Source organism: Hemiscyllium ocellatum, chromosome 5, assembly GCF_020745735.1.
Source record: "Hemiscyllium ocellatum isolate sHemOce1 chromosome 5, sHemOce1.pat.X.cur, whole genome shotgun sequence".
Classification (NCBI taxonomy): Eukaryota; Metazoa; Chordata; class Chondrichthyes; order Orectolobiformes; family Hemiscylliidae; genus Hemiscyllium; species Hemiscyllium ocellatum.
The window spans coordinates 127,307,312-127,836,298 of NC_083405.1; the positions used below are offsets into that span (position 1 = coordinate 127,307,312).

Sequence of the window (528,987 nt, forward strand, 5' to 3'; positions counted from 1 at the left end):
GATGGAATTCAACATGAGCAAATGCGAGGTCTTGCACCTTGGAAAGAAAAATAAAAGCATAGACTACTTTCTAAACGGTGAGAAAATTCGTAAAGCCAAAGTACAAAGGGATCTGGGAGTGCTAGTCGAGGATTCTCTAAAGGGAAACATGCAGGTTGAGTCCGTGATTAAGAAAGCGAATGCAATATTGTCAATTATCTCAAAAGGGTTGGAATATAAAAGCACCGTTGTGCATCTGAGACTTTATAAAGTGCTGGTTAGGCCTCATTTGGAGTACTGTGTCCAGTTTTGGTCCCCACACCTCAGGAAGGACATACTGGCACTGGAGTGTGTCCAACGGAGATTCACACGGATGATCCCTGGAATGGTTGGTCTAACATACGAGGAACGGCTGAGGATCCTGGGATTGGATTCATTAGAGTTTAGAAGATTAAGGGGAGACTTAATAGAAACTTACAAGATAATACATGGCTTGGAAAGGGTGGACTGTAGAAAATTTTTTCCGTTAGGCGAGGAGACTAGGACCCGTGGACACAGCCTTAAAATTAGAGGGGATCAATTCAGAACAGAAATGCGGAGACATTTCTTCAGCCAGAGAGTGGTGGGCCTGTGGAATTCATTGCCGCAGAGTGCAATGGAGGCCGGGATGCTAAATGTCTTCAAGGCAGAGATTGATATATTCTTGATGTCTTGAGGAATTAAGGGCTACGGGGTGAGTGGAGTTGAAATGCTCATCAGCCATAATTGAATGGCGGAGTGGACTCAATGGGCCGAATGGCCTTACTTCCACTCCTGTGTCTTATGGTCTTATGGTCTTATACCAAATGCCTTCTTCACTATCCTAGCTACCTGTGACTCCACTTTCAAGGAGCTATGAACCTGCACTCCAAGGTCTCTTTGTTCAGCAACAATCAGTTCAGCAACACTCCCTAGGACCTTACCATTAAGTGTATAAGTCCTGCTAAGATTTGCTTTCCCAAAATCCAGCACCTCGCATTTATCTGAATTGAACTCCATCTGCCACTTCTCAGCCCATTGGCCCATCTGATCAAGATCCCGTTGTAATCTGAGGTAACCCTCTTCACTGTCCATTACACCTATAATTTTGGTTTCCTCTGCAAACTTACTAACTGTACCTCTTATGCTTGCATCCAAATCATTTATGTAAATGACAAAACGTAGAGGACCCAGCACTGATCGTTGTGGCACTCCACTGGTCACAGGCCTCCAGTCTGAAAAACAACCCTCCACCACCACTCTCTGTCTTCTACCTTTGAGCCAGTTCTGTACCAAATGGCTAGTCCTCCCTGTATTCCATGAGATCTAACCTTACTAACCAGTCTCCCATGGGGAACCTTGTCGAACGCCTTACTGAAGTCCATAGAGATCGCATCTACTGCTCTGCCATCATCAATCCTCTTTGTTACTTCTTCAAAAAACTCAATCAAGTTTGTGAGACATGATTTCCTACACACAAATCCATGTTGACTATCCCTAATCAGTCCTTGCCTTTCCAAATACATGTACATCCTGTCCCTCAGGATTTCCTCCAACAACTTGCTCACAACCCAGGTCAGGCTCACCTGTCTATAGTTCCCTGGCTTGTCCTTACCACGCTTCTTAAACAATGATTAGATTAGATTCCCTACAGTGTGGAAACAGGCCCTTTGGCCCAATGAGTCAAAGAGCATCCCACCCAGACACATTCCCCTACAATTTACCCGTGACTAATGCACCTACCACTACGGGCAATTTAGCATGGCCAATTCACCTAACCTGCACATCTTTGGACTGTGGGAGGATACCGGAGCACCTGGAGGAAACCCACACAGACACGGGGAGAATGTGCAAACACCACACAGGCAGTTGCCCAAGGTGGGAATTGAACCCGTGTCCCTCATACTGTGAGGCAGCAGTGCTGACCACTAAGCCACTGTGCTGCCCCGTGTTAGTGGCACCAACCTACAATCTTCTGGCAACTTACCAGTGACAATTGATGATACAAATATCGCAGCAAGAGGCACAGCAATCACTTCTCTAGCTACTTAAGTCATTCATGGGATTTGGGCATCATTGACTGGGCCAGCATTTATTGTCCATTCCTAATTGCGTGACTTGCTCTGTCAACATATGCAGGCCAGGCCAGCTAATCACAGCAGATTTCCTTCTCAAAAGAGCAGCCGTGAACCAGATTCCTTTTTCACCCAGCAATTGACAATAACATCCTGATTGGTGTTAAATGAACTTCCTTTGCTGCAGATTTTCATTGAACTGAAACTACACCATCCAGCATGGCAGAGATTTGAAACCATGGCCCTAGGACATCAGCCTAAGATCCTTAATCACTAGCCGAGTGATATTATCAATGCACCACACCCTAGGGTTGGGTGTGATTGAGTTTTGGTGGGTGGGGTTAGGTTGGGTGGGGTTGGTTTAGGTTTAGGTTGGGTTTGTGTTGTGTCGGGTTGTGGTTTGATTTGGATTAGGTTGAGTTGAGTTGAGTTGGGTTGCATTGGGTGGGTTGTGTCGTGTTTGAGTTGATTTGGGGAGGGTTTTGTTGGGTTTGGGTTGGGTTGGATTGGATTGGATTTGGGTTAGGTTGGGTTGGGATTGAGTTGGGTTTAGGTTGGGATGGGTTGGATCTAGTTGGATTTGGTTGGATTGGATTGGATTTGGGTTGTGTTGGGTTGTGTTGAGTTTGGGTTGGGCCAGATTGGGTTGAGTTGGATCGGGTTGGGTTGGGTTGGATAGGGTTGTGTCGAGTTTGGGTTGGGGTTGAGTTGGGTTTGGGTTGGGTTTTGGTTGGGTTTGGTTGGGTTGGATTGGGATTGGTTGGATTGGATTTGATTGGGGTTGGGTTGGATTCGGGTAGGTTGGGTTGGGTTGGGTTTAGTTGGGTTGGGTTTGGTTGGATTGGATTGGATTTGGGTTGGATTGGATTGAGTTGGGTTGTTTCGGGCTTGGGTTGGGGTTGGGTTGGGTTGAGTTGGGGTTTTGGTTTGGTTGGGTTTTGACTTACTCAGGTGAGCATTGCTGCGCTCCATCTCAGTGACGTAATCTACCGCAGGAGGAAGAGAGTTTTGCAAGAGTTATTTATTTTAGTGGACTCTTACACAAAATAAATAGGCTGGGGGTGGGGGGGGGGAAAGAGAGATGCATAGTTAATCAGTAAGCATCTGTTATCCCTGGTTATACATGTCTGTTGCTGTAGGAACAGGAAATGTTTAAGATTCATTGCAGAGACAGATTTTGCTAAGAAAGAAAAGCAACCCTCCCACATGAAAAGTTGCAAGCTGTTAATCAGGCAGACTATTTATTCGAAAATGAGATGGAATAATTTGAAGTCTGCAACTTCATTGTGTATGAGATGTGAAAGCGCAGATTTAGAGCAGAAACGAAAAAGAGAAATGATAGATAAGACCATTCAGGGTTAAGAGGGTCAAATGATGAGGACAGGTGATAGAAACTAGGCATATCATCCCATGAACGTGAAAACAGCAACTTATATTTATTTAGTAACATGTTCCATTCAGGAGCATGCCCTGAGGTACTGGAACAGGTGTATTAGGAGCTTGACCATTATTAGCAGGTGTATTAGCAGGTAACCATGACAGCAGGTGGCCAAAGGCTTGGCCAAAGCTGTAGTGTTCGAGGAGCATCCAAACTTCAGGAGAAAGCAGACATCTGATAGAAGTTTCCAAAAGCATGACGGGTCTGGACGGAGTAGATAAGGAGCTACTAATCCCACTCCTTAGGGGATCGAGAGTTAGCAGGGTATAAAGTTAAAGTCTTTTTGCAAAAGAAGCAAATGCTAGTTTGAACTGGAAGGTTTCTGTTATAAGGAGAGGTTGGATAGGCTGGGATGTGTTTCCCTGGAACGTGGAAGATTGGGGGATGACCTTGTACAGGTTTATAAAATCATGTCAGGTATAGATAAGGTAGATAGCCAACAGCTTTTTCCCATGGTGGGGGAGTCTAAAACTAGAGGGCATCGTTTTAAATTGAGAGGGGAGCAATACGAAAGGGTCCAGAGGGCAATTGTTTGACACAAAGGGCTGGTGAGTGACTGGAACTGGTTGCCAGAGATAGGAGTGGAGGCAAGTATAATTTTGTCATTTAACAATCATTTGGACAGGTGCATGGTGGGATAGGTATGGAGGGATACCGACCAAACACTGGCAAATGGGATTAGTTTAATTGTGAAAACTAGGTGGCATGGGCAGGTTAGGCTTCCCTTCTCTATGATTCTATGAGAACAAACTTTTACACACAGCAAGCAGTTTAGGTTTGGAATGCACTGCCTGGATATGTGACAGAGACGGGTTTAATATGCTCTCAGGAGGCCATTGAGTAATTCTTTAATTAGAAATGATGTATAGAGTTATGAGGAAAAGGCTCGAGTGCCAGCACAGACATGATGGACTGAATGGCCTACGTTTGCTCTATAACAATTCTATGATTCCACTTCGAAGGAGTATGGAGAGAGACGGAGAAGAGGACAAAGTGTGTTAAGGAGGAGGATTCCAGAAACTAGGGCCTAGGCAGATGAAGGCACAGATGCCAATATTAAATACTCATCAGGCTCATTTTGGAGCCGTTTTGAGATCACAAAGGCTCATGGAGATGGAGGAGATTGCAGGGACAGGGATAGGGGGAAGCCATGGACAGGTTTGGAAACACCAACCAAGATTCTGAAATCAGAGCAGAGCGAGACTGTGAAGGGTCACATCAGGAAGCAATGAAAGGCAGTGGAAATCCGAAACTCTCCACCCACTGCACCCCTTCCCACTGTGACCAGTGATGTCCTGCAGGGATCCGTGCTGGGACCACTGTTGTTTGTGACATACATAAATGATCTGGAGGAAGGTATAGGTGGTCTGATTAGCAAGTTTGCAGATTACACTAAGATTGGTGGAGTAGCCAGCAGTGAGAGGGACTGTCAGACAGTGCAGCAGAATATAGATAGATTGGAGAATTGGGTGGAGAAATGGTAGATGGAGTTCAATCCAGGCAAATGTGAGGTGAGAGCAAACTATACAGTTAATGGAAAAGCCCTGGGGAACATTGATGTACAGAGAGATCTGGATGTTCAGGTCTTTCGTACTCTGAAGGTGGCAACACAGGTTGATAGAGCAGTCAAGAGGCAGACAGCATGTTTTCCTTCATCAGACAGGGTATTGAGTACAAGAGTTAGCAGATCATGTTACAGTTTTATAGGACATTGGGTTGGCCACATTTGGAATACTGTGTACATTTCTGGTCCCCATATTTCCAAAAGGATGTGGATGCGTTGGAGAGGGTGTAGAGGAGGTTCACCAGGATGTTGCCTGGTATAGAGGGTGCTAGCTATGAAGAGAGGTTGAGTAGATTAGGATTATTTTCATTAGAAACACAGAGGTTGAGGGGAGACCTGATTGAGGTCTACAAAATCATGAAAAGGCGTTGACAGGGTGGATAGCAAGAAACTTTTTCCCAGAGTGGGGGACTCAATTACTAGGGGTCACGAATTCATGGTGAGAAGGGAAAAGTTTATGGGAGAAATGCGTGGACCGTTCTTTATGCAGAGGGTAGTGGGTGCCTGGAACGCATTGCCAGTGGAGGTGGTAGAAGTGGGCATGCTAATATGTCATTTAAGATGTATCTAGGCAGATACATGAATGGGCAGGGAACAGAGCGTTACAGATCCTTAGAAAATTGGCAACAGGTTTAGACAGAGGATCTGGATCGACGCAGGCTTGGAGGGCCGAAGGGCCTGTTCCTGTGCTTTAATGCTCTTTGTGCTTTGCCCTTACACCAGCTTCTTTAGAAACACCTGGTGAGGTTCAAGTGGACATTTCAAAACTGAAAATGTGTTGCTGGTTAAAGCACAGCAGGTTAGGCAGCTGACGAGGGAGTCACGAAGGGAGTGGTCTTTGCGGAATGCTGATAGGGGAGGGGAGGGAAATATATCTTCTCTTTCCAATCCTCCCACTTCCTCCAAACTAAAGGAGTTGCCATGGGCAACCACATGGGCCCCAGCTATGCCTGTCTCTTCGTAGGATATGTGGAACAGTCCATCTTCCGCAACTACACTGGCACCACTCCCCACCTTTTCCTCCACTACATCGATGACTGTATCGGCGCTGCCTCGTGCTCCCACGAGGAGGTTGAACAGTTCACCAACTTTACTAACACCTTCCATCCCGACCTGAAATTCACCTGGACTGTCTCGGACTCCTCCCTCCCCTTCCTAGACCTTTCCATTTCTATCTCGGGCGACCGACTCAACACAGACATCTACTATAAACCGACTGACTCCCACAGCTACCTGGACTACACCTCCTCCCACCCTGCCCCCTGTAAAAACTCCATCCCATATTCCCAATTCCTTCGTCTCCGCCGCATCTGCTCCCAGGAGGACCAGTTCCAATACCGTACAGCCCAGATGGCCTCCTTCTTCAAGGACCGCAGATTCCCCCCAGACATGATCGACGATGCCCTCCACCGCATCTCCTCCACTTCCCGCTCCTCCGCCCTTGAGCGCCGCTCCTCCAACCGCCACCAAGACAGAACCCCACTGATTCTCACCTACCACCCCACCAATCTCCGTATACAACGTATCATCCACCGTCATTTCCGCCACCTCCAAACGGACCCCACCCCCAGGGATATATTTCCCTCCCCTCCCCTATCAGCATTCCGCAAAGACCACTCCCTTCGTGACTCCCTCGTCAGGTCCACACCCCCCACCAACCCAACCTCCACTCCCGGCACCTTCCCCTGCAACCGCAGGAAATGTAAAACTTGCGCCCACACTTCCTCCCTCACTTCCCTCCAAGGCCCCAAGGGATCCTTCCATATCCGCCACAAGTTCACCTGCACCTCCACACACATCACCTATTGCATCCGCTGCACCCGATGTGGCCTCCTCTATATTGGGGAGATGGGTCGCCTACTTGCGGAATGCTTCAGAGAACACCTCTGGGACGCCCGGACCAACCAACCCAACCACCCCGTGGCTCAACACTTTAACTCTCCCTCCCACTCCACCGAGGACATGCAGGTCCTTGGACTCCTCCACCGGCAGAACATAAAAACACGACGGCTGGAGGAGGAGCGCCTCATCTTCCGCCTGGGAACCCTCCAACCACAAGGGATGAACTCAGATTTCTCCAGTTTCCTCATTTCCCCTCCCCCCACCTTGTCTCAGTCGGTTCCCTCAACTCAGCACCGCCCTCCTAACCTGCAATCCTCTTCCTGACCTCTCCGCCCCCACCCCACTCCGGCCTATCACCCTCACCTTGACCTCCTTCCACCTATCACATCTCCATCGCCCCTCCCCCAAGTCCCTCCTCCCTACCTTTTATCTTAGCCTGCTTGGCACCCTCTCCTCATTCCTGATGAGGGGCTTATGCCCGAAACGTCGAATTTCCTGTTCCTTGGATGCTGCCTAACCTGCTGTGCTTTAACCAGCAACACATTTTCAGCTCTGATCTCCAGCATCTGCAGACCTCATTTTTTACCTGAACATTTCAAAAGTAAGGAACTATTGTTAGACAAGGATATTCAGGGTCCCAGAAACAGGTAGATAAATGGAATTATCACACAGGACTTATTGATTACCAAAACAAGCAAATTTTTTTCATTCACGGAACGTGGGCATCATTGGCTGGGTAAACATTTGATACCCATTCCCAATTGCCCTCAAGAAGGTGGTAGCAATCTGCCTTCTTGAACAGTTCTCTCAGGCTGTGAGTAGAGCTGAGGTGCTGTTCGAGAGGGAATTCCATGATTTTGATGCAACAATCTTAAGGGAACAGCAAAATAGCTCCAAGTCAGGATGAGGAATGTTGTTGGAGATGCACACATCCAGGCAAGTGTGGATTATTCTGTCACACTCCTGACTTGTGCCCTGCAGATGGTGGACAGGCTTTGCGGAGTGCCCATGTCTGTATGCCCCATGTCTGTGAGCCCCATGCCTGTGAGCCCCATGCCTGTGTGCCCCATGTCTGTGTGTCCCATGCCTGTGAGCCCCATGCCTGTGTGCCCCATGTCTGTGTGTCCCATGCCTGTGTGCCCCACGTCTGTATGCTCCATGCCTGTGAGCCTCATGCATGTGTGCCCCATGCCTGTGTGCCCCATGCCTGTGTGCCCCATGTCTGTGTGCCCCATGTCTGTGAGCCCCATGTCTGTGTGCCCCATGTCTGTGAGCCCCATGTCTGTGTGTCCCATGCCTGTGTGCCCCATGCCTGTATGCCCCATGTCTGTGTGCCCCATGTCTGTGAGCCCCATGCCTGTGAGCCCCATGCCTGTGTGCCCCATGCCTGTGTGCCCCATGCCTGTATGCCTCATGTCTGTGTGCCCCATGCCTGTGTGCCCCATGTCTGTGTGCCCCATGCCTGTGTGCCCCATGTCTGTGTGCACCATGCCTGTGTGCCCCATGACTCTGTGCCCCATGTCTGTGTGCCCCATGCCTGTATGCCCCATGTCTGTGTGCCCCATGCCTGTATGCCCCATGCCTGTATGCCCCATGTGTGTGCCCCATGCCTGTATGCCCCATGTCTGTGTTCCCCATGCCTGTGTGCCCCATGTCTGTGTGCCTCATGCCTGTGTGCCCCATGCCTGTGTGCCCCATGTCTGTATGCCCCATGCCTGTGTGCCCCATGTCTGTGAGCCCCATGTCTGTGTGCCCCATGTCTGTGAGCCCCATGCCTGTGTGCCCCATGTCTGTGAGCCCCATGTCTGTGTGTCCCATGCCTGTGTGCCCCATGTCTGTGTGCCCCATGTCTGTGTGTCCCATGCCTGTGTGCCCCATGCCTGTATGCCCCATGTCTGTATGCCCCATGTCTGTGTGCCCCATGTCTGTGAGCCCCATGCCTGTGAGCCCCATGCCTGTGTGCCCCATGCCTGTGTGCCCCATGTCGGTGTGCCCCATGCCTGTGTGCCCCATGTCTGTGTGCACCATGCCTGTGTGCCCCATGACTCTGTGCCCCATGTCTGTGTGCCCCATGCCTGTATGCCCCATGCCTGTATGCCCCATGTCTGTGAGCCCCATGCCTGTGTGCCCCATGCCTGTATGCCCCATGTCTGTATGCCCCATGTCTGTGTGCCACATGCCTGTGTGCCCCATGTCTGTGTGCCCCATGTCTGTATGCCCCATGTCTGTGTGCCCCATGCCTGTGTGCCCCATGTCTGTGTGCACCATGCCTTTGTGCCCCATGACTCTGTGCCCCATATCTGTGTGCCCCATGCCTGTATGCCCCATGTCTGTGAGCCCCATGTCTGTGTGCCCCATGCCTGTATGCCCCATGTCTGCATGCCCCATGTCTGTGTGCCACATGCCTGTATGCCCCATGTCTGTGTTCCCCATGCCTGTGTGCCCCATGTCTGTGTGCCTCATGCCTGTGTGCCCCATGCCTGTGTGCCCCATGTCTGTATGCCCCATGCCTGTGTGCCCCATGTCTGTGAGCCCCACGTCTGTGTGCCCCATGTCTGTGTGCCCCATGTCTGTGTGTCCCATGCCTGTGTGCCCCATTCCTGTATGCCCCATGTCTGTATGCCCCATGTCTGTGTGCCCCATGTCTGTGAGCCCCATGCCTGTGAGCCCCATGCCTGTGTGCCCCATGTCTGTGTGCCCCATGCCTGTGTGCCCCATGTCTGTGTGCACCATGCCTGTGTGCCCCATGACTCTGTGCCCCATGTCTGTGTGCCCCATGCCTGTATGCCCCATGCCTGTATGCCCCATGCCTGTGTGCCCCATGTCTGTGTGCCACATGCCTGTGTGCCCCATGTCTGTGTGCCCCATGTCTGTGTGCCCCATGCCTGTGTGCCCCATGTCTGTATGCCCCATGTCTGTGTGCCCCATGCCTGTGTGCCCCATGTCTGTGTGCCCCATGACTCTGTGCCCCATGTCTGTGTGCCCCATGCCTGTATGCCCCATGTCTGTGAGCCCCATGTCTGTGTGCCCCATGCCTGTATGCCCCATGTCTGTATGCCCCATGTCTGTGTGCCACATGCCTGTGTGCCCCATGTCTGTGTGCCCCATGTCTGTGTGCCCCATGCCTGTGTGCCTCATGCCTGTATGCCCCATGTCTGTGTGCCCCATGCCTGTATGCCCCATGTCTGTGTGCCCCATGTCTGTGTGCCCCATGCCTGTGTGCCTTATGCCTGTGTGCCCCATGCCTGTGTGCCCCATGTCTGTATGCCCCATGCCTGTGTGCCCCATGCCTGTGTGCCCCATGTCTGTGTGCCCCATGTCTGTGAGCCCCATGCCTGTGTGCCCCATGTCTGTGAGCCCCATGTCTGTGTGTCCCATGCCTGTGTGCCCCATGCCTGTATGCCCCATGTCTGTGTGCCCCATGTCTGTGAGCCCCATGCCTGTGTGCCCCATGTCTGTGTGCCCCATGTCTGTGAGCCCCATGCCTGTGTGCCCCATGTCTGTGTGCCCCATGCCTGTGTGCCCCATGTCTGTGTGCACCATGCCTGTGTGCCCCATGACTCTGTGCCCCATGTCTGTGTGCCCCATGCCTGTATGCCCCATGCCTGTATGCCCCATGTCTGTGAGCCCCATGCCTGTGTGCCCCATGCCTGTATGCCCCATGTCTGTATGCCCCATGTCTGTGTGCCACATGCCTGTGTGCCCCATGCCTGTGTGCCCCATGTCTGTGAGCCCCATGTCTGTGTGCCCCATGCCTGTATGCCCCATGTCTGTGTGCCCCATGTCTGTGTGCCTCATGCCTGTGTGCCCCCTGTCTGTATGCCCCATGTCTGTGTGCCTCATGCCTGTGTGCCCCATATCTGTGTGCCTCATGCCTGTGTGCCCCATGTCTGTGTGCCTCATGCCTGTGTGCCCCATATCTGTGTGCCCCATGCCTGTGTGCCCCATGTCTGTGTGCCTCATGCATGTGTGCCTCATGCCTGTGTGCCTCATGTCTGTGAGCCCCATGTCTGTGTGCCCCATGCCTGTATGCCCCATGTCTGTATTCCCCATGCCTGTGTGCCCCATGTCTGTCTGCCTCATGCCTGTGTGCCCCATGGCTGTGTGCCCCATGCCTGTGTGCCCCATGTCTGTGTGCCTCATGCCTGTGTGCCCCATGTCTGTGTGCCCCATGCCTGTGTGCCCCATGCCTGTATGCCCCATGTCTGTATGCCCCATGTCTGTGTGCCCCATGCCTGTATGCCCCATGTCTGTATGCCCCATGCCTATGTGCCCCATGCCTGTATGCCCCATGTCTGTATGCCCCATGTCTGTGTGCCCCATGCCTGTATGCCCCATGTCTGTATGCCCCATGCCTATGTGCCCCATGCCTGTATGCCCCATGCCTGTATGCCCCATGTCTGTATGCCCCATGTCTGTGTGCCTCATGCCTGTATGCCCCATGTCTGTGTGCCCCATGTCTGTGAGCCCCATGGCTGTGTGCCCCATGTCTGTATGCCCCATGTCTGTGTGCCCCATGTCTGTGAGCCCCATGGCTGTGTGCCCCATGTCTGTGTGCCACCATGCCTGTGTGCCCCATGCCTGTGTGCCCCATGCCTGTGTGCCCCATGTCTGTGTGCCCCCATGCCTGTGTGCCCCATGCCTGTGTGCCCCATGTCTGTGTGCCCCATGTCTGTGTGCCCCATGCCTGTATGCCCCATGCCTGTTTGCTTAGCCACAGTCTGTCAGCATTTAGGGTTAGCACTGCTGCCTCACAACACCAGGGTCCCAGGTTCAATTCCAGCCTCGGGAGACTGTCTGTGTGGAGTAAGCATTCTCCCCGTGTCTGCGTGGGTTTCCTCTGGGTGCTCCGGTTTCCTCCCACAGTCCAAAGATGTACATGTTAGGTGAATTGGCCATGCTAAATTGCCTGTAGTGTTAGGTGCATTAGTCAAAGAGAAATGGGTCTGGGTGGGTTACTCTTCGGAGGGTCGGTTGGGCCGAAGGGCCTGTTTCCACACTGTAGGGAATCTAATCGAATCATCATTTGGACTGTCCGCAGTTTAGGATCTGCCAGTCTTACCTGTAGCCCCCAGCTTACCTCACTGTATCGTATATGCAGCTTCAGTTGTGGAGGTGAGCAGTGTGCGGTCTCCTGCTCGTTAATGACGTTATTAATCAATGATCTCGTCTCTATAATTGGGAGATTCCCATAATCCTACTCGCTGAGATTAAGTTCGACATTGAAATTTCTCAACATGAAAGTCAGAGAGGGTATCGGGGCAACTTCCGCTCCCGGCTGGTCACAGTGACCCTGCGTGTTGGTCAGCACCAATCAGCCTCTCAGGGACATCGGGCACATTTAGCTCACTGGCATTGGCGTCCGGTCATTGCCAATCTCTCAAACTTTTCATGGCACTTGTCTGATCGACATACAGAGTGCTCAGGAAACACAGAGCTGCAGAGGCGTGAGGGGGAAAGTTTAAAGGAGATGTGCGAGTCAAGTTTTCATGCAGAGGGTGGTCGGTGCCTGAAATAGCACACAGAGACAGGCAGCCAGCTCACAGATTGGGTTAGAGAGTCATACGGCAGGGAAACAGGCCTTTCAGCCCAGCATCTCTATGTTAACCAATAAACATCAAACCACACTCATCCCACTTAATTACCTGAAAGTGTCAGACTGCATCTCAGGGGCAACTCATTGGCTCGCTTACAGCCAGATAACTGAACACCTAGCTGCTTGCTCTCTGTATCCACGGTGTGCTGTACCAGGCCTGTTAATATGTTGGTCCTTTTACCACAGCCAAATACTGTCATACTGACATCCTCCTTCACACAGACGGACAGACAGGCTGATTGTCAGTCGCAATCTTACTCATGAGGGCTGTACAGGACACTGCAATGTGAATCTAACACGTGCAGCTTGTCAAAAGTGAGGACTGCAGATGCTGGAGGTCAGACTCTAGATTCGAGTGGTGCTGGAAAAGCGCAGCAGGTCAGGCAGCATCCCAGGAGCAGGAAAATCGACATTTCGGGCAAAAGCCCTTCATCAGGAAGGGCTACAGCTTGTGCCAGCTGCCTACGCTGCAAACACATTGCACATTTATTCAACCAAGCGGCCATATCGGAAAGTATGTGGGTGGTAGTCCTTGGTGCAGACAATTCAGGGATGGGCGAGCCAGTGTTGATCAGGGGATCTTGTTACCATGGTCACGGGCACATTCTGCACACGGTCCAGGGGTATGGCCATGGTCCTTTGCTCTCAAGCCAGTTATAGTCAGAGATAGATCTATGGGTGAAGCGATGGCCCAGCGTTATCTAGTGTTATCACTAGACTGTTAATCCATAGAGGAGAAAGTGAGGACTGCAGAAGCTGGGGATCAGAGCTGAAAATGTGTTGCTGGAAAAGCGCAGCAGGTCAGGCAGCATCCAAGGAACAGGAGAATCGACGTTTCGGGCATGAGCCTGAAGAAGGGCACATGCCCGAACCGTCAATTCTCCTGCTCCTTGGATGCTGCCTGACCTGCTGTGCTTTTCCAGCAACACATTTTCAGCTGTCAATCCACAGACCCTGGTAATGTCTTGATGACCTGGGTCAAAATCCCACCACAGCAGATAGTGGAATATGAATTCAATAACAATCTGGAATTAAGAATCTAATGATGACCATGAATCCATTGCTAACTATTGGAAAGACCCACCTGGTTCACTAGGGAAGGAAACTGCCATCCTTACCTGGTCCGGTCTATAAAAAGACTCCAGGTCCACAGTAATGTAGTTGATTCCTAGCTGCCCTCTTGGTAATTAGGGATGGGCAATAAATTCTGCCAGTGATGTCCATGTTATAGAGTCATAAAGACTGGCTCTTTGACCCAAAGGTCCATGCCGACCAAAATGTCCAAACACTCTAACCCCATTTCCCTGTACATGGCCCATATCCTTCCAATCCTTTCCTATCCATGTATTTGTCCAAATGCCTTTTAAATGTTGTTAATGTATCCATCTCAACCACTTCTGCTGGCAACTCATTCCACCCTCTGCGTAAAAACGTTGCCCCTCAGGTTGTCTTTTATTCTTTCCCCTCTCACCTTAAACTGATGCCCTTTAGCCTTCGATTCCCCAACCCTGGGTAAAAGACTGAGTGTATTCACCCTATCCATGCCTCTCGTGATCTTAGACACTTCTATAAGACACCCCTCACTCTCTGTTGCTCTAAAGAAAAAAGTCCTTGCTTGTCCAACCTCTTCCTATAACTCAGACCCTTGAGTCCTGTCAACATCCTTGTAAATTTCTTCTGCACTTTTTCCAGTTAGTGAATTTTGACTCACAGATGGATGAGGAAGGACACCACTTCGACTGGGACAACACATTCATACCAGGACAAGCCAAACAAGAGACATGCACGAGAATTCCTAGAAGTGTGGCATTCCAACCGGAACTCTATCAACAAACACATTAACTTGGATCCCATTTACCACCCCCTGAGAAAAGGAACAGGAAATGGCATCACCACAGGAAATGGCATCACCAACCCAAGGAAACCTAAACACATAAATATAAAAATGGACCATGTCATCAGTTCCGGAGTCTCACTGATGATGTTACCTAGTATGGTGACAAAAGGTCTGAAAACAAACCTTCCAGCTCAGTGAGCAAACCTACATCCAGAACTCTTTCCAGTTTAATAAGATCATTCCTATAGCAAGGTGACCAAAACTGAACACAATACTCCACGTGTGTTCTCACCAAAGCCCTGTACAACTGCAACATAACTTCCCAACTTCTATATGCAGTGCCCTGACTAATGAGGACTGCAGATGCTGGAGATCAGAGCTTAAAAATGTGTTGCTGGAAAAGCACAGCAGGTCAGGCAGCATCCAAGGAACAGGAGAATCGACGTTTCGGGCATGAGCCTGAAGAAGGGCACATGCCCGAACCGTCGATTCTCCTGCTCCTTGGATGCTGCCTGACCTGCTGTGCTTTTCCAGCAACACATTTTCAGCTGTCAATCCACAGACCCTGGTAATGTCTTGATGACCTGGGTCAAAATCCCACCACAGCAGATAGTGGAATATGAATTCAATAACAATCTGGAATTAAGAATCTAATGATGACCATGAATCCATTGCTAACTATTGGAAAGACCCACCTGGTTCACTAGGGAAGGAAACTGCCATCCTTACCTGGTCCGGTCTATAAAAAGACTCCAGGTCCACAGTAATGTAGTTGATTCCTAGCTGCCCTCTTGGTAATTAGGGATGGGCAATAAATTCTGCCAGTGATGTCCATGTTATAGAGTCATAAAGACTGGCTCTTTGACCCAAAGGTCCATGCCGACCAAAATGTCCAAACACTCTAACCCCATTTCCCTGTACATGGCCCATATCCTTCCAATCCTTTCCTATCCATGTATTTGTCCAAATGCCTTTTAAATGTTGTTAATGTATCCATCTCAACCACTTCTGCTGGCAACTCATTCCACCCTCTGCGTAAAAACGTTGCCCCTCAGGTTGTCTTTTATTCTTTCCCCTCTCACCTTAAACTGATGCCCTTTAGCCTTCGATTCCCCAACCCTGGGTAAAAGACTGAGTGTATTCACCCTATCCATGCCTCTCGTGATCTTAGACACTTCTATAAGACACCCCTCACTCTCTGTTGCTCTAAAGAAAAAAGTCCTTGCTTGTCCAACCTCTTCCTATAACTCAGACCCTTGAGTCCTGTCAACATCCTTGTAAATTTCTTCTGCACTTTTTCCAGTTAGTGAATTTTGACTCACAGATGGATGAGGAAGGACATCACTTCGACTGGGACAACACATTCATACCAGGACAAGCCAAACAAGAGACATGCACGAGAATTCCTAGAAGTGTGGCATTCCAACCGGAGCTCTATCAACAAACACATTAACTTGGATCCCATTTACCACCCCCTGAGAAAAGAAACAGGAAATGGCATCACCACAGGAAATGGCATCACCAACCCAAGGAAACCTAAACACATAAATATAAAAATGGACCATGTCATCAGTTCCGGAGTCTCACTGATGATGTTACCTAGTATGGTGACAAAAGGTCTGAAAACAAACCTTCCAGCTCAGTGAGCAAACCTACATCCAGAACTCTTTCCAGTTTAATAAGATCATTCCTATAGCAAGGTGACCAAAACTGAACACAATACTCCACGTGTGTTCTCACCAAAGCCCTGTACAACTGCAACATAACTTCCCAACTTCTATATGCAGTGCCCTGACTAATGAGGACTGCAGATGCTGGAGATCAGAGCTTAAAAATGTGTTGCTGGAAAAACACAGCAGGTCAGGCAGCATCAAAGGAACAGGAGAATTGATGTTTCGGGCATAAGCCCTTCAACACATTTTCAGCTCTGATCTCCAGCATCTGCAGTCCTCACTTTCTCCCAGTATGCCATAAGCCTTCTTCACTGCCCTGTCTATCTGTGACCCACTTTCAGAAAAGAGTGCATCTGAACTCCAAGGTCTCTCTGTTCCACCACATTCCTTAAGGCCCTGCCATAAACCATGAAACTCCTATCTTGATTGGACTTTCCAAAATGTAACAAGTTACACTTATCTATATTAACATCCATTTGCCCCTTAAGAACCAAAGTGTAGAACCGCAGGAGATGGGCGAGACCCTGAATGAATATTTCTCCTCTGTGTTTACTGTGGAGAAAGACATGAAGACTTGGGAACTTGGGAAAGTTATATCTTGACGACAGTCCAAATCACAGTCGTGGAGGTGTTGGAAGTATTAGAATGTATGAAGGTGGATAAATCTCCTGGTCCTGACCAGGTATATCCAAGAACACTGCAAGAGGCTAGAGAAGAAATTGCGGGGGCCCTGGCTGATATTTTTGCATCATTGTCAGCCATGGGTGAGGTCCCTAAAAACTGCGGGTAGCGAATGTTGTGCCCTTATTCAAGAAGGGCTGCAAAGAAAATTATAGACCACTAAGCTTAACATCTGTGGTGGGTTATTCTTTTTCCTTTAATATACTTTAATATACCTCTTTGGATTCAAGAGATCCTAATCTTCCCAGCCAAGGCTATCTCATGCCCTCTTTAGCCCTCCTGATTCCCTTCTTTAGTAAGCTCCTGTATCCACTATTTACCTCCAGGTATCCATTAATCCCAGCTGCCTGAGCCACATCTCCTTCTTTTTTCAGGTTAAAGCCTCAATATCTCTTGTCACCCAGGGGTCCCTATTCCTGTTAACCTTGCCCTTCACCCTCACAGGAACATATAGACCTCGAACTCTATCTATCTCACTATCTCTAATTCCACCAAAATCCACCCTGCCCCAATTTAGAAGCTGAACCTGTAAACCAGTTTTGTCCCTCTCCATAACTATTTTAAAATTAATAGAACTATGGTCACTGATCTCAAAGTGCTCCTCCATTGTCACCTCCATCATCTGTCCTGCCCTATTTCTAAAGAGTAGGTTGAGTTTTGCCCTTTCCTAAGTAGGACCCTCTACATACTACTTGAGGAAGTTTTCCTGAACACACTTAACAAATTCCACTCTATCTAAGCCTTTAGTGCTCTGGCAATCCCAGTCTATGTTAGGAAAATTAAAATCCCTCACTACAACATCCCTATTACTCCTGCATGTCTCTCCAATCTCCCTGTATATTTGTTCTTCTATTTCCCATTGACTACTTGTTGGCCTATAGTTTAACCCCAATAACATTGTCATCCCTTTCTTATTTATAAGCTTCACCCACAGAGTCTCACTGGATGATCCTTCAGTTATTTCATCTCTGAATTCTGCTGTGATATTCCCCTTATCAAAAATGCAACTCCTCCTCCCCTCCTTCCACCATGTCTGGCCCACCTAAAACACAGCAGGTCAGGCAGCATCCAAGGAGCAGGAGAATCGACGTTTCGGGCATGAGCCCTTCTTCAGGAACACATTTTCAGCTCTGATCTCCAGCATCTGCAGTCCTCACTCTCTCCACCTAAAACACTTCTACTTTGGCACATTAAGCTGCCAGTCCTGTCCCTCCCTTAGCCATGTTTTTGTAATGGCTACAATATCCCAGTCCCACGTACCTATTCACAGCCCGAGATCATCAGCCTGACCTGTCAGCTCTCTTGCATTGAAATAAATGCATTCCTTGCTCCCTGTTGTGTACCAACCTGACCTGTCTCTTCAACTTACTATTTCTAGTTAGCATATCTCTGTCAAGCCTCGCACTTGCCTCATTGCTGTTGAGGATCCCAACCCCTTGCCAACGTTACTGTGGCCTAATTTAAAAAGACACTACAGTTTAGGAGTAGTCAGCAGTCAGTAGTGTAAGCCTATCAGTACCAGTCAGGGAAATGGTCCATGGTCATTTAGGGGGTTCAGAGATAACGGGCGGGGCTCCAGTCAGTCATGTCTAGAGGCTGCTTGTCAAAGTCGGCCAGAGATTTCAGGTGAATTAAAGTATAGAGTCAGAGAGATCTACAGCACAAAGGCCCTTCAGCCCATCATGTCTCTACCAATCAGAAACAATCACCTAACTATTCTAATCCTGGTCTTCAAACCAGTTCTGAGGAAGGGTCACTGGACCTGAAACATTAACTCTGATTTCTCTGCACAGATGCTGCAGGATCTGTTGAGCTTTTTCAGCAATTTCTGTTTTTGTTCCTGATTCCCAGCATCCGCAGTTCTTTCAGTTGTTTTTTTCATTTGAAGCTGGAGTTTCCAAATGACTGCCTCAGAACAAAGGCAGCATTTCACTGTCTTCGTTAGTTTAGCTGAATTCCTGAGGAATAGGCCTCAAACCAACACACGACATAATTAAAACATCAGGGCCGCTGACACTAAGCGAGATAGCAGAGTGGAAACGCAGGCAGAACCATTGTCTCCTGGTGTGCTCTGTCTGCCGTTGTCCCCCCAACAGGCTCCTTTCATCTTTACAATCTTCACATTCAGGCCTGAGTACAATCACCTCCTCTTCATGAGACTGTGCCGTATCCTCAGCAACGGTTTTCCCAGCAAAGAATCCAGAGGGACACAGTTGGGATGGCGGACCGCTTGTCTGAAAGCCAGGCGTGGAATTGAAACACTTCTTTTGAGGATGCCCCTTTTACTGGGACCCAAGAAAGGGCCCTTAAACAATGGAGCAAGCTGCAGCCATCGAGTCTAATTTGCACTTTGAAAATGTAACAGATTCGGCTCGTAATAAATATCCTTACTGATGCAGGAAAACAAGTGCAGAAATTTCAACCAAATTCACATTCAACTGAATTCCCTCAGACTCAAACTGGGCACTTAAATCTCTGAGCTCTTTGTTCTGATAAACGTTTGTCCAGCTCTCTGTTCCCTGTGTTTTCTTTTCATCCATTATGTGCATGGGCAGCACGGTGGCTCAATGATTAGCACTGCTACCCCACACCGCCAGGGACTTGGGTTCAATCCCACCCTTGGGTAACCGTTCGTGTGGAGTTTGCATATTCTCCCCTTGTCTGCGTGGGTTCCCTCTGGGTGCTCTAGTTTCTTCCCACAATCCAAAGATGGGAGAAAGTGAGGACTGCAGATGCTGGAGATCAGAGCTGAAAAATGTGTTGTTGGAAAAGCGCAGCAGGTCAGGCAACATCCAAGGAGCAGGAGAATTGATGTTTCGGGCATAAGCCCTTCTTCAGGAAACTGAAGGGCTTATGCCCGAAACATCGATCCTCCTGCTCCTTGGATGCTGCCTGACCTGCTGCGTTTTTCCAAAAGTCCAAAGATGTGCAGGTTAGTTGGATTGTCCATGCTTAAATTGCCCATGGTGTCCAGGAATGTGCAGGCCAGGTGGGTTAGCCATGGGAAATGCAGGGTCACAGGGATAGGTGGTTCTGGGTGCAATGCTGTTTGGATGGGCAGTATGGGCTGAATGGCCTGCTTCCACACTATATGGATTCTATGTGAAGACCTTCGAGGTGTGTACACTGTAGCACTTCCAAAACTGGAAGGCAATATCTGTGACATCCCAAATCGTCCTGTCATAACAAATTTCCAAAAAATGACTGTCCTCAAAAAATCTGTAGAGGTGCATTACAAAGCATTTCAGCTTTATGAGCCAAGGCTTACAATACCAGGACAGGGAGATTACGCTGGAGTCGTTGTCATCATTGCTAATGAGTATGATTGTCCACTGAGGAAACTCCGTGTCATTGGTCATGGGTTCTGTGGTCCTCGTGTAGCTGATGAGCCTGATCCTAGAGCCACATCTCCGACTACGTTTGGCAGCTGTTTCGAGAAGGTGGAAGTGGCCCTTGGCCTTGAGATCGCTGGCATTCCTTTCTCCGGCTCCTTTCCTGTATTTCCTCCTCCTGCCAATGAGTGTGCTCAAAGAATTGTCCCCCTTCATTCCTGAGTCTCCTCCAAGTCGGTTGCTTCAGAATGAGGGTCTCCCATGCATTGGTATCCATTTTGCATTTCTTGAGTGAAACCTACAGAGAGTCTTTGAAAGGTTTCCATTGTCCTTCACTCGTTCCTTGAGCTGAGTGAGGAAGATTCGCTTTGGTAGCCAGAACTCAGGAATCCAAAGTGCAGTGGAGTTGGTTTTGATGGCCTCAATGTTGGTTCTATTAGAGGCTGATGTTTGAGTCCTTGTCCTCCCAGCTGATGCAGAGAATCAGTGCTGGAACTATATAAAACATTGCAGTACTGTGTGTCTCACCACATTATCCAAAGGATATGATTGCTCCAGAGAGGGACACTGCAGGGGAACATCACCAGGATGCTACCCGGACTGGAGCGTCTCAGCTATGAGGAAGGATTGGAGAATTTGGGCTTGTTTTTCATGTGTGATGCTCTACTGAGACCACGTTTGGAAGGTTGAGAGGGGTTTTGGGCCCCCTACCTAAGGAAGGATGTTCTGGCATTGGAGGGGGTTCAGGGGAGATGTACAAGAAATATCCCGGGTATGACAGGCTTGTCATATGAGGAGTGGTTGTGTTCTCTGGGCCTGTACGCAATGGAGTTTAAAAGTTTGTGGGGGAATCTAATTGAAACTTACAGAATACTGGGAGGACGTGGATAGAGTGGATGTGGAGATGATGTTTCCGCTGGTAGGAGAGACTAAGAACTGAGGGCACGGCCTCAGGGTGAAGGGACGACTCTTTAGAACTGAGATGAGGAGGAATTTCTTCAGCCAGAGGGTGGTGACTCTGTGGAACCCGTTGCTGCAGACCTTGAAGTGCAGGTTCATTGGGAGAGACTGAATGGGCAGGGGCTGTTTTCCCTGGAGAGGGGAGGCTGAGGGGTGACCTTAGAGAGGTTTGCAAAATCATGAGGGGCATGGATAGGATTAACAGACAAGGTCTCTTCCCTGGGGTGGGGCACTGCAGAATTAGAGGGCATAGGTTTAAGGTGAGAGGGGAAAGATTTAAGAGGGATCTAAGAGGCAATTTTTTTCACGCAAAGCATGATGCCTGTATGGAATGAGCTGCCAGAGGAAGCGGTGGAGGCTGGTACAATTACAACATTTAAAAGGCAGCTAGATGGGTGTATGAATAGGAAGGGTTGAGCGGGATTTGGGTCAAATACTGGCAGGTGGGACTAGATTAATTTCGGATATCTGGTCGGCATGGACAAGTTAGACCGAAGGGTCTGCTTCTGTGCTGTATATCTCTATGACTCTATGGCTGCGGAGGCCAAGTCATTGAATGTATTTAAGTCAGAAATAGATAGGTTCTTGATTAATAAAGGGGTCAAAGGTTACAGGAGAAGGTAGGAGAATGGGGTGGAGAAATCTATCAGCCATGATTGAATAGTGGAGCAGATTCGATGAACTGAATGGCCTAATTCTGATCCTATTATATATGGTGTTATGACCTTAGAATAGTGAAAGTTGAGGGGGGACCTGATAGATAGGATGGACAGAATGGCATTTATTTCCATTCGTAGTGGGGTTGATAACTAGGAGACATAGATTTAAGGTAAAAGAAGAGTTGAGGAAATTTTTTCTCACCCAGGAGGTAGTTGGAGTCTGGAACTGACTGCCTGGTTAAGACAGACACTCTTGTAGCATGTAAGCAATATTTAGACATTTAGTTGCATTTCCAAAGTTTCCAGAGCTGTGGGCCAAGAGTTAGAAAATAGGATTAGTCCTCTCAGATCTTTATTGACTGCTGCAGAACAGGATGGGCCAAATGGCCTCCTTCTATAGTATAAATGTCCATGAGCCAATGAATCAGTACACCAGCTGAGATTTAACTACTATGCCATATATGTTCAACATAACCTCCTTGCTCCTGTGTTACATACCCCTAATAATAAAGCCTAGGATATTAGATTAGATTAGATTACTTACAGTGTGGAAACAGGCCCTTCGGCCCAACAAGTCCACACTGACCCGCCGAAGCACAACCCACCCATACCCCTACATTTACCCCTTACCTAACACTATGGGCAATTTAGCATGGCCAATTCACCTGACCCGCACATCTTTGGACTGTGGGAGGAAACCGGAGCACCTGGAGGAAACCCACACAGACATGGGGAGAACATGCAAACTCCACACAGTCAGTCGCCTGAGTCGGGAATTGAACCCGGGTCTCAGGCGCTGTGAGGCAGCAGTGCTAACCACTGTGCCACCGTGCCACCCTACTGGCTGTGCTCTCCATTTGGCCTGCTACTTTGAATGACTAATACAGTTACAAGCCCATGGGGGAGCTGCCAACCTCACCTCTCTCGGACATTCAGATATTGTAATCACGAGTTGAGTGTTTCCAACAAAATTCAGATAGGCTCTGAATTAAATGACTCCTTCGTATTTGAATTTCCCACTGCACTCTTTAAAGGGTAACTATCAGTCTCTAGCCACTAACCTTCCATTATTTAGCCCTTCTCCAAAGCTGTTAAGCCCTTGAAACAGATTATGCTTTCTCCTGTGAAGAAACTCGAATTATTTTCACCTTTCTTCATACAGGTGGCCTCCCGTTGATGATATCAGGAGGAGATTCTGGAGCTCAGAGCCAAGAGTGTGGTGCTGGATAAGCACAGCAGGTCAGGCAGCATCCGAGGGGCAGGAAAATCGACTTTTTGGGCATTGATGATATCAGTCAAGCAAATCCAACCCTCTACTTTTTGACTTTCTATAATGAAGCTTTCAGAACTACATTCAAACACTAAATGTGACTAAACTAATGCAACTTACAAAAGAAGTTTCATATTTCAAGGTAAACAAAGAACTGCAGGTGTCTGAAATCCAACACAGAAAAATGAATTGCTGGAGAAACTCAGCAGGTCTGGCATCACATGTGGAGAGAAAGCAGACTTAATATTTCGAGTTCAGTGACTCTTCTTCCAAATTGGGTCTCTGGACTGGAACAGTAACTGTGCCCTCTCTCCACAGATGCTGCCAGACCTGCTGAGTTTCTCCATCAATTTCTCTTTTGGTTTCATACTTCAATGTTTGACATACACTGGCAACCGCGTCACTGAACTGTAGCTGCCCCCACCACCCCATCCGCCACCACCACCTCCATTCCCCGCTTCAGGTTTGCCTCTGACCTGGATCTGAATTGGATTAGTCATATCAAGACTGTGAAGGCAACAGCGGATCAAATTCTAGGAATCCTGCAGAGAGTAACTCGGCCTAACTGGCCACCATCTACAAGGCACAAGTCAGGAGTGTGACGGAATACTCCCCACTTGCCTGGATGGGTGCAGCTCCAACAACACTCAAGAAGCTTGACATCGTCTGAGACAAAGCAGCTCACTTGATTGGCATCACATGCACAAGCATCTATTCCCTCCACCAGTGATGCTCAGTATCAGCAGTGTGTACCATCTACTAGATGCACTGCAGGAATTCACTGAGGCTCATTAGAAAGCACCATCCAAACCCACCCATCTAGAAGGACAAGGGCAGCAGATACATGGGAACACCACCCTCTGCAGATTCCCCTCCAAACCACTCACCATTGATAGGACTGCAAATGCTGGAGATCAGAGCTGAAAATGTGTTGCTGGAAAAGTGCAGCAGGTCAGGCAGCATCCAAGGAACAGGAGATTCGACGTTTCGGAAGAAGGGCTTATGCCCGAAACATCGAATCTCCTGTTCCTTGGATGCTGCCTGACCTGTTGCGCTTTTCCAGAAACACGTTTTCAGCACTCACCATTGTGACTTGGATATATAACCGACATTCCTTCACTGTCACTGGGTCAAAATCCTGGTCAAATTCTCTCCCTAATGGCATTGTATGTCTATCTATAGCATGTGGACTACAGCGGTTCAAACTGGCAGGTCTATTTTCTCAAGGGTAGCCAGACACACCCAGTAACTGTTGGCCCAGCCAGTGAAGTCCAAGCTCGTGAATTAATTAGAAAACATCATTGTTGTTAATAGCACGTCTCAAGGTACGGCCTAGTGGTGTTATTGCTAGATTATTAATCAGAGACCCAGATAATGTTCTGAGGATCTGGGGTCAAATCCTGTTATGGTGGATTTGAATCCAATAAAAATCTGGAATTAAGAGTCTGATGGTGATAATGACACCATTGTTGGGAAAAATCTATCCAACTCATTTCCCTTCAGGGAAGAAATCTGCCATCCTTACCTGGTCCGGCCCACATGTGACTTCAGACCCACAGCAATGTGGTTGACTCTTAATTGCCATCTGGGATGGTCAATAAATGCCGGCCTAGCCAGAGTCCTCATCCTGTGAGAGCATAATCAAGAAAATATTCATAGCACATTGGCTATGTCAAACTTATCAAATACCTTCCACATTGACAACAACATTGCATTTACTTAACACATGCTGTAATTTTCTCACACAGATTATAGAAGGTATTTAAGCATAAAGGACTTTTTATTAATCCATGTTGACTGTGCCTGCTTGCCTTGTGCCTTTCTAAGTGTTATCCAATCTCCTTCTCTAATGTGTGCTCCAGCTGTGGAGCCTCTCTCCACTGGGAACCATCTCCACGATTTTCAATGCATTAAAATTAATGACTCAAAATTATGAGATGCACACCAGTAATTTTCCACTGTGTGCCCTGGCAAGGTACGGATCCTCATACGATATTGAGCAACGGTTCTTAGGTTGTTTCATATTACCAAGCGAAAATTAAACTGCGATTAAGTCTGGAATTAACTGCTTTTTTCATTTTGTTAGGGCAGAGTATTATTTGCCACATTTCAGACAACATGCCTTTGCCAACACTTTTTTTTTCCTGCAAAACTAGGTTTAATTCCTTCCCTATCCTTCCTTCATCTCTCAAACTATCCTATTCTACCATTGTGATTTGGCCAGGGTGGAGATTTTTTTGATCATTGTCAGTCGCTATTGTTTCTTTAAGAAAGTTTATTTTGAGAATTTATATTGAGTAGTCTTTCCCTTAGGTGCTTAAACTGCTTGGACTTCTGTAATAACTGAAGCAAAATACTTATAACACAATCTACAGCATTCCCTCAAATTTAAATCTTAGCAAGCCTCCATGTTTTTGAAATAAGTTAAAGTTTCTTAACACTCCTCTTAACCCTCAACAGCAATAACAGTGTCACTACAGGTACATGCTCTCAAAGATAGAGTCGAAGCCATTGAGAAGGGTATAAACAGGGGAGATGATAAACAGACCACAATAGGAAGGGATTGACCAAGCGAAGAGGAAACCAACAGTTCAGATTCTAATATTTGGGGCCATGCATTTAAAGTGAGAGGGGGAGAATTCAAAGGAGATGTGAGGGGCAAGTTTTTTTACACAGAGAGTGTAGGAGTGTGGACCACACTGCCAGGGTTGGTGGTGGAGGCAGGTATGATAAGGGGTGTTTGTGGGGCTTTTAGATAAATACATGAATATGCCCATAGTGTTCAGGGATATCTAGGTTAGGTGCATTAGTTAGGGGTAAATGTAGAGTAAGGGTGGGTTACTCTCTGGAGGACCGGTGTGGACTTGTTGAGTCAAATGGCCTGTTTCCACACTGTAGGGGATTCTATGATGATTCGATAAATGGAGGGATATGGACCAAAAGGCAACCAGAAGGAATTGGCTTAATTTGGCATCATGATTGGCATAATATCATGGGTAAAAACAATGACTGCAGATGCTGGGAAACCAGAGTCTAGATTAGAGTGGTGCTGGAAAAGCACAGCAGTTCATCAGGGCTTTTGCCTGAAACGTTGATTTTACTGCTCCTTGGATGCTGCCTGAACAATATCATGGGCCAAAGGGCCCATTCCTGTTCTGCTGTACTGTTCTGTGTAGATTCAAATTTACAAAAAGACTAAAAGGACAACTGAAGGCTGGATATTTGATCGCGCAGATAAACTGTGGAAGGAATAAATATAATCCAGTAGCCAATACAATGTCAAAGCATGACATGATTGGAATCTGAATATTGAAGCTTTCGAAAGCACTGTAATTAAGGAAATCCTGGTCTGTTAATTAATGGCCTCAGTTCAATAGTGAGGGATGACCTAAGTGCAGAAAACTAGGAGGTGGAAATAGTTTGGGTAGAAATGAGAAATGATAAAGGCAAGACATCATTTGTGGGAATGGTTTAGATGCTCCATTGTAGAACCACACAACAGAGAGGAGAATAAGGGAAGAAATATTGAGAACTTGCCAGAAAGGCACAGCAATAAACTTGAGAGATTTTAATTATTTTTCAACAGGAAAGATCAGTTGAACAAATGAAGCATAGATGACGTGTTCACTAAATGTTGGGAGGGTGGTTTCTTAAAATAGAAAAGTGTGTTGCTGGAAAAGCACAGCAGGTCAGGCAGCATCCGAGGGGCAGGAAAGTCGACGTTTCAGGCCTTCATCAGGATTGTGGGGGGCAGGGAGGGGGGTGATTGAGGAAGGTGGCTGAGAGATAAATTGAAGGGGCTGGAGCTAGGGGTAAGGTCATTTGGAAGGTAACAGGTAGAAGCAGGTGGCGAGGGGGGGTGTGATGATGGCGATAGGTCAGAGCAGAGGGTGGAGCAGATAGATGGAAAAGAAGATGGACAGGTAGGACAGTTCAAGAAGGCGGTGCTAAGTTGAAGGGTTGTATCTGGGATGAGGTTGGGAGAGGGGAGATGAGGAAGCTGGTGAAATCGGTGTTGATGCCGAGTGGTTGGAAGAAGATAAGGTGTTCTTCATCCTTGTTGCAATTGGAGGGGTGGGATTCAAGAGCAGAAATGCGGAAAGTGGAGATGATGTACTGGAGCTCCCCTGTCCAACTGCAGCAAGGATAGAACCCCCGATCCTCACCTTCCACCCCACCAATCTCCAGATACAACACATCATCCTCTGCCATTTCCACCACTGACAGTCAAACCCCACCACCACAGATATATTTCCCTCCCCACCCCTTTCAGCATTCTGCAGAAACTATTCCCTCTGCCATTCCCTCGTTAGGTCTGTGCACCCCCCCACCAACACACCCTCTACTCCTGGCACCTTCTCCTGCCACCACAAGAGCTGTAAAATCTGTGCTCACATCTTTGCCCCTCACCTCCATCCAAGGCCCCAAAGGATCTTTCCACATCTGGCAGAGATTTACCTACACATCCAAAAACCTCATCTACTGTGTCCGTTGCTCTCGATGTGGTCTCCTCTACATTTGGTAGACGGGATGCCAACTTGTGGAAGATTTCAGGGAACATCTCTGGATCACATGCACTCTGGATCACTTCAACCCCCCCCTCCCCAACTCCGCCAAGGACATGCAAGTGCTGGGCCTCCTCCACCGCCAAATCCAAGCCACCTGACAACTGGGGGAAGTACACCTCATTTTCTGCCTTGGGACCCTCCAACCACACGGCATCAATGTCGATTTCATCAGTTTCCTCATTGCCCCTCCCCCCACCTCATCCCAGATCCAACCCTCCAACTTGCCACCGCCCTCTTGAACTGTCCTACCTGTCCATCTTCCTTTCCACCTATCTGCTCCAACCTCCGCTCTGACCTATCACCATCACCCCCACGTGCTTCTACATATCGTCTTCCAAGGTACCTTTCTCCCAGCCCCACCCACACCCTTATTTATCTCTCAGCCCCCTTCCACCCCGATGAAGGGTTTATGCCTGGAACGTCTCCTGCTCCTCGGATGCTGCATGACCGGCTGTGCTTTTCAGGCACCACACTTTTCAACTCTGATCTCCAACATCTGCAGTCCTCACTTTCACTTTCCCGAACATCACCAAGTCAGAGAACAGGACCAATCAGTCTGTTCCTCGTGAGGGGTGGCATGGTAGCTTAGTGGTTAGCCAGTAGTGCCTCACAGCAGTGGAGATCCGGGTTCCAACCCAGCCTTCACTGGAGGGGAGTGTGTAGAGTCTTGAACAGTGAGGAGAGGGAAAGTGAAAGGCCAGTGAGAAAATAACAAAGTGGTAATTGATCTTCTTCGTGTTTCTTAATCCAGGCAAACCTGTTCTCCGAACAATCAAAATGTCCCTTTCCAAGACTCTAGTCACAGCTTAATTAACAAGGCAATTCCTCCTCTCCTTCTCTGCTTAACATTTTATAAACAGAAGTACTTCAATCCCAGCTCACAGGGATCGTACTGCAGAAACATCTTGTTTCTCCACACTAATTAGTGGCTTCGTTTCTGATATATTATAGACTCCTGCACAAACCCTGATGCATTCAAATTCCTGAATGCCTTTTTGCTTCTATTTTTATTGCTATTCTTTCAGTCTCCTCTTTAATCCTCCTGCTAGCTGTCCTCAAGTTTGCACTGCTCTGTGCTCATTTTGCGATCACTTGTCTCCTCACTTATTATTAATGCTTCCTCCATGTGCTCTGTACTTTGCACCTAACATCCCACACATCTGAGCTTATTAGTTGAAGCTCATAGACCCCTTGCCTTATGAGAGGCCAGGCTTTGCAAACCGACTCATGGCGTGCTCAATCTCACGCAAATCCTACGCGCCATGGTTCTTGCGGTGCAGTGAGAGCTGGGAATGAGTGCGTTGAGAGGCTGTTTGACCACGGGAGCTGTCACTTCCTGCAGTGAACACCCTCACCCTCCAAGCCCACACACCGGCTCACCCTACCCTCTCCCACTCAATGCCCAGAAACATGCAGTTCCAGCAGAGGTCTTCGAACGAGCCACTAGTTGCAGAAGGGTCATCCCGCTGCCTAATGCAGGGACACTGATGCTGATAGCATTCCAACCATTATCTGAGTTGAGAAAGGGAATCAGAATCCTACAGTGTGGAAACAGGCCCTTCGGCCCAACGAGTCCCCACCAACTCTCTGAAAAGTATCCCACCCAAACCCATTTCTCCATTACTCTCCACTTATCTGTGACTAATAAAGCTAACTTACACATCCGTGAACACAATGAGCAATTTAGCACAACCAATTCACCTAACCTGCACATCCTTGGAGCACCCAGATACAGGGAGAATGTGCAAACTCCACTCTGACAGCTGCCAGAGGCTGGCATCGAACCCAGGTCCCTGGTACTGTGAAGCAGCAGTGCTAACTACTGACCAACCGTGCCAGTAGGTTTGACATTGGATTTTCATGGTCTCAGCTGCTCGGAGACTCAAGCGGTATTTTGACAGCACAAGTCTACCTTTGGTTTCCTCCTGTTCCTCACCCAAACCCATTGTTCCATGTTGAAAATAGAGCAGTGCTTTTTACATGATGCTATCCCCACCTCTACCTCACCATCTTCTCTCTGGACACCTGTGTTGTCTCAAAGATCGTCAGATGGATTTTCCGCGTCTGTGACTGGATAAACAGTGATGTTTTCCAGCTAAATAATTGGGAGACTGAAGCCATTATCTTCACTCAACAGTTTGCAGACCTTTGGAATTCCCTACTGCTGAGGGCTGAAGACTCTCAGCCATTTGCGTAGATTCAAGATTGACAGCAAATAGGTTTCATTTTGCACCAAGTGAATTAAGAAATGTCCAGGGGTTTGTCTAGGAAGGTGAAACTGGGGTAGAAGGTAAGTATGAACCTGGTGATTTGATTTTGATTTGATTTAATTATTGTCACATGCACTGAGATACAGTGAAAAGTATTGTTGTGCATGCTAACCAGCCAAATCATCCCTTACGTAAATACATTGGGGTAACAGAACAGAACACTGAATATAGTGTTACAGCTACAGAGAAGGTAAGACAGATCCATTTGAATATGAACCCTGTCAGTGTGGAAACAGGCCATTCAGCCCAACAAGTCCACACTGACCCTCTAAAGAGTACCCCACCCAAACCCATTCCCTTATTACTCTAACTTTACTCATGACTAATGAACCTAACCTACACATCCCTGAACATTATGGGCAATCTAGTATGGCCAATTCACCTGAATATATAAAAACGAACTCAATGGAAGGAGAAGTAGAGTTAACATTTTGAGTCTGGTATGACTGCCTCAGAACTACGGACTGAGATAAAAGAATGAAACTAAATTTGTAAGTGACAGCATGAGAGGTAGGAATGTATGTCGCGAGGAAGACATGAGGGAGTTGCAGATGAAGATCGAAAGTTTGAGTTAGTGTGTAAAAAGCTGGCAGATGGAATATAATGTGGGAAAATGTGAAGTTTCTCACTTTGGCAGGAAGAATACAAAAGCAAAGTGTTATTTTAGTGGAGAATGACTGCAGAATTCCAAAGCACAGCTCATGAGTCACAAAAAGATAGTAACCAGGTACGGAATCAAAAATGGATGTTGTCCTTTATGAAAAGAGAAATCAACCATAAACGTAAGGATGCTACTAAGAACACAACCTGAGTACATTGTGCAGCTTTGGTCTCTGTTTAAGGAAGGCTATAAAGACATTGGCAGGGGTTTAGAGGAGGTTTGCTAGATTGATACCTGGAACGAGTGAGTCGTCCTCATGAGGAAAGATTGGACAGGCTGGGCGTCTTTCCACTGGACCGTAGAGAAGTGAAAGGGAGACTTGATTGAAGGGTATAAGATCCTGCACGGTGGCTGTGGGAAATAATGGGGTGGCACGGTGGCTTAGTGGTGAGCACTGCTGTCTCACAGCACCTGGGACCCAGATTCGATTCCACCTTCAGGGGACATCTGTATGGACTTTGAGTATTTTCCCTGCTTCTGCATGAGTTTCCTCTGGATGCTTCCATTTCATCACAAACCAAAGATGTGTAGGTTAAGTATTGGCCATGTTCAATTGCCCATAGTATCCAGGGATTGGACCGTATTAGGTGGGTTAGCCCTGAGAAATGCAGGGATTGGGGGGTGGGGGAGAGTTTGGCTGGGATGCATTTTGGAGGGTTAGTGTGGACTTAATGGGCCAATGGCCTGCTTCCACACTGTGAGGATTCTGTAATTTGTATGGGTGACTCCACAAACTAGGATTCAAAACCGCTATTTTATTCTTCAGGATAGGGGATTGCGCTTTTCGGACAGACATGAAAAAGATGCTTCTCTCTCTTTGTGTGACAGTGGAACTCTCTGGCTCAGAAGGTAGTGGAAGAGGGGTCACTGAGTATTCTAAGACAGAGGTGGATAGGTTCTTGTGAGGAGGGGAAATTGAGGATGATCAGGGACGAGGCAGATTGAATTCGACACACAAGTAGTTCAACCACCACCCTTTTGACTGGCAAAGCAGGCTCGAGGGGCTGAATGGTCTACTCCTGCTGCTGTTCTGTACCGTGTAATGAAATGGAGCTGGGGGCAAGGCCACTTTGAGATAGTATGAGGTGGTGTTGACGGAGAGAAAGGTCGAGAGTGTGCGTGTGGCTGCTCATGGCACTGAGTGGATCCCAGGATGTGGTGAGAACAACTGTCCAGGGAACTTTGTACATCTCAGAGCCACCTCGTCACCCCGGGAGGATTCGAATCATGAAGGGTGAAATTTCAGCGGGAATCCACACGGGCCTTTCAGAGCTGGATCTCATCAAGGAGATGTGGCTGTGATCAACACTCTACCAAACACAGGGAGGGAATTGGAAAGCAATGAAGGTGAACAAGCTGAAAAGTTTCAAATGAAATCCTGTCAGAGAGAAAAGCAGACCTTCTTCGGGTTGGAAGACAAGCAGGAGTGAATTAAACACTCAAAGAAAAAGAAAATACTGCTGCTGGTGGAAATCTGATAGTTAAAAAAAAACAGTATGTGCAGGAGAAATTCCGCAGGTCTGGCAGCAACTTGTGGAAAGTGAAACAGAGTTAACGTTTTGAGCCTGGTATGACCCTTTTTTGGAACTGAAATCAGAGGTCATGCTCTTATTGAGGTATCTCGGAGCTTGCTGCACACAAATTGGTTGTCACACTTCCCATATATCCCCAGATTAATAAGGAGAGGTATTAGATGTTTTTAGCCTGCTTAAAGGTATATTGGACCCCACGTCATGATGAGATGTATCCCAGGTTGCTATGGGAGGCAAAGGAGGAGATTACTGGTGACCTAGCAGAGATAGCTAATAGGAGACAGTGAGGACTGCAGATGCTGGAGATTAGAGTTGAGAGTGTGTCCCTAGAAAAGCACAGCAGGTCAGGCAGCATCCGAGGAGCAGGAAAATTGATGTTTTGGGCGGAACCCTTCATCAGGAATGATGCGCTCTGGTCCGGAACATGGATTTTCCTGCTCCTCAGGTGCTGCCTGACCTGCTGTGCTTTTCCAGCAACACACTCTCAACAGAGATAGCTAATACCACACTAGGCACAGGATAAGGTGTCATGGTGCTGGAGGATAGCTAATATGGTTCCTTTGTTCAAGAAAGGTGGCTAGGATAGGCCAAGTAATTATAGACGAGTTAGTTTGACGTCAGTGGTATTGAAAATAAATTCTGAGGAACAGGATTAAGCAACATTTGAAAAGGTAGGGATTGATCAGGGATAATCAGCACAGATTTGTTAGAGGGGGATCCTGTCTAATTTAATACAGTGGTTTGAAGATGTGACTAAATATATTGATGAGGGTAGATGTGGTTGACCTGGTTTACATAGACTTTAGTAAAGCTTCTGACACGGTCCCATATGGAAGGTTGGTCCAGAACATAACAGCCCATGGGATCCAAGGCAAGTTGGCAAACTGGTTCCAAAACTGGTTTGCAAATGCAAGGCAGAGGGTGATGATGGAGGATTGTTCTTTGTGATTGGAAACCTGTGGCCAGTGGTGTACCACAACGTTCAGCGCTGGGCCCCTTGTTGTTTGTTATGTACACTAATGATATGGAGAAGGTGTAATTAATTAGTTTGCAAATTGTCATAAAAATTGTTGGTGTTGCTGAAAGTGAAGAGGATAGCCTTAGGCTACAGTCTGATATTGAGCAGCTGGTAAATTGGGCAGAATACTGGCAAATGGAATTTAATCTTGATAAGTGTGAGGTGATTTATTTTGTGAGGTCTAATTAGGGAAGGACCTTGGTCACAAGCCCAGAGATCCCTGAAGGTATCAGCACAGGTAGACAGGGTGGTGAAGAAGGTCACAGATGGAATACTGTGTACACCGTGGGCGCTACACTATTGGAAGGATGTGATTGCACTGGAGAGGATGTAGAGGAGATTCACCTGAATGCTGATTGGGGTGACAAGTCTCAGTTATGAGGAGAGACTGCGTACACTGGGTTTGTTTTCCTTGGAGCAGAGCAGGCTGAGGGGGGAATCTGATTGAGGTAAACAAAATTAAAATCTGATTGAAAACAAAATTATGAGAGGCTTGGATGGAGTAAATTGTGAGAATCTCCCCCATGGCAGATGTGTAGAAGACCAGAGAGCATAGGTTTAAGGTGAGGGGCAAGTGATTTAGAGGAGATCTTTGGAAAGATATTTTTCACCCAGAGGGTGGTAGGTATATGGAAACATGCTGAGGAAGACAGTTGTGGTGGCAGATACTTTGACAAGATAGAAGAAGCATCTGGACGTGCACTTCAAGTGCCAGGACATAGTAGGCTAAGGACTAAGTACGGGTAAATAGGATTGGTGTAGTTTGGCAATTTTTGGTCAGTATGAATACAATGTTGGATGAGGGGAGTGTTTCTATGCTGGAGGACTCTCTATGACTCTTTCCCAATGTGACTCCATCAAGAAATATCCATTGGCTACAGACCACATTGAAAGGTATGATGATGCTGTGGCTTTAAAAGGTATTTGGTTGTGGATTTTTTGTTGAAGAGAGGTTGTAAGGCAGAGGTTGTGAGCAGTTTGTGGTGATGTAAACAGCTTGGGAGGCCTCGGGAGGTTTTGTTTAACAGCCTGAATGGGTGTGGCCAGCCCTCACAGATCAGGATTTAAGGGATTTGGTTTTGTCGTAATATTGGGGTCTCAACAGAGTTGGAAGCTTCAGTGAATATCTTCTAGCTGGTACTCTTCCTGAATTTTCTCTTGATGTTTTGTTTTCACCTGGACTGGAGAACTGCATGTGAGAACCTGGGTCTATGTTTGCCTTTTTGTCAAGCAGTGTGTTTATGGGATGTGACTACATTAGAACAGTTAATTAGTAAGAGTTACTTTATCTATTATTCAGTTAAGTTTTTCAACAGAGTTAAGTTATTCTAAATTCCTCTTTGCTTGTATTTTAACTATAATGTTTAAATAAATTGTGTTTTGCTTAACGTTGAGTAGTTTAGCTTCCTATGGGGCCTCTTTTCCTGATGCTGGGACCCTTGATCTGACACCAAATGATTCCACCAATCGCAACTCCTCTGACACTGAAGCAGTCTGTATTCAAATGCAAAAAGATCTGGACAATATACAGGTTTGGGCTGACAAGTCACAAGGAACATTTATGCCATACAAATTCCAGGCAAAGACCATCTCTAATAAGAGACAAATTAACCTCCTGTTGAAGGGTTTCAACCCGAAACATTGACCTTCCTGCTCCTTGAGTGCTGTCTGACCTGCTGTGTTTTCCAGCTTCCCATCTATTGACTCTGGCTTCCAGCATCTGCAGTCCTTACTATCTCCTAACCACCATCCCTTGGCATTCAATGGTGTTAACCATCATTGAATCTCCACTAACAACATCCTTGGGGTTATCATTGACCAGATGGACTCACCACATAAACACAGTGGCTACAAGAGCAGGTCAGAGGCTGGGAATACTGCGGGGAGTAACTCACTTCCTGTTTCCTCAAAGCCTGTTGGCCATCTGCAAGGCACAAGTCAGGAATGTGATGGAATACTCCCCACTTGCCTGGATGGGGGCAGCTCCAACAACACTCAGGAAGCTTGACACCATCCAGGGCAAAGCTTGATTGGCACCACGTCCACAAACATCCACTTCTCTATCATAGATGCTCAGCAGAAGCAGCGTGTACTATCTACAAAATGCACTGCAGAAATTCACCAAAGATCCTTAGACAGCACCTTCCAAACCCACAACCACATCCATCTAGAAGGACAAGGGCAGCAGATACATGGGAACACCACCACCTGCAAGTTCCTCTCCAAGCCAATCATTATCCTGACTTGGAAATATACCACTGTTCCTTCACTGTCACTGGGTCAAAGTCCTGGCATTCCCTCCCTAAGGGCAGTGTAGGTCTACTGATAGCAGGTGGACTGAAGCAATTCCCGAAAGCAGCTCACCACCACCTTCTTGAGGGTAACTGGAGATGGGCAATAAATACAGGCACAGCCAGCGATGCCCACATCCCATGAGTGAAGAAAAAGAAAGAAAGCCTGTCTATGAGTGTCCCCAAATCTGCAGTGGGCCATTGGTAAACCCAGTAGGGTTTACTAGGTGACTGCCTTGGGTGGAGAGTTACCTAGCTGCTGCTGTTGAATATTACTGACAGCAGAGGTTGGCCTGTAACTGACAAGTGAAGGGCTGAGTTGTGGCAGATAAAGCTCAATACAGAGAAGTGTAAGGTAATGCAATTTGGTTGGAACAACCCTGAAAATCAATACAAAATATGGGGTACAAACTTAAAGGGGATGCAGGAGCAGAGGGACTTGGGTGTTTGAGTGCAGGGATCATTGAAGGTGACAGGATAGAGAGTGAGCTGGTGATAAAGCATACAGCTTTATTAATAGGGACATAGAGTACTAGAGCAAGGAGGCGATGTTGACCTTGTACAAGACACTTATTAGGCTCCAGCGGGTGTATTGTGACAGTTGTGAGTGTTACATTCTAGGTAGAATGTGAATATATCAGAGAGCATGCAGAAGCCATTCATAAGAAGGGATCCAGTGATGAGAAGCTTCAGTGATGAGGATAGATCGAAGACATTGGCACTGTTCTTTCTTGGAAACAAGAAAGTTGAGATTTGATAAAGAGAAGATTTGACAGGGCTTTTCAAAACCATGAGTGAGCTGGACAGAGTAGGTAGGGAGACGTTCCCACTCATAAGAAAATATGTGAGGTCATGGATTTAAAGTGATGCGCAAACAAAGGAAGGGTAACGTGAGGAAAACATTTTTCACCCAGTGAGTGGTGAGGGTAAGGAACACACTGCCTGGAAATGTGATAAGGGCAGGTTCAATTGAGGCACTGAAGATGGTATTGGATGATAATTTGGATAGACCTGGGGTGCAGAGATATGGGAGAAAGGCAGGAGATTGGCACTAGGTGATAGAATAAGTGTAGATACAAATGACCTCCTCCTGTGCCATAACAACTCTGTGGCGCCAGTAGTAGACTCACCAACTTTAAGAGCATTTAAATGGTCATTGGGTGAACATATGGATGAAAATGTAATAGCATAGGATAGATATGCTTCAGATTGGTTCCACAGGTCAGCGCAATGTCAAGTGCCGATGAGGCTGTACTGCTGTAATGTTCTACGTTCTAATTATCCTCTGTCTGATAAGGTCTACCCAGAACGTGATGGTGGGGAGAATTGGGAAGGGCAGCACTCAGTACTCTCCCAGTAGATAAGACAGTCTACCTACCACAAAACATACCCTTCACAGGTTGGGGGGTTATCTCCCTCCTTTAGGCCCACATGTAACTTCTCTCTCCAGTTTCACTGCCCTTTGCTCATCAACTCCATTCATGGGATTTGTAGCAATGGAGGCATAAATCCTCACAGTGTTGGTGCAAAATACCTCCCGCAAGTGGCCCATGAACGAAGGTGGAGAAGGTTAAGAGGCTGATTTTCACTTTCACTTTCACTGTTGTTCCATTATCTTTTTCGACAGAATTGATAAGTCTATGCAAGGAGTTAACTGAGATCGGGAGGAAATTGGACTTTAACAGAGGGTTATCCATACTCTCTCTGTTTCACTCCAAATGTTGGAATATGAATTTATAGAGCTCTGTGTTTTGCTTTCAAACTGCAGCAAATAATAACGAAATTGATGGACTCACTGCTAAACAGAGAATCACTGGGGCTTCATTAGAAGGGAATGGAAAGATAAATAGCCTGTGATAATGGACGAGAAACCAGAAGAGTATGCCAGCTTTCAAATGCAGGGTCAACATATGTCAGAAATAAGGGGTGGATTTATTGAATAAAGCAGAACAACAAAGAGCTCACTTGGGGATTTGGAGGAGTATTCTCCCCTCTTACAGCAGCTATATGTTATAATAAACCATCAAATTGGCTCACTTCCGATTTGAAATTCCACTTTGTCATTTCTCTCTGGAAAGTGCAGTGGTAAATTAAAGCAGGGTAACAAACAATGACTGGTATTTATGTAGCACCTTTAATGTAATACAACGTCCCAAGGCACAACAAGGAACACTAACAAACAAAGTATGGCACCGGGCCACATAGGAGATAACAGGTAGGATGGTCAAACCTTTCAAGACAGTTAGGCAGAGGGGCTGAGCGATCCGTGGAGGGTATGGGAGGGCGTGGGGCCCAGGCAGCTGCAGGCATGACGACCAATGATATAGCGATTAAAATCAGGAACGTACAGAGGCCAGAATTAGTCAGAAACTCCCTGTTGAACTCGTCTTGTTGTGCACTTTCGGCAGTCTCTAATAAAGAAACAAACACCATCTGGCACCACTCCGGTGCCAAATGCAGAAAGAGTGATGCCCAGTGGAGGTGTTGGCAATCAATGAGTTAACAATGTCATCAGCGTAATGGGGTAAATAAAGGGTGACAGAGTCATCCTGTGCCCAAATGACCTGCACTAAATGAACAGCAGTGTAACAATCGTCTTTATTCATCCCAACTTGGGTTGTACCTCAAGAGAACATCTTGAGAGACGGAACACCAGAAGGAAATGCTGGTTTGTTATTAATGACAGGAGCACCACTTTAGGCTGACAAAATAGGGAGTATCGCACAGGGACTTTTGCAAAAAATAAGCATGCTGTCGAATATTGATGTGACTTAGTTTAAATATGATTTATTGTGTCTCCTCTGGTGTGCTTTCTGCGCTGAGATCTGAATATACACAGAACAACGTCTGGCATTCACAATCGCCTTAATAATAAACAGGCAATTAAGTACATTTGAAGTGTCGTGAGGCAGAAAACATAACAGCCACTTTGTGTACAGCAAGATCCCATGAACACTAAACTGCATTTATTTCATTGCAAGGGGCCTAACAGGGAAGGCAGATGAACTCAGGGCATGGTTAGGAACATGGGACTGGGATATCATAGCAATCACAGAAACATGGCTCAGGGATGCGCAGGACTGGCAGTTTAATGTTCCAGGATACAAATGCCACAGGAAGGATAGAAAGGGAGGCAAGAGAGGAGGGGAGGGGTGGCATTTTTGATAAGGGATAGCATTACATCTGTGCTAAGGGAGGATATTCCCAGAAATACATCCAGGGAGGTTATTTGGGTGGAACTGAGAAGTAAGAAAAGAATATTCACCTTTTTGGGATTTTATTATAGACCTCCTAATAGTCAGAGGGAAATTGAGAAACAAACTTGTAAGGAGATCTCGGCTATCTGTAAGAATAATAGGGTAGTTATGGTAGGGGATTTTAACTTTCCAAACATAGACTGGGACTGCCATAGTGTTAAGGGGTTAGATGGAAAGGAATTTGTTAAGTTTGGACAAGAACATTTTCTGACTCTATGACTCTATTTGGATGTACCTACTAGAGAAGGTGCAAAACGTGACCTACTCTTGGGAGATAAGGCAGGGCAGATGACTGAGGTGTCAGTGGGGGAGCACTTTAGGGCCAGCGACCATAATTCTATTCGATTTAAAATAGTCATGGAAAAGGATAGACCAGATCTAAAAGTTGAAGTTCTAAACTGGAGAAAGGCCAATTTTGATGGTATCGGGCAAGAACTTTGAAAAGCTGATTGGAGGCAGATGTTTGCAGATAAAGGGACGGCTGGAAAATGGGAAGCCTTCAGAAATGAGATAACAAGAATCCAGAGAAAGTATATTCCTGTCAGGGTGGAAGGGAAGGCTGGTAGGTATAGGGAATGCTGAATGACTAAATAAATTGAGGGTTTGGTTAAGAAAAGGAAGGAAGCATATGTCATAGATGAGATACTAAATGAATATTTTGCAACAATTGCTGGTACAATTGCAACATTTAAAGGCATCAGTATTTACTGTGGAAAAGGATATGGAAGATATAGACTCTAGGGAAATAGATGGTGACATCTTGCAAAATGTCCAGATTACAGAGGAGGAAGTGCTGGATGTCTTGAAATGCATAAAGGTGGATAAATCCCTGGGACCTGATCAGGTGTACCCTACAACTCTGTGGGAAGCTAGAGAAGTGATTGCTGGGCCTCTTGCTGAGATATTTGCGTCATCAATAGTCACAGGTGAGGTGCCGGAAGACTAGAGGTTGGCAAACATGGTGCTACTGTTTAAAAAGGGCAGTAAAGACAAGCCAGGGAACTATAGACCAGTGAACTTGACCTCATTGGTGGGCAAGCTGTTGGAGGGGATCCTGAGGGACAGGATGTACATGTATTTGGAAAGGCAAGGACTGATTAGGGATAGCCAACATGGCTTTGTGCATGGGAAATCATGTCTCACAAACTTGATTGAGTTTTTTGAAGACGTGACAAAGAAGATTGATGAGGGTAGAGCAGTAAATGTGATTTATATGGACTTCAGTAAGGCATTCGAAAAGGTTCCCCATGGGAGACTGATTAGCAAGGTTAGATCTCATGGAATACAGGGAGAACTAGCCATTTGGATACAGAACTGGCTCAAAGGTAGAAGACAGAGGGTGGTGGTGGTGGGTTGTTTTTCAGACTGGAGGCCTGTGACCAGTGGAGTGCCACAAGGTTCGGAGTTGGGTCCTCTCTGCGTGTTGGATGCGAGCATAAGAGGTACAGTTAGTAAGTTTTCAGATGACACCAAAATTGGAGGTGTAGTGGACAGCGAAGAGGGTTACCTCAGATTACAACAGGATCTGGACCAGATGGGACAATGGGCTGAGAAGTGGCTGATGGAGTTTAATTCAGATAAATGTGAGGTGCTGTATTTTGGGAAAGCAAATCTTAGCAGGATTTATACACTTAATGGGACGGTCCTAGAGAGTGTTGCTGAACAAAGAGACCTTGCAGTGCAAGTTCATAGCTCATTGATAGTGGAATCACAGGTAGATAGGATAGTGAAGAGGGTGTTTGGTATGCTTTCCTTTATTGGTCAGAGTATTGAGTACAACAGTTGGGAGGTCATATTGCGGCTGTACAGGACATTGGTTAGGCCACTGTTGGAATATTGCATGCAATTCTGGTCTCCTTCCTATCGCAAAATGTTGTGAAACTTGAAAGGGTTCAAAAAAGATTTACAAGGGATGTTGTCAGGGTTGGAGGATTTGAGCTATAGGGAGAGGCTGAACAGGCTGGGGCTGTTTTCCCTGGAGCGTCGGAGGGTGAGAGGTGACCTTATAGAGGTTTACAAAATTATGAGGGGCATGGATAGGACAAATAGACAAAGTCTTTCCCCTGGGATCGGGGAGTCCAGAACTAGAGGGCATAGGTTTAGAGTGAGGGGGCAAAATATAAGAGAGACCTAAGGGGCAATTTTTTCACGCAGTGGGGGTACGTGTATGGAATGAGCTGCCAGAGGATGGGGTGGAGGCTGGTACAATTGCAACATTTAAAGGCATTTGGATGGGTATATGAATAGGAAGGTTTGGAGGGATATGGGCCGGATGCTGGCACGTGGGACTAGATTGGGTTGTGATATCTGGTCGGCATGGACGGGTTAGATCGAAGGGTTGGTTTCCATGCTGTACATCTCTATGACTCTATAACACCAACATGACAATGACAGCATAATCTGCAAGAGAGAAGGTGCTGCATTAAATATACATCTTTCCACATCGCAACTCAAAAACATCTCTGGCATTCAACAGAAATTAGATGGTGAAGGAGTAAGATAAATGGAACTATTTTCTTCAAAATCAGACATATGAAACCCCTTTAAACCACTAATTGTTGTAATTTATTTCTCTTTTATGTTGCTTGATATTCCCTTATCAGACTTCACTAAAAAACCTCCAGGATTTACAAGCAGAACTGGAAAGTCTTGCTAAAGGTCAGGCAATGTAGCTGAGAATTTTTTTTCATGATAATTCAGAAAATGACAGATGATTAACTGACAATCTTTCCCCACCGCCCACCCACGTCCTTTCTCTTGCTTGAACTTGTGTTGCCTATCGTCCAATTTTCCTTTTCCCATTTCATTCACATTTAATCCACAAATTAACTGCTGTTCCTGCTGGGGGCTTTCTGATAAACTGTCCCCAATACCAAGGGACTAATCACAAGGAGACACAAGAGATCAACTTGACCCATGACCTCTCCATCTCAAACGCTGGAGAGTGTTCAGGTTCGTTAGGTCACAGATACACAGCAGGAAGTGGGTTGCTTGCATCAATAATTCCAAAGATTTCTTTCATTAATTCCGTCTTATTGCTGTGATGAAGAAGAAAAGGGCGACTTTTAAACACTGCTCAAGACTTTTATGTTCCCCTGCAAGATGGAAATAATTCCTATTGGACATTGTCAAATCCCAGAGAATTGATTGCTCATTCCATATGGTTCAATGGTTTGTTATAGTCATAGTGTCATACAGCATGGAAACAGATCCTTTGTTCCAACCCGTCCATGCTGACCAAGTTTCCCAAGCCAAACTAGCACCATTTGCCTGAATTTGGCCCATATCTCTCTGAACATCCTGTATTCATGTACCTATCGAAATGTCATAGATATACAGCACGGAAACAGACCCTTTGGGCCAACCCGTCCATGCCGACCAGATATCCTAAATTAATCTCGCCCCATTTGCCAGCATTTGGCCCATATCCCTCTAAACCCTTCCTATTCATGTACCCATTTAGATGTCTTTTAAATGTTGTAACTGTACCAGCCTCCATCACTTCCTCTGGCAGCTCATTACATACACCACACTCTGCGTGAAAAGGTTCCTTCATAGATTCCTTTGAAATCTTTCCCCTCTCACCCTAAACCTATGCCCTCTAGTTTTGGATTCTGCTACCCCTGGAAAAGACTTTGGCAGTTCATCCTATCCATGCCCCTCATGATTTTATAAACCTTTATAAGGTCATCCCTCAGCATCCGACACTCCAGGGAAAACAGCCCCAGCCTATTCAGCCTCTCCCTATAGCTCCCACCTTCCAATCCTGGTAACATCCTTGTAAATCTTTTCTGAACTCTTTCAAGTTTCACAACATCCTTCCTACAGCAGGGAGACCAGAACTGAATTCAGTATTCCAAAAGTGGCCTAACCAATACCTTTTAAATGTTGTGACTGTACTGGTATCTAATACTTTCTCTAGCAGCTAATTCCATACACACTCCACTCTCTGTGGGAAAAGGTTGCCCCTCAGGTCCCTTTTAAATCGTTGGCCTCTCATCTTAAACCTATGCCCTCTAGTTTTGAACTCCAATACCCTAGGGAAGAGACCTTTGCTGTTCACCTTCTCCATGTCCCTCATGGTTTTATAAACCTTCTAAATGGACGCCCTTCAGCCTCCGATGCCCCAGCTTTTCGATTTGAATACTCTTTGAGAATCCAAACCGCATCTCCACACCGTAAGCGTGGGAAACGTTTGCTGACCTTTTTGACAGAGGCTCAAGGAAGGTTGAATGACTCTTAGTTCAGCTTCACAATGGAGCGGAACATCGTCAACAGCTGGAGGTGCAAAGAACATGCCAGAAGGAGCGAGCCCACGTTTCTATAGTGCCTTTCACCTCCTCAGGGTGTCCCAAGGTACTTTATGGTCAATTTTCCTAGTTTCATTCATTGGCTGTGGGCATGACTGACTGGGCCAGCATTTAGTGCCTATCCATAGATACCCTTCTCCAGAAGATGGTATTTATAGTGATTATAATGAGGCCAGGCAGCTGGGTGCCGTAGAATATGAGTTCCCTGATTGGGGCTGTTACTCAGGGAGCCCTGGCTGACATAAAAGGGTGAATGTCAGTGATATCGGGCCCAGTGAAGACCCGACTCAAGTGACAGGCAGTGCTATTATCAAACACTAAAAAACAGTGATTGACCAATGGGATGCCAGCATCTGTGGAGTTATTTCAGTATAGCTGCCTTTTTGAATCACTGCAGTTAGAATCATCATAGTTAGAACCATAATCCCCTTAGGGAGGGAGTTCCAGGATTTTGACCCAGCAACACTTAAGGAAGGATATATATTTCCAAGTCACGATGGCCAGCAGCTATGTGAGGAATTGAGGTGCACTCACTGTTGTAATGAAGGAAACATGGCAGCCAATATGTGCGATGTAAAGTTGTAGTGATCAGATATCATTGATACGCAGTTCAGCTGGAGAGATGCCCCCTGCGGAAGATCCCACATGTTCCCCCATGGACACCTTACAGGAAGCAGGCGTCCTGTGTGTAGAGGCGACCATTCTCAGCCACTAACTATACTGGACAGGCCACCCCATCAGAATTATCTTCCCAAAGCGTGCTCTCTACCCCTAGCGCAGGGCTGGTCAAAGGTCACAGGTCACAGGCAATAAAAACATTCCAATGATTCCCTGAGAACTGACCAGAAGAGGATCGGGTTTGACCTGAGCAGTGGGGAAGAGAGTTTGCAGAATCGCAGGATGGGTACAGCACTGAAGGAGGCCATTCAGCCCATCATGCCTGCACCAGGGAATGGCCACGATGGTGAGCTCTGTTTCCCCGAGGGGCTGCTGCTTTTGAAGTCAGGAGCCTGGTTCAAAATCAGCAAGAAGCTAGTAGTTTCAACTTCTGTCGTCCCTTTATTTCGATGAGAACAGTGCATAGTAGGGAAATCTTGCTAAAAATGTATCAGTCATTAGTTAGATCATATCTGGAATGCTGTGAACACTTCATGGTCATCTAAGGAAAGCTATTCTGGCTTTGGAAAAAATCCACAAAGGATTCTCTTGTCTGATACTGGGTATTGAGAAATTGGCTTATGAGAAGAGGGTGAGGGTGAGGACAGGATGGGTCTGTTGGTGATTAGAAAAATGAGAGGTTGAAACAAACAAGCTTCTGAGGGGTCATGACCAGGGTAGGTGTGGAGACATTACTGTCCAGGACCAGAGGTACTAGCTCAGTTAGGATGAAGAAGAGAAAGAATTTCTTCCTTCAGAGAGGCGTGACTCCATTGAATGTGCTTTTGCCATGTTGCTCAGTGTTTGTTGACCAACAATTACACAGGGCAGGCTCTGAAAGAGACTATGACAAATTAACTCAAAGTGGGGCATGTAACTGCAATGTGAAAGCTATACATATATTCCACACGCCAGGTACAGAACCACAGAGACCTGTCTGTACATACAATAAAACAGTAGCGAGTCTGTGCTGTAATACATAACAGTATCAGTCGTTTTAAAAAGTGTTTTGATTAAATATGCCACTAAGTTGTTGGTTTGTAGTTTCTCTGTGTTTAACAGTGCTCTCTATGGGTATATCTTGAGTAATACAAACTGGAAAACTTTTTAAATGTTCACTGGCCAGTGGTCTAGATTGTTTCGGACAAATCAGAGGTTTCCCACCCACTAAAAGGTAGCATCTTCAGGTTGGAAGTTCCTGACCAGGTAAAGTGTGTGGGTTAGTGCCAGGAGTAATGATCAGCTGTTGTTATTACGTACAGAGAGCCAAACAGCCTGGATTCTGGGAACAAAAGTGACTCTGGGAATTATGACATATATTGGTGATGTCAGCAGGAGTCAGGGTAGCTCCAAATTTAACCCTCTGTCTCCCAACATACTGACACATCAGTGAGGAAGGAGTGATGGGGCTCAACAGGTAAAGTAACCGTTCAACAAGGAGCACAGACATATGGGGCAAGTCCAGATGATTAATCTTTGAATTCTGTGGCAGATTTAATGCTTGGGAGTTTGGTGAATGAAAATGGTTTGAAAAAGAGGCCAAAATACTGACTTAAAATGGTCAAGGGGATCACGTGACCCACACAGGTTGGCCAGGTTTCATGAAACTGACAAGAGGAGAAAGTGAGGTCTGCAGATGCTGGAAATCAGAGCTGAAAATGTATTGCTGGAAAAGCGCAGCAGGTCAGGCAGCATCCAAGGAACAGGAGAAGAAGGGCTCAAACCCGAAACGTCGACTCTCCTGCTCCTTGAATGCTGCCTGACCTGCTGCGCTTTTCCAGCAACACATTTTCAGCATGGATTAGACAAGAGGCAGCCTGAGCTGAAATTAACATGTTCCTCAAGACATGTAATGGAATGTGCAAAAAGATCTTCATCTGTTATTCAATTTAAACCATTATGAGAACCTCTACATGTTGGAGATGAAACCTTGCTTACAATAATCAACCCTGCAAAACATAAGCATAGCAGACAGGGAATGTATGATCATGATAATATTTTAAAGAGTTCTTCCTTTTCAGAGATGCAATTAAAAATTCAAACCTGAGGCAAAAAAAGGCAAAGCAACCCCAGTGTGACAATACTGCTGGAAAGAAGCAACAGAATAAGTTTTTATCAAAAATTACAATATACTTAGAGTCCAAGAAATCAACTAATCAACTGCAGTGCAACACACTGCACTGTACTATACCGTACTCTACACTCTGCACTGTACAATACTGCACTATAAAACTAAGCACTGTACCACACTGCAAACTACCATACCGCACTGCAACACACCACGCTGTACAACAGTGAATGGTCACACATTGCACTTTACAACACCTCACTGTCACACACCGCATTGCATCACACCGCACTCTACAACAGTGAACTGTTACACATTGCACTGTACAACACCTCACTGTCACACTGCACTGTATCACACTGCACTGTACAACACCGCACCGTACCACACTGAACTGTACCACACCTCATGGTACAACATCGCACTGTGCAACATTGCAACATACTGCAATATCACACATTGCACTGTACCTCACTGCACTTTAACACACTGCACTGTAACACATTGCACTGTGACACACTGCACTGTGACACATTGCACTGTGACACATTGCACTGTGACACATTGCACTGTGACACACTGCACTGTAACACATTGCACTGTAACACATTGCACTGTGACACATTGCACTGTACCTCACTGCACTTTAACACACTGCACTGTAACACATTGCACTGTGACACATTGCACTGTGACACATTGCACTGTACCACACTGCACTGTAACACACTGCACTGTAACACATTGCACTGTAACACATTGCACTGTGACACATTGCACTGTGACACATTGCACTGTACCTCACTGCACTTTAACACACTGCACTGTAACACATTGCACTGTGTCACATTGCACTGTGACACATTGCACTGTACCTCACTGCACTTTAACACACTGCACTGTAACACATTGCACTGTGACACATTGCACTGTGACACACTGCACTGTAACACATTGCACTGTGACACACTGCACTTTAACACACTGCACTTTAACACACTGCACTGTAACACATTGCACTGTGACACATTGCACTGTAACACACTGCACTGTACCACACCACAATGTTCCACACTGCACTGTACCATACTGCACCACACCACCCCCCACTGTATCACACTGTTACACAGCACACTGTACCACACCACACTATACCACACTGCACTGTATCACATCACACTGGATCACACCGCACTGTATCACACTGTACTAAACGACCCTGAACTGTATCACACTGTACCACACCACACTGTACCACATCACACTGTATCACACTGCACTGTATCACACTGCACTAAACCACCCTGCACTGTATCACACTGTACCACACCACACTTTATCACACTGCACTAAACCACCCTGCACTGTATCACACTGTACCACACCACACTGTATCACACCACACTGTATCACACTGTACTAAACCACCCTGCACTGTATCACACTACACTGTATCACACTGTACTAAACCACCCTGCACTGTATCACACTGTACGATACCACATGGTATCACACCACACTGTACCACACCACACTGTATCACACTGTACCACACCACACTGTATCACACTGTACTAAACCACCCTGCACTGTATCACACTGTACCACATAACACTGTACCCACCACACTGTACCACACCACAGAGTATCACACTGCACTAAACCACCCTGCACTGTATCACACAGTACCACACCGTACTATACCACACTGTACTAAACCACCCATGCCATGTATCACAATCTACCACACCGCACTGTATCACACCACACTGTATCACACTGTACCACACCACACTGTAACACACCACACTGTATCAAACTATACCACGTCACACCGCACCACATCACACCGTACTGTATCACACTGTACTACACCACTGTACCATACCGCATTGGATCATACTTTACCACACCATACTGCACTGTATCACACTGTACCACACCACACCACACTGTACCACACCACACTGTATCACACCACACTGTACCACATCACACTGTATCATACTTCACTGTACCACACCACACTACGCTATATCACACTGTACCACACCACACCACACTGTATGACACTGCACTGCATCACACTGTACCACACTACACTGTGCTGTATCACACTGCACTATATCATACGGAACCACACCACACCACACATCATCACACTGTACCACACCACATCGCACTGTATCACACCGTACCACATCACACCACACTGTATCACACTGCACTGTATTGCAATGTACCACACCACACTGTATCACACTATACCACACCACACTGCATTGTATCACATCTCACTGTACCACAGTGTACCACACCACACTTTACCACCCCACACTGCATCATTGTACCACACCACACTGCACCATATCACACCGGACTGCATCACACTGTACCATGGCACACCACACTGTACCTCACCACACTGTATCACACTGTATCACACCACACTTTACCACCCCACACTGCATCATTGTACCACACCACACCGCACCATATCACACCGCACTGCATCACACTGTACCATGGCACACCACATTGTACCTCACCATACTGTATCACACTGTATCATACCACACTGTACCTCACCACACCACATCACACTGTATCACACCACATTTTATCACACTGTACCACATCAAACCACACTGTATCACACCGCACTGTATCACACTGTTTCACACCACACCACACCACACTGTACCACATCACACTGTATCACACTGTATCACATCATACTATACCACATCACGCAGCACACTGCGCTAAAGCACATTACAGTGCACTGTATCACACTGCACCACACCACACAGTGCTGTATCACACTGCACCATACTACACCGTGCTGTATCACACTGCACTGCATCACACTGTACCTCACCACACCACACTGTATCACACCACACTGTACCACACCGTGCTGTATCACACTGTACCACACCACACCACTCTGTATCACACCGCACTGTATCACACTGTACCACACCACACTGTATCACACCACACTGTACCACACTGTATCACACCATACTGTACCACATCACACTGCGCTAAAGCACATCACAGCGCACTGTATCACACTGCACCACACCACATCGTGCTGTACCACACTGCACTGCATCACACTGTATCACACCACACTGTATCACACTGTACCACACCACACCAAACTGCATCACACTGTACCACACCGCACCACACTGTATCACACTACACTGTATCACAACTGTACCACACCACACTGTATCACACCACACTGTATAACACTACACTGTGTCACACTGCACTGTATCATACTGTACCACACCACACTGTACCACACCGCACTGCATCACATTGTATCACACCACACTGTATCACACTGCACTGCAACATACTGTACCATGCCACACCACACTGTACCTCACGACACCATGCAGTATCACACTGTACCACACCACACTTTATCACACTGCACTGTACCACACCACACCATCCTGTACCATACCGTGCTGTATCACACTGCACTGCATCACACCGTATCAGTACAGTATCACACCACACTGTACCACACCGTGCTGTATCACGCTGTACCACACCACACCACTCTGTATCACACCACACTGTATCATACTGTACCACACTACACTGTATCACACTGCACTGTATCATACTATACCACACCACACTGTACCACACCGCACTGTATCACATTGTACCACACCACACTGTATCACACTGCACTGCATCATACTGTACCACGCCACACCACACTGTACCTCACTACACCATGCAGTATCACACCACACTGTATCACACTGTACCACACCACACTTTATCACACTGCACTGTACCACACCGCACTGTACCACACTGCATTGTACCATACTGTACCACACCACCTCCCACTGTGGCACACTATTACACACAACACTGTACCACACCACACTGTACCACACCACACTGTACCACACCACACTGTAGCACACTGTATTAAATGACCCTGAACTATATCACACTGTACCACACCACACTGTATCACACTGCACTAAACCACCCTGCACTGTATCACACTGTACCACACCGCACTGTATCACACTGTACTAAACACCCTGCACTATATCATACTGTATCACACCGCACTGTATCACACTGTACTAAACACCCTGCACTATATCATACTGTATCACACCGCACTGTATCACACTGTACTAAACCACCCTGCACTGTATCACACTGTACCACACCGCACTGTATCACACTGTACTAAACACCCTGCACTATATCACACTGTACCACACCACACTGTATCACACTGTACTAAACCACCCTGCACTGTATCACATTATACCACACCACACTGTATCACACCACATTGTATCACACCGCACTGTATCACACTGTATGAAATGACCCTGAACTGTATCACACTGTACCACACCACACTGTATCACACTGTGCTAAACCACCATGCACTGTCTCACACTGTATCACACCGCACTGTATCACACTGTACTAAACCACCCTGCACTGTCTCACACTGTATCACACCGCACTGTATCACACTGTACTAAACCACCCTGCACTGTCTCACACTGTATCACACCGCACTGTATCACACTGTACCACACAATTTCACACTGCACTGTATCGCACTGTACCACACTGTATCACACTGTACCATGCCATACTGTATTACAGGGAAAAAAAATGAGGTCTGCAGATGCTGGAGATCACAGCTGAAAATGTGTTGCTAGTTAAAGCACAGCAGGTTAGGCAGCATTCAAGGAACAGGAAATTCGACGTTTCGGGCATAAGCCCTTCATCATTTCCTGATGAAGGGCTTATGCCCGAAACGTCGAATTTCCTGTTCCTTGGATGCTGCCTAACCTGCTGTGCTTTAACCAGCAACACATTTTCAGCATACTGTATTACAGCTCACTGTCTCACACTGTACCACACCACACTGTATTACACTGTACTACACCACACTGTATTACACCACATTGCATCATATTGTACCACACCACACTGTACCACATCACACTGTATCACACTGTCCCACACCACCCCGCACTGTAACACACTGTACCACACCTCACTGTATCACAATGCACTGTATTGCACTGTACCACAACACACCACACTGTATCACACTGTACCACACCACATTGTAACACACCACACTGTATCACATCACACCGCACCACATCACATTGTACTGTATCACACTGTACCACACCATACCACACTGTATCACACCAGACTGTACCACACTACACCACACTGTACCACACTGCACTGTATCACACCACACTGTACCACACCGCATTGTATCATACCACACTGTACCACACCACACCGCACTGTATCACACTGTACCACACCACACCACACTGTATCACACCACACTGTACCACACTACACCACACTGTACCACACTGCACTGTATCACACCACACTGTACCACACCGCATTGTATCATACTGTACCACACCACACCGCACTGTATCACACTGTACCACACCACACCACACTGTACCACACTACACCACACTGTACCACACTGCATTGTATCACACCACACTGTACCACATCACACTGTATCATACTTCACTGTACCACACCACACTACACTATATCACACTGTACCACATCACGCCACACTGTATGACACTGCACGGCATCACACTGTACCACACTACACTGTGCTGTATCACACTGCACTATATCATACGGAACCACACCACACCACACATCATCACACTGCACTGTATCGCAATGCACCACACCACACTTCATCACACTGTACCACACCACACCGCACTGTATCACACTGCACTGTATCACACTGTACGACACCACACCACACTGTATCACACTGCACTGTATCACACTATACCACACCACATTGCACTGTATCACATCGCACTGTATCACACCGCACTGTATCACACTGTACCCCACCACACTTTACCACCCCATACTGCATCATTGTACCACACCACACCGCACCATATCACACCGCACTGCATCACACTATACCATGGCACACCACACTGTACCTCATCACACTGTATCACACCTCACTGTACCTCACCACACCATGCAGTATCATACCACACTGTACCACACTGCACCGCACCACATCACACTGTATCACACCACATTTTATCACACTGTACCACATCAAACCACACTGTACCATACCACACTGTATCACACCATACTGTACCACATCACACTGTATCACACCATAATGTACCACATCACACTGCGCTAAAGCACATCGCAGCGCACTGTATCACACTGCACCATACCACATCATGATGTACCACACCGCACTGTATCACACTGTACCATACCACACTGTATCACACTGTACCACACCACACTGTATCACACTGCACTGTATTATACTGTACCATGCCACACTACACTGTACTTCACTACACCATGCAGTATCACACCACACTGTATCACACTGCACTGTGTCACACTGTACCACACCACACTTTGTCACACTGCACTGTACGACACCACACCACGCTGTATCATACTGCACTGTATCGCAATGTATCACACCACATCACACTGTACCACACTGTACCACACCACACCGCACTGTATCACACTGCACTGTACCACACCACACTGTACGACACCATACTGCGCTGTATCACACTGCACTCTATCACACTGTACCACACCACACCGCACTGTATCACACTGCCCTGTACCACACCACCGTGTACGACACCACACCGCGCTGTATCACACTGCACTGTATCACACTGTACCACACCACACCGCACTGTATCACACTGCACTGTATCACACTGTACCACACCACACCGCGCTGTATCACACTGCACTGTATCACACTGTACCACACCACAGCGCACTGTATCACACTGCACTGTATCACACTGTACCACACCACACCGCACTGTATCACACTGCACTGTATCACACTGTACCACACAATGCTGTATTACATTGCACAACACCACAGCACACTGTATCACACTGTATCACACCACACTGTATCACACTGCACAACACCACAGCACTCTGTATGACACTGTATTACACCATGCTGTATCACACTGCACAACACCACACTGTATCACACTGTACCACACCACGCTGTATCACACTGCACAACACCACAGCACACTGTATCACACTGTATCACACCACACTGTATCACACTGCACAACACCACAGCACTCTGTATGACACTGTACCACACCACGCTGTATCACACTGCACAACACCACAGCACACTGTATCACACTGTATCACACTGCACAACACCACAGCACTCTGTATGACACTGTACCACACCACGCTGTATCACACTGCACAACACCACAGCACACTGTATCACACTGTATCACACTGTACCATGCCATACCACACTGTATCACACCAAATCACACTATATCACACTGCACTGTATCGCACTGTACCACACCGCACTGTATCGCACTGTACCACACCACACCATACTGTACCACACTGCACTGTATCACACTGTACCACACCACGCTGTATCACACTGCACTGTATCACACCACACCATATCACACCGCACCATATCACACCGCACTATATCACACCGTACTGTACCACACTGCACTGTATCACACCACACTGTACCACACCACACTGTATCACACTGCACTTTATCAAACTGCACTGTATCACACCGCACTGCATCGCACTATACCACACCACACTGTATCACACTGTATCACACTGCACTGTATCACACTGTACCACACCACACTGTACCACACCACACTGTACCACACCGCACTGTATCACACTGTACCACACCACACTGTACCACACCACACTGTATCACACTGTACCACAATGCACTGTACCACAGAGTATAAAAGCAAGGCCTAAAATGTTACCACCTCAGATTGCTGGCTGTGGGAATTGAAACACCAGGAGTTGAGGTGAGTGTGGGAGTTTGGGGAAGACAGTGAGGGAGTCAATGCTGTGCCTTGTTTCCCTTATTACTTACACAGACCCAGTGGGGGCGGGAGGAGATCAGACATTACCATTCAGAAAGTGAATGAGACTAACAGAAGCAGCTGATCGGTGAATAAGTGATGTTGGATATTGCCAAACTATTATTTTGAAATCTTTGTTTAAGCAAGTGTATGGATTAATTGGCTTTTTTAAAAAAGAAAGCCCAAAAGTTTTCAACTTTAAAGAGGTTAATGTAAAAAGTTGTTAAGAGGTCCGGGATGGCAGCCAGGACTGTTATGTCCCTCCTGTCAGAGATCAGGGAGCAGTTGACTGTCCCTGATGGCTATGTCTGCAGGAAGCGTGTCCAGCTGCAGCTCCTGTCAGGTCATCTTGATCAGTTGAAGTGGCAATGGAACACACTGAGTATATAGGAGGCAGAGAGTGGGATACATGGGAGCTTCAGTGACACCAACTTGCAGAGCATTTCAGGGAACATCGCTGGCACACATGCACCAAACAATCCCACCGTTCGGTGGTTGACCACTTCAACTCCCCCTCCCACACCCCCAAGGACATACAAGCTCTGGGCCTCCTCCACCACCAAATCAAGCCACCCGACGCCTGGAGGAAGAATGCGTCATCTTCCGCCTTGTGGCCCTCCAACCACACGGCATCAACATCACTTTCACTAGTTTCCTCATCTCACCTCCCCCACCTCATTCCAGATCCAACCCTCCAACTTGGCACCACCCCTCTTGACCTGTCCCACCTGCCCATCTACCTTCCCACCTATCTGCTCGCCTCCGACCTATCACCATCACCTCCCACCTGCATCTGCCTTACCACCTACAATCCCCCCAGCCCCTAACTATCACTCAGCCCCTTCCCCCCTCCATATTCCTGATGAAGGGCTGCTGCCAGAAACATTGATTCTCCTGCTCCTCGGGTGCTGCCTGACTGACTGTGCTTTTCCAGCGCCACTCTTTTTGATACCACAGGTACAGTCAGGTAGACTGATGACCTCCAGGAGAGACAGTGAGGGAGTGTCCTGTGACTCTCCATATCTCCAATATGTAAACCGCTTTGGAGACAGTTGGTGGGGTTTGCCTGTCAGGGGAAAATAGAAACAGCAGCCAGGTCTGCGACACCACGAGTCTCTCTGCTGAAAAGTAGGGTATGGCAAAACCCAAGCAATCAATTATAATAAGGGAGTCTCTAGTTAGGGGCACAGGCGGGCAATTCTGTGGCCATGAAAGAGATTTCAGGAAGGCATGTTGCCTCTGGTGCCAGGGTCAAGGAGCGTTGCAGCAAAGAGGAGGACGTAAAGTTGGAGGTCAATGTACACATTGGTACCAACGACATAGGGAGGAAAAAGGGATGCGGTCCTGCGGAGTGAATGTAGGAAGTTAGGCAGGAGGTTAAAAAGCAGGACCTCAAGAGGAGAAATCTTTGGATTACTCCCAGTGCCATGTGTTAGTGAGAATAGGGCAAATGAATGTGTGGCTGAGGAGCTGGTGCAGGGGGCGGGGATTCAGATGTTTGGATCTTTGGGATCTCTTCTGGGGCAGAAATAACCTATACAGGAGGGATAGGTCACTGAACTGGAGGGAGACCACTATCCCTACTCCAGAGGGTTTAAACTGATCTGGCGGAAGGGTGGGACCCTGAGCTGTAGTGAAACAAGAGAGAGGGTTAAGGCTAGTAATAAATGAGGCTAGCAAGAGCACAACATGGAATGAAGGGAGACTGAGGAATTAAACTGCAGTTATTTCAATGCAAGAGACCTGACGATAAAGTAGATGATCACAGGGCATGAATGGGAACATGGGACTGAGATAGCATAGCTGTGATAGAAACGTAGCTGAGGGAGGGACAGGACTGGCAGATCAATGTTATGGCTATAGGAAGGATAGAAGGGGAGGCACAAGAGGAGGGGGAGTGGTGTTTTTGATTAGGGATAACATTACGGCAGTAGTTAGAGAAGATATTCCCGAGGGATTGTCTCGGGAAACTATACGGGTGGAACTGAGAAATAAGAAGAGAGTGATCACTTTGATGGGATTTTACTATAGCTCGAGAAGAAAGTGAGGTCTGCAGATGCTGGAGATCAGGGCTGAAAATGTGTTGCTGGAAAAGCGCAGCAGGTCAGGCAGCATCCATTAAGAAGGGCATTTCCTGAAGAAGGGCTTATGCCCGAAACGTCAAATCTCCTGTTCCTTGGATGCTGCCTGTCCTGCTGCGCTTTTCCAGCAACACATTTTCAGCTTTTACTATAACTCCCCAATAGTCAGCAGGAAATCGAAGAATAAATATGAAGGCAGATAGCTGTAAAAACAATAGGGTTGCAAATATAGGGGATTTAAACTTTCTAAACAGAGACTGGGACTGCCATAGTGTTTAGAGGCAGGAAAGATTTCTCAATCAATATGTAGATGCCCCAACTAGAGAAGGGGCAAAATTCAACCTCCTCTTGGGAAATAAAGCAGGGCAAGTGACTGAGGTGTCAGCGGGGGAGCACTTTGGGACCAGAGACCATAATTCTATTAGTTTAAAAATAGTTATGGGAAAAGATGGGCCTGGTCTACAAGTTAAAATTCTAAATTGAGGGCAAGGTTAATTTTGATGGTCTTAAACAGAAACTTTCAAAAGTTGATTGGGCGAGGCTATTACAGGTAAAAAGATGTCTAGCAAATGGGAGGCTTTCAAAAGTGAGATACCAAATGTTCAGAGTCAGCACATTCCTGTTAGTGTGCAGGGCAAGGCTGGCAGGTGTAGGGAATACAGAATAACTAGAGATATGGAGGCTCTGGTCAAGAAAAGGAGCCAATGTCAGGTATTGATAGCCAGAATCAAGTGAATCCCTTGAGGCTTGTAAAGAGTGCAGGAGTACATTTAAGAGGGAAATGGGGAGAGCAAAAATGGGACATCAGATAGCTTTAGCAGATAGGGTAAAGGAAAATTGAAGAGATTCCACAAATATATTAAGGGCAAAACAGTAACTAGGGAAAGAATAGGTCCCTTGAAAAATCAACCAGGTCATCTATCCATTGGAGCTGGATGAGATCCTAAATTAATATTTCTCATCAGTACTTACTGCGGAGAAAGACATGGAAACTAGGGAACTCAGAGCAAATAGTGATGTCTTATCAAGAGTCCGCATCACAGAAGAGGTGCCGAAGGTCTGAGATCACATCAAGGTAGATAAATCCAGGAGCTGATCAAATGTATCCCAAGCCATTGTGGGATGCTAGGGAAGAAATTGTGGTACCCTTAGCAGAGATATTTGTACCATCGATAGCCATGAGTTGGTGCCGGAATACTGGAGGGTGGCCAATATTATACCATTATTTAAGAAAGGCTGCAAGGAAAAATTTGAGAATGATAGACCAGCGAGCCTGACCTTAGTTCTGAGTGAGTTGATGGATGAGAGACAGGATCTCCATGCAAGACAAGGACTGATTCGGGATAGTCAGCCTGGTTCAGAGTGTGGAAAATCACAAGTCACAAACTTGATTGAGCTTTTTGAAGACATGACCACAAGGATAGATGAAGGCAGAGTGGTGGATGATGTCTACATCTACTTTAGCAAGGCTTTCAACAACAACGCTCCATATGATAGACTGCTTAGTAAGGTTGGATCACATGACATCCAGAGAGAGTTAACCAATTGAATGCAAAATTGGTTTGATGATAGGGGACAGAGGGTGGTGGTGGAAAGTTGTTTCTCGGACTGGAGGCATGTGACCAGCAGTGTTTCATAGGGATCGCTGCTGGATCCACTGTCGTTCATCGTTTATACAAATGAATTGGAGCAGAATATAAGCGGCATGGTTAGTAAGTTTGCTGATGACCCCAACATTGGTGGCATAGTGGACCGTGAAGGAGGTTATCTACTTGTCATATAGGATCTTGATCAATTGGTCCAATGGGCTGAGGAATGACAGACGGAGTTAAATTCAGATAAATGCAAGGTGTTGCATTTTGGCAAGGTAAACTAGAGCAGGACTTATACACCTAATGGTAGGGCCCTGGGGAGTGTTGTTGAACAGACAGACTGAGGGGCGCATGTTCAAAGTTCCTCGAAAGTGGCACCACAGGTAGACAGGGTGTTGATGAAGGTGTTTGGCATGTTTGTCTTCATTGGTCAAAGCACTGGGTGCTGCAGTTGGGACATCATGTTACAGCTGTACGGGACATTGGTGAGGCCACATTTGGAATACTGCATACAATTCTAATTGCCCTGCTAGAGGCAGAAATTATTAATCTGGAAAGGATGCAAGAAAGATTTACAAAGATATTACTGAGACTGGAAGCCTGAGTTATAAGGAGAGGCTGGATAGACTGGGATTTTTTTCCCTGGAGTATAGGAGACTGAGGGATGACCTTATACAGGTTTGTCAAATCATCAGGGGTTTGGATAGGGAGAATAGCGATGGTCTTTTCCCCAGGATAGGGGAGTGCAAAACTAGAGGGCATAGTTGAAGGTGAGAGAGGAAAGATTTAAAAGGGACCTGAGGGGTGACGTTTTCACATAGAGGGTGGTCCGTGTATGGAATGAGCTGCCAGAGGAAGTGGAAACATTTGCAGCATTTAAAAGACATTTGGACAGGTACCAGGATATGAATGGTTTTGAGAGATATGGACCAAATGCTGTTAAATGGGTCTGGTTGAGTTTAGGAGATCTGGTCGGCATGGACAAGCTGGGCTGAAGGGCCTGTTTCCATGCTGTATGACTCTTTGACTCTGCACTGTAAAGCACCACAATGTACCACACTGTACTGCATCACACTTTACCACGTCACACTGTACTATATTACACTGTACTATATCATACTGTACCACATCACACTGTACTATATCACACTGTACTATATCACATTGTATTATATCACACTGTACCATATCAGACTTTGCCACGTCACACTATATTATATCACACTGTACTATATTACACAATTATATCACACTTTACTACATCACACTGTACTATATTACACTGTACTATACTACTCTGTACTACATCACATGTACTATAATCACACTGTATTATATCACACTGTATTACATCACACTTTAACCACATCACACTGTACTATATGACACTACCACATCACATTTTACCACATCACACTGTACTATATCACACTGTACCACATCACACTGTATTACATCACACTTTACCACATCACACTGTACTATATCACACTGCACCACATCACACTGTACTATATTACACAGAACTATATCACACTTTACCAAGTCATACTGTACTGTATCACACTGTACTATATCACACTACCACATCACACTGTACCACATTACACTGAACTACATCACACTGAAATACATCACACTGTACCATATCACACTGTACCATATCACACTGTACCATATCACAACGTACTATATTACACCATACTATATCACACTGTACTACATCACACTGTATCACATTACACTGTACTATATTACACTGTACCACATCACACTTTACCACGTCACACTGTACCATATCATACCGTACTAAATCACACCTTACCACATCATACTGTACTATATCACACTGTACTATATGACACAACCACATCACACTGTACCACATCACACTGTACTATATTACACTGCACTACATCACACTGTACCACCTCACACTGTACCACATTACACTGTACATTACACTGTACCACATCACACTGTACCATATCACATCGTACCATATCACACCGTACCATATCACACTGTATCACATTACACTGTACTATATTACACTGTACCACATCACACTGTACCATATCACACCATACCATATCACACTGTACCACATCACACTGTATCACATTACACTGTACTATATTACACTGTACCACATCACACTTTACCACGTCACACTGTACCATATCACACTTTACAACATCACACTGTACTATATTACATTGTACTATATCGCATTTTACCACATCACACTGTATTATATCACACTGTACATCACACTGTACTATATCACACTTTACCACATTACAGTGTACTATATCACATTGTACTATATCACACTTTACCACACCACACTGTACTATATTACACTGAACTATATCACACTTTACCGCATCATACTGTACTATATCACACTGTACTATATGACACTACTATATCACACTGTACTACATCACACTGTACTATATTACACTGTACTATATTACACTGTACCATATCACACTGTACCACATCACACTGTACTATATTACACACTATATTACACTATACCACATCACACTTTACCACGTCACACTGTACCACATCACACTGTACTACATCACACTGTACTATATCACACTGTACTACATCACACTGTACTATATTACACTGTACTATATTACACTGCACTACATCACACTGTTCTATATTACACTGTACCATATCACACTGTACCACATCACACCATACTATATCACACTGTACCACATCACACCGTACTATATTACATACTACATCACACTGTACTATATCACACGGTATCACATCATACTGTACTATATTACACTATACCACATCACACTGTACCACATCACATTGTACGACATCACATTGTACGACATCACATTGTGCAGCTCCAGTGGCCTAATGGATAAGGCACTGGCTTCCTAAGCCAGGGGTTGTGGGTTCAAGTCCCATCTGGGGTGTCTGACTCTTCCTTGTCTGTCCTTAATCTGCTTCGCCAACAACTGCTTTAGTGGGCGGCACAGTGGTTAGCACTGCTGCCTCACAGCGCCTGTAGACCCGGGTTCAATTCCCGACTCAGGCGACTGACTGTGTGGAGTTTGCACGTTCTCCCCGTGTCTGCGTGGGTTTCCTCCGGGTGCTCCGGTTTCCTCCCACAGTCACAAAGATGTGCGGGTCAGGTGAATTGGCCAAGCTAAATTGCCCATAGTGTTAGGTAAGGGGTAAATGTAGGGGTCTGGGTGGGTTGCGCTTCGGCGGGTCGGTGTGGACTTGTTGGGCCGAAGGGCCTGTTTCCACACTGTAAGTCTAGTCTAATCTAATCACATTGTACTATATCACACTTTACCACATCATACTGTATTATATCATACTGTACCACCTCAGTGTACTATATTACACTGCACTACATCACACTGTACTATATTACACTGCACCACATTACACTGTACTAAATTACACTGTACCACATCACACTGTACTATATTACACTGCACTACATCACACTGTACCACATCACACTGCACTACATCACACTGTACCACATCACACTGTACTATATTGCACTGCACTACATCGCACTGCACTACATCACACTGTATTATATCACACTGTACCACATCATACTGTACTACATCATACTTTACCACATCACACTGTACCACATCACACTGTATTATATCGCACGTTACCACATCACACTTTAGCACATCACACTGTACTATATTACACTGTATTATCTCACACTGTATTATATCACATGTTACCACATCATACTGTACCACGTCACACTGTACTATATCACATTTTACCACATCACACTTTACCACATTACATTGGATTATATCACACTGTACTATATCACACTACGATATGTCCCCACTAAGAAATCCAAACCAAGCCCTAGTTTCTGGAGCTGACAGCTGTCTGAAACACCAGCTGTTATGTTCAACCAGTCACATACACAGACATTTCTATGCTGCCCTGACAATACAATCCTCTGAATTCTCAAAATCAAAGATAAATAAAAGATTGTGACAACATCTAAGAAGACAAGAGAGAGCAAAGTGGAGTCATGAACCATAAATTACTTTTAAATAATTTGAAAGTGTGTTCCATTTGAAGGCCTGGCGGGCTCCCTGGTGGGAGATTACCAGAGTACATGTTGGGTAAGTGCATCAAATAGTGTAGGACATCAATTGCATCAAACAATTCTGTCATGTCTATGAACTGAAGACACCCAATATAGACTGCAAAAGATGAATTACACTGCAGGATTGGGAACAAGGCTGTTTCAATGAACACTGGACACCATGAAACATAGCAATCTGATCCTGTTGGCAACACCCAATGGGCTTTGTCACTTGTCTAAAACAAGTGGGAGTGAGTCCTGGCCCATACAGCCCTACCCACACCATAAAGATGACGTACAATCCCTCCCCTCCCTCCATCCAAATGGCTCCTGTACTCTCGACTACTGTAATCTCTGGGAGAAGGTCATAGCAAAAGCACAGGGAGAAGAAGGACAAATCATGTTCTGTCGAAAATTGTTCTCCAACTATCCCAGGTACTGCAGAAGCTCAGACTCAGAGACAAATGTTATCTGTTATCGATAACAAACAGTCATGGGCCGAAGTCAAGAGTCTAGCTAGCTCATCCCTGATGCTATAAAAAACCTTAACCTGTACTCGCACAAACCATAGGAGATACCACCAGATGTAGATTGTGGCCCAGCTACAGGAGGGTATTGAAACCAGATTCTGGATTGGTGGTGCTGGAAGAGCACAGCAGTTCAGGCAGCATCCAACGAGCAGCGAAATCGACGTTTCGGGCAAAAGCCCTTCATCAGGAATAAAGGCAGTGAGCCTGAAGCGTGGAGAGATTAGCTTGGGGAGGGCGGGGGTGGGGAGAGAGTAGCATAGAGTACAATGGGTGAGTGGGGGAGGGGATGAAGGTGGTAGGTCAGGGAGGAGAGGGTGGAGTGGATAGGTGGAAAAGGAGCTAGGCAGGTCGGACAAGTCCGGGCAAGTCATGGGGACAGTGCTGAGCTGGAAGTTTGGAACTAGGGAGAGGTAGGGGAAGGGGGAATGAGGAAACTGTTGAAGTCCACATTGATGCCCTGGGGTTGAAGTGTTCCGAGGCGGAAGATGAGGCGTTCTTCCTCCAGGTGTCTGGTGGTGAGGGAGCGGTGGTGAAGGAGGTCCAGGACCTCCATGTCCTCGGCAGATGGGAGGGGGAGTTGAAATGTTGGAGTCAATTCTTCCAGCCTGCCCCACTTTCCGAGTTAGATCATGCATCTGAACTGCACTTGGCTGCTGCTGCTCCATATTCTTTGCTATTCAGGCCCACAGAAGCCTTTCAGTCTCAGCCTTGAGGACTGTAATCACACCAGCATGTGGCATTAGCCAGAGGCTACCAAGTGTGTTTAGCTGCTTCCTTTTGTAACTGAATGAACATACAAGCTGATGAATTGAGAGTAGGCGTAGGCCACTCCCATCTTTCAATAAGGTGACTGTAATGGGGTCAGCCAGGTGGACCTCATAGGACATGAGTTCCCTGACTGGAGCTGTTAACCTGGTCCAATCAGGGAGCCCTAGCTGACAGATATAAACAGGAATGCCCAGTATTGCCCTTTCTCGAGAAGGGCACTGCTTGTCACTGGCCACTCAGGTGTTGCCTTTCTTCCTGGTGGTGGAATATAAATAAACAGGAGTGTCAGGGCTTCTGTTCATTCTGGCTCTGAGGGAACTGGATCAGTGTCAAGGACTCTCCATGAATTTTTAAGGGTGACTTGGTGACAGGATTCTGGGTTCTGTGAATTTATTTCACCAGTAACACACATACACGGAGCATCATATAGTCCAGTAATAATCACTGGACCAAACACGCTCCTAATAATGTCCTGCAAGACAATAATGACACTGTGTTTTTGAAGTGATCAGAGAGTTTCATGAAGCCCCAAATGACATATTTAATATAGCATCACAAATGATGGTTCACAATGGATTGCATTTTAAAGCTATTTCACCAGGTGTTTTTAAGGAGCTGGTAACATTATCAGATCCATAGCCCAGTCTTTCCAAATCATTACTTACATTTATTCCCAGTGCAAAAAAAAAGGCATTTTAAAAACATTAAATGGATTCAAAAATGAAATTAGCAAAGTCCAGAAAAAGTTCTAGATAATTAAAACCATCTATTGTGCATTAGATTAGATTAGATTAGATTTACAGTGTGGAAACAGGCCCTTCGGCCCAACAAGTCCACACCGACCCGCCGAAGCGAAACCCACCCATACCCCTACATTTACCCCTTATCTAACACTACGGGCAATTTAGCATGGCCAATTCACCTGACCCGCACATCTTTGGACTGTGGGAGGAAACCGGAGCACCCGGAGGAAACCCACGCTGACACGGGGAGAACGTGCAAACTCCATACAGTCAGTCGCCTGAGTCGGGAATTGAACCCAGGTCTCAGGCGCTGTGAGGCAGCAGTGCTAACCACTGTGCCACCGTGCTCATTAGTAGAGCAAGAAAAAGCAGGAGTGATCGGCAGTGCCCTTTGATGTGAAGGGCACTGCTTGTCACTGGCCACTTGGGTGTTTCCTTTCTTCCTGGTGGTGGAATATCAATAAAGATTTACACACTTGTGGTTTTTCACTGTGTCTCACACCTACACACACATACGGCATGGCTGCTGGAGAGAAATAAGCACTACCACAGTCAGGTAGTCAGTCTTAAATTGGTGCCCCGTTATTCTGAGACTGTGCCCTCTAGACTCTCCCATGAGGGGAACCATCCTCTCAACACTGACCCTGTCAAGCCCCTGAAGAATCCGATATATTTCAATGAAATCACCTCTCATTCTTTTAAACCCCAGTGAATAAACTCCAAACCTGTTTAACTTTTGCTCATAAAACAATTTGTCCACCGGGCATCAGCCTAGTGAACTTTGTTTTTGACCCTAAGTAGGAATGTATGTTATGAGCAAGAACAAATAACAAAGAATAGTACAGCGCAGGACTAGGCCCTTCAGTCCACAGAGACTGTGGCGACATATCATACATTTCTAAACTAAAAATCTTTTACCTCTCCGCTGTCTGTATCCCTCTATGCCCTGTCAATTTATGTGCCTGCCAAGATACCTTTTAAATGTTGCTATTGAATCTGCCTCCACCACCTCCTCTGGCAGTACATTTCAGGCACTTACCACCCTCTGTGTAAAAAAATTTTGCCTCTCACATCTCCTTTAAACTTACCCCCTTTTCATAGAATCCCTACAGTGTGGAAACAGGCCCTTTGGCCCAACAAGTCCACATCGACCCTCCAAAGAGTGACCCACCTAGACCCATTCCCCTCCCTTATTATCCTACATTTACCCCTGACTAATACACCGAACCTACACATCCCTGAACACGATGGGCAATTTAGCATGGCCAATTCACCTAACCTGCACATCTTTGGATTGTGGGAGGAAACTGGTGCACCCAGAGGAAAACCACAAAGACAGGCATCTGAGGATAGAATTGAACCCGGGTCCATAGTGCTGTTATGTAGCAGCGTGAACCACTGAGCCACTTTTACCTCAACATTACGGTCCCTAATAATTGACATTTCTACCTTCGGAAGAAAACTCTGACTATCCATTCCATCTGGGTCGTTCATAGTTTTGCAACCCTCTATCAGGCCATCCCTCATCCTTTGACATTTAAGAATAAACAAACTAAATTTGTCCAATCTCTCTTCATTAATTATTGCCTCCAAACCAGGCAACATCCTGTAAACCTTTCTGTACCCTCTCCAAAACATCCCCATCCTCTTACAGTGTGGCAACCAGAACTGTACACAATAATCCAAAAGTGGCCTTGTTAAAGTTCTGTACAGCTGCAACCTGACTTGCCAATCTTTAAACTCTATGCCCCGAATGATGAAGGCAGGTATGCCATATGCCTTCTTGACCACCTTATCACTTGTGTCGTCACTTTCAGCAACTATGGATCTGTATGCTTTAGTTGTTGTGTGTGTTGATGCTGCTAACAGTTCTTCCATTTACTGTGTACTTCCTTCCTGCATTAAATTTCCAAAATGCATCTCCTCACATTTATCCAGACTAAATCGCAATTGCCATTTCTCTGCCCAAGTCTCCAGCCTGTCTATATCTTGCTGATCCTCTGGCAGTCCTCCTCACTATCTGCAGTTCTCCCAGTTTTTGCGTCATCAGATAACTTATATTCTTCTCCAAATCATTTATAAATATTACAAACAACAGGGTCCCAGCACTGATCTCAGTGGAACACCCCTGGTCACAGATCTCCAGACTGAAAAACACCCTTCCATCGTTACTCTCTGTCTTGTATGACTAAGCCGGTTCTGTATCCATCTTACCAGCTCACCACGAATCCCATGTGACTTCATCTTTTGTATCAACCTGCCATGAGGGACCTTGCTAAAGTCCATGTCAACAAATTCTACCACCCTACCCTCATCAATCATCTTTGTCAATCAAGTTGGAAAATCTTCAATCAAATTTGTAAGCCATGACCCTCGCTGCATAACCTTATGCTGCCTAACCCTATTAAGACCATATTTGTACAAATGTGAGTAATTCTTCTCCAATAAATTCCCTACCACTTATGTAAGATTCACCAGCCTGTCATTTCCTGGATTATCCCTGTTGTCCTTCTTAAACAAAGGAACAATGGTGGCTATTCTCCAGTCCTCTGGGACCTCTCCTGTAACTAAAGAGGATACATAGATTCAGTACAAGACTCAAACAAGTTCCTTACCTGTCTCCCTCAGCGTTTTGGGATAGGTCCTGGAGACTTATCTACCTTAACGTTTTTCAAAACACACCCAAACACCCTCCTTATTTATATTGACATGGCATAGAATCCTCTCACCAGACTCACCATCCAACATGTCCTTCTCCTTTGTGAATACCAATGTAAAGCATTTGTCAATGACCTCACCCGCTTCCTCCGGCTCCACTCATAAATTCCCTGCTTTGTTATTGAGTAGACCTACCATTTTCCAGTTACCCTTTTGCATCACCTTGAATCACTTAGTTGGACTCACTCTTGTATGTCCCCTTCCCTAGTTGGAATATTTACATATTGTTTCAAAAAATTATCCTGGATACACCTAACAAATTATCTTTTCAAGCCCCTGGCACTTGAAATATCTCAACAGAGGCTGATATCCCATCATCAAGTCATCATACGTGGAGAGTCCTTGACATTAATCCAGCTCCCTTAGAGCCAGCTCTCAGAGTGAACAAAACCTCTGACACTCCTCTTTATATCTGTCAGCCAGGACTCCCTGATTGTGCTGTTAATCTGGTCCAATTAGGGAACTCAGATTCTATGAGGTCTGCCTAGCTGACGTCATTACGATCACTAAAGCACCAAGCAAGTCTCAGTCAATATAAGGGAAGCTAAATTCACCCACAACAACAATTCTGTTATTTTTACATTTTTCCATAAACCTTCCACATATCTGCTCCTTTATCACCTCCTTGCTGTTGGAAGGCCCGTAGTAGAATCATATTAAAGTGATTGCACCCTTCCTATTCCTGACCTCTACCCATGAGGTCTCACTGGATGAGCCCTACGAGGTGTCTCTCCCTGAGTACAGTTGTAATATTCTCCCTAATTTGTAACTCAATTCCTCCACCTATTTTACTTCTTTCTCTATCACACCTGAAGCACCTCAGTCCTGGAATGCTAAGGTTCCAGCCTTGTCCCCCTCTCAGCCGTCTCTCTGTAGTTGCGAATCAGCTTTAGGAAGACTTGATCAGGTTTAGTGATTGAGCAAGAATCCTCAAATGGAATATAAGATGGGAAAATGTGAGATTATCCATTTTGATAGGAGTTACAGATGTCCAGTGTGTTTCTCAAATGGGAAGAAGTTGGAAAGTGTAGATGCATAAATCCTATTCCAAGATTGGAAGATTGCATTGATTCAGTATTAAACACATATGCTTTGTCACAAAAATTAACATGCTATAGGGATAATTGCAAGTTCCATTAACTAATACAGTGAAAAAATTGTCAGCTTTTGTAACTAATATGGCTCTTATTGATGCAAAGTCATGCTATTTGGAATGGACATGCACCACCAAAATTCCAATGATCCAACAGCTAAGTCAAAGGACTAAGAAATGATTTGGGTGTGAATATGGGAGGTATGGCTAGTAATTTTGCAGATGACACCAAAATTGATGGTATGGTGGACAGTGAAGGAGGTTATCTCAGAGTACCATGAAACATTGATCAGATGGGCTGATGAGTTGAGGAGTAGAAAATGGAGTTCAATTTAGATAAATGTGAGGTGTTCCATTTTGATAAGACAGATCAGGGCAGGACATATACACTTAATGGTGGGGCTCTGGGGAGTGTTGCTGAACAAAGAGACCTGGGGGTGAAGGTTCATTGTTCCTTGAGGTGAAGTCGCAGGTTGATAGGAAAGTGAAGAAAGCGTTTGGTAAGCTTGCCTTTATTGGTCAGTGCATTGAATACAGTGCATGTTGTGGCTGGACAAGGCATTAGTTAGGCCACTTTTGGAATACCGCATTCAATTTTGATCTACCTACTATAGAAAAGATGTGAACATTGAAAAGGTGCAGAAAAGATTTACAAGGATGTGACTGGGACTGGAAGGTTTGAATTATGGGGAGAGGCTGGACAGACTGTGACTCTTCTCCCTGGAGCGTCAAAAGCTGAACATAGAACATAGAACATAGAAGGATACAGCGCAGTACAGGCCCTTCGGCCCTCGATGTTGCGCCGACCGAGTCCTACCTAACCTATACTAGCCCAATAACTTCCAAATGCCTATCCAATGCCCGCTTAAATGAACATAAAGAAGGAGAGTTCACCACTGATACGGGCAGGGCATTCCATGAACTCACAACCCGCTGTGTGAAGAATCTACCCCTAACATCTGTCCTATACCTACCACCCCTTAATTTAAAGCTATGTCCCCTAGTAACACCTGACTCCATTAGCGGTAAAAGGTTCTTAGTATCTACCCTATCTAAACCCCTAATCATCTTATACACTTCTATCAGATCTCCCCTAAACCTTCTCTTCTCCAATGAGAACAGCCCCAAGTGCCTCAGCCTTTCCTCATAAGATTTTCCTACCATTCCAGGCAACATCCTGGTAAACCTCCTCTGCACTCGTTCTAAAGCTTCCACATCCTTCCTATAGTATGGCGACCAAAACTGCACACAATACTCCAGATGAGGCCTCACCAGAGTCTTATACAACTGCAACATGACCTCAGGACTCCGGAACTCAATTCCTCTGCCAATAAAGCCCAGTACACCATATGCCTTCCTCACAGCACTATTTACCTGGGTGGCAACTTTCAGAGATCTGTGTACATAGACACCAAGATCCCTCTGCTCATCCACACTACCAAGTAGCCTACCATTAGCCCAGTAATCCATCATCTTGTTATTCCTACCAAAGTGAACGACTTCGCACTTAGCTACATTGAATTCCATTTGCCACATTTCCGCCCAGCTCTGCAACTTATCTATATCCCGCTGTAACCTACCACTTCCTTCCTCACTATCCACAACTCCACCGACTTTCGTGTCATCCGCAAACTTGCTTACCCAGCTTTCAAGTCCTTCCTCTAGATCATTTATAAAGATAACAAAAAGCAATGGTCCCAAAACAGATCCTTGTGGTACACCGCTAGTAACTGCGCTCCAAGATGAACATAATCCATCAACTACTACCCTCTGTCTCCTTCCAGCCAGCCAATTCCTAATCCAAACCTCTAATGTATCCTCAATGCCATACCTCCGAAGTTTTAGCATTAGCCTACCATGGGGAACCTTATCGAACGCCTTACTAAAATCCATATACACAACATCTACTGCTTTACCCTCGTCCACTTCCTTAGTCACCTTCTCAAAGAACTCAATAAGGTTTGTGAGGCACGACCTGCCCTTCACAAAACCATGCTGGCTATCCCTGATCACGTTATTCCTACCCAGATGTTCATAAATCTTATCCCTTACCATTCTCTCTAAGACTTTGCCCACCACTGAAGTCAGACTCACTGGCCTATAGTTACTAGGGCTATCCCTACTCCCTTTCTTGAACAATGGGACCACATTCGCTATCCTCCAGTCCTCTGGTACTATTCCCGTTGACAATGACGACATAAAAATCCAGGCCAATGGCTCTGCTATCTCCTCCCTAGCTTCCCATAGGATCCTGGGGTAAATGCCATCAGGCCCAGGAGACTTATCTATATTCATCCTTTCCAACATTCCCAAAACCTCTTCCCTGCATATTTCCAGGGCATCCATTCTAATTATTTGTGATTCCATATTCACATCAGCAACAGTGTCCTGTTCCTGAGTGAATACTGATGAAAAGTACTGATTTAATGTCTCTCCAATCTCCTCCGCCTCCACACACAACTTCCCACTACTATCCTTGACTGGACCGATACCTACCCTAGTCATCCTTTTATTCTTGACATACCTATAGAAAGCCTTTGGGTTTTCCCTAATCCTACCAGCTAAAGACTTTTCATGTCCCCTTCTCGCTTTTCTTAGCTCCCTCTTTAGCTCCTTCCTGGCTACCTTATAACTCTCAATCGCCCCTACTGAACCTTCACGCCTCATCTTTACATATGCTGCCTTCTTCCCTTTCACAAGGGACTCCAATTCCTTACTAAACCACGGCTGCCTCACAAGGCCCTTTACACCATGCCTGACTGGTACATACCTATCGAGGACACGCAGTAGCTGCTCCTTGAACAATCCCCACATCTCATTAGTGTTCTTCTCTTGAAGCCTGTTTTTCCAATCCACACAACCTAAGTCATGCCTCACTGCATCATAATTTCCCTGCCCCCAGCTATAGCTCTTGCCCTGCGGCGCACGATTATCCCTCTCCATCACTAAAGTAAAAGTCACCGAGTTGTGGTCACTGTCCCCGAAGTGCTCACCTACCTCCAAGTCTAACACCTGGCCTGGTTCATTACCTAGAACCAAATCCAATATAGCCTCCCCTCTTGTTGGCCTGTCGACATATTGTGTCAGGAAACCCTCCTGCACACATTGTACAAACACCGACCCATCTAATGAACTCGAGCTATAGCTCTCCCAGTCAATATCTGGGAAGTTAAAGTCCCCCATAACAACCACCCTGCTACCTTCACTCTTTTCCTGAATCATCCTCGCAATATTATCCTCTACTTCTCTAGGACTATTAGGAGGCCTGTAGAAAACACCTAACAGGGTGACCTCACCTTTCCTATTTCTAACCTCAGCCCAAACTACCTCAGATGGCAAGTCCTCTTCCATCGTCCATTCCACTGCTGTGATACTGTCTTTGACAAGTAATGCCATGCCTCCCCCTTTTTTACCCCCATGTCTGATCCTACTAAAACATTTGAACCCTGGAACGTGCAACAGCCATTCTTGTCCCTGTTCTACCCACGTCTCTGTAATGGCCACAACATCGAAGTCCCAGGTACCAACCCACGCTGCAAGTTCACCTACCTTATTCCTTATACTTCTGGCATTGAAGTATACACACTTCAATCCACCTTTCTGGTTACAGGCACCCACCTTAGAGATCGCTGCATTATTCCTAACCTCCCTACACTCAAGGTCCTGTACCCTAAAGCTACAGTCCTGGTTCCCATGCCCCCGCGGAGTTAGTTTAAACCCTCCCAAAGAGCACTAGCAAACCTCCCCCCAAGGACACTGGTGCCCCTCAGGTTCAGGTGTAGCCCATCCTTTTTATAGAGGTCCCACCTTCCCCAGAAAGGACCCCAGTTGTCCAGAAACCGGAATCCCTCCCTCCTGCACCATCCCTGTAGCCACGCATTTAACTGCTCTCTCTCCCTATTCCTCGACTCTCTATCACGTGGCACGGGTAACAAACCAGAGACTACAACTCTGTTTGTTCTAACTCTGAGCTTCCAACCTAGCTCCCTGTAAGCCTGTCTGACATCCTCACCCTTCTTCCTACCTATATCGTTGGTGCCAACGTGGACCACGACCTGGGGCTGCTCCCCCTCCCCCTTAAGGACCCGGAAAACACGATCAGCGACATCACGTACCCTTGCACCTGGGAGGCAACATACCAAACGTGAGTCCCTGTCGCCCCCACAAAACCGTCTGTCTGTACCCCTCACTATTGAGTCCCCAAGAACTATTGCTCTACCTTTCTCCACCCTACCCTTCTGAGCAATGGGGCCAGGCTCCGTGCCAGAGGCCTGAACCTCGTTGCTTGCCTCTGGTAAGTCATCCCCCCCACAAGTATCCAAAACGGGGTCACTGAAGGTCACTGAAGGGTGACCATACAGAAGTTTATAATTGTGAATTGTGGTGAATACCTAAGGTCCTTTACCCCTGGGTACAGGAGTCCAAAACTAGATGGCACAGGCTTAAGGTGAGAGGGGAAAAATTTAAAAGAGACTTAAGGAGCTTTTTTTCCACACAGAGAATGGTTTGTGTATGGAATGAGCTGCCAGAGGAAGTGGTGGAGACTGATAAAGTTACAGCATTTAAAAGGCATCTGGATGGTTACATGATTAGGAAGGGTTTGAAGGGATATGGGCCAAGTGCTGGTGAATGGGACTCAGTTAATTTAGGATATCTGGTTGACATGGACGAGTTGGATGGAAAGGTCTGTTTCTGTGCTGCACATCTCTAGATGATATTGCTTACATTGGTGATTCAGCCAAACCTATGTAGAACATTGACATTGTTTCACTTGACTGTTTGACTGGATACTGAAAAAAAAACAATTTGATTATAAAACTATATATAAAACAGTGAATTGGACAAGTCAAAGGTCCCTTATGTGGACCATACCATGGAAGGTATGGCTAGGTTCGAGTAGATGCCTAGAAAAGTGAAAGTACGGCTATTTTGGATTCCCCTGAATTCTAGGACAAATTGTGAAATGTTGTGCTATATTGACACAGTGGATTTTATCACAGGTTTTTCCTGAATTACAACTTTATTGTTGCACCTTTAGCAAATCTTTCTGAGGAAAGGTGGAAAATTTGAATGGACACAGGAATGTCGAAGTGCCCTTGAGAGCTGTGCTGACACAGTTCTGGCTGCACCAATTTATTAAAAGCTATTCAAATTACCTGTTGATGCTAGCAACGTCAGTGTGGGGATTGCGATTGATGGTCTGTCAGTTACTTTTCAAAGAAAAGGTATTCTCAAACATTTGAGAAGGAACTGTTGAGCCTTGTGTTGACTCTAAATATACACAACCAACCATGCAGAAGAAATGTTTTCTTCATATATATTTTTAAAATATGTACGTGTGTTTGTGTGCATGTTTTATATTATAATGTATATATTTCTACATGTTTTACATATATTATATATTTAAAATTCTTTGGGTATTTTTAAGAAGCTTCAGGAACAAGAACTAAAGATTATTTTGGTGGAGTTTAATTCTCCAGCCTTATAATATGAAAATCATTATATTTTTTCTAGCTATGAAGAGAGGTTGAGTAGGTTAGGTTTATTTTCACCAGAAAAAAGGAGATTGAGGGCGGACCTGATTGAGGTATACAAAGTCATGAAGGGTATAGACAGGGTGGATAGAGACAAGCTTTTTCCCAGGGTGAAGGATTCAATAACGAGAGGTCATGCTTTCAAGGTGAGAGGTGGAAAGTTTAAGGAGGATACATACGGCAAGTACTTCACACAGAGGGTGATGGGCATTTGGAACATGTTGCCAGCAGAGGTGGTAGAGGCAGGCACGGTAGACTCATTTAAGATCCGTCTGGACAGATGCATGAGTAGGTGGGGAGCAGAGGGATACAGATGCTTAGGAATTGACCAACATGTTTAGACAGTACAGCTGGATTGGCTAAGGCTTGGAGGGCCAAAGGGCCTGTTCCTAGGTTGTAAAGTTTCTTTGTTCTTTTATACCTGGAAAAGAAAATGTTGGAGTGGATGAAACATAGAAATATAGAGAAATGGCGCAGGAGAAGGATGCTTGATCAAGAACACATTTGAAGGACATGGAGTGAGTATTGCCCTTAGGTTTCTATCAAATATGATGGCTGTGTAAACCATTGTAGTTATCTTGTAACCAACTTATTCAGGGATGTGGCAGCACACCTGCAGAGTACTTGAGACTTGAACCCAGGTCTCCTAGATAGAATACAGATTCTACCACTGCACCACATAAGGGTCCTGCAATCCATCACATGTTTAATATCAGTATGTTGTGACTGTTAATGTGACATAGAACTAGTATTTGCATAATTTTTAATGGTTAATGAAAACACCTCTCACAGATACATTTTCAATCTTTGTGGGTGGAGATCTGAGGTGAGGTGTTTGGGTTAATATCACTTATTTAAGAGTTTGATTTTGAACTAGTGGAATGCAAAGTATTGATGATCCCTCTCCCTATATATCAAAATATGACATGTACCTGCCTTCACACACTCAATAAAATAGTTTGCTGATGGCACCACTGTGGTGGTTCAGATCTTAAACGACAAAGATGCAGAATACAGGAAAGAGATAGAGAACTGACTGGCATGGTGCAAAGACAACAATCTCTCCCTCAATGTCAGCAAAATGAAGGAGCTGGTCATTGGCTTCAGGAAACAGAGTGGAGGACATGCCTCTGTCTGTATCAATGGTGCTGAGGTGGAGGTGGTGGAGATCCTCAAGTTCCTAGGAGTAAATTTCACCAGCAATCTGTCCTGGCTGAAAATGTGTTGCTGGTTAAAGCACAGCAGGTTAGGCAGCATCCAAGGAATAGGAAATTCGACGTTTCGGGCAGCTTATGCCCGAAACGTCGAATTTCCTATTCCTTGGATGCTGCCTAACCTGCTGTGCTTTAACCAGCAACACATTTTCAGCTGTGATCTCCAGCATCTGCAGACCTCATTTTTTACCCGAGCAATCTGTCCTGGTCAAACCACATTAACAGTCAAGAAAGCACACCAATGCCTCAACTTCCTCAGAAGGTTAAGGAAATTTGGCATGTCCAAACAGTGACTTTACTCATTTTTATACGTGCACCAATGAAGGCATCCCATCCGGACACATCACACCTCAGTATGGCAACTGCTCTGCCCAAGACTTCAAGAAACTACAGAGAGTTGTGAACACAGCCCAGTCCATCACACAATCCAGCCTTCCATCCACTGACTCCATCTACACTTCCTACTGACTCGGGAAAGCAGGAACATCATCCAAGACCCCGACCACCCCGGTTAGACTCTCTCCCATCCTCTTCCATCAGATAGAATGTATCAAATTTTGAAAACACATACCAACAGTTTCAAGATTAGCTTCTTCCCCCGTTATCAAACTTATGAACGGCCCTTTCATATATTCCTCTGCACCTTCTCTACAGCTGGAACACTCTATTCTACATTCTGTTCCATTACCCTGATGTTCTTATCTAGGGTATGATTTGCCTGTATAGCAACAAAACACTACTTTTCCTTGTATCTCAGTGCATATGACAATAATAAATTAAATTAAATCAAATCAAAGAAAATAACAATACTTCCTGTAGTCGTGAAATTGAATGGAAGATAGTTGAAGAAATTTGGGTTTCAGATTTCAGAAAGGACGGACACTCCTGCACGTGTATCCTGTTTAAAATGTATACTTCTGCATTAACGATGGTCGGTGCATATCAGAAAGCATCTTGTGGGTCTTCTGTTTCCCAGAAAAAGACAACCTCTTGTTTTTTTTATGCCATCTATCTCTTGGGCACTTTATGAAGATAAAGTGGTCTCATTTTAAACTTTATCTCACAGAGTGTAGTCTTCTGTAAGTACAACAAATCAACCTTGAATAGTTCTTCCATTGATATGTGTGGCACACAGCATTACTTCCTCGATGGTTTGAGAGACACTGCGAAACAAAGACCAGAAAACGCTGGAGAAACTCAGCAGATCTAGCAACAATTGTGGAGACAGACAAATAGAGTTAATGTTTCGAGTCCGCTATGACTCTTTTTCAGAATCTATTTTCCTGCCATAATGGAGCCTTTGCTTCACGGTAGGTACATTATCTCGACAATTAATTGTGCTCGTTAAAGAAAATTACCTAAAGAATAACAATCTGCTGCAGAACTCAGGGAGTCTGTACAAGTCAATGAGAGACTGCCTTTGAAACCTGAATTATGAATCAAACAACCTCTCCGTATTTAGTGGTTTCAACGTCAAGAACTATGCTTCTTAAAATATTGTGGATGTAACGGTTGAATTTTGTATAGGAACACACTAAACACTAACTAGATTTCAATCAAATCCAGATGCAGTCCAGTATTGACTGAACTAGCAAAGCCAGTTTCTCCAGTGCACTGTTTGGTAAAGTCCTCAATCAGTTCCAGGGCTTGGGAAAGGGATACGGTTTACTCTATTACCCTGTTCATGTTTTAACAGCAATCATGGGACTCTCATAAGGATCATTAGCTTCAATTATTGCTGTGGGCAGCTTTTGGAGTGTGTTCTGCCAAGCCACTGCTTTTACACACTCCCACAGGCTTTGATGAAGATCCTCAATAAGGAGTTCCTAAACCATTGCAGCCATAAATACATTTCACAGCCTGGATAGGATGTTTATGACAGGTGAGACCTGGAAACCATACTAATACAAAACCAATGAACATTTGATGGCACAGACTTGACTTCTGCTCTGTCTGACTCTCTGATTTACTAGATTAAAGTGGTGCTGGCAAAAGATAGCAGGTTGGACAAAGGGGGTGCAGTGGTAATCCGGCGCACTGACCTCTACACCGCTGAAGCCAGATGCCAAATCGAAGACACCTCCTCCTACCACCCCCTCGACCATGACCCCACCCCCCCATCACCAAACCATCATCTCCTAGACCATACAGAATCTCATCACCTCAGGAGATCTCCCACCCACAACTTTAAACCTTGTAGTCTGGGAACCCCGCACTGCCCGATTCTACTTCCTTCTCAAGAACCACAAGCCTGACCACCCTAGCCGACCCATTGTCTCAGCATGTACCTGCCCCACTGAACTCAGCTCTACCTACCTCGACACTGTCCTATCCCCCCTAGTCCAGGAACTCCCCACATACATTCGAGACATCACCCACGCCCTCCACCTCCTCCAAGACTTCCATTTCCCCAGCCCCCAATGCCTCATCTTCACCATGGATATCCACTCCCTCCACACCTCCATCCACCATGACCAGGGCCTCCAAGCCCTCCATTTCTTCCTCTCCCAACGTCCCAAACAGTATCCTTCCACCGACACTCTCATCCGTCTGGCCGAACTGGTCCTCACCCTTAACAATTTCTCCTTTGAATCCTCCCACTTCCTCCAGACTAAACGGGTAGCCATGGGCACACCTACGGGCCACAGCTATGTCTGTCTCTTTGTTGGCTACGTAGAAAAGTCCATCTTCCGTAGTTACACTGGCACCACTCCCACCTCTTCTTCCGCTACATTGATGACTGCATCGGTGCCACCTTGTGCTCCTGCGAGGAGGTTGAGCAGTTCATCAGCTTCACCATCACATTCCACCCCGACTTTAAATTCACCTGGACCATCTCTGACACCTCCCTCCCCTTCCTGGACCTCTCCATCTCCATTAATGATGACCGACTTGACACTGACATGTTTTACAAACCCACAGCTACCTGGATTACACCTCTTCCCATCCTACCACCTGCAAAAATGCCATCCTGTATTCCCAATTCCTCTGCCTCTGCCGTATCTACTCCCAGGAGGACCAGATCCACCACAGAACACACCAGATGGCCTCCTTGTTTAGAGACCGCAATTTCTCTTCCCACATGGTTGAAGATGCCCTCCAACGCACTTCATCCACATCCCGCACCTCTGCCCTCAGACCCCACCCCTCCAACTGTCACAAGGACAGAATGCCCCTGGTCCTCACCTTCCACCCTCCCAACCTTTGCATAAAATGCATCATCCACCGACATTTGCGCCACCTCTAAATGGACCCCACCACCAGGGATATATTTCCCTCTCCACCACTTCCCGCAAAGACCGTTCCCTCTGTGACTACCTGGTCAGGTCCTTGCCCCCCAACAACGCACCCTCCCATCCTGGCACCTTCCCCTGCTACCGAAGGAATTGCAAAACCTGCACCCACACCTCTTGCCTCACCTCCATCCAAGGCCCTAAAGGAGCCTTCCACATCCATCAAAGTTTTACCTGCACATCCACCAATGTCATTTATTGTAGCCGTTGCTCCCGATACGGTTTCATCTACATGGGGGAGACTAGTTGCCTTCTCGCAGAGCCTTCAGGGAACACCTCTGGGACACCTGCACCAACCAACCCCACTGCTGTGGCTCAACATTTCAACTCCCTCTCTCACTCTGCCGAGGACATGCAGGTCCTGGGCCTCCTCCACTGCCGCTCCCTCACTACCCTGGAGGAAGAATGCCTCATCTTCCACCACAGAACCCTTCAACCCCAGGGCATCAATGTGGACTTCACAAGTTTCCTCATTTCCCCTCACCCCACCTTACCCCAGTTCCATCATTCCAGCTCAACACCATCCCCATGACCTCTCCTACCTGCCTATCTTCTTTTCCACCTATCCGCTCCACCCTCCTCTCTGACCTATCACCTTTATCCCAACCCCCATTCACTTATTGTACTCTTTGCTATCTTCTCCCCACCCCCACCCCCCTCCCATTTATCTCTCCAACCTGAAGGCTCCCTGCCTTCAGTCCTGATGAAAGGCTTTTGCCGGAAATGTCGATTTTCCTGGTTTTCGGATGCTGCCTGACCTGCTGTACCTTTCCAGCACCACTCTGATCTAGACTCTGGTTTCCAACATCTGCAGTTCTCACTTTTGCCTCTCTGATTTACTAACCCTTTATGCTATTTGCAGAAACAGGATCAGCAGGACTCCATTAGAACCTTCTTACCTCATGTCCTAGTTCCATGTGATCTGACATCACTGAAGATAGTCGGTGGCTCCAAAACAATAAAGATTAACCCTTTATGCGACGGGCTCTCCCCTCTCCTAACAACCCTGTAACATACCTTCTTTCCCTGTCTCCCTCTATGTCTCTATCAGTTCAGTCCCAGGTGCCTTTTGTCAGCTGCCACACCATCTCCATCATGGCCTGTAACTGATGAATGCTCCTAAAGAGGACATCGCAGTCATGACTCAATCCAACTCGAGCAAGTACAGTCCCTGGTCTGTTGTACACCACTTATTGACAGTTGAGAGTCTGAAGGGTGTAATTCCCATTTGCAGAGAGCTTAGATTGAAAGGTTCCCTTACTTCTTGGTAAGATTGCCTTTTAATGTAGATGGCAGTGAGCTGGTTGTACTGGAACTAGGAGCATGCCTCCTGCTGGTGCATGAGAATACAATTGCTGGCATGTTGGAGTTTGGAGCATCCAGTGCTTTTAGTATTTCTGATTCCATGTGGCGTGAAACCAATTGGCTCAAAGCTTATTTATAATTGTCTACTGGTCCTGATTCCTGAGGTCTAATCATTTCCATAAATAGTGAATAATAATCTTTCAGATTTTCACTTCCCCAGCAATCTAAGTGATGTTAACTAATTCTAGCTCAGCTCCCCACCAGCTCGTTATCTTGTTTGGAAACAACACTGGGCAGCTCACGAATGATGTTGAGTGTATCGATGCCATTAGAGACAGTTAGGTAGAGTCCGCTCATGAGATACTCTTGATGTGACATCATTGATAAACACATTCCTCTTGCCTGCCTCATGCTGGCTGCTAACTATTCAAAGTGCGGCAAATGAAGCAGATGTGGCCTGGCATAATGACACCATTTTAAATATTGACTGGTATACAGAGTCTGCTCTGGAAATGCCTTAATGAAATTTCTTTCAACTACTTGCTGCTCACACTGAAATCTCGCTCTCCCTTGTGTAGATAATAAGATGCGACTGTTTGTATTTTCCAGGGGTTTTGCAGTTTGATCGTTTTTCATCAATCTCCCAAAAATGTCAAGCAAAGGGCACTGTGTGAAACTCAGGAGAGATTCCCCTGATCCGTGTGACAGTAAGCAGCAGGACTGCTCCCTACAAAGTGGTGATAAGTGAAATGACCTTTTCTAATGTCACAGCATCCTATAATATGGTAATGTCTTGTGGCAGATATATTCAAATAATGTAACGGTTTTCTCTTTAATTTTCAGTTCAAATACAGCAAAGCTCAGCTGACTGAAAAATAAAATTATGCGCATTGGTGTCTTTGCCAAAGCTCCGTAATCATTTCATTATTTCCCTCTTTTGGTCAGCGTTTCCTACAGGTCAGTTTTAGTGTTTCAGGCAAGAGTGTGGGCCCTGTGTCTGATGCAAAAAGGGCAGAGCTTCTGTAAGATTGAAATGATGGAAACCAGTGCTGCCCAGTGATATCAGCTTCTTTCTAGAATTGAGAGAGACGTAGAGAGCTCAGTATGGAGTACTCGTGTTGGGTGAAGGTTGGGGCTACTCTGGAGCTGTGAGCACACTACCCAGAATGGCATCACATAGGATTTATACCACAGCAACAGGCCATTCAGCCCAACCATTTCAACTGGTGTTTAGGCTGTACACGAGTCTTCTCTCATCTAAATCCAACATTACAGCCCATATTCCCTGTCCCTTGTGTGTTTTTGTTTACCTTCCTCTGAAATGCACCAATTCCATTCACTTCAACCACTGCCTGTGGGACTGAGTTCCACATTCTCACTGTCCTCAAAGGAATGACGTTTCTCCTGAGTTTCCCACTGGATTTCTTGGTGACTATCCTATATCACTATTGGGAATAGTGCCAGAAGACTGGAGGATAGCGAATGTGGTCCCCTTGTTCAAGAAGGGGAGTAGGGATAGCCCGAGTAACTATAGGCCAGTGAGTCTCACTTCTGTTGTGGGCAAAGTCTTAGAGAGAATTGTAAGGGATAGGATTTATGAACATCTGGATAGGAATAATGTGATCAAGGATAGTCAGCATGGTTTTGTGAAGGGCAGGTCATGCCTCACAAACCTTATTGAGTTCTTTGAGAAGGTGACTAAGGAGGTGGACGAGGATAAAGCAGTAGATGTGGTGTATATGGATTTTAGCAAGGCGTTCGATAAAGTACCCCATGGTAGGCTAATGCAAAAACTACGAAGGTATGGCATTGAGGGTGCATTAGAGGTTTGGATTAGGAACTGGCTGGCTGGAAGGAGACAGAGGGTAGTAGTTGATGGAATAGGTTCATCTTGGAGTGCAGTTACTAGCGGTGTTCCACAAGGATCTGTTTTGGGACCATTGCTGTTTGTCATCTTTATAAATGATCTAGAGGAGGGGCTTGAAAGCTGGGTGAGCAAGTTTGCGGATGACACGAAAGTCGGTGGAGTTGTGGACAGCGAAGAAGGATGTGGCAGGTTACAGCGGGATATAGATAAGTTGCAGAGCTGGGCAGAAAGGTGGCAAATGGAGTTCAATGTAGCTAAGTGTGAAGTCATTCACTTTGGTAGGAGTAACAAGAAGATGGATTACTGGGCTAATGGTAGGCTACTTGGTAGTGTGGATGAGCAGAGGGATCTTGGTGTCCATGTATACAGATCTCTGAAAGTTGCCACCCAGGTAAATAGAGCTGTGAAGAAGGCATATGGTGTACTGGGCTTTATTGTTAGAGGAATTGAGTTCCGGAGTCCTGAGGTCATGTTGCAGTTGTATAAGACTCTGGTGCGGCCTCATCTGGAGTATTGTGTGCAGTTTTGGTCGCCATACTATAGGAAGGATGTGGAGGCATTGGAACGAGTGAAGAGGAGGTTTACCAGGATGTTGCCTGGCATGGTAGGAAGATCGTATGAGGAAAGGCTGAGGCACTTGGGGCTGTTCTCATTGGAGAAAAAAAGGTTTAGGGGAGATTTGATAGAGGTGTACAAGATGATTAGGGGTTTAGATAGGGTAGACACTGAGAACCTTTTTCTGTTAATGGAGTCAGCTGTTACTAGGGGACACAGTTTTAAATTAAGGGGTGGTAGGTATAGGACAGATGTTAGGGGTAGATTCTTTACTCAGCGGGTTGTGAGTTCATGGAATGCCCTGCCAGTAGCAGTGGTGAACTCTCCCTCTTTATGGTCATTTAAGCGGGCATTGGATAAGCATATGGAGGTTATTGGGCTAGTGTAGGTTAGGTAGGCTTTGGTTGGCGCAACATCGAGGGCCGAAGGGCCTGTACTGCGCTGTATTTTTCTTCTATGTTCTATCAATGGCCTTTGGTTATTCTCTTCCCCACTAGAGAAAACATTCTCTCTGCACCCACTCCGTCAAGTTAAGGGTTACGGTGAGAAGGCAGGTAAGTGGAGCTGAGTCCTTGAAAAGATCAGCCATGATCTTATTGAATGGTGGAGCAGGCTATAAGGGCCTCCTCCTGCTGCTATTCCTTATTTTTTAATGTTAAAGCCTTTCACAAGTTTAAAAATTCAATGGGATCAACTTTTCAGACTTCTATATTCGGGAGAGAAGATATTAATATGTCATTTCCAATGTGCAGTACTGAGAGAGTGCTACACTCTCAAAAAGGGATGCTGTCTTTGGATGAGATGTGATGTTGAGGACTCACCTGCACAGCATCCTTTCAAAGAAGAACTATCTCTGACTTCCTGGCCAATGCTTATTCTGCAATGAACGCCACAGAGAAGCCGATTACCTGGATATATGATTCTGTTTGGAGGGACTTAACTGAGCACAAATGGGCCATTTCATTTGCTATCTTGCAACAATCACTGCACTCAAAAAGGCACATCAAATGCTGTAACAAACTGTGGTTGTGAAAACTATTATACAACACATCTTCCTTTATCCTAACATGGTGCTGTTCAGCTGCAAGATTTATTTTTAAAAATTCATTAGCGTTTTAATAATGGCAAATAGTTGACAGTACAAAGGGAGGGGTCAGGGCAGGTGTTTAGCCTAGAGGAAGCCCTCCTGCACATTCTAAAATCCACTGCTTGGCATGATTTATTGCCTAGACATTTAATTTCTTAGAAACACTTCTGGTTGGCAAGACTAGTTAGAGGAATTAGCCTTTGAAATGTTTAGCAAATATTCAGAGTCCAGGTGAACAGAGATGGATTCCTTACCAGCGAACAATGGGGTATAACTCAGACAGCAAGTTCCCATAGTCTGTGATCATTCTGTTTATTTGTCACACTGGTTTGCAGGATATAAATATTGTCCAGCCATAACACAGCTGCACCTCTTCAAAGGCATGGGGTCTTCCACTTCCACCTGAGAGGACAACACTCTCTCATATAAACACAGCACTAGGAGCTGGCCATTCGGTCATGAAGCCTGCTCCATGATGATAGGATCATGGCCAATGTTTTACTTCAACCCCTCTTTCACCCATTATCCTTTCTAATTCCTTTAGTACTCAATCCTGAACATATTGCTGTGGACTAGACCACACCCCCTCAAAATATTTTATGAAGGTAGCCCAGACTCTCAGTTTTTCTGAAAGGTAAATGTGAAGTTCCATGTTCCAGATGTGATTATACTGGTCAGGTAAAATACAAACAAAAGAAAGAAGAACTTTTAATAACTTAACTCGATAAAAAACTTAACATAATAACGGACATAGTAAGTATTACTAATTAACTGTTCTGATATAGTCATGATTTGGAGATGCCTGTGTTGGACTGGGGTGTACAAAGTTAAAAATCACACAACACCAAGTTATAGTCCAACAGGTTTAATTGGAAGCACCAGTTTTTAGAGTGCTGCTCCTTCATCAGGTGGGTGTTGAGTATAAGATTATAAGACATGGAATTTATAGCAAAAGTTTACAGTGTGACATAACCAAAATTATATATTGAAAAAGAACTGGATTGTTTGTTAAGTCTCTCATCTTTTAGAATGACCATACTGGCTTCAGTTCTTTCATATGTAAATGACAAAACTTTTTTACAAGTTATATTCTCAAGTGAACTTTAACAATTGGTGTCATGTCCGACCAAAATATATTAAAACAGCCATTCCCTATGGGCAAGCCCTACGCAGACACAGGATCTGTTCACACGAGGAGGAACGTGACGGGCACCTGGAAGTACTCAAGTATGCCCTTACAAGAACAGGGCACGATGCTCAACTCATCGACCGCCAGTTCTGACGTGCCACAGTGAGGAACCGTAATGACCTCCTCAGGAGACAGACACAAGTTGCAACTGACAGGGTACCCTTTGTTATCCAGTACTTCCCAGGAGCCAAAGAACCACGCCATGTCCTTTGCAGCCTGCAACACATTATCAATGAGGATGAGCACCTCGCCAAGACCTTCCCCACACCTCCGCTTCTCGCTTTTAAACAACCGCCAAACCTCAAACAGATCATTGTTTGGAGCAAACTGCCTGGTTTTCAGGACACCAGACAACCTTTCACAGTAGATGCTGCAAGACGTGTCAGAGTGTGGACATGGATACCACCATTACGCGTGGGGACACCTCCCACCATGTACGTGGCAGGTACTCATGTGACTCAGCCAACATGTTTTATCTCATACGCTGCAGGCAAGGATGCCCTGAGGCATGGTACATTGGCACCGCACAACAATCAACAGACAGGAGTGTTCCCTCCCAGTCAGAGATCACTTCAGCAGTCCAGGACATTTGACCTCAGACCTTCACGTGACCATCCTCCAAGGCGGACTTCGGGACAGGCAGCAACGAAAAGTGGCCAAACAGAGGTTGATAGCCAAGTTCGGTACCCATGGGGATGGCCTCAAATGGGACCTTAGGTTCATGTACAGATTACCCCATTGCAGTGTATACACACACAAACACACACACACACACAGACTCTCTCATACGCTCACACACACTCCCACACATACCCTCTCACAGACTTATACCCCTTTACACTCACACTCACACACATACACACACTCTCTCACAGACAGTCATAACACCGCCCCCCCCCCACCCCCACCCCCAACACACACACACATCCACACATATAAGTTTGTGGGGGATGAACTTGTAATTGCAGAGTTACATTTTACTTTGCTCAAAAACTGCATGAATCCATGTAAAAGTCTGTAAATCCGTTTTTTAGATTAGAATCAGTCTGAACACTGGGGCACAGACAGCCTCACACAGGGCAGCTCGCACCTTCAATGCATTATCTGGGCCGACATGACACCAATTTTTAACGTTCACTTGAGAATGTAACTTTTAAAAAAGATTTGAGATTTGCATATTAAAGAACTGAAACCAACATGGTCATTCTAACAGATGAAAGACTTAACAAACAATCCAGGTCTTTTTCAATATATAATTTCAGTTGCATCACACTGTAAACGTTTGCTATAAATTCTGTGTCTTACAATCTTATTCTCCATAACCATGTGATGAAGATGCAGCACTCCGAAAACTAGTGCTTCCAAATAAACTGTTGGGCTATAATCTGGTGTTGTGTGATTTTTTTAACCTAATATAATCACATCCCCTAAACACAGCTACTGGCATAATGGCAAATTCAGACACAGAGTCTCACATGCAGCTCTCCCATTCAGGAGGGAAAAAAAAGCAAGAGAAATTTCAGAGAGAGTAGCAGCCAAGGAGACATTTATTGAAGCTTCCAACTCTTATGAGACCCCAACAGCCTCTGATGTTACTGAAAAACCAAACCCCATAAATCCTGATCTGTGAGGGCTGACCACACCCATTCAGGCTGTTAAACAAAACCCCAGAGCCTCCCAAGCTGTTTACTCTAGTGGTCTGTAGTAGCTTCTCTTCACCTCTTGTTCAATCGCTCTCTTAAAAGAAACCAAGACCAAATAGCCTCTTAAAGCCACAGCACAGTCGCAATATCCAATGGCTGAGTTTCCTACGGCAGAGAATACCAAAAGCTCACAATCCTTTAAGGGCAGAAAATTCTCTTGATTTCAGATCTTGATGGCCAACCCGACATTCTGAGATTTTAAACCCATCTTCTGGATTCCCTGAGTGGGTAAACGTTTGCGCGGCGGCTAGCCTGTTAAGCCACCATACTAGAGCATCAGTCTCTACAGGGACACACAAACAAGAAGCAAGAGTAGGCCATTCGACCCTGCGACCCTACTCTATCATTTAATATGATCAGGGCTGATCTGATTTCAATCTCAACTCTGCATTCTTACATATTCCCTGATAATCTTTTACACCCGTGATAATCAAGAGCCTCTCTACCTCTGCTTTAAAAACATTTAAGGGTTCTGCATTCACTGCCTTTTGAGGAAGGGAATTCCAAAGATTCACGACCCTCTGAGGGATAGAAATGCTTCCTCTCTGTGTCTTAAATGCTCCCCCCACCTCCCCGCAAATTTTAAACCATAACCTTTCGTTCTAGATTCTCCCAGAAAAGGAAACACCATTTCCAAATCTACTTGCTCACGTTCCCTTGACATCTCATTCAGATTCAGTGCCTGATACCTTGTGCATTGTGTGCGGTTTTGCGGTTCCTAGACTGAGGAAGGACATTTTTGCTACTGAGGGGGTCCAGCGAAGCTTCACCAGACTGATTCCCGAGAATCCTGGGCTTGTACTTGCTGGAATTTAGAAGAAAGAAGGGAGGATCTCATAGAAGTATATAAAATCCTGATGAGACTGGGGCTAGACGTGGGAACAATGTTCCTGATGTTGGCGATCCAGAAATAGGGGTCCCAGTCTAAGAATAAGGGGCAAGCCATTCAGGACTGAGATGAGGAGGAATTTCTCCACTCAGAGAGTTGTGAACCTGTGGAATTCCCAACCACAGGAAGCTGTTGGGGCCAGTTCAAGAGGGGGCTGGAGGTGGCCTTTGTAGCAAAAGGGATTAAGGGGTATGGAGAGAAAACAGGAATAGGATATCGAGATTTAATGATCAGCCACAATCATTTGAATGCTGGTGTAGGCTGGTGAATGGCCTTCTCCTGTTTTCTGTGTTGCTATGAATCCACCACTTTCTGAAGTTGTACACATGAAAGTGGGTGTGATTAAACTGGGATGGGCTGGTCAACTTTGCTCCCAAGATGTGAGCATCACTGGCTAGGCCAGCCTTTAATACCTCTCCCTGACTGCCCAGAGGGGGTTAGCTCTGCAATCGATGCAGAGTCACAGATATGGACAGCAAATCTCCTTCCTAAAGGGCAGATGGATTCTCTCCTTCTTTTGAGAATCAATAGTGGTCACAATTGAGTCAGCTTTTTATAGGATTTAAACTTTACTATCTACCATGGTGGGATTTGAACCCATGCCCTAGAACATGAACTAGGGTTTGTAGATTATTAGCCCTGTGACATTACAACTACACCATTACCTCCCCATAACCACAAGGCTGAAAATAGGGTAGGTGGAAGGGGAAATAGCCATGACAGGACGGGATAGAAAATGATTCTTTACAACATTGAAACAATTGAAAATAATTTACATTGTAAGTGTATTTGCGAGTATATCTGTTTCTACCTTTGCGAGCGATTCTATGTGATTGTGGACGTGTTTCTAAGCTCGTGTTTGTGTTTATGTGTTGGAGTGGGAGTGTGCCCTCAGGAGCTGTCAGACTGCAGTGCTACGGTTAAAGCTATCAGTAACATGTCAGAATTAAATGGAATGTGTCAGGTCAGCAGCACTCTACTCTGCAATTCATACAGATAATTTCTATCTTGGGATTGTAATTTCATGCACCCTTGTGTATTATTCGGTGAATTAAGCATGAGCAAAAACGGATACAACCATGTACGAATTTACTTGTTGTTGGAATTTATGCTAATCTGGAACGCCATTCAGGGTATTGATTCATAGAGTTGTTGAGTCACACAACATTGAGACAGGCCCTTCGGCCCATCATGTCTATGCTGACCAACAGAACAAGCTACACAATTTACCTTCACTTGGCCCATAGTCTACTACGCCCCAGCATTGCAAGTGCTCATCCAGATGCTTCTTAAATGTTGTACGAATACTAGTCTCCATCACCCTCTCAGGCAGCGTGTTCCCTACACCTGCCAGCCACTGGGTGAAAATACTTTTCCTCAAATCTTCTCTAAACCACTTGCTCCTCACCTTAGATTTGTGTGCAGAAACAGGCTATTTGGTCTCCGGTGGTGCCTGTGCTCCACACCCAAGCCTTCTTCCTGCCATTTTATCCCACATCACAATGTAACCTTCTAATCAGCATTGTCATGTGTTTATCTAGGCTCTCCTTAAAAGCATCTGCACTAATCAGCTTCACTCCTCCCCACAGTTGGCAAGTTCCCTATTCTCGGCTGTTTCTCCCAAATTCTCAGTTGGATTTGTTTGTGACTACCATATTTGTGGCTATCCCAACAACTGGAAGTATAATTTCTACGTTACCAGTTCAAACCCTTTCATGTACTTTTAAAGACTTTTACGAGGCTGCACCTTCTGGTTTCTAGAGGAGTTCATGCAATAAAGCCAATGTCAACAAATTATTAATTCAGTCTAGTCACTCTTCTACCTACCTCCACTAGAGTCATACTGCACGGAAACAGGTCCATCATCCCAACTTGTCCATGCCGTCCAAGTTTCCTAAATTGAACTAATTCCATTTGCCTGTGTTTGGTCTATATCCCACTAAGCCCTACCTGCCCATGTACCCATTCAAATGGCTTTAAAATGTTATAATTGTACTGGCTTCTGTTCCTTCCTCTGGCAGCTCATTCCATATATGCACCAGCCTGTGTGTGAAAAAGTTGCCCCTCAAGTCTTTTAAATCTTTCCCCTCTCACCTTAAACCTATACCGTCTTGTTTTGGATTACCCTACCTTTGGAAAAAGACCTTGGCTATTCACCTTATCTATGCCCCTCATGATTTTATAAACCTCAAAAAGGTCACCTCTCAACCTCTGACACTCCAGAAAAAAGTGTCCCAGCTTCTCCTCATAACTCAAACCTTCTAGTCTTGGTATCATCCTTACAAATCATTTTTTTCACACATTTTGCATCCCTTAATAAAATCCTTCCAATATAAGGGTAAGCAGAATTGTATGCAGTACTTCAGGTGTGGCTTTTCCAATGTCCTGTACAGCTGTAACATGACGTTCCAACTCCTGTACTCAATGCTTTGAACGATGAAGCCATGCATGTCAAACACTTTCTTCACCACCCTGTCTACCCACGGTGCCACTTTCCAGGAACTATGTACCTGCAACCATAGGTCTTTCTGTGTGACAACACTCCCCAGGGCCCTACCATTAACTGTGTAAGTCCTGCCCTGGTTTGTCTTACCAAAATTCAACACCTCACATTTGTCTGAATTAAACTCCATCTGCCATTCCTCAGCCCACTGGCTCAGTTGATCAAGATCCTGAACAACAACCCTCTCCCACTATCTTTGGTCTCCTACGGTCAAGCCAATTTTGTATCCAAATGGCTAGCTGTAGATCCCATGTGATCTAACCTTACTAACCAGTCTATGATGCAGAACCTTATCAAAGGCCTAGCTAAAGTCCGTGTAGACAATGCCTGCAGCTCTGTCTTCAACTATCTTTTTGGTCACCTCTTCAAAAGACGCAGTCAAGTTTATGAGTCACGATTCCGAAAAACACAAAGCCATGCTGACTATCTCTAAATAGAAGGCAACTCACCACCTCCTGCCCAAAGCCAGTTAGGGATAAATAATAATGGCTGGATTTGCCAGTAACACCCTCACATCACACGAATGTATCAACTGGCACAAAATCTCTCAGCGACAAAACCCACTGAAGAAGCCATGACTTGTAATCAATGTGTTTAGTAATCTTTTCAGAATAACAGCTTTGACAGCAGTTTTAGGAGTTGCTGGAATCGTAGACTATGCTTCTTCTTCTGCTGACAGAATGCCTGTGCCATGCAGGACCAACATGCTGTAAACGCAGACACTGAATAGTTGACTAGTTTAAATTCAGTGAATTTTAGAATCCCTATCGTGTGGAAGCAGGCCATTCGGCCCGGAGCTTATTTTCACTGTCTCTGCTCTTTAAAGCTTTAATTGTTTCATTGCTGTAATTAAAGGAGATGTGAGGGGCAAGTTTTTTTACACAGAGTGTGATAAAAGTGAGGAACACGTTGCCAGAGGTGGTGGTGGAGGCAGACACAATAGGAGCATTTAAGAAACATTTAGATAGAAATATGAATAGGCAAAAAATGAAGGGATGCGGACCAAGGGCAGGCAGAACGGATTAGGTTAATTTGGCGTCATGTTCGGCCCAACATCATGGGCTGTACAGTTCCATGTTCTGTGTTTTACTAAATGTGTTGTTGCTGTTCTCAGTGCAGGTTTGAAATGCTCCACATTTGCAGGAGGGTCTGTCTGATCATCAGAAATGATTCGATCATTTTTGCTGATGGCTCCAGCTGCCCAATCGCTAAATAACACTGGCCACTGCAAGGCAGAACTGGGCAGCAATCAAATGCACAGACCTTATCATAAACACTGCTGGGAAAGAGATGGTACAAAGTGTGATTCATTGGTCAATCAAGCCTTTCTCTGATCCAATAATGGGGGAGAAGGATATTCAACTTTTAAGAACAACATCTCCCAAAGTCTAGATGAATATATAGAAGTTGTGATTGAGAGTATTTTGGTCTCCCACAGAATCACATTGTGAGATAAGCAGCATGGGTGGGAAAGTGGAGTTGAAGCCCAAGGTCAGTTGTGTTCTAGCAGACGGCATGGCAGTGGATGAATGCTAGTTTTCATATAAATATAAATAATTAATATTTTCAAGGAAATAATTTGGATGAGAATATAGAAAGCATTGTTAGTAAGTTCGCAGGTGACACCAATATTGGTGGTATACCTCACAGCACAGTGGCATTTTGACCAGTTGGGCCAATGGGCTGAGGAGTGGCAGATGGAGTTTAATTTAGATAAATGTGAGGCTGCATTTTGGAAAGACAAATTTGAGCGGGACTTATACACTTGATGATAGGACCGTGGGGAGTGATGTTACAATGAAGTCACAGGTAAACGGTGGGGGGGGGGGGGGGGGCGGTGGTGAAGGAGATGAAAACTCCATGCTTGCCTTTATTGGTCAGAGCACTGAATATGGGAGTTGGGACATCATATTGCAATTGTACGGGACATTAGTGAGGCCACTTTTGGAGTACTGTGTACAATTCTGGTCTCCCTGCTATAGGAAGGATATTTTTAAATTGGAAAGTGTGCAATAAAGATTGAGAAGGATGTTTGGGGATTTAGAAGGATGGAGGGTTTGAGTTATAAGGGAAGGCTAGCTAGGCTGGGACTTATATCACCGCATGAAGGAGGCTGAGGGATGACCTTATAAAGGTTTATAAAATCATGAGGGATATGGATAGATTGAATAGCCAAGGTCCTTTCCTCAGGGTAGGGAAGTGCAAAGCTAGACAGCATAGATTTAAGGTAAGGAGGGAACTATTTGAAAGGGACCTGAGCAGTAACTTCTTCACACAAGAGGGTGGTGTGTGTATGAAATGAGCTGACAGAGGAAGTGGTAGATGCAAGTACAGTTAACAACATTTAAAAAACATTTGGACAGGCACATGAAAGAGGAATAAAAAGTATGGGCCACATACAGACAAATGGGACGAGTTCAGTTTGGAAAACCTGGTTGGCATGGATGAGTTGGAGCTAAGGGTCTGGACCTAATGACTCCACAATTCTACTCAATGACTTTATAAATCTAAATTTTAAAGCATTCTTCGACAGTCCTCCAACAAAACAAACCTCCCCTGATCATCAGCCCCTGTGATCACTCACCCCTCATCATCTCCAGGCATGACCAGCCCTGCTTAAATAGCCCCTCCCCCACCAACCTGGTCACCCATTGATAAACCACCCGTTCTCTATTCTCAATTGCTCTATCTCCCACCTCCCACCGCTCACCTGTGAATGCTCCATCACTGAATGTATAGAAGGTTGTGATTGATAGCATTTCAGTCTCCAACAGAATCACCTTGTGGGATGAGGAGCATGAGTGGGAAAGTGGAGTTAAAGCCCTAAGGTCAGTTGTGTTGACATCAAATGATGGGATAGCCTGAGGGACCATATGATCAACTCCTGCTCCTATTTATTTATTTATATTTTCTTCAAAGTGACTGATTAAGTCCGATTAAGTTTAAGAATGTTCAAACAGTCTGCAGGTACCTTGGATGAGTACGTCACCACCATCACAGACTTTATCAGTGAGTGTGTGGAGGGACTGCATACCGAGGAAGTCAATCTGGATGTTCCCCAACAGGAAACCCTGGATGAATCAGGACATACAGAACCTGCTAAAAACCAGGCGTGAGACTTCAGATCAGGAGACCCACTCAAATATAAGGAATCCAAGTATGACCTTCTCAGAGCCATTAAGACAGCCAAGGACCAATAACGATCCAAACTAGAGACCCAGACAGACACCAGGCAACTATTCGTAAGGACTGAGTGACATCACAGTTTCTAAAAAGAAACAGTGCAAGGTAGCAGACGATGACATATCCCTCCCAGAACATCTCATCGTCTTCTATGCTCGCTTTGAGCAGAATTTCGGTGGAGAGGTAACATCTATTCCGACAAGTCCTGACGAACCTATCCCAACAGTCACTGCATCAGAGGTCAGATCGGTTTTCCTTCATGTAAATCCAAGGAAAGCAATGGGACCAGACGGAGTACCAGGCCGTGCACTCAGAACATGCATAGATCAAGGGGCAGAGGTCTTCTCGGACATCCTCAACCTCCCCCTGCAGCTGGCCACTGTCCCTGCCTGTTTCAAGAGGGCCAACATCATCCCTGTGCCTAAGAAGGCTCATGCAGCATACGTCAATGACTACTGCCCAGTGGCCCTAACTTTAGTGGTCATGAAGTGCTTTGAAAGGTTGGTCATGGCATTAATCAACTCCAGACTCCCCACTACTCTTGACCCACTCCAATTTGCCTATCAGACCAACAGATCCACATCAGATACTATATCACTTGCCCGTCACTCTTCCCTAGAAGATCTTGGCACTAAGAACAGCTACATAAGAATCCTACTCATTGACTACAGTTCAGCCTTCAATACTATTATCCCCTTGAGACTGATTGCTAAAAACTTAGTGATCTCGGGCTAAGCCCCACTCTCTGAAACTGGATCCTCAGTTTCCTGACCCACAGGCCACAATCAGTGAAGACTAAGGACAATATTTCATCCTCATTAATACTCAACACTGGAGCCCCCCAGGGCTGCGTACTCAGCCCCCTACTGTATACCCATGACTGTGTCGCCAAATACCAGACTAATCCCATTTACAAGTTCATTGATGGCACCACCATAGTCAGTCAAGTCTCAGATGGCGACGAAACGGACTACAGATGGGAGGTGGAAGACCTGGAAACATGGTGCACTGAGAACAGCCTAGCTCTCAATGCCGGCAAAACCAAGGAACTCATTGACTTTCGGCAGGATGTTACTCATGCCCTCCTACACATAAACAGCACAGAGGTGGAACGAGTGGAGAGTGTCAAGCTCCTGAGGAATGGTCATTTAGGACAAGCTTTCTTGGATTTTTCATAGTAATGCACTGGTTACAAAGGTGAAAATGTGTTGCTGGAAAAGCGCAGCAGGTCAGGCAGGATCCAAGGAGCAGGAGAATCGACGTTTTGGGCATGAGCCCTTCTTCAGAATTCCTGAAGAAGGGCTCATGCCCGAAAGGTCGATTCTCCTGCCCTTGGATGCTGCCTGACCTGCTGCGCTTTTCTAGCAACATATTTTCAGCTCTGATCTCCAGAATCTGCAGTCCTCACTTTCTCTTGGTTACAAAGGCCCAACCATGTCTCTTCTCCCTCAGGCAGCTGAGCAAATTTGGCATGACGGTGAATACCCTCGCCAACTTTTATAAGTGTGCCATTGAGAGCATTTTGTCTGGATGTATCACTACCTGGTATGGCAACTGTACCATTCAAGATCGGAGACTGTTACAGAGAGTGGTGAACTCAGCCCGGACAATCACAAAGGCCAACCTCCCATCTCCAGAATCCATCAACCAGGCCCACTGTCAAGGAAAGGCCGCCAGCATTCTCAAAGATCCATCCCACCCTGGCAATGTTTTTCTACAACCTCTACCATCGGGGAGAAGGTACAGAAGCCTGAACACACACTCCAGTTGGTTTTAAAACAGTTTCTACCCTACTGTTTTTGGAATACTGAATGGACTCACAAACTTTTAACATTCGTCTGGACCTGTGTTCTTGTTCTTGCCACTGTTTACTTATTATTTACATAGCTATGCTACTTAACTATGTGATTTGCCTGTATTGCTCACAAAACAAAGCTTTTCACTGTTGAATTGATTTAATTGAAGTTAATTGATTGAATTGATTTCCAAAGGATTTCAATCACTTTTGGGTGTGATTCATAAAACATAAGGACACTTATTTGCCAGCTCCATCAGTTAACTTCTGCTCCACTCCTGACTCATTTATAAACTGTTGGTAAATATACTAGTCATCAAAGTATAAGAGCATTTACAAACCAATATTATCTGTCTACAATGTATTTGATGTGCGAACTCATTGCAGTCTTCTGTTCAGGAGTTCCAGCTACACAATTAACACCAAGGATAAAAAAAACAAGTTGATCAATTGAGAATGCATTAATTACCTCTTCACTAAAACACAGGAGCACCACTTCATCAGTCCAGCTCAACTCCCTGATGCAAATGATCTTCCAAACCACAACATGCCTCCCAGTAATAATTAGCTCCAAAGATCTGTCATTAACTCCTTCACTGAAAGATGGAACCTATTGTTTAGGTTTGGTCTCAAGCATCCATTCAGGACATACAACTGTTGGCAAGGTAATATATAAGCTAGCCTTCAAAGCTAGTTCAATATCGAATTCTTCACCTATTTCTTTTCCTTTATCCATTCGATAGATGTGGTTGTCGTTGGCTTAATTGCTCTTGGTAAGGCGATGGTGAGCTGTCTTCTTGAATTGCTACAGTTATTAGGGTCTAGGTACTGTTAGGGAGGGACTTCCAGGATTTTTCTCCAGTGATGCTGAAGGAGTGTATGCTCGTGTATCAGCTGTACATGATAAAGCATGTTAAAACTAAATGTCAGAATGTTTTAACTATTAAAGGTGTAATGGAATGGAGAGGAACTCGATCATGTTATCAGGAGGTGCCAATAAATTAATGATTTCAGCACAACTGCCTGCTAAGTGCAATGACTGGTCACACACAGATAAATTTTCTGAAGGACTCATAGAGTCATCGAGTCATACAGCATGGAAACAGACCCTTCGGTCCAACTCGCCAAGCAGACCAGGTATATTAAATTCATCTAGTCCCATTTACCAGCATTTGGCCCATATCCCTCCAAACCCTTCCTATTCAGATACCTTCAATCCCTTTTACATCTTTCCCTTCTCATCTTAAACTAATGCCCTCTCGTTTTGGACTTCCCTACTTGGGAAGTAATCTGGAAGTGAACCAGAAAACACTGGAAATGCAATTAAATAAGACCTTGCATTTATATGACATCTTTCCTGTCATCAGCATATCCAAACTGGCAGCCAATGAGCAATCAACACTTTGGCTTTGTAGGATGCCTGTATGCATTAAAATCCTGCAAACAACTATAACATAAATAATTTGTTAGCTTCTTCTTTAGTGATATTAGATGAAGGATAAATACTGCCCAGGAGACTGTTTAAACTGTGCCATGAAATCCATAAGTTTTAGCTGCCCAACTGGACTACAGCTTCCCACCTGATTCACATTGTCTGCAGTTTTGCTAATACTCCTTGATGCCAGATTTGTTCGAATGTTTCTTTAATGTCAAGGGTGCTGTGCAAGGTAATGGATCTGATATGGTTTATCTGAAACACCAACGTTCCAACAAGGTACCAATCCCTCTGCTTGGAAGTTTTCCTGGAGATGTCATCACAATACCTCTCACTCCTAACTTCCTGCTCCTCCACACTGCCTCCATTTACAATCCAGAACATTCATCCTCATAATTCAATGACTTCTTCACATCATTCAGAAATCCGAGACTCTTTGTCACCTGATGAAACGATTATTGATTGCCATTAATGCAATCTTTTCCTGCCTTGTCTGATATTTTCATAACGAGCAAACAAAAATGTTCAAAGATGTTTTTCTCCTAGCCACATGCTACAGTTTGCTGGAGACTACCAGCTGATTTTCACATCCTTGACCGAGGGAAACCATTCCCTCCATATTTTTCTTGATCTAAAACTTTTGACACGGTCTCCACATCACCCTTCTCCAGAATGCTCTCATTCTTATCTACCTAATCATATCCAGAGTATAACACACAACGATTTCTGGTCATGGATCAGACCAGAGCCCCCCCAAAGTAGATTATGCAGATAGCTTGGACCCTAAATTTTATGTTTTTCAAAGGGCAAGTGTAAGGCACTGTGTTCCAGATATGACTTGATTGGTCTGTCAAAACACACTTTATTCTTACAACACAATTAAAATATACCAAAAGAAGAATAGGCATAACTTTATTGAAATACTTAACAAGATAATGTATTACTTAACTACCAATTATCAATTGTTCCATCATAGGCAGCATCCTAGGCAGAAGGAGCATGGGGCAGACCGAGAGCCGAAAGGGGTGGGCTGCCTTTTGGCGGGAAGGTGGGAGGGTGGGTGATTTGCTGGGTTGCCAGGGGTGTCTGGGTTCTATGCACTGTTTTATTGTTCATTTGCTTGGACTGCCTTGTATGAGTTTGTGTTACAGTTTCCTTTTTGATAACTTAAGGTGGGATTTGAGGTTTATCTTCATTTCCCTGCTAACTGGTTGCACGGTGGGGTTTGGGGGCGTGGCTTTGCTGCTCCTTTCCCCTGTAAATTGCTCTTTCTTGTAAACTGCTGCTTATTGTTTATTGTTAACTGTTTGTTTGTATTTTGTCCCATTTCATAAAATAAAAAACAGGCAGCATCCCATAAACACACCTGGGCAAAGGCAATTCAAAGACACGGTTATAGTTCCCACTCCAGTCCAGTAGAAAGAAACAACTTGCCCCTTTCTCATCCTTTAGCCCTTGTGTCATCAATCCCCCTTCCCACAATTAACTTTGGAAAATGAATATTGTGTATTAATATGAATGAAAATTCTGCATTTGCAGATACAAGCTTACTTTGTATGGGAAAAGGAATATTATCATGCACATTGTAAATTCTTGCTCACCACTTTTTACAGAATATACACTGGGAGTACAGCACTTTATAATGTGGAATATGGCTGATACCACGTGACACCCCGCAACATGAATTTTTTTAACAATTTATAAAATTATTAATTATGATAAAGTGGGCTGGATTAAATGACATTCTTTAATATTATTTACTAATTCGCAGTTTTGGGACAGTCATGTATCTGTATAAATCTGTCACATAGTCAGAATGCCCACTTTCATCAAGGGCAGCAGATAAATGGGTAAACCACCACTTTCAAGTTCCCCTCCAAGCCACACGCCATCCTGACTTGGAGATATATCAGCGTTCCGTCACTGTCACTGGGCCAATACTGTGGAATTCCCTCCCTAATGGCATTGTACAGCTGGTGGACTGCAGCAGTTCAAGAAGGCAGCTCAACACCATCTTCTCAGAGGCAACAAGGGATGGGCAATAAATGCTGGCCCAGCCAGCGATGCCCACATCCCACAAATGAATTTTTAAAAATTAGAGTAATATATTTTTGGTAAGTCTATAATATAAATAGCTGGAAGTCCATACATACATTAGTATACGTGGATGAGTCTTGGTAGATCTAACCCTTTGATTCCCGTTGCGGAAGCTCATTTGTTTACTGAAGTAGCTTCATGAATAGTTCAATCAGTTTTTTTACTGCACCTCAGCACCAAAACCACTCAGTCCTTTCCAGTTTTGGCACTCTGGGCGACTGCTCAGCTTGTCTTGTGGGTTGCACCAGCTCCTTTAAAACATTCCTTAAAACTTAGATGTTTGGCATTTTACCCTAACATCTCTGCAGGGTGCTCAGCATCAAAATTTGCTTTATAGTACCCTGACAAAATGTCTTTTTTTTACATCAAAAATGCTACATAAATACAAACAGTAGTTTGTGTAGTGGTTGGCACCCTCAATCACGTGCTGAAATATAAGGTGGATTATGACTTCAGACCGTGGGAGTGGGACTTGAGTCCATAACTGCTGATTCTGCCACAATAGTCCTTTCCATTGAGCATTCAGAAGGCAGTGACCATTCTGCTCAAGCCTCTTCATCAGAATTTGGATGAATTTTGATGAAAGGCAAACAGTTAACTCATCTTTCATCTTTCTTGAGCTGCTCAACCTGCAAGCTTTTTCTGGTTTTTTTATCCCTCAAAAGCATTAAGTTAGAGAGAAAAAAGGAGTTTACAAAGAAAATGCTTTCTTTTAGCTTCTTTTTAACAATGAAGGCAGTGTAAGGCTAAGGGCATGTGTCTTTCTGTGAGTTAAGATCCTGTTAACTCAGACTGTATGGGATGTGAAAAGAGCGCATAATTTCTTTTTGCACAGAGTGTTTGTGTCTTTGAAGATGGACAATACACATTAAGCTCCTTTCTGGAGATGGGTCTTAGGACATACCAAAGCACTGTCCGAGTTAATTTTGTTCAACGTGATCCTTTTTGATGACGGCCTTAAATCTTGTGGAGAAAAAACATGAGCGCTTTTCAATTTGATACTTCAAATAAAAACAGTTTCAACAGCTCTTCATTTAACAGTAAGGGAACATGTCAGACTGGGAATCACAGGGATAGGAGAGGCAGGCTCGTAAGGAATCAGCATTCTGTTTAATTCTCTTATGAAGAAGGGCAAAGAATGGACATAATAAGAGAAGTAAAATATCCTGAGGAAGGTATTCAGAAATTGCAATGAGATCTTGACGAGCAGGGAAGTGGGCCAAGGAACAGCAAATGGAATTTAATATAGATAAGTGTGAGGTCTTGCATTTTGGAAAGTCAAATCAAGGTAGGGGTTTCATGGTGAATGGTAGGGCCTTAAGGAGTGTAGTGTGCACCTTGGAATTTAGGTGCACAGTTCTCTGAAAGTGGAGTCTCAGGTAGACAGGGTACACTGGCCTTCATTAGTCAGAGCACTGAGTATAGTAGTTATGTTGCAGTTGCACAGGACATTGGTGAGGCCGCACTTTGAGTATTGTGTTCAATTTTGGTCATCTTGCTTTGGAAGGATGTTATTACTGGAAAGAGTTCTGAAGAAATTTTCAAAGTTGTAGCACAAACTCAAGGGACTGAATTATAGGGAGAGGTTGGACAAGCTAGGAATTTTTTTCTTTAGGGCACAGGACACTGAAGGAGGAGCTTATAGAAGTGTATCGGATCATGAGAGGCATTCAGTTTTTTTCCCCAGGATTGGGGAATCAAGGACTAGAGAACATCAGTTTAAGGCAAGAGGGGAAAGAATGAAAGAGAACCGCAGGGGTAACTTTTTTACGCAGAGGGTGGTACACATATGGAATGAGTTGTCAGGGGAAGTGGTTGAGGCGGATACATTAACAACATTTTAAAAGGCATTTGGACAAATACATGGATAGGAAAGGATTGCAAGGATATGAGGAGAAAGTGAGGACTGCAGATGCTGGAGATCAGAGCTCAAAATGTGTTGCTTGAAATGCGCAGCAGGTCAGGCAGCATCCAAGGAGCAGGAGAATCGACGTTTTGGGCATTCTCATCTATCCTGTAGAAGGGCTCATGCACGAAACGTCGATTCTCCTGCTCCTTGGATGCTGCCTGACCTGCTGCGCTTTTCCAGCAAAACATTTTCAGCTTGCAAGGATATGATCCAAGTACAGGGAAATGGGGTTAACGTGGATGGACGTGGACCAGTTTGGGCCAAAGGGCCTGTCTTCGTACTGTAGTATTCTATGACTGTAGGTAGTCCACTCAGTCGCCTGTTCCATAATTCACTAAGATCATGGCTGATCTGTTCCGAATTCCATATTCCTATCTATCCTGATAATCTTTGATTCCCATAAATGACAATGATCTCTATCTGAAAAATAGTCAATGATCGTAGGTTTGCCACTTTCTCAGGCAGAGTTCCAAAAGTCACGGAATCCTCTGAGAGAAATAAGAATCCCTCCACGTCTGACCTAAGCTAGCAACCCCTGAATTTAAAACAATGTTCTCTAGCTCTGGACTCACCCACAAAAGTTTAGATCAGAGTGGTGCTGTAAAAGCACAGCAGGTCAAGCAGCATCTAAGGTAGCATCTGCAGTCCTCACTTTCACTCACAAAAGTTCACATCCTTTCTAAGTCAAAAGCAAACCAAAGAACTGAGTGCTGGACATCAGAAACGATCCTCCCATTCCAAAGAAGGGTCACTGCACCTGAAACATTAACTCTGTTTCTCATTCTCCAAAGATGTTGCCAGACCTGCTGTGTTTCCCCAGCAATTTCTGTTTTCATTCCTTTCTAACTCCATCTTGTCAGGAAATTATAAACTTCAGTCAAATTACCTCCCACTCTTATAAATTAAAATGAAAATCTGTCCAATCTTTCCTCAATAAACAACTGGCTCATGCCAGGTATCAATCTAGTAAACCTCCTCTGAACTGCTCTAACACATTTCCATCCTTTATTAATTAAGGAGATAAAAACTGAGAACAGATTTCGAGATGAGGTCTCACCAATGTCCTGCATAACTGAAGCATAGATCATAGCATCCCTACAGAGGCCATTCAGCCCATCAAATCTGCACTGGCCCTTCAAAGATAACTCACTCAGACTCACCCCTATAGCCCCATATACCATGGCTAACCCGACTCGCCAGTACATCACTGGACAATTTAGCATGGCCAATCCACCTAACCTGCACATCCTTGGACTATGGGAGGAAACTGGAGCAAACCCACTCAGACATGTGGAGAACATACAAACTTCACCCAGACTGTTACCCAGGGCTGGGATCGAACCCAGGTCCCTGGCACTATGAGCCAGTAGTGCTAAGCACTGAGCTACAGTGCCACCAAAACACTTTTATATTCTTACTTTTATATTCGATTCCTCTCACAATAAAACCAAGCTTTATTCCATTAGCTTTCCTTAATAATTTCATGATCCACTCAAAACCTTTCGGGATCCATGCACTAAAACACCTAGATTCTTCTGCTATCTGGGGATTCTGCAATGGGTCACCATTTAAATAATAATTCTGTTTTTCTCACTCTTCCTGCCAAAGTGAACTTCACATTTTCCCAAATTATGCTCCAGTTGACAGAGGTTTTGCCCATAGAAAAATCTCCCAGTTATTTTGTGCCTTGATTGACTAAAGGTATTGTGGAGCACTTTATAGCCAATGGAATATGTTTGTAGTGTAACCACCGTTCTAATTTAGGTAAACAATGCTGCTAATTTGAATGTAGCAAGCAGCATAATGGCAATGACAAGGTAATGTCTTTTAATGATGTTGGTTAAGGAATAAATATTGGCAACAACATGAGATGAGAGGGAACTGTTTCCGTTTTAAAATAGTGCCATGGGTTTTTATTTTAACCCTCAAAATGGGGCTTCCGTTTTGTGTCATACTGAAAAGATCGGAACACCAACATTTTTGGTACTCCCATCAATTCAGATAAAATGCAGCAAAAACTACCCTGAGCATTAACTGTATCTTATACAGCATCCACAGGTTCACCTCCCTGTAGATTTGTGCTATTAGAGTTCTGGTTGTAGCAATCATAAACATTCACATTATGTTTTTGTTAATATATAATGTAATGGTTTTGTTTACTCATGGGTTCCTGGCTTATCTCTTTGTTCCACCTTTTTCCTTCCTTCCTTTCATTTTGTCCCTTTTGTTGCAAATTGCTTTCAGATCAGAGGTCAAAAATGGGGATTGACCTAGAACCATAGTTTTTTTGTTAATTCGAGCGACATCACAATCTCTAATGTACATAAACTGATTCAATAGATTCCCATGACCTGTGCATTCTCACATGCAGAAAAACAAAGCACAGACACAAAGCTAATGTCCCACCAAACAAAAATCTTTTGCTCCTTGACATCTGTTGTTGGGAATTGGTAGTCACAAAGGTAATTATTTTTAATTGCTGTTTTTTTACCCCCGGATTTACTTTCAATACCTGCTAATGTTGTTTGTGCTGTTCAAATGTTGGGAGGCCTTCTGATTTTGAAGAGTTTCAGAGGAGATTGGCTTGCATTTAATCCATCTGGCAGTATCCACTCAATTCTAATAGCCTGGGCTGAGCTAATAAAAGCTTTGAAAATTTTGAGGGCCCTTGATAGATGGATGTGAACAAGTTGTTTTCATTTGCACCAGAAGTAAAACTGAGAAACACAAATGAAAGATAGTTATCCAAAAGTCCAGTAGGGAATTTGGTAGGACAAGGAGAGGATTTAATCACATTTGGAAAAATATGGATGAATTAGCAATAGATAACATGGCTTTGTGCGGGGAAGGTCGTGTCTCCCAAACTTGATTTGAGTTTTTTTTTTCAGGAAGTGACAAAGTTGTCACTCTGCTTCACAGAGCCAGGGACCTGGGTTTGATTCTGCCCTCGGGTGACTGTGTGGAGTTTGCACATTCTCTCCATTTCTGCCGGGTGCTCTGGTTTCCTCCCACAGTCAAAAATGTGCAAATTAGGTGGATTGGCCATGCTAAATTGCTCAATAGCGTCCAGGGATATGTAGGTTATATGTGTAAGTATAGGAAATGCAGGACTCGGTCTGGGTGGGATGCTCTTTGGAGGGTCGGTGTAGACTCATTGGGTTGCATGGCCTGTTTCCACACTGTAAAGATTCTATGGAACTATGGTTGATGTTTGATTTACATTGATGTAAATGTTGTTAATTATGGACTTTGGCAAGGCTAATACAAAAGGTGCAGAAACATAGGCTCTGCAATGAGTTAGAAAGAAGGATACGGAATTGGCTTGGTCAAAGAAGACAGAGAGTAGCAGTAGAAGGGTGGCATTCTGACAGGAGATCTATGATCAGTGGTGTTCCACAGTGATCAGTTCTGGCACTCCTGTTGTTTGCAATCTCTAAAAATTATTTTGAAGAGAAGGTAAGTGGCCTGCTTTGTAAGTTTGCGAACATTACAAAGATTGGAGGAGCTCAGATAGTGGGGACAATTACAATTACCGTAGGATACAGCAGGATATAGATAGCATAGAGGCTCAGGTAGAAAAATGGTAGATATAATTTAATCCAGACAAATACAAGGTGATGCATTTGGAAAGTCTAATGCAGGAGAGAAGTATACAGTAAATGGCAGAACCCAAGCATCAACATACAGAGGGATCTAAGCATACAGGTCCACAGATCCCGGAAAGTGGCAACACAAATGGATAAGGTAATCAAGAAGGCATATGGCACACTTGACTTCATCAGTTGAGGTATGGAGTATAAAAATTATCATTTAAAAAAAAATTTATGAAAAAAAAGTATTTAAAAAGTACTGTTTCAGCTTTTTAGACCTTTTTTATGGGCATATTTGGAATATTGCATTCAGTTCTGGTCACCACATTACCAGAAGGATGTGGAGGTTTTGGAGAGGGTACAGAAAAGGTTTACCAGGATGTTGCCTGGTCTGGATCGTGTTAACTATGAAGAAAAATTGAGAAAATCTTTGGACTGAACTCTGTGGGAAGTTAGGGAAGAGATTGCTGGACCCCTTGCTGAAAAATTTGTATCATTGACAGCCATGAGTGAGGTGCTGAAAGACTGGAGGATGGCTAATGTGGGGCCATTATTTAAGAAAGGCTGTAAGGAAAAACCAGGAAACTATGGACCAAGGAACCTGACTTCAATGGTGGGTAAGGTATTGTAGGGGATTCTGAGGGACAGAATTTACATACATTTGGAGAGGAAAGGACTGATTGGAGATAGTCAACATGTCTGGGAAATCAAGTCTCATTAACTTGATTGAGATTTTTGAAGTGGTGACAAAGAAGATTGATGAAGGCAGAGCAGTTGACATTGTCAATATGGACTTCAGCATGGCCTTCGACAAGGTTCCGAATGGTAAACTGATTAATATGGTTAGGTCACATGGGATATGGGCGAGTTAGCGAATTGGATGCAAAATTGGCCTGAAGGTAGGAGGGCGAGGGTGGTGGTTGTTGTTCGGACTGGAGGTCTTTGACCAGTGGTGTGCGAGAAGGGCTGGGGCTGGTTTCACTGCTCTTCATCAATTATACAAATGAAATGGATGTGAATATAGGAGGTATGGTTATTAAGTTTGCAGATGACATCAAATTAGTGGTGTAACAGACATTGAAGAAGATTATCTCAGATGAAAATGGGATCTTGACCATATGGGCCGGTGGGCTGAGGAGTAGCAGATGAAGTTTAATTTAGCTTAGTGTGAGGTGTTGCATTTTGGTAAGGCAAACCAGGGCAGGACTTAAACAACTAATGGTAGACCCTGATAGATGTTGCCAAAGAGACCTTGGGGTACAAATTCTTGGTTCCTTGAAAGTAGAGTGCAGGCAGACAGGGTAGTGAAGAAAGCATTTGGTATGCTTGCCTTCATTGATCAACACACTGAGTATAGGGGTTGGGATGTCATGTTGCAGCTGTACAGGACATTGGTGAAACCATGTTTTGAATACTGCGTATAAGTCTGGTCACCCCTCTATATGTAGGATGTTGTTAAATTTGAGACTGTGCAGAATAGATGTTACCAGGACTGGAAGGTTTGAGTAAACCGGGGCTGTTTTCCCTGGAGCATCGGAAGCTGAGGAGTGATCTTGTAGAGGTTTATAAAATCATAAGGGGCACGGAGAAAGTGAATAGCCAAGGTCTTTTTCTGAGGGTCAGGGAGTCCAAACCTAGAGGGCATAGGTTTAAAGTGAGAGGGTAAAGATTTAAAAGGGACTTAAGGGGTACCTTTATCGTGTAAAGGTTGGTGTGTGTATGAAATAAGCTGCCAGAGGAAGTGGTGGAGGCTGGTACAATTACAAAATGTAAAAGGCATCTGGATGGGTACATGAATAGGAAAGGTTTAGAGGGATGTGGGCCAAATGCTGGCAAATGGGACTAGATCAGGTTTGGATTTCTGATCGGCACAGACAACTGGACCAAAGGATCTGTTTCCGTGCTGTATGACTCTAAATGTGGTTTGTTTTCATTTGAACATCAGAGACTGAGAGGTGACCTGGTAGAAGTTTGCAAAATTATGAGAGACATGGATAGTCTGAGTCTTTTTCCCAGTAAATGACAATTACTGGAGTTAAAGTAAAAAGGGGAATATTTCAAGGAGATGTGAGAGGTGAGTGTCTTTACACAGAGGTTAGTAAATGCCTGGAATACAATGCCAGAGGAGATGATAAAAGCAGATACAAAAGCAACATTTAAGTGGTATCTTGACAGATGCTTGAGTAAGCAGGGAATTCAAGGATACGGAATAAATAGAGGCAAAAGGGTTTTAGTTTATAAATGTGTCCTATTTGGCGCAGTGTTGGTAGGCGGGAAGACCTGTTCCTGTGTAGTCCTGTTCTTTGCTCTCTAGTAAACAGCTTTCCCTAGAGTAACAGAATGTGAGCTTCACCATTATAAGGGGTAGTTGAGGTGTGCGACATGAATGCATTCAAGGGGAAGCATGATGGTGAAAGGAACACATTGTGCTGATAAAGTTAGACAAAAAGGGATGGGATATGGCTTGGAAAGTGGTTTGAGCCAATTGCACTGATGGTCCTTTCTTATTGCTGTAAATTCTACTGTCTAACAGGGGCCATTTGATCTCTATTTGTATCTCTTAAACATTCACAAACATAGTGACTGGAATCACGATTTTGTGTGGAAGACACAAAGGAGATTTCCAGTTCTCCTGTACCTGATTGTTATCTGAATAATTGAGAGTTAATAATATGTTGTGTCCATCCTTCTTGAAAGATGATAACATGCTCCTCAAAATGGGCCATTGTCTTACATGAATGATTTCAGCTTTTCAAACATACTTGACTAGTACAGCTCACTGACCTGTAAAAGTGCTTGACTTTTTATATTATCCACAGTGATGGGGTAGGGGGTGAACATTTTAGCATATTATTTAGCCTCTGTTATTATCTGGTGGTCACCTCAGTGATTAGATTAGATTAGATTACTTAAAGTGTGGAAACAGGCCCTTCAGCCCAACAAGTCCACACCGACCCGCCGAAGCGCAACCCACCCATGCCCCTACATTTACCTCTTTACCTAACACTACGGGCAATTTATCCTGGTCAATTCACCTAACCTGCACATCTTTGGTCTGTGGGAGAAAACCGGAGCACCCGGAGGAAACCCACGCAGACACGGGGAGAACGTGCAAACTCCACACAGTCAGTCGCCTGAGTCGGGAATTGAACCCGGGTCTCCAGCGCTGTGAGGCAGCAGTGCTAACCACTGTGCCACCGTGCCGCCCACTATCCCTATTCCCTGGAGATCTACCACAATGAGAACAAATTCAGTTCTACATTTTGGAGTTGGATGTTACATTTGGAAGTGGAAACTCATGGAATATACCAAAGGTTGAAGGATATTGATTCCGTCAGATTTTATTCTGAGCCGCTGCAGTTTCTGTGTTAACATTTGTCAATTTGCTTTAGTTATCCCTACATAGCCTCTTGCTGGAGACTGTACAATAATCATATTTTGCCAACCTGAAATGGATATTTATGACTGACAATGGGAAGCTGGAATTTATAGCAAGCTCCATTGTAGATAAGTATTAATCAAAATGAGCATCATTGTAAAGTTTAAGGGTAAGTCCACTCTGCCCATGACTGTAGATAAGCTGAAAGGTCACATACATTTATAGGTCAGTGTGATGTGCCACACAAGCATTTGAAAGGATAAAGTCATTCAAGAGCTACAGTAGCTTTAAGTTATTTTGACAAATATCCTAAGCTTTAAGGAGAAATGTAGCCTCACTATTTTAAAATTAATATAAATATACAGTACCACCTGTGGCGATGAGGCTGGGAGTTCTGAAGCAAGCAGTTCACCTCCTGACTCCCTAAAGCCTCTCCACATCAACAAGGCACAAATCAGGAATACTGTCAGCCTAATGAACTTTCCCCAATACCAGTCTACCTTTGTTTACATAAGGTGCCAGAACTGTTCACAATATTCCAGCTATGGTCTGACAAGTGCCCAGCATATCTTTAGCAAAACACTCCCTACTCTTATGCTCTACCTTTGAAATGAAAGCCAATATTCCATTTGTCTTCGCTATTACCTGCTGAACTTAGATGCTAGCTCCTTGTGATTCACAGACAAGGATTTCCAAATCCTTTGGCTTTCTGAGGTCTTTCTCCATTTAAATAATATTCTGCTCCTCTTGTTTTTCTTCTGCCAAAGTGTGTAACCTCACATTTTCCCACTTTATATTCCATTTGTCAAGTTTTTATTTTGCCCACTCATGTAATCTGACTGTATCGCACTGCAAACTTTTTATGTCATTCTCACCACTTGCCTTCCCACCTAACTGCAAATTGTTAGTCGTGCCCTCACTTTTCTCATCCAAGTCAGTCATACATTTTGTAAACAATTGTGGTCCCAGTACCAAGCCTTGGATTACTTGTTCCAGTTCGCCATCCTAAAAATACCTCTCTTATCCTAACTCTCTGACTTTTATCAGCTAGCTAATTCTCTATTCATTCTAACATACTCTCTTCAGCACCATGGATTCTCATTAAGTAGCCTAGTGTGTGGTACTTATTTTGAGAATCCAAATATGTTACATTCCCCTTTTATTAATCCTCCTTGTTAGCTCCTCAAAGAGCTGTACTATTTTGTCAGGCGTGATTTCCCCTTCCTGAAGACACACTGACTCTGCTTGATCATATAATGATATGAAACATTACCCCGTCTCACCTTAGATGCCTCCAGACCTGCTGAGTGTTTCCAATTTATTTTTTGTTTTATTTCACTTCTCCAGCATCCACAGTTTTTCAAAATAAAAGAGCAATGCTGTATTGTTCGGTGCATTTCCACAAGAATAAAATGGAGATAGTGAGGACTGCAGATGCTGGAGAGTCCGACTGGACTCCAGACAACATTTAGATCATCTCAAGAAAACTTGAAGAAGTTTTCCTCCTCCCTCTGTGAAGATGTTAGTGGGTCTTTCTCTCACTGCAACCTCCTGATCATCTCCTCTGCCCTGAAGCTCTTTGACTACATCCTGAAATGATCCCCCCCACATTTCTTTTCAAGGACCTACCGACGCACCCCACTTATCCCCCATGGACTCCAGGCAACAATTAGACTGTCTCAATTTGGACCAGTGCTGATATAGGGTTCTGACCTGAAACGTTGACTCCCCTTCTCCTCTGATGCTGTTCGGCCTGTTGTGCCTTTTCCAGCTCCATTCTTTATCCACACAAGAATAAAATGTCCAGGTTTATGATTGTGCGTATTAATCTTATCATAAACTTCTTCTTAAAACGTAAAGCACTCCGACTGTGATCAAAGCAGAGACTATGCCTCCTAATTTCAGACTTCAATCTCTTTTTTCCTAAATAAAATATGGAATAATCAGATTCATATTTACAGTTATAATTCACTTTATTGTTAAATTAGTAGAAAACAGAATAATTATAGTGTAATGCATAACAGATTAAGAAATTATTTTGTTCATGTGGTATAATGTTTCATATTCCAGTGATGAATTATTATAGTTATTTCCACAACCTGCAAAATATATCATCTAAATCACTTTCTTTGTGAAGACAGTGGATGCCAAATTGAGCTTAACAGTGCCTGTTATTTGATTGCTGTAAATGCCAAAGACCAAAATTACATCCAATGCTGTGCAGAGGTTTCTGTTACATATCTCACTGAATGATATACTCTGGAGATGAACAGAGCAGGTTGCTTGTGAGGACAATCACTGTTGTGATTTCCCATGTGTTCGGGGGGGGATAAAGATTATACTTTATGTGGGTAGTGGTCCCTTTAAGACTAAGTGTCTGCCATTTTGCATTAAAAAAAACTGTGATGCAGCAAATTAGGATGTGATCAGATTGCCTAGTAGATGAACTATTGAAAAGGCACAACACTTTAATAGTAGGGATTAGTAGATTCCTAGTGGTGTTTCACTGCTCAAAGAGTTTAGTTTGACAGTTTGGAATAATCTGGCATGCATCAGAATTCACTTGAAATTCTGGGTGTTGGCTAAACAAAACTCTTCATAACGAAAATCTCTACTAAGTTAAGTTGGTATGGCCAAGCTGAGGAAATACAGAGAGATTTAGACACAAAATACCATGTCAAAAAAATTAGAATCAGGAGACTTCTGATCTAAAGTGGCTACACTTGCTTGAAACGCCAGAGACCTGGGGAGTTTGCAATCTGAAGATGGTAGAGGAGATTGAAGAGAATGATGAAAGACCCAAAACATCTCAGTCTGTAAGTGAGTCATTGACACAGTCCCCAAACTGGGAATGATTAATCTTTCTGAGGTAAGTATTTAATCTGAGGATGTTAGGGTGTAAATCTAATAGGAGTAGAGGAAGATTGAAATTAGGACATTTGTAATTGTACTCATTGTATTTTAGTGCCTTTGTTTAAGCTTTGTGGCTCCATTCTTTTAGTAGATACCTGACTTTTGGCTTCAGTAGAAATACTAAAAGGTTAGTTCTAAAATCTGTACTTGTATTCACTGAGATCAGTAGTCATCAATGTCCCAGAGGACCACAGGGCTGCTCTCTGATTAGATAGAGACTACTTGTGGTGAGTTTAACCTGAGGTCAGCATGCGTCAGGTCGAGAAAGTAAAACTTTTATAGTAACCTCAGCTGGAACAGGAATGGCATCACAAACCAACCATCCAGTCAAATGAGCTAACACACTTCCTTCTACTGAGGTCATAACAGCTTGCAACCCTAATTCATCTTGGATTTCAACATGCCAGCCAATACGCACTCTTAAACTCCTATTGTTAAATATGCATGATGGATTAGTAAGGATTCCCCAACAACCAGTACACAAGGGGATCATAACTACTTACAGGTCGATAATGGCTTGACCCTCTCTTGGCCAATACAATGATTTTGCAAGTACTTTGTGCATTCTTCACTTCTTTCAACACGTAAATGTCTACCGAGATGCGCTGGCTGGTGATGTAGGGCATTCTGCTGAGTTTGTGGACTCTGCACAAACCACTTGCTCCTAGGTATGGCTCCACCAATAGGCATTCCCCTTAGGATATACCATGACAAGAAGAATGAACAGGGATCACACAGCATAAGGAACGTTGTTAGGGAGAGGAAGGAGGGAGAAGAGAAAGAAATCAAAGAGGTAGAGAGGAGGAATTGAAAAAGAGCCAGCTCACTTTTACCCAGTCAGTCCCTGAAGATTTCTAATTTGAATGTGATAGCAATAATAGCAAACTACCTTCTTCATTTACCAGCAGTGTCTCAACTGAAGCATTGGAGGCAGAAGGGTGACATTGTAGAGGTTTATAAAATCATGAGAGGCATGGCTACAGTAAGCAGACAAGATATTTTCCCCAGGGTAGGGGATTCCAAAATAGAGGGCATAGGTTTAGGGTGAGAGGGTCAAGATTTAAAAGGGACATAAGGAGGAATGTTTTCACACAGAGCGTGGTGGTGTATGGGATGAACTGCCAGAGGAAGTGATGGAGGGTGTCCAATTACAGCATTTAAAAGGCATCTGGATGGGTATATGAATAGGGAGGATTTAGAGGGATATGGGCCAAGTGCTGGCAAATGGGACAAGATTCGATTAGGGTATCTGGCATGGACAAATTGGTCTGAAGGGTCTGTTTCTGTGCTGTATATCTCTATGGCTCTATGACTCTAAGCCTCCCCCAGCTATTGACCAACAAACTTCCTTTCAAGTACGATGCAAAAATAAATCCAACCACAAATGTACGTTCCAAATCAATATGTATCGGGAAGACCTGCTTCCCCTCAATGGATGCAGGACATCTCTCAATTTCTTCCACCAAGACCTCCAGGGGAGCATCTCAAAACCTCCTGTTTCCTAAGTCAGATTCACTTCCTGCATGAGTTCCAGCATTGGCTCCAGCTCATATGCAAGCTTTCTGTTGATGTACATGGACAATGAACAGTTGGCATTCTCTGCTCCCAGAAATCATTATAATGAACAAGACAGAACCAAGTTGGCATGTTGCCTGCATTTCTATCAATAGGTACAGGTTAATTCTACATCGCAATTCAGCAGCTATCCAAACTGGCCTCTTGCTTCCTCCTATCAAATCAACAGATATTGGAATTAAATGTGAATTTTTATATCTGATATTTTTAAAATGTATGGATTATAAATTACTGGCATAGTTTTTAAAATGTGACACATAAATCACAAATAGCAACTTTTTTCCATTTATAGCTGGCCATATTGTAGCAAAAGTAAATCTATTACCTCTACGATCTGATAATTTGTCTCTTTTATTTAAAAAAGCCTATTCCGCTTCTGTACCAAATAACATTCCTCTTAATAGCTCTTCAATATTTCTATAAAACCTTCTTCCACTGGAGTTAAACTACCTCCCAAGTTTAACAAGATTCTCTAAACACCTCTCAATTTCCTGCAGGGAACATTTACCAGATGACAAGCTTCCCCAAGACAGAAGTTAGAGCATTTAGCATTCATTCTCTCACTTGCTACTTTTTGACATTCCTCTTCCTCCTTTTTGCATCATCATTGTGCTAATCAATGCCATCAATTCACATCAAAGTCTTTCATATTTGTTCCCCAGGATCTCAAGACTGGAATCCTGATCTTTTTCAAACAATCCTACATGGCCTATTCCCAATCCTGCTCTTATATTAGAGTCATAGAAATGTACAGCACGGAAACAGACCCATTGATCCAACTCGTAATGACAGGCACGTGGCTGGTTTCTCCTTTTCAGGATTTTAATATTCTGCCATTTGGCTCACATCTGCGAGTAAAAAATGAGGTCTGCAGATGCTGGAGATCACAGCTGCAAATGTGTTGCTGGTCAAAGCACAGCAGGCCAGGCAGCATCTCAGGAATAGAGAATTCGACGTTTCGAGCATAAGCCCTTCATCAGGAATCTATGAAGGGCTTATGCTCGAAACGTCGAATTCTCTATTCCTGAGATGCTGCCTGGCCTGCTGTGCTTTGACCAGCAACACATTTGCAGCTGGCTCACATCTGCCCCTTATAACACAACTACTACCTTTTGCAGGGATGAGGGGTTGGTTGGGAGGTGTCTGAAGCCAGACTTGGTGATACCTTATATCTGGATTCCTTGTCAGCCTAGTTCATTTGGAAACCTGTGCATTTCTTTTTGTTTTGTGGCCGACAACCCCATCAAGGGGTCCATAACAGGGACTTTCCCTGAACCTCCAAAACAGATTACAGGTAGTTCTCCTATAATGCAATAATTGTGTCCCCATTATAGAAAATAGCACAATGGGGCCTATGGGAAAAACAGGGTTAGAGCTCCAGCTTAGCGAACCTACCCATTTCTGGTCAGTTACAGAAATGCTAAGTTTTTACAAGCAAACTTTCCCAATGTATTGTTGTATTCCCAGCTCCTAGTGGAATGGAGTTTATCCAGAACCTGACTTTCGGCCAGGTGAAACTTTGTGAAACTTCTGGAAGGCTTTTTTTGGCACAAGTAAAATCTCCTTTTGTTCTCAGGGCTAAAGGGCTGGGGTACTCTGAACAACTGGAGGTTCTGATGGGTCTCAGGTTTCAGAGAGAATGAGGGGCCAAGACTCTCAGCTCCCTCCCCCACCCCCAACCTCCTTTTCAAACTGAGACTGGGTGAACTTGAATCAGGCAAAACTTGAGTGACTTGGGTGGGGTGGGGAGAGATGAAGGTCGCCAGTGGTCCACCTTTAGTTTCACACCTTCCCCCTTCCGCACACATATGCCTTTTCTTGTAAAGTCACTGTGTCTTGAAGCTTCAGATAGCCAGCAACTGAGCCTCTGCTTAACAAAAGGCCCTGCTTACTCTCCAACACCAGTGGACATTGCTGTATCTGCACCTTCATTTGCTCCCTATCTCTCTCTCTCTCTCTCTCTCTCTCCCTTCCATCTCCTCAGCCCCTACCCCCTTCCTAACTCCATGCATGATCCCAGTAAGTGCTCAAGCAAAATATTCCAATGTTCGCTTCTCCTAACTTAGTTGCAGATACAAGCAAAAATAATGCACACACAGAGGAGCCTGTTGCAATAGATGCACCAGCAGAATAAGTCACAGTTGGCTGGTAAAAAGGCGATGGAATCGAGTACAAAACAGTTAGCATTTTAAAAATTGCATTACAGCCAAATCACATTTACAAACTGTGCTTTATAGGAGAATAATCTGTATATTTAAAAAATGTTTCTGATTGCTCTTAATTTCTAAGGGGCCAGGATCAGGGAGAATTTGAGCAACCAATCCCTCGTGGTGGATAGGCTCCCCTGAATGTTCATGCAACACGGTATTGGAGACTTGGAAATTGAGATTTATGTTAATATTGAACCATCCTATGCATGGGGCAGCAATTCTGGCATGCTATTGCTGTGCCTCTGGAGTCACCCCAGTTTAAATGGAAATCACCTGCACTCTGGTCCAACGTGTAGCGGAACCATCTGAAAATTCCTCTGTCACAAACTAACCACTTCAAGAGTAGAGGAAGAGGTGAGCGGGTCCCTGCTACTACCTGAACACCAAGTTGAGCAAGCCATGAAAATATGACATAACACGAGACAATACAAGGAAAAATATACCATTTGCAGAAATTGACTTTATGGTCTGAAAATGTTTGAGTTGGATTCTTTATGAATGATTAAAGTGTTCTGTGAATCAATTTGTTATAGCAAAACGATCTAAATCTGTGTATAAGAAACCTGATTTCAAAGTTTGCAGATGATACAAAACTTGACAATATGGTACATCGTGTGCCATGTAGCAACAGATTTCAGGAGGGGGTAGACGAACTGTCTATTAAGTACCAAGCACTGCATAAGAAACAGGAAATGATGTATAATCTTAATGGTACTATTTTGAAGAAGGTGTGGAAACGGAGGGATCTAGGGATGCATAAATCAGATCTAAAGGTGTTGATACCTGTGGTTAAAAAGTGTCTGGGATTCTAGACTTTGTCAAAAGGAGCACTGATTATAAAAATAAGTGAGTCATTCCAATCTTTACCAATTTCTGTCTCAGGCTTCAGTTGGAGAATCGTGTACAATTCTGCCCACCACAACTGAGGTAGAATTTATAAGCCCTGTAGATGAGGACGTTCAGCTGGAAGATACCAGACAGGAGTGAGGGTTCCATCGAGAGACAGGACAAACTACTATAATTCCCCTTTGAGCAGAAAATGTTAAGGGAGACCTAATTGTTAAAATCAGAAATGCAGGAATTTTGGTAGAGAAAGAAATATAGAATCTGTAATCTCAGACAACAATTAAAGCAGCAACTAAAGGTCCTGGAATTAAGGTAAATACATTGAAGGGAAAATCTAGGAGACATACCTTCCCACAGAAGACTATTAAGATCGAGAACACAGTACCTAAAAGGATGGTGAATCAAATGTCATTGCAACCTTTAAAAGGCAAATGGATTTTGACAAAGAATAATTTCACGATTAAGCTGTGGTATGGTCCTAAATTAAACAGCTATTTCAAAGAGCCAGCTCAGGTATCACAGGCTGAATAGCCTCCCTTGATGGCACAAAATTCTAGGGTTCATATCAATGTTTTCCATTGATCAGCAGTCACTCCGCACCAACTTTTCCAGTTCCAAATATCGCGCTAGCATTGGTCCATATACCTAGAACAGAAACAACCAAAGACATTAAAAGGGAAAAAAAAACTCTGTATGCGTGAAGCTGTACATGTTTCACATTGCTATCCCCGTAACATAAAAATGAGAGCAGCATTATTTGAAATAAAAACTGGGGAAGCTCAGCAGGTCTGGCCATATCTGTGAAGAGGGAAGCAGAGTTCATGTTTGAAGTCCAGTATGATTCTTTTTTGAAATCTTCCAGCATATGCAGAATTTTGACTTTAGTTTAGTGGCACTATTCGTTTGGTACCAGATATCAAAAGCTTCACACAATGAAGCCGAAGTTCATATGAGATTGGAATACAATCAGTACTCCACACAGAGTGTGGGATGCAGAGTGATGACCAGCTGAGGTCACCATGAAGGTCCCTCACCTGAGGCATGGTGACTCTCAGGTTAAACTCAGCACCAGTCATCTCTCTCTGATGGAGCAAGTGCCATGGTTCTCTGAGACTATGATGGTTTTACTGCTAATATCAAAGCAATCTAAAGACTATTACAAAATAGGAATACATTGTTTGTGGACATTCCAGTATATTTAAGCTTTACGTGGGTTTAGACCACAATACACAGGAACAGAGTCAGGCCATTTGGCCCATCGCGTCTGCTCCACCATTCAATTATGGGTGATACCTGTCTTCTCCACATAAGCACTGATCCCCTCACTAATCAAGAACCTATTTAGATAAATAAGAGGTGCTGTAGTTTGGAAAGGCAAATTAGGACAGGATTTACACACTGGGGAGTGTTGCTGAACAAAGAGACCTTGGAGTGCAGGTTCATTGTTCCTTGAAAGTAGAGTTGCAGGTAGGTAGGATAGTGAAGAAGGTGTTTGGTATGCTTTCCTTTATTGATCAGAGCATCAAGTATAGGAGTTGGGAGGTCATGTTGCAACTGTACAGAACATTGGTTAAGCCACTTTTGCAATATTGTGTGCAGTTCTAGTCTCCCTCCTGTCAGAAGGACATTCTGAAACTCGAAAGGGTTCAGAAAGGATTTACAAGGATATTGCCATGGTTGGACAGTTTGAGCTATAGAGAGAAGTTGATTAAGTAGCAGCAGGAGTGGTGACAGCGAGGACCGGGGGGGCTGCCAGGAAGGTAAATTAATCCTTTAATAACTTATCTCGTGAATAGGCAGAGCACACGCTGAGCAGGAGCGGACACAGGACTGCTGAGGAAGTGAGGTAACGTATTCGGGCGGGTTACTTTACCCGGATCACTACTTTGGTAGTGTCTCCCACTCATCCTCTGTGTGCTGGATTGGTAAGGTCTCATTGGGAACTCAGAACTGTGGGAATGGATGTTAGGACAGTTGCATGGTCCTCCTGTAGAATGTGAGAGGTAAGGGGTCACCACTAGTGTCCCCACTCTTCATCTGTAGGAAGTGCACCCAATTCCAGCTCCTCGAAAACTACGTTAGGAACTGGAGCTAGATGAACTTCGGATCATTCGGGAGGCTGAGGGGATAATAGAGAGGAGTTACAGGGAGGTAGTCTCACCTCAGGTACAGGAAAAAGGTAGATGGATTACAGTCAGAAGACAGAAAGGGAACAGGCAAACAGTGCAGGGCTCCCCTGTGGCTGCTCCCCTCAATAATAAGTATACCGTTTTGGATAATGTTGGGGGAATGATCTACCAGGGGAAAGCCAGAGTGGCCAGCTCTCTGGCACTGAGCCTGGCTCTGTGGCTCAGAAGGGAAAGGGGGAGAATTGGTAGGAGACTCAATTGATAGAGGAACGGACAGGAGATTCTGTGGTTGCGAATGGGTCTCCTGGAAGGTATGTTGTTTCTCAGGTGCCAGGGTCCGGTTTGTCTCTGAGCGAGTCCACAAGATTCTGAAGGGAGAGGTTAGGCAGTCAGAAGTTGTGATGCACATTGGCACCTATGACATAGCCAGGAAAAGGGATAAGGATCTAAAAAGTGATTTCAGAGAGTTAGGTTGCAGGCTAAAAAGCAGGATGAGCAGAGTAATAATCTCAGGATTAGTACCCGTGCCGTGTGCTAATGAGGTGAGGAACAGGGAGCGAGTGCAGCTAAACCCGTGGCTAAAGGGTAGGTGCAAGAGGGAGGGCTTCAGATACGTAGATCATTGGTGTCCCTTCATGTACAGGTTCCACTTTCCCCAGAAGGTACCCCAATGTCCTGGGCGGGAGATTTACTAAAGCACTTCAGGAGGGTTTCAACTCGTTTAGCAAGGGATGGGAACCAGAGCTACAGATCAGTGGAGAGGATAGTTGTTGAAGGGGCAGATATAGAATATAGAGAGTCTGTCAGGAAGATACACAGTGGATAGGGCAAAGGTTTGGCTTAAAGTGTGTCTGTTTCAATGCAAGGAGTGTCAGGAATAAGAGTGAGCATGGATCAGTACCTGGAACTACAATGCTGTAGCCATAACAGAGACATGGCTTTCACAAGGGCAGGAATGGTTGCTGGATGTTCCAAGGGTTAGATCTTGTAAAACGAACAGGGAGGGGGGTAAAAGAGAAGGGGGAGTAGCATTGTTAATTACAGAGTGGATCACAGCTGCAGAAAAGGGGGTTGTTGACAAGGGTTTGTCTACTGAATCAGTACGGTGGAAATCAGTAACAGGAAAGGAGTAGTCACTTTATTGGGTGTTTTCTATAGATCCCCCAATAGCAGTAGAGAGATGGAAGAACGAATTGGACAGCAGATCTTGGAAAGGAGCAGATGTAACAGAGTTGTTGTTATGAGTGACTTCAACTTCCTCAATATTGACTGGAACCTCCTCAGTGCAGATAACTTTGTGTCTCTGAGACAGGCAAGGAATGGTAAGGTGAAGGAGCCTTGGATGAAAAGAGCAGAGGAGGTTCTTGTCAAAAGGAAGTATGAAGCTTACCTAAGGTTGAGGAAGCAAAGATCTGGCACAGCTTTAGAGGATTACAGGGTAGCTAGGAAAGATTGAGGTGTACAAGGTAATGAGAGGCATAGATAGAGTAGTTAGCCAAAGACTTTTCTCCAGGGCAGAAATGGCTGTCATGAGGGGTCATAATTTTAAGATGATTGGAGGGAGGTATTGGGGAGATGTCAGAGCTAGGTTCATTATGCAGAGAGTGGTGGGTGCGTGGAATGCACTGCCAGTGGTGGTACTAGAGGCAGAGAAACTACGGACATTTAAACGACTGTTGACAAACAAATGGATGGCAATAGGTTAGGAGAAAGTGAGGACTACATATACTGGATTTCAGAGTCGAGAGTGTAGTGCAGGAAAAGCACAGCAGGTCAGGCAGAGGTATAGGATGTGTAGGTTAAGTTGATCTTAGATTAAGATAAATGCTCAGCACAACATTGTGGGCCGAAGGGCCTGCACTGTGCTATACTGTTTTATGTTTATGTCTAAGCTGGAGCTGTTTTCCCTGGAGTGTCGTAGGCTGAGGGTGACCTTACAGAAATTTACAAAATCATGAGGGCCATGGATAGGCTAAATGGACAAGATCTTTTCCCTGGGGTGGGGAAGACCAGAATTAGAGGACATAGGTTTAGGGTGAGGGGGGAAGAGTTTAGAAAGCATGTGTGGGGCAATTTTTTCATGTAGAGTGTGGTGTGTGGATGGATGAGCTGCCAGAGGAAGTGGTGGAGGTCGGTACATTTACAACAATTAAAAGGCATCTGGATGGGCACCTGAATAAAAAGGATTTAGAGGGATATGGGCCAAGTGCTGGCAAATGGGACTAGATTATTTTAGGATATCTGGTCAGCATGGACAGGTTGGACTGAAGCATCTTGTTTTTGTCCAATGTGTGCAGGAGGATTCCTGACACAGTATGTTGATAGGCCAACAACAGGCAAAGCCATATTGGATTTGGTAATGAACCCGGCCAGGTGTTAGAGTTGGAGGTAGGTGAGCACTTTGGTAATAGTGACCATAATTCGAGGTGACATAGCTTTAAATTGAGGGGTGTCAGACATAGGACAGATGTCAGAGGTGGTTTCTTTAATCAGAGAGTAGTAAAAGTGTGGAAAGCCCTACCTGCAACAGTAGTAGACTCACTAACTTTAAGGCATTTAAATGGTCATTGGATGAAAATGGAATTGTGTAGGATAGATATGCTTCAGGTTAGTTCCACAGGCCCGTGCAACATTGAGGGCCGAAGGGCCTGTACTGCACTGTAATGTTCTATGTTCTATCTGTTTCTATGCTGTACATCTCTATGACTCTATAACTCTATCTCTGTCTTAAGTAACGCTTAATGATTTGGCCTCCACAGCTCTCTGCGGCAATGAGTTCCACAGAGTCAACGCCCTCTGGCTGAAGAAATTCCTCCTCATCTCAGTTCTAAAGAATCATCCCTTCACTCTGAGGCGTTGCCTTCCACTGTGTACGGACCCAGAGTCCTCAACCGCCCCTCATATGATTTATGGTTTATAGACAGTTAGCATAATTTCAGCTATGTACAGATGTATTTGAGTAATTGTGCATGAGGATCACAGAAGGTGCCTGCTTTGGTGAGCATGTTCTATGGGTGTGAACTTTATTTTGATTATGGAATAACAACGGCAGAACCGCCTCAATAAATTCCCTGGAGGACTATGCATCATCACTGCCAACTCACACTTGAAATCCACTAACAGTTTATTATGTAAATTGTCACATGTGCAGGTAGAAGTATAAGCTACAGCTTTAGCAAGGGAAGTCAATTAAAAGCTGCTACCAGCTGGATTTTGATTCAGTGACTGAATTCACAGTGATTAAAATATACTAATAAGTTCATTTAAGAAAAGGTGTGACAATAGCTTTTTGCTGTTGACAATTATATCTAGAATTATGTGACAGAGCTACATTGCTTTCCTATTGCTTTCGTGCAATGTTACACCAAATATGTGGATCTTTTTTTTTTGTTGCCAGCAGCAGTGGGACCACCTTGCAGAGGACAGACATAGAATCCAGCATTTGCATGGGATTAAAGGCAATATAAAGCAGTTTTCTTAACTTGAGAGACACTGTCCTCTAACCCATGTTAATCAAAGGTACTAAGTCACTGAATCTGATTCTCCCATTCATTCGAACAAGAGGAGACTGTTCAGCACCTCAAGCTTGTTCCAGCATTTAATATGATCCTGGCTGAGCTGAACACTTACCTACATTTGCTCCATACTCTTTAATAACTTTAAACACAAAAAATTCAGCCTTATTCCTGATACTTTCAATTGATCCAGAATTTACAGCCTTCTAGAAAGAAGAATTTCGGATTCTGACTTACAGTTATGCATCTTTTCTGGATTTTTCAGTGAAAGAAATTTTGATGTTAAAACAGTTTTTTTTTCTCAACAGCAGTTTATTGTCAGGTACAGAGGGTGTAAAAGATATCTGTTTTTAAAAAAAATCATAGCAGATAGAGGATTCAAATCCATTTATTGCCCCTGGGATTATTCCAGTCAAATCTCCTTTCACAAAAAATTTATAATTGCATACAGTACATTTACAGGAGCTAGGGGCTGTGATGGATGGCAGTTATAGGAAGGGAGAAAAAACATAGATATCACCAGAAAAGGTAGGAGAGAGAGGCAAGTAGTGCAGGACTCTCCTGTGCTATCCCCATTTCAAACAAGTATGCTGTTTTGGCAAAGGTAGGGGGTGATGGACTCTCAGGGGAATGCAGCACGAACAACCAAGTTTCTGGTACCAAAACTGGCTCTAATGTAACAAAGGGTACATCAGGATCCAAGCCATTGACTGTGTTAGGGGATTTTCAAGTCAGAGGCACAGACAGACGTTTCTGCAGCCAACAGCGAGAAATCAGAATGGAGTGTTGCCTCTCTGGTGCCAGGATCAAGGATATCTCGGACAGAGTGCAGAATATCAAAGTGGAGTGGACTCAGCAGGAGGCCATTATACACACTGAAACTAATGACATAGGACAGGAAAAGGATGAGATTCTGAAGGGAAAACATAGAAAGTTAGGCAGGAATTTAAAAAGGCGATCCTTGAGGGTAGTAATATCTGGATTACTCCTGGTGCTACAAGCTAGTGAGGGTAGGAATAGGAGGATAGAGGAGATTAATACATGGCTGAGGAGCTGGTGCAGGGGAGAAGGATTCCCTTTGTTGGATCATTGGAATCTCTTCTGGGGTAGAAGTGACTAGTATAGAACATAGAACATAGAAAAGTACAGCACAGAACAAGCCCTTTGACCCATGATGTTGGGCCAAGGTTTAATCCTAATGTAAAATATAGTAACAACCTACGCACCCCTCAAATCGCTGCTATCCATGTGCATGTCCAGCAGTCACTTAAATGTCCCTAATGACTCTGCTTCCACCACCACACTGGCAACGCATTCCATGCATTCACAACTCTCTGCGTAAAGAACCTACCTCTGACGTCTCCTTTATACCTTCCTCCTAATATTTTCAAACTATGACTCCTCATACCAGTCAATCCTGGGGGAAAGTCTCTGGCTATGGGCTCTATCTGTTCCACTCATTATTTTGTACACTTCGATCAGTCTCCTCGCGTCCTCCTTCTCTCCAGAGAGAAAAGTCTGAGCTTATTCAACCTTTCTTCATAACGCAAGCCCCCCACCACCGCACCTCCCCCCCTCCCCGCCCCTTCCGTCCAGGCAGCATCCTGGTAAACCTTCTTTGCAAACCTTCTCTCCAAAGCCTCTATCTTTCCTATAGCAGGGCGACCAGAACCGGACACATTATTCTAAGTGTGGTCTCACCAGGGACTTGTAGAGCTGCAGCAAAACCTTGCAGCTCTTAAACTCGATCTTCCTGTTAATGAAAGCCAAAACACCACATGCTTTCTTAAGAACCCTATCCACTTGGGTGGCAACTTTGAGGGATCTATGTACTTCCACACCCAGATCCCTTTGTTCCTCCACATTGCCAAAATTCCTGTCTTTAATACTATATTCAGCATTCGAGTTCAACCTTCCAAAATGCATCACTTCACATTTATCCAGGTTGAACTCCATCTGCCATTTCTCAGCCCAGCTCTGCATCCTGTCTATGTCGCGCCGCAGCCTGCAGTAGCACCCTATACTATCGACAACACCTCCAACCTTTTGGTCATCTGCACTAACCCACCCTTCAACCTCCTCATCCAAGTCATTTATAAAAACTACAAAGAGCAGAGGCCCAAGAACAGAGCCCTGCGGGACCCCACTCAACACTGACCTCCAGGAAGAATACATTCCATCTATAACCACTTTCTGACTTCTGCCAGCCAGCCAATCCTGAATCCAAATGGCCAAATCTCCCTGTATCCCACATTTCCTGACTTTATGAATGAGACTACCGTGGGGAACCTTATCAAATGCCTTGCTGAAGTCCACATACACCACATCCACTGCTTGACCGTTGTTGACCTGTCTTAACACCTCCTCAAAGAACTCAATAAGATTTGTGAGGCATGACCTGCCCCTCACAAAACCATGTTGACTGCCTTTAATCACATTATGCTTTGCCAAATAGTTATAAATCCTATCCCTCATAATTCTTTCCAAAACTTTGCTGACCACAGATGTGAGAATGACTGGTCTGTAATTGCCAGGGATTTCCCTCTTACCATTCTTGAAAAGAGGAACAACATTCGCCTCCTTCCAATCCTCCGGTACGACTCCCATTGAGAGTATGGAGGCAAATATCCTCGCCAGCAGCTTAGCAACCTCCTTTCTCGCTTTCCGGAGCAAACTAGGATAAATCCAGTCTGGCCCTGGGGACATATCAATCTTAATGTTTCCCAAAATTTCTAGCACATCAGCTTCATCAATCTTGATCTGGTCAAGACTGTATCCCAGCTCCTCTAAGTTTTGATTCACAACAAGGTCCCTTTCCTTGGTGAAAGCCGAAGCAAAAAACTCATTTAGGGCTTCCCCTAACTGCTCAGACTCCACGCACAAGTTCCCTCTGTTATCCGTGATCGGCCCTACCTTCTCCCTGATCATTCTCTTGTTCCTCACGTATGAGTAAAATGCCTTTGGGTTCTCCCTAATCCTTCTTGCCAAGCCTTTCTCGTGCCCCTTCTTGGCTCTCCTCAGTCCATTTCTGAGCTCCTTTCTAGCAAGCCTGTAATCCTCTAAATCTGTGCTAGATCCTTGCTTCCTCCACGTTACGTAAGCTGCCTTCTTCCTTTTGACTAGAAGTTACCCCTTCTTACCTGTCTCAGAGGAACAAATTCATGCATCACTTGGAACAACTGCTTATTAAATAGTCTCCACATGTCTGCTGTGCCCTTTCTGTGGAACAATTGTTCCCAGTCTGTACTTCCCAACTCCTGTCTGATAGCGTCATAATTTCCTATTCCCCAATTAAATATCTTCCCTCAGTAACTGCTCCTTTCACTCTCCAAGGCTATGCTTAATGTGAGGCAGTTGTGATCACTTTCACCAAAGTGCTCTCCCACCGCGAGATCTGACACCTGTCCTGGTTCGTTGTAAAGCACCAAATCCAAAATGGCCTCTCCCCTCATCGGTCTGTCAACATACTGAGTAAGGAAACCCTCCTGAACACACCTGACAAAAACAGCTCCATCCCAACCATCTGCACTCAGGAGGTTCCACTCGATATTGGGTAAGTTGAAATCACCCATAACAACAACCCTGTTACTTGTGCATTTTTCCAGAATCTGCCCGCCCATAAGATCTTCACTCTCTCTACTGCTATTAGATGGTCAGTAGGAAACCCCCAATGCGGTGGCTGTTCCCTTGCTGTTCTTAACTTCCACCCATACTGACTCTGTAGACAAACCTTCTTCAACAACCTTCGTTTCTGTAGCAATGCTACACCCTTCCTCTTTTTCCACCCTCCTTGTTCTTTTTAAACATTCTAAACCCTGGAACATCAAGCAACCATTTCTGCCCCTGTGAAACTCACATCTCCGTTATGACCACAACATTGTTGTGGGTGGCACAGTGGTTAGCACTGCTGCCTCACAGCGCCAGGGACCCGGGTTCATTTCCCACCTCAGGTGACTCTATGTGGAGTTTGCACATTCTCCCAGTCTCTGTGTGGGTTTCCTCTGGGTGCTCTGGTTTCCTCCCACAGTCCAAAAATGTGCAGGTTAGGTGAATTGGCCATGCTAAATTGCCTGTAGTGTTAGGTGAAGGGGTAAATGTAGGGGAATGGGTCTGGGTGGATTGCGCTTCGGTGGGTCGGTGTGGACCTGTTGGGCCGAAGGACTTGTTTCCACACTGTAAGTAATCTAATCTAATCTAATCGTAGCCCCGAGTACTGATCCATGCTCTCAGTTTGTCATTCTTATTTCAGACACTCCATGCATTGAACCACCTGATGAAGGAGCAACGCTCTGAAAGCTAGTGCTTCCAATTAAACCTGTTGGACTATAACCTGGTGTTGTGATTTTTAGCTTTGCATTAAAGCAGATATACTTTAACCCATCCCTTTGTTTCATCGCATGATAAACCTTCCCGATAGATTCAATACATCCTGTCACTGCTCCATCTGCAACTGACCTCCTCTCAGACATGTGGCTCTGATTCTCACCCCCTGCCAGTTTAAACTCACATGTCACATCACATGAGCAAATCTCCCACCCAGGACATTTGAGCCCCTCCAGTTCAGGTGCAACCCATCCTTCATGTATAAGTCCCACTTCCCCAGAACGTATCCCAGTGGTCTAGGTATCTGAAGCCCTCCCTCCTGCACCAGCCTCGCAGCCATGTGTTAAGCTGCATTTGCTGACTGTTCCTCATCTTACTATCCCGTGGCACCAGTAGCAAACCTGAGATCACTACTCTACTCGTCCTGCTCTTCAGCTTCCAACCTAACTTTCTGTAGTCACTTTTCAGATCCTCTATCCCTTTCCTGCTATATCATTGGTGCCAATATGTACCACGATTACTGGCTGCTCACCCTCCCCCTTCAGAATATTGTAAACCCGATCGACGACATCCCGGACCCTGGCACTGGGGAAGCAACATACCTTCCGGGTGTCCCGTTCCTGACCACAAAATCTCCTGTCAATCCGTCTAACTATTGAGTCCCCTACCACTAGCGCTTTTCTATTTGCCCCTCTTCTCTTCTGAGCCACAGTGCCAGGTTCAGTGCCAGAGACCTGACAACTATGGCTTTCCCCTGGTAGGCAGTTCCCACCAGCAGTATCCAAAACGGTATGCTTATTGCTGAGGGGAACGGCCACAGGGGATCCCTGCTCTGACCGTCAGTTCCCTTTCCTCCCCCTGACAGTAACCCAGCTGTCCTTATCCTGTGTCTGGGGAGTGACCACCTCCCTGGACATCCTCCCAATTTCCCACTCAGCCTCCCGGATGATCTGTAGTTCATCCAGCTCCAGCTCAGTTCCCTAACTCGAGGAGCTGGAATTGGGTGCACTTCCCACAGGTGTTGTCGACAGAGACACATGAAGTGTCTCTCACCTGACACATTCTGCAGGAGGAACATGCAACTGCCCTAACATCCATATCCCGCTACTCTGAAAGCCCGCACAGAACTAAATGAAGGAAGAGAAGAATAAAAAAGAGAAACCTGAAAACTTACCGAGTTTACAGACTCTTTAGTAAGGTTAGAGGAGGTGGTTGGGAGTATAAGGATGGATTGCACCTAAATTGGAAGGGGACTAAAATACTGGCAGGGAGATTTGTTGGAGCTGCTTGGGAGGATTTAAACTAGTAAGTGGGGAGAGGGGGGTGCCCAGGGAGATACTGAGGAAAGTTATCAATCTGCGACTGGTACAGCTGGGAAAAGCATCAAGTCAAACAGTCTGGGCAGGCAGGACAAAGCAGAGAATGTGGTAAATTAAACTGCATTTACTTCAATGCAAGAGACCTAACAGGGAAGGCAGATGAACTCAGGGCATGGTTAGGAACATTGGACTGGGATATCATAGCAATTTTAGACACGTGGCTCAGGAATGGACAGGACTGGCAGCTTGATGTTTCAGGATATAAATGGTTTAGGAAGGATAGAAAGGGGAGCAAGTGAGGAGGGGAAGTAGCATTTTAGATAAGGGACAACATTATGACTGTACTTAGGGAGGATATTCCTGGGAATAAGTCCAGGTAAGTTATTTGGAAAGAGCTGTGAAATAAGAAATCTTATTTGGGTTGTATTATAGACGCCCCCCCCCCCCCAAATAGTTAGCCGGAAATTGAGAAACAAATTTTTAAGGATATCTCAGTTATGTGTCAGAACAATAGGGTAGTAATTGTAGGGGATTTTAATTTTCCAAACATAGACTGGGACTGCCATTGCGTTAAGGGTTTAGATGGAGAGGAATTTGTTAAGTGTGTACAAGAAAATTTTCTGCTTCAGTATGTGGATGTACCTACTAGAGAAGGTGCAAAACTTGACCTGCTCTTGAGAAATAAGGCAGGGCAAGTGACTGAAGTGTCAGTGAGGGAGCACTTTGGGGCCAGCGACCATAATTCTATCACTTTTAAAATAATGATGGAAAAGGTTAAAGTTCTAAATTGGAGGAAGGCCAATTTTGACAATAATAGGCAAGAACTTTCAAAAGTTGATTGGAGGCGGATGTTTGAAGGTAATAGGACAGATGAAAAATGTGAACCCTTCAAAAATAAGATAAAGAGAGTCCAGAGACAGTATGTTCCTGTTAGGGTGAAAGGCAAGACAGGTAGGTATAGGTATGCTGGATGATGAGAGAAGTTAAGGTTTTGGTCGAGAAAAAGAAGGAAGCATGTATCAGGTATGGACAGCAGAAATCGAGCAGAAGAGTATAAAGGCAGTCAGAATATACTTAAGATGGAAATCAGGAGGGCAAAAAGGGGACATGAGATAGCTTTGGCAAATCGGGGTAAGGAGAATCCAAAGGGATTTTATAAATACACTAAGGACAAAAGGTTAACTAGGGACAAAATAGAATCTTTCAAAGATCAGTAAGGTAGACTGTGTGGAACCGCAGGAGATGGGGGAGATGCTATACTTTGCTTCGACTTTTACAGAGAAGCTTTGATTATTCGAAGGACACGGGCGGGGAGTATTTTATTTGGTTAAACGAATTCTGGATAATCAAATGACAGATAACATAATTTAGCTGAGCACTGGGACCTTGCGATCTTGCCGGATAATCTGATATTCAGATAATCAAATGCCAGATAATCGAGGTTCCTCATACTGTGAAGAAGGACATGGAAGATATAGAACATAGGGAAATAGTTGGTGACATCTTGAAAAATGTCCATATTACAGAAGAGGAGGTGCTGGATGTCTTGAAACGCATAAAGGTGGATAAATCCCCATGACCTGATCAGGTGTACCCTAGAATTCTTGTGGGAAGCTAAGGAAGTGATTGCTGTGCCCCTTGCTGAATACTTGGATCATTGATAGTTACAGGTGAGGTGCCAGAAGACTGGACGTTGGCTAATGTGGTGCCACTATTTAAGAAGAGTGGTAAGGATAAGCCAGGGAACTATAGACCAGTGAGCCTGACATCGGTGGTGGGCAAGTTGATGGAGGGAATCCTGATGGACAGGATGTATATATATTTGGAAAGGCAAGGACTGATTAGGGATAGTCAACATGGTTTTATGCAAGGGAAATCATGTCTCATAAACTTGATTGAGTTTTTAGAAGAAGTAACAGAGAGGATTGATGAGCCCAGAGTGGTGGACGTGGCCTATATAGACTTCAGTAAGGCATTTGACAAGGTTCCCCATGGGAGACTGAGTGGCAAGGTTAGATCATATGGAATACAAGGAGAACTAGCCATTTGGATCAGAACTGGCTCAAGAGTAGAAGACAGAGGGTGGTGGTGGACTGAGGTGGTGGTGGACAATTTTTCAGACTGGAGGCCTGTGACCAGCAATGGGCCACAAGAATCGTTGCTGGGTCCACTGCTTTTCACCATTTGTATGAACGATTTGGTTGTGAACATAGGAGGTATAGTTATTAAGTATAGTTGCAGATGACACCAAAATTGGAGGTTTAGTGGACAGCAAAAAAGGTTACCTCAGAGTTCAGCAGGATCTTGATCAGATGGGCCAATGGACCAAGGGTTGGCAGATGGAGTTTAATTTAGATAAATTTGGAAAGGCAAATCAGGGCACGGCTTATACATTTAATGGTAAGTGTTGCTGAACAAAGAGACCTTGCAGTTCAGCTTCATAGTTCCTTGAAAGTGGAATCTCAAGTAGATAGGATAGTGAAGGCGGCATTTGGTATGCTTCCCTTTATTGGTCAGGTATTGAGTACAGGAGTTGGGAGGTTACGTTGCGGCTGTACAGGACATTGATTCGGCCACTTTTGAAATATTGTGTGCAATTCTGCTCTTCCTCCTATAGGAAGGATGTTGTGAAATTTGAAAAGGTTCAGAAAAGATTTACAAGGATGTTGCCAGTATAGGAGGGTTTGACCGATAGGGAGAAGTTAAATAGGCTGGGGTTGTTTTCCCTGGAGCATTGGAGACTGAGGGAAGACCTTTATAGAGGTTTATAAAATTATGAGGGGCATGGATAGGGTAAATAGACCAGGTCTTTTCCCTGGGGTGGGGGAATCCAGATCTAGAGGGCACAGGTTTAGGGAGAGGGTAAAGATGTAAAAAGGAGCTAAGGGGCAAAGGGTGGTGTGTGTAAGGAATGAGCTGCCAGAGAAGTGGTGGAGACTGATACAAATAAAATATTTAAAAGGCATCTGGATGGACTCATGAATAGGAAGGGTTTCAAGGGATATGGCCCAAATGCTGGCAAATGGGACTAACTTAATTTAGGATATCTGGTTGGCATGGATGACTTAGACCAAATGATCTGTTTCTGTGCTGTACATCTTTATGACTCTATGACTTTCAGACACTGCTCCCTCCCTTCCAGCTCAGTGTATGTCAGGAAGACAGGGGGAATCTGACACTGCGCTCACTCAGAAAATTTGCATTTTTAACTTTTAAAAATAGTTGCGATTGCTTTGAATGTTGTTAACAAGATTTTCATTCTTTGTGTTTGACAAATTTTTAATCTAAAAGAGAAAATCAAAGTAACATTTGAATTGTCAACAGACCAACCAGTTTTCTTAAATAAATGACTGTATCCCCATGTGTACAACCAAAATATTTATTGAACCTAAAGTCTTTAGCCATTCTTACAGCCTTTATTCCTTAAGGGGTAGATTACTATGTGGCACCTCGTTAACAGCCTTTGGAAAATCCAGCTACATGCTATTAAAAAAAAGTTGCCTTCTTCTACCAGCCTATTCATTGCCTCAAAAGATTCTCAATTTTCTTGAGTGCCCTTGGACAAATTCTGCGAGGATGAGCAGAATGCTATGTTTTAAAGGCCTGTGGGCTATCAAGAGATAAATCTGTAGCTTTGATGACAGTTAATTCTGAGCCAACTATGCACTACAATGTTTGTACCAGTATTGACTACTAAGAGTCATAGAGTCATACAGTACAGAAACAGACCTTTGAAGGAGGCCAGAGGTTGGGAATCTGTGGAATTCTATTCAGCAGAGGGCTATTTGAGGCTGGTTCATTTAGTATATTCATAACTGATGTGGATAGATTTTTGATCAGTAAGGGTATCGGGGTTATGGGGAAAGAGGCAGGGAAGTGGAGTTGATCAAATCAGGTATGATCTCATTGAATGGTGGAGCAGATTTGATGGGCTGAATGGGCTACTTCTGCTCTTACATCCTATTGAAGCAGATTCAATTGTAATGCTTAAAACAGAATTTGTTAAGTGCTTGTAAAAGACTGCATGCAGTAATGGGATTAAATGGATACTTATCAAAGTTTGAACAAGCCCAATAGAGAAAATGGCCTCTTTCTGTGCTGTATCATTCAATGAATAATAGTAGTCATCAGCTATGACTCCTTCATTGTTTAACAGTCTTCTCATTATTTAAAGAAGAAACGACAAATGTCCAGTCTTGATTCAGGAGGCTTGTCAGATACATGGAAAATTATTTATCAGCTTGTAAGACTGTCAGGTGTTCTATCTTGAGCAAATTTGCATTTATAACTGATTCCATTGACAAGCCTCACACATGTAGCGCAAAGTGCTCCACATGAATTTGGATGTTTAGTTCTCAACCTACACCTTTTAAGATAATCGGGTCAAACTGGCTCAGGGAAAAGATTGATTTATTGTTATCACATATATTGAGATACAGTGTTGTTTTGTTTGCGTTATATGGTACTTGCCAATTTAAGTCTGTGAGATTGTTGCAGGATCTAAAAATGGAGGATGGACACATTCATCCTTTGACTGATAGAAACATACTTCACTTGCAGCCAGGCTCACAATAGCTGAATGAATTGGTTTGGTTGATGACTAACTTCCCTCCATGCTCCAGTGATGACTATCAAGGCCATGTTTCAAGCTCAAGCAGAATTCTGCTCTTTCAAAGTACCTCCCGCAACAAGGCATTCAACTCTTCAGCATCAAAGCATTGACCATGTGTCTCTACGATGTTGTGCAAACAATCAGGCAGCCTTTTTGATACAACACAACTTTGCTTTGTGTGACAAACTGCTGTCCCTCATGAGCATTGTGCTCTTATTGGATTTTGCAATCCCTAGGCAACTGCAAGAACAATCAATTAGCCTCAGCTTCTCAAAGAGCAAGATTTGGCTTGCAAAACGCAGCACTATGCAACGATGGGAGTGCATATACACAATATTTTGAATATCACAAATCTATGGCTCATATCTCAAGTAGATCCAACCAAAATATAACTCTACCACCAATTCCTAAGGAGTTTACTTCAGATATGTTTACGTCATGACAAAAATTGCTGAGCTGGGGTATGGGTTTCTATAAGGAGTTTGTAGATGATGGGCTGAATTTTAATTCAGTTTTATTTTCTCAATCAACCACAAGCTGAGGTCACCAGCATTTAGTGGGAAGAACTAGCTGGTAAGCTACAATGATTGACATAGTAATGGCATGATGATGCAACATTAGTTAGAAAAGCAATTTTTAAAATAAAAAATAACTCATTCGCCCCTATATAAATCACACAGCTTGTCTACTTCAACCCTGTCTAATCGAGAAGTAGACTAATTGATGAAACATCACATCAAGAATCAGCCAAGGTTTGCAAGAAAGAAAGTTTCATTCGTCAGCAAAAGTCACAAGTCAAATTAGCAAGAAAAAGTCATGGTGCATTTATCAGTGTCTGATCTCAGTGACACATATTCTCACTCTACAACCTGGAGGAAAATGGATGATTAGTGTGTGAGGCTGTCAGACTCTGATAAGTGATTTATTCCCTCGCTGGTAAATCTTGCTAGCAAGAAGGTCTAAGATTAATCTGTAGAAATATATGATACATAGACTCCTTTTTTTTCATCATGTCCAATAAACTGGAATAGGTATTAATGAAAGATTTAACAAAACCTATGGGAAATATGAAATTATCCTGAAACTATTGCCTGGAAGGTACTGCCAGTATTACAGTAAGCTGTTCTAGCCAGCAGTCATTTCAGGAATGAGGAGCAGTATGTCTTAACCCGTTGTTATCACAGACCTACCTGTAAAATTACTGGTAAAAAGTAGAAGTTTGTTACTGCTGGATGGTGGCTTAATGCACTAGCCAGATTATTAGTATTGGCAGAAGAAATCCTTTACAATGTTTTGTTTTCTTTCTGTTTCAATGTTTTACTTGTTGTGAGGAGGTGAACAATGCAGCCAAGAGCTGACATTAGAATGTGGGTGGGGTGTCCTTTATCACCAGAAGCTGCTGGTCAATCAGAAGACAACTGGGTGAGACCTAATCCTTAGCATACCCAGCAGCAAGAAGGTACGTGATCTGTATCTTCTTTTCCTGGGGTGGCAATTGTAGGGAGAGTACTGAGGGTCGGAGTGAAGGGCATTGGTTGACTTTCAGAGGCTACTGCCTTGTGATTCTCTCCACCATATTCCATATTTTTACTGTATCCAGTTTGGGCAATTCGAGGCTCCCTTACCCTCAACTCAACAAGTAGCTCACTCTGGTTTCCCAGTCAGAAAGCTTCCCACCAGGAAGGCAGATGACCAAGGAGTTGGTGAGTTGAGGTTCTTAGATGGTCAATAATTGACACTTATGAGCCTTAATTTGTACCAGGTCAAGAAAGTCCCTAAAATGTTGATCTCTTCGTACAGAACTTGATTGGCGAAGCGGTGAGAAGTAGGTGAATACCTCTCCAGGATCCGTCTGTCCAATTATTTACTCGCCTTGCCATTTCTATGTAGTGGACAATTACATCCTGAGTCAGCCACATTGTGTGGGACTTCAACTAGTGTGTACCAGACAGAGAGGCGATGGCTGGTTCCCTTCTGTGAAGGATACTCATGAACTAGATAGATTTTAACATTCACTGGTAAATTGTACAGGCAATTTTAGTTTCTACAAATTGCACACCAGAAGCCCAAAACTTAGTCCAGTGAACTAGCAGCCATACTAACAACCAATTCAAGATGATCAGTTGGCTCATTTATGCTTAAAAGCAGTGAGATATTCACACAAAGAGACCCATTCTTTATAAGTAAAAGCAATGCGTTCAAGCCTTGTCTTTCTTGAAAGCCTCTATCCTCTGTTGCTTTTTCCATGGCAATGCTTTGGCCAATTTCCCCCTGTAGTATAAATTATCGTGATCATTTAAATTGTGAAATTCTTGCCTTTATCCTGATGAATGCAAGTCAAATGTTTTCAACATTTCATCTCTTTTCAGCAATATTCAAATTATATGCCACCAAGCAACTGAAAGTGGCTTTTGCATAAAGGATCCCAAATCCTTGGCAAGCCAGGAGGGCGGAACTGAAAACAATGAATTAGCTATTACAATACAACAAGAAAAGCTAGTAAAAAAGTATTCAATCCAAAAACCTTCCAATAAACAAGCATTAGAAGTGACCATTCAATATATTGCATTGCAGGTACCTAATGTAATCTTTCCAAATCACCATAAGACCATCAGAAATAGGCATAGGAGTAGCTACTCAGCCCCTTGAGCCTGCTCTGTCATTCAATAGGATCATGGCTGATCCTCTCAGCATTTACTCTGTCAAATCCCTTAGGATCAGATATGGCAAATTTAATGTTAATATTCATTTAAACAGGGCTAGAAAACAAGAGCGGAAATACATTGCTGAGTCTATGGTCAGAGCATATTTGGAATAAAGTGAGCAGTTCTGGTCCCACTATCTAAGGAAGGAGGTGCTGGTGGTTACATGAGGTTTACAAGAATGATCCCATGGATGAAGGGCTTGTCATATGAAGAGCAGTTAAGATTTTGGATCTGTACTCGGGAGTTTAGAAGGATGGGGGAATCTCATTGAAACTTATAGAAAACTGAGAGGCCGGGATAGAATGGATATGGAGAAAATGCTTTCACTGGTAGGGCAGACTAGGACCTAAGGGCACAGCCTCAGAGTGAATGGACTATCCTTTCAAACTGAGTTGAGCAGAAATCTCTTCAGCCAGAGGGCGGTGAATCATTGGAACACATTGGCACAGAGGCCTGTGGAGGCCAAGTCATTGACAAAGTACTTAAGATAGAGATTGGTGGATTCTTGATTGGAAGGGAATCAAGGGTTATAGAGAGAAGGCAGAGAATGGGGTGAGGAACTTAACATGGAATGGTGGAGCAGACTCAATGGGCTAAATGGCCTAATTCTACTCCTATATCTTATGGTCTTAGCATCATAGTGAATCTTTCCTGAACTGGTTCTCATGAAATGATATCTTTCCTTAAATTAGGGGACCAACACTGCTCACAGTGCTCTAGATGTGGTCTCACCAATACCTTGTACGGCTGCAGTAAGACTTCGCTATTCTTCACACTCCAACTCCCTTAAAATAAGGGCCAAAAGTCCATTAGCCTTCCTGATTATCTGCTGCAGCTTGTGCTAGCTTTCTGTCTTTTATATACAGATACCTCAAGTCTGTTTGTATTGCAGCTATCTGCAATTTTTCTCCATTTAAATAACACTCAGCTCTTTTGTTCTCCCTTTCAACAATTTCACATTTTCCCACATTATATTTCATTTGTCAACTTTTTGTCTACCTACTTCAGCTATCAATATATTTCATAAACTGTTGGTAACCCTGTCTCAACCTACCTTTCCACCTATTTTTGTGTCATCTGCAAATTTGGCTCCAATATATTCACTTCATTCCAAGCCATTAATATGTACTGTATTGCAAACAGTTGTGGTTTCAACACTGATCCCTGTGGAACCCCACTGGTCGCAAGTCGCCAACCTGAAAAAGAAACCCTTATGCCAACTTGCTATTTTTTGCACATGTGCCAATTTTCTATTCATGCCATTATGCTTCATCTAACACCATGGGCTATTTTCTTATGACTTAACCTATTCTGAGGCACCTTGTCGGACATCTTCTGGAAGCCCAAATACAATGTATCTACTGGTTCCCTTCTATCCACTCTTGTTGAGGCTTCCTTGGTCAGACACAAATTTCTGTTCACAAAGTCACACTGACTCTTGATTAGATTAGGATTTTCCAAATGTTATGAAATTATTTCCTTCATAACTGATCACAATACTTTTCCAATAATAGATGTTAGGCTAATCGGTCTGTAGTTACCGGCTTTTTGCCTCCCTCCCTTTTTGAATAGGGGTGTCACATTAGCAATTTTCTAATCCTCTAGAACTTCTCCAGTAACAAAGATTTTTGGAAAATTACAATCAATACATGCACTAGCTCTATAGCTACTTCTTTTAGTTTCCTAGAATGCAAGGAGACTTACCTGCCTTTAGCCCTGTTAGTTTGTCTCATCCTACTTCCCTGTGATGATTATGGTATTTAATTCCTCCCCATATTCTTTAGTATTAATGAGATGTTTGAAGTACTCTTCCACTGTAAAGACTGATGAAAAATATCTATTTTTCTGCTACTACCTTGTCCCCAAAACCACCTCCCTAAATACATTTTCTAAGGAACCTATGTTATGATCACTTTGACCTCTCTCTTCTTTTTCATATATTTAAAGAAGCTCTTATTGTCAGTTTTTAGATTCCTTGCTAATTTGCTCTTGAAGACTATTTTCTCTGTCTTCCTTTGCTGGATTCTGAATTTATCCTAGTCTTTGGGGCTATCACTGACTTTGGCCTCCTTAACTGATTTTTCTTTTTCTTTTTACTTAATACTCTCCTAACTTCCTTTGTTAGTCAATGTTGGTTTATCCCTCTCTTACAGTCATGAATCTCCTTAAATGTCTGCCACTGCTTGTTTACTGTCATTCCTGATCATTTAGCCACCCACTTCACTCTAGCTAATTTTATCCTCAATTCATTGTAATTCCCTTTAAGTTAAACACAGTTGTTTCTGACTCACGTTTCTATTCTTGAAATGAGTAATACATTTTATCATGTTATGATCACTACTTCCTAGGGGACTTTTTACTCTGAGGTCATTTATTAAACCTGCCTCATTACCCATTACCAGATCCAAGACAGTCTGTTTTCCCTGTTTGGCTTCATGACATATTCATTCATGACATATTGCTCTTGGAAACCATCTCTAATGCATTTCTTGACTGTTGCATCTACGTGGGTGTTCCAGGACAGATTGTTGGTTATTGTCCCTCCTAGAAACTTGATGTTCTTGATCCTCTCCACCTCAGCACCATTGATGTAGATTGTCCAAAGTTTGGACAAACTTTGGCCACACAGTCATGAGTGTACAGTAGGGGGCTGAGTACACATCCTTGCAGGGCACCAATGTTGAGGATTGTCATGGAGGAGGTGCTGTTGTGTATCTTTCCTGATTGTGGGCTGTGGGTCAGAGTTGAGAATTCAGTTGCAGACGGCGGAGGAGAGACCTAGATCACGGAGTTTGGAGTTTAGTTTGGAAACGATTGGTCAAATATTGCAGCAGCCATCTGAATCACGGCTTTATCAACATGCTTCTGGCTACTCCCATCATCAATTACATTTGCGCTGTCAAAAGATCAAAACTGGAGTGGTTTCCCAACAATCATGCAGCATATAATTCCATTCACAATTCTTCAAGGAATGAAGTCATCTACAGGATAATATCTCACTTTAGGCTAAGTGGCAAGTAATAACCACACCATATCTGCTTTAGACAATAACCATATCCCAATAGGACAGAGCCTAACCACCTGCCCTTGATGTTCAGGCTTGTGCCAACAAGTGGCAAGTAACATTCATGCCACACAAATGCCAGACAATGACCATCACTAATAAGAGTCTAACGATCGCCCCTTGCCTTTCAACGGTATTACCATCACTGAGTCCCCCACTATCAACATCCTTGGAGTTGCCATTGACCAGAAACATAACTGGACTCACTACATAAACAGAGTGGCTACAAGAGCAGGTCAGAGACTAGGGATACTGCGGCGAATAATTCACCTACTGACACCCCAAAGTCGATCCACCATTTACAAAGCACAAGTCAGGAGTATGATGGAATACTGCCCACTTGCCTGGATAGGTGCAGCTCCAACAACACTCAAGAAGCTTGACACCATCCAGGACAAAGCAACCCGCTTGATTGGCACCACATCTACAAACAGTGAACCCCTCCCACCACCGGTGCTCAGTAGCGGCAGTGTGTACTAACTACAAGATGCTCTGCAGAAATTCACCAAAGATCCTTTGACAGCACCTTCCAAATCCACAACCATTTCCATTTAGAAAGACTACGGCAGCAGGTACTTAGGAACACCACTGCCTGCAAGTTCCCCTCCAAGCTACTCACTACCCTAACTTGGAAATATACCTCTGTTCCTTCGGTCATTGGGTTAAAATCCTGGTATTCCCTCCCTACCGACATTGTGGGCCAACCCACAGGAAGTGGACTGCAGTGATTCAAGACCCCGATGATGGAGCAGCGCTCTGAAAGCTGGTGCTTCCAATTAAACCTGTTGGACTATAACCTGGTATTGTATGATTTTTGGGTAAAAAATGAGGTCTGCAGATGCTGGAGATCACAGTTGAAAATGTGTTGCTGGTTAAAGCACAGCAGGTCAGGCAGCATCCAAGGAATAGGAAATTCGACGTTTCGGGCATAAGCCCTTCATCATGAAGGGCTTATGCCCGAAACGTCGAATTTCCTATTCCTTGGATGCTGCCTGACCTGCTGTGCTTTAACCAGCAACACATTTTCAATTGTATGATTTTTAACTTTGTACACTCCAGTCCAACACCGGCATCTCCAAATCATAAAAGACCAGTTTCTCCACCATTGGCAAACCAAAACTGTATCATGTTCCTTCTGCAGGATCTATTATAGCAGGTCACCAAAGATTCTCTGGCAGAGGTTTTCAAATCTATGATATCTACCACCGAGAAGAACAAAGGTAGCTAACAGAATTAACCGCCTTCAGATCTATCTTCTCCACTATGTCAGGCACCATTCCACCTTCAACATATTTTGCTATTCCTTTATCATTATCAGGTCAAAATCCTGAAATTCTTCACTCAATGGAATTGAGAGATGATATTCACTACCTGGACAATAGCCAATTGCAAAGAACACCCTTTTTCACCTCCTTAAGGGGAACAAAACAAAAGCAGTAAAATGCTGGCCTTGCCAGCATACCTGTACTCTAAGAATGAATAGATAAAACAAAGTGGTCTGTCTGAGAGCAGAATTTTAGGCAGCAAGAGGAACAAGGGGAACAGTATTGTGTAGAAGCTGCTGGCTGTCTGCAGAGAGATAAATATACCAAATGGAGCAGCAGGAAAGAGAGGGCTCCTGAGATTTCCCGTACAGTGCCAGAAGCATTAGTACAGAAGATCCAAAGGAGAGAGAAGCAATCTTTCCCAGGGCCAATAAAGTCAATTGCCTCAGATTGTCTTCAATGAGCTGGCACCAGTGTTGCAAGAAGTTCAATGGTGTCACATTGGTGGTTAAGGTCAGTGGATGCATCTTTAGAGGACATCTGCTACACACCACAACATTAATCTCTTACCATGCTTATTCGTCATTCACCCACCAGCAACTGCACTCGCACATGTACCAGTCTGAAATCCACCTTTCGTTGCTCCAATACACCTCCAGTATCTGATTAAAGCAGGCACACCACCCAAAACACAATGCATTACAATCACTAAAATTCTCTTGCAGGACAAGTAACAGGAGCGGGCAAGGCAGAATCTAAAAGGGGGCCTGCATAATCTGAGCTGTTTGGAAGAGACAGTGCTGCAGATTATGGGGATAGCTGTGACAGAGCTGACTGCATCTATCATCACCAAGAACATTCGGGCTGAAAGAACTTTCTTGCTATGTTTCTTTTCTACCTCAAACTCTCATCCTGCTCTCTCACATGAAGTGAATGCTGCAGAAGATGTGGCCATAACCCTCTTGCTTTCCACTGCTACCTTCCCCTTTTGACATTTATGCTTTCAAATACCAATATATTCTGATGTAAGTTCAGTGAGCGGAAGTGCTAATTCTCTTTCTCCCTCCAAGGATGCTGCTAGCCATATGCTATTATCTTATTTTCTAATTTTATTAACCAAGAGCTGCCTTGTAAAATGACTGCCTGGCCAGCTACCTCAGTCTCATCAGGAAGAGTGAGACATGCTGCAAACCTCTGAGAAGGAAGAAGAGCAAAGGGCTGCAGCCAAATAGGGTAGCACAGAGAGTCACTGGGAATTACAGGAATGCAGAGGTAAGGGGCATTTCATGTGCCTGTTCCATGGAGGACGAGATATCAGACTAAGTGGCTACAGGGGACTTAAACTGGGGCTCAAGTGGGGGAACATACAAACAATAGAGAGGGACATACACATTGAGATGTTCGGCACATTGCAAGGCCTGACAGCCAGCATACTGTCACTGCCAAGGAGTACTGAGCAGTCAGACTCCAGCCTGGCCACAAAGTTTGGAGCATATCCTGTTCAGTGTGGAAGTGGTGGCCAACTCCCATTTGCACACTCACTTGTTATACAGTCTGAGTGCAATGTAGGTAGAATTCCACCACATTCCTGTGTTGCAGTGGATGCTTTGTCTGAGATCAATCTACTTGTTACCACGCAGTTTTGTATTCTGCAGGCTCAGACTGCTGCCATTTTAGTTGTGGATCCCTCTGTTCAAAGAAGCTTGCAGGTTCTTTCAGCAGCAATCTGCCCAACAGATGATAAGGATTACTGAGGTATTGCATGTGGGAATTGACAGTAGCAAAATGGAACATGGATGAGCTGTCCCCTCTTATGATAACAATATTAATGCTCCAGTTACTGACATCCTGTGCTGCCTGTCAGTGAGCTGACCCAGACTGCTGCCATGAATGCTAAAGCAATCTGAGTTCAGGCACTCAAGACCCTGAGCTTCTCAAGGTGAAGACATCTGCTGTGTTCTGCAAAGAATGTCAGCAGGTTTCCATCAGCAGCCTTCCATCAGCCATTCTGCAGTCACTGGTATAGCACCATGTAGGCCTCACACAGGGATTCACTGTCCAGGCACAAAGGGCATGTCTAAGAGGGAATAGTTCATTATTATTGGATGTGGAGTTAAAGAAAAAAAAAATTGGTGATTTCTATTTCAACTATTAGTAAGGTTAATAAGGTTAGATTACTTGGGGTCTGGGGGGGAGCTAGCCAACTGGATACAAAATTAGCCTGAAGGTTAAGAGACAGAGGGTGATGGTAAAGGGTTGCTTTTCTGACTGGAGGCCTGTGATCAGCACTGTGCAGAACGTGCTGAGTCCACTGCTTTTCATCATTTATATAAATGATTTGGATATGAACACAGGAGGTTTGGTTTGTAAGTTTGCAGATGACAACAAAATAGGTGGTATAGAAGACTGTGAAGAAGATTGTCTTAGAGTACAACAGGTCATTTGATCAATGGGCCAATAGGCTGAGGAGTGGCAGATAGAGTTTAATTTAGGTAAATGTTGCATTTTGGTAAGGCAAACCAGGGCAGGACTTATACAGATAATGGTAAGGCCCTGGGTGATGTTCCTAAATAAAGAGACCTTGAGGTTCAGTACATAGCTCCTTGAAATGGAGTCGCAGGTAGACAGGATGGTGAAGGCGGCATTTAGCACACTAGCCTTCATTGATCAGAACACTGAGTATAGGAGTAGGGATGTCATGTTGTGGCTGTTCAATTATTGAATTAGGTTTACAGTCACATATACTCATATGAGTTAAATGAAAAGTTTACAAATCACCACTTACGGCACCACCTTTGGTACAAAGATACCTAGGTACAGAATCTTAGTTACAAAGCAGAAAAATAAGGAAAACAAAGTTAAGTTAAACATTACAGTCCTTTTTACTAAAATGTGGAAAAACAAAGAAACACAGTTAACATTACAACACCACGGTCCATAAGCCATGCTGGACTCACACTCCTCACAAGGGCTTAACATGTCTATAATGATATTTGGACTTTAGGTATTAAGTAATCAAGAGAGATTACACAAATTAGGCCTGTTTTCTTTTGAATCTCAAAGGTTAAGGGGTGATCTGATCAAAGTCATCAAGATATTAACAGAAAAATGCAAGGTAAATAAAGATAAACTATTTTTACTGCTAGGGCACATAGGGAGAATTAGGGCCAGACCGTTCAGGAGAGATGTGAGGAAGCACTTCTACACACAAAGGATGGCAGAGGATTGGAACTCTCTTCCACAAAAGGCAATGGATACTAAACCAGTTGTAATCTTAAATGAGATAGATACATTTTTGTTAAGCACAGGAATTAAGTGATATAGGCCAAAGGCAGGTATACAGGCCACAGATTAGCCATTGAATGGTGGAATAGGCTCAAGGGGCTATATGGCCTACTCCTGTTCCTATTTATCTTGCTATCCTTCCAAGCTTTGCATTATTTTGCTTCAAGGGTTCTGAAGCACCTATCAGGGTCAAGGAGCTCCATTTCATGACTGATGCATGCTTCTGGCATTTTCTGTTTGGTGTTAATAAAGTTTACCTTATTGGTTACTGCTAAATTGCAATTATCTCTTAGTAGTTCCATGGTAAATGGTATTCATTGAAAGTTGGCTGGTTACTGATCAAGGGCAATTATGTGGTAATTTTTTTTAAGAAACATAATCAGCTTTGATATTATGCCAGCAAATGTCATCCAAAAGGTTCTTGTCACTTCAAATTAAGTCAGACTTGTACTCCTGCAGCTGTAGCCCTGTCACTGCTCATACACGTCACGCAGTCCTGTCTTTCATGTAAATGCCCCAAGCTCAAACTGCACACTCTGGCAGAGATCGTGCCCTCAAACAAACTCAAATTATGCCTCCTCTTTAAGTTATCTATTAACCCTTCACCACAGGAGTCCAGCAACAAGCTGTAAGTGTGAGGAACAACTGCTCTTAAACTGAAGGGCCACTGGACCATTGCAATTCTGTCAGCAGTAAACTCCTCCACAGTCAACAGAAAATGCATTTTAACAGAAGCAAGCTAATAAAATTGCTGCCTGTTACTTTGAAAGAGCGAACTATCACTTAGAATACTTAGTCTTGCTTTAAGCTCAAAAATTGATTAATTATAGAGAAATGGCCAAGATGCTACGTAACTAACAGTTATCATCTCACAAATTACATTGAGCTTGTTTTTAATCAATGTCATCTGCCTGCACAAACTAGGTGTAATTGGCAAGTCACTAAATTACGTTCAATAACATGGTGACAAAGGTAAACTATTCTCCTTCACATGGTTGACTGCAACCATTCTCAACAGCCTCTTTCCAGTCACCCAGCCAAGTGGGACGTCAATCATCTGGTTTCATTCTCTTCTGTGTGATCATACTCAGGATGTGGACATGCTAGTGTTGGACTGAGGTGGACAAAGTCAGAAAGCACATGACATCAGGTTACAATTGAAGAGTGTGGCCCTAGAAAAGCACAGCCAGTCAGGCAGCATCCGAGGAGCAGGAGAGTTGATGTTTTGGACATAAGCTCTTCATCAGAATTCCTGATGGGCTGTGCTTTTCCAGCACCACACTCTTCGACTCTGAACACCAACGTGTGATGTCCTCACTTTCTCCTAGTTGACAGCAGGTTATAGTCCAACAGATTGATTTGAAATCACAAGCTTTCAGAGCTCTGCTCTTTTGTCAAGTGAAATGACTTCTGATGTTGATCATACCGAGAGTATTGCTGCAATGGCCTCTCTGCTCCTACACAGTTACCTCTGGTGTGTCTCACAGCTTTATTCTTGGTCACTTCCTATTTCTCAACCAAGAAGCATCAGTTTTCAAACATGTACATGTTTTAATGTGCACAAGGTTAATAGGTGGGTATAGTGAGTATTTAAGAAGGCTGATGAAATGCTGCCCTGCATTATGAGAGGTATTGAACATAAAAGTAAGGATATTATGTTTCAACAATACAGGGCATTGGTGAAACAACATCTTGAATACTGTGCTTTGGTCTCCTTATTTAGGGAAGGATGTTAGCGTATTGAAGGCACTTCAGAGGACTTTACTACATTGATACTTGGAATGAGAAGGTTGTGTTACGAGGATTCATTGGATAGACTGGGCTTGTTTTCACTGGAGAATCCAGAAGAGCAAGTGGTAACATGAATGAAGTTTGCAAGATCTCGAATAATCTTGACAAGTTGAACATGAAAAGGACATTTCTTCATGTGAGTGAGTCCAGAACCAAGGGACACTGTTTAAAAATTAGGGTCTGCCCTTTACGACCAAAGATAAGGAGAATTGTTTTCTCTGAGAGAACTATGCAACTTTAAAACTCTCTGGCTCAGAAAGCAGGATCAATGAACATTTTTTAGACAGTGGTGGATAGAACTTTAAAGGAAGGACATACCAGACCTGAAATACTAACTGTTTCACTCCCCCTAAATACTGCCAGACCTGCTGAGGTTTTTCAGTATTGTTTGTATTTTGGAGAGATTCCTTTTAGGCAAGGGAATCAAAGGTTATTGGAGGTTGATGCGAATGTGGAATTCACATCGTAACCCAGGTGAGCCACAATTTTATTGAATGATGGAGTAAGCTCAAGAGGCTGAATCTACTTTAGCACCTGGATCCTATGTTTGTGTACTGACAATACCCTGCTGTACTGCAAAACCACCTCTCCTAACTTCAATGTCAATGAATTATCAGACTGCTTGTTCAACATCCAATACTGGATATGCAGAAATCTCATCTAACAGAATACGGAGAAGATCATAAGAAGCAGGAGTGGCTATAGGCAACTTAGCCCAATGAGTCATGCCTTCATGCAGGTTGTGGCCCTAACTCCACTTTCCTGGTCAGCCTGTCATAATCCTTGACTCCCATATAGACCAAAAATAGACCCAACTCAATCTCAAATATATTCAATGGCAGCAAGCATCCATTGCTCGCTGGGAAGGGAGCTCAACCACAGGGATTAAATTCCTCATTTGCCCCATTTTAAATGGCACAGCTCTTGTTTTCAAATGGTACTTCCTACTTCTAGTTTCCCAAAAAAGATAAGCATCTTATGAGTGGCACAGTGGCTCAGTGGTTAGTACTGCTACCTCACAGCACCAGGTTCGATTTCAGCTTCGGGCGACTCTGTGTGGAGTTTGTACATTCTCCCCGTGTCTGCGTGGGTTTCCCCCGGGTGCTCCAGTTTCCTCCCACAGTCCAAAGATGTGCAGGTCAGGTGAATTGGCCATGCTAAGTTGCCCATAGTGTTAGGTGCATTAGCCAGAGGGAAATGGGTGGGGGTAGGTTACTCTTTGGAGGATCAGTGTGGACTTATTGGGCCAAATGGGCTATTTGCACACTGTAGGGAATCTATTCTAATCTTCTCAGCATCATTTTGTACAGTCCTTCCTCAGAATTTTATCTGATCACCTGGGTTTGAAGAGTCTGGAATGCTTTTCGTCCTGTAATTTTATTTCTCAAACTTCCAGCATGTCATCTCTGCAAACCGTACCAACAGTATGCTCGTAAGGTTACCCTGGGGACAAGGAGTTCAGGTCAGAATTTATTTAAATGTATGGGGAGTCTTAAGAAATGAATGGGAGTTGTCAGCCACTGGCCAGAGAGCTGCCTCTTCATGGAAGTCTCACTAATGTTATACATCAATATGGCAGTTGATAGGTCACGAGTGAGGTATCCACAAGATCAGGAAGGAAGTCCCACCATCACGAACCATGAGCCAATTGAGGCCAGCAGCTCTATTGAACATTGAGGTGTTGGTGGATGCTGTTGGAATGACACCCATTGTAAACCCAATGAATTAAGTGATGGCAGGAAATGCTAAGGACTGGTGAGGAAAGGTGAGCAGTTTCTGGCAGCAAGGGTAAGGGTCACTTTCAAGGGGACCCCATACCCATTGCCATATATCTCAGTCAGGCACTAGGTGCCTTTGAAAAAGAGAGACAACTAGCAACTCATACAGGTTTGCCTGTCCTGTTCTTTGCAAGATTTCCGAGGGAGTCATAACAACATATTTAATTGAAGTTGAATTTGCTCCCCCAATATCAGACAGTCACTCAGGTCATTTCCACCTTTGTCACTTGCCTGATTCTACCCTTGCCTCAGTTCATTTGCTACAGAAACCTCCAAGTATACTTTATCTGTAGATTTGACAATTCAAATGCCCTGAAAGTAGGAATTCCACATTCTGTCCTGTATAAACTTAAGGTCATCCAAAACTCTGCTGCATTTCTTCTATTTCACACCAACCCCCTATTACTTCACTGCTTGCCTGCCTGGGCTGGCTGATAAAGGGCTTACGCCTGAAACGTCGACTCTCCTGCTCCTCGGATGCTGCCTGACCTGATGTGCTTTTCCAGCGCCATACTTTTCAACTCTGACTCTCCAACATCTGCAGTCCTCACTTTCTCCTAGCCTACATTTGCTCCTAATTAAGCAAAGTCCTGCTGTTAAAATTCCCACCCTTCTTTACAAATTCTTTCACAGCCTCCTGAGTTCTCTGAGTTTAACTGCTCCACCACTGCTGATTATGCCATCTACTGCCTGGCTCCCTAAACTCTGGAATTTCATCCCTTTTTTCTCAAACTCTCTTTCCTTCTTTGAGACACTCCTTAAACCCAGCTACTTGAATAAATGTTTGGCTATTGGATTTCCTATTGTGTTATGTGGCTTAGTGTCAAATTTTATTATTCAATGCTCCTGAAACCCCTTAGGGATTTTATTGAATTAAAGATGCTACATAAATAGGAGCTGTTGTTGTTTTGTTGATACAGAAAGGAAAAAGCTGCAGGAAATGAAAATATCAAATAATATTGGAGATGCATAGATCATAAGATTGTAAGAAGTAGGAACAGGAGTAGTCCATGTCAAAGCAGAAAAAAAGTTAATGATCAATGAAAGCAAAATACTGCAGGTTGTGGAAATCTGAAACCAACATCGAAATTGCTGGAGAAGCTCAGCAGTTCTGGCAACCTCTGTGCAGAGAGAAACAGAGTTAACATTTTAAGTCTGGTATGACGTTTTTAGAACTAGACAAGTTAATGATCAACCGTGGTTCAGTAAGATAGCCCTCTTAATTCTAAGCAAGAAGGCTATACATTTAAACCGTACTCTAGAGATGTAAGCATGTAATCTAGGTTGGCATTCCACTGCTGTACTGAAAACATGTCATATTGGTGAAACTTCCATCATTCACTTTCACTTTCAGGTGGTTTTGATATAGGGTGGAAGGGTGTTGTATATTTTCTACGTTGCCACAGTAACTACAGCCATAACACTTTTTTGGTTGTAATGCACTTTGGGGCAATGTGACATTCTGAAAGGCATTACATAAATCCACATCACTTTTTTTAAAAAGAGGTAGAACTCACACCAAAATGAATGATAAACAGAGGATCCTTAACAGAACAAAACAAAAGGAAATGGCCCCAAATGCACAATCGTAATGGCCCAATTGATCAAATAAGCTGCATAAAAGCAAAAAAGGAAATGGATAGATAACTTTTAACAATGTACTTTCCATAAAGAAATTACTAAATATCAAAAGAAACAAAAAGGTATGAAAATAGATGTAGGGAGAAGATAACAAAAACTGAAGATTGAAAACTTAAATTAAAAAAAATGAAAGATGAAGTCAAGGATTCATAGATTTACAGCACAGAAAAAAGGCCCTTTGGCCCATCAAATCTGGGTCAAAAGCAGCCACCTAACTATACCAATCCCACTTCCTGCACTTGACCCACATCCTTGCATATCTTGGCATCTCAAGTGTACTTCTAATATTTCTTCAATGTTGTAATGGTTTCTACTTCTACCTCCCACTGAAATCTGGGTCAAATGTTTCTCCTCACATCCCCTTGACTTAAATGTATGTCCCTGGCCATTCATCCCTCCACCATGAGCAAATACTTCTTCCTGTCTACCTTATCGATGCCTCTCATAATCTTATACATCTCAGACATGTAACCCTCTCAGTCTGCTCCAAGGAAAACAACTCCAATACCTAAAACTCTCCAATCAAGGCAGCATCCAGGGAAATCTCCTTGCATTCACTCCACTGCTATCACATCCCTCATGTATGTGGATTCCAGAACTGTACACAAAACACTAGCTGTGGCCTAACTAACTTTTTCGGCAGTTCCAGCATAACCTTCTTTGTTCTTAAGCTCTAATAATAAAGACCAATAAAGGCAAGTATCCCACAAGCCTTCTTAAGCACTTTATATACCTAACAGAATAGATAGATAAAGCACTGGTATACATGCACACCAAGGTCCCCCTGGCAGCTCATTCGACACACGTACCACCCTCTGTGTGAAAAAGTTGCTCCCTAGGTCTCTTTTATATCTTTCCCCTTTCATCCAAAATCTATGCCCTCTAGTTCTGCACTCCCCCACCCAATGTCGATTTTACTGCTCAGATACTGCCTGAATTGCCGTGCTTTTCCAGCACCACTCTAATCTACACTCCAGGAAAAATACTTTGTCTATTTATCCTATTCATGCCCCTCATGATTTTATAAACCTGTATAAGATCAATCCCTCAGCTTCCGCATTCCAGGGAAAACAACCCCAGCCTGTTCAACCTCTCCCAATAGCTCAAATTCTCTCCAATCCTGTCAACATCCTTTTCATCCAGACTGAATTTCATTTGGATTGATCAGCCAATCTGATCAGCCCGTTTAATATTGTCCTAATCTAAGATCATCCACCTCAATATTTACCACCCCACCATTTTTGTGTCATCAACACACCTACTGGTCAGCCCTCATACATTCAAATCTAATATGAAGTAGTCATATTGGACTCAAAATGTTAATTTTATTTCTCACTCTACAGATGCTGCCAGAAGTGTTGGGTTTCTCCAGCATTTTCTGTTTATTTCAAATCTCCAGAGTTTGTTCTGCCATAACATGTGTTTTGTTAATGTGAATTTGCTGTATTGCAATTGATGAATGGGCAGTCTGTTTTTTTTTAAGTGCAATTGTGGCTATTTTACATCTGGCCAAATTTATCTGAAATTGATATAATTCTTTTGCTGTTTACAACTGCAAATCTATTTTCCCAGTGTACAATTGAATGCTTTCTGCAAAGGATGACATCCTGGTTTGTCTAAGCCCAGACTTTTCAAGGATGTAATGTCACAGTATATTAATTCACTAACTGGTCAGGTGGCCACTGAAAATACTGATATACAGCATTTTAACTTATCATTGATGGAACGATCTCTTATCAGAAATTAGTTGGAATTATTCAAATCTATCAACTCAACAGGTGAGAATGAAGCACATTCCCTATGCTAATATATGGAAATTAATTTGCCCAAAGCAGCCTTGATGCTTTGACTGCATTTACCACATGGTAATAAGTCAGTATAAAAATGACCAATGATTGAGATATCTCTCCCAAGGGATTAATTTCACCTGGTAAAACACATTGATTAATGTGCTTGTGTAAAATGTGTTTGCGTGTTATTTTAGCAAAGTCGTTAAGCCAATTAAAATAAACAGGGCAGCTTAAACATTGCATTAAAGGAACAAAGGAATTTTATGCAAATGATTTAACTGTTGCACTGGCAGAGGAAATTAAACCCCAGAGTGTTTAGTTACAGAAGTCGAGCTTCTAATTAATTAATTTGCATGTGTTAATTAGGCATAATTGCCATACTTCACTAATATGTTGTCTACTGTGCAATAACTATACCCTTAAAGCTTCAGAAAGAAAGGAGTGGTTGATGCAAATACAGATAGATCAGGTTAGATACACATTATTTGGAGCTCTATGCATGCAAGACTGGGGTTCAAAAATCTATCTTTCGCCCTGTTCTCAATCTGTTGCAATGTGCAGGAATGGAATCTGCTAACAAAAGTGAAAACACAGCTTCAGGTATTTCAGGTATCAGTACCAAATAAAGACCAAAGAGACAGAGACAGACTTTGAAAACAGATTGCATGAAGACCTCCTCAGAGGCACAAGTGTAGGAATTAACAGTAACCGAGCATAAGAGAATAGAATGAAAATAAAATAGAAAGGGTTCTGAAGAAGAGGTACAGGACCTAGACATTAACAATCTCAATCTGCAGCATTGTGTGCTGTTCAAGTCACCCAATTAGGAAAGGCAGGCAAGCTTTGGAGAGGGTATGATGAAGGGCAATTAAATCAATAACTGTGGCTTTGTTTGAGTCTTTAGGAGAGGTTGCAGAAGCTAGAATGTTTATGGTAGAAAAAAGGATCAAAGCAAAGGGTCAAAGCATAGTCTTGCAGAAACATTAAAGACCCTAAAGTGATGGATGGAAAAACATTAGGGTGTTTAACCTAGTCACAGATACTGCAAGAGGGCATAGCCTCAAATTTAGAAAAGGGTGGGTAAAGACATTTTAGATTTAGTAGGCAGAGATTACCTACTACATGAAATGGACAGCTAAGGGAGGCAGTGAAGGCTTACTGTCAACAAGTCCAAGTACTTGGGGAAAAAAACGTGACTGAGGGATATGAGAGATGTCATTACAAATGTACACGGTGCTTGTAGTGATTGGAACTGGGTGGATCTCTTGACTATGAGATCCTTGGTTGGATTTGTTAGCCTGGGTCCATCAGGGAGCCCTGGCTGACAGATATAAACAGGGGATTCAGAGAATCTCCTAACTTCAGGGACTGACTCCACACTGGCTGGTTACAGCTGGTGTACTATGCACATGTAAATAAAGAGTGACTTAGTGACGGGATACTGGCCTCTATAGAGTTATTTCAATGTTATTTCAACTCATTGGATATAATGATAGAGGTGATGAGAAGGGAAATAAAGGGGCCTTGAGACAAAAGCACCCTCTTTTTACAAACTCAGTAATTAAGTCCTGGCTGAGACTAGAACCCATAATTATTTAATTAAAATCTATTTCCTCCTTAATTTACTTAGTGTCACAGCATCCACCACACTCTAGGATAGTGAATTCCACAGATTTCCAACCTTTGAGACAAGTCATTTTTCTTCAAGTTTTAAATCTGCTACCCCTTACCCTAAAATGATGACCCCCTGATCTAGAAAGCCCCAAAAGAAAAACCATCTTAGAACACAGAACTTGGAACAGTACAGCGCAGTACAGGCCCTTCAACCCAATATGTTGTGCCAAGCATTTATCTTATCTAAGATCAACCTAACCTATACACCCCTTGATTTACTGCTGTCCATGTGCTTGTCCAGCAGTCACATAAATGTCCCTAATGCCTCTGACTCTACTACCACCATTGACAGTGCATTCCACACACCCATCACCCTCTGTGTAAAGAACTTACCTCTGATATCTCCCCTATACCTTCCTCCAATCACCTTAAAATTATGACCCCACATGACAGCAATTTCTGCCCTGGGGAAAAGCCTCTGGCTATGTACTTTATCTATGCCTCTCATTACCTTGTACACCTCTATCAAGTCACCTCTCTTCCTTCTTCTCTCTCGTGTGAAAAGTCCTAGTTCACTCAACCTCTCTTCATAGGACATGCCCTCCAGTTCAGGCAGCAACCTGGTAAATCTCCTTTGAACCTTCTCTGAAGCATCTCCATCCTTTCTGTAATGAGGCAATCAGAACTGGACACAATGTTCCAAGTGTAGTCTAACTAGGGTTTTAGAGAGCTGCCGCAAAACCTCGTGGTTCTTAAACTCAATCTCCTTGTTAATGAACACCTTATACCTTCTTAACCACCCTATCAACTTGGGTGGCAACTTTGAGGGATCTATGTACGTGGACCCCAAGATCCCACTGTTCCTCCACACTGCCAAGAATCCTGTCTTTAACTCTGTATTCAGCATTCAAATTTGACCTTCCAAAATGAATCACTTCACATTTATCCAGGTGGAACTCCATCTGTCACTTCTCAGCTCAGCTCTGTCTTGTTGTAGCCTGCAACAGCCATTGACACTATCTACAACACCACCAACCTTTGTGTCTTCGGCAAACTTGTTAACCCATCTTTCCACTTCTTCATCCAAGTCATTTATAAAAAAAACTACAAAGAGCAGAGGCCCAAGAACAGAACCACTGGTCACTGACCTTCAGGCGGAATGCTTTCCATCCACTACCATTTGCTGTCGTCTTTTGGCTAGCCAATTCTGTATTCAGACAGCCAGATTTCCTGTATCCCATGCCTCCTAATTTTCTGAATGAGTCTACCATGGGGAACTTTATAAAATGCCTTACTGAAAGCCATGTACACCACATCCACAGCTCGACCTTCATCAATTTGTCTGGTCACATCCTCATAAAACTCAATAAGGCTTGTGAGGCATGACCTGCCCCTCACAAAACCATGCTGACTATCTTTAATCAAACTAAGATTTCCAAATAGTCATAAATCCTATCTCTCAGAACCCTTTCCAGTACTTTGCTTACCACAAACGTAAGACTGGCTGGTCTGTAATTCCCTAGTCCCTTTCTTGAACAAAGGAACAGCATTCGCCTCCCTCCAATCAGCCGGTACGAGTCCCATCTTCTCTACGTCTATCTTCTCAATCTCTTTTAGCACCTTACCTACCTCAATTAGATCTCGGCTCATTCATCTAAACTTTTAATGAATTTAGTAAAGCCTTTGACAAGGTTGCATATGATAATCTAATTAGTGAAGTGAGAGAACATGTCAATTGGATACAAAATTGGCTTGACAGTAGGAGAGGATGGTAGTGAAGGGTAGTTCATACTGGAGGCCAGTAACCAATGATGTTCTTCAAGGATCGGTGCTGGGTCCACTTTTGTTTATCATTCATATAAACAATTTGGATTAAAATTTAGGAGATACAGTTAGTAAGTTTGACACCATGCAATGACACCAGAATTGGTGGTATAGTGGAAGCAAGTTATCGAAGTTTACAAAGAGATCTTAATCAATTGGGCCAATGGACTGAGGAGTGGAAGATGGAGTTTCATTTGGATAAGCGCAAGGTATTGCATTTTGGTAAAACAAACAAGGGCAGAACTTATAGAATTTAATAGTAGGGCCCTGGGTAGTGTTGTAGGGGTTTTATTTGTTTATAACCTAGGGGTTCAGGTATATAATTCTTTGAAATTTGTGTCACATGTAGACAGCGTAGTTAAGAAGGCATTTAGCAGGTTTGCCTTCATTGCTCACACCTTTCAAGAATAGGAATTTGGATGTCATGTTGAGGTTGTACAGGACATTGGTGAGGCCTTTGTATAGTATTGTGTATAGTTCTGGTCACCCTGCTATAGGAAGACACTATTAAATTGGAAAGGGTTCAGAATAGATTAACCAGGATGTTTCTGGGGATGGAAACCTTGAGTCATAAAGATAGGCTGGATAAACTGGGTCATTTTTCCACTGGAGAGTAGAAGGTTGTAGGTTGACCTTATTGAGATTTTTAAATCATGAGGGCCATAGATAAGGTGAATAGCAAGGGTCTTTTCCTTAGGTTCAGGGAGTTCAAAAATAGGAGATATTTTTAAGGTGTGCGCAGAAAGATTTAAAAAGGACATGAGAGGCAACATTTTTACACAGAGAATGGTTTGTACGTGGAATGAATTGCCAGAGAAAGTGGTAGGTGCAGGTACAGTTACAATATTTAAAAGACATTTGGCAAGTACATAAATAAGATAGATTTATAAGGATATGGGCCAAGTAAAAGCAAGTGGGACTAATTTGGTTTGAGAGCATGGTTGGCATGGACCAGTTGGACCGAAGGGTCTATTTGCCTCTATATGATTATAGCTGACTGGCAGGTGAGTTTTCTTTCTGGTCAGAGCAATGTGTTAGTCGCCACTTAACAGATGACGCCACATTAAGAAATAAAATAGACTGGTGCCCATAATCTTTTTTTTAAAATGGAATGGTTTCTCATCTTGTGAATTTCTATGTTCTTAGCTTTCCTTGCTCCTAATGTAAACAGCCCATCTCACATCTCTCCTGATAACTGTAGTTTCCCATCCCCGATAACAATCCAGTGAATCTATGCATTTTCTGTCCATGACTTTAATATCCTTTCTACAATGGGGTGCCTGAAAACCGCAGAATATTAAACCTGAGGCAATTTCTGGATGGCCTGCAACCCATGTAAAAAATACATCTAGAAGTCTGTAAATATTTGTTTATAACACTAATTTCACAAAGGGTATGTTTTTACAACTCTAAATGTTAACTTAGCTATGAGGAGACATTTAGCCATGAGGAGAGACTGGATAAACTTGGTTTGTTTTCACTTGAATGTCTATGGATGAGGGGTGACCTGATAGAATGGAATGTGCTGCCAGAGGAGATGGTGGAGGCAGATACAATACAAATGTTTAAGAGGCATCTTGACAGATCCATGAATAGGCAGGGAATAGAGGGATATGGACCACGTCGAAGTAAAAGGTTTTTAGCTTAGAAAGGCATTATGTGTCAGTGTGGTGTTGGGCCAAAGGGTCTGTTCCTGTATTACTGTTTTTTTTTACAAAGTACTTCAAGAAGGTGAGCGGAAGACGTGTAACAAGAAACTGTAGATTGTACATGAGAAGACAGAAATAACTGAAACCCAGAAAGACGTTAGATGGTTGAGTATGATAGGGAGGTCTTGTCATGTTCGTGGTCATGATAAAGAACTGACAAAATAAGAACCAAAAGAACTGTGAATGCTGTAAATCAGAAACAAACTCTGAAGTTGCTGGAAAAGCTCAGCAAGTCTGGCAGTATCTGCAAGGAGAAATCAAAATTAATGTTTCGGGTCCGGTGACCCTTCCAAAAGGAAGTTAATGAAATGTTAACTTTGATTTCTCTTCACAGAAGCTGCAAGATCTGCTGAGCTTTTCCAGCAACTTCTGTTTTTGTTTATGAAGAATTGACAGTTTCCTAAGTACTCTCTATGTTTGTTGTCTATCAGGAACTGGCATATTTTGCAAAGCAGCTATAAATTTCATACACTTGTTACTCATTTCATTCAAAGAGTTGTAGAAATATTACGACATAGCCAGGCATACTGGGCTGAATTTTGCCAAATGCTGCCAAGTCCGATCACTGTGACTGAGAGTGGGAGGCAACCCAATTTCAGAGGATAAGGAAGCCAAGAAGGTGACCTATCTCTGGCAGTCGCCAATGCACAGGTTGTTGTTTGAGTCAATGCCTTTTTCAGTGCTAACTTCGTGGTGGCTATAGCTGAGGCTCCTGTAGTAAGGAGAGAGAGCCTCAACTGGTGGGTGTCCTCGAAAACTATTGAGATAAGCTGGGAGAAGTTGGGCGTGACTGAAGGCACGGTCCTGCCGAACTGGCCACATCATTGCACAGAAGTAGCCAGTGCCATAATTGCCCATAAAGAAAAGCATGAACACCCCATCTCGAATGTCCACTATAAAGTTGGTAGGTTTCACAGAACTGTTTACCACAATACACTGGACCCTCCCACCTGGAACAAAATGCCTATGGGAGGTATTAATTTTTTATTTTTCATTCATGGCTTGTGGGTGTCACTGGATAGGTCATCATTTATTTCCCATCAATCAGTTTATCTTGAGAAGGTATTGATGAGCTGCTAACATGAACTGCTGTAGTATCGAGTGGTATAGGTGCATCCACTGTGTTTCTTTTCCTGATTGTTTCAGGGGATGTGGTGTCACTAGCTTGGCTAGTCTTTAAACCTCATCCATAGCAGCCCTTGAGAATGTGGTGGTGAGCTGCCTTTTTGTACTGTACTGCTTCAATCCATTTGATGTATGTGCGACCACAACATTGAGGAGTTCCAGGAATTTGATTCAGTAACACTGAAAAAACAGTGATACATTCTGAAATCTGGATAGAGAATGACTTGGAGGGGAACTTGCAGGTGGTGGTGTACCTGTTGGCATGTCCTTTTTGGTGGTAGTGGCCATGGGCCTGCTGTCTATGAAACCTTGGTGAATTTCTGCAGTGAATCTTGTAGATGGTGAACACTGCTGAGTGAAGTAAATGTTTGTGCATGTGATGCCAATCAAGTTTGTGGATGTGATGCCCTGGATTTTGTCAAGCTTTTTTAGCGTTTTTGGGGTTACAACCATCCAATTAAGTAGGGAGCATTCTACCACATTCCTGAAAAGTGCCTTGTAGATGGTTGGCAGGTTGTGGGGAATCAGGAGGTAATGGCTTAGTGGTTTTATCATGAGACTGTGAATCTAAGGACTTAAGTAATGCTTTGGGGATCTGAGTCTGAATCCTGCCATGGCAGACGGTGAAATTTGAATTCAATTAAAATCTGGAATTAAGAATTTAATGTCGGAATGAATCTCATCTGGTTCACTAATGTCCTCGAGGGAAGGACCTTACTACATCTACATGTGACCCCAGACCCACTGTAACTGGGATGGGTGATGGCCTAGCAAGTGACTCCTGCATCACATGAGCAAATAAAGAAAGGTGAGTTTTGCTTGCGATAGGGTTAGGATTAGGGTTAGGGATTCCTTGCTGCTGACCTTCTCTTGTAGCCACAGAATATATATTGTTAGTCCATTCAGTTTCTGGTCAATGATAACTCCCAGGATGTTGTTCGGGATAGAAAGATGATAATGCTGTTGAACATCAAGGGAGGCAGTTAGCTTCTCTCTTGTTGGAAATGATCATTGTTTGGAACTTGTGTGGCGCTAATATTATTTGCCACTTGTCAGCCCAAACCTGGATGTTGTTGCAGTTGGATTTGCACTGCTTTAGTATCGTGCGAATGGTGGTGAATATTTTGCAATCATCAACAAACATTCCCACATCTGACCTAATGATGGAAGGAAGGTCAATGATGAAGCAGCTGAAGATAGTTGGGTCCAGGACACTACCCTGAGGAACCTCTGTGGAGACTTCCTGGAGCTGAAATGGCTGATTTGCAACAACCACAATCATCTTCCTGTGTGACAGGCATGACTCCAACCAGCATGGCTTTCCCCTGACTCTAATTTTACCAGAGAGGTTGCAAGATTTTGCTGAACTAGCACTTAAGTGGCTTAGTTGACTCCTCTGTGGGTGTCCAAGTTACATCTTTCCTGCTGCTAGCAATATGGCATTGTATCAGTGAGAAACTGGCTCCCCTCTTTTCCCTTGCCATTTTGCCAAATCTTCACCCTCCGAGACTGTTGCTAAAATGCTGAGAAAAATCAGCCCTGTCTTTCACTAATTCAGACAAACTGGAGAGATTATTGACTGAAAAAGATGAAGAGAACAGCACAAACAGAAAATAAGAAATAATGGACCCCATGTGTACACTTGTCTTGTCAAAGAAAGGCTCATGTGGACGACTCTGGAACAAGACTGAAGGTCAGTTCTATTGATTGGCCAATCTGCTCACAGTCTGAAAGAACAGAACACTGACAGGTTCATCATTGTACTTTAATCACTCTTTAAAGATTTTTACCTTCTAAGATCTGCATTTAAAGTATTTTCTTAACCCGATTACCAAACTCTGCACTGTGCTATTCACAGTATCAGCTCAAAGCAGGAGTACATTTGATAGGCTAGCTCTGTGGATAGATCAGTTCAGTTGAGGACAAAGCAATGGATAATTGCTGTTTCTGCCATCAGCTGAAATTTACAATGTAAGTGTTCGGCTTCAGCTGTGAAGATTTAATGGGAGGGTGTCAGATAAGGGTCCCACTCCTGAATATTATCTACTGACCCGGCCACAAAGTGTCAAATAGAGACCGTTGAAAATAGAGGAACTTCCTGTAATGCCCTGAATAGTCTAACAGTACTGTTACATTCCTGAACCAGACTTGGAGGGGAACTTGCAGGTGATGGTGTATCTGCTGCCCTGTCCTTTTAGGTGGTAGTGGCCATGGGCTTGCTATCTAAGAGACCTTGGTGAATTTCTGCAGTGAATCTTGTAGATGGTAAACATTGCTGAGTGAAGTGAATGTTTGTGAATGTGATGCCAATCAAGTGGGCTGCTTTGCCCTGGATTGACAAAGTGTAAGATAAGGGGACCCATTAGGAGAATTAAGCTATAAGATTCCACAGTACTGTCTCACAGACCCAACTCCAGCTTTTAATCAATAGCTAGCCTCACTGGGCCTGTATTACCATAACTAGATTTTCAGAATCCTAATCTTGCTCAGCTGCATCTGCAAACATTGCTTCTGGGCTTTTCAAAGTCTATTCTTGGCTGTATTGAGCTATCACTGGCATGAGATTTCTACTGTCTGCATAGAGTTTGCACCTTCTCCCTGTGTCTGGGTGAGTTTCCACCAGGTGCTCCAGTTTCCTCCTACAGTTCAAAGATGTGCAGGTCTGGTGTATGTGCAGGTCTGGTGTATTGGCTATGCTATATTGTCCTGTATTATCCAGGGATATACAGATTAGGTGGATTAGCCATGGGAAATGCAGGTTTACAGGGATAGGGTGGTTTTACTGGATCTGGGTGGGATGCTCTTTGGAGCATCGGTGCAGACTTGATGGGCCAAATGATCTCTTTTTTCACCTTAGGGATTCTGTACTGAGTATCTACAGGTCTCAGGACTTCCTGAGCCCTCACTGAACAGAATTATTCATCTCCTGTAGGGCTTCCCTGCATTCTCACTGCATAAGAACTTCATAGTTCAGCAGCACAGTTAACAGCAGTACTCCCTATCTTGGAATTTCAGTCTGCTTTCCCAACTCCATCTGCTTCTCCAACTCCAAGTCTTTTTCAATGGCCTGTGACTCTCAAACTGTCCTGAGTGATCTGCTGAAAACCATGCAATAAGCCCTTTCCCTCTTGATGGGCACAAATGGATGTTACCTCTTGCAACTGAATGTGACTTGAAGGTAATCCTCACAAAATGTTGGAAATGGATTTTAAGTTCAGCGACCATTTGGGTGAGACAATAGAAGCACTGTGCATGCATGTCAAAACATTCAATCAAGTTTAGAAAATACATTGTAGGAAATTACTATAATCAGCAAAATAAATTTTTTGCTTATATACATGTGTGTATATACACACACACACAAACACACACTTCTCACCTTATCTATTTCACAGGTGGGATTGGCTGCCAGCTTTGGAGCTGCTGCAATTTTCACAGTGTCTGCAAAGGACTGTCCTGATGCTGCATGCAGTCCTGACACAAATAAAAGAACATAGAAAGAGATGTTTTAAATCTTATAAGTTTTTTTTAACAAAGCAAACATTAGAACTATGAAGTAAAAGCTGCAAATGCTGAAAAAGCAAATATATAATCAAGATTTGAAATAAAAAAGAAAATTCAGTAGTCCTGATGTAGGGTCTCTACTTCTAATATATTTTGTTCTATTTCTAACTCCAAGTCTTGAACATTCAGCCATCGCCTTTGTCCTTGTTGATTTATGCTAATCCAACACCTCAAATACAAAATTCTCTTTCTTCTGCTGCGATCACCTTTGGTGCATTAGCAGGAACATGTGACAGAGTTTGACATAGAATGGTAAGAAAGTTAACATGTGGAAGGTGTGTGATGCACTGATAGGAAGAGAAACTGAAATCAGTCAGACAAAAGAGCAGAAAGCAAACAGACAAAAAGAAAGTAGTGTACCATACAGAGAAATTTCTCCAGGTGGAATCTTGCTTATGTAGAAGCTGCTGCCCACAGAGAATGGTTAAACTCTTGAAGGTTGCAACTGTGGCCTGACAAGAGGAAGGGACTATTAGTAACACCTTCAGATAGACTTTGGTGTTTCTGCTGTTCCATGTGTAACTAATATCTCATGGCAACTCTAATTTGCCTGTTTATTTACATTGATTCTGATTTTCTTCTTGTCTGGTAATATCTTCATTTGTAGCTCGATTGGAATATTTAGTTATGTTGGTTTACTGATTGTTACAATCCTGGTCTCAATGTTCAATTCCCTCCCAGCCATGCTCTCTTCATCTCTATAACCTCCTACGCTCCATCAAGATTGCTGCACATCTCAAATTCTGCTCTCTCTCCACCATTGGTGACTGTGCCTTCAGCTATCTAGGCTCCTCTTCTGAGAAAAACAAATGGTGTGGGGGAAAATAAATCCTCTGACTAGTTTTGTACATTTTTTACACCTTACACAACAAAGGAAAACTCAGCTCTTCTATATAAATGATTTAGAATCATTAGAAATCATTTAGAAATTAGTAGATGCTGCATCAGGTAATAAAAGAGCAGCACTCCAAAAGCTTTGTGATTTTAAATAAACCTGATTTTTAAAATCCATTTTTGGGATGTGGGTATTGCTGGCTGGTCAGCATTTATTGCTCATCCCCAGTTGCCCTTGAAGGTGGTGGTGAGCTGCCTCCTGAACTGCTGCAGGCCACCTGTTGTGGGTTGACCCACAATGCCATGAGGGAGGGAATTCCAGGATTTTGACCCAGAGAAGTGAAGAAATGGTGATATATTTCCAAGTCAGGATGGTGAGTTGGTTGGAGGGGAACTTGAAGGTCATGGCATTCCCATATATCTGCTGCCCTTGTCCTTTTAGATGGAACTGGTCATGGGTTTGGAAGGTGCTGTCTGAGGATCTTTGGTGAATTTCTGCAGTGCGTCATGTAGATAGTACCAGTCAAGTGGGCTGCTTTGTCCTGGATGGTGTCAAGCTTCTTGAGTGTTGTTGGGGCCACACTCATCCAGGCTAGGGGGTAGTATTCCAACACACTCCTGACTTGGGTCTTGTAGATGGTAGACAGTCTTTGGGGAGTCAGGAGGTGCATTACTCGCTGCAATATTCCGAACTTCTGATCTGCTCTTATAACAACTGTATTTAGGTGGTGAGTCCAGGTGAATTTCTTGTCAATGATAACTCCCAGGATGCTAATATTGGGAAATTCAGTGATAATAACACTGGTGAATGCCAACGGGCGGTGGTTAGACTGTCTTTTATTGGTGAAGGTCATAGTCTGGCATTTGTGTGACACAAATATGACTTGCTACTTGTCAGCCTAAGCCTGTATATGGTCCAGATCTTGTTGCATTTGAACACGGACTGCTTCGGTGTCTGAGGAGTTATGGATGGTGCTCAACATTGGGTAATCATCGGTGAACATCCCCACGTCTGACCTTATGATGGAAGGAAAGTCATTGATGAAGCAGCTGAACATGGTTGGGCTGAGGACACTACCATGAGGAAATCCTGCAGAGATGTTCTGGAGCCGAGGTATCTGACCTCCAACAACCATGGCCATTTTCCTGTGTATCAGGTATGATTCCAACTACCGAAGAGTTTTTTCCCCCAATACTGATTAATTCCAGTTTTGCTAGGGCTCCTTGATGCCACACTCGGTCAAATGCAGCCTCGATGTCTAGGGCTGTCTCTCTCACTTCACCTCTGGAATTCAGCTCTTTTGTTCATGTTGGACTAGAACCTGATGTGTGTGATTTCTGACTTTGTCCACCCCAGTTCAACACTGGCATCTCCACATCCTGGAACATACTTCTTTTTGTATACTAATTCCATAGTTCCCATTTAACATCAGCCTGATTGATCTCTGTTTCAAAATGAACACTGTACAAGGTGCAGTCTAGGAAAGAGCTCTGTGCAAAAGTCCCAGATCAGTCACATCTCCAGGCCCTGGCTTTAACCCAAGTTCATCTGTCTTTCTCTAGGGAGTCTAAGAGCCCCCAGCTGCCATCTTGTAGCTTGGTTTCCATGTTTGCTTGATGTAGAGGAGGGCACATGGTGGATATCAAACATGCTGTATGAAGTCTGGCTATCTCACCCTGAAGATGATTTGGGGCTTTGGATAATATTGTGAGAGTAAGTCATTGAGCAGGTGTTGCATTTCCTGTTGTTTGCATGGGTACGTGCCAATGAAAGGACAGCATAGAATCGGGATGATGGAAGAGTAAACCATGGTGTAAGCAAGGAATGACAACTTGAAAAACTTGGAGTGGTGGGTACATAATGCTTACTGGTGAGGTTGTATTGGAAGAGTAGAAAGAATCTGTTTTTCTGCACGTACCATAAATTCAGAAGGGGACTCCAACAAAGGATTGAGACTGGAAAGTTAAATATACAGGAAATAGAATGGGTGTGGATGAGGATTCATGGATAATCCAGGTGGTAAGAAAGAACTCTACAGCATATTACTTTTAGTGCCATCCTAAATATATGTATTCATGAGATTTCCTCTGGTCAGTGTAACTGGAAAATCATTGCATTCTTTAACAGATATTCTCCTCTCGTAATCCAAATACAATAATAGTTAGTAGTGAAGTCCACTGAACTCTGTTGTAAGAAGCACATTGATATGTTTGCAGTTCAATAGATTGCTCTGTTATATAAACAGCAAAGCTCTTGGTCTTATCCATGATCTGTTCAGATCTCAGCTAGACAGCAGCATAATTTGGATTAAGAATGTGCTCATTCCATGAATCAGTATTATTTGAAGATGAGACAAGAGCATCAGAAGGATTTTTTTTTACTTTTCCTTCATTATTAATAATGAACCAGCATTGGTAGAAAATTACTTTATCAATTAATTAACACAACTTGGAGATTCAGTAGAAACCCCAAAAGCAGTGATAAGAATGTGGACTATTGAGACTAAGTACATTGATGCAATTAAGGAGAAGCAAGATGAATGTGAGGGAGAAATAAAGGTGAATAATATAGTGATTGGATGAGAGGAAGAGGGCAGGAGGGTCATATTAAACATAACCACCAAAAGGCCTAATATACTGAGTTCTACATGTAACATTCCCATATATAACATTTATAATCAATAATCACTGACACTAAACAGTCAGGTAAAAACATGCACATATAGCAGTTACGAAATATAATTCAGCTGAAAGAAAATGTTAAACATTCCATCCTTTCAAAAGGCTTGAGCCATTACTCGGGCTGGTCACTCAGAGGATTCTAATTTCTACATACCGTGTTTTGCTCTGTAAGCACATCCCAGGCAGGCTGAATTAGCTGTGTCAATTGTGTACACTGGGGCATTGAAAACATCTGCCAAGACCTGCAAAATCAACAAACAGGTGGTGGCTGGGTATTCCTTGTTATTGTAGTTTAATGGAGCAATCCCACAGCAGGTACTGGCGCCATACACAGTACCACGAGGGACCACGGCTGTATAGGGCAAGAGGTGTCATATCATGTGGAAGTGAATCAGGCAGCCCTAGGAGAAATGAATCACGGGACTTAAGGGAGAAAAGAAATAAACACACACACACATACACACACGTTTCATATCACACAACTGGTTAATTATAACAGAAAATAATTATTTTTAATGATATAAACCTCAGTGAAAATAGCACACTGCTCACAGTGCCAAAACTGAAATCAGTGAATAAGAGAGAAGGCAAATCATAAACTAATGGTTGGATGATAGTAAGGTTAAGTAGTACGAGAGGGGAAGAGAAATTGTAGGGATATATTTAGGGTTGTATTGGGACCATGGTAAATAAAGGATTCAGAATAAGTGGCAGTGCCCTGAATCTTAATTTTAATGATAAGGATAAAAGAAGGAGGAAGTGTTTAAAATTTGGGTTGGGTACAAGCGAGCAGAGCTCTGGCTTGTAGGCTTCTAGAGTCAAGTGGGAAAAATGTCAGCTTCAATTTTCCATCATGCTAATAGCTTGATCCAGAATGTTCTTAACGAATCACAAAGAGACCAACTTGCCAATACAATCTGATGATTGTAGGTTTGCATTCTCACTGGACATTCAACACTGCTCCCTGCCTTGCTAACTGCTGTGATCATAGCACCAAATAATTTATTTCCAAGAGCCCCTCTGAAGATTTTCTAGTGGGTTAATTTTTGATTTTTTGGGGCTATTTTTTGATTTCATTCTCACTAAATCCTTTATTAGGTGGTACAGTCGTATAGCAACATGACTGTGTCTGAATTTGTGCTAAAGTATGGATATTTGATCTCATTAGAGTAAGAATATTAGAGTAAGAATTCCCAATAATTATCAATTCTCCATAAAATTTAAAGGCATAACACACAAGAAAAGCATTGATTTCCTCAACACCATAGTATTTAACCTTAAAAATATAAGCACTAAGTTGACAAGAAACGTTTTTTGTTAAAGTAGTGGGCACACACTTCTGCACACATAAGGTTATCACCCTAAACATTCCTTCCAGCCTGACAAGGTCACAGTTAATGAGTCTCCATGCCATATTTGCAAAGGGGGAATATGCTAACATTAGAACTAGGAACAGAGTAGGCAATTTAGCCCCTTGAACCTGCTCTGCCATTGGATAGAATCATGGCTGATAAGTTAATGAGGCAGTTTTAACTGTTTCTTTTAATTGTTTATGGAATGGGGGCATTGCTGGCTAGGCCCAGCATTAAACCCCTACCTCTAACTGGCCTGAAGGCAATTAAAAGTTAACCACATTGTTGTGAGTGGGTCACATGTAAACTAGGTCACATGTAAACCAGACTAGGTAAGGATGGTAGATTATCCTCCCCAAAAGACATTAGTGAATCAGGTGGATTTTTTTGTAACAATCAACAATGTGTTACATGTTCACTGTTAGGTCAGCTGTCCATTTCAATTTTTTTAAAAAATTGAATTCAAATTTCACCATTCGAAACTATTGTTCCAGAACATTGGCCTGAGATTTTAGTTTTCTAGTCCAATTGTATTATCATCGAGGAGAAAGTGAGGTCTGCAGATGCTGGAGATCAGAGCTGAAAATGTGTTGCTGGAAAAGCGCAGCAGGTCAGGCAGCATTCAAGGAATAGAAAATTCGGCGTTTCGGGCATAAGCCTGATGAAGGGCTTATGCCCGAAACGTCGATTCTCCTGCTCCTTGGATGCTGCCTGACCTGCTGCGCTTTTCCAGCAACACATTTTCAGCAATTGTATTATCAACACAACACCACCTTCCCTTGTACAGCAACTCAATCTCATAGTTAAATGTAAAAATTGACACAAGGTTCATTACAATAGCATTCGCTGCATCCCACAGATAGTAGAATGTGAATACATGCAGGCCGGAAAAGGGGATTCCACATTCATTTGGAAGTAACTCATTACCTCAATGATTTAAGATTTTTCCTGGTTACTCTTTGGCTAAGTATTCCTTTGCTGACAGGTCTACTCTAGACTCCTGGTAACTGCCCTGTATCCTACCAAAAGCTTTCTGGCCTTCCTGTCTCCTCAGTTTGATTAGATTAGATGCCCAACAGTGTGAAAACGGGCCCTTCGGCCAAACAGGTCCACAATGACCCCCTGAAAAGTCTGACTGATTCTCATTTCCCTCTGACTAATGCACCTAACATTATGGGCAATTTAGCACAGCCAATTCACCTGACCTGCACTTTGGGAGAAAATCAGAGCACCCAGAGGCAATCACGCAGACCCGGGGAGAATGTGCAAACTCCATACAGACAGTCGTCCAAGGCTGAAATCGAACCTCAGGCGCTGGCGCTGGGAGGCAGCAATGCTAACCACTGAGCCACCGTGCTGTCCTTAGTTCTTTACATTCACGGTTCTTTATGGTCCATCTGCCTTTGCCAAGACCCCATGCAGAACCCCTAAATCTTCTCAGCCAGACTTGCAGCCTCCCTGTCTCTCCAAACTGCATGAAGACTCACCATTTCCCCTAGCTCCCTTGTGGCATCCTTACAAAGAACAATACAGCATAGGAACAGGCCATTCATCCCTCCAAGGCTGCACCAATACATTTTGCCCTTCCATACTAAAACTGTCTTCACTTACAGGATCCGTATTCCACTATTCTTTGCCTATTCATGTGTCTGTCTCGGTGCTTCTTGAATGCTGCTATTGTGTCTGGTTCCACTACCTCCTCTGGCAGTGCATTCCAGGCACTCACCACCCTTTTTATAAAAGATTTGCTTTGCACATCTATTTTAAACACTGCCACCCCTCCCTGCCCCATGTCCCCTGCTAATTAATCCCTCCACCCTAGGAAAAAGCCACATACTTTCCATTCTATCCATGCCATTCACAATTGCATAAACTACTATCAAGTCGCCCCTTCAACCTCTTGCGTTCCAGTGAAAATAAACCCAATTCAGCCAACTTTTCTTCATAGCTAAAATCCCCCATACCAAGTAACATCCTGGTAAACCCTTTCTGTACTCTCTCCAAAGCATCCACATCCTTCTGGTAGTGTGGTAACCAGAACTGTATGCAATATTCCAAGTGTGACCTAATTCACTTCTAGAAAACTGCAGCATATTTTATCTATCCTTATACCCCATGCCCCTTCTAATGAAAGCAAGTATGTCATAGGCCTTTTTTACTATTTTATCTGCCTGCACTGCCACCTTCAGTGATCTGTGGACCTGCACACCCAGATCTGTCTGCACATTAATACTCTTAAGGGTTCTATCATTCACTGTATAATTTCCACCTGTACTTGACCTTCCAAAATGCATCACCTCACATTTGTCCTGATTAAAAGCCATCTGCCATTTATCTGCCTAAGCCCCCAACTGATCTATACCCTGCTGTATCCTCTGTCAATCCTCCTCAATATCTGCAACTCCACCAGTCCTTGTATTATCTACAAACTTACTAATTAGACCAGCTATGTTTTATTTCAAACCCCTTACGTAGACCATGAGCAGTTGAGATCCCAGCACAGTACCAGTGGAACATCACTAGTCACAAACCTCCATTCCAAAAACATCCTTCCATTGCTACACTCCTACTCCTATAACTAAACCAGTTCTGTCTCCCTCTTGCCAGCTCATTCCTGATTCCATGTGACTTCACCTTTTGTACCAGTCTGCTATGAGGGAACTTGTTAAAGGCTTTACTGAAGCCCACGTAGACAACATCAACTACTTTTCCCTCATCAATCATCTTCTTCACCTCCTCAAAAAACTCAATCAAATTAATGAGGCACGGTCTCCCCCGCACAAAACCATCCTGTCTATTGCTAGTAAGTACATTTACTTCAAAATGCATGTGCATTTTGTTCCTGAGAATATTTTCCACTAACTGAAGTGAGGCTCACAGACCTATAATTTCCTGGATTATCCCTGCTACCCTTTTTGAACAATGGGATAACATTGGCTATCCTCCAGTCCTCTGAGACCTCACCTATGGCCAAACATGTCAAAGGTGTCTGTCAATGCTCCAGCAATTTGTTCTCTTGCCTCTCTCAATATTATGGGATAGAGCTGATAAGGACCTGAGACTTTTCTGACTTAGTACATTTCAAGATGCACAACATCGCTTCCTTTTTAATCACAACTTGGCTTAGAAATTCCTTCCTCCTGTTTAATTTCATCTGTCTTGCAGCCTTTCTGTCTTCTCCTGTCCCACCTGAAGGCCACCAAATTTTCCAGTCAACTTTCAGGCTCCATACCTCCCCCAACTCTCATTCTATTTCTTTTTGCTTCCAAGCCCCTCGGTCTGATGGGGAAAATGGCTCGTTTGGTAAAAAGGTGGCTCAGCAAAATAGTTCGCCCCAACAGCCTTGACAAAAAGGTGACAGGTACCTCCATGCCCTGACTCTTGGCTCTCGTTGCTGGATTTCTGCTCCTGGTGCCCAACCCTGGACAGATGCTCCCTAAGCACTCACCTGATTGCTGCTCTTCCAATCACAGGTTGCTACTCACTGGCATTTTTAAATAAGCAGTAAGCTCATCAACAACGAGCAAGGGAGGTGCTGTAGGCACAGTACTCCTGAACCAAAGACTTGAGTCCAAGGTTCCTTGGAAAGGCCATGTAGTGGTAATGGCAGTGAACTAGTGTCATGCCTCACTGGAATAGTGCGCTCCAGAGTTGAGACTAATGTTAAAGATTTTAAAGAACTGCACAAAATTTCTATTTACTAGTCCTTTTAGACAGGTTGACAGAAAGCACAGAGCAGGTTTCTGTATTTAACAAGCATTACTATTATAAATAAATAGCTACAGGCAAGCAATTATGAACTGTCAATATATAACTGTACAAGTAGTGGCGATGCTGTGGCTTTAAGTGGTGTATTTTTGTCCTGATTTATTTTAGAGTGAGATTGTGAGATAGGTAACTGGTAGGCTATGAGAAGATAAAACAACTTGAGGGCTTGGGATTTTTTAAGTCTCGGAACAATAGAAGCAGACTGAAGGGGTGGGGTCAAGTTCCCATCCACAGAAACAGGATCTTTAGTTTGAGCTTACAGCAATTGTTGCTGGGGACTCGGCTGGTTTGCAGGTTTCGAAGGCAGTGAATCTCTCCTGGCTGCTACACTCTCTCTGGGATTTCTCTGGATCTCTTTAGGCTGCTACACTCTCGCTGGGATTTCTCCGGATCTCTCCTGGTTGCTACACTCTCTCTGGGATTTCTCTGGAACTCACCTGGTTGCTAAACTCTCGCTGGGATTTCTCTGGATCTCTCCTGGTTGCTACACTCTTTCTGGGATTTCTCTGGATCTCTCCTGGCTGCTACACGCTCTCTGGGATTTCTCTGGATCTCTCCCGGTTGCTACACTTTCCCTGGGATTTCTCTGGATCTCTTTAATCTGCTGCACTCTCTCTGGGATTTCTCTGGATATCTCCTGGTTGCTACACTCTTGCTGCGATTTCTGTGGATGACTTTCCTCCTGGGCTGCTGGAGTTGCATGCTTTCTGAATTTGCCTTTTGCCAAGGCTGTGTTTATGGGATGTTACTATATTGGAACAGTTACTCTTTAGTAGTAAAATAATCTATTATTCGGTTGAGTTTTCCAATTGAGTTATTATTCCCAGTTTCTCTTTCTTTTGTTATATTTTAACTTTTGTATTTGAATAAACTGTATTTTTCTTAATATGAAGTAGTTTGAGGAATCGAATTGCATCTGGAACATAGCATCTCAGATTTACCTTTTAAATGTGAAAAACATAGGGTCTAGGCTATCTTCTTAATATATTTTGAGGGGTCTGGTCTGGTCCATAACAAAGTTGAATCTCTAACTACTTTATAAACCAATCCCTGCATACACAGAGGCAGACAGACTAGCAAATGGACTATTGTCTTAATTTCAAAGGGAATAGAATATAAAAGTATGTCTTGTTAAAACTATAGAAGGCACTAGTCAGCCCATATCATAACACCATGAAAAAAAGGAATAGATGTAGGTTTTATGACACATCGAGGCTGCTCCACCATTCAACAGGATCGTGGCTGATTCAACACCCCTCATGTCCACTTTCTTGCCTTTGCTCTGTAACCCTTGATTCCCCAACTGATCAAGAATCTCTCCATCCTTAACCTTAAACATACAAGGGCTCTGCCCCTCCAGCTCTCTGTGGCAAGGAGTTCTACAGACTTGCAACCCCCTGAGACAAGATATTCCTCCTCACCTCAGTCTTAAATTGGTGCTCTTTTATTCTGGAATTATGCCCTCTGGTCCCAAACTCTCCAAACATCCTCTCAGCACCTACTTTGTCAAGCCCCTTAAGATTCTTACATATTTCAATGAAATCACCTCTCCTTCTTCAAAGCTCAAGGGAGTAGAGTTCCATCCTGTTCAGCTTTTGCTCAGAAGACAATCCCTTCATATCATTCGACAAAGTTCCCCATGGGAGACTGATTAGCAAGGTTACATTTCATGGAATACAGGGAGAACTAGCCATTTGGATACAGAACTGGCTCAAAAATAGAAGGTGGTGGTGGAAGGTTGTTTTTCAGACTGGAGGCCTGTGACCAGTGGAGTGCCACAAGGATCGGTGCTGGGCCCTCTACTTTTTGTCACTTACATAAATGATTCGGATGCGAGCATAAGAGGTACAGTTAGTAAGTTTGCAGATGACACCAAAATTGGAGGTGTAGTGGACAGCGAAGGTTACCTAAGATTACAACAGGATCTTGACCAGATGGGACAATGGGCTGAGAAGTGGCAGATGGAGTTTAATTCAGATAAATGCGAGGTGCTGCATTTTGGGAAAACAAATCTTAGCAGGACTTATATGTTTAATGGTAAGGTCCTCGGGTGTGTTGCTGAACAAAGAGAACTTGGAGTGCAGGTTCATAGCTTCTTGAAAGTGGAGTCGCAGGTAGATAGGAGAGTGAAGAAGGTGTTTGGTATGCTTTCCTTTATTGGTCAGAGTATTGAGTATAGGAGTTGGAAGGTCATGTTGCGGCTGTACAGGACATTGGTCAGGCCTCTGTTGGAATATTGCGTGCAATTCTGTCTCCTTCCTATCGGAAAGATGTTGTGAAACTTGAAAGGATGTTGCCAGGGTTGGAGGATCTGAGCTACAGGGAGAGGCTGAACAGGCTGGGGCTGTTTTCCCTGGAGCGTGGGAGGCTGAGGAGTGACCTTATAGAGGTTTACAAAATTATGACGGGCATGGATAGGATAAATAGACAAAGTCTTTTCCTTGGGATCGGGGAGCCCAGAACTAGAGGGCATAGGTTTAGGGTGAGAGGGGTAAGATATAAAAAAGGGGCAACTTTTTCATGCAGAGGGTAGTACGTGTATGGAATGAGCTGCCAGAGGATGTGGTGGAGGCTGGTACAATTGCAACACTTAAGAGGCATTTGGATGGGTATATGAATAGGAAGGGTTTGGAGGGATATGGGCTGGGTGCTGGCAGGTGGGACTAGATTGGGTTGGGATATCTGGTCGGCATGGACCGGTTGGACCAAAGAGTCTGTTTCCATGCTGTACATCTCTATGACTCTATCTGTGATAATCTTAATTAAAACTGCTCGCAATGTGCTAGATGTGGTCTCACCAGCACCTTGTACAGTTGCAGTTAGACTTCCCTGGTCTTATAGACCAACCCTCTTGAAATAAGGGCCAACATTCCATTAGCCTTCCTGATTACCAGCTACACCTGGGTACTCGCTTTCTGTCTTTCATGTACAAATATCCCAAATTCCTTTGTCTTGCAGATTTCTGCAGTTTTTCTTCATTTAAATAACATTCTGTTCTTTTGTTTTCCCTTCCAAAATGAACAATATCCCATTTTCCCACATTATATTTCATTTGCCAACTTATTGTCCACTTACTTAACCGCAGCTACGCTGGCACCACTCCCAACCTTTTCCTCCGCTACATCGATGACCTTATCGGTGCTGCCTCGTGCTCCCATGAGGAGGTTGAACAGTTCATCCACTTTATCAACACCTTCCACCCCTGCCTCAAATTTACCTGGACCGTCTCAGACTCCTCCCTCCCCTTCCTAGACCTCTCCATTTCTATCCAATCAACACGGACATTTACTATAAAGCGACCGACTCCCACAGCTACCTAGACTACACGTCCTCCCACCCTACCCCCTGTAAAAACGCCATCCCATATTCCCAATTCCTTCACCTCCACCACATCTGCTGCCAGGAGTCCCAGTTCCAATACCGAACAACCCAGATGGCCTCCTTCTTCAAAGACTGCAATTTCCCCCCAGACGTGATCGACGATGCCCTCCACCGCGTCTCCTCCACTTGCCGCTCCTCCGCTCTTGAGCACCGCCCCTCCAATCGCCACCAGGACAGAACCCCACTGGTCCTCACCTATCACCCCACCAACCTCCACATACATCACATCATCCGTCGTCATTTCTGCCACCTCCAAAAGGACCCCACCACCAGGGATATATTTCTCTCCCCTCCCCTATCAGCGTTCCGAAAAGACCACTCACTCCGTGACTCCCTTGTCAGGTCCACATCCCCCACCAACCCAACCTCCACTCCCGGCACCTTCCCCTGCAACCGCAAGAAATGCAAAACTTGCGGCCACACTTCCCCCTTACTTCCCTCCAAGGCCCCAAGGGATCCTTCCATATCCACCATAAATTCACCTGCACCTCCACACACATCATTTACTGCATCCGCTGCACCTGATGTGGCCTCCTCTATATTGGGGAGACAGGCCGCCTACTTGCGGAACTTTTCAGAGAACACCTCTGGGACACCCGGACCATCCAACCCAACCACCCCGTGGCTCAACACTTCAACTCCCCCTCCCACTCCACCAAGGACATGCAGGTCCTTGGACTCCTCCATCGCCAGACCATAGCAACATGATGGCTGGAGGAAGAGCGCCTCATCTTCCGCCTAGGAACCCTCCAACCACAAGGGATGAACTCAGATTTCTCCAGTTTCATTTCCTCTCCCCCCACCTTGTCTCAGTCCCAACCCTCAAACTCAGCACCGCCCTCCTAACCTGCAATCTTCTTCCTGAACTCTCCGCCCCCTCCCCCACTCCCACTCCGGCCTATCACCCTCACCTTAACCTCCTTCCACCTATCGCATTTCCAATGCCCCTCCCCCAAGTCCCTCCTCCCTACCTTTTATCTTCACCTGCTTGACACACTCTCCTCATTCCTGAAGAAGGACTCATGCCTGAAACGTCGATTCTCCTGCTCCTTGGATGCCGCCTGACCTGCTGCGCTTTTCCAGCAACACATTTTCAGCTCTGATCTCCAGCATCTGCAGTCCTCACTTTTTCACTTTCTTAACCACTCAATATTAATCTGTAAACTGCTTGTACCCCACCCCCAACCTGTCTTTCCATCTATTTTTGTGTCAGATGAAAATTTGGCCACAATACATTCACTTCCTTCCTCCAAGTCATTAATATATGTAGTAAACAGTTAGAACATAGAACAATACAGCTCAGAACAGGCCCTTCGGCCCACGATATTGTGCCGAACATTTGTCCTAGCTTAAGCACCTATCCATGTACCTATCCAATTGCCGCTTAAAAATCAAGTTGTGGTCCCAGCACTGATCCCCACTGCTCACAGGTCCTTACCCCATTTCCTGTTGAACAGGAATAGTTGAGTCAGCCCACATCTGAAATACTGTGAACAGTTTTGGTCTCCTTATCTAAGGAAAGTTGTAATGGCATTGGAGCAGTCCAGAGAAGGTTCAGGTGAGATTACTTACAGTGCGGAAACAGGCCCTTCAGCCCAACAAGTCCACACTGACCCCCCGAAGAGCAACTCACCCAGACCCATTCCTCTACATTTACCCCTTCACCTAACATTAGCATGGCCAATTCATCTAACCTGCACATCTTTGTGAGTGTAGGAGGAAACCGGAGCATTCAAAGGAAACCCACGCAGACACGGGGAGAATGTGCAAACTCCGCACAGGACAGTTGCCTGAGGCTAGAATTGAACCCATTTCTCTGGCGCTGTGAGGCAGCAGTGCTAACCACAGAGCCACCATGCTGCCCCACCATTCCTGAGGGTAATTCTGTGTATGGTGGGAATGTCTCATGAGAAAAGATTGATTAAGTTGCAGTAGTATCTACTGGAACTTAGAAAAGTGAAAGGAGACCTTATGGAATTCTGTAAGATTCTTAGATTGCTTGACAGCGTAGATATGGAAAGGTTGTTTCCCTTTGTGGGAGATTCCAGGATCAGAGGTCACAATATCAGAGTTAGAGATGAGAAGGGATTTCTTCTTTCAGAGAATAGTGATTCTGTGGAATTCTGCCAGACAGTTGTTGATGCTTATTCAAGACTGAGATAGCCAGATTGTAAGGTAATGAAGGGGTACGAGGAAAAGTCAGAAAAGTTGAGTTGAGGATAAGCCATGATCTCTTTGAGCCAACTTGATTGGCTGAAGGACCTACTTCTGCTCTTTCATCTTATAGTCTTATGGTTTAATATGATTCCATTAGGAAGGCTTCTGAGTCTTAAAGAAATGGAGAGTTGCTATAAACTATACAGCAATTATTTGAAGACAATCCATGTCCAATCATGCATTTAAAAACAGTCTAATCCACCTCAGCAATCTGCAGTTTAGATATTCAAGCAGAGTGACCTTAACTTGGTCATTATGACACTGCTTTGCATTCTGAGTTTAGCTGGTACTCATCTTCTGTTCTCCTGCTTCTAACTTCACTTATCACTTCAATACTTCGTGCCATCAGCTTTACAGCTTCTCAGTCTCTAAGCTATCAAATCTCTTCAGGGTTTTATGGGCACAATCATCCCAGCCCCGAATAACAATGCGTTGGTTGGGAAAGTATAGTAAGATCGGTAAAATAAGATTTGTGATGTTAGCAAAACAAAAGTCTGATTCAGCAACTAGGTTTTGAATGATAAGATGGGAACCTCTCTTGTGAATGGCGAAAGGCCCATAAACATCCATTTGCATGAACTAGTATGTTATTAATACCTAATCTTCCCTCATTGATGTGCAGTTTCTTAGTCTCTCACGTGCCACATAGAAACTAGACAGCAACAATTTCTGGCACGAAAGTCAGAAGGGGAAACCTGGCAACTCTGGCTTTCCACTTGTGTCTCGGGACAGCAGTCCACAACATCTCAGGTCAGCTTCATAAACATCAACCACCTGCAAAGCCTGTCCAATGAGGTTAGCTTTGGACAGGTAACAGCCTCACTTTGTCATTATTTCCAATCCACGTACAATACAGTTCTCCACTTTAATGCTGCACTTTGGAGTGTAATGGCCCCTTGCATTGTAATTCTGTTGTCAGAACATTTGTGCACTGGGACAGGCACTCATTTTATGGATTCACTCAGAATGCATCTTAGAGCTCCTCACTTGCTCTCTTAGTGAATACAGAATTCTGCCTTCTTAGACGCGCACAGCATCTCTGCCTTGCCTTACCTTTTTGTGTTTTGTCTTCTCAGCCAGTGCTTAAAGGCTGAATCCTTCTGCCTTATTGTTTAAAACAAAATAAAGCAGGCAGCTTGTCATGGTTGTCAGCGGAGATCAGTCACAGGGTGGACATGTTGTTGTACTTCATGGTGCTATGTTAATCTCACACCTGCACCACGTGCCAATGTCAAGCAGCAAACACACGTATTTGCTTCAGCAAACTGGCCATGCCTTAAAGTCTTGGGACAGTAGTCCTCAGTCAGGCTAAAGGAGACAGCCTTCAATCAGGGGATCTTGGCACAGTAAGTCAAGGGAGTCTCCAAAATCAATCCAGGGGCTTGACCATAATATGCTGACCACTTGGTATGTTTAGGGAACAGAAGGTCCATGTTACTACATTTGAGATTGGACCAAGGTCAGTCCAGAAGGTCCAGTGGAATCATCTAGAGAGCCACAGGAGGTCAATCAGGAAGTTGCATGAAGATCAGTGAGGACTCCGGTCTTCCATCAAGCGAGCAGTTAGCCCAAGTTAGTCAGGAGATGGATCATGGTCAGTCCTGGTGGTCAGCTCCATGAAAGTTAAGCAGTGTTGTGGGGCCAGTGCTGCTGTGGTAGGGAAATTGGGGAAGTCAGTTCTGGGGAATGGAGACAGCATGCTGGGATGCAGAGGGGACAATAATTGTAAAGGAGAAAACTCTGCCTATAAGGGGTGAGGTGATAGTGCATTGGAGACTTGGATAACTGAGGGTGAGGTTGCTATTGACAGTGACAATTGCCTGATGGTGGGAGTTGGGGTTTTGAGGGGTCAGTGAACATGTGGTTGGCAAGATGAAACTGGAGGGCCAGGACTCAAGAGGTTATATTAATTAAGTCCTAATTCAAAGAGGTGTGCTGGAACATAGAATCATACAGCATGGCAATAGACCCTTCAGTTCAACTAGTCCATGCTGAAAACAATCCCAAACTAAACTAGTTCCACTTGCCTGCCCCTGGCTCAAATCCCTCCAAACCCTTCCAATTCATGTGCTTATGCAAGTGTCTTTTCAACATTGCAATTGTACTCACATTCACCACTTCCTCAGGGAGTTCATTCCACATGTGAACCGCCCTCTGTGTAAAATATTTGCCCCCATTTCTTTTTTTAAATCTCCCTCCTCTCACCTTAAAAATTGCCTCAATCTTGAAATCCCCTAATCTAGAGAAAAGACAACTACCATCTATATGCCTCATTATTTTATAAAGTTCTATCAGGTCGCTTCCCAACCTCCTATGCTCCAGTGAAAAAAGTCCCAGCGATATTATAATTGAGTAAAGGTAACTCCAAAGACATGAGGAAAAATCAGAGTTGATTGGAAGGGGAACCTAGCAGAGAAGATAGTGGAGCAACATTGGCAGGAGTTTCTGGGGTAATTCAGGAGGCACAGCAAAAATTCATACCAAGGAAGAAGAAACATTCTGAGGGGAGGACAAGGCAACCATGGCTGACAAGGGAATTCAGGGACAGCATACAGGCAAAGAAAAAGCATACAATATGGTGAAGATACATGGGAAGCCCAGAAGATTGGGAAGCCTTTCAAAAACCAGCAGAGGATAAATAAAAAAGCAAGAAGAGGGGAGATGAAATATAAGAAAAATCTAGCTATTAATATGAAGGAAGATTGCAATTATTTTTAGATATCTAACGATAAGACAGAGGTGTGAATGGACATTGAACCACTAGGAAGTGAGGCTGGAGAAGTAGTAATGGTGAACAACGAAATGGCGGAGGAATGGAATAGGTGCTTTGCATCAGTTTTCACTGTGGAAGACACTAGCAGCACATCAGAACTTCAAGAGAATCAGGAGCAAAGGTGAGTGTAGTGGCATCACTAAGCAGAAGGAGCTGGGGAAGCTGAAAGGTCTGAAGGTGGCTAAATCACTCAGACCAGATGGACTACAGCCCAGAGTTGTGAAGAGATAGCTGAGGAGATTGTGGAGTCATTGGTGGTGATCTCTTAGGAACAACGGACATTGGCTAATGTAACTCCCCTGCTTAAGAAGGAAGGGAAGCAGAAGACAGGAAACCATTGGCCGGTTAATGGACCTCAGTTGTTGGTAAGATTTTAGAGTCCATATTTAAAGATGACATTGCAGAGTACTTGGAAGGAGTGCATGGTAAAATAGGGTTTAGCCAGTCCAGCTTCGTCAAGGGGAGGCCATGCCTGACAAATCTGTTAGACTTCTTTGAGGAGCTAGCGAGCAAGTTAGACAAAGGAGAGCCAGTGAGCATGATCTATTTGGAGTTCTAGAAGGCGTTTGACTTAGTGCTGCACAGTAGGCTAACAAACACAATACGAGCCCATGGTGTTAGGGGCAAGGATAGAGGATAGAGGATTGGCTGATTGGCAGAAGGCAGAGAATAGGGATAAAGGGGTCTTTTTCAGAATGGCAGCCGGTGAATAGTGGAGTTCTGCAGGGGTCAGTGTTGGGACCACAATTATTCATGTTATACATTAATGACCTAGATAAAGGAACTGAAGGCATTGTTACTCAGTCTGCGAACGACACAAAGTTAGGTGAAAGGACAACTAGTGTGAAGGAAATGGTGAGGCTGCAGAAGAGCTTGGACAGGCTAGGAGAGTAGGCACAGAAGTGATAGATGGAATACAATTTGGGAAAGTGTAAAGTTATGTACTTTGGTAGGTAAAATAGAGGAGTAGACTATTTTCTAAATGAGGAAAGGCTTCGAAAATCTGAAGCAGAAAAGGACTTGGGAGTCCTAGTTCAGGATTCTCTTAAGATTAACGTGCAGGTTCAGTTGGCAGTTAGAAAAGCAAATGAAATATTAGCATTCATTTCAAGATGGCTAGAATACAAGAACAGAGATGTACTGCTAAGGCTGTAAAAGGCTCTGGTCAGACTGCATTTGGAATATTGTGAGCAGTGTTGGGCTCCATATCTAAGGAAAGATGTCCTGGCCTTGGAGGGGATTTCAGACAACATTTACAAGAATGATCCCAGGGATGAAGGGCTTGTCATATGAGGAGCAGTTGAGGTCTCTGAGTTTGTATTCAATGGAGTTTAGAAGGATGAGGGGGGACCTGACTGAAATGTACAGAATACTGAGAGGCCAGGATAGAGTGGATGTGGAGATAATGTTTCTGCCTGCAGGAGAGACTAGAACTCGAGGGCACACCCTCAAGTGCAGGGACAACCCTTTAGAACTGTGATGAGGAGGAACTTCTTCAGCCAGAGGGTGGTTAATCTGTGGAACTCATTGCTGCAAAGGGCTTGGAGGCCAAGTCATTGAGTGCATTTAAGACAGAGATAGATAGATTCTTGATTAGTGGGGGGATCAAGAGTTACAGGGAGAAGGCAGGAGAATGGGGTTGAGAAACATATCAGCCATGATCAAATGACAGAGCTGTTCCTATATTTTATGGTTTTATAGCCAAGAGGCATGCAGCTCCTGTCTGTTCCCCAGAAACACAAGTAGCTTTTGTTTTCTTTTTTGCTTTTGCTCTTGCTGAACAAAAGTGAATGTTTTCAACTGTTTGAAGACACTCCAGTAAGCAATGGTCTCATATTGAACAATGAAGAAAGAACACATTGGGGCAGTGAGGAAAGAGTAGTACTCCCTGACATAGGGTTCTAAGAATGGGTGACACTAACAATGAGTAATTGCAGCTTTGTTCTTAACTAGCATTGCAGTGATGAATGTGCACTTACAAAAACAATTAAATGTCAATTGTGTCACCCATGTGATCTCAGAAGCTTTTTCTTCGGTGCCAGTCCTACTACGAGCACTGTGAAGAGCAACCCCGTCTCTCAAGGCATGACCTGACGCATGGCTGAGCTTTAGAAATAGCTCCAGTGCTGGGAATCCCGGCAGAGTCACGTACTTCTGCCATTGGCAAGAGGGAAGATAGCAGAAACAGGATACTGCAGTGGTATGGTGAAAGCTGCAGAGAATAGTATGAGAAAACTCATGCAAACTCATGAAGAAAAACCTTCATGAAACCAGCCAAAACTTATACTTAAAATGATTTTTGATAAAATTCAGATCGCCTGTCATGCTTCTGACCTCCAATGGATAAAGAACCCAACCTGATCCATCTTTCTTCAAAAGATAGGGCCATCATAGGCAATGGACCAAGTATAGGTAAATGGGATTAGTGTAATTTGGTGTTTGTTGATCAGCATAGAGATCATGGACCTAAGGATCTGTTTCTACATAGTATGACTCTCTTTCTATTACTTCTTTCCAAGACTCAGTTGGATAAATCTTTTCTGAACTGCTTCTAATGAAATGGTATGCTTTCTTCAGTAAGGAGAGCAAACACGTACACAGATGTGATCTACCTAAGGCAATGTACAGCTGTAGCAACTTCCTCATAAATATAACTCTCATGACAATCAACACCAATATCACAATTGCTTTCCTAATCACTTGCTGTACTTGCATACATTCTGTGATTCATGTACTACGAGACCCAGTCTCTTTCCATTCAAATAAAACACTACTGCCAAAGGGAACAAGTTCACATTTTTCTACATAATACACTGTCTGCCATAGCACATCCTCCAGGTTTCTGGTTCAGCTAACATAACCATGACACGACCATACGCCTCTACACGGTTTCCGACTGTCCTGTGCCTTTTTAGCATTTGTTTTAAATTCCCAGTACGTACAACTTTTTGCTTTTAAATTGTTACACTTTCCAATGAGATTCACTTCTTACGGACCTGAAATGAGAGCTCAGGTCCTTGCTGGCTACAAGACCTAAATCTGAAGGCTTACTAACACCGGAACAGAGACCAGCTAGCAGCAGGGAGGAGGAGGTATAGGGGCCCGGATGTTGAATCTTAGATTTACCTGCAAAGGATTAAAGTTGTTTATGTTTTTGAAGTTCATGAGGAAATTAGAAGTTAGTAAAATAATCACAATGGATTGCTTTTAAATTTCACTTTTCTATCTGGCCAGCACACACACAGCCACAGCTGATATTACGTCTTCATATGTTAATTACATTGTGCACTAGAATTGACAGCCTTAATTGGGTTTGATCTAGTTGCGCTGAAGGATAATTATTAGATATTAAGCAGGGAGCAGATTAACTCAGGAGGTGGAAATAGCGACTCATTTATCCTCCTCTGCCATCAACTGATTATTGTACTAAGATTATCTCAAAGCAGAGAGATATGTGATAATGGTAGATCTCCCCCTACCTTCAGTATATCTGGGTTTGAAGAAGCCCCTCCAGTTGCCAGTACTCTGGTTCCCTTCACTGAAATGAATAATGAAGAATTAGAGAGGCTGACAAGGAATCAAAGCTGATAACTTTACATCAAGTTTTACTGATGTTACAATCTAAATGCTACATTATGATACTTAAGGGTAAGCTCAAATGTCTGTGAGCATTTGTAGTTTCATAGAAACCCATCCATTTTTGACCTAGTCATATCTTTTGACTACGACAGCTCTAGATTTCAAGTGTAGAGAGCTTGGTTTTAATAGCTTCACTTTTCCCATTTACTGTTGTGAAATTTATTACTTTTTGACACTTGTAAAATGTCAAAGTATTAGAATGAAATTCCTGAGATGATCTCACGACAGCCTGGTAAGTGGGTGGCCATGATGGAGAAAGAACCTCACAACATGCATAGTACTTAACAGCCAATGTAGTAGGACTCAAATATGAGGGGACACTGACCACGTTTGACCCCTAAAAGGCCTGGAAAAGTCAATCGCGTGGGTGGCCATGGGAGACAAGTTAGTGGAATGGAGTAAATCAGTGAGGGGCTGTCCTTCCAGTCACAGACTGGTTCTCTTTCATGTTTGCTGCTGATATGTTCTCCAGTAAGCCTCACAACAGCACATGTGGGAAAAAATCTCTGACTGGAGGAGCAGTGAGCAATTAATAAGCAAGTGATGGTGATGAAGAAATTGCTAAGGAAGCCAGACCCCAGAGGGGTCTGGGACATGCCTTTTGCCAGGGCTTTTACTAGGGGCAATGCCTTTTGACTGAGCTTTTACAGAGCTTTAGCTTTTGCTGAACACTCGGGCTATGTTTTTAGCATGATAGATGGGAAGAAGAATGCTACAAAAGGTTGGTTAGAAAGAGGATACAGGAGAGGTGAGGAGGAGAAGGAATCTACAAGAGAGGTGTGGGAAAGCAGGATACAAAGGGATATTGGAGAAGGAAGGTGGAGGGGAGGAGAGGGAACTGTGTGTTAAGGCAAAAGGGAGGTTTCACGTGAAAAATCTGCAAAGGCGGAAGATTGAGACAGCAAAGGTGAGGGAACAGATTCAAACTGTCAATAAAGGAATATCCAACTAACTAGAGGCCAGGAACGATTGAAATCACTGAAGTAATTAATTCATTGCAAATAATTGTAGAATCACTTGTTTAATACTACATAATTTCAGGAGCTGCTGTATGGGGAAAATGTAGTGAATACTATTGTAATGAATACTGTCAACCATTAAATATAGTCTGAGATTGCAATATGAGATGCAGTAAAAAGGATAGTAACTGCCTAGGTAAAATGTTCCAGCATTCTGTATGGGTGACTGAAACACTTTAGCAGTGACCTGCCAGTCTATGGAAGGCTTGTAGTGATGATATTTTGTGTAGAGAAGCATGTTGTAGTTATTTTAAAAAAAACCTGTGTTAATATTCGCCTGTTGTTCTATGCCAATTTAAATACTTTGGTGTTGAGGAAATTTATGCCTTCCCTGTATAATGTTGTATTAAGTTTGATGGAGGTTTGATTACAATTAAGGATATTAATGAGTTCTTCCAATTCTGCTTCTGTGCAACTCACACAAATACTGAAGGTATTGTTTGTTACAACTTCAAGATGAATACGTCACTTAATCCAGGGCTATGTGCACATGAGAAAGGAATCTGGAAAACCAAACAGCCTTCAAGAAATTTCAATAAGAGGCATCAAAACAATTGTGCCCTATGATAAAGTATTTCTGAATTATTATGATTTTCAAGTCAGCAATATAGACAATTACAGACCATAAGCAGAAATGACTAAATACTCTGGTTATTTGAGGGATATGTATTAGCTAGGATACTGCTTTTCTTTGAAGATTGTTATGGGATCTTTTATCTCATGTTAAGAATACAGACAGTTTTATATCTGGTCTCTAAGTTGACTCCTCTTTCAGAGAGGTATTCTCTCAATACTTCACTGAAGTGTCACCCCATGTCTCCAGATATTCTGACTAAGACAAGACAATGCCATGACTGTACCAAAATGACTCTGATATTTCATTGTCACCATTCCTATATAGGCAGGTAGAAATGCAGGCGAAAAAATGAGAACTGCAGATACTGAAGATCAGAATCAAGATTAGAGTGGTGCTAGAAAAGCACAGCATGTCAAGCAGCTTCCGAGGAGCCCGAAAATCGACGTTTCGACCAAAAGCCCTTCATCTGGATTCCTCGGATGCTGCCTGATCTGCTGTGTTTTTCCAGCACCACTCTAATCTTGACTCTGAGGTAGAAATGCAGGGCAAGTGAATTGTTCATTAATGTCTAATGCATTAATCACTTCTTTACACCTATTGCCCTTTTTATTTATGATTGCAGCTTCTCACATTTTGCAATTGGCCAGAAAGTCTCTTTAAAAAGATGTCTTTTGCCACATACCCAGACATTCATTTCCTAGTCAATCCCAACAGTACTAGGTAAAGAATACACTACATTTTATTGGTAGAGGGATTGAGTTTTGGAACTATGAAGTCAAGCTGCAGCTGTACAAAACCCTGGTGTGGCCGCACTTGGGAATATTGCATATAGTTCTGGTCATTGCATTGTAGGAAGGATGTGGAAGCTGGTATGGAAGAAAGGTCTTACAAGGAATGACTGAGGGTCCTGAGACTGTTTTCGTTAGAGAGAAGGTTGAGTGGTGACTTAATTGAGATATATAAGATAATCAGAGGGTTAGAGAAGTTGTACATTGACAGCCTTTTTCCTCGGATGGTGATGGCTAGCATGAGGGGACATAGCTTTAAATTGTGTGATGATAGATATAGGACAGATGTCAAAGGTAGTTTCTTTACTCAGAGAGTAGTAGGGGTGTGGAATGCATGCCTGCAACAGTAGTAGACTCACCAACTTTGAGGGCATTTAAGTGGTCATTGGATAGGCATATGGACGAGAACGGAATAGTGTAGGTTAGGCTTCAGATTGTGGAACCACCGAGGGCCAAGGGCCTGTATTACGCTGTAACGTTCTATTTTCTATAAGTCATCTTCCAGAGTATGAGCCACTCGTATGGTGAAAGAAGTGAGTTTTAATGCCATGATAAACACCACATTTATAGTTCAAGTAGATCTATAAACTTGTTAATAAATGTAAAATGTAATTATTGCTGGAAAAGCCTTTTTTCTGAAGATAATATTTGTGAGATTATCTGTGATATCACTTAAATATTGTAAAAGGCTTTACTGTGACACATCTTTTATTCTGCCAAATCACTGGCAGCTCTCATCCAGAATCCTTTGACTTACTAAAGCAAGCACTGTGTAACAGATTTAAAGGAAAATGTGTTTGCGAAACTATCTTTGGTTTATAATAGATGTAAAAATGTAATTATAAATTAATGTCAGTTTATTCAGTCCTGTGTCTGCAGACACCATAATCCAACACATCAGCTTCTCCGCACCATCATGGTACCTCTCTAATTCATTTCTGCACTTGAATGCTGTACTTTGGAGCACACTGAAATTATCATTGGGATGCTCCAGCAAGGGCACTTCACGTACAGAACAGTTACATGCAAGGAAAGGTACCCAACCCACTGTTCGGGCCAGTTGCATCTGAGAGTTAGTAATGCTTTCTTGCCTTCTTAGTTCTCAGTCACTTAGCACCTACCTGGTCCCCTTGGTCAGAGCTCACAGTACACCTGTCTTAACTCACCTTTATAGCACAGATCCAAAGCCAGGAAGCTTGACACAGTTGTCAGCAGTCATAAGTCAAGGAGGTTGACATATTGCTGTCAGGTCTCTTGCTATGTCAATCTCACAGCTGTACCATGTACCAGCAGCCTGTGAGACAAACACATTGCAAGTGCTTCAAGCAAAAGACTGTGCATCAAAGTCTAAGGAAAGAAGTCTTCAGTCAAGTCAATGGAGACACCTTAAGTCCGAGGGACCAGCACAGTAAGTCAAGGGCAGCCTCCAATATCAGTTCAGGGGCTCAGGCACATTCATTTGGTTGCTTGGGATGGTCAAGGTCAGGATCCTGGCCTCATAGTGGTAGGGGAGCTAAATGTCAGGTATCCCGCCATTCATCTTGGCTCTTCCTGCCCTATTGTGGGGTAGCTTCTTCGGAAATGAGAGAAATGGCCAGAGTGGGTGAGATAAAAGTGGGTGGTGCAGCAGTTAGCTTTAGTGTAGTTGGTGAGGTGCCCACAATGCGTGAGTAGGCAGCACAGCAGCCATGCCAGATTAGTGATGTAGGGGAATTGACAGGGGTAAGGAGAGCAAGGGAATGTTGTATGCAATAGTGAAAGTGGAAGAGTGTGACCTTTGGGAGGTGTATGGAGTAGCAGAGATAGAGTGAGTGTGAGTTAACAGAAAGAAAATGATGCCAGTTACATTGGTAGGGCAGCGAAAGTCACTGATTTTCTTTCTATAATTCTGGGCACTGCTCCAGATGGCTGAAATCCTTATTGGGGACTCTTCTATTGGTCTTGTGGATGTCGCTCTCTGCATCATACCAGGACCTCCAAGTTCCAGTCTGTAAATTAAGGTGTCAATTTCCCTTTATCTGCCATGCCCAGGACAAATATCACAAACCCTGAAGGGCAGGTGTGGATTGAACTTGTTTGACCAGGTGCAAAAGCGCCTGTTAAACATGGCGCTGGCACCGGGGATCCCAGTAGGGATGAATACTTCTGGATGTTCTATTCCTGATAAAGGGCTTTGGCCCAAAACGTCGATATTCCTGGTCCTCGGATGCTGCCTGACCTGCTATGCTTTTCCAGCACCACTCTAATCTAGACTAGTTTCCAGCATCTGCAGTCCTTGTTTTTACCTATGAGTACTCCTGGGCATGGTGAGTGGGAGAATCAGCTATCTCCAGACAAGAGAGGCACTATAGACACGACATGTCATCAATGAGGTAAGTTTGAGACGATGGCGTAAGAAAACCCATTAGGCCTCGCAGACAGAAAACTTCCATGAAACTTGACCACGCCACTTTGCCAAAATGTGGTATGACTCAGGCCATTATCTTACATCTCAAAACAACTGACCTCTCAAGATGGTTAAACTTGAAGTGTTATTCCCTTGCAAAAGTGAAAAGTCATGAATACCAGTGGACACTAAATTCAATTCAATCTTCCACTTTTGCAAACACTAACCAAGCAAACCACCGTCAAATACAAGCTGGGGCAGTGGAAACAGATCTGTGTCTGTTCATACTTTAATACATAAAGCAGATTGTTTTGTCTCAAGGCACTGGGGCTATTTTTTAGGTCCATAGGAGGTTGATATAACCCTTAAGGCTTTCCTCTAATGAGATTCCTATCATATGTTGTAGGTTTAAATGCTTCCAGCTACTTGTATTACAACAGTGACTAAGTCTCATTTACTGTGAGGCACTTTTGGGACATCCCAAAGTATTAAAACCATCTATATCAATGCAGGCTTTTCTTTTTTTTTGTCTACTCCGGCATGTAACAAAGATTAGGATACATCGTGCATTTTGACTGGATTACTGGAGGTCATTTGTTTAATGCAGCTTTCAACTTCTGTAATTAATACGTAGATGAATATATTAGATAGTTTGAAATTAATGCATTCAGAAAAGCAAGATATTGACCTTAATCAAAATCTTTGTTCATCAATCAACTGTGACCAAGTTCAGGGCAAGAAAAGGCTTTGGTGCCCGAGGTAATGTCTTAAAAAAAATCTAACAAATGAACCCATCTCTGATTGCTTTTCAGCAAGCTGAATGTTTGTGTGGATGATGGAATAAGGTAAGGCAGGAATTGGTTGTGGTGCTACCTTTGCAAAATAGACCTAAAGCTCACACATTAAGAATTGCCCTTTGGGTAACACGGCGGGTGCTTATCACCAATAGAACATGCCTCAACATGAATCAACACTTTCTAAAAAAGGAGTAAAGGAAAGGCAATTTAGCATGCAAACATAGTGCCTGACTTACTGAAAGTTAAAGTATATGATGTCATGGTCTCAGTTAAAAGTCAATGTAAATGTTTTCAAAGGAACCAAAGTGTGCTGTTTAGCCCCTTGAGCCTGCTCCTCCACTCAATTAGATCATGCTTGACCCATACCTAAACTCCATTTAGCCATCTTAGTTCCAGATCCCATGATAGTCTTACTGAAAGCTGTAACATTCCCAATTCATCTGGGCCTCTGCCGATCCAGTAACCTCAAGATAGCTGCTGTCATTGGAGCATACCTTGGGAATTAGGATGAAGATAAAGTTCAGTAGCACATTTTTGTATAACAGCCCATAACTATCTCCAGGCTTGGGTTTTGGAAATACTTACTGTCTGCGATGCCCATACAATTCTACAAAGGGTTAGAGGCAGCTACTGTGCCAGATCAACTAATGATGATGTACATTCAAGAAAGACGCATCGCTAGGGAAAGTTCCGAATCCAAGTCAGGCCAGACTGCAGCATTTACCTTTCACGCCTCCCCAGATTTCTGACTCATTGTTGCTTCTCACAAGTTGTCATCTCAAGTTGACAACTGATGTTCATTTTTTTGTTGTACAGAGTTTACTCTTAGAATCCTCCATCTCACCAAGTTACGTTCAATGCCTCCAGTAAAAGAAATCTATACTAGTCAATGACAGAGAATAAATACTATAAGTTTTTTTCAAATGTATTTATTAATATTTTGTTATTAAATCTCTGCCTGGCACTTTAATGTCTACATTGATATTGATTTCCTTTGTTGCTTGTTTGCTTGTGTAAGCATCTACCTCATTCATCCTAAATCCCTCAAAATGTTGGGTCTCGTCAATTTTCCTGTCTTCCTATAACTGGGAGATTTTAATTTGAATCGCAGTCCTCGATTTCCCAGCTCTGATTATTTTAATTCTTGATGGCTTCCACTCATTGACGTCTCTGAATTCAGAACAAATATAAATAATGGCCCAGATCTTTGGTTCGACAGAAATGTTGCTTGTCCTGGCTACAACAGCGATAGGATACAACGCAAGACCAGCAAGTGCACGGCAAAGAGAAGCTGTGCAGAAAGTGCTTTTTTTATGATATTAGCTGCTGATCTCAGCTAGGATTTTAAAGTCTCAAATCTTTCATAGAGTCATACATCACAGAACCAGACCCTTTGGTCTAACTCGTCCATGCCAACCAGATTTCCTGAACTGAATTAGCCCCATTTGGCTGCATTTGGCCCATATGCCTCTAAACCTTTCCTATTCATGGACCTGTCCAAATGTCTTTTAAATGTTTTAACTGTACCCAACTCTCCCATTTCCTCTGGCAACTTGTTTCATATACGCACCACCCTCAGTGTGAAAAAGTTGCCCCTTAGGTCCCTTCTAAATCTTTCCCCTCTCAACTTAAACCTATGCCCTCTAGTTTTGGACTTCCCTACTCTGGGAACTTCCCTATTCACCTTATCTATGCCCCTCATGATTTTTTAAACTGATGCAAAGTCACCTTTCAGCCTCCAGGGGAAAAAGTCTCAGCATATCCAGACTCTCCTTAGAATTCAAACCTTCCATTCGAGGTAGTATTCTTAAGTCTTTTTTTGCACCCTTTCCAGTTTAAGAACATAGAACAGTACAGCACAGTACAAGCCCTTCTGTCCTCAATGTTGTGCCAGCCTTCTATCCTACTCTAAGATCAGACTAACCTACATAGTCTTCATTGTACTGTCTTCCATGTACCTATCCAAGAGTCACTTAAATATCCCTAATGTATCTGATTTTATACGACTGCTGGCAATGTATTCCACACACGCACCACACTCTGTGTGAAGAACCCACCCCTGACATCTCCCCTAAACCTTCCTCCAATCACCTTAAAATTATGTCCCCTTATGATAAACATTTCCACCCTGGGCAAAGGTCTCTGGCTATCCACTCCATCCATGCCTTGCAACATCTTGTACACCTCAATCAAGTCACCTCTCATCCTTCTTCACTCATATGAGAAAAGCCCTAGCTCCCTCAACCTTTCTTCATAAGACATGCCCTACAGTCCAGCATCCTGGTAATTCTCCTCTGCACTCTCTCTAAAGCTACCACATCTTTCCTGTAATGAGGTGACAAGAACTGAACACAATATTCCAAGTGTGGTCTAACCAGGGCTCTATAGAGCTGTAACATAACCCCGTGGCTCTTAAACTCAATTCCCCTGCTAATAAAAGCCAACACACCATACACCTTTTTAACAACCCTAACAACTTGGGTGGGAACTTTGAAGGATCTATGGGCATGAACCGCAAGATCCTTCTGTTCCTCCACAATGCCAATAATCCTGCCTTTAACCCTGTAATCTGTATTCAAATTCAACCTTCAGACTTCACACTTTTCCAGGTTGAATTCCATCTGCCACTTATCAGCCCAGATCTGCATCCTGTCAATGTCCCATTGCAACCTTCAGCAGCCCTCTAAACTATCCACAACTTCGTGTAATAACAAACATACTAACCCAGCCTTCCTCTTTCTCATCCAAGTCATTTATAAAAATCAAAAAGAGCAGAGGTCCCAGAGCCAACCCCTGAAGAACACCAACTGGTCACCAAGCTCCAGGCTGAATACTTTTCATCTACAACCCCCCTCTGTCTTCTATGGACCAACCAATTCTGTATCCAGACAGCCAGATTTCATTGTATCCCATGCCTCCTTACTTTCTGAATGAGCCTACCATGGGCAACATTATCAAACGCCTTGCTAAAAACCATGTACACTACATCCGCTGCTCTACCTTCATCAATGTGCTTTGTCACATTCTCAAATAATTCAATAAGGCTTGTGTGGTATGATCTGCCCCTCACAAAGCCATGCCGACTATCTCTAACCAAACTATGATTTTCCAAGTAATCATAAATCCTGTCTCTCAGAATCCTCTCCGATACTTTGCCCACCACTGGCGTAAGACTGACTGGTCTGTAATTTCCAGGATTATCCCTATTCCCTTTCTTGAACAAGAGAATAACATTTGCCACAGTCCATTACTCCAGTGGACAGTGACGGTGCAAAGATCATCACCAAAGGTGCAGCAATCTCTTCCCTCGCTTCCTGGAGTAACCTAGGATATATTCCGTCTGGCCCAGAGGATTCATCCATCCTTATGCTTTTCAAAATTTTCAGCACATCCTTCTTCCTAACATCTACCTGTTCTAGTAAATCAGCCTGTTTCATAAATAACTAGGTCTCTCTCAGTAGTGACTACTGAAGCAAAGTATTCACTAAGGACCTCCTCTCCCTCTCCAACTCCAGGCCCAAGTTCCCTACACTTTCCCTGATTGGCCCTACCTTCACTCTGGCCATCCTCTTGTTCCTCATGGAAGTGTAGAATACCTTAGGGTTTTCGTTAATCCTACCTGCTAAAGCTTTTTCATGCCCCCTTCTAGCTCTCCTAAGTCCATTCTTCCATTCCTTCCTGGCTACCTTATAACCCTCTAAAGCCCTGTCTAATCCTCATCACCTCAACCTTAAGTAGGCTCCCTTCTTCCTCTTGACTACATGTTCCACATTTCTTGTCACCCAAGGTTCTTTCACCCTACCATCCCTTTCTTGCCTCAGTGGAACAAACCTGTCCAGCACTATCATCAAGTGCTTCCTCAACAACCTCCACATTTCTGTCATGATTTTCCCTGAGGACATTTGTTCCCAATTTAGATGCCCCAGTTCCTGCCTAATAGCATTGTAATTCCCCCTCCCCCAATTAAATACTTTCCCATACCATCTTCTCCAATCCCTCTCCATGTAGTTAGTAAAGGTCAGGGAGTTGTGATCACTGTCACCAAAACGATCTGACACCTGGCATGATTCATTGCCAAGTACCAAATCCAATATGGCCACCCTTCTAGTTGGCCTATTGACATTTTATATCAGGGCCTCTTCCTGGACACACCTGACAAAAATTGCCCCATCCAAACAATTTGAACTAAGGAGGTTGCAATCAATATTAGGGAAGTTAAAGTCATAACAACAACCCTGTTACATCTGCACCTTTCCAAAATCTGTCTCTCAATCAGCTCCTCCATGTCTCTGTTGCTATTGGGGGGGACTGTAAAAATCTCCCAATAAAGTAACTACTCCTTTTCTGTTTCTGACTTCCACTCATACTGACTCTGTAGGCAAACCCCCTCATCAATCTTCCTTTCTACAGCTGTGATACTACCCTGATTAGTAATGCCACTCCTCCACCTCTTTTACCTACCCCCCTATTCATTTGGGAACATCTAAACCCTGGAACATCCAACAAACATTCCTGCCCCCGTGACAATAACATCCTTCCCTACAGCAGGCTGACCAGAATTGTATAAAGTACATCATGTTACAGCTGTACAGTAATTGCATACAGTTGTAACATGACATTCCAACTCCTGTCCTCAATGCTGTGATTGATGAAGGCAAGCCTGCCAAACGCCTTCTTCACCAGTCTGTCTCTGTGTGATGACACTTTCAAGGAACTATGTATCTGAATCCCTAGGTCTCTCTGTTCAACAAGACTCCCCAGCAATCCCAACATTAACTGAGCAAGTCCTCACATTTATCTGAATTAAACTCCATTTGCCACTCTTCAGCCCACTGGCCCAGTTGATCAAGATCCCATTGTATTCTTAGATAACCTTGTTCACTGTCCACTATACCAGCAATTAAATAAATGTATGGTTGGGTGAGGGTCAATGCATGCATGATTGGGTCAAGGGTTATTCAGTTGGGAAAGTAAGCAATTAAGGTTGGATTGATAATTTGCTTGGGAAATCAGGGGGATAGTCTGGTCAGCTCAGTGGAGTTGGCCAGGGTTGGTTGTCAGGTCGTGTTGGCTAGGGGTTGTGTAGAGGGAGTCTTGTTCATTCAAAAGGAGTCAGGTTGGATTGGGTGGGAGAAGTTATTGGAGGTATAAGGTTTGTGTGTGGGGCACCGTGGATTGAGCTATCCTGTTATTTACTGTATTATACCAGAGATCAAACGTATAGCCTACCTTGGGTAAGTAACCACTTATACAGCATTATCTAGCTGAAGTCTTGAGTACTGAAACTTCCCCAGCATCCTGAGAAATGCAGCTCATCAGAGGTTTAAACTTCTCAGGCAACTTTGCATCACAACCTTAAAATCAGGTTTTACAGCTCTGGATTTTAAAGATTCAGACCAATAACTTGAATCAGTAAATACAATGAAATAAGGGCTGCAATATCTGTACTCCTGTTGTAACTAGATGTCGCTTAGAATCACAGAACAGTTTACAGCACAGAAAACGGCCACTTGGACCATCACATTCATCTTAAATCTGCGACAGCAACTTGCTGAGTCCCATCCTTTCCCTGCAACATTTCAATTCTTATCCTCGGCTGAATTGGCCTCCAGCACGTTTTCAGGCAGTACACTCCAAACTCTACCCACCAAATGTGTAACAACAAAATCCTCATGTACCTTTGCTAGGTTTATGAAATTAAACAGACGTCCCTGGCTCAGGATCCTCCTCAAATGAGCACATTTTCTCCCAACCCATTATGTCCAAAGACCTCAGGGTTTTGAACATCGCAATCAAATCTCCTCTTAAACATGTTCTTATTCACTAATAAGAACAGTCCCTGTTTCTCAAATCTATCCATGTAAGTGAAATTCACTCCGTTCTGATATAACACGATAGCTCAGTTCTCATGCAATCTTGCATTATAAAACAATCACGCAATAGCTATGCCATTTAAGCTACAGGGACCAGAATTGCATTATAGCCAATACAGGTAAGGAAAGTTCACGTTCAACAAATAACGGTCTAACTTTTTCAATTGTGTTAAAACCAATTTGCATTGAAGAAAAATGCATCATAGTAGAACCGACTGTACTTTACTGGTACCGTTATTGTGAATCTTTTCTGCAGCTACTTTAGTCCCTTCACATTGTTCCTAACGTGTGGGTAAACTTATGTTAGAAGGGGCATCATAACTGTAAAACTCTAATTCTGCATGTTTTATTAACAACATTCTCAAAATGTTCTGCGATCTTCAACAACTAGTGCATATTTATATTCAGGTCCCCTCTGTTCTTGCATCGCGGTTAACTGTTCCCCTATATTTATAATACATCTTCTCATTAGGAGTCACCATACCTCTGCCCATTCCATCAGTCTGTCCATGTCCTGTTAAAGTCTATTACTATCTACCTCACAGTTCAAGATAGGTAAACCTTGCAATCAAGGTAATGGCATTATGAGATTGAATCTAAGGTGGCTAAATAAGATTATGAGATTATGATATAGATGAGATTGAATGGTGGAATAGGCTTGAGGTTCTTGGACCAGAGAAGTTGATTAAAAGTCATTCTAATGTAAGCGAGCCAATAAATACCCAATTACTCTGACTGAAGGCTTTTATAAGGATTTACAGAGAAGGTAGTGAGTTTAAAATCACGCCATCAAACTAACAATTTCTGTGTTGATTCCCCTTGTAAGTGTACGCCACTGAGAAACCAATTTGGTCAAAATTTCTCAAAATGCATGTTTAACTGTACATGTGCTGCACCTGAGGTTACAGTCAGTTTCATCCATCAATGGTCATAGATTCCCTATGGTGTGTAAGCATTCACTCCATTGAGTCCACACCGACCCTCCGAAGAGCATCCCTCCCTGACCCCCCCAACCTACCTTATCCTTGTAACCTGCATTTCCCATGGCTAACCCAAATAGCCTGCATATTGCTGGCTACTATAGGGCAATTTAATATGGCCAGTCCACCTAACCTGCACATCTTTGGACTGTGGGAAGAAATCGGAGCACCCGGAGGAGACCCAAGCAGACAGGGGGGAGAATGTATAAACATCACAGACAGTTGCCCAATGGTGGAATCTAATCCAGATCGCCATGCTGCCCACGTGAGCACTTATGATTCCAGTGGATATTGTTCCAGTTCCAGTAATATGGTTATTACCTCATTGCTTTCTGGGGGATTTTACTGCGTGCAAATTGAGCGGAAATTGTATGTCCTCTCTCATGGTATTTTTGCAGGCAAGGACAGTATTCAATCAGGTTGGGGAGTGGGTTGCACGCAAACATCCCACTGCTTTCCCAACTCTGAGAAAATTAAGTTCATGGTACAAAGGCGTGTGGTTGGAATTCTCACCTATGTGCCTATTGAGCTCCTGTTGTTGGCAAATAATGATTTCACTCTGTCATCACTGGTACTCACCTAATGTTGTCTGGACCTTGGGCTACCAGAGAGCTCAACAAGAAAACCCGTGAGGACTTGATTTTGATTTTGCAGAAGGAGTTAGGGATAATTCATTCAAAGGTACAGAGCACATGATCAAAGGACCCAGCATTGAGAAGTGGACAGCCAGCTGGCACATAATGCCTGTCTTTGCTGCTGATCCCTTTTCCTGCAAAACTGCACACTATTAAACTCTTCCCACCACGCTTTATCTCTTCCTTAGGCCTTCAGCAGCGGTATTGTTCCTGCTGCAACTACCACCTCCGTAGTGACATTGCTGAGCAAAAGAGTTACTGGCCCCTGATTTGATACCCACTCTGTATTGGGATGTCTGCCTTAAGGTCCTAGATGCCAGGAAAAGCCACTTAATTGCCTGCCTGAAAGGCAATTAATATTAGTAGTCCTTTACAGAGGATGCAAACATGTAGTCTCTTCCAAAATCCTAAAGCCTCCATAAAGGTCCCCTCTCTTTGTTCTGTGTTGCCTTACATTACAATAGTGTCTACACTTCAAATCTACTTTATTGAATGTAAAGCAGTTTTGGCACCACGATTGCAAAGATTCTATAAATATATGTTATTTTCGTTGAAGTCATGAGAAAAATTCTGAGAATACAGGTGAAAGAATAAAGGCAGGCTACAAGAGGGACTGTGACAGCAAGACTTACACATGTGGTTAGAGGAAGTATGACAAACAATACAGACTACAATGAAGGCAGTATTATAAATATGAAGTGAAAAAAGGGAGACATAGAAGACAAACACAGACAAAGTGAAAGCATAAGAAAAGTTTCAGGAAGACTTGATTCTATTTTTCTCCATAAAATCAAGTGCATGAGGTAAGAATATATTTTGGATTGGACAATGCACCATGTCTACATTATAAAGAATAATACCGTGGGATATCTGCTAATATCTATATTTATTCACATTCTGTTTCCCTGCCACTCTTTCAGTATTAAGGATCAGACAAAGGTCAGACTTAACCACATTTGTCACAGGTGTTTTAGAAAGAAGGTTAGAGGGGAAAGCTGATTGCATTCACCCTTTCCCATGGGATGGCTTTACATCTCAGTGCTCCAGCTGAGAAGCAATTGTAGCTCTCTCTCAGAGACAAATTGAGTTTACTCAAACTTATGGAAAATCAGTTTCACATGTAAGACAAGTAAAGTATTTTTCAATACACATTTCAAAGCTCATTCAGCAGGCTACTACAGCAGCTATCCAACCATTCTTTATAAGGGGTAGGTTTCACATCAGGGAATGAAGGTAATTGCCAACAAATGGACATCTCACTAGGTTTATAACTGAAGTTGAGACAATGGTAATATTAACTCTCCCATTTCTCTGTTAACCTGTGCAAAATAAATCAGATCCTCATACTAACCACCTCTATCACAATCTCAAAATCACTACGCTTATGACAGGGTCTCCTTACTCCTGTCCTTGAGCATGACCTACCCCCAACTTCATAATGGTACTAGGTCAGATGGGGACATCTAGTCAGTGCAGATGAGTTGCACCGAAGGATCTGTTTGTGCTTTGTGACTCAATGGGTGGCACATTGGCTCAGTGGTTCGCACTGCTGCCTCACAGCAGCAGGGACCCAGGTTTGATTCCACCTTTGGGTAACTGTGTGGAGTTTTCATGTTCTCTCTATGTCGCATGGGTTTCCTCTGAGTCCTCTGGTATCCTCCCACAGTCCAAAGATGTGCTCCTGGTATATACAGGCAAGGTTAATTAGCCATGGGAAATGCAGGGTTACAGAGGTACAGCAGGGGGTTAGGCGTGGATGCGAAGCTGTTCAGAGGGTCAGTGTGGATTTGATGGGCCAAATGGCCTGCTTCCACACTGTAGGGATTCTATGACTCTATGTGCCCTTTCCCTTATCCTGATTGTTGGGACCACATATAACACCAGGTGGGAAACAGAAAGGAAATGTTACTGAGGTTCTGCTCTCAAGATCAGGAGTACCTTCATTTTCCTGGGATCTTTGACCCATTGTTTATTTCTTGCCTTTCAGTTGAAATTGGAAACTTTATTTCCACAATTTGGCATTTAATCCCTTCCAAGGTAGGCTATATCTTCCAGTTCTGTGTTCTGAACAATAACGGTGGTTATTGTTAGCACTGCTGCCTCACAGGGTTCAATTCCCGACTCAGGCGACTGACTGTGTAGAGTTTGCACGTTCTCCCCGTGTCTGCGCGGGTTTCCTCCAGGTGCTCCGGTTTCCTCCCACAATCCAAAGATGTGCGGGTCAGGTGAATTGGCCATGCTAAATTGCCCGTAGTGTTAGGTAAGGGGTAAATGTATGGGTGGGTTGCGCTTCGGCGGGTCGGTGTGGACTTGTTGGGCCGAAGGGCCTGTTTCCACACTGTAAGTAATCTAATCTAAACTACATACACTTACACGCTACATTTTTAGCAACTCTAGAATCTTTAGAAGCAATGTTTTCTCCTCTCAACCACCTTTCAGTGAAAACTTGCTCAATTTGCGCAAGCATGCCTCATAAACCAACTCTTCACACCTTCAAATCATTTTGCTTACATAGAACATTGAGCTGGGCTTCCCCAGCCCTGTCTTGCTGAACTGGTTGGGGGTTGTGAAAATAAGGGGAGCCACATCAAGACGGCATCTCACTGCATAGGAACGTCCCCAGGAAAAAGCTGAGAGGGTTGGCAGCCAGCTGTACAAATGCAGTTAGCCCTTTAAGATAGTCAATCAGGGCACTTTTCCACAAGAAAAGGAGCATCTTACTGTGTGCAAAGGTCACCAGTAGCAGAGGCAGCCACCTGTAGCATTGCATTGGAAGTAGTCAAAAGGTTTTATGTGCTTGCAGTTTCAGCTATTGATACTGGATGGGTGACACTTCTCTTCGCTGTGGTGAAAAATAGCTTATTTTTGCAAGAAATGAAATGAATGACTACTTTCAAAGCTTGTTTTATTTAGGCATGGAGGTGTCATAGCCTGGAACTGAGGCATTACGAGGAGCCCTTTTTTCTTACATTTCAAAATATTCATTCCCACAGACTATGGTTTGGAGATGCCATAAATGATGACTCTTTAAAAAAATTTTTTAAAAATTGACCCGACCCCATAAAAATATAGCAGAAGGATGTGCCTATCTCTTTAGTAGAGCCAGTCAAGACAGAAGTTCTGAGTGTGGCCTCATGCCACGTACTAGCATGCATCCTTAAAGAGCATCCCAAAAGTCCGAAGTCCTGGGAATATGGACAGCTTCCTGCGACTGTAGCATGCCTGCCTGCCTGTCAATTTTACAGGGTTCACTAATTATCTTGGCTCTTGCAAATTCAGGTCTATAATTGAATATTTTGACTAGCCCATGATCCTGTAGCACAGCAAAACATTCTCTTCCCATTAAAACCAGCTGGGCCATGGACACAAATCCATGTGGGATTTTCAGTAATTTTCAGCCTTCTGAAAATTGAAGTAAATTACATCCATTGGTTAGCTTGCTTCCATTAATATCTTCTTAGATTATTCCAATAAATTAGTCAATCATAAACTATTATTTTAAAACATGTGCAGACTATCCTTTATATCATGTGTTCTTTACATTAGAATTGATTACATGCCCATAATGTTCTTGACTTGCTTCCCACTACAGATAGCACTGAGCTACTGTTAATGTATGTCTTGGAACTATTATGGGTTATTTTCTCCCACAGTTCATTAAGAATTCTGAGGTTTATTCCAGCTAACCTCAGTACCCTTTTCACCTTTCCAAGACAAACAAGTTGTACTGACATCAATTTAAAAGTTCTATTCCAAATCTTACATGATTGAATTTGGAATGTAACCAGAGTCTTTGTGGAAGCTGAAATTAAAGGATGTATTTAACAGTGCAAAAGATCCAGTTCTCTTCATTTGGCATCAGCTATGAACATAGCTCAAGGTTTTAGACCTTTCTGTTTTCTGCAATTGATCCATCTCAACAGACATTTGAAAATCATGCAGGCCCTCACCATGTTTTGTATCTTTGCATTTTTCTGCCCAATTTGTCCCAAAATTGTCTGAAGTGATCATGTAAACATTTGGCCACAAAATCATTTTTGTCTTTGTCAACGGGATCATAGAAGGAGGCTATTCAGCCCATTGCACTATATTTGCTCATTGAACAGGCCATCATATTGGGCCCACTCCCCTATTTCTATTTCACATAGCCCTGCAAATGTTTTGTTTCTAAATATATATACCATACAATTCTCTTTTGAAAGTTATTATTGATTCTGCTCCCACTGCCCTTTCAAGCAGCTCATTTCAGACCATAACAGCTCACTGTGTTAAAAAAAACTCCTCATCTCCCCTCTGGCTCTTTTGCCAGATTGTTTCACAGTTTCATTGATGGGACTGTCAACCAAAAAACGCTATTCAGCGTTTTACACACAAACTGCATTTGCCATCTACAGTTGCAGTATAAATTGACTATAGCGCTGAAGCCAGCAGTAGGAAAGGGACGGGGACCAACTGGGAAATCTTGGGAAAAAAAAGGTAGCTTCCCACAACATATTTCGAGGAAATCCCAGGGTTTGAAAGTTACTGTGCCACAAAAATACATACAAACATTCCTAAAAACAGCAATATCATTAACTCAACAGGTTTATATTATTCAGGAATTATAAGTTCAATGCTAAAATGATGCACTTAAAAGAACACAACTTTTCTTTTGAAAATTTGGGCCAATGTCTACATTTTTGTGAGTTATATTTTTAAACCAAATTGAACAAAAATGTCAGATATCTGTACAGTACAATGAAGATTCAAAAGACATAACAAAGCATACACTACTAGCTATGCTTTTATTTCACCAATAGATCTCCAGGATCATTACTCATGGTGAGTCAGAGACTACATGTTTCATTCCACGTAACATACATTATACCTTGAAGTTCATTGATTATTGTGACCAAATATATAAAATTGTATTTTTATTACAAAATGGGAGTATGTAATTTTTCGCTTGACTTTCACAATACTGTGTAGATGTGTACATAGGATTATATAGCATAGAGCTTAATAGACAATTATATAGTATATATATTTTAGACGTTGGTTTAAAATTGTACAATGAATATAAAATGGTAAAGAAATTATGCAGAGAAATTCAAATGAAATTAATTGAAAAATTAGAAATTTTATTTGGCAGGATTTTGATACATTTCACTTAAGGGTTTTTAAAATGTTGTACAGGGCTATTAATCAAAGAAACAAAAGCTAGAATATATTAGCACATAATGTATGAAACTGAATATTACATGTGCACAAATACTGATTTTCCAAGTTCATGCTGTCACTAACTATCGTGTGTGTGCTGCACCCCGAGTCCCTAGATGCATAGCTGGGGGATAGAGTGGGGTCATGGAAATAGTTTCTCACTAGAACCAAAATAATTTTCAAACTTATTCCCACAGTGTATTTGTAATTTGCACAGATTATTTTCAATAGATCTTGCATGTAGCATTTTGTTTACATAATTTATGCTATAGAGTTTCTAAGGCTCAACATTTCCAAACTCAGTTTAAGACACAAGTTTCCATTCAAATCGTTACTATAATCACAAACGCAAAACCTTCCACAATCCAGCAACTTCTCTGTGGGACTAAAACAAAATCCCCATGTTCTAATTAAGAATGGTAGTCTGCTATGATGCTATCTGTCATCAGTGGCTGACCTTCGATTTGAGAATGATGTCTACTCAGGCTTGCACTTGGACTCAGTAACTCAACAGATTATCATGTGCCTGAACAAGCTGATTCTCAACCAACAGGTCACATGGGGCAGGGTGTGTCATGAGGTAGCAGCACCCTGAGTACAGGATTTATGTCCTTTTCTTCCTTGCTGTCACTCGGTCATATTTTTAAACTGCTTGGACTCAAAGAGCAAAACAGGTTGATGGAAATGCTGCCACCATTTTGAATGATCCATTTTTGAATTAATGCCAATGCTGCCAAACTTCATTGAAAACTTCCAATTGTTTCCTTTGTCCCCAAATTATGCTGGATCTTGGAATATTTTATATTTGTGATTATAGTAACGATTTGAATGGAAACTTGAACCTTAAAATGAGTTCGGAAATTTTGAGCCTTGGAAACCCTATAGCATAAATTGTGTAAACAAAATGCTACATACAAGAAAATAATCTGTGCAAATTACAAATACACTGTGGGAATAAGTTTGAAAATTATTTTGGTTCTAGTGAGAAACTATTTCCATGACCCCACTCTATCCCCCAGCTATGCATCTAGGGACTCGGGGTGCATCACACACACAATAGTTAATGACAGCATGAACTTTGCAAATCAGTATTTGTGCACATACAATCTTCAATTTCATACATTATGTGCTAATATATTCTAGCTTTTGTTTCTTTGATTAATAGCCCTGTACAACATTTTAAAAACCCTTGAGTGAAATGTATAAAAATCCTGCTCAATAAAATTTCTAATTTTTCAATTAATTTCATTTGAATTTCTCTGCATAAAATCTTTATATTCACTGTACATTTTTAAACCAACATCTAAAATATACTGATGCAACATTAAGCTCTATGCTATATTACCCTATGTACAAATCGACACAGTATTATGAAAGTCAAGCCAAAGATTACACACTCCCATTTTGTAATAAAAATACAATTTTATATATTTGGTCACAATAATCAATGAGCTTCAAGGTATAATGTATGTATTGTGATTTGGTGAGGAAGATGTCTTCCAGCCATTCAGACAAGATGCTCAGTCTTTTATTGCTGGTTTTGCAGGCGTTTTGCCTGAATTCCAGTAGAACTGACTTCAAAATGTCACTAAAGTACAGTCTGTTTTGCTAAAGCACGGTAGAAGTTTTCTTGTGCAACCTCGTATTATAGAAAATCACGCAACAGAAATAACGGGGCCTATGGGAAAAACATGGTTGGGGTGAACCACCAAAAATATCAGTAAAAATCAAAACTAAAATAGTAGCTAGCCTCACGCAAATAGCACAGTCTAAGTAAAGGTTAAAATCACATATTTTAATGAAAATTAACAATAAATTAATGCTTTAAGGGCTTTCCGAGTTTGCTGAGTTACAGTACAGTATTAAGACAGCATCATCATTACTCTCTGGTGCAGTTCAGGGTGTAGGGTCATGATGAAAGAAAATATTTAGTCCAGAAGTTGCTGGTTATGGTTCATTGTCCTCAGACTATTTTTTGGGGTTGGCTTAAAAAAGGCATCTAGTTTTTGCTGTTTTGCCATCTTTCTTCTTTCATGAAGAAGCTGTTCATAGGGTACGACTTTTTGCCACAAACTGCTATCCTGCTGCATTCTGCATTGTAATCATTGTCTTCTAATAGGCTGCAATAGAAGACAAGAGAGAAATGGAAAGTTCTCATGATGCTGCATCCTAGATGTCTTCATCTCCAACTCGAGCTTCAATTTCTCAGGCAGCAACAAGTTGTTGTTAGATGATTCTCCACTTCTTCAAATCTAACTTGCTTTGCAAGAGCGTCACAATGTTCATTGATTGCTGGAAGCTCTCTGATGGTTCACTCCTTTAAAATCATGAAGAAAATCTGGGAGAAGCTTCCGCCAAACTGCATGCAAGCAGTCTGTACTGACATCAGCCCAGGCCTCCACAATGATGTCAATAGCATTCTTAATGTTAAAGCTCTTCCAACATTGAAGAACGCTGTCCTCATTATCCCCCTAAGTAGCTGGAATTGGCTTCTTGAATGTGCGCCTTAAATAATAAGCTTTACAAACTGCTATTGCACACTGGTCCATGGGTTGAATGAGAGAGGTTGTGTTCGGGGATCGATTGAGCACTTTCATGTTTTCAGAAAGCTCACCAGTGGTGGGAGGATGACTTGGTGCATTGTCCAGAATGTGGAGAATCTTGAAATCCAAATACTTTCTCCTGCAATAATTTCTAAAAAACATCCTCGCAAAACATCAACAATAAGATCAGAAAAAATTTGCCCAGTCATTCAACCTCTTTTGCTTGACATGAAGTAACCAGCATGAGTGGACGTAAGGTAACCAGGGATGGAATCACGTAATAGCCAATGGAAGTTCACGATTTAAAAAATCATTCCCCAATTCACCAATCATGTTACAGCCACATCGCATTGACGCAATGTGCGTTATAGGTGAATTACCAGTGTGCTTGATCCTTTAAATGCAGTGGAGCAAAGGTATTGAGGGATTTGGACCAAAGGCAGATATACAGAGTTAGGCCCAATCTCATTGAATGGTGGAACAGGCTCATGGGGCTGAACGGTCTACTTTTGTTCCAAAGTTCACGTTCTGATTCCCAAACACTGAACTATTGCCGTTATTACATCTGCTTTTAGCTCTATCTTCAATATATCCGTAAATGTTATTAACCTTTGTTAATTATTGCTAGTAGAATGTTTCTAGCACTTTTATTTGTCACTGATACACAGTTTATAATTACATTTGACAATAGACTTATCACAAAAAGGACAAACTTTCCTATTGAAATTCTAGTCCGAACAGCCGTGAGTAACCTCATTTTAAAAACTGAAAATTACTTTTAAAAAACTATATGCAACTATTTGCCAATTTCACTGCAATAGGTTAAAATATTTCTTCGTAAATTTGATAGTTTCTTTAATATTTAAAAATATTTAAAGGTGCCCATAATTGTTTTGCACTTCAAAATAAAGTTCAATATTCTCAAAGACTTGCAAATGGATACTACGGGAAACTCACCACCTCCTTCATTACCTCTTTATTTGATTGTTAACTTCTCTTTTGCATGTTCAGGTTCTAGTTTAAGCTGCTTCACTTGCAGCTGAGTTCTAGCTAATGCAAGCCATGATGTACTTGGGTTAGATTCTTCAAGTTAAAAAGAATGAAACGTGGACTTCAGGTATAGGATATAAGGAGGGATGATAAAAATTAGGTGTCTTCCCTAAAAGTTAGATGGTTGGGGTGATCTGATTGAAGTCTTCAAGATATTAACACAAAAAGAAAGTGTAGATAAACTATTTCCACTGGTTGGGAATTCTAAAAATTGGGGGCATAGTCTGAGAGTTAGAGCCAGAACATTTAGGATAGATGGTAGGAAGCACTTCTACACACAAAAGATGGTAGATGTTTGGAACTCTCTTTCAGGAACAGCAATTAGTTATTAATTTTAAATCTGTGAAAGCTAACTTTTTGTCAAGCAAAGGTATTGAGGGATTTGGGCCAGAGGCTGATACACAGAGTCAGGCCATCAACAAAGACCTCATTGAATGGTGGAACAGGCTCGTGGGGCTGAATGGTCAACTCCTGTTCCTTTGTTCACCTTCTGATCCCAAACACTGAACTATTGCCATTAATATATCTGCTTTTAACTCTATCTTCAACATTTCTGTAAATGCTATTAACCTAACCTTGGTTAATTACTAAAAATCACTTAGGGGTAAATGTGACCTCCACAGAAAAGAGAAACTGCAATTAACAAAGCTTTTCAATTAGTAGAGTAAAATTCACCACGGGATTCTATTCACCTTAACTTCAGCAAGTCCAAGTATCAATTCTGAACTTGAACCGATTTTGTGATGACCAATAACTTTTGTTTTGTAACTTCTGCGACTGTGTTCCACTGAATTGGCCAGGCTGTATTCCAATGTCCATTCATAGGCAAGGTCACAGTTTCATAACTGCACTGAGCCAACAACCACTGCTTACTGGATACTTCCCAAGTCCCAATTCTCAGCTGAACTCAGTCAATAATTACTGCTCACACCAAACTCCTCACATGGACTAACTTTCAAGTGGTGATGCTTTATGCTGTTACTATCCAGGCGCATTGCTGACCTGCATTGCTTCACAATCTTCAAACAGGGCTCAATCCCAGCTGCAATTCAGTCTTAATGCCAATGGTATTCAATTTGAAAAAAAAACAGATTCCCTTGCACTGTTTATGGGCGAACTGAGGAAGATGAGAAATGTATACAACTGGTCAATGTGATGCATTTAGTGAGTAGGTGAAAAGAGTTTGCGAGTTGTCAATTTGTTTCTCATTTTCAGCCTCCACCATTTGGTACCAATGGGTTCTGGTGAAAGGGATGGACCTTGAAAATGTTAATTTCATGTCGGTCTCCATAAATTCTATCTGATCTATTGAATTTTTTTTCCACTTTCTGTGGTTAATTCAAATTCCCAGCAACCCCAATCACAGAAAGTAGATCTATTATAGCAGAACCGGACAGTGAATCCACAGTGAAAGAGATTAGGACAGTTATTGATTCGCTTGCCATGCGACAAGCTCCAGTGCTAATGCCAAATGTCTGAACCTATTTGGCATGGGAAACTGGCATTTCTGTGGCATCTGTGACAAGTTTTCTGTCTCTGCTGGAGGGAGAGGGCAGGATATGTGTATGCAAAGTTTGTGACCCAGCAAGGAAACTGAGCAATAAAAACAGCTCTTGGGGTATCACCCCGGATAAGCACTGTGATAAGTATTTGCTCATGTTGCCCTTAGCAGACTGTGGAGTTTAGCTAAACCTGGATCTCCATGTGGTTTCAGAAATGGAAGACATACTGTAATTGACACAATCTTTTGTCAGAGAGCTACAAGAGAAATGCTGGGAACAAAGGGCACCACTATATATTGCCTTCATCAATTTCACCAAGTCATTAAACCAAGGGAGCATATAAAGCTACTAGACAAAGCAGACCACTTGCCGCAGCTATTCAATGTCATTTATTTTCATTGATATGGTGGACAAGGTCAACTACAAAGAAGTGATATTGGAACTCTTCTTTAGGTAGTCATGTTTGGGCACTGATGCTTTTTGGCACATTCTTTTCTTTGTTGTTGTGATATGCCTTCAAGTCATCTGCACAGGATGCCTACTAGTGTACTAAAACTGACGGATAACTGTTCAGCCTTGCACACCTGAAATCCAAGACAAAGTTACACTAAGTCCTCATCAGGTACCCACGTTGGTGTTGCACTAGTGTTTTACATTGGGGAACACTTACAACAGCAAGTGGGTCACCACCTGTAAAAAGTTTGGTTTGATCATCAGCATCAGGAAGGCAACAGTTAGGGTTTAGGATGTTGATCCGGTGCCATCTATCAGCATTAATAATGTTGCACTGAAGATCGTTGATAGGTTCACATATCTGTTTCACAATTGCCTCAATTTGTCAGTTTGTTCTGAAATTATTGCTTGCAAGGCAAAAGATGCAGCTGGCATGTCCTGTGCCCTCAGCACACTCCTCAAGTGATACCTGGTCAACATATGCTTGACAGGATAAAAATCAGAACAATTTCCACTCCCACTGACTAAGAAACATCTTCTCTTGACAGGACAAGGTCACCAACTCAAAGGTCCTAGAATGTGCTAATTCAATCAGCATACCAACATTGCTAAACCAATGACAGTTTGCTGTCCAACTTGGCTTTGTTTATTGGATGGATAATGGCTATATTCCAAATACATTCTAAATAGTAAAAGGTGACTGCTAAGAAAAATGGAAATGTTTGTCTGATTCAGCAAGGTATGCTCATCTATGATTGGTTTGAACAGAGCAAAGGGACTCACACACACACACACTCTCACAGACTTAAACCCCATCACACTCGCACACATACTTGGCCAAGTTTACACACACATATGCACACTCTTTCACATGCACTCACACCCACATGCACACATTGAGGTACAACCGTGCTGTCTCTCCTGCACGTGCACACATATATATTTATGGGTGGACTTGTCGTTGCAGAATTACATTTTATTTTGCTCAAAAACTGCATAAATCCAAGTAGGATTCTGAAAGTCCCACTTTAGAAATAAAACCGACTCAACATTGGGACAGACTTTAAGTTCACACCTTTAATACATTGTCTGAACTAAGATAACACCTATTGTTAGATAAACTGAAGCCACCTTGAGAATGTAACTTTAAAAGAGTTTTTGAATTTACATTTTAAAGAGCCTAAACCAGCATATCCCATCCTAAAAGATACAAGAGTTAATCTAAATTTGTTTAATATACCACTACATATCCATAATACTGTAACCCTTTTGTTATAAATTCTGTGTCTTCTGGTCCTGCTTCAGAACCACCTGATGAAGGAGCAGCGCTTCGAAAGGTAATGCTTTGAAATAAACCTGTTGGATTATTACCTGGTGTTGTATGATTTTTAACTTTGCCCACTTTCAAGGAACTATGACCTGCACTCCAATGTCTCTTTATTCAGCAACACTCCCCAGGACGTTATCATTAAGTGTATAGGTCTTGCTCTGATTTACCTTTCCAAAATGCAGCACCTCACACTCATCATGTGAGTAACCTTCTTCACTGTCCACTACACCTCCAAGTTTAGTATCATCTGCAAACTTACTAACAATACCTTCTATGTTCACATCCAAATCATTTACATAAATGACGAAAAGCAGTGGACCCAGCACCGATCCTTGTGGCACACCGCTGGTCACAGGCCTCCAGTCTGAAAATCAACCCTTAACATCACCCTCTGTCTTCTACATTCAAGCCAGTTCTGTATCAGATTGGCTAGCTCTCCCTGTATTCCATGAGATCTAAGTTAAAAATCACACAACACCAGTTTATAGTCCAACAGGTTTAATTGGAAGCACTAGCTTTCAGAGCGCGACTCCTTCATCAGGTACTTTTGCCATAAATTCTGTGTCTTACAATTGTGTAATCCACATTCACCTGATGAAGGAGCAGCGCTCCAAAAGCTTGTGCTTCCAATTAAACCTGTTGGACTATAACCTGGTGTTGTGTGATTTTTAACTTTGTCTAGCCCAGTCCAACACCGGCATCTCCATTCCATGAATCTAACCTTGCTAACCAGTCTACCGTGAGGAGTCTTATTAAAATGCATATCTATCACATCCACCGCTCTGCCCTCATTAATCCCCTTCATTACTTCTTCAAAAAACTTAAATTCGTGAGACATGATTTCCCACACACAAAACCATGCTGACTATCCCTAATCAGTCCTTACCTTTCAAATGCATGTAAATCCTTTTCCTCAGGAGCGGCAGCACAGTGGCTCAGTAGTTAGCACTGCTGCCTCACAGCGCCAGGGACCCAGGTTCGCTTGCCTTGGGTGACTGTCTGTGTTGACTTTGAACATTCTCCCCGTATCTGCGTGGGTTTCCTCCGGGTGCTCCAGTTTCCTCCCACAATGCTAAGATGTACAGGTCAGGTGAATTGGCCAGGCGAAATTGCCCATTGCGTTAGGTGCATTAGTCAGGGGTAAATATAGGGAGGGAAATGGGTCTGGGTGGGTTACTCTATGGAAGGTTGGTGTAGACTTGCTGGGCTGAAGGGTCTGTTTCCATACTGTAGGGAATCTAATCTAATCTCAGGATTCCTTCCAACAATTTGCCCACCACTGATGTCAAGCTCACCGGTCTATAGTCCCCTGGCTTTTCCTTACCACATTTCTTAAATAGTGGCACCACGTTAGCCAACCTCCAGTCTTTCAGCACCTCACCCCTTAAAATCACCCAGCCTAGGGAAAGGTCAACTACCAATAACTCTATCTATACTCTCATTATTTTCAACAACTTTACTCAAAGAACTGAGCAACGAAGGCAAGAGTTCTAAACACCTTTTGAACTATCCTGCCTTTTTGTGATGCAAACTTCAAAGAATTATGTACCTGCACCCTAGATCCCTGTGTTCCACAACACTACCCTACCATTAATTTTGTATCAGCCCTACCCTTGTTTGTTGTACCAAAATGCAATACCTCACACTTATCCAGATTGAAATCCATCTTCTATTTCTTGTCCATTTAACCATTTGACCAAGATCTCTTTGTAATCTTAGGAGACCGTCTTCACTGTCTATTTTGCCACCAATTTTGGTGTCATCTGCAAATATACTAACCATGTCTCCTATATTCTCATCCAAATAATTTATACAAATGACAAACAAAACGATCCATTCTCTCATAACTAAAATTCTCCAGCCAAGCAAGCAGCTTGGTAAATCTCCTTGGCACTCTCTCCAGTACAATCACATCCCCTTTATAATGTGGATTCCAAAACTGCACACAATACTCTCATGGTGGCCTAAGCACTGTTTTATACAGTTCCACCATAACCTTCCTGCTCTTAAATTCTATGCCTCAGCTAATAAAGACAAGTATCTCTTATGCTTTAACCACTTTAGTCTTGCTTCATTTTCAGCCTAGCAAAGCATCTACTGAAGATGTAAGAAGAAGATATAAAAGTTTTTACAACCATCAGATTGGCAAATTGCTTTTTAACCAATAAAACACTTTTATAGTACAGTCACTTTTGTAAGATAGGAACACCACTACCTTCACGCTCTCCTCCAAGCCACTCACCATCCTGACTTGGAAGTATTTCACTGTTCCTTCACCGTCGTTGATTCAAAATCCTGAAATTCCCTCCCTAAGGGCATTGTGGGTCAGCCCACAGCAGGTGGAAGGCAGCAGTTCAAGAATGCCGCTCACCACCGCTTTCTCAGTGGCAACTAGGGACAAAGGCTGGCCCAGCCAGCAATGCCCACACCTCATAAATGAATTTAAAAATGGCAGCCAATATGCACATAGCAATCTCCTACAAGGAGGAATGCCTTCATTACCAGATCATCCGTTTAGGGACATTGTTGACTGATAAATATTAGTTAGCAGTTAGCTTTCTTGCCGTTTCTTGAAATAATGTTGCATTTTTTTTACATCCGCCTAAGAAATTTAACAAGATCTCCATTTCATTTGAAAAATGGCAACTTCAATAGTGTCATACTCTTTCAATCCTGTACTGGAGTTCTAGCATCTCAGCTTTGTACAGTATTAGCTACCAGCAGAGACTGCACAAACTTGGTTTGTTTCTACTTGAAGGTCAAAGGATGAGAGACGATCTGATAGAAGTTTACAAAATTGTGAGAGCCATGGTTTGAATGGATAGTCAGAGTCATTTTCCCTGGGTAGAAATGTCAATTATTAGGAGACATAGGTTGAAGGTAAAGGGGGGTAAGTTTTAAGGAGATGTGACAGGCAAGGTTTTGACACAGACGGCGGTAAGAATCAGTCAGGTAGAAAGTCAAACTTATTCAAGGAATGTGACTGTTACCCAGGGCTTCCATTACTTTGTCACTCTCTCTGGACATAGGGAGGTCAAAGCATATTTGAGCTAACAATTCCCTATAAGGACCTTTCTTGCCTGGAGCACATAGCTACTGAATGAAGTCCTAAGAAATGACATCTGCACATTCTTTCCATACAAAACAATGCAATATCTGACTAACAACTCACATTTTAGCAAATCAAAAGCAAATGTTATTCATCAAACCCAAAATAAAGAAATTTTGCACTCCTTCACTGTAAATATTTCTGCTCAAGTTTTAAAGAAAATTGCTCTCAAGATGTTACTGAGAACGGCAAGGTCCTTTTTACTTCTCCTGTCTAATAATAATAATCTAATGATTACAAGATTTAAAGTTATTAGTTTGATAACTTCTACTATTAGCTGTGAGAGTTTCACATTACTGTTACACTTTGCATGAAGAAACATTAAAACACTTTTCTCTTAACTGGTTTCACTGATTTTAATATGTTTCACGTTAACAGTTATCTCCTTCCTCTGGTCGATGTCTCCAATGGTCAGCCCTCTCCATGGTCAGCTCTCTCCACTGATCATCACTCTGAGCACATTCTGTCAGTTAACACATTCAGCTTTGGAACATTACATTCAATTCTGGTCCTCACAAGGCAAGAGGATAAGATGGCTTTAGAGACAATACAGAAACAATTTATCAGGATGTTGCCTGTTTTGGAGAGTATTAACTATCAGCAGAGATTGGATAAACTTGGTTTGTTTACAGAGACGAAAAGTGTGGTGCTGCAAAAGCATAGCAGGTCAGGCAGCATCTGAGGAGCAGGAGTCATAGAGTCATAGAGATGTACAGCATGGAAACAGAGCCTTCGGTCCGACCGGTCCATGCCGACCAGATATCTCAACCCAATCTAGTCCCACCTGCCAGCACCCGGCCTATATCCCTCCAAACCCTTCCTATTCATATACCCATCCAAATGCCTCTTAAATGTTGCAATTGTACCAGCCTCCACCACATCCTCTGGCAGCTCATTCCATACCCGTACCACCCTCTGTATGAAAAAGTTGCCCCTAGGGTCCCTTTTATATCTTTCCCCTCCCTAAACCTATGCCCTCTAGTTCTGGACTCCCCGACCCCAGGGAAAAGACTTTGTCTATTTATCCTATCCATGCCTCTCATAATTTTGTAAACTTCTATAAGGTCACCCCTCAGCCTCTGATGTTCCAGGGAAAACAGCCCGAGCTGTTCAGCCTCTCCTCATAGCTCAAATCCTCCAACCCTAGCAACATCCTTGTAAATATTTTCTGAACCCTTTCAAGTTTCACAACACCTTTCCGTTAGGAAGAAGACCAGAACTGCACGCAATATTCCAAAAGTAGTCCCAGCAATATTCTGTACAGCTGCAACATGACCCCCCCCCCCCCCCAACTCCTGTATTCAATATGTTGACCAATAAAGGAAAGCAGCTGCTGAAAATGTGTTGCTAGAAAAGCGCAGCAGGTCAGACAGCATCCAAGGAGAAGGAGAATCGACGTTTCAGACATGACCCTTCTTCAGGAATCATTCCTGAAGAAGGGCTCATGCCTGAAACATCAATTCTCCTTCTCCTTGGATGCTGCCTGACCTGCTGCACTTTTCCAGCAACACATTTTCAGCTCTGATCTCCAGTATCTGCAGTCCTCACTTTCTCCAATAAAGGAAAGCAACCAAGCGCCTTCTTCACTATCTTATCTCCCTGCAACTCCACTTTCAAGGAGCTATGAACCTGCACTTCAAGGTCTCTTTGTTCAGCAACACTCCCTAGGACCTTACCATTAAGTGTATAAGTCCTGCTAAGATTTGCTTTCCCAAAATGCAGCACCTCGCATTTATCTGAATTAAACTCCATCTGCCACTTCTCGGCCCATTGTCCCATCTGGTCAAGATCCAATTTTGGTGTCATCTATAAACTTAATAACTGTACCTCTTATGTTTGCAGCCAAATAATTTATGTAAATGACAAAAAGTAGACGACCCAGCATCGATCCTTGTGGCACTCCACTGGTCACTAGCCTCCAGTCTGAAAAACAACCCTCCACCACCATCCTCTGTCTTCTATCTTCGAGCCAGTTCTGTATTTCATGAGATCTAACCTTGCCAACCAGTCTCCCATGGGGAACCTTGTCGAACGCCTTACTGAAGTCCATATAGATGACATCTACCGCTTTGCCCTCATCAATCCTCTTTGTTACTTCTCCAAAAAACTCAATCAAGTTTGTGAGACATGATTTCCCACGCACAAAGCCGTGTTGACTATCCCTAATCAGTCGTTGCCTTTCCAAATACATGTACATCTTGTCCCTCAGGATTCCCTCCAACAACTTACCCACCACTGATATAAAGCTCACTGGACTATAGTCCCCTGCTTTGTCCTTAACACCCTTCTTAAACAGCGGCACCACATGAGCCAACCTCCAGTCTTCGGGCACCTCACCTGTGACTATCGATGAAACAAATATCTCAGCAACACGCCCAGCAATCACTTCTCTAGCTTCCCACAGAGTTCTCGGCGACACCTGATCAAGTCCTGGGGATTTATCCATCTTTAACCATTTCAAGACATCCAGCACTTCCTCCTCTGTAATATGGACATTTTGCAAGATGTTACCATCTATTTCCCTCTAGTCTATATCTTCCATATCCTTTTCCACAGTAAATACTGATGCAAATTACTCGTTTAGTTTCTTCCCCATTTTCTGCGTTTCCACACAAAGGTCGCCTTGCTGATCTTTGAGGGGCCCTATTCTCTCCTTAGTTAACCTTTTGTCCTTAATGTGTTTGTAAAAATCCTTTGGATTCTCCTTAACCCTATTTGCCAAAACTATCTCATGTCCCCTTTCTGTCCTCCTGATTTCCCTCTTAAACATACTCCTACTTCGTTTTTACTCTTCTATGGATTCACTCGATCTATCCTGTCTATACCTTACATATGCTTCCTTCTTTTTCTTAACCAGACCCTCAATTTCTTTAGTCATCCAGCATTCCCTATACCTACCAGCCTTCCCTTTCACCCTGACAGGAATATACTTTCTCTGGATTCTCGTTATCTCATTTCTGAAGGCCTTCCATTTTCCAGCCGTCCCTTTACCTGCAAACATCTGCCCCCAATCAGCTTTCGAAAGTTCTTGCCTAATACCGTCAAAATTGGCCTTTCTCCAATTTAGAACTTCAACTTTTAGATCTGGTTTATCCTTTTTCATCACTATTTTAAATCTAATAGAATTATGGTCACTGGCCCCAAAGTGCTCCCCCACTGACACCTCAGTCACCTGCCCTGCCTTATTTCCCAAGAATAGGTCAAGTTTTGCACCTTCTCTAGTAGGTACATCCAAATAGAGTCATAGAGTCAGAAAATGTTCTTGTCCACACTTAACAAATTCCTTTCCATCTAACCCCTTAACACTAACACAGTCCCAGTTGATATTTGGAAAGTTAAAATCCCCTACCATAACCACTCTATTATTCTTACAGGAAGCTGAGATCTTCTTACAAGCTTGTTTCTCAATTTCCTTCTGACTATTAGGGGGTCTATAATACAATCTCAGTAAGGTGATCACCCCTTTCTTATTTCTCAGTTCCACCCAAATAACTTCCCTGGATGTATTTCCGGGAATATCCTCCCTCAGCACAGCCGTAAGGCTATCCCTTATCAAAAATGCCACTCACCCACCCCCCCCCCCCCCCCCCCCCCCCCCCACCCCCTCTCTTGCCTCCCTTTCTATAGCATTTGTATCCTGGAACAGAGTCGATATTTCAGGCATAAGCCCTTCATCAGGAATGTGGGGAGGGATGGAGACTGAGAGATAAATAGAAGGGTGGAGGTGGGGCTGGGAGAAGGTAGCTGGGAAGATAATAGGTACATGTAGGTGGGTATGATGGTGATAGGTCAGAGGGGAGCTTGGAGCGTATGGGTGGGAAGGAAGATGCACAGGTAGGACAGTTTAAGAGGGTGATGCCAAGTTGGAGGGTTGGACTTGGGATGAGGTGGGGGGAGGGAAGATGAGAAAACTGGTGAAATCGACATTGATGTCTTGTGGTTGGAGGGTGCCAGGGCGGAAGATGAGGTGTTCCTCCTCCAGGCATCGGGTAGCTTGGATTTGGCATGTCCTTCGTAGAGCGGGAGGGGGTGTTGAAGTGGTCAGCCACAGGACGGTGGGGTTGTTTAGTGCGTGTCCCAGAGATGTTCCCTGAAACATTCCGCAAGTTAGCGTCCTGTCTCACCACTAGAGAGGAGACCACATTGAGAGCAACAGACAAAGTAGATGAGATGTTTGGATGTGCAGGAAAATCACTGCCGGATGGGGAAGGATCCTTTGGGGCCTTAGATGGAGGTGAGGGAGGAGATGTGGGTGCATGTTTTACACCTATTGTGGTGGCAAGGGAAGATGACGGAAGTGGAGGTTGGGTTGGTGGGGGGTGGACCTAACGAGGATAAGCTAGAGAAAAAGTATCTGGATCCTTCTCAGGATGAAGAAGGGCAGAGGTCCTTTACAGATCTGTGAGAGTGTGGCCCTGATAAGCTGGAGAAAAAGCTTTGTTGATTGTGTGGATCCTTGCTTTCACCTATCTGTTGAAGGATGAGGGGACAACCTGATAAAAGTTTACAAAATTGTGAAAGGCACGGATAGAGTCCTTTTCCCTGGGTAGAAATGTCAATCACGAAGGAACATAGGTTTAAGGTAAAAGGGGGTAAGTTTAAGGGAGATGTGAAAGGCAAGGTTTTACATGGAGAGAGCGGTAAGTGTCTGGAATGTTCTGCAAGAGTAAATGGTGTTTAAGAAGCATCATGACAGATAAATGAATAAAGTCAGAAGTCACATGATACCAGGTTATAGTCCAACAGGTTTATTTGAAATCACAAGCTTTTGGAGCGCTGCTCCTTCATCAGATGATTTCAAGTATAACCTGATGTCGTGTGACTTCTGACTTTGCACACCCGAATTCAACATCGGCACCTCCACATGAGAAATGAATTGGTAGGGAATTGAGGGATACAGATGGTGTCGAGGCAAAAGGATTTTAGTTTAGAAAGGCATCAAAAGACCTTGGGTGCAGGTGCGTAGTTTCTTGAAAGGCGAGTTGAAGGTAGACAGGGTAGGAAAGAAGGCATTTGGTACGCTTGCCTTTATTGGAAAGTGCACTGAGTATAGGAGTTGGGAGATCATGTTGCAGCAGTACAGGACATTGGTTAGACCACCTTTGGAATACTGCATTGAATTATGGTCTCCCTACCATAGGAAAGATATTGCGAAACTTGAAAAGGTTCAGAAAAGATTTACAAGAATGTTACTGGGATTGAGAGGCTGAATAGACTGGGGCTACTTTCCCTGCAGCGTCGGAGGCTGAGTGGGAGCTGAGAGAGGTTTTTAAAATTATGAGAGGCATGGTAAGGTGGATAGCCAAGGTCTTTTCCTCAGGTTAGGGAATCCAAAACTAGAGGACATAAGTTTAAGGTGAAAGCGGAAAGGGACTTAAGGAGCAGCCTGTTCATGCAGGGGGTGGTGGTGAGTGTACAGAACAAGTTGCCAGCGAAGTGGTGGAGGCTGGTACAATTATAACATTTAAAAGGCATCTGAATGGGTACATGAATAGGAAGGGTTTAGAGGGATATGGATCAAATGCTGGCAAATGGGAACAAGATTGATTCAGAATATCCAGTCAGCATGGCTGAGTTGCAACAAAGGGTCTGTTTCCATGTTGTATGTCTCTATGACTCCACATGTCATTGCTGTCTTGGTGAGCTGAAAGGCCTGTTACTGTGCTCTATACTGTTCTTGATTCATCAGTTAATGCATCCATTAGTCATTGTACCCACCAGTCAACACCTCTCCCTAGTTAGCCTGCTCTGAAGGTCAATATTCTCTGCACACTTTCCCAGTAAACATTTTTTATCATTCAGCACACTCACTACTGGTCAATGTCAGCCATCAAAGAGCCGGCACCAATTGCAACTGTGACTTAAAGTAAAAGGATCAGCAGAGAACAAGTCTCACAATAAGAAAGCTGACAGCCATGAAGAGAGTCTCTTGGGCTGACTGTTACATCCTATCAAACAAAAGCAGAAAGAAACACACCAAAACAGAAATAACTAGGGAAGTGAAAGCTGAAAAGCGGAGGAAAGGAATAATGGGAAATACTTTGTCTACATTGATATGAAATTTTTCACATAAACAGAGGCACAGAAAGGTAATAACCATCCAAAATGTTATTGGCAACAAGCAGAGATGTTAAGCCTTTGGAAAGAAGCACCAGATAACAGTGTATATGAATTTATCTAATCTACTTACATTTAAGCTTAAGGGTACAATGATAAATTATAGCATTCAGGTAATGATTTATTTAATTGATTTGTTGGTTTGCTTTTTTTTTGCGAGTGATTACAGTTTGTGTACAGAGGAAGAGAACAAAATCAATAGGATGACTGGGAGACAGGATTTGACACTGCACTGATGAGACACATTGTGGCACTCCAGTGAGCTGAGGAAACATTAGCGCCACAGGCAAAGTTGAAGTGACTGGCCAATGCAGCTTTCAAAACAGAAAGCCTACACGTACATTAATATAAAAACATCACCAATAATTTTTTATTTCAAGACAAAGCTGACACCAATAATAAACAAATCTGCATTGTGACAACCAACTTTATAAAAGTCGGCAGGTGTATGTGTGTGTTTAGCAATCCTCATTCCCATGTAAGACATTCGGCCTAATTAAATCATCCTAATAGCTACAGCCCCAATACTGCACTGATTTATGGAATTAAAATGTGTCTTGCAGCAAAGTCAATGGCTAATTACTGCTGCTATCAAACGGCGGGAGGGAGAATCTGAACTGATTTTATACAAATGGTAATTGTATTTGACAGCTTAATTGCTTGCCTATTATTTTTACTATGACTGCTCCACAACCAGCTTTCTTTACTTCACTGAAATGTAATCAATTTCCTTTCCACAGATGCTTTCCAGCCAGGACGTGGACAACAGTTTACTGTATAAATCTTTGCCTGGCATTCTCTCCAAAACAGCTGCAAACTGAAAACTCATTTTTACACCACTTTCAGCTCCTGATAAATTGCATTCCATCAGCCACTGTGCAGTGGCTGATCAATTCATTCCAGAGCCTCTGGCAGCCTGGAAACTGGTAGGCTCTTTCATTCTCTAATATCCCTCATGGTGAACCCTTGAGATTTGTTTTAATTTTGGATGTTCGCCCCTCCTTTCCTGGGGGTGCAAACTCAATACTGGGATGTATCTTCAGAGGCACATCACCATACATATAGTGAGCCTCCAACTGAGGGTCTTAACTCTCCAGGTTTGCCCTTAGGAATATCCCACAATTACTAGGAATGTCCTGCTGCTTTCAGGGAAATAAAAATTAATAGCCAGAAGAAACCCAAGAGGAAAATCAGACAGACATGAAAAGCAATGCTTCTTTCATCATGTAGGGTACTTTTAAAAACTAAATTTATTCATGGGATGTGGGCATTGCTGGCTAAGCTAGCATTTATGGCACATCCCTAATCGTCTAGAGAGCAGTTAAGAGTCAGTTGCATTGCTGGAATCACATGTCGTCTAAACAAAGTAAGGATGGTAAATTCCCTTCCCTCAAGAGAATTTAACGATAATTAATAGTGGTCACATAGTTGTTGTTTGATTAGGTTTTATTAAGTTTTGTCATCTAAATTTCACAATCTTGGGATTTGAACACGTAACTCCAAAGCATAAGTCTTATATTCTGGACTGCTAGTGACATTACCACTATGCTAGGGCCTTCCACTATTTATAACAATTAATGGGACACATGTCTAAGAAACAAAAGGCTATTTGACTAGTTCAGGAGGGTCGGTGTGGATTAGGTCAGTCACAGCTGGCAACACTAGACCTTTCCATATTGGGTTAAACCAACCAAACTTCTCAATCTATCCTCAGTTGACACCCACATTTTCAGCAGGAATTACATATGGATCTGATAAGAATGTATGCCTGATTCTCATAGGAACAGATTTCACAATAGGGAATTAATGAAACAGAACTGGTGAGAATTCTGTCAGGTGCCTTGGATATACCTGTGTCAAAGAGAGTAGAGAAGTTCAAGAACTGGACAGCAATTCGACAAGCGGTGACCTAGCCAGCAACACCTACACCCCTTTTTCTTACTTCCATGAAATAATAAAAACAGTTGCTCTTTTGGAAACATCTATCAGTAAAGGATGGTTCTTGGCAAACAGAAAACAGGTTGGAAGTTTGACATTATTAAGTACCATCCAGAATCCCAATCCAGGATGAACAGTTTTCTTTTAAAAATTCAGTCACGAGATGTGGGCATTGCTAGGTAGGCCAGCTTTTATTGCCCAGCTCTAATTGCCCGAAGGCCAGTTAAAAGCCAATAACATTGCTGTGGGTCTGAAGTTACATGTAGGCCAAACCAGGTAAGGATGGCAGATTTAAGAACATTAATGCACCAGATAAATTTTTACAATAATTGATAGTAGTTACAGTCAGTAAGCAAGATATTTGTTTTGTTTTTAATTCCAGGTTTTTTTTATTGAATTCAAATTTTGCTATCCACATTTCACATTACCCCCGGTTTCTAGATTACTAGTTCAGTGACATTGTCACTACATCACCACTACCCCAGATAACACGCTGGGTACATTCCCAGATCCCTCCATTGTAAAACAGACAGAAAGTGTTTTAAATCCTGCCTTTCCCCTTGACAGATGCTGGCATTTTACCATTTTCTATTCAATTCCAGCACAACAGATTGCTAAATGATTTTCCTTTCTATTTAAGAGTTATTTATTGTCATAGATATCTAGAAAGATATAGTGAAAAGTGTGTTGTTGCCATAATCCAGCACCATTTTGAGTTACAGAAGAATAGAAAGAAATTATATAAATATATCATCTTCTGTACAAGGGGTATCCAAACACAGGGCTCCAGGGCTTCAAGCAAGGTCTCTGCTCAAGGAGACCCTGTGCTTCAGGCCTACACTCCTGTCACCACTGCCATGACTGCAACCTGAGATTAGATGGTTAGATTCCCTACAATGTGGTAACAGGCCCTTCAGCCCAACAAGTCCATGCCAACCCTCAGAAGAGTAACCCACCCAGACCCATTTCCCTCTGACTAATGCACCTAACACTATGGGCAATTTAGAATGGCCAATTCACCCTGACCTGCACGTCGTTGGATATGGGAGAAAACCCACACAGACACAGAGAGGCTGTGCAAACTCCACACTGACTAGTCTCCAAGTCCAGATTCCTGGCCTATCTTAGCCAGGAGTCCCCACTCCAGGTACTGCCTCCATCACAGCAAGGCGTTGCCATTGCCGAGAGTCCCTGCTCAGGGCACTGCGATCACCTTCAGCTGATGACCCACTGAGTCCATGCTTCAGGCATACTGTAACCAGGAGCCCTTACTCTGGGCACCACCACCACTGCAGCCGACAACTCACCGGGCACAAGTCCAGCTTCCCCACAGTGTCAAAAGATGAAAACAAAAAAGAGAAAGAAAAGGATGAGAAAATAGAGAAAGAAAAGGATGTGACCTTTGTTCACCCTTTTGTGACTTACATTTCTTTTTGTCCCTTGCTTGCTTTTTATTCTGCTTATTTTATGTTTGTTTATCTCACTCAACCCCAAGATTGTGAAACACACAATACAAATGCAAGTCTTTTTCTTTTCCAGACATTCCTATTTCAGTCAACAAACATTCAAATGAAATTTAGAACTGCTGAAGTTTATACAGCTAGATTGAGGAAATTAAACTATAAGACTAACCTCTCCACTGGCACTCAATATAAAAATTAATCTCCATAGGGAAGCACATATTTTCTATGAACTTGCTCAAAATTATCAGGGCAGTAAGACTTTGTAATAACAAAGAACTGTATACCACACAAAAGATGATCAACCTAAAAAATGACTTGTTTCTCTCTCCGCAGATGCTGTTTGACTGACTGAGTAATTTCCAAATTTTTCTTATGTTTAAAGAGCATTTTCAACCATTATGCTCTGCACTGGGAGTAGTACTCTGTACATGTATCTGAAAATTAGAACACTTCACTGACAGACCCTTCACTCACATTATAGACACACATTTCAGTTTAAGTGAGACTGAACAGGAGCAAGAGATCAGCAGCTGATCCTTACAGATTAGCAGCATTTTATTTGTTTAGAACCATTGAATGGTTGGTTGATTTTCCTGCTCCTCGGATGCTGCCTGAACTGCCGTGCTTTTCCAGCACCACTCTATCCAGAATTTGGTTTCCAGCATCTGCAGTCATTGTTTTTATCTAGAAAATAAAGGAGGCCATTCAACCATTTTGCTGTGAGTCCCACCTCTCTGCAATTTCCTTAAAACCCAGCAATTCTTTTTACCTTCAGACACTAATCCTTTTGAAATCCACAACTGAGTCACCACAATCTTAGGCGAAGTATTCCAGATTATAACCACAAGCTGAAGAAAATAAATGTTTTCTCATGTTGCCTTTGGTCCTACAATTTTTGTTTTCGAAAAGAATGACTGTTGAGATTTAATAGAAAAGCTTGTTGCCCTTTATAAACATTCAGCCTTTGATTTGCATTGTCAAACATTTTACAATATTATTTACTCCATTATAAACAATTTCAGCAACAAATCAATAGCTTCTATATACAATGCTGAGCGCATAAATTTCACAAACTAAATCTAGTCAGCACGTCTTAGTAACAGGAATGTACATCTTTAAAAAACAATAAACTTGGAAAACTATGATGCAGCTAACAAGCTACTTAAACACCAAATATTAAAAATAACACAATTGTCACAAAAAGAAAAAAGCTATACGATAAGCAAGTGATGAAAAGAAGAACTTCATTCCAATGACCACAAATAAAATTATATCACAGAGTTGTTACGGCACAGAAAGAGGCCATTCAGCCCATTGTGCCTATACCAGCTCTTCAAATGAGCATGTTTACCTAGTGCCAAGCTCCTGCCTTTTCCTGCACCTTATTTCTATCCAAATAATCTTGAATGCCTCAATCAAACCTGCCAACACCACATTTCCCGTAATGCATTCCATACCCTATCTACTCGCTGTACAAAAACATTTTTTCTCACATCACCCTTGCTTCTTTTGCACATCACTTGTTTAACAGCTCCTCTCAATATATCAAGCCTGCACGTAGTTTCAGAAACCTTGATCAAATCTCTCCTCAGTCTTCCTCTCTTCATTACCGAAGTTGTTCATTCCTGGAACCATTCTTGTAAATCACATCTGCACTCTCTCCAATGCATTCATATCTTGAGGTTGTTGATGTGCTCGCTGAGCTCGTAAGTTTGTTTGCAGATGTTTCACCACCACACTAGGCAACATCATCACTGCACTTCTAGTGTCGTTGTTCTCTCCTGCTTGCTACGTATGTGTCCTGGTTTGCTGAGGTAGGTAGTATCATTTCCGGTTTTGTTTCTTAGTGATTGGTATATGGGGTCAACAGTTTTGTGAATGATGTTTTGCGTTGAATGCCAGGCGTCCAGGATTTCCTGTGCATGGCTTTGTTTGGCTTGTCCTAGGATGGACATATTGTCCCAATCAAATTGGTGTCCTTCTTTGTCCATGTGTATGGATACAAGTGATAGTTGATCATGTCTCTTGGTGTATAGTTGGTATTCATGTTCCCTGATGGCTAGTTTTCTTCCAGTTTGCCTTATGTAATGTCTGTGGTAGTCTTTACTTGGCATTTTGTATTTAATGTTGGTTCTGTTAGTATTGGGTATGGGATCCTTTATAATCATCGGTACCTGTCGTAGTGTAATTGTTGGTTTGTGGGCCACCATGATACTAGAGGTCAGAGTAGTCTGGTGGTCATTTCCAATATGTCCTTGATGTTTGGCAGGATGGCCAGTGTATCCAGACATGTTGTGTCTTCCTGTTGTGGACTGTTGTGTTCAGACCTTTCCTATGTGATGTCTACAACTGTATACAATACTTCTGCTGGGGTCTAACAAGTATCTTGTACAAATTCAACCTCCTTGCTCTTGCACTCTGTAGCTTAATTAATAAAGCCATGATACTGTATGCTTTATTAACTGTTCTGACCACCTGTCCTGCCACCTTCAATGATCAGTGCACATCTATACCCAGGTCACAGAGTCATAGAGATGTACAGAATGGAAACTGACCTTTCGGTCCAACTCGTCCACATCGACCAGATATTCTAAATTAATCTAGTCCCATTTGCCAGCATTTGGCTCATATCCCTCTAAACTCTTCCTATTCAGGTACCCATCCAGGTGCCTTTAAAGTTGTAATTGTATCAGCCTCCACCACTTCCTCTCACAGCTCATACTATACACACACCACCCTTTGTGTGAAAATGTTGCCTATTAAGTCCCTTTTAAATCTTTCCCTTCTCACCTTAGCCTATGCCCCCTAGTTTTTGACTACCCCAACCCTGAGCAAAAGGCCCTGTCTATTTACCCTATCCGCACTCTCCAAAACTTTATAAACTTCTATAAGATCATCCTTCAACCTTAGACAGTCCAGGGAAAAGAGCCCCAGCTTACTCAGCCTCTCCCTATAGCTCAAGCTCTCCAGCCCTGGCAAGATCCTTCTAACCTTTTCTGAACCTTTTCAAGTTTCACAAAATCCTTCCTGTAGCAGGGAGACCAGAAGTACACACAACATTCCAAAATGTGGCCTAACCAATGTCCTGTACAGCTGCAACATGACCTCCCAACTCCTATGCTCAATGCACTGACCAATAAAGGAAAGCATACCAAACGCCTTCTATACTTTCAAGGAACTATAAATCTACACTTTCAAGGAACTATGAATCTGAACTCCAAGGTATCTTTCTTCAGCAACACTCCCTAGGATCTTACCATTAATTGTATAAGTCCTGTCTGATTTGCCTTTCCAAATGCAGCACCTCACATTTATCTAAATTAAACTCCATTTGCCACTCCTCGGCCCAGTCACCCATCTGATCAAATCCCCGTTGTATGCTCAGGCAACCTTCTTTGCTGTCCATTACACCTCCAATTTTGGTATCATCTGCAAACTTACAAACCATGTTCACATCCAAATCATTTACATAAATGACGAAAAGCAGTGGGCCCAGCATCGATCCTTGCGGCACACCGCTGGTCACAGGCCTCCAGTCTGAAAAGCAACCCTCCACCAACACCTCTGTCTCCACCTTTAAGCCAGTTCTGTATACAAATGGCTAGTTCTCCCTGTATTCCATGTGACCTAATCTTGCTAACTAGTCTACCATGAGGAACCTTATCGAATGCCTTACTGAAGTCCATTTAGATCACTTCCACCATTCTGCCCTCATCAATCTCCTTCGCTGTTTCTGCAAAAAACTCAATTAAGTTAGACATGATTTCCCACACACAAAGCCATGCTGACCACCCTTAATCAGTCGTTGCCTTTCCAAATACATGTAAATTCTGTCCCTCAGGATTCCCTCCGAGTTACCCAACAGTGATGTCAGGCTCACTGGTTTATAGTTCCTGGCTTTTCCTTACCACCTTTCTTAAATAGTGGGACCATGTTAGCCAACCTCCATTCTTCCGTCACCTTACCTTTGGCGATTGATTATAATAACATCTCGGCGAGGGACCCAGCAATCACTACTCTATCTTCTCACAAGTCCCTCTGCTCATGCACCTACTTTAAAATTGTATGCCCTATTTTGTATTGTCTTTCAATGCTCTTTTTACCGAAGTGCATCACCTCACACTTCTCCGCCACCTATCTGACTACTTTGCAATATCCTTTTGGAGTTCGACACTATCCTTTTCCCAGTTCACAATTCTTGCAAGTTTCATGTCATCTACAGACTTTGAACTTGTCCCCTAGATCATTAATACATTTCAGGAAAAGCAAGAGTCTAAGACTGATTCCTGGAGAGGTCCATTGCAAACTTTCTTCCAGCCCAAAAAATATAGACTGACCATTATTCTGTTTCCTAACACTCAGCCAATTTTGTATCCATATTGCTACTGTCTCTTTTGTATCATGAGCTATAACTTACCGCACAAGCCTGTTATGTGCACTGTATCAATTTTCTGAAAATCTATATTTACCCACATCCACAACATTACCCTCACTGAGTCTTCCTTTTACTTTCTCAAAAAGAAATCATGATAATTAAAATGCTAGAAAAGCAAACTATAAATCATACTTTTTCTACCAGCAACAAATAATCAGGACTGAAATCAACAATGTACACTAGACTTCTGTGCCAAAGTGGTAACATTTCATTGAGAAAATAACAAAAGGTATAATTATCAATGGTTCAGCTGTGTGAAACATATTCCTGAGCTACAAAGAGTTTTTGAATATTAATTTAATCTTATAGAAATCTGAATGGAAGTGGAATTTCATGTATTTTGTGGGGAAAATAATTATTTTAATCTCCAATTTTGCTTTGAGGTTTAGTAATTTTATGTATGTATTAACATTACAACATAAATGAACTAATATTCACATATTTAAATAATCAATGCCTCTCATCATCCAGATCTATAGGTAATGATCCAGTTCAATCTTTTCTTCAATGAAACCAAGCTCAGTTCCCTGAATCAGACTTTGGGAATGCTTTTCAACTTGAGGTGCAGCATGTGAATATCAGTATTGTGTCTGAAGGGGTTTACACTTAGTTTAATGAAGGGCTAATGCCTGAAACGTCGACTCTACTGCTCCTCAGATGCTGCCTGACCTGCTGTGCTTTTCCTGTGCCACACGTTTTGACCCTGATATTCAACATTTGCAGTCCTCACGTTCTCCTTTAATACTTATCCTATCAATATTTGTGGAACCATGTTGTTTTTCAGTACAGTAGAGAGAAATAGTTCCTGGAGTGTAATGGGGATTTATTTGCATTGAGAGAGATCTTATGAGCAAACAGAGTAGACAGCAAAGTGCATTAAGCTTACCGTTAGAAAGATCTAGAATTGATTTTTTTTTACTTAGGAAAAATCCTTAGCTTGGAAGGCCTTTTGTTTTCAGTTCTTTGGTGAAAGTTAGACATGTAAACTAGTTTCTCCTGAGAAAGGGGATAGTTTAGAACAGATAAGAAATAGGTGGCCTCAAACTGGATTTAGTTTGAAAGTTCCAGACCAGAATTATTTATCTAGATCTATGAAAGTGTTACCTGAAACTGAGAAAGTCGAACATCAATTGTGCAAATACACAAGGAAGAGTATATGTTTCAAGACCAGGAAGTGAAAGCCATAATTAAGTTAAACTTATTAATGTGATTGAGAAAAGATTATCTCTGGTGTTTGAGTATTGTAAAGAGATGCTCTTGGGATACAGGGAATATTGTATTTCATCATGCACTTAAAAAATCATCCAAGTTATGCTGTATGTAAATAGTTTATTTTATTCTATTTTATTAATATACCCTTTGCTTAAGAAGCTTTCATTTTATTGCTAAAGCCCAATCTGCAGTATCGCATGCAGCCTTTCAGTGAAAGACCTCATTAAGTAAAGCAAAATGTGATTTATTAAGCCAGATTTCAGTATGGGGTCCAGTAATAACATCAGCTAGGTTCAAAACTGGGGTAATACTCATTTTGATCGGGCTTTTATAATAGCCCAACAGCATAATAAAGAATAATTTTTAAAAACCTTTAAAAATTGAGACATAGTGACTGTGAGGTGGAGAGTGTCCACAGAACGATGAGTTTCAACCCTATGCATACATGGAGAGATTGCAACTGGTGTATCTTGCTCCAACTATGTAAAGCCCTGGTGAGAATGCACACCGATTATTGTGTATAATTTTGCTCTTCTTACCTAAGAAAGGATATGCTTATCGTGGACAGAATGCAACAGAATCTCACTCGAGTAATTCCTGGGAAGGTGGGATAGTTTTAACAAGAGAGATTGAGGAAACTGGGTTATATGTTCTCACAAGTTTCAAATAACCAATGATCTCATTGAAATTTAGAAGATTCTTACAAAGTGGATGTAATTAGGACTTTTTCCCTGGTGAGGCCATATTCGGGGATGTGGTCTCATAATATGGGGTAAACCACATAAGACTGAGATGAAGAGGAATTCTTTGATTCACAGGGTGGCAAATCTTTGGAATTCTCTTCTCCAAAGGGCTGTGGAAGCTTAGTCATTGAGTACATTCAAAACTCAATGGATTTCTGCAAATCAATGACATAAAGGAATATGGAGAGAGTATAAGAAAGTGAAATTGAAGTAGATTGTCAGCCATAATCTATGTTAATGGTGGAGCATTCTATATGGGCTTTATGGCCTTCTCCTGTTCCTATGTTCATGAGTTTAACATAATCCATGATTCAATTATGTTGAAGACTTGGACAAGTTTTATAGCTTCTTTTTTTTTAATTGACAAACAATGCCCTTAACACTTCTTTTTTATCCTTATTTTATCTTTCGTTTTAGTGCTTATATTTCCCCAGCACCCAGGTAAAATGCTAGCTTCAACCAAATGAAACAAATGGATGGCAGGACGATGTCTATCAATATTTCAGTCGAAAATAAATGGAACAACTTTGAAAGATGAGTGTGAGGCATGCAGAATAATTAAGCACTCACAATCAGCAAATTCACATTAAAGGGTTGAAGAGGTTGAGCTATTGGAAGAGGCTGAACAGGTTGAGGCTATTTTCCCTGGAGCGTCAGAGGCTGTGAGGTGATCTTGTAAAGGTTTATAAAATCATGAGGGTCAATAGTCAAGGTCTTTTTCCCAGGGTAGGGGAGTCCAAAACTAGAGGACATAGGTTTAAGGTGAGAGGGAAAAGATTTAAAAGGGACTTAAAGGGCAACTTTTTCTCACAGCTGGTAGTCTGTATATCTATGGAATCGGCTGCCAGAGGTGGTGGAGGCTGGTACAATTACAACATTTAAAAGGCATCTAGATGATATATAGGAATGAATAGGAAAGGTTTAGACAGATATGGGCCAAATGCTGGCAAATGGGACTAGATTACTTTAGGATATCTGGTCAGCATGGAAGATTTGGACTAAAGGGTCTGTATCTGTGCTGTACATCTCAATGACTCTAGGACTCTAATCCAAATGGATTTAAAAATTACAATTAAAGAGGGTAGATATAAATTTTGCAGGGATAAATGGGAAAGTAAGCATTGGAACAAAGAGAAACATGCTGATTTATATTTACTAGTTGACCAAATAGGGCTAAGACAATCAATGAATAAAAGCATATTACCAAAAAAAAAATTCAGAATGTTAAAAATGAGGACCATCATAAGAAAAAGAACAAAATATTCTCAATTATTATTTTATCCTCGGTGTGTTATACTACGGGTCAGTAATCCAAAGGTCTAGACGAATAATATGATGTTTTCCAATATCACCATGGCAATTTGAAAATTTAATTCAATGATTTGTTGATTCTGGAAACATCAAGCAAGTATCAGTAAAACTAAAGCCACTGAATTGCCTTAAAACCCACAACTGATTTACTAATACAGTAGCGCCTCGACAAATGAACGACCCCATTCACGAACAAATCGGTTTACGAACAGGATTGTACATAAAATTTTGCTTCAATGTACACACGAAATTCAAGGTACGAACAAAGGTACAAACACAAAAAGCCCGTGTGCGACCACGTGGTTTCATTGTTCTGCTTTGCTACGCGCTTGTTGAACGCAAAAGCTCCAGGGCCCCACGTAATCTCATTCAGTTCGTCTTCAGCGTGTGCGCTGTGAACAGCGTTCGTTGCTACGTCCAAGCATTCTCACGCTATCTGAACAATAGGAAAAATTGATTCAGTTCGCAAACTTTTCGGTTCGCGAACCGGGTCCCGGCACGGATTAAGTTTGTAAATCGAGGCGCTACTGTATCTTTTAGGAGAAAATCTTGTCATGTTTACCTGGTTTGCTTATCCCATGCAAACATTGGCAATTCTTTACTGCCTTCTGAAGTGGATGGGCAATCCATTCAATTGTATTAAACTACAATGAATTTCAGTTCAACAAGAGGTAGTATCTCCATTTTATGACAACAAGGGAAAAGCAATACATTTCTACTGGCAACGCTTACATCCCAAGGGGAAAAAACAAAATGTCTTAAACAAGCTGAAAGGGCTCAAAATAAACAACATTTCAAGGATAGGTAATGTTTACCCTGGAGTGTTGAGCAAAACTAGCATGATTTTCAAAACATTGACATTCATGGATTCCAGGAAGGTACCAATGGTTTAGAAGCAGCCGAATGTGATACCCTGATTCAAAAAGGTGACAAAACCAGCACTTGGTCATGTGTTATGTTTTAAGCGCTTAGATAAGAAGGATGTCCATAAGAACTGAACTGTAATGAAGGGCTTCAATCAGCCTAATATAAACTTATAAAACCTCAGAATAAATAGCACCACTGCCACTAATTCAAGATGTAAAATTGAGCCAGTGTTCATTTAGTCCCGGTATTTATAAAGGATCCATGTTATACATAAAATGGAAATCAAAGCAACAGTAGCCATAAGATGATAAAGTTTAACATGGTCTGTAAGGCCAAAATAGCCAAAACACAGAAACACCCAAGATTAGTTGGGCTTTTATAACAATTTGATGGATTCCTATTCTTTTTGATACAAACTTCCATAGTGGATTTTTTAAAAACTAAAAACAGTCAAATGGTGCATCAAAACCGACCAGGGCTCATTTATGAGAATGGCAATGTGAAAAGGCAACAGGAGGACTGGTGATGCTGAGAGAAATCTACACCAGCATGAATCATTGCTTTTAGGGGAAAATAGGAGAGATGTGCAAAAGAAAATAACCAAGGTGACTGTGCAGAAGTAGTATAGGTTATAATTGAGAACATACAATATTGTTGAATGACAAGATCACAAGTCACACCTTGAATTCAAGCTCAATTACAACCTACTATAAAACCACAACTGATTACTGATATTCAATCATACTTTAATTATTTTGGAATCAGGAATTAGGTTTTATTGTCACCTGTACTCAAGAACAGGGATCCAGGAGTACAGTGGAAAATGTACAAAGTCACCACTCCTGGTGCTATCTTAGATACAAAGCACGTATGTACACAATCTTAGGTACAAGTGGAAAAATTAACAAATAAGTACAACATTACAGTTCTTCTCAGTATAAAGTGGTAAATAAAGGAATAACATTACATTCAAAATTACAGTCCTTCTTCAGGCTGTGGTCACTCCTTGCTGGGTTTTCCCACAAGGGCCTGGATTCCCAAAGGGGGCTTGATCTCTCTCCCAAGCTCGTAGATACCTGCGCTGACCATCATCCGGGCTCACAATCTGTCTCACCACCATCCAGGTTCACCAGCCATCTCATCACCATCCGGGCTCACCATCTATCTCACCACCATTCAGGCCCACCAGCCATCTCATCACCATCTGTCTAACCACCGGCCAGGCTCACCAGCCATCTCACCACCATCCAGGCTCACCAGCCGTCTCACCGTCATTCGGGCTCACCAGCCATCTCACAGCAATCCAGGCTAACGATCCATCTCACCACCATCTGGGCTCACCAGCCATCTCACTGCAATCCGAGCTCACCATCCGACTCACCGCCATCCGGGCTCACCAGCCATCACACCACCATCCGGGCTCACTGTGCATCTCACCATCATCTGGGCTCACCAGCTATCTCACCGCCAACCAGGCTTACCAGCCATCACACCACCATCCGGGCTCAGCATCCGTCTCAGCACCGTTTGCACCATCTGGGCTCACTGCCATCTAACTGTTGTCTCATTGCCAAATGGGCTCACCATCAGTCTCATGGCCAACTAGGAGCCTTCCTCTGTAACCATCTTCCATTGGGTGAAGGACATACACAGCCTTTTCCTCTTCCTGTCATTTTAAGACATTGTATTATTGGGTACATGGCCGAGGCACTGAATTTTGTCTAAAATAATCATCCATGTGTACATTTTTGTTGTCCAGGTGACTAAAACTAAGTGTGATTTTGTACACATCCACTTACAGAAGAGATGCAGTCGGCAAATGAGAATGGAAAGTGGAAAAGTGAAATGAAAAGGAGGAAGGCGTCCCTGTGCCCCATCCTGTCACTACAATTTGTAACCACTCGAGACTTGAGTACTTAATCTAGACTGGCAATGCCAGTACTCTACTGAGGGAAAGAGCAAAGCTGAATTTATTTAGCCCTTTTCACAACCACCAGGTGTCTCAAAGTGAATTACAGTCAATCAAGTACATTCGATGTGCAGTCACTATTGTAATGTAGGGAGCTCGGTATCGTAAGAGATGCTGGTTTTCAGATGAGATGTTAAATCGAGGTCCATGTATCTTCCAACTGGTGATGATGCCTGACACTAGTCAAGCAACAAGAAATAAGGTTTATCTGGAGTCCTGGGTAACATGTATCCCTCCATCATCACTTCAAAACACCTAATCTATTTATTAAGGGATTTTGTTCTGTGTCTGAGGCAACAATAACCTCAAAATACTTCATTGGCTGTGAAAAACTTTTGACCATTCTAAAATCATGAAATTTGATAAATAAGTAAGTCTTTTATTTAAGCTCTTTAGTAACTCATTTTAGAAGACCTGTAGAGTTTGTGTTTTGCTACCTTCAATACCACTTGAAGGTTTTTTGTATACTCCTCAAAACTCACACCTCCACCTCGCCTTACTGATTAAAAACAAAACTATGTCAATGGCATGGGAGGTCATAATGAAGAGAAAGAATTCAATGGAGACCATATGGGTGGAACTGAGGAACCATAAACAAACTAAAACTGTAATCAGTGTTATGTACAGACACCCTAGTAGCAGCTCCAAGTGCTAGATGCGGGGATTAGAAGCATTGGCCCACTGTAGCCCAAAATTAGGGATGTTGTCAATGATAATGGGGAAATGACAGGACATGCTGAATAATTACTTTGTCTCAGTATTTACTTTAGAAAAGGAGGATAGTTTTCTGGATGACCCAAGAAAATTAATAGTGGATCAGGAACAGGGACTGAATAAAATTAAGTGACACGTTGGTAAAGAGGAAATTAATGGAACTAAAAAGTGATAAGTTGCTGGGACCTGACGGTTTCAATCAGAGGGTGTTAAAGGATGTTGGGGAGTACATTGAAACATAATAATGAGGCAACTATGCAGTTTCCTCGATACAGAAGGGTTGAAAAATTGCATATGTCATTCCATCTTTTAAGAAGGGTAAAGACGAAAGCCAGGAAATTACAGCCCAGTTAGCCTAACACCTGCCCCGTGAATATCTAATCAGCGGTGCAATGGTATCAGGTGGTCTGCCTGTACCCCAGTCAATTGAAGCCCTTGGATGACCAAATCAGTTTAAAGGCCCCTTCCTCCTGCCAATGGGACTTTACTTGCTGTGGGAGAGACTGGCATCACCAGGTAAAATCTGGCAGCATTGTAGCCAGCCAGAAAAGAATGTTCTTCAAAGCCCCATCCTCTCCACTAGCCTCCCCACCCAATCAAACTCAATTTCCCTAAATAAAAAAAAAGTCCAAAGCTGTAGATGCTGGAAATCAGAAACAAAAAAGGAAATTGCTGGAAAGACTCAACAGGTCTGGCTGCTTGACTGCTGTTCAATTGTGAAGAAGTGTCACTGGATCTGAGACATTATCCCCGTTTTCTCTCCCCGATGCTGCCAGACCTGCTGAGTTTCTCCAGCAATTTCTGTTCTTCTTACTAAATTTCCCCTCCTCCTTGCCCTATTACCTCCAGGGCCAGGAATCCCACTGACCTCAAGCCTATTAATAGCCACACGAGGCAAGATGGCCACAGGAACAGCCAGGCAAGCATGATTAAGTCTGCATCTCCATTTTTACCTCAGGAACTGGTAAACTGCTCATACATAAATTTCAGTTCTATGGAAAGCACTGAACAGAGTGGATAGAAACTGGCTGTTTCCAGTAATTGAGAGCATGGAACATGAGGACATGGGCAGAAGATTAAATACAAGTTCTAGAACACACAACAGTATGACACCATATAATATGCACATGTTAGTGAACCAGTGTCCATTTGAATATTTAAAAAACACTTAGGTAGGTGGCTGAAAGAAAGACACCTAAAAGAACATTGATATAGGTTGGCCAGACGGGAAGCAATGGCCTTGAGATATTATCATTGCAATTTTAATCCAGAGACCCAGGAAATGTTCTGGGCAGGTTCAAATCCTACTGTGGCAAATGGTAGGATTTTAATTTAACAAAAATCTTGAATTAGGAGTTTAATAATGACTATGAACCTGCTGTCGATTGTTGGAAAAACCCATCTAATTCACTAATGCCCTTCAGATAGGCGATGATCTTGTGGTATTATCACCAAACTATTAATTCAGAGACCTAGGTGATGTTCTAGGGACCTGGAATTGAATCCTGCCATGGCAGATGGTGGAATTTGGATTCAATAATAATTTGAAATTAAGAGCCTAATGGTGACCATGAAACCATGCCAATTGTAAGGGAAAATCCCATCTGGTTTGCCAATGTCCTTCATGAAAGGAAATCTGCCATCCTTAACTGGTCTGGCCTACATGTGATCCAGACCCATTGCAAAGTGGTTGACTCTTGGTTGCTCTCTGGGCAATTAGGGTTAGATTAGACTGAATTAGATTCCCTACAGTGTGGAAACAGAATGGCCCTTCAACCCAACAAGTCCACACCAACCATACAAAGTGTAACCCACCCAGACCCATTCCCCTACCCTATATTTACACCTGATCATGGGCAATTTAGCATGGCCAATTCACCTAACCTGCACATCTTTGGACTGTGGGAGGAAACCGGAGCACACCCACGCAGAGAATGCGCGAACTCCACACAGTCACCCAACGTGGGAATCGAACCCGGGTCCCTGGCTCTGTGAGGCAGCTGTGCTGCCCCTAGATTAGGGGAACAGGCAACGCCTTCATTCTGTGAATGAATAAAACAAAATGGGATTAGGAATGTTGCTCCAACATTGCAGAAAACAAACACCATCATAACTGGTTGGATTTAAAAGCCTGTTTTTATACTGTCGTTTCTACATAATCTGAAACAAAATTAATTGCAAATTCTTCTGTTGGTATTATCTACAGCATTAGTTCAAGACACTGGATAATTCAATATACTTGGTGCAGGAAGTTCCTTGCAGCTGAGCAACCCCTCCGATCATCAGAAAGTTGGGGAGTGTAGTTGAGAGAGGGGTGTGTGAGAGGGGAATAGAACAATGAAATTAAAATATCTTACCTGAAAGTAATACAAATGAGCCTAAATGGCAGGAGAAGATATACAGCTTTTCCCTGGAGAGGTTTCAGCCCCCTCAGCTTCCATTTCATCTCTTTACTGGTTCATCTAAATTGTTTATGCTGACTTGTAACATACTAACATCTTGTGACTGACCCGTGCCAGCAGAACCGTTTTTGATAGGCCTACATCAATGCACTAGTGATAAGGCAGAGTATTTGTAAACAACTAGCCCATACCAAACAGCTTTTTTTCTCCCCAGTGGAATACTCAAGCAATTGTCCTGTTCCTTCCTCCAGTAAACCGTCTCCATTTCTGATGTGTGAATCAATTGAGCATTAAATTGTATCTGTAAACGCCAAATGATATGACTGTTGGAATTGGACTGAAGAGAGATTTTCCATCTGAAACACCTACCTTTTTGCTCTTCCAATATTGACAGCAATGCTGTATATAACCATAATTTGCAGTTACTTCTCCTTTCAGATTTTCTTTTGATTTTATCAATACAACTGTGACTTTAGGAGAAAATGATTTTTTTCTATTGGAACCTAGTTCATTAGTCTTGCTATCTCATTAGAAGTGGAAGAAAGCTCTCTCATCTTTTTAATGTTCTCAGGCAGAATGGACATCAGACAGTTAATGGATAAAAGGCAGCTTCTTTTTAATGGAGTCAGCTTTCTCATACAGTGATCAAAATTATCCAATCGAACAATTCAAAGCCTCTTTTGCTTGTTAGATGGATTTGTCAGAGCGAATATCAACTGGTACACATACAACTTGAATAATGGTAATCCCCAGGTACAAATTTCAGAATAGCCTTACTCAAATGCTAGGAAAATAAATGCCAGAAAGCTTGGAAGCAGGACTAAAAGACACATAAGTCATCACGTAAATCTTTGTATGTGTATTTTTGGGATTAGTGGGAAAGCAGTAAAATTGTACAATAAAATTCCGCTGATTTGTACAATCCTATGGTCTGACACATAAAAGCAGGGAAATTACATAGATTTCCAGACAGTTAGCAGTAAGATACTGAAAGGATTGCTTTTTGAAACTGGAAGTCTTTAGTTAATCTTCTACACCCCAAACATACAATTATTCAGCATAGAAGGAGGTCACTTGGACCATCATGTGTGAGCCAGCTCTTTCAAAAAGCTATTCATTTAGCCCCACATTACCTATTCTTTCCACACAGTGTTGCAATTATTTACTTTTCTAATATATAATGGCAGGCCAACTTGAGTGACTGGGATCAGAGGCCTACTAGTGTGGTCAACACAATGTTACTTATTTAAAGTAACATCAGATTTTACCTTTGCACTTCAGCATCATCAATGCCACAAAAATGTTTTCACCTTCAAACAAGGTGGCTCGGTGGTTAGCACTGCTGCCTCACAGCGTCAGAGACCAGGGCTTGATTCCATCTTTGGGTGTTTGTCTGTGTGGAGTTTACACATTCTCCCCGTGTCTGTGTGGGTTTCCTCCCACAATCCAAAGTTGTGCAGGCTGGGTGGATTGGCTATGCTAAATTGCCCACAGTGTCCAGAGCTGTGCATACTAAGTGGGTTAAACATGGATTATAGGGATAGAGTATAGGGGTAAGGCTGTGTGTGATGCTGTTCGGAGGGGATGTGTGGGTCAATGGGCTGAATGGCTTGCTTCCACACTGTAGGGATTTTATGATTCAAAGAAGTCCACAATAAGCACTAGTTAAACTCTGTAGCACATGGGATTCAAGACTATGAGCTGAATTGTCCCTCCCAAGTGCATGTAAATAAGTCATGGTTCGGCAGAAAGTGTTCTTGGAAGTTGGAATTTTAATTCTGGAGCTGTGGGAATCAGGCTGGAAGACCCTGAACAAGAGCTATTGGATGTGGAGATAGCCTGAGTTGAAGGGCTGACTGAGTGTGCACTCTGTTTCAGTTTTTTTTTACAAACAACAAAACAAAAATCATTGCTTGAGCTCTCATTCTCACAAACTTCTCCTACACTTAACACATCCCATACATGTCGATCCATGCCAATGAATGCTCTGAATCTATCCCCTTAGTCCTTATACCAGGCATGCAAATCTGTGCCATTCTGCCCATCATCATAGCCTTTATGGTCCCTATGACAACTTATGCACTTGAATCCAACCCCATGGCCCTTCTGCCAAACCCACCATAGTCTTCCCACCACCCTTTGCCTCTCCACCTACCATATTCTCCAGTACCAACCACGGTAGGTATCTCAGAAAATTTGCAATGATGATATAAAATCAAGTGTTTATTGCAGATGTCACCATAATGAGAAAAATATTCATTCATACAAACCATTTACTACGTTTATTTTCCATCAACAATATACAACAGATATTTCATTCAAATGTGTGATCCAATATTATAACAAGCATATGAGTTCATAGTTCCACTTCAAAGTCTCTGATAACACTTGCAGCTGCCAATTAAATTGTGAACGGGTATCAATTATCTCTATTGTGATAATTGATAGCTGTGAAATTCAGGGTCTTCCAGCCTGATTCCCAGGAAACCCCACAGCACCAGTAATAGAAGCACTTATGTGAACAGACTGAGTAAAAATAATAAGCAATCAAAAAAAAGCTCCAGGCCATTGTATTCCAATTATTTAAAGGGCAGGAGTTTTAAATGTTTCAACAGTTCCTTTTGAAAATTTCTCCAAACATTTTGGAATTGTCAATAAGCACCTGTCCAAAGGGCTTTGCAGTTTCAATTAATTAGATCAAAGAACAAAGAAACATGCCCTTTGGCCTCCAAGCCTGAGCCAAGCCAAATCCACTATTGCCCACTTCCTATGGATCTGTATCCCTGTCTGTAATTCGTGCTGCATGTTCACATCTTTTAACAAATCAAAAGGTCCACAACTTCCACTAAAGTTCACCCTGGAATCATCTCCAAAGAATACCTCACCTTTTTAAAAGGGAACCCTGGTTATCCAAACAAACCCATAAAGCACAGGTCTGCTTCTGTCAGATCGAATCTGCACACTTTAGGTTTCACACTCCCGAGCTACCAAAATCGGACTTTGTTTTAATCTCATGGATCGATATGGGATATCGATATCAAAACACAGCGTGCTCCATGAAAATAGTTGTTGTTGCAAAACTCCAGGTGCAAGTTTAGTCCTCAGTGAGTTCAAAGTCATATACTTCATCCTTATTTCTATACAAGGCAGGATTTTATGAATCCAAGCAGGGTATATAGGAAGGTAGGGTGACTTATAAATGAATGTGTAGTGATTACAATGAGGTCAGCTAGGTGGATCTCATAGAATATTAGTTCCTGATTGGGGCTGTTAGCCTGGCTGACAGATATAAACAGGAGTAGCCGAAAGGTGGGAGGGATGGGTGGCTTGCTGGGTCTGTATTGTATGCATTTTTTTTTTCTGAAATTGGACTATCTTATATACAAATGTCATTGGTACTGTTTTGTAATGATTAAAAGTGGGATTTGAGGTTTGTCCTCATTTCCCTGAAAACTAGTTGAATGGTAGGGTTTAGGGCACGGCTTTGCCATTCCTCTCCCTTGTAAAATTGCTGTTTCTCTATATATAGCTGTTAATGTTAATTGTTTTGTAAACTGCGTATTGTTTAATAAAATTTAAAAAAAACAGGAGTAACTCCACCAACACCCTCGGGATTTTCAGGGAAAAGTGGGCACCACAGCGAGTGCTGTGTATTATTTCTCCCTCCAACTCTATTTTGATTTAATCCCTGCCCTCCCCTGTTTGATCACACAGCACTGCCCTTTGATGTGAAGGACACTGCTTGTCACTGGTCACTCAGGTGTTTCCTTTCTTCCTGGTAGTAGAATATAAATAAAGATGTACATACTTGTTGTTCTTCACTGTGTTCGACACTTGCACATACATGACATGAGAAAAAATAAATAAATAAGAGTGAGGTTTGTCCTCCTCTGCCTGAAAGCTGGTTGAATGGTGGGCTTTGGGGTTTGGCTTTGTTGCCCTTTCCCCAGTATGTAGTGCTTTTTTTGTGAACTGCTGCTTTCTGTTTATTGTTAACTGTATTTTGTACTGTTTAATAAAATAAAAAAAAGGAGTGAGGTTTGTCCTCATTTCCCCAAAAAAATGCTTGGACGATGAGTTTGGGGTCTGGCTTTGCTGCCCCTTTCCTCTGTAAATTGCTGTTCATTGTTAACTGTTTGTTTCTAATTTGTACTGGTTAATGAAATAAAATATAAACAGGAGTGTCAGGGGTTGTTCAACCCCGGAGCCAGCTCTGAGCAAGCTGGGTCAGTGTCGGATACCATACACGTGTAAATAAAGGGTGACTTGGTGACAGGATACTAGCCTTTGTGGAGTTATTTCAGAAAGCACATGACTTTTCCATTACTTTTTTTGCCTGCTCTCAACCTGTCTTCCATTATGGTGGACAGGAAAGGCGTCAGGGCAACTCAGGCTTATTGAAGGCCCATGCCAGTGGAGTTACATCTTACCTCCGCCCACCTATAAATCATAATCCTCCTTCAACCTTCCTCCCAGCACTCTTACTCCCTTACCAACATATACCACTACCACCACCACCATTCCCATCCCCAACAATCCCAAAAACTCTGGGTGTGTGGCTGAAGTATCACTCCAATACTCCAAACGTCCTACACCAACCCCTGCTGCTCACTAAAGTCAATGGCACGCGTGATTTTCCTTCCCATTTTCAGAATGCTGTTTCTTGACTTAAATACACGATGCACATAACCTGACAGCCTTTCTCCAAATGCGGTTTTAAAAAATTTTCAAAGAAATATTCCAATTGGCCTGAGTTTGTTTGCTTAGCATCTGAGAACTGCCTGAGAGATTGGTGACAAAAACCAGAAGAACCTGCTGCCAGTGTACAGATCTCACCATCAAAAATTGACCATATATTTTATTTTAAGTCGAATTAAAACACAGCATCTACTCAATACAAGCTATGATACCATACCTTTATAATGAAAGTTTTATTGACTTAAACTTAAGTAACCGCTTCCTGCAGTTTATCACGCACCCAAATGTTCCTCCAACCACCATAATTTGGCTAAATCACACCATCATTATCGTTGGATACTGAAGCCAATCAGTAGCCCTTGCTCACGGCCTTCCAGACCTGTAAACATGCAAACCTGACCTACTTTCACAGTAGCAATTGGATTGATTTGTTTAGAGTTCTTAGCCAGCAGGCATAAAGCTTGCTCAGGAACACAGAAAAAGTGAAGACGATGGAATCTCTAATCACTCTGCTGAGTCATCTCAAAACTGACCACCCATCCCACACCATTGACAATGCTCACTCAGCATTTACTGATTGACAACCCCACTATCCACTGTGTCCACTGACAGTGCTCACCCCACTCCTCCCACAACCACCTTATATGAATCTTTTGCAAAAGCAGAAAACATTGGAGAACCTTAGCAGAACCTTAGCAGATCTGGCAGCATCTATGCAGAAAGAAATGCAAGTTAATATTTCAAGTCCTGTTGGATTGGGCAGCACAGTGGCTCAGTTGTTAGCACTGCCGCCCCACAGCTCAAGGGACTGGGTTTGCTTACACCTTTGGGCGACTATCTGTGTGGAGATTGTACATTCTTTGTGTCTGCATGGGTTTACTCCGGATGCTCCAGTTTCCTCCCACAGTCCAAAGATGTACAGTTTGGGTGGATTAGCCATATTAAACTGCCTACAGTGTCTAGGAATATGCAGGCTTTGTGGGTTAGCCATAGGAAATGTGGAGTTAAAGGGATAAGGAATGGGGTTGGGTCTGGATAGGATGCTCTTCAGAGGGTTGATGTGAACTTTATTAGTCTTACACTGGTTTGATTCTTTTCATTGAGCTAGAGCTGGCAATCTGATTTATTTAAATCTTCCACTATGATAGAATACTGTGAATGTTTTGAATGACTAAACATCACTGAGCAACTCAGCTGGGTTTCCACATGTCAATAAAATCTTCCTTCGAATGTCACATTCAAATGAGTATTGCAACACTAATACTGTAATATAATGTCATTGAGTAATCAGATTGGAGGGAAGGAAATTTATATCTTTATGGGAAGTTCTTTTAAAAGATACAATAATAACCTGCTGTGAGTCTGTTTAACAACAAAATAGTAGTAAATTGTTATTACAGTAACTGTGTTCCAGACAATAGTATATCATTTTGGAAAATAAAGTCTGTAACTTTTGTTTTGAATAGAATTAAATCAATTAACTAAACAGTTCCATAATTAAATTTGAGCTACGCAAAATACTGTTTCAAAATACCACTTGATTCAAAAGAAAATACCTTCCACCTTCCAACACGAACATTTTTCACTTACAAACTGCCAACAGTGGTTAAATGTTTATATTTTATTTGTTAGTGAGATGTGAGCATTTCTGGCTATTATTGCCCATCCCTAACATCACTTCCTGAGAGGAGTTGGGGATGGGCAATAAATACAGCGACAATTGGTGAGTTGCCTTCTTATACCAATGCCATCTCTGAGGTGTCAGGGTATCCGCAAGTGCTATTAGTAAAAGGGCTCCAAGATTTCGACATAGCCACAGCGAAGATTATAATTCCAGGTCAGGGTGGTATGTGCCTTAAGAAAGTGGGGATCCCATGTACTTGCTGCCCTTGTCCTCCTAGGTGGTCACAGGGTTTGGAAGGTGATATCAGAAAAACCTTGATGAGTTACTGTCGTGCACTTTGTTGATGATATTCACTGCAACCACTGTAGTGAAGGAAGTGAATGGTGGAAGTGGTGGATTGGATACCAATCAAGCCGGCTGCATTGTCCTAGATGATGTCAAGCTTCTTGAGTGTGGCTGCAGCCACAATGATTCAGGTATGTGGAAAAGGTTCCATTACTATTGTTTAACTGGAGAAAGCTCAAACACAAGAGGGATCTGTGTGTTCTTGTGCATGAAACCCAAAAGATGCAGGTGCAGCGTCTGATTAAGAAGGCAAATTGAATTTAGTCTTCATTCCTAGGGGGTTTGATTTTAAAAAATAGGGAAATCCTGTTATAACTGTAAGGGTGTTAGCGAGGCTACATATGGAGTACTGTGTACAATTTAAGTCTCTGTACATAAAAACAAAATTTGAAGGCTATTCAAAAGAGATTCACCAGGCTGATTCTTGAGATGTAGGGGTGAACTTACCAAGAATAGATAAATAGGTTATGCCTTTATGCATTAGTATTAACAAGAATAAAGAGTGAACTTATTAAACAAACAAGATTCTGTGGGCATTTGACAGAGTAGATGTTGAGACAATGGTTCCAATCGTGTGGGAACCTCAAAATAGGGAAACAGTTACAGGATGCGGGGACATTTATTTAAAACTGAGATGCTGGGGAACTTCTGCTCCCGGAGGGTAGTGAATGTATGGAATTCTCTATCCCAGAGAGTTGTAGGAGGTTATATCACCGAAAGTATTTAAAGAGCACGTATATAGATTTTTGAAACACCAGAGAGTTGAGGGCTGAGATGCGCTGACATGAGGCTGGCCTCAAGAATATCAGTCATAACCCTAATGAACGGCACGCCAGGCTTGAGGAGCCTCCATACAGGATTTCCAAGGCTGATAAACAGTTTGCAAGTGAGATGCACTTGGGAAATTCCCTCACTACCTGTCCCAGGTCGCCTACTTCTGTGTGCCAGTCACCCAATCCCTTTCTGCCTGCACTTCCTGAAACTACAGGGTGGCCACACCCTGAAACACCGTGCATGAAGCTCCCAGCCTCATGAACCCACTGTGGCGTTCCCACGTGCTGCTCAGGTTCCAAAATCCAGTACCTGAGTTGCTCCAGCTGGAGACACCTCTGGCACACTGCGGTCATCCAGACCACCAAGAGTGTCTAGGGTTTCCAGACATCTCATAATTAAATATAATACGGATCCCTTACTTTTATTTTATCTTTGTTCTTACTTATGTGTAAATTAGAAAAATATTTGTCTTTATGTCCTGAGTTCCACCTCGGGTGCATCGCCAGTCTATGTGCTTCTCTGTAAGGTTCGTCACCTCACTCACGTGATGCTGATTGTCTGTCACAGGGTCCTCACCTTGTCCACTCCTGAATTGTTAAAGGAAAGAGAGGACAGAGTTTACAGGGGCCTGAATGACGTGAGCTATGGTGAGAAATGTGAAAGGCCTACAAGTCATCCAGTGACGCCCATCTCAATACCAGGAACAACTCACTGCATTTTTTAACAAAGTTCCAGTTGTCAAGATGAGATTCTTGCCAGGCAATGGCAAGTTGCCAATTAAGGGGTATTATTGCTTGCTGATGACCTTATAAACTGCACATCTCACCTTAGTGATTTGGAACTTCCAATCCTAGCACCTGCAGCGAGCAAACTAGAAAGCCGAGAATACTCAACGTGTGAGTTGGAGTAGGTATTAGGCAACTTTAGTTGGCTGCTTGTTCCAAAGTATCTCCATGTTGGACACAGCTACAAACATTTCAGGGCATGCTTCATACACCACATATCCATAGGAATTGGCATGTGACATGTGCCAACCCTCACTGCACATCTCCAATCCACTTACAGTATGCGTCTGTACTTCAATGTTGCCCATTGGGGCACAATGGCCACTATCACCGTACTCCTGCAGCAGGGACTTTGTGAATTCAGGGATGAACTGCCAGTTCACAGACCAGACCAGGCTGCATCTCCAGCCCGTTCATTTGTTCTCTTAGCTTTCACTCATTTTGAGCCTACCTGGATGCTCACTGCCTAGCTTTTAAGTTATCTGCTGCTGACTTCTAAAAAAACTCTCTATCCACTGGTTGGTTCTGCCACTTTATATGCCTTTTTTGATTGGATACAATACTTGACTGCTTTTGATAAGGTAGGTCATCCTTCTCAACGAGTTCCTTCTGTTGACTGGAATAAATTTTTGCTGAACATTATGAAATATTTGCTTAAATGTCTTCCACTGCTCATCAACTAACTTTCCCCTTAGTCTATTTTCCAAGCTTGTTTTAGAGGGCTCTTTCTTCATACCTCTGCAATTGCCCCTATTTAATTGGACAACACTAGTTTGAGGACTGATTTGCTCTCCCTCAAACCAACTCTACCATATTGTGATTGCTATTCCCAAATGATCTCTAACTAGAAGATCTTTCATTACTCCTATGTTCTTACAAATTCAATTAATATAATACAATCCATAAACTATAATGTTCCTCACTATTGTTCCACTGTAATCTTAAACTATATAATACAATGATCACCAATCCCTAAGTGCTTGCCCACTGTGGATCCTTGGCCCACCTTGATTTGAAGACCAAACCTAACAATGTCGCCTTTCTTGTCCAATTGGACATATAACGCTGCAGGAAATTTTCCAGAATGGAATCTAAGAGCATTTGTCTGTCTCTGCTTTATCACTATCATTTGTTCCAGATTACATTTGGGCAATTAAAGTCCCCCATTTTAATTACTCGACAATGCTTGTACCTCTCTGTAATTTCCCTGCAGATTTCTTACTCTATCCTTCCCACTAATTGGTGATCTGGAGCTACACCAAGCATTGCACTCTTCTTGTTCCTTAGTTTTAGGCAAATCAATTCTGTCCCTGAATCCTCTGAGACATTCTCTTTCTCCAGTTCTGCAATACATTCACTAATCAACATCACCACCTCTTCTTCTTTTCTTCCTTTCCTATCTTTCCTGAACACCTTGTAACCAGGAATATTTAACACTCAGTGCCTGTGCTTTCTTCAGTCAGGTCTCTGTTATCACCATAACATCATAATTCCACATGGCTAACTGCGCTGGAAACTCACTAATATTGTTTACTATACTCTGTGCATTCACAAAAATGCAGTGTAACCCTGATTTAGAATTTTTAAGTTTCTCCCTTACTCCATGTAATAATTGAATAATTTCTACTCTAGTACTATCTGTCTTTTGTTGCACCCAGTCATTACCTTTTAATGTTCTCTCCTGGTCACCACTCTCAAACAGACTTAGTTTAAATAACAATAGCAAAGTGCCTCATGAGGAACTCAATCCTGGCTCTGTTTGGGTGCCACCCACCTGGCTTGCACAAATACCATCTCCCAAGAGCTGGTTCCAATATCCCAGGAAATTGAAACCCTCTTTCCTGCTCCATTTTTCCAGACATGGATTCATCTGACGTACCTTACTATTTCAGTATTCACTCACATGTGGCACCAGCAGTAATCCAAAGATTACTCCATTTGAAGTCCTGTTTGCTAATTTTCTACCTGGTTCCCTGAATCCTGATGGCAGGAGGAGCAGGATGCTGTCCGACTGTTCTGTGACATCCTTGATCCGGTACCAAGGAGGCCACACACCTAGATTCATATCAACGACCACAGAAACACTGGTCAACTCCCTTAAGAGATAAATTACATATCACTGGTGCCTTTCCACTCTTTATTCTTTGCTCAGTACAGCTGGCCCACCTATGGTTCTTCTCACAGAAGTAAACTATTGTTCCAGAAGACATTAGTGGGGGCCACAGTGTAACTTCTAATCTAGGCAGTAAATGGAATTGAGTAAATCGAACAAAGCCAGGCCGTACTAAATGAAGGTAAGCCAAACCACAAATGGAGTTGGGGGTCAGGGCAGGCATCAAGATAAAAGATAACTTATGCATTACAGCAGCAGATATTGGGCTAGATGGTTATTTCATTTGTAAAAGAAAATCTATAAACAGTAGTCAATTTTCTTTAAATTTCCAAGAGCTTGGCGTAAGTACATAATTACTGCAGGCACCGAAGAACTACAGGTTCATAATGTACAAATGCCATCTGAGGAGCATTGACAACTATCAGTTGCTTGTGTACACTACTTTTAACATAGCAAAAATTTCCAAGGTGCTTCACAGGAATGTCATTAAACAAACACAACACGCAGCCACATAAGGAGGCCAAGGCGGATGGCCAAAAGATTGGTTAAAGAGGGACATTTCAAGGAATGTCTTGAAGGAGGAAAGGAAAGGAAGGGGTAGAGAGGTTAAAGGAGGAAATTCCAGAGCTTAGGACCAAGGCAGTTGAAGAACAATCTCTAATTAGTAGAACAATTAAAACAGGGATATACAAAACCAGAATCAAAGGAGTGCAGAGGTCTTGGAAGATTGAGGAAATTGAGGGAAATGCAGTGGTTGGGATGGATGATGTCGAGGAATTTGAAAGAAAGGACTTTAAAATTGAGGTGCTGATGGACTGGAAATTAACAGAACTCACCAGAACCAAGGGTGAACAGGATTTGGTGCAAGTTAAAATATGGCCAACAGTGCTTTGGATAAAATCAAATTTATTGAATGTGGCCAAGAGCTTAAAAAATGTTGAAACATCTATTACATATTAGAGATACAGAATTGGTCACAATATTTCATCTAGAAGTGCATTGAAAATGTCTATCATTTACCAATTAGAAGTGATAATAAGTAACAAGAAAGTGAGCACCAATAATTAATTAAAATTGAAACAAAATTTAATGCAAATTGAAATATTGTTCTAATTATTGATGAACCAACTTGATTGTGTCAGGATTTGTCAATGGAAAAGGCCTTTACCAAGCATCAGCATGTATCTGCAAAATCTGCTACGTTTGTGGATGACACTCTAAATGGTCAAAGTTCATTTTACAGAAGTCTTGCTAACCTTTGCTAGATAGGCAGCTGCCTGCACTATGATTCACTTCTCTGCATTGTTGTTACAGGACTGGGTTAATGCTCAGATTGTTCAATTAAATTCTGTACTGGGCTTGTTGCCTAATCTCACCCATTAACTAATGAAACAACGTCTTCCTTAACAACAGTCACCCTCCCTACTTAGAAGAAAATCAGACCGTGGTACCACCTGACATCTTCCACCCAATCCCCTTAATCCACCTGCCGTAGTGCTGCAATTATTCCCTTTAAATGGCCTTGTCATCCATTTAATAACTCAATGTTTATATATGCCAGTCTAATATTCTTATTGCAGGTTCAGTCTCAGCCTCCAAACATCAGACTGACCATTCCTCTGGACCATGGATCAATGTGTTTAGCCTAAACAAAGAACAGGTATGTTTAATGTTTAAGTGCAAAAGAATTCCCTAAAAGATTAAAATTTGAAACTAAAACTTATTGGGATGAATAAAAAAAAGGCTTAATCTTGTAGACTTTGTATGACTGTCAAAATGTCCACAGACCAAGCACGCTACCAAGTGGGCTAGATTTGCAATTACAGTTTGCATGAACAAAACATGTTGAGCAGAAGTTTAGAAACAGTGATTACAGAAATAATGTATTAGTTTTAGAGCACATTCTTCTAGAGTGCAAGGGCAAGTAACCAGCTCTTTTTCCACAGATGCTACTAAACCTGAAGTACATGTATTTCACATTTCTTAAATAAGGACAGTTCTTTATATATTTTCCACAGTCAAATGCATACATATCATCATAGGAACTCCAGCTTCGTCCGGAGGCTCACTGAAGATATTGAGATTAGAGTGGTGCTGGAAATGGACAGCAGGTCAGACATCATCTGAGGAGCAGGAAAATTGACGTTTCAGGCCGGAGCCCTTCATCAGGGGTGCACTATGATTCCGATGAAGGTCTCCTGCCTGAAATGTTAATTTTTCTGCTCCTCGGATGCTACCTGACCTGCTGTGCATTTCCAGCACCACTCTAATCTTGACTCTATTCTCCAGCATCTGCAGTCCTCACTTTCGCCTCACTGAAGATGTTACCTAGTGTGGTGTCAAAACATCTGAAAATGAACCTTGCAGCTCAGTGAGTAAACCTACATCCAGAGAGACTTATATTTACTTCATGGTGTCAGCTGTGGCTCAATTTGTAACACTCACATCTAATTCTGAGTTATGTGCTCAAGTTCAATTCTGGGGCCTGAACCTAGAAATCAACATTATAACTTTAGTGCAGCATTGAGGGAAACTGTTCAAAATGCTGTCCTTCAGGTGAGATGTTAAACTAAGGCCAACCTGATGGCTCCATTTGGATGTAATAGATTCCATGGCACTGTGTTGACAACTGTTTGCAGGTAAAAGGACATCTGCCAAGTGGGAGGTGTTCAAGTGTGTGAAGACCAAAGTTCAGATGCATTATGTTCCTGTTAGAGTGAAGGATAAAGATTAAGGAACAATGGATGAATAAAGATTAGAGGTTTTAGTCCAGCATAAAAGAATCTTATTTTAGATGTAGACAGTTTGGATCAATTGAATCTTTTAATCAATATCAAGAGTGTAGGGGCATTCTTAAGAAAAAATTAAGAAGGGATATGAGATAGCATTGGCATATACGGTTAAGGATAATCCAAACAGATTCTACAAACACACTAAGAGCATGAGGGTAACTATAGAGAGGCCAGGGACTCTTAAAGATCAAGGAGGTTGTCTTTGTGTTGAACCCCAGAAGACGAGAGAGATACTAAATGAATATTTTGCATCAACTTTTGCTGTGAAGAAAGAAATGAAGTCTAGAGAATGCAGAGAAATAAACTTTGATGTTTTAAAGACAGTTCACATTACAGAAAAGGAAGTTTGGGAGGTCGTAGAGAATGTACAACTGGATAAATCTCCGGGACCTAATCTAACATACCCCAGAATGTTGTGGGAAGTAAGGGAGGAAATTTATAGACCCCTTGCAGAAATATTTGCATCATTTATAACTCTGGATGAGGTACCTGATGGCTGGAGGGTAGCTGATGGTGTTGTACATTTGTTTGAGAGAGGTTGCAAGGAGAATCCGGGGAACTACAGACCTGTAAGTCTGACTTCACTTGTGGGTAAATTATAAAAGATAGGATTGATGGATATCTAGAGACAAAAATTGGTTAAAGATAGTCAGCATGATTTTGTGTGAGGAAAATTGTGTCTCTCAAACTTGATTGAGTTTTTTGAGGAAGTTATCAAAAAGATTGATGATGGCAGAGCAGTAGACATTGTTTATTTGGACTTTAGTAAAGCGTATGTTAAGGTTCTGCATGGTATACTAATTAGCAAAATGTGGTCACATGGGATTCAGGGTGAACTTTCCAATTGGATACATAATTGGCTTAACAGCAGGAGGCAGAGAGTAATTGTGGATGGTTGCTTTTTGGGCTGGAGGTCTGTGACCAAACGGTGTCCCACAGGAATTGGTTCAGGGTCCTCTTTTGTTTGTCATTTATACAAATGATTTGGATGAGAATATAGAAGGCTTGGTTAGTAGGTTTGTGGATAACACCAAAATTGTGAAGAAGGTTTTCTAAGAATACAAAGGGATCTTGATCAAATTGGTCAATGGGCTGAAAAATGGCAAATGGAGCTCAATCTGGATAAATGTGAGGTACTGCATTTTGAAACAACAAATAAGGGTAAGGCTGAGACAATTAATGGCAGGGCCTTGGATAATGCCGGAGAACAGAGAAAGCTAGGGGTCCGGCATGTAATTCTTTGAAGTTTGCATTATATATAGACTGGGTGGTTAAAAAGGTGATTGGCATGCTTGCCTTCATTGCTCAGTACTTTGAGTATAGGATTGGAAAGTCATGTTGAGGTCGTACAGGACACTGGTAAGGCCTCTTCTGGAATTCCATTTCCAGTTCTGGTCACCCAGTTATAGGAAGGATATTATCAAGCTGGAGAAGGTTCAGAAGAGATTTACCAGGATGTTGTCAGATATGGAAGGTTTGAACTATAAAGAAAGACTGGATTGCTGGGACCTTTTCACTGGAGCGTTGGAAGTTGAGAAGTAACTGATAGAAGTTTATAAAATAATGAGAGGTATAGACAGAGTTAATGGTAGTTGTCTTTTCTCTAGGGTGGGGGATTTCAAGACTTGGGAGCAATTTTTAAGGTGAGAGCAGAGAGATTTAAAGAAGGCATGAGAGGTACACTTTTTACATAGAAGGTGGTTCGGGTGAGGAATAAACTTCCTGAGGAAGTGGTGGATACGGGTATAATTATAACATGTAAAAGACATTTGGATAGATATTTGAACAGGAAAGGTTTGGAGGGATATGGGCCAGAGGCAGGCAGGTGGGACTAGTTTAGTTTGGGATTATGTTCAGCATGGACTGGTCAGACCAAAGGGTGTGTTTCTATGCTGCATGACTCTATGACTCTAATAGGTAAATTATCCCTGATGTCCTATCCAGTCCTTGTCCCTCAATCAATATCATGAAGAAATTACAAAAGCAAAATATTGCAGATACTGGAAATCTGAATTACAAACTGCAGAATTTCACATTTCTGTTTAATTCATACATCATAGAAACAGGCCATTCAGCCCACCATATCTAAGCTGAAACACCAAACAATTCTGGTCGAGAGTTTCAAGTTCCTAGAAGTAATATTACTAACAATCTGTCCTGGTCTATCTATGTCGACACTACAGTGAAAAAAGCACACCAATGTCTCTATCTCCTCAGAAGGCGAAGGAAATTCGGCATGTCCACGATGACTCTTACCAATTTTTACAAATGCACCAAAGAAAGCATCTTATCTGGATGCATCACAGTTGGTATGGCAACTGTTCTGCCCAAGGCCACAATAAATTGCACAGAATTGTGAATGCAGCCCAGTCCATCTGCAATCCAGCCTTCCTTCCATTGACTAGGTTAACTCATCCCACTGCTAACATAGTCAAAGGACACACTCACACACTCACACACTCACACTCTTGATCTTTCTCCGCACCTTCTCTGTGGCTATAACACTGTACTCTGCATTCTGTTCTGTTACTCTTATTTTTAAGTAAGGTATGATTTATCTGGATAGCATGCAAAACAATACTTTTCACTGTATCTCAGTATGTGTCAATAATAAATCAAATCGAATCAAAGTTTCAAAACACAGATTTACATAACAAACTAGAAGTTAGCAAGAAATAGTATCACAAATCAGCAAATTGAGATTCTATTTTGGGTGAGTGAGCAATGCTGGAAAAAAATGTAAGTGGTAGTCCCAGTTGAATCAACAGATCTCTGTAGCTGGTTGGCTTCCCAGCGACAGCTCCACCAGGCTGTGATTAGATTCCTTAGTGTGGAAATAGGCCCTTTGGCCTAACCAGTCCACACTGACCCTCTTAAGAGTAACCCACCCAGAACCATTTCCCTCCTAACATTAACACTAGTGGGCCATTTAGCATGGCCAATTCACTTGACTTGCACATCCTTGGATTGTGGGAGGAAACCAGAGCATACCCACACAGACACCGGGAGAATGTGCAACCACTGAGCCACCGTGCTGCCCTGGTGGAATCTTGCAGCTTTGACAATGTCTTGATGTTAGGACCAAAATCAGGTCCTGCAATCTTATTGGATGCAGTGAAATAAGAGGAGCATTATCAAAATTATGATGGGGAATGCAATTGTCATCCAGCTACAAGAGGAGTCTGGTGCTTTCTGGCTGGTAGCCTAACCGAATAAAGAGGGCATTTGTGAACATAGCTACCAGGTTAGCATTATGGAGGAGATTATACAGTGATACATGCTCCAACAGTTAGCCAAGATTAACCCAGATAATATTCTGGGGACTCAGGTTTGATTCTCACCGTGGCAAATAGTGGAATTTGAATTTAATAAAAAAAATCTGGGATTAAGAGTCTATTGATGATCATGAAACCATTGTAAATTGTCAGAAAAATCCCATATCCTCATCAAAGTCCTTTTGGGAAGGAAATTTACCATCTCTACCTGGTGTGGTCTACGTGTGACTCCAAATCCACAGCAATGTGGTTGACGGTTAACTGTCCTTGAGACAATTAGGAATCATCCATAAATACTGGCCTAGCCAGCAATGCCCTCATCCCATGAATAAATTTTTTAAAAATACATTTTGCCTGCAGTATGGGATCAAACTGCTGCCTAGGAAGATCTTGGCAATATCCCCAATCTAGAGCCTTGTGGCCAGCTGCCAGTAAGGTAATCACATTTATTTCTCAGCTGTCGGTAGCAAGATCTGCTAGAGGTAGGAACACTAGCTATAGAGGAAGCTTGAAGATTTCTCTCTCAGTCTTACCTCCAGCCTCCCTCCCCAGGTCCCATAAGGATGCATCTCTGTAGCTCTTTAACATACACTGAAGCATTATTATCCTGATAATCCCTGGTCAATGAGAGGGACAGACAGAATGATATTTCAATTCTGTGAAAGGAAGGCGTGCTCATTAAAGGGGCTTCATTACAAAGTATCATCTAGATTCCTGAGACTGAAGCAATCTCAGAATAGAGGAAAGCCCTGGGAAGTTTATTAATTGTCTCTTTCAGTCTCACACTTACTTAAAGGTCCTGCAGTGGTGTCTGAGGGAAATGCACTGAGATGACCTTTCCACAAATGGGTGGAAGAGGCCAAGCTTTCCACTCATCAATATCTCAGATGGAAATTACCAAGTAAATCAACAGCAGTGTGTGGTGCCTCTAACCAGGAGACAATGCACCATGGATTTCAGAGAGTACAACAGGTGACTTCCATTACTTTCTGAGGTGCCATTCCCCCACATTGACTTGCCTAGCATTCAGATGCATTATGCTCCTCAGAACGCACTTTGCAGCTCCACAACTTGTAGGCGGTACGGTGGCAAGTGGGCGGTACGGTGGCACAGTGGTTGGCACTGCTGCTTCACAGCGCCAGAGACCTGGGTTCAATTCCCACCTCAGGCAACTCTCTGTGTGGAGTTTGCACATTGTCCCCGTGACTGCGTGGGTTTCTTCTGGGTGCTCCGGTTTCCTCCCACAGTCCAAAAATGTGCAGATTAAGTGAATTGGCCATGCTAAATTGCCCGTAGTGTTAGGTGAAGGGGTAAATGTAGGAGAATGGGTCTGGGTGGGTTACGCTTCGGCGGGTCAGTTGTTGGACTTGTTGGGCCGAAGGGCCTGTTTCCACACTATAGGTAATTTAATCTAAAAACTTCCTTTCTCTCAAGAGACCTCACATTCCCATATGAACAGCTAACATCCACATTCAGCCCAGATTGCTTGCTGTCTCACTCATACCTCACAGTCACCGTCCACAAATGTCCTCCTGTCCTGTCTACACAAGAAATTTTTAACACTCATATCTTTCAGCTTTCTCTCCTTGCAGAAGAGAATATATTACTTCATGCACGGGCAAAATATTAAAGTGGGGCTGTGATGGAGTGTGGTCGCCCTACAGTGTCAGGCAACTTGGCAGCCACTGGCAAAATAAGCCCACCTGGCCCATCTGGAAAGAGAGTTTGTTCCAGAAGGGTATAAATGTTCGCAACAGTTTGCAGTGCAAGCCTGAGCCTCCTGAGACACTGGAAGTTGATCCTAAAATTGTGGGTCTTGATTTTGTGGGAGTCTCATTCCTTCAGGATGGAATTGCATTTTGCACATAGTTTAGGAAAAAGCAGCTACGATGGGTGGAGGTGCTCCGGCTGATGATGCCAATGCCATTGCTTGGCTTCTCTTGCTCTCATCAGAGGCTCGAGGCAGAGCTGTAGAGATCTCTCTCATGCTATGGTGAAAGCTGACAGGACGCAAGTTCAGCTGAAGGTGTGTTGCAGAGGACAAATCAGCTGACCTCACCTGTCAAGCAATCAGGCAGCAATCAAAAAGTAGTACTGCAAAGCATTAGCCTCGCACATGTAATGAAATTCTGCAGTTTCACTGTCCAAGGGTTTCCTAGCTAGTCAATTTCAATGAAGAACTACCCAGTTTGCACTCAGACCAGTTGTTGACATCTTGGGAAATAGGTGTGCTAGCTGTTAAAACTAGAAAGGTTGGCTAAAACAGTTATAACCTATTTGAATATTTTTATTACTTACTTGACGTTTCCAGTGGGGCTCGCACTCACCTGGAAACGGATATGATATGATGTTAGGATTCTGATCCAGCAACACCTTTTACAAATTTTGTGCTTAAGCCCTGGAATCCATAGTGGGGAAGTAGGCCATTCAGCCCACTGAGTTCACATCAACCCTGTGAAGAGCATCCCACCCAGACACATCCCTCTGCCCTATCCCTGTAATCCTGCATTTCCCCACCTAACTCACCCAACCTACACATGCTTGGACATTACGGGTATTTAGCGTGATCAATTGACATGTTTGGACTGTGGGAGGAAATCAGAGAACCCAGCAGAAACTCACAGAGACGGGGAGAAGGTGCAAACTCCACACAGACTGTCTTCCGAGGATGGAATCAAATCCAGGTCACTGGTGCTGTGAGGCAGCAGTACTAACCAATGAGCTAATTACTCCACCTGTGGAATGGGGCTTGAAACTAGAACTTAGTGATTCAAAGACAAATGTGCTACCAACCATGCCACAGCTTTCTTAATTCCCATTCAATACATAAAGGAACTATCCAAATACAATGGAAAATACAACAATAATTTGAATTTACCCTAAAAGTTGTAAAACATACCAAGTTGCTTCACAGGATTGTTACCAAATAATAATTTGACAGTGAACTGCGACAGAAGATATTAGGTCTGATAATTAAATCATCAACAACTGTTAATAATTTCATGGTCATTAATATGGATGAGCTTTCAATTTCAAAATTTTCTAACTGTTGAGTTTATTAGTTCATTGAATCTAAATCAATTGCCTATTTGTCCCCCAAATATTAACATGGACTTCTGGATTACTAGGCGAGTGACGTTACTGCTGCTCTACCATTGTCCCTATGGTGGAAGGGTTGATGGGTTTTTGGAGGAAACACTAGAGTGGCTGCTGAAGGCACAATTCACAACCCATTTGGCCACTGTGAACATTGAAGTGATATTATTACTGATAATATCACTGCATATCACATTGCTGTCATGCAATACTGAGATAGATACCATTTGGAATTATCTTACAATGTTACTCGGAGGTTTAACCTCAGTCTATAAATGTTAATAAAATCATCAATCGATGCTGAGTCCATCAAGTGCTGATATGCCTGCGCGCATTGATTAATCATGTATGTTTCAAGAGTTACACAAAACTCAAGCCACAGCTACAACATTATTTATGTGTGAATGTTGCTGTGGTTGACAGGCTGCAGATCAACCACCGTTAACCTCCAAATGTTATTTGGAATCTGTCTGGAACCTTTGGAGTTTCCAATCCAATCCAATTTTCAAATGTACTGACATTTTGCAACCAGTCAACTGTGGGAAGCAAAAGGAGATACAAGCTCTGCTATTGGTTTTCGATGCTAACGTATGTTACAGAAATGAATTCCATCAAAGGTAAGAGCAAGTCTTCACTTGTCCTAACTATATGTCAGTCTGTATTCTTTGTAAAATTTATTATCAACCCTTTCTATCTACTAAGAGCATTTGCTTTCTCAAGTCAATGTTTATGGATTCTACGAATTCTGTTATTTTAGGTATTCTCTGCATACACAAAGGCACAATATAACAGACACCCTATCTTTTCCACTTCACATTTGGTGCTCATACAATGAAAAAGTGGTGAGCTTGCAAGATCAAAGGTCAGAACTGCATACTGGATCAAAGAAAAATGCTGTGAATGCTGGAAATCTGAAATAAAAATTGACTATATGTGAAATATTCAGCAGTCCATCAGCATGCATCTGTGCAGAGAGAATCAGAGTTAATGTTGCAAATTTTATATGGCTATACTTCAAAACTGAAAAGGACTGTTGAATAGCTCTGCTGTTGGTAGAGGCAGAAGATGACAGTGTTGAATGGATTGTGAGGGCGACTGCAGCAAAAGACAAATGCTGGTAAAGGAGTGATAGAGATGTAAAATGGTTGTAAATTGAAGTGTGAAAATAAGTGCAAGTGGACATAAGAAAGATAAAGGTCAGAGGTCATGCTCTGAAATTGTAGAACTCAATAGGGAGTCCCTCGATGGTCTACTTTCCATCGGTGGAACCAAATGTTGCTTGGATGACTATTTTGTGCAACACCTTCCTTCTGTCCATAGAAAATACTTCCACCTTCCAGTTGCTTGCCATTTCCACCTAAGCTAAAATTTTTATCCTAGGCCTGTTACAGTGTTCCAACAAAGATCAATGCAAGCTGAATTTTCTACTTCAGCACTTTACAAACTTTAGGGCCAGCTATGTGCGAAACCACAGGAGATGGGTGAGATACTAAACGAATATTTCACATCAGTATTTACAGTGGAGAAGGACATAGAAACTAAAGAATTTGGGAAAGTAAGTAGTGGTGTGTTGAAAAGAGTTCATATCACAGAAGAGGAGGTGCTGGAGGTAATAAAACACATAAAGACAGATGAATCACTGGGACGTGCTTGATTAGGTACTTCCCAGAATTTGGTGGGAAGCTAGGCAAGTGATTGCTGGGCCTTTTGCTGAGATATTTGTATCATCGACAGCTACAGGTGAGGTGCTGGAAGACTGAAGGTTGGCTAATATGATGCCATTATTTAAGAAAGGCTGGAAGGAAAAGCCAGGAAACTACAGACCGGTGAGCCCTAATGTCAGAGATGGGTAAGTTATTGGAGGGGATTCTGAGAGACAAGATTTGCATATATTTGAAAAGTCGAGGACTGTTTTGGGATAGTCAACATGGCAATCATGTCTCACTAACTTGATTGAGTTTTTTTTGAAGAGGTGACAAAGAAGACTGATGCTGGCAGAGTGGTAGACATTGGCTACATAAGCTTTAGCAAAGCATTCGACAAGGATCCTGATGGTGGCTTGCTTAGCAAGGTCAGATCACGTGGAATCCAGAAGGAAGTAGCCAGTTGGATGTAAAATTGGCTTGAAGGTAGGGGAAAGAGGGTGGTGGTAGAGGGTTGCTTTTCAGACTGGAGGCCTGTGACCAGCGGTGTGCCATAAGGGTCAGAGCTGAGTCCACTACTTTTCGTCAATTATATAAATTATTTGGATATGAATATAAGAGGTATGGTTAGTAAGTTTGCAGATGACACCAAAATTGGTGGTGTGGTAGATAGTGAAGAAGATTATCTCAGAATAAAACGGGACCTTGATCAAATGGACCAATGGGTGGCGGCGTGGCAGATAGAGTTCAATTTAGATAAACCTGGAGGTGGTGCATTTTGGTAAGACAAATGAGGTCAGGACTTATACAGTTAATGGTAGGGATCAGGGAGTATTGCCAAACAAAGAGTCTAGGATGGAGGTGGTAAAGAAGCAGTTGGCATGCTTGTCTTCATTGGTCAAAACATTGAGTATACAAGTTAGGACATCATGTTTTGGCTGTAAAAGACATTGGTGAGGCCACGTTTAGAATACTATGAACAGTTCTTGTCACCCTGCTGTAGAAAGGATGTTGTTAAACTTGAGAGGGTGCAGAAAATATTTACAAGGATGATGCCAGGGTTGGAGTTATAGGGAGAAGGTGAATTGGCTAGGGCGTTTTTTTTTCATAGAGCGTCGGAGGCTGAGGGGTGACCTTATAGAGATTTATTAATTTATGAGGGGCAAGGATAGGGTGAATAGCACTGGTCTTTTTCCTGGGGTGAGAAAGTCCAAAACTAGAGGGCACAGGTTTAAGGTAAGAGGGGAAAGATTTAAAAAGGACCTGAGGAGTAACTTATTCAAGCAGAAAGCGGTGTGTGAATGGAGTGAGTTGCCAGAGGAAGTGCTGAAGGTTTGTAAAACTACAACATTTAAAAGGCATCTGGATGGGTATATGAATAAGAAGAGTTTAGAGGGATGTGAGCCAAATGCTGGCAAATGGGACTAGGTCAGATTGGGATGTCTGGTCAGCATGGATCAGTTGGACCGAAGGGCCTGTTTCCGTGCTGTATGATTCTATGACTCAATATTGAGTTCCACAACCTCAAAGCATTACATCTGTCAACCATTTTGCTCATATTACATCCACATCTCGTTTGTGCCTTGTTGACTTTGCTCTCAGCACAACAGACTGATTATCTCCTTTTCACATCTTCATTTACACCCATTTTATATTTCGACATCCCCTTTATCATGACTGTTCCCTTTGTCTTTTGCTCTGGCCACCCTCATAATCAGTTCCACTTGTTCCTCCTCTCCTACTCCGTCAACAACATTTAAAAAAACACCATTTCCCAGCTCTTTTCAGTTCTGAAGAAAATATTCCAGATTTAAAATGTTAATTGATTAGTAAGTTTGCAGATGACACTAAAGTAGAAGGTATTATGGACAGTGAGGAAGGTTATCAGAAATTGCAGCAGGACTGGATCAAATGGGCAAGTGGGTTGAAAACATGGCAGTTTTTAATATAAATAAGTGTGAGGTCTTACATTTTGGAAAGTCAAAGTAGGAATTTCATGCTGAATGGTAGGGCCTTAAGGCATGTCGTGGAACAGAGGGACCTTGGAATTCAGGGGCACAGTTGTCTGAAAGTGGAGTCACAGGTAGACAGGGCAGTGAAGGCAGCTTTTGGCACATTGGCTTTAATCAGTCAGGGCACTGAATGTAAACTTTGGGAAGTTATGTTGCAGTTGTACAGGAGGTTGGTGAGGCCACAGTATTGTGTTCAGTTTTAGTCACCTTGCTATAGGAAGGATGTTATTAAATTGGAAAGAGCGCAGAATAAATTTACAAAAATATTGCCAGGACTTAAGAGTCTGAGTTATAAGGAGAGGTTTGACAAACTAGAACATTTTTCTTTACACGTAGGAGACTCAGGGGGGATCGTAAACAAGTGGAAAGGTCATGAGAGGCATGGATAGGGTGAATGCACTCAGTCTTTTTCCCAGGGTTGAGGAATCAAGGACTAGAGGGCATCAGTTTAAGGTTAGAGAGGAAAGAATAAAAGGAAACCTGAGGGGCAACTTTTTTACACAGAGGGTAATACACATAAGGAATGAGCTGCCAGAGGAAGTGGCTGAGGCAGGTACAGTAGCAACATTTAAAAGGCATTTGGACAAATACATGAATAGGAAAGGTTCAGAAGCATTGATGGACAATTTTGTCGGCATGGACCAATTTGGGCCAAAGGGCCAGTCTCCACGCTGTAAGAGTCTATGACTCTATAATTCTGTTTCTCTTTTCATAGTTGCTGTTGGAGTTGCTAATTTCTCTAGTACTTTGTGTTTTGATTGCAAACTGAATATATTTTTAATTCTGACTGTCACACCTGTTATAAATAACTATTTTTCTTCAATCCAACATGTTAATGTCGTTAGGACGCTGTAAATTAGAAACAAAATCAAAAATTGCAGGAAAAGCTGGCAGTTGAATTCTGAGGAAGGGTCACTTGACCTGAAAACATTAACTCTGATTTCTTTCCACAAACTTGGTGAGCTTTTCCAGCAAGTTCTGTTTATGTTAGCATTGTTCATGCAATTTTCCCTGTATGAAGGAAATTGTACAGTTGCTATACACCTTCAGTTTTTCTGTTTCATCCACCAATCAAATGTAATCTTGAATGTTGATATAGTTTTTACCCACTAACCTGGAACTGAATTCCAGAAATTTACAATGCTCTGCATTCAGCATTTTCTCCTGCCATCTATTTTAAATCTATTGCATTTAATTCTACATGTTCACTCCTTAATCTCGAATTCCCAATTGCCATAAATAATCTGCTTTTATTTTTCCCTGATATCTTGTAGAAGTTAATATTTTGCCATCTAATTTTTGTTGTTCAACTGGAAAAAGGTTTAACTTTTCTAATCTTTGCTTCTCAGAACATCTTCTATCGATATTACAGCATCACAATCGACTCTCTTTTCTATAGCATGATGCACAAGTACTCAAACTGAGGCATTATCTAGCTCATCGCTGCCTACTGGTTTGTACATTCTAAACATCGTGTGATAAAACCGAGAACAAGTGAAACTGATTGTGAGAGTGGCAAAAGTGAGGACTGCAGATGCTGGAAACCAGAGTTTAGATTAGAGTGGTGCTAGAAAAGCACAGCAGGTCAGGCAGCATCTGAGGAGCAGGAAAATCGATGTTTCTGGCAAAAACCCTTCATCAGGAATGGAGGCAGGGAGCCTCCAGGGAGGAGAGATAAATGGGATGGGGGGGGGGGGGGGGGGGGGGGGGGGGCTGGGGAGAAGGTAGCATAGAGTACAATAGGTGAATGGGGTGGGGATGAAGGTGATAGATCAGAGGAGTGGGTGGAGTGGAGTGGATAGGTGGAAAGGGAAATTGGCAGGTAGGACAGGTCATGAGGACGGTGCTGAGCAGGAAGTTTGGAACTGGGGTAAGGTGGGGAGAGGGGAAATGTGGAAACTGGTGAAGTCCACATTGATGCCCTGGTGTTCCGAGGTGGAAGATGAGGTGTTCTTCCTCCAGGCATCAGGTGGTGAGAGAGTGGCGGTGGAGGAAGCCCAGGACCTCCATGTCCTCGGCTGAGTGGGAGGGGGAGTTGAAATGTTGGGCCACGGGGCAGTGGGGTTGATTGGTGTGGGTGTCCCAGAGATGTTCCCTAAAGTGCTCTGCGAGGAGGTGTCCAGTCTTCCCAATGTAGAGGAGACCGCATTGGGAGCAACGGATACAATAAATGACATTGGTAGATGTGCAAGTGAAACTTTGATGGATGTGAAAGGCTCCTTTGGGGCCTTGGATGGAGGTGAGGGAGGAGGTGTGGGCGCAGGTTTTGCAATTCCTACGGTGGGAGGGGCAGGTGCCAGGATGGGAGTGTGGGTTGTTGGGGGGCGTGAACCTGACCAGGTAGTCATGGATAGAACGGTTTTTGCAAAAAGTGGAAAGGGGTGGGGAGGGAAATATATCCCTGGTTGGGGGGGGGGGGTCCGTTTGTAGGTAGCAGAAATGTCAGCGGGTGATGCGGTTTATGCAAAGGTTGGTAGGGTGGAAGGTGAGGACCTGGGGCATTCTATCCTTGTTAAGGTTGGAAGGGTGGGGTTTGAGGGCGGAGGTGCAGGATGTGGATGAGATACGTTGGAGGGCATCTTCAACCACATGGGAAGAGAAATTGCGGTCTCTAAAGAAGGAGATCATCTTGTGTGTTCTGTGGTGGAACTGGTCCTCCTGGGAGCAGATACGGTGGAGGCGGAGGAATTGGGAATATGGGATGGCATTTTTGCAGGAGGTAGGGTGGGAAGAGGTGTAATCCAGGTAGCTGTGCGAGTCGGTGGGTTTGTAAAAAATGTCAGTGTCAAGTCGGTCATCATTAATGGAGATGGAGAGGTCCAGGAAGGGGAGGGAGGTGTCCGAGATTGTCCAGGTGAATTTAAGGTTGGTGTTGAATATGTTGGTGAAGTTGATGAACTGTTCAACCTCCTCGCGGGAGCACGAGGTGGCACCGATGGAGTCATCAATGTAGCAATGTAGCTCTCATGAGCTGTCCTACCTGCCAATCTCCCTTCCCACCTATCTGCTCCACCCTCCCCTCTGACCTATCACCTTCATCCCCACCTCCATCCACCCATTGTACTCTTTGCTACCTTCCCCCACCCTCTCTGGCCTATCACCTCCAACCCCACCCCCATTCACCTATCACACCCTTAGCTATCTTCCCCCCAGCCCTAGCCCCCTCCCATTTATCTCTCCACCCTGGAGGCTCCCTGCCTCCATTCCTGATTAAAGGTTTTTGCCCGAAACGTCAATTTTCCTGCTCCTCGGATGCTGCCTGACCTGCTGTGCTTTTCCAGCACCACTCTAATCCTGATTGTGAGGGTAGCCAGAGCAAAAGACAAAGGGAATGCTCATGGTAAAGGGGATGTCAAAATATAAAATGGGTGGAAATGAAGATGTGAAAAGCAGAAAATCAGTCCGCTGTGCTGAGAACAAAGTCAACAAAGCACAAACGAGATATGAATGTAAAATGTGCAAAATGGATGACAGATGTAATGCTTTGAGGTTGTGGAACTCAATATTGAGTCATAGAATCATATAGTATGAAAACAGGCATTTTGGTTCAACTCATCCATGCTGATGATCAGCATTTCATCATTGAACTCCATTTACCACTTTTTCTCCCATTTCCTGTGTTTTTTTTTTGGTTCCTTAAAGAAATTAATTACATACACCTCTTACCATCTGCAAATCTTGATATAACAACTTCCAAGCTAGGACTAAATACAAATCACTGATGCAGATAATAGTAGCCTCAGAAGTGGACGCTATGGGACGCTATCACACACTTCCAACAAATTAACTGATGGTCTCTTTCTTTCTCTCCTCCAATCAATTTTCCAGTCACTTCACCATTTTCTCAATCATTCCATATGCCTTTGCGTTCTTTGATAAATTTTCAATGTGGATTTTATTAAAAGTGTCTTTGAAGTAACTTGTAACATTTTTTTCCCCTCCTTTGTTATTTATTGGCTAGGCCAACATTTATTGCCCATTCCTACTGCTCCCTGAGAAGGTGATGGTGAATTGCCTTCTTCAACTGCTGCAGTCCATTTGGTGTAGACAGATAAACGACAAGACTGTTAGGATGGAAGTTCCAGCATTTTGACCCAGTTACACTGAAGGAAAAGCGATACATTTCCAAGTCAGAATAGTGAGAGATTTGGAGAGGAACTTGTAGGTAGTGCTGTTCCAATGTATCTGCTGCCCTTGTCCTTCTAAGTGATAGTGGTTGTGGGTTTGGAAGATACTGTCAAAGAACCCTTGGTAAATTTTTGCCGTTCATCTTGTGAAAAGTGCACACTGCTGCTCCTGAGTGTCAGTGGTAAAGAGATTGAATAATGAACACGTGGGGTGTTTTATCCATGCTTGTATCAAGCTTCTTAAGTGTTATTCAAGCTGCACTCTTCAAGGCAAGTGGGGAGTATTCCATCACCCTACTGAATTGTATGTAGAAGGGGTCATTGCAGTGAGGGTCAGAAGGCAACTTGATCTTGGAGCCACAGTATTTATATGGCTAAACCTAATCCCCAGGCAACTAATTCAACAATCTAATAAAATATCATTTATTCTGATAGGAATTGAGTACAAAATTAGGGAGATTATACATCAGTTACAGAGCCCATCGGTGAGATTGCATTTGGAGTATTGTGTACAGTATTGGTCTTGGTATTTAAGGAAGGATATAAATGCATTGGAGACAGTTCACAGAAGGTTTACTAGATCAGTACATGGAAGGGGATGGGGGGATTGTAAATTGAGAAAAAGTTGAACAGACTAGGCATGCATCCATTGGCGTTTAAGAAGGTTAAGATGTGGATTGAAACATAGAAGATGCTGACAGAGTAGACATGGTAAGAATATTTCCTAATATAGCAGAATCAAGAATGAACGATTGCTGTTTAAAAATGATGAGTTGCTCATTTAATGCAGAGATGAGGCAAAACATTTTCTCATAGGGTCATGAGCATTTTTCTTGAAAAAGTCGTGGAATCAAAGTCTTTGAATATTTTTAGGGCAGAGGTAAATTGGTTCTTGTCAAAGGCAGCATTGGGGTAAGGTAGGAATGCAGATTTGCAGAAATGATCAGCCATGATCTTATTGGATGGCAGAGAAGCCTCCAGGTGTGGGCCTATGTCTGCTGCTATTTGTATGTTCACGTTTGTATCTATTGTTTGGATTGAAATGAGAAATTTAACACATAAAACAAAGAAGTCTATCAGTTGTCCATTAACCCTTAAAGACCATTGATATCCACACCTAAAAGCTTTACAAGTCTTGCTACATGATCTGCAAATTTCACAGAGTACCAAAAATAATGGATATCAAGTAAACTGAACATCAAAATATATGCATAAGGACCAACAAGTAAAAGCAACTTTTGTAATGGATAAATGTCATTTTTTAATCTGAATTTTTAGAGGCCAGATGCAATTAAAACCTAGTTGGAATATGCATCCATGGGGATTGTCTCAACGTAACCAATTTACAGGAGAGTAAACATGCCTTATAGTAACAACCACAAAAACTGAACTCTTACCACCAACTTTTTTTACAGTGCTTCCAACTCAACTTCTCTAGACATAAATCTATCTTCGCCATAATTTGGTACTTAAACAGTATAAATTCAGTAGATGAATAAAGTTAACAATCCCCTTTAGCGACAAAAAAGTTAAAAATGTTCACCAACACGTCCTTTCTGGAAACTTGTGTGTAAATTGTCTGCTGCAATTCCTATATCACTACAAACATCAAACATGCCTCCTGGGCTGTAATACACTTGAGGCATCCCGAGATTGAGAAAGTTGAATTTGTCAGCTGTTGCCTCAGCTGGTAGCATACTGAACTGAAGCAGAAGATTTCTAGTTCAAGCCTCAAGCTTCAGTATAAAATTCATGACTGATACTCCTAGAGCAGTACTGAGGAAGTGATGCACTGCGAGAAATGTTTTTTTCCCAGTTAAGGCATTCCACCAAAACCCTATCTGCCCTCTCAGCCAAAAGTAAATGGTCCCATGGTACTACTGGAAAGAGAAGGCAGCAATTTCTCCCTGATGTCCTGGCCAATATTTATTCCTCAAACAACATCTCAAAAAGACTGATCATCTGGTCATTATTGCATTATTGATTGTAAGAGTTGCTGAGCACAAATTGGCTGCTACATTTCCTATGTTACAACAGTGACGACACTTCTGAAGTACTTCATTGGCTGTAAAGAGCTTTGTGACATTCACTAGCTATGGAAGACACTGCAAATGAAACTGATTTTCTACTTATCTTCCACTTACCTGCATCTATTCTATTCCTCATGTTCTGAGTTACGATTCCTGGTGGTAAGATAACTCTGAATTTCTAGCAGGATATATTAATGACTACCTTATATTTATTGTTTTTATTTTTGGTCTTCCTCATGAATGCAGACATTTTTCCATGTTTACTCTATCAAACCCTTTTGTTATCTTAAAGATTAGAGGGCGGCACGGTGGCACAGTGGTTAGCACTGCTGCCTCACAGCGCCAGGGACCTGGGTTCAATTCCCGCCTCAGGCAACTGACTGTGTGGAGTTTGCACGTTCTCCCCGTGTCTGCGTGGGTTTCCTCCGGGTGCTCCGGTTTCTTCCCACAGTCCAAAGATGTGCGGGTCAGGTGAATTGGCCATGCTAAATTGCCCGTAGTGTTAGGTAAGGGGTATATGTAGGGGTATGGGTGGGTTGTCGCTTCGGCGGGTCGGTGTGAACTTGTTGGGCCGAAGGGCCTGTTTCCACACTGTAAGTAATCTAATCTAATCTCTCTTAAGGGTGACCTTATAGAGGTTTACAAAATTATGAGGGACATAGGGTAAATAGACAAAGTCTTTTCCCTAGAGTGGGTGTGTCCAGAATTAGAGGGCATACGTTTAGGTTGAGAGGGGAAAGATATAAAAGAGACCTAAGGGGCAACTTTTGGTGGTACGTGTATGGAGTGAGCTGCCAGAGGAAGTGCTGGAGGCTAGTACAATTGCAACATTTAAAAGGCATTTGGATGGGTATATGAATAGGAAGGGTTTGGAGGGATATCGGCCGGGTGCTGGCAGCTGGGACTAAATTGGGTTGGGATATCTAGTCGGCATGGATGGGTTGGACCAAAGGGTCTGTTTCCGTGCTGTACATCTCTATGACTCTAAGTCAACCCTTAGCATTTTCCAGAAAGTTAACTACAGCCTATTCAACCTTTTCTTAAAGATAGAACCTCTCGGTTCTAGTATCATCTGTGTGAATCTTCCTTCTTTTTTTTTAAGATTTCTTACAGTGTGGAAACAGGCCCTTTGGCCCAACAAGTCCACACCGACCCGCCGAAGCGCAACCCACCCATACCTCTACATTTACCCCTTACCTAACTCTACGGGCAATTTAGCATGGCCAATTCACCTGACCCACACATCTTTGGACTGTGGGAGGAAACCGGAGCACCCAGAGGAAACCCACGCAGACACGGGGAGAACATGCAAACTCCACACAGTCGCCTGAGTCGGGAACTACCAAGTCCAGTATCATTTTTTATAAATGGGGCAAGAACCCCATATTCACAGCAAAGAAGGCAATAAAGATTACTCTTGCCAACAGTACTCTCATCATGGGGTGGCACCCAGGGACCCGGTTCAATTCCTGCCTCGGGTGACTATCTATGTGGAGTTTACACATTCTCCCCGTGTCTGCGTGGGTTTCCTCCATGTGTTCTGGTTTCCTCCCACAATTCAAAGATATGCAGGTCAGGTGAATTGGCCATGCTAAATTGCCCACAGTGCTAGGTGCGTTAGTCAGAGGGAAATGGGTCTGGGTGGGTTCTCTTCAGAGGGTCAGTGTGGACTTGTTGTGCCAAATGGCCTGTTTGCATATTGTAGGGAATCTAATCCAACAAATGAAAAACAAATTGTACACAATACACCAATTGTAGTCTAACAAAGTTTAACATGACCACGTTTGCATTATTATCCTTTACAAATGAATCCTGGTGCTTGGTTTTCATTTGTGATGAAAATGTGTTGCTGGAAAAGCGGCTCATGCCCGAAACGTCGACTCTCCTGCTCCTTGGATGCTGCCCGACCTGCTGCGCTTTTCTAGCAACACATTTTCAGCTCTGATCTCCAGCATCTGCAGTCCTCACTTTCTCCTTTCATTTGTGATGGCCCTATTAATGTGCAACACTATTTTCAGAGATTTGTGCAGCTATAACCCTACGTCCCCCAGGTGACTTGTGATTTTCAAACATGCAGCTTCCAAAGTGCATTATCTCACATGTACTACTTACTGAAATTTATTTTCCAATTAAATTCACATTTCACAAGATCATTAATGCTTTGCAGACATTTTACTTCCTGAAAAACATTTAAATAAATTCTGAACTTGAAGAAAATACTGAAGAATCAAAGGAAAATTAATTAATCAGTTCATTGACTGATTGTGATATTGAGTCATGAGCAATGAATTAGACATGGATTGTGTTAATGCTATAAACGTTTTTTTTCTGAGGCAATTTTATAGCATTAATTTACTGCTTGTACTTACATACGTTAATCCAGATCTTTCTCAGAATTGAACTAAACAATTCCAATGTCACAAATAAAAGCATTTGCACTTGCTCTTTAAACATTTACAACCACTTACCTAAATGGGATGATCACAGCTAAATCTAGGTGGCAATGAATCAGATTTTGTAAAGAACAAACTGTGGTAATCTGTAATATTGTACATCATAAATGATTGTGACTGCTGTATTTGTCTATCTTTCTCAAAATACAGATTATTAATGTGGTTGCCAACTTTGGGTGAATGAATTCCTAAAGCTTTCATCACATTCTGCAGCCAAGCACATCGTGCAGTCAAACAGCCTTCTGTTCTCACTCGCCACCTCCAATTGCTTTAGAATAAACACAAGTGCTTGAGGAGAATGAGAAAGAAAACACATTTCTGTTAGTGTGTATAATTAATTTTTTTTCTCCTGGGTAGCTTGCAGCAGTGTCTGGAAAATTAATCTTTTATTCTCCAGAGCAATCCCAAAGCTTTAGATTACAAACAATCACCTTGAAAAATGAATGGGCATTTGCAGATAACAACAATGCAATGTTTTGTTTGCTCTTGAGGTATAGGCAACACTGGAATGACCTTGAGGCCTTAAGAATCAACAACATATGTGACTTGATTCACCTACAGGCCAAACTAAGGCAGGCAGGTTGATGAACCAGTTCGATATTTGTGACAGCAGTTTTCTTACTCATTTTACCTGATGCAACAAACTGAAATTTTACAACTTACCACAATGGGATTTGAATTGATTACTCTTTATACCTGTACAATAGAATTGCCACCCGGTCACTCTGCCTTTATTCTTGGGAGGAACTAATCAAAGATTCTTACATGGAGCAAGACCCTACTCCAGGGTATTTTTTTTCCCCATGTCCAATCATAATTTTTCAAACGACACTTGCTTTTCCATTAACAATAATAAAAGGTGTTCCATGGCCATAAGTGTAAACAGAAATTCCCCTTGCATCCATCATATTCAACCAATACAGTCAGTTCTTCAAGGTTTATGTAAAGATTTGTAGTTTGGGTGCCACTTGTCGTTGTTGTGGGTATGTTCACTGAGCTGGGAAGCTGATTTGTAGTTGTTCCGTCCCCTGTCCAGGTGACATCTTCAGTGCTTTGGAGGTTCCTGTGAAGCGCTGCTACACTGTGTCTTCTGGAACTTATTTGGTTCTGTTCCTGCCGGTTGCCGGTTCCTGTTGATCGTTATGGTGGTTGGTCTATTAGGTCCAGGTCAATGTCCTTGCTGATGGAGTTTGTGGATGACTGCCATGCTTCTAAATATTCTCTGGCTGTCCTCTGTTTAGCTTATCCTATGTTTGTAATGTTGTCCCAGTCGAATTTGTGGTTCTTATCATCTGTGTGTATGGCTACTAGGTACAGCAGGTCATAGCGTTTAGTGGCTAGTTGGTGTTCATGGATGCGGATTGTTAGTTATCTGCCTACAACCGAAACCAACAACTGGGAGCGGCAGGAGCGGAACCAAATAAATTCCAGAAGCCACAGTACAGCAGCGCTTCACAGGAAGATCCAAAGCACTGAATATGTCACCTAAACAGGGGACGAAACATCTGCAAATCAACTTCCCAGCTCAGCTAACATACGCACAACTACAGCAACCGGCACCCAAACTACAAATCTTTATGCAAACCTTGAACTCCTGCGGGCGAAACATGCTAAGGCAAGCAAGGAAATGGGAATCCTGTGCCAACTGCCTAAGCACTACCTATGAACAACTCCGGTTCCTACATAGATGCCAAAGGAATCAAATGCTACCACCCTGTGTCAGATACAGATCACCAATCAACAACCCACAAGCCAGGGAAACAGTCAGAAAAATAGTCTCAGGATGATCTAATTATGATTACACGAACTACACAGGAGCAGACAAGAAATTGTGTGCCAAAATTGTTAATTTCTAAAACAATCAATCAGAAATGGACTGCAACAAACAGGCCATCACCATTGGACATAACACAACCACATACAGGCAGAGAATGGCACTACAAGACAAAATGACTAAGCTAACCAACAGCAGAGAAGACAACGCAACAGACACCTGGGTAAGAAACGTTTCCAACAGATAGCTTACAGCCGCAGAAAAAGCTGTACTAGCCAGGGGACTCAACGACAATCACAGGGACACAATAACAACATGGAGTTGCACTAGAATGTATGCTCAGAATTAACGGACTAACCAAAGAGACATAGCAATCAGTCAGACAAACCACTGTACCCTTACTAACAAAGAAAATACAATTAAACAACCTCAACACCAAAGACAGAAGCCCTAAAAACACTCAAAAATGACAAGAACACAATCATAGTTTCAGTGGATAAAGGCAGAATGACGGTTATTATGAACAATTCCGAATATATTCAGAAAGTAGAGAAACTACTTGCAGATACTGACACCTACCTACAGAGGGAGTGTGACTCCATGCCATAGGTAACCAATAGAATAAACAACACACTACGGAACCGACAAAAAAACAGACTGATAACCAGGATTGACCGACAAAGGATGAAACCAGAAAGCAACAACACCCCAAGATTTTATGGATTTACCAAAGCACACAAACCAGACGTCTCACTTAGTGTGGCACTTCCAGGAACTCCATTACATAAACTGCCAAAAAACTCCAACAAAATCTGAAAGATCTTATCAGCAGATCCAAACATTCCATACAATCATCACTGGAATTCCGAGACAACATCAAAAACATAAACATTGACAAGTGCAAGGCAATGGTCTTATTTGATGTAACAGCACTGTTCACTTCAATTGACAAAACTCTACCCAGAGAGACAATATCCAACGTGCTGGACAAACAGAAGTCAATATGACAGGGAACCTATCAACAAGAACTGCATACTCAAACTACTAGACCTCTGCTTGACGACACACTTCATATTCAACATAGGTGTCCCATTGATCTGTTCATATAAGGGCTCACCCATCTCCAGGCTCATAGTAGATGCAGTGATGCAAAGGCTAGAACCAACAGCCCTCCCACACGTCCAACCTAAACTCTGGTTCAGATACCTGGAAGAACGGAGCCCGAGAACACACACCGGATTAACAACACCATGCTCACAGGGATCAAATTTACAAGAGAGGAGGAAACAAACAATTAACTCCCATTCCTGGATGTGATGGTAGAAAAAACACAGAACAGTGAACGCACCACAGAAGTGTACAGAAAAGCCACACAGATGGACTAGATCCCGAACTACAACTGCAACCACCTGAACACACACAAGAGAAGCTGCATTAGGACCCAGTTCAAAAGGGCTACAACACACTGCAACAGTCGCAACCTGTGAAGAGAAGAACACCTCTACAGAGTCTTCACCAAGAACAAATATTCCTGCAACTTCACAGATGCCTTGCAGACAAAAAACGTGACCCTACACACTAGCCATGCTACCTTATATAAAAAGCATCATGGAACTGATAGTCAGATTTCTCCAACCACTCTGATTCGTGACAGCCCATAATGTGACAGCCACGCTCAGACAACAACTCACCAGAACACTAGACCCTGTACCCATCATGTGCTAGACTAATGTAATTTACAAGAATCTATGCAAAGACTGCTTGAAACACTATATAGGACAAACAGGTTGACAACTAACAATCTGCATCCACGAACACCAAGTAGCCACTAAATGCAAAAACCAGCCGTCACTTATAGCCATACACACAGATGACAAGGACTGGGACAATATAACGATCATAAGACAAGTTAAACAGAGGACAGCCAGACAATTTCTCATCCATGAAGTCCATCAATAAATATATGGACCTAGACCCCATATGGAGAAAGTGAGGACTGCAGATGCTGGAGATCGAGTGTGTTGCTGGAAAAGCACAGCAGGTCAGGCAGCATTCGAGGAGCAGGAGAATCGACGTTTTGGGCAGTAAACAATATACAGGCCACTACAATGAGCAACCAGAACCAGCGACTAGAAGCAGAAACAAAACCAAATAAATTCCAGAAGACACAGTAGAGCAGTGCTTCACAGGAGGCTTCAAAGCACTGAAGATGTCACCTAGACAGGGAACGAAACAACTGCAAATCAACTTCATAGCTCAGCAAACATACCCACAACTACGACAGTCAATAATGGTATGGTTGAGTTTTTGTGCAATGCTGTTATAGAAAAATCACACTTTAGAAACTGCACTTAAAGTGATGGTGTTGTAATTGCTTTACAGCCAATGTTAAAAAATTTCTGCTGTAGAAACAGCATCCCCAAATCATCAATCACTTTACAGCAAATTCGCATTGATGAAACACGCGTTATAATGTACCTCGAAATTAATTTTTAAAATTACAAGCAATTAAATTTTCAAACAATAAAATGTAGTCAGCATTATCGTTACAAACAGCATATAGTTCTGGTCATCAAATTTATAGGAAGGATTTGGAAGGTTTGGAAAGGGCTCAGAGGAGATTTGCTCGGATGTTGCCTGGTATGGAGGAAAGGTCTTATGAGGAAAGACTGAGGGACTTGAGCCTGTTCTCATTAGAGAGAAGAAGGTTGAGAGGTGACTTAATTGAGACATATAAGATAATCAGAGGGTTAAATAGGTTGGACAGTGAGCCTTTTTCCTCGGATGGTAATGAGCTGAAAATGTGTTGCTGGTTAAAGCACAGCAGGTCAGGCAGCATCCAAGGAACAGGAAATTCGACGTTTCGGGCTAGAGCCCTTCATCAGGCTCTGGCCCGAAACGTCGAATTTCCTGTTCCTTGGATGCTGCCTAACCTGCTGTGCTTTAACCAGCAACACATTTTCAGCTCTGATCTCCAGCATCTGCAGACCTCACTTTTTACCCTCGGATGGTAATGGTTAGCACGAGGGTATATGGCTTTAAATTGAGGAGTGAAGGATATAGGACAGATGTCAGAGGTAGTTTCTTTACTCAGAGAGTAGTAGGGGCATGGAATGCACTGCCTACAACTGTTGTAGACTCGCCAACTTTACAGGCATTTAAATGGTCATTGGATAAGCATATGGATGAAAATGGAATAATGCACATTAAATGGGCTTCAGATTGGTATGACCGGTCAGCACAACATTGAGGGCCAAAGGGCCTGTACTGCGCTGTAATGTTCTATGTTCTATTAGCGGGCTAGGCATAAAATTTTGCAGCTGCTGAAGGTCCAAAATAACATCAGAAAATCCTGGAAATAATAGGGCTAATGCACAGCAATAAAACATTAACTCTGTTTCTCTCTCTACAGGTACGAGTATTTCCAGCACATTTTTCATTACAAAAATGGATATTTCACTTAAATGCAGTTAGAATAGAGATTCAGAAATCCTATGTAAATGATAAGGAATGAAGAGGGAGACAAGAGCAAAGCAACTTTCTATGTGTGGGTCCATCAGCTACTCGATTCTGTGAAGTACCTGGAACAAGGTGGCATCTCATTGAATAAGGGAAGAAACTTCAGCTGAACCAATTTCCAGCCATCTATCCACACCATGGAATACAACCTACCGTCTAATTAAAAACAGAAACATTGTGCAGAACCTTCCAGTCTGAGTCTGGAGCTCCAGTGGTAGCAAGACAACTTAATTAGGCAGGGTGGTGGAATCCTGGAAGCTGTGCTGCCCCATTCCCATCTCTGCCTAATTTAAGATCTGGGGAAAGGCCCAAGTTGAACCTTACCAGCAAGCTTGCTATTTCAGGGCCTCAGTGAACATTAAACTATCTATTTCCATCTGGGTTGTAATTATCTCAGCTCCAAGCAGGATGAAAAAAAGATGTTGCCCCACCCAAATGGTAAGGGTGACTGAACTGATTTGTGAAAATTGACAGACATCTATTATAAACCGACTGACTCCCACAGCTACCTGGACTACACCTCCTCCCACCCTGCCCCCTGTAAAAACGCCATCCCATATTCCCAATTCCTTCGTCTCCGCCGCATCTGCTCCAGGAGGACCAGTTCCAACACCGCACAACCCAGATGGCCTCCTTCTTCAAGGACCGCAGATTCCCCCCAGACGTGATCGACGATGCCCTCCACCGCATCTCCTCCACTTCCCGCTCCTCCGCCCTTGAGCCCCGCTCCTCCAACCGCCACCAAGACAGAACCCCACTGGTTCTCACCTACCACCCCACCAACCTGCGCATACAACGTATTATCCGCCGCCATTTCCGCCACCTCCAAACGGACCCCACCACCAAGGATATATTTCCCTCCCCTCCCCTATCAGCGTTCCGCAAGGACCACTCCCTTCGTGACTCCCTTGTCAGATCCACACCCCCCACCAACCCAACCTCCACCCCCGGCACCTCCCCTGCAACCGCAGGAAATGTAAAACTTGCGCCCACACCTCCACACTCACTTCCCTCCAAGGCCCCAAGGGATCCTTCCATATCCGCCACAAGTTCACCTGTACCTCCACACACATCATCTATTGCATCCGCTGCACCCGATGTGGCCTCCTCTATATTGGTGAGACAGGCCGCTTACTTGCGGAACGCTTCAGAGAACACCTCTGGGCCGCCCGAACCAACCAACCCAATCACCCCGTGGCTCAACACTTTAACTCCCCCTCCCACTCCACCGAGGACATGCAGGTCCTTGGACTCCTCCACCGGCAGAACACAACTACACGACGGCTGGAGGAGGAGCGCCTCATCTTCCGCCTGGGAACCCTCCAACCACAAGGTATGAATTCAGATTTCTCCAGCTTCCTCATTTCCCCTCCCCCCACCTTGTCTCAGTCGGTTCCCTCAACTCAGCACCGCCCTCCTAACCTGCAATCCTCTTCCTGACCTCTCCGCCCCCACCCCACTCCGGCCTATCACCCTCACCTTGACCTCCTTCCACCTATCCCACCTCCATCGCCCCTCCCCCTAGTCCCTCCTCCCTACCTTTTATCTCAGCCTGCTTGGCTCTCTCTCTCTTATTCCTGATGAAGGGCTTATGCTCGAAACGTCGAATTCTCTATTCCTGAGATGCTGCCTAACCTGCTGTGCTTTGACCAGCAACACATTTGCAGCTGTGATCTCCAGCATCTGCAGACCTCATTTTTTACTCGAAGACTAGACATAAGACAGGAATTTGGCTGACGAGAGACACCCTAGTGCCATAGATGTGAATGACCTGCCACCCCTCCCACTCAGTGACACCCAACTCCAAATACCTCAATGGCCCCCAAAAAGCATTTATCTGGCAGCTGTTTGTGTTGCCAAATTGTTTCCAGGGCTTATTTTTTAGATAAAGGATTGCGACTACTGATTGACAAAAGACACAGTGGCCCTTGCTGAGAAAAGTCATACAGCAAGTGAATGGGACAGCCAGATCCCAGATAATAGTCTGGGGGCCCTGGAGTCAAAGCCCACTATGGCAATTTAAAAATCTGGAATTAAGAATCTACTGATGACCATGCAGCCACTGGCAATTGTTAAAAAGAAATCTAGTTCACAGATGTCTGTTAGGGAAGGAAATATGTTGGCTGTACCTGGTCTGGCCTACATGCGATTCCAGACCCACAGCAATGTGGTTGTCAGTTAACTGCCCTCTGGGCAATTAGGGATGGGCAATAAATGCTGGCCTAGCCAGAGATGCCCACATCCCAAGAATGAATTTTAAAAATCCAAGCAATTATTTATTACTTGCTCCAGTGAGATTCAGCTGGAAGATATTACAGTAAAGTTAATGGGTACAGTACAGTAAAGCTCCCAATCACTGGGTTTAGTACATTTGTATTGAATTCTAATTACCTTCCAGAAGATGAACTTCTATTTCAACTGGGTTTAAGTTGAAGAATTCTGCATCTCTCAGGATTCCACCAATTGAGTGGAAATTAACAGGAATCAATGTGATAATGACTTTTCATGGAGGCAAGCCTGATCTTGCACTGCCAAACCCCTGAAAAACTGCAATAGATTTATTGGATATATTTCAGGTATTTAATTAACCTTTATTAGGCTTTTAAATGAATGTGGAAGAAACGTCACTCAGGTTTTGAAACACTAATCAATTTTTTAAAAAGACTGCATTTGACCCAATCTTTCACACTTATTGTCCCTGGTTAAATTATCTATAGACATAGAGTCATAGAGATGTACAGCATGGAAAAAGACCCTTTGGTCCAAATTGTCCATGCCCACCAGATATCTCAAATCAATCTAGTCCCACCTGCCAGCACCCGGCCCATATCCCTCCAAACCCTTCTTATTCATATACTCATCCAGATGCCTTTAAATGCTGCAATTGTATCAGCCTCCACCACTTCCCCTGGCAGCTCATTCCATACACACACCACCCTCTGCTTGAAAAAGTTGCCCCTTTGGACCCTTTTAGATATTTTCCCTCTCACCCTAAATCTTTGCCCTCTAGTTCTCAACTGCGCCACCCAGGGAATGGAGCAGAATTTTATAGAACTCCTCCACCGTGCCCCGTCCGCTAACCAAATACGTGGTGCTCTACAACATAATGCTCACCTTTTATTCATGCGCGCCCACCCTTACTCCAATTTTACTAGTATCAGGTAGGCATCAAGCAGCACTCTTGCCCTGGGATGAATCATGTACCTTAAGTGATCAGTTACCAATGATTTAAAGGCCTCCACCACCACTGGAATTTGAAGCTAACCTCTGAAGCTATAAGTATCAGCTTGCTAGGTAAAATTTAGCAGCATAGTCAGGCAAGAAGGAATATCTCTTTTGCACACAAACCAGGAACAACAGGAGGCCCCTTGGTCGTTACAGCCTGCTCCACCAATCAGTTAGATTAGGGCTCATCTGATTTTAACCTCACTCTACATTCCTGCATCAAAATTAGAAATTGCTGGAAAGTTCTGCAGATCTGGCAGCATCTGAGGAGAGAAATCAGAGTTAATACTTCGGATCGAGCAACCTTTCCTCAGAACTGCATATTCCCATCCATTTTTCATCCCAATTAGTAATCAAGAATCTATCCAACTCTGCCTTAAACATAATTAAAGATTCTGCTTTTTGAGCAAGAGAATTTCAAAGACTCTCAATACTCAGGCAAAATAAGTTTTCTCATCTATTTTAAATGGGTGAATCCTTATTTTTAAACTATCAGCTCTTGTTCTATATTCTCCCTTGAGAGGAAACATCCTCTCCATAATCAGTCCAATCAAGTCCCCTCAAGATCTTGTAGATTTCATCATTCCTAATGAAGGGCTTTTGCCCGAAGCGTCGATTTTCCTGCTCCTCGGATGCTGCCTGACCTGCTGTGCTTTTCCAGCATCACTCTGATCTAAAGTCTGGTTTCTAGTATCTGCAGTCCTCACTTTTGCCTCGGTTTCAAGTAAGTCTGAGGAATATATAAGAAAGAGGAAAGAATTTGAAAAGGAATTCAGAAGGCTAAAAGGGGCCCTGGTATGACCTTGGCAAGTTGGATGAAGAAGAATCCCAAGGCATTTTATACGTACATTAGGAGCAAGAGGGTAGCTAGGGAAAGGGTTGATTGTGGAAGAAGGGAATTTATGTGTGGACCCAGAGGAAGTAGGTGAGGTCCTTAGCAAATACTTTGCATCAGTATTCACCAAGGAGAGGAACATAGATGGTAGTAAGATTAGGGAGGGATGTGTTGATATTCTAGGGCATGCCGATATTAAGGATGAGGAGGTGTTAGGTGTCTTGAGAAACATCAAGGTAGATAGGTCCCCATGGTCTGATGAGATCCATCCCAGGATACAGAGGGAGGCAAGGGAGGAGACTGTTAGAGCATTGATGGAGATCTTTGTATCCTCTTTAGCCTAAGGCTAGGCCCCAGAAGACAAGAGAACAGCTAATGTTGTTCCTTGTTTATGAACGGCAACAGAAATAATCCAGGAAATTAAAGGCAGGCAAGCCTTACATCAGTGGTAGTAAAATAATTGGAGAAGTCTCACAGACAGGATTTACATGGATTTACTTGCAGTTGGAAAAGAATGGACTTATTAGGGATTGTTCGTGTGGCTTTATACAGGGGAGGTCTTGTCTCACAAATTTGATGGAATCTTTTTGAGCAAGTGACAAAGATGATTCATGAGGGTAGAGCAGTGGATGTTGTCCACATGGACTTCGCTAAAGCATTTGACAAGGTCCCTCATGGTAGGCAGGTCCAGAAGATTAAGTCACATGGAATCCACTGTGAGTTGATAAGTTCGATACAAAATTGGCTTGGTCATAAAAGGATAGGTGTGTTTTTTTCACTGGAGATCTATGACAGGTGGTAATCAACAAGAATCAGTTCTGAGACAAAAATATAAACTGCTGGAAAAGCTCAGTAGGTCTCACAACATCTGTAAAGAGAAATCAAAGTTAACTGAAGGGTTGACTGGCCCTCCCTCAGAACTGATGGTAGCTCCTCAGTGCTGGGACTTCTGTTTGTAATCTATATACAGGATACATGATTTAGATAAAAATGTAGAAGACCTGATTAGTAAATTTGCAGATGACACAGGATTGGTGGAATTGTGGATAGTGAGTGTGAACAGTTGTCCAATAGATCAATTGGAAAGTTGGACAGAGAAATGGCAGAGAGAATTTAATCTGGATAAATGTGAGGTGATGCATTTTTGGGAAGTCAAATGCAAGAGAAAAATACACAGTAAATTACAGGACCCTTTGGAGCATTATACAGAGGGATCTTGGAGTGCAAATTTAGGTCTTTGGAAGTGGCAACAAAAGTGGATAAGGCAGTAAAGAAGGCATAAGACATGCTTGCCTTCATCAGCCAAGGCATTGAATGTAAAAATTGAGAAGTCATGTTGCAGCTGTATAAAACTTTAGTTCAGCCACATTTGGAATATTGCGTACAGTTCTGGTCACCACACTACAGGGAAGATGTGAAGGTTTTGGGGAACAACACAAAAGAGATTTGCTAGGATGTTGTTTGGAATGTGTTAACTATAACGAGAGGGTGGACAAACTAGAGGACTGGAGGCGGAGGGTCAATTTAATAAAAGGATATAAAGTTATGAGAAGTATGGATAGGGCAGATAAGCGAATCCGCTCATTCTAGGTATTAGACAAGTAAACCTTCTCTGAACTGCTTAGTATCCATCCGTAAGTGTGGTGACTAGTATTGTAAGCAGGACTACAAATGGGTCTGATCAGTGCCCTGTACAATGGAAACATAACCTCCTTACTTTGTATTCAATTTCCCTCACAATAAAGCATACCATTCTTCGCGCCCTTTGGAGGGGTACACCACCCCAAATGTAGACAGCATCTCACTGTTGCTACTGCAAGTTGGAGTGGGGAGCAGGCAGTGCTGGGGCTGGTGGAAGAGGTGGGAAGGTACTGCTAAAATATCAGAATTGAGTATCTAACTCTTGCAAGCGCCATAACGTTTTCATTAGCATTTCAGATCCTGAAGAAGTTTCGCAACGTAGGTAAAGGACAGACTTTATTTGACATAGTGACTCATTTTTACCATGATACTTCTTGCACACAGTTGCCTGGAAGCAGCAACAGTGGTACAGAGGAGTCATCTGGCCAGAGAAACTAGAGAGCAGGAATAGGAGGATAGAGCAGATGAATGCATGGCTCAGGAGTTGGTGTACGGGAGAAGGATTCCCATTTTTGGATCATTGGAATCTCTTTTGGGGTAGAAGTGACCTGTACAAGAAGGATGGATTGCACCTAAATTGGAAGGGGACTAATATACTGGCAGGGAAATTTGCTAGAACTGCTTGGGAGGATTTAAACTAGTAAGGTGGGGGGGTGGGACCCAGGGAGATAGTGAGGAAAGAAATCAGTCTGACATGGGCACAGCTGAGAACGGAAGTTAGTCAAACAGTCAGGGCAGGCAGGGACAAGGTAGGACTAATAAATTAAACTGCATTTATTTCATTGTAAGGGGCCTAACAGGGAAGACAGATGAACTCAGGACATGGTTAGGAACATGGGACTGGGATATCATAGCAATTACAGAAACATGGCTCAGGCATGTGCAGGACTGGCAGCTTAACATTCCAAGATACAAATGCTATAGGAAGGATAGAAAGGGAGGCAAGAAAGGAGGGGGAGTGGCATTTGTGATAAGGGATAGCATTACAGCTGTGCTGAGGGAGGATATTCCTGGAAATACATCCAGGGACGTTATTTGGGTGGAACTGAGAAATAAGAAAGGGATGATCACCTTATTGGGATTGTATTATAGACCCCCCAATAGTCAGAGGGAAATTGAAAAACAAACTTGTAAGGAGATCTCAGCTATCTACAAGAATAATAGGGTAGTTATGGTAGGGGAATGTAACTTTCCAAAAATCGACTGGGACTGCCATAGTGTCAAAGGTTTAGATGGAGAGGAATTTCTTAAGTGTGTACAAGACAATTTTCTGATTCAGTATGTGAATGTACCTACTAGAGAAGGTGCAAAACTTCACCTACTCTTGGGAAATAAGACAGGGCAGGTGACTGAGGTGTCAGTGGGGGAGCACTTAGGGGCCAGCGTCCATAATTCTATTAGATTTAAAATAGGGATGGAAAAGGATAGACCAGATCTAAAAGTTGAATTTCTAAATTGGTGAAAGGCCAATTTTGACGGTATTAGGCAAGAACTTTTGAAAGCTGATTGAAGGCAGATGTTCGCAGGTAAAGGGATGGCTGGAAAATGGTAAGTCTTCAGAATTGAGATAACGAGAATCCAGAGGAAGTATATTCCTGTCAGGGTGAAAGGGAAGGCTGGTAGGTATAGGGAATGCTGGATGACTTAAGAAATTGAGGGTCTGGTTAAGAAAAAGAAGGAAGCATATGTCAAGTATAGACAGGATAGATCGAGTGAATCCTTAGAAGAGTATAAAGGAAGTAGTATACTTAAGAGGGAAATCAGGAAGGCAAAAAGGGGACATGAAATAGCTTTGGCAAATAGAGTTAAGGAGAATCCAAAGGATTTTTATAAACACATTAAGGACAAAAGATTAACCAAGGAGAGAATAGGGCCCCTCAAAGATCAGCAAGGCGGCCTTTGTGGGGAACCGCAGAAAATGGGAGAGATACTAAACGAGTATTTTGCATCAGTATTTACTGTGGATAAGGATATGGAAGATATAGACTGTAGGGATATAGATGGTGACATCTTGCAAAATGTCCAGATTACAGAGGAGGAAGTGCTGGATGTCTTGAAATGGTTAAAGGTGGATAAATCCACAGGACCTGATCAGGTGTACCCTAGAATCTGTGGGAAGCTAGAGAAATGATTGCTGGGCCTCTTGCTGAGATATTTGTATCATCGATAGTCACAGGTGAGGGGCGGAAGACTGAAAGTTGGCAAACGTGGTGCCGCTGTTTAAGAAGGGCAGTAAAGACAAGCCAGGGAACTATAGACCAGTGAGCCTGACCTCGGTAGTGGGCAAGCTGTTGGAGGGAATCCTGAGGGACAGGATGTACATGCATTTGGAAAGGCAAGAACTGATTAGGGATAGTCAACATGGCTTTGTGTGTGGGAAATCATGTCTCACAAGCTTGATTGAGTTTTTTGAAGAAGTAACAAAGAAGATTGATGAAGGCAGTAAGGCGTTCGACGAGGTTCCCCGGGAGACTGGTTTGCAAGGTTAGATCTCATGAAATAGAGGGAGAACTAGCCATTTGGATACAGAACTGGCTCAAAGGTAGAAGACAGAGGGTGGTGGTGGAGGGTTGTTTTTCAGACTGGAGGCCTGTGACCAGTGGAGTGCCACAAGGATCGGTGCTGGGCCCTCTACTTTTTGTCATTTACATAAATGACGTGGATGCGAGAATAAGAGGTACAGTTAATAAGTTTGCAGATGACACCAAAATTGGAGGTGTAGTAGACAGCGAAGAGGGTTACCTCAGATTACAACAGGATCTGGACCAGCCTGAACTGCTGTGCTCTTCCAACACCACTAATCCAGAAAGTAGCAGATGGAGTTTAATTCAGATAAATGCAAGGTGCTGCATTTTGGGAAAGCAAGTCTTAGCAGGACTTATACACTTAATGGTAAGGTCCTAGGGAGTGTTGCTGAACAAAGAGACCTTGGAGTGCAGGCTCACAGCTTTTTGAAAATGGAGTCGCAGGTAGATAGGATAGTGAAGACGGCATTTGATATGCTTTCCTTTATTGGTCAGAGTACTGAATACAGGAGTTGGGAGGTCATGTTGCAGCTGTACAGGACATTGGTTAGGACATTGCTGGAATATTGCGTGTAATTCTGGTCTCCTTCCTATCGGAAAGATGTTGTGAAACTTGAAAGGGTTCAGAAAAGATTTACAAGGATGTTGCCAGGGTTGGAGGATCTGAGCTACAGGGAGAGGCTGAACAGGCTGGGGTTGTTTTCCCTGGAGAGTCGGAGGCTGAGGGGTGACTTTATAGACGTTTACAAATTTGTGAGGGGCATGGATAGGATAAATAGACAAAAGTCTTTTCCATGGGGTCGGAGAGTCCAGAACTAGAGGGCATAGGTTTAGGGTGAGAGAGGAAAGATATAAAAGAGACCTAAGGGGCAACTTTTTCACGCAGAGGGTGGTACGTGTATGGCATGAGCTGCCAGAGGATGTGGTGAGGCTGGTACAATTGCAACATTTAAGAGGCAATTGAATAGGAAGGGTTTGGAGTGATATGGGCCGGGTGCTGGCAGGTGGGACAAGATTGGATTGGGATATGTGGTCGGCATGGACGGTTTGGACCGAAGGGTCTGTATCCATGCTTTACATCTCTATGACTCTGTGACTCTAAGTCATCCAAGTTAGTTTTAAAATTTGCTTGTTTTCAAATTCCCTGTGGACCACAAGGAGTGAGAACTGCTTTGTCATTCTGTTCTAAAAAATGCCAGTATCTGGTACCTGATTCTGCTAAGGTCTTCCAGGCACAGACTTTCTGTCACCTACCCTTCTTGTAATACTAGTCTATTAGGATTAGCCACTTCAAAATTTTCAACATAAACTCTTCATAAATAATAAGTAATTTATGACATAATGACATAAGATAGAAGGTTATCTTAGCTTAAGACTGGTTAACTACATTAACAAAGGGTAAGAGAACTTTGTTATCTCCTAAGATAGCGTAACTAGGTGTTGGTCATGTGGTTGTAGAACTGACCAACAACCAGCAAACTGGAAATGACTAGCTCTTCAGTGACAGCCATTTATACAGCAATGATGAAGCTATTCTGAAGCATCCAAGTTAATGATTTCAAACCAACTACCTTTATACATTTTGCCCAAACTTTGCTTCCCTGCTTAACCTATTACATAGCTGCTTGAACAAGAATATCAAGTTTACCAATATCCCTTCTCCTCTCCATGTCTCTTTCTTTGGAAATTCTTCTAGACTCGGATGAGTAGGTAGTCATTTGCTTGAGGATAATCTCCTCCAAACTTGTTGGTGCATTGCTATCCTGTCTGGAAGATATTTAGTATCCTCAAAGCTTGTAATGTAAAACAACTGAGTTGGCAAATGAAGCAAACTTTATTTGACTTGTGACAAGGTAGATTTAGGTGAAGATTTCTCATGTGATGCATGGTCTTTTAACTGCTGTCAGCATTTGTTGGTTTTGCTGTTTCAGTAGCATCGGCTGTGTATTTTTGGCAATCTTTTCACTGAGTGACTCTGTTCTCTGGACTGACCACATTAAGAGTTCACCAGTGGTTTTAGATAGTGGTTCTATTAGGGTTTTCTGGAGATCAATTTCTCAGGATTTTCCATAAATGTGGAAATGTTAAAGATTTCATTCGGCCCAGTAACATCAGTATGTTGATATTAAACAACTGTTTTATATTAGCAATGTAGCTGACTTCAGTTGATGTGTGCTTCTTTCTGGGTTCAGCCAGCGATCTTTGAGACCAATTAAACTTCTTGTTTGACATACATTAAGATACTCAATGATATCTTCTTGGATGGTGGAATTCTTCCTCAAATTTCAAGGTTTGTAGGGTAAAACATGCCTCTCTGCTTAGAAGTGAAGCAAAGTCTTCTTGTTCTGGACAGCATAAGCGTGTTCTGTGAACTAACAATCTTTATCACACGGAGAAACTTTTAAAATGCCTCTTATCTTGGGGTTGTTCTATCCTGCTGTGTGCAACATCAGATCACTAGGTTATAACTTTATGTCTTTCAACCAAGAAAGCTTCTATGTAAACTGTGATCAGAATACTTTATCATCTCTATTGCTAAATCTGCCTTTATAAAATAAATGGATCACTGACTTCTCAGCTATTACCTCAGCGCTGTCTTTCCATCAACACTGGGAACATATAACTCCAATAATAAATAATTTCAATCAGCAAACTCAATCAAAACCAAAGTTTAGGCCACAGATCTCAGTTATTCAAATATAGCTAATTCAGCCCATGTGGCATAACTAGTTTCAAGGCACAAAAGCAAGACAGAAGAGGCACAGTTAGAATTTCAATGTTTAGAAAATAATTTGTTTTGTAGAAAATGGTTTGAAGTTGGGACTGTGACTATCCTAAACGCAGCTACTATAGAAAATGTGTCATGTCTTCAAAAACCATTTCAGGGACTCAGCAAAATGGCGGCAATTTTGTAGAACTGCTGTGGACAGCTCTGCCTAACAGCTAAGGCATACTGGTGTTTTTTGCCATCTCTGGCCAACTTATGTGGTGGATTTATTAGTTTAAAACCTTACAGAACATGTATTTATTAATATTTGGGAGTGGGAAGGATGCCAAAGGGAAAAGGAGCGAGCAAACAGCAGCAGGGAGGACACTCTACTGCAGCACCTAGCACACAGAGACTACAGCAGCCTTTCCTGAAACCCTGCCCCCCCCCCCCCACACCCACCACCACACCACCCCCCCCCCCCCCCCCCCCCCCCCCCGCCGGGGACCTGACAGTCACAGGAATTGGCTGTGGCGATAGAGAGACTGACCTTGAAAGTTGGAGCTGAGATTGAAGAAATCCATGGGGAGATTCATGCCCAGGTCCAACCTATCGTATCAATGCTGCAGAAGCATGAGCAGGAGATCCAGGGCCTCAGGGAGAGGGTGGAGGAGGTGGAGGATTGAACTAAGGCCTCAGAAGCTGCAGTGGAGTCCTCATCCAGTTGGATCCAGGTGTTGGAGCTAGAGGTGTGGGCCTTGCGAGACCATATCGATGACCTCAAAAATCGAGGTCAGAGGATAAATCTCTGAATTGTCGGGCTCCCTGAAGGTGAACAACCAATGAGCTTCTTTGGAAACTGGCTGCCGAAATGTTTGGGCTTTCACATTGAGTCCAGCAGGCTACAGATTGAAAGGGCTTATCAGGTTACAGTGCACAGGTCAGGCCCAATGCAGCATCCCCACTCAATCCTAGTGCACTTCCATTCATATAAGGACAAGCAAGAAGTCATACAAGCTTCCAGATCCCTGGGAAAAGGTGCTGTACAAGGGGTCAGAAATCATGTTTTTCCAGGATTTCTCTGCAGCTGTAATTCAAAAGAGGAAGTCCTTCGGTGAAGTTAAAAAGAGGCTGAGGAACATGGGCATTCAGTACTGCATGAGATACCCAGCAGGGCTCTGTTTCAGCCATGAGGACTCAGTTTATAAATTTGACTCAGCAAATAAAGCTAAAAACTTTGTAGACACTTTAAAATAGATGGATTGGCCTGAAGAATACGGTTAATGTTTGTTCTCTTTTCTATCTTTCCCCGTGTTTTCCCTTCCTTTTTTTATTCCTTTCTTTCTCCCTCATAAAGACCTTGGAATAAGTTGTTCCTATTTTTCTTTAATAACTAGACTTTCTGATGGGAAATTTTGTGGATGTTCTTTGTTGCCTCTCCCCTTTTTTCTGTTTGTTCTGTTTCTCTTTTAGTCACAATTAGGAGTGACATGAAGCCAGGGATGGGTGGAGTGCTCATCCTGACTTGGTCTTTTTTCTGTTGATTTAAGGATCATCTCCTTGTTTTTTTTTCTGGCCTAAGGCTGGGGCACAGTCCGGGTTTGAAGGAGCTGTGAAGGACGGGATGGGTAGGGTGAGTGCCCCCTATGGGCAGGGGGAAGAGTCTTCCATTCAAGGTTTTATAGTTGGTTTTCTTTGTAGTTTTTTTGGTAGTAATAGTTGTTTATAGTCATGATAGAATAGTTTTTGTATATATAGTTCTTCAACTCTAAGTGTTTTTATTTACTTATGCTCGGCGCTTTGTAAGCAGGGTTCTCCCTCTGAGGGGTTCAAGGGTCTCTGAAAGGGGATATGGCTAAATGACTTATTAAATGGTGCATCTGGAACATTAAGAGAAGTCATTCGTCTGTTAAAAGGAAAAAAAGAGCTTTCTAGACTTAAGAGGGACAGGGTTGATATTGCTTTGTTGCAGGAAACCCATCATGATGATGGGGAACACCTGAAATTACAACATGGGGTTTATGACAGGGTATTCTTTTCATCCTTTACTACTAAAAGTAGGGGAGTGGGGGTACTTATCCAGAAAAATCTTCCGTTCACATTATTCGAGCAGATGAAAGATGAGCAGGGACAGCTTGTGATACTTAACGCCCTGATACATGGGGAGGAATATGGCATTTTAAATGTCTACTGTCCTCCAGCGCATCTCCTCAAATTTTTGATTAGTGCTGGTGGATATTTGGAGATGTCTTCACCCTACCAGCAAGGACTTCACCTTTTTTTCAAATCCACATTAATGGCATACAAGGATTGACCTCCTTCTGGCTCCCTCGGCCCTTCTGGCTTCGATTATGTGTTGTAAAATTGGGAATATAGTTATCTCTGATCATGCGGCAGTATATTTGGAGGTTAAGACCAAGAGTGAAGGGCTAGGTTTGCAGCACTAGTGTTTGGATCCTTTTCTCCTTAAGGATTCCAAATTTGTGGAATAGTTTTTGAAGGAGTTTCAGGAATTCTTGACGATCAACTCAGGCACGGCTAGCAGTCCGTCTATGCTATGGGAGACTGCTAAGGCCTTTGCTAGGGGATTAGCTATTTCCTATTCAGCTAACCGGAAATGACAGAAGGAGGAACTGCAGCATCTACTTGAGACGCGGTTGAAAGCTGCCGAGGCAGCACATTTTGTGCAGCCTTCAGTAACTAAGCTACAGCAGATCAGGGCCCTCCGGGCTGCCTTGAATTCAATACTGACACAAAACGCAAAGAAAGAACTTGCTTTTGCTAGACAAAGGCTGTTCGAATATGGGGATAGGCCAGGAGAGTATTTAGCATACCTGACGAGGAAAAAGCATGCTCGCTAATCCATTACTGCAGTCAGAGACAGCGCCAGGGTCCTTAATGAGGTTTTTTGGACCTTTAACTCTGAATTGTATCGGTCTGAAGATTGCAAGGACAGGAAGGCTAAACTGGAGACCTTTTTTAAGAACCTGGACCTCCCCAGGGGTAACCTTAGAACAGGCCTCCCTCTTTATTGCCCACTTGACAGTTCAGGAAATACAGGAGGCAGCTAGGCAACTTCAGAGCGGGAAAGTGCCTGGTCCTGATGGTCTCCAGGGTGAGTTTTATAAAGAGTTTATAGGGCCGATGTTGGAGATGTACAATCACTTCTATATGCATGAATGCCTATCATCATCTTTGAAATAAGCTAATATTTCTTTAATTCTTGGGAGGAGGAAGATTCCTGAGGAATGTACCTTATTCAGGCCCATCTCTCTATTAAATTCAGACTTTAACATTCTGTCCAAGATCCTGGCGCTGAGATTGGAAAGGGTGTTGCCCCGTATTATTAAAGAGAACAAAACAGGCTTTATAAGGGGCTGTAGGTCCTCTAATAATATCAGAAGATTGCTGAATATGGTCCAAGTTTGTCAGCAACAATCAATTCGGGGTTAATGATTTTCTTATTTTCAGAGAAAGCATTTGACTGGGTGGAATGGCCGTATCTTTTTTAAGTCTTAGAACGTTTTGGGTTGGGTAGAGTCTTTGCTAAGTGGGTGGAGGTTTTATATTGCCATTCTCTGGCCACAGTCATCACCAACGGGATGATCTCTGGGAATTTTAGAGCTCAAAATGTGTTGCTGGGAAAGCGCAGCAGGTCAGGCAGCATCCAAGGAGCAGGAGAATCAACGTTTCGGGCATGAGACCTTCTTCAAGAAAGGCTCCTGAAGAAGGGCTCATGCCCGAAACGTCAATTCTCCTGCTCCTTGGATGCTGCCTGACCTGCTGCGCTTTTCCAGCAACACATTTTCAGCTCTGATCTCCAGCATCTGCAGTCCTCACTTTCTCCTCTGGGAATTTTAGGATTGGTAGGGGTAGTTGGCAAGGCTGCCCCCCTCACCGCTGTTGTTTACGTTGGTGATAGAGCCGCAGGCAGAGGCCATTTGTCAGAACGTCCACATAACCATGGGCGGCACGGTGGCACAGTGGTTAGCACTGCTGCCTCACAGTGCCAGGGACCTGGGTTCAATTCCTGCCCCAGGCGACTGACTGTGTGGAGTTTGCACGTTCTCCCCGTGTCTGCGTGGGTTTCCTCCGGTTTCCTCCCACAGTCCAAAGATGTGCGGGTCAGGTGAATTGGCCATGCTAAATTGCCCGTAGTGTTAGGTGTAGGCGAGTGGGTCTGGGTGGGTTGCGCTTCGGCGGGTCGGTGTGGACTTGTTGGGCCGAAGGGCCTGTTTCCATACTGTAAGTAATCTAATAAAAACTCCGGAAGTGGGATCGAGGGCACACAAGATTACACTGTATCCAGATGACGTCCTTGTGTTTTTATCGAACCCGGTGACCTCCGTACCCCATTTGATACAATGTATCAATTCATTTGGGGCTATTTCAGGGTATAAGATTAACTTTGCAAAATCAGAGGCTATACCTTTGAGGAACGATAAGGATATACCAGAAGTTGAAGGTGGCCCTACGTTCCCTTTTAAGTGGTCATGGGCAGGGTTCCGATACCTAGGCATTTTTAATACCCCAAATTTTGATCTGTTATTTCGGACTAACTTTGCTCACTTGCTCGACAACATTAGGTGAGATCTCCAGAGATGGGAGGCTCTTCCAATTTCATGGCTGGGCCGAATATCTCTCATTAAGATGAATGTTCTTTCTAGTTTGCTTTATCCCATGCGTATGCTCCCTATAATGTTTCCCAGGTCAACACTGCAGAAGCTTATGGGGTGGTTTGGTTCCTTTGTCTGGTATCATGGGCGACCCCTCATCAAACTTACTAAATTGCAGTTGCCTCAAGGAGGGGGAGGAGTTGATTTCCCAGACATCAGGAGGTATCAGTTGAGTTCCCTGCTGTCCTTTGTCTGTGATTGGGTAGGTAATGATCCAAACTCAACATGGCTGTATATCGAGGCCTCCCAGGCAAAGTGCCCTCTTACTAACTCGCTGTTCATGGATAAGATGAGGACAGTTATGGACCACAGCCAGAACCCCGTTGTCATTTGTGCAGTCAAGGCATGGAGGGTGATGCGTCAGAGTGAGGGTTGTTTATCCAAGACTTCGCCACTTACGCCTATAGTTGGCATGCCATCATTCCGACCAGGGATGATGGACTCAGGGTTCAAACTATAGGCAACAAGAGGAGTTTCTAGTTTGGAAGACTTGTTTGAGGGGGAGGTTATGATGTCTTTTGAGCAACTGAGCCGAAAATATGGGTTGCCCAACAGAGATCTTTTCCGTTTTTTTCAGGTTAGGGATTTCATCCAGAAGAAGACTAGGCTTCTCACTAAGCTCTATAAGCCCGATACAGAGAGGTTGTTGCTACATTCCACAAGCACCCTTTCGGTTAGTGCCCTCTATCGCCTGCTGGGTGGCAGGGCCTGGCAGAATATTAACCGGTTATGTGAGGTCTGCGAGTAAGAGCTAGGAGTAGAGATCTCTTTTGAAACATGGGAGAACATATGGGAGAATACTCGAAAGATCTCAGTCTGTAATAGGACATGCACTACGCAATTTAGACTTCTGCACAGGACTCATCTGTCAACAGACCGTCTGGCGAAGTTTAAAAAAGGGGCATCTTCAGTGTGCCCCAAATGTAAAATAAGTTAGGTACTCTTAACCAATGCTCTCAACATGCCATGGGCTCCGTGTTTATTGGAGCGCTGTGGCGGGAGAAATAGGGAGGGTATTGAGGACTGAAGTCAAAGTAGACCCGATATCTCTCCTCTTAGGTCTACTGAATCTACCATCTTTAGACGGGCATGTGAAAAAACTATTTAATATTCTTCCATACTGTGCATGGAAGAATATTCTGATGAATTGGGTGTCTGAGACCCCACTGGGCTTGCTGGGATGGCATAAATTAATTATGGAGCACATTCCCTTGGACTTTGTTTACAAACGTGGTGCATCACTCAACAGACCATGTTCAGAAGACATGGCAGCCCTACTTGAGTTATTTGGATATAGATTTGTCAGTTATCTTAACTAGGGCGTTTGTTTAACCAGGATGGTTAGATTTGTCAAGCCCTGGGCCCTGGAGGGGATCAAGTAAAAAGTGAGGTCTGCAGATGCTGGAGATCAGAGCTGAAAATGTATTGCTGGTTAAAGCGCAGCAGGTCAGGCAGCATCCAAGGAACAGGAAATTCGATGTTTCGGGCATAATCAGCATTCCCGATGAAGGGCTTATGCCCGAAACGTCGAATTTCCTGTTCCTTGGATGCTGCCTGACCTGCTGCGCTTTAACCAGCAACACATTTTCAGCCCTGGAGGGGGTCTCCTAAGTTAATATGGGTATATATACAATGCTCCTGTTCCTTTGTTTGGGAGTTTTGCGCTGAGCATTGCTGTTCTGTATTTTGTGGGGTTTTTTTGGGTTTTTTTCGGTGTTGCTTTGCACAGTGTTAGGGTGTGTTTTGTATTAGAGGGTAGGTTAGTAGTTAGTAGACAGTAGTTGTATTGTAATTTGTGGGGTTTTTTCTGTTTGTTATACTGATATTTGTTATTAATTGTATTTTTCAATAATTGTATACGTTTGTAAAGTTAAAAAATTTGGTAATAAATATATTTACAAAAAAAAATTTCAATGAACATCTCAATGACTGGTAAAAAGGTAAATACATACTAACTTTGTTAATTTAATTCTGAGAGGTAAAAGGTGAATGATTAGGAAGAAGAGATGTGCAAGGCTATAGCACAGACTCTTTTGTGCCAGCTAGAAACACATGTAAGATACTTTGCAAAGTGGAGCTTTGTCCATAAGACCACAACAGGTAGGAGCAGAGATGGCTCATTTGGTCTATTGAGGGTGCTCCGCCATTCAATGAGTTCACGGCTGATCATCTTCAACTTGACTTTCGTAAGACCATAGGACCATAAGAAATAGGAACAGGAGGAGGCTGTTCAGCCCCTCAAACCTGCTTCGTCATTTATTGGGTTGGGCTGATCCTTTATTCCTCATGTCCACTTTCTTGTCCTTTCCCCATGACCCTTGATACTCCAACTGATCAAGACGCTATCTATTTTAGCCGTAAATATACACAAGGACTCTGCACCCCCCACAGTTTTCTGTGGCAAGAAGTTTCAAAAACTCAACTTCCTGAGGGAGGAAATTCCTTATCTCAGTTTTAAAAAGGTACTGTTTTACTTTGAGACTGTGCACTTTGGTCTTACTCTTTCCCATTAGGGGAATCGTCCTCTCAGCACTTATCCTGTCAAAAGTATTCCAGTTCAAATTCTAGGCAAAAGTGAGAACTGTAGATGCTGGAGATTAGGCTCGAGAGTGCGGTACTGGAAAAGCACAGCAGGTCAGGCAGCATCCAAGGAGCCGGACAGTTGACATTTCGGGCAAAAGCCATTCATCAGGAATGAGGCTGTGAGCCGAGGGGGTGGAGAGGTAAACGGAAGGGGGGTTGGGGCAGGGGGAAGGTAGCTGAGAGTGCGACAGGTGTCTGGAGGTTGGGGTAATGGCGATAGTTCAGAGGGAAGGGTAGAGCGAAGAGGTGGGAAACAAGGTGGACAGGTAAGATAGGTCATGAGGGCAGTACCGAGTTGGAAGGTTTGATCTGGGATAAGGTGGGGGAAGGGGAAATAAGGAAACTAGTGAAATCCACATTGATGCCATGAGATTGGAAGGTCCCGAGGTGGAAGATGATGCATTCTTCTTCCAGATGTTGGTTGGTAAGGGAGTGGCAATGGAGGAGGCCCAAATCCTGCATGTCCTTGGTAGAGTGGGAGGGGGAGTTGAAGTGTTCAGCCATGCGGCGGTGGGGTTGATTGGTGCGGGTGTCTAGGAAATGTTCTCTGAAGCGCTCTGCGAGAAGGTGTCCTGTCTCCCCAATATGGAGGAGACCACATTGGGAGCAATGGATACAGTAAATGACATGTGTGGAAACTTTGGATGCGGAAGGCTCCTTTGGGGCCTTGAATGAAGGTAAGGGGCAGGTGTAGGCATAGGTTTTGCAATTTCTGCAGTGGCAGGGGAAGGTGCCAGGAGGGGAGGGTGGGTTGGTGGGGTCTTGGAGCTGACAAGGGAGTCATGGAGGGAACTGTCTTTACGGAGAGCGGATAGGGGTGGGGAGGGAAATATATCTCTAGTGGTGGGGTCCGTTTGTAGGTGGCAGAAATGGTGGAGGATGATGTGATGTATATGGAGGTTAGTGGGGTGGAAGATGAGGACTGGGGGGTGGGGGGGGGGGAGGTTCTGTCCTTGTTCAAGGTCTAGATAACGATAAACCCGAGGATATTGATTGAGGGGATTTAGTGTTGACAATGCCATTGAACGTCAAGGGGCAATGGTAATTGCATGGCACTTGTGTTGCATAAATGTTACTTGCCACTTGACAGCCTAAGCCTAAAATATTTTCCTAGTATTTTCTGTTTATCTCCATAACCCTTGACTCCTTCACTGATTGAAAATCTGTCGATCTCAACCTTCATTATACTTAATGATCCTGTCTTGACAGCTCTCTGCAGTAAAGATTTCCATAGATTCACTATTCCCCAGAGAGAAAAAAAAACTTCATTTTTGTTAAATGTGCAACCCCTTAATCTGAGATTATGCCCTCAAATCCTAGACTCACCCACAAGGGGAAACAACCTTCCAGTATTCACCTTGTCAAGTCGCCTCAGAATCTTTCGAAACATTTGATTCTTATTCTTCTAAAGCCCATTCAGTATAAGCCCAGCTGATTCAACTTCCCTTCCATCCCACCATTTTCAGAATCAGCCCAGCGAAACTTCTCTGGACTGCCTCAAATGCCACTGTATCTTCACTTAGATAAGGAGCCCAAAATTGTTCATAATATTCCAGCTGTCATCTGACTACAGCTTTGTTTGGTTTTAGCAAGACTTCCTTGTTTTTATACTATGTTCCCTTTGAAATAAACGCCAATATTCCATTTGCCTTCCCTACGAACTACAGAACTTAGTTGCTAGTTTTTTGAGGACTCCCATATGTCTCTGTTCTGTAGCTTTCTGCAATCTTTCTCCATTTACATAATATTCTGCCCCTCTATTCTTCCTGCCACAGTGCATAATCTCACATTTTCCCCCATCATCTACCAAATCTTTGCCCACTTGCTTAACTTGTCTATATCGCTCCTCAGGCTCTTTGTGTCATCTGCACCATTTGCCTTCCAACTCTTTTTGTATCATCTGCAAACTTGGCGACAGTACATTCAGGAGAAAGTGAGGGCTGCAGATGCAGGAGATCAGAGTCAAGAGTGTGGTACTGGAAAAGCACAGCCGGTCAGGCAGCATCTGAGGAGCAGGTGAATCAACGTTTTGGGCGTAAGATCTTCATCAGGAATGAGGGCTTATGCCCAAAACATCGATTCTTCTGCTCCTCAGATGCTGCCTGACTGGCTGTGCTTTTCCAGCATCACACTCTTGACCACGGTACATTCACTTCATTCATCCAAGTTTTGAATATATATTGTTATATAAAATTGGCCCCACCACTGATCCCTGAGGCATTCCATTAATTATTGATTGCCATCCAAAAACTGCCCCCTTATCCAACTCTGTCTTCTAGGCTGGATTAGTTTCTTTACAGTATGGAAACAGGCCATTTGGCCCAACAAGTCCACGCCAACCCACTGAAGAGTAACCCACCCAGACCCATTCCCCTCTGACTAATGCACCTGACACGATGGGCAATTTTAGCATAGCCAATCCACCTGACCCACATATCTTTGGACTGCAGGAGGAAACCAGAGCACACCCATGCAGACACAGGGAGAATATGCAAACTTCACACAGACAGTCGCCTGAGGCTAGAATCAAACCTGGGTCTCTGGTGCTGTGAGACTGTAGTGCTAGCCACTGAGCCACTGTGCCACCCAAATGAGCCATAACTACTGGCTTCTTTTTAGATTAGACTTACAGTGTGGAAACAGGCCCTTTGGCCCAACAAGTCCACACCGACCCGCCGAAGCGCAACCCATACCCCTACATTTACCCCTTACCTAACACTACGGGCAATTTAGCATGGCCAATTCACCTGACCCGCACATCTTTGGACTGTGGGAGGAAACCGGAGCACCCGGAGGAAACCCACGCAGACACGGGGAGAACGTGCAAACTCCACACAGTCAGTCGCCTGAGTCGGGAATTGAACCCGGGTCTCAGGCGCTGTGAGGCAGCAGTCTACCTTCCTTTTGAACAAAGGTATTACGTTGGCAGTCTTTCCAAACCTCTTGGAATTTTCAGAACATAAGGATTCCTGAAAAATACAAGTGCATCCAACATCTATGTAGCTACTTCCTTTAAGGTGCGAGGATGTGACCCATCATATCTAGGGGACTTATTGATCTGTAGCCCGATTAGTTTCTCTCATACTTTTTATCTTAGATTAGATTACTTCTAGGTTAGATTAGATTCTTTACAGCATGGAAACAGGCCCCTCAGCCCAACAAGTCCACACCAACCCTCCGAAGCGTAACGCACCCAGACCCATTCCCCTACATTTACCCCTTCAGCTAACACTACGGGCAATTTAGCATGGCCAATTCACCTAACCTGCATATTTTTTTTGGACAGTGGGAGGAAACCGGAGCACCCGGATGAAACCCACGCAGACACGGGGAGAATGTGCAAACTCCACACAGACAGTTGCCTGAGGCGGGAATTGAACCCAGGTCTCTAGCGCTGTGAGGCAGCAGTGCTAACCACTGAGCCACCGTGTTGTGTTTATTTCTCCCGTCCCTTTAAACCCTTGATTTAGTACAGATAGGCAACCCTTTATCCAAAATCTGTAAAGCTCCAAAATCCGAAAGCTTTCTTGTGAAGTTTTTATCTCATTAACAAGTTGTTTTGTATACAAACAGTTAACCGAACTCGATGCATGTCACTCAGATGTGACGAGTATAGAAAGGGATGAGAGTAGGGAGGTCCGAAATCAAGTTTCAGGGACACAAGATGGCACCGGCAAGCAAGAAGTTGGTTTGAAGTGTGTCTACCTCAATGCCAGGAGCATCCAGAATAAGGTGAGTGAACTTGCAGCATGGATTGGTACCTGGGACTTCGATGTTGTGGCCATTTCGGAGAAATGGATAGAGCAGGGACAGGAATGGTTGTTGCAGGTTCCAGGATTTAGCTGTTTCAGTAAGAACAGAGAAGATGGTAAAAGAGGGGGGTGTGTGGCATTGTTGGTCAAGAACAGTATTACAGTTGCAGAAACGGTGTTTGGGGACTCGTCAACTTAAGTAGTATGGGCTGAGTTTAGATACAGGAAAGGAGAGGTCACCCTGTTGGGAGTTTTCTATAGGCCTCCGAAAAGTTCCAGAGATGTAGAGGAAAGGATAGCAAAGATGATTCTCGATAGGAGTGAGCGAGATAGGGTAGTTGTCATAGGGGACCTCAACTTTCCAAATATTGACTCGGAACACTATAGTACGAGTATGGGTCAGTTTTTGTCCAGTGTGTGCAGGAGGGCTTCCTGACACAGTATGTAGACAGGCCAACAAAGGGCGAAGCCACGTTAGTTTTGGTACTGGGTAATGAGCCCGGCCAGGTGTTAGACTTGGAAGTAGGTGAGCACTTTGGTGATAGTGATCACAATTCTGTTATGTTTACTTTAGTGATAGAAAGAGATAGGTGTATACCACTGGGCAAGAGTTACAGCTGGGGGGAAAGCAATCACGATAAAATTAGGCAAGATTTAGGAAGCATAGGATGGGGAAGGAAACTGCAGGGGATGGGCACATTAGAAATGTGGAGCTTATTCAAGGAAAAGCTCCTGTGTGTCCTACATAAGTATGGACCTGTCAGGCAGGGAGGAAGTTGTAGAGCGCGGGAGCCGTGGTTTATGAATGAAGTGGAATCTCTGGTCAAAAGGAAGAAAAAGGCTTATGTTAGAATGAGATGTGAAGGCTCAGTTAGGGCGCTTGAGGGTTACAAGGTAGCCAGGAAAGACCTAAAGAGAGAGCTCAGAAGAGCCAGGAGGAGACATGAGAAATTGTTGGCAGATGGGATCAGGGTAAACCCTAAGGCTTTCTGTAGGTAGTTAAGGAATAAAAGAATGACGAGAATAAGATTAGAGTCAATCAAGGATAATAGTGGGAAGTTGTGTGTGGAGTCAGAGGAGGTAGAGGAGGCACTAATGAATGTTTTTTGACAGTATGCATTCCAGAAAACAACAATGTTGTTGAGGAGAATACTGAGATACAGGCTACTAGACTAAGTGGGATTGAGGTTTGCAAGGAAGAGGTATTAGAAATCATGCAGAGTGTGAAAATAGAAAAGTCCCCGGGCCGGATGGGATTTATCCAAGGATCCTCTAGGAAGTCAGGGAGGAGATTGCTGAGCCTTTGGCATTGATCTGTAAATCGTCATTGTCTACAGGAATAGTGCCAGAAGCCTGGAGGACAGCAAATGTGGTTCCCCCGTTCAAGAAGGGGAGTAGAGACAACTCTGGTAATTATAGACCAGTGAGTCTCACTTCAGTTGTTGGTAAAGTGTTGGAAAAGGTTATTAGAGATAGGATTTATAATCATCGAGAAAAGAATAATTTGATTAGGGATAGTCAGCACGGTTTTGTGAAAGATAGGTGGTGCCTCACAAACCTTATTGAGTTCTTTGAGAAGGTGAACAAACAGGTAGATGAGAGTAAACCAGTTGATGTGGTGTAAATGGATTGTGGGAGATATAGTAGTTTGGATCAGTAATTGGCTTGATGAAAGAAGACAGAGGTCGATGGGAAATGTTCATCCTGGAGTCCAGTTACCAGTGGTGTACCGCAAGGGTCGGTGTTGGGTCCACTGCTGTTCGCCATTTTTATAAACGACCTGGATGAGGGCGTAGAAGGGTGGATTAGTAAATTTGCAGACGACACTAAGATCGGTGGAGTTGTGGATACTGACGAAGGATGTTATAGGTTACAGACAGACATAGATTAGCTGCAGAGCTGGACTGAGATGTGGCAAATGGAGTTTAATGCGGACAAGTGTGAGGTGATTCACTTTGGTCTGAGTAACCGGAATGCAAAGTACTGGGCTAATAGTAAGATTCTTGGTAGTGTAGATGAGCAGAGAGATCTCGGTGTCCAGGTACACAGATCCTTGAAAGTTGCCACCCAGGTTGACAGATTTTGGATTAGTGGTGCTGGAAGAACACAGCAGATCAGGCAGCATCCGAGGAGCAGTAAAATCGACATTTCAGGATTCCTGATGAAGGGCTTTTGCCGAAACATCGATTTTACTGCTCCTCGGATGCTGCCTGAACTGCTGTGCTCTTCCAGCACCACTAATCCAGAATCTGGTTTCCAGCATCTGCAGTCATTGTTTTTACCCAGGTTGACAGGGTTGTTAAGAAGGCATACAGTGTTTTAGTTTTTATTAATAGAGGGAACGAGTTCCGGAACCATGAGGCTATGCTACAGCTGTACAAAATTCTGGTGCGGCCGCACTTGGAATATTGTGTACAGTTCTGGTCATCATATTATAAGAAGGATGTGGAAGCTTTGGAAAGGGTGCAGAGGAGATTTACTAGGATGTTGCCTGGTATGGAGGGAAGGTCTTATGGGGAAAGGCTGAGGGACTTGAGGCTGTTTTCGTTGGAGAGAAGAAGGTTGAGAGGTGACTTAATACAGACATATAAGATAATCAGAGGTTTAGATAGGGTTGACAGGGAGAGCCTTTTACCAAGTATGGTGACGGCGAGCACAAGGGCGCATAGCTTAGGGGTGATAGATATAGGACAAATGTCAGAGGTAGTTTCTTTACTCAGAGAGTAGTAAGGGTATGGAATGCTTTGCCTGCAACGGTTGTAGATTCGCCAACTTTAAGTACATTTAAGTCGTCATTGGACAAGCATATGGACGTACATGGAATAGTGTAGGTTAGATGGGCTTCAGATTGGTATTACAGGTCGGCACAACATCGTGGGCCAAAGGGCCTGTACTGCGCTGTAATGTTCTATGTTCTGTGTGACATGGGTGGGCGTGGCCCACACTGGTAGGCCTCAATTCTGCCTCAGGGCCCACAGTACTCACAGTGAATCTGCTATCCAATACATTTCTTTTTAAATTTCACCATCAGACTGTCACTTACTCTGAAATTTGAAAAATGCTGAATTCCAAAAACCAGCTGGTCCTGAGCATTTTGGATAAAGGATTGTGTACCTGTATTCAACATTTTAGTCCCCATGTTCACTGGTAGCAGTGAAGTTCCATAAACTATTACGTAAACGCACAAATGGTCTGCAGTTACAAAACTGCTCCATTTTACTAAACTACCATTTTATGAAACCTCAATATCTCCTATCATCATTGTTCAAGTTATTATTTGAGATTGTATTGCACAAACTACTTCAGATAGTTCGTGATATTATATAAAGATCTGTACTTCTGCTGTTGAGAAAAAACGTTCAAGCAAAATCAAGGACTCTTTCTTTCATACGTGGAACTGCAGGTTGCTCGTAAATCATTGAAGGTCATCTTTTCAGAAGGAAATGACTATATGGTACTAATCAAAAAGAAAGTGAAAACCAGCAGGCTTCCTGGCCTAAAATGTACTCCTTCTTTTGAATTATCTCAATTTCACTTTTTTTTCAAACTAACAAAAGAGAGCATTTGCTTTCTGTATTTCTCCCAATGGGACTGATCTGAAAGTATTTCTTTCAAGTTGATAATTAATTGCCCTTTTCTCTATTGCAGCAAAGATTTCAAACCTATACAAGACAGAAAGTTCTGCTTAAATTTTCTCTTTTGCTTCATGAATGCAAAGTCAGGAGAATTTCCAAAGCTCGGTGCTGAAAATGTCCATGTGGGATGCAATGACAGTCATGTCTGCTGCTGCTGGAGGGATGTGGAGGCAGACATAGGGACTGAAGTAAGGAGGATGGCTGTGACAGAGGCCTGCCTTGCTGCTCCATTTAGTTAATTAAAAAGATAGCTGGAACAAGGTAAGAAAACAGAAGATAGCCCTCAACTCTTATCCGTCACACCCTCTTAGTCCCATCCATCCATTAGAACCCATGCCACCTCATGTCCCTAACCAACCCCCTACGGCTCTCAACGTTCCCCATGTTAACCTATAGCAACCTAGTCACTCATCCATCTCAAACGTCAAGCCAACCTATATCCCTCCTTCATGGTCCTTAATAGCCCTTATGCCTGCTTTGTGCCAACAATAGAAACCCAGACCCTGCACACCCTTATACTCTCCATTCCAACTCATCCAGTATCTACTATTTGCAATGAAATGCAATCATGTACAAATGTCCCTCTATGTCTACTACTGTTATATGACCACTACTATGAGTCACACACACACAGTACACAGACAACTTAACTTCAATAATGTCCTAACATTTAATACAATTGTACCCTGAAAAAATGATTTCAGAACTGACAACAAACTGACAGCTATGGAACTGTAAGCGAGTGCAGCTACTGACAGGGAGACCAGGTAAATTCAGAACTGAGAGTTGCCACTAAAAAAAAGTGAAAAGAAAAACTAAGATCAATGAAGCAGCCAACAATTAAAACACAGGATAAGAGAAAATAAATTAAGCTTTTCTCCTACCAGCTCCCGTTAAATGACAGGGAATATGAAGCAAAACCAGAATTTCTTCTGTATGTAATGGCAGAATTATGAAGTAGCAACAGGTTTATTGAGCAAACCAAAATAGTTACAAATTGTTGCACTTTTATCCCTGCTGGGAAAGACTGTTTTAAAATATATTCAATCTTCAATCTCTTTGAAGAGCAGAAAAAGAACACATGACAGTTATTTTAAAAACTTTGAACCCCAATTGAATGTTATGTATTTACTTGTGGGGATGACTGGATGGCCAGCATTTACTACCTGTCCTTAGCTGCCTTTGAACTTTCCCACCGCAGGGAAAAGACTTTGTCTATTTATCTTATCCATGTCCCCCATAATTTTGTAAACCTCTATAAAGTCACCTCTCTGTCTCCGACACTCTAGGGAAAACAGCCCCAGCCCTATAGCCCAATCCTAGCAACATCCTTGTAAATCTTTTCTGAACCCTTTCAAGTTTCACAACATCTTTTCAATAGGAAGGAGACCAGAACTGCATGCAATATTCCAACAGTGGCCTAACCAATGTCCTGTACAGCAGCAACATGACCTCCCAACTCCTGTACTCAATACTCTGACCAATAAAGGAAAGCATACCAAACACCGCCTTCACTATCCTATTTACCTCAACTCCACTTTCAAGGAACTATGAACCTGCACTCCAAGGTCTCTTTGTTCAGCAACACTCCTGAGGACCTTACCATTAAGTGTATAAGTCCTGCTAAGATTTGCTTTCCCAAATTGCAGCAACTCGCATTTATCTGAATTAAACTCCAACTGCCACTTTTCAGCCCATTGGCCCATCTGATCAAGATCCTGCTGTAACCTGAGGTAACCTTCCTCAGTGTCCACTACACCTCCAATTTTGGTGTCATTAGCAAACTTACTAACTATACCTCTTATGCTCGCATTCAGATCTTTTATATAAATGACAAAAAGTAGAGGTCCCACCACCGATCCTTGTGGCACTCCACTAGTCACAGGCCTCCAGTCTACCCTTTACCACCACCCTCTGTCTTCTACTTTTGAGCCAGTTCTGTATCCAAATGGCTAGTTCTCCCTGTATTTCATGAGATCTAACTTTGCTAACCAATCTCACATGGGGAGCCTTGTTGAATGACTTACTGAAGTCCATATACATCACATCTACCGCTCTGCCCTCATCAATCCTCATTGTTACTTCTTCAAAAACTCAATCAAGTTGGTGAGACATGATTTCCCACACACAAAACCATCTTGACTATCCCGAATCAGTCCTTGCCTTTCCAAATGCATGTACATCATGTCCCTCTGGATTCCCTCCAACAACCTGCCCACTACTGACGTCAGGCTCACTTGTCTATAGTTCCCTGGCTTGTCCTTACCACCTTTCTTAAACATTGGCAACACGTTTTTGCCAACCTCCAGTTTTCCGGCACCTCATCTGTGACTATCGATGATACAAATATCTCAGCAAGAGGCCCAGCAATCACTTCCCTAGCTTCCCACAGAATTCTTGGGTACACCTGATCAGGTCCTGGGGATTTATCCACCTTTATGCATTTCAAGACATCCAGCACTTCCTCCTCTGTAATCTGGTCATTTTGCAAGATGTCACCATCTATTTCCCTACATTCTATATCTTCCATGTCCTTTTCCACAGTAAATACTGATGCAAAATACTTGTTTAGTAACTCTCCCATTTGCTGTGGCTCCATACAAAGGTTGCCTTGCTGATCTTTGAGGGACCCTATTCTCTCCCTAATTACCTTTTTGTCCTTAATGTATCTGCCTCCAATTAGCTTTTGAAAGTTCTTGCCTAATAGAAGGTGTTTGGTGTGCTTTCTTTTATTGGTCAGAGCATTAAGTACAGGAGTTGGGAGGTCATGTTACGGCTGTATAGGACATTGGTTAGGCCACTGTTGGAATACTGAGTGCAATTGTGTTCTCCTTCCTATCGGAAAGATGTTGTGAAACTTGAAAGGGTTCAGAAAAGATTTACAAGGATGTTGCCAGGGTTGGAGGATCTGAGCTACAGGGAGAGGCTGAACAGGATGGGGCTGTTTTCCCTGCAGTGTCGGAGGCTGAGGGGTGACCTTATAGAGGTTCACAAAATTATGAGGGGCATGGATAGGATAAATAGACAAAGTATTTTCCCTGGGGTGGGGGAATCCAGAACTAGAGGGCATAGGTTTAGGGTGAGAGGGGAAAGATATAAAAGAGACCTAAGGGGCAACTGTTTCACACAGAGAGTGGTACATGTATGGAATGAGCTGACAGAGGATGTGGTGGAGGCTGGTACAATTGCAACATTTAAGAGGCATTTGGATGGGTATATGAATAGAATGGGTTTGGAGGGATATGGGCCGAGTGCTGGCAGGTGGGACTAGATTGGGTTGGGATGTCTGGTCGGCATGGACAGGTTGGACCGAAGGGTCTGTTTCCATGCTGTACATCTCTATGACTCTATGACTCTAATACCGTCAAAATTGGCCTTTCTCCAATTTAGAACTATAACTTTTAGATCTGGTCTATCCTTTTCCATCACTATTTTAAATCTAATAGAATTATGGTCGCTGACCCCACTGACACTTCTTATTTTTACAGATAGCTGAGATCTCCTTACAAATTTGTTTCTCAATTTCCCTCTGACTATTAGGGGGTCTATAATACAATCAAATAAGGTAATTATCCCTTTCTTATTTCTCAATTCACCCAAATAACTTCCTTGGATATATTTCCAGGAATATCCTCCCTCAGTACAACAGTAATGCTATCCCTTATCAAAAACGCCACTCCCCCTCCTCTCTCGCCTCCCTTTCTATCCTTCCTGTGGCATTTATATCCTGGAACATTAAGCTGCCAGTCCTGCCCATTCCTGAGCCTTGTTTCTGTAATTGCTATGATATCCCAGTCCCATGTTCCTGACCATGCCCTGAGTTCATCTGCCTTCTCTGTTAGGCATCTTGCATTGAAATAAATGCAGTTTAGTTTATAAGTCCTACCTAGTCCCTGCCTGCCCTGACTGTTTGACTCACTTCTGTTCTCAACTGTACCAGTCTCAGATTGATCTCTTTTCTCCCTATCTCCCTGGGTCCCACCGCACCTCCCCCCCCCCCCCCCCCAACCGGCCCCCACACCGTACTAGTTTAAATCCTCCAAAGCAGCTCTTGCAAATCTCCCTGCCAGTATATTAGTTCCCTTTTAATTTAAGTGCAATCCATCTTTCTTGTACTGGTCACTTCTACCCAAAAACAGCTTCCAATGATGCAAAAATGCGAATCTTTCTCCCATACACCAGCTCCTCAACCATGCATTCATCTGCTCTATCATCCTATTCCTGCCTTCACTAGCTCGTAGCATCGGGAGTAATCCAGATATTACTACTTTCACAGACCTCCTTTTTAAATTCCTGCCTAACTCTCAACCTTTTTCCTTCCTATGTCATTGGTTCCAATGTGGACAATGACCTCTTGCTGGCCCCTCTCCCCCTTGAGAACATTCTGCACCCTCTCTGAGACATCCTTGATCCTGGCACCAGGGAAGCAACACACCATTCTGATTTTTCACTGCTGGCCACAGAAACATTTGTCTGTACCTTGGACTAGAGAGTTCCCTAACACAATTGATCTCTTGGAACGCAACGTACCATTAGAGCCAGTCTCCATCCCAGAAACTTGGCTGGTCGTGCTACATTCTCTGTGAATCAATCACACCCTACATTTTCCAAAACAGCTGACTTGTTTGAAATGGGGATAGCCACAGAAGACTCCTGCTCTACCTGCCTATCCCTCTTACCTTTCCTGGAGTTAACCCATCTATGTGACTGTATCTGAGATTATCCCCCCTTCCTATAACTGCCATCCGTCACACACTGTTGCTGTTGCAAATTCCTCATTGCCTCTAACTCTCTCCAACTGATCCATTCGATCTGATAGGATTCGCAACCAACAGTATTATTGCAGATATAATCCGCAGTAACCCGTAAGATCTGCCTAAACTCCCATATCTGACAAGAAGCACATGTCACTCTACTAAAGACCATTTTGCTCCTTCACAATCTACAGACCCAGAAAATAACACTGTCTTATTCCTCTACAAAACACTGCCCCAAGTTAAATGTTTTAAATTTAATCAAGAGACATATCTCAAAAAACATATAATCAAGAAAGAACCCACTCTACTCACTGCTGCAGACTTTCTGTAGGCCACACTTAAAACAATTCACTTATCTGTTTCTGTGCTGTGACTTCGCCCAAACAGTTCCTCCAAGATCAGTTGTGAATTTCACTGTTCGTTAAATTTCCCAGACGCACTCCGATGTCCAGCGATACATGAATTCACATAGCAAAGGCAGTAACTGTGCAAGTTCACTATAGTATCAGCTTCTTCCTCTCTCTCTCTCTCTCCTGCACTGACCTCACCATGTGCTTCCTTTGTCTGTTCCTGTTCTTGTCCCTTTTAAAACTGCTGTTGTTTTGATTTTTTTTCCCAAAGTTCCAAAACAATGCAACAGCATATAAAAGAGTAATTGCTGCTCCTGGAATTCGAGGGAAATCACCTCCAACACCTAAAAGACCTTAAAAAAAGGAGCTGCTGTTACAGCCAGAAATTTTTCCTGTCGTCCATCTTGGATTACCCAGAATTTCTTACTTTACCTCCGGTGTCCGATTCAACATGGACATCTATTTCAAACCAGATTTCCACAGCTACCTTGACTATACCCCCTTGAAAAATGTGATCCCATACTCCCAATTCTTCTGCCTCTACTGTATCTGCTGCCAGGGAGAGCACTTCTACTCGAGGACATCCCAGGTGTGGGATTTCAAGGACCACAATTTCCCCTCCCGTATGATCAACAGTGCCGTCCAAGACTTCCCGCACCTCTGCTCTCAAACCAAACCCCCACCCACCAAAGCAACAAGGGTAGAACCCTCCAGTCCTAAGATTTTCAAGGATGTTGCCAGGTTTGGGCTATAGGGCTGGGCTGTTTTCCCTGGAGTGTCGGAGGCAGAGGGGTGACTTTATAGATGTTTGCAAAATTATGAGGGGCATGGATAGGATAAATACACAAGATTTTTTCCCTCTAGTTGGAGAGTCCAGAACTAGAGGGCATAGGTTTAGGGTGAGAGGGGAAAGATATAAAAGGGGCAACTTTTTCACACAAAGGGTTGTACGTGTATGGAATGAGCTGCCAGAGGAAGTGGTGGAGGCTGGTATAATTGCAATATTTGAGAGGCATCTGATTGGGTATATGAATAGGAAGGGCTTGGAGGGATATGGGTCGAGTGCTGGCAGGTGGGACTAGATTGAGTTGGGACATCTGGTCAGTATGGACAGGTTGGACCGAAGGGTCTGTTTCCATGCTGTACATCTCTATGATTCTGAGTCTGGATTCCCACGAGTCTTCACCACATCATACGCTTGATTTTCGCTTTTACGCTGTCCATGACTTCCCCTGTTAGTCATGATTGTCTCATCCTCCTCTGAATTTGTTTCTTTTTCCTTGGGTTGAATTTCTGCTGTGCCTCTCAAATCACCCCCAGAAACTCCTCCTAATGCTGCTCCCCTTAAATCAACTCTGGCCAGTTCTTCCCTCATGTCTTTGTGGTTACCTTTATTCAATTGTAATACCATTCCATCTGAGTCAAATCTTCTCCCTCTCAAACTGAATTCTCACATTTTCTGATCACTGCCCCCAGAGGTTCATTACTTCACTTCAGCTCCCTAATCAAATCTACCTCATTACACATCACTAAATCCAGAATTACCTGCTCCCTGTTTGGAACTGTTTGGAACAGCACTACCACAAGCTGTTCCAAAATCAATCTCACAGATATTCAGTGAACTCTTTTTCATGAGATACACTACCCAGTCCACCTGCATATTGAAGTGTCCAATAAGTGTGATAGTGCCTTTTCTATCTCCTGATTTATTTTCTTCTCCATATCTTGACTACTGCTCGGAGGCCTGCACATAACTCCCATCAGGGTCTTTTTCCCTTTGTACTTCCTCGACTCTACCAATACAGACTGCATACCTCAGACTCTATATCACTTCTTGCTCTTGATTTAATTTCATTTCTTATGAACCAGACAACCCTTGCCATCTCTGTCCATCTGCCTATCTTTCCTGTATCCTTGGATATTTAGTTCACAGTTCTGATCTTCTTGCACCCATGTGTCTGTGATACCCACAAAATCATACCTTCCAATTTCAATCTGTGTTACAAGCTCATTTATTTTGTTTTGTATACTGTATAATATAACACCCTCAGTCCTATGTTGACTGCTCCCTCCTCATAACTGTCCTCTTATCTGTTGTGCCTGAATTTAATTACTGAGACTTTCCATATTCTCTGTCCTATTACTTGTTCTCGAAACTTTAACTTCTGCTGAGCTCACAGGTCAGGTAGTAATCTAGAGATTATTACTCTAACCTAGTCCACAATGTGTGGTATGAAGTGAATTAGTTAAAATACTGTTTAGATCCCATTAATAATAAGGACTGGAATAAGGTTAAGGAACTTAAGAGGTTTTCTAGATTCAGGTTTAGGATGACAACAAGCTGAAATCACCAAAAAGAACAATAGTTCCTTGTAACATAGTTGGGATAAACCATTTTCTCTTGAAATTAAATTTATTCTGATAAATACTCTACTTTTACATAGAAACATAAAAGATACGAATGGGAATAAGTCATTTGATGCTTTGAGTCTGCTCCACCATTCAATATGATTATGGCTGATTATAACTCAATATCCTAATCCCACCCTCACCCGTACCCCTTGATTCTGGTATCTACCTCCTCCTTGAAAACACAATGTATTGGCCTCAACCATTTTCTGTGGTAGTGAATTCCATAGCTTTAGCACTCTCTGGGTGAAGAAATTTCTCTTCATCTCAATCCTAAAAAAATTATTCCTTGTCTTAACCTCCAATGCCTGGTTCTAGACTCCCCCACCATTAGAAACACCCTCCCTAAATCTAATCTGTCTAATGCTATTAGAATTTTATAGATTGTAATCAGTTCCCCCTTTCTTCTAAGCTCAAGGGATTACAATCCTAATCATTTCAATGTCTCCTCATATGCCAGTCCTGCCATCCCAGGAATCATTTTGGTAAACCTTTGCTGTACTCTCTCTATAGCAAAAAGAATTCGTCAGATAAGGAGACCAAAACTGCACATAATCTTCCATATGTGACCTCAGCAATGCTCTATACAATTGCAGCAAGACACCCTTGCTCCTGTACTCAAACCTCTCACTATGCAGGCAGGCCAACATACAATTTGGCTTCTTTACTGTCTGTTGTACCTGCACGCTTACTTTCAGTAACTAACGCACATGGACACCCAGATATCAATCGAAATTCCCTTCTCTCAATTTATTGCCATACAAATAATAATCTGCCTTCCCTTTCTAATTTTGCTATCAAAATGGACAACGCCACATTTATCTGGATTATAATACACCTGCCATGCATTTTAAGATTGGTCACTCAGACTGTCCAAATCACACTGCAACACCTGTGCATCCTCCTCACAGCTTGTCCTCCTTCCCAGCTTTGTGTCATTTACCAATTTTGAGATATTAGATTTAATTCCCTCATCTAAATCAAGTCCCACCTGTTCCAGAGGTGGGTAATAACATCTCTGAACAGGTTGATTAGAAAATAGTTAACATAAATTATGAACAGCTGAGGTCCTAGTGTTGCTCCCTGCGATACCCCACCAGTCATTGCCTGCCATTCAGGAAAAGGCCCATTTGTTCCTACTCTTTGTTTCTTGCCTGCTAACCAAATTTTTATCCATCTCATATACTATCCTTAATTTCACATACTTTAATGTTACTTAACCATTAGATTAGATTACTTACAGTGTGGAAACAGGCACTTCGGCCCAACAAGTCCACATCGACCTGCCGAAGCACAACCCACCCAGACCTATTCCCCTACATTTACCCCTTCACCTAACACTACGGGCAATTTAGCATGGCCAATTCACCTAACCTGCCCATTTTTGGATTGTGAAAGGAAACCGGAGCACCTGGAGGAAACCCACGCAGACACAGGGAGAACGTGCAAACTCCACACAGAGAGTCGCCTGAGGCGGAAACTTTAATGCAGGACTTTGTGAAAGTCCAAATAAATCACATCTACTGGCTTCTCCTGACCAACTCTACTAATTATGACCTCAAAGAACTCTAGTAGATTCATCAAGCATGACTTCCCTATGTAAATCCATACTGACTGTGTCTGGTTCTACCAGTGTTTTCTAAGTGCTCTGCTATAAAATCTTTGACAATGGATTCTATCACCTTCCCCACTACCGATATCAGACTCACTGGTTGAGAAATTACCTCCATCTTAAATACTTTGGTTACACTAGCTACCCTCCAATCTGTAGGAATTCCTTCAAAGTCTAAAGATTTTTGGAATATGACCACTAATTGTGTAGTCCATCTATAAAAATAGGATCAAATAAAAATAGACATAGAACACAACAAGATAATGATTTTGTTGTTCATACAATCTGGACTTACTATATTCTCTTAACAAGACCTAACTTCACAAATCAAAATATTAAGCAGGTTATAGCACCAGGTGATAGCAGATATAGGGAAAAAGAAGCTAATTATCTCAACTACACGAGCAGCTTGCCCAGCCATCGTCTCACATGTTAAAGTCATATTAAAGGATACAGGAGTAAGCCATGATGAAGATACTAAATGTATAGATGGAACAATGATGAGATAAACAAGAAATACAGGAGGTTGCCATCACAGCCTATAGTCAGCAAGAGTCTTAACAAAGTTCTGGAAACAGTTAAGAATGAATGGAGTAAGAGAAAAATACTTCATCTTGCACTTCATTGACATGACAACTACATTAGGTAACAGTGAAAAGAAAGGACAGGGTGATGAAACAATGGATAGGGACCAGACTGGGGACACTGGCTAAACTCCTGATAATGAGGTTGGAAATTTGCCATTGGGTATATGTTAAAAAAGATGAATACTCTGGTAATGAACATAGCAGTGGACAGTCCCTTTCGTTATGGTTCGTGTGGAATATATCACATTGTAATAAATAAGGTGCTTCATAAAATCCTGTCGACTAGCCAAGTTGGAAATTAATATCTGCCCTGGCAATGGGGAATCAATGTAAAGAACTCAATGAAAATGGTTGGATTAAATAAAGTCAATGTCAATTTGTTTTTGAGAGGAATCCAAAAACTCCTTCAGTAATGAACAACCATCTGCTTGAGAAAAGACTATAATTAGCTCTACGCTTTTTCTGAGCGCATGAATGGTCCATATTGGGTGGGGGGGTCGTGGGGGTGGCAGTAGAGCATTCATTGTGGGGGGAGGTTTCAGAGTCAATTCGACAAGACTTAAGGAATCATAAAGGACCATCAGAAATGAACCTTATTCCAGGGACATGGTATATTATGAAAAGGAAAAGCAGAAAGAATGGAAACATCCAGCTAAGGTTAGTGGTAGTGATGTAAAAATAGCAATTTTGCAGAATGACAACCAAATTGTTAAGGTATATTCCTTGACTTTAGTTGGCGTGATTAGACACAGAGACACAGGATGCTGCCATTTTCTCCAGGGGACAACAATCAAAAATTGGCCTCAAAATAACATCTATTCTAGATGGGCAGGGTACAAAGGAAAGCCACTATTGCAGAAAGGACAGGAAAAGCCCCCGGTAAGTACAAACATTGGCAAAATATGCAAGATTAGGGACAGGAGGTAAACTTCAGATGTCCCCAAAATCACAGATTTTGGATCTTTAACTAATCCAATTCACTCCATATGATGACAAAAAAATGGCTGAAGACACTGGATGCTGCAAAGGCTAAGGGCCAGAAAACATGAAGATTCAGCAGCAGATGTAAGCCATCCAACTCAACAAGTTCTTTGAGATCATGGCTATTCTGATAATCTTTAACTCTACTTCTCCACATAGCTCTTGACTCATTTACGGATTAAAAGCCTGGTGGTCCTGATGAAGGAGGAAGGCACGGTGGCACAGTGGTTAGCACTGCTGCCTCACAGCGCCAGAGACCTGGGTTCAATTCCTGACTCAGGCGACTGACTGTGTGGAGTTTGCAAATTCTCCCCGTGTCTGCGTGGGTTTCCTCCGGGTGCTCCGGTTTCCTCCCACAGTCCAAAAATGGGCAGGTTAGGTGAATTGGCCATGCTAAATTGCCCGTAGTGTTAGGTAAGGGGTAAATGTAGTGGTATGGGTGGGTTGCGCTTCGGCGGGTCGGTGTGGACTTGTTGGGCCGAAGGGCCTGTTTCCGCACTGTAAGTAATCTAATCTAATCTAATCACTCCGAAAACGAGTGTTTCCAAATAAACATCTTGGACTATAACCTGGTGTTGTGTGATTTTTAACTTTGAATATACTTAACAACCAAATCTTGACTTCTGCAGTAAAGAATTCTACAGGCTGACTCTGTCAGCCCCTGAAGAATCTGTGTGTTTCAATACAGTTCCCTTTCATTCCTCAAAACTCCATTCAGTATAAGTACAATTTACTCAGCCTCTCCTCGTAAGAAAATCCCTCCATACCCAGGATGAATCTAGTAAGTCTTTTCTGGACTGCCTCAAATTTCAATATCTTTGCTTAAATATGGGGACAAACGCTATTCACAGTATTTCAGCTGCGCTCTGACTACTGCCTTGTATAGTTTTTGCAAGACATCCCTACCTTTGTATGCCAGTCCATCAAAATAATGGCCAACAAACAGTTCGTTCGCCTTCCTACTACCCACTAAACTTTTGACAGTAGCTTTTTTATAATTCATGCACAAGAACTCCCAAACACACCTCTGTCCCGCAAGTTTTTGAAGTCTTTCTCCATTTAAATAATATTCAGCTCTGCTATACTTCTTGCCAAATTGTATAAGCTCACATTTTCTCATAACATTTCCATTTGAGGAATAATGATGTCATCATAGGACTAATGATCCAGAAACTAATGATTCTGAAATCCCACCAACAGATGGTGAAATTTGGATTTAATAAACATTGGGAATTAGAAAGTCACCTCATTAATGATGACCACGCACCAGTGTTAATTGATGTAAAAACTCACCTCGTCCATTCAAGTTCTTTAGGAAAGGAAATAGCTTTCTTCACCTGATCTGGCATACATGCAATTCCAGACCCACAGCGATGTCACTTACTCTGAGCTGTCCTCTGGGTAATTAGAGATAGGCAATAAATGCTGGCCTAGCCAGTGGCACCCATATCCCATGAACAATTTTTTTTAATCTGCTAAGGTTTTACCGACTCACTTTTGCAAACTTGGCAATAGTACATTACCTTTCCTCATCCAATGTATTAAAATGTTGTCAATAGAAGTGGCTCCTGCCCTGACCCTTGCAGCATTCCACTAATTATAGGTTGCCATCTTGAAAATGACCTCTTTATCTAAACTTTCAATTTTCTATTAGTCAACCAATTCTCTCTCCCTGCTAATATATACTCCCAACACCATGACTCTTATCTTAAGTAGGCTATATTCAGGAAGTATAATGAAGCATAACAAAACCTAATTGGCGATCAAAATGAATTGTATCTGGTAGTTCTCCTTTATCTATCTTGCTAGTTGCTTCTGATAAATTTACAGGCATGATTTCCCCTTCATGAAGCTTTGTTGTCTCAGTTGATTTTAATGTGTATTTCTAAATACTCTGTTATTATAAACTTGCCCAGTTTATTTTCTCCCTGTATTTTTTTTGTCTTCATTTGGTGGCTTTTAAAGCTTGCCCAATTCTCTGGTTTACCACTAATTTTTGCCAGATTGTGCATTTGTTTTTTTGAATTTGATACCATGCCTAACTTCCTTGGTTAACCAGGTCAGTTCAATCCCTTCCCAGGGTCTGTCCTCGTCACTGGAATATAGCTTTACTGTCAGTTGTGAACTACTTTATTAAATTTCTGCCAAGTGTTCCTCAACCACCTTTTCTGTTAAACCTGTAAACCAGCCCACTTAAGCCAACACCTGATGATATTATGGCAATAGCATTGAAGACCTATGCCCCAGAAATAGCTGCACTAGCCAAGCAGTTACAGTACGGTTGCAACGCTGGCTTCAATCCAACAATGCACTTAATTATCCAGGTAATTCCTTTCCACAAAAAAACAGGATATATCTAAATTGGACAATTACCACCCATCAGTTCACTCTCAATCATCAGCAAAGTGATGGAAAGTGTCATCAACAGTGCTACCATAGTCACTGTCATGCATAGTTTCGATTCTGCCAGAGTCAGTCAGCCCCTGAACACATTACACCCCTTGCCTAACTAAATCGAGTTAAAACTAGGACGTAATATAAAAACAGACAGCAAGGGGAGGTGTGGGTAAGTGACGGCCTAGTGGTATGAACACTGGATGACTAATCCAGAGATACAGGTAATGACCAGGGGTCAAATCCCACCATGACAGGTGGTGGAACTTGAATACAATGAAATTAAGAATCTAATGGTGGCCATGAATTCATTGTGAATTTCTAGGGGGAAAAAACATCTGGTTTACTGATGTTCCGCTATCCTTATCTGGTCTTGCCTACATGTGACTCCAAACCCACAGCTATGTGGTTGATTTTTAACTGCCCTCTGGATAATTAGGACTGGGCAATAAAAGTTGGTCTTGTTAGCGATGCCCTCGGCCCACGAATGAATGCATCTTTTAAAAAGTCAATTTATGTACATAAAAAGTAAGAGAGATGCATTAGTGAATATAGATCCTTTATAGAACAAGGCTGGGGAGATAATAATCGGGAACCAGAAAATGGCAAAGGAATTGAATAAAAACTTTGCATTAGTCTTCAGGGTAGCGGACATCAAAAGCACTGCAAAACTAATAAGTAACTAAGGGGCTAAGTGAGGCAGGAAACATTAAAGAGTGAATGAATGATTTTATTTTTGCATATTTTACTGTGAGAAAAACAATAAATTATATTGAAAAGTATTTCCACTGTTGCCACAATTTGGTGCCATTTTGGATAGTTTAAGAATCAGAAAAAAATGGAAAGATAGAACTCAGAGAGAGAACATCAGTCCTAAGCCAGATCATCATCAATGATGCCTGCACTGCCATCCCTCATCTCATCCCACTGCCTCGTCACCATCTACACTGGAACCAACCAATATTGAAGGCACCGCCTATTGCCACTGGGCTGATTCTCCTCAGTCACTTACTTGCCACCACCTGCGCCAGACCCACCAACATCACAGTTGCATCATTCACCACTGGGTCTGCCTCAAAGTGGCCATGATAATCTTCCGCCATTGTCAGCACCAGACGCAACTGACAATGAAGTCACGTATTCTGACGCCAGGTCATATGTCACCTCGAAAAGTAAGTCAGGGCTTATTCACCATCATGAGGCCCGAGCTGGACCTACCTGCAGCCCCCACAGGCCCGCGCTGGGCCCACCTGCCACTGCCATGGGGCCCACTAGTCACCGCCGGGGGGCCCCTGCTGGGCCTACACAGAACAACCACGGGGCCTGGGCCCACACACCACCGCTGTGGGGATCCTGCTGGGCCCACACACCACCACCACGGAGCCCCTGCTGGGCCCACACACCACCGCCACAGAGCCCCTGCTGGGCCCACACGCCACTGCCACAAAGCCCCTGCTGGGTCCACACACCACCACCACAGGGCTCCTGCTGGCCCCACGGACCACTGCCACAAAGCCCCTGCTGGGCCCACACACCACCACCACAGGGCTCCTGCTGGGCCCACACACCACTGCCACAAAGCCCCTGCTGGGCCCACACCACTGCTATAGGGCTCCTGCTGGGCCCACACACCACTGCCACAAAGCCCCTGCTGGGCCTACTCACCACCACCACAGGGCTCCTGCTGGGCCCACACACCACCACCACAGGGCTCCTGCTGGGCCCACACACCACTGCCACAAAGCCCCTGCTGGGCCTACTCACCACCACCACAGGGCTCCTGCTGGGCCCACACACCACTGCCACAGAGCCCCTGCTGGGCCTACACACCACCACCACAGGGCTCCTGCTGGGCCCATACACCACCACCACAGGGCTCCTGCTGGGCCCACACACCACTGCCACAAAGCCCCTGCTGGGCCTACTCACCACCACCACAGGGCTCCTGCTGGGCCCACACACCACTGCCACAAAGCCCCTGCTGGGCCTACTCACCACCACCACAGGGCTCCTGCTGGGCCCACACACCACCACCACAGGGCTCCTGCTGGGCCCACACACCACTGCCACAGAGCCCCTGCTGGGCCTACACACCACCACCACAGGGCTCCTGCTGGGCCCACACACCACCACCACAGGGCTCCTGCTGGGCCCACACACCACTGCCACAGAGCACATGCTGGGACTACACACCACTGCCACAGGGCTCCTGCTGGGCCCACACACCACCACCACCACAGGGCCCCTGCTGGGCCCACACACCACTGCCACAGGGACCCTGCTGGGCCTACACACCACCACCACAGGGCTCCTGCTGGGCCCACACACCACCACCACAGGGCTCCTGCTGGGCCCACACACCACTGCCACAGGGACCCTGCTGGGCCTACACACCACCACCACAGGGCTCCTGCTGGGCCCGCACACTACCACCACAGGGCTCCTGCTGGGCCCACACACCACCACCACAGAGCCCCTGCTGGGCCCACACACCACCGCCACAGGGAACCTGCTGGGCCTACACACCACCACCACAGGGCTCCTGCTGGGCCCACACACTACTGCCACAAAGCCCCTGCTGGGCCCACACACCACCACCACAGGGCTCCTGCTGAGCCCACACACCATCACCACAGGGCTCCTGCTGGGCCCACACACCACCACCACAGGGCCCCTGCTGGGCCCACACACCTCCAGGTCCACACTGGAATTTGTGTGTGTGTGTGTGTGTGTGTTGGGGAACACTTCAGTGGTCCAGGACATTCAGTCTCGGACCTTTGGGTGACCACTCTCCAAGGTGGACTTCAGGACAGGCAGCAGAGGAAAGTGGCCGAGCAGAGGCTGATAGCTAAGTTCGGTACCCATAGGGAGGGCCTCAACCGGGACCTTGGGTTCATGTCACATTACAGGTGATCACCACTGCACTACACACACACACAGATATTCCTACACACACATTCTCACATACATACAGACACAGGTACACACAGACGCGCACACAGACACCCACACACACCCTTATAGACACACACACTCCCACACTCACACATGCACCCCTCACAGACTTAAGACACTCTGCACCCACTACACACACACACACTTTCACACACTCACAATCCCCACCCCAGACAGACACACACACAGACAGACAAAGACACATCCACACATATATTTTGTGGGGTGAATTTGTATTTGCAGAGTTACATTGCACTTTGCTCAAAAACTGCATACATTCATGTAGAACTCTGAGCTCAAAAACTGCATGAATTTATGTAAAACTCTGTTATCTCACTTTTTAGATTAGAATCAATCTAAACATCAGGTCATAGACAAAGAACACAGGGGGCCAACACCTTCAACATATTGTCTAGCTATCACCATTGTTAACAGCTAACCCGAGAATGCAACTTTAGAAAAAAGTGATTTGGAGATGCCGGTGTTGGACTGGGGTGTACAAAGTTAAAAATCACACAACACCAGGTTATAGTCCAACAGGTTTAATTGGAAGCACACTTGCTTTCGGAGCGACGCTCCTTCATCAGGTGATTGTAGAGGGCTCGATCGTAACACAGAATTTATAGCAAAAATGTGCAGTGTGTTGTAACTGAAATTATACATTGAAAAACTGATTGTCTGTTAAGCCTTTCATCTGTTAGAATACAGTGATAGTCAATCACCTGATGAAGGAGCGTCGCTCCAAAAGCTAGTGTGCTTCCAATTAAACCTGTTGGACTATAACCTGGTGTTGTGTGATTTTTAACTTTGTACACCCCAATCCAACACCGGCATCTCCAAATCATTGCTGAAAGTATGTTGCAATTAGCTGTAAGTAAATCCAGTGATGTTTTAATAGCATTAAGAAGAGAATACAGCAGACATTTTTATGATGCATATTGATGATTTGTTTAGGAAGTTCTGCAGAACTCAAGTAATGCGTGAAAGGTAAACAAAAAGGAGTTTAAGATTGGTAGTCAAGCTTCAAGAGCCTGCAACTATAGCTTTAAACATCAAGCAGAAATCACAAATGACCTTGTGATGAACAGATCAATTGCAGCCAAATAAATACAGGCAGATCATAGAGATCCTCTACCCAAGGTAGAAACAAATAAGTTAAGGTATTTGATTGGTCAGTTGAACTAGTTGTGCAGATGGACTAAGTCAATGCCAGTTACGACATGCTGGAACTGAGGATCAGGTTGAAACATTCTCTGGTTGAGGAGGTTCTGAGAAAAATAAACTATTAAATAAATTCAATTCAAGCAAATGTGCACTCGAGCTTCTAGCCTTGTGTTATCCACACATGAATTTATTAATCTCTAGTGATGATTCATATGCCAAACTTCCAGACTGATATTCTAGTTTGGCAGGGTTTTTCATACTCTTGAATAATGAATGTTCTCAACTGGCCTGGAAAGCCAAGTACAGTACAATGGGTAGTCAAACACAGTAACTGCTTGGTACTAGTAGAATCAATCAGGATGGGAATACAAAAGTTTAAAATCTGAAGGAAATCTTGTATAAGGAGGCCATCTGAGAAAAAAAAACCCAAAAAATGTTATGTGAACAATTGGTCTCTTGGGAACAATGTCCATTTTATAAAAAATGCTGCAGAGAAACCTTTGAGAATTGACCTTGGAAAGAGAGGAAATTGTTGGAAAGAGAGGATTTCGAAAATAAGAGAGGTTGAAACAACTGACTGATTTGAATTTGAATATAACTTATTGACACACGTATCGAGGCGCAGTAAAAAGCTTTGTCTACAATTTTTACTGCAGGAGCAAATTAATGCAGATGCTGGAATCTGTACTGAAAACAACAATTGCTAGAGATTTCAGGGGATCAGGCAGCATACTTTGGATGGAATGTAGAGTGCTGGGGAGACAACTGGAATTCCTGTCAGAGGGAAGAGCAAAACTTCTTCAGGGTAGGCAATCCTCAGAGATGTGGCAGTCAATTAAATATAACGTAGGAGCGAATTACTGCAGATGCTGGAATTTGTCCTGAAAACAACAAATGCTGGAGATCACAGCTGGTCAGGCAGCATTCATGGAGAGAGAGCAAGCTTACATTTCAAGTCTAGATGACTCTTCATCACAGCTGACGTGAAGTGTGGAGGGTGCAAGACTGTCACCAGCCTCACTACCTCCGGAGATCTTCCCCCTCACTGCCTCTGACTTCAGGGTCTCCCAACCCCAGACAGTCCACATTGACATACTTTCTAAAATCCACAAAGCAGACTGTCCCAGTAAGGCCCATTGTATCAACCTGGTCCTGTCCCAACTGAGCGTATTTCCTCCTACCTTGACTCCAACCTCTCTCCACTTGTCCGGACCCTGCATCTGCGAATCCTCTGATGCTCCAACAATATTAACAATTTCCAGTTCCCTGGCCCTAACTGCCTTCTGTTCAACATGGAGGTCCAATCCCTCTATATGTTCAATCCTCAGCAGGACAGAGTGCGAGCTCTTGGCTTTTTCCTTGACCAGAGGCTTAAACATTCTCCATCCACCACCTTTCTCCTCTGCCTGGCCGACCTTATTCTTTCATTGAACAATTTCTCCTTTAATTCATCTCACTTCTGCCAAGTCAAAGGAGATATGGATACCCCCAAGATTCCCAGTTATGCCTGCCTCTTTATGGGGTATGTGGTTCAACCCTGTCCCAGTCTTACACAAGCCCCCTCCTACAACTATTTTATTGATACATCAACAACTGTTTCATTGTTGCTTCATGCTCCCACCAGGACCTTGAAAAGTTTGTTCGTTTTGCTTCCAATTTCCACCCCTCTATAACTTTCACATCGTCTATTTCCGACACTTCCCTTCCTTTCCTTGCCCTCTCTGTCTCTATTTTCAGGGAATACACTACCCACTGCCATCCACTACAAAGCCAATGACTCTATTAGTTACATTCACTACAGCTCATCACACCCCACGATCTGCAAGGACTCCATCCCATTCTCCCAGATCCTTCGCCTATGTCGCATCTGTTCAGATTATACTACATTCCAAAACAGCGCTGCTGATTTAGCTTGCTTCTTCCACAACCGTGGTTTCCCACCCACTGTGGTTGACAGGGGCCTCAACCGCATCCGACCCATCATCCGTGCTTCCGTCCTTGTCCCTTCTCATCACTCTCCACAGTGTTTTGGAGTCCCCATTGTCATCATTTTTCATCCCACCAGTCTCCAAATTCAAAGGATCATCCTCTGCCATTTTGGACAACTCCAGCAGAACGCCGCCACTAAACATATCCTCCCCTCAGTCTTTGTCTGTATTTCGCTGGGATCATTCCCTCAAGGACACTCTAGTCCATTCATCGGCCACCAACACGGCACACCCCTTCCCACGGCACCTTCCCATGTAACTGCAGAAAGTACACCTCCTCCCTGCTCACCATTCAAGGACCTAAACAGTCTTTCCAGGTGAAGCAGCATTTCACCTCTACCTCCTTCAATCTTGTGTATTGTATTCGCTGAACCCAGTATGGACTACTCTACATTGGAAAAACCAAACATAGATTGGGTGAACGCTTTGCAGAGCACCTTTGGTCCATGCACAAGCATGACCTTGACATTCCCGTAGCCAGTTATTTTAACACGGCATCCTGCTCACATATCAACATGTCTATCCTTGGCATGCCTCAAGTAACAAAAATGACTGCTGAAGGCTGGGCGGTGAACATGATCTATATGGACTTCAGTAAGGCATTTGACAAGGTTCCCCATGGGAGACTGGATTAGCAAGGTTAGATCTCATGGAATACAGGGAGCACTAGCCATTGGGATACAGAACTGGCTCATAAATAGAAAATAGAGGGTAGTGGTGGAGGGTTATTTTTCAGACTAGAGGCCTGTGACCACTGGAGTGCCACAAGGATCGGTGCTGAGTCCACTACTTTTTATCATCTATATAAATGATTTGGATGTGAGCATAAGAAGTACAGTTAGTAAGTTTACAGATGACACCAAAAGTGGAGGTGTAGTGAACAACAAAAAAGTTTACCTCAGATTACAACAGGATATTGATCAGATGGACCAATGGACTGAGAAGTGGCAGATGGAGTTTAATTTAGATAAATGTGAGGTATGCATTTTGGGAAAGCAAATCTTAGCAGGATTTATACACTTAATGGTTAGGTCCTAGGGAGTGTTGCTGAACAAAGAGACCTTGGAGTGCAGGTTCATAGCTCCTTGAAAGTGGAGTCACAGGTAGATAGGAGAGCGAAGAAGGCGTTTGGTATGCTTTCCTTTATTGGTTAGAGTACCAAGTACAGGAGTTGGAAGGTCATGTTGTGGTTGTACATGACATTGGTTAGGCCACTGTCGGAATATTGCGTGCAATTCTGTTCTCCTTCCAATCAAAAAATGTTGCAAAAATTGAAAGGGTTTAGAAAAGATTTACAAGAATGTTGCTAGGGTTGGAGGATTTGAGCTATAGGGAGAGGCTGAACAGGCTGGGGCTGTTTTCCATGGAGCATCGGAGGCTGAGGGGTGACCTTATAGAGGTTTATAAAATCATGAGGTGCATGGATAGGGTAAATCGACAAGATCTTTTCCCTGGAGTGGGGGAGTCCAGAACTAGAGGGCATAGGTTTAGCATGAGTGGGGAAAGATATAAAAGAGACCTAAGGGGCAACTTTTTCGTGGAGAGGGTGGTGCATGTATGGAATGAGCTGCCAGAGGAAGCGATGGAGGCTGGTACAATTGCAACATTTAAAAGGCATCTTGATGGATATATGAATAGGAAGGGTTTGGAGGAATATGGGCCAGGTGCTGGCAAGTGGGACTAGATTGGGTTGGGATATCTGGTCGGCATGGACAAGTTGGATGGAAGGGTCTGTTTCCATGCTGTACATCTTTATGACTCTATGAATCACAGTGCAAACTGGAGGGACAACATTTCATCTTCGGACTAGGCACTTAACAATCTTATGGACTTAATATTGAGTTCAACATCTTCAGATTGTGAACTAACATCATTCCTTCCCTTTCTTTTAGTTTTACTAGTTACGTTCTCTGTCACCATGTCTTCTCTCCCCTCTCATCTACGTGGGGTGTCTGTTCTTTCAAGTCTGACAGTTAGACGCACCATTGTTCTGTCACTCTCTCATTCTGATCATTTAATCTAAACTATCAACATCCTTTCTCCCCCAGTACTCTACACCCACCATCACCACCCCCAATTATAGCATAAATGCTGACCCCTTCACAGTTCAACTTTGATGAACAATCATCTAGACTCAAAACTTTAGCTTGCTCTCTCTCTATTGCTGCTGTCTGACCTGCTCTGAACTCCAGCATTTACTGTTTTCAGACTAGTCTTCACCGTTTTACCAAGAGAAATGTTTTTCCTAATAAATTATCAGATGTATTTGAAGAGGAAGGTCTTGTTTCATTGTGAGAATATAATATATTGTGTTAAGAACATGGATGACATTTTTTCCTTTAATTGTTTTCTATTTAGTTTAGACAATTGGAATTTTTTGATAGAACGGGGTATATGGATCTGTTAATGATCAGTTAAATTAAAACTTGTATTTATTTATTTTATTTCTTTAGGTTGGTTTAGTAAAGACTTACAAAAATTGCAATTTAAAAATGAGAAAAATCTGTTATTGTCTTGTTAATCGCATTGTCAAGTTTATTAATGTATTTGTTAAAGGTCAAGAAGAAACAGATGGTGGTGGCCATTACTTATCTAAGCGCACATTAATAGGGAGTACCTGTGTCACTGGGGGTGGAAAGAGCTGTAAGACTGGGCAGTCTATAAACTCTGTCTCACCAGATAGTTTGGATCCAGACTGATATGGACCTTGATCTCCAACTAGGCACAGTTTGGTATATTTTTTTTAGAAGACTCTGATCATTGTTTTGCAAAGTTGTTTTTTGTCCAAGATTAGTACTATTGGAACCAAAGCAAGCCATTTTGTCCATTGAGACAGTTCTGCAACTTAACTTCATATTCCTGATTTGCAACATTTCCTTTAATATCTAGTTATTAAACCTGATTTTGGCAGATTTCTAAAATAATCAATTGTTCTACCACTATTATAGAGTCATTGAGTCACACAGCATGGAAACAGAACCATTAGCCCAAACAGCCCACATCATGTTCCCAAATTAAACTAATCCACCTGTCTGCACTTTTGATGGACTCCTCCCATCCCAGTTATACTCTCTTCCACCCTCTTCGGTTGGGCAGAAGATATAAAAGTTTGAATACACGTACGGACAGATTCAAGAACAGCTTCTTGCTCGCAGTTATCAGACTTCTGAGTGGACTTCTCAAATGTTAACTCTGATCTCTCTCTCTGCACCTTCTCTATAGCTGTAACACTGTATTCTGATTTGATTTATTATTGTCACATGTACCAAAGTATAGTGAAAAGCTTTGTTTTGCATGCAGTACAGGAACTCTGTTCTGTCACCCTAACGCACTTTGTATGGCACAATCTGCCTTCATAGCACGCAAAAGAACACGTTTCACTATATCTTAGTACATACAGTCATAGAGATATACAGCACAGAAACAGACTCTTCAGTCCAACTCGTTCATGTTGATCAAATATCCTAAATAAATCGAGTCCCATTTGCAATCATTTGGCTCATATCCCTCTAAACCCTTCTATTCATATCCTCATCCAGATGCCTTTTAAACTTTGTAATTGTACCAGCCTCCGCCACCTCCTCTGGCAGGTCATTCCATACACTCACCACCCTCTACGTGAAAAATTGCCCCTTAGATCTCTTTTAAATCTTTCTCCTCTCACTTTAAACTTATGCCCTCTAATTTTGCACTCCCCTGCCACAGGTAGACCATGTCTTTTTACCCTATCTGAGCCCCTCGTGATGTTAAAAGCCTCTACATGGTCACCCCTTCGCCTCCGATGCTTCAAGAAAGGTAGCAATAAATCAAATCAACCTCTGTCTATCCTCTGCTACCCTTAAAGATTTCATATAAGGTAACCGCATCCAGTCCATCAACTTTTCACTGCTCTGTTTCCTTCTCCTACATTTTCCAATGAGAACATCTGCCCTTTAGCTCTACTCTCTGTCTGTGTTAGGTGAATTGGCCATGCTAAATTGCCCATAGTGTTAAGTGAAGGGGTAAGTGTAGGGGAATGGGTCTGGGTGGGTTGCGCTTCGGTGGGTCGGTGTGGACTTGTTGGGCTGAAGGGCCTGTTTCCACACTGTAAGTAATCTAATCCAATAAAAAAATGACTCAACCAATTTCCTAGCCGGGTCAATAGTTCAAGTCTGTGAAACATTCTTTCATGGAGGAACTTAGGAAACAACTTACAGAAGTCCATATTAATAACGTTCATGACTGTTCCTGGTCCAGTACTTTAGCCATCTCTTCAAAAATTTCGATCAGGTTCATCAGGCATAATGTAACTTTCAGAAATACTTATGGATCAGCTGAATTTTTTCAAGATGTTCAGAATCCTTTCCTTTCTTACAGATTGTAACTAATTCTGAAAACAGATGTTAGGCGAGCTTAGTCATTAGTTAGTTCTTAGTTCCCTGGTTTCCCTCTCTCTTCTTTCTTAGGCATCCCTTTGGTGCAGTGAACAAACAAACTTGATTACAAAACACAGACATTCACAGAATTTCTATGACTACAACTTTGAAAAGGCAGTGGGAGTAATATTAACTTCTATTCCAAGAATTTTATTAAATTAGCTGCTTGTTTTGCATGTCCCCAGAGGTGAGAATGACGTGACTTTGACAACATTTGGCCAAATGTGGCATTAAGAAATGGGGCATTCTGCAAAACTGAAGGCAGTGAGAATCGGGGGAAACTCTGCACCATTTGGAATAACTAGCACAAAGGAAGATGGCTATTATTGTTGGAGACCGATTATCTCATTTCTATCTTCAATGACCGTCACTCCGTCATAAGGGCAAAAGTGGAGATGTTTACTGATAATTGCATAATGTTCCGAACATTTCTTGCACCAGCTACCTAAATACAGTGGTTACTAGAAAAGGTTATTTCCTGATTCACCAAGGTCTGCCTTAAAGCGCAAATCATTAGTGTGATGGAATGCTCTCCATTTGCCTGGCTAAGCGTAACTCCAAGTGTTCACAAAGCTTGACATAATCCAGGATAGGGTTGGCCACATGACTGGAATACAGGAGCAGGAAATCAAATGATGTGAAGTTTGATGTCTTAATCTAGTCCGTGGTTACTGTCCTCCAAGGCTTTAGCTACTATTTCATGTGCAATTGTGTCTTTATCAAACCCCAAATTTTGGGAAAGTGATTAAATAGCGTCACTAGACTGTAATCCAGAACCCCAGGCTCTAATGGCCTGGGGACAGTACTATGGCCGATGAAGAAATTTGAGCTCAAAAAAAATTTGGAATAACAAGGCCTAGTGGTCACCTAGTGACCACGCCCAATTGTTGTTAAAATCCCATCTGATTCACTCATGCTATTAAGCGAAGGGAATCTGCCATCTTTACTTGATCTGACCTACATGTGCCTCCAGACACACAGAAATGTGGCTGACACTTAACTACCCTCCAGACAATTAGCAATTGGCAATATGACACCTGCATCCCACGAACAATTTTCTTTTTAAAAAGGCTTTTCTGCGTAGCTTCCTTCACATACTGAATCAGCAAGCAGTCATGCATTATATTCAGCAACTCTTGAAAGAAAAACATTTGGGTGTGGTCTGTTTATATAAGGTTAGTTGAAGTCTACTATTAAGCTAAATTATTTATTCTCATAAAACATACATTTTCCATCCTTCTATATTGCAAACTGCTCTCTTTATGGTCTTGTTATAGACTTTGTGGTCTACAACATATCCCTGGAGCTACCTTTAATTTTTCTACACTCTAGATCATCTTGAAGTTTTCCATTTTCCTTACAATCGATGCCTTTTACCTCCCAGGTATACTTAACATACAGCATTAAACCATCAGCTTTCAGCCCACTGTGGCTTTCTGAAAGCTGTGCGTACCTCAATGTCATATTGATTTCCATCTTTCAAATTTAGCAATATTTTCACTTCTCAGAGTTCATACATTAGTCAAAAACATTAATACATGACTCCTAACCGCCAGGTGCAATGCAAATGCCAGCCAGGTAACTTCTGATAATACCACGGCCCGCCACAACTCCTTCTCATTCCTTACTATCACAGTCAGCATCATAAGAGATCAAAAAAAAGGATAAGTTGTGATGTATAGAAGAAATATTGAGCTTTATTATAGGCTACAAGCTTCCACGTTGATTAAACATAATGAATTATGCACAAGTATTGTCTTGTACTGGATTTTAAAACCATCATGCATTTTCACAGCACCTCTAACATAGAAAATCTTCCTATGAGAATACAATTAGTGAAAAATGGCACCAAGTCAAAGAAGGACACATTAAGGCAATGGACCAAAAGCTTGGCCGAAGGTAAAGAACGACAAATCCCAAAGACCACATATTAATATAGCATAGGAACAGGGTCTTCAGCCCTCCAAGCCTGCACCGACACATTTTGCCTTTCCATACTCAAACTGTCTTCACTTGCAGGGTCCGTATCCCTCTATTCGCTTCCTATTCATGTATTCATCCAGATGCTCTTGAATGCTGCTACTGTATCTGCTTCCACCACCTTGTGTAGTAGCACATTCTAGGCACTCACCACATTTTGTGAGATAAACTTGCCTCGCACATCTCTTTTAAACTCCCCAACTCCACCCCTACCACATCTTGAACCTGTAACCTCTAGTAATTGACCCCTCCATCCTGGGAAAAAGCATCATACTTTCCACTCTATCCATGTCATTCATAACCTTATAAACTTCTATCAGGTCACCCTCAATCTCCTGCACTCCAGTGAAAGCAAACCCAGTTTATCCAACCTTGCTTGTGGCCTACATGTGGCCTAACTAAAGTTCTATAAGTTAGTTTTAAAGAGGGTCTTAAAGGAGAAAAGAAATGGAGGTGGTAGCAGCAGAGAGGAATAGGAAGTCAACTCCACAGCTTATAGATTGGTCAGCTGAAGGCCCAGTCACCAATGATGAGGTGAACAAAAGTGGAGAAGTACAAAGGTCAAAATGGGAAGAATGAAGAATTAGGGTCACAGAGATTTGTAGAATGGAATCAGAACCTACGGTCCAACTCGTCCATGCTGCCAGATATCCCATCCCAATCTAGTCCCACCTGCCAGCACCCAACCCATATCCCACCAAACCCGTCCTATTATATACCCATCCAGATGCCTTTTAGATATTGTAACTCTACTAGCCTCCACCACTTCTTCTGACAGCTCATTCCATACATTGACCATACACGTGTGAAAAGGTTGCCCCTTCAGTCTCTTTCGTATCTTTCCCTTCTCACACTGAACCTATGCCCTGTGGTTCTGGACTCCTCCACCTCAGGGAAAAGACCTTGTCTGTATATGTTATCCATGCCCCTCATGATTTTATAAACCTCTATAAGGTCACCCCTCAGCTTCCAATGTGACAAGGAAAACAGCCCCAGCCTGTTCAGCCTCTGCCTACAGCTCAAACCCTCCAACTCTGGCCACATCCTTTAAATCTTTTCTGAACCCTTTCAAGTTTCACAATTTGTGGAAGGTTTAAGGCTGAACTGAAGGATATTATAGAGGTTATAAATGGAAAATAAGCCTGCAGGGACTTGACATGAGGATGAGAATTCTAAAATTAAGTTGTTGAGGAACCAAGGTAGCTCAGCGAGAACAGAGTTTATTCATTAAGGAGGTTTTTGAGAGTTAGGGTATGAGCTACGGCATTTGCGATTAGCTTCAGTTTTTACAGAGTGGAAGACCAGAGTCTGGTCAGAACGGCATTCAAATAGTTCAATTATAAAATTAACAAATCCACTGATAGGGATTTCAGCAGCTGATGGGCTGAGTTGTGGTGGAACTGAGCAGGATTAGATGGTGGACATAGACTGATCTTGGTACTAATAGTGAGGATATAGTCACAGAGCTAACTAAGCATCAAATAGGACACTAAGGTTGGATGTAGTCAGCTTCATCTGCAATAGTAGCCAGAAGAAGGAATAGAATCTATGATTCAGGAACAATAAATTGTGATGGGAACTAAAGAGAATGGCTCCCTGTCCATCCTAAATGCATACTAGGGATCCTTTGACTACAAGTTGTACTTCGATTTTTGTAACAGAAACATACAAACAGTTGAGCTTGTATTTACACACACAATAACCAAACATTTATACAAGATGTCAGATTATTAAGCTGACATGCTGACAAAGAAAGAAACTGAACTGCTTTGGATGGTATAAATAGATTGAAGCCTTAATGGTCTTTCACTGCACCCTTGTGGTAGACTGAAGCTATTGCATTTCTGTGTCCTGACTGGAATAATTGTATTCATCCCATGTTACTTAGTTTTTTTTTGAGTATCCATCACATTTTGATGGTTTATTAATTTTAATTAATGTGGCCTCTCCAGCAATTGGAGATGACAAAAAGGACATTCTCCGGATGTTTGGGGCTGGTGACAAAGTCCTCCAGCAATCGAAGGTGACGGTGGCAAGAACACAACTCCTTGCTGCAATCGATGAAAGACTTGCAGGCTGACCAAGATTTCGGGGTGTGGCTACACCCAAGTGCCTGCATGAGTGGTTCAAAACACCTTTTTGGAGATAAGACTTGGACTTCAAATTCTGGACATCTTTCTTATCTTTTGGTTTTCTTTTATTTCTGCTGATTCACCGGCATCTCCAAATCATAAGTGTCCTTGTTATCCAGATGTTCCAAGGATGAATGTGAGGCCAGGGAGATGGTGTCTGCCGTGACCCTATTGTGACAGTGGGCAGATCAAGGCAATCTGGGAGGCTGGAGGTGATGTGTGTCATTACTAACCCCTCAAAGTATTTCATTGATATTTGTAAACCTGCCTGTCCGCACTATTTCTATGATCTTGCTGAAGCAAAAAATGTATTTGTTTAAACCCTGCAAGTGGTAACTATGTTTTATTAATACTTACTACAAAAGTAGGTTAGATGCTATAAATCCTGCAGTGAGTAATTCATATCCTGTCTCCCCACAGACCATCTACAAGGAACAAGTCAGGAGTACGATGGAATACTTGCTAATTGTTTGGATGAGTGCAACTCCTACAACACTCAAGAAACTTGACACCATCCAGAACAAAGGAGCCTATTTGATTGGCACCACAAACATTAACTCTCCCTACCACTGATGCTCAGCAGCAGCAGTGTAACATCTACAAGATACATGGATTCACCAAGATTACTTTGACAGCATATTCCAAACCCATGACTGCTACCTCAAAGGAAAAGGGCAGCAGATACATGGGAACACCACCACCTGAACGTTCCCCGTCATTCGTCATCCAGATTTGGAAATATATTGCCATTCCTTCAGTTTTTTTGGGTCAAAATCCTGAGTGTCCCTCTAAAGACACTGTGAATATAACTACACCAAATAGATTGCAGCATTTCAAGGTAGCAGCTCACCACCACTCTCTCAGTGGCAACTAGGGGTGGACAATAAATACTGACCCAGCTAGAGAATTCCAAATGCCATGAGTGAATAAAACAACTTCACACCTTTTTTCTATGATTGAGTCTGCACAACGTGAATTAGCTAAGTGGTTGTTTGAGTTGATATAACTAGCTCTAAATGAGGTTAAGCTTTTCCCCATACACTTTGAAAGATTCCACATTCATTAAGACCATACAAAACCTACACATTGAGAACAATAATATATTCATGTGGTCTTTAGAAATTTTCACTTTTTTCACCAACATGCTCCTTTAAGGTGTAATTTGTACGATGTCACTAAATCATTGCAATCCAGATGAGCCATCTTGTCTGAATCTGCATTCATCAAACTCATGAACTTTGCAACTTGTGCTATGGGTTTAGAGATATACAACAAGGAAGTAGAGCCTTTGGTCCAACTCCTTCATGCTGACTAGATATCCGAAATTAATACAATCCCATTTGCAAGCATTTAGCTTGTATCCCTCTTAACCCGTGGTATTCATGTACCCGTCCAGATGCCTTTTACATGAATTCCAAAGTCTAGAGATTCTTGAAAACAGACAGCAAAGGCAGCTGCTGTGCAGGTTACTGCTGGTCAGCTTCAAGACACCATGAGTGCTCAAATAGATGGCAATGCTTTGGGATTCCCTTTACAACCAGCCCTTGCTAATATGTTTGTTTGGATACCACACGATACACATCTTCGATGGAAAGACCACAAAACTCCTACCGCATGGCTACTTTTGATGTGTAAATGACACATTTGCGAATTTGAATCCACAGTTGACAACGTCCTAGCCACCAGCCCAAAGTGTAACCTTAATATTGAGATACGTCATATCAAAACTCTCCTGCACGATAACAAAACTCTGATCAAATCGTCACTCAAGATTCAAGAAGGGCCTATGCCCACTACCTTTGGCCTTAAGCAGTACCCAGTCTACTGCAGAGTACCCAGGATGGGTACTCAAAAATTGGAACAACAGGTTCAGCTAGCTGACCCACACTGTTTTTATGCAGTAAATCCATTAGTGGTTTTCTCCATTAACAGGATGCTGTGTCAGATCAAAACATATTTTGCCTATGACATAAATAAATAATAATATACAAATTTCAGTGCCACTGTGATGCCAGATATGTAAGCCACCTGTCCTTATGACTAGTGGACCATATCCAACAACTTGTTCTGATCAAAGGAGGCAGCATGCCTCAACCACCCCACACGTATAAGTGTCAGAAAAGTATATCCACAATTGGGAGAGGTTCTTCCATTGGAAACCATTTACCAAACAATCCTGGCTGTGATAATCGTTACATCAGAACCAATTCAAGATCGTTAGTCAGCTTGCAGTGTGATGGATTTGCATGTGCTAGAAGCTTTAGATGTAAATACATAGGATGCTGTGTAATGTATACATGTTGTATTCGTTCAAAAAAATGGGTTATGGGGACAGCCGATTCATGGCACCACCCTGGCCAAACAGAATCCATCTGCCTGCCCTGAGAATTAAGATTGATAGGTAACTGTTGTTGCTGCATCTCTAAATGAATGATGATCCAACCGATCAGTATCCTCTTCTCATGCTGTCTAAAATGATGTCCCTTTCTTCAGATCTATTTCTTGCATCCTAGTTCTGATAAGTGCAAAATGGGACACTTCAACCTCCTGTTTCCTTTTAGCTGTGTTTAAACTCTTGTTCAAAACAGGAATTGTTTAAAATCCAGATTATGAAATTTTCTGCTGACAAGATAAGAGGAGACCCATGTTTCCCTGGTCCAACTTGTAATAAAAAAGATAAAAGAATTTTGTGGAATATAATACAACTAATGATTTTAGAAAGAATTATGTCATTGCAAATGTGTGATTATAAGTGCTAGTTCAATGGCTTTATTTAGCAATTATTATGGTGGAATAGAAATTGGTTGAAATTACACCATACAGGATCCACTATCTTCAGCTATTGCTTACTTCAGCCAAAAAGGACCATGATCTGATGAACTTCCCCTTGAGTGCAGATTAATGATGAGGAACGTGGATGAGTTAACAGCTTTCTTAATGCTTGTTCCCACTTTACTGGGGATCTGCTCCAGTGGGAGCAATGACAGCCAGCCTTTACTCCCATGCTTCGTGTAAAATAATGCTTTTTGTTTGCAAAAAAATCTGGACACTGACCTGTCATGGTATGTGTAAAGCTGCACTCCCTTGACAACTAGCTGTACACTGATCTTGTGGCCACCTTCCACTAACCACTGCACTCTGGACACCTAAGCCCAACAGGCAGGCCCTGCAACCAATTCTCAAAGTGCGTAGGACAGAAAATATTGCATTATCAACTCTTCACTCAATCGCATACAATACAATTAACACATCCCTTTTGTTTGCAGCCTCAGTTGGAAATTTTCCAAAATATCAACACTTGGGTCAGAAAGTCTTGGCCAGTAAATTAATAAGTGGAATAGCTTTATAAACTTCATTGCAACATAAAAGATATTATTACACTGTAAGTCAGGTTAATTTTTATCCAAGGTTTAAGATTCTCTACCTTTCTAAATATCATCAAATCAACTTTAGGCCAAGTCTGTTCAGATGAACAATAAATATTCCACACTAACAAAGCATAAGGTTTCCACAATGTCCGAGACAATATTCTGCCCTCCACTGATCAAAAGCCCAGAAGCACAAATCAATCTCATTTTAGAAACTATGCATTGAGGTGTTTAACACAGTTCTGGTTCAACCACACCAAGCTAAGACAATTCAGATGACTCAGGCAGGGCTAACAAACAGATGTAACAAAACAAAGAACCAAGGACACTGAAGATCTGAAACCAAACAGAAGTTGCTGGCGAAACTCAGCTGGTCTGGCATCATATGTAGGGAGAAAGCTGAGTTAATGTTTCGAGTCTGGTGACTCTTTATCAGAACTAATAGCAGCTAGGAAAAGGTGGAATGCATAACTGAGCCCCACGTGGATACTCATGGCCATACCTTTAATCTGAAGAAAGTGAGAGTTCTTAAAGGAGAAGTTGTTCAAATGAGGATGAGCTCAGCCAGGCAGGTGTTGGATAGGAATGGTTCAGGCCTTCTTTCCAGGCAGAAACGGAGTGCCCCAAGCAATAACCCCCTCACCAGCATACCTCTTTCATATCACTCTCTCTCTGTCTGGGTTCCATCATCACCTATCCACTGACCTCTTCCCCCACTCACCACCGGCCCCAACCCCCTCCCCACACCCAAGCTCCCCACAACTTCATCTTCAACAGGGCGGCACAGTAGCACAGTGGCTAGCACTGCTGCCTCACAGCGCCAGAGAACCGGGTTCAATTCCCACCTTGGGGAGCTGTCTGTGTGGAGTTTGCACATTCTCTCTGTGTCTGCGTGGGTTTGCTCTGGTTTCCTCCCACAGTCCAAAGATGTGCAGGTTAAGTGAATTGGCTGTACTAAATTTCATGTAGTGTTAGGTCAAGGAGTAAATGTGGGGAATGGGTCTGGCTGGGTTGCTGTTCAGAGGGTTGGTGTTGACTTGTTGGGCCAAAGGGCCTGTTTCCACACTAAGTAATCTAATCATAAATATCACCTTTTCCTAGCTGTTATCAGCTCAGATGAACAGCTGCCAGACTTGAAACATTAACTCTGCTTTTCCCCCACAGATACTGCCAGACCTGCTGAATCTTGCCAGCTAATTGTTTTTGTGACAGACAGGCGTGTTCTGGCTGCTTGCAAAGTTTATGAAAACTTTTAAATAAACATGGAGCTCTTGGTCATCTTATATCATTGTTACTTACAGGCTTTGAAGCCCAGCTTCTCAGCATATGCCCTTTTAGCCAGCATCTGTCCCTCTATCACTGCCCGGACCTCCACATCATTTGGAAACTCTGAAACCTACAATGGACAAAGAGTAAAACCATTTGAAAGGGAAATTTTTGAATAATTTGTCATAATTCTTAAAAGATATACAAAGCAGCATTGATAAAAGCAAAGTGGTTGATGTAGTGTACTTGGATTTCCAAATCGGATCTGATAAGATGCCACATAAAAGTTGATTGTATAAGGTAGGAGCTGAGAGGATGGCATGGGTTGAGGATTAATGTAGGGAAGGGTGAGGTCATGCAATTTAGGGTGAGGACGAATCAAAAGGTTGACTTTCCCTTAAAATGGAGAGAGAACGCCAAACAAAAAGTATAGGACACTGGGATTCGGATGTTCTTGTGCATGAAATTCAAACAATTACAATACAGCTGCAGCCAGTAATGAAGAAAGCAAATTGAAGTTTTCCTTTAAAGCTAGGTTGGTTGGAATTTAAAATAGGGAAGTCTTGTTACAAATAAAAAACCGAAATTGCTGGAGAAACTCAGCAGATCTGGAAGGGTTTATGTTCAATCAATTAATCCTCCTCTTATAATCTTAAACTCACTAGCACTGGAACTAATCCTGAGATGACATTGTGTAGAGTCCTGCTTTTTTAATTTCTTTCCTTACATCGTTTTTGGTAGCGTTCCTTGCTCAAAGTCAAGTAATTACTTCATTATAATTGGTAAGTTGCTTTTAAATTTTAAGCTATTTTAACTAATTTCAGCTTCTCACAAACCAATGCACTTACAGCTTTCCCATGATACCACTCTTTACTTTTTGATTACATTTAACCCAGCTGCTGAATAACCCTGAGCAGATTTTTTTTTATTGAATTCAATTTCCTCCATCAGCAATGAGTTTCCGGATTAATAATCTAGTGACAATACCACTAGACCATCACCTCCCAGACTATCTCTGGTTCTCCTCTCACATAATGCGGATTTAAGAATGGGAAATCATGTTTCACAAATCTAATACCCTATTGAGGATATTATGAGCAGAGGCAGCAAGGTGAAACCAATTGATGTGGTTTATTTGGATTTTTCAGAAATCTTTCCATGAAGTCTCACACAAGAGGTTAGTAAACAAAGTTAAAATGCCTGGTCCTGGGGTAATACGCTAGCATGGATTGAGGATTATTTATCAGACAGAAAGCAGAGAGTGGGAATAAATGAATCATTTTCAGGTGGACGGTGGGATGAGTCAGGTACGGCAAGAATCAGTTCCTATGCCCTGGCTGTTCACAAGTCATATCAATAGTTTGGATGATTGGTTGGCGGGGGGGGGGCGGGGGGGGCGGCACAGTTGTAATAGTTTCAAGTTTGCAGATGATACAAACTTTGGTGACAATTTGATCTGCACAGAAAATGCAAAAGGCTTTAGTGGATTTAGACAGTCTGAGTGAATGGATAAGAACGTGGCTGATTGATTACGATGTGGTTAAGTGTAGTATTATCCACCTTAATAGGAAGAGTAAAGGTACAAAGTATTTCTTAAGTGGTGGGACTTTTGAAAGTGTTGATGTCCAAAAGGACCTACGTGTCCTTGCTCATAAAGCGCTGAAATTTAACATGCAGGTGCAGCAAGCAATTTAGAAGGTAAAAAGCATTTCAGAAGAAGATTTGAGTACAGGAGCAAATAAGTCTTGCTTCAATTGTATAGAGTACTGATGAGATTCCACATGGAGTATTGTGTGCATTTCTGGTCTCCTTACCAAGAAAAAAATACACTTGTCATGGCTGGATGCAAATGAGGTTCATTTGACCAATTCCTGGGACTGTCCAATGAGGAAAGATTAAGGAAACTAGGACTGTATTCTTTCAAGTTTAGAAGAATGACAGGCAATTTTACAGAAACTTTAAAAAATCCTAAAGTGATATACAGTGTAGATGTAGAAAGGATTGTTCCCACAAGACCATAAGAAATAGGAACTGGAGTAGGTCATGTGGCCCCTTGAACCTATTCGACATTCAATAGAATCATGGCTGATCTGACATTCCTCATGTCCACTTTCCTGCAATTTCCTCGTCATCCTTGACTTCCTGACTAATCAACACTCTGTCTAACTTAGCCTTAAATATGCACAAAGATTCCACCCTCACACCTCTCTGTGGCAAGGAGTTCCAAAGACTCTCAACCATCCGAGAGAAGAAATTCCTCCTCATCCCAGTCTTAAATTGACACTCTTTAATCTGAGATTGTACACTCTGGTCCTAGACTCTCAGATGAGGGGGAACATCCTCTCACCCTGCAAAGTCCTTAAGAACCCTATATGTTTCAATGAGGTCTTCTTTCATTCTTCTAAACTCCTGTGAGTGGAGTCTCAACCTGTTTAGCCTTTGCTGGTAAGACAATCCCTCCATATCTGGGATCGTCCTAGTGAACCTTCTCTGAACTGTCTTCTATTAAATTATACTTTTCCATAAACAAGGGGACCAAAACCTCTCACAATACTTCACATGGTCTCAGCAGCACCTTATACAGTTGCAGTAAAACTTCCCTATTCTTATACTCCAACCCCCTTAAAATAAGGGTCAGCATTCCATTAGCCTGCCTGCTTATCTATGTGCTAGCTTTCTGTCTTTCATGTACAAGTACCCTCAAGTCCCTTTGTATTGCAGCTTTTCTCCGTTTAAATGATATTTGTCTTTTGTTCTCTCTTCCAAAATGATCAACTGGCTATGGGAGTTTCGAACCTAGGGGCACAGTCTCAGAATAAAAGGAAAACCATTTAGGATGGAAATGAAGAGGAATGTCTTCACTCAGAGGATGGAGAGTTAACTTCAAGACTGGTTTCTAGTTACTGATGAAATTGAAGGATATGGGACTAGCATAGTAACAGAGCATAGGGGTGAATGGTGAGCCATGATCGAGAATGGCAGAGCCTGCCTGAGGGGCTGATTGACCTACTTTTGCGATGTTGCTAAGTTAGTGGTGCTTCAGGTCACTTCTGTACACTTGATCATCCACAGAAATATGATCCTACCATTCTTGCAAATTATACAAAAACTGAAATCAACACACAACTGCATCTCTTCTAAATATATTAAATCTACAGGACCTTGCATTTTCAATTTATTATTAAATAGATAGTCAAACTTTGACAATAGTGAACAAGTTTCCACTCGAATAGCTCTAATGAATTAATGAACGTCAGAAACCATTTTGGAAAATAACTTTATGTAGCCGACGCAGCCAGTCACTTTGGACTCTCAGCTAGTAGCTTTATTGTTGAGAGGTACTCTGGATGGCCTATTGCATTTTCTCTTGCATATTGTTTTCAACAGTACAGCATATATGTTAAAGTCTAAGACAAATTAAAATCTATTTTGATCATACTTACTCTACAGTTTTTGGCATTGAATCGATGAATACCTACTACAGCTGGGGTGATCTCCATCACATCAAAATAAAATCCTTGAAAAACAAAAACACAACATATAAATAATAAGGAAACATCTTCAATTAAAACTCAATCATTTAATATTGATTAGGGAGATATGGATAAATCCTGCACTGGGCTTCTCTAGCATTTCTTCTCCTGCCTAGATACATTCTGGGTGGCACGGTGGCACAGTGGTTAGCACTGTTGCCTCACAGCGCTAGAGACCCGGGTTCATTTCCTGCCTCAGGCGACTGACTGTGTGGAGTTTGCACATTCTCCCCGTGTCTGCGTGGGTTTCCTCCGGGTGCTCCGGTTTCCTCCCACAGTCCAAAAATGTGCAGGTTAGTTGGATTGGCCATGCTAAATTTCCTGTACTGTTAGGTGTAGGGGAATGGGTCTGGGTTGGTTGCGCTTTGGCGAGTCAGTGTGGACTTGTTGGGCCGAAGGACCTGTTTCCACACTGTAAGTAATCTAATCTAATTGCTCCATTAGGAGGAAATCAAATATTTTGGTGAACTGGAATCCCACACTTGCAACTTACTTTGAAAATGGTAATTAACCTAGTACAGCAGGGCAACTTAAATAAATCGAAGAACCAAATCACTTAACAAAGGGACAAATGTTTTATCGCTTACCCTTCCTTCTGCTTTATTAATTGTGAGGGTTCTTTATTCAGACTCATCACTAGGCCTCTGCCTTCCTACTCTCTTGCTGCAACCTCTGCCTTAAATCCCAATTAGATAAGCCTACAATTAACTACAGTGTCCCTTTCAAAATTCTCCAAAAGTCCATTGTTCATCATTGCCTCTCTCCAAGCAGCAACTTTAACTGTAGCATCCTCATCAACCTTCCCACTCAATGCTCCCACTAAGTGAGGTGGCGGGGGTGGGTTAATTTTGTTCATTCTGTGGTTTTGGCTGTAGTAGGTGAGTTGAGAGTGTGGTGCTGAAAAAGCACAGCAGCTCAGGCAGCATGCAAGAAGCAGGAGAATCGAAGTTTCAGACTTAAGCCCTTCATCAGGAAAGGTGATAATAGGTAGGTGATGATGAGCATTGTCTATAGTTCAGGAGGTGAGAGATTTTTTGTTCTATGGCATAGGACATGGGGACAAGCATTGTCCAACAAACATGACACTTACTCAATAAGATTGAGACCATCTGCCTTGACCACATCTCTTCACCCATAAAAATCAAACTTTCCCCATTCACTAGACCTGGACATCTTAGAGTCATAGAATCATAGAGATGTACAGTCTGGAAACAGACCCTTCAGTCCAACCTGTCCATGCCGACCAGATATCCCAACCCAATCTAGTCCCACCTGCCAGCACCCGGCCCATATCCCTCCAAACCCTTCCTATTCATATACCCATCCAAATGCCTATTAAATGTTGCAATTGTACCAACCTCCACCACATCCTCTGGCAGCTCATTCCATACACATACCACCCTCTGCATGGAAAAGTTGCCCCTTAGGTCCCTTTTATATCTTTACCCTCTCACCCTAAACCTTTGCCCTCTAGTTCTGGACTCCCCGCCCCAGGGAAAAGACTTTGTCTATTTATCCTTTTCATGCCCTTCATAATTTTGTAAACCTCTATAAGGTCACCCCTCAGCCTCCGATGCTCCAGGGAAAACAGCCCCAGCCTGTTCAGCTTCTCCCTGTAGCTCAGATCCTCCAACCCTGGCAACATCCTTGTAAATCTTTTCTGAACCTTTTCAAGTTTCACAACATCTTTCCAACAGGAAGGAGACCAGAATTGCACACAATATTCCAACAGTGTCCTAACCAATGTCCTGTACAGCCACAACATGACCTCCCAACTCCTGTACTCAATACTCTGACCAATAAAGGAAAACATACCAAACGCCACCTTCACTATCCTATCTACCTGTGACTCCGCTTTCAAGGAGCGATGAACCTGCACTCCAACGTCTCTTTGTTCAGCAACACTCCCTAGGACCTTACCATTAAATGTATAAGTCCTGCTGAGATTTGTTTTCCCAAAATGCAGCACCTCGCATTTATCTGAATTAAACTCCACCTGCCATTTCTCAGCCCATTGACCCATCTGGTCAAGATCATGGTGTAATCTGAGGTAACCGTCTTCGCTGTCTACTACACCTCCAATTTTGGTGTAATGTACAAACTTACTAACTGTACCTCTTATGCTCGCATCCAAATCATTTATCTTCTGTAGTTTCTCTTCCATCTTCTCCTTGCACACTATATTTAGTATGTCCATGAGATCCATCTCGTGCTCACAAATACAATGCTGACCATTTAACACCTTTTTGATCAGAGTACCAGCTGGTAGAGCACATGATTCCTTCTCTCCCTCACTATTTAAAAACTGGCTTCAAATGACATCTTCAGTGAATGTGACCACAGTGCATTTTACTCACTCATTTTTGTTAAACTCTCTCTAGAATTATGTGATCAACTACATTATCCTTCTTCAAGATCTCTCTTCCACCACCTAGCTCAACTTGACAATTCTTAACAATCTATTCGTAAGCAGAGTATCATGACTGGATCATACAGTATGATGAGTATCATACTGTTACTCTGGACTAACCTTAGTCCTCTGCCATTCTCTTCTATATGTAACCCCATAACAACTTCACCTGAGGAAATTGGGTTTGTTTCTATATTAATGCTATTAGTACACAGTTGAACACCGTCACCCATTGCTAATTGCCCAAAACATCAGATTCGTTGAACCTCTCTACTACGTCTCATTCAAATGTTTGACTTTCCATAAGACAGACAGAGTTGTAGTCTCTGGTTTGTTACCCGTGCCACGTGATAGAGAGTCGAGGAACAGGGAGAGAGAGCAGTTAAATGCGTGGCTACAGGGATGGTGCAGGAGGGAGGGATTCCGGTTTCTGGATAACTGGGGTCCTTTCTGGGGAAGGTGGGACCTCTATAAAAAGGATGGTCTACACTTGAACCTGAGGGGCACCAGTATCCTTGGGGGGAGGTTTGCTAGTGCTCTTTGGGAGGGTTTAAACTAACTCCGCGGGGGCATGGGAACCAGGACTGTAGCTTTAGGGTACAGGACCTTGAGTGTAGGGAGGTTAGGAATAATGCAGCGATCTCTAAGGAGGGTGCCTGTAACCAGAAAGGTGGATTGAAGTGTGTATACTTCAATGCCAGAAGTATAAGGAATAAGGTAGGTGAACTTGCAGCGTGGGTTGGTACCTGGGACTTCGATGTTGTGGCCATTACAGAGACGTGGGTAGAACAGGGACAAGAATGGCTGTTGCACGTTCCAGGGTTCAAATGTTTTAGTAGGATCAGACATGGGGGTAAAAAAGGGGGAGGCGTGGCATTACTTGTCAAAGACAGTATCACAGCAGTGGAATGGACGATGGAAGAGGACTTGCCATCTGAGGTAGTTTGGGCTGAGGTTAGAAATAGGAAAGGTGAGGTCACCCTGTTAGGTGTTTTCTACAGGCCTCCTAATAGTCCTAGAGAAGTAGAGGATAATATTGCGAGGATGATTCAGGAAAAGAGTGAAGGTAGCAGGGTGGTTGTTATGGGGGACTTTAACTTCCCAGATATTGACTGGGAGAGATATAGCTCGAGTTCATTAGATGGGTCGGTGTTTGTACAATGTGTGCAGGAGGGTTTCCTGACACAATATGTCGACAGGCCAACAAGAGGGGAGGCTATATTGGATTTGGTTCTAGGTAATGAACCAGGCCAGGTGTTAGACTTGGAGGTAGGTGAGCACTTCGGGGACAGTGACCACAACTCGGTGACTTTTACTTTAGTGATGGAGAGGGATAATCGTGCGCCGCAGGGCAAGAGCTATAGCTGGGGGCAGGGAAATTATGATGCAGTGAGGCATGACTTAGGATGTGTGGATTGGAAAAACAGGCTTCAAGAGAAGAACACTAATGAGATGTGGGGAGTGTTCAAGGAGCAGCTACTGCGTGTCCTCGATAGGTATGTACCAGTCAGGCATGGTGTAAAGGGCCTTGTGAGGCAGCCGTGGTTTAGTAAGGAATTGGAGTCCCTTGTGAAAGGGAAGAAGGCGGCATATGTAAAGATGAGGCGTGAAGGTTCAGTAGGGGCGATTGAGAGTTATAAGGTAGCCAGGAAGGAGCTAAAGAGGGAGCTAAGAGAAGCGAGAAGGGGACATGAAAAGTCTTTAGCTGGTAGGATTAGGGAAAACCCAAAGGCTTTCTATAGGTACGTCAAGAATAAAAGGATGACTAGGGTAGGTATCGGTCCAGTCAAGGATAGTAGTGGGAAGTTGTGTGTGGAGGCGGAGGAGATTGGAGAGACATTAAATCAGTACTTTTCATCAGTATTCACTCAGGAACAGGACACTGTTGCTGATGTGAATATGGAATCACAAATAATTAGAATGGATGCCCTGGAAATATGCAGGGAAGAGGTTTTGGGAATATTGGAAAGGATGAATATAGATAAGTCTCCTGGGCCTGATGGCATTTACCCCAGGATCCTATGGGAAGCTAGGGAGGAGATAGCAGAGCCATTGGCCTGGATTTTTATGTCGTCGTTGTCAACAGGAATAGTACCAGAGGACTGGAGGATAGCGAATGTGGTCCCATTGTTCAAGAAAGGGAGTAGGGATAGCCCTAGCAACTATAGGCCAGTGAGTCTGACTTCAGTGGTGGGCAAAGTCTTAGAGAGAATGGTAAGGGATAAGATTTATGAACATCTGGGTAGGAATAACGTGATCAGGGATAGCCAGCATGGTTTTGTGAAGGGCAGGTCGTGCCTCACAAACCTTATTGAGTTCTTCGAGAAGGTGACTAAGGAAGTGGATGAGGGTAAAGCAGTAGATGTTGTGTATATGGATTTTAGTAAAGCGTTCGATAAGGTTCCCCATGGTAGGCTAATGCTAAAACTTCGGAGGTATGGCATTGAGGATACATTAGAGGTTTGGATTAGGAATTGGCTGGCTGGAAGGAGACAGAGGGTAGTAGTTGATGGATTATGTTCATCTTGGAGTGCAGTTACTAGCGGTGTACCACAAGGATCTGTTTTGGGACCATTGCTTTTTGTTATCTTTATAAATGATCTAGAGGAAGGACTTGAAAGCTGGGTAAGCAAGTTTGCGGATGACACAAAAGTCGGTGGAGTTGTGGATAGTGAGGAAGGAAGTGGTAGGTTACAGCGGGATATAGATAAGTTGCAGAGCTGGGCGGAAATGTGGCAAATGGAATTCAATGTAGCTAAGTGCGAAGTCGTACACTTTGGTAGGAATAACAAGATGATGGATTACTGGGCTAATGGTAGGCTACTTGGTAGTGTGGATGAGCAGAGGGATCTTGGTGTCTATGTACACAGATCTCTGAAAGTTGCCACCCAGGTAAACAGTGCTGTGAGGAAGGCATATGGTGTACTGGGCTTTATTGGCAGAGGAATTGAGTTCCGGAGTCCTGAGGTCATGTTGCAACTGTATAAGACTCTGGTGAGGCCTCATCTGGAGTATTGTGTGCAGTTTTGGTCGCCATACTATAGGAAGGATGTGGAAGCTTTAGAACGAGTGCAGAGGAGGTTTACCAGGATGTTGCCTGGAATGGTAGGAAAATCTTATGAGGAAAGGCTGAGGCACTTGGGGCTGTTCTCATTGGAGAAGAGAAGGTTTAGGGGAGATCTGATAGAAGTGTATAAGATGATTAGGGGTTTAGATAGGGTAGATACTAAGAACCTTTTACCGCTAATGGAGGCAGGTGTTACTAGGGGACATAGCTTTAAATTAAGGGGTGGTAGGTATAGGACAGATGTTAGGGGTAGATTCTTCACACAGCGGGTTGTGAGTTCATGGAATGCCCTGCCCGTATCAGTGGTGAACTCTCCTTCTTTATGGTCATTTAAGCGGGCATTGGATAGGCATTTGGAAGTTATTGGGCTAGTATAGGTTAGGTAGGATTCGGTCGGCGCAACATCGAGGGCCGAAGGGCCTGTACTGCGCTGTATCCTTCTATAAGACCATAAGACCATAAGACATAGGAGTGGAAGTAAGGCCATTTGGCCCATCAAGTCCACTCCGCCATTCAATCATGGCTGATGGGCATTTCAACTCCACTTACCAGCGTTCTCCCCGTAGCCCTTAATTCCTCGAGACAACAAGAATCTATCAATCTCGGCCTTGAAGACATTTAGCGTCCCGACCTCCACTGCACTCCGTGGCAATGAATTCCACAGGCCCACCACTCTCTGGCTGAAGAAAATCTCCGCATTTCTGTTCTGAATTGACCCCCTCTAATTCTAAGGCTGTGTCCACGGGTCCTACTCTCCTCGCCTAATGGAAACAATTTCCTACCATCCACCCTTTCCAAGCCATGTGTTATCTTGTATGTCTCTCTTAAGTCTCCCCTTAATCTTCTAAACTCCAATGAATACAATCCCAGGATCCTCAGCCGTTCCTCATATGTTAGACTTGCCATTCCAGGGATCATCTGTGTGAATCTCCGCTGGACACGTTCCAGTGCCAGTATGTCCTTCCTGAGGTGTGGGGACCAAAACTGGACACAGTACTCCAAATGGGCCTAACCAGAGCTTTATAAAGTCTCAGTAGCACATCTCTGCTTTTATATTTCAACCCTCTTGAGATAAGAGGCAACATTGCATTCGCTTTCTTAATCACAGACTCAACCTGCATGTTTACCTTTAGAGAATCCTCGACTAGCACTCCCAGATCCCTTTGTACTTTGGCTTTACTAATTTTCTCACCATTTAGAAAGTAGTCTATGCTTTTATTCTTTTTGCCAAAGTGCAAGACCTCGCACTTGCTCACGTTAAATTCTATCAGCCATTTCCTGGACCACTCTCCCAAACTGTCTAGATCCTTCTGTAGCCTCCCCACTTCCTCAGTACTACCTGTCTGTCCACCTAACTTCGTATCATCGGCAAACTTCGCTAGAATGCCCCCAGTCCCCTCATCCAAATCATTAATATATAATGCGAATAGCTGTGGCTCCAACACTGAACCCTGCGGGACACCACTCGTCACCGGCTGCCATTCTGAAAAAGAACCTTTTATCCCAACCCTCTGCCTTCTGTTAGACAGCCAATCCTCAATCCATCCCAGCAGCTCACCTCGAACACCATGGGCCCTCACCTTGCTCAGCAGCCTCCCGTGTGGCACTTTATCAAAGGCCTTTTGAAAGTCTAGATAGACCACATCCACTGGGTTTCCCTGGTCTAATCTACTTGTCACCTCTTCAAAGAATTAGAAATTTCATCCAATAACGGATGAACCTACAACTCCATTAGTGAAACATTAGGAAAATAGAAGCTACCATCTTTGGCAAGTAGCTCTACTTGTTAAAAAAAATGTTATATGCAGTATCTCATAGGTTATGGAATTTCTGTGCACATTCTCTATTTTACCTAAATTTCCATTATTTCCAGGACAAGTGGTTTTCAGCGCTTTCGCAAATTCATCCCATGAACGAGAAGCACTCTCATCACGGACCTTCTCTCTCGTCAAGGAGCCATTCTTAAAACTAGAAATATGGCACTGGGTTAGATGAGGACATAAATAATGCTTCTTTTGCATTAAGATTTGTATAATTTGTTTAGAACATTTTTTGTAGGCTTCTCGTACACTATTGACTGAATCCCCAAAATGTCATAATATACATATACTTGTCTCCACCATCTCTGTAATACTGAAGCATTGTGAAAGAAAATTTCATATACAAGTTCACACATGTAATACATAATGGTAGAAAATTAAAGTAGAAATCACATCTATAAAGGTTAAACATAAACTACTCAATGGGTTTAGGAATAAGGTCATAATACAGGTTAGGATGAACAACATAAAAGTAATTCTATTCCTGAAAGGTGCATATAATAAAGGGAAGTAGAAAGAACACTGCATACACACATCGATAACAACACAGTGCCAAGATGAAAAGGATATCATTTATTCTCATGGGTCGCCATTGGTGGGAGGCTGCCTTGAAATATGGGTGGTTACCTTAACAATCTGTCTTTACTTTTTGTTTTAGGTGATTATAGTAGTTTTTTAGCTTTGATTAGAGGAAAACGTTGTGTAAATGTCATGGTGGCCTGAGTTTCTTGAAAAGACAATGTCATAATATGTGGAAAGAAAGCAGAGTTAATGTTTCGGGTCCAGTGACCCTTCTGCAGAACCCTTCTGTTCTCTGGACCTGAGACATTAACTCTGCTCTCTCTTCACAGATGCTGCCAAACCTAGTGAGTTTCTCAAGCAATTTTCCAGCATCTGCCATTCTTTTGGATTTTTCTTCAGTCTCATAAAGTGTTTGATTAACCATTATATTTAGGTCCTAGAGTATGATAAGATTAACCATTATATTTAGGTCCTAGAGTATGATAAGATTAAATGGAGTGTTTGAAGGCATACAAGAGTGTTTTGCTATCTTACTGTCAAATGACTTATGCCCTGAGTCTGGTAATGGTAATTTGGTTAATCAGAAATCAACGTCCATTAACCTTAAATACTTGCACAACTAGTTCACTCTCTGAACTATGGTGCAACAGTTAACCTGCACCCAATCTTAAATAAGATGAAAAGAGAATAAATAAACATATAGGTCCATTCATGTTTCTATTTTAAATACTATTTCTTACCATATGAGTGCCATGTAGGCACTGCTATCAACAGGATTACAAAAGACGTGTCCCTCTAAAGTGGGTTTCGGATCCTGAATCCAGAGAAAGGCAGTATCACTTGTCCCCAGGCTTACCTGGAAAATTCAAAAAAAGCCTAATGTAAACAACTGCCAATTTCAAGATAAAGGAAAATGATTTACAAGTCATGTTTTTGAAATATAATCAAAATGAACACGATGTTCTGTGTTTTCTCAAAATCAGTTTGGTATAAATAGGTTTATGCAACACATTAAGGGAGGTGGTATCAGTTTCCTTTTTAAAAACAAACTGAATAATTCCAAAGAACTAGGTAGACATTAACAACAACAAAAACAGAAATTGCTGGAAAAGCTCAGCAGCCTGGCATCATCTGTGAAAAGAAATCAGAGCTAATGTTACAGGTCCAGTTACCCTTCCTCAGAACTGCTTCCATTTACAGGTTGACCAAATTTCAGAACACAGTAAAGACTGGTTTCCAAATGAACCCAGTCTGCTCCTGCAGAAAAATCCCAAACTGACCCATCTCTCAAGGAGGTCTTTAATTAGCCGAATGGTGAATGAGAAGATTTCCAGGATGGTAACTGGAAGTTGTCACATTTGCTGATCCAATTTGTTGCCCCACGTTCCTCTGTTCCTTTTCTGCTCTGGTAGGACAAAAAAAAACCTTCTGTCCCAGTCTTATAGATTATAGAACAATACAGTGCAGAACAGGCCCTTTGGCCCTCGATGTTGCGCCGACCTGTGAACTAATCTAAGCCCATCCTCCTACAGTATCCCATCATCATCCATGTGCTTACCAAGGATTATTTAAATTTCCCTAATGTGGCTGAGTTAACTACATTGGCAGGCAGGGTATTCCACGCCCTTATCATTCTCTGAGTAAACAACCTGCCTCTGAAATCTGTCTTAAATCTATCACCCTCAATTTATAGTTATGCCCCCGCGTACAAGCTGACATCAGCATCGTAGGAAAAATACTCTCACTGTCTACCCTATCTAATCCTCTGATCATCTTGTACGTCTCTATCAAATCCCCTCTTAGCCTTCTTCATTCCAATGAGAACAGGTTCAAGTCTCTCAGCCTTTCCTCATAAGACTTTTCCTCCAGACCAGGCAACATCCTGGTAAATCTCCTTTGCACCTTCTCCAATGATTCCATGTCCTTCCTGTAATGGGGCGACCAGAACTGTACACAATATTCCAAATTTGGCCACACTAGCGTTTTGTATAATTGCAGTGAAGTAACACGCTACCAATAAAACCTAACACACCTTGTGCCTTCTTAACACCACTACCAACCTGGATGGCAACTTTCAAGGATCTATTTTCATGAACACCAAGATCCCTCTGCCCATGCACACTACCAAGAAACTTTCTATTGACCCCATATCTGCCTTCCTGTTATTCTTCCCAAAGTTAATCACCTCACATTTAGCTGCATTGAAATCCATTTGCCATCTCAGCCCAATATCCAAGTCCCCCTGCAATCTGCAACATTCTTCCACACTGTCCACTACTCCACCAACTTTAGTGTCATCTGCAAACTTACTAACCCATCCACTTATGCCTGCATCTGAGTCATTTATAAAAATGACAAACGGCAGTGGTCCCAAAACAGATCCTTGTGGCACACCACTAGTTACCAGACTCCAGGCTGAATATTTTCCATCAACCACCACTCGCTGCCTTCTTACAGAAAACCAGTTTCTAATCCAAACTGTTAAATCATCCTCAATCCCATGCCTCTGCATTTCCCCAACAGCCTACCATGTGGAGCCTTATCAAAGGCTTTTCTGACATCTACTACCCTATCCTCATCCACATGCTTGGTCACCTTCTCAAAAACTCAATGAGGTTTGTGAGACATGACCTGCCCTTGACAAAAACATGTTGACTATATGCAATCAAGTTTCCAAAACTTTTCCAACAACAGATGTAAGGCTCACTGGTCTATAGTTACTTAGGTCATCTCTCCAGCCCTTCTTGAACAAGGGCACAACATTTGTAATCCTCCAGTCCTCTACTAAACCTGAAGACAATGAGACTCAAAGATCAAAGTTAAAGGATCCAACACCTCCTCCCTAGCTTTCCAGAGAATCCTCGGATAAATCCCTTCCAGCCCAGGGGACTTGTCTACTTTCGCTCCTTCTAGAATTGATAACATCTCTTCCTTAATAACCTCGATCCTTTCTTGTCTATTATCTCATATCTCATTCTTCTCCTCTACAATACTCTCCTTTTCCTGAGTGAAAACAGATGAAAAATATTTGCTTAACACCTCTCTGATCTCCACGGGGTCCACACACAATTTCCCATTTCGTTCTTTGACTCTACCCTAGTCATCCTTTTAATCCTCACGTACCTATAGAAAGCTTTAGGGTTCTCCTTTATTCTATTTGATAGAGACTACTCATATTCTCTCTTTGCTCTTCTTAACTCCCTCTTTAAATCCTTCCTAGCTAATCTGTAACTCTCCATCGCCTCATCTGAACAATCTCATCTCATCATCACATAAGCCACCATTGAACAAGAGGTGCAATTTCTGTAGTAAACCACAATTCCCTTACCTTATCACTTCCTCACTGACTGACAGGGACATACCTATCAAGGACACGCAATATCTGTCCCTTAAACTAGCTCAACATTTCAATTATCTGCATCCCCTGCATTTTGCTACCCAATTCTATGCATTCTAAGTCTTGCCTAATCATATTATAATTGCCCTTGCCCCATCGATAACTCCTGCCCTGTGGCATGTACTTATCTCTTTCCATCGCTAAACTAAACGTAACTGAATAATGGTCACTCTCTCCAAAGTGCTCACCTACCGGTAAGTCAAACACCTGGCCTGGTTCATTACCAAGCACCTGATCCAGTGTGGCCTCCTCACTTGTCGGTTATTCAACATACTGTGTCAGGAAACCCTCCTGCACACATTGGACAAAAACTGATCCATCCGACATACTAGAGTTATAGCATTTCCAATCAATGTTGGGGAAGTTAAAGTCGCCCATAATGATCACCCTGTACCTTTCACTTCTACCGAGAATCATTTTGCTGATCCTCTCCTCCACATCCCTGGGACTCTGCAGTGGCCTATAAAAAACTCCCAGCTGTGTGATCTCTCCTCTCCTGTTTGTAACTTCAGCCTACATTACCTCAGTGACGAGTCCTTGTCAAAGTTCTTTCAGCCACCATTATACTGCCCTTGACGAACAAGGCCACACCTCCCCATCTTTTACTGCCTTCCCTGTTCTTAATGAAAGATCTAAACCTTGGAACCTGCAACATCCATTCTTGACTCTGCTCTATCCATGTTTCCGAAATGGTCACAACATCAAAGTCCCAGGTACCTATCGATGCTGCAAGCTCACCTTTTAAAATGTAAGATATTCCAGTAGTATCCATCTGCATCACTGAATCCCCACAGTTTGGAAAAAGGCTATTCAGCCCACCCTACCCACATGTAACCCTGTGTTTCCCATGGCTAATCCACCAAGCCTGTACATCCGTGGATATTACAGACAATTTACCATAGCCAACCCACCTAACCTGTACATCATTGGACTTTGGGAGGAAATTGCAGCACGGGAGAAAACCCACGCAGACACAGAAAAATGTGCACACTCTACACAGGTAATCGTTCGAGGGTGGCTGTATGGAGTAAGCAACTTCACAACTCATTTATGGCAGAGCTTAATTGGTAATACTTTTTAAAATCAGTTCAGTAAATAGTAAATATTTTATATTAAAGCAAAAATAGTGTTCTCTCTTGTTCATTCTTGGGATGTAGGTGTTGATTGCTAAGCCACTATTTATTGCCTATCTCTAGTTGCCCTTGAGAAGGTGAGTGGCATTTTTGAATGTAATAGCTCTTGGGGTGTAAGGAAAGTGATTCTGGTATTTTGACCAAACCAAAGTGAAAGAATAAGAATACAGTTCCAAGTGAAGATGGTCTGAAGCTTGAAAGGGGACCTACATAGAGTCATAGACTCTTCCCATCCAGCTCTCACGCCCTTCTCCTTCTAGATGGTAGAGATTGAGGTTTTGGAAGGTTCTGATGGGGGATCCTTGATGAGTTCCAGCAAAGCATCTTGCAGATTGCATATACTACTACCATTATGCATCAGTGGTGGAAGATGTGCCATTGGAATTGGTTGCTTTGTCCAGAATACTGTCAAACCTCTCAACCATTGCTGCGCACATCCAGGCAAGTGGAGAGCATTTCATCACAACCCTGACTAGTGCCTTGTAGATAGTGGACAGGCACTGGGGAGACAAAAAGTGAGTATTTTACCAAGAATTTGTAACGTTTAATCTGTTCTTGTAATCACAGAACTTATATGACTGATCCAGTTCAGTTGCTGGTCAATTGTAACACCCAAGACATCAACTATAGAAGATTCAGTGATGGCATAGGTATTGAACATCAAGTGATGATGAGTAGATTCTCTCTTGCTTGGGATGGCCAATGCCTGGCACCTGTATGGTGCAAACGCTACCTGCTACTTCTCAGCACAAGCCTGAACATTGTCTAGGTCTTGCTACACATGAACAAGAGTTGCTTCAGTGTGTGAGGAGTTGGAATCATCAGTTATCAACCTCCCTTCTGACGTCACAATTGAGGGGAAGTCATTGAAGATAATTAGGCCTAGGATACTCCTCAGGAACTCTTGCAGCACTATCCGTAAACTGAGATGATTAACCTCTAACAACCACAAACAATATTCCTTGGTGCTAGCTATGACTCCAACTAAGGGAGAATTTTCATCAATTCCCAGTTACTGTAGTTTTGCTCGGATTCCTTCTGTGCCATACTCAGTCAAACACTACTTTGTCATCAAGGTCAGTTACTCTCACTATATCTTTGGAAATCAAGTTCTTTTGTCCACATTTGGACAACTGATGTAATGAGATCGGTGGTTAAATGACCCCGGCAGAACTCAGAGAGCATCAGGGAGCATCAGTGAGCAGATTATTGCTGAGCAAATGTCACTTGATAACACTGTCAATGGATCAGCACTTTTATTAATTTATTGTAGTTACATGTGCCAAGACATTGAGTCATAGAGTCATAGAGATGTACAGCATGGAAACAGAGCCTTCGGTCCAACCTGTCCATGCCGACCAGATATCCCACTCCAATCTAGTCACACCTGCCAACACCCAGCCCATATCCCTCCAAACCTTTCCTATTCATATACCCATCCAAATGCCTCTTAACTGTTGCAATTGTACCAGCCTCCGCCCCATCCTCTGGCAGCTCATTCCATTCATGTACCACCCTCTGTGTGACAAAGTTGTCCCTTAGGTTTTTTTTATATCTTTCCCCTCTCACCCTAAACCTATGTCCTCTAGTTCTGGACTCCCCGACCCCAGAGAAAAGGCCTTGTCTATTTATCCTATCCATGCCCCTCATAATTTTGTAAACCTCTAGAAGATCACCCCTCAGCCTCCGACGCTCCAGGGAAAACAGCCCCAGCCTGTTCAGCCTCTCCCTGTAGCTCTGATCCTCCAACCCTGGCAACATGCTTGTAAATCTTTTTTGAACCCTTTCAAGTTTCACAACATCTTTCCAATAGGAAGGAGACCAGAATCACATGTAATATTTCAACAGTGGCCTAACCAATGTCCTGCACAGCCACAACATGACCTCCCAACTCCTGTACTCAATACTCTGACCAATAACTGAAAGCATACCCAACGTCGCCTTCACTATCCTATCTACCTGTGACTCCACTTTCAAGGAGCAATGAACCTGCACTCCAAGGTCTCTTTGTTCAGCAACACTCCCGAGGACCTTACCATTAAGTGTATGAGTCCTCTAAGATTTGCTTTCCCAAAATGCAGCACCTCGCATCTATCTGAATTAAACTCCATTTGCCACTTCTCAGCCCATTGGCCCATCTGGTCAAGATCCTGTTGTAATTGAGGTAACCCTCTTCGCTGTCCACTACACCTCCAATTTTGGTGTCATCTGCAAACTTACTAACTGTACCTCTTATGCTCACATCCAAATCATTTATGTAAATGACAAAAAGTAGAGGACGTAGCACCGATCCTTGTGGCACTCCACTGGTCACAGGCCTCCAGTCTGAAAAACAACCCTCCATCACCACCCTCAGTCTTCTACCTTTGAGCGAGTTCTGTATCCAAATGGCTAGTTCTCCCTGTATTCCATGAGATCTAACCTTGCGAATCAGTCTCCCATGTCGAACGCCTTACTGAAGTCCATATAGATCACATCTACTGCTCTGCCCTCATCAATCTTCTTTATTACTCCTTCAACAATCAAGTTTGTGAGACACGATTTCCCACGCACAAAGCCATGTTGACTATCCCGAATCAGTCCTTGCCTTTCCAAATACATGTACATCCTGTCCCTCAGGATTCCCTCCAACAGCTTGCCCACCACTGAGGTCTGGCTCACCAGTCTATCATTCCCTGGCTTTTCTTTATCGCTCTTCTTAAACAGTGGCACCACGTTTTCCAACCTCCAGTCTTCCAGGATCTCACCTGTGACTATCGATGATACAAATATCTCAGCAAGAGGCCCAGCAATCACTTCTCTAGCTTCCCACAGAGTTCTAGGGTACACCTGATCAGGTCCTGGGGATTTATCCACCTTTAACCGTTTCAAGACATCCAACACTTCCTCCTCTGTAATCTGGACATTTCGCAAGATGTCACCATCTATTTCCCTACAGTCTATATCTTCCATATCCTTTTCCACAGTAAATACTGATGTAAAATATTCATTTAGTATCTCCCACATTTTCTGTGGCTCCACACAAAGGCCACCTTGCTGATCTTTGAGGGGCCCTATTCTCTCCCTAGTTACCTTCTTGTCTTTAATATATTTGTGAAAACCCTTTGGATTCTCCTTAATTCTATTTGCCAAAGCTATCTCATGTCCCCTTTTTGCCCTCCTGATTTCCCTCTTATGTATACTCCTACTTTCTTTATACTCTTCTAAGGATTCACTCGATCTATCCTGTCTTTATCTGACATGTGCTTCCTTCTTTTTCTTAACCAAACTGTCAATTTCTTTAGTTATCTAGCATTCCCTATACCTACCAGCCTTCCCTTTCACCCTGACAGGAATATACTTTCTCTGGATTCTTGTTATCTCATTTCTGAAGGCTTCCCATTTTCCGGCCATCCCTTTACCTGCGAACATCTGCCTCCAATCAGCTTTCAAAAGTTCTTGCCTAATACCGTCAAAATTGGCCTTTCTCCAATTTAGAACTTCAACTTTTAGATCTGGTCTATCCTTTTCCATCACTATTTTAAAATAAATAGAATTATGGTCGCTGGCCTCAAAGTGCTCTCCCACTGACACCTCAGTCACCTGCCCTGCCTTATTTCCAAGAGTAGGTCAAGTTTTGCATCTTCTCTAGGAGGTACATCCACATACTGAATCAGAAAATTGTCTTGTACACACTTAAGAAATACCTCTCCATCTAAACCTTTAACACTATGGCAGACCCAGTCGATGTTAAAATCCCCTACCATAACTACCCTATTATTCTTAAAGATAGCCCGAGATCTCCTTACAAGTTTGTTACTCAATTTCCCTCTGACTATTAGGGGATCTGTAATACAATCCCAATAAGGTGATCATTCCTTTCTTATTTCTCAGTACTACCCAAATAACTTCCCTGGATGAATATCCGGGAATATCCTCCCTCAGTACAACTGTAATGCTATCCCTTATCAAAAATGCCACTCCTCCTCCTCTCTTGCCTCCCTTTCTACCCTTCCTGTAACATTTGTATCCTGGAACATTCAGCTGCCAGTCCAGCCCATTCCTTAGCCATGTTTCTGTAATTGTTATGATATTCCAGTCCCATGTTCCTAACCATGTCCTGAGGTCATCTGCCTTCCCTGTTAGGCCCCTTGCATTGAAATAAATGCAGTTTAATTTATTAGTCCTACCTAGTCCCTGCCTGCCCTGTTTGACTCACTTCTGTTCTCAACTGTACCAGTCTCAGATTGATCTCTTTCCTCACTATCTCCCTGGGTCCCATCACCTCCCCCCACCCCCCCACCTTACTAGTTTAAATCCTCCCAAGCAGTTCTAGCAAATTTCCTTGCCAGTATATTAGTCCCCTTCCAATTTAGGTGCAATCCGTCCTTCTTGTACAGGTCACTTCTACCCCAAAAGAGATTCCAATGATTCAAAAATGTGAATCCTTCTCCCATACACCAACTCCTCAGCCATGCATTCATCTGCTCTATCCTCCTATTCCTACCCTCACTAGCTCGTAGCACTGGGAGTAATCCAGATATTACTACCCTTGAGGACCTCCTTTTTAAATTTCTGCCTAACTCCCTGTAATCTCCCTTCAGAATCTCAACCTTTTCCCTTCCTATGTCATTGGTTCCAATGTGGACAGTGATCTCTTGCTGGCCCCTCACCCCTATGAGAACATTCTGCACCCTCTCTGAGACATCCTTGATCCCGGCACCAGGGAAACAACACACCATTCTGCTTTTTCTCTGCTGGCCACAAAAACGTCTGTCTGTACCTCGGACTACAGAATCCCCTAACACAATTGATCTTTTGGAAGCCGACGGACCCCTCGTTGCATTAGAGCCAGTCTCAATACCAGAAGCTTGGCTGTTCGTGCTACGTTCCCCTGAGAATCCATCACCACCTACATTTTCCAAAACAGCATACCTGTTTGAAATGGGTATATCCCCAAAAGACTCCTGCACTAGCTGCCTAACTCTCTTACCCTTCCTGGAGTTAACCCATCTATGTGACTGTATCTGAGACTTTCCCCCTTTTCTATAACTGCCATCCATCACACACTATTGCTGTTGCAAATTCCTCATGGCTTCTATCTGTCTCTCCAACCGATCCACTTGATCTGATAAGATTTGCATCCAACAGAATTTATGGCAGATATAATCATCAGTAACCCTTAAACTCTCTTTAAACTCCCACATCTCTCCCACATATGGGCGGCACGGTGGTACAGTGGTTAGCACTGCTGCCTCACAGCGCCAATTCCCACCTCAGGCGACTGTCTGTGTGGAGTTTGCACGTTCTCCCCGTGTCTGCGTGGGTTTCCTCCGGGTGCTCCGGTTTCCTCTCACAGTCCAAAGATGTGCGGGTCAGGTGAATTGGCCACGCTAAATTGCTCGTAGTGTTGGGTAAGGGGTATATGTAGGGGTATGGGTGGGTTGCGCTTCGGCGGGTCGGTGTGGACTTGTTGGGCCGAAGGGCCTGTTTCCACACTGTAAGTAATCTAATCTAAAAAATCTAATCTGACAAGACATACATATCACTGCAAAGGCCATTTTTGCTCCTTCACAATCTACAGACCCAGAAAATAACACTGTCTTATTCCTCTACTAAACACTGCACCAGGTTAAATTAATAGCTACGGCTTATATTTCAAGTTTAATAAAGAGACTTATCTCCAAAAACATATAATCACGAAAGAACCCACTGTACTCACTAATACAGCCTTTCTCTTGGATAGACTTAAAACAACAATTAACTTATCTGATTCTGTGTTGTGAACTTCGGCCAAAACGGTTCCCCCAAGACTAGTTGTGAAATTCACTGTTTGTTAATTTTCCCAGAGGCACTCCGATGTCCAGCGACACATGAATTCAAAAACAGCAAAGGCAGTAACTGTGCAGGTTTTCTCTCTCTCTCTGTCTCTCTCTCTCTCTCTCCTGCACTGTCCTCACCATGCGCTTCCTTTGTCTGTTCTTCTCCCTTTTAAAACTGCTGTTGCTTTGACTTTTTATTCCAAAGTTCTAAAACAATGCAACAGCATATAAAACAGTAATTGCTGCTCCTGGAAAATGTTACATGTGTGCTATATTGTACCATATAAAATGCATCAGGGTAGCAGAATAGAGTGCAAAGTACAGGGTTAAAGCCACAGAGAAGGTGTACAGAGAGAGAGAGAGAGAGGGAGAGATCAGAATTAACATTTGAGAGATCCATTCAGGAGTCTGATAACAGCAGGGAGAAAGCTGTTCTTGAATCTATGCATACGTGTATTCAAACGTTTATATCTTCTGCCTGGCGGAAGAAATGGAAGAGAGTATTGGTTGCTTTCCTGAGGCAGTGGGAAGTATAGATCAAGTCAATGGATGGAAGGCTGGTTTGCTTGATGGACTGGGCTGTGTTCACAACTCTCTGTAGATTCTTGCGATCTTAGGAAGAGCAGTTGCCATTCTACGCAGATGATCTGGAATAGAAGATAGACTGATAATTGCCTGGGTTAGATTTGCCCTGTGTTTTGGAACAGGACAAATCTGTAAAATTTTCCTCACAGCTGAGAAGATGCCAGTGCACTGTACTGGAACCAGCTGGCAGGGACTCGAGAGATTGTCAGGGCCTTTGCAGTACCCATGTCTTCAGGCAGTTCTTGATGGCTTATAGAATGAATCAAATCAATTGAAGACAAATCATGTGTGTTGACAGGGATCTCAGAAGCATCTACTTGGTACTTCTGTCTGAAGATGGATCCAATGCATCACCTTTTCTGTTGTATCGATGTGTTGGGTTCCCTCATGATTGAATATGGGTCACTTATAGAAATTCATCCTCAACTGTTTAATTATTTACCACCATTCATAGTGGGTGTGACAGGACTACAGAGTTTAGATCTGATCTGCAGATTGTGGAATCATTTAACCCTGTCCATTGCATGCTATTTCTAATGTATGGAATTGTTATTCTATGTAATAGGATTCACCCAGATTCACACCACATTTTTCAGAGATAACCGCAAGTTATCTCGGGAATGTGGCTTGACAGAAGTGCTGGGATTTACGTATTAATGAATCAAAACCTGCAATCTAAAAGATGGAAGTCTTAACAGCAATCTAGGTTTGTTCAATATACTGTATCAGTTGCATGACACACTATGATCTTGTGCTATAAATTCTGTACCTTATGATCCTGGCCCACTAGCTATCTGATGAAGGAACAGCGCTCCAAAAGCTAGTCCTTCCAAATAAACCTGTTGGACGATAACCTGATGTTATGTGGTTATTAACTTTGTTGCTACTCCAGCATTACAAAGATGGAGAGAAATTTCTTCTGAGGATAATATGTCTCCATGCTTTGGCGCCATTTTGACCCTCAGAAGATATTAAGATATAAGGCTGAAATTAGTATATAAGACATTAATATAAGTAAAAACTGAGTTCATCTTCCTGGCTTTTTGTGTTCCATTGGGAGGGGTCTCTAAAATAGGCTCTGAAATCAACAACGCCTCACACCACAGTCCATTCCAGGAATACCAACTTTGCCAAACCACATCGCTGCAGCTGAAGCCCAACACCTCTAATTCTGATGTCAACTGATGATACTGCCTTCTCCTCCAACTTTGCCATGATGCCAATTTTGACACCACCACTTTGCCACTGCCAATCATGGATCCAGCCAACATTCAAGTCACTGTCATCAGGAGCTATCTTTCACCGGTGAGCCCATCTCGCTAACATCACCTCCACCATGTCCCATGTTTGCCCTTCTGCGAACCCCTCTGCTGCCATTGTACCAGAATCTTCCACAAGTCTCTTCACAGGAGATAAGTACAAGATGGGGAAAAAAAAGCCAAAAAAAGAAACTAAATAAATAAGCAGACAAGCCCAGACTCAGAGGCCCTACTCTGCCTCCATCTTGGGAGTTACTCACACTCCATTTTGAGCCTTGTGTCACCTGTAAATTTAGCCACCATGTTTCTGATTCCTTAGTCCAGATCATTTAGATTGTTTTTCCACTTTGAGACCCACTAGTAAAATTTAGAAATGGCAATTTTGTATGCCACCAGCCTGTTGGTTCAAGCTGCATATCCATTGTAGATTATTTCCACAGAATTACAATTTACAGTAAATCCTCTGTATCTACAAAATCACAAATTTGTCAAAAAATAAGTAACATGAAAAATCAACATTCGTGGGCAAAAATGGAGTAACCAAGATTTTTAACCTATTTTCAACACTATTTTTAATGAGCTCATCATTCGCTAAATTCATCATTCAGAGGAGTTTTCAAGAATGGAATCCTCACAGATATGAAGGAATGTCTGTATTTATTTCCATAACTAGATTTTATTTTTTCCCCTACTGGAATCCTATCAAAGGTCTTACTGGAAACAAGGAGCACCACCATCACTACCCCAGCTACACCATTGTTTTTTTTTCATTTTTTTTAATTTTGCAAGGTTTGTAGCTCAGGTTGAGATTTAGGGTGTAGGTTTGCTCACTGAGCTGTAGGTTTGATATCCAGATGTTTCATTACCTGGCTAGGTAATATTAACATCATCAGTGGCGACCTCCAAGTGAAGCGAAGCTGTTGTCTCCTGCTGATCACCACAAACCCCAGGTACCCCATCCAGGAAAAAGATATAAACAGAAAGCAGGAGACAACAGCTTCGCTTCACTTGGAGGTCGCCACTGATAATGTTACTTAGCCAGGTAACAAAACGTCTGGATATCAAACCTACAGCTCAGCGAGCAAACCTACACCCTACACCATTTTTTTTATCATACAGTCAGCAATTGTTAGTGTTACTGACAGATCTCCAAAGGAATATTCAATGATCTCTCAACTAGGAATCAGTACCTTTGTATGCAAAGGGACTTAAAAAATGTTGGTCATTAAGAAACCAAAAAAGTTATAAATGAGTAATTATACTACTTTCTCCCTTGTCACTTTCTAATCACGGATTTCAAGAATTTTATTGTGTACTAATCATCAGTTTTAATTTAGAGAATAAAGGGGAATTTTTAAGAGCAAGCAACTTTTCTTAACTGTTTTAAATTGAATCTTTATTACTTAACAAAACACAAATACAAGGTGCTCAACAATATAAATATACTCACTGCTATATCCCCCTGGTGAAGTCTCATTCCTGCCAGTGATGCTGTAAGATAGAAGAAATACCATAGATTTAACACGTCATCTTATTGTGCAAAACTTTATTTCACCTTGGACAAGTTAATATAACTGATTCTCACTTTTCAATAGTCCGCAGACTGTGTGTAACCATACTCTATTTTTAAATTAAGTATCCAAAAGTATTCATCATCACATGCTTAACATTTCAGAATGTAAGAAAGTTCTTAGAATGGTGGAGCACTATAGCTTTAAAGATGAAAGGATCTGAGTATTTAAGACTTAAAAAATGAAGAGTATTTCACTATTAAAATGAAAAACAAAAATTACAAATGCTGAACCTCTGAACAGAAAATTAAAATAGCGGAAATACAGATTAGATACTCCATAAATAAAAAAGCAAGTTAATGTTTCCATTGTTTACATTTAACAAACTATTTTTTCGAGAAGCACTGGTGGACCTGCTATCTTTATACTGAAAAGATTTTCTTTTTTTTATTTCAGGTTTCATTACTGTGCAAGAATAAAAGAAAGATCAAGCAATGTATGGGAAAGAGCAGTTCATTTGATCAGCGTGCCTACAATAAAACCTATTACCTATCCACTCCATCACTGACGTACTGTGACTATCATGTATACTTACTCCAGTTACTCATCAATCTGACTCTAACACACTTTCAACCTACAATTTCAACCAGGAAAAACAAGAAACCTTCAAATTGTACATCATCCTAGATTGCACACTGTGCCATCCCTTCATCAGCACTGGATGAATTAATATTCCACACTTAGCAGCATTGTGGGAGCATATCACAAGGATTTCAATGGTTCAAAGCAATGACTCCCTTCTTAATGCAATTAGGCATGCGTAATAAACTCGGTGTTGTTAGCATTGCCCACATCAAACACTGCATTTACACATATATTTACCTCATTTATCCAAGAACTCCCCACCTATGTTCGGGACACCACCCACGACCTCCACCTCCTCCATGATTTTCGCTTCCCTGGTCCCCAATGCCTTATCTTCACCATGGACATCCAGTCCCTGTACACCTCCATCCACCATCACGAAGGACTCAAAGCCCTCCGCTTCTTCCTTTCCCGCCGTACCAACCAGTACCCTTCCACTGACACCCTCCTTCGACTGACTGAACTGGTCCTCACCCTGAACACTTCTCTTTCCAATCCTCCGACTTCCTCCAAACCAAAGGAGTAGCCATGGGCACACACATGGGCCCCAGCTATGCCTGCCTCTTCGAAGGATATGTGGAACAGTCCATCTTCCGCAGCTACACTGGCACCACACCCATCTTTTCCTCCGCTACATCAATGACTGTATCGGCGCTGCCTCGTGCTCCCATGAGGAGGTTGAACAGTTCATCCATTTTACCAACACCTTCCACCCCAACCTCAAATTTACCTGGACCGTCTCAGACTCCTCCCTCCCCAATTTATAAATCCCTAGGGATTTGGCTTGAGGAAATCTAGTGCACCATAAATCTGTCAAATTAGACTGTTTAATTGCACCAATGACACATACACTCAGTAACTATCCTGTGCCAGAAGACTGGAGAGTAGCTAATGTTTTGCTATTCACCTTATCTATGCCCCTCATGATTTTATAAACCTCTGTAAGGTCACTCCTCAGCTTTCAATGCTCCATGGTAAAAAGTCCCAGCCCATCCAGTGTCTCCTTGTAACTCAAACCCTCCAACCTCCTTTAAATCATTTCTGCACCCTTTCTTCACTATCCTGTCCAACTATGACATCATTTTAAGGACTATGCAGCTTACTTAAGAAGGGCTGCAAGGAAAAGCCAGGGAATGAGAGACCGGTGAGCCTACCTCAGTGGTGGGTAAGTTGTTGGAGGAGATTCTGAGAGATAGGATCTACATGCTTTTGGAAATGCAAGAACTAATTAGGGATAGTCAGCATGGGACATCATGCCTCACAAATTGATTGAGTTCTTTGAAGAGGTGACCAAGAAGATAGATGAAGGCAGAGTGGTAGATGTTATTGACATGGACTTCAGCAAAACCTTCAACAAAGCTCTGCATGGTAGACAGGTTAGTAAGGTTAGGTCATATGGGATACAGGAAGAGTTAGCCAATTGGATACAAAATTGGCTTGATGGTGGTGGTGGAGGATTGTTGTTCAGACTAAAGGCTTGTGACCAGTGGAATGCTGCAAGGATTGTTGCGGGGTGCATTGTTGTTCTTCATTTATGTAAACAATTTTGATTAGAATACAGAAGGCATGGTTAGTAAGTTTTGTGGACGTCACCAAAGTTGGCGATATAATTGACATCAAAGAAGGTTATCTAAGATTACAAAAGGATCTTGATCAATTGAGTCAATGGGCTGAGGAGTGGCAGATGGAGTTTAATTTGGATAACTGCAAGATATTGCATTTTGGTAAGACAAACCAGGGCAGGACTAACACAGTTAATGGTAGGGCCCTGGGGAGTATTGTCGAACAGAGAAAGCTGCATCGTCCTTAAAATTATGTCACAGTTGTACAGGATAGTGAAGAAAGGGTGCAGAAAAGATTTAAAGGAGGCTGGAGGGTTTGAGTTACAAGGAGACACTGGATGGGCTAGGACTTTTTACCATGGAGCATTGGAGGCTGAGGAGTGACCTTACAGAGGTTTATAAAATCATGAGGGGCCATAGATAAGGTGAATAGCAAAAGTATTTTCCCTAAAGTAGGGGGGGTCCAAAGCTAGAGGACATTGGTTTAAGATCAGAGGAGAAAGATTTAGAAGGGACTTGAGGGGCAACATTTCACGCAAATGATGATATGTACATAGAACAAACTGCCAGAGGAACTGGTAGAGGCAAGTAAAAATACAACATTTAAAAGGCATTTAGATACATACATGGATCAAAATGGTTTACAGGGATAAGGGCCAAAAGCAGGCAAACGGGACTACTTCAGTTTAGGAAACCTGGCAAGCATGGACATGTTGGGCTGAAGGGTCTGTTTCCAAGCTGTAAGTCTGTATGACTCTTGTTAAATGGCAGCCAATACTTTTTATCATCTTTCATGGTAAATAGGCCCTGATGGTACAGACAGCATTTGATGTTTAACGGTAAATGACATTGAAATGAGTCACTTTTCGTGACTGTTTCTAAAGACAGTTGAGAGTCAACCACATTACAATGGATCTGGAGTCACATGTCGGCCAGACAAGATTATAGCAGCGTATTTAGTTCTCTAAAGGGCATTATTGAACTAGATGGATTTTTATAAGCTTTAATTATAGCTTCATGGCCAACCTTACTGCAATCAGCTTTCAATTCCAGATTTTATTAATTGAACTAAAAGTCCAACAGTTGCCATGGTGGGATATGAACCAGTGTCCCCAGTGCATTAGCTTGAGCCTCTGGATTACTTGTATAGTGATATTACCACAATGCCATCATTATCCTATAACTTTACCTGGATTGTCACCTGTAAAAGCAATGACCTTACACTCAGAATTGAATCCAAAGCGTTTTACATAGTATGGAGAAACTGGACCCTAAAGAAAACAAACAAATGGTTGTTAGAACTTATGTTCTTTGTGCATGAAGCTATGACAAAAAAAAGGTTAATAGAGGCCTGACTGAAGGAGAAAAAAAGGTTCTTTTATTATTGCTCAGATACTGGGGAAAGATTTATCAACAGATGAAAAGTTGTCCAAAGGATAGTCTTAAACATGGCAACTTTTAAAGTTGGCTCAACGCCAGAAGATTTGAAGCAACATGTTTGAAAAAAATCACTTTGGAAGGCCATATGTATTGCTTCTAGGTAATGCATTAAATCACTAAGTCATGCATTTAAATTCCTGAACTTTCCATCAATCTGTGCACAATGGTCACCAAACACACCAATCTCCCTTCCATAGTGATCACTTTACCCACTATGAAACTACTGGACTCTTCTGATAGACCAATAATCACCACACACTGCCATTTCCTGTGAAGACTACCCACTTAGGTCTAAGAGCCTTGCCATTGACCTCGACCTCACTATGGCCAAGATCTGACACGTGACATAAGCCTGCTCATCTGCCAAAATCCTTACACATCTATCCCACTGATGATGTTTTTCTCAGTGAAATACCTTGAAAAACCTGGATTATTATTCAAATATCAAGACTTTTAAGTGTTTTTCAACTGAATGTGAAATCTGATCTGAAGATTTTCTATCATTCTGCACCTGACAACATTGTAAAATTGACAGCGATCAAAAGGCACTGTAAGAAAGTCACCTTATTCTACACTATTAGACACAATTTGGTGAAGGTTTCACCTTATCCTGATGCGTTCAAGATGAACAACTTAAAAGAAATGTGGTTTTTTTTCTGTATATTTCTTGAACATCTCTGGAATTGCTTCACAAATCTGTTCCTCTATATTTTTTGGACAAGTTTATGATGTATAGAAATTAGTGAACAATATCATGGGATGTTTATTATTTTTTAATTCCAATCTTTATCCTCCAGGACGTGCTTTCTCTCCATCACTGTAATGTTCTCCACAATCAATATTGTTACTGCTCCTTCTTTCTTTCCCTCTCTTGATGATTACTTAATGCCTATTTTTATTCCTTCAGTCACTTCTCTGCTTTAATAATGCTAATAGATTGCCTAACCCTAATGTCAACCACCTTACCAGCTCTATCAATCTTCTTACTCAAGAAAAACATGTATTTGCCTCAAACTCACATCCAGTATTTGCTTCAGTAGCTTTCCCTGATATCCTGGTATTCCAATGAAATATATTTTGTGTAAAACAGAATTGTTAATTTAATCTATTTACTTCTACCTTTCGAATTCACCCCAGATTGGAAACCTTTTGATAATGATTGCAAATATCATTATTTTCATATCTTCAAAGCCCCTATGTTTATTTTACCAATGAGCAGCAGCTTAGATGACTTCGCCTTTCCATCCGGCTGTTTTCTAAGAGTTGGTAATACTTCTGTTAACCTACACCAGTTACTAAAGAATAGTCAACTGTTTTTGAGGTATCATGATGTGTAGAACAAAAATTAAGATTCTCATTAATTTTATACCAGTATACAATGAGATGGCAGTGGAACACCAAGCTTCTCCTTCAGATCTGGTGCACAGGCATCAAGGCACTGCTGTGACCACTCATGTGCATGGATATCCATCAAATTCATACCAGAACCTAGAGGAATGTAGCAAAGATGTGACAAATATTCCAAGTTAGTCAGGGAGAGATGAGCCTAAAAACAATAAGTAATAAGTGTAAGCCATTTGGCCACTCAACTCTGCATTCCCATTCAAAAACATGATCTTCAATATACTTTCTTGCTCTATCTTCATATTGTATATCTCCCTTGGAGTCCGAAAAACTGTCCTTCTCAGCTCTAAATATACTCGGCGACAGAGTGTTCACCTAGAGTATTTGCATGGAGAACTTCTCAGTCTTAAATTGCCAACTGGAAGGAGAAAGTGAGGACTGCAAATGCTGGAAAATCAGAGTTGAAAAGGGTGGTACTGGAAAAACACAGCAGGTCAGGGCAGCATCTGAGGAGCAGAAGAGTCACCGTTGCAGGCATAAGCCCATCAATTAAAGGTTTAGATGGAGAGGAATTTATTAAGAGTGTACAAGACAATTTTTTGATTGAATATGTGGATGTACCTACTAGAGAAGGCGCAAAACTAACTTTATCTCTTGGGAAATGAGGCAGGGCAGGTGACTGAGGTGTCAGTGGGGGAGCACTTTGGGGCCAGTGACCATAATTCTATTTGTTTTAAAATACTGATGGAAAAGGATAGACCAGATCTAAAAGTTGAAGTTCTAAATTGGAGAAAGAGCAATTTTGACAGTACTAGGCAAGAACTTTCGAAAGCTGATTGGAGGCAGATGTTTGCAGGTAAAGGGACGGCTAGAAAATGGGAAGCCTTCAGAATTGAGATAACAAGAATCCAGAGAAAGTATATTCCTGTCAGGGTGAAAGGAAGGGCTGGTAGGTATAGGGAATGCTGGATGACTCAAGAAATTGAGGGTTTGGTTAAGAAAAAGAAGGAAGCATATGTCAGGTATAGACAGGATAGATCGAGTGAATCCTGGGAAGAGTATAAAGAAAGTAGAAGTATACTTAAGAGGGAAATCAGGAAGGCAAAAAAATTAGGGAGATTTAAACAATCCTTAGATAAGCACGTGGATGATTTTGGGATAGTGTAGGAGGATGAGCTGAGAATAGTTCACAGGTCGGCGCAACATCGAGTGCCAAAGGGCCTATACTGCGCTGTATTGTACTATGTTCTATGTTCTAACAAGGAGACATAAGATAGCTTTGGCAAATATAATTAAGGAGAATCCAAAGGATTTATACAAATATATTAAGGATAAAAGGGTAACTAGGGAGAGAATAGGGCCCCTCAAAGATCAGCAAGGCGGCCTTTGTGTGGAGCCACAGAAAATGGGGGAGATACTAAATGAATATTTTGCATCAGTATTTACGGTGGAAAAGGATATGGAAGATATAGACTGTAGGGAAATAGATGGTGACATCTTGCAAAATGTCCAGATTACAGAGGAGGAAGTGCTGGATGTCTTGAAACGGTTAAAGGTGGATAAATCCACAGGACCTGATCAGGTGTATCCGAGAACTCTGTGGGAAGCTAGAGAAGTGATTGCTGGGCCTCTTGCTGAGATATTTGTATCATCGATAGTCACAAGTGAGGTGCCGGAAGACTGGAGGTTGGCAAAGGTGGTGTCACTGTTTAAGAAGGGAGGTAAAGACAAGCCAGGGAACTATAGATCGGTGAGCCTGACCTCAGTGGTGGGCAAGTTGTCGGAGCGAATCCTGAGGGACAGGATGTACATGTATTTGGAAAGGCAAGGACTGATTCGGGATAGTCAACATGGCTTAGTGCGTGGGAAATCATGTCTCACAAACTTGATTGAGTTTTTTCAAGAAGTAACGAAGTAGATGTGATCTCTATGGACTTCAGTAAGGCGTTCGACAAGGTTCCCCATGGGAGACTGATTCTCAAGGTTAGATCTCATGGAATACAGGGAGAACTAGCCATTTGGATACAGAACTGGCTCAAAGGTAGAAGACAGAGGGTGGTGTTGGAGAGTTGTTTTTCAGATTGGAGGCCTGTGACCAGTGGAGTGCTACAAGGATCGGTGCTGGGTCCTCTACGTTTTGTCATTTACATAAATTATTTGGATGCAAGCATAAGAGGTACAGTTAGTAAGTTTGCAGATGACACCAAAATTGGAGGTGTAGTGGACAGTGAAGAGGGTTACCTCAGATTACAACAGGATCTTGACCAGTTGGGACAATGGGCTGAGATGTGGCAGACGGAGATTAAGTCAGATAAATGCGAGGTGCTGCATTTTGGGAAAGCAAATCTTAGCAGGACTTATACACTTAATGGTAAGGTCCTAGGGAGTGTTGCTGAACAAAGAGACATTAGAGTACAGGTTCATAGCTCCTTGAAAGTGGAGTCACAGGTAGATAGGATAGTGAAGAAGGCGTTTGGTATGCTTTCCTTTATTGGTCAGTCTACTGAGTACAGAAGTTGGGAGGTCACATTGGTTAGGCCATGTTGGAATATTGCATGCAATTCTGGTCTCCTTCACATCGGAAAGATGTTGTGAAACTTGAAAGGGTTCAGAAAAGATTTACAAGGATGTTGTCAGGGTTGGAGGATCTGAGCTACAGGAAGAGGCTGAACAGGCTGGGGCTGTTTTCCCTGGAGCGTCGAAGGCTATGGGGTGACTTTATAGAGGTTTACAAAATTATGAGGGGCATGGATAGGATAAATAGACAAAGTCGGAGAGTCCAGAACTAGAGGGCATAGGCTAAGGGGCAACTTTTTCACGCAGAGGGTAGTACGTGTATGGAATGAGCTGCCAGAGGATGTGGTGGAGGCTGGTACAATTGCAACATTTAAGAGGTATTTGGATGGGTATATGAATAGGAAGGGTTTGGAGGGATATAGGCTGGGTGCTGGCAGTGGGACCATATTGGGTTGGGATATCTGGTCGGCCTGGACGCGTTGGACCGAAGGGTCTGTTTCCATGTTGTACATCTCTATGACTCTATGACTCTATCAGGAATGTGATGAATCCTCAGATGCTGCCTGACCTGCTGTGCCTTTCCAGTGTCACCCTTTTCAACCTAAATTGCTAGCTGTTGAATGCTTAGACTAAGAAATCTACCTCTAGGCTCACCAGCATGAAGAAACAGCCTCTGACTTATCGAGACCTCGCAAATGCTCACACTCTCACTCTTTTAATAGAATCATTTACTGATGAATCATTAGCAAATATCCACACTCCTGGCCCTGTCATTGAGGGAAGGTCTGAAGCCTCACTCCAAAGATTTGAGCACATAATCTATATTAACACTATAGTAAAATACAAAAAGAGTGCCAGATTTTTATGGATATCATCTGAATGAGGTGTTAAACTGATATTCTGATTTCATGTTCCTAAGGATATAACAAATGCTGCACCACTCTTTGAAGAAGTGAGAGAAGTTCCCCCAGTTTCCTTACTTATCACTCAACAAAAAGCAATGATTGACCACAATGCTGCTTCTGAGGCCTCCACCCTAGGGTACTTGACAATGGGAAAAAACCCACTTAGGGCCAGTCAAGTGGTTCAGTAGTACAAAAGCAATGCAGGACTCTCACTGAGTTTCCGAACAGCAGCCAAAACCTCCATCATCCCCATACCATTCTGGCCAGTGGCACAAGGTAATGTCTAAAGTCTAATTAAACTGGCTTTGGAATTCAAAGGTGTAGAGTCAAATCATCAGGGCATCCAGATCATTTCAAATTGCTCATAATATTCCTTGAAATTTGTATTATATGCAGCTCTGACCTATTAAAAATGTACATTATGACATGATCAATAAAGGATAGGCTAATTTCAAATAAAAGAGGACATGCTTATAGGTCCAAATGACCTTATCCTGTTTTAAAATTGTTTAGATGTGATCACCTAAACTAATCCTTACTATCAAAAAGAGGGAGCGCAAGGAATAAGTAAATTGAAACAACATATCAGTAATAAAGTAAACTTACCATCACTATAATCAATTGCAGCATAGTCTCCAAGAAATAGGGAAGCAACAAAACTACTGACAAGAGAGATTCTCTACAGTTGGAGAAAGTAAGATATGTTAGTGTTTATGCACTAATAAAATACACAAACCAGTTTGTTAGCATCATCTACTCAGATCGCAATCAATCAAGAGAGCACAGGTAGAATAGAAATAAGAAAATAAAGTGAACACTGCAATGACCAGATATGAGTGAGGGTTAACTTTCTGTGCTGAACAAAAATAATAACTACCTTCAATAATGACTATCTTCAATTTGTAGATGTTAATGGTAAGGTTGCTAAGTCTGCAATTAGCTTTTCTATTCAATTTTTGTTTACTTATCCCAGAAATCAATGCCCTATATTCAGATAGTCAAGCAATCCTACAAGATTTGTACATAACTGTCCCCATTGAGCTGCACTGTATGAAGATATTTGTCTGATAGATCAGCAGAATCTCTGCCAAACAAAAAGTTGATGATAAACACTCAAAGATCTCCACCAGACAATGTGAAACAGCTTAGCTTGATCTATTATGTCCAGTTATTATTGAAAAGTTGTAAAATGCTATTTAGCTTTTCAATTGATTCACAGTCTACACAATAACATAATCAGGAGTAGGAATAGACTTTTCAGCGTCTTGAGCCATTTAATACAACTCCACTTTCCTCACCCCTTTCCATAACCTTTTAAACCATTACTAATTAAAAAATACATCTACCTCCTCCTTAACTTTAATCAATGACCCAGCATCAGCTGCACTCTGGGGTAATGAATTCCACAGATTCACAACCTTTTAAGAGAAGTAATTCCTCCTTTGAAATGTGTCTTCCCTGAGCCTAAAATTAAGACTCCTCATTCTACATTACCCCATGAGGGGAATCTTCCTCTCCACATCTACTTTGTTAATCCCCTTTAGCATCTTATATACCTTAATTAGATCTCCTTTCATTCTTCAAAACCCTAGCACGTAAACCAGTTCATTCCTCCTAACCTAATGATCCTTCCCTGAACTGCTTCCAATCCTTCCTCTCACACAGGGACTAAAACTGGACACAGTACACCAGATGTAGTCTCACCGAAACCTTGGACAGTTGCAACAACTCTACTCCTCTGCTAGATTTTGCTTTTTTGAATTTACATTTTTTAAGAAATATGATTAAATATTTACAATACACCTGTTATCTTTTGGGAAAATCGATTTTAAAAACAACAGCACGGAGATTTTAGTTTCAGTTCTTTGAAAGTAGCTTTTTCTTTTAAAGAGGTCAGAATGTATTTTGGGACTGTGACCTGGCATTAAACCAAGTGATTCAGTTAAGTACCAAGCAGGCTACACATTATTATAATCAATGAAATGGTTATACTTTTGAAATTTTTGACGTACAGAAAAAACAGGCCATAAGCCACCAGTTTAATTTAGTTTTGTCAGGAGTTCAATTCAGGAGAACAGTCTCACCAGCAGAATAGTTTTAGTTTCTGAAATCACCGAGCTGTGAGAGTTTTTGTATAAGTTTTCAAGTTGGTAGAAGTGAAGCAGTTCAGAACAGCAGAGTTAGAAGAGGAGTCAGCAGTTCAAGGAGGAGAACTGGAAAGGGTCAGTTAAACAAGAAATTTAAGAGTTGAAAAAGAAGTGATATTTCTTTGGGATTGCGTATCAGTAGAGTATATTTCTGGAGTAAAAAATGAGGTCTGCAGATGCTGGAGATCACAGCTGAAAATGTGTTGCTGGTTAAAGCACAGCAGGCCAGGCAGCATCTCAGGAATAGGGAATTCGACGTTTCGAGCATAAGCCCTTCATCAGGAATGAGAGAGAGTAGCCAAGCAGGCTAAGATAAAAGGTAGGGAGGAGGGACTTGGGGGAGGGGCGATGGAGGTGGGATAGGTGGAAGGAGGTCAAGGTGAGGGTGATAGGCCGGAGTGGGGTGGGGGCGGAGAGGTCAGGAAGGAGATTGCAGGTTAGGAGGGCGGTGCTGAGTTGAGGGAACCGACTGAGACAAGGTGGGGGGAGGGGAAATGAGGAAACTGGAGAAATCTGAAAACAGTTTGAAACGTACAGCACGGAAACAGACTCGAGTCCAATTCGACCATGCCAACCAGATATCCCAAATAAATCTAGCCCCATATCCGTCTAAACCCTCCCTATTCATATGCCCATCCAGATGCCTTTTAAATATTGTAATTATACCAGCCTCCACCACTTCCTCTGGCAGCTCATTCCATACATGAACCACCCTCTGTGTGAAAAAGCAAGCATTTCACCACTATTAAAAATCCGTCTTTGTGCCTTACAACAAGTTTCTCACATTTACCTCAGTTTTCTTGTAATCTTCAGGGTTCTTCTTGTTAATCTTGGCAATTTGATTTCCTGTGAAGCGCTAAGAGATGCAAAATATAAAAATGTTTAACAACTAGTCTAAAACAACCTATTCAAGTATTCGTGATTTAGAGATGTCGGTGTTGGACTGGGGTGTACAAAGTTAAAAATCACACAACATCAGGTTATAGTCCAACAGGCTTAATTGGAAGCACATAGCTTTCGGAGCGTCGCTCCTTCATCACGTGGTAGTGGAGGGCTCAATCCTAACACACAGAAGTTATAGCAAAAATTTACAGTGTGATGTAACTGAAATTATACATTGAAAAATTGATTGTCTGTTAAGTCTTTCATCTGTTTGAATGCCATGATTGTTTCACTTCTTTCATGTGTAAATCACAAAGCCTTTTTTAAAAAGTCACATTCTCAGGTCAGCTGTTAACAATGGTGATAGCTAGACAATATGTTGAGGTGTTAGCCCCCTGTGTTCTCTGTCTATGCCATGAAGTTTAGATTGATTCTAATCTAAAAAGTGAGATAACAGAGTTTTACATTAATCCATGCAGTTTTTGAGCTCAGAGTTCTACATGAATGCATACAGTTTTGAACAAAGTACAATGTAACCCTGCATGTAAAACTCATCCTCCAAAATATATGCGTGCATGTGGGTCTTTGTCTGTTTGTCTGTGTGTCCCTGTCTGGGTTGGGGGTCGTGAGTGTGAGAAAGTGTGTGTGTGTGAGTGTGTGTGTCTGTAAGGGTGTGTGTGGGTGTCTGTGTGCGCATCTGTGTATATGTGTATCCGTGTGTATGTGTGTATAGGAGTGCCTTTGTGTGTGTGGAGTGCAATGGTGGTCACTTGTAGTGTGCCATGAGCCCAAGGTCCCGGTTGAGGCCCTCCCTATGGGTACCGAACTTAGCTATCAGCCTCTTCTCGGCCACTTTTCGCTGCTGCCTGTCCCGAAGTCCGCCTTGGAGGATGGTCACCCGAAGGTCCGAGGTCGAATGTCCTGGGCCAGTGAAGTGTTCCCCAACTGGGAGGGAACACTCCTGTCTGTTGATTTTTGTGCGGTGCCCATTCATCCGTTGTCGTAGCCTTTGCTCGGTTTCCCCAATATACCATACCTCAGGGCATCCTTGCCTGCAATGTATAAGATAGACAACATTGGCTGAGTCACATGAGTACCTGCCATGTACAAGGTGGTAGTTGTCCCCACGCGTAATGATGGTATCTATGTCCACACTCTGACACGTCTTGCAACGCCTGCCATGACAGGGTTGTATGGAGTTGTCCTGACAGCTGAGCAGTTTGCTGTGAACAATGATCTGGTTGAGGTTTGGCAATTGTTTAAAGTGGAGGTGTGGGGAATATCTTGATGAGGTGCTCATCCTCATTGATAATGTGTTGCAGGTCACGAAGAACATGGCATAGTTTTTCAGCTCCTGGGAAATATTGAACAGCAAAGGGTACCCTGTCAGTTGCAGCATGTATCTGTCTCCTGAGGAGGTCATCACAGTTCCTTGCTGTGGCACGTCAGAACTGGCGGTCGATGAGTTGGGCATCGTACCCCATTCTTGTGAGGGCATCCCTGAGTACTTCCAGGTGTCCGTCAAGTTCAAGTATTCATTGCTTTGTTTCACTTGACTGATATGCTAAAGTGCAACTTCACTTAAATCTTCAGAAAACAATAACTAGGAGGAACAGTCAATGCAGCCCCTTGAGCCTGCTCCAGCAACCTTTTATTATAATGATTTGATACCAGTATAGTTGTTAGGAAAGTCTGCCAGTTTTTTTTTCTTCTCATTACATTCAAGCTAATGTTCAGAGCTTTTCTCAATAACTGATTAGCAAATTCCAATACTTATTTACTCAAAAAATTTTAAATGCAACAAGGCTTCAAAGTAGCTTTTAATTTGTCTTCACATAGCTGGTTATATTGCAACAGTCTGAAGTCAAATCAACGTAAGAACAACACATTGAAGGAGATCTTACAGTTTGACAATACTGGTTCTACCATTGCATAATTCCCTCATTATTCTGCATATTTTTGGTGCAAATGTTGCAATTAAATAATAATATTGATTATAATATTTGCCCACTGACTCAACTTGTCCAAATCACACTGAAGCATCTCTGCATTCTCCTCATAGTTCACTCGTCCATCCAACTTTGTATTATCTGCAAACTTAGAGATATTACATTTAGTATCTGCGTCTAAATCATTACTATACAGAGGAATATGGATTATCCAAGTACCAATTATCCGGAATCGGATTATCCGAAGGAGACCTCAAGCTCCCGACTGAAACATTACATCAAAGACGTGTGTCCAACACCAATCGCGTCTTTTGTTTACAGTGATTAAAAGTGCTGCCGAGAACAGGCCTGGACTTATGGAACTGCAAGCACTCTCTCTCTCTCTCTCTCTCTCTCTCTCTCCCCCCACACTTTCCCTGGAGTTCTACACAAGCATGTACCCTAAACCCCGCTTCCCCAGATATTCTCTCCAACATTGTCTTGTACAGGGCAAAGTTGGAACCTGTCAAAAACATTGCAGTAAGTATGTCTGTGTGTGGAGACTTACCCTTCAAAAGGCAGTAGCAGCAACAGTCTTGTTGTTGGTGTTCAGTTCTGCCCCAGAGAGGGGTCAGGGGCACGCAGCGTTGGGGGTGGGGGCAGAGAGGGATCGTGCGGGAGGGAAGTGGTGTTGGGGGCGGATGGGGGGCGGAGTTGGACGAGATTTGGGGTCGGGTGGTGAGCAATGTTGAACGGGTTGGGGGCAGGCGGGGTGCAGTGTTGAACAGGGTTTGGGGGCGGGGTGCAGTGATGGATGGGGGGTGGGGAGTGGGCGGGGGGCAATGTTGGACAGGGTTTGGGGGGATGTTGGACAGGATGGGTTTGGATGGGGTTGGGGCAGGTGGGGCGTGGGGTTGAATGGAGTTGGGGGCAAGTGGGAGGCGGGGTTGGATGGTTTTAGTAGCGAGGATGGTGTTGGACGGGGTTGGATCAGTGTTGACAGGATTTGGGGGCAGGTGGGGTTGGACAGAGTTTGGGGCAGGTAAGGGGTGGGGCAGGTAAAGGGGTGTGGCAGGATGGGGTTGGGGCAGGTGCGGAGTGGGGTTGGAAGGGGTTGGGTCGGTGTTGACAGGATTGGGGGCGGGCAGGGGCAGGGTTGGACAGGGTTTGGGGGGCAGGGTTGGATGGGGTTTGGGGCGGGCATGGTCACGGTTGGAAGGTGTTGGGGGCAGGCGGTGGGCAGTGTTGGATGGTGTTTGGGGGGGCAGGAAGGCGGTGGGTTGGACGTGGTTTGGGTGCGGGCAGGGGGCGCAGGCCAAGACTCAAGCGTGGTCTGCTGCTGCCTAGTCTGAACAGGAAGCAGACTTAATAACAAACTCCAAGCCCCAGAGGAAAGGCATTCAATCGATTAACCTAATAATCAATTATCCGAAAGAAATAATGCCCGTCCATCTTGTTCAGATGATCAAGGTTCGCCTGAATACTGTAAAAAGCTGGCTTCCAAGTACTGATCTCTGTGGTACCCCACTGGTCACTAGCTGCCACTTAGAAAATGACTCCTTTTATCCTACCCTTTGCTTCCTGTCTGCAAGCCAGTTCTATATCCACGTCAATACATTATCCCCAATCCCATGCACTTTAATTTTATACACTGAGTTTAAAAAAATAAGGAACATCTCAAAATCCTATAAAATTCTATCAAGATGAGCAAGGAAAAATGTAGGTAAATGTAGGAAAATAACTGGGTAAGTCCAGAACCAGGCGTCACAGTCTAACATTTCAGACTGAGATGAGAAATTTCTTCACTCAGAGGGTGAGCCTGTGGAATTTTCCAACACAGGAAGCGTTTGAGGCCAAAGCATTGAATGTTTTCAAGAAGGATATAGACATAGTTTTTAAAAGTTAAAGGTATCAAATGGTATGTGGAGAAAGTGGGAACAGGGCACCTTATTTGTTAACCTTTTCACTTGTGGAACATGGGCATCACTGGCTGGGCCAGCATTTATTGCCCATCCAGTTGCCCTTGAGGAGGTGGTGGTGAGCTCTCTTCTTGAACCGCTGCAGTCCATGTCCTGTAGGTAGACCCACAATGCTCTTAGGGAGGAATTTCCAGGATTTGGACCAAGCAATAGCAAAGAACAGCGATATATTTCCAAGTCAGGATGATGAATGGCTTGGAGGAGTAGTTATACATGGTAATCTTCCCATATATATGCTGACCTTGCCTTTGTAAATGGAAGTGATTGCAGGTTTGGAAGGTGCTAACTAAGGATTTTTGCAATGCATCTTGTAGATACTACAAACTGCGGCTGCTGAGTATCAGTGGAGGAAGGAGTGGATAGTTGTGGACGTGGTGCCAATTAAGTGGGCTGCTTTGTCCTGGATGGTGTCAAGCATCTTGAGTGTTGTTGAAGCTGCACTAATCCAGGCAAATGGGGTGATTTCCAACACACCACTGACTTGTGCCTTATCAACAGTGGATACACTTTGGGGAGTCAGGAGGGAAGTTACTCACTACAGTTTTCCTTGTCTCTGGCTGGTCTTGCCAAGGAATTTATATGACAGCACGTAGGAACAAATTACTGCCGATTCTGGAACCTGTACTGAAAAAAAAATGAGTTTTAAGATCTCCAGCACTTCCCCTTTGTAATACGAACTCTCTTCAAGACATCACTATTTCCACAATTGATACAGATGTTTCATATATATCTCCTGAAATAACTGCTCAGAGGTGAGTATTCCATCACCAAGTCACCCTTTATTTACACATGCACTGAACAATAGATGTGGCCATCCAGCTTACAGCCAGTCGATGGACTGAGAAGACCTTCTGAATCTCCTGTTTATGTATTTATTTATTTATTTATTTATTGTGTGTGTGTGCAGCTGTGAGACACAGTGAGAGACAAGGTGTACAAATCTTTATTCAATTTCCACCACCAGAAAAAGTAGGAAAACACCCGAGTGGCCGGTGACAAGCAATGCCCTTCACGTCAAAGGGCAATGCTGTGTGAACATACAGTGAAGGGGAGGGCAGGGACTAAATCAAAATAGAGTTGGAGGGGGAAATGATGCACTCCACTCCCTGCGGCGCCCACCTCTCCCTGAACAACTCCAGGGTGGTGGTGGACACCGCGTGCTCCTTCTCCAAGGACACCCGGGATCTCCTGTTTATTTTTTTTTAATGCTGTGTGAAAATCTCCTTTTTTTTTGGTGAACAAGATCTCCTGTTTATTTTTTTTTTTTTTTTTTCTTTTCTTTCTTTTATTAACCCCCACACTACCGCCTAACTGCGGTAGTGCTTATTTTTTTCCCAGCACCCATGGTGTGTGTGTGTGTGTGCAGCTGTGAGACACAGTGAGAGACATAAAGTGCACAAATCTTTATTTAATTTCCACCACCAGGAAAAGTAGGAAAACACCCGAGTGGCCTGTGACGAGCAGTGCCCTTCACATCAAAGGGCAATGCTGTGTGATCAAAACAGTGAAGGGGAGGGCAGGGACTAAATCAAAATAGAGTTGGAGGGGGAAATGATGCACTCCACTCCCTGCGGCGCCCACCTCTCCCTGAACAACTCCAGGGTGGTGGTGGACACCGCGTGCTCCTTCTCCAAGGACACCCGGGATCTCCTGTTTATAGCTATCAGTCAAGGCTCCCTGACTGGCCCAAGTTAACAACCTAATCGAGGATCTCGTAGTTAATGAGATCCGCCTGGCCCTCATTCCAATCATGACATCTGTTCTCACCTAATACTGGGGATGAAGACCTGATATGTTTTTGCAGCTTCTCATGGGATGTTTTCGCTCCAGGTTCGGTTCCTCGGACTCTGGCTCAGACACAGGCAGCATGGATCCGTTTCTTGTACCAGGAGCATCTGAGGAGAGTTCCCTCCTCTTTTACAGGGGGTATTGGTATCGAGGCTGCATCCATCTCAGATTCTGAGGTTTCTTCGATGCTACATGGAAGGAGAGAATTCACAGTTTCTGACTGTATTTCTGGTTGTTCTGAGGATCCAATTATGTTTTGCTCCTGCCCGGTTTGCAAAGTAGTAGCTTTCATATAGAGTCATAGCGATGTACAGCACGGGAACAGACCCTTCAGTCCAACCCGTCCACGCTGACCAGATATCCCAACCCAATCTAGTCCCACCTGCCAGCACCCGGCCCATATCCCTCCAAACCCTTTCTATTCATATACCCATCCAAATGCCTCTTAAATGTTGCAATTGTACCAGCCTCCACCACATCCTCTGGCAGCTCATTCCATGCATGCCCCCCCACCCCCTGAGTGAAAGAGTTGTCCCTTAGGTCTCTTTTATATCTTTCCCCTCTCACCCTTAACCTATGCCCTCTAGTTCTGGACTCCCGAACCCAGGGAAAAGACTTTGTCTATTTATCCTATCCATGCCCCTCATAATTTTATAAACCTCTATAAGGTCACCCCTCAGCCTTCCACGCTCCAGGGAAAACAGCACCAGCCCCAGCCTGTTCAGCCTCTCCCTGTAGCTCAAATCCTCCAACCCTGGCAACATCCTTGTAAATCTTTTCTGAACCCTTTCAAGCTTCACAACATCTTTCCGATAGGAAGGAGACCAGAATTGCATGCAATATTCCAACAGTGGCCTAACCAATGTCCTGTACAGCCGCAACATGACCTTCCAATTCTTGGTACTCAATACTCTGACCAATAAAGGAAAGCATACCAAACTCCACCTTCACTATCCTATCTACCTGCGACTCCACTTTCAAGGAGCTATGAACCTGCACTCCAAGGTCTCTGTTCAGCAACACTCCTTAGGACCTTTCCATTAAGTGTATAAGTCCTGCTAAGATTTGCTTTCCCAAAATGCAGCACATTGCATTTATCTGAATTAAACTCCATCTGCCACTTCTCAGCCAATTGGCCCATCTGGTCCAAATCCTATTGTAATCTGAGGTAACCCTCTTCGCTGTCCACTACACTATCCATATGTTTGTTCAGGACTGCCTCACCTACTCGAACTTTGCATGTCACGGGACCTGACCTTGCATCAAACTCATCTTGTAGCCATGAAAGACCATTTCTGTGGTTCTGAAACCAAAGCTTGTGCCCTGAAGTAAACTGTCTCTCTTGCTTTGAGGAGGCATGTGGCTGCCATTGGCATTCCTGTTGCCATTTCTCCCTCCCCTCCCCCCCCACCAAGTTCAGGAACACCAGGGTTAACCTGATGCAGATCGTCTCCCCATCAGCAATTCTGTAGCTGTGTGAGTGGTGGTCCCACAATCAAACAGGTATCGAGTCGAGTTGTAGGTTATTTCTTTAAGTATGCCTTCAAGGTTTTGACTGTTCTTTCCACCATACCACTGGATGACAGATGATATGGAGCTGTCCAAACATGCTAAATGCCATTTGACTTGAGGAAATACTCGAAATCCCTGCTGGTAAATGTCATCCCATTGTTAGTGACCAATACTTCCTGAATCCATGCATCACGAATGATGCTTGCAGCTTTTCAATTATCATCCCTGAGTTTGCCAAATGAACTTCTTGCATGTTCAACCACTTCGAATGGACATTCACAATGACCAAGAACATAGAACCCATGAAAGGACCGGCACAGTTGACATGTAACCAAGCCCAAGGTTTACCCGGCGATTCCCATGAATGAGGGGGCACTGCTCGTGGCAATTTTTGTCATTTTTAGTACTCTGGGCACTGCCCCACCAATACAACTATGTCAAAATCCAACCCTGGCCATCAGACATAACTTCTTGCAAACATTTTCATTTGGAAACTCCTGAATAACTCTGGTGGAGTTCAGCCAGTATCTGGTGATGGCCTTTACACAACACAATCACCCATTCTCCCCACAGTAATATGCCATCGTCTACGGTGATCTGGTCCTGCCAGGTCCAGAAAGTTTTCAATCTTGGTTATGATGGCACTTCTATTTCCCCCATTACCACCAGCTGTTTTAGATTTTCCATTACATGATCTTTTTGTGTCCACACTTGGATATTGTCTACAGAATGGTGTCCAAAAAGTTTGAAAACTAGAACAGATTCTTCTATAGAGGGCACTACCATTAGTGTATCTGCCAGCGGGAGGTGACTCAAGACATCTGTGTTTGCCACTTGGCCTCCTGGACAGTGTTCCAACTTATAATGTTCCAACATTAAGAATAAGGGCCTGCTGCTGAGTTCAACCAGAAGTTAAGGGCTGTATGACCTTGTCTTCTTTAAGTAGCTTTAGCAAGGGTTTGTGGTCCATTAATATTACAAATGTACATTTCACATCAAAGATGAGTGCCAAACTTTCTTTCTCCATTTGGAAATTGTCATTAGCCAAAACCCGAGAAGCACACATCATTAGGTATTCTTCTCCATTGGGCCACCAGTGAGCCAACACAACCCCAAAACCAGGTTTCGCTTGTCAGCATCACTTCTCGCTCAGGATCGTAGTGGGCCAACACTTTAGTTGACGGTAACTGCTTTTTCCACTTCCCTAAAGTCTACTTCTTGGCAATGTGACCATTTCCAAGGCTGACCCCTTTTTAATAGCAGGTGTAAAGGTGCCAAGATGGAGGCCATGAAATTCTCCATAATAATTCACCAACCCATGGAAAGACCTCAACTCCGGTACAGATGTGTGGACGCGACACTTTTGATTACTCTTACTTTATCTTCCAACTGGTGTAACCCAGCCTGTTGAGTCGTAGCCCAAGTAGGTCACTCAGGGGACCTGGAACACACAGTTTTCCCATCTAAAACATACATCCACCTAGGAGAAACATTTAAGCAGCATGTCCAGTTCTCAAAGTGCCCTTTATTGATCGTCCCGGTTATTTGATTAGATTAGATTACCTACAGTGTGGAAACAGGCCCTTCGGCCCAACAAGTCCACACCGACCCGCCGAAGCGCAACCCACCCATACCCCTACACTTACCCCTTCACCTAACAGTACGGGCAATTTAGCATGGCCAATTCACCTAACCTGCACATCTTTGGACTGTGGGAGGAAACCGGAGCACCCGGAGGAAACCCACGCAGACACGGGGAAAATGTGCAAACTCCACACAGTCAGGGAATTGAACCCAGGTCTCTGGTGCTGTGAGGCATCAGTGCTAACCACTGTGCCACTGTGCCGCCCTAACGGCACAACATTCTAACAACTGGCAACCGGGAGAAGATATTATAAAATGTTGTCCATCATCCACTGGAAAGGGCACAGGCTGATGATCCCCAAATGGCTGCTTTGTATATTGGCATTATTGGTATTAATTATGGTATACTTCTGGGATCCCTCATCTAGGCATAATTGCAGGCATGCATGATTCATGTCCAGCTTTCTGAAGGACAGTACCCTCCACCAGTTTTGTGTAAAAGTCCTTTACACAAGGGATTGGGTATTTATCCAGTTGTGAGAAACTCCCCACAAAGGCAAACTGACCCATCAGGCTTCATAACTGGTACGACGGGTACTGTCCATTCCACAAACTATACCGGTTAGGTAATTCCTTTGCTTTCCAGTCTCCTGAGTTCTGCCCCAAAAAAAACAGAAGTTGCTGGAAAGGTGAGCCAATTTGGACTCTTTCCCCACCTATCATTTACTCCTTATCACCTCAACAAAACCCCTACCCCATCACCCTATCTCCTTACATAGAAAAGTACGGCACAGAACAGGCCCTTTGGCCCACGATGTTGTGCTGAGGTTTAATCCTAATGTAAAATATAATAACCTAGCCTATGCACCCCTCAACTCACTGCTACCCATGTGCATGTCCAGCAGTTGCATAAATGTCCCTAATGACTCTGCTTCCATCACCACAGCTGGCAATGCATTCCATGCATTCACAACTCTCTGCATAAAGAACCTACCTCTAATGTCTCCTCTATATCTTCCTCCTAATATCTTCAAATTATGACTCCTCAATCCAGTCAATCCTGCTCTGGGGAAAAGTCTCTGGCTATTGACTCTATCTATTTCACTCATTATCTTGTATATCTCGATCGTCTCCTCTCTTCCTCCTTCTCTCCAGAGAGAAAAGTCCAAGCTTATTCAACCTTTCTTCATAAAGCAAGCCCTCCAGTCCAGGCAGCATCCTGGTAAACCTCCTTTGCACCCTCTACAATGCCTCTGTATCTTTCCTATGGTAGGATGACCAGAACTGGACACAATATTCCAAGTGTGGTTTCACGAGGGACTTGTAGAGCTGTAGCTGTGGCTCTTAAACTCGATCCCCCTGTTAATGAAAGCCAAAATGTCATATGCTTTCTTAACAACCCTATCCACTTGAGTGGCAACTTTGAGGGAACTATGTACTTGCACACACAAATCCTTCTGTTCCTCCACACTGCCAAGAATCCCGTCTTTCATTCTGTAATCAGCATTTGAGTTCGACCTTCCAAAATGCATCACTTCGGATTTATCCAGGTTGAACTCCGTCTGCCAATTCTCAGCCCAGCTCTGCATCCTGTCTGTCGCACTGCAGCCTGCAGTAGCCCTCTCTACAATCAACGACACCTCCAACCTTTGTATCATCTGCAAATTTACTAACCCACCCTTCAACCTCCTCATCCATGTCATTTATTAAAAACTACAAACAGCAGAGGTCCAAGAACAGAGGTCTGCAGGACCCCACTCAACACTGAACACCAGTCAGAATACTTTCCATCTACAATCACTCTCTGCCTTCTGTCAGCCAGCCAATTCTGAATCCAGATAGCCAAATCTCCCTGTATCCCATACTTCCTGAGTTTATGAATGAGCCTGTCATGGGGAGCCTTATCAACTGCCTTGCTGAAGTTCAGATACACCATATCCACTGCTCGACCTTCACCTACCTGTCTCGTCACCTCCTCAAATAACTCAATAAGATTAGTGAGGCATGACCTGCCCCTCGCAAAGCCATGACTGCCTTTAATCACAATATGCCTTTCCAAATATGCATAAATCCTATCCCTCAGAATTCTTTCCAAAACTTTGCTGACCACAGATGTAAGAATGACTGGTCTGTAATTGCCAGGGATTTCCCTATTACCCTTCTTGAAAAGAGGAACAACATTTGCCTCCTTCCAATCCTCCGGTACGACTCCCATGGAGAATGAGGAGGCAAATATCCTCGCCAGCGGCTTAGCAACCTCCTTTCTCGCTTCCCGGAGCAGCCTAGGATAAATCCAGTCTGACCCTGGGGACTTATCAATCTTAATGTTTTCCAAAATTTCCAGCACATCAACTTCATCAATCTTCATCTGGACAAGCCTGTATTCCAGCTCCTCTAAGTTTTCATTCACAACAAGGTCCCTTTCCTTAGTGAAAACCGAAGCAAACAATTCATTTAGGGCTTCCCCTATCTACTCAGATTCCCCGCACAAGTTCCCTACACTATCCCTGATCGGTCCTACCTTCTCCCTGATCATTTTCTTATTCCTCACGTATGAGTAAAATGCCTTTGGGTTCTCCCTAATCCTTCTTGCCAAGCCTTTCTCGTGCCCCCTCCTGGCTCTCCTCGTCCATTTCTGAGCTCCTTTCTAGCAAGCCTGTAATCCTCTAAAGCTGTGCTAGATCCTTGCTTCCTCCACCTTACGTAAGCTGTCTTCTTCCTTTTGGTGAGAAGCTCCTCTGTTCTCATTATCCAAGGTTCCTTAATCTTACCCCTTCTTACCTGTCTCAGAGAAACAAATTCGTGCATCACCCGCAACAACTGCTCCTTAAATAGTCTCCACATGTCTGCTGTGCCCTTTCTGTGGAACAATTGCTCCCAGTCTGTACTTCCCAACTCCTGTCTGATAGCATCATAATTTCCTTTTCCCCAATTAAACATCTTCCCTCAGTAACTGCTCCTTTCACTCTCCAAGGCTATGGTAAATGTGAGGCAGTTGTGATCACTGTCACCAAAGTGTTCTCCCACCGTGAGATCTGACACCTGTCCTGGCTCGTAGCCGAGTACCAAATCCAAAATGGCCCCTCTCCTATCTCCATACTGAATAAAGAAAGCCTCCTGAACACACCTGACAAAAAGGGCTCCATGCAAACCATCTGCACTTAGGAGGTTCCACTCGATTTTGGGAAAGTTGAAATCATCCATAACAACAACCATGCTACTTCTGCATTTTTCCAGAATCTGCCCGCCTGTGAGATCTTCAATCTCTCTACTGCTATTAGGTGGTCTGTAGAAAACCCTCAATGCAGTGGCTGTTCCCTTGCTGTTCCTAACTTCCACCCATACTGACTCAGCAGACAAACCTTCCTCAACAACCTTTGTTTCTGTAGCTTTGATGCATGCACAGATTAGCAATGCTACACCCCCTCCTCTTTTTCTACCTGTGAAACCCACGTCTCCATTATGGCCACAACGTTGTAGCCCCAAGTACTGATCCATGCTCTAAGTTCGTCACTCTTATTTCGGACACTCCTTGCATTAAAGCAGATACGCTATAACCGATCCCTTTGTTTCATTGCGTGAGAAACCTTCCCGATAGATTCAATACATCCTGTCACAGCCCCATCTGCAACTGTCCCCCTCTCAGACATGTGGCTCTGATTCCCAACCCCCTGCCAAACTAGTTTAAACCCTCTCGAATCACATGAGCAAATCTCCCACCCCAGGACATTTGTGCCCCTCCAGTTCAGGTGCAACCCATACTTCATGTACAGGTCCCACCTTCCCCAGAAGGTATCCCAAAGGTCTAGGTATCTGAAGCCCTCCCTCGTGCACCAGCCTCAGAGCCATGTGTTAAGCTGCATTCGCTGACTGTTCATCATCTCACTATTTCATGGCACCAGTAGCAAACTTGAGATCACTACTCTACTCATCCTGCTCTTCAGCTTCCGATCTAACTCTCTGTAGTCACTTTTCAGATCCTCGGTCTCATTCCTGGCTATATCCTTAGTGACCATCAGTTCTGCAGAACAGACACCGGAACCGAAACACCAACTCTGATTTGTCTTCACAGATGCTGCCAAACCTGTTGAGCTTTTCCAGCAACTTCAGTTTTTGTTTCTGATTTATGGCATCCACAGTTCTTTCATTTTTTTATCTTGATTTCTACTTCTTGCTTTGTAAGGCAAACGGCACTGGACGGGCCTTGCAGAATTGCTTCCTGGCCAATATATAAGACGGCCTTGACTCCTTTGATAGCCCCTAGACCTTCCCAAAGAACCTTTGGGTATTTAATTAGGACTTCACTCAGGCAGCCATTTTCTAATTGAAAAATATTGATCCAATCAAGGTGAATCTCTCTCAACTGATTCAACCCCATCAAGCTTAGGTCTAAGCTTCTTAACTACAATTGGTGGTAAGTGCACCAACTGCTTCTCATTAGAGACCAAAAGCGATATTAGACCCTTAATCACCAACAGTTCTCTGTCTGGCTGAGTCTTGCACAAACTTAAGGGTTGGAGTCCAAAGCGAATCTTAAAGACTGGTTCTACAACCGCTGATACAGATGTGCCGGTATCAACCTCCTTGAGAACAAGGTTTCCATTTAACCATTTCCATTTTGTAATTTGTTCTGATTTTGATGTTGATAAACAATTCAACTGTTCCAAACCACGTGTAGGTGGGCTTTCCAGGGTGTGCAGTCTCCTGGATACTGGTCTGAGTTTCTTTACTCAAGCCAGGCATCGAAGGATTCCTTTGTTGTCTCCAGCCATGTACCAGCTGCAACAGTCGGGATCTGAAGAACATTTTAGCCATTTGGCAGAGGCTCGGCTTTGGTTTGGGGTGTTGCTGTGGGCTGACCTAGGTCCCTCTGCTCAGGATATACACCCTGGATGAGGCTCCACAATTGCCTGCACTCAAGTGGTGTTCCCCAAGCTCTGTTGGACAGTTGAGGATGTCCACTTCCATTTGGGATGCCCTGTAGCTCACATGCTCCACTTGCCACATTTTCTAATGACAAGGCCAGTTGTAGTTCCTGTTTGAAGGCCAGTGGGCTTCAGCTAGTTGACACTTTTACATTGTTACATCATTAATCCCACACACCAAATTGTCTCTCAGCATCTCATTAAGGGTTAGCCCAAAATCACTTGCCTCTGCCAGTCATCTCAATGTCATCAAAATTTCAATATGGATTTCCCTGGTTTTCAAACTAAGAAATAAAACTGACAGCGTCTCAGAATAAGAGGAGACTTGACAAGTGTCAACATGGATAACACCATTACACGTGGGGACATCTCCGACTATGTATGTGGCAGATACTCATGTGACTCAGCCAATGTTGTCTGTCTCACACGCTGCAGGCAAAGATGCCCTGAGACATGGTACATTGGCGAGATCAAGCAGAGGTTACGGCAATGGATGAGTGGACATCGCACAACAATTAAAAGACAGGCGTGCTCCCTCTCAGTTGCAGAATACTTCAGCGGTCCGGGACATTTGACCTCAGACCTTCGGGTGACCATCCTCCAAGGTAGAGTTTGGGACAGGCAAAAACGCAAAGTGACCAAGCAGAGGCTGATACCCATGGGAATGATCTCAACTTGGACCTTGGATTCATGTCATACTACAGGTGACCCCACTATACACACACACACACACACACACACACTTTCATATGCTCACACATACAGTCCCACACTCATACCCTCTCACAGATTTATTCCCCTGATAGTCACACACATACACATTCTCTCACAGACACTCATACACCCCCGCACACACACAAGCTTGTGGGGTGAATTTGTACTTGCAGAATTACATTTTATTTTGCTCAAAACTTGCATGAATCCATGTAAGATTCTGTAAAACCCTTTTTTAGAAATAGAATGAGTCTGAATATTGGGGCACAGACAGCCTCACACAGGGCACCTCACACCTTCAATGCGTTACCTGGGCCAATATGGCACCTACTGTTAAAGTTCACTTGAGAATGTAACTTTAAAAAAGTTCTGGGATTTACAAATGAAAGAACTGAAACCAACATGGTCATTCTAAAAGATGAAAGACTAAACAACAATCCAGGGTTGTTCAATATATCATTTCAGTTGCATGATACTGTAATCTTCTGCTATTAATTTTGTGTCTTATGGTCTTATGCTCTACAACCACCTGGTGAAGGAGCAGCGCTCCAAAAGTTAGTGCTTCCAAACAAACCTGTTGTACTATAACCTGGTGTTGTGTGATTTTTAACTTTGTACACCCCAGTCCAACACCAACATCTCCAAACCATAATTCCCAAATAAAGGATGATGCCAGTAATGCCTACCTTAACTCATTTCTTCAGGAACATACTGTTATCAATGAAAGAAATAGAATGAGTCTGAATATTGGGGCACAGACAGCCTCACACAGGGCACCTCACACCTTCAATGCATTACCTGGGCCAATATGGCACCTACTGTTAAAGTTCACTTATGTCACTGAAATAACTACACAGAGGCCAGTATCCTATCACCAAGTCACCCTTTATTCACACGTTCAGAGTAAATGAGCTCTGAACAGCCAGCTAAAAGCCAGCCCCTGGACTGAGGAGACTTCCCAAATCTCCTGATTATATCTGTCAGTCAGGGCTTCCTGATTGGCCCAGTTTAACAATCCCAATCAAGGATCTCATAATGAATAAGAGCCACCTGCCCCTCGTTCCAATCACTACAATCCATTACATATTCTTCTGCAATAATGTGATTCCAAAGGGTGAAATTGTGTATTTGACAGTACTTGGCTGAGTGAACAACAAACTTTTAGTCATAGGGTGGGTGCAAGGGATGCCGATGAATCCTGGGATTTTCACTAACAAATTATTCTGGGAACTGGGCAGTGCAAGATGGGCCAGAGTCAGATGTGAGGGACACTACAGGAACTGTATAGGTAACTAATGAGGTACATTTGGTTAGGTAAAGCAAGAATACTCACTCTGCCTCATAGCAGATACCCTTTTAAAAAATTCGATATAATTCGGACTTGGTCAAAAAAGCAGGATTTAACATTTCAGAATATCTAGTGAGGTAGAGACCTTCTGACACCAAACTAAACTGTGTCTCATGCATGTGTTTAGATTTCAAGATATCAGACGTAATAAGACATTTCAAGATTATTTGTTCTAAAAATCACAATACGTCACATAGTCCTCAAAGTACTCTATCAGTAAATAGCATCCAAAACAAATAGTTATGTATTGCCTGTCAACATGCTCCCACTTCTTCCCTCATTGGAAGCTACAGCCTCATTCAATACTGTTACTAATTTGTTCAATTTTCACTTTTGCAATCTTTGGACTAAATACATACCTCATAAGCGCGTGACCCAGTGATGTCAGCAAGTTTCTGTGGCCCTCCAACAGATTTTTCTAGTTGCTGGCATTCTGCAGTGGTACTGGAGTCCATCCAGATAGGAGAATCTTTCACAGCAAAACTAGACTAAAGAGAAAATGCAGGCGGGGGACAAAAAAAATGAAAATTCTTTGAATATTGATGGTGCTAAATAACTATTTAGATTTGTCAATACTTTCGAAGTTTTCAGCTCCTGAATGACAATTTGCAACTTTTATTAATCATCTCAAATTAAGATGTGCGATTGGGATACATTCATACTTAGTCCAAACATTTAGGGGAGAAGCTCAGACATTAAAATACATTTTGAAAAGTGGAAAATTTTCCAAACATGAAGTGAATATTCAATTCATGCTGAAAAACATCACTGCATAGTCAGTGGAAAGGATGTGCTACTACTTCTTCCTCAAGTGATAATCCAGCCTCAAGGAATCTCCATGCTAGATAGTCTTTTTTAAATAGTTCATGGTTTCAGGAATCAGTGTGATATTTCAGAGGACTTCTGCAGAATTAGCATAGGAAAACCAAATTACTTAAGACAAAATGAGGATTTTTCCATCTGGGGTCAGGACCCTGACGTCAATGCAATTTCTCATTTTCTACTCTATAGTAGAGAAGCAGTGTTAGGACACAATAGTTCTGGAAAATGGGGTCAAAAGGGTTGGAGGGTATATTTGGCGACTGGTTTAGTGATATTAAAGAGTTCATTTGCTCTGCTGATCTGCAGGAAATTGAATGTCCCAAGGGCTGGGTGGGATGCCTCTGACTTACAGGTAGATTGTCAGGAATTTACATTCTCATCCCTTGCCATTCATAGCCATATACATAGTCATCTCCTACTATTCAGAGATAATTTACATTTGCATTATCATCCTATTCAAAATCAATAAGAAAATTACAATTGGAATTTTGACTACTCCCTGTAGTTAAAAAAAAGCGATTTGCAACAGATTTGACCATTAATGGATGATTTACATTATATTGTTTCTGGAGATGGTCAGGTCATTGCATTGTGTCTTGAGTGGCATGTGACTGTGAGGGAGTGACTGGGGGGGGGGGGGGGGGGGGTTGTCTTGTGGCCATTACTGACTATGATGTAAAGATTTTGTACAAAGGAAAAACTGTTTCTTTTGTTCAGGGAGATCCTTTGACATGGCTTCATAAGCATTGTGAAATGTTAAAGGGTTCCTCCAAAAAGCTTGTTCTGTAATGTGCTTAATAAAATTTTGCTTGTTCACAGAAGTTGGCATTTGGAGTTGCATCAAGTGTGTAAGAACCTTAAGAAAAAGAAGTTAACAGTTAAAGGCAGCACAAACAAGGCAGGAGGCAGGAAATGCAGACACAATTTAAATGTATGACTGCAGCAAGCTTCCAACACAATGGCAGGTAGAAATGAGGACAATGAGATGTAGAGGTCAGGCACCAATGGCAGAACTGCCCCAAAGTTTACAGATATTGCCTTGGAAGTCATGTTGGAAGTGGTGTGGGAGTGCCACAGGAGGGGGTTTGTGGAGTGTAGCAGAAGATGCCCATCCTGTGAAACTAAGCATAATATCCCTTGTGGACAAGGAGCATCATAACATTATTGCAGTATCACTGGGATCCTCAGATGACAGTGCAGCCACAGGCCCAGCATCATCATATCACTCAAGTGTACCTTCCACCAGTGCTGATGCATTTGCATCAGAGGGCCAATGCACAATTAGAAAATTTAGTCCCGGGTGAACAGCATGTCCTGAGTATACAGAATCAGTAAGCAAGCCAATTGCAGCCCTGGGCAGTTTCCCTCCAAAGACATTGAATAGACACAGCCACAAATCCATTGGATATGGAGTCACAGCCTCAGGAGTCACAAGAAAGGAAATTCTAATTAACCAGCAGTGAAATGTCTATCTGTCCAGGCCAAAGATACCTGAGGTAATGTGGGAACATAGACTAAGAATGGAGGAGCCCACCAAAGTTGTATCTACCATTGAGGGTTTTGCATTCATGAGCACCTACATAGAATGGTCATCCTCATATGCAACTGCATCCTGAGTGGTCACAAGAACAGTGCACTTTTGTGCATAAATTGCATGCAACGTTCTATCACATTGGTCAGTGTTCCTAATGGTGTAAAAATGCATTCTAGATGCCAGTAGCACTAAGCTGGTACATGCATTGACAGGTTTGTCAAAGGGTTGAGGAAGTCACTAATGAAGATGAGGACATCATGGGCTTTCATGGGCTGCCATCATTATCATTGATACCCTTCTCCCTTCTGACTAAGGAATCTTCTAAGAATCAGGGTAATACATATGTGATGGAAGATATCCCTGATTGACACTGGTGCACTACTCTCTGCAGATGCACCACTGACACATCCATAACAACAGCTGCCATAGGCACTTCAACTGCGTAGAGAGACATGCAAGCAGGTGGCTCCATCTCATCCAAGGCCTCAAATGGATTACTATTTAGAAGGGCTTTGGGAAAAGGTAGGAAAGTGAAGTTGAGGATTATCAGATCAGCTGTTCTCTCTTGAATGGCCTACTTCTTGTCCCATGTCCTTGGTCACTGAATCATGCATTGTGCTCAGCAGTTTACTTGGGTATCTTTCTCTTGTGAGAGCGTAAATTGTTATTTATTAATTGCACCGGAAATGTTTGGTCATGATCCCAGACACGTAACATTCTACTCTTTAATAGCAAAACTGGAAAAGGGAAGAAGTGATGAAGAGAATTAAGGCTCTTTGAATCATCACTGGATTCAAAACACTAAGCTGGTACATACATTGACAGGTCTGCTTTCTCTCCACAGATGCTGCTAGTTTGGCTGAGATTTTGCCAGCAATTTCTGTTCCTGTTTCACTGTGGTTAGGATTGCTGAGATTGCTGGACAAATGTAAACTGTAATATAAACTTAGATTTATATACATTTTTAATATCATTTATTGTAAGCATGGATTTTTAGGATATGAGTTAGTAACCTATGGATTTTATATCTGTTTGAAATTAACAATTAAATTGAAAGCATTCTGTAGCCATAGGGATTTTGCTTAAAACAGTTTTTGAGGACTAGTTTAAAGTAGATTTTTATACACCACTCATGGATTTTTTTTGTTTACCTTAGATTGTTTTGTGATCCAGCAAGAGAAATAATGCGGCCTCAAGAATTGTTACAGATTTCTGGAACTTGTTTTCTTTTTAAGCTGAAGCAAAAAATTCTTAGCTTAGAGTAGGATTTTTATTTAGCTTTACTTTGAGTTTGGAGCAGTCCTGTGAAGTCCTTGGATTAAGATGTTTTGTACATACCAGTGTTCCGGAGAAGGGAAGGACAATGAAACCATTTACCCTATAGGAAACAGTAAGTTACTGACCAGATGTATTGGAATAAAAACTTGAAGAAGCTATTTAAAGCCAATTATATTTAAGATCAGGTGTCTAACAGCTCCAAGAAGAAGCTATCTGCAGTTCCAGTTTCCAAGTTTAAGTTACAAATGACTTAAACCTATCAAATTGTTAGAGATAGAGACTCTGGTGTCAGTACTGTCTGAGCGGAGTTTTTGAGTACTATATAAGATATGTTTTGGTTACCATATGAAAATTGGTGTTTCCCTTTCTAACTAATAAAGGAGTGTTTTGGTATTAATGGGATTATGCTTTTACTGTATGCGACAAGTTTTCAAATTGACTATTATCCACAGTTCTTTGCTTTTATTTCATTACCTTTTTTAACCTTAATACCATGTTCAGCTAATGCCTCGCTTGTGGGTCAGTTGAATTCACAATGCTTACTGCACATCCCCATTATAGTGCCATGAATCCTGTGCGGTCACAACTACCTCAATTGATCACTTGCACACACATCACTCTCTTCACTAGCTCTAATCACCCGATGTGACTGTGTGCCAAATTGATCACTTATCTACTTCAGGACCCAATCCCAGTGGGCCACCAAAATCCTGTCCAACAACTGAGCAAAAAGGCAAAAATTCTGCCCATCTGCTTCATGGCACAGCTCCCAGAGGTGAAAATGAACAATCTAATGCAGGACATCTGTTTTATAAAGCATTTGATTTAAATACAGACATGTAATCCTATTAACTTGCTTTGTGTATAATTCAAAATCCTTAAAGGATTGAATGCCTTATAAACTTTTCATGGTCTATTATAAGCGAAATTTGTTCAAATCCTCACCTCAAATATCTGATGCAGAGAATGATCACTTGACATGTTTTTCAAAGTCTGATTGGCTCCCTCTTTCCAATAAACACTACCATGTTGCTGTGAAAGAAACAAATGTATTTCAACAAGCCTTCGCAGGACGCATAAAATATTCATCTCTGTTCAAAAATACTAACATCACTTACTTGACCAGTGCCAGACAAAGATTTCATTTTTGAAAAATCAAAGTTCGAGGTTTTCATCCTCTCCAGGAGTATATCCAGGGCCTGGAAATTCAAGAATGCTACATATCAATATTCAAACATCATCATAACTAATCACAGTCTGCATTTCATCTTCTTGTAAGATTATGTTTGACAGGATGAATTACGAATTCCTTTTCTTCAAATCTCAGTGTCATTTTTACGAAAACAGTGTTCAAAGAAAATGTAAACTCAAGAGTCACAGATTCATATAGATTGGTAAGAGACCCTTCAATCCAACTAGTCTATGCTGACAATGTTCCCAAACTAAACTAGTCCCACCTGTCTGCATTTGGCCCAAGTCCCTCCAAACCTTTATTATTCATGTTCTTATCCAAATGTATTTTAAACATTGTAACTACATCTGCACCCACCACTTCCCCAGGCAGTTCATTCCACACATGAGCCACTCTCTATGTCAAAATGTTGCCCCTAATGTCCTTTATAAATCTTTCTCCTCTCACTTTAAAACTTTGTCCCTTATTTTTAACTCCCCCACCTTGGTGAAAAGACTTAACTATGCCCCTCATGACTTAATAGATCTCAATAAGGTCACCGCTCAATTTCCTAAACTCAGTGAACAAAGTTTCAGCCTATTTTTCATAGCTCAAAACCTCCATTCCCAGCAACATCCTTGTAAATCTTTTCTGAACCCTCTCCAGCTTAATAACAATCTACCTATGACAGGGTGACCAAAACTGCACACAGTACTCCAGAAGAGGCCTCACCATAGTCAGTTGTATAGTTAAGATTAAGAATAAACTGGTAATAAATATTGATTAACTGTGTTTGAACACATTTAAAAAATTTAAAAAGGGACAAGATGGTCTTGCTGCACGGTGGCATAGCCCCTAACTCTGAGCTGGAAGTTCATTGTTCAAGTCTCACCTGCCCGTGAGCTGTGCAATAACACGTGTTTTTAAAAAAAAATAAAAATGGAGTGGAAGGGCTTATTGTGTAGTGTTAATATCTCTATTTCTTGGCCAGAAAGTCTGGATTCAAGTTTCACCTTCTATAATGTGTCATAAAATATCTTAACAGGTTGATTAAAAATAATTTTAAGAAGTCTGAATTAAAACAACATTTTGATTTGATTTTAATGGTTTCCTTTACAGTTTGTTTTGCTTAGAGTGCTTTTCTAAGGATGCAGAGTAACATTGTATCTTGTGAATAAACAAAATATCAAGGATAAATATTGTGCTTCCTTTCCAACTTCACCATTTACCTTGGATACAATTTAACATGTCAAAACAAATCCCTTTTAGGGAAACTTCTGCTCAAAGTTCATATAAACAATTGCTGATCTCCAAACTTATGTACAAAAATAGCCAAAGGACCTTGAACCATGGCACATACACAAAGTTACATTGACCAGATGATAAGAGGAAGGTGATGGCCTAGTGGTATTATCACTGGATTACTAATCTAGAGGTAGTATTCGGGGGACCTGGGTTCAAAACCTGCCATGACAAGTGGTGGAATTTGACCTCTATTAAAGTCTGGTATTAAGAGTTTAATGATGACCATGAACCTGTTGCCAATTATTGGGGAAAAGCCAACCTAGATCACTAATGCCTTTTAGGGAAGAAATTGCCATCTTTACCTGGTCATGTCTACATGTGACCCTAGACCCACAGTAATTTGATCCATGAATGCTGGACCAGACAATAATGCCCTCATGCCATGAAGGAATAATAAAAAATGCATTTACAAGATTTATTTCACATTCATACCTTTACCCACAGTAGCACTGGTGTTGTAACAGTCAGCTTGTCATCATGTACATGGACACCACCCTGAGTTCTAGAAATAAAAAGAATGAGTACAGCACCCCTGAGAAACTCAGATATTATTATAGATAAGATGATAAACCAGCACTGAATAAGGGAACACCATTTATCTAATCAAATCTTTCCTTTACACTGACCATAGAGAATCTACAGCAATATGGACTCTTTTAGAACTATTTCATCTCATAAGTACTTCATCCACCCAAAATTCTCTAGAATGTTTACCAATCCTCACATCTCAAATATAATCTCTGTAACAACCAAAAGAAAAAGTAGATGGATCAAGTCATTTGACCTTTCGAAATGGCCCCACCAGTCAGCAAAATCACAGCGAGTCTTAAGGCATAGGAGCAGAGATATGTCATTTGGCCCATTGAGCCTGCTACTTCAACTCAACCAACTAGCTCTATGCCAAATATCCTTTAATTAATAACACCCAAATATCAACTGATCACTACCTTCAATGAAAACATCTTTTAATCTCAGACCTAATTCCTCATTCTGAGGCTATGACTATGCCTTCGAATTTCACAACTAGGGAAATATTTCCTCAAGACCCTTAACAAAATTTATAGCTTTACTTAGATCACCTATCATTCTTCCAAATTCTAGAGAGTATAAGCACATTGTTTACTTATGTCCCCTTACAGTACAATCTTCTCAATCCACTGAAACTTTGTTACACTCCATCCAAGACAGGATCTCTTGTTGATGGAAGAGACTTGTTTATGCACATAGTACTCCAGATGTGAAATGTCACAGAGATCTGTACTCAAGCATCAATCATTCATCATTTATTTTCATCACTCAGATGAAGAAGCTGAATGCATGGATTGCAAAATTTACAATGACACAAAGTTAAGTAGGAAAGTAAGTTGTGAAAAGAATATAAAGAATCTGCAATTTGATATAGATAGGTTAAGTGGATGAGCAAAAAGTTGGCAGATAGTAGAAAATTGTAAATTTGTCTACTTTGAATGTAAGAAATGGAGAGAGATTGCATATCCCTCAGATACAGAGGGTTCCAGGTGTTCTGGTGAATGTATTAAAAAGTATTAGTATACAGACATGGCAAGTAATCAGGAAGCAAGAGGAATGAAGAGTTGAAGTTGAAGGCACGTACTGTACCTTTAAGACAGTAAATGCTTACAAGCACCTGTGTCATATGACTAGATGGCAGTCTCAGAGTGTACCTGAAAATTGAAAATATGTAATTGTAATTGGCCGTGAAATGGATATCTGAGTTGGTTGCTGTTTTGACAACAATTCAAATTTAAATTATGTCCCAGGATACTAAAACAAAGTTTGAATTTTTGTTTTGTCAATGTTGAACCAATGAGACGATCTAACATTGAGGATATAAAAAAAGGCAGGCATTTTGAAAATCGGCAGAACAACTGCCATCAGTACAGATCCAAGAAATTAGGAAACATTCTCAATCAAAGGAACTTTTTCATATGAAACATATTCTCAGTAAAAAGAAAGAAGATGACCCAGGGAGATCTTCAACCAAAAGAAGGCAGACACCAAAGCCGACAGCCACTGTACGACTGAATGGCTTATCTCTGTTCCTATGTCTCATGATCAACTGTGATCTTGCTGACTGGTAGGGCCATTTTGAAAGGTCAAATGACTTTGAAATTAATTTGATGTAATTTTAATAAGTGTCTTATTGCAACAGCATATTGTTGTAGAATTGGGGGCAGATAATAAGCAGTTAAGAGAAAGGGGATTTTAGAGTTGTGAATAGTTGTTGTTTAATGTTCACTTTTAGAGTTAAAGAATAAGTTGATTTTATTTTCTTTAAATAGTGGAATTTGGGAGTTCTCTGTCACTCATATTTTAACAGATTATGAGGCGAGGTGAGCTTTCCTGGGTGTTTAGCTTAATTAACAGAGGGGTTCACCGCCATGTCTTCACAATATTTATATAAAGGACGTTTTGATACAGTTCTACAGTGCATTGATGAGATCCCTCATGCAGTACTGAACAATTTTAGTCTCTTTATTAAGAAATGATTCAAATGATATCGAAACAGTCCAGAGAAGGTTCACTTGATTGATACCCAGGTAATAGTATGAGGAAAGGTTGGACAAGCTAAGCCTGTATCAATTGGAGTTTAGAAAAATACAAGGTAATCTGTTGAAGCATATAAAGAATTTGACAAGGTGGATGCTAAAAAGAAATTTCCTGTTGCAGGTAGAATGAGGTCACGCATTTTAAAAATAAGGAGTTTTTTTTTCTCTCAGAAGTCTTTGGAACTCCCTTCCTCAAAGACCAATACAGGCAAGTTATTTGAATATTTTTTGAAATAGAGGTATCCAGGTTATTCATTAACAAGAGCGTTAAAAAATCAGTAAGCTTTGTACAAGCAGCTGAGACAATACATCTAGTGTGAGACACAGCTGAGTGCGGATGTGTTTCTGCGACTTTGGAGTCCCATGGGAATTTGGTGTTTTTGGTTCGTGGTTGGTCAAGTCTTTTTAACCAGAATAATTGAGGTCCAGAATTAGGGGCCAAAAACAAAACAGAGTAACATCACTAGAAAACTACAAGTTCATTGGTTCGTAACCACTGCTGGCTTGAATGTATTTTATAAATTGCTTTCAGATTAAAGATAAATAGGATAAATACTTTACAGATTAAAAAAAAGACCAAGAGGAAACTTCAAACAAAACAAATTGAGAACTAAGTGAATAAAATAGATATGCAAGGCCAGGTGATGTACCTGCATGATTGGGAAGTGGTGGACCCTATTGTGGTTAAGAACATAAGAACACAAGAACTAGAAGCAGGAGTAAGCAATTTTGTCCCTTGAGCCTACTCTACCATTTAATACAACTATGCCTGATCTCATCTCAAACTCAACTATACTTTCCTATTCACACTCCATAAACCATCAACCTAATAATTAAAAATCTGTCTATGTCTTCCATAACTTTAGTCAATGTCCCAGCATCCTTTGAGAAAAGTAATTTGTCCTCATCTGTTTTAAAACTGTTATCCTTAATTCGAAAACTAAGATCTGTCATTCTACATTGACCCATTGAGGAAATATCTTCTCTACACCTACTTTGTCAAATCCCTTTAACATCTTATGCACCTCATTTAGGGCTCCTCTCATTGTTCTAAAATCTAGAGAGCAAAGACCTAGACTGCTCAATCCTTCCTCTTCAGAAGATGTTCGTCACGCTTGTATTCATTGGTCAAAGTATTGAGAATAAGATAATGGGACGTCATGTTGTGGCTATATAAGACATTGGTGAGGTCACTTCTGGATTGTTGCATTTGGTTCTACTTGCCCTGCTATAGGAAGGCTGTTATTGAACTGGAAAAAGTGCAGAAGAGATTTACAGGGATGTTACTGAGACTGGACCCTTCACCTATAAGGACAGGCTGGATAGGTCAGCACCTTTTTTCTAGGAGCGTAGGAGATTGAGGGGTGACCTTATAAAGATTTATAAAATAATGAAAGGCATAAATAAGGTGGATAGCAAAAGTTTTTTCCCTAGGATAGTGTTGACGAAAGATGCCAAAGAGGAGTATCCAGTTCTGAGTTCATCAGCGCAAGTGATCTTTATGGCTTTATTCAGAGCTCTTTTACCACATGTGTGGGAGAGGCCAAAGGCCTCTGAATCTGGCTTTCACATGGGGGCTGTTGCCCTCTTAACTACAGCTGAGATCCGAGCCAGTGACATATTATCTTTCCCAGTAAAGTACAGGATATTTATTCATACCATGTTACAATGTTTACATGCAACATTGACATAGTGCTCGCCCTAACCCTAACCCACATCCAATCCTGTCAATGATGGACAGCTCCGATGGTTGGAGTCATACCTGACATGTAGGAAGATGGTTGTGTTGTTCAAGGTCAGTGATCTCAGCTCCAGGACACCTCTGCAGGAGTTCCTCAGGGTAGTGTCATCACCTCAACCTTCTTCAGCTGCTTTATCAATGACCTTTCCTCCATCATAAAGTCAGAAGTGGGGATGTTTGCTGATGATTGCATGATATTCAGCACCATTTGTGACTCCTCAGATACCGATGCAATCCATATTCAAATGCAATAGGATATGGACAATATCCAGGCCTGCGCTTATAAATGGCAAGTAACATTCGCACCACACATCACCAACATGACCATCACCAACAAGACACAATCTAACAATTGCCACATGACATTCAATAGTGTTACCACCATTGAATCCCCCACTATCAACACCCTGGAGGTAATCATTAACCAGAAACTGAACTGGACTCACCACGTAAACACCGGGTCTACAAGAGCAGGGCAGAGGTTAGGAATACTGCAGCAGGTAATTCATGTCTTAATTCCCAAAAGCTTATCCACCATCAACACATTCCTAAACGTCAACTCTCTTGCTCCTCGGATGCTGCCTGACCTGCTGTGCTTTTTCAGTGCCACACTTTTCGACCATATTCTCCAACTACAAAGACACAAACCAGCAGTGTGATGGAATACTTCCCATTTGCCTGGATGAAGGCAGGTCCAACAACACTCAAGAAGTTTAGCACCATCCAGGACAAAGCAGCCTGTTTCATTGTCACTATGTCCACAAGCATCCATTCCCTCCACCACCAATGCTTAGTAGCAGCAGTGTATACTATCTACAAGATGCATTGCAGAAATTCACCAGTTATCATTAGACAGCACCTTCTAAATCCACAACCACTTCCATCTAGAAGGACAAGGGCAGCAGATACACGGTAACACCACCACCGTGAAGGTCCCCTCCAAACCACTCACCATCCTGACTTGGAAATATATCGCCATCCCTTCACTGTCGTTGGGTCAAAATCCCAGAAATCCCTCCCTAATGGCATAGTGAGTCAAACCAGAGCAGATGGACTGCAGCGATTCAAGAAGGCAGCTCACCACCACCTTCTCAAGGGGCAGCTAGGGATAGGCAGTAAATGCTGGGCAGTAAGCAATACTCCCATGCCACGAATTAATTTTTAAAAAGCTTCACAGTCAACCTGAGGTTCCCCATGGTCTCATGAAGTTTACCTTATCATCAGGTCTTGGGATTTCACAACATACCCCATTAATTTACATTCCAATTGTTAACGGTTACACTTTTTCTCACACATTTGACAGACTCACTTATCTCTGAGGACTATTCCACTTCTGTTAGTCATTGTACTCAGTGCTATCCTTATCAAATTGGTACTCATATTTATATATTGGGCGGCATAGTGGCTCAGTGGTTAGCACCTCAGGTGACTGTGTGGTGTTTGCACCCCGTAGGGGGGTGGGTTGTGCGTTGGTGTGGACTTATTGGGCCGAAGGGCCTGTTTCCACACTGTAAGTAATCTAATCTAAATCTATTTCCTACTGTCTTAATCACAGGAGATACAAAAATATGCTAATTCCTACTAATGAGTTGGAGATGCCAGTGTTGGACTGGGGTGTCCAAAGTTAAAAATCACACAATACCAGGTTATAGTCCAATAGGTTTAATTGAAGCACACTAGCTTGTGCGATTTTTAATTCCTACTAATTACTATAAAATTCATAATATCAGTTCTAAGCTAAGGTTAGTTTTATATATAGAGTTATATGGTTCTAAAAGAACTGATTTTAGAGTTCTTCAGCCAATGAGTTGTGAGCAGCTTCTGTCCTACCTGACCTTGTTGTCAAACAAACTCTGCCCTCTATCTTGTAACTGCAATTATAACACCTTCTATTCACGTACTGTCTGTAAATGTGTTTTAAACCGGAGACTGTCTTTAAGATGAAATTTACTGTCCCAATTTTAAATATTTCTACACAATTTTACTAAATAAGACAACATCTATTCAAACTCAATCACTTTCCCAGCTCAAGAATCTTGTATGAATTCCACAATGTCTCTGTCCTTCCACCCTTGATCCTTGGATGTAAAAGCAAACATTAAAAAAAATTCAGTTATTGTGGGATCATACTTTTCTTTCAATTCTTCCTAAACTATAAACATCAGACTGTCTGTTCTCAAACATCTCTTATCAGATTGCCTCTTACCAATATCTGCCACTGTGAATTTGTACAGAATTTCCTACATTAAATTTACAGGATTCTTTGACCTTGGGTTTATCTTCTCCTCAAAGATACCATTATCCTAACTTATGATCTCACTTTAATTTTGAACTCAACAAGCTAACTTGGAAAAACTCTTTTCCACTATATTTATGCCAACTTAAAATCTATCTCTGCTACCTCTGGCCATGGGCTGTCGCAACAGGTATTGGGTGTAGGTATAAATTGTGAGGGGAAAGATTTAAAAGGGAACTGAGGGATAACTTTTTCACTGGTTGGCGCATAAATGGAATGAATTGCCAGAGGAAATGGTACAGTAGGGTACAATTACAACATTTAAAAGACAGTTGGACAGGTACATAAATAGGAAAGTTTTAGAGGAATACGGGTCAAATGGGTCGAATTAAGTTTGGGAAAACTGATCAGCAAGGACGAGCTGGATTGAAGGGTCTGTTTTCTATGTTGTATGACGTTATGACTCGATGACCTCATGTCTGGAATCAATCCAGTGAACCTCCTCTGAACTGCTTCAGAGTTCCAATGCAATTCCAACCGTCCTCAAGTAAGGAGATGGAAATTGTACACAATACACCAGGTGTGGTCTCACTAATGCCTTCTACATTCACAGCAACACTTCACTACGTTTATACAGTCGTCCTTTGATATTAAATGACAAGATTCCTGTGCTTCCTTATAATCTACTGTACCTGCATATGAGTTTTCTGCATTCATGCAAAGACACCCAGATCCTTCTAAACTGAAGCACTCTGAAGTTTCTTTCCATTTGGATAATAAATTGCCTTTCTATTCTGCCAACCACAGTGGAAACCTCACACTTGTCCAAGTTAAAGTTCTTCTGTCAAATTTTGGCCCATTCACCCAATCTATCCATATCCAATTGTCAATTTATTTCTTCATTGCAACTTACTTTTTCATCTATTTTAGTGTCATCTGCAAATTTAGTTATACTACTTTCAATAGGCGCAGGTAATGGCCTAGTGGCATTATCGCTGAACTGTTAATCCAGAGACCGTGGTCATGCTCTGGGGACGCAGGTTTGAAGCCCGCCATAGCAGATAGTGGAATTTTGACTTGAATACAAATGCAGACTAAATCTGGTCTAATGATGACCATCAATTCATTGCTGATTGTTGGAAAAACCCATCTGGTTCACTAACATCCTTTAGCGAAGGAAACTGCCTTCCTTACCTGGGCTGGCCTATCATATGCATTCTGGAAATCTAACAGTTGTACATCCATTGGTTTCCCTTCATCCACACATTATTGTACCTCTGTAAAGATCTCACAGATAGGTCAAACATGCTTTTCCTTTCACAAAATTATGTTGACTCTGCCTGAACTTATCTAAGTGTCTTGCTATAGCTTCTTTAATAATACCTTATTATAGTTTTGCTATGACAGTATCTAATAGTATTTGTCCATACCAAAGCATTAGAACATATTTACCAAATCTACAAAGTTATATTTGTCTGTCTATCTGTCACTCTCTGCTCCATGTCCCTGCTCCTCCAGCCACCCCCCATTATACAAACCACTAGTGCATGTTTAAACGTTTTCTTACCCAAATTCTGGCAAATCCTCATCAAACCTTACACTGGTCTCATGGATCACATTCAGATTATCATCAATAGCCATGGCTTTCATCTGAAACAGAAGAATGCTTGTTTGTTAGTGGAAATCTGCATTCAAAAGAACAGAATTGTCAATGACAAATACTATGTAACGTCCCAAATGACTAAAATGAAAAACTCCCAGATTAATATATATAAATATATTGTGATGAGAATTGAATGCAATATTTAATTGACGTTGAACGGGATTCTGGGTAATCCAAGATGGAGGACAGGAAAACTTTCAGGCTGTAAGAGCTGCTCCTTTTTTTGAGGTATTTTAGGTGTTGGAATTGATTTCCTCGAATTCCAGGAGCAGCAATGCTGTTGTTAAAAGGGAGAAGAGCAGACAAAGGAAGCACGTGGTGAGGACAGTGCAGGAGAGAGAGAGAGAGACTCCGGGAAAATTAACAAACAGTGAAATTCACAACTAATCTTTGGAGATAAGTCTCTTGATTAAACTTAAAATATAAGCCATAGCTATTAATTTAACCTGGGGCAGAATTTGTAGAGGAATAAGATGGTGTTATTTTCTGGGTCTGTAGATTGTGAAGGAGCAAAAATGGCCTTTGCAGTGATATGTACGTCTTGTCAGATGTGGGAGTTTAAAGAGAGTTTAAGAGTTACTGCGGAATATATCTGCCATAAACGCTGTTGGATGCGAACCATATCAGATCGAGTGGATCGGTTCAAGAGACAGATAGAAGCCAAGAAGAATTTGCAACAGCAATAGTATGTCTTGGATGGCAGTTATAGGAAGGGGGGAAAGTATCAGATACAGTCACATAGATGGGTTAACTCCAGGAAAGTTAAGAGAGGTAGGCAGCTGGTGCAGGAGTCTTTTGTGAATATTCTAGGAGAAAGTGGGGACTGCAGATGCTGGAGATCAGAGCTGAAAATGTGTTGCTGGAAAAGCACAGCAGGTCAGGCAGCATCCAAGGAGCAGGAGAATCGACGTTTCAGGCATGAGCCTTTCTTTTCCTCATTCCGAAATGTCAATTTTCTTGCTCCATGGATGCTGCCTGACCTGCTGCGCTTTTCCAACAACACATTTTCAGCTCTTTCGTGGATATACTCATTTCGAACAGGTATGTTGTTTTCGAAAATGTAGGGGGTGATGGATTCTCAGGGGAACGTAGCACGAACAGCCAAGTTTCTGGTATTGAGACTGGCTCTAATGCAATGACAGGTACATCGGCTTCCAAGAGATCAATTGTGTTAGGGCATTCTGTAGTCCGAGGTACAGATAGACGTTTCTGTGGCCAGCAGAGAAAAAGCAGAATGGTGTGTTGTTTCCCTGGTGCCAGGATCAAGGATGTCTCAGAGAGGGTGCAGAATGTTCTCATGGGGGAGAGGCGCCAGCGGGAGGTCATTGTCCACATCGGAACCAACGACATTGGAAGGGAAATGGTTGAAATTCTGAAGGGAGATTACAGAGAGTTAGGCTGAAATTTATAAAGGAGGTCCTCAAGGGTAGTAATATCTGGATTACTCCCAGTGCTACGAGATAGTGAGGTCAGGAATAGGAGGATACAGCAGATGAATGCGTGGCTGAGGAGTTGGTGTATGGGAGAAGGATTCACATTTTTGGATCATTGGAATCTCTTTTGGGGTGGAAGTGACCTGTACAAGCAGGACGGATTGCACCTAAATTGGAAGGGGACTAATATACTGGCAGGGAAATTTGCTACAACTGCTTGGGAGATTTAAACTAGTTAGGTGGGGGGGGGAGTGGGACCCAGGGAGATAGTGAGGAAAGAGATCAATCTGAGACAGGTACAGCTGAGAACAGAAGTGAGTCAAACAGTCAGGGCAGGCAGGGACTAGGTAGGACTAATAAATTAAACTGCATTTATTTCAATACAAGGGGCCTAACAGGGAAGGCAGATTAACTCAGGGCATGGTTAGGAACATGGGACTGGGATATCATAGCAATTATGGAAACATGGTTCAGGGATGGGCTGGATTGGCAGCTTAATGTTCCAGGTTACAAAGGCTACAGGAAGGATAGAAAGTGAGGCAAGAGAGGAGGGGGAGTGGCATTTTTGATAAGGGATAGCATTACAGCTGTGCTGAGGGAGGATATTCCCGGAAATACATCCAGGCAAGTTATTTGGGCGGAACTGAGAAATAAGAAAGGAATGATCACCTTATTGGGATTGTATTATAAACCACCCAATAGTCAGAGGGAAATTAGAATAATATCTGTTAGAATAATAGGGTAGTTATGGTAGGGGATTTTAACTTTCCAAACACCGACTGGGACTGCGTTAGTGTTAAAGGTTTTGATGGAGAGGAATTTCTTAAGTGTGTACAAGACAATTTTCTGATTCAGTATGTGGATGTACCGACTGGAAAATGTGCAAAACTTGACGTACTCTTGGGAAATAAGGCAGGGCAGGTGACTGAGGTGTCAGTGGGAAAGCACTTTGGGGCCAGCGACCATAATTCTATTTGTTTTAAAATAGTGATGGAAAAGGATAGACCAGATCTAAAAGTTGAAGTTCTAAATGTGAGAAAGGCCAATTTTGACGGTATTAGGCAAGAACTTTCGAAAGCTGATTGAAGGTAGATGTTCGCAGGTAAAGGGATGGCTAGAAAATGGAAAACCTTCAGAAATGAGATAACAAGAATCCAGAGGAAGTATATTCATGTCAGGGTGAAAGGGAAGGCTGGTAGGTATAGGGAATGCTGGGTGACTAAAGAAATTGAGGGTTTTGTTAAGAAAAATAAGGAAGCATATGTCAAATAGAATTAAGAATCCAAAGGATTTTTACAAATATATTAAGGACAAAAGGGTAACTAGGGAGAGAATAAGACCCCTCAAAGATCAGTAAGGTGGTCTTTGTGTGGAGCCACAGAAAATGGGGGAGATACTAAATGAATATTTTGCACCAGTATTTACTGTGGAAAAGGATATGGAAGATATAAACTGTAGGGAAATAGATGGTGACATCTTGCAAAATGTCCAGATTACAGAGGAGGAAGTGTTGGATGTCTTGAAATGGTTAAAGGTGGATAAATATCAAGGAACTGATTCAGGTGTACCCGAGAACTCTGTGGCAAGCTAGAGAAGTGATTGCTGAGCCTCTTGCTGAGATATTTGTATCATCGATAGTCACAGGTGAGGTGCCAGAATACTGGAGGTTGGCAAACGTAGTGCTACTGTTTAAGAAGGGCAGTAAAGACAAGCCAGGGAACTATAGACCGGTGAGCCTGACCTCAGCGGTGGGCAAGCTGTTGGAGGGAATCCTGAGGGACAGGATGTACATGTATTTGGAAAGACAAGGACTGATTGGGGATAGTCAACATGGCTTTGTGCATGGGAAATCATGTCTCACAAACTTGTTTGAGTTTTTTGAAGAAGTAACAAAGAAGATTGATGAGGGCAAAGCAATAGATGAGATCTATATAGACTTCAATAATGCGTTCAACAAGGTTCCCTATGGGAGACTGATTAGCAAGGTTAGATCTCATGGAATACAGGGAGAACTAGCCATTTGGATACAGAACGGCTCAAAGGTAGAGGACAGAGGGTGGTGGCGGAGGATTGTTTTTCAGACTGGAGGCCTGTGACCAGTGGAGTGCCACAAGGATCAGTGTTTGGTCCTCTACTTTCTGCCATAAACATAAATGATTTGGATGCGAGCATAAGAGGTACAGTTAGTAAGTTTGCAGATGACACCAAAATTGGAGGTGTAATGGACAGCGAAGAGGGTTACCTCAGATTACAACAGGATCTTGACCAGATGGGACAATGGGCTGAGAAGTGGCAGATAGAGTTCAATTCAGATAATGGGGAGGTGATGGATTTTGGGAAAGCAAATCTTAGCAGGACTTATACACTTAATGGTAAGGTCCTAGGGAGTGTTGCTGAACAAAGAGACTTTGAAGTACAGGTTCATAGCTCCTTGAAAGTGGAGTCGCAGGTAAATAGGATAGTGAAGAAGGCGTTTGGTATGCTTCCCTTTATTGGTCAGAGTATTGAGTACCAAGAATTGGGAGGTCATGTTGCGGCTGTACAGGACATTGGTTAGGCCCCTGTTGGAATATTGCATGCAATTCTGGTCTCCTTCCTATCGGAAAGATGTTGTGAAACCTGAAAAGGTTCAGAAAGGATTTATAAGTATGTTGCCAGGGTTGGAGGATTTGAGCTATAGGGAGAGGCTGAACAGGCTGGGGCTGTTTTCCCTGGAGCGTGGGAGGTTGCGGGGTGACCTTATAGGGGTTTACAAATTATGAGGGGCATGGATAGGATAAATAGACAAAGTCTTTTCCCTTGGATCCGGGAATCCAGAACTAAAAGGGCATAAGTTTAGGGTGAGGGGGAAAGATATAAACGAGGCCTAAGGAGCAACATTTTCATGCAGATGGTGGTACATGTATGGGATGAGTTGCCAGAAGATGTGGTGGAGGCAGGTATAATTGCAACAGTTAAGAGGCATTTGGATGGGTATATGAATAGGAAGGGTTTGGAGGGATATGGGCTGGGTGCTGGCAGGTTGGACTAGATTGGGTTGGGATATCTGGTCGGCATGGACAGATTGGACCGAAGGGTCTGTTTCCATGCAATACATCTCTATGACTCTAAGTATTTCATACAGTATTTCACATTAAGTGCTTTCTCAATCTTCCTGCCACACTCAATGCTTTGTGCTGATAAACCATCTAGTGCTCTCTGCGTTTGTAACCTCTTTAGAATTGCATCCTTTATTTCTTGGTTTTCTGGGAACAAAATATCATTGCATAGTGCAATACAAAGGCTGACCACTGGCTCCATTCTAAACAGCCTGTGGTAAGTTACTTCAGAGAATGATCTACACAGGTGTGCCCATGAACCAGCAGGATTGTAGCATAATTTATCTGATGCAATGCCTGGATCTCAATTCAAATAATGTTCGATCTTGATTTTCAGCATCTGCAGTTCATTCGGTTTCTTTTTTTCTCAATTTCAATAATGCTATTTAGAAATTGTTTTCCTTAAACAATTCTGTGACAAGTACTTTGAAGCAAGGCGACTACTGCTGTGGCTATTATAAGGACACTCAAAAGTTGCAGTTGAGGAATTTTTAGGGGTGGCTTGGTAGCTCAGTGGTTAGCACTGCTGCCTCACAGCGCCAGGGATCTGGGTTCAACTCCCACCTTGGGCAACTGTGGAGTTTGCACATTCTCCCTGTGCCTGTGTGGGTCCCCTCTGGGTGCTCTGGTTTCTGTCCAAAGATGTGCAGGTTAGGTGAATTTGCCATGTTAGATTGCCCATCGTGTTAGGTGCATCATTCAGAGGGAAATGGGTCTGGGTGGGTCCCTCTTCGGAAGGTCAGTGTGGACTTGTTGGGCCGAAGGGCCTGTTTCCACACTGTAGGGAGTCTAAAAAAAAATGTTTTGACAACTTTGTACATACACCACTTTTTTTTTAAATGATGCCATAGGACAAATACCACTGTAATACTTGGGCAACAATGTATAAGCTTTAGCAAAATTTGCATCAAAATGTCAAAGTTGTGGAAAAGGGGAATAAAATATTTTATGAGATTTAGCTTACAAAGGCTCTGCCCGATAGCACGCTGGACTCAGTCCAATGCCAGTGATTGCATGTGACAGTTAGGATCAAAGTACAATGTCAAACTGAATTTCTATTAAAGTTTCAGAGAAAAGGTAGAATTATGCTTTTGCGAGCCTAACACATTCAGTAAATAGCTGTCTTGACATTAAGAAAAAATTTCAATTAAGAGCGGTTAGAAATATCAAGAAAAAAGTAAATAAACTGAAAGAGATCTATGGTCAAACCTGATGTAGGCCAAGCATCTTTGCTAATAAAGTGCTGTCATAAAAGATATGGTAAATGGATCCTTCAATAAAAATGATGTGATTGGGCATAGTCAGCATGGATTTGCAAATGAAAAATTGAGTTTCACAAATGTGTTGGAGCTTTTGGTAATTTTACTAACTAAACTGATTAAAGAATTGATAGATATCTGGATTTCCAGAAAGCGTTTGATAAATCCCCCACAGGGAGTGGAGTGGGCTGGTGAAGCCCACAGCAGGACTCTGACGGCAGCATGGCATGGACTAGCGAAGCCCAGAGTGAGTCCCTGACTGTGGGGGGAGTGGTTGGTATAGCCCAGAGTGGGACTGTGGCAGCAGCGGCATGGCATGCACTGGCATAGCAGTGGAGAAGGAAAATTTGACATTTTTTTAAGTTATTTCTTTACTTATTATTTTATTTTTAATTGATGAGAATGGTACAGATGCATGGTGACAGTATAAACAGTATACAATAAACTTTTCATTGTATTGAATACACATGACTGGTCTCCTTCCAATCGGAAAGATTAGATTAGATTACTTACAGTGTGGAAACAGGCCCTTCGGCCCAACAAATCCACACCGACCCACCAAAGCGCAACCCACCCATACCCCTACATTTATCCCTTACCTAACACTACGGGCAACTTAGCATGGCCAATTCACCTGACCTGCACATCTTTGGACTGTGGGAGGAAACCGGAGCACCCGGAGGAAACCCACGCAGACACGGGGAGAATGTGCAAACTCCACACAGTCAGTCGCCTGAGTTGGGAATTGAACCCGGGTCTCAAGCGCTGTGAGGCAGCAGTGCTAACCACTGTGCCACCGTGCCACCCATTGATGTTGTGAAACTTGAAAGGGTTCAGAAAAGATTTACAAGGATGTTACCAGGGTTGGAGGATCTGAGCTACAGGGAGAGGCTGAACAGGCTGGGGCTATTTTCCCTGAAGTGTCGGAGGCTGAGGGGTGACCTTATAGAGGTTTATAAAATTATGAGGGGCATGGAGAGGATAAATAGACAAAGTCTGTTCACTGGGGTCGGGGAATCCAGAATTACAGGGCATAGGATTAGGGTGAGAGGGGAATGATATAAAAGAGACCTAAGGGGCAACGTTTTCACACAGAGGGTGGTATGTGTATGGAATGACTGCCAGAGGATGTGGTGGAGGCTGGTACAATTACGACATTTAAGAGGCATTTGGATGGGTAGATGAATAGGAAGGGTTTGGAGGAATATGGGCTAGGTGCTGGCAGGTGGGACTAGATTGGGTTGGGATATCTGGTCAGCATAGACGGGTTGGACCGAAGGGTCTGTTTCCATGCTGTACATCTCTATAACTCTAAGACAATAAGTGACTCAGTTCACTCATATATAGCTCTCACGACTTAATAGGATCATAAATCATCAGAAAGTTGTTTGCTTTGTTAGTGATGGATAAGGATAATAAAAGAATGAATGAGTCACGATGGTTGCATTTGGGGATCAATTTGATGGCACTTGCCATATAAAACCATTCAGCAGACATCTCAATCTAAGATAAAGCTAAGATACATATTGTAAGCCTAAAGCACCTTACCCTCAAACATGCTTCTCACCATTCAAACAGCCTATCTCAAATGTCCAAAATCACCATAATCTCCATCCTAAACAGAAACACCACATCATTGCAAACTTCCACATTAAACCTCAAAGCATCTGAAAGCACAACCTGAAATCCTTCATCCCCAATTAAAACACTACCTCCTCCCCCAAATTAACTTCTATTCTCTGACCTGAAAACAAAAAATGCTGAAGATCACAGCTGGTCAGGCAGCATCCATGGAGAGAAAGCAAGCTAATATCTTGAGTCGGGTTAACTCCTCATCAGAGCTGAAACGAAGTGTGGAAAAGGCAGGAAGGACAGCACAGTAGCATAATGATTTGCACTGCTGCCTCATAGTGCTAGGGAGCTAGGTTCAATTTCACCCTCAAGTGACTGTAGAGTTTTGTTTGGACCTTCTTCCTGTGTCTGTGTGGGTTTCTTCCCAAAGTCCAAAGATGTACATTTTAAGTGGATTGGCTATACTAAATTGCCCAATATATCCAGGGATGTGTAGATTAGGTGATATTGGCCATGTGAAATATAAGGTTACAGGGATAAGGCTGGGATGGGGGTGACTGAGTCTGGAGGGGTTTTCCACATTGTTGAGACTCTATGTTGGACTTGAAACGTTAGCTTGCTCCTTCTCCACAGGTGCTGCCTGACCCTCTGTGATCTCCAGCAGTTTATTTTTGTTATTCAGTACAGATTGCAGCACCTGCAGTGGGTGACACGGTGGTTAGCACTGCTACCTCACAGTGCCAGAGACCTGGGTTCAATTCCTGCCTCAGGTGACTCTCTGTGTGTAGTTTGCACATTCTCCCCGTGTCTGCATGGGTTTCCTCCCACAATCCAAAAAATGTGCAGGTTAGATGAATTGGGAGAAAGTGAGGACTGCAGATGCTGGAGACCAGAGTTGAAAAAATGTGGTGCTGGAAAAACACAGCAGGTCAGGCAGCATCTGAGGAGCAGGAGAATCGACTTCTTCAGGAATCAGGTTAGGTGAATTGGCCATGTTAAACTGCCCGTAGTGTAGGGGTAGGGGTGGTTACGCTTCGGCGGGTTGGTGTGGACTTGTTGGGCCGAAGGGCCTGTTTCCACACTCTAACTGCTGTAATTTGCTCCTTTTCCATTCCCTGACTATTCCCTGAAGAACGTGCAGTGGGCTTCCCCGCTAACTGAAGCAATAAGGGGGAAGACGCTCCGAAGATCCCCGCCTCCACTCGGAACATCGCTCACCTGTTGGGTGCTCAAATCGATGCCCAGGTAACAGCCCGCGGTGGTAGTGGAAGGGGCAGCCATCGCCGTGGGGGACGGGGGCGGGGCTAGAGATGATCTGTCAGTGGGGTGGGCGGATCCAGCGCCGGGGAGGGCGGGGCCGTGTTATTAATACAAAAAGGAGAGGGCAGGAGCCGCCGCGGTAAGAAGCGCGGTTTGTGGATCGGGGGAGTGGGAGGGGTCAGAGTGGTAATTGGGCGGGGCTAAGGGCGGGGAGGGCTGTGAAAGGCTGAAAGTAGGCGGGAGTGCTATGGGAAGGGCAGAGCCAAGAGCTTGAGGATGAGCGCGTGGGAGCGACCTCTCGCGCAGCGGCAGTTAGAAGCAACGGTCCGCACAGCGCGCGCTCTTTAAAGTGGCGGCCTGGTTAGTGCTTCAGCTTCTCGCCACCGCTATCAGACTCGTAAATTAAATTTAAAAACTAACCTTCAAGGTCCAGCCTATCTTCTTCGAACAGCCAGTTTATCGAAATCTGAAGTAAAAACGGAACATTCTTTTGGGATGTAGGTAAAGCAGTGTTACTTCTGCGACAAAAAAATGCTTATGCAAGGTAAATGAACTCAAAGCAGTGTTTCAGCAAGAGCTGAGTTAACAAGAATGAAAACTGTGTAAAGGAAATATATAATTGTTTTTGTATTAGCTAAAATGTGCATACAAATGAAATGTGCTTGCAAACAATGGTAGATGTTACAGACAAATAGATAAGGTGCTGAGAGGGGAAGGGGTGTAGGTTAAGCCAGATATGTCTGTACAAACAGTTACAAGCATCTGTTTCCCGGTTCTGCAAAAACAAACAATAAGGACCACCATTAAGCGGTCATAAAGCTCGGAGTGAAGAAGGATAAATAACAATAAGATCACAGAGGGAGGTGGTGAGGCCAGAGATAAACATTTTGTCACCTACAAGATCGGATGAGTTCAGAGATGATCAGCTGGGTTTAAATTAGAAACAGATGTAAACAGGGGAGGAGCAATGGGAGGAGGGAAGAGAAATTAAATACATAAATATTGTGTACTTGTTAAATTTGGTATGTGTGTGTGTGTGTGTGTGTGTCCCTGCCTTGTGGACAGTGGACACAGCACCCCTCTTGCAAGAGCGTAATAAACAATACTACTGATTCAGATCTTGTCTTGGACTGAAATTATTGAAGTGAGTGAGCTTGGTTTCTTGCAGTTTGTTTTAAAGGTTAGATTATCAAGAGTGTGGAAACAGGCCCTTCGGCCCAACAAGTCCACACCGACCCACCGAAGCGCGCAACCCACCCATGCTCTTACTCTTACCCCTTCACCTAACACTACGGGCAATTTAACATGGCCAACTCACCTGACCTGCACATCTTTGGACTGTGGGAGGAACCCCCGCAGACAAGGGGAGAATGTGCAAACTCCATACAGTCAGTCGTTTGAGGTGGGAATTGAACCTGGGTCTCTAGCGCTGTGAGGTAGCAGTGCTAACCACTGTGCCGCCCACTAATGTTCAAATGCAGGAAGACCTAAATAATATCCAGGCTTAGGATGACAAGTGCTAGGCAATGACTAACTCTAACAAGAGAAAATCTAACTGTTATTTCTGGCAACACCACTGATTTCAATTGCTGAATTCCACCCCTCTCCCTTTGACCAGAATCTAAACTGGACTAATCACATAAATACAGTGGCTACTGCCGCAAGTCAAAGGCTAAGAATCCATCAATGAGTAACTTACCTCCTAACTCCCAAAAGCCTGTCTACAAGACACAAGTCAGATAAAATACTCGCCACTTACCTCAATAAGTCGAGCTCCAACAACACTCAGTTCTAGTAGTTATTTACAGTGCAGAAGGGCATTTGCAACCTTGAGGCGATAGAGGCTGTCTATGGGGAAAATCAAGTTCTCCTACTTTTTCACTGTTCTCTTCAATTTTAATTGCAATTTTGGGAGGTCAAATGCAAGATGAATGCTTACAGTAAATGGAAGCACCCTGTGGAGCTTTGACATACAAAGAGGATCTTGGGTGCAAGTGCAGACTTCACCGAAAGTGGCAACACAAGTGTGTAAGTTGGTAAAGAAGGCATATGGCATGCTCGCCTTCATTGTTGGGGTGCATTAAGTAAAATAGTTGGAAAGCCATGTTGCAGCTCTACAAAAGTTTAAATGTTGCATTTGCTATAATATGTGCATGAGAAAGTGTGGATTGCAGATGCTGGAGATCAGAGTTGAGAGTGTAGTGCTGGAAAAGCACAGCAGGTCAGGCAGCGTCTGAGGAGAGGAGACTCGACGTTTCGGGCATAATTGATGAAGGGCTTATGCCCAAAAAGTCAATTCTCCTTTATTATGTGCAGTTCTGGCCGTTACGTGATAGGCAGAGTATGGAGTCTTTGGAAAGGATGCAAAAGAGGTTTTCCAGAATGTTGCCTCGATTGGAATATACTCAGTACAAGGAGAGCTTGGACCAACTTTGGTTGTTCTCAGTAATGCGCCAGAGGCTGAAGGGCAACCTGATAGAAGTAAATAAAATTATGAGAGACAAGGTGAATAGTCAGAGTCTTTTTTTCCCAGAGTGGAAATGTCAGATACTGGAAGGCATAGGTTAAATATGAGGGGGGGGGGTGGGGGTAGTTTAATGGAGATGTGTGAGGCAAGTTTTTTTTTAATGCAAAGGGTTGTAGATATCTAGCAGAAGCAAATACAGTAGCAGTGTTTAAGAAGCATTTAGACAGATGTGAACAGGCAAGGAATAGAGGGATATGGACCAGTGCAGGCAGATGAGATTAGTTTAGAATGGCATCAATAACGGAGTTAAAAATCACACAGCACCAGGTTTAATTGGAAGAACACTAGCTTTCGGAGCAACGCTCCATCAGGTGGTAGTGGAGGGCTCAATCCTCACACACAGAATTTAGCAAAAATTTACAGTGATGTAACTGAAATTATATGTTGAAAAATTGATTGTCTGTTAAGCCTTTCATCTGTTAGAATACAGTGATAGTTTCACTTCTTTCATGTATAAATCACAGAACCTTTTTTTTAAAAAGTCACATTCTCGGGTTAGCTATTAACAATGGTGATAGCTGGACAATATGTTGAAGGTGTTGGCCCCCTGTGTTCTCTGTCTATGCCATGGTGTTTAACTCCATACAACCCTGTCACGGTAGACACTGCAAGCTGCCCAGCTGTCAGGACAACTCCATACAACCCTGTCATGGCAGGTGCTGCAAGACGTGTCAGAGTGTGGACATAGATACCACCATCACGTGTGGGGACACCTCCCACCTTTTACATGGCAGGTACTCACGTTGTCTATCTTATACGTTGCAGGCAAGGATACCCGGAGGCATGGTACATTGGGGAAATCGAGCAAAGGCTGTGACAACGGATGAATGGGCACTGCACAACAATCAACAGACAGGAGGGTTCCCTCCCAGTTGGGGAACACTTCAGTGGTCCAGGACATTCAGCCTTGGACCTTCGGGTGACCATCCTCCAAGGTGGACTTTGGGATAGGCAGCAGAGAAAAGTGGCCGAGCCGAGGCTGATAGCTAAGTTTGGTACCCAAAGGGAGGGCCTCAACTGGGATCTTGGGTTCATGTCACATTACAGGTGAGCACCATTGCACTACACACACACACACACACACACACACACACACACACACACACACACACTCTCACATGCACCCCCTCACAGACTTAAGACACTCTGCACTCACTACACACACACATACATTTCTCACACACACAACCCCCAAACCAGACACACGCACACATATATTTTGTGGGGTGAATTTGCACTTGCAGGGTTACATTGTACTTTGCTCAAAAACTGTATGCATTCATGTAGAACTCAGCTCAAAAACTGCATGAATTTATGTAAAACTCCGTTATCTCACTTTTTAGATTAGAATCAATCTAAACTTCATGGCATAGACAGAGAACACAGAGGGCCAACACCTTCAACATATTGTCTAGCTATCACCATGGTTAATAGCTAACCCGAGAATGCAACATTTTTTAAAAAAAAGGTTCTGTGATTTAAACATGAAAGGAGTGAAACTATCACTGTATTCTAACAGATGAAAGGCTTAACAGACAATCAATTTTTCAATGTATAATTTCAGGTACATCACACTGTAAATTTTTGTTATAAGTTCTGTGTGTTAGGATTGAGCCCTCCACCATCACCTGATGAAGGAGCGTCGCTCTGAAAGCTAGTGTGCTTCCAACTAAACCTGTTGGACTATAACCTGACGTTGTGTGATTTTTTTTAACTTTGTACACCCCAATCCAACACCGGCATCTCCAAATCATCAATAACGGATGTTGTGCTGAAGGGCCTGTTTCTGTGCTGTACTGTTCTATTTTCTTTCAAAATCATGTATTGTCTGCAGCTTCCAGGTTAAATGGTGCAGGAATAAACCTGGCTTCAACTAACACTGTGATATAAATTCAAAGTGTCTTATAAAAATAACGATAGAAAATATAACTGACACTGGTTAAACATTTCTGCATGTTCTGCTCCAATTATTCCGACTCTGCCAGAAAGCTACATTTGATGTCACAGGTGACTTTAATAAAGGGTGAAAAGAGTTAATAGTTGTTGTTCATAGCCTTCTTCAAAACAATGGTCCACTGAGTCACAAAACTCTGCGCACAAATCCTACTCCAAAAACTTCCTTACAAAGATCTAATCACCACTCCAATGCTTGTCATCGTTTATCCCTCCATTCAAGAATGAAGTCCACTCACTCACATATTTCTGCTGTGGGTCTTCATGTGACAGAGCAGGCTGATTCTTGCCCTGCAGATTGTTGAACACACAGTGCTTGACTTTCCACAATTTAGTTGAATCCAGAGTGCAAGATGTGCATCATACTGTTTCTGCCATTGCTCTGCTATATCATTAAGATTTTTGAGCTCAAATGATAATGAGTGTTGATACACAGTTAAACAATTGGAAGCAAGCTCTTCCCAGTCTCCTGCACTTCGAGGAAAACCCAGGATTGTCTTAGATTTTCTAATCTCTGCTCAGCAGCCCTCCCAATGAATTAAGAGAAAGCAGCAAAGGCATTACTGCTGAAAATTCTCTAGCTTTTTTTCATATTATGGATTCATTATCCCAGTGTCACTGCATTGCTGTAAGTTTGTAGAAGGCTGTTCTGGTGTTGCGATCACCTTGTTAATTGTGGCCTTTTGGTAGACTTGCCTCCCAAAATATGAGATATTTGTTTCATCGATAGTCAAGGGTGAGGTGCCGGAAGACTGGAGGTTGGCAAACGTAGTGCCACTGTTTAAAAAGGGCAGTGAAGACAAGCCAGGGAACTATAGACCGGTGAGCCTGACCTCAGTGGTGGGCAAGCTGTTGGAGGGAATCCTGAGGGACAGCATGTACATCTATTCAGAAAGGCAAGGACTGATAGTCAACATGGCTTTGTGTGTGGGAAATCATGTCTCACAAACTTGATTGAGTTTTTTGAAGAAGTAACAAAGAAGATTGATAAGGGCATAGCAGTATATGCGATCTCTATGGACTTCAGTAAAGCGTTCGACAAGGTTGCCCATGGGAGACTGATTCGCAAGGTTAGATCTCATGGAATACAGGGAGAACTAGCCATTTGGATACAGAACTGGCGCAAACTTAGAAGACAGAGGGTGGTGATGGAGGATTGTTTTTCAGACTGGAGCCTGTGATCAGTGGAGTGCCACAAGGATCGGTGCTGGGTCTCCTACTTTTTGTCATTTACATAAATGATTTGGATGCGAACATAAGAGGTACAGTTAGTACATTTGAAGATGACACGAAAATTGGAGGTGTAGTGGACAGCAAAGAGGGTTACCTCAGATTACCACAGAATGTTGGCCAATGGGCTGAGAAATGGCAGATGGAGTTTAATTCAGATAAATGCGAGGTGCTGGAATTTGGGAAAGCAAATCTTAGCGGGACTTATACACTTAATGGTAAAGTCCTTGGGAGTGTTGCTGAACAAAGAGACCTTGGAGTGCAGGTTCATAGCTCTTTGAAAGTGGAGTCACAGGTAGATAGGATAGTGAAGAAGGCATTTGGTATGCTTTCCTTTATTGGTCAGAGTATTGAGTACAGGAGTTGGGAAGTTGTGTTGCGGCTGTACAGGACATTGGTCAGGCCACTTTTGGAATATTGCTTGCAATTCTGGTCTTCTTATCGGAAAGATGTTGTGAAACTTGAAAGGGTTCAGAGAAGATTTACAAGGATGTTGGCAGGGTTGCAGGATTTAAGCTACAGGGAGAGGTTGAACAGGCTGGGCTGTTTTCCCTGGAGTGTCGGAGGCTGAGGGGTGACCTTATAGAGGTTTACAAAATTATGAGGGGCATGGATAGGATAAACAGACAAAGTCTTTTCCCTGGGGTCGGGGAGTCCAGAACTAGGCGGCATAGGTTTATGGTGAGAAGGGAAAGATATAAAAGATACCTAAGGGGCAACTTTTTCACACAGAAGGTTGTATGTGTATGGAATGAGCTGCCATAGGATGTGGTGGAGGCTAATAAATTGCAACATTTAAGAGGCATTTGGATGGGTATATGAATAGGAAGGGTTTGGAGGGATATGGGCCGGGTGCTGGCAGGTGGGACTAGATTGGGTTGGGATATCTGGTCGGCCGAAGGGTCTGTTTCCATGCTGTACATCTCTATGACTCTAAAATATGCTAAGTGCTCAATACATTCCAAAATGTCTCCTTCAACATATATAGGCGACCTCTGATTGATCAGGTCTAGGTTAACTTGCAAGGAAATGCTGATTTTTCTATATGCAGAATTGAAGAAATCAAGAGTGTTTTGCAAGTTGGCTGCAGAGTGAGCAATGATACTGTCATCGTTATGGACAATACACTCAAAATATAGCAAGGAGATAGCCTAGATCCTAAAGTTTTCGTTTTTTTAAAGGCAAGTGTGAGATGCTGTGTTCCAGATGTGATTTGATTGGTCCACTACTAGGCTATAAGCAAAACACGCTTTATTCTTACAACACAATCAAAATTCAACCAAAAAAGAATTGGAATAAATATAACTGCTGAAATATTTAATAAAATAATAGATTATTTAACTGCTAATTATCAACTATTCCAATATAGCAGCATACCATCTCCCTTCCAGTTCAGGAGAAAGGAAAATGAAATAAACAATCTAGCAGTTGAGAACTTTAGTTCCACGCTATTAGTACTCTACATTACACTAAACCTAGCCAGGCAAACATTCAACACAACAGTCCACCTTAGTCAATAACTTCTTCCACTGAAGACCTCTGACTCCCTTCATCAAAGTTGTGATAATGCATCAGCAATTACGGTTTCTCGTTTTGCCACACAAATAATTTTCAGTTAGAATAGCTGTAACAATGAACTCTATCTAAACAGTTGGGTATTTTTATTCTTAAGTTTTTCCAAAAATGTTAAGGCTTTGTGATCTGTAGACTTATGGTCAGTATACACAATTGTCTCAGACACACATTTGGCAATAGAACCAAATTAGGTAAAAATTGAAGAATGTGGATTGAAAGTAGCAACTTGAAGGTAAATCCTCATCTGACATGGGAGTTTTTTTTAATAACGAGTTGATCAGAATGTAGAACAGACATGTTCCCATCAAAATGAAGGACAGGAATGTTAGGATTCAGGAACATTGAGGGGAAATTATCAGCTAAGTCAAAAAGAAGGAAGCATACCTAGGATCTAGGCAACATAAAAACAGATGATGTCCCTGAAGAAAATAGTAAAAGTAGGAAGGAGCTCAAATGGGGAGTTAGGGCTAAAAGGGGCTGTGAAATTACCTTGGCCAGCAGGATTAATGAGAATCTCAGGGCATTTTATACATATGTTAGGAGCAAGAGGGGAGCTAGGGAAAGAGTAGGCCCACTTAAGGAGCAAGGTTACACGTTGATCCAGAGGAAATGGGTGAGATCCTTAATGAGTACTTTATATCGGTATTCACCAAGAGAGGGACGTGAAGGATGCTGAAGTTAGGGAAAGGTGTGTGAACTCTCTCGGCGGAGCAGGTAAGGGCTGTTTGGCAGTGTCTGCTTGTAGACGTGGTTACGTTTGTTTAACTGTTTAAATTTAAAAGTTCTGTTTTTAAAAAAGCGCGGAGCGGACCCAGAAGCTGGTGTAGCGCAAGCTTACCTGGGTAGGTTTTTTTTCCTATAAAGGCGTGCAGGAGTGCAATGTTCCTCTTGCAACATGTTTGAGGTGAGGGATGCCATGGTCATTCCTGCTGATTACACTTGTAGGAAGTGCACCCATCTCCAGCTCCTCCAAGACCATGTTAGGGAACTGGAGCTGGAGTTGGATGAACTTAGGATCATTCGGGAGGCAGAGGGGGTCATAGATCGGAGCTTTAGGGAAGTAGTAACTCCAAAGATTGCAGACAGATGGGTGACAGTGAGGGGGACTGGGAGGAATCAGCCAGTGCAGGGACCCCCTGCGGCCGTTCCTCTCAAGAACAAGTATACCGCTTTGGATACTTGTGGGGGGGATGGCTTACCACGGAGCCTGTTCCCATTGCTCAGAAGGAAAGGGTGGAGAAGAGCAGAGCAATAGTTACTGGGGACTCAATAGTTCGGGGCACAGATAGGCGGTTTTGTTGGGGGGGAGAGAGACTCACGATTGGTATGTTGCCTCCCAGGTGCAAGGGTACGTGACATCTCTGATCGTGTTTTCCGGGTCCTTGAGGGGGAGCAGCCCGAAGTTGTGGTCCACATTGGCACCAACGACATAGGTAGGAAGAGGGATGAGATGTTGGCAGGCTTTCAGGGAGCTAGGTTGGAAGCTCAGAGTTAGAACAAACAGAGCTGTTGTCTCTGGTTTGTTACCCGTGCCACGTGATAGAGAGTCGAAGAATAGGGAGAGAGAACAGTTGAATGTGTGGCTACAGGGATGGTGCAGGAGGGAGGGATTCCGGTATCTGGATAACTGGGGTTCTTTCTGGGGAAGGTGGGACCTCTATAAACAGGATGGTCTAGACCTGAACCTGAGGGGCACCAGTATCCTTGGGGGGAGGTTTGCTCGTGCTCTTTGGTGGGAGGGGGGTTTAAACTAACTCTGCAGGGGCATGGGAATCTAAACTGTAGCTTTAGGGTGCAGGACCTGGAGCGTAGGGAGGATAGGAACATGGCATCAATCTCGAAGGAGGGCTTGAAGTGTGTATACTTCAATGCGAGAAGTATACGAAATAAGGTAGGTGAACTTGCAGCGTGGGTTGGTACCTGGGATTTCGATGTTGTGGCTATTACGGAGACATGGGTAGAACAGGGACAGGATTGCAGGTTCCAGGGTTTAAATGTTTTAGTAGGGTCAGAAGTGGGGGTAAAAGAGGGGGAGGTGTGGCATTGCTTGTCAAGGATAGTATTACAGTGGTGGAAAGGATGATGGATGAAGACTCGCCATCTGAGGTAGTTTGGGCTGAGGTTAGAAATAGGAAAGGTGACGTCACCCTGTTAGGAGTTTTCTACAGGCCTCCTAATAGTTCTAGAGACGTAAAAGAAAGGATTGCGAGGATGATTCAGGAGAAGAGTGAAAGTAATAGGGTGGTTGTTATTAACTTTCCAGATATTGACTGGGAAAGCTATAGCTCGAGTACGTTAGATGGGTCGGTGTTTGTCCAATGTGTGCAGGAGGGTTTCCTGACACAATATGTAGACATCCCAACAAGAGGTGAGGCCATACTGGGTAACGAACCAGGCCAGATGTTAGAATTGGAGGTAGGTGAGCACTTTGGGGACAGTGACCACAATTCGGTGACTTTTACTCTAGTGATAGAAAGGGATAAGTGTGCATTGCAGGGAAAGAGTGAGAGCTGGGGGCAGGGAAATTATGATGCGGTGAGGCATGGCTTAGGATGTGTGGCTTGGAAAAGTAGGCTTCAAGGGAAGGGCACAATCGATATGTGGAGCTTGTTCAAGGAGCAACTATTGAGTGTCCTTGATAAGTATGTACCTATCAGGTAGGGAGGAAAGGGTCATGTGAGGGAGCCGTGGTTTAATAAGGAATTGGAAGCCCTTGTTAAAGGGAAGAGGACGGCCTATGTAAAGATGAGGCGTGAAGGTTCAACTGGGGCAATTGAGAGTTATAAGGTAGCCAGGAAGGATCTAAAGAGAGAGCTAAGAGTAGCAAGGAGGGGACATGAAAAGTCCTTGGTTGGTAGGATTAGGGAAAACCCAAAGGCTTTCTATAGGAATGTCAGGAATAAAAGAATGACTAGGGTAGGAATAGGTCCAGTCAAGGATAGTAGTGGGAAGTTGCACGTGGAGGCTGAAGAGATTGGGGAGACACTGAATGAATACTTTTCATCAGTATTCACTCAGGAACAAGACATTGTTGCCGATGTGAATATTGAGTCACAATTAATTAGAATAGATGACTTTGAGGTGTGTAGGGAAGAGGTGTTGGAAATTCTGGAAAGGGTGAAAGTAGATAAGTCTTCTGGGCCTGATGGCATTTATCCTAGGATTCTCTGGAAGCAAGGGAGGAGATTGCAGAGCCATTTGGCCTTGATTTTTACGTCCTCATTGTCTACAGGAATAGTGCCAGAAGACTGGAGGATAGCAAATGTGGTTCCCTTGTTCAAGAAGGGGAGTAGGGATAACCCTAGTAACTATAGGCCGGTGAGTCTCACTTCTGTTGTGGGCAAAGTCTTAGAGAGAATTGTAAGAGATAGGATTTATGAACATCTGGATAGGAATAATGTGATCAAGGATAGTCAACATGGCTTTGTGAAGGGCAGGTCGTGCCTCACAAACCTTATTGAATTCTTTGAGAAGGTGACTAAGGAGGTGGACGAAGGTGGAGCGGTAGATGCTGTGTATATGGATTTTAGTAAGGCGTTTGATAAGGTTCCCCATGGTAGGCTACGGCAAAAAATATGGAGGTATGTCATTGAGGGTGAGTTGGAGGTTTGGATTAGGAATTGGCTGGCTGGAAGAAGACCGAGGATAGTGGTTGATGGTAAAGGTTCATCTCGGAGTGCAGTTACTAGCGGTGTTCCGCAAGGATCTGTTTTGGGACCATTGCTGTTTGTCATTTTTATAAATGACCTGGAGGAGGAGCTAGAAGGTTGGATGAGCAAGTTTGCGGATGATATGAAAGTCGGTGGAGTTGTTGACAGTGAGGAAGGATGTGGCAGGCTACAGCGGGATATAGATAAGCTGCAGAGCTGGGCAGAAAGGTGGCAAATGGAGTTCAATGTAGGTAAGTGTGAAGTCATTCACTTTGGTAGGAGTAACAAGAAGATGGGGTACTGGGCTAATGATCGGATACTTGGTAGTGTAGATGAGCAGAGGGATCTTGGTGTCCATGTGCACAGATCTCTGAAAGTTGCCACCCAGGTAAATAGTGCTGTGAAGAAGGCATATGGCGTACTGGCTTTTGTTGGTAGAGGAAATGAGTTCCGGAGTCCTGAGGTCATGTATAAGACTCTGGTGCGGCTGCATCTGGAGTATTGTGTGCAGTTTTGATTTCCACACTATAGGAAGGATGTGTAGGCACTGGAACGGGTGCAGAGGAGGTTTACCAGGATGTTGCCTGGTATGGTAGGAAGATCGTATGAGGAAAGGCTGAGGCACTTGGGGCTGTTTTCGTTGGAGAAAAGAAGGTTTAGGGGTGACTTGATAGAGGTGTACAAGATGATTAGGGGTTTAGATAGAGTTGACCATGAGAACCTTTTTCCACATATGGAGTCAGCTATTACGAGGGGGCATAGCTTTAAATTAAGGAGTGGTAGATATAGGACAGATGTTAGGGGTAGATTCTTTACACAGCGAGTCGTGAGTTCATGGAATGCCCTGCCAGTAGCAGTGGTGGACTCTCCCTCTTTATGGGCATTTAAACGGGCATTGGATAGGCATATGGAGGGTTAGTGTAGGTTAGGTGGGCTTGGATCGGCGCAACATCGAGGGCCAAAGGGCCTTTACTGCGCTGTATTTTTCTATGTTCTATGTACTCGGGCAGGTCTTGAACTACTTTAAGGTAGACAAGTCTCCAGGGCCAGACGGGATCTATCCCAGGATTCTATAGGAGGCAAGAGAGTAAATAGCTGGGGCCTTAAGCAAGGGTCCAGAGGACCAGAGAATAGCAAGTGTTGTATCTTTGTTTAAGAAGAGAAACAGATAATCCAGGTAATTACAGGCCAATGAGCCTGACATCGGTGGTGGGGAAGCTGTTGGAGAAGAAACTGAGAGATAGGATTTATTCATATTTGGAAGCAAATGGACTTGTTAGTGATAGGTAGCATGGGTTTATGGAGGGAAGATCATATCGCAACAAGCTAATAGTTTTTTGAGGAGCTGACAAGAATAATTAATAAAGGAAGGGTAGTGGATGTTGCCTACATGGAGTAAAGTATAATAAGGTTCCTCATGGCAGACTGATACAGAATGTAGAGTCTCATACCATCCAGGGTAAGCTGGCTAAATGGATACAAAACTGGCTTGATGGATACAAAACTGGCTGGGTCATAAAAGAGAATGCAGCAGTGGAAGGGTGCTTTTCGGAATGTAGTTCATTAACTAGTGGTGTTCCGCAGGGATAAGTACTGGGACCTTTGTTGTTTGTTATGTATATAAATGATCTGGAAGAAAATTTAGGTGGTCTGATTAGTAAGTTTGCATATTACACCAAAATTGGCAGAGTTGCAGGTACTGAGGAGGATTGTCAAAGGATACAACTGGATATAGAGTTCATAACTATTCGAAAGTGCAGATGCTGGAGAGTAGAGTCAAGATTAGAGTAGTGCTGGAAAAGCTCAGCAGGTCAGGCAGCATCCAAGGAGCAGGAAAATCGACATTGATGAAGGGCTTTTGCCCGAAACGTCAATTTTCCTGCTCCTCAGACACTGCCTGGCCTGCAGTGCTTTTCCAGCACTATTCTGAGTTTGCAACTGTTGTTCATTTCTGTCTGGCACAAAATAAAAGGGGGCAAGTGCCCCTGCCATGACTAACAAGGTATATTAGGATTAGTACTGGATCCAAGAAAGGGGTGTCCAAAATGGCTATAAAGAGCAGATAGAGAGCGTCCAGTGGCTTTCCTTGGTCTAACTTGCTTGTTACTTCCTCAAAGAATTCCAGCAGATTTGTCAGACGTGACCGCTCCTTGATGAAACCATGCTGATTTTTCTCTATTTTAACACACACTTCCAAGTATTCAGAAATCTCTTCCTTCCTTCACAATGGATTCCAGTATCTTGGCCACAACCAAGGTGAGGCTAATTGGTCTGTATTTTTCCATCTTTTGCCTTACTCCCTTTTTAAACAGGGATGTCACGTAAGTGCTTTTCCAGTCCTCTGGGACCCTACCTGATTCAAGCAATTTATGGAAGATCACCACTAATGCCTCCACTATCTCTTCAGCTAAATGCCTTAAAACTCTGGGGTGTAATCCACCTAGTCCAGGTGATTTATCCACCTTCAGACCATTTAGTGATTGCCACCATATTCAGCTCTATCCCATCACTTCCTTGAATTTATGGGATATTACTCATGTCTTCTATCATGAAGACTGACGCAAAGTAATTATTCAGTTCCTCAGCCATTTCCTTGTTTACCACTATCATCTCTCCAGCGTCATTTTCCAGTAGTCCAATATCCACTTGTGCCTCTCTTTTGCCCTTTATATACCTAAAGAAATTCTTACAGTCTTCCTGTATATTACTGGTTAGCTTACCCTCATATTTAATCTTTTCCCTCCTTATTTCTTTTTTTTGTAGTTCTTTGTTGGCCTTTATAAGCTTCCCAGTCCTCTGGGTTCCCACTGCCCTTTGCCACATTATCTGTTTTCTCTTTTGGTTTTTAATGTTATCCCTGACTTCCCTAGTCAGCCATGGTTGCCTCATCCGCCCTGTAACATGCTTCTTTTACCTCAGGATGAATCTCTCCTAAATTCTGCCTAAATGGCAGAAACTCCTGCCATTGCTGTTCCACAGTCTTTCCAGCTAGGCTCCTCTCCCAGTAAATTCTAAACAGCTTCTCCCTCATGCCTCTATAGTTGCCTTTAATCAGCTGTAATGCCATTACCTCTGATTCTATCTTGTCCCTCTCAAATTGCAGAGTAAATTCAATCCTAAAATGATCACTGCCACCTAAGAGTTCCTTCATCTTAAGCTCCCATATCAAGTCTGCCTCAATGCATAAAACTAAATCCAGCATTGCCTGTTCCCTAATGGGTTCCACCAAAACACCATCTCGTAAACATTCCACAAATTATTTTTCTTGCAATCTACCAACCTGATTCTCCCAGTCCACCTGCATTTTGAAATCCCCCATGATCACTCTAATTTTGACTTTCCAACATTTTTGTTTCTACCTCTTGGTGTATCTTGCACCCCAGTTCCAAGATGGGAAGAGACTCAGGATATAGGTTTGCCCACAGAGCTACAAGGTTTGTTTGACATTTCACCACCATACTAGGTAACATCATCAGTGAGCCTCTGCATGAAGTACTTGGTGGCATGGCCAGCTTTCTATTTGTGTTTAGGTTTCCTTGGGTTGGTGACATAATTTCCTGTTCTTTTTGTCAAGGGGTGGTAAATGGGATCCAAGTCAATGTGTTTGTTGTAGAGTTCCAGTTTGAATGCCATGATTCCAGGAATTCTCGTGCATGTCTCTGTTTGGCTTGTCCTAGGATGGATGTGTTGTTCCAGTCGAAGTGGTGTCCTTCCTTATCTGTATGTAAGGATACGAGTGAGAGTGGGCCATGTCTTTTTGTGGTAAGGTGATGAGAGGGACTGTCCTTGACATCAAGGACCACTTGACCAAGTGTGGTGTAAAGGAGTCCTAGCAAACCAAAGCCAAGGGGAATCAAGGAGAAAACTATTTGTTGGTTGAAATACCTGGAACAAAGTGGGTTGGTTGTTATTGTTCAGGTCAGTCATCTCAACTCCAGACATCCTTAGGGTAGTATCCAACACCCTTCAGATGCTTAATCAACAACATTCCCTCCATCATAAGATCCAGTGGCAATGTTCACTAGTTATTGAACAATGTTTAGCAACATTCATGGCACCTCAGTCCATGTCCAAATGCAACAAGACCTGGACAATATCCAGGTTTAGGCTGAAAAGGGACAAGTAGGAGATTGTGAGGATTGCAGATACTAGAGAGTCAGTCGATAAAGTTTGGCACTGCATAAAAGCACAGGCAGCATCCGAAGAGGAGAGTCGATGTTTCGGACAGAAACCTTCATCAGTTCCAAAACATCAACTCTGAAAAGTGACAAGTTAACTTTCATGCCGTACTAATACTAGGCAGTGATAGTCTCCAACAAGAGACAACCCAACCATCAACCCTTGACACTCAATGGCCTTACCATCACTGAATTCCACACAATCAACATCCCTGGAGGTTGTCATTGACCAGCAACTGAACTGGACTAGCCATATGAATATTGGCTACAAGAGCAAGTCAGAAGTTAGAAATCCTGTAGTGAGTAACTCACTGACTTCCCAAAGTCTGTTCATTTTTGCAAGGCACAACTTGCCAGGCTGAGTGCAGCTCCAAAAACACTCTAAGTTTGACATCATCCAGGACAAAACTGGCTGCTCAAGGTATTTATCGTTATGGTTAACACATCCTAGCACAGCCAGCCCCATGTTCTTGCCCCAGTCATGTCTAACCAGGTCACACAGCTTACTTGGTATTAGCTACATCCCATCCTAAAGTCTCTTAGTCACCATTACTCTCTTCTCAATACCCACTGCAGATCAGAATCTTATCATTCTCCAGTGGGGGGCACTGACAACTGTTCCTGTGGAAATTAGTGCATCAGGGTGAATCCTTAATTAGAATTATGCAACTAGCCTCTATGAAACCTGTCTCATGGAAAGGCAGAAGTGCTCACCACTGCCTGGGCATTGCAATGTTCATACCACTGGGAACATCACTGCTGCCTCACAGCGCCAGGGACCCGGGTTTGATTCTTGTCGTGTCTGCAGGAGTTTCCTCTGGGTGCTTCAGTTTCCTCCCACAATCCAAAGATGTGCAGGTTAGGCGAACTGGCCATGCTAAATTGCCCGTAGTGTTAGTGCCCTCCTCAATTCCCGCCTCAGGCGACTGACTGTGTGGCGTTTGTACATTCTCCCCGTGTCAGCGTGGGTTTCCTCCCAAAATGTGCAGGTTAGGCGAATCGGCCATGCTAAATTGTCCGTAGTGTTAGTGAAGGGGTAAATGTAGGGGAATGGGTCTGGGTGGGTTACGCTTTGGCGGGTCGATGTGGACTTGTTGGGCCAAAGGGCCTGTTTCCATAGTATCAGGAATCTAATATTTAAACATCTCAACAGCAATTCAAATGCTGCATTCCAGGAACCGTCTTTCACAATGTGCTGTTTAACTGCCTACACTGAGGATATAGAACAGAAAGCAAAGTTAGTCTCAGTTCGCTGCGAGGGAACTAGAAGTATGGAAGAATCATAGGCTCACCACAATGGGGAAGGCGGTCATTCAGCCAGAGTCTGCACCAACCCTCTAAAGAGCATCCCACCCAGATCCATCCCTCTACCCTAACCTACATTTCCCATGACTAATCCACCTAGCCTGCACATGATGGGCAATTTAGCATGGCCAATCCATCTAACCTACACATTTTTGAGTATATGGAGCATGCTGGGATGCGGTGATGAATACAGAATCAAGTTGAACAAAAGCAAATAGGGAGCTGCTGTCGCAAGGTTACCAGTTTGAATTTCAGGAATTAAAACCTTCTATTTTCTTGAAGGACAGAATTGAAAGCTGCAAACAGGCAAGTTGGGCTACTAATGAATTACAAATACTTGGGAATAAGACAGCCATCACTCGGTGATTCTAAAGTAGCTGTTTAAACCTTGAGGGGAATGTCAGAAAATGTTTTCTTAATATCGAGATTATGGATTTTTCTCAGGAGTTTTGTATTTTCTATCACTCAAGGGCACAAAATTCCACCCATAAGTTCCATACCCAAGAATAAGAACACAGTCAAAAGGTTAACATCAAACTAATTTAAACTTTATTTCTTCGCAGTAATGGGCTAATGTTCAAATTGTTTTTAAAACAGAGTTCCAATGCTGCTACACACCCCAGTTAAATATAAACTGCAACTTTTAAAATAATTCAGCACTTGAAAGCTATGTCTGCGATAAACAAAAATTTGATTGTTAGCAAGACAGAATTCAGCAACATTTGTAACAAAATATTGTTTAAGTGATTCACAAAGACAGTATATTTATAATTAAACAGCATTAACAGAATGTTATGATTGGTCCACATACATGCACTGCAGACTTCTCCTCTGTGATCAAGTTTCAGTCCTTGTCCTATACTGAATTTATAGATCAAACGACATCTTGTACACCTTCCAGAACAGAGCAACCTAACCACATGATTCTAACAAGAGGAACTAAAATATTTTTCCCATAACATTTATGCAGCAGCAGCAACACAGATTATTTTCTTCCCAGTATATGATGAGAGCATCTTTTAGTGAACATTGTTATCCTCAAAGTTGATAATATCGTGACCATCTTTTCTAACACCTCACTCTCACAGGAGAAGTCTGCAATTGCACACTGGTCTTAAGCATCTGAACACTTCTACCTTAAGAAAACATTGGAATTCCTATTATAGACAAATCATAAAAGATATTGTAGAAATCCAGTGATTTAGAAACATGCTCAGTTCCAGTTAGTCTCTGGATAAAGTACAACTTACATGAATGCTATTGAAAATTAACAATTAGTTGCATTGGTTAAAAACCACACTGAGCATGGAAAGTGCAGTGAAAAGATTAAATTATTCAGAGCTCAAATTATTTGGCTTTGAGAAATTTTTTCCCTTTGTTGACACAAAGCTAACAGACTACAATAATTAAATTTCCCCTGAATATAAATTAGGTGTTCTTCTGGGGCAATCATGTCAATACCTTTCCTTCGGCAAACCAAACTTCCTGTATATTGTATTAAATCTAACAATGGTGATCAAGGCAAAAGACATGATTAAACATTTAAAAAACTTGGAAATATTGAAGTACCACAATGCTTAAATTTTCAACCAAGGGCAGAGGTATTGTGGGCAAACCCCTTATTTGTTAAATTAACATAGTAAGAAAAGGGGAAATAAGTGCTCCATAACATTCTAGCACCTAAAACCTATTAAGTTGTTAGCAAATTTCACACTGATCCAGGATAGAACATACTAACATAATGGATAACATACTCTTCATTTGATGAAGATAGTTTAGATTATTGCATAAATTACATTCCATGCCATTAAATACCAGTGAAGGTTGATTGATTTCACAATAGTACCATTAAGCAAGTGCCTCATGCCTTTTACTGAACCAGACTAATACAAATACATTTAAGAAAATTAGCATGCTGCACTGTTAGCTATACATTGTCACATCTTATATAATTAATTTTGTGAACAGCTAGCAGAAACTAACAATATTTTAAACATCAGTAGTAACAAGTTTAATTATAAAGCTGCTGAATCCAACATAAATACAGCTTTTTACCATTTAAAATAAAACATCAGTAAAAGGCACATTACCATTTTTTAAAATACACAAAATGATTTAGAAAGATTACACACACCATGAATACAAATTAAACGTATGTAACCCAAAGAAGAATCTACAATGCCCAATACATTCATTACTAGAGCACAATCCAGTATGGCTACAAAAATAAATTTGTGTAAACAAAATCTAAGATTTTCAAAAATGCACAAGCAAATCATCTTTTATTCCCTTCTTTATGTAGGTCACATTGCCGTACATTTCAATGTGTACGGTTTTAATGCTTTATTAAAATCTGTAGCAAACTAGTTCCATAAAATTTATACCAAAAATGAGAATTGTAAACCTATTATACAAAGGCATGTTGCAATCTAGGTTATAAAAGGCAGCACTGATCTCTGTGGATTTTGACTGAAAACCACAACCTTTATAAATTCAGAAACATTGGTCATTAAAATTGTCTGTGGGCTATAATAACTACAAAGATTAATTGCATCATCAGTCTTTTCCAGAGATGAATGTACCTGGAATGTTTCAACAAATCTAATTGCTGAATTTTAAACTTCACTTTCTAAAAGGAAACTTTGTCTTTGAATTCCAAAATATTGACAGCCAACAGTAAAATATGTGCCTTGATAAAAATAATTAGGTAATTCAGAATGAAAAATAGTGCTCTGTAGTACTGGTTTTAATGTCTGGAATTAATTGATAAATATAACTACACAGTCATCTTCAGGATATAATGTTGTGACTACAAGCATTCATTAAAGATTAGGGGATATAAAGTTTATACTTCTGTGCTTGAAAACCCATGATTGTGGGTGGAGTTGTTGGTCGGGGTTATGTTTTTGATGTACAGAGGAACTTCAATTATCCTGCATTCAATTATCCGAATTTCAGATTATCGGAGAATATCGCAAGGTCCTGATGCTACGCTAAACAGTGTTATCTGACATTCGATTATCTGAAAAAAATACTCCCTGCCTGTATCATTCGGATAATTGAGGTTCCTCTAGTACATAGTAAATGTTATACATTTTCATAAGGAACACATGAAATCTGACTTTTAAACAAAATCAATTTGGTGGTTTAACTGAACATTTAAAAGGGAAGTAATATTTATGTCAATACTCAACAATTTGCATTTACGGAATGCCTAGGAAATTGAGATCAGGGATATATAAAAGAATCTTTTAAAAATATGTAAAATAAAAAACGGTAAAATTTGGAAAGTTTTTCAGACTGCCATTTCTTCCAATTTGAAGAGGAGATTCCAGACCCACAGCAATGTGGCTGGCTCTTAATTGTCTCTTAGGAACTGACAAATATAGGATGGGCAATAAATGTTAGCCCAGTCAGTGATGCCTACATCCCATGAATGAATCAAAATAATTAAAAATTGATTGTTAGTTGGTGTTAATAGATCTTAAGATAATTAAACCCAAAGACTCTCAATGTTGCCTTTTCATAATTTTATGCATACGCAGAACTAATGTAATTTCAGTGGGTGCTACTACTTTGCCTTTAAATCAAATCTCATAGTTAAAATAGTCCCAAAGGGATTTCTCCCTGAGCCAATCTCTCCAAATATAAACTATGAATACTACCTAGTTTATAATACCATTTTTCAAAAATGAGATCACATGGTCATTTTTATTAAAAGCATTAAATTGACAAAAGAGTTTAGTGTAATATGAATGAATAAACAATTTTGACCTATGTTAATAGTTCTATAAATATCTCAAACCTTCTCTACATTCACAATGCTTTAAGACGCAAGACTTCTGATTGTCTAAGCCCAAGTATGAAAACTAGCATATGACTAGCTCTATGTAATAGAACGTCTCTCGTCCCTAAATGGTTCCAAAATTCTAGAAATAAATCAGTTAAACAAAAATAGCTTTGGTAACCTAGTATTGTACACAGTTAAATTTGTGAAAAATACTTTGCACATACAACCCAAAAAACTAAAATATTAAATATATATTTCCTGAGTAAACAGTTAATCTGATTAGGAAGGTTTGGCAAGAATAATCCCATTAATACAGTACATTAGATACTAAATCTGAATTTAAATTAAGATTGAATCAATATTAAAATAAATATGGAATGCTTTAAAAATTATAATCCCTCAAACTGATAACTACAAAAAAAATCAATTTGTCTTCATTAAGTGCTTTCTAAATCAAAGTACATTTATTATTTCCCCACCATAGAGGGTTAGTAATTTGAAGAACTAATCCTGAGTAACAGTTCTTTTTCTTTCTTAAACATTTTCCGCAAATTATTGACTAAAATGAGATTATCCACGTTATGTAGCACTCATATGCATTCATTCAGTCTTTTAATTCTGTAATGCAGTGATGATGACTACGTTACAAAGATTGCACTATGTTAAATACCACACTAAACAAGTTTTGAGCAGTTCAAAATTATAATTTATAATTATCTCAATTTTAATTAACAACCCAACAGGATTCTGGAGGATGTTTTTCAAATGAGCAAGTAAAACTTTTGTTCCTAGATTTGCACCCAGTTCTGTTCCTAGATTCTCAAAATAGGTAACTTCAAGCTGTCACTTGTTTCCTAATTCAACAGCCTTAGCCAACCAGGTAACAAAAAGTATTTTGTTTTTGAATAGATTATACAACAATTCAGGAGAAAAACATAGGTTTTTAGATTGGAAGAATGAGTTTCAAAAGAACAGTCCAGTTACCTCATGTCAACATTTCACTAAGAGATTAATTTAGTATTTATACTAATTTGCATGATGAAACAAAATGTGATTTATTGAACATGTATATTTTGGGTGGGTTGCTTTAACTCTCATTTTAAAAAAAAAGGCAAACTTGCATAAAAGACAATTATCAAATAGGCTAAATATCAATATCACTAGAAGTTTTAAAAATAAAAATTTGTGAAAGGACTAAGAAAGATTTAATTTGTATGCTACTTGTGACAGCAAACTTATAAACAACACTGACAATTTTGTCGAGGGCAAACAGAAAATCCTTCCTTCCACATTAAAACCAAAAAAAGTTAACAAAAATTAATCATTTCGATGCCTTTTGACTTAATTTTATAAAATTATTAATTGACTGGCTATGTTTAAAATAATAATTTCTGCATAAGTACACTACAAAATAATGACAATACAGCAAAAAAAGTCACCTTCCTTAATTAACCACAAATTTGTTTTACTTTCAACAGCAATTCTGAAGGAATGCTTCAGTAAAATCCAGAAAACACACTGGAAGAGGCTTCTCATTGACGGTGAAAGGTCAACCAGCATTACTGCTAGGATTTCAATTTGCCTAATTGTTTTCACCTTTTTGGAGATATGGGTCATGGAACGGATGTTCCATGCAAAAGATAACTTAATAAGAGTCTTGTTTCCCGCCCCCCCCCCAACCACTGTGGTTTAACATGTTTATTTAAGCTTCATGAAATCTTTTTTCTAACCAGTCAACTTGAATTTTTTCAAAATATAAACTCATGAAAAATAAAATATTGGTCTACAGATTCCAGAGCTGAGCAATGCACCCTACTGAAACCAACAAATTTAAAGGAACAATTATCAGTCAAGATGCGACTGAATTTTCATTTGTAGTTAACATGCAATTATTTCCCTTAGAAAGGATTCATATTTATAACCTGAAAGAAACTTTTTTTTGCTGAAAATTCAATTTGCATCTTGAAGTTTAAATTCTTTTGTCTAAACCCAATTGGCATCACTACTAGAAAATTAGAGATTAGAAAATCCAGCTATTTTTGTTTTCTTCCCTTCCTCGAAAATAGTATAAAGTAAATTAAAATATGATGCAACGTATTCAGCATGGAAATTATCAGCTTTAATAGGAGCCAACTCCCTGTTACTTGAAAACAACAAACCCTCTCCCCCAACTGAAAAACTTAGTTGAGGCAGTGCTTATCAGTGCAGTTAAATACTACAATGTGCTTCAAATATTTTATTAGTTGGCAAATGCACATAATATAGTAGTTAGCCAAAGAAATCAGAACATTTCAGGATTGATGCTGAGTCAATTTTTAATTTAACAGTGTAAAACTGATGTAGATTTGAAAGAAAATTGAAAATTGGGTGCTTACTATAATGGGATAGTTCTACAGCTGTGTGGCACGTTTTAAAAAAAAATCCCAGTATCTCCAATGAAGTGAGAAAGAATAAAAATACATAGGACAAAGCTAATGCTACCTAATGACCGCTTCTGCAGATGAGTGTGTGAATACTGGTTTGGGTTTGATTATAATAGGTCCATAATTAGTGAAGTAACCCACCAGACCTCACTGTAGATGTCCAAATGCACATGTACAAAGTACAATGGACCACAAATGCCCATTGTACCATAAATTATCATGCATCATTACCTTGAGAAGTGCTAGAGATTAGAAAATCTAGCTATTTTTGTTTTCTTCCCTTCCTCAAAAATATTAATGCTATAAAATAACACAAAGTTTCAAAATGAAATATGTTACATTTTTGGAGACTATATGGGTTCCAGCAAAATGTTATTATTAGTTAGCTGTATTATGGCACCAATTTGTTTCATAGGCTATTAACTGCAATCAGACAAATTACATAAAAACATCATTCTTTATAACTCCCCTTCCATTTCTGGAGTTCAAATTGAAGAATGGATCGGTTTGTGAAGTGAAACCAAATTAAAAGTTACTGGTGCATGTTTAATTGCCAGGGATCTCATTGCATGTGCAATTCTTTCATTTTGCTCATCTGAAAAAAGAAACCTATAACTAAAATATCTCATCGTGTTACGAATTGGATGACTGTTTTTAAGTGCTTAACATTACTAGCTAATTGTTCTTCAATGCACAGGCACATAACAGTACATTTCTTTAACAAATAATATCAAATAGAATCGTTAAGTAATATATCTCATAACTCTACAATTTCCTAACCTGTGAGTTATGAAAATCTTGTTAACTCATTGGATAGGTAAATACATTTTTTTTAAAAATAGCCCTGTTTTTGGTTCTGAATGTTTCAGTTGCCATTACAATCTAATTTATTCACGTGACTACAAAGTAAAGTTGAAGAAAATTCGAGAGAAAAAGTAATCAAATTCCCAATTATCTATGTAGTTACTTTTAATTTAAAAATGATCCAATTCCAATTCTGTTTTTCTAAATTTTCTCAAATCTTATTGGTATCACAATACTTTGGAAAGTGGACAGTACTGTTCCAAAGTTCCAATGCCTAAACTAAATTTAGAATCTGACCACGGCACACTAGTTCAAAGAAAGACAAGAGATTCTAACAAATTCTGTAATAACGCACAGAATGTCAGTAGAATATGAAAATAACCTATTAAATAATGAAATTGTTCACTTCTAGTGGATTTTAGCACCATTACTTTTTTTAAACCAGTTCAGTGTTACAGTTGATCTTATTGTGTTAATCCCCAGTTAAACAGGTTTAATGGCATTTATTAATATTCCTCAGAATGGAACATTTTAGTTTTCAATAATATTTCATAATTTAAAATTTAATTAAGAAATATTCTACATAACCACAAAGCATAAAAGAAAAGAACTTGCTTCATTGATTGGCTTTTTGAATAAACTCAACGCAATAGAAATTATATTGCAATTTAGAAACTAAAAAGGCAAACAACTGTAGTTCTCGACAGTTCTCCAACATGTCAAAATCAGGTCGAAATGGGTGCTACATAAAACTGCAACAGTACTCTACTCCCTTAGTAGTGCCACAGTGGTTCATTATTTCTTCACTAATAATTACTTCATTCACTAAAATTTAAATTCTTGTTTCAGTACTAAAAAAAACAATTATTTGGTTTCTCCCCTCTTCTGCACAAGATGTGGTGAAAGCTCCTGAACAGCCTGGTTACAATCTAGTGATATTAACACATACCAAAGCCAGTTTCAAATAGAAATAAGTTTGTCAATATCCTGATGCAGCTGAAATTACTTCTTACAGCACAAATGTAGTGTCAGGATCTTATAGAAATGGTGATCAAAATTTCACACTTGTACTGAGATCAAATTTCATTGTTTTCAAAACTGATAACCAAATAACATTGTTCCACATCATTCCTCCTCTCTCTTCTCAGGTAATCAACTTGCCCTTACCATTCAGATTACAAGGTTAATTTCAAATTTCGGCAAGCTTTTTTTTTAAAAAACGTGGCTCATCATTAATCCTAGAAGTTCATACAACGCAAACAGATACGCAATAGTGCTTTAAACACTTCATCCACAGTTTGACATATTCCATAGCAGAACTCACAGAATAGAACGCAGTTGCATTTTAAGCTATTGCTTTTTCAACACACTTCTCTTTTACAATCAATTTCCATTTTTATTGGTGCATGTCCAGCAAGGTCAGATTCAGGCTTTTCCACAATTTTCTCTTCAGCAAGTCTCTTGTCATCATTTTTGACAGTAGCACTCCCCTGACCAAGTTGTTTTAATGCCTTTTCAATTTCAACTTGCTTGACTACAGTCCCCAGGAAACATTTTGGCAAGATCATCTGCAATGCACACCAGAGAGCAGTACGGGCCTTACGTGTTGAAATAGTCAAATCCTTTATGGCAGCTGCCAAAGCCAACACATCTGTGAAACAAAACACGTAAAGAGATTATCATAGATATTGAGAGTTATTGACATTGCGTGATTCTGGAAAAAGATCAGTTTATGTATTACAGCAACCAAATGATAGAGAACAGACAGGAATCAGTCAGCACAGTAAAATGGCAATTATTTAGTACAGCATATTTTGAAAACTTTTGTGATCTATTATTTATAAGCTTTTTAACAAGCATCAAGTTTCATCAAGAACAGAATTTCTTTTGTATTTTTATTACAGACTAGGGAGTTGTCAAATAATAATCTGTTCATTTTTCAGTACTTTATAAGTTAACCAAAGGATAGGTTGGTTTTGTATTTGATTAAGGTTGAGAGAGGCAGAACAGGGAGACTAATATTTATGAAAGGGGTACAGTCTCATAATACATTACTGTCATTCCAACTGATAAATCCTATGTTCAACTTCCCATACAAAGACACAACAATATTTTAACAATAGCAAATTCAATTCTCTTTTGTGTGACCATCTACACCAGAAGCTAATACATTGTGAAGAACTGCTTACCCTTGTCATCATTGTAGCGAGGCGCTCCCTGCCTCTGACGATTTGTAGCATTAATTATTTCATCTTTACGACGTGCTTGTGTGACATGAATGGCTTCCAAATGACAATTGAGAGTTGAAGAGATATTAGCATGAATGGGAGAACTTTGAAGACGCTCCATTTTGCCAAACAAAGTCAAGACCTGCCATACAATTAAAACGATAGTCAGAAATGCTTCCATTCTTAGTGAACATTAAATTTTCAAATTTAACAGTGCTAAGCAGTATAATGGTAAGTACTTCCCCGTGAAGTTTCTCATACATCTCCAATTTACAAAAACAAAATGGAAAAATATTATCTCTGCCATGAATCTGCTTACCAAACTCAATCATGGCTCAATTGATAGTCACAGATGTGCAGTTCAGACAGCCAACTTACAGTACCATAAGCTGTTAGACGAATTCTTCAATCCAAATTTTTGTCAGCCACATTAATTCACAATGTAATAAAAAGTTTAATCTGAGTAAAATCAGTTTCATGCTAAGCTGTCCTTTAATTCCTTTTATGAACAAGATGCAATGTCCTTGCAAGGGGAATGCAAATCCTATTAGCTCAGGGAGGCCAAATCCCACAGGATCTACAGTCAAATCACTCATCAAGTAATTAAGATGACAAATAGAATTTTAACCATCAATACTATGGCGTTCAAGTTTTAAAAAAGCAAAGTCTGGTTACAAATGTCCAGGGTGTTGGTGAGGTTATGTATTTAAGAAAAGAGGTACTGCAATTGGAGGCAGTTCAAAAGAGATTCACTAGGCTGATCACTAGGATTAAGGGACTGACTTACTGAGAAAACAGGTTCAGCCTTTTTTATTAGAAGAAGAAAGATTCTGAGGGAGCTGATAGGGTAAATGTTAACATGTATCCACTAGTGCGAGAATTTCAAATTAGGGGACAGAGTTAAAGAATAAGGAGGCATTCATTTAAAACAGATGCAAAGGAATTTCTTTCTCAGAGGATTGTGATTGTCTAGAATTCCCTACCCCAAAGAATTATGGAGCTAGGTCACTTCAAATATTTAAAGAGGAGGTAGACAGATGACGAAATCATCGACTTGAGGCCTAAATGAGGTGGCTTGGAGAAAAAAAGAGGTATATATCAGATCAGGCATGAACTTAAAGTCATAGAGTCCTACAGCACGGACACAGGCCCTTTGGCCCAAACTGGTCCATGCCAACCAAAAAATGTCCATCCATGCTAACCCCATTTCCCTGTACTTGGCCCATATCCTTCTAAGTAGCTTCCTGATGAAGGGCTTTGGCCCGAAACGTCGAATTTCCTATTCCTTGGATGCTGCCTGACCTGCTGTGCTTTAACCAGCAACACCTTTTCAGCCCATATCCTTCTAAACCTTTGCTATCCATGTATTTGTCCAAATGCCTTTTAAATGTTGTTAATTAACCCACCTTAACCACTTCCACTAGCAGCTCATTCCATATGCATTCTACCCTCTATGTAAAACAGTTGCCCTGCAGATTCCCTTTTATTCTTTCCCCTCTAACCTTAAACTGATGCCCCCTTGTCCTCGATTCTCCAACCCTGGGAAAAAGACTGAGTGCATTCACCCTATCCATGCCTCTCATGATCTTATACATTTCTATAAAATCCCCCCTCAGTCTCTTCTGTTCTAAAGAGTCATAGCTTCTCCTAACTTAGAGAATTACAGGACAGGCTTAGAACATAGAACAATACAGCACAGAACAGGCCCTTCGGCCCACGATGTTGTGCCAAACATTTGTCCTAGCTTAAGCACCTATCCATGTACCTATCCAATTGCCGCTTAAAGATCACCAATGATTCTGACTCTACCCGGAGAGTGGTGGGGGCATGGAATGCGCTGCCTGTGGGAGTGACAAAGAACCCATCCCTGACATCACCCTCTATACCTTCCACCCTTCACCTTAAATTTAATGTCCCCTTCTAACACTCTGTTGTACCCGGAGAAAAAGTCTCTGACTGTCTATCCGTTCCCCTGATCATCTTATAAACCTCTACCAAGTCATCCCTCATCCTTCGCCGTTCCAATGAGAAAAGGCCTAGCACTCTCAACCTATCCTCGTACGACCTATTCTCCATTCCAGGCAACATCCTGGTAAGTCTCCTCTGCACCCTCGTCAAAGTTTCCACATCTTTCTTAAAATGAAGAGACCAGAACTGCACACAGTACTTCAAATTCCAAACGTTGCCTTACCAAGATCCTGTACAGCTGCAACATCACCTCACGACTTTTGAATTCAATCCCTCTGCTAATGAACACTAATACACCATAGGCCTTCTTACAAGCTCTATCCACCTGAGTGGCAACTTTCAAAGAGCTATGAACATAGACCTCAAGATCCCCCTGCTCCTCCAGCTTACTAAGAACTCTACTGTTAACCCTGTATTCCGCATTCTTATTTGTCCTTCCAAAATGGACAACCTCACACTTGGCAGGGTTGAACTTCTTCTGCCACTTCTCAGCCCAGCTCTGCATCATATCTAAGTCCCTTTGCAGCTGGCAACAGCCCTCCTCACTATCCACAACTCCACCTATCTTCGTATCATCTGCAAATTTACTGACCCACCCTTCAACTCCCTCTTCCAAGTCATTAATAAAAATTACAAACAGCAGAGGACCCAGAACTGATCCCTGCGGAACTCCACTTGTAACTGGGCTCCAGGCCGAATATTTACCATCTACCACCACTCTGACTTCGACCAGTTAGCCAGTTCTCTATCCAACTGGCCAAATTTCCCACTATCCCATGCCTCCTGACTTTTCGCATAAGCCTACCATGGGGAACCTTATCATATGCCTTACTAAAATCCATGTACACTACATCCACTGCTCTACCCTCATCCACATGCTTGGTCACCTCCTCAAAGAATTCAATAAGACTTGTAAGGCAAGACCTACCCCTCACAAGTCCGTGCTGGCTTGAGAGGCTAAACGGTATAATTCTGCTTCATCAGATGATTTGACCTTTTTTTTTTGCAAAATCTGCATACTTCAAAGCTTTCAGAGAACTCCAGAAAGGTTTTCATGATCAGAGGTATATGGTTGGTATGTTCTATAGTTTTTCATGGAATTAGCTTCAGTGAGCTGAAAATGTGTTGCTGGTAAGGCGTAACAGGTCAGGCAGCATCTAAGGAGCAGGAGAATCGTCGTTTCGGGCATGAGCCCTTCTTCAGGAATGAGGAGAGTGTGCCAAGCAGGCGAAGATAAAAGGTAGGGAGGAGGGACTTGGGGGAGGGGCGTTGGAAATGCGATAGGTGGAAGGAGGTTAAGGTGAGGGTGATAGGTTGAAGTGGGGGTGGGGGCGGAGAGGTCAGGAAGAAGATTGCAGGTTAGGAAGGTGGTGCTGAGTTCGAGGGATGGGACTGAGACAAGGTGGGGGGAGGGGAAATGAGGAAACTGGAGAAATCTGAGTTCATCCCTTGTAGTTGGTGGGTTCCTAGACGGAAGGTGAGGCGCTCTTTCTCCAGCCATCATGTTGCTATGGTCTGGCGATGGAGGAGTCCAAGGACCTGCATGTTCTTGGTGGAGTGGGAGGGGGAGTTGAAGTGTTGAGCCATGGGGTGGTTGGTCCAGGTGTCCCAGAGGTGTTCTCTGAAACATTCCGCAAGTAGGCGGTCTATCTGTCCAATATAGAGGAGGCCACATCGGGTGTAGCGGATGCAGTAAATGGTGTGTGTGGAGGTGCAGGTGAATTTTGGTGGATATGGAAGGATCCTTGGGGCCTTGGAGGGAAGTGTGGGCGCAAGTTTTGCATTTCTTGCGGTTGCAGGGGAAGGTGCCGGGAGTGGAGGTTGGGTTGGTGGGGGGTGTGGACCTAACGAGGGAGTCACGGAGGGAGTGGTCTTTTCGGAACGCTGATGGGGGAGGGGAGGGAAATATATCCCTGGTGGTGGGGTCCGTTTGGAGGTGGCAGAAATGACGACAGATGACCGCACTTTCCCTCCAGACGTGATCGACGATGCTCTCCACCACATCTCCTCCACTTCCTGCTCCACTGCCCTTGAGCCTCGCCCCTTCAATCGCCACCAGGACAGAACCCCACTGATCCTCACCTATCACCCCACCAACCTCCATATACATCACATCATCTGTTGTCATTTCTGCCACCTCCAAACGGACCCCACCACCAGGGATATATTTCCCTCCCCTCCCCTATCAGCGTTCCGAAAAGACCACTCCCTCCGTGACTCCCTCGTCAGGTCCACACTCCCACCAACCCAACCTCCACTCCTGGCACCTTCCCCTGTAACCGCAAGAAATGCAAAACTTGCGCCCACACTTCCCTCCAAGGCCCCAAGGATCCTTCCATATCCACCAAAATTCACCTGCACCTCCACACACACACCATTTACTGCATTCCCTACACCCGATGTGGCCTCCTCTATATTGGACAGATAGACCGCCTACTTGCGGAATGTTTCAGAGAACACCTCTGGGACACCTGGACCAACCACCCCATGGCTCAACACTTCAACTCCCCCTCCCACTCCACCAAGAACATGCAGGTCCTTGGACTCCTCCATTGCCAGACCATAGCAACATGATGGCTGGAGAAAGAGCGCCTCACCTTCCGCCTAGGAACCCACCAACCACAAGGGATGAACTCAGATTTCTCCAGTTTCTTCATTTCCCCTCCCCCCACCTTGTCTCAGTCCCATCCCTCGAACTCAGCACCACCTTCCTAACCTGCAATCTTCTTCCTGACCTCTCCGTCCCCACCCCCACTCCAGCCTATCACCCTCACCTTAACCTCCTTCCACCTATCGCATTTCCAACACCCCTCCCCCAAGTCCCTCCTCCCTACCTTTTATCTTCGCCTGCTTGGCACACTCTCCTCATTACTGAAGAAGGGCTCATGCCCGAAACGTCGATTCTCCTGCTCCTTGGATGCTGCCTGACCAGCAACACATTTTCAGCTCTGATCTCCAGCATCTGCAGTCCTCACTTTCTCCTATTAGCTTCAGTGAGGTCAAACTCATCAGTTTTGTCATCTGTTGTGCATCAATGCTGAGATATTAAGTAGGACAGGGAGCTATTGTATAGGCATTCATCTCAGTGTATTATGAGGTTCATCAGGGATACTAATGGAGACACAGTCATATTGTCATACAAGAAGAAACAGACACTTCGGTCCAACTGCTGCCTGTAATCCCAAACTAAACTAGTCCCACCTGCTTACCCTTGGCCCATATCCCTCCAAACATTTCTAATTCATGTAATTAATTATCCACATATCTTTTAGCATTGTAACCGTACCCACATTCACCACTTCCTCTGGAAATTCATTTCACACACGAACGACTAAAAAAAATTTGCCCCTTATGACTGTTTAAAATCTTTTAAAGATATGTCTCCCTAGTCCTGAAATCCCACACCCTCAAGAAAAGATACCTGCCATTCATCTTATCTATACCCTTCATGAGTTTATAAGCCTCTAAGGTCATCCCTTAATCTCCTACTCTCCAGTGAAAAGAAAGTTGAGTATTTTTGTGGCTGCCCTCTGACCAAAGAGGGGAGCATATTCTGAACAGCAGACAAAAGGTATGGCTAGCAGTACCCAGAATGGAGGTGCTTTAGTTTCCAGACAAATTTTATTCTGATCTTGGTCTTTTCTATGACAGTTTTGCAAATTCAAGCTGACTCCAAGGTACCTGGGAAATGGGTCATTCCTGTCTGATGTGCTGGGAGATACCGGAAGTTCACAGTTAGTTGCTGAGGTGTAAAGAATTGACTGTGGTCTCACTTGAATTTGGATGGTGATGCCAGTAGTTAACGATCACTCTGTCACCTCGAAGTCCTGAGACAAGGAACTGCTGAGAGTTGATTGGGTAGCAAGGGCCAGATCATCTGTTTAAACAAACTTCCTAGAAGTGGTCGGAGGCATGTCATTCACACACTGAGGCACAAGAAACAACAACATTGATTTTGCAAAGTCCTCCTTACCAGCATCTAGAGTTGTGCCAAAATTGGGAGAGTCATCTCAGAGACTGCTCAAGCAAAAACCTGATAGTCATATTCACGGAATATGACACTACCCCATTGACATTGTCCCAGATGCCAGAATCACCATCACCAGATGTGTGCTGTTCCATTAATAGGACAAACTTTCCAAAAATGGTATCAGAGTGAGTTGTGCTGGGGTTCATCAACATTGTTGTTGAAGATGAAGTCTTATGGCATCAGATCAAACATGGTGAGGAAACTTCCTAATCACATCTCTATTAATGAATTCAGAACTCCACCAGACTAAACAACACTTAAAGGGAGCACTAAGGGTAGCAAATATACTTTGGGCCAGGTTCTTCAATGTCCATCACCGTGAGTGACTCCACTACTGACCAAGCTGGCCAAGTGCTTAAGGACAGATATACCTAGTCTAGTAGGTAGGAGTAGTGAAGGAACAAACAAAGAGAGCAAAATATAATTGATCTTATCCTTACCACCTTGCCTGTCAGATACATCTCCTGATGAAGGGCTTTCGCCAGAAACGTCAATATTCCTGTTCCTCAAATGCTGCCTGAACTGCTGTGCTTCTCCAGCACCACACTCTCAACTCAATCTCCAGCATCTGCAGTCCTCACTTTCACCTGTCAGATACATCTATTCATGACAGTATCAGCAGGAGTGACCACCACACTTGTCCTTGTGAAGACAAAGTCATATATTCATAATATGGAGGTTGTTTAGCTCAGTTGGCTGGATGGCTGGTTTGTAATGCATATTGACCCAGCAGCTTGGGTTCAATTCCTGCACCAGCTAAATTACCATGAAGAAATATTCTTCATTACTATTCTTGCTTGCCTGCGGTATGGTGCCTCTCAGGTTAAACCACCAACAATTGTCTCTCTAATGAGAGAGCAACCCTATTGTCTATGTCAATATTCCCTTTGATTTAAAATAGAGATCATGATGCACCTTGGTCATCAACAGCAACAGGAGTATATTCAACCACAATATATAATTTCTTGGCTTGGCAGACCCCTAAATTGACCATTACTATCATACCAGCTTTTTTTCTTGCATAATCCAGAGAGATCATAGAAAATAGTCAAACCGCTTCCAAAATTTAAATTAAATGTTAATGATTCTTAGTGTTTACTGGTACAAGTAATAAATCTGTTCTTAAAATTCTAATTTTGTGGCCAAGGAAAGAAAAGTCAATAGGTAATAATAGTTAGCCTGGAAATAACCAAATGTTTTCAAATTGCAATTTACTTTAACAAATGCTTAGTACATATCCAATATTCTTTATAAACAGCTTTTCAAGTAGATAATAAGTAAAATTGTATATAAATAATTTACTGGGTAGAGTCATATAGCATGGAAGTACACCCTTTGGTCCACTTGTCCATGCCAACCAGCTATCCTAAACTGAACTAGTTCCATTTGCTTATGTTTTGCCCATTCCCATCTAAATTAAGGCCCGAGAGAACAGGAAAAATAACAAGAACAAATTGTGTTAAAAAATTAAACAAAACACAAATATGAATCATACCCTAGCTTGTTCGCGTAACTGATCAACAATTAAACGATCTACTCTTGAAGGGTTGGAAGGCAGGCGAGGAATAGGTGTATTGTTTGAACTAGACACTCGCTTTCCAGGAAAATTTCTTGCAAGCTCTGCTTCAGTCTGTAATTAAAGAAGTGAATTAGGACATGTTTTGAATTTGACTTCATAGTTTTTGTTAAAATTTTGTGGAAAAAGTTAAATTAATAGGTTTGCATTATTTGTGAACATGAATGGACACAATTGTAGAGAAGTATCAACATTTACAAATGAAATGAATCAAAGAATTGCTGAATCATAGAATCCCTACAGTGTGGAAACAAGCCCTTTGGCCTAACAAGTCCACACCAACCCTCTAAAGAGTAACCCACCCAAACCCATTCCCCTACTCTATTACTCTACATTTACCCCGACTAACTTACACTTCACTTACACACTATTGTCAATTTAGCATGGCCAATTCACCAAAACTGCACATTTTTGGACCATGGGAGGAAACTGGAACACCCAGAGGAAACCCACACAAACACGGGGAGAGCGTGCAAACTCCACACAGTCACCCGGAGCTGGAATCAAACCCGGGTTCCTGGCGCTGTGAGGCAGCAGTGCTAACTACAGAGCCACCATGCCGCCCCAAATGATCTGGAAATGAAAAAGAATGTTGTAAATTCAGCTGGTAAATTTTCACGTACAAGGACCTGGCAAGATTTGGAACCAGAACTCTAAAAATAAATTTCAGGTTTAAAAAAAAGGCAAAAAAAATGACATCCTAATTTCTAAATCTAGGGGACTGTAAATGCAATGAGGCAATGGTGAATCAATACAGGGTATTGGCTGGGCCACAACAGGAGTACTTTTCATTGTCCACACATCTCTGCCTGCAATTCACAAAGCATCAAAGTAACAACTCTGTCACTGATTGCCACATTGACAAGCAACTAAGTACTCTTCTGCTCTTAGCCATCTGGGAAATGCGACTGGGCCTCAAGAAGGGAGATGAAAAGATGTTCATTACAATAGGGTTCCTCTCAAGACTCCTTCATTACTCAGGCCTTGCCTCCTCTCCCTCCCTCAGGCAGAGCAGAGCTGGAGAGATCAAAGTGGTGTGCAAATCTAATGCAGAGTGGGAAACACTGCATTAATATGTAAATGGCAGATTGTATATCTTATAGTGGTAAATTTAATCCTGACATAAAGGCAAATAAAGGGTAAGGGAATTTCCATCTAAATGATATTTAATCCTGACATTAAAAGACAGTTGATCTTTAATGGGGTGAGGCTGTCACCAAGCAGACTGCAAACTGTACAGGAGGTAACACTATACTGAAGAGTGAGGGGTGAAATGGTACTCCAGAAGAATAGAAAGCTAAGGTGGAGGGGTTACACTCTTACTCAAGACTGACCATGGTATAATAATTAGAGATATCCATAATTCGGGAGACTAATACATAGTGTCAGTTTGGGTGGAGACAAGGATATAGAAGGGGAAAACGAAAAGAAGTTACCAAGAGGGGTGGTTTACAAGTCCCCTAACAATAATCACAATGTAGGACAAAGTGTATAAAGATCAAGTGGATGCTTGCAATAAATGGTTGGCAATTAATCATGGGTGATTTTAATCTACATGTAACAACAAAATAAGGCCATAGGAGTGGGCTTGATAGCTCAGTTAGCTGAAATGAACTGGGATATTAGGCTAGGAGACAAATCAGCATAAAAAAGTGGCAGATATTTGAGGGTGTTACAAAAATTTTTGTATGGGGAGTGTTCCATTTTGTTACTCATTTATAAGTGCCCAGCAAACGAGTGACTTACTAGGTAACTTCAAAATGCAATTAAATATCATTGCCATTGCTTTGGACCCAGAGTCACATGATGGGCAGAATGGGGTAATGAAGGCAGATTGCGTTCCCTAAAAGGACACCGGTGAACCAAATGGGATTTTTAAAAAATCAACAAGTCATTTCAATGTCACCATTACTCAGACAGCTCATGTTCTACCAGCTGTTACATTAAATTTGAACTCATCTCCTGAGCATTAGCCTTGCCCTATGGGTTGCTTGTTCAGTCACATTACCCAAAAGAACATTTCAGAATACTCAGCATAAGTATCTTCATAATAGAAGGAAAAAATTGTAAGAGGAGGATCTATTGAAGTGGAAACTCATGGGTAACGTATTAACATGGGTAAAAGATTGGCTAGCTGCCAGAAAACACAGTATGCATGAACGGATCTTTATCTGACTGGCAGGTTGTGATGAGCGGAGTCCCACAGGAATCTGTGCTAGGTGCTCAGCTTTTTACAATATATATCAATGACTGATGAAGGGACTGAAAGCATGGTGGCTGAATGCGCAGATGGCATAAAGATCAATAGGAAAGTATATTTGAAAAAGCAAAAAGAGCCTACAGTAGGTTGAATGAACAAAAGTCTGGTATATGGGGCCAAATATGTGAAAATGCAAAGTTGTTCACTTCAGCAGGAAGAATAAAAAAGCAGAACATTACTTAAACAGAGAACAACTGCAGAATTCCTAGGAGCAGAGGAACCTAAGTGTTCTGGAGCATGAATCAAAAAAAGGTTGCACAATATTGTGCAGAGGATTATTCCTAATCTAAAACAAAGTAACCTAACCTACGCACCCCTCAATTCACTGCTTTCCATGTCAGGCAGTCGCTTTAATGTTCCTAATGGCTCTGCTTCCACCACCACAGCTGGCAACGCATTCCATGCATTCACAACGGTGTAAAGGACCTACATCTGACGTCTCCTCTATACCTTCCTTCTAATATCTTAAAAGTATGATCGCTCGTGCCACTCAATCCTGCTCTGGGGAAAAGTCTCTGGCTATTGACTTTATCCATGTCTCTCATTACTTGTATACCTCAATCAGGTCACCTCTCTTCCTTCTCCTCTCCAGAGAGGAAAGTTCAAGCTTAGTCAACCTCTCTTCCTAAGACAAGCCCTCCAGTCCATGTAGCATCCTGGTAAACCTCCTTTGCACTCTCTCCAAAGCCTTATTATCTTTCCTATAATAGGGTGACCAGAACTGGACACAATATTCCAAGTGTGGTCTCACCAGGGTCTTGAAGAGTTGTAGCAAAACCTCGCAGCTCTTAAAGACCCCTGAGGGACACCACTTAACACTGACCTCTAGGCAGAGTACTTTCCAAATACAACCACTCTCTGCCTTCTGTCAGCCAACCAGTTCGGAATCCAGACAGCCACATCTCCCTGGATCCCATACTTCCTGACTTTCTGAATGAGCCTACCATGAGGAACCTTATCAAATGCCTTGCTGAAGTCCATATACACCATATCCACTGCTCGACCTACGCCTACTTGTCTCGTCACCTCCTCAAAGAACTGAATAAGATTTGTGAGGCACGACCTGCCCCTCACAAAGCCATGCTGACTTCCTTTAATCATATTATGCTTTTCTAAATAGTCATAAATCCTACCCCTCAGAATTCTTTCCTTGCTGACCACAGACGTAAGACTGACTGGTCTGTAATTGCCAGGGATTTCCTTATTCCCCTTCTTGAAAAGAGGAACAACATTCGCCTCCCTCCAATTCTCCGGTACAACACCAGTGGAGAATGAGGAAGCGAAGATCTTCGCCAGTGGCTTAGCAACCTCCATTCACGCTTCCTGGAGCAACCTAGAATAAATCTGGTCTGGCCCTGGGACTTATCTTAATGTTTGCCAAAATTTCCAGCACATCAACTTCATTAATCTTATCTGTCCAAGCCTGTTTCGCAGCTCCTCAAAAGTTCTCATTCACAACACGGTCCCTTTCCTTCATGAAAACTGAAGCAAAAAAAACATTTAGGGCTTCCCCGATCTGCTCAGACTCCACGCACAAGTTCCCTATTCTATGATTGACTGGCCTTATCTTCTCACTGATCATTCTCTTATTCCTTACATAAAGAGTAAAAATCTATAAAGTAATCAGGAAGACTAATTGAAATAACTGCAGAAAGACCAGTATCCTGTCACCAAGTCACCCTTTATTTACTTGTGCACAGTACACTGGCTGTGTCCAGCCAGCTCAGAGTTGGTCCCCTGAACTGAGGAGATTTTAAATCTCCTATTAATTTTGGTCAGCCAGTGCCTCCTGATTGACTGGGGTTGTTAACCTGGGCCAAGGATCTCGTGGTCAATTAGGTTCACCTGGTTCCAATCAATAATTAAATACTATCCTCTATCACAAAGAAATTGAACATAGTAATAAAGATGTTATGCTTTAGTTTTATAGGGCATTGGTGAGCTCAATCCTGTATGCAGTTGATCTCCTTAAAAGGATGTAAATAAGTTGGAGGTAGTTCAGAGGCTTACCAGACTGATATCTGAATTAACTAGGTTGTCAAACTTGTGAAGGTTGGACAGATTTGACCCATCTCCACTGAAATATAGAACAGTGAGATATGATCGGACTGAATTATACAAAAGGTTCTGAATCGATTTGACAAGGTGGTCATGGAAAAGAAATTTCCTCATGAGTCAATCTGGAATTTGGGGCAATATTTAAAAGTTAGGGATTTTTTTTAGGACAAAGGTGAGGAGAGGTTCTCTCTTGGTAGGTTGTGCATCTTTGAAATTTTTCAAAAGCAGTAGATTCATTGAACATTTTTCAGGAAAGGCAGGCAAGATTAGATTCCCTAAAGTGTGGAAATAGGCCCTTCAGCCCAACAAGTCCACACCGACCCTCCGAACAGTAACCCACCCAGACCCATTTCCCTCTGACTAATGCACCTAACACTATGGGCAATTCACCCGACCTGTGGGAGGAAACCGGAGCACTCAGAGGAAACCCACGCAGACGTGGGGAGAATGTGCAAACTCCAAACAGTCACCCAAGGCTGGAATCAAACCTGGGACCTTATTGCTGTGAGGCAGCAGTGCTAATCACTGAGCCACTGTGCCGTCTTGTTAGGCAGGAGAATCAAAAATGGAGGATTAATGAGGATGTGTAATTCAAAATACAAAATTTATCAGCCATGATCTCATTGAATGGCACTGCAGACTTGACAGGCTGTATGTCTTCTTCCATTCTTAGTTTATATGTTCTGTTTGCTGGACTGATCAGAACTATAGGAAGTAGTGTAAGGTGTACATTAACAATAGTGAGCTGAGCTAAAGGGAAATTCTTCACTCAAGGTTGTGCATCTTTGAATTACTCAGTTGTTCGAGTAGATTTAAAACTGAGATCAATCAAATTTTGGATTCTAATGGAAGAAGGAATTTGAAAATTGTTAACAAAAAGTGAAGTTGGCATTCAGCTATCACCTTGTTGAGATGAACCATAATGCTCAACGAGTCATTTGCCAGTTTTTTTATTTCTCATGTTCTAGAGGCCAAGCATTTAACACATGAGAATAGTGTCTTTAATTAACCTAACAGGATATCAACAATATCAGTGTGTATGCTTGAAATATCTGAAGGTAAGTTACACTATAATTAAATGGAACAAATGTTTTTAATATTACCTTGACTATAATTTTCCATTATTAGTGAAAACCAACTCAAATGTGGATGATTTCAGCTTAAATTTCTTAAAGCATTTCAACTTTCATGTACTTAATTGATTCGCTTAAAAAAAAGGCTTAATGCTACACCCTTGTACATTATATTGTAATGGTTATATTACTGTAAGCATCTTCACAAAGAAGAAGAAATATTTTTAAACTCCAGCTTCAGATCCCTTTTTCAGGACCTTCTATTTAACTAGCTCTCAGTTAAAACATGTTCAAAGGCCGAAAATAAATTTAAATAACACAAAAGTAATTGGAGATTAATTCCTGTAACCTCTACCTTTTTCCTCTCCTTTTCCAAAGCCCGCCACTGCTCATAACACTCTTCCAGTCGTATGTGAAGTTCATTTGCTGGACCACTACGATTCTTCATAGGTCTGTACTTGGAAAAAGGAGGTGGAAATCCAAAGTAGGGTGCAATCATATCTCCACCAAAAAGATCATTCATAAAAGGGTGCAGCTGATTGAAGTCATCATAATGAAAAAAGTCAATTAATTCAGGGAATGGAAATGTTGAAGGAGGGAAAGGAAAACTAGGTGAGGAAAATCCATGTGGACCAAATTGGGAGAAGTTTTGATTCGGTTTATAATCAGGCATCATGAATGGAAATGGGGGTACGAAAGAATGATTAATGAAATCAGATAAATTGCTACCATCCTGTTCTTGTTTTCTGTGATACTGTTGGGGATTTTGACCAAAAGGTCCCAACTGCAAAGCATGTTGATACGCATTTTTCCGCCCCCTCTTATCATCTCTGTTGTTAGCACCATTATGTCCATGTTTATTGGAAACTCTGAAATATTTGCCTGAATCATCATTGTGATGTTGTGTCCAGTTGTTACCAAAGCCAGTACATCGTTTTCGAAACTGATTATCTCTGGTCGCAGAAGATTCATTCTGCAATGATGTAGTAATCTTCTTTTGTTCTTGCATCTGAACACTAGCGTTGGATGAACCCCAATTTCTAATGGTATTGTTTGGGAATTTCTGGCATTCATTTTGCCTTAAGGATTCCAATGGAGCTGTTGAAGGATAATACATAGATTGAAGGGCACCAGAAATTGGTAATTGTGCTGAAGAACCACTACTTACAGCAGAAATAGTTGATGTTTGACAACTTGTTGAAATGATGTTCCCATCTTTTCTAAACACTGGACTAGGCTCACCAGAGGAGCTTAACATGTTGTTATCAGACCACAATAGGCTGCTTTGGGAAGAATGAGGACTATATTCATCAATCTGTGGCAGAACGTTTGTTAAATTAACATACTCCGATGACATAGGGAAATCATCTAAACAATTCTGGTGAAGCTTTTCACATTGAATCTCAAAGGTGCCTCGTAAAACACGAGTATGGTTTTCCTGTTTTGGAAAGTCTAATGCAGATTTTCGGTTTATATCAGCCACAAAGCCATTCTCTCTGGAAATTTGCTGCCCACAGAAGTTCATTTGTGAAACAGAAGAGTTATTTTTAAGAGAACTTGCATTGAAGTCTTCAAATCCTTTTTGAATTGGTTGTTTTTCCTGCAAAACCTTGCCCCACAATTCACCAACGTGAGGGCCATAACTACTTTCACAATTCTGACTGCGATCTTTAATTCCCGATGTTACAAATTTATTCTCTCTAAAACAGTCAGTTTTATAGTATTCCTTGCATTTGATTGTGTTACTATTGCCACAATTATTATGAAAGTTATGTGTAGTAAAATCAGAAATTCCCCTTTCTGCTTCCTCATAATCCCGTAAACAGCCATCAAATTCCTTGGTCTGGAAGGAGAACCCTTCTTTATGAGACAAAGCATTGTCTCTTGCTGAGGATGACAGATCTCTGGGTCGAGAATCAGACTGATTGGCATCCTTATTAATCATGGTCTTCCATGGTTCTGAAAGATTAAAACTTTGAAAATCCTGAACAAGTTCAAATTTTCCCGTTTCAGATAATGCCTGAGAGTTCTCTTCATAGTACTGAGGAACACCTAAACGATTTGCAATTCTACTGTGATCCACGTTATTTTTCAAAGTTGGTCCAACAGAATCCCCATTTGCATTCGACCAAATTGACTGAAATAACCTAGAGGATGAACCCCTGCTGGAAACAGAACAATCACAGCTCAAAGACTTATTTCACAAAGCATCAGCATGAGTTTAACAATCACTGTCAGATTTTGACATATAGTACTTTGCAGTTTACTTCATCTACCAGCAATATAATGAAGTCAATTTGTTGTTGAAGAATCGCATATGAAAGAATGTTTCTTAAGATAGCAGCTACTGAAAGGACTACATAAAAACTATTATATACAGATTTTTTATTATTCCTTTACATACAAGCATTGCTGACAAGGAAAGCCAATTGTTGCCCATCACTAATTACTCTTGCTAAGATTGTAACAGGACACCTTCTAAAATCAGTGCCGCTAGCAAGGGACTCTTATGATTTTGATCCAATGACAGTGAAGGAACAGCAACACACTTGCCTTGGAGGTGAACATGCAAGGACTACTGCATGTAGCATTTTCTGCAGCTGTTACCATTCTAGCTGGTAGAGGCAATGGATTTGGAAGGTTCTGTTGAAGGAAGCTTGGCAAGTTGCTGCAATGGCATCTTGGCTAGGTTACAATGCTACGACTGTGTGGTAGCAGTAGGAATGAATATCTAAGGTGAGGATGGGGTATCAATCAAGCAGACACCTTTGTTCTGGACCATCTTGGGTTTCTAGAGTATTAATGGAGCTCATGCACCCACATAAGTGGAAAGTATTTCATCACATTCCTAGCTTGTGCCTTGTTGATAGCCAATAGGCTTTAGGGAATATCAGGTGAGGTTACTTACATCATAATTCCCAGATTCTGACTTGCCACTGTAGCCAATGGCATGACTATTGTAGTTTGTCTATGTTAACTCCCAGAATGTTAATTGTCATGGGGTCAGCTATATCATTGAATATCAAGGGAAATGGTAAGATGCTGTCTATGGCATGAAACAATCCATGCATAGTACATAACATAACATTATGTAATCATTAGTGAATATCCTCAATTCTTGCCACATATTTGTTATTGATGAATCAAAGATGATTAGGCATGGGACAGCCCCCAGAACTCCTGCAAAATTCTGGGACTGCAATGACTGGCCTTCAATGATCACAGTCCATGTGATATAAGTATACCCACAATGCTGTTGGAGAGTTGCAGGATTTTGAGCCAACAACCATGCGAATGCAAGGAAGCTTTGGTGTACACAATAATATTAAAAGTAGAGAACTTAGAATTAGAATTCCTACAGTAAGGAAACAGACCCTTCGGTCCAACAAGTCCACAGTGACCCACCGTAAAGTATCCCACGCAAATCTATTCCCCATTACTCGACATTTACCCCTGACAAATTCACCTAACTTCCCTGAACACTATGAGCAATTTAGCATGGCCAATTCCCTAACCTGCACATCTTTGGATGCAAAATACTTTTACAAAACACATCAAAACTACACTGAATACTTCCCAGTATGATAATCTAAAAACTACTAAATGTGAGCTGCCACTTTCAAATTCAAGTAACAAACTTCACAATTCAGAAGCATCAGTGGAATGCAACAGCCTAAATTTGTTGCGACTCTAAAAATCAGTAAAATTTGACTTACCAGTCAGATAACGATTCTGGTTTGTCAGGTTCATCCAGTATGCTGGAGACCAGTCCAAATAAATCAGGTGCATTTCCAGAATCTGACAAACTAAACTGGGTCCTGAAATAAGAACATTTCTATAATAATATATTAATCATACTTGAAAAACTGCTTTTTTGTCCCCTGACATGCAATTTTATACAGTTGAAAATAAACTCTTCTGGATTACTAGAATTTCGCATTTTCTGTTTTCGTTTTTAAAAAAAATTTTGCAATATAAAGACATACAGGAACAGAAAAGACTGCTGCAATTTATCTCCCCAGTACAAAAGCTTAAAAAAAGGCATTCTCTCTCTTAAATAACTGAATATTTCCTTTTGCAAAAAAAGAGTCTGCTGAGGTCATGAGTTTATTAAAACACAACCTCATGGTGTGGCCTCCCTGGGTAGATTACGAAGTTGTTACATCTGAACTGTTCTCTTCTGAGTTCAAACATGTGCCCAAAGTTAAGGGTTTGTCACTACATCCATTTATTAGGGTTTACCTTCGCTATAATTCTTAACTTATTAAGCCTGCTTCTTTGGTCTCCATTAACAACCTGTGTCCAATCTCAGTATCAGTTTAGTTGACATCCTCTGTACCAATATCATAAGGATGTCCCATCTGTATTTCATAGTTGTACATGCATCAATCTGGTAAGACCATATAAATACTTTGTACAAATTCACTTGTTATCCTCTAGAACTAGCTATAGAATCTCAAGTTAATGACTTTGGCTCATATTTTAATTTTGCAAAGCATAATAATTAGGAAAGAATAAAATTCAAAAGTTCATTGGAAAGCAGTGGAGACATTATTCACGAAAAAGTTTGCACAATAAGTTCATTTTCAGTGAAAGAACAAAAATCAAAACAATATTTGTATCATCGATAGTCACAGGTGAGGTGCCAGAAGACTGGAGGTTGGCAAACATGGTGCCACTGTTTAAGAAGGGCAGTAAAGACAAGCCAGGGAACTATAAACGGGTGAGCCTGACCTCAGTGATGTGGAAAGTTGTTGGTGGGAATACTGAGGGACAGGATGTACATCTATTTGGAAAGGCAAGGACTGATTAGGGATAGTCAACATGGCTTTGTGTGTGGGAAATCATGTCTCACAAACTTGATTGAGTTTTTTGAAGGAGTAACAAAGAAGATTGATGAGGGCAGAGCAGTAAATGTGATCTCTATGGACTTCAGTAAGGCGTTCGACAAGGTTCCCCATGGGAGAATGATTAGCAAGGATAGATCTCAAGGAATACAGGGAGAACTAGCCATTTGGATACAGAACTGGCTCAAAGGGAGAAGACAGAGGGTGGTGAAGGAGGGTTGTTTTTCAGACTGGAGGCCTGTGATCAATGGAGTGCCACAAGGATTGGTGCTGGGCCCTCTACTTTTTGTCATTTACATAAATGATTTGGATGCAAGCATAAGTGGTACAGTTAGTAAGTTTGCAGATGACACCAATTGGAGGTGTAGTTGACAGCGAAGAGGGTCACCTCAGATTACAACAGGATCTGGACCAGATAGGCCAATGGGCTGAGAAGTGACAGATGGAGTTTAATTCAGATAAATGCGAGGTGCTGGATTTTGGGAAAGCAAATCTTAGCAGGACTTATACACTTAATGGAAAGGTCCTAGGGAGTGTTGCTGAACAAAGAGACCTTGGAGTGCAGGTTCATAGCTCCTTGAAAATGGAGTTGCAGGTAGATAGGATAGTGAAGGCGGCATTTGGCATGCTTTCCTTTATTGCTCAGAGTATTGAGTACAAGAGTTGGGAGGTCATGTTGCGGCTGTACAGGACATTGGTTAGGCCACTGTTGGAATATTGCATGCAATTCTGGTCTCCTTCCTATCGGAAAGATGTTCTGAAACTTGAAAAGGTTCAGAAAAGATTTACAAGGATGTTGTCAAGGTTAGAGGATCTGAGCTACAGGGAGAGACTGAACAGGCTGGGGATGTTTTCCCTGGAGCGTCGGAGGCTGAGGGGTGACCTTATAGAGGTTTACAAAATTGAGGGGCATGGATAGGATAAATAGAGTCTTTTCCCTGGGGTCGGGGAGTCCAGAACTAGACAGGTTCAGGGTGAGAGGGGAAAGATAGAAAAGAGATCTAAGGGGCAAGTTTTTCACGCAGAGGATGGTACGGGTATGGAATGAGCTGCCAGAGGATATGGTGGAGGCTGGTACAATTGCAACATTTAAGAGGCATTTGGATGGGTATATGAATAGGAAGGGTTTGGAGAGATATGGGCCGGGCGCTGGCAGGTGGGACTAGATTGGGTTGGGATATCTGGTCAGCATGGACGAGTTGGACCGAAGGGTCTGTTTCCATGCTGTACATTTCCATGAATCTATGACTATGACTCTATAACTATGGAAGGATTTTTTAGTGATATTATTTTTAGTGAAATACTATACAATAAAGACTCGCTTAAAAGCAAATTATTACAATTCAAACCATTCAAAGTACTTCATTTCTAAATTGCTTTCTTGTGAAGTGCTATTAAGTAACATAGGTGCCATTTTACATAAGGTTATACCATAAAGAGGAAAAGGAATTAACACATGTTTCAAAAATGAGATTCCACTATCCAATTCATGGCAACTTCCAGTTCCCACATTATCCCCTTATTTTGCTCATCAATACTAGGAATACTATTCACATTTAGCACTCAGGGTTCCAGGATATTACAGTTAAATGTACAGTAAAGTAGCCCACCAAGCTTACCAAACCCAAACTCAGAATATCTTAGTACAGCAGTGCAATATATCACTAGTCCTAGTACCTAGTCCTCATCAGGTTTAACATTATTTGAGGATACTTAGCATGAGGCAAGGGCATAGTGCTAATATCACTGGACTGAAAATCCAGAAAGAACCTCAGGGTAATGAGAAGGCTGAGGGGCGATATTACAGACGTTTATAATATCACAACATGCATGAATTGGGTGAAGAGACAAGGTCTTTTTCCCAGGTTAGGAGAGTCCAAAACTAGAGGAAATTGGTTTAAAGTAAGAGGGAAAAGATTTAAAAGAAACGTGAGAAGGAACTTTTTCATGCGGAGGATGGTGCATGTATGGAACAAGCTGCCAAAGGAGGTGAGGGCAGCAGGTACAATTACAACATTTAAAAGGCATCTGGATGGGTACATGAATAGGAAGGATTTAAGAGGGATATGTACCAAATGTTGGCAAATGGAACTAGATCAGTTTAGGATATCTAGGTGGCATGGAAGGATCTGTTTCCATGCTGTCTAACTGTATGACAATGACTCTAAGACTACTGTTCTGAAAACACACGTTTGAATTTAAAAACACATCTGGATTATTAAAATCAAAAATGGACCACATAAATTGATACCAATTATTGTACAAACACTAATGTCTTTTCGAGAAGGAAAATCTGGCATAGTCACCCAACTGACCTACTTATGACTCCAGCTACGTGGTAACTCTTAACTGCCCTCTGAAACGATCTAGGAAGCTACTCAGTTGTACCAAATTACTACAAAGTCTAAAACAAAATGGACAGAATCTAGACAGATGATTCAGCATCAACCAAGGCACTGGGAAGGACAGTGGCAAATATAAAACTGTTGATCCTGGTAAATCCTGGACAGTCTTAAAATGTCAGTGACTCAGACATTATGACTCCTCATGGCATCAGGTCAAAACGGGCAAGGAAAACTCCCACTGATTACCATTTACCACCCTTCTTAAATATATCTGGATGGCTAGTAGCAAAATTGGGAGAACTGTCCCACAAGCAACAGTCTGACATCTTTTGCAAGATAGTCATCCTCGTGGAATCCAGTATTCAAATCACTGTCAACATCATCTCTGGTCATGCCCTGCCTCACTGGCTGGAAAGACCCATCAAAGATGGTAGCATAGTAATACAAAGTTGGGAATGAGTTCCCTTGACAGTCTTCAGCATTGACTCTGATGTCATGATGTCAAAATGGGCAAGGAAACCTCCCAGTAATTATCAGTTACACCATCTTCTCCCTTAAATAATGAATCAGTATTTCATTTGGAAGACACGCAGAGTGACAAGAGCACAGAATGCACTCTGGGTGTGGGACTTCATGTTCATCACTTACAGTGGCAGCATAGCACCATTATTTGCCTAACTAGCTGAATCTTAAACAATACCTTTCAAACCTGTGACATCTAGCATCTAGAAAGATGATGTCAACAATGCATGAGTACACCATCACCTGGAAGATCCCTTCCAAAGCACACACCATTCTGATATAGAACTATATCACTATTCCTTCATTGTCACTAAGCCAAATTCATGGAACTCCCTTCCCAACAACACGGAGTTAGGAATCCTAAACAAATCCCTAAACCCCAAAAACTACAGTGGTTCAAGTGCACTTTTGTAGATCTTTAGAGATCAGCAATAAAGTCTAGCCAGCAATATTCATATCATAGGAACATTAAAGTTAAACAAGTACAATAACACATACCAGCTAAACTCAATGGTGACACTGGAACAGCACTGATTCTAACTCACAATGCACTTAACATAACACTATTTAAATTGACATTAATATCCAGCAGTTTCTAAATAAAACAATTTATTTACCTCTGTTTAGGTCCATCGTGAAAAGTAACTGGAGGCACACTATCATCAGCAAATACAGACCAATGGCTGTATAAGATAGCTGGATCAACAGAAGGTGTAGAACTGCTGATGCCACTTAACAGAGAAGTTGAGAAAAGCTGCTGTTCCATGTTATCTCCTTACTAAATTACCTGTTAAATAATTAGAACTTAATACAGAATTTTTTCAAATGTTTGCCAATTACAACACATTAAATTAACACATTATCACACATTTTATATTAACATTTGTAATAAAAAATATTTTCACATGAAAATGGACCAAACGCAACATTGCTCAATCAACAATTTTACATTCAACAATGGGAAGTGTAGGGCAAATCCAAGGTTAAGACTCAATGATAAATTCAAATAATTTCAAAATGGGAGTTAAAATCCAGAAATGTCAAGGTTCTCAGTTAAGTAAAATGCTGATTTTTTTTTCTTGGATTTAACATAGACTCTAAAACGTACAAACTTTGAATACTGGTATGCTTCAGATTTCAATACGCCCATTTTACAGAATCCAACACTCTCAAAGCGTCATTGACCTTTTTCATAATTACTTGGCAGTACAAAACTGGAGTATTTAAGTTCAACTTTTTCCATTCAGTTCTTTTTTCGTCAATAAACCAAAAGTTAAATTGGTGTCTTTAACTATTCCTATACTTAGAATATAATCTGCTCCCCCTCCCCCCCATTTTTTATGTTAAGAATTTGGATTGGTGAATGTCAAATACCCCAAGGCCCAATCTGCAAGGTTACTAGTAAATGTTAAATACAATTTCGTGAGCTCTTGTAGGTCTGTTTTCATCAATGGGCAACATAACTTTGAAAATCGCAAAGTAAAAAATTGTGGTGCTGAAAAAGCACTGCTAGTCAGGCAGAATCCAAGCAGGAGAACTGATGTTTGGAGCATAAACTCTTCATCAGGAATGGGGGTGTGGTCTAAGGGGGCTGAGAGATAAATAGGAGGAGGTGGAAGATAGCTAAGAATGCGATAGGTAGGTGAAGGTGGGAGCAGGATGGTGATAGGTCGGAGCAGAGGGTGGAGTGGATAGGTGGGAAGATGGACAGTTCCGACCTCCGCTCCAACTTATCACCATCACCAACCCCCCCCACCCCCCAAACCATCTACCTATCGCATTCCTCGCCACTTTACCCTCAGCCCCAACCCCCTCACATTTATCTCTCAGTCTCCTTGGGGATCCTCCCTCAATCTTTGTCTCATCCACAAACGTACTAAATCAGGTCACCTACGTTCTCCTCCCAATATATAAACAACAGGGGTTCAAGTCCTGATCCCTACAGAACATAACTAATCACAGATCTCCAATCCGAAAAAGACCCTTCCACCCTTACTCTTTGACATCTTTATTAGGCTAGTTCTATAACCATGTTACTAGCTCACCACAGACCACATGTAACTTTGCCTTTTGTATGAGCCTGCCATAATGGCCATGTCAAAGGCCTTGGTAAAATCTATATAGGCAGTATCTACATCACACCCCCCCCACCCACCTGCATTCAGCGAACAGCTTTGTCATTTTCTCAAACAAAACTCAAATCAACTTTGTGAGACATGGCTTTTCCTGCACAAAACCATGTTGCTTATCACTAACTAGTTTACATTTTTCCAAATACGAGTAAGTCATATCCCTAAGAATCTTCTCCAATTATTTCCCTTCCACTGACACACAGCTCAGTGGCATGTAATTTCCCAGATTATCCCCGTTATCCTTCTTAAACAAAGGAACAATGCTGGCTATTCGCCAATCCTCTGGGACCCCTCCTTGACTAAAAAGGATATAAAGATTTTATAAAGGCCCCTGCACTTTCTTCACCTGCCTCCCTATGATAGATTTCATCAAGACTTAGGGACTTGTCTGCCTAAATGCTTTTCAAAATAGCCAACATCTCCTTTTTCGGGGTATAGGTTTGCTCGCTGAGCTGTAGGTTTGATGTCCAGATGTTTCATTATCTGGCAAGGTAACATCATCAGTGGTGACCTCCAAGTGAAGCGAAGCTGTTGTCTCCTGCTTTCTATTTATATTTTTGTCCTGGATGGGGTTCCTGGGGTTTGTGGTGATGTCATTTCCTGTTTGTTTTCTGAGGGGTTGATAGATGGTATCTAGATCTATGTGTTTGTTTATGGCATTGTGGTTGGAGTGCCTTTATGTTAAGAAATTGGATTGGTGAATGTCAAATACCCCAAGGCCCAATCTGCAAGGTTACTGGTAAATGTTAAATACAATTTCATGAGCTCTTGTAGGTCTGTTTTCATCAATGGGCAACATAACATTGCGATTTTCAAAGTAAAAAATTGTGGTGCTGAAAAAGCACTGCTAGTCAGGCAGAATCCAAGCAGGAGAACTGATGTTTGGAGCATAAACTCTTCATCAGGAATGGGGGTGTGGTCTAAGGGGATTCTCTGGCATGTCATTGCTTAGCCTGTCCCAGGATAGATGTGTTGGTGGAGGGGCGTGGGTGGTGTCCCGAACGTAGGTGGGGAGTTCTTGGACTAAGGGGACAGGACCGTGTCGAGGAATGAGGAGATGAGTTTGGTGGGGCTGAGACAATGGGTCAGCCGGGGCAGTCAGGTTTGTGGATTTTGGGCAGGAGGTAGAAATTGGCTGTACGGGGTTGTGGGACTATGAGGTTGGAGGCAGTGGATGGGAGATCCCCTGAGGTGATGAGTTTATGGATGGTCTGGGAGATGATGGTTTGGTGGTGGGAGGTGGGGTCACGGTCAAGGGGGCAGTAGGAGGAGGTGTCCGCAAGCTGGCGTTTAGCCTCAGCGGTGTAAAGGTCGGTGCGCCAAACTACTATTGTGCCTCCCTTGTCTGCCGGTTTGATGGTGAGATTGGGATTGGAGCGGAGGGAGTGGAGGGCTGCACGTTCCAAGGGTGAGAGGTTGAAGTGGGTGAGAGGGGCGAGAGGTTGAGGCGGTTAATGTCGCAGCGGCAGTTGGCTATGAAGAGATTGAGGGCGGGTAAGAGGCCAGCAAGGGGCGTCCAGGTGGATGGGCTGTGTTGGAGGCGGGAGAAGGGGTCATCAAAGGGTGGGCGAGAATCTTGGTTGAAGAAGTAGGCATGGAGGCGAAAGAATTGTTCGATGTCTCGCCGTGTGTTGAACTCGTTAATCCGAGAGCGTAGGGGAATGAAGGTGAGGCCTCTGCTGAGGACTGATCTTTCATCCTCAGAGAGGGGGAGGTCTGGAGGGATGGTGAAAACACAGCTGGACTGGGAGCTAGGACCTGCTATGGAGCTGGAAATATTGTATCTCTCTCTCCAGGCTTTACTCACTCAGTCTTCAAACCTGGTTACTCAGCAGCCAACCCAAATCTGGGACCCTCTTCTCAGCCATGGTCACTGAGCTGACTTCTGCCAGAATGCTCCTCAGTCACTTCTCACGCATGCCCTCTGTAACATGCTGTTCCTCCTGATGAGCACCATGTCCTCGGCAATCCCCTTCTCAGTCATGGTGACTCAGCCCATTTTTCATAGAATTCTCCTTAGTTTCTTCTTACCAATGCCCTCTATTCAAAATATTTCCCGCATTTCTGTTCATTTCCAGAATCTGCAGTACTTTATTTCTGTATTTGTGTTACAAATTGATTCATCCTAAAATTTTCTGACTCAAATTTAATTTAACTGAAATGGAAGTGCAAATTCTTCCCGTACAAATCTTTCCACTAATAACGCACTGCAAGCCATCTAACTAAATATGTTCATAGAATGTAAAATGAATTGTTTCACTGGACTAGTAATCCAGACAGCCAAGCTTATGCTCTGGAGACATGGGTTCAAAACATGGTGATGTAGAAAAATGGACTTAATTTAAAAGTTGGGAAATAAAGTTAACCTAAAAACAATCATTTAACCATTGGCAACTGTCATAAAAAACCTATGTGTGTCATTAATGCCCTTCCAGGAAGGAAACTGGTTGTCCTTACCCTTTGGGCTACACGTAAGGTCAGAGGCTAAGAATCTTAGAGTGACTAACTCTCACACTGACTAACCAAGATATGTCCACCATTTAAAAGGAACAAGTCAGGGTTTGAAGGCATATGCTCCACCTGTCTGGACAAGTGCAGCTCCAGCACTCAAGAAGCTTTACACTATCCAGGACAAAACAGCCCACTTAATTAGCACCATATCCACAAATATTCACTCCTTCCAGCACAGATGTGCAGTGTCAGCAATATGTATCACCTACAAACTGCCCTGCAGAAATTCACCAAGGCAGCTTAGACCTGACCATTCAAACCATTTTATGTTTTGCACATTAAGTCACATATTCTTTTGCACTTTCCCAAAAGATTGCTCAAACTGGTTGAGACTGATATGGAATATTATTTTTAGGAAAGAAATGGACAAGGGAGTGTACCATTTCAGTTTTCTTTTTATATGGAACATCGATGCAAATATATTTGTTTGATAACTTGTGATCTGGAGACTGTATCAATGTTAGAACTGTAGCACTTTGAAATATATAACTAACAGTTTATAATATAGATTAGAAATTTGATTTATCCAAGCTTTTGCTCAGATATCTACTAAACAAAGTTACAAGTCTTGCTTTTGTTCCAATTAGACATGAAAGGAATAATTTTTAATTATACAAGATATTCTATTATTACCCAACATTCCCACAGCCTATATCAGCCAGAGTAAACTTTATAATGACTGTTCAGTTTTTAGCTTAAATATTTATACCATACCTGTGATTAATGACGACTGAAGGAGGAAGCTGAACAGACCAATTTCTTGTAGAGAAATTCAGATCCCTTTTCCACATCAGTACCATTGCCATCAATGTAAGGACTTACAAACGTTGAAGTAGGCTCAGGCTAAAAACACAAAAACAATGTTTTTGAAAACAAACAAGGACTGATTAATGATATGATGACCTACAAGTGTTATTAACACTAATCTTTACTTCGGAAATAAAGACACCTAGTGCACAGAATCTTTAAATTACAACCACTTTACAGCAACAGATGTTATTTTATTCAGCAGGGTGCCCAAAGTGGGAGTCGGGTCTGCACAACTGAAATTTTAGAATCATGAAATTGGAGGCGCAAGTAGCTCTTTTCCCATGGTTTCCCCTCTCTGTCTCCATAGGTCTTCTGTAGTACCAACTCAAGGGCAATTAGATGCAGTCAATAAATGCAAGCCTAGTCAACGAGACTCACATCCCATGAATTAAAAGAAAATTGGAAAAATCTGGTTTAACAGACAGTTGTCAGGGAAACAAGTAGAGATGTAACTAGAGTTTGAGGTAAGGTTAAAGACAATTTCATTTCGATTAGTTAAATAGGAGGGACCAGTATTCAAATAGTAAGAATTAACAATATCTGCTTAAATGGGGCAAGGAAAAGGTGTTGGTTAGTGAGAACTTGTTCAAGCTAGCCAGAAGTATGTTTCTTCGACAAGATAAATGCAGAGGACCTGAGGGGAAGCAGGACAGAAATGTAAACAAAAGTTCAGGCTTACGGCAGGGTTAATCTTTAAGTGATGTCTGGTTCAGTTGGCTAGAAGAAAAGATGGAAGTGACAGCGACACAGATGGTCTCAACCTTAATAAATTATAGAATCAAAATGGTTACAACACAGGAAGCAGTCATTCAGCTTTGTTTATGTTGGCCCTCTAAAGGACAAATTTACTTAGTGCCACTCTCTTGCTTTGTTATAGCCCTTATTCAGCCTGGTTCTTATTTTGTTATCAATCTGACATATATCAAACACAGCTTTATTTTCTGCTTCACCTTGCTCTTTCTCAACCAGGGAGCTCTGGTTTTGATTGCCCTACAACTCTCCCTGATAAGAATACCTTTCAACTGCACAGTCACTCTTTAAAGACAATCATTGTTCTATTAAGTTTCATCTGCCAAGCTTTGATCCTAATTTACCTTGTGTCAGATCCATTCCCACTCCACTGAAATTAGCTTTCCTCTAAGTACTTTCACTCTAATTTACTGTACTTTTCCATACCTAATCTAAACCTTATGACACAATGGTTTCTGTCCCTTACTGTTCCCATTCTAACCTGTGATCCCCAAAACCAGATCCACCTACACCTCCTTACTCACTGGGCCAGAGACATTAGAAATCCAGAATATTCTTCAGAATTTATTTTAGAAACTCATCTCTAACTCTTCCCTCCATGAGCTACTTACATCAGTTGTTGGAGGTGATGGTGAAAGATCCTGGGGAGTGGAGTCAAGGAAATAATCTTAATAGCAAAGAGAAAGGGTTATCTTTACATTCTGGAGTGGTCCTGGTATTGAGAGCATTTCTGGCAGTTGATAACAAGACTTTGTTGTGCTGCATATGGTTCACACATCTGTCAATGCATTATTAAACCAGTTTTAAACCGATAGAGTTTAAAGTAACATTTTAGTTTAACTTACTTTCCCCCTTATGTAGCACCATCTAAATACCTCCCTCAGATTGGATTCAGTAGGTGGCTGATATGGTAGCACACATTAGGTTAGTTAGTAAGGTAAAGCCCATGGTATTGGAGGCTGTTTACTAGAAGTGAGAGAGGTTAGTTAACTAATAGAAGACAGCATTGGGATAAAGGGGACATTTTCAGGATGGCAAACTGTAACTAGCGAAGTACCACAAAGATCAGTGCTGGGACCACAATTACATACAATATATATTAATGACCTGCTTGAGGAAACGGAATATACTGCAGTCAAGTTTGTGGATGACACCAAGTTGGTGAGAAGGCAAGTGGTGAGGATGATACAAAGATTCAGCAGATGGATACAGACAGGTTAAACAAATGGTCAAAAACTTGGCAGATGGATATAATAAGGGAAAATGTGAGGTTATACATTTGGCAAGAAGAATAAAGAACCTGAAGTTCTGAAGAAAAGTCCCATCAGATTCAAAGCGTTAACTCTGTTTCTCTCTTTCACAAATGCTGCCAGACCTGCTGAGCTTTTCAAGTATTTTCTACTTGTTTTAGATTTCCAGAGTCTGCAGTTATTTTATTTTTGTTTGAATAACTTACAGCCAACCAGGTACTTGTTGGTTCTTGCGAAGAACAATCCACTTGGTCCCATTCCCCAGGGCTTTTTCCAAATCTTTAGGATTTCTTGTCCTTCAAGTTTTTATTCAAGTGTCTTTTGAACTTGTACCAACACCATCCTATATCAGTGTAGTCCGAACACTGACCACTTTGTTGCATTATAAAAGTCTCTCATTCTTTTGCTAAACATCTTACAACTGTATCCTCTGGTTTTTCAAACTTTCAGCCACTGAAAACAATTGCTCATTGTTTGTTCTACCTAAACACGAAATCATTTTAACTTGCTTTATTAAATCTCCATGTAGATCTTTTTGCTCGAAGAGAAAACAGATTCTCCAGTCTATTAACTGTAATTACTAATCATTAGAACCATTTCAACACCATCCTCAAATATTTCAACACAATCTTGGAGCATGCATTGTGCTTTTTTGTTTCAATGTGGACCATTTTGCACTTCTCCGCATTTCATTTAATCTGCCTTTTCTTTTGTCAATTCACATATTTTGTCCAACCCCTATTGTAATTTCTAAGATGAATCCTTTTATTCCACTACTCCTAATTTGATAATGTCTGCATAGTTTACTACAAGCTTACATCAAATTTTGTATTCCATGGTATGTAACTTAGAAACAGCACAGGGGTCCCCAATTTAAGAGCATACCCGTACTTGAGTGAAATTTTAAATACCTGACACATGACTATTTCCTGCACTTATGAATGGCTGCTTTTTAATGTTCTGCACTGTGTGACTCAGGAATGGAACCCATTCGCAACCCAGAGATTGCCTGTAATGATCTCAGCACTGAATCCTAAAGCATCAACTTCAAACTTTCACCCATTCTGACAAAATCATTTTCACTCAGTGAGTAGTCAAGAATATGGATGATTATTCAGATAAAAATAAAATGCAAAGGTGAGTGGAAGAAGCAGAATATTGACACATTTAATGAATTGGCACAGGTTCGATGAGCCAAATGGCCTCTTTCCTCAATATAACATTTAATTGATTCCGTGGCTTAAATTAAATGGCTCAATCAACTACGTGGGAGTTTAATTATTGAATGTTCACAAAGTTGAGGTGTCAACCTCGTGAAGTCACAAAATTGATAGATAAAGGACAGTAGTGAACCAGAAGAACCTTGGAGTTCAGGTGCACAGTTCTCTGAAAGTGGAGTCACACATAGATAGGGCAGTGAAGCAGACCTTTGGCACACTGGCCTTCATCAGTCAGTGCACTGAGTGTAGAAATCGGGCAGTTATATTGCAGTTGTACAGGATGTTGGTAAGGCTGCACTTGGAGTATTGTGTTCAGTTTTGATCACCTTGCTACAGGAAAAATATTCAAGATTGGTTATTAAACTGGAAAGAGTGTAGAAGAAATTTACAAAGATGTTGCCAAGACTCAAAAGGCTGAGTTATAGGGAGAGGTTGAACAAGCTAGGACATTTTTCTTCAAAGCATAGAAAGCTGAGGGGGGAATCTTATAGAAGTGTATAAGATCATGAGAGATATGGACAGGGTGAATGCACACAGTCTTTTTCATCCCCGGGTTGTGGAATCGAGGACTAGAGGGCATCAGTTTAAGATTACAGGGGAAAGAATAAAAGGAGCCTGAGGGGCAACTTTTTATTTTTCAGAGCGTGGTACGCATATGGAATGTTAAGCCAGCGGAAGTGGTTGAGGTGGGTACACTAACAAGATTTAAAAGGCATTTGGGCAAACACATGGATAGGAAGAGAGGTTAGAAGGATATGGGCGAAGTGCAGGTAAGTGGGTTAGCATGGATCAAAATTTTGGTCAGCACAGAGCAGTTTGAGCCTAAGAACATAGAACAGTACAGCACGGAACAGGCCCTTCAGCCCATGATGCTGTGCCGACCATTGATCCTCATGTAAGGTAAACCTAATGTACGAGCCCTCAAATTTCTGTGATCATATGCATGTCCAGCAGTCTCTTAAACAACCCCAATGACTTCACTTCCACAACTGCTGCTGGCAACGCATTCCATGCTCTCACAACTCTCTGCATAAAGAACCCAACTCTGACATCCCCTCTATACTTTCCACCAAACAGCTTAAAACTATGACCCCTCGTGTTAACAAGTTCTGCCCTGGGAAAAAGTCTCTGGCTATCAACTCTATCTATGCCTCTCATTATCTTGTACATCTCAATTAGAGCCCTCTTCCTTCTTTTTTCCAATGAAAAATGTCCGAGCTCAGTCAACCTCTCTTCTTAAAATAAGCCCTCCATTCCAGGCAGCATCCTGGTAAACCTCCTCTGAACCCTCTCCAAAGCATCCACATCTTTCCTATAATAGGGCGACCATTAACTGGAAGCAGTATTCCAAGTGCAGTCGAACCAAAGTTTTATAGAGCTGCAACAAGATCTCACGGCTCTTAAACTCAATCCCCTTGTTAATGAAAGCCAAAACACCATATGCTTTCTTAACAACACTGTCCACTTGGGTGGCAATTTTAAGGGATCTATGTACCTGCACACTAAGATCCCGCTGTTCCTCCACACTGCCAAGAATCTGTCTTTAATTCTGTGCTCAACTTTCAAGTTCAACCTTCCAAAATGCATCACTTCACATTTATCCAGGTTGAACTCCATCTGCCACCTCTCAGCCCATCCCTGCATCCTGTCAATGTCATCTGCAAACTTGCTCACCCATCCTTCAATCTCCTCATCCAAGTCATTAATAAAAATTACACAGAGTAGAGGCCCAAGAACAGAGCCCTGTGGAGCACCACTCACCACTGACTTCCAGGCAGAATACTTTCCTTCCACTACCACTCACTTCGTCTTCTGTCCACCAGCCAATTCTGTATCCAGACAGCTAAATCTCCCTGTATCCCATCCCTCCTGACCTTCTGAACAAGCCTACCATGGGGAACCTTATCAAATGCCTTGCTGAAGTCCAGATACACCACATCCACCGCTCGACCCTCATCAACTTGTCTAGTAACATCCTCAAAGAACTCAATAAGATTTGTGAGGCATGACATGCCCCTCACAAAGCCATGCTGACTGCATTTAATCAAGCCACGCTCTTCCAGATGGTCATAAATCCTATCGCTCAGAATCCTTTTCTAACACCTTGCAGACCACAGACGTGAGACTGACTGGTCTGTAATTGCCGGGGATTTCCCTATTTCCTTTCTTGAAGAGAGGAATTACATTTGCCTCCCTCCAGTCCTCAGGTATGACTCCGGTGGAGAGTGAGGATGCAAAGATCTTCGCAAGCGGCGAAGCAATCACATTTCTTATTTCTCTATGACTCAATGACAGGGACTGTGTATCAACCAAAAAAAAGGCATGAATTAGCGCCATTGCTTCTTCTTTTTTATCTGCATTCAGAAAAGCGAGAGATTCACAGTAACAGTTCCATCCAAAACAGAGGAAAAACAAAAAGAATTGATAAAAATATTTAGTTTTTCTTTCAAGATCTGTGGATACTACTGCAAGGTATGCATTTAGAATCATAGAGATATGCAGCACAGAAACAGACCCTTCAGTCCAACTAGTTCATGCCAACCAGACATCCCAACCTAATCTAGTCCCATTTGCCAGCATTTGGCCCATATCCCTCAAAACCCTTCCTATTCATATACCCATCCAGATGCCTTTTAAATGTCGCAATTGTACCAGCCTCCACCACTTCCTCTGGCAGCTCATTCAATACACACACTACCGTCTGCGTGAAAACGTTGCCCCTTAGGTCCCTTTTATATCTTTCCCCTCTCACCCTAAACTTATGTCCTCTAGTTCTGGATTCCCCTACCCCAGGGAAAAGACTTTTTCTATTTATCCTATCCATGCCTCTCATGATTTTATAAACCTCTATAAGGTCACCCCTCAATCTCCAATGCTCCAGGGAGCCCCAGCCTATTCAGCCTCTCTCTCCAGCTCAAATCCTCCAACCCTAGCAACATCCTTGTAAATCTTTTCTGAACCCTTTCAAGTTTCACAAAATCCTTCCTACAGGAGGGAGAACAGAATTGCACAGAATACTCCAAATGTGGCCTAACCATTGTCTTGCACAGCTGCAACATGACCTTCCAACTCAGAGACTCAATGTACTGACCAATAAAGGAAAGCATACCAAATGCCACCTTCAAGAACAAAAGAACAAAGTGAATTTACAGCCAAGGAACAGGCCATTCGACCCTCCAAGCCTGAGCCGATCCAAATCCACTGTCTAAACCTGTCACCTTATTCCTAAGCAACTGTATCCCTCTGCTCCCCACCTACTCATGCATCTAGCCACTATCCTATCTACCTGCAACTCCACTTTCAAGAAACTATGAACTTGAACTCCAAAGTCTCTTTGTTCGGCTACAATCCCCAGAACCTTACCATTGGGTCCTGCCCTGATTTCCCTTTTCAAAATGCAGCACCTCGCATTTATCTAAATTAAACACCATGTGCTACTCCTCAGCCCACTGGCCCATCTGATCAAGATCCCATTACCATCTGAGGTTAACCTTCTTCACAGTTCATTAAACCTCAACTTTAGTATCATTTGCAAACTTTCTAACCATACCTCCTATGTTCACATCCAAATCATTTACATAAATGATAGAAAGCAGTGGATGCAGCATCGATCCTTATGGTCATAGGCCTCCAGTCTGAACAGCAACTCTCCACCACCACCCTTCTACCTTCGAGCCAATTCTACATCAGATACCTAGTTCTCCCTGTATTCTGTGTGATCTAACCTTGCTAACCAGTCTACCATGAGAAACCTTGTCAAACGCCTTATTGGAGTCCATGAAGATCACATCCACCACTCCGCCCTCATCAATCTTCTTTGTTACTTTTCAAAAAACTCAATCAAGTTTGTGAGACATGATTTCCCACAGACAAAGCCATGTTGACAATCCCTGATCAGTTCTTGCCTTTTCAAATACGTGTACATCCTGTCCCTAAGGATTCCCTCCAACAAGTTGCACATTACCGAATTCAGGCTCACCAGTCTCTAGTTCCCTGGCTTTTCCTTCTCAATTTTCTTAAATAGAGACACAACGTTAGCCAACCTCCATTCTTCTGGCATCTCTTCTGTAACCAATGATATAAATATTTCAGCAAGGGGTTCAGAAATCTCTTCCTTAACTTTCCACAGAGTTCTACGGTACACTTGATTATGTCCTGGGGGATATATCCACCTACATGCGTTTAAGACATCCAGCACCTCCTCTTCTGTAATTTGGACATTTTTCAAGATGTCACCATTTATTTCCCCACGTTGTCTATCTTTTATGTCCTTCTCCACAGTAAACACTGGTGCAAAATACTTGTTTAGTATCTCACCAATATCCTGCAGTTTCACACAGACAGCCTTGCTGATCTTTGAGGAGCCCTATTCTCTCCCTTGTTACCTTCTTGTCCTTAATGTATTTGTAGAATCCCTTTGGAGTCTCCTTAACCCTATTTGCCAAAGGTAGTTCATATACCCTTTTTGTCCTCCTGATTTTCATAACTTGACTTTCTTCTTACCTTGACCAAAACCTCAATTTCTCTCGTCATCCAGCATTCCATACACCTACCAGCCTATTCCTTCAATCTAACTGGAACATACTATTTCTGGTCTCTACCTCATTTCTATCTCATGAAAAGGCTTCTCATTTTCTAGCCGTCCCTTTACCTGCAAACACATACCCCCAATCAACTTTTTTGTTGAAAGTTCTTGTTTAATACTGTCAAAATTGGCCTTCTTTCAATTTAAAACTTCAACTTTTAGATTCGGTCTATCCTTTTCCATCACTATTTTGAAACTAATAGAATTATGATCGGTGGCTGCAAAATGCTTCCCCATTGACACCTCAGTCACGTGACATGCCTTTTTCCCAAGAGGAGGTCAAGTTTTGCACCTTCTCTAGTAGATGCATCCACATACTGAATCAGAAAATTTTCTTACACACACTTAAATTCCTCTCCATATCACTCCCTTAAGACTATGACAACCCCAGTCTCTGTTTAGAAAATTAAAATCCTCTATTATTCACACAGATCTCCTTCCAAATTTGTTTCTCAATTTCTTGCTGACTATTGGGAGTCTATAAGGTGATAATGCCGTTCTAATTTCTCAATTCCACCCAACTAACTTCCCTGGATGTATTCCCAGGAATATCCTCCCTAAGTCCTACAATAGTATTATCCTTAATCAAAAACACCACTATCCCTCTCTTGCTCCCCTTTCTAATCTTCCTAGCATATCAGTATCCTGGAACATTAAGCTGCGAGTCCTGGCCATCCTGGAGTCATGTCTCTGTAATTGCTATGGTATCCTCGTCCCATGTTTCCAACCATGCCCTCAGTTCATCTGCCTTACCTGTTAGGCCTCTTGCATTGAAATAAATGCAATTTAATTTAATCAGTCCTACCTTGCTTTCTGCTTTGTTCCTATTTAAATCTTCCCGAGCAGCTCTAGCAAATCTTCCTGCCAATATATTAGTTCCCTTATAACTCAGGTTCAATCCGTCCTTCTTGTATAGGTCACTTCTACCCCAGGAGTGATTCCAATGATTCAAAGATGTGGATCTTTCTCCCCTGCAACAACTCCTCAGCCACACAATCTTCTGCTCTATCCTCTTATTCCTCCCCTCACTAGCTTGTGACACTGGGAGCAATCCAGATGTTAATACCTTCCTGAATCTACTTTTTAAATTCCTGCGTCACTTCCTATATTCACTCCTCAAAATCTCATTCTTATCTCTTCCTATTAATTCCAATCTATACAACAATCTGCTGCCTATCTCTTTCACTGTTGAGAATATTCTGCACCCTCTCCAATATATCCCTGATCCCGGCACAAGAGGGGCAGCGCACCATTCTGATGTCTCACTGTCAGCCGCAGAAACATCCATCTGTGCCTCTAACTAGACAGTTCCCGATCACAATTAACTGCTTGGAACCTGGTGTACCCCTTGTTACATTACAGCCAGTCTCGGTACCAGAAACCTGATTGTCAGTGCTACATTCCCCTGACCCCCTACATTTTCCAACACAAAATATTTCTTTGAGATGGGGACAGCCACAGGAGACTCCTGCACTACCTGCCTCCCTCTCCTACCTTTCTTGGAGGTCACCCATCTACCTGACTGTATCTTTGGCTTATCTCCCTTCATGCAATTGCCATCCATAACACCCCCTAGCTCTTGTAAATTCCTCACTATCTCTAACTGCCGTTCCAACCAATCCATGTTTTGCAACTAAGCAGACTTCCTGCAGACACAATCATCAATAACATAGAAACTCTTCTTAATCTCACACATCCAACAGGAACAGTATATCACTCCACTAAAGACTATCTTTGCACCTTAACAATCCATAGAACCAGTGAATAGCACTGTCTTACTGCTCTAAAAACAATGTTCTAGGCTAACTTAGTACCTATGTTTTATATTTTTACAAATTAAATCAAGTAGGTAAAAACAATGACTGCAGATGCTAGAAAACAGATTCTGGGTTAGTGGTGCTGGAAAAGCACAGCAGTTCAGGCAGCATCCGAGGAGCAGGAAAATCGACGTTTCAGGCAAAAGCCCTTCATCAGGAATACAGGCAGAGTGCCCTTCAGGCACTTGCCCGTATTCCTGATGAATGTCTTTTACCCGAAATGTCGATTTTCCTGCTCCTCGGATGCTGCCTGAACTGCTGTGCTTTTCCAACACCACTAATCCAGAAATTAAATCATGAGTCAGTGGGGAGCACTTTGGGGCCAGCGACCATAACTCTGTTAGTTTTAAAATAGCAATGGAAAAGAATAGATTAGATCTAAAAGTTGAAGTTCTAAATTGGAGAAAGGCCAATTTTGACGGTATTAGGCAAGAACTTTCGAAAGCTGATTGGAGGCAGGTAAAGGGACGGCTGGAAAGTGGGAAGCCTTCAGAACTGAGGTAACGAGAATCCGGAGAAAATATATTCCTGAAAGGAAAGGCTGGTAGGTATAGTTGCAAAACCTGCTGGATGACTAAAGAAATTGATGTTAAGAAAAAGAAGGAAGCATATGTCAGGTATAGACAGGATAGATCGAGTGAATCCTTAGAAGAGTATAAAGGCAGTAGGAGTACACTTAAAAGAGAAATCAAGAAGGCAAAAAGGGGACATGATATAGCTTTGGCAAATAGGGTTAATGAGAATCCAGAGGAACTTTACAAATACATTAAGGACAAATGGGTAACTAGGGAGAGAATAAGGCCCCTCAAAGATCAGCAGGACAGCCTGTGTGTGGAGCCACAGGAAATGGGGGAGATATTAAACATGTTTATTGCATCAGTATTTACTATGGAAAAGGACATGGAAAATATAGAATGTAGGGAAATAGATTGTGACATCTTGAAAAATATCCAGAGGAGGAAGTGCTGGATGTGCTGAAACACATAAATGTGGATAAATCCCCAGGACCTGATCAGGTGTACCCTAGAACTCTGTGGGAAGCTAGGGAAGTGATTACTGGGCCTCTTGCTGAGATATTTGTATCATCGATAGTCACAGGTGAGGTGCCGGAAGACTGGAGGTTGGCTAATGTGGTGCTACTGTTTAAGAAAGGTGTTAAGAACAAGCCAGGGATCAATAGACCAGTGAGCCTGACATCAGTGGTGGGCAAGTTGTTAGAAGGAATCCTGAGGGACAGGCAAGGACTGATTAGGGATAGTCAATGTGGCTTTGTGCGTGGGAAATCATGTCTCACAAACTTGATTGAGTTTTTGGGAGAAGTAACAAAGAGGAGTGATGAGGGCAGAGCGGTAGATGTGATCCATATGGACTTCAGTAAGGCATTCGACAAGTTCCCCATGGGAGACTGATTAAGGAGTTTGGATCTCATGGAATAAAAGGAGAACTCACTATTTGATACAGAACTGGCTCAAAAGGTAGAAGACAGAGGGTGTTGGTGGAGGGTTGTTTTTCAGATTGGAGGCCTGTGACCAGTGGAGTGTCACAAGGATCGGTGTTGGGTCCACTACTTTTCATCATTTATATAAATTATTTGGATGCGAGCATAAGAGGTGTAGTTACTAAGTTTGCTAATGACACCAAAATTGGAGGTGTAGTGGACAGTGAAGAAGGTTACCTCAGTGTACAACAGGATTTTGAGCAGGTAAGCCAAGGGGCTGAGAAGTGGCAGATGGAGTTTAATTCAGGGAAATGTGAGGTGCTGCATTTTGGGAAAGCAAATCTTAGCAGGACTTGTAAGAGAGTGTTGCTGAACAAAGAGACGTTGGAGTGCAGGTTCATAGCTCCTTGAAAGTGGAGTCGCAGGTAGATAGGATAGTGAAGAAGGCGTTTGGTATGCTTTCCTTTATTGGTCAGAGTACTGAGTACAAGAGTTGGGAGGTCATGTTGCTGCTGTACAGGACATTGGTTAGGTCACTGTTGGAATATTGAGTGCAATTCTGGTTTCTTTCCTATCAGAAGGATGTTGTGAAACTTGAAAGGGTTCAGAAAAGATTTACAAGGATGTTGCCAGGGTTGGAGGATTTGAGCTATAGGAGGGGGAAGGCTGAAGAGGCTGGGACTATTTACGCTGGAGCATCCAAGACTGAGGGGTGACCTCATACAGGTGTGTAAAATCATTAGGGGCATGGATAGGATAAATAGACAAAGTAGGTAGGTCTAACATATGAGGAACGGCTGAGGATCCTGGGATTGTATTCATTGGAGTTTAGAAGATTAAGGGGAGACTTAATAGAGACGTACAAGATAATATATGGCTTGGAAAGGGTGGACGCTAGGAAATTGTTTCCATTAGGCGAGGAGACTAGGACCCGTGGACACAGCCTTAGAATTAGAGGGGGTCAATTCAGAACAGAAATGCGGAGACATTTCTTCAGCCAGAGGGTGGTGGGCCTGTGGAATTCATTGCCACGGAGTGCAGTGGAGGCCGGGACGCTAAATGTCTTCAAGGCAGAGATCGATAGATTCTTGTTGTCTCTGGGAATTAAGGGCTACGGGGAGAACGCTGGTAAGTGGAGTTGAGATGCCCATCAGCCATGATTGAATGGCGGAGTGGACTCGATGGGCCAAATGGCCTTACTTCCACTCCTATGTCTTATGGTCTTATGATCTTTTCCCTGAAGTGGGGTAGTCCAGAGCTAGAGGGCATAAGTTTAGGGTGAGAGGGGAAAAATATAGAAAGGGACAGGCAACAATGCAAAGTAGCCAAGCAGAGGTTGATAGCCAAGCTCGGCACCCATGTGGATTGCCTCAACCGGGACCTTAGGTGCATGTGATAATAATACAGGTGACTCCGCTGGCCGTCTTTCTCACTCTCTCACGTGCTCGCGCGCACACACACACGCACGCACAATCGCTCACTCATACACCCCCTCACGGACTTATATCCCTTTACACGCACACTCATTTACAGGCATTCAATTCCTATGTCATTTGTTTCTTGACTTTAATTTGTTACTCAAATGACAATTCTCCTTCGACTGCAGAAGCAGTTTAATGCTTTTTCAGCTCTCGTGGTCCAGGGACTGTTCTCTCCATTAAGATCTTGTGGCCCAGAGATGTCACTCCCACTCTAGCAGCCAGGGGACCATCTCTCCCACTCTTAAGGCCAGGGGATATTAAGGTTGGGCTAAGTTTTATTGCCCATCCCTTCCATTTGCGCATCTTGGAACGTAAATCAATTTAATAGGATATGAATCTTATCAGTAAATTAAGAAATGACCCGATCAGTGAAGCAATTATCCCACAAGATAGTTTTGATGCATCCTACTTCAACATTAAGCGTACACTGTGAACCAATGGCTCAGGCCTGATTTACAAAGTTGATGATAAGGCCAATCTTATACTGTGTGAAACCCATATACAAGTGATGATAGGTTTACAGAATCATATAGTATGGAAAAAGCCTGTTAGTTCATTGTGTCTGCACAACCAACAACATACTACAACCTACACTAATGCCACTTTTCCACATTAGTTCCATAGACTTGAATGTTATGACATAGTGCTAATCCAAGTAACTTTTTAAAAACTTTTACTAGACAACCTCTTTGCCAATTTCTCAACAGGCATGTGCAGGAAAGGGAGCTCATTTGATTGTTCCATTTTAAAGATGAAGTTGAGCATAGGATGGAGTCCATTAAGACATTTAGAAATCTGCAGCTGCATATATCATGTATATATTCGATATAAGCAAGAGAAAGGAACTTGGTTGTTATTCTATCAAGGATACTCTCATGGAACGCAACAAATATGACGTCGGTGATGGGCATGTTGTTAGACGGAATCCTGAGGTACAGGCTTTACACATATTAGGAAAGGCAAGGACTGATTAGGGATAGTCAACATGCCTTTGTGCATGGGAAATCATGTCTCAAAAACTTGATTAAGTTGTGTGAACAAGTAACAAAGAAGATAGATGAAAGTAGAGCAGTTGACATGATCTATATGGACTTCAGTAAGGCATTCAACAAGGCTCTGGTTAGTAAGGTTAGATCTCATGAAATACAGGGAGAACTAGCCATTTGGATACAAAACTGACTCAAAGGTAGAAGACAGAGGGTGGTAGTGAACGGTTATTTTTCATACTGGAGGCCTGTGACCAGTACAGTGCTACAAAGATCGGTGCTGGGTCCACCACATTTTGTCATTTATAAAAATGATTTGGATGTCAGCAGAAGAGGTATAGTTAGTAAGTTTACAGATGACACCAAAATTGGAGGTGTCGTGGACAGCTAAGAAGGTTACCTCAGATTACAACAGGATCTTGATCAGATGGGCCAATGGGGTGAGGAGTGGCAGATAGAGTTTAATTTAGATAAATTTGAGGTGCATTTTGAGAATACAAATCTTAGCAGGATTGATACACTTAATGGTAAGGTTCTAGGGAGTGTTGTTGAACAAACAGACCTTGGAGTGCAAGTTCATAGCTCCTTGAAAGTGGAGTCACAAGTAGCTAGGATAGTGAAGAAGGATAGATGTTGTGAAGCTTGAAAGGTTTCAGAAAAGATTTACAAGGTTGTTGCCAGACTTGGAGGATTTCAGCTATAGGAGGAGGCTGAAGAGGCTGGAGCTATTTTTCCCTGGAGCGTCCAAGGCTGAGGAATTACCTTAGAGGTTTATAAAATCATGAGGGGCATGGACAGAGTAAATAAAGTTTTTTTTGCCTGGATTAGAAGAGTCCAGAACTAGAGGGCATTGGGTTAGGGTGAGCCGGGAAAGATATACAAAAGGGACCTAAGGGGCAACCTAGTCATGCCGTGGGTGGTACTTGTACGGAATGAGCTGCCAGAGGAAGTGGTGGAGACTGGTACAATGTATTATTTAAAAGGCATCTGGATGGGTATATGAACAGGAAGGGTTTAGAGGGATATGGGCCAAGTGCTGGCAAATGGGACTCGATTAGGTTGTGTTATCTGGTGACATGGACGGGTTGGACTGAAGGGTCTGTTTCCATGCTGTACATCTCTATGATTCTCTGATTAAATACATTTCCACAGAGTCTGCTATGGCAATCCCAAGTATTTGTGCATGCATATTGTCGTTAAATCTAAACGCAATGGTGCAGTTGCTAAGTTTATAAGTTCAATTAACTTTGATTCGCACAATGGTGAATAGACTGCCATGATATAGGCAAGGTTTAATTATAGAGCTGTCATAAATTTGACTTGGTCAAGATGTACAGACCAATATATTCAAGTGTTAAATTTCACAACATTTAAAGACACAATAAGTTGTGCGGGAGAAGATTGCTTCAGACATCAACAAGACTGTGCAATAACAAAACTAAGGAAAAGGAGTTAAAAGTTGAAGAAATATTAGGTCATTAATTTTGGGTTTGAGAAAAACCCAACTCCTTTGGAGTTGTGGAGTATAAAAAAGGTTTACGTTTCCACAAATTACTAACAGCAATGCACAGATAGAAAACTTAATCAATAAGCTAATCAAATATTTGCCTTTTATCTGTGGGGGGCATGGAAATCAAAAGGTGCCTCGGTTGCACAGGCCTTGTGAGATGATATTGAGAGTACAGCATTTTTAGCTTTTATAGAAGGAAATATTCAGTTACTGTTTGACATAGTGTATAGAGCAGATCTGTACGTCAGCTCACATGAAATGGGGGAGGGGGTCCTGGGTAGGAGTAAGTGAATGACTCACAGTGACAAGAGTGAGTGGGTGAATGATTGAATAAGGGACTGTCTGGGTGAGTGAGTGATAGACTGACTGGGGGAGCTGGATAGCAAATGAAGTGAGTGAGTGATTAGGGTATGAATGACTAACTAACTGGAGGGCTGAGTGACTGAGTGAGTAACTGACTGGGGAGCTGGGTGGTTGAGTGACTAACTGAGTGAGTGTTGGCAGCTTGGACGAGTGAGTGAGTAGCGGGAGGAATGGGAGCAAGTGAGTGTAATTGAGAAGAATGAGTAAGTTACCAGAGAGTGAGCGACTGACTGAAAGGATGTGACTGTGTAAGTGATTGATTGAGAGACAGCGAGAGAGAGAGAGAGTGCAAGAGAGAAAAAGAGAGGTCTGGGTATATAGATACATGAAGGTGTGCTAGATGGGTGTGACTGGCTGATTAACTGATGAACTGAGAAGTGAGTGATTAGATGAGATTAGGTTAGGTTCTCTACAGCATGGAAACAGATCCTTCAGCCCAACAAGTCCACACCGACCCTCCGAAGAGTGACCCAGCCAGACCCATTTCCCTCTGACTAATGCACCTAACACGATGGGCAATTTAGCATGGCTAATTCACCTACATTGCATATCTTTTGGACTATGGGAGGAAACTGGAGCACCTGGAGGAAATCCACGCTGACATGGAGAGAATGCGCAAACTCCACACAGACAGTCATCCAAGGCTGGAGTCGAACCTGAGTCCCTGGCATTCAGGCAGCAGTGCTAACCACTGAGCCACCATGCCGCCCCAATACACGTCTTTGTATTTTCATAATTAATATGCAAGCAGTAGCAAGCTTACTTAGTAATTTATGTTCTCCTTCATTAGCAAGCAGGGAAATTATATGGCAACTGGATAAGAGGTTGGAAAAATAATTAACTGACTGGAAGGGTGACATGGATGGGTGAGTGAGTGATTTACTTTGGAGCAAAGTGGGTGAGAGGGTCATGCTCCCCACAAACTGTCAATACCCCCATGAAATACAGTATAATAAGTACAAACCAGTACAATAAGAAAGCTGGTAGCCTTACACATCTGCTAAGGAGATGCGGGAAAGTATTTGACCACATAGGGGTGGGGGCAGAAGATTTTCAGAAAAATGAAGAACATCTGTTCTTAGTGTCAACGAATCAGTGTAAATAACGTAACGACATTTGTTCACTTGTGGAATGTGTGGCAGTACTTCCTTCCCACCCCAGAGGCTGGAGGCACATATTTCACCGTGGGATGTTAGATAACTACATTTCTGGGTTACATTGAAGACTCTTGACAAAACTCATACTCAAGAGGAAAATAACTTGTAATTTAATAATTACTAGTGGAAAATACACGTAATACAACAATCCTGATATGTTTTCATGTATACCACACTGAGCAGATTTGATTTTATGAAGCTCAGCTCCATAATCTTGACTGTTCTGGAAGGTGAATGTCTCATTACGCTTACAAGTTAGGAAAATACAAAGGCTGAAATTGACATAGTAAGAAAGCTGAAAGATGGTCATGTGTGTGTATATGTGTCAGAGAGAGAATTGGAGAGAGAGAGAGAAAGAAAAAGACAGGACAGAAGCTGGTGGAAAGGTTAACTCTTTATGGTCTGACTTGAGTGTACACATGCTTGTCATGGATTGAATGTGTGTTGTTCCTTGGAGCTCGAGATCTTGGAACGTTATGAATTTGATTTGCATTTTGGAAATCTAAAATGATTTTAAAAGAAAAAGGCATTTTGTCGGACAATGATATCAGGCATGTTAGCTGAGCAAGGTTATCTCATGACCTTTTTCACATAGTTTAGACTAGTCTCTTGTTATGATATACAGTTAAAAGGGAGACCATTTGGCCTGACTTAATCAGGGTTCCCACTCTGATGTACATGCAGCTCAATTAGTCAAGCGTACTCAGACCCGTCAATGAGTTTCTCTTCCTCTGCAAACTTTTGCCATTTTATTGCTGCTTATCTGATTAAAGACATGTAGTGTTTTTGTAATTTTAATACTAATTTCTGTATAAAGACAGCTTGTTTGCAGCAATAAGGAGAGTAGCCTCCTAAGAGAGCTCTTATGATTATGACTCTAAGAGCTGGTGCTACGACTCTGCTAATGGTTTTAGAACCTTAGCTCAAGCCTGGCTTATAGGTATCTATGTTATGGTTTAACATTGATACCATTGGCAAATAAAGGTAATAATTTAAACTAAACTGTCTGAAAGCATTTTATATTCCAGACAACCACAGAGTACGATCTCCAGGACGAACCAAGAGAGGCTGACAAGTCGAGTCCATCGGGGAGGGATTCCCTGAGCCGTCTCGAATAGGTACCTTAACAGTAATACAGAAGGAGGTAAATGCAGGTTGATCAATTTACTGCTTAGGATTTTCTCCTTTGAAATCCATGCTTACTGATGTGACCATCTCCTCTCCCCTGATTCACAAGACAAGAACTGAACCTTCACGTGAAATGGTTAGGCATCCTTGCTTCAGAGAAACACTGCTGATATGTCAGATATATAAACATGAAACAAATTTTGTTGCCTACATAAATTATACGTGACCTGCTAAATATTTCCAGCATATTTTGTTTCATCGGTAATATTTTGCAACTGAAGATTCAGTTTTGGGTAACTAAATTTCAGGAAATAATTGTGTTCAAATTCACCAAAATTATACTGGTGAATAAATTAGGGGTGCACATTGCATTAACTTATTCCTTGTGATTAGGAGGCTGAGGTTAATCCATTTGAGGTGTTCAAAATGATAAAGACTTTGACAGGGTAGACACAAATTATTTCCTTTGGTGGAGAAAATATGATCCAAGAGGACACATTTTTACTATGATTAGAGTCATAGAGATGTACAGCATGGAAACAGAGCCTTTAGTCCAACCTGTCCATGCCGACCAGATATCCCAACCCAAACTAGTCCCATCTGCCAGCACCCGGCTCATATCCCTCCAAACCCTTCCTATTCATATACACATCCAAATGCTTTTTAAATGTTGCAATTGTACCAGCCTCCACCACTTCTTCTGGCAGCTCATTCCATACATGAACCACCCTCTGTGTGAAAACGTTGCCCCTTGGGTCCCTTTTATATCTTTCTCCTCTCACCCTAATCCTATGCCCTCTAGTTCTGGACTCCCCCACGACAGGGGAAAGACTTTGTCTATTTATCCTATCCATGCCCCTCATAATTTTGTAAACCTCTATAAGGTCACCTCTCAGCCTCCGACGCTCCAGGGAAAACAGCCCCAGCCCGTTCAGCCTCCCCTATAGCTCAAATCCTCCAAACCTGACAAAATCCTTGTAAATCTTTTCTGAACCCTTTCAAGTTTCACAACATCTTTCCGATAGGAAGGAGACCAGAATCGCACACGATATTCCAACAGTGGCCTAACCAATGTCCTGTACAGCCACAACATGACCTCCAAATTCCTGTACTCAATACTCTGACTGATAAAAGAAAGCATACCAAACGCCCTCTTCATTATCCTATCTACCTGCAACTCCACTTTCAAGGAGCTGCAAACCTGCACTCCAACGTCTCTTTGTTCAGCAACACTCCCTAGGACCTTACCATTAAGTGTACAAGTCCAGCTAAGATTTGCTTTCCCAAAATGCAGCACCTTACATTCATCCGAATTAACCTCCATCTGCCACTTCTCAGCCCATTGGCCCATCTAATGAACATCCTGTTGTAATCTGAGGTAACTTTCTTCACTGTCCACTACACCTCCAATTCTGGTGTCATCTGCAAATTTACTAACTATATCTCTTATGTTCACATCCAAATCATTTATGTAAATGACAAAAGATAGAGGACCCGATCCTTGTGGCACTCCACTGGTCACAGGCCTCCAGTCTGAAAAACAACCCTCCACCACCACTCCCTGTCTTCTACCTTTGAGCCAGTTCTGTATCCAAATGGCTAGTTCTCCTTGTACTCCGTGAGATCTAACCTTGTGAGCCAGTCTCCCATGGGGAACCTTGTCGAATGCCTTACTGAAGTCCATATAGATCACATTTACTGCTCTGGCCTCATCTATCCTTTTTGTTACTTCTTCAAAAAACTCAATCAAGTTTGTGAGACATGATTTCCCACACACAAAGCCACGTCGACTATCCCCAGTCAGTCCTTGCCTTTCCAAATACATGTACATCCTGTCCCTCAGGACTCCCTCCAACAACTTGCCCACCACCAACGCCAGGCTCACAGGTCTATAGTTCCCTAGCTTGTCCTTACCATCTTTCTAAAAGAGTGGCATCACATTAGCCAACCTCCAGACTTTTGGCACCTCACCTGTGACTATTGATGTTACAAATATCTCAGCAAAAGGCCCAGCAATCACATCTCTAGCTTCCCAGTGTTCTCGGGTACACCTGATCAGGTCCTGGGGATTTATCCACCTTTAACCATTTCAAGACATCCAGCATTTCCTCCTCTGTAATATGGACATTTTGCAAGGTGTCACCATCTATTTCCCTACAGTCTATATCTTCCATATCCTTTTCCAAAGTAAATACTGATGCAAAATTCTAGTTTAGTATCTCCCCTATTTTCAGCGGCTCCACACAAAAGCCGCCTTGCTGATCTTTGGGGGGTGGGGGGGTCTATTCTTTCCCTAGTTACCCTTTTGTCCTTAATGCATTTGTAAAATCCCTTTGGATTCTCCTTAATTCTATTTGCCAAAGCTACCTCATGTCCCCTTTTTCCACCCTCCTGATTTCCATCGTAAGTATACACCTACTTCCTTTAAACTCTAAGGATTCACTTGATCTATCCTGTCTATACCTGACACATGCTTCCTTCTTTTTCTTAACCAAACCCTCAATTTCTTTAGTCATCCAGCATTCCCTATACCTACCAGCCTTTCCTTTCACCTTAACAGAAATATATTTTCTCTGGATTCTCGTTAACTCATTTCTGAAGGCTTCCCGTTTTCCAGCTGTCCCTTTACCTGCGAACGTCTGCCCTCAATCAGCTTTTAAAAGTTCTTGCCTAATACCGTCAAAATTGGCCTTTCTCCAATTTAGAATTTCAACTTTTCGATATGGTCTATCCTTTTCCATCACTATTTTAAATCTAATAGAATTATGGTCACTGGCCCCAAAGTGCTCCCCCACTCACACCTCAGTCACCTGCCCTGCCTTATTTCCCAAGAGTAGGTACAGCAACAGTATATGATGGATGGCAGTTATAAGAAAGGGAAAAAGTCTCGAATACAGTCACATACATGGGTTAACTCCAGGAAAGGTAAGAGAGGTAGGCAGCCTTCTGGGGATGATGGATTCTCAGGGGAACGTAACACGAACAGCCAAGTTTCTGGTATTGAGACTGGTTCTAATGCAATGAGGGGTATGTTGGGTTCCAAGAAATCAATTGTGCTTGGGACTCTCTAGTCCGAGGTACAGACAGACGTTTCTGTGGCCAGCAGTGAAAAATCAGAATGGTGTGTTGCTTCCCTGGTGCCAGGATCAAGGATGTCTCAGACAGGGTGCAGTGTATTCTCAGGGCGGAGAGAGACCAGCAAGAGGTCATTGTCCACCTTGGAACCAATGACCTGGAAGGGAAAAGGTTGAGATTCTGAAGGTAGATTACAGAGAGTTAGGCAGAAATTTAAAAAGGAGGTCCTCAAGAGTAGTAATATCTGGATTACTCCCGGTGCTACGAGCATGTGAGGGCAGGAATAGGATGATAGGGCAGATAAATGCATGGCTGAGGAGCTAGTGTATGGGAGAAGAATTCACCTTTTTGGATCATTGCAATCTCTTTTGGGGTAGAAGTGACCTGCACAAGAAGGACCGTTTGCCCCTTAGTTGGAAGGGGACTAATATACGAACCGGTAGATTTAGAACATAGAACAATACAGCACAGAACAGGCCCTTCGGCCCTCGATGTTCTGCCGACCTGTGAACTATTCTCAACTTGTTCCGCTACACTAACCCAAAATCATCCATGTGCTTATCTAAGGATTGTTTAGATCTCCCTAATGAAGCTGAGTTGACTACATTAGCAGGTAGGGCATTCCAAGCCTTTACCGCTCTCCGCATAAAGAACCTGCCTCTGGAATCTGTCTTAAATCTATCACCCTTCAATTTGTAGTTCTGCCCCCTCGTACACACTGATGTCATCATCCTAGGAAAAAGACTTTCACTGTTCACCCTATCTAATCCACTGGTCATCTTGTATGTCTCTATCAAATCCCCTCTTAGCCTTCTTTCCAATGAGAACAGACCCAAGTTTCTCAGCCTTTCCTCATAACACCTTCCCTCCATACCAGCAACATCCTGGTAAATCTCCTCTGCACCTTTTCCAATGCTTCCACATCCTTCCCAAAATATGGGGACCAGAACTGTACACAATATTCCAAGTGTGGCCACACCAGCGTTTTGTATAGTTGCAGCATGATATTTCGGCTCCAGAACTCAATCCCTCAACAAATGAAACCTAACACACCGTATGCCTTCTTAACAGCACTATCCACCTGGGTGGCAACTTTCAGGGATCTATGTACATGGACTCCAAGATCCCTCTGCACATCCACACTACCAAGAAACTTTTCATTGGCCCAGTACTCTGCCTTCCTGTTATTCTTCCGAAAGTGCACCACCTCACATTTACATGCATTGAACTCCATTTGCCACCTCTCAGTCCAATTCTGCAGTTTATCCAAGTCCCCCTGCAAACTGTAACATTCCTCCACACTGCCCACTACTCCACCGACTTTAGTGTCGTCTGCAAATTTACTAATCCATCCACTTATGCCTGCATCTAAGTCATTTATAAAAATGACAAACAGCAGTGGTCCCAAACCAGATCCTTGTGGCACACCACTAGTAACCAGACTCCAGGCTGAATATTTTCCATCAACCACCACTTTTAGAAAGCCAGTTTCTAATCCAAACTGCTGAATCACCCTCAATTCCATGCCTCTACATTTTCTCCAACAGCCTACCATGTGGAACCTTGTCAAAGGCTTTACTGAAGTCCATGTATAGCACATCAACTGCCCTACCCTCATCTCCATGTTTGGTCACCTTCTCAAAAAACTCAATGAGGTTTGTGGGACACGGCCTGCACTTGACGAAACCATGTTGACTATCTGAAATCAATTTGTTGCTGCTAGATGATTATAAATCTTATCACTTATAATTCTTTCCAAAACCTTTCCTACAACAGGAGCAAGGCATACTGGTCTATAATTCTGAGTCATCTCTACTGCCCTTCTTGAACAACATTTGCAATCCTCCAGTCCTCTGGTACCAAACCCCTAGACAATGACGACTCTAATATCAAAGCCAAAGGCTCTGCTATCTCCTCCCTCGCTTCCCAAAGAATCCTCGGATAAGTCCTATCCGGCCCAGGGGACTTATCAATTCTAGAAGGAGTGAAAGTAGACAACACCTGTTTGTAACTAACCTCAATCCTTTCTCATCTAATATCTCACATTCTTCGTCTCTACAATATTCTCCTTTTCCTGACTGAAAACCGATGAGAAGTGTTCATTTAGCACTTCTCCGAAATCCACAGGGTCCACATTCAACTTCCCACTTTTGATTGGCCCTATTCCTACCCTAATCATCCTTTTATTCCTCACATACCTATACAAAGCTTTCAGGTTCTCCTTTATTCTATTTGCTAAAGACTGCTCATGTCCTCTCTTTGCTCTTCTTAACTCTCTCTTTAAATCCTTCCTCGCTGATCTGTAACTCTCCATCACTTCATCTGAACATCTTGCCTGATCAACACATAAGCGTCCTTCTTCTTCGCAACAAGAGATGTAATTTCTGTTGTAAACTATGGTTCCCTTACCTTATCACTTCCTCCATGCCTGACAGAGACATACATATAAAGGACATGCAATATCTGTTCCTTAAACCAGGTCCACATTTCCATTGTCTGCATCCCCTGCATTTTGCTACCCCATCCTAAGCATCCTAATTCCTGCCTAATCGCACTGTAATTGCCCTTGCCCCACCAATAACCCCTGACTTGTGGCATGCACTTATCCCTTTCCATCGCTAAACTAAACGTAACTGAATTATGGTCACTCTCTCCAAAGTGCTCAACTACAACTAAATCAAACACCTGGCCTGGTTCATTACCAAGCACCAGATCCAGTGTGGCCTCCCCTCTTATCGGCCCTTCGACATACTGTGTCAGGAAACCCTCCCGTACACAATGGACAAAAACTGATCCATCTGACGTACTAGCATTATAGCATTTCCAGTCAATGTTGGGGAAATTAAAGTCTCCCATAATGACCATCCTGTTCCTTTCACTCCTACACAGAATAATTTTGCTAATCCTCTCTTCCACTTCCCTGGAACTCTGCGGAGGTTTATTTGCTAGAGCTGCTCAGGAGGATTTAAACCAATAAGGGACCCAGGGAGATAGTGAGGAAAGAGATCAATCTAAGACTGGTACAACTGAGAACAGAAGGAAGTCAAACAGTCAGGGCAGGCAGGGACAAAGTAGGACTAATAAATTAAACTGCATTTATTTAAATGCAAGGGGCCTAACAGGGAAGGCAGATGAACTCAGGCATGGGTAGGAACATGGGACTGGGATATCATAGCAATTACAAAAACATGGCTCAGGGATGGGCAAGATTGGCAGCTTAATGTTCCAGGATACAAGTTAGATTAGATTAGATTAGATTACATACAGCGTGGAAACAGGCCCTTCGGCCCAACAAGTCCACACCGACACGCCGAAGCGCAACCCACCCATACCCCTACATTTACCCCTTAACTAACACTACGGGCAATTTAGCATGGCCAGTTCACCTGACCCGCACATCTTTGGACTGTGGGAGAAAACCGGAGCACCCGGAGGAAACCCACACAGGCACGGGGAGAACATGCAAACTCCACACAGTCAGTCGCCTGAGTCGGGAATTAAACCCGGGTCTCAGGTGCTGTGAGGCAGCAGTGCTAACCACTGTGCCACCGTGCCACCCACAAATGCCACAGGAAGGACAGAAAGGGAGGTGAGAGAGGAGGGGGAGTAGCATTTTTGATAAGGGATAGCATTAGAGCTGTACTCGGAAATAAGAGAGGGATGATCACCTTATTGGGATTGTATTATAGACCCCCTAATAGTCAGAGGGAAATTGAGAAACAAACTTGTTAGAAGATCTCAGCTATCTGTAAGAATAATAGGGTGGTTATGGTAGGGGATTTTAACTTTCCAAACATAGACTGGGACTGCCATAGTGTTAAGGATTTAAATGGAGAGGAATTTGTTAAGTGTGTACAAGAAAATTTTCTGATTCAGTATGTGGATACTATTCCTTTTCACTCAAATGAACAGAAATCTGCAACATCCTTTAAAATGCTATAGATGTGGATGACAGTAACATTAGTAAGATTTTTGTTGTGTAATGGTATCAGCAAGTTTAGAATATGGGTAGGTAAAATTAAACTGTGGTATAGAAACTCACTTCATCTAAGGGTGGAAGAGACAGAAAATCTCAACATTTAAGTAGTCTTTAGATGTGCATGTGTAATGCCAAGGTTGTCGGCCAAATGCTGAAAAGTAAGATTAGAATAATTAGACATAGTTTTTGACCAGCACAGACTCAAAGGGCCTTTTTGTGTGCTGCAGGCTCTTATGACTCGATAAGAAAAGCCAAGATTACATGAAACAGTAAAATATGTTTAAAAGAGATAAAAACAAAAAACAAAAAAAATTGCTCACCTTTTGTTCACTAGGTTTTGAAACATAACTTTACTTTTCCCTCTACAGATGCTGTCATACATGCTGAGTTTCTCCAGCATTTTCTGTTTTTATTTTTAAAAAAAGGATGTTCCCATCTTATCAACTACATTCTACTGTTCCAACTACTTAATGTGTATGATGACGATCATGGAACATAATCACTTATCATTCACCAGTTCGCCTGAGGTTTTTTAAATGAAGACTTGCATGTTACCAATGGTTGATTTGTTTTTCGCATGACCTACATGTTTAGTTGCTCTGAATGAATTAGGCTACACTGCCAGTTCTGACATGTACTGCATTACAAGCTGTTTTTCACCGATTATTTCCCTCCCCTAAGTTGATTGAGTTAACAGGTGCACAACTTTATTTCCCATTTGTACTCGACATATATTCAACACAAGACGTAAAAAGGCGTCAAAGATTATTACAGTTTAAATCAGCGGGTATTCATTTCCTGCAAAAATGGTTATAAACGCAGTTTTTTTGTTTGCAACAAGTTACTTGGCACATACAAGTAGTTAGGCCAATTGGAATGCGAAAGATCTTTTGTCATTTTGTCATTCCACATTTGCTGGGTAGTAAAATGCAAATCAAGTCCACGAAAGTGCTGTACAAATCTACACTGAAATTGAGATTGCGGGCCCAAACTGTTAAGCACCGCCCAAAAATGCTAAGATGATCGCACTCATATTTATGGCGATGTTACGTAATCTATACTGTGCAGACCAATCCCTTGCCTGCTAAGAAGCCAGAGAAAAACCTAATTATCGTTTATACTCACGAGACGCGATCAGTAGCAGTTAGGTCATCACATCTTTTCACAATCGTTACATCAACTTGCGCATCCTGCCAAGGAAACGGAACGCCATTAATTCTACACCTTCTGGGTTGCTAACAGGAAACGCACTTTCAACCGTACAAATAACAGGAAATAGATTGTCAACCTTCACATTTTCCTTCCTGTACAATGACGTCTTTGTTCACCGACCAGTGGGATTCAGTTTTCCAAGAAAAATATTCAGGAATGAAAATCGATCACTCGTATTGCATCCAACGTCAACCTTAGAATAGGCAGATATTACACATGAAATGCAAAATGACAATCAAGGCAGAAATTACCAGGGCATTTTTAACTGAAATATAAAATGTTGCAAATTCGCAGCAACCTAACCAGCATATATGGAAACAGGAAGGTAGGTTAATGTTTCAGATCGATGACCTATTGGAACTATACCGAACAGTCGAGTGTTAAAAGTATTTTTCGATTTCATCTCAGACATTGGTGTTCTTAGCTTTCGCAGTGGTCACTCCGTCTTGTTAATCTATAAATTTATTGTTATCGTCCTTCAAAGTTAAAATATCCAGAAAAAATAGGAATCTGTTTACAGTATAGAATAGCCTTGCTAATTAAAATGTAATACAATCTCGAGTTCTCTATACATAAACAGGTCATTGGCGATTATTAACTATAAATATGGCAGGGATGCTGATTTAACATTGTGATTAACATATATGCAGAATCCTAGATAGCAGCATATTCTATCTGCAGATTCTAATAGATTATTCGTCGCACTCGAGGAAATATTGAATTATTTACATACATGTAATTATATCCAAAACTCAAATGTCCTGAACCTAATTTGAAGGATCTGCATTCATAACAAAACCAACAAAAAGCCGAAAATTAATTGCTACATATGCCAAAGTCTTCCCACTATAAGACAACTCAATTTTAAAATATATTCATAAATGTTGTCTGCCCACGAACGACGTTTGTCAGATGAGTAATAGAGATTACAGCATGGAAACAGAGCCTTCGGTCCAACTTGCCCATGCCGACCAGATATCCCAACCCAATCTAGTCTCATCTGCCAGAACCTGGCTCATATCCCTCCAAATCCTTCCTATTCATATACCCATCCAGATGCCTTTTAAATGCATGGAAGTACCATCATAATGAACTACAATAGAAAAGGAGCAATCCAGCTACATTTTCACTCAAAGATACGAACAACGTAGAAAAACCTATCTACTATAAATTATAAAGGATATAAATGGTAAGCGAAGTTCTATAACAATGAAATACTCAAGAGGCATCCAAGGATGATTACATTTCAATCCTGTTTAGTAATCAGTGTAAAAACTGCTGCATTTGCAGGCTATTTTATAGAATTTCGTAAATAAAGATCAAGAGATTCCCATATACTTGTTACTGGGATGGCATAAGAGTATGTAAATAATAAATAATATAACAATCTATAATTCTTATAGTAAATCAATGTGGCATATACTGTACATATGCAGTATGATACTTGATGTATGCATTTTAGAGTATAACCTCTAGATTCAGTTTTTTTTTAAAGTGCAAAATAAATGTAAATGGGAGTGTGCCTTATCAACGCTGTTTGTTCTTGCACACACCGTATCACAATACTTTTAGTAAAACTGCCAGTGCCAAATCGCGCATGTGAACGTTCCTCTCGCCGGCGTCATCACACAAATTCAATCTGCGTGTTAATATTAATACGCATGCGCAATATTCATTGGGATTTACACGGATTTTCTTAGAAGGCTATAATATATCCTGAGCTTTAATGAAAGTGCACCTACATCTGCACGTTCATATTAACATCATGCATTAAGCCATCACCACGCGTGTGTCGTGTTTTCACTGCCATAAGCCATGTAAAAGTAATTTATCATAAATTGAAAATTAAGTTCGAGGCATTGGTAGGAATGATCACCTAATCTTTAGAAAGCGTTAAACCAGAGAATGAAGTTTTTGAGAAATGGATACTGTCTAATGTACTTACTGTTAGTGTATATAGGGGCGTGAGAGAGATTACACAAGCCTAATACTTGAAGGGAAAGTAACATTTTATCATTAAAGAAAGTTTTCAAGGAAATGCTATAAAGGTTGATTTCCTGAGATATCAATTCAGTTCAGAGGCTGTTGTTAACAAAAGATTTAATGTTTCTTTTTTAAAAAATGCTGAGCTTTCAAATTGTTTATTCCATATAGAACAGGGATGGGAAATGTGTTCAAATTAGGAAATTATATACAGGATTTTGGTTTTGCCACCTCTGGGAGTAGAAAATAATACAGAAACTGTTCCTCTAAGTAAAAATCCCTTGCCTCATTCTCATTCTTCCTTCAAACACATCTCTTTGACAAAGCTTTTGGCCAAATTACTCAACTGTCAAACTTGTCTGGTATTACTCTTGAAGAGTCTTGATTTATTTGTGTTAAAAGTGCCATAAAAATTGTTTCTGTTATTTTTAAGCATGTTTGTTTTTTAAATGCTTTTCAGTGCTAATATCTGGGTAAAGATTGATTCATAAAGAAAAGTAATTCAAAAGTTATGGTCTTTGTTGACTGGGTAAGCACTTTTATCCATTCTTAAATGCTTCTGAGAAAGTGGTGATGAGCTGCCATCTTGAACCACTGCTCTCAATTTAATGTAGGAACACCCACAATGTTGTTAGGAAGAGTTCCAGAATTTTGAACTAGCAACAGTGAAGAAATGACAATAGATTTCTAAGTCAGACGGGTAAATGGGTTGGAGGGGAATTTTCTGTTCCCAATGCCCTTGTCCTTCTCCATGATAGTGGCTGTGGGCTTGGAAGGTGCAATTTAAAGGGCTTTAATGAATGTATTCAGTGCATCTTGTTGGTGGTAAGCACTGCTGCTACTGTGCATCAGTGAAGGGAGTGAATGGCATCATATCTATCAAAAACAATCAAAAGGCTGCTTTGTCATGGATGGTATCAGAGTCATGCAGCACATGCCAACCAGGTTTTCCAAATTGAATTTGTCAAGCTTCTTGAGTGTTTTGTCATGATTGAATAGTGAAGTAGACTCGATGGACCGAATGGTCCTGTATCTGCTCCTATATCTTCTGGTCTGGCATCTTGGAATAGTGAGGATGGTGGAGATAAATAGACAGATATGGAGGAGAAGATGGTGCTGAGGTGTGGGGACACATTGGAATTGGATCGGTAACAGTCCCTACAGAATACTGACAAAAGAGTGAAGTGAGATGTTTGGCTGGAGTTGAAGAAAATAATGATCCTTTGGATGCAGAGGCTGGTGGGTTAGTAAATGAGAACCATTGGGACCCTATTGTCATTGTAGGAGGAAAGTGAAGGAGTGAAGGCACAAATGAGGAAAAAGCATCAGACATGGCAAAGGGCCCTGTCAATCATGGTTGCAGGGAGTTCTCAGTTGAGGAAGAAGGTGGACATTTGAGCTCCACCAAGCAGGGAGATAATGTTAGAGCTTTGGTTAAAAAAAACTTTTGATGAGGCTGCCGCTGGAGTACTGTGTATTTCTGGTCATTATACTGTAGGAAGGATGCAATTGCACTGGGATCAGTGCAAAGAAAATTCGACAAGTTATTGCCTTGGATAGAGCATTTCAGCTATAATAAAATGTTGTTTAAGCTTGAGTTATTTTCTTTGGAGTAGAGAAGGTAGAAGCAGGGACCTGATAGAAGTCTATAAGATTATGAGGGGTATAGACACAGTGAAAGGAAAGCAGCTGTTCCCTTTAGTTAAAAAGTCTCAATAACAAGGGAGCATCATTTTAAAGGCAATATGTTCAGAAGGGATTTGAGGATGATGGGTGTTTGGAATGCACAGCCTGGGATGGTAGTGGAGGTGGGAAACCTTATAACCTTTAAAAAGTGCTTGAAGTGTCAAACCATTCAAGACTACAGGCCTAGTTGGAAAAGTGGGACTAGTGTTGGTAGTAGCCTATTTTTGGCTGTATAGACTGTACTGTATGATTGTCCATGCTTGACCCAATGCCATGAGCTGCAAATGTGTTGCTGGTCAAAGCACAGCAGGTTAGGCAGCATCTCAGGAATAGAGAATTCAACGTTTCGAGCATAAGCCCTTCATCAGGAATAAGAGAGAGAGAGCCAAGCAGGCTAAGATAAAAGGTAGGGAGGAGGGACTAGGGGGAGGGGCGATGGAGGTGGGATAGGTGGAAGGAGGTCAAGGTGAGGGTGATAGGCCGGAGTGGGGTGGGGGCGGAGAGGTCAGGAAGAGGATTGCAGGTTAGGAGGGCGGTGCTGAGTTGAGGGAACCGACCCCCATCCCCCATCACGAAGGACTCAAAGCCCTCCGCTTCTTCCTTTCCCGCCGCACTAACCAGTACCCTTCCACTGACACCCTCCTTCGACTGACTGAACTGGTCCTCACCCTGAATAACTTCTCTTTTCAATCCTCCCACTTCCTCCAAACTAAAGGAGTTGCCATGGGCACCCGCATGGGCCCCAGCTATGCCTGCCTCTTCGTAGGATACGTGGAACAGTCCATCTTCCGCAACTACACTGGCACCACCCCCCACCTTTTCCTCTGCTACATCGATGACTGTATCGGCGCTGCCTCGTGCTCCCACGAGGAGGTTGAACAGTTCATCAACTTTACTAACACCTTCCATCCCGACCTGAAATTCACCTGGACTGTCTCAGACTCCTCCCTCCCCTTCCTAGACCTTTCCATTTCTATCTCGGGCGACCGACTCAACACAGACATCTATTATAAACCGACTGACTCCCACAGCTACCTGGACTACACCTCCTCCCACCCTGCCCCCTGTAAAAACGCCATCCCATATTCCCAATTCCTTCGTCTCCGCCGCATCTGCTCCCAGGAGGACCAATTCCAACACCGCACAACCCAGATGGCCTCCTTCTTCAAGGACCGCAGATTCCCCCCAGACGTGATCGACGATGCCCTCCACCGCATCTCCTCCACTTCCCGCTCCTCCGCCCTTGAGCCCCGCTCCTCCAACCGCCACCAAGACAGAACCCCACTGGTTCTCACCTACCACCCCACCAACCTGCGCATACAACGTATTATCCGCCGCCATTTCCGCCACCTCCAAACGGACCCCACCACCAAGGATATATTTCCCTCCCCTCCCCTATCAGCGTTCCGCAAGGACCACTCCCTTCGTGACTCCCTTGTCAGATCCACACCCGCCACCAACCCAACCTCCACCCCCGGCACCTTCCCCTGCAACCGCAGGAAATGTAAAACTTGCGCCCACACCTCCACACTCACTTCCCTCCAAGGCCCCAAGGGATCCTTCCATATCCGCCACAAGTTCACCTGTACCTCCACACACATCATCTATTGCATCCGCTGCACCCGATGTGGCCTCCTCTATATTGGTGAGACAGGCCGCTTACTTGCGGAACGCTTCAGAGAACACCTCTGGGCCGCCCGAACCAACCAACCCAATCACCCCATGGCTCAACACTTTAACTCCCCCTCCCACTCCACCGAGGACATGCAGGTCCTCGGACTCCTCCACCGGCAGAACACAACTACACGACGGCTGGAGGAGGAGCGCCTCATCTTCCGCCTGGGAACCCTCCAACCACAAGGTATGAATTCAGATTTCTCCAGCTTCCTCATTTCCCCTCCCCCCACCTTGTCTCAGTCGGTTCCCTCAACTCAGCACCGCCCTCCTAACCTGCAATCCTCTTCCTGACCTCTCCGCCCCCACCCCACTCCGGCCTATCACCCTCACCTTGACCTCCTTCCACCTATCCCACCTCCATCGCCCCTCCCCCTAGTCCCTCCTCCCTACCTTTTATCTTAGCCTGCTTGGCTCTCTCTCTCTCTTATTCCTGATGAAGGGCTTATGCTCGAAACGTTGAATTCTCTATTCCTGAGATGCTGCCTAACCTGCTGTGCTTTGACCAGCAACACATTTGCAGCTGTGATCTCCAGCATCTGCAGACCTCATTTTTTACCCAATGCCATGAGACTTACTGGGGTCTGCAGCCAATATTGAAAGTTACATGGACAACTCCATTCCAACTTGTAAATGGTGTTGTCCATGTAACTTTCAACACTGTAAAGGTTGTAGGGAACTTCAATCTTTATATAACAAATGGTGGTATTTGTTGCCAAAAGCATTATCAAGTGAGTTCTGCCAGGACCACACAGATTCTGATCTCAGGTTTGTCCAAATATGGACTCAAATGTGTGTGTGTGTGTGTGTGTGCGCGCGCAGTTGGAGACATTTCTAGCATGTGTGTTATTGAGAAGCCCTAGTAAAGTTGGAGTTAATGGGAATCAAAGAAAACCCATTGCTGGTTGAAGACACTTCTAGCATGAAAGAAGAAAGTAGTGCTCGTCTCAGGCACAAGGCATCACTGCAAGGTTCTTCAGGATAATGTCCAAGGCCTGACCATCTTCAATGACCATCTCTCCATTGTAAATTCATAAGTATGGGTATTTGCTGCTGATTACTCAATGTTCAGTCCCATTCATGACTTCTTAGATACGGATTCTGGATTGGTGGTGCTGGAAGAGCACAGTAGTTCAGGCAGCATCCAAGGAGCAGCGAAATTGACGTTTTGGGCAAAAGCCCTTCATCAGAAACGTCGATTTCGCAGCTCCTTGGATGCTGCCTGAAATGCTGTGCTCTTCCAGTACCACTAATCCAGCATCTGCAGTCATTGTTTTCACCTTCTTAGATACTGAATCAGCCCATGTAAAAATGTAGCAAGACTTGGACATCATCCAGTCTTGCCTTATTAAGTGAAAAGTAACATTTACATCACAAAAGTACTAAAAAATAATGATTTCCAATAAGAGGGGAACCAACCATCATCCTTTGACTTTTAATAGCACTACCATTATCCAAAAACTGAATTATATAAGCCATTATAAATACCATGATAACAATAGCAGATAAGAGGATGGACATTCTGCAGTAGATAACTCACCTCGATACTCAAAGCTTTTTCAACATCTACAAGGCACAAATCAGAAATGTGACAGTAAACTGTCTATTTGTCTGGATATCTCTAATGACACTCTAGATATTTGATACCATTAAGGATAAAGCATTCCATTTTACTGGCACCAATCTAATTTTCATTCCCTGACACATAGTGACAGCGGTGTGTAATATCTGAGGGAAAAAGAGTAATGATAAACTTCAGTATGTGGATGTACCTCCTAGAGACGGTGCAAAACTTGACCTACTCTTGGGAAACAAGGCAGGGAGAGTGACGGAGGTGTCAGTGAGGGAGCACTTTGCAGCCACCAATCATAATATTATTAGTTTTAAAATAGTGATGGAAAAGGATAGACCAGATCTAAAAGTTGAAGTTATAAATCGGAGAAAGGCCAATTTTGATGGTATTAGGCAAGAACTTTCAAAAACTGATTGGAGGCAGATGTTCGCAGGTAAAGGGACGGCTGGAAAATGGGAAGCCTTCAGAAATGAGATAACAAGAATCCAGAGAAAGTATATTCTCATCAGGGTGAAAGGGAAGGCTGGTAGGTATAGGGAATGCTGGATGACTAAAGAAATTGAGGGTTTGGTTAAGAAAAAGAAGGAAGCATATGTCAGGTATAGACAGGATAGATCGAGTGAATTCTGAGAAGAGTATAAAGAAAGTAGGAGTATACTTAAGAGGGAAAATCAGGAAGGCAAAATAGGTACATGAGGTAGCTTTGGCAAATAGAATTAAGGAGAATCCAAAGGGTTTTTACAAATATATTAAGGACAAAAGGGTAACTAGGGAGAGAATAGGGCCCCTCAAAGATCAACAAGGCGGCCTTTGTATGTAGCCACAGAAAATGGAGGAGATACTAAATGAATATTTTGCATCAGTATTTACTGTGGAAAAGGATATGGAAGATATAGATTGTAGGGAAATAGATGGTGACATCTTGCAAAATGTCCAGATTACAGAGGAGGACTTGCTGGATGTCTTGAAACAGTTAAAGGTGGATAAATCCCCAGGACTTGATCAGGTGTACCCGAGAATACTGTGGGAAGCTAGAGATGTGATTGCTGGGCCTCTTGCTGAGGTATTTGTATCATCGATAGTCACAGGTGAAGTGCCGGAAGACTGGAGGTTGGAAAACGTGGTGCCACTGTTTAAGAAGGGTGGTAAAGACAAGCCGGGGAACTATAGACTAATGAGTCTGACCTCGGTAGTGGGCAAGTTGTTAGAGGGAATCCTGATGGACAGGATGTACATGTATTTGGAAAGACTAGGACTGATTAGGGATAGTCAACAAGGCTTTGTGTGTGGGAAATCGTGTCTCACAAAGATTGAGTTTTTTGAAGTAACAAAGAAGATTGATGATGGCAGAGCAGTAGATGTGATCTACATGGACTTCACTAAGGCGTTCAACAAGGTTCCCCATGGGAGACTGGCTCACAAGGTTAGATCTCACGGAGTACAGGGAGAACTAGCCATTTGGATACAGAACTGGCTCAAAGGTAGAAGACAGAGGGTGGTGGTGGGTTGTTTTTCAGACTTGAGGCCTGTGACCAGTGGAGTGCCACAAAGATCGGTGCTGGGCCCTCTACTTTTTGTCATTTACATAAATGATTTGGATGCGAGCATAAGAGATACAGTTAGTAAGCTTGCAGATGACACCAATTGGAGGTGTAGTGGACAGCGAAGAGAGTTACTTCAGAAATACAACAGGATCTGGACCAGATGGGCCAGTGGGCTGAGAAGTGGCAGATGGAGTTTAATTCAGATAAATGTGAAGTGCTGCATTTTGAGAAAGCAAATCTTAGCAGGACTTATACACTTAATGGTAAGGTCCTAGAGAGTGTTGCTGAACAAAGAGACCTTGGAGTACAGGTTCATAGCTCCTTGAAAGTGGAGTCGCAGGTAGATAGGATAGTGAAGAGGGCATTTGGCATGCTTTCCTTTATTGGTCAGAGTATTGAGTACAGGAGTTGGGAGGTCATGTTACGGCTGTACAGGACATTGGTTAGGCCACTGTTGGAATATTGCGTGCAATTCTTGTTCCCTTCTTATCCGAACGATATTGTGAAACTTGAAAGGGTTCAGAAAAGATTTACAAGGATTTTGTCAGGTTTGGAGGATTTGAGCTATAGGGGAGGCTGAACGGGCTGGGGCTGTTTTCCCTGAAGCGTCGGAGGCTGAGGGGTGACCTTATAGAGGTTTATAAAATTATGAGGGGCATGGATAGGATAAATAGACAAAGTCTTTTCCCTGGGGTCGGGGAGTCCAGAACTAGAGGGCATAGTTTAGGGTGAGAGGAGAAAGATATAAAAGACACCTAAGAGGCAACGCAGAGGGTGGTACATGTACGGAATGAGCTGCCAGAGGATGTGGTGGAGGCTGGTACAATTGCAACATTTAAAAGGCATCTGATGGGTATATGAATAGGAAGGGTTTGGAGGGATATGGGCCGGGTGAGGCTGGTGGGACTAGATTGGGTTGGGGGGATATCATGCTGTACATCGCTATGTCATTATAAGAGTCATGGTTAGTGGATATTTTTCAAGCTGGAGATTTTACCTTACTGTATTGGCATTTATGCTTTTCCTGATATATATTTACATGATCTAGATCTTGTTGCACAGGGGATAATTTCAAACTTTGCAGACAACACAAAAGTTGGAAGAAACATAAATTGAGGATAGTACAGTATTTCAAAAAGATATTGACAAGTTAGTGGAGTGGGCAAACAGTTGGCAGATGAAGCATCATGTGGAGAAATTTCAGATGATCCACTTTGGGACAAAGACCATAGACAGTATAAAATAAAGGGTATAGTTTTAACAGATGTGGAGGAGCAGAGAAACCTAGGATATCTACGTGAATAGATCATTAACTGCGGCAAGCCGCATAGTGTTATTTTATGACCCAGTGTCAAGCGATCCCCACAGAAGAAGAAAGCTGGTTAAATATTTTTGATCATTTGAAGCACCCAACTATAATTTCCAAACAGAACATGCAAAATCAATATACAGCCTCCAAGGCAACCAAAATGTTGGGTTTTGTGAAATATAACTCTGGTCACTCTTCGGCTGCAGGATCAGAAACGTTGCACCAAACCCTAGTCAGATCACACCTAGAGGACAGCTTGGGGCAGCTAAGTCCCATACACCCTCGAGCAATTTCAATGCCAGGCAGCTCAATTCTTCGCCGACCGTTCCTGGTGGGATCTGGAGCTTCACCCCAGTTGGGCACATTGACAGCCTGACACCACTTCCAGAACCAAAGAAGAGCCTGCAGCTTGATATGGCTCTGTAAAAGTTTGAATGAACAATAAAATATTTCTGAGCAGTTTCCAAACCAGAGCTCCAAAACTGTACACAGCCAAACCTGCTTCTCTTGCTTGCTGTTCAACCGATCTTCCCCCTACCAAGATAGAAAATACAACTCATCATGAATCAATATGCCTTTATAGACTTGTCAAAGGAAAACTGGTAAGTATTTTGTTTTGGGCTGCATTCATTGTGCAGCTCCTGTGAAAATTTCCCAGCGGAAAAGTACAGAAAGAAACCCTTACCAAGTACTGGAGCTCCTAGAGATCGTCCACGAAAGGCAATCAACCAATCCTTAAAACTTTGTGCGATAAGCCAACACTGATGGATAAAAAAAAAGTGCTCCAATGCCTCTCATGTAACGGTGCTAACAGAACGCTGGCTACCAGCGATATCGGTATTTTGCGTGTACGCCCATGTTTTTTCAAGAATAAGAGGTCGCCCTCACCGACTTAAATGGTTTGTTTGTCCCTGGAGCAGAGAGCAGCAGGTTGACAACCCTCTCCTGTCACCATCGCCGAGCGCTCTGACGGCTCTCTCTCTCTGACGGCTCTCTCTCTCTCTCTCTGACGCTCGCGCTTTTAACTGCCACCAACCGACACCTGGCCCGCCACGCGCCTTCCCGCGCTCAGCCCGCGCAGCAGCAACAAACACCATGTCAACGGCTCCGACGCGAGCGGCGTCACGTGCGACCTCCCCCACCATCCATCTCATAGAATGCGCCGTCCGTTGGCGTTGAGTTTGTTCCTTTCCCCAGTTGGTGAACCCACCGACCCACACTCCCTCCACCCCGGCCCCAATCCTTTCATTCTTCACCTCCTATACCCTCACTTCTATCATTCTGTTCCTCCCACCCCCAGTTATTGATGGAGGCACTGGATGATTGGCAACTCAGCTTCACCCAGCCAACCTCCACCATCCAGGTGCTTCCCAAACGTTTTGCCCCAGTCCATTTGGAGACTTGAGCACTGTTACAGCAAGAACTGTGAGGGGAGCAGGGGCACAGGAATACAAATCTGTCTCAAGGCAGCCATTGCTGCCTCAAAGCAGCAGGATCCAACTTGGGGCCCAGCTTTGGGAAGTCTTGCCCTATCCCAGTCTGGTACGAAGGGAGAGTAGACTGGAAAGTCATTGGAAAATAAATTTATTTTTACGGGATGTAGGTTGCCCTGGACAGGGGCAGTATTTGTTGCTCATCCCTAACTGCCCTCAAGGTGTGGCAAAGCAACCTTCTTGATTTATTTTGTTCCAGCTGCTGACTAATGCAATGCTTTTCTTCTACTTTTAGCCTTTCAAATTAGTACAAGTAAATAAACCATTCATCATAAAAACCATAAGAACTGCAGCTACTATAAATCAGGAACACATAAAGAAGTTGCTGGAAAAGCTCAGCAGGTCTGAGAATCTGTGAAAAGAAATCAAAGCTAATGTTTCGAGTCCAGTGACCCTTCCATTCATCATAATCTCTCAAACATGAGGAGCTATTCAGCAGTGGAGACCTCGAGGAAGAAATTGTCACATCTGTGATTTGTCTTATATGAGGGGCGAAGATTGGACTTGAGAAAAGTAATCATCCAAAGACTTAAATTGTGAAATGTGTTTCTAGTGGTGGATGGAGCAAGTCAGTTGGACAGAACATAAGAGTGCTGAAGTTCTCTGAATGATAATGGTGCAAATATTATTGTGAATGTCATCAAAAAATTGCAAGTTATATTGGCCATAATCCATACATTATCCCATATTGTGATGTTCACCAATGAATGCACATGTTCAACACCATTTGCAATCCCTCAGATACTGAAATAATCCATGTTTAACTATTGCCTCTTAATATTCAATGGCAAGGGCATTTTGGAGAGATGGTGGCAGTGATATGGTTGCTGAACTAGCAATCCAGAGACTCAGGAAATGATCTGGTGAGTTGGCAGCTGATGGAATCTGAGTTAAATAAAAATCTAGTGAAGACCATGAATCTATTGTTGATTGTCATTTTAAAAAAATGTTGTTCACTAATATCCTTTCAGGAAGGCAAATTGGCTAAATCTAGTCTGAGCAACATAAGACTACAGACCCAATATTGTTCTCATATAATTGCCAATGATACGTTCAATTCTGTCATCCAAGTAACTAATATATAATGTAAATATGAATGATGGAACGGATCCATGTGGCATTCTATTAGTTGCCAGCCTGTAAATGTCTCATAATCTCAATTCTGTCTTCTGTTAGTTAGATAATCCTCTGTCTATGCTATTATGCGACACCAAAACCATGGGCTCTTATCTTAAGTAGGTTTCTCTGCAATACATTATGAAATATCTTTGGAAATCCACATACATGACATATACTGTTTTCTCTTTGTCTCCTCTGATTTTTACTGCCCCAAAGAATCTATAATAAATTTATCAGACTTGATATCCAATTCATGAGGATATCATAACTCTGCTTAACTATATTGTGCATTTCTAAATTGTCTCCTAGTATATTCTTTACAGTAAACTCTCAACACTTTCCAAATAAACAAATGTTAAGTTAACTGGCCCATAACTACCTATTTTTGTCTCCTTTTTAATAAGGGTGTTACATAGGCAGTTTTCCAAAACCTAATTTTGTTTCAAGATTACTACTATTGCAACCACCATCCCTATACTTACTTCGAGTAGCCAAGGATTCAACATATAATGCCCAGGAGAATTACCACCTATAGCTCCATTAGTTTCCCTAGTCCTTTTTTGTCTAGTTCTTGTTTGCTCCTACACTTTTACCCATTGACTTATTGTTTCCAAAATGCTATTAATATCCTCTCTCATGAAGACTGAAATAAAGTGTTCCTTCAACTCTTCTGCCATTTCTTGGATTCCTATTATTACCCCAAACTCATTCTATAACGAGACTAAATTTACTTTGGCCTCTCTCTTCCTTTTTATATATATTTAAAGAAGTTCTTACTGTCCATTTTATGTTACCTGCTATTTGCCTTCAATTTATTTCCTCCCAATGTTTGGGCTAATATTTGTTAGCTTTTAAAACTTTACCAATCTTCTAATTTATCACTCATCTGTGCCATATTCTATGTTCTTTTAATACCCTGATTGGAAACCATCTTCCTAACTGGAATGCATCTTTACTATGAGTTGCGAGCTATTTTCTTAACTGTCTACCATTGTTCATCAACAGTCTTTTCTGCTGAACTCCTTTCCCACTCCACTCCAGACAGATAACTCTGTTCTTATTTACATGTAATTACTTTTACAGGTCGTTCTGCTATAATCTGTGTTTCGTCAGCGCAAATTGGTTATAAAGCAATTGAAAAATTGTGCATGTTGTTTGGATAAAGCAAACTTTCTACTGAACGGATACAGCAATTTTTTAATTGCAATCATCTACAGCGCAAGGTTGCAGTGGAACACAACTATAAAGACAAGGTATTTTTTATTCATCTTTTAGTAGGATGAGAGCAAAGCTGGTTGTCCAACATCTATTAGGCAGAAGTGAGTACTGCAGATGCTGGAGATTACAGTCAAGATTAGAGTGGTGCTGGAAAAGCACAACAGGTCAGACAGCATCTGAGCAGCAGGAAAAATCAACATTTCGGGCAAAAGCCCCTTCATCAGAAATTCCTGATGAAGGGCTTTTGCCCGAAACATTGATTGTTCTGCTCCTCAGATTCTGCCTGACCTGCTGTGCTTTTCCAGCACCACTTTAATCTTCGCTAGCATTTATTGCCCATCCAAGTTGCCCTTGAGGTGGTGGTGATGAGCTGCCTTCTTGAGCCGCTGCAGTTCACCTGCTCTGTGTCAACCCAAAATGCCCTTAGGGAGGGGATTCTAGGATTTTGACCCAGCGACAGTGAAGGAACAGAGTGATGGATTTCCAGGTCAGGTTAGTGAATGCCTTGGAGAGGAAGTTAAAGTTTGTTGTGTTCCCATATAGCTACTGTCCTTGTTCTAGATGGAAGTGGTCTTGAGTTTGGAAGATGCTGTCTGAAGATCATTGGTGGATCTCTGCAGTGCATCTTGTGGTAGTATACACTGCTGCTACTAAGTATCAGTTGTGGAAGGAATGGATGCTTGTGGATGCAGTGGCAATCACGTGGGCTGCTTTGTCCTGGATGGTGTCAAGCTTCTTGAGTGTTATTAGGACTGTACTCATCCAGGTAACTGGGGAGTATTCCATCACACTCCTGAATTATGCCTTGTAGATGGTGGTCAGGTTTTCTGAAGTCAGGAGGTGAGTTACTCACCACAGTATTCCTAGGCTCTGACTTGCTCTTGTAGCCACTGTGTTTATGTGGTGAATCCAGTTAAGTTTCTGATCAGTGATAACTCCAAGGATGTTGATAATGGTGTCATCATCACTTAAGTCCCCACTCAATGTCAAGGGGCAATTGTTAGATTGTCTCTTGTTGGTGATGGTCATAGCCTGGCATTTGTGTGGTGCGAATGTTACTTGCCCTTTGTCAGTCCAAGACTGGATACTACCCAGATCTTGTTGCATTTGGACTTGGACTGCTTCAGTGTCTGAGGAGTCGTTAATGGTGCTGATTGTGCAATGTTCATTGGCGAACGTTCCCACTTCTGACCTAATGATGGATGATCGTTGATGAAGCAGCTGAAGATGGTTGGGCCTAGGACACTCCCCTGAGGAACTCCTGCAGAGATGACCGACCTCCAACAACACGACCATCTTCCTATGTGTCAGGTATGACTCAAACCACCAGAGAATTCCCATTGATTTCAATTTTGCTCGGGCTCCTTGATGCCACATTCAGTCAAAAGCAGCCTTGGTGTCAAGGCATGTCACTCTTACCTCACTTCTGGAATTCAGCTCTTTTGGCCATGTTTAAACCAAGACTGTAATGAAGTCAGGAGCTCAGTCGCCCTAGCGGAACCCAAACTGGGCATCACTGAGTGGGTTCTGCTTGATAGCACTGTTGATGATACCTCCATCACTTGACTGATGGCCCAGGTTGGATTTGTCCTGCTTTTTATGTACATGGCATATTTGGGCAATTTTCCACACCAGTGTTGTTATTGTACTAGAACAGTTTGGCTAGGGAATTCTGAAGCACAAGTTTTCAGTACTATTGCTGGAATGCTGTTTTGGGCTGTAGTCTTTGCAGTATCCAGTGCTTCCAACCATTTCTTGATATCACGTGGAGTGAATCAAATTGGCTGAAGACTGGTATCTATAATACTGAGGAGCACTGAAGGAGGCCAAGATGGATCATCTACTTGGCACTTCTGCAAAAGCTTCAGATTTATCTTTTGCTTCGAAGTGCTGGACTCTTCCATTATTGTGGATGGGGATACTTGTAGAACCTCCTCCTCCGGTGAATTGGTTAATTGTCCACCACAATTCATGAGCGGATGTGGCAGGACTACAGAAGGTAGATTTGATCTGATGGTTGTGGTAACGCTTAGCTCTTTCTATCACTTGCTGTTCATTCTGTTGAGCATGCAAGTAGTCTTGTTTAGTGGCTTCACCAGTTGACACCTCATCTTCAGGTATGCCTGTGCTGCTTTTGGCATGCCCTCCTGCAATCTCCAGCCAGGCCATGAGGTCACAGAGTCATAGAGATGTACAGCACGGAAACAGACCCTTCAGTCCAACCCGTTCATGCCAACCAGATATCCCAACCCAATTTAGTCCCACCTACCAGCACCCAGCCCATATCCCTCCAAACCCTTCCTATTCATATACCCATCCAAATGCCTCTTAAATGTTGCAATTGTACCAGCCTCCACCACAGCCAGGGAATTCCTAGAGACATGGCACTCATCCACAGATTCTAATCAACAAACACATCGAGCTGGACCCAACATAGCGGCCACTGCAGCGGACAGCTGGAACTGACAACCAGAAGTGGCAGAGACAAACCACTATAAATGCCGGAGGAAACGTCACAGAAGCATTTCACAGGAGGCTCCCAAGCACTGAGGATGTCACCTAGACCGGGGACGAAATGTCTGCAACACAAATTCCCAGCTCGGCGAACAGAACCACAACAACGAGCACCCGAGCTACAAATCTTCTCACAAACTTTGAAAGGCAGAAAGTTTAGATGGGACCAAAGGAAGATATTTTTCACCCAGAGTGCGGCAGGGATCTGAAACTGAGACCAGTAACTTTAAAAAGTGCTTGGACAAATATGAAGCATCGAAACCTTTAAGGTTGTGAACCCAGCGCAGCAAGAACAGACAAGCATAATGAATTTTGACAGTACAGACTTAATGAGCCAAAGGGCTTCTTCTGTGCTGCACGATTCTCTGATTCTACCTGCCAAACAGATGACCTATCATGGCTTCCTCCAGATATTTGCAGCTTCACAGATGCTAGTCCTCAGCCCATTTGATCCACTCCACATAACATCAAGATACCATTGAGCTGTTAAATACTGCAAGGGCTATGGTATCTCACAACATTCCTGCAATAATATCGAAGACTTGTGCTCCAGAACTTGCCACACTCCTAGTTAAACTGTTACAGCACAGCCACAAAATTGGCAGCTACCTGACCATGTGGAAAATTGCATTGCTATGTCTTGTACACCAAGCAGTCAGATCCAATCTAATCAGTTACATTAGTCTACTCTTATTAGTCAGTAAAGTGACAAAGTTGTCAGTGATATAAATAGCACTTGCTCAGCAATCTGATCACTGACACTCATTTGGGATCTGCCAGGGCCTTTCTCTCCTGATCTCTTTACAGCCATGGTTCAATCACAGAAGAAAAAGCTGAAGTCCACTGATGAGGTAACAGAGACTGCCCTTGACATCAATGTCATATTTGACTGGGTCACAGAAGAGCCTGAGCAAAATTAGAATTAAAGGGAAACGGGGGCAATTTTCATCTGACTGGTACCATACCTAGCACAAATAAAGATGATGTCGTTCAGTCATCCGAACTCCATGACATCATTGACACGGGATGATTTACACCCAACCATCTTAAGTTACTTCATCGATGATCTTCCATCCACTAAGTTCAGAAATTAAGTTGTTTGCTCATAATTGCACAATTTGCAATTCCTCAGACACTGAAGCTGTCAATGTTCAAATGCAGCAAGATCTGGACAACATCCAAGTTTGGGCTGACAAGTGACAACTAACATTTGCACCACATAAGTGTCAGGCAATGACCATCTAAATTAAGAGTGAATCTAACCATCATCCCAAGACATTCAATTGCATTACCATCAGTGAATCTTGCACTATTAACATCTGGAGAGTTACTGAGAGAAACTGAACTGGGCTTGCAATATAAATACTGTGACTACAGAATGGGTCAGAGACTAGGAATCTTGCAGCAAGTAACTCACCCCTCGACTCCTGACCTCGTGAAGGGCTTAAGCCCGAAACGTCCATTCTCCTGCTCCTCGCATGCTGCCTGCTCTGTTGTGCTTTTCGAACGCCAGACTCTTGACACACACCTCTGGGGTCCCCAAAGCCTCGCCATTTATAAGACCTGAGTCAGAAATGTTATGGAATACTCCTCACTTGCTCGATGAATGCACCTCCAACAACACTCAAGAAGTTCGGCTACCAGCAAGTTGTCCTCCAAACCACTGACAAACCTGACTTAAAACTATAATGCCATTCTTCAGCATCACTGGGTTAAATCACACCCTAACAGCACAGTGGTTGTGGTGGGGAGGGGAGGATTACCTACACTAAGTGCACTATAGCAGTTCATCACCACTTTCACAAGGGCAACTAGTGATGGGAAATAAATAAAATTACTGGAGAAACTCAGGAGGTCTGGCAGCATCCATGACAAGAAAGCAGAGTAACTTTTTGAGATCAGTGAAAAATTTTGTCTATTTACCCTATCCATGCCCCTCATGATTTTAAAAACCTCTAAGGTCACCCTTTGACATTCGAGGGAAAACAGCCCCAGCTTGTTCAGCCTCTCCCTATAGCTCAAACCCTCCAACCCTGGCAATATCTTTGTGAATCTTTCCTGAACCCTTTCAAGTCTCACAACATCCTTCCTGTAGGAGGGAGACCAGAATTGCACACAATATTCTAAAAGTGACCTCACTAATATCCTGTACAACTGCAACCTGACATCCCAACTCCTATACTCAAATGGTCTAATAAAGCAAAGCATAGTAAATGCCTTTTTCACTATCTTATCTACATGAAACCCCACTTTCAAAAGAACTATGAACCTGAACTCCAGGGTCTCTTTGTTCAGCAACACTTCCCAGGATCTTAGCATTAAGTGTGTGAGTGCTACCTGGATTTGCTTTTCCAAAATGCAGCATCTCACATTTATCTAAATGAGTCCATCTGCCATTCCTCAGTCTATTGGTCCATCTGATCAAGGTCCCATGTACTCTGCGGTAACCTCCTTCACTGTCTACTACACCTCCAATTTTGGTATAATCTGCAATTTTATTTACCATACTTCCTACGTTCACATCCAAATCATTTATAAAAATGGCAAAAAAGCACGAACCCAGCAGTGATCCTTGCGGCATACCACTGGTCACAGGCCTCCAATCTGAAAAGCAACCCGCACCACAACCCTCTATCTTCTACCTTTGAGTCAGTTCTGTATCCAAATGGCTAGTTTTCTCTGTATTCCATGTTATCTAACCTGACTAACCAGACTCCCATGAAGACCCTTGATGAACGCTTTACTGAAGTCCATATCGATCACACCCACCGCTCTGCCGTCATCAATCCCCTTTGTTACTTCTTCAAAAAAACTCAAGTAGTGAGACATGATATCCCACAGCTATGTTGATCCCTCAGGATTCCCTCCTACAACATGCCCCCTCACTGATGTCAGGCTCTATAGTTCCTGGCTTTTTCCTTACCACCTTAAATAGTGGCACACTAGCCAACCTCCACTCTTCTGTGGCTATCACAGGATGAGTTAACAATTTACATGATCGTCTACTCATTCAGTGTTATGTGGCAACATATTTAATTGGTATAGAGTACAGGGCACGACAATCAAGAAACTTTATTCAAACGGTTTCTCCTTTTTCATTAAATCAATGTCAAAAGTTTGTTGTACAACAGAATCCAAACAAATAAATCATATGTCATCCATTGTACTGCCTCTATTCAGCTGTTCCGATTAAACAAATTTAAATAACTTAAACAATTCAACCAATGTGACACTGACTCTTTATTGCATATTTGTGCCAATTTTACTATTTATTTCATGGGTTCACCAGGATAGGCTAGCCCTCTCCCCCATTCACACGCAGTAGAGTAATAGTTCAGAATGTAAAATAAGTGAGAAAGGAAGTGTTTGCATTTATATGACATGGTCACATCCAGTTTGTGCACAGCAAGGTCCCGTAATTATCAAAGTGCATTGTGCTTGGTTGAGTGAAGGACATTGATCAGGACATCTTCCTATTCTTCAATTACATTTCCTTAGGCAAATACTGGTTTAAAAATCTAAACTGACTAACGAGTCAGTAGTGAGTTGAACCATCAGACTAGATTAGGTTTCCAAATCTGTCCTCATGCTGAAATCCATGACCGGTTGAATTGAAAGTAATATTAGTACTAACTATATCCGAAATAGTCACTTATATACCTTACCGCACACAAACTAATGTGTATCTTTATTAGAACTAACCCAAGTATTAGCAAAAGACAACAACGAGGCATGAAATGTTTTTTATGAAACTTTTAATCCAGATTTTCCTTGACAATGAGACGTGCAACATTTAATCAGTTTTAACATTACATTTCAGTCAACATCCATAGTATAAATGTTAGATCTGGGGGGGATCAAAAATGCCCATCTTTAACATTTATGGATGTTAAAACTGAAACTGTCCGGTTGAATTCTAAAGTAAGGCCAATTGCTTTGAAGGTGGCTCTGGTGGTAACTTATATATATTATGCTCATCTCAGATGAGGACGTTGGCTCGTACGAGGGGCATAGCTGCAAATTGAGGTGATTGATTTAAGACAGGTGTCAGAGGCAGGTTCTTTACTCAAAGTGGTAAGGGCGTGGAATGCCCTGTCTGCCAATATAGTTAGCTCAGCCACACTAGGGGCATTTAACAGTCCTTAGATAAGCATATGGATGATGATGGGATAATGTAGGGGGATGGGTTTAGATTAGTTTACAGCTCGGTGCAACATTCTGGGACGAAGGGTCTGTTCTGCGCTGTTTTGTTTTACGGTTCCATGTTCTATCGGAAGTTACCTCAAGGAATATGGGATCAAAAGCAAGCACAGTGCAGCACAGAGGAATCCATTCACCCCATATATATGGATCATCATAGATGTATCAAGCATTCACTCATGTTACTACAGTAAACAACTTCCAAGGAAAGAAAAACATAGGAATGAGGAGGGAGTGTATAATCATCTCCTTCACAGAATGCCAAGTCTGGGCCACCATTATTCTGACAGCTACCATGTGATATTCCAGAATCAAATGCACAATACTCTCACATTCACGGAAGTAAACGTTTGAGATATCAGAAAGATGAGAGCACATATATGACATCCAAGTATCAAATTAATCAACATGACCTTGTGAATAAATCAGCAGGTCAGAGGAGGTAACAAAAAAAAAGAAAATGTCATAGGTATTCAGCTCGTCTGACAGCAGAGAAAGTGTTTCATGTCAATGGTCTTTTAACATGACTGGACAGAACTCAGTAGTTTCCCTTCTAGCAAGGCATCCCAAGTATAAAACATTAAGCTACCATTCTGACATTGATACTAGCAATCATGTGCTATAATGTTTCCTATCCATTGGGTGGTGCTGGTAGTTGGTGGGGGAGGAAGGGGGCCAAAGAAGAATTAAGGGAAAAATTAATATTGTAACTCAGGAAACTAATCAGGTCTGGAATCTGTTGCTTTCCGTAAGCAGATGGGGAAAATGTGTCCAGTCACATTAATATTGCATGTCTGAGTCAGCAACAATGTACAACATTAAGTTTTCAAATGATCTTATGCTCAAATCAATTTATATTTTTGTCAGTTACTATCACCAAGAAATTCCAGGTACAGCCAAGTTAGGAAGGCAATTTCTGTTCCTTCATTCTATTTCGTCAATGTACTCAGGCAATCTCAAAAGACCAACTCGACTGAGTATGTAATTTTTTTGGTTCCCACAGTCAGAGAGATTAATGACCAATTATAAATAAACATATGTACAAAAAAAGTTGTTCAAATCAGCAAAAGCTGATATACTGGGGCAGCAAGCAATTAGGAACCAAATGATATGTTGGGCCTTCACCGGCAGAGAGTTAGAACAGAGGAGTAAAGATTTTGCCGCAATTGAATAGAATGCTGGGTGAACCACAGCTGAGTGTTGTGCACAGTTTTGGTTCCCTTACACAAGGGAGGATATACTCACTAAAGAGAATATGCAGCGGAGATCCAGCAGACTAATTCCAAAGGAGTGTCTGTTTGCATGGGGAGGTTGCAGAAACTTTACTGAGCCTCTATTCTCTCATTTACAATAAAAGATTATTTTTCATGAGGGATGGGTTAGGACGTATGTAAAAGAAATGTTTTCTTATGGCTTGGAGTGGAGTGACAAACTAGGAGACAGAGTCTCATAATTAGCAGAGACACATTTATGTCTAAAATTACAGATATATCTTCACTCAAGAGATAACGAATCTTTGGAATTCTACGCCCCAGAGCGCTGAAGGGTAGTCAGTTAATTCTGTTCATAAAAAGACATGGATGGATTTCTAGACATCGAAGATATTTAGAGAAATTGCAGCAAAAGACATCGAGGCAGATGATCAGCCATAATCTAAAATGGCAAGGCAGGCACAAGAGGTTAAATGTTCTACTCCTTTTCCTGAAGCTTAGGTCTGGATTTTTCCCACCATTAAGTTCAAACAGTGGTCAAAGGCTCACCCTATATAGGAAACAATCACTCAGTGAGTTTTACTTGGATGCACTAATTAATACTCAGAAGTTGGGTCAAGGCTGGAGGATCAGAGGCTTTCTACCTTCAAAGATGCCTATACACGGAGGGGGGGAGCATCAAAACAGAGGTATACTATCTTAATACTTTCACATTTTGAAAGCCACTCTTGCAGCCAGCCACCTTGCAAAGGAAAATTTCTACCAGACAACCTGTGACTGCTGCTGCGATCAGGAAGAGGACAGAGGACAATGTGCTCCATGTAGGCTTAGACTCCTGATCTGCATACACAAGGCTGACTCCACACAGCCAAGCTGATTCCTACCACCTCTTGGAACTGACAGGCTGACTGGACATGAGTTGAAGAACAGTGACTGGGATTAGTTAACACAGCCCTATCATTCCCTCCCCTACAAGGCAGGATGGAGCCAGAGAGCAAGCACACAGGGCAGCACTGCTAACTTTAGCAACCGCCTGCTGCTGTTCTCAGCTGGGGCTCAAGGTCAGGCCCTGGATCTCAGAGTCAGTTGGTCAGAGAACAAATAATGGTACAAAATAATGGTCATCACATAAACAAGTGAAAACTAGCAATATTACTATCCATGTGAAATGTAGTTATTCCATTCTTCACATATTAATACATTTCCACTGGTTAGCACTTACATTGCTCAAATGGTTTCAAAATTAAAACCAGTTCTTAAGAGGTTTCAAATAAGATTCCTGCAGACAACTAAATCATGTTCCTTTTAGACATTCATCCCAGCAAACTGCCAGGAGAGTTCCAGAGAATAATCAGAAGGCGAAACTGCAATACTGGGTTAATGAAAACTCAAAAAAGCTTTCACAAATCCAATTGTTTATTTAGGAAAATACCTTGCCACCAAGTGTGGTTTTCAATACAAAACATTTTTTCATTTATTTTCATCAGTTGGCCACCAATCTGGAGCTGATGCCTTCAACGATACGTGAGCATCGCCCTTTGTTCGCAGGTGAAGTGGTTCATTTGCAAAGGCCAGTCGAACCATGGCTAAGCCAACATCACCGGTATAATTCCTGAGCCTTCCAGCTGATTTTCCAGATTCAGTCACAATCTGTGCCTTTTCAGGAACACTGCCAGGTGGTAAGGGGTTGTCCAGTTGTATTGGCATCAATCTTTTCCTAATCACACCTGTGTAGTGAGTCCGAGCTGTTAACTCTTGCCCAATGTAACAGCCTTTAGTGAAACTGATTCCATTCATATAAACTAGATTGGATTCCAGAGGTATTGCTTCTCCAGATGGAAGGTCCTTCACACCTTCAGCAATTCCTTAAAATAAAGAAAAGATGACCATCTATCCTTGATATATATAATTCATCTCAGTTGTTCATATACATTTAGAATAACTAATCATTTTATCATTTTCAGACATTAGCACCCAGTTGCCCAAAGTTCTCAATGAAGTAAAATTTAAAAAGAACGCATCCTGTGGACACCTTTAGAGGGTTGTCCAGCTCCTTGAAGGCACTTGAAACTTTCAAAGGCAAATAAAATGTTCATTCCTTCACAGGCCTAACTGGTTCAGCTGTTGACTGAATATGCCTGAAAATGGGACTAGGTTCCAAACAATATCAGCAGGCATGTCATGTTGGACCCAGAAACCTCGCGGCACAAAGGAGACATCAGGCACCAAATGAGTGAATGCCCGGGACTTTGCTGGGGGGATAGAGGCACAAGAAGCTTAATACAATGGATGGGGGTGAACAGTCTATGATATTAAAGAGTCAACTTGCTCAGCTGAGCTGCAGGAAATTGTATGTCTCAAGACTAGGGTGGGATGCTTCTGAATTACAGATAGGTTGTAAGAAATTTACATTATCATCGCCTATTTTCAGAGCCGTTTATGTGGCCATTCCCTTGCCATTCAGAGCCATTTGCATCATCATAATCTATTCAAAAGTCAGTTGGAACATTGCAATTGAAATTCTGACCGCAGCCTACATTTACTAAAAAAAATTCAATTCACACCAGATCTGGCCATTAAGGGATGATTTGCATTACATTGTTTCTAGAGATGATGTGGTCACTGCATTGTGTCTTGAGTGGTATGTGACTGTGAGGGGGTTGTCTTGTGGGCATTACTGACTGTGATGTAAAGAATTTGTATAAAGGAAGGACTGTTTCCTTTGTTCAGGGAGAGACCTCTCGACACGCTTCGCAAGCATGGCGAAGAGTGTTCAGGGTTTTTCCAAAGCTTGTATTGTACTGTGCTTAATAAAATTTTGATTGTTCACTGAAGTTGGCATGTTGCAGTTACATCAGGTGTGTAAGAATCTCAGGAAAAAGAATCTAACACGCCTAACTCACCATAAGTCAAGTACATGCCATCTGAACAGTGAACACAACCCACTCAATTGTCACAATTATCTCATTAAGCATAGAGGATATTTTTGTCTTCATAATCAGTGCAGCTTCCCAATGTCATGTATCAGGCTAACCCATCAATAACTGGCTAATCAAGGACTTAGCTGCTAGCTCCTCCGTAAGACATTCAGTTATAGACACGAGTATGGCAGAGGCCACTCTCCTGGAGCCAATTAGCCTTTTGCTGTAGATCCACCAAATTTAGTTCTAGATCTCACAGGTGGCCAGGCAAGTCCTTCATGATCATCATAACTTAGTACCACAGCAGAAATGCAGCAAGTTGCAAATATATAGATACTTCATCATACATGTGATGAATCAAAGAAAGAATGTTACCCATGACTGGGAATCTAGAATGAAGGGAACACAGTTTCAGAATAAAGGGCAGACCATTTAGAACTGAGATGAGGAATTTCTTCGGAGGGTGGTAAATCTTTGGAATTCTTTGCCCCAGAGCAAAGAATTATGAAAGCTCAGTCATTGAGTACATTAAAGTCAAAAATCAACAGATTTCTAGACACTAATCACATCAAGGAAAATGGTGTTGAGCAGAAAATCTATTCTAAATCACAGGCTTAATGGGCTAAATGGCCTACTCCTAATATGCCAGTTCATCTCTGAATCAGGAAGAATGTTACTGGATATTAGAGGGAGATGGGCTGCAAAAAAATTTACACAATAACAGACAAAATTAAATTTTCAGTACAGGTGAAAATTTGGATAATTTAGGGCTTTGAACAACCCACCCAGAGTGAAAAGCGTAGGTAATCATCTGAAATGTTACATTCCTCTCAGCCAATATTCTGGTCATGCTATGTGAACAGTTCTTAATTACAAAAGGTTATTTTATGAAAAATGCTTAGAAAATCGCAAGGTTTGTGAAGGTTTGTAGCTCAAGTTGAGGTTTAGGGTGTAGGTTTGCTCGCTGAGCTGTAGGTTTGATATCCAGACATTTCATTACCTGGCTAGGTAACATCATCAGTGGTGACCTCCAAGTGAAGCAAAGCTGTTGTCTCCTGCTTTCTATTTATATCTTTCTCCTGGATGGGGTTCCTAGGCTTTGTGGTGATATCATTTCCTGTTCGTTTTCTGAGGGGTTGATAGATGGCATCTAGATCTATGTGCTTGTTTATGGCATTGTGGTTGGAGTGCCAGGCCTCTAGGAATTCTCTGGCATGTCTTTGCTTAGCCTGTCCCAGGATAGATGTGTTGTCCCAGTCGAAATGGTGTTTTTTTTCATCCGTGTGTAGGGCTATGAGGGAGAGGGGGTTGTGTCTTTTTGTGGCTAGCTGGTGTTCATGTATCCTGGTGGCTAACTTTCTTCCTGTTTGTCCTACGTAGTGTTTGTGGCAGTCGTTGCATGGAATTTTATAGATGACGTTGGTTTTGTCCATGGGTTGTACTGGGTCTTTTAAGTTTGTTAGTTTTTGTTTGAAAGTGTTGGAGGGTTTGTGTGCTACTAGGATTCCAAGGGGTCTCAGTAGTCTGGCTGTCATTCCTGGGACAGGCTAAGCAAAGACATGCCAGAGAATTCCTAAAGGCCTGGCACTCCAACCACAACGCCATAAACAAGCACATAGATCTAGATGCCATCTATCAACCCCTCAGAAAACCAACAGGAAATGACATCAGCACAAACCCCAGGAACCCCATCCAGGAGAAAGATATAAATAGAAAGCAGGAGACAACAGCTTCGCTTCACTTGGAGGTCACCACTGATGATGTTACCTAGCCAGGTAATGAAACGTCTGGATATCAAACCTACAGCTCAGCGAGCAAACCTACACCCTAAATGCTTAGAAAATGTTAATTTGCTTATTTGCAAATACTCAGCAAAAGGTGAAATTGTATCAAGGAGCACATTGCTTCAATTGTGTTCCTCACTGCAGTGAAAATAAAAGTCACAGCCTTCAAAAAAAAACAAAAATATTTTTAAAAAAATACTTCTCATGGCAACCCCTCTGTGATACCAAACATTGTTGAGTTTTATGCCAGTTTCAGTTTGCAAGCTATAAACATTCCTTACCTATTTGATACCGATATCTATGGTAGTCCTGGATATCTCCTAGATGACTTCCTGGGACAACGGCCAAAGGATCGTCGACTTTGCTCAATACTAATCGCCATCCCATGGCATCAGTCCTAGGATCGCGGGTGCACACCACCACTTTCTTTGCATTTACTTCTAAAGCACTGCCAGCTTTGGCTGACGGTTCCAATGAGAGCACTGTCCACAGGGAAAGCTCGGGACAAGGGGATATCTCCACTTTCCTTCGAATTTTATAAACTTTAAAATGCTTCTGAATAGCATCAAGTAATGTGGCATCACATTCCAGGAGAATGGATGGCTCTTCATTTTGGCTTTTGTGTAACCTGGCATTTGAAAGAGATAACAATAACCACCATGAAAGAACTAACGCTCAAACTTTACCAACAACTCATGGACTAGAATAATCCATTGCGCCAACACAACCAATTGTTTACCAAACTTCAAAAGACATTTAAAGATATTTTAAAATGGATCTTAAACAAGATTTTAACTCTCAAATAGGCAAAACAATTTGATTTTAAACAGGACAATAGGGCAAGATGAATGGGGTTGGAGGGGAGCAGAAATAACAGCACAGGATGAATTACAGTGCTATGTATTTCACTGACAATATTTCAGACTTATTGGCAAGGGCCCACATAGCAGCAGTCGCCATAACTTTAATTTGAGCATGTATTTTGGTATAGATGGCACATTTTACAAACTACAATCAAGATTATTGTTTGTTTGTGCATAAAGAATGAAAGAGCAGTGTATTATTTAAATAGAGGAGAATGACTGGAATTCTGAGGTGAAGACAGGTCTAGATTTTCAAGTGCATGAGTTAAAAAAATTAGTTTACAGCTCCAATACATAATCAAGGTGGTTAATGGAATGCTACCCTCTATTACAAGAATAATTAAATATAAAAGTACGGTTACATTTAATTAAACAGGGCATTAGTGAGACTAAAATTTGAATATTGTGTGCAGCTGTGATCTCCTTTAAGGAAGGACGTAAATACACTGAAGATGGTTCAGAGAAGATTTATTAGATTGACACCTGAAATGAGTGAATTCTGTTGAGGACAGATTAGACAAATTGGCCTTGTTTCCACTGAGCATAGATGTGTGAAGGATCTTGTGGTGCAGTGCTAACATCCCTCCACCTGGACCGGGAGGACCAAGTTTAAATCCCACCTGCTCCAGAGGTCATACCTCTGTGTAATACCTCTGAACAGGTTGATTAGAAAATAGATTTTAAAAATAGAACAGTGAAGGAAAATTTCATTGAAGTGTACAAAATCTTGAAAAAAAATCTCAACAACATGCACGCGGGAAAAATGTTCTCTCTTGTGAGTCAGTCCAGAACAAGGGGGAACCATTTTAATATTAGGGTCACTCTTTTAGGAAAAAGGTGAAGACAACATTTCTGTCAGAGGGCTGTGTGAAATCTCTGCCTCAGAAGAGGTGTGTGTGTGTGTGTGTGTGTGTGTGTGTGTGTGTGTGTGTGGCGGGGAGGGGGGTCATTAAATATTATAAAGACGGAAATTGATAGATTTTGGATAAGCAAGGGAAATCATAGGTTGAGGGTAGACGGGACAGTAAAAGTCAAAACAAACAGATCGGCACTGAATAGTGAAGCAAGTTTGAGGGGCCAAGTGGTCTACTTCTGCTCCTATTTTGTATGTTTGTATGACCTAACTTTAGCAAACAATCTTATCATTATATTGGTAAGCCATGTCACAAAATTCATTGCTGAATAAACCAAGTCAAATGGCCATTCTTGTCTGATGAGGTAAAAACAATGCCTGCAGATGCTGGAAACTAGATTCCAGAATAGAGTGGTGCTGGAAAAGCACAGCAGTTCAGGCAGCATCCGGGGAGCAGAAAAACCGACATTTCGGGCAAAAGCCCTTCATCAGGAATACAGGCAGAGTGCCTGAAGGGTGGAGAGATAAATGAGAGGAGGGTGGGGGTGGGGAGAAAGTAGCATGGAGTACAATAGGTGAGTGGGGGAGGGGATGAAGGTGATAGGTCAGAGAGGAGGGTGGAGTGAATAGGTGGAAAAGAAGATAGGCAGGTAGGACAAGTCATGGGGACAGTGCTGAGCTGGAAGTTTGGAACTAGGGTGAGGTGGGGGAAGGGGAAATGAGGAAACTTGATGCCGTGAGGTTGAAGTGTTCCGAGGCAGAAGATGAGGCATTCTTCCTCCAGGAGTTGGGTGGTGAGGGAGTGGCGGTGAAGGAAGCCCAAGACCTCCATGACCTCGGTAGAGTGGGAGGGGGAGTTGAAATGTTGGGCCATAGGGTGGTGTGGTTGATTGGTACGGGTGTCCCGGAGATGTTCCTTAAAGCACTCTGCTACGAGGCATCCCGTCTCCCCAATGTAGAGGAGACCGCATCGGGAGCAACAGATACAATAAATGATATTGGTGGATGTGCAGGTCAAACTTTGATGGATGTGGAAGGCTCCTTTAGGGCCTTGGATGAAAGCGAGGGAGGAGGTGTGGGCGCAGGTTTTGCAATTCCTGCGGTGGCAGGGAGAGGTGCCAGGATGGGAGGGTAGGTTGTAAGGGGGTGTGGACCTGACCAGGTAGTCACAGAGGGAGTGATCTTTTCAGAAGGCGGAAAGGGGTGAGGAGGGAAATATATCCCTGGTGGTGGGGTCCATTTGGAGGTGATGGAAATGTCGGCAGATGATTTGGTTAATGCGAAGGTTGGTACCGTGGAAGATGAGCACCGGGGGGTTTCTGTCCTTGATACAGTTGGAGGGGTAGGGTCTGAGGGCAGAGGTGCGGGATGTGGACGAGATGCGTTGGAGGGCAGCTTTAACCACAATGGAAGGGAAATTGCGGTCTCTAAAGAAGGAGGCCATCTGGTGTGTTCTGTGGTGGAACTGGTCCTCCTGGGAGCAGATACGGCGGAGGCGGAGGAATTGGGAATACGGGATAGCATTTTTGCAAGAGGTAGGGTGGGAAGCGGTGTAATCCAGGTTGCTATGGGAGCCAAAGGGGTAGCAATGGGCACCCGTATGGGCCCCAGCTATGCCTGTCTCTTTGTTGGATACGTAGAACAGTCGATCTTCCGTAATTACACCGGCACCACTCCCCACCTCTTCCTCTGCTACATTGATGACTGCATTGGCGCCACCTCGTGCTCCCGCGAGGAGGTTGAGCAGTTCATCAACTTCACCAACACATTCCATCCTGACCTTAAATTTACCTGGACTATTCTCTGGCACCTCTCTCCTCTTCCTGGACCTCTCCATCTCCATTAATGATGATCGACTTAACATTACATTTTTTTTTACAAGCCCACCAACTCCCACAGTTACCTGGATTACACCTCTTCCCACCCTACCTCCTACAAAAATGCCATCCCGTATTCCCAATTCCCCCACCTCCACCATATCTGCTTCCAGGAGGACCAGTTCCACCACAGAACACACCAGATGGCCTCTTTCTTTAGAGACCGCAATTTCCCTTCCATTGTGGTTAAAGATGCCCTCCAATGCATCTCATCCACATACCCACACCTCCACACTCAGACCCAACCCCTCCAACCAAAAAAGGGCAGAACCCCCCTGGTGCTCACCTACCAACCTTCACATAAACCAAATCATCCGACGACATTTCCGTCACCTCCAAACAGACCCACCACCAGGATATATTTCCCTCTCCACCTTCCGCAAAGACCGTTTCCTCTGTGACTACCTGGTCAGGTACACGCCCCCCAACAACCCACCCTCCCGTTCTGGCATCTTCCCCTGTCATTGCAGGAATTGCAAAACCTGCACCCACACCTCCTCCCTCACCTCCATCCAAGGCCCTAAGAGAACCTTCCACATCCAAAATTTTACCTGCACATCCACTAATATCATTTATTGTATCCGTTGCTCCCGATGCGGTCTCCTCTACATTGGGGAGACTGGACGCCTCGTAGCAGTGTGCTTTAGGGAACATCTCCGGGACACCCGCACCAATCAACCCCCACCGGCCCGCGGCCCAACATTTCAACTCCCCCTTCCACTCTGCCGAGTACATGGAGGTCCTGGGCCTCCTTCACCGCCACTCTCTCACCACCAGACGCTTGGAGGAAGAATGCCTCATCTTCCGCCTCGGAACATTTCAACCCCAAGGCATCAATGTGGACTTCACCTGTTTCCTCATTTCCCCTTCCCCCACCTCACCCCAGTTCCAAACTTCCAGCTCAGCACTGTCCCTATGACTTGTCCTACCTGCCTATCTTCTTTTCCACCTATCCATTCCACCCTCCTCTCTGACCTATCACCTTCATCCCACCCCCATCCATCCACCCACTGTACTCTTTGCTACTTTACCCCACCCTCCTCCCTGACCTTCATCCACACCCCCACTCACCTATTGTCCTGTATGCTACTTTATCCCCACCTCCACCCTCCTGTCATTTATCTCTCCACCTTTCAGGCACTCTGCCTGTATTCCTGATGAAGGGCTTTTGCCCTAAATGTCGTTTTTTCTGCTCCTCGGATGCTGCCTGAACTGCTGGTGCTTTTCCAGCACCACTCCATTCCGGATCCTTGTCTGATGCAAAAGTCCACTCATGGCCTGCAGTACTAACCTGCTGCATTAATAAGCAGCGCAGTGTAAGCTGGAATTGTAATGACATAACTGACAAGGAAATCATTTGGCCCATCATGCTAGTGATTGCATTTGGGTATAGATGGGAGAAAGTGAGGACCGCAGATGCTGGAGACCAGAGTTGAAAAATATGGTGCTGGAAAAATACAGCAGGCCAGGCAGCATCGAGGTCTGAGGTAGGGCTTATGCCAGAAATGTCGATTCTCCTGCTCCTTGGATGCTGCCTGGCCTGTGTTTTTCCAGCACCACATTCTTCAACTTTGTGTATAGATATCAAAGTAAAACCACCTCTTGTCCTTAACTCTGTAATTAGTTTCCCCCTCAATATTATACAAACCAATTTTCTTTTGAATGTTAGTCTTGCATCTGCTTCCACAACCCCTTTTGACACCATATGTCAGATCATCATAATTTCTCACACTGCTTTTGTTGGTTCTGTTTCAACTGGAAGCTACCTTGAATCTGTAATGATTAGATTAGATTCTTTACAGTGTGGAAACAGGCCCTTCAGCCCAACTAGTCCACACCGACCCTCCGAAGGGTAACCCATCCAGATCCATTTCCCTCGGACCAAAGCACCTAACACCATGAGCAATTTAACATGGACAATTCACCTGACCTGCACACCTTTGGTGCTGTGGGAGTAAACCGGAGCACTTGGAGGGAACCCACACAGACACAGGGAGAATGTGCAAACTTCACACAGACAGTCGCCAAAGACTGGAATCGAACCTAGCGCTGTGAGGCAGCCGTGCTAACCACTGAGCCACTGTGCTGCCTCTGCTCCAGTTACTGACCCTGGTGCCATTGAAAATATAAAAATGTTTTCTTAATTTGCCCTGCTGAGGTGTAATCAGTAATTTAAGAAAAGAAATCAAAGGGTTCCTATACACAATCTCACATCTTATAGTTTTGATCAAAAATTGCAGCTACTACTAGTAAATAATCTCAAAGGTATACAACGCAGTGATAAGACACTCAGACAGCCAACCCAACAGCTGACATCTGTTGAAGGGTTATGTGCCAGCTAAGTATCTGATTAATGCAGATGTCATGGAGAAATCACCATTTTCTATGGATTTTAATTACTGTGTGACAAGTTTTTACAAGAATTTTACACTACAATCCCCACTACCTACACATGCTTTTAATTAACCCGTTCAGACATGACAAATGTCCAGAGCTATTGGAACTTGAACCCAAGTTTCGTGTCCCAGAGGTTGGGATACTACAACAGACATGACATCTCACCCCACACCCCCACCCCCACATCCCATCACCCCACCCCCACACCCCCAAACCCCACACCCACACCCCCAACCCCACCCCCACACCCCCAAACCCCACACCCCCAAACCACCCCCACTCCACCCCATCTCACCCCACACCCCATAACCCCACCCCACCCCACCCACCCAAACCCCACACCCACTCCACCCCACACCACCCCCATTCAATGCTGATGGAGAGAGGAATCAATGAGCTTTTCAGATGCTGACTTATTTGACTTACCTGTACAGAATCACATCAAACAATGTCCTCCCCTGCAAGTTAAGGAGATGACAGTAGATTGCCTCCCGGCGCCCGCTCACCACGTCCTCGACGTCGTTGGTGATGAGACCCTGCAGGAAGGGGCCGGTGTCCCGGCCCTGGAGCCGCAGCAGCTGCCGGTGACTCAGGCCATAGCAGCGATACGAGCCTCCAGCCTCAGTGCTGACACTCCGGACACACCTCCCAATTAAGGAAGGCCTTCGACCGACCGCCTGTAACTGCAGTAAAATCCCCAACGATCGGCAACAGCGGAACAGCGACATACCAACGGCCTCAACGCTCACTGCACTGACCGTTCAGAGCCGAGCTCCCCACCGGCATCTTCACAACACAGCGGCGCAATAACTCCCAGGACATTGCCCTCTACAGGGCTGGCTGAGTGTCTGTTACCTCCCAGGACATTGCCCTCTACAGGGCTGGCTGAGTGTCTGTTACCTCCCAGGACATTGCCCTCTACAGGGCTGGCTGAGTGTCTGTTACCTCCCAGGACATTGCCCTCTACAGGGCTGGCTGAGTGTCTGTTACCTCCCAGGACATTGCCCTCTGCAGGGCTGGCTGAGTGTCTGTTACCTCCCAGGACATTGCCCTCTGCAGGGCTAGCTGAGCGAGTGTCTGTTACCTCCCAGACGTTGCCCTCTACAGGGCTGGCTGAGCCAGTGTCTTTTACCTCCCAGGACATTGCCCTCTGCAGGGCTGGCTGAGCCACTGTCTTTTACCTCCCAGGACATTGCCCTCTACAGGGCTGGCTGAACAAGTGTCTGTTACCTCCCAGACATTGCCCTCTGCAGGGCTGGCTGAGTGTCTGTTACCTCCCAGGACATTGCCCTCTGCAGGGCTAGCTGAGCGAGTGTCTGTTACCTCCCAGGATATTGCCCTCTGCAGGGCTGGCTGAGTAAGTGTCTGTTACCTCCTAGGATATTGCCCTCTGCAGGGCTGGCTGAGCAACTGTTACCTCCCAGGACATTGCCCTCCACAGGGCTGGCTGAGCGACTGTCTGTTAACTCCCAGGACATTGCCTTCTGCAGGGCTGGCTGAGCAAGTGTGTCACCTCCTAGGACATTGCCCTCTGCAGGCGAGTATCCGTCACTTCCCAGGTCATCGCCTTCTGCACGGGACCCTGGGTGAGTGTCTATGACCTCCCCAGCCATCGTCGTCTACAGGAGACACTGAATATGTCAGTGACATCCCCGAATATTGCCCTCTGCTGGGAAGCTTGAGTATGTCTGTCACCCTCCCGGATATCGCCCTCTGCTGGGGAAGGCTGTGTGATTGTCCCTCACCTCCGCGAATATCGCCCTCTGTTGGGTGAAATGATTTGGAGATGCCGACGGTGGACTGCGGTGTACAAAGTCAAAAATCACACAACACCAGGTTATAGTCCAACAGTTTAATTGGAAACACTCGCTTTTGGAGTGCTGCTCCATCAGGTGGTTGACAACCTTCCAATTAAACCTGTTGGACTATCACCTGATGTTGTGTGATTTTTAACTCTGCTGGGGGAGGCTGAATGAGTGGAACATGGCCAGGGACTTGGAAACATAGGGAATAGGAGTCGTCATTCGCAGATCAACCAACACTGTCCCCACTTACTGTGCACAGTGTTTATCACCTGATTTTAAGGAACAATGTAAATGCATAGGAGCAATTCAGAGAAGTTTTAGGAGTTGCAAAGAATTATTTGGACTAAAGGGGTCAGAGTGTATGGGGAGAAAGTGTGGACAAGGTACTAAATTGGTGATCAGCTGTGATCATATTGATTGATGGATGACCTATTTATCCTCCTGTTTTCTATGGTTACTGGACTAATACCTGAAATGTCTAGATTAGAGTGGTGCTGGAAAAGCACAGCCAGTCAGGCAGCATCCGAGGAGCAGGAAAATCAACATTTCGGGTAAAAGCCCTTCATCAGGATACTGGCTGACCGGCTGTGCTTTTCCAGCACCACTCTAATCTAGAATCTGATTTCCAGCATCTGCAGTCCTCACTTTTGCCTAATACCTGAAATGGACTGGTTTTCTTATAAGGAAAGGTTAGATAGATTAGACTCGTATATTGGAAGAATAAGAGACAGGAGAAAGTGAGGACTGCAGATGCTGGAGATCAGAGCTGAAAATGTGTTGCTGGAAAAGCGTAGCAGGTCAGGCAGCATCCAAAGAGCAGGAGAATCAACATTTCGGGTGATTCCTGAAGAAGGGCTCATGCCCGAAACGTAGATTCTCCTGCTCTTTGGATGCTGCCTGACCTGCTACGCTTTTCCAGCAACACATTTCAGAATAAGAGACAACTTGGTTGAAACATATAAAATTGTGAGCAGTTTGGATGGATGAAGAGATGTTTCCTCACAGAAAATTCTAGAACTAGGGGGTCACTGTCTTAAAATAACGCTTTGAAAACGGAAAGGAAGAAAATTGGTTTTCTGAGATTTGAGAGCCTTTGGAACTCTCTTCCTCAAAAGGCAGAGGAGTTTTTGAATCATGTGAAGAAACAGAATCTTGGAATTTTTTTAAGGTGGAACTAGAAAGATTCTTGATTAGCGAGGGGGTGAAAAATTATCAGGAATATGTAGTAACATATGGTGTGTAGAACGTGTTTCAGGGATGATCTTATTGAATGGTAAGCAGACTCAAGGGAACACATGACCTAGTTCTGCTCCGAGTTCATGTTTATTTGTTGGGGGTTGATTGAAATGGGGAGTAGAGTGACACAGAGGAGCCTTCACAATGCTGTAAGGGGAGGGGAAGATCAATGTGGTGCTGGCATCACTTCTGAAGGTGGTGAAAATGGGATTGAATATGAAGGCTGGGATGGAACGCCATCATGGTTTTGGGGTGTGGATTAATGGATTGAGAACAAAAGGTGACGTATAAAGTCAATGGTCGTGTCAACCATAGATGGGGGATTGGGAGAACGAGCAGTTGGGGGTTCCTCAGTCAAGGAACATGGCTGACAGAAGTGCTAGTATGGAAGGTAGCATCATCAGAACAGATTTGACGAAGCTGGAGAAACGTAGAGCAAGAAAGACTAAGGAAATATAGTCGAGGAGGAAGCTGGAGGAAGTCATTAAGGTCAAAATAAATATTTGTACAAAGCCAGTTCCAAGGAACTGAGACAGAGAAGTAAAGGCAAACAGCAATGTCCTTGTCAGCAGGTTTGATAATAATGTTAGTTTGGACCCAAAAGAACAGAATGCAGCAATTCCAGACAAAGGTTAGAGAGGGTGAGGGGAGCAGATAAACTGAAATGGTTGACATCACACAGGTCCAAAGGTTATGGAGAAAAGAGCCTGAGAGGAGAATGAAGAGATTTCTTTTTAACTTTCCACAGGATAATCACTTGAGAAAACGTAAGCATACATCAAGATAGCAGGATGAATTAATCAGCTGAAAGCGAGCAAAGAAATTGGTGGCAAAGTTTTTGATTTTGGTCAACAGCAAGAAACGGCAGCATCGAGTCATCCACACACTGGAAAAAGATTGAGAGAGGGGTCCTGAGTGGGACTGGAACATGGAACATCTCACAAAGATAACTAGGATCCATGCCTGCACTAAAGCCAACACATTTCATATAGAGAAAGTGAGACAAGTTAATGGAGAGATTGGTGATGAGAGAACGAGTGCAAACAAATTAGAAGAAAAAGGCCTCCATTCACGAAGATCACGGCTGATCTGTCTGTTTCAAATTCCACAATCCTACCTACCTCTGATAATCTTTCATTCCCTTCCCTAACAAGAATCTGATACTGCCTTAAAAATATTATTCTCAAGAACACTTGAAACGCCATGGCAAAAAAGGCTAAGGGCCAAGTGCTGCAAAATGGATTAGAATGGATAGCTTGAAGACTGACACAGTAACAATGGGCCAAAGAGCCTCATTTCCATGCTGTAAAAGCCATGACTCTACTCCACCTCCACCTCTTTCTGAGGCAGAGATTTCCAAAGAAGCACAATCCTCAGAAGGAAATAAAACTCATCTCTGTCCTAAAAGGGACAACATCTTATTTTTAATATTGTTTCCTCTGCTTCAAACCCACAAGAGAAAACACCCTTTCCAATTCCAACTTGTCAAGACTGTTCAGGATTTTACACATCTCCATCAAAACACTGCACACTCTCCTGAACTCCAAAGAAAACAAGCCAGCTTGTTCAACATTTCCTCACGAGACAAAGTTCTCAGTTTAAACAGGTGGAAGGTACATGGTTCTAAATAAGAGCTGGTATAGGCAAGAAAGGCCTATGTGCTGGAAGATTCTAAAATGGTTAATCTGTTCTTACTGAGTGTCTACAATAAAAAGAAGTTTGTACCTGTCTCAGCCAGCATTATAACTACCAAAAGGGGGCACACGCGTTCTGACAAATTGTTATATCCACCCTGGCAATCGCAGTTCACACATTCTTACAAGATCAGAAAAGATTATTATTTATATAGCACCTTTCACCATTTCTGAGCATCTCTGTGTGCTTTGCAGTCAATGAAATAAAGAATCTCAGCTACAATATGGGAAACACAGCAACCAATTTGTGCACATTAAACTGGAAGGCGCCGTAATCCCAGAACACCATAGGGCAGCTCTCTTATTAGAACCTGAGGATCACTATACCTTAGGCAAGAGCTGAGATTGAGGAGGTGTGATCTTCATGATGACCTCGATGGGATTGATGATCACTGTTGGCTCGACAGCTGGTTTGCGACGCAGAGTGATGCCAACAACGTAGCCTCAATTCCCACAGACGCTGAGATGGACACAATAAGCCCCTGCAACAGCAGTACGACAACGTTTCAGCAATGTTCAATAGACATGTAGTTGGGGAAGCACAGCGGGTCAGGCAGCAGCAGAGGAGCAGAGAAGTCGACATTTTGGGCGAGGACCCTTCATCAGGACTAGTGAAGGCTCCCAGTCTGAAGTGTTGACTTTCCTGCTCCTTAATGCTATCTGACCTGCTTGTGCTTCTCCTGCTCCACGAGTATTGACTCTGGATTCCAGTATCTGTAGTCCTTACTGTCTCCATTTCAGCAATGTTGATGGATGGATAAATATTAGCTGACATGCTGGGGGGAATACCTTTGCCCTAGTTGGAAATTACTTTACATACTACTTGTGAAGGCAAGATGGGGCTTTTGTTAAATGACCCAATTCAAAATACAGCATTTCTGACAGTACAGCACTTAACTGATACTGCATTGCAGAGTCAACCTACGTCTTATCTTCAAGCCTTTACAGTGGCACTTGAACCTTACATTTCTGGATGAGAGCCAAGAGAGCTCAGTGGTCAGCACTGTTGCCTCATAGCACCAAGGACCCGGGTTTGATTCCACTCTCGGACTGTCTGTGTGGAGTTTGCACATTATCTCTGTGTGATCTGGTTTCCTCCCACAGGTGTGCAGGCTAGGTGCATTAGCCATGGGAAGTGCAGACTTACAGGGATAGGGTAAGGAGATGGATCTTAGTGGAATGTTCTTTGGAGGGTCAGTGTGGACTTGATGGGCCAAATGGCCTGCTTCCACACTGTAGGAATTTAATAATTTTAAGCCAACTCTCACTTTGTTAGGGCCTACTTTGAATGAGGTATGTAAATTGATTGTATTAAATTGATTGATCTCATACCAGCTTTCCTCCAACAACCATCACCGCCCACCACCTCCCCCCCTTCCCTCACTGACCCCAACACCCCAAGCTGCTCTTAAAATTCATCCCTCAGTAAATCCAGTAGCAACCTAACACAACAGGACATTCAAGATGGAGACAGAATTAGCTCATGGGCAGGAAACAGCGAATGGGGCCAAGGGGTTCTTTTTTCAGGTTACCCAGTGGGGTTCCACAGGGACCACTACTGGGACCACAACTGTTTACAATATATATTAATGACCTAGAGGAAGGAAGCAAATGCACTGTAGCCAAAATTGCAGACAACACAAAAATTGGTGAGGCTGCTGTGAGAGGGGTACAGTTTGCAGAGAGATAATGAAAGGTTAAGTAAGTAGCAAAAAGTTGGCAAATTGAGTATAATGTGGAAATATGTGAAGTTGTTCATTTTGGAGGGGAGAACAAAAGAATAAAATATTATTTACATGGAGAAAAACTACAGAAGCTGCAACACACAGGAACTTTGGGATATTTGTTCATGAAACATAGAAAGTTAGCAGAGAGGTGGAGCAAATAATTGGGAAGGCTAATAGAATGTTAGCTCTTATTTCAAGGGGGTTAGACTGTAAGAGTAAGGAAGCTGAAAATGTGTTGTTGGAAAAGCGCAGCAGGTCAGGCAGCATCCAAGGAGCAGGAGAATCGACGTTTCGGGCATGAGCCCTCCTGAAGAAGGGCTCATGCCCAAAACGTCGATTCTCCTGCTCCTTGGATGCCGCCTGACCTGCTGCGCTTTTCCAGCAACACATTTTCAGCTCTGATCTCCAGCATCTGCAGTCCTCACTTTCTCCTATAAGAGTAAGGAAATCTTACGGCAGCTGTACAAGGTGCTGGTGAGACCACATCTGGAGTAATGTGAGCAGTTATGATCACCTTATTTAAGAACATATGTCATTTCATTGTAAGCAGTTCAGAAAAGGTTCATATGGAAACGATCCCTGATTTGGAGATGCCAGTGTTGGACTGGGATGTACAAAGTTAAAATTCACACAACACCAAGTTATAGTCCAACAGGCTTAATTTGAAGCACACTAGCTTTCAGAGCGTCACTCCTTCATCAGGTGGTAGTGGAGTACACAATTGTAAGGCAAAGAATTATGGAGAGACTGTCTTATGAGCAAAGGCTAAACAGGTTGGGACTCACTGCAGTTTAGAAATGATCTCATTGAAACATAGTTAAAAATCACACAATACCAGGTTATAGTCCAACAGGTTTAATTTAAAGCACATTAGCTTTCGGACCGTTGCTCCTTCATCAGGTGGTAGTCACTGATGAAGGAGCAACGCTCCGAAAGCTAGTGTGCTTCAAATTAAACCTGTTGGACTATAACCTGGTGTTGTGTGATTTTTAACTATGTACACCCCAGTCCAACACCAGCATCTCCAAATCATTGAAACATCTAAGATTTTTAATATACTTCACAGGGTAAATGCTGTTAGGATGATTCCCCTAATGGGAGAGTCTGGGGCACAATATCAGGATAAAGGGATGCCAATTTAAGACTCGGATGAAGAGGAATTTCTTCTCTCAGAGTTGAGAATTTGGAACTCCTTGTCACAGAGAGCTGTGGGAACAGAGTACTTGTGTACATTTAAGGCTGTGATAGATAGATGCTTGATCACTTGAGAATCAAGAGTTACAGGGAAGTTAACGTGAGGAATATCAGATCAGCCATTATCTTATTGAATGGCGGAATAGGCTCAAGAGGCCAAACAGCTTAATACTGTTCATATTTCTTATCGTCTCATCATGATTGATTGACACCTGAGTAAAGCTTTGTATCGTTGACCCACTTCTACTCATTCAGCTCCGCAAATACACAATATCCATGCTGTTTACTTTTGTATCTTAGAGAGAAAATTTACATTTAAGATTTAAAACTTTAAGTTTATTTTGAAAAAAAGCTTTGATTATTTTATTTTGTTGAAATACAAGGTTTTGCTGGTGTCCTGTGTATCTTACAAGTTAAAAATGACCCTTCCAAAGAAATTGGCGATTGATTCCATTGTCTGAAGTTCACTGGAAAATCCCATGTTCTTGGATGGAGAATAATGGTTTACAACATCTGCAAAATGTTGCTTTTGTAAGAATATAAGAACTAGGAACAGGAGTAGGCCATTCAGCACCTCAAACCTGCTCCCATTTGATAGGATCATGGCTGATTAGTTATAAAATATTCTTCAGATGAAGTCCTTTCTTTAATTAAAACTTACATTACAGCACAGTACAGGCCCTTTGGCCCTCTATGTTGCACCGACCTGTGGAACCAATCTGAAGCCCATCTATCCTACAGCCTGGTCCATATGTTTATCTAATGACCATTTACATGCCCTTAAACTTGGCAAGTCTACTACTGTTGCCGGCTGTGTATTCCATGCCCCTACTGTGCTCTAAGTAAAGAAACTACTTCTGACTGTCCTATATCTATCATCTCAATTTAAAGCTATGTCCCCTCGGGCTAGCCATCTCCATCCGAGGAAAAAGACTCTCACTGTTCACCCTATCTAATCTTCCGATTATCTTATATGTCTCAATTCAGTCACTTCTCAAGCTTCTTCTCTCTAATGAAAACAGCCTCAAGTCCCTCAGCCTTTCCACGTAAGACCTTCCCCCCATACCGGGCAACATCCTAGTAAATCTCCTCTGAACCCTTTCCAAAGATTCCACATCCTTCCCATAATGTGGTGACCAGAACTGTATGCAACGCTCCAAGTGCCACTGCACCAGAATTTTGTCCAGCTGCAGCATGACCTCATGGTTCTGAAACTTAATCTCATTACTAATAAAAGCTAACACACCGTATGCCTTCTTACCAACCCATCAACCTGCGTGACAACTTTCAGGGATCTCTGTATATGGACACCGAGATCTCTCTGCTCATCTCCACTACCATGAATCTTACCATGAGCCCAGTATTCATTATTCCTGCTGCTCCTTCCAAAGTGAGTCACCTCATACTTTTCTGTATTAACCACCATTTGCCACCACTCAGCACAGCTCTGCAGCTTATATACGTCCCTCTGTAACCTGCAACATGCTTCAGCACTATCCACAACTCTATTGACCTTAGTATCATCCACAAATTTACTAACCCATCCTTCTATGCCCTCGGTTTTTTGCCCTGAATACAATTTATTTCACAAAGTCAGGAGTCAGGTAATTAGTTGCACTCATCTTGAATCATAGAATCCTACAGTGTGGAAGCAGACCATTCGGCCCATCGAGTCCACACTGATCCTCCAAAGAGCATCCCACCTAGACCCACCCTATTCCTATAACTCGACATTTCCTATGGTTAACCTACATAACATGCACATCCCTGGACACCATGGACAATTTACCATGGCCAAACCACTTAACCCGCACATCTTTGGACTGTGGAAGGAACTGGGGCACCTGGAGGAAACCCACACAGACACAAGAAAGAATGTGTAAACTCCACACACACTCACCCAAGGATGGAATAAAACTTGGATCCTTGGCACTGTGAGATAGTAGTGCTAATCTATGATCCACTATGCCACCTATCTCTTAAGTTTCTGTCCTCATTATTATTGAAGCCAACTAGGAATGGGCAATAAATGTCAGCCCAAACAGTAACAACTATATCCCTTGAAAGAATGGGAAAAAGTGATTGGCTTGGAGTTATTTACCAGGACACTTGCTTGGAACAGTTTTGTAATCTAAATGTACATCTGAAAATGGATCCAACAGAGCACAGGTATGACTGCCAGGGGAATATGTAACTAAGGGGAAGTACCATGTCATTAAAGGACGCATTGTTTATGATAACAGGACAAGTAGGGGCCCATAAAGATTGCTGACTATGAGAGAAGTGCAGTTTGACAATCACAAAGAGAGTTCTGCTCCAATTTCAAACTTGTGCCTATTACTCTGGGGACCAGGAGGCAATAGCTAAATACTAAAAAATCTGAGATAAAGGATTACATTTTCCAGGGCCTCATGAAGCTCTGACAGAGGTGGGAGACCTGGAGAATTGAATGGGTTGTGGTCAGGACATATTCTCAATGTTATCCCAACTCCACACAAGTGAGATCCAGTTGGGCAGGCCTATGGCAACCCTCTAACCCCATTTTCACTGAATAGATGGCCTACTTCTGATCATATATCTCATTATCTCTCTCCTATTTCTTATCGACATTTTCCCATTTTTGGCTTGTTGCTCTGTTTGCTAATTTCTATGGTCATAACCTTCCTTTTTTTGCATGACCAATCTTAGAACATAGAACATAGAACAATACAGCGCAGAACAGGCCCTTCGGCCCTCGATGTTGCGCCAACCTGTGAACTATTCTCAGCTTGTCCTGCTACTCTATCCCAAAATCATCTATGTGCTTATCTAAGGATTGTTTAAATCTCCCTAATGTGGCTGAGTTGACTACATTAGCAGGTAGGGCATTCCACACCTTTACCACTCTCTGTGTAAAGAATCTGCCTCGGACATCTGTCTTAAATCTATCACCCTTCAATTTGTAGTTATGCTCCCTCGTACACACTGACGTCATTATCCTAGGAAAAAGACTCCCACTGTCTACCCTGTCTAATTCTCTGATCATCTTGTATGTCTCTATCAAATCTCCTCTTAGCCTTCTTCTTTCCAATGAGAACAGACCCAAGTCTCTCAGCCTTTCCTCATAAGACCTTCCCTCCAGACCAGGCAACATCCTGATAAATCTCCTCTGCACCTTATCCAATGCTTCCACATCCTTCCCGAAATATGGCGACCAGAACTGTACACAATATTCCAAGTGTGGCCGCACCAGCGTTTTGTATAGTTGCAGCATGATATTGCGGTTCCGAACTCAATCCCTCTATGAATGAAACCTAACACATCGTATGCCTTCTTAACAGCACTATCCACCTGGGTGGCAACCTTCAGGGATCTATGCACATAGACTCCAAGATCCCTCTGCACATCCACACTGCCAAGAATCTTTCCATCGACCCAGTACTCTGCCTTCCTGTTATTCTTCCCAAAGTGCATCACCTCACATTTTATCTGCATTGAACTCCACTTGCCACCTTTCAGCCCAATTCAGCTGTTTATCCAAGTTCCCCTGCAACCTGTAACATTCTTCCACACTGTCCACTACTCTACCAACTTTAGTGTCATCTGCAAATTTACCTATCCATTCACCTTTGCCTGTGTCTAAGTCATTTATAAAAATGACAAACAGCAATGGTCCCAAAACAGATCCTTGTGGCACACCACTAGTAACCGAACTCCAGGCTGAATATTTTCCATCAACAACCACTCGCTGCCTTCTTTCAGAAAGCCTGTTTATAATCCAAACTGCTAAATCATCCTCAATTACATGCCTCTGCATTTTCTCCAACAGCCTACTATGTGGAACCTTATCAAAGGCTTTACTGAAGCCCATGTATATCACGTTAACTGCCCTACCCTCATCTACATGCTTGGTCACATTCTCAAAAAACTCAATGAGGTTAGTGAGACATGACCACACGCCTGTCCCCCCTTGATGAAACCCCTTTGACTATCTGAAATCAAATTGTTGCTTGCTAGATGATTATAAATTTTCTCTTATAATCCTTTCCAAAACCTTTCCTACAACAGAAGTAAGGTTCACTGGTCTATAATTACCTGGGTCATCTCTACTGCCCCTTCTTGAAAAAGGGCACATTTGCAATCTTCCAGTCCTCTGGTACCAAACCTGTGGACAATGACGACTCAAATATCAAAGCCAAAGGCTCTGATTTCTCCTCCCTAGCTTCCAGAGAATGCTTGAATAAATCTAATTCAGCCCGGAGGACTTGTCTACCTTCACTCTTTCTAGAATTGATAACACCTGTTCGTAACTAACCTTGATCCTTTCTCATCTAATATCTCGTACCTCATTCTTCTCTTCAACAATACTCTCCTTTTCCTCAGTGAAAACCTATGAGAAATGTTCATTTAGCACCTCTCCAATCTCCACAAGATCCACACTCAACTTCCCACTTCTGTCTCTGATTGGCCCTATTCCTGCCCTAATCATCCTTTTATTCCTCACATACCTTTAGAAAGCTTTAGGATTCTCCTTTATTCTATTTGCTAAAGACTGCTTGTGTCCTCTCTTTGCTCTTAACTCGCTCTTTAAATCCTTCCTCGCTGATCTGTAACTCTCCATTGCCTCATCTGAACCATCTTGCCTCATCAACACAAGTCTCCTTCGTCTTAACAAGAGATGCAATTTCTGTTGTAAACCACTGTTTCCTTACCTTATCACTTCCTCCCTGCCTGACAGGGACATACTTATCAAGGACACGCAATATCTGTTCCTTAAACCAGCTCCACATTTCCATTGTCTGCATCCCCTGCATTTTGCTAGCCCATTCTATGCATCCTTATTCATGCCTAATCGCATTATAATTGCCCTTGCCCCACCAATAACTCTTGACCTGTGGCATGTACCTATCCCGTTCCATCGCTAAACTAAACATAACTGAATTCTGGTCACTCTCTCCAAAGTGCTCACCTGCAACTAAATCAAACACCTGGCCTGATTCATTACCAAGCACCAGATCCAGTGTGGCCTCCCCTCTTGTCGGCCCTTCGACATATTGTGTCAGGAACCCCTCCTGTACACATTGGACAAAAACAGCCTTTCCAGTCAATGTTGGGGAAGTTAAAGTCCCCCATAATGACCACCCTGTTCCTTTCACTCTTACCCAGAATAAATGGAAGCAGGCCATTTAGCACATGGAGTCAAGGAAGATCAGGGAAATAAACTGCTTTCCTTCAGACTTTAAGTAGTTTTACTGCAGAGAAAGGGAATAGCTCCTTCCCTTTTGAAGATTCATTGATTTTTCCAAAGCATTAACACCCACAAGTTGTTCAGCTGTCTGGGAGCCAATCACATAGTTGTTGGCAGCCAGATGGCCTTTATTACTGACAACTGGTCACCATTTCACAAACCAATCAGCTACTTCTTGCTGGCTGAAGCTCAATTTACATACAACCATGGCTTCAGCCAAATAGTACACAGATCTCCCCCACTGCTTAAACAAACAACTGTGTAAACAGCAATGAGAGTCAGGTAACTTACTTTTAAATAATGCAGCAATCCATTTAACAAACTTTGTTTTTTTAAAATGGTCATTTTCCTATTTCAGTCCACAAACAAAAATACAGAAAATAAAAAGTGGAGTTCTTTATAAATGTTTGTGTTTCATTTATGATATAACCAGAGGATTATAGCTTTCCTTATTAGCATTTTTCATAAATGTTTTAATGAATGAGTTAAGACATGTTGAATGACTTAGAATCCCTTATTCTATGGCATTTTCCCCATTCTTTTCCCACTGGGAATGTCTTTTCTAATCTGTATTTAGTTTGTAATCATCCATTCTACTAGTCCTGCCCTCAGTGTTTGATATTAAGTTTTAACCTGGGAGCAATGGTTTAAATCCAAATAATGTTCATAAGTAACAAGTCATTATTTAAAAGTGCTGGCTTAGTTCAATTACTAGTCAGCCTGCTGTCTTTTTTAATAAATGTCTTCTTTGTTAAGTGAGGCTTGAATCTACAACTTTCTGACTCCGAGAGATTCTCATGTGAGTCAAAAGGTTGTGCATTCAAGATTTAATGGATTTGAACACATGATATAAACTGACATGATAAGCTGAGGCTTTATCTGAAAGTTCATTATGTCACATGCTGACAACAGATTATACAGATTCATAGAATCTTACGGCACTGATTTACTTGGCACTTTGAAAGAGCTTTCTAATTGGTCACACTACTTTGCTCTTTCTCTACTGTCCTGTAAATCTCTCAAAGAACAATGACCGGTATAGACAGGAACAGGCCCTTCGGCCCATCAAGGCTGTGGTGACAAACTATGCCTTTCTAAACTAAAAACCTTTTGCCTCTATGCAGTCCACATCCCTCTATTCCTTGCTTATTCATGTATTTGTCAAGATGCCTTTTAAATGTTGCTCTAGTATCCACTTCCACCACTTCCCCAGGCAGCTCATTCCAGGTACTTACCACCCTCTGTGTAAAAAACTTTGCCTCACATCTCATTTAAACTCACTCCCTTTTACCTTAAACTTATGTCCCCAAGAAATTGACATTTCTTCTGTCAGAAAAAGACTCCAATCATCCATTCTATCTACATCTCATAATTTTGTGAGCTTCTGTTTGGTTGCTCCTCACTTTTGATGTTCAAGTGAAAACCAAGTTTGTCCAATCTCTCCTCAGAGCAAATACCCTCCAAACCAGGCAACATCCTGGTAAACCTTTTCTGTACCCTCTCCATTGCCTCACATCTTCTTGTAGTGAGGCAACCAGAACTGTACACAATATTCCAAATGTGGCTGCAATATGACTTGCCAATTTTTGTACTCTATGCCCTGACTTATGCAGGCTAGCGTGCCATATGTCTTCTTGACCAATTCATCTGCTTATGTTGCCACTGTCAGGGAACTGTGGTCCTATACACCTGAACCCTTCTGTTTGTGTGTGCTACTGAGTGTTCTGCCATTTTTGTATACTTCCCTCCTACTTTGGATCTTCCAAAATGCATCACCTCGCATTTGTACAGATTAAATTCTATCTGCCATTTTTCCATCCAAGTATCCAGTCCATTTCTAACTCTAACAGTCTAATTGCACTGTATCCAAATGTTCATTTTTTTTTAAACTCTAGGCCTGTTTCATAAAGTCGACAATCTGATGTCATTTCTGGGTTAAACCCCACTGCCAACATATGATTTAAGTGTTCCCTATATGTTAGCCACTGTTACACAGATGACAAAGACTGACTACTTGTTGAGATCGATATCTTGAAGTTTATAAATAACACTATTACACTACTATAACATGTCAGACTTACACAGCCTAGGTTTTGTGTGTATGGACTTCATAGAGCCTAGATGCAACAATTATGTAATGATTTTAGTGTGATTACTGCTGCTGCTACAACAATGAAGGTCAGGCAGACATTTTTATATTAGAATGCAACATGTCATGATGCCATGTAACTGTTTTCAAGGTACATTGTTTACGTAAGAATACAATAACTCTTCCTTCCTTTGAATGTAGGGAGAGTTGACTAGTAAGCTCGTGGATGATACAAAAATTAGTGGGGGGTAAATAGTCAGAGTCTTAGATTACAGGAAGATATAGACAGGCTGGTCAGATGGACTCATGAGTGACAAATGGAATTCAATTTGAATAAGTGTGAAGTGATGCACTTAGGCAGGACAAACAAGGCAAGGAATACACAATAAATGATAGCACTGAAGATCAGAGGGACCTCGGCAAGCATGTCCACTGGTCCCTTAAGCTAATCAGACAGGTGGATAAAGTCATTACAAAGGCATAAGGAATACTTGCCTTTATTAGTTGAGCATAAAGTTAAGCTGCACGGAGTGATGCTGGACTGTTCATTAGGTCACAGATAGGTCTGCTTTATTACACTGAAGATGGTGTGGAATAGATTTACCAGGATGTTGTCTGGGCTGGAAAGTTTTACTTATGAAGAGACATTTGATAGAACTGGTTGTTTTTCTTTGAACAGAGGATATTGGGGTGTCGTTGGGTGGGGTGGGGAGAGACATAACTGAGATGTAAAAATTATGAGGGGCATAAACAGAGCAGATGGAAAGAAACCTTTCCTTTTGGTGGAGCTATCAATTACCAGGGGCATAGATTTAAGGTAAGAGGCAGGAGGTTTTGAGGGCATGAGGAAAAACCTTTTTACCCAGAAACCATCTCAGGAGCATACAACCACACAGCCAAAACATTGAATTCATCAGTTTCCAAATCTCGCGTACCCCGCCCCCCACCCCATACACTCCAACTCAGCACCACCCTCTTGGCCTGACCTACCTGTCCATCCTCTTTCCCATCTATCCGCTCCAGTCTTTCCACTAACCTATCGCCATCCCAACTTTCCCCTAGCTCCACACCCTCTCCCCGTATTTATTTCCTAGCCCCCTTCCCCCTCCCCAGTCCTGGTGAAAGGTTATACCCAAAACATCAACTCAGATGCTGCCTGACCTCATGTGCCTTTTCCATTGCCACACTTTATCGACTCCAACTTTCCAGAATCTGCAGTCCTCACTATCTTCTAACTTTTGTATGGAAAAATGTCTACCTCACCTCCACCCTCTGGGTTCTTTCATTGTTCTTTTTTAAAGGTTTGCAGAGCATTGATTCCAATTTGCTTGGGCAAGATCTCTTCTCACCCTGATGAAGCTAGTTATCCTTACTCTGGATTGTTTCTTTGCCATAGCCAAAAACTACCCATAAGACAACAATGATTGTCCCTTAAATGTTCACCTCCCAATACTTGATCTACATGACCCAGTTCATTCACAAGATCCTACAGAAAAATAGACGCTGTCTTTCAATTCCTTGGCATATCCATTCTCTCCAGCACTTCAATTCTGCCCTTAATACTGCCACTCATTTCTTCGCTTCTTTCCTGAACATCCTGTATCCGGGGCTGGATTTTATTGAAGCAAATTTCCAGCTGCTGAAATATCTATCTGTTCCCTTATTACCATTGCTTCCCCAGTTTTCTTTGCTGAGACAGCCATGATGGTGTGGACTCTATTCTGGTGGGACTGTCCAGAGAAACCAGAACTCAATACTGGACAGGCAGTGAGATACACTGGAATATAGAACATAGAACATAGAAAAATACAGCGCAGTACAGGCCCTTTGGCCCTCGATGTTGCGCCAACCGAAGCCTACCTAACCTACACTAGCCCAATAACCTCCATATGCTTATCCAATGCCCGCTTAAATGACCATAAAGAGGGAGAGTCCACCACTGCTACTGGCAGGGCATTCCATGAACTCACAACCCGCTGAGTAAAGCATCTACCCCTAACATCTGTCCTATACCTACCACCCCTTAATTTAAAGCTGTGTCCCCTAGTAACAGCTGACTCCATTAGCGGAAAAAGGTTCTCACTGTCAACCCTATCTAAGCCCCTAATCATCTTGTACACCTCTATCAAATCTCCCCTAAACCTTCTTTTCTCTAATGAGAACAGCCCCAAGTGCCTCAGCCTTTCCTCATATGATCTTCCTACCATGCCAGGCAACATCCTGGTAAACCCTCCTCTGCACTCGTTCCAATGCCTCCACATCCTTCCTATAGTATGGCGACCAAAACTGCACACAATACTCCAGATGAGGCCGCACCAGAGTCTTATACAACTGCAACATGACCTCAGGACTCCGGAACTCAATTCCTCTACCAATAAAGCCCAGTACACCATATGCCTTCTTCACAGCACTATTTACCTGGGTGGGAACTTTCAGAGATCTGTGTACATGGACACCAAGATCCCTCTGCTCATCCACACTACCAAGTAGCCTACCATTAGCCCAGTAACCCATCTTCTTGTTACTCCTAAGAGTAAGCAGTCGGAGGTATGCACCTCTCACTGGAATACCTGAAGCTTATTTACTGGCATTGCTGTAAGTGCAGTTAACTGGCTGACTGTGGGCAGAAGATGCAAACAATTTTGAAGGATTATTATTATTATTGGATTAATATTTCTGTGAACAAGCAGTCAGTCAAAATAACATGCTTCCTCAGGAGACAGTGGAACTAGTTAATATCAATCTATTCAACTTAATTCTGAAAGTAACACTCCATGATATAGTGTGCAAATAATTCAATGAGGCGACTGTAGAATGCATGGAGAGATACGTGACTTTGGATCAATGGTAACTAAAACCTTTCATTATGGATTGTTTAAAGACAACTTTCATAAACATCCACTCCCTCCACCTTCAACACTTAATAGCAGCAGTGTGTACCATCTACAAGATGTGCTGCAGAAATTCATCAAAGCTCCTTCGACAGCACTTTCCAAACCCACAACCATTTCTAACTAGAAAGATAAAGGCAGCAGATGCATGGAAATACCAGCACTTGCAAGTGCCTTCTGAGCCATTAACCATCCAGACTTGTAAATATACAATCACAGAATCCTTACAGTGCAGAAAGAGGCCATTCAGTCCAACGAAACAGCACTGACCCTCTGAACAGTATCACACCCAAACCTAGGCCCTACCCTATCCCTGTAACCCTGCATTTACCATGGTTAACCCACCTGGCTTGTACACCTCCGGACAATTTAGCATGGCCAATCCACCTCACCTATGCATCATCAGACTGAGAGAGGAAACTGGAGCACCTGGAGGAAACCCCATGCAGCACGTATCACAGAATATCGTTATTCCACTGCTGCAGGGTTGAAATCCTGGAACTCCCTCTATAATAGCATTGTGGATGTACCTACAGCACGTGAACTACAGCAGTTCAAAAAGGCAGCTCAACACGACTTTCTCAAAGGCAACTAGGAAGAGGCAATAAATACTAGCCCAGCTAATGACTCCCACATCCCATGAATGATTAAAAACAACCTGATAGATTGATTGCAATGATTAGTCAACAACTCCATTATTGTTGGATCATACAAATACCAAGATGTCAGAAAGCAAACTGGATGGACATTTTTTTTCAAAATTCATTTATGGCCTGTCATTAACTAGGCCAATGTTTATTGCCAATCCCTAATTACCCAGAGACAATTAAGAATCAACCACATAGTAGGTCTAGAGTCACATGTAGGCCAGACGAAGGCCAGCAGATCTCCTCCGTAAAGAACATTAATGAACCAGACGTTTTTTTCCTGACAATCAGCAATGGTTTAATGGTCATCATTAGATACTTACTTCCAGATTATTATGGTGGGATTTGAACCCAGATACCCATAATACAAGTTGGGTCTCTCGCTTAACAGTCTAGCAGTAATACCATCAGGCCATCGCCTACCCTGTTGTACTTCATTTAACAATTCCAATCTTCCTAGAATTTTTTTGTTAAATGATTCAATCAATGCTCATTATTTATTGTTCTGCAAAAACAAAAATATGCATTTTGTTTCGTTGAAATGTATTTTGCTTAAGTATATTTTCTACTTGTCTCGATTGGGATGACTATACAATCTATTCACTGAGACAGAGTAGATCTTCATCTTTAGATACATAAATAATATTTATATGAAACATAAATGCATGAGTTATTACAGATAAGGCAAGAATATATATTTCCAACAGCCTTTCCCTGCTCGTAAAATTAAACCAAGAAGACAAATGTGATTTTATGGTGAGTTTATTAAAAGAAATTCAAAACATTCAATGACAAGCAGAAAAATGAAAACTGAATTAAAACTGACAGTCTTTTCATCCAAAACAAGCACAAATGTTTTAAAAACAGGTGATGTGTTTTGCTTCGATGATGATTTTGTGAACAGTACATTTTCTAACACTGGCTCTACTCATTTAGTTTACAAGTTTCAGTACTCGTTACCTTCAACGATCGCACAAAGTTTAACATTAAGTTGACAATTTTTTAAAAATGCATCGGGACACAGTGATGTTATTGCTTGTATTCTTTCCTCCTTCCAGCAACAGTGTTAGCAACTGGAGAAGTTTTTCTTTTTTAAAAAAAGCATATTAAACATGGGGTTACTTCATTAAAAACCCCTCTGAAGAAAATTGAAGGCTAAAAGAAGCATGTTATTTTCCTCTTGATCAATTCAAGTATCTTCCAGGTTGAAGGAATGCAGACAGCTTTGAGAAAAAAAACACCTAGTACACGTACTATTTATCTAGTAGGCGACAGAAAGGCACCTCTTTTATCATGAAATAGCTCACAGTTACAAGATGGAATGTGGTATTTATTTTTAATAATCTACCTTATTTTGAATTAGATTTATTCCCTATCTTGTTCATTACTTCATTCTAACCCTATATTCATAATGCAGCTGTGAAGGTCAATTTCTTTTTGCAGTTATAAGCCATCACCTACCAGAAGGCAACGTGTTTGTTATTCTGTGAATTAGTTACCAGACAATTCTACAGTCTGGAAAGAAGTAAGTGGTATTGTTCATACAATGGCTGCATTGTGAGATTGTGGTCTTAAAACATTTGACAGTTTCTGGGAGTTAATAGACATGGTGCAACCCTGGTTTTATAGATTATTGTACCATTGAGTACTTGCCATAAGGCTCATCAGTCAATCATTGTAGGTTTGATCTAAATGTGCATATAAAACAAAACTAACTACAGATGCTAGTCAAATAGATTTTGCATGTTAAAAAATAAACAGCATAATATTTTTGATACAGTGGATTTTAGGTCTGTAGCTCCAGATTTTTTCTCTTTTTGCCTCCTATGTAACAGAGTTCACATTGAGAATATTTATTTCATATTTATGATTAGTTAGTAATAGTCTTAATAAACTTTAATTAATTTTTAATTC

The 528,987-nt window shown here is 42.7% G+C and overlaps 3 protein-coding genes and 1 non-coding gene across 5 annotated transcripts; 1 reads left to right on the plus strand and 3 right to left on the minus strand.

Annotated features, from left to right (window-relative positions):
- The first annotated feature begins 60,128 nt into the window (after positions 1-60,128).
- Positions 60,129-60,201, plus strand: trnar-ccu (transfer RNA arginine (anticodon CCU)). Its single transcript has one exon. It is a non-coding gene; the product is annotated as a tRNA-Arg (tRNA).
- Positions 60,202-113,728: 53,527 nt separating this feature from the next.
- xylb (xylulokinase homolog (H. influenzae)) lies at positions 113,729-398,629 on the minus strand. The gene is made up of 19 exons (XM_060825642.1): positions 398,557-398,629; positions 389,881-389,963; positions 382,202-382,271; positions 380,412-380,492; positions 380,239-380,325; positions 376,019-376,147; positions 359,790-359,855; positions 357,459-357,531; positions 353,456-353,574; positions 351,836-351,917; positions 348,379-348,419; positions 335,494-335,609; positions 334,264-334,379; positions 326,845-326,918; positions 323,435-323,531; positions 176,833-176,891; positions 160,017-160,104; positions 156,162-156,256; positions 113,729-113,938 (listed from the first exon to the last, which is right to left on the minus strand). The coding sequence occupies exons 1-19, from the start codon at positions 398,617-398,619 to the stop codon at positions 113,876-113,878; spliced, it is 1,602 nt and encodes a 533-aa protein (XP_060681625.1). The 5' UTR covers positions 398,620-398,629; the 3' UTR covers positions 113,729-113,875.
- Positions 398,630-422,106: 23,477 nt separating this feature from the next.
- Positions 422,107-476,367, minus strand: LOC132816160 (meiosis-specific coiled-coil domain-containing protein MEIOC-like). Of its 2 annotated transcripts, none has more exons than XM_060825644.1 (8): positions 476,258-476,367; positions 450,298-450,426; positions 445,558-445,727; positions 440,943-441,044; positions 437,582-439,388; positions 431,755-431,889; positions 424,223-424,403; positions 422,107-423,684 (listed from the first exon to the last, which is right to left on the minus strand). In XM_060825644.1, exons 3-8 carry the CDS (start codon positions 445,704-445,706, stop codon positions 423,395-423,397), a joined length of 2,664 nt encoding a protein of 887 aa, XP_060681627.1. In that variant the 5' UTR covers positions 445,707-445,727; positions 450,298-450,426; positions 476,258-476,367; the 3' UTR covers positions 422,107-423,394. The 2 variants fall into 2 exon arrangements, with proteins under 2 accessions (XP_060681627.1, XP_060681626.1); XM_060825643.1 differs by having other exon boundaries at positions 437,582-439,391.
- Positions 476,368-496,235: 19,868 nt separating this feature from the next.
- iba57 (iron-sulfur cluster assembly factor IBA57) lies at positions 496,236-509,357 on the minus strand. Its single transcript, XM_060825645.1, has 3 exons — positions 508,990-509,357; positions 502,855-503,201; positions 496,236-499,733 (listed from the first exon to the last, which is right to left on the minus strand). The coding sequence occupies exons 1-3, from the start codon at positions 509,289-509,291 to the stop codon at positions 499,339-499,341; spliced, it is 1,044 nt and encodes a 347-aa protein (XP_060681628.1). The 5' UTR covers positions 509,292-509,357; the 3' UTR covers positions 496,236-499,338.
- Between the last annotated feature and the right edge of the window lie 19,630 nt (positions 509,358-528,987).

Coding starts and splice junctions, on each gene's coding strand:
- xylb (XM_060825642.1), bottom strand. CDS start 398,619: ATGGCTGCCCCTTCCACTACCACCGCGGGCTGTTACCTGGGCATCGAT. Junction 353,575..357,458: donor TGCAATTGATTATAGTGATG/GTAAGTTTACTT, acceptor ACATTCCTCTAG/GTTCTGGTATGAATTTGATG. Junction 335,610..348,378: donor TTCACCAGGGGGATATAGCA/GTGAGTATATTT, acceptor TGAATTTTCCAG/GTAAGCCTGGGGACAAGTGA.
- LOC132816160 (XM_060825643.1), bottom strand. CDS start 445,706: ATGGAACAGCAGCTTTTCTCAACTTCTCTGTTAAGTGGCATCAGCAGT. Junction 439,392..440,942: donor CCAGAATCGTTATCTGACTG/GTAAGTCAAATT, acceptor TTCTGTTTCCAG/CAGGGGTTCATCCTCTAGGT. Junction 431,890..437,581: donor TGGAAAAGGAGAGGAAAAAG/GTAGAGGTTACA, acceptor CTTTAATTACAG/ACTGAAGCAGAGCTTGCAAG.
- iba57 (XM_060825645.1), bottom strand. CDS start 509,291: ATGTCGCTGTTCCGCTGTTGCCGATCGTTGGGGATTTTACTGCAGTTA. Junction 503,202..508,989: donor TTTGATGTGATTCTGTACAG/GTAAGTCAAATA, acceptor TTCAAATGCCAG/GTTACACAAAAGCCAAAATG. Junction 499,734..502,854: donor TAGATATCGGTATCAAATAG/GTAAGGAATGTT, acceptor CTTTATTTTAAG/GAATTGCTGAAGGTGTGAAG.